Genomic DNA, 464,212 nt, shown 5'->3' with positions numbered 1-464,212 from the left:
ATTCATACATTGAAACCTTAACCCCTAGCACCCCAGAATGTGAAAATATTAGAAGATGGAGCCTTTAAAGAGATGATTAGGTTAAAATGAGACCATTATGGTGGACTCTAATCCAATCTGATCTCTGTCTTTATGAGACGAGGAAATTTGGGTGCACAAAAAACACACTGGAAATCCACATAGCAAAGACAAGGTCAGGACCAACTGCAAACCAAGAAGAAAGAACTCAGAAGAACCCAAACCTGCTGATACCTTGGTCTTGGACTTACAGATTCCATAACTGTGAGAAAATTAATCTCTGTTGTTTAAGCCACTAGTGAGTGGTATTTTGTTATGGCAGCCCTGGTAAACTAACACTGCCGGTGTACAATGGATTTTGGAGAATGATGATGCATTGTTATAGACTTATGTGGTAACACCACTTACAGGGGCTCTTCCAGAAGAGATGTCCATTTAGCTGGAGTAAACTACTACAAGCCCTGGTATATAGTACGAAGCTATTAAATTTTTCTTCTACCCTGTAAAGACAGCAAGCAATATGCCTATGCTATTTTTTTCAAAGATACTTCAATTCTCTGTATCTGTTACTTTATCAAATCTGATTATCAAATCATTCATGGGACAGCAAGTCTCCAAATTATATCATACCCCTTGGAGGATGTAGGAAACCTTAGCAAGACACAAGCATGCCAATGGATAACAGATAAATGATCCCTTCAAAAACAAAAAATTCAGGAGCTACTCATGTTTTTTGAAGTTTCAAGGTCTGCAGTGATCTGAAGGAGACAAGTCACTTTATGCCCTCTACAGTGAAATCAAATGGTTTCATTGGGCATGCATCACTACTAGGAAAGAGACAGAGATCCATGTGCCTGATTGGGTGTCAAAGGAAACAAATAACATTGAGTATTATAATTCTTATCCCTTGACCACAATTAGAGAGAGAAGATAGAGCTTTATAAATTAAAATGAAAAAGGTAAAATGATAGCAATTTTCTGATGATGTGATTTTAAACAAACATATACAAAACTGGCCCCAGTTATTTCTAACTGCTAACAAATCACTCCAAAACTTAGTGGCTTCAAACATCCACATTTACCTTGTTAACAGATCTGCATCTTGGGCAGGTTTGAGTGGATGAGCTTGTCTGTGGGCCACTGGTGTCTGCTGGGCTGAGTTTCAACTAGGAAGGCTGATGGCTAGAGTTATCTGAAGGCTTCTCACTTGCATGTCTAGTGACTGTTGCTGGCTGTGGACTAAGATCTCAGCTAAGGCTATGACTGAACCAAGTGTACATATCCTTCCCGTGTGTCTGTTTGTCATTTTTATGTTAGCTTTGTTACAACATGGTAGCTGGGTCCCAGCAGGTCCAGATGAAAGATTTATTTCTTAATATGACTTAGCATCAGAAGTCACATGGTACCACTTCTGCTGTAGTCACAGACCTGCCAGGATTCAAGGGGAGGAAGCACCAACCCCCAGATCTTGATGGAGGAGTATCAGTGTTATATTTTAAAAGGTATACATGGATTAGTACATATTGGTGGCTAGATTTCGAAATGACAATCTGCCACACACATCCAAAACAATAAACTGAAAAATGGCTTGAAAGTTAAAATAATAAAGTATTAGAATAAAATTAATATATGCAAGTCAGTATTTCCCATACAAACAAGATGCAATGGAGAATTATACAAGAAAATTCCCATTTGCAATAGCAACAACTTTATAAAAGAAAATTATAAAACAAGTAATACAAAATAAGATTTTGACAAGTGGAAACACATATACCACATCCTTTATATCAGGAAGATGCCAGGTCTCAAGTTACTCTATAAATTCAGCATTAACAGCTAAAGATGAGCACTGACCTAGCATGCTCAAAGCCTGGATTGGATCCCCAGCTCTGCAAATAAATAAATTTCTCATGAACTCAATAAAAGTACCAATTTACTTACTTGTTTATTTATTTATGAAATTAATCCTAAAAGTCATATGTAAAAATTACAAACAAGAATTGTTAGGAAAGCGCTGGGAAAAAAAACAAAGCAATGAAGGAAGAGTATACTAACCCAACCAAACGTTAAAACATACTATAAAAACGTCTTTAAAATAAAGCAGTATGGAAGCCGAATGCAGTGCCTCACACCTGTGATGTCAGCTGTTTAGGAGGTGGAGATGAGGAGGACTAAGGTTCAAGGCCAGCCAGGGGGAAAAAGTTAGCCAAACTTCATTTCAGTCAATAAGCAAGGTGCGGTGGCACACACCCCTTATACTAGTGATGCATGAGGCTGTAAGGAGGAGGATCACAAAACAAAAAGATCAATAATAAAAATAAATAAATATGAGAATCTGGGATATAATAAAGAGTGTGTCTCAAATCAGTGAGGAAAGAAGGAGGATTATTCAATATCATTAGGACAACTGGAAATCCAGCTGAATTTTTTTTAAAGTTGAAAATATATCTTACACATTTTATCCTGATAATTTTTTATTAGGTCAAAGACAATATTTAAGAAATGTAGGAAGTGGGGTGTGGTGGTACATGCCTGTAATCCCAGCTACTCAGGAGGCAGAGGCAGGAGAACTGAAAGTTACCCAGACCTCATCTCAAAAACAAGATAAAAGCAAAAGGGCTGGGGCCATGACTCAAGAGGCCGAACACTTGCTTAGCAAATGTGAGACCCTGGATTCAATTGCTAGTACCACAAGAGGAAGAAAGTACAAGAAGAAGGTTTGGAATTTTTCAGAGTGAGAAAGCCCTTTCTAACTAGGACTTACAGTATAATTGTCATAAAACAGGATCAACAAATTCACAACAAAGTCCATTATATCAAATGAAAAACTCATGCATTGCAAAGCTAAAGCGAAGACAAAATACACAAACTGAAGAAAAAATTGCAACACATATAACAGAAAAATAGCCTGCTTTCCTAAAACATAAAGAGCTCCTAGAAAAAAGGAAACAGCATCCTAACTGGAAAATAATGGCAAAACCTATGAATTACTCAAGGGAAAAAAATGGGAAATAACTCTGAAACTTAAATGACATCACAATAAGAAAATAGGAATTAAAGTTTACCCATGAGGCTGGCAAAACTGCTAACATTTGACAGCACACTGTTGGAGAGGGTAGGAGAAAATAGACATTTTCATGACTCCTTGTGGGAGTACATAGAGGTACAATCCCTCTGGAATGAAATTTGAACCTTTTAAAATTATAAATGCATGGTATCTCTACACAATGGAATTCTATGCAGCCATGAAGAAGAACGAAATGTTATCATTCGCTGGTAAATGGATGGAATTGGAGAACATCATTCTGAGTGAGGTTAGCCTGGCCCAAAAGACCAAAAATCGTATGTTCTCCCTCATATGGGGACATTAGATCAAGGGCAAACACAACAAGGGGATTGGACTTTGATCACATGATAAAGCGAGAGCATACAAGGGAGGGGTGAGGATAGGTAAGACACCTAAAAAACTAGCTAGCATTTGTTGCCCTTAATGCAGAGAAACTAAAGCAGATACCTTAAAAGCAACTGAGGCCAATAGGAAAAGGGGACCAGGAACTAGAGGAAAGGTGAGATCAAAAAGAATTAACCTAGAAGGTAACACACACACACAGGAAATTAATGTGAGTCAACTCCCTGTATAGCTATCCTTATCTCAACCAGCAAAAACCCTTGTTCCTTCCCATTATGGCTCATACTCTCTCTTCAACAAAATTAGAGATAAGGGCAAAATAGTTTCTGCTGGGTATCAAGGGGGTGGGGGGAAAGGAAGAGGGTGGAGTGGGTGGTAAGGGAGGGGGTGGGGGCAGGGGGCAGAAATGACCCAAGCATTGTATGCATGTATGAATAATAAATAAATAAATAATAATACTGGCAAAATAAAAATATTCCATTTCCTGTAAGGAATGGTCATCATAAACACCAATGACTTCCTATTTAAAGACAGAAATAAAGATATCCACAACTCTGTTATTCCTGTTTTTATGAGGCCCTTGGGTCTACTAACTCTAGCTTCAGGTTAATTTTATTTTGACCATCAAAGGAAAGGTTTTAGTTGTTTTTTTTAAAATTATATGTAACTATAGATCTATGTTATTAATGGAAATTAAATGTAAGAAAAAAACAGGAAAGATGCAAAACCAACATTTAAGAGGAAAACATTTCTCCAAGTGAGTCACAGAAAAAGGAAAACCTCAAGGAGCAGAGTATTTTTAAGCAATTCCTGAGAAAATTCCTCTATGATTCCATGACTAGCCCACACCTATGAACTGAGTCAACTTACAGTGCCATTTATGTGTTGCTGCAGTTTGGGAAATACACTACATCCTTAGACTTGGGATTTTGTTTGGTTTGTTTTTCTCAAGGTGGGTTATTTTTTGGCTTTGGGAACCTGAGCTCCAGTTGCTCTGCACATGAAGACAGGCCCACACAGCCAGGTGCTGAAAACACACCCACTAACCAGTCACATCTGGGATCACCCAGGAGCAGAGCCCCTCAGAATGCCTCTCCCTACTGCTCTGTAATCACTAGGTGGTAAGAATGGCCAGCCATTTCTCCATTTGGTTTAACCTCTTACTTCCTCAGGTCAGTTCTGGGGAGAATGTCCATGCTTTATCTTTTCTCTGTGCCTGTGTGTAAAGACCAGCCCACCAAGTGTTACCTTGGGGAGAATGTGTTTCTAGCTCCTTTAATAGAAAAAAGAAAAATAATAATTAATTAATGAAAAACAGAAGAAGGACATTTAGGTAGAAATTACACCAAAAATGAGGAGCAATAAAAAGCTTACCATATTCTTTAGACTTAAGACACCCATCAAAATAAGACCCACAGGGAACAAAATTTCATTTATCATAAATATAATACTAACAACATAAACCTAATACTATAACAAAATAATAGTTTTTCACAAACAAATCATTATTTTTCCTAAGAGACATTTTTTAAAGACTTGAATAAAATGAAAAGGTACAGTTTATTCTGGAAAAGAAGACTCATTTCTTAGAGATGTCACTTCTTCCTCCCAATAAAGCCATGTCTCACTTAATGATGGACATGTTCTGAGAAATCCGTCCTTCAAGCAACTTCATCATCATGCAAACATCACAAGCTAGATAGTGAGGTCAATCAATAGACATGACCTCTTAATGCACTCAAGGGACACAACAAACATAAGATGTCTGAGGCTGCTGTGAGCATAATGACACAGACTGCTTTACAGGAAAGTTTTTTATAAGTAGAAAGAGTACACTCTGAAATAAAAATAAGTATTGCCGAGTAAATATATTACCTAGTAGCAATCATTTATTAGTAGAATCGTTATGTACTAGACATAATCATAGGCACTGTATTTTACATGATTGGCACTGGAGTAGGTTATTTACACCAGCATCACCACAGACATGGGAGAAATGTACTGACATTAGAACCATTACAATGTCACTACACAATAAGAATTTTTGGCTCCATTATAACCTATGGGATCACCTTTACATATGTGATCTGCCATTGATTGACCAAAACACCTGTGCAGTACATGAAGAATAAACAGGTAAAAACAACCAAAGAAAAAAACCTAAAAAGATGAGTACTTACAGCATGTTTGTGCTGCTGAAACACATTATAAAAACGCAATAATTGGCAAGTATGATACGGCTCAAAAACAGAAAAATTAATAAAAGTAGATAGCAAGCCCAGAAACAGACCTTTTTAATAAACATAGAAATCCAGTAAATAATAAAGAAGTTTGAATAATTAAGTTCATCACAAATAATCCAATAAGCTATCAAAAATAAATACTTCTTTGGGAAAAAAAACTAGACTCTCTCCTTTAAACTATGCCCACACACTTCAAAAATTATTAAATGTACAAAAGAAAGATAAAATGATAATGAATAAGGAATAAAACATCTAAGAAAATATAGGTGACTAGCTACCTATAATAGAGATGAAGATAGTATATATACTAGGAAGTTGTGTCCACAGGTCTGGTGGCTGACACACTGTGGGGTAACGGAGAGGAAACAGTCCAGGATATGTTCAAGACAGTCATGCCACCATTTCCATAAATAGGAACCTGGAGGAGGATGAGGCTGGGTGGAGTTTGCCCATAAACGCAGCTTTCAGTCTTTCTGTATGGCGTCAAGGGCTATTTCAGTGGAATTAAAGTGACAGACTTTAGATTCCAGAGAGGAATGGTAAAGAATTAGAGGGAACTTACAGAATGCTAACTCAAGAACAACTCTCAGACATACAGCAAAGGCTGAAGTGGGGAACGTGAACTGAGTGTGGACACCCTCTGCTGGTGACTGTTCTGGGCTAGCGTTAGGAGGGAACACCTCTCCCACTGTCACTGAAGGAGAGAACTGGGCACTGGCCTAACTAACTCCATTTTGTCCCTCTCTGCTGCTTTAAACTTTTGTTTCCTTCTGATCTCTCCTACCTCCCAGTCACCTTGGGACTCCAGGAAGGATAAGATCAATGAAGAAACATCTTGTGACAAAAGCCGAAACTGCTCCTTATACAAAAATGGACCACCTAATTCCATATACCTCTCACCCCTGCCCCCAACTCCTTCTCTATTTAAACCTATAATTTGTCAGAACCCTGAAGATGATCATGGGGTCACTGAATTCCTTTGTCTATCTTCCTTCTGGCCTCATGTTATTAAATGTCCCCTCTCTACCATTCAGCAGTGCTTGTCTCTTTAATTGGAGTATTGAGTTGAATAGCCAAGCTCAGTCCAGTTGCGACTCCCAAAATGGGAAGTCTTTCACTCACTCTCCAGTTTCAGCACAGAAAAGAAAAAAGGGATGAACAGCCTTGTGAGTGAGTTTGTAAGACAAAGATAAAGTTCATAGACTTCTTTTTTTGGTGGCTTTGATGACTGTAGAATTGTCTTTGAAGAATTGTCTCAAGAGAATGAGCTGACAGATGATGGGGTTGGAGTTTATCACATACCCTGCAAATGGCAGCATGGACCATGGAAACAGAAGGCTTTCTGGGATGCATGGAGGGCTCAGGAGAGGTTGAAGTTCATGAATTTACTTGGTAATAGCAAGATCCAAAAGGTCTTCCAAAAGGCCAGGCATAGTAATTAAAAGTTTGGTTTAGAAGAGTAGGGACAACAATGCAAGTCTATTGGCCTAAGACTGGCTGGAAAGGTGAATCATGAGAGCAACAGAAAAATGGGCTGGAGGTGTGGCTCAAGCAGCAGAGTGCCTGCCTACCAAGGGCATAAGCTCTGGGTTCAAACCCCAGTACCGCCAAAAAAAAAAGAGAAAGAGAGCGAATAGACAGATAAGAGGTCATTATCAGAAATTACCTGTAGGAGTTAAACATTTTAAATATGCATGAAATCATATCATACTATTTTTAAAATAAACATAGTGTGGTGGTAATGCCTCCTCCTTGAGATGGCCTAATCCCTAGGGACATCCTAATCCCTATAAATAGGTCCTGGCAAAAGAGACTTGGGTGTGGTTAAGGATCTTACAATAGGGAGCTTACCCTGAATTTCCAATGGGCCATTGTAATTGCAAGGGTCTTTACAAAAAAGGAGAAAAGAGGGTCAGAAGGAGAGCAGGAGAGCAAGAAATGTGAGGATGGTAGCAGAGCTCAGAGTGATGTGAGGAAGGGGTCAGGAGTCAACACAGGTAGCCTCTAAAAGTTTGAAAAGAGCTGGGAAATGAACTCTCTCTTACAGCATCAAAGAAATGCTATCCTGTTCGCATTTTGATTTTAGGATTTCTGACCTGTAGAACTGATAGATAAAATTATTCATTGTTAATCACTAAGTTTGTGGTAATTTCTTAAATAGCAGCATTGGGAATACATATAGTATCATTAAGCATGTTTACATTTATGTAGACCATGCTAACAAAATCCACATAGCAATAGACACACAGTTCTAATCTAATCCCGTGTTTGTGATTTTCTAATAATTGAATGACCAGCAGTGTAGTCCCTCACTAACCCAAAGTGATTATCTGATGCTAACAAGCCAATGAGAATAGTTCTAAATCATCTGATTTATTGACATGGATCACTGAAAAAGTCCCCATTGAAACAGCATTTGCCATTCAAAGAGATTTAGAATGCTTTCGTGCTAATTTTGACTACAATTGACAGCATTTTAGAGTAATGACAAATATCGATGCTGGTTATAGGGAGGTTTGCCAGGAAGAGAGGGAGGCATGTTATGGCCAAGCTTTATTGAAAATACATATATTTTTAAGCCTAAGTCAAAACAATATATTCAGTAAAATCCTTTCAAGGGAATTTTACAAGTGTGTAAAGTCCACCACACTATAATAAGATTTCTTAATGCTGTGTTTGGTTTTATATACTTGCATATGCATGTTGTTTGATAAAATAGGCTCTGCAAAAATAAAATTTATTCACTTTTGAACATCGCAAAATATTTTGAGTTCTCAGCTCTGCAACCTGACTAGACCAGACATCTTATTTCTTTATACCACTCACGTTTAATATTTAATCCAGTGCTTACGAAATTCAACCTGTCAAAACTTCTTCTCCCTTCTCTCCCTTTTTTGTGCCTTTAAAAAAGGGACCTATCTAGGCTTCATAGAAAATGTATCGAAGGTAGTAAGTCCCCTCTTTGTGTCTCAGTCCAGTACTAAGACTGGGAAAGACTTTTGAGAAGGGATGGAATTATTAGCTCTGCAGGGGCTCTTATTTGCACAGTCCTCTTCTCTGTTACCATGGCAACAAGCATTCTACCCAGAAGTCTTTGCTTCAGGCAGACCACAGCTACCTTCCACAACATACAGTCATCACTCTTTGCCAAGCCAAGGGTGGGAACATAGACTGCCCTGGGGCCCTCTCTCTCCCTCAACAGCAGCACTAAATGCTCTGTCAGCTCCGTGTCACACACCACACCCCTCTCCCACAACTCTTCCTGGGAGTGGAAGGAACTTGGGAAACACAGATTCCAAGAGAAAAGGGTAGAACAAATAGAAACTTCCTTGCTTCCTGCCTCCCAGGCTCTCCACCAAGGGAAGGAAAGGGAAGGGAAAAGATTCTGCATTCGTCAAACCCTGATATCCTTGCCCCTTCTGTATGCTTTATCCAATAAGGACCAAAGGATTAGGGTTTAAGAAACTGGTTCTGCTGGGTGCCTTTGGTTAGTAAATCCACCGGTGCATGACCGGCATCAGGAAGGTGTTTTCTGAACTTCAAAGGTGAGACACTTGGCAAGTTTATCCTGAACCATGGTCTCTAGTTAGCAGCTACCAGGAAACACACTTTACCACATTCTTACATTAATTTCATGCCATGGTCACCATTAATTCCAAAATTTTTATATTACAGAATAGTTTTCCAAAGAGTTTCCCCAGTTTATAACACTGAGCCTCCAAGAAGTTTCCCATTTAAATCAGTTTGAAACCATAATCTTGGTACTAATTAAGTTGTAATTTGGGAAGTCACTATATTATAACTGCAAATGAAACTAAGATAAAAAGTTTCCTGAGAACTAGTGGTAGTAGAAATGAAGGAAGGAAGTCTAACGATAAATATGCTTCACCATTTGTGAGAAAGACTTACAATCCACAATATTTGTTCTCACTCGAAGTAGAACACTGAGACAAAGCTCAAACTATGTTGTGTCTGGGGAATTCCTGCTTCCTGCTGTGAGGAAGTAATAGAACTTGGAAGCATCACACACACACACCACACACACACACACACACACACACACACACACACACACACACACACACACACTGTAAATAACTAGAGAAATTGGTTACAAACAATAATTTTCAGATATTGGTCAACAGAGCTACTTAAGACCATGATTCTCAAAGAAGGGGAAATATACTGTGTGGCCCCAACGTGAGCCCTGGATTCCTGCCCAGAAGCAATTTTCAGATCATAGCCCTGGAGAGGAAGCTCAAGCAAAGCCTGTTGGTCTCACTGAGTTAAGGAGAGCAGAGTTCAGGGACTCTTGAGATGACTAGAATTTGTGAAGCACAGTCCTGCACTTGAGGGAGCCCTGGAAATTAACACAGTCTTTGCCTCAGTATCAGTCTGCACATCAATAAGGCAAAACGCTACTATTTGGGGGAAAGTACAGCTGAGACTCACTAGAAGAACCCTTCCTCACCTTTGAAGTTCAGAGAAAGGCCTTTCTGATGCCAGTCCTGCACTGTGAATTTACTAACAGAAGGCATCCCACAGAATCAGGAAGTTAAATACTGCTAATAATGTTAATTTCTTAATAGATCTCTGTTGTATCCATTTTTTTCTTTAAATGAAGGAAGCTGTCAGGAGCAGTGCAAGCCTTGGACTGCTTGACAACTGTCAGACCCTTTCTCCAGCAGCTGACCCTCAGTGGTAGCTACACGGGAGTGGAACCAAATGATTGCCTCAGCATATCTTTAGATGACCCCACTACATCCACTCCAGATGACCCACTCACAGCTACTCCAGATCTCCTCATAGCAGTCAGCCCAGGGAAGACCCCCACCTCAGTCTATGGCAGCTAGTGTACATGCGTATCGAGCTTGCCTAGCTTTCCTCCAAGCAGCCCAGGAGGCCTCGCTCCTGTGTACTGCACTCTTGGAGCTGCTGCCAGGCCCTTTATTTGAGTGCTTTCAATGTCTGCCTGTGGGCTTTATCATGAACAGAGTAGTCTGAGCTGGTAACACAAAGAGCATACAACTCCAGGGTAGTCAGCCCCAGGCGCACGCAGCAACAGCTAGAAGGTGGCTGAGGAGTTCCCAAGAGTAGCTAGGGGCAGAGACTATAGAGAGCAAAGACTGAAATACCACAGAGACTGCTGAAAGCAAAGGGCTACAGAGCCGAGAATACAGATTGCTGGCCACTGGGAGGGTTCCAGAAAGCCACCAAGTTACTAGCTCCAGCTACCAAAGAATTGTAACACTAAGAGCTGAGGGTCCCAACACCCTAAACCAGAGCTGTAGCAGTGCTGGGCCACTGACACTTAATGCTCAGAACTGAGTGGAGGATCCTGACATCCTAGGCTTGGAGTTCCTGACACTAAGGGAGTTGCACTTTGCCTATTCACAATTTCCATTGAGAAAAAAATGGAAGGTATGAAAAATACAAAAGAACCCTCAGCTGATTGGTGACACAATTGCCAAGGCACTATAAACTGAGTAAATCCAAGAGCTCACATCAGGCCAACAACCATCACGTTCCCAACCAGCCAGAGTAAAGAGGCCCCATTAAACACAGAGCACTCACCTCTCACTTAGAGGGGTCAAGTGTTAGTCAGAGTTCTTAAGTCCTTGAGCAAAGATTACTCTAGGCCTACTCTTTAAAAACTTTAAAAGAAGCCTCAAAAAGATTAAACTGATCCCCAAAACCTAACTGCCTCCCAGAATGAAGCACAACATTCATTTAGGAAGACTACTCCCAAAAAAATCCAACACTCAAGTCAAAATTTACCATGCCTGGCATCCAATCAAGATTCTAGACATGCCAAGATGCCAGAGAACTAGGCACAAAAGGGAAGAAATCAGATAATAGAAAAAGATTAAGAATTAGTAAAGAGATAAAAAGGAAAAAGACATTAAAACAACTATTACAAATATATTCTATATGCCAAGAAGGCAGAGAGAAAAATTAACAAGACTCAGGAAAAAACAGAAGATGTGAAAAACTCAAATAGGACCTTTAAATATGAAAAATATACTGAATGGGATCAACAGAAGATTAGAAACTACAAGGGGGAAAGGTTAGGGAATGTGAAGACACTGTAATAGGAACTGTTCAAACTGAAACAGAGAATAAAAACATTGAGAGAAAAATGACAGTGATCTCTAGGACAACATATACAGTTGATAAAATAAGGTGAGAAAGGGGGAAGGCAGAGAAAATTTGAATAAATAATAGCAGAAAAATTTTCAAGTTGTTTGAAAACTATTAAGTGCCAAAATCAAGTAGCTCAACAAATTCCATGAAAGATAAAAAAGATAACCACACAGAGTGAAATAATATCCATATTGTAGAGAGCAAGTAATAAAGAGAAAAATCTTAAAAGTATGCATAAGGAAAATATATTTAAAATAGAAGCAAAGTAAAAATTATTATACATTTCTTATCAGAAATTAAGCAAGCCTGAAGACAATGGATTATCTTGAAAGTGCTGAAAGGAAGTAACTGTTAACCTAGAGTTACACACCCTAAGAAACATTGCAAAAAATATTTTTTCAAACAAAAATTGAGAGAATGACTAGTCAGTAAACATGCACTATAAGTGAAAATCAAGAGAACCAGATGCAAACTTGAATCTCCACATACGATGAAGAATATTAAATATGGCAAATTTGTGAATAAATACAGATCATTTTTCTCATATTACAGTCTCTTTCAAAATTAAGAAAAATAAAACAATATATTGTGGTGTGTGAAATTCATGTAGAAGTAAATGTATGAAAGCATAGCACAAACAGTGAGAAGGAATAAATGAAAATGTACAGTTACAAGGTTCTTCCTTAATTCATAAACTTATATATTTGAAGGTAAATGGTTATAAATTAAAGATGCAATTTGTAAACCCTAAACTACTAAAAGAAAGATAAACCAAAGGTGAAGATAACTGGAACACTAAAGTTATCCAACTATAACTTCTATATCTTGATTGTGGTGATAATTCCACTTGAGTATACAACTAACAATATTCTTCAGATTAACACTTTGAGAGGAAACAGTTTATTGTACATAAATTCTTTCTCAAAAAAGTTAATAAAAATAATCTAATGCTAAGCAATTAAAATAGGGGAAAGAGATGGGATAAGTAGAAAGTAAATCATAAGATTTTAGATTTAAATGCCACCACTTGACTAATATACTCAAAATTTTTGTGAGTAAAAAGGCAAGACCAAGTCATAGTCTATTTATAGTAAATGTTTTTTAAAACTAAACACATGCGCTAAAAGTAAAAGGATTAGTTGGGCATGGTGGCCCATGTCCACAATCCCAGCACTTAGAAGACTGAGGGAGGTTCATGAGGCCAGCCAGGGATACATAGTGAGATCCTGTCTTAAAAAGTAAAAGGACTGAAAATCCATATGGTGTACAACCAGTCATAAGAAAGCTGGAATAACTCTTAATAACAGAAAAAAACTTCCCAATAAAGAACATTACCAGTAATGAAGATGAAAGATTATTTCCTTAAGAAGATACAAAATATTCTTAAATGTGCATTACCTTACCATAGTTTCAAACATATAAGGAAAAAATGAAGTTTGAATGAAAAATAAGACTAATCCTATTATAAGTTTCAATTCTTCTCTCTCAGTAATTGATAATCAGACAAGAAGTCAATAAGTATATGGAAAATTTAGCATATCAATTGAATTGACCTAATTGACATAGAACGCTCCATATGACAACTGTAGAATTCAAATTTTTTCAAGTTCACATTTGATATACACAAGCATGGCCCACATGTTGCACCATAAAGTAAGTTTCAAAGTATTTAAGAAGACCAAAATCATGCTAAGTATATTCTTCAAATAGTATGGGATTAAACTAAACTAAGTGAAACTGACAAGTCAATATTCAGCTGACAGAGTGTCTCAAGTGGTGAGTGCCTGCCTAGCTAGCATGAGGCCCTGAGTTCAAAACCTAGTGTCACAAAAAAGTCAATATATCAAAATTAGTGTGTTACAGCTAAAGTAGTGCTTAGGAAAGAGTGCATAAATATTGATGTTTATCTTGGGAAAAGACTAAAATCAATGATCTACTCTCACACCTTTAGAAAGTAAAAAATCAAAAATAAACTTGAAGTTAAAAAATAAAAGAAGTAATGATGAGTGGATATCAGTGAAAAAGAAAACAGTCAATCACTAAAGAAAATAAATGAAACCAAAAGCTGGTTCTTTGAAAATATCAATAAATTGATTAACTTCTTATTAAACTGATCAAGAAAAGAAGACAAATATTTACCAATATTAGTAATAGAAGAGGGAACATCTATTCTACACAGGATAATCAACAAACATTAAAAGTGAAATAAAAATATTATAAACACTCTTACACCAGCAATTTCAATTTTGATAAAATAGACAAATCCCTAAAAAAGAAAAACTTACCAAAACATATTACAAAGAAAGAGAAAACCTGAACAGTCTCATATAAATCAAAGAAATTTAATTCATAATTTAATTCCCACACAGATAACTCTAAACCCAAATGGCTTCACTGATTAATTCTATCAAATATTTTTAGAATAAATTTTATCAATCCTACACAGACAGACTGTAGACCAGAGGGAAGAATTTCCCCACTCATTCTATGAGGCCAATGTCACCCTGATATCCAGTACCACACTAGGAACCAAGAAAGCTGGACCCCTGCCTTAGGAACTCAAATTTTCAAAGTCCCTTTCAGGTGCCTGGATCCTCTGAGGCTGGCAGTACCATCTAGGTGAGATTGATTGAGCTTGGACTGGGACCTTCAAGAGCCCTGGAACCAGATTCACCCTTTCTGATCCTGTACCCTGCACCTGGGGTCAACCAGATGCCCCCAGGAGCTCAAGCCTTCATCCCTGCCCTGGGTCATCCCAGAACCACATGACAAGATTCCAATTTCTGGAGGGAGGTCTGGCAAGTAGATTGCTCCCTCTGGGAAGCACAATATTGCTTTTGTAGGATCATGCAAGAATGGGTCACCATAATGGTGCTAACACATTATTGTTGAGTGATGCTCATTTATGGCAGGACTCTGGGATACCAAGAGTTCATTGCCAACCTTGAATCTGAGCCACTTTTGAACTCATACTTAGCTCCCACCTATCTACATTCTGACTGTAGTGCTGCCCATGATCACAGTATCTGAGAGCAGCATGTATCTTTTACTCAGAAAGTCAAAAATCCTTTACCTTGCACACCCCCATCTCTGGCACCTATCTTGGTCTCTAGACCTTTCCATAAACTCCATCCAATATGTCAGATGGTCCTCTGGAAGTGGCCCTAATTTTCTTCCCTTAGGGATTTGGAGATGGTTGCTCTGCAATCCCAGTTCCCCCATCCCACCTTCTGATTGATATTCTCTCTTGCCTCTGATTGATGTGGTTGTACTTTCCCAGGATGGCTTTAAGTCATCCCAGATGAGGGATGGACATTCCTTGCCTTATTGCTCTATCTACAGGACCCCTTCTCCCCTCCCTGCTGGTAGCAGTGTGTGCCAACATTGAAAGAGATCACATTCCAGAAGTGCACCGATTGTAGTCTAAAGAGTTACACATTGATACTATAAAAATCTAGACAGCAGATGACCAAGAAACAAAATATTCATATATCTTCCTACCTCTGCAATTTCCTAACACCATTTGTTTAATGTTGATCACATCTATACTCATGATGCCACACCATCCATCTGCTTCCAATGAGACACATTAAAGGTTGATACTGGATTTATTGATGATGGCTACACATGCAGGTCTTACCCAGAATCTGCAGGAAAATATGAATGACTTTCAAAACACAAAAAATAGGCACAAACACGAACATTTGTTCAACACAAATCATTAACTTTACAAAGCTGACAACTAGCACAACATAAAATCTTAGTTTTCTTTTTCTTTTTTTGACTCACACTTCTATCTTTTTATTATGATATCAGTACAGAATATAGAAAGATAATTTAACCTTTTTCTAACAAAATTAGTCAAATATTTATTATTAAGGTAGTCCCGTTATCCATGGGGAAGTACAATCTGAGAACCCCAATGGGTGCCTGAAGCCATGGGGTAAGATCAAATCCCTATATATATATAAAGTTATATATAAAATAAAGCTTAATTTATAAATTATACACAGTAAGATTAAGGACAATAATAAAATAGAGCAATAGAACAATATACTGCAATGAAAGTTATTTTAGGGAGAGCCTCTTGCTCTTGAAAGAGTCAAGACAAATATATCATCAGAGTGTGATTGGCTGCATTTAACTGCAACAATGAAAAATTAACTCACACATAAGGGGAGGCTTCTGTGTTATTGATAGTCAGGATTCATAAAACATGGAGCTTCACACACAGATGTGAAAATGGTTTGTGCCCTGTGAACATAGAGATCCTCCTAAATTCTTACTTCTACAAAATAAATTGTGTACTTATATTTGAATACACTACATCATCAATCGTATTCCTCCTGGAGAGAATTCCAGACCAGAAGGAAATGCTGGAGTGCCTCTACCCAAGCACTCCAAATTCTGTGGTGTTCATTCTTTCATTCTCCTCTACCCTTCCAAGGATTTGGCTCAGCCCATAGTAGGCTGAGAGGTCCCCATTGGAGTATACATTTTAGTTCTTCCACAGCTGCCTTCCCCCCTGTAGCTGAAAGGCTCTTCATCTGGTTATGACAGGAAACAGTGATGTCCAATTGCATCTTCCTTCCCCCAGGTCACTCCAGTCTCACATTTGGGATGAGAATTTTTTCATGTAGAGGATAAAAATTTATTATTCTCATTCTCAGGTTCCTGTGTGCCAACCTCCTTGTTGTTGGGGCTGGGAAAAAGAGTCCCAGAGAACCAGGAAAGAAATTCAACCTGGGTGAATTCATTCATTTGGTAGTGGCAGCAAGTTTCTAGACAGGCTCGTTTTCAAACAGATTTCTCTTGACCAATGGTCCTTTAAAGTTTTTGAGTTGTTTAATTTTGGGGAGATAGAATTCCATAAGCTAACTTCTTTCTATGTAATCTATTTTTTTATTTAAAAAAAGGGTTATATAGGGCACATAGTACTTCTAATACTTTAACACCAACTGAGACTGCAGCCAGGAGAAAAAACTGTTCCCTGCAAGAGGTTCTGAGATCAAAGAATATCCCCAGACTAACTGTGCACAAGATGTGGATTTAAGCCCTGAAAACTAGAAAAAACTGTTGGCTTCTCTAAAAGTTGCTGGTTGTTTTTACCTGCAATAGAGTCAAGGGGAAAAATAATCAATTTCAAACTCCAGGTAAAAACCTATCTCTTTCTTGCCTGATCTCTGAGGCATGGAACCTGATTTACCTAGTGGGTGCTTTCTCATACTTTATTTAATTGTGAAATTCTAATGGCTTAAAAATTATCATATGTTAGGTAATTATATTTATATATATCCTCTTGCATGTAGCAAATATTACATTTCAAAGGGCAATACAAGAAAAGTAATTTGGGAATGACCCTGGGATAGATCCTAGATTAATGGTGACTGTACACAATTCGGAGCTCTTCTTTCTCATACTTACTTTCATTCTCCTCATGGATCCTCCTCAACTCTCACAGATTTTCTAGCATGTCAGTTTCCCAACTTCTTTTTTTTTGTTTGTTTGTTTGTTTGTTTTGGCACTGGGGACTGAACTCAGAGCCTCATGCATGCGAGGCAAACACTAAACCACTGAGCTATATCCCCAGCTCCCAACTTCTTATTTTCGTCATTTTTCAGCCTTCAGCCCCTGCTCTTTAGTCCTCCCACAACACCCCATTCCTCAAAAATGTTCATTCTTTCTTTAAGACAGAGGACTTCGGGGCATGCACTAGGAGTAGTGGGCATTCCCTACTGCTGAGAGGCTTGACTCCTTCTCTCCAGTGAAATGGCAGGCAGAAGGGCCTGGAACAAGGGGGTTGGCGTGGGGATACAGTGGGCCAGGTCTCCTGCCAACCTTGAACAGTATTCTTTTGTGCTGCCTACCCTATAGGGACAGAAATGAAAAGTATTTGTACCACTGGGCACACTGTTGTTAAATTGTTTGAGAATTGTTAACTAATCAGCACATGATTATTGCCAGAGACCCCAAAATTCTGGATTGCCCCCAAGATTCTCCAATATGCCTTCATTTCTATCACTGCCCCAGCCATGAATGGCCCCTTGAGTTAGTGCAAAGGGACAATCTTAACAGAACGCAGAGACAAGAAATGGCAGAAATAACAGAATAGCACTCATTGCCTTTTGTGACAAATGCCTGAGTTTACGTTATTAAAGCCAAAAGCAAACTATCCTGTTTGAACCAACTAAACAAAAAAATGAATGCCAGTTCAGATAGCACTGTGCTCAGGAGCTCAAGGTGTAGAATCAGAAATGGCTTTGATTCTCAGTCCTGCCAGTCACTGGGGGACTTCTTCACAACCCTTAGTTCTTTCATCGAGAAACTGGACCTAGATATACTCTTCCATCTGGGGCTGTTAGATCCAATGAGACAGCGATGAAGTGCTTGGCCTGCTTGTAAGAACTCCAGAGATGTAGTCGTCACTCTTTTCTCACTACGACGTGGTAAGAAGGGCAAAGTAGAAATGTATATTACTTGTTGCCTTTTAGGATCTTACAGTTTAACTGAAGAAAACAACATGATGACATATAATTCAGAAAACAATAGTCACTGTAGGGGTTCTGAGATAAAGAATTTAGAGACACTGAGGAAGAGGGTCAAGATTGCAACAAGGGTACATAATGGTTTTTTTTTTTAATTTTAAAAATCAGTAATCACTAAGGTACAGCAATTCCTGTACTTCCTTCATCATCCTTAAAATTCACAGGCAGCAGAAAATTGCACAAGATTTTGAAGGCTAGAGTCTGCATCTACACATATTAAATAGGCTTGGATTTTCACCTTTTGCCCTAATGGATATGTGAGTCACATCAAAGGGTGAAACTGGAATGATCTCCTTTGTCCTCTGTCCCATGGTCTTAGAAGACTTGCAGGGACAGTAAACCACAGATCATATTGGCTCTATTATTCATGTTTTTTAGGTGATATTCATATAATCACTGAGAGGTCAAGGTTACCTTTGAGAGGTCAAGGTTACCTTTCAGACATACTCCTTCTACCACATTCTCAGCTCTTCTTTGCCTAAAAGAACCAATGCTGGCCAGACCATTAAAAAAAATTATCTATCCTTTCCTCAAATAAATAAATTATTATTTCACAGATTAATCATTGTGAGATTTGATTAATTAAAAAAGAATAGCAATCTTTCCTCTAATCTTTTTATCTCTTCACAGTTTTTGCTCAACTATCTTGAAAACTTTGTTTATTTTATCTCCCAATCCATGAATTGAGTTCAATTGCTAACAACTTTTTAATCTTCTAAATTTCTTATGTTTCCTGAATGATCCTGGTTTTGTTGTTGTTGTTTATTCACATGTGCATTCATTGTTTGGGCCGTTACTCCCCCTACTCCCCCACCCCCTTCTTCTCTTCCCCAACCCCCCTCACTCCCAGGCAGAATCTGTTCTGCCCTTATCTCTAATTTTGTGAAAGAGAAAGTATAAGCAATAATAAGAAAGACAAAGCGTTTTTGCTAGTTGAGATAAGGATAGCTATTCAGAGAGATTCCTAGCATTCCTTCCATGTACAAATGTGTTACATCACCAAGTTGATTCATCTCTAACTGACCTTTTCACTAGTTCCTGATCCCCTTCTCACATTGATCTTGGCCACTTTAAGGTTACTGTATTAGTTCCTCTGCAGTGGCGATGTCAAATACTATCATGTTTTGGGTTTATTACCTATCCCCATTCCTCCCATGTGTGCTCTTCACTTATCATGTGACCCAAGTTCAACCACATTGCTATATTTGCTCCTGTTTTGTACCATCCTGTCCTTGCTTTCTGAATACCATCTCTTATCTCTGGGGCATATTGATAAAGTATTTAATACATTTTTTCTGTTTAGTTTTTGTTTATTGCAAGTAGCTTTTGCTTCTTGCTTATTTTTTGCTTCTTGATTATCTCTCATTTTAGAGGTTCCCTGAGAAATGAGAGTGTTTGACTGTCATGTTTAAAGGAGTAAGACTAAAAACTCAGTATCTCTAAGCAGGTAGGAGAAATTGGGAACTGAACACTTCACATAAGAGGATTTACATGGAAAGTTTGATGTTCTCCATTTTCATTACCAGTAGATCTTCCTGGGTTTATCAGATGCCATGAAAAGACTCTCTGAAATTTCTGCCCAGAGAACAGAATGGTCCAAGGACTGAATGCTAGCGCTCTGGATGGTCAAGTAGGAAAGAAGTCTAGGGTGAAGATATGTCATCATTAGGGATTTATAGCTCTGTGTGTGTGTGTGTATTATATATAGACAGACAGGATAGGTAGGTAAATGATAGATAGATAGATAGATAGATAGATAGATAGATATACAGACACATGAGAAACAATAAATCACAAAATCTCCTGATCCAAAGCTCAGATTAAAAAATGATGAAGTATTTAGGTAGAATTTATAAAACTAAAAGTGTATTGAAGTATTGTCTCTAATAGAGGGGATTTAAGTATACAAATTATCATGACAAAGTCTTTAAAAACAACTATTTTTTTAACTTTTATTTTATTCATATGTGCATACAAGCTTGGGTCATTTCTCCTCCCTTCCCCCACCCCCTCCCTTACCACACCAATTCCTCCCTTACCCCCCAACCCCCTCCCTTACTTCCCTACCCCCCTTCCTCTCCCCCAACACCCCCTCACTACCCTGCAAAAACTATTTTGCCCTTATCTCTAATTTTGTTGAAGAGAGAGTATAAGCAATAATAGGAAGGAACAAGGGTTTTTGTGAGTTGTAGCTATACAGGGAGTTGACTGACATTACTTTCCTGTGCATGTGTGTTACCTTTTAAGTTAATTCTTCTTGAACTAACCGTTTCTCTAGTTCCTGGTCCCCTTCTCCTATTGGCCTCAGTTGCTTTAAAGTATCTGCTTAATTTCTCTGCATGGAGGGCAACAAATACTATCTAGATTTTTAGGTGTCTTACCTATCCTCATACCTCCCTAGTGTGATCTCACTTTATCATGTGCTCAAAGTCCAATCCCCTTGTGGTGCTTGCCCTTGATATAATGTCCACATATGAGGGAGAACATATGATTTTTGGTCTTTTGGGTCAGCCTAACCTCACGCAGAATGATGTTCCCAATTCCATCCATTTATCAGCGAATGATAACATTTCGTTCTTCTTCATGGTTGCATAAATTCCATTGTGTATAGATACCACATTTTCTTAATCCATTCGTCAGTGCTGGGGCATCTTGGCTATTTCCATAACTTGGCTATTGTGAATAGTGCTGCAATAAACATGGGTGTGCAGGTGCCTCTGGAGTAACCTGTGTCACTGTCTTTTGGGTATATCCCCAAGAGTGGTATTGCTGGATCAAATGGTAGATCAATGTTTAGCTTTTTAAATAGCCTCCAGATTTTTTTCCAGAGTGGTTGTTTACATTCCCACCAACAGTGTAAGAGGGTTCCTTTTTCCACCCCCCACATCCTTGCCAACACCTGTTGGTGGTGGTGTTGCTAATGATGGCTATTCTAACAGGGGTGAGGTGGAACCTTAGTGTGGTTTTAATTTGCATTTCCTTTATTGCTAGAGATGGTGAGCATTTTTTCATGTGTTTTTTGGCCATTTGAATTTCTTCTTTTGAGAAAGTTCTGTTAAGTTCACTTCCCCATTTCTTTATTGGTTCATTAGTTTTGGGAGAATTTAGTTTTTTAAATTCCCTATATATTCTGGTTATCAGTCCTTTGTCTGATGTGTAGCTGGCAAATATTTTCTCCCACTCTGTGGGTGGTCTCTTCAGTTTAGAAACCATTTCTTTTGTTGAGCAGAAGCTTTTTAGTTTTATGAGGTCCCATTTATCTATGCTATCTCTTAGTTGCTGTGCTGCTGGGGTTCCATTGGGAAAGGTTTTGCCTATACCTATTAATTCCAGAGTATTTCCTACTCTTTCCTGTACCAACTTTAGAGTTTGTGGTCTGATATTAAGATCCTTGATCCATTTTGAGTTAATCTTGGTATAGAGTGATATACATGGATCTAGTTTTAGTTTTTTGCAGACTGCTAACCAGTTTTCCCAGCAGTTTTTCTTGAAGAGGCTGTGTTTTCTCCATCGTATATTTTTAGCACCTTTGTCAAAGACAAGTTGGTTATAGTTGTGTAACTTCATATCTGGGTCCTCTGTTCTGTTCCACTGGTCTTCATGTCTGTTTTTGTGCCAGTACCATGCTGTTTTTATTGTTATTGCTTTGTAATATAGTTTGAAGTCAGGTATTGTGATACCTCCTGCATTGTTCTTTTGACTGAGTATTGCCTTGGCTATTCGTGGCCTCTTGTGTTTCCATATAAATTTAACAGTAGATTTTTCAATCTCTTTAATGAATGTCATTGGAATTTTGATGGGAATTGCATTCAACATGTAGATTACTTTTGGGACTATAGACATTTTTACTATGTTGATTCTATCAATCCATGAGCATGGGCGATCTCTCCACTTTCTGTAGTCTTCCTAAATCTCTTTCTTCAGAAGTTTATAATTTTCCTTGTAGAGGTCATTCACATTCTTTGTTATGTTTACACTTATGTATTTGATTTTTTTGAGGCTATTGTAAATGGAATTGTTTTCATATATTCTTTTTCACTTTGTTCATTATTAGTGTATAGAAATGCTAATAATTTTTCTATGTTGATTTTATATCCTGCTACCTTGCTATAGCTATTGATGGTGTCTAGGAGTTTTTGAGTAGAGTTTTTTGGGTCTTTAAGGTATAGGATCATGTCATTTGCAAATAGGAATATTTTGACAGTTTCTTTACCTATTTGTATTCCTTTTATTCCTTCTTCTTGCCTAATTGCTCTGGCTAGGAATTCCAGAACTATGTTGAATAAGAGTGGAGATAGTGGGCATCCTTGTCTGGTTCCTGATTTTAGAGGGAATGGTTTCAGTTTTTCTCTGTTAAGTATAATGCTGGCTGTAGGTTTGTCATATATAGCTTTTATAATGTTGAGGTACTTTCCTTCTATTCCTAGTTTTCTTAGAACTTTTATCATGAAATGGTGTTGGATCGTATCAAAGGCTTTTTCTGCATCTATTGAGATGATCAAGTAGTTTTTGTCTTTGCTTCTGTTAATGTGGCTTATTTTTTTATGCATATTTTATTTTTTTTTTAATTCTTTTTTTTTTTGAAGTTTCTTTTTTAAAATTATTTTATTATTCATATGTGCATACAAGGCTTGGGTCATTTCTCCCGACTGCCCCCAACCCCTCCCTTACCACCCACTCTGCCCCCTCCCTCTCCCCCCCACCCCCTCAATACCCAGCAGAAACGATTTTGCCCTTATTTCTAATTTTGTTGTAGAGAGAGTATAAGCAATAATAGGAAGGAACAAGGGGTTTTGCTGGTTGAGATAAGGATAGCTATACAGGGCATTGACTCAACATTGATTTCCTGTGCGTGGGTGTTACCTTTTAGGTTAGTTCTTTTTGATCTAACCTTTTCTCTAGTTCCTGGTCCCCTTTTCCTATTGGCCTCAGTTGCTTTAAGGTATCTGCTTTAGTTTCTCTGCATTAAGGGCAACAAATGCTAGCTAGTTTTTTAGGTGTCTTACCTATCCTCACCCCTCCCTGTGTGCTCTCGCTTTTATCATGTGCTCAAAGTCCAATCCCATTGTTGTGTTTGCCCTTGATCTAATGTCCACATATGAGGGAAAACATACGATTTTTGGTCTTTTGGGCCAGGCTAACCTCACGCAGAATGATGTTCTCCAATTCCATCCATTTACCAGCGAATGATAACATTTCGTTCTTCTTCATGGCTGCATAAATTCCATTGTGTATAGATACCACATTTTCTTGATCCATTCATCAGTGGTGGGGCATCTTGGCTGTTTCCATAACTTGGCTATTGTGAATAGTGCTGCAATAAACATGGGTGTGCAGGTGCCTCTGGAGTAACCTGTGTCACAGTCTTTTGGGTATATCCCCAAGAGTGGTATTGCTGGATCAAATGGTAGATCAATGTTTAGCTTTTTAAATAGCCTCCAAATTTTCTTCCAGAGTGGTTGTACTAGTTTACATTCCCACCAACAGTGTATGAGGGTTCCTTTTTCCCCGCATCCTCACCAACACCTGTTGGTGGTGGTGTTGCTAATGATGGCTATTCTAACAGGGGCGAGGTGGAATCTTAGTGTGGTTTTAATTTGCATTTCCTTTATTGCTAGAGATGGTGAGCATTTTTTCATGTGTTTTTTGGCCATTTGAATTTGTTCTTTTGAGAAAGTTCTGTTTAGTTCACTTGCCCATTTCTTTATTGGTTCATTAGTTTTGGGAGAATTTAGTTTTTTAAGTTCCCTATATATTCTGGTTATCAGTCCTTTGTCTGATGTGTAGCTGGCAAATATTAATGTGGCTTATTATGTTTATTGATTTTCGTATGTTGAACCACCCCTGCATTCCTGGGATGAAGCCTACTTGGTCATGGTGAATGATCTTTCTGATGTGTTGTTGAATTTGGTTTGCCATTATTTTATTGAGGATTTTTGCATCAATGTTCATTAAGGAGATTGGCCTATAGTTCTCCTTTTTGAGGTGTCTTTGCCTGGTTTTGGGATAAGTGTAATACTGGCTTCATAAAATGTGTTAGGCAGTTTTCCTTCCCTTTCTATTTCATGGAACAGTTTAAGGAGGGCTGGTATCAGTTCTTCTTTAAAGGTCTGATAGAATTCAGCAGAGAATCCATCAGGTCCTGGACTTTTCTTTTGGGGGAGACTCTTAATGGCTGCTTCAATTTCATTTTGTGTTATAGATCTATTCAGGTGATTAATATCCTCTTGGTCCAGTTTTGGATGATCATATGTATCTAGAAATCTGTCCATTTCTTTAAGCTTTACAAATTTATTTGCATATAGGTTCTCGAAGTAGTCTCTGATGATTTCCTGGACTTCCATGGTGTTTGTTGTTATCTCCCCTTTTGCATTCCTGATTCTACTAATTTGGGTTTTTCCTCTCCACATTTTAGTCAGGTTTGCCAGGGGTCTGTTGATCTTGTTTATTTTTTCAAAGAATCAACTTTTTGTTTCATTAATTATTTGTATGGTTTTTTTGGTTTCTATTTCATTGATTTCAGCTCTTATTTTTATTATTTCTCTCCTTATATTTGTTTTGGGATTTGCTTGTTCTTGTTTTTCTAGGAGTTTGAGATGTATCATTAGGTCATTGATTTGAGATCTTTCAGTCTTTTTAATGTATGCACTCATGGTTATAAACTTTCCTCTCAGGACTGCTTTTGCTGTGTCCCATAGGTTCCGATAGGTTATGTTTTCGTTTTCATTGACTTCCAGGAACTTTTTAATTTCCTCTTTTATTTCATCAATGACCCACTGTTCATTAAACAATGAGTTATTCAGTTTCCAGCTGTTTGCATGTTTTTTTTCTTTACTTTTGTTGTTGAGTTCTAGTTTTATTGCATTGTGATCAGATAGAATGCATGGTATAATTTCTATTTTCTTATATTTGCTGAGGCTTGCTTTGTGCCCTAGGATATGATCTATTTTGGAGAAGGTTCCATGGGCTGCTGAGAAGAATGTATATTGTGTAGAAGTTGGATGAAATGTTCTGTAGACATCAACTAGGTCCATTTGATCTATTGTACCTTTTAGATCTAGGATTTCTTTATTGATTTTTTGTTTGGATGACCTATCTATTGATGATAATGGGGTGTTAAAGTCTCCCACAACCACTGTGTTGGCGTTTATATATGCTTTTAGGTCTTTCAGGGTATGTTTGATGAAATTGGGTGCGTTGACATTGGGTGCGTACAGATTGATGATTATTATTTCCTTTTGGTCTATTTCCCCTTTTATTAGTATGGAATGTCCTTCTTTATCTCATTTGATCAATGTAGGTTTGAAGTCTACTTTGTCAGAGATAAGTATTGCTACTCCTGCTTGTTTTGGGGGGCCATTGGCTTGGTAAATCTTCTTCCAGCCTTTCATCCTAAGCCTATGCTTATTTCTGTAGGTGAGATGAGTCTCCTGTAAGCAACAAATTGTTGGAGCTTCCTTTTTAATCCATTTCTTCAAACGGTGCCTTTTGATGGGTGAATTAAGCCCAGTAATATTAAGTGTTAGTACTGATAGGTATGTGGTGATTCCTGTCATTTAGTTGTCTTAGTTGTTTGAAGGTTTGATTATGCGTACCTAAGTTGATGTTACTCTCTACTTTCTTGCTTTTTCTTTTCCTGTGGTTTGATGCTGCCTGCCCTTTCATGGTTATTTTGGGTTTCACTTTCTGTGTGAAGAATCCCTTGAAAAATCTTTTGTAGTGGTGGCTTTGTGGTCACATATTGTTTTAGTTTCTGCTTATCATGGAAGACTTTTATTGCTCCATGTATTTTGAATGATAGTTTTGCTGGGTAGAGTATCCTGGGGTTGAAGTTATTTTCATTCAGTGCCCGGAAGATCTCTCCCCAAGCTCTTCTTGCTTTTAATGTTTCTGTTGATAAGTCTGCTGTGATTTTGATGGGTTTACCTTTGTACATTATTTGTTTTTTCTCTCTTACAGCCTTCAATATTTTTTCCCTAGTTTCTGAACTCGTTGATTTAATGATGATATGCCGTGGGGTAGTTCTATTTTGGTCTGGTCTGTTTGGTGCTCTGGAAGTCTATTGCAACTGTATGGGAATATCTTTCTCTAGATCTGAGAAATTATCTGTTATTATTTTGTTGAATATATTATGCATTCCCTTTGCTTGCACCTCTTCTCCTTCTTCAATGCCCTTGATTCTAGGTTTGGTCTTTTGATGGAGTCAGTGAATTCTTGCATTTTCTTTTCACAGGTCTTGAGTTGTTTAACTAATAGTTCTTTGGTTTTTCCTTTAATTATCATTTCATCTTCAAGTTCTGAGATTCTGTCTTCTGTTTGTTCTATTCTGCTGGATTGGCCTTCCGTTTTGTTTTGCAATTCTGTTTCATTCTGTTTTCTGAGATTGTCCATATCCAGAGTCTCTTCCTCTTTAATGTTGTCTATTTTCATCCTGAGTTCATTTATTTGTTTATTAATCGTGTTCTTTGTTTCACTTTGGTGTTTATACAGTGCTTCTATGATTTCTTTTATTTCTTCTTGTGCTTTTTCAAATTCTCTATTTTTGTTGTCTTGGAATTTCTTGAGTGTCTCCTGTACATTTTGGTTGGCCATATCCAGTATCATCACTATAAAATTCTCATTGAGTACCTGTAGTATTTCTTCTTTTAGATTATTCTTGTGGGCTTCATTGGGTTCTTTGGCATAGTTTATCTTCATTTTGTTGGAGTCTGGATTGAATATCTGTTTTCTTCATTTCTGTGTGGTTCCTGTACTAATTTTTTGCTGTGGGGAAACTGGTTTCCCTGTTTTTTCTGTCTTCCCATCATTGCCCTTGGTGTTGTTATTGTCACTGTACTGTGTGCAATTAAGTATTTTCTGGCTTGTAATAATAGCACTAGTGATATTTAGAATGGAAGGGTGAGAGGAGATGGAAAGCAAAGAAGTTAAAAAGGGAAAAACAAATAAACAAGTAAAAAAACAAAACAAAGTTTCAAAGATATAAACATGGAGAGGTAGTGTACTAATCAAAAGTAAGCTAAACAGGCATTAGAGAGACAGAGAGAGGACTGAAAAAAAAAATCTCCAAGTTCAAATGCAATAAAGTTTCAGTCTTAATAATTTTGGTGTTCGCCCCTCAGCCTCCAATCCTGAAGATGGTATCTCAGAAGTAGTTCTGTCATTGTCTCATCAAAGGGGAAAAAAACCAAACCAAAACAAAACAAAACAAAAACAACACCACAAAGTGTCCCAAGTTCAAATGCAATACAGTTTCAGTAAGTTTTTCAGCATGCAGGTGTAGTTCGGTTGTTGTCTCATCAAAGGAAGAATAAAAAGTCTGGAGACAGGTCTGTGAATGGCTATCTGAGGCCTTGGCTCACCTGACCACTGCTGTCAGCCTGCTGTTGCTGGAGGCTTTATTTATGCAGATCTCAGGAGTGAACTTAACACTTACCTAGCCCCACAGGCTTTGTTTACTTAGAGTTCTCCTGGGCAAGACCACCACTGCTAAAAGCTTTTCCCTTTCCAAGCACACTGGGGGATGTGACACTGCACCTGCTTTCTCAGGCTGGCATGTTTATTTACAGTTCACATGGGAAGCGGGTCTTCCCCCCTCTCCTGTGGAGTTTTCCTCCCACCGCCGCTTTTACAAGCTTTCCTGCTCCTGGTTGCTGGGCGTGTGCCACTGCTCCTACTTTCTCCAGCCAGTTTGTGAGGGATTTCCCCTCCCCCCCCTTCAGTGCTCAGGGCACCCTGCCCTCTTTGCTACATATCTTTTTTGTTGTTATTGCTTATTATTCAGTTTTTTTCTTTTTTCCCTGGGTGGGGGTCTATCTGTCCAGGGGGCTATGCTGATCTGACCCAGGGTTGTCTGTGGGAGTACCATGTACCGCTTAGCTCACCTTGTGGTCTGTGTTTTCCCATGCGGTCTGGACGCTGGCATCTGGCAGCAGCGTGGGAGCCCTCCTGGTTTCTCCCTTTAACATGGAGTGGGAATGTTACACATGGGCTGGAGGTGTGGAGGAGTCAAAGTTTTGCCTCTTCTCAGTGGTTTTTCCTGTCAGGTGTATCTCCAGCGTCTCTCCAAGATTTTACTTTAGGAAGCACGCTTTCTGCTTCCTCCTTCTAGCTGCCATCTTGGAATTTCCTAAAAACAACTTTTAAGAATATCATTATATACTTAATATAATAATATATATTATAATTATCTTACATATAATTATTCTAGAGTAGTTATATACAAAGAAAATGTAGCTCATATATCAAATGCCATCAATAAGGCATATGATATGAAATATACACACCAAATTTCCTACTCTATAAACATAGATTGTACCTTTTTTAGGTCCTCATACAGAACTCATAAAAATAGCCATATATTAACCTACAAAGGAAATCTCAATAAATCCCTGAAATAAGTAGGCCCACATATAGATGCAAAAGGAGGTAGCCACTTAATTGTCTTAAGAGAGCCAGAAGTCTTCATAGATAGGATAATTTTTTACATTTAAAAATGTATGCACCAATATGGAAACAGAGAGCTTTTTAGGAGAAAGGTCGAGTCAGCCAATGTTTCTAGAGAACAAAGTGTCAAGAAAAGGAAGAACTAGGGTGGGAAATGAGGGTGCAGGGGGGTCTCTCCTTAGCTTCTGTTTGCAAGCACTTGAATTTCCTCTGGTGGGGAAAGCAGGGATTTTGAGTGGAAGAGTGATTTGTGTAGATTTGCATTTTAGGAAGGTTGCCCCAGTTTCAATTTGGTGGTTGAAAGCAGGAGATCTGTGCTTTGACAAGGGCATAGAAATGGAAATGAGGGCTAAATGGAGAAATATTTACAACAATCCTATCCATGTACATGATATACAGTGACAGCAATGTTCCTTGTCTTACGGAAATCACTAGCCATATGTAGCCTTTGAGCATTTGAGATGTGTCTGATGCAACTGAGTTTCTAATTTTATTTCACTTTAACTCTCTTAAATAGCTGCACGGGTCTTTACTGGACAATTTAGATTCAGAAGGGATGGGGGAACTACTAAAATGTTAAAAATATTTTCACTGAAGTATAATTGGCATAAAAATGTGCACATTTCAAGTCAAAATTAAATTTTGACAAGTGTTTATGCCCTGAAACCAAGACCACACTCTAGATAGTGAGTCTGTCAATCCCAAAGTTAAATATAAAATTAATCCACCTGAAAACATATGATGGATAAACACTAAAGTTTCCATATTCTATCAACTGTTTTCTTGTCCACTGTGAGAATAAAAAACAGGGAAAACAATACTTTATCCCCTTTTTGATTATTTGTTGTAGTTTCAATATTACCTAAAGAATCATATAGCAAGAAGTTCTGGAACAAATAAGCATAGGAAGTGATTTGGGGCACAGGAAAACTGAGGTCATCTCTCACCATAGTTTTTTCTTCCACAATCAAGGTAGGGCTGTTGACCATTCCCAGAACTTTTTTCTTTCCCCTTATGAAATTGGGCTTTTTTTCAAAAAATTACTATTAGCCCTACACTGAAAAATGTACTCTGAAATTCAGGATTGTCTGAATATGGGTGTGCTTGTTTGTTCTTTGTTCTGTTTTCATTTTATATATTTAACCACTTTTGGGGTCTAAAATGTTTATATAACATAGAATTTCTGTTGGGAACATATATGTAGTAATATTGGGAAGTTAGCTATTTTCAATCATCCTGGAAAATAAGAAACAATTTGAAGAAAATTAATTGAGGAGCATTTCCTCTTTTTAAATAAGGAACTTTAAAGCCAGGTGATCATAAGGTGTGGGGTTTGATCCCCATGGGGTGCATGCTCAGAAAGTTCCAAGGCACCAGCTGAACATGGATGTATGCACACTGCTAGGCAATCTCCCCCTCTCCTGAAGGATTTTTAAAGCAAATTCTTTTGTTGCTGTTCGTTTTTTGAGGCAGGATCTTGCTAGCCTTGTAGTTGCTCTGAGCCCATACTGACCTCCAACCCATGATCCTCCTACTTCAGCCTCTTGCACTGGTGTCATAGACATGTATGTGCCACATGCCTGACTTTTAAACCAAATTCTTACAGCTCTGAAAAACTAGCCATGTTTACTATGAACTTTGTACAGGCTGATAGGAGCTTCTTCATTTTGTGCTAAAGGTAAGGAATACCTCAGTTAAAATGTGTTTTGATAAATCCAAGCACTCTACTTAACACACTTTTCATCTCCATTTACTTTATAAATTCTTCCCTGTATAGAACAACAGCACTTCATCCATCCATCCATTCTTCCATCCATCTGTCAATTCTGAAGCAAGATTTTCCTTGGACTGGCTGAAGTAGTGCAATCCAGAGATCAGGGAAAGATCAGGATGTCTGACCATTACAGCATAGGAAGTATTATCACAAGGACTTTCACTGTGACAGAGTGAAAGAGAGATCAGAAGTTATTGGAAGGTTTTGAGCATGGTTGTGTTGTTATCTGATGTGAATTTAATGGATTGTTCTCAGGTTATTGTTGTAAGAATAGACTTGTCGTGGTAGCCTAGAATAATGTCCTGGTCCTAATCCCTGGAACTTCTGAATTTACTGTCCCATGGCAAAGAGGTATTTGGATTACAAATGGGATAAATGTTGCTAATCAGATGTGGAGAAATAGGATAATTATTCTGAATCATCTTGGTGGCCCCAATATAACAACAAACGTTTTGTTTTGTTTTGTTTTTTAAGTAAAAGAGGGAAGCAGGAAAATAAAGTAAAATTAGGATAATTATAAAATTACCAAAACAAACTCAGCCACAAGAGGGAAGTGTTGAATGAATGTCAGAAAGAGCAGAGGTTAAATTACATTATTTTGGGGCTACTTTTATGATTCACATGTCTCCAGGGAGGAAGGAATCTGTCTAATCAGGCAATTGCTCACATTTTACTGTAAAGCAAGCTTCAATTCTTTGTATCTTCATACAATTATAATTTTCAAAAAGGTAATAGCTTTACCTGAAAAATAAAAAGTAATCTCTTCCAGATCAAAGTTTACTTCCATACCCATGAGCAAAAAGTTCTCACTGAGTGAAACCCTCGGAAACTTGCTCATTATTTTATATGCTATTGCACACTTTGAATTCTCCATACTTCTTTTTCTCAGACATACAGATGGGTTCTAAGAAAAATTCTATTGTGATCCTATTTCTTCTGCATAGTTAAAAGAAGGAATCATCACTCTCCAATTTTTCCACACTTTTTAACACAAATTCCAGATTGAAGAGGTTTAAAATTTTGCATGACAGCTCTGGAAATCACATCAATGAGTCTTCACAGATTTACCCTCATTAGAAATAGTACCACTAAAAAAAGGAGAGAAAAAGACATCAGTAATGAATACTTTTGAAGATCCTTTGTCGGATGTTATAGATCATTAACCTTAATTCTAACACATTTAAGGGATCTGAGGAAAATTCTTTTTTTGGCGGTACTGGGTTTTGAACTCAGGACCTTGCACTTCCTAGGCAGGCATTCTACACTCAAGCCATGCTCTCAGTCCGTTTTGCTTCAGGTAATTTTCAAACAGGATCTCATGTTTATGCCCAGGCCAGCCTGGACTGGAATCTTCCTCTATAATGCTGGAAAGACAGACATGTGCCACCACATTGGTTGCAATGGGGTCTTGCTAACATTTTGTCTGGACCGGTCTCAAACTGCCTCCTGAGTAGCTAAGATTATAGACGTGAGATGCCATGCCTGGCCTGACGACTTTATGTATGCCTCATTTATTATTAATTACTATTGTCATGGGATCACAGAACTTCCTTTAATGGTTGACTGTCTATAGTGTCTTGCAGAACAGGTGGCAAACTCAGACACATTAAGACACAAAAGGGGTCTTGGGAAGCTATTCAAATCTATTTCTTGGGTCATACATAGTGGCACATGCCTGTAATCTCAGCTGCTCAGGAGACAAAGATTGGGAGGATCACGGTTTGAGGCCAGCCTGGGCTAAATGTTAGCAAGACCCCATGTCAAGAAAAAAAACTGGGTGTGGTGGTGCACATCTATAATCAAGGTACTTGGGAAGCATACATAGGAGGGTTGGAGACCAAAGCAGGCAACAGGCAAAAATGCAAGACCCTATTTGAAAGTAAGTGGTAAAGTGCCTGCCTAGTGAGTTTAAGACCCTGAGTTCAAATCTCCATACTACTAAATAAATAAAACTAATAAATAAACAAGTCTATTTCTCTTCCAAGACCAAAAAACAAACATACATACACACATACTTTCCATGTCTAGCAACCCTCATTTTCAACCTTCATTGTCATTGTCAAGATATTTTAAGTTGCAAGTCTTGAAAATAGATGCATGACACAGCCAATCTCGGATGTCAACACATCTGTCAACTGCATGACTCCCTAAAAAGTACAACAAACTTCCACCTGCAGTTTAAGAAAGCAGTGCTCAAAGTCCTCATCACTACTCTTGGGGCTCTAAGCCATAACCTCCATTCTCTTTAGGACAAAATAGTGATTTCAGGAAGGTGACAATGGGATTTCCAACTTTATAGTTCTCATTTATTTCTTCTCATTGAAATTTACTTTTCATAGAAAATATGGACATGAATCTATGCTTTAAGGACTGAAATGGAAAGACACTCTTTAAATGCTAAGTGTGTCTATAGTTATTTAGCACCTGCTGAAATGAAGACAAGAACTGTTCCAAACGGGGTGTTGCTTATTTTTACTAACCACAGATCCTAGATAAAAAGGCAGAATTTCATTAGGAGAGAAAAATAATGTCCAAAAATGGCAAGGAGACACTAGCTATAAACTATGGTACTTAAAAATAAAGACTATCTCGGGCCAATGGCTATGTTCCTTTTTTTCCTTGATCACATTCTATCTAAATTCATATTATTACGTGTTACATCACACTGTGGAATTTGTTGCTGTGTAAATTTCAGTCAGGACCTTAGAGACTTGGATGACATAATGTTCTTAATCAGGTGTGCCTGGAAAAACCAGTAGAGAAAAAAAACAGAAGGGGAGGTGGTTACAGTCCTACAAGTAAGCATATTAAAAATATACTGAGTATCCAAAAACAGATATTTTTGGTGAGAAAAACTGCCCAACTGTTTCCATAGAAAGAATAGAGGAAAGAAAAAGAAATAGAAGGAAATTTTGGGAACACTGTAAGAAGAGGTAAGAGCAAAGAAGGAAAGCGTTAGTATAAAAAAATTACTCTTGTCTACAACAAGACAGGCTGAATTTCAAGGAAGCTGAGAGAGAGTGGGAGTCATATATGAGAGAGACACATTTGAGAAAGAGAGAGAGAGGAGAGAGAGAGAAAGAGAGAGAGAGAGGAGAGAAGAGCATAATATTAGAGAAAAAGTTTCCAGATTTAGCCTCACTGGTGAGTGACAGTAGACACATACACCAGTTTGCTGAGGCTTCCATAACAAAGTTCCCTAGACTTGGTGACTAAAACAGCAGAAATTATTCCTCACAGTTCTAGAGACTGGGCATCTAAGATGTCCCTGTAGCTGATTTCTTCTGAGCCTTTATGCCTTGTAGATTACCAATTCTTCCTTTTAGCTTCATGTAGGTTTCCCTCTATAGCTGTCTGTATTCTAATATCCTCATTTTATAAAGACAGCAGTCCTACTGGATTAGGGCTAACTTAATTAGTGTAATTTAATTACCTCTTCAAAGACCCTATGTACATACTCACATTTCTAGATACTGGGGTTAGAGCTTCAATATATGAATTTTGAGGGAACACAACTCAGCCCATCACAACACATTAGGTAACCTTTTCAGGCTTCCTTTTTTGGAAAACAAAAATTATAATGAGAAGTAACTTATACTTTTATTGTGATTAATAAATGAGGTAATATGTACTAAAAGTGATATGCCAATCAGTAGGAAATTGCTAAATTATGCAATACCCATATGACTAAATGTTAGGCAAAAAAGTTAGGAAAAGATGTTACTCACATAAGAAATTAGTTATGATGTCATGTATTTTAAAAACAGGGGCTGAACTTGTCTTTGACAAAGGAGCTAAAAATATACGATGGAGAAATAGCAGCCTCTTCACCAAAAACTGCTGGGAAAACTGGTTAGCAGTCTGCAAAAAACTGAAACTAGATCCATGTATATCACCCTATACCAAGATTAACTCAAAATGGATCAAGGACCTTAATATCAGACCACAAACTCTAAAGTCGATACAGGAAAGAGTAGGAAATACTCTGGAGTTAGTAGGTGTAGGTAAGAACTTTCTCAGTGGAACCCCAGCAGCACAGCAACTAAGAGATAGCATAGATAAATGGGACCTCATAAAATTAAAAAGCTTCTGTTCATCAAAAGAAATGGTCTCTAAACTGAAGAGAACACCCACAGAGTGGGAGAAAATATTTGCCAGCTACACATCAGACAAAGGACTGATAACCAGAATATATAGGGAACTTAAAAAACTAAATTCTCCCAAAACTAATGAACCAATAAAGAAATGGGCAAGTGAACTAAACAGAACTTTCTCAAAAGAACAAATTCAAATGGCCAAAAAACACATGAAACAATGCTCACCATCTCTAGCAATAAAAGAAATGCAAATTAAAACCACTCTAAGATTCTACCTCACCCCTGTTAGACTAGCCATCATCAGCAACACCACCAACAACAGGTGTTGGCGAGGATGCAGGGAAAAAGGAACCCTCTTACACTGCTGGTGGGAATGTAAACTAGTACAACCACTCTGGAAAAAAATTTGGAGGCTACTTAAAACACTAAAAATTGATCTACCATTTGATCCAGCAATACCACTCTTGGGAATATACCCAAAAGACAGTGACACAGGTTACTCCAGAGGCACCTGCACACCCATGTTTATTGCGGCACTATTCATAATAGCCAAGTTATGGAAACAGCCAAGATGCCCCACCACTGACGAATGGATCAAGAAAATGTGGTATCTATACACAATGGAATTTTATGCATCCATGAAGAAGAACGAAATGTTATCATTCGCTGGTAAATGGATGGAATTGGAGAACATCATTCTGAGTGAGGTTAGCCTGGCCCAAAAGACCAAAAATCATATGTTCTCCCTCATATGTGGACATTAGATCAAGGGCAAACACAACAAGGGGATTGGACTATGAGCACATGATAAAAGCTAGAGCACACAAGGGAGGGGTGAGGATAGGTAAGACACCTAAAAAACTAGCTAGCATTTGTTGCCCTTAATGCAGAGAAACTAAAGCAGATACCTTAAAGCAACTGAGGCCAATAGGAATAGGGGACCAGGAACTAGAGGAAAGGTGAGATCAAAAAGAATTAACCTAGAAGGTAACACACACGCACAGGAAATTAATGTGAGTCAACTCCCTGTATAGCTATCCTTATCTCAACCAGCAAAAACCCTTGTTCACTCCTATTATTGCTTATACTCTCTCTACAACCAAATTGGAAATAAGGGCAAAATCATTTCTGCTGGGTATTGAGGGGGTGGGGGGAGAGGGAGGGCGCAGAGTGAGTGGTAAGGGAGGGGGTGGGGGCAGTGGGGAGAAATGACCCAAGCCTTGTATGCACATATAAATAATAAAAAAAAAAGGGGGGGGCTGGGCATGGTTGCACAAACCTGTAATCCTAGCTGCTCGGGAAGTGGAGATTGAGATAAAGGAATGAGCCAAAAAGAGGGGGTGAAGGGAGTAGAGACAATGAGAATGACATAAATAAATGGGAATTAGAATAACACTAGTCTGCTCAGCATCAGCTCTGGAAGCTTGATGACAAGGAAGCAAGGCCTCCAAATATGAGGAGAAATTATTTCTAACCTAGAACAGTGTTCCTATTTATCAATTGTAAGCATAAGACAAAGACATTTTCAGACATATGAGAAGTAAAAATAGAGCAAAAACTTCCCACTCACTCTTAGGAAACCCATGGATGTTCCAGGAAGTAGTAAGAGGTCTGGTAGAGATGAACCAATTCAGGTTGTAATACACATGCACATGGAAGCAATGCTAGGAATCTCTCTGTATAGCTATCTTTATCTCAAGCTAGCAAAAATGCTAGCTCCTTCTTATTATCTCTTATGTTTTCTCTTCAACAAAATTGGAGAAGAGGACAGAACAGGTTCTGCCTGGAAGCAAGAGAGGGCAGAGGGGAGAGGAGATGGTGAGACTGGGGGAGAGATGCATGCACATATGAATAAATGTATAAACAATTTTTTAAAAATAAGAAAGGAAAACAATAACGAGAAAGACATGAGTCCACAAAATAAGAGCTCCAACCTGGGAGAGAGGAAAAGGCAATCCCCAGGTGGAAAGAGATGGTGAGTCTCAGGATGTCACCTATGGGGCAGGCCAAGCCATCTGGTCAGATAGAGCAGAAGGAGGGTGGATCCCAGAGAGAACTGTCCTAAAGAGACAATGAAATGGAGAAGTGAGCAAATGTGTTTGATCACATTTTCTACTGAGAAGGATTTTATGCTCTTTCTTTTTACTTTTTTATTTTTTAATTTTTATTGTCATATTATTGTACTCAAGGTACATTATGACATTTATATAAAAGTGCTTATAATATATCTTAGTTGGAGTCATCCTCTCCATCATTCTTCTTTATCTCCCCTCCCTTTCCTTCTTAGAATCATTTCAATGGGTCTCATTTCATTTTCATACAAGAGTACGTAACATTTCCACCATATTTGCCCTCCTTCACCCTTTCCTTATACTCCCCCTCACAAAACTGGAACCAATCCCCAGACAGGACTTATTTTACCTATATTTACCTTCCTGTCCTTCATTTTTGAAAAAAAAGAGACATTTTCGTTTAAGGTATCTGTATAGGGAGTTTCATTATGACATTTCCATGTATATGTGTATTATAACCCAAATTGGTTCATCCCTCCAATTTTCTCTTTTCTACCTTAGTCCCCTTCTTATGGTGATTTCAACAGGCTTAAATATTCTATTCATTCTTGTACAGAAAGTACATCAACCATATTCACCTTCTTAACTTCCTTCTTTTACCCTCCCCCTCCCATTAGTGTCCTCCTCTTAGCATGACTGGTTTTTCATTATTTAGATGTCTGTTCATTATTCAGTGGGAATTTTGCCTTGGTATTATAACTGTACTTGCATTGTGCTTAAGTCAACTAACTTCCTTTCACTGTGCTTCCTAATCCTTTTCCCCAATCCTGTGTTGTTTTTGGTGTGTTTTGTTGTGTCTTGTTCCTACACAGATGTGATATATTTCATTATTATTTGCTCTCTTTCTTTCCTTCTTTTCCTCCTCCCTTAGTCTCCTCTACCAGTCCTACTTTTGGATGCATGTTCTCTGTATATATTTGTATGTATATATAATATGGCCTGTATTTGTATTGGGTCTATATTCCACATATGAGAGAAAACATGCTGCCTTTGGCTTTTCTGAACCTGATTAACTTCACTTAAGATGATGTTCTCCAGATCTCCTTCTGATGAAAAATTGGGGTAGAATTAGGAATAGCTACACAAAAACTATAAGTAAGAAATATCCTTTTTTGATATTGGATTTTGTACCTAACAAAAATGCAAGTAGGGAATTAATGTGCACCTGCAGGAAACTTCAGATCTCCAGTGGTCTTATTTGCAGGAGTACATCAAGGGCATTAGGAATAGATGCTAAAAAGGACTTTTCAGGCACACAGGGGAGATGAGGGTTTCTCAGCATCTGTGGTTAGGAGAAGGATATCCCTAAGGCAAGAAAAAAATCCAAAGATGTAAGTTATTGGGGATACTCTAGAGTGATTAGGATGAATTAACAGTGCTGTGCTTTCATCAGTTAGTACAGATACTAATAGTTACTCTGATATCTTCAAGCAAGTGCTGTCACATTGAAAGAGCCAACTGCATGTTAGATACTATACGAAGATTGTCTGGTTACTGAGAGGCACTGCAGTCTAGGATTGACTGAGAAAGCCTTGTCCTTGAGCTAAGACAACCATACTCCATCTTCAGAGTCCCTTGTGGTGACTGAAGCCAAACAACAGCACAAACTAGCAGCTGGGGACAAAGGCACAAATGGACAGAGCTATAGAGGCAACACCTACAGAAGGAAGTCATCAAGCACCAAGATAGCAGAAAAATGTAAATCACTCCAAGAAGAATGGGAAGCCATCCTCTCAATAAGAAAGAGAGAATATGAGGGGTCAGCTTCCCAATAATTTTACTGGATGGGTACTCAAATGTGAATGCCAGGGTCATAGTCAATAGTCTCATTAATTGTCTGGTATGGCAAAGTGGCCAGGAGAAGTGAGATAAATGTCTGTTTATTTAATGACATCTGTTAAGCTCCTCAGCAAATCATATACCAAGCACTGTGCTAGGCACTGAACACAAAACTTTGAGAAAAAACAGACTTGGTCTCTGCTTTCATTGAGCTTACAGCCTGGGGTTTTAAGAATCCCTTACAAAGAGTACTGCTGGTTTTATTAAAGTGGGAAAACCAAACACTTCTGCAGATTTAAGACTCACCAAATCACAAAGAAGGTAAAGAGAAGTTACCATAATGAACGATCCACAAGAAGATGCTCAGAGCCTGTATGGCAGATTTCATTACCAATCTGAAGATTGCTTTACTTTAAGAAAAAGACTAACTTAAATTAGAAGAAAATATAGTAGCTACTAAAAAGGAACTGGTTTAAATAGACATATCCTTATATAAACTGAAAACAGAAGTTCATTAAAACTCCAGATCTAATTGCACTTAGGAAACACTTGCAGCATCCTAGATTTGGATAGTCATGACCCAGTATAAGAGCAAAGCTGGTCTCTTGCTTCTCTGTTTATTTATGCATTCATGCAGCAAATGTTGCTCAAGAGCCTACTATATGCCAGGCTCTGTTATAACCTCTGGGGTAACAGTAATGAATAAGACACACAAATCCTTCATTTACGTGATACTTAAATTCAAAAAACAGAGAAAAGAAAAAAAAGATGAAGTAAAGAAATAATTTTCCAGTAGCATTAAGTGCAATGAAGAAAAAAATAAATGCTCCTGGGCAGGGGAGTGGGAAGGGTTTTGAGGACAAGGAAAGAAGGTAGAGAAAGAGAGATAGAAAAAGGGAGGATCGTGGTGGAAGAATAGAAGGGGGGTCTTTTATCTAGGGGCCCAAGAATGCCTTCTCTTTGGGCAGATACCTGTATGTAATGTGGAATTAAACCATGCAAAGATCTGGGAGAAAGAGTTTCCAAGCAGAAGGAAAATGACTGCAATCGTCTGAAGCAAGACCAGAGAAGCCAAAGCAGAGTGAGAGAACGATTGGAAATGTACAGGAAAGGGCTCATTCCTTGTAGGCCACTGTGAGACATTATCATTTCTCTCTGGTTTTTGTTTGTTTTGTGTTTTTTTAATGAAAAGCTATTGGAGTGTTCTGAGCTCAGAAGTGTCAGAACCTCTCTGGGGTTCCTCCAAGGCTTTTTGCATTTGCCCATTGCCTTAGCACATTTTAGAGATGGGGTTCTCTATGAACTCAATATGCTGTTGGAAGCGAACCTAGACATATCCAGCTCAGCTTCCCATCTCCTGCAGGCAAGGATCTCCATCAAAAGTGGCCATTAGGTTTTCCAATGGGAACACAAACAAATTAAAATGACATGTGGCTAGAAAGGGAGCAAGGAAGCCCATCCTATCCTTTCATTCATGACCATGGCAAACCTGCAGGGAGTAGTTTCCACATGTGTTTACATTAGCAGGTTTTCCTCCATGATCTCCTGTCTCAATGAGGAGAGAACTTCATATGTCATGTCTACACTGAGGACATATTGGGTGCTTTTTATCTTACATGTAGGTGTGCAGGAGGTGTGGTGCAATGGCCAGGTCAATTGAATTTGGTAACAATGGTATCTTAATCCATTTGGGTGGTTATAACAAAATAGCACAGGCCAGGTGGCTTGTAAACAACAGAAATTTATTTTGCACAGTTCTGGAGGCTGGAAGTCTGGGACAGAGCTGCCCACGTGATCAAGTTTTAGTGAGGGTCATTCTCTGGGTTGCAGACTGCTCTCTTCTTGCTAAGTCTTCACTAGCTCTCTGGCTTTGCTTGTAAAAACACTAATTTCATTCATGAGGGTTCCAGCCAAGATACAGAATCACTTCCTAATGGCTCCATCTCCAAATACTATCACCTTGGGATTAGGGTTTCGACATATGAGTTGGGGCTGGGATGGGACACAAGCACTCCACCTATTACAAGTAGTTACAGTTGTTAAGTTCTACCAAGTACCAGAAGTTCAGAAGTTCAGATAGATTATGGAATTCATCCAAGATCATGCAAGAGGTGGCACCGCCAAATTCAAACTAGGGTTCCTTGACTCAAAATCTTTCATTCTCATTACCATGCTGCCTCCAAATAGGTCAAATGACTAAAAAAGAGATTTAGGTTCATAAATGTCATTATAGATTGCTGCCACTAGTGTGTTTTCTGTAAAATTCCATGCAGGTCAAACTTCATAGTAATTTTCAAGAAAGCATCTGTATCACTTTGTTAAAGGGGAGTCTTAGAATTTGCATTAGTGTTTATTATATTAGATATTTCTTAAAATAAGTAGATCCCAATAAAAAAAACTGGAAAAAAATTTTATTATTTCTAACTGTTAAACAATTTCATTTAATTAGTTTCCTAGGACCTAAAATTTCTTTACTCCACGTAAATCTTCTCTGACATAGACGTATAGCCAAGGTACAAAAAATAGAGCTATCTACAGAGTTTTCTGAGAGTTATTGTCAATTATGGGTATATTTCTGTTGCTATTTTTCTAAGACTCTAGCTCAAGATTCTTTCATTTTCCCCTCTCTGCCCTTGGTTTTGTGTCTTCCGTGTACTGCAATATTGCACTTCTCACGGCATGACTCTGTCTCTTTTTCTATTCCTCTGTTTTACACAGACACATGTATGCAGACAACATTAAGAAAAATAATTCTATGGAAAAATTGGTGGTTGGAGAGCAGAGTAGAATGCATTTTTCCCAGACCCAACAAGGCAGAGATGGGCCTGCTGCCTGCCAGGCTCTGTGTTTGGTGTCTTACTAACCACTTTATGTGGATCGATGCTGAAATAACATTCTCAAGGTAAATATTTTGCTTTGGTGTCTATAGACAATGAACCTGCTAAACTCATCCTCACCTTCCAGTGAACACTAGGTAATAGACCTAAAACATTAAATACAGAAGCGAACTTAAAGATATTCTCATTCAGTCTCCATGATAAATAGATGAAGAAACCCAGGTCTCATTAAGGAATGACCAGTTCATCAGAAAAGTGAAATACGACTACAACCCAGGTCTTCCTAACCCTCCAGAAACTGCCCCCCACCTCTTAGCACACCATGCTTTCCCCTGAATTCACGATCACAAAGCTTTGTCTTCTGGTAAGACCTGCATTAGCGGAACACATTTCTGTGAAAATCCCTGTCCTCTGATGGCAATCATCTATGATTTCCCTGGATAGAGCTAATTTCACTTTCCCCATGTTCCCCGTCCAAGGATTCCAACTTCTCTCCTCTGAAATGCCTCAACGCCTGTGAACACCTACCCGTAGGGACTTCAGAATTCAGAACGAATCCTTCCTTTCCAGGAAGGAGGTGGAGAAAACATTGCCCCTCCCGTGTGGAACTTTTATGGCATCCCCCGTTTGCTATGTGTGTGGTTGCATTTTGTGAAACCTTTGTGAGAGCACTTCATTTCAGTCGTCCTCTGTCTTTTGTGGTTGGCCTGCTTCTATTATGTTTCTGTAACTGAGATTTTATTTTTAAATATTAAATTGTGAATATGAAAAGAGATTCTTTATTCCCAGAGTTGTGCTCATGTTTATGTAATGTCTTCTGACTCAGGTGGAAGCAACTCTTACATTGGAGCCTTAGCCCTGGGCCCATAATTTGCAAGCATCAAATAGAAGCCTCATACTGCAATGCAAATTATAGTAACCAGGGACTATAATCACCCCATTACAAAAAAAAAAAAAAAAGTAAAGAAGAGAAGAAATTTACATAATGGGCCATGGAAGTTACACGGGAGAATGTTCCCAGGCCTGTATGACAGAATGTCACCACCATTCTAAAGATACACTTGCTTTACTCTGAAAAGGTAGAAAGATGTGGTTGGTTCCATCTTGGAGGAACTTGATCTTTATTTACTTTTATGGTAGTAATGAATTGGGCTGAGTTACTCATATCCTGTTATCTAAAGTATTAAATGACTAACCAGGATTTGAGAGAGTTTCAGAAGCTGAACTTCAATGGAAAATATGCAGAGTGAGAGAGAACTGCATGGTACTGGGAGGAAGAGGAGTGAGTTAAGCAATGAAGACAGGCGGGCCTGTTGGAAAAGAAGCCCAGTCCAGTTGGTCTAAAGCTCGGCGAGACACTTCTGACATAAAGCCACTTGCACTTACACCTCCATTTGACTCAGTGGCGCTTATGCCTGGGCCCCGGACTCCAGTGTCAGTCCATCTGAAGGAGAGCTTCTTTGCATTCATTAAACACCTGGGTGTGGGCCAGGGCTCCAGACATCCTACTCTGAGGATTGAATTCCTTCAGTTGAACTCTTCAATTTGAGTTCCTAGGATCTCCCCAATTGGCCACACATCACAATTTCCAAGCATAACACATAATAGAATACCAAACATAGGAGTTTCTTCCCAAATCATTTGGAAATGGACAAGAAATAACTAGGAATTAAAGTAATGTTTGTTAAGTTAAATTCTTCAAATTCATTTTCTCAATCATTCAACAAACAACATTAAGCAGCTACTAAACATGGAGATAGAAAAACAGATAGCACATCATCCCTTCACTGATGTGCTCCTGAACTATTACAGATAACAATTACAGAGGCAATTTTAATAAAATATGGTCAGAGAAGTGATAGTGAAAGTGAGTGAGCTCACAGGGTCCAGAGGAAGGGTACCAAGTCTGATTGGGTAGATGCAGGTGAAGGGGCACTGCCTTTCTCCTGTGATACAGTGCCCAAGCTGAGCAGATGTGGGCATGTGTGAGCAGATGTGGGCATGTGTGAGAAGGTGGGTGGGAGGGAAAGCACATTTCAGGGAGCAGAGATGGTAGTGAAATGACAGAGATGGGAAAGCACAAGCTATAAACAGTGAGGGTCAGAGTGACTGAAGAGGGCATAATACATTACCACAGAAGCAGTGGCTTAAAACAACAGAAACTTATTCCCCTCAAGGTTCTGGAGGTCAGTAGTCCAAGCTCATTTTCACCTACATAAAGTCAAGGTGTCAGCATTCTGGTTTCTTCTGGAGACTTGAAGGGAGAATGTTCTTTTTCATCTTTTTCAGCTTCTAGTCTTAGCTTAAATTCCTTGGTTCATGACCCCGTCCCTCATCTTCAAAGCAAATGACTCCACCCAGTGCTTCTAGCAACATGTAGCCTTGGTGGACAAGAGCAAAGCAGGTGGCAGCATGCAGGAGCCTGGTGACTTGCCCGATCTACCAGTGCCCCAGGCTACCTCTGCCAGCATCTTCAGCAGGGAGCAACATCTGGAGCTGGAAAAACACTTCAAGATGGAGGGGTATCCCGACTATAACACTCTGATGACCCTGGCGGCCAGGCTCAACTTGAGGGAGTATGATGTACAGGTGTGGTTCCAAATGCACAAGGCTGTAAACCCTTGTCTGGAGTTCCAGCAATGAGGACAAAGACTCCAATGACCGCTACTGATAAAGTACCAAAGGCAGAAAAATTCACCCTCCTGGTTCCCCACTACTACCAGCATTTTGAGGTGACATGATCGCAGGAGCACTGCTCCTTTCAATCTGGGCAGCTTCCCTCCACCCCAGCCCTGGGTAAACAGCTTCTACCACAGCCTAGAGTCAGACCCTGACTTCTGGTCAGACTCTGCAAAGTCCAGGGAGCTCCCCTCAACCATAAAGGCCTTCCAGAAACTCACTGTCTCTCTGTCCCCATCTGAGTGACAAGAGGGAGGTAGCATGGCAGACTGAGGGTGAATCAGGCCCAGGACGGTTCTGAATCTATGGAGGGAGGGATGGTCTGTGCCTGAGGCTCCTGCAGGTCCCGTGGGGGCAGATCCCTGGGGGACTTAATGATCAGTGACCTGCTGCACCGTCTTCATGGTGTGCACTAAAGCATTTCTTGCAAACCTTTTGATTTTTTTCTTTTTCGGAGGGAACCCAGGGTCTTACACATGCTCAATAGTAACTGACCCATGCTCCCCAGCTGGGGAGAGCATTTCTAGGGGTGCTCCTTCAGTAGTTGTTGCTCACCCACTCTCGGGGCCCTGCCAACCCTTACCCACCCACACCTAGGACTGAGGGAGGTTTTAACCTCTGCTTTTACCTGTCCTGGTTTTAGTATTCATTTTGCTGGTGTTTGGCAGGTTGATCAATCTCTGTTAAACATTAGAAATCCTCATGTCCTCTTAACATTTTCATTAATTTGAATTTATTCCTCTATGACAATTAAAATGCCTTATTTTCCTAAAGAAAAAAAAATGTAGCCTTTCCCCCTGACCCTGATTTCCCTCCCAGCTCCTATTTGTTCTTTGACCTGCTTGTCTTCCTCTTATAAGGATAATCCTGGTGATATCAGACACACCCATACAATTTTAAGATAACCTCCCTATCTCAAGATCCTTAATAATACCTGCAATAAGGTGATTTTTAAATAAGGTAATATCCACAGGTTCCAAGGGTTAAGACACAGAAGAACTTGGGAGTCTAAAACATAGGGAATGGCATGGAATGAGTTTTCTAAAGTACAAAGGAATCCAGAGAAAGAGGGCATCATAAGCCACAGTGAGGATCTGGATATAACCCTGTAGTTAGTAAGAAAACACTGAAGGGTCATGAGAAAGGAGAAACAGCAGGGTAGAAGGTGGATTGGAGGGACAAGCTGAAAGCAGAGAAATCATCTAGGAAGATACCATGGGATTTAATGAAGACAAGTTGCTTCCCCGTTCCTCACATAATCCTTCAGGAAGGATTGTGTCACCTTACATTTGAATTCATCCAAATTCTTCTTAGTAATATACTTAGTTAGACAAACTGGTATTTGACTATATTATTAATCATCTAAATGGGACACTTTTGAGGAGGTCCTTTAGTAAGTACCAGGACTATCTCTGACCATCTAGGCACCTGGTCACCCTATGTTTGGAGAAGGCACATTTGTCCGAAGTGACTTGAACCAATGCTAGTTTGGGCGTTATAAAAGTTTCCATATAGCCAAGCGTGGTAGCAAGAGTGCCAGCTCCAATCCTATCACTTGGTAGTTGGAGGCAGGAGGATTGAGAGTTCTAGGCCAGATTGGACTGCCTAGTGAGACCCTGCCTCAAAAATAACATAACATAACATAACATAACAACATAACATAACATAACATAACATAACATAACATAACATAACATAACATAACATAACATAAAAGTATCCAGTCTCATCTTATTAAAAAAGAGACAAAGAAAGAAGGATAGAAGGGAGGAAGGGAGGGAGAAAGGAAGGAAGGAAGAAAGAAGGCAAAGTTCAATGGAGATTTCATCACATTTCCTTGGATGCTGACATCACAATCACAAGTGTTGGATGGTGTTATAAACAAGCATTTGGAAGACTACTTTAAAATGAGGCTATTAAGTGATTATATAATGAGGATTATAATTTACAGTTGAAAAACCCCAGATGTTCCATGGCTTTTTGTGACTTTAGGAAATATTTCTAGAGGCAGAATCACATCTGGACTCTGAAACTGCTGTCTTAAACACCACAGAACTGACCATACTTTGTTCTAGAAAACTGTGCTAATACTACAGGTTCTGAGGATGACAGAGCCCCTCTTGTCGAATCTGCATGTGAGGAATTTAAATAAAACTGTTCCATAAGATACAAGAGAGGATATTGATTTATAAATTAATAGCTTGTATATTATGTTGATTTTAAGCATGCATGTGTAGTTAAATTAATACAGGTAGATGTGTGATTATTGATTAAATTAGCCTCCCCCCCAAAAAAATAGTTGAGTTCTGGGAAAAAGATCTTTAAATTCAAAAAAGGGGTGGGGTTCTACCCTCAGTGTTGTTAGAGTCCTTCTATTCTGACATATGCAGTATGTTGAGAGTAAACCCTGTACACTTGGTATGTAAGTAGGATGTTGGGTGAAGGAGACAGATACATCAGGTTGGTGGATGCTGGTATAACTGACCTAGTCAATGACAAAGACACAGGCTTACAAGGGGTAGGATGGGCCAAGGGATATTAAAAGTTCATTGTTGGCCATGTTGAGTATGAGATGCCCATGGGGCTGCAAAGAACATATTTAAAAGCCAGGTGTAGTGGTCCACACCTGCAATCCCAGCACTTGGGAGGCTGAGGCAGGGGGATCATGAGTATGGGGTCAACCTGGGCTACATTGTGAGTTCTCAGTCAGCCTTGGCTATACAGCAAAACCGAGACTTAAACGAACAAACAAAAACCCCAAAGAAACAATATGTTTTCAGAACTGGCTAAGGAAATAGGGAAAGTCTTTGCAGTCACAGAAGGATGGGGCAGCAGCAGAAGAAGCAAGGAGACTGTGAGCATGGTGACATAAGTTAGGTGACTAGAGGGCTGTAGATTTAGGAAGTTAACAAATGTACTCCAATGTGTGACAGAGAGGTATCAAGTGACCTTGAATGCCAATGTACTGGTACTCGGTGAAGACATCAGTCAAGACTTTAGTATAGTCAAAACATGGTACAGCCCCCACAGGGCTCTGAATAAGCACTATGACCTATAGGCTAGGGCAGATTATAAATCAGGCCCCATGCGTAGGGGATAAGGCCTGCTCAGATTTCTTGGCTCTCAAACCTGAGGTAGAAAAAAGTGGATGGTGTAAACATACCTTACGCACATGCATTCATAGAGAAGTGTTAATTATTGTTATGATCTGAATGTTTGTTGCCCCCCCTCCATTCATATCTTAAAGCCCTAACCCCCAATATGATGGATTAAGTGGTGGGCCTTTGATAGGTTTTTAAGTTTGGATGAGGTCTTGAGAGTAGAGTCTGGATTGGTGTCCTTATGAGAAGAGGAAGACCCCCAGAGCCTCCTTTCTTCACCGGGTGAGGATTCAACAGGAAATTAAAGGCAGCTGTCTATAAGCCAGAAAGTCTTCCCAAAGAACTGAATCTGCCAGCCTGTTTGTTGGACTTCCCAGCCTCCAGAACTGCAAAAAACAGATTTCTGTTGTTTGAACCACTCAGTGCATGGCATTTTGTTATTGTAGCCTGAACACACTGAGATAATTATGCTTCAGAGGAACTGTTGGCTGCTTCATTCTACCCTTTCAGTATGCTGGGGCACCTCCATTGCTAAAGAATGGGCCAGGTGCTTGTCACTAAGAGTATACGCTGGCCCTCCCTGGGTAAGACTTTCTGTCACTGTGACAACATACGGGAAACAACTTAAGGTAGAAACACATTTATTTTGGCTTTTAGTTTCAGAAGTTTCTGCCCATAATGGTGGAGAAGTTGTGGCAGCTCACATCATGGTGACCACAAAGCAGAGGAAGAGAGAATTCCTGCTCTACTGGGCTCTCATTTTTCCCCTTTTAGTCTATTGGTCCCCACACTATAGGATGGTGCCACCCACATTCAGGGCAGGTCTTAGTTAATCTTCCCTGGAACCACACTCATAGTCATACCCAAAGGTGTGACTTATTAATCTCCTAGGCACTTCTTAATCCAATCAAGATCAACCATCACAATGCTCTATGGTCATATTTCCTTATTTTATCATCTGTGAAATGAACAATAAGACCCATCCGTCCTTCTTTCTGGCTACCCAGCATAGAGGAAAAGCCTGCTTCTTGCTCTTACTAGTTAGCAGAAACCATGTGGACTCCATGACCTGCTTATGGAACTTGCTTTCCCTGGCACTACACTTGAGGTCACTGGCCCTTCAGACAGACATAAGCATCTTCTCTTTCCACAAACATCTGTTCTGTTGGGCCTCCAAGTGAGAGGGTGGGCACTTGGTGACTGCCTGGCTTGGAAACTGCCCATTATGAGTAGCAGATCATCTTGCCTTGCATTAAGTATGTGATTACAGCCAGATGCTGTGGTGATGGGCATACAGCTCCCTATAATAACCGTAATTATGAGCCTGGTGTCTCTTCAGCTCAACATGCTCTGAACTTTTGAAGTCAGAAGAAATTTGGAAGAATTGCCTTTAGAGGCTGTAATCAGATGGTGGAGGTGAACTTTTTTCTTAAGAATGGGGGAAATTCCTGCCTGACATCTTGGCTTCTATGCAGCCTGCACTGACATTCTGTGGCACGATTCTGGAGTCTGGAATGAGCATGATGCTGGCTCCACATCCCCACTCTCCTTTCTCTTCTTCCCTGCGCAGCCCTAACCCCACCTCTTATCCCTTCTCAGCTGCTTTTCTGGCTAGAGGCAAAAACACGCACCTGCTAGCCTACCAGCTCACATCTCCCCTGCTGCGGGGCCTTGCTGAGAAGGGCACCTCCCCTGCCTATTTGGGTGAAGTTTTTGGAATACCCAGGGAGAGAGGGTTGTAGGAAGCTAAAATTGGCTGCTTGCTGAGATGACTAATAGCCACCTGGGTCTGCCATTCTTGTGGATCTAACTATTTGCGGAATATGGGGTTGTTTAGGGTATTCTTGTGCATACTCTACATCTGTACTTATAGAAGCACATTTAAAACAGGTGGAAATCCAGTCTTTGAAGAACTGTTACACTAGTTTGAGTGATCTGCTGTTATACTGTTCTATACATTGGGCGGCTTAACAACAAAAATTTACTGTCTCACAGTTCTAGATGGAAGTTACAACTCCAACATGAAGGTGTCAGCAGGATTAGTTTCTTCCATGAGCCGTGAGGGATGGCTCTGTTTCAGGACCAACTCCTTGGCTTATAGATGGCCTTCTCTCTGTGTGCTGACATCTCCCCTCTATGTATGTTTTGGTCTTCCCATGGTGTTCTTTTTACAAGGACACCAGTCATATTGGATTAGGGGCCCATTCTACTCCAGCATGACCTCATCTTAACTAATTACATCTGCAGCAACAATCCCATTTCCAAATAAGGTCATATTTTGAGGTGGTAAGGATTAGAGCTTCAACATACGAGCACACAGTTTAACCCATCACATAACGTGCTAAATTCTGAGCATATACTTGTGACAAGGCAGTTTCAACTCGCCCAGAGGACACTGCCGGGGGTAGAGGAGTGGTAACAGAGAGTAAAGAGAAAAATTACAGCATCATAAAGTGTCCAGTGAGGTACTAGGGCCCTAGAAGGGATTGGGGGAGGACACAGGAAGAGGAAACAGCCTCATTATTCACCCAGGGGAGGCTACTAGAGAAAGTGAGGCTGAGTCTGAAGGCTGTCAGACGATAAGCATTTGCTAGGAAAAAGGTGAGTGGAACAGATATATATTCCAGATGGAGGCAACAAAAACTGCAAAGACTCGGGGGAGACAGAAGTAAAATACATATATCTGAGCATGTTCCAGTTGTGGAGGGAAAGGAGGCGAGAGATGGTGCTGGAACGAACATTATGCAGGCCTGTAAACACGCTGAGGAGTCTGGATGAAAACCTAAGGATACTTAGGAGGCACTGAAGAATATCACTTAGGAAATAACACGATCACATTTACAATTTAGGAAAAACCCCGCTGGGGAGTAGAGAACAGGACGGGGCCCCAGTAAGAGATGGTCAGGTCTGAGGGAGGAGGGTAGAAGGAAGAGATTCCCACAGGACTCAGACGCTCACTTGCTTTTCAGACCCCATTTCAGGGTTCCCATAGCTCACAGGGCCTCAGCCCCTCCCTGCAATTATGTCACCTGTGTGTGTAAGGTTTGATACCGTCTCCTCTCTCCAGTTATTTTATTTTTCACACACTTACATGGCCTTTATCATGTGCCAGGCACTAATTCAGGTATCAAAAAGTAATTATGAAGGAGATATTGTTATGAGCTCGTTGCAGAAAAGGAGACGGGAAGACCTTCCCCATCATAGGTCACAGTTCTCATGGTAGTAGTACCAGGATTTGAGACTGGCCATCTGGCAACTGAGATCATAGTCTTTTCTGTTTTAGAGAGCCCGTGCACATGCTAGGCAAGCTCTCTACCACTGAGCCATGTCTCCAGAACCTTGAGTTCATGTTCTTGACTTACCCTGTCTCTTATTTTCACACAGTATAGTACCTGACCTGTAATAGAATCTCAGTGAGTATATAAATGATGAATATTAGTGATAGTTGGATATGTATGGTGAAAATGGTAGGGGATGGGAGATGAACGGGTGGCTGTCAAAGATGACTTACAGAACTTTCAGTGGGTTAATCTCTGAGTTTGGGACCACAAAAAGGAAGCTGTCACTAGGGACTGAGGACAGATGAACTTTAAAATTCTACACCAGAGACCCCCCTAGGTGAAGGGGGAACTGGAGCAACCTGGGGGCATGCAGTGAGGTGTGTGGCTGTCTAGAGTCTTGGTTGCCCCTGACCAGGTCATGCCACTCACTGTCCTGGTGAGTATAACATCAATCTGAAAGTTTGTAGTCCTCATCCCATTATGCTGAATAACAGCTATTAACTTTGGACTCTAGGCATTTTTATGAGATCTTAGTTCCAGGGCTTTGAGGTTTGGCAAGAAGAGCATAGTATTCACACACAAAACAACTACATTAAAATAGCATTAAGCATCTGGCTTACAGTGACAAAACCTAGGAAATCCAAAATGTTGGTGAAAAGTCTGTCCTGAGTTCACCCCCAACACTAGGTCTGGCACGGCTCTGCTTCCCTGCAGAAGCAGGGAGTATGGATGGAAAAGTCCCCACTGAATAAAAAGACCCATGAGGGGAAATGGAGGGCAAGGTGAGAGGAAAGGGGCAAGAGGATGTCACCATACATATGCCAGAGGGCCTCCACCCTGTGGCCCAGGCCTACCATGTGCATGATGATGCAGGCATGAAGTGCTAGCCCAGAGGCCACCCCCAGAATCCCAGGGCCATCTTGGCTAGAGAAATTCCATTCTCTATTAACAGCAACAGAAAAAGCAACTTTGCTGATTCCTAAATTGTTCAAAATGACACTAAAACCCATGTTTTCTTGGAAGCAAATTGAAGGCCAATTTCATCTATCCTTCTTCTTAAATGTGAAAACTAAGAGAGTTCTATGCTACCAGGTCAACAGCTGAGCTGGCAATAATGTACAAGAAGACTCCAGCTTTAGAAATCACTTGGCAATCACTTTTCCAACATGCTATAAAATGTTAATAGTGCTGAGAAGTCTGGACGAAAATGCACTAAAGGTCAGAACAGCTGGAAGTTGAGAGAAAGTAATTTGTGTGCCCCTCTGACCTGTCACTCAGCAAAGCAGGGACAACCTTGGCTTTGTCATGCTGCTATTTAGATGTCACAACCGTGAATCCGTGACACTCCATCAAAGGCCACCAGTGACACCTCCCCTTTTTTTTGGTTTGGAAGAAACAGACATGTGAGAGATCATTAAAATAAAATGACCAGTTGGGGTGGGTGACAGAGAGGCAGTCTAAACACACGCTATGACAAGCCCAGAGTCCCCAGGCACATATAAGTGACATCAGCAGAACAGGGCATCTCAGAGCCAGAGACAGACTGCACTGGCAGATTTCTCATGGAACTCCAGATGATTGTCTGGTTGCAATCTTTATTTAACAGTATTGAGCAAGCCCATTAACAGTGACTTAACTCTAAGTTTCAATGAAAAGCGCAATGGACATGTTTCCTGGCAACAGCTTTTTAACCAAAAGATGTGTCTGTCTCCAGTTTAGCACTGGGATTCTTTAGCAGGAACTTGAATTAAATCATCTTCTTTGGAAGTTAAATTTTGATCCTTTTTCACACCCTCCTCTTTGCACTCACCCATATGCACACACATGCATGCACAGAACCACTGACTAGAATGAGGGTTCTTTGGACCCCGATGTGAGCCACTGGCCTGTGCACAGTGATGTCGCAGGATGGCAGCACTGAGGCCCCACTGCTTTGTGGGCCAACCACAGGAGATTTAAGTCAATCTAGCTCCCCACCTCCTAGAAAACATTTCTCCTTGATAGTACTGCTTAGTTTCTTTCCTCCATGTTTTCATCTCGAGCTGTGGAAGCTCAGAAAGGAGAAAATGGTAGAAGAAATGTCTGAACATCAGACATGGAGGTGTGGGAAATGAAGACAATTCATAGGCTTTCTCTGGCTTCTGTCCTTTCTCCTTTCCTGCTTTTTGTAGCTCAATATCCCACAGGTGTGAACACAGCAAACTATGTATCTCTGTTTTATCATGTAATTAAATAATACCCCTTGCTGAGTCAGGTTGATTGTGAAACACTAGGTATAGGAGGGAAGAGAGCAGCTGTCTTAGGTCACTAGGTGCATCCTCCTGGCATCAGTGGAGTAAGACAGAGGCCTCACCATGATCTTCTGCTGGAAATTACTGAGCCCACAAGTGTTTAGGGCCCATGGAAACAACAGGAAGGGTGTTTGGTCTCCAAGCCTGGGATTGGGCACTAAGCATCACGGCTGGCCTGGCCTTACCCCTGACTTCCTGTGTTGTCAGTTGACATCTCAATACCATGGTTTGCCCTTGGAAACATCAAAGAGAGCCTGTGGGGATCTTGTAGGAGCTTTGTGTTTGATTAGGGCTGTTAGTTTTGTTCATGCCCAGGAAGGAGAAAGGATGAAATGGCTAACTCTAGTATTCCATGATTCTGCTCCTAAGTTGAAAGGCTCCAACAGAGTCATTCTGCCAAGAGAGGAGGAGGAAGTCCTTCCAACCCTTGGATTCACAGTAGTAAATGACTTCATGAAAGGCCATGGAACTGCCTGCTGTCATTACTAGAGAAGTGAGACCATTCTGAGTAGATACCCTCTTCTGGGGAATTTTAAACTTCAGGAAGCAGACAAAAATGACTTTGCTGCTTCTCTCAGGGAACAAATTATCTTTCTGAACATGGCAACATATCTGCTTGAAGACCCAGGTGGCTTCTGTTTTTTGGTGCTGGGAGATTTGAACTCAGGGCCTACACCTTGAACAACCCCACCAGCCCTTTATTTTGTGTGTGAAGGGTTTTTTCAAGACAGGGTCTCACAAACTATTTGCCCAGACTGTCTTCGAACCAGAGTCTCCTGATCTCTGCCTCCTGAGTAGCTGGGATTACAGGCATGAACCACCAGTGCCTGGCAAGGTAACTTCTTATATCAGTTAATAGAGTAAGAAATAAATAAATAAATAAATAAATAAATAAATGGAAAAAAACACAAAATTTTATTCTCAAAAACCTGAAAATATGTTTAGGAAGTACACTTGCCTGTCCCCTTTCTGTCAACACACAAAAGGAACAAGTAGCTTTTCTAGAAAGGTATGTCAGCACATGCAAGTTAATGAATTGGTATACATCTGAGTGTAGACAGCAGAAGATGCTAGGTGAAGAGTGCAGGAATTTGGGGAGGGAAAGGATGAGGCGGGGCTTCCCGGGGGAGGTGAGGGCTGACTCAGACTGCAGAAGATACCATCAGGGCCAAGCAGAGGGACAGAGCAAGTTAGAATGAGACAAGGAGGGAGCAAGCAAGTGGAGGTGATAAAAGTTTTCCTTTCTTTCCAAAAGCACAGATTTACAACTTGGCTGGCCACAGCTCTGTGCCAGGCTCTCTTCTAAAAACTGGCAAGAGACCTTGAATAGTTCCAGCCATGTCTCTACAGCCAGGAGAGCTTGCACTCCTCCTTGGGAGATGGGCAAATAGCAAGTCAGTCAACACCACCAGTTCTTAGAAGGATAAATGGAGAAAAACAAAAATTGTTGTCAGGAAGTGATGGGAAGAGAATAACATTCAATAGGGAGTTAGGAAAGATCACTCTGAGATTGTGACATGTGAGCAAAGACTGAAATGATAGAAATAGACAACCCTGCAAAGTGAGGCATTCATTCCAGGCAGAAGGAACAAGAAGTGCAAAGGCTCTTAGGAAATGAGATTGGTGCTTCTAGGAACATTTAGAAGGCTGGGGTGGTTGAAAGGGAGAATGACTGGTAAGGAGAAGGAAAGGAAAGGAAAGGAGGCTGCAGGTATAGGAAGAACCAGGTAATAGGGAGACTTTTAGCTCATAGTGAGGAAATTGGACTTTATTGTTATACGTAATAGTAAAACAGGACAAAAATTTAGGTTGAGCAGGCTTATCACTGAACTTGTAAACCCAGTGTATAAATTAGACTCTAGTGAGAAATCCCACATCTCATGAGTTTGATATTAGTGAATTGATGACAATTAACTAGAACCAGATATTTACCTGGGATCTATTAGCATATCCATGCATACAGGAATTTTCAGACCTTCCTGGAGATTCTATTACCTTTCACACATATATTTTCTCAAGTGTACATACGCTACTATGAGTAACCAAATAATGTAAGTATATCCTATTTCCTAAGCATGTGCGTGATCATGAGTGATATCCAAATTTAAAATGCAGTGCATCCTGCGTATTGTGTACAGGGCTTTCAGTGGCTCTTCTAAGACACCAAGTCTGGTAAGCATTCTACAAACAGTCTGAAAAGAAGGAAGTCTTAACTTCTATTCCAAACCAGCCACATCCAAGGCCCCCCGGACCTTTGAGAAGAACCAGTCTGCCTATTTTCATTCCTGTGACAGATCAGAATCCTGGGTATGAAATTATCTTTTCCTGGCCAAATTTTGTCTCCAGACTGCAGCTTACTCATTTCTGACAATATCTTGAAACTGAAATGCGCTTCCCCATCCCACCCGCCTTCCTTTTAAAATGTATGAATTTTGCAGTTTTGTTGAAAACAAAAGCTGCTCAAGATTTTCGGGATGAGCTGTCCCTTTACACATCAGCATGCAGATGGCAAAGATGAAAGGGGCAGAAAATTATTAAACATAGATCATCTTGGAATCTACAAAATGGGATTTAACATTCAAAGACAAAAAAGAGGATTATGAAATTCGTGCAGCACAACAAAGACCAACCAGAGCCTAACTGGCCAGAAGTGTACCATAATTATTCCTCCTCATCAATTCCAATGGATGCTGGATCCCAGCAGAGAAACCACCCCACCTTCCATGTCTAATGGCTGCTGGTTAAGAGGTCATGGTGCCAGAAAGGTGTTGCACATCTAGAATATTCCTGCCTTATTCTTTCAAGTCAGGGTTGATGAAAGAGCCCAGGGAATTTGTTCTGTTGCTTTTGTCCCCACTCCCTCCCACCCTATTTTCCTAATGCTTGGCTACTTATCATTAAATCAGTATAGGGGATTCCCCTTTCTTAGGGTCACAGTATAGCAGGAATTCCAAATGCAAAAGGCAAAAATGCTGTCATCCTATTTTTACTCATCCAAAACCCTCCACAAAACTACACAAAACAAAGCCAGAAATCAGGAAGCAATAAAGATTCCTATAATGCAAAAAAAGCTCCCATGTGCCCCACACTAAGATCCTGGCAAGGCCCCTCAGGTGTTTGCTCATATCTCTGATTCATGCTTAATAACTTCTCATGCTCATTTGAAGAGGTTTTAAGCCCCCAGAAGACTGGGAGTTGCAAAGCAGTAAAATTCCTAAGTGCCAGGAGCCACAGCCAGACCTGTAGAGCACCAAGAAGACACCACAGACAGTAAAGAAACAACACAAACACGGCAAAAAAGCGGGCACAGTGTGCAAAAGACAGCTTCCAGACAGACTTACAGGCCCACACCCCCGCCAACAGCTCAGCTCAGTTTAGCAACTGAGGTTTTTAAAGGTATTCCTGATTTAAACAAGAAATGGTTTTATTTTGTTAATCATGTTTTGAAGAAAAAATGAAATGTGAAGACTGGCAAAGCTATCAGTTGATATGGCAACAGCTGTTAAGACTTATTGTTTCAAGGGTATAAATACACAAATGAACAGGCAAAAGTCCTCAGCTATGGGAAGTCCCTGGGGACTTCCTGGAGGCTTTCTTTGGGTCAGATTCTCCCAAGGCTCAATTCTCCCTCCTCCCTTCAGCCACCCAAGTGTATCCATACCTAATTGGGATGCTGACTCCCCAGTTTTATGCAAATGTTAATAGTTTTGGAGAACGTGGTAGCTTCAATTTTACCTCAATGCAAATTCCTGGAGTACAAACATAGTTGAGGAGTTTCTGCAACCCTGGGTCAATCTACAGCACCCAGCAAAATCCTGAGGGGGCTAGGTCGGTTTTTTTACATTTGCCACCTAAACCAATCACCTCTGGACACATCATTCTCAACTTTCTCCCCTTGAAGAGTGGTTATTTAGTTGTGGGAGTTTCTTTTTATTTTGCAGTGTCTCAGATTACACTCATTAGACTATGCCATTATCACGGTTGTATTTGTTAGTGTGTGCATTACTTTTATACTCTCTTTACACTTCTCCTCCGCACAGCAGAACACATTTTATGGTTCCTCCTCCTAAAAGGTAACTTGGATCAAAATAAAAATACATGCAATTGTAATGTGCCAATCAAAAAATAAAATAAATTCAGAGTAACTTGGAAACTGTCACTGTTTTGTGTTGCTGTAACAGTACACTTGAAACTGGATAATTTGTAAAGAATAGAGGTTTCTTTACCTCATAGTTCTGCAGGCTGTGAAGTCCAAGAGCACGGTGTAGGCATTTGCTCTGGCTTTGCCGAGGGCCTGAGTGCTGCATCACTGTATGCCAGAGGGAGAGACAGAGCAAGCATGCTGGCTCAGGTCTGTCTTCCTCTTCATATAAAACGCTATCATGTGGGCCCAGACGTATGATCTAATCTAATAACCTCCAAAGGCCTCCACCTCCAAATACCGTCTATATGCAACTATGTGAATTGTTTCCAACACATGAACTTTAAGGGGAACAAATTCAAGTCACAGCAGAAACCAAAGAATACTATTTTTAAAAAGGTAATATTCTCTCCAGAAAAATTACCCACCTCACGAAAGGTACAAAATAAGAACAAAAAGTGCAATATAATCTTTGGAACACTCAGGTGTTCTTTGGAAGTGATTTATAAGGAGTAATGGTGTTTAAACCCAGAAGTCTCTCACCAAATCAGACTCTGAAAGAGAAGCTGCCTCACACAATAGAAGAAGCCTGTGTCCTGGTGAGCTGAGATATCTGATAGGTCATGAACACAGACAGTAACCAAGCCCGTTCTGATGTTGAGAACACACCTTTAGGGAAGAAAAGTGCTCAAGAGCGCTCCTCACTAGTACCTACCTACAAACAAAACCAGCAACCCAAGTTGCTGTAAAATACCAAAATAAACCAGAGAAATGTAAATGTCACCAAGTGATTTGGATTCCTAACTCAACTCTTCACCTAGGTGACCAAACAGAAATCAGTCATTTTCTTTTTGAAGTGAACCACCCTGTAAAATGAAACAGTTTAAAATCCTCAACAGAAGTGGCCTTTATCTAGTACTGTGTGTGTTTCTCACCAGCCCCTTCCTCAGCTGGACATACAAATAGCCCTACCCTAACTCAGACCATGCCACTAAACCCATCATCAGTCAGCAGTTTAGCAAAAAAGGTTGTCATAGTCATCTGGAATTCTGAAACCAAGTGATGAGTGGTCTGTTGCTGTTTGGTGGAAATGGGTGAATTTCTCCCTGATCTGAATGTAGAAAACCTTTCATTCACCTTCCCAGACAGCTGTGTTCTTGGGAAACCCATAAAAAAAACATTGAAAAGAGTACAAGAATCAAAGACGACTGGGAACATTTCACTGGCCAAAATAAAAGTCAAGGAAGAAGTGTTTTGAACAATATTTAGCAATCCAAGTACGTGTTTGCTCTGTGGTGAGTGTGTATGACTAACAAACCAGCTATGAGCAAGCAAGCATCAAAAAAATTGTAAACAAGAGACAATTTCACTTAAGTTACAATGCTATGATTCTGAAATTAAACTTCCAGTTAAACATGGTAAAAAAAAAAAAAAGCAGAGATTGCTTTACACCCCCCTCTTTAAAAGCCTAGAAGAAAACTCTTACTTATCTTCATCTTCAGTGGAACAAGCCTCAAAGCTACTGAGCACATTCGCCAAAAACTCTAAAGTCTTGACTGATGTGGATGGGGAAGGCCAGGAACCACATTATAGCTCAGGCAAGGTAACATTCCTTGGTCTGCAGTTAGAGAGAGGAGGTCTAGGAGCCAGGCAGGCCAGAGATGAAGAGAGCATCCCTATAGAGGCCCAGTACCACACCCCCAGAATCACAGAGTCACCTGCTGGATGGCTCTTATCAATCCTGCGAGTTCCTTTCTGTGAAGATACACCTCACCTTTATTTAGGGGCAAGAATAAGGGACGCTCTCAGGCAAGTACACTGAATAAAAAACAGCTTAATCATAGGTCCTTCCCTCTAACTGAGAAAGCAACAATAAAAGGCACACAGGTGAAGTAGATGAAGGGCAGGGATGGGGGAAGAGAAAATGGAGGGAAAGTGGAAAACCAAAGGCAAAAGAAAAACAAAAGGAAAAAAATTAAAGTCTAGAAAACAACCAAAAAGTGAGCTGATGAAAGCACATTTCAAATTTTGAGCAGCCCTGTTAACTAGGCATCTAAAGATGTTTTTATCAATAATTATTCTCACCAAAATATATGTACTCTCCCATGTCCCTGTTGACTTTGGATATCATCCATCTTTTAAATTTGGGGTGTTCTGTCAGATTAAAAAAATGGACTTCTCTTAATTTTGATCAGTATTTCCCTGATGATTTCTGAGGTCAAGTGTGTTTACATATATTTACTGGTCATGTGTACCTGGCTCTATCTAGAAGTATCCTCTTGTATTGGATAGAATCCTTAAAAGAAATGGGAATAGTTGGAGACCAGCAGGCTCTGTATTTTGAGGTTAGGCTTTGCTGGCATTTTAGTGAAGAGTAAGTTCAGTCCTTAGGGACAGACTGACTTTTGAGAAAATATAGAGGGCCAACTTCTGTTATGAGGTTTTCTAAATTTGGGGTCAGCCAAAGGCACAGAGAAAAGAATGAAAAAAAAATCAGAGAAGTCAGAGAAACCTTAGTCAGGGTCAGATAAGGCAGTTTCCACACTGCGTGACTAGGATAATCTACCAAAATATCCCTGCTGGCTCTTGAAACTTTGAAGATAATTTTTTGGGGGTCAGACTTTGAGTCTTTGAAAGTTCATGATTAAGCTGCATATAACCATGTGATTCTTGAGTACCTACTATGCACTGGCCATTGTCTGAGGCATCGAGAAAAGCAAAAGGTACTTCAATTCAGTATGAGCTCAGGGTCAGACAGGTGAGAGCAATTGTGACTCACTAATGACTCTGTGGAAAATGAGGGAAACACAGCTCCAAAGAACTCTGATCATTAACTGAAACGGGTCTGAGTCATGCTAGCTTGGTAACAGAGATAGTGCTTTATAAGTATGAATTCTGTCCCACGTTCCTTCAGAAGCCATTATTAATCCTTGTTTACCTGGAACACGGTACTGGGGACCCAGAATGAGATGGTGCGTGGGGTAGAGAAAGGAGTGAGGTGATAAGCCAGGGTTTATTGTATACCTGTGTATGAGCATAAGCTATCTTGGATTCTACATGGCGTGTATCACACCTGTAGTTTTATGTAGAGACACTTGAGAGGGCGCGCTGGGGTGTAAGGTCCTGCTTTCCTTGTGTGGTGGTGTGGGAATGGGGAAGGGACAATTGAATATGTTTGTGTGAAGGGTGGAAATGGTGGGGCACTGGGAGGCAGATGAAACCGGAATTGGAGCAGAAGTGCGATAGGAATTACAGCCCACAGTCAGGCTACCAGTTATCACTTTCCACTCAGAACTGTGATGTTTTATTAATGCAAAAAAATCAAACCGACACTGCTCCTCAATTTTTTTTTTTTATCATTGGCATTTTATTTTCTCAAATATTTTCACTTCATAGTCACAGAGCTTTAGAAAGTACTGGGCCAAGGGAATCATGCTAAAGACTATTTAAGGAAAGGAACCCTTTGCCATCTCCACAAGTGCTGAAATAGCCCCAAATGTGAGGATTTGCATCAGCTCTCAGTGCTATGCAAATCAGAGAGAGGCTTGTATGGTGGCCTTGTTTATTTTGGTAAATGCGTGGGTACAGGAGGGAAAGGGGCTATTTAAAATGCATTTGAAACTTTTAGTTTCAGATTGTTAAACTCTCCCAGAAGGAAGTTAGATTTTCCAGGAATTAAATAAAGCAAACCTTACTTCAGAAATATGTAAGGCATAAATACACTTAAACTCTTTAAAGCCACATTGCTGGTTATTTGAACAGAGGGTTGGGAATTTCTTCCAAATGTATAACATGAATTCTCTTCACCTGAGGGCTCAAAACATTTATCTCCAAGTGTGCTGGCACCTGCCATCATCGTGTGAGGTCTGTTTCCCTGCTTCCCCTGGGCCTGGCCAGTGCTTTTGACCCTCTCATCTTGATATTGTACCCAACCATGACTTCCAGCATCTGAATCATACCTGAAGTTTGCCTGCCATTTCCCTGATGCTCCTCTTTCCATTTGGGCTACTGATGGTTTGGTTCTCAATCTTCCTCCATCACCATGTCTCTGCCATGTATCCTCCTTGTCTGAACCAATCCTTGTTAATTAATGTAAACATGCCTCTGAGCCCTGAACTATCTCCTCAACTTAACATCACATAATTGAATCACAGGAACTATCGAGGGCAACTTGTTATTAACACTCATTGAGAAAAGTAAGCAGGAGAGAATAGTTGTGAAAAGAACAACTATGAGGAGAAACTAGCTCTAAACTGCTAGCGAGCCTCTGTATTTAAAACAGCTGGTACTGATCATAGGCCAAGTTGAGCAGACCAGTGGGATATGATGAAAATTCCCAAAGGAGCTCCAAATACATTTGGAAATTCAGTGCATGACTAAAGAGGCATCTTAAATTGCCAGGGCAAAAGTGAGATAAAATCTGCTCCTTACACTATACACAAAAATAAACTCCAAATGGATCAGTAATCTGACCATGACCATTTAAATGACATAAGTACCCAGAGAAAACATGGGAGTATTCCCCTTGAAACTTGGCAAGACTATTCCACACAGAAAAAAAAAAAAGGATAATTGTGGCTTCATAAAATTATAAAAACACAATTTTAAAAACACAACTGACACACTGGGAAAAACATCTATCACTTATACCACAGACAAGGAGATAATATCATCAATAGTTAAGAATTCAGTAAGAGCCTGCTATCATAGCTGCTCAGGAGGTGGAGACTGCAGCTCAGGCAAGAAGTTAGCAAGACCCCATCTCAACCAACAGAAAGCTGGGTGCAGTGGTTCACACCTGTCATCACAGCTATGCAGAGGGGTAAACAGGAGAATCATGGTCCAGACCAGCCCAAGCATAAATACAAGACCCTATCTCAAAAATAACTGAAGCAAAACGGGCTGGGGTGTGGTACAGATGGTAGAGCTCCTCCCTAGCAAGTATGAGACCTTGAGTTCAAACCCTAGTACTGCCAAAAAAAAAAATAATAAAAATAAGAAGAAGAGAAAGAAAAAACCAAAATCAACAGAAAAAAAGGAAAATGCACATACAGAAAATTCATTTAAAATATGTATAGCATTTAAACATATGAGAAGATAGTCAAAGAACTCATGATTAAAGAAATGCAAGTTAGAACTGCAGCATTTCTTAACTATCAGCTAAGCAAAAATTTAAAAGCATGACAACACATTCTGTTGGCAAAGCTAGAGAGAAACACGTACTCTCATGTATTGCTAGTGGGAATGCAGACTGACACAACTGTTTTTAGAGGGGAATTTAGCAATGACAAAGATTCATGTATTTGCCTTTCAACTGAGCAATTCTGTTTCTAGGAATCCACCTTGAAGATACCTCTCCAAAAATACATATGCACAATTGATTCGTTTCAGTATTGGTTGGAAACAGCACAAATATTCATAAGAGTAGGTGAACAAACTATAGTACATAAAGTCAACAGAGTGCCACACCACTGTGAAAAGAAATAAGGATTTCTATGAACCCATATGATGTGCTTACTAGTATATTGCTAAGTGGAAAAAAGAAAAATGTTAGAAGTAACCAGTAGCATGATACCTTTTGTGCGAGGAAAAAAGAAGTAAGAAACAATGCCTATCTGCTTGACAGTGCAAAAATAGCCTGAGAACAAATGAGGTAGGTTGCATACCAAGAAATAGATAGGAATGGGATAGAAAGGATGGGTAGAATGAATGTGGGGGCACAGGAGTACATCTTTTCTGAATAAACTTTCTTATATGAGTCTGACTTTTGGCAACCATAGTAGTGATTCACTTATTCAAGGTATATAGCAGATGAAATCAACAACAATGAGAAAAGGAATAAAAAATAGAATGTTTCAGTCAGCGTGCAGTCTGGAGGCAAAAAAAAATCACTTAGTGATTTGAAGAGGGAATTTAAATATAACAGGTAAATAACTATTACAAAGGTATAAAGAGAACTCTAAAGAATTCAGTAGGGCTGAAAGAGAGTACCGAAGGCTTGAACAGACTTGCAAGAGTCTCTCCCCAAAGATGAGATTCAGACAACATTTGGAGATAAGAAGCAATAAATTGATAACAGGTGGATACAAATAAGCAACTAAACCTAACTACATAATAACAAATAAATAACATAGCCATGCAGAAAAGCATGGAGAAAAAGAACTAACCTATACTTTTTGAAAAACAGTACTTTGAGCATATACACTAAGACTAGAGATAAAAAGAACCATATACAAGTATACTTACCTGGTTATGAGAAACTACTGTCTATGAATTCTTGTATTGAGCAAATGAATAGATTATAGCAAATGAGATTCAGATTTCTCACTGAGGAAAAGTTACAAATAGAGTCTAGAATAAACCTTGTGGTATAGGATTGGAATTTCAGGCATCACTATGAAATGATATTACTATATATAATATAATATATTAAGAAAGGCAAATATACAAATAGATATGGGAGTGTGTGTCTATATTTGCATATATTTTAGCTCTTCCCACTGAGAGATTAGAAGCAATAATAATCCAAGAGCAACAACACACCCAGCACCCAGATCTTGGTTTCTAAATACTGTTCCTCAACAAAAGAAAACAGGGCTCCCTGGAGAAATGATTGATCCCAGAGATAAGCTCTGGAACCATCCAGAACTTGGAGCATCTTGTGTTGCCAGAAAATACAGAAGTCTTTTTCACACAGGATGGGGACATGTCAAAAGGATACAGGAATCAACCTGAAGGGTTTCTCTTGGTCAAATACAGGACAACTTTAGCAAAATAAATAATGACAGAAATAGGTAGTAACCATAAGCCCATATTGATATAAATAATTAAGAAAATAAATAGAGAAAAAGAAAGATATTCTTTACAATGGAATTCCAACTAGTAAGTGTATAAATAATGATGAGGGAAACAAGTCACCATTTTCAAATACTATAGCAATCATTATTTTAGGAAAGAATTATCAATGAATGATAAAATTAGTGAGCAAAATATCATGAGAAACAGGGTATTTACATAGTCTCAAATATCTCCCCTACCCAAACTTGTTAATTACAAATGGAAAACAGTTATTTTACAGTGGAGAAGCCTGGCAGATATCATCTTAACAAAAGAATCAAAGTTAATGTCAGCAGTTATTGTACAAATCAATAGTGGGTACCTGTTGGTATGATGTTGTGAAGAACACAACATAACTTCTATAGTATTTTCACCAAAAATGCACAACCTGAATTTATTCATGAAGAAACATCAAACAAACCCAAGCTGAGGAGATTCTGCAAAAATAACTAGCCAGTACCTTTCTAATAGTGTCATAAAGACAAAGAAAAGCTGAAGAACTGTTCTGGACTCAAAAGTCTGGGACAAAGCAAGCAAAGCAGTCAGGGTGTAGACTAAAAGAGGCCTTCACTTTCAAGGTCATGCAAGAATAGGGTTAGCCTTGAAGGAGACTAAGGAACCATGACAACTAAATGCAACATGGTTTACATCCTGGATATGAGTGGGAAAACTGGTGAAATTTGAATAAAGTCTATTGACTAATCGAATCCTATCAATGTTAATTTTCCAATTTTGATGTTAAGATGTTAACATTTGGGGACTCTGTGAATACAAAAATTCTCTGTACTGTTTGTACAACTTTTTTTGCAAGCTTAAAACTAATTTAAAATGAAGAATTTGCAATCTTAATTTAAAAATATCTACACAAATAGCAAGTGAGAGTTGAGTCTTCCAGTTGAGAATCTACCATATTACCTATATGGGACTGCTTAGTAAGTAAGAAAACAATAATACATGGAGAAAGCATGGACTTTGGAACCACCCAGATGTGGGCTCAAGTACAGCCTTGGTACTGACTGAACATGTGATGCCAGGCTACTTACGTGGTCTCACTGGACTCAGTTTCCTCATCCACAAAATGTGTCACTATAATAATTCCTACTTTAAATTATTGATCATAATGACCTATATTTATATCTATATTATGATTACTGAATCAATAAGTAATATTTGTTTTAAAAACTTACTATGGACTCAGCCATAGTCATTGTGATTACAGTTGTTATGATTAGCCACATCAATGACTAATTTATTCCTTGAAGACAAATCATACACTGTGCACTGACAGGCCTCTTGAAGACCCATAGATTATGTTTCTAAGGTTTTGAGATAAGTAAATCTAATATATAAAATTTTAAATTTACAAGACAGATAAATAGTAGGTGGTTATTTTTATTAAAACATGATTAATTGGCCTCTTTTGAAGCAAGCAACATTTGGTTTACTTTTGATTTTGCCATGACAGATCTATAACACAAAGCAATGGTTTGTGCATTGCCTCAAGCAGTCTGCGAAAGGGCCACTGCTAGGTGACAGGCACGGGAGATTCTGGTTTAATGTCTTAACAACACTGACTCTTTCAAAGGGGCAAAGAGAAGCCAAACTCCCTGGTTTGTCTTTTCTAAGCAGATTCTGAACTACTTAAATGTGATGACACAGATCAAATATTTGAGGTTAAAGATTGCTTGTAGGTTCATGCTTTCTCCTTTAATCCATTTGAGATCACTCCAGGATAAATAATGGGCAAGCCCAGAAGAGAGTGAGTATGGCTAAACAGGATCCAGTTTCGGTGCTAAGTCAAACACTGAAATGTCTGGTGTTTCTAGTGATACATTTATTTTACGAAAAGGATATAAGATCAAGAGACTTCTACAGCAACTATTCCATTTGTAAATATGGTGTGCAAACCACCACAAACAAAATATGCCACTCTGCTGTCTTCCAAATATTTCCAATAATCCTTTAAGTCTAGAACAAAGGCTAAATTCCTGAATAAATCTTCTTATCTTCAAAATCTGCACTAAAGTTTTGGAAATCCTAGCTTTTGGCAATTAACCAAAAAGAGTTTCCATCCACCCACTTGGAAAAGCATCTCAAATTCATGCTAATTTTAACTCAGGCAGAGTGGTTTTGTAATCCTTTACTGACCCCTTGTTCATCAGTATGCACGCTGACCACAATGGATTCCAAAGGCTCTTCATCTTTGACTCCTCATCTAATATTGCTCCCTTCACTGGCAGGAATTTCTACCTCATATTGCTAAAATCTGTTACATCTAAAATAAGTACCACATAAATCGTTTTCCTGATACCTCAACATCCATCCAGGCCCCAATCCTATCCTCCCACCTCCAAACAAGACAGAAGGGACAGTGTCCTTAAAGTCACCCTTCACTTGGTTTCCCAATTCCGTGCCCAGAGGCTTCTTTCATTGCATCCCTTATTTTTTTCTGATTGTCTTTCAAAAATACATAGGTCTCCCTCATGCATTCTCTGAATGTATTTTATTAGTTAGCTCAATACCTCCTGTTTCTCTGCCCACATCACTTGTTTGTTCTTTTAGCCTGGCACCCATCCTTACTTTTCTACTGAAACAAATCTAAGGACCTTCAGTGAATATTCTTCTTGTTTTTTTGTGGCTTCCTACTCCAGGGGACACATCTGCCTCATTTCTAACTGTGAGCCTTTGCTCCTCATGCAGCACTGCCTGAAATCTTCCCTCTTCATTCATCTCATTGCTACTGATACTTAGAGGTGCACCTTGAGCCTCTACTCACATGGGAAGGCTACCAGCATTCTCTTCTCAGAACTCTGAGAATATTAACTGTTGGTAAGATCTACCACATCTCGTAGTTGCACCCCAGTTGTACCTTGGGGAACCACATGGTCCCTATCTCATGCAGTCTTGTCTAGCTATTTTTCTGAGGCCAAGGAGTGAGCATATATCCCTAGCCATGCCAGCTGGATTTTCTCTCCCAGGACTATGAAACTGGGAATGGAGTTACCAAAGAAGGAAATAGATAGAGCTAAGCCATCCTGGCTGCAGAGCTTGATGAATCTGACTTTAAGTTCTACCCCTTAGGTTCTGGAAGGCACAGGAACTTGTTTTTCCTGATCTCGGCTTCTCCACATGCTCTTCATTTCTGTGAGCCATTAATTTTTTTCCTTAGAGTAAATGTCTACCCCTTACATTAACAAGGACACTCTGATTGTCTATCATTAATTTTTTGCCTATTATTGCTGTTTAATTCAAGGGAGGAGCTAATTATTTCATGTGAACCAGTGAGATAGAAAGTTGCCTAAGTATAAGAACTCTATCTATGACTCTATGCCTCTTACATAAATTTCATGCATCATAATCATGCTATATACTTTTACTGAATCAGCAAATAGCACTACATCCATTACCGTTTTGGTAAAAATAAAAACAGTGTTTGAACAATTCAATTATATATTTTATATAGCTCTAACAACTTTGTTAAAGCATATATGAAAATTTTCATCTATAAAAAAGGGACTAGAATAGTTATCTTAGATCACCTTTTATTTTTATCATGTTTTTGTTAAAGATCATTCATTAATGCCATAAAAATAACTGTTGACCATGCACTATGTTAGGAGCTGGAGTTGCATGTAAGATGAAAACAATCTACTACCTGCTCTGGCACCAGCACAATTTTCTTAAGTTATCTGGAGCTACTCTTTCCAGTTTGTGTCATATAATGATAGTACCTGGTCTTAATTTGGGATTTTTATTTCTGAAGCATTTTCATATATAACACATCATTTGTTATTCCTATTGTATACATGAGGAGGCTGCTCTTGGGTCACATGACTAAGCTCAAACCAGAACTATAAGACAGGTCCTTTGATTTACACTGATGTTCCTTTCTTCCCTCCCTACTATAATGAGAACCTTTTCCTTTGGGACACAATTTACTAGAATTATATTTTATTTAATTCTTGCATTACATTCAACTCATGGGTTATCCTCTTGTTTCTTAAGATAAAGGCAATTTCTGAGTTTCTATGAGAGGAAAGCACCAGAAGCACTAGTTGGTTACTGGTACATTTGGCCAACAAATATTTATTTAGTGCATGCCAAGTGCAACACATTGAGCTATCTTGACACAATAACACCAGTCAAGACTAGACAGCCCCAGCCTTCGTTTAATGCACTGTCTGCGGGAGACAGTGCCACACAATGTGGGAAGGTAGGATGAGGAGACATAATACACACTCAGGTTCTCCCAAATGTTTATGTTCACAAGGAATCAGGTTTGAGTTTCTCAGTCTGCCCCAGTCATTGTTTATTGGCTAAAATTTATCAGCCATGTTCTTCCTCCTCATTCCAGAGGCAATATACCTTCATCTTTAAGTGATCACCTCTCTACAAGTTTTTCCCTTTCTTCTTCATAGTATCTCTATTTAATTCCATATTTCAAAGGTGATCCCCAACACTTTTCTTATCCATAGGGCATTGTCAAAGACCCCAGTGGATTCTCCTGGTCCTCAGAGCTCTGTAAAAAATGTCCTTTCCTGAAAAACAGAACGTTGTCTCTGTTTTATTGTCAAGGGTCCAGGACAGTACCAGAGGGCCAAGAGCAAAAGGGCACACCATGGAATATTATCTTTGGGAATGCATTTTTGGCAAGCAGTATGTCTGAATGTACCCAACCTCATGCCATTTTGCTTCTAGGGTCAACAGAAGTATATAAGCATATCAACTTTCTTCAGAAAGAGTGCCATAAAACTGAATTAATAAAAAGAATAACAACAGTAGCAGACAAGCTACAAAGCAAAACTAGCCTAGGACACATGCTGAAAGGGTATTTGTCATAAAGATAGGATTTTCTATCCACTTAGAATCCATATTTGTCAATTGTTAAAATGTACAGTTTTCTAGCCAGTCTTAAAGATGTTACTATAATTTTTTAAAAGCAATTTGTATAAGGTATGGTTTTCATTTATGGTTACTGATCATATAGGTGGTCTGGGGTACTCCCAGGACAACTGGAGGGGGAGAGGAGCAAAGAATAGTAAGAAATTTTTATACCCATTACACTTCTAAACTATGGCAGGTGAGAGAGATCTGAAAGAATACAAAATGTAAAATGAAGTCAGGCGGTGGTGACTTAGAAGTCTGGATTTCTTTGATCATAATACCTAGCACTTTTTCAGAGAATTTGCTAACATTAATTACTCCTCACAGCATTCACATTACCTAATATCAACAGCTGGATTTTGTCTTCATTGGTGAAGATGCATAAAAAAGAGAGTTCAAAGATTTTCATATCTGGAAAGGAGCTGGAGGCAGAAGTAGTTTCTAAATCCTGCATTTACAGCACATCATTAAGAGCTCTAGCTTTGAGGAAAGATGAACACAGTTCAAATTCTGGCTTTTGTCATTTAATATTTATGTGACCCTAAGTCACTTAACTATTCAGGTCTCAGTTTCTCTATCTGTAAAGTGAAGATATGTTACAGATTGAAAAAACGGGCTCAGTTGTTCACCATTCCCTTTATCTATTCATTTTGCTATGATATTGTCCAGTACTTTCCCCAGGGATGAATGGAGTATATTAAGGCTCCAAATCAGTCAAGCCACATGACTTGAATTAGCCAATGAGATATTAACAGACATGTTACAAGCAAAAGGTTGAAATGGACTTAACTAGGCTTATTAATTGTTGTAGTATGCCCCTGAGGTATTGTTGTATTCAATTGATGAATGACACGTGATGGCAATGTCTGTCACATATGTATCAATTCAAGTGGGAAAACACATGCAAATGACTTAGCATAATACCTAATGGTAACATGTGCTATTCTTTGGGAGGGACGATTATAGAAATTACAAAAGTATCGGAAATTCATCTGTGGATCCTGAACAGCCCTGTTTCATCAACAAATTTTATAAAATCATGCCATTTCAATTCCAGTTTTTGTAAAGGACCAAGATTATGGTGTGACTGTATCCTTTATGCTTATAAATATCTTGAGATCAGTTCTCATAAGTTAAATCGCTTTTTTTCCTTCTAGGGGATTCACTTTGTTAAAATTAAAAAAAAAAAAAATAAGCCACACACATACACCACAGAGTAAAGACATTCAAATGCACAGTCTACCAAGAGATGCCAAAGGCTATGAATAAAGCCAAGTTATGGGGTTTTGTTCCAGTGGAGGGCTGGACAGGGAACAACATTCCTCACCATTCCCTTTGTTCCTTTCCTATTTGGGTAATCTTGAAGTAGTTTAGTGTGATGGGTAAGAAATGGGAGCTCTCAAGTTTGAATTCTGGTTCTGCCCCTCTGTGATCCTGAGCAAGTTAAACTTTATAAAACTCTATTACCTCATTTCTTAAGTGGGAATAAGAACACTAACTTCCTAAGGTTGCTACAAGGATCATATAAAATTATAGCTGCAAAGCCCTCAGAGCCGTGCCTGGCACACAATAAACAGTCAATAAATATTAGCTATTACTACTTACTCTAACAGATGAGTCTGAGTTCTCTCAGCTCCATTTCTAGCTAGACTAGACTTTGTGGACAACATTGGTAATTGAGTTAGGTGAGCCAAAGATGCATTGATTCAAAACAGTTCACTAGCACCAAACTACCTATAGTCATCCTAGGTATAGATCACAAACTGAATCTATATTTCACATCCAACGTGAGGAAAAGCCATACCCACGAGGGAGTGAAGAGGTCCAGGAAAGTTTGGACAAATGCCAGGGTTATGTTTGCCCACTGTTTCCAAGTCATCTTATCCAGCCTCTTGGGAGAAAAGGGAGTTCAAAGAGACTTCCAACTTTACACTGTAACTCTGCACTTTAGCACACAGACATATAAAATGACTTTCACATAACCAGCCAGAAGCATGGACAGACTCCCTCTCTTCAGTACCAAATCTTCCCTTTGTCAGCCATTCCTCTTACTAACTTAGTGAAATTGACAACTGATTCTGGTTCATAGACTATGGTTCATAGACTACCCTGAGTGGTGTTGTCCTCCTTAAGTAAGGATATCAGGAAAGAATCCCATAAATCTCACCCTCTCCTTCATGGAGCCACTTCCTGGCTTTCCCTCTCTTCCTCCATTTCCTCCTGATGTCAAAGAAGTGGCTGTTTTATTTCTTGGGGACTTTATTTTGTGGCCCCCAGTCAGTCCCAATTTTCTTTCTCATCTTGAATCCTACTCAGTTAATGCTACACGACCAAGCAGGATGAACAATGAGTACCAGATGAAAATAAGGTCCAAATCAAATGCCAGCACTATAAAATTCCTGAAATTACTGCCACCTTATAAAAGTTAACAATACAAACTGTCTCTCATTATCAATTCAATCTGTTGCTCCCACAGAGAAACCTCAGTCCAAAGTTCTTCCCTATACTGTTTCCCTTTACAGGTTTGGTTTTAGGCAGAAGAGATGGTATTTGGGGATCCAGTGGAATCTGGGACCATTCGACAGCTGTGTGCTGGGCCACCTGCCAATATAATTGGAGTAGAGCCTTAGCACCTCAGCCATTGATTATTTTAGCCCTCAGTCTCATTTCCCTGTTTTCTAAAATACCTGAGTCAACAGTACACATATCACACTACCAGCCTGTACCCCAAAAAATTCAGAAGCACAAATCTCCTAGTTAATAATATAAACATCGGTTTCCATCTGACAGCAGCTCCCAAGCAAAGGATAGCTTTTCCCAGAGTCCCACATGTGTTACACACCAGACCCTTACTGCTAGTGCCAGCAATGGACCGATGTAAAGACTTGGTGTTATCCAGGTCTACAGGGAGCCAAAGAGAAAGTCCCATTCCTTCCAGTGAATAACAACAGTGAATTTATGCCAACTGTTAGAATTCAGGCCTGGGGAAGTCAAGTTCACAGGAGAGAGCGACAGCTTGCATTGAGTCATGAGTTGTGCCATGTATTCTTTGCCGTGTTTGCCTACTTGACTGAGTTTAGACACATGGTTAAAACGGTAACTTGAAAGCAAAGATGGGGGATGTGCTATTATACTCATTGCTAACTGCGCTGTTGCCAAGAGTAATCACTATGAAAAGATAATGCTATCACTATTTGAATTTAAATGTTAAAATAATTATAAAAGCTATGGTCTCCCTAAAGTTAGTTTATAATAAAAATAACTTCTTGATCCTGGAAAACTTATCTGGTTTCTTTCTTCCTTTCATTCTCCACTTAATGACTGAAGTTATTATTTCCATGGTGGTCTCCAAACCACATTTGGTTTCTATGTAGATTGGCATGTCACCTCCAACAATTTCACCAGCTGCCTTTCTCTCTCAGGAGAGTATGATTAAAACATTAATCCAGCTTCTGGACCAAGCTAGCAAAAGAATTATATAAATCTGCACATAGCACTTTACTTGCTGCTAAATATGCAATGTGTCCTCTCTCTCTCTTTTTTTAATGTGTCCATAGGAAAGCTAGCTTCTGGCAAAGCTGATATAAACATTGTGCCTCTCTGCCCCACTACTGCTTGTTCTTCCTGACTTATCAAACCTGAAAACGGGAGACTACTTGCCCGAGTTCAAGATGTAGGCTTCCAGTGAGCAGAAATGAGCTGGAGGAGAACATCTGGAATCTAAGTCATGCTACCTTCACTGCCCAGCCGTCTGGCAGGGGTGGCCTTTGCAAAAGGGCCATTAGACAAAGAGCCTGCTCAATAATCTGTGATGACAGCGTCCTCTGGTTGTGCTAATTCACCCATTTGTCCTGCTGCCTGGAAACTATCCAAGACTGAAAATCCATCACTCAGCAAGCATTTACTGAAACCGCCTCTGGGCCTAGCATTGGGCTAAATCCTCACTTTTGAGGAGCTTACAATCCAATTACTGTAATTAGAGACCAATTGAGTATTAAACTATGTGACACTAAGTAGGAGTCTGAAGAAAATGATCACTGTGGGCTGGAGTAGTTGGGAAAGATCTCATAGAGTTTGCAGGACTTTGAGGGGGAAAAGCAAAATAATGCTTGAGGTTTATGCTGTCGATAAATGTGCTTAGGATAAAAGAACGCTGTGTGGGGCATCAGGTTCACCTGTGGAGGAGACCTTCCAGGGAAGGCAGCTGCTGGCTCTCTTGGCATCCTGCCGAGCCACTCACCATGAAGAAAATGGAATTCCTCTCGGGTCAAAAGGAAATGCAATCTCTCTTGAAATCCCTTAGTATTTGAAGCAAGATGTGACAATGCTGACAGAAAAATCAGACATCCTAAATTTATTTAGGCCTCCAATAAAGAAGTAACATTGGCGGAAATTACTTTCTACCAATGCCACCAGCACAGGCTAGATTCAAAGCTGAAGACACTTTGCTGTGAAGTCAGGATCACTGTGGAGCAATAGGCCTTTTCCCAAACATAACTGGTAACACCTTTTAGGGTTAGGGTTAGAATGATCAAGCAGCTGAATTCTGTTTCATCAGCTTACAAAAGTCATGTTGTAGGTTTCAATCCAATTAATGGTAATAGCAGTATTTTTATTATTTTTCCCTTCATTCACTAGCTTTGCATTCATCTGTATATTTAAACTACAAACACTGCATAACAAAAATGTCTCTGGAGAAACGATTAAAACCTGACCAGCAATTCCCATGATTAAAAACAGAACAAGTGAGCAGAAGTGAAAGCATTTTTCAACATCGCAAATTTGATTTCCCAAAAGAAAAAGTTAAGGCCTTCACATTTAGCTAAAACTTTCTCTTTCACATTCAGTTACATTGTACTAATAACTGTTGAGTGCAGTAGGTTAATTCTCAAATTGTATCTCAAATTATTATATGAAACTCAAATATACCACTATTTTGCTCTTTGAGTTTTTTTTTTTAATGAAGAAAGAGCAATCTCATTTCTTTTCAAGTATCATTTGAGGATGAAATTTTGCATAAACAGATGCCTTGCTTAATCTGCTGTTTTTGATCAGTTTCTCTGCATTCCAGCCTGTGACCTCGCAGAAAAATGAGCTGCAGCAGGCCTTAGAACAAGGCTGTGTGAGCACTGGAAGCCCAAAGCAGGAGTGATGTTAACTGGACACCCTGCTGAAAGTAATCCAATTCACTTTTCTCTATTTAAAGACTCTAACATGGGTCTGAGATTCACCACTCATTTATACAATAGTCAGTCATTTAGGAGTATAGGTTGCAACCTGGTAACCTGCATACTTCTCAGCCACCACTATGTGGGAATTGAGTTTGTTGTGTTCACTATAAGCCTGACTCTCCCAGACCATCAATTCCTGCACTTTGCAGCTAACATAGGTGTACTGGTGTAGATACACACCTCTGGTATTCCCAGAATCGTGTGCAATTCTCTGAACACTGGCTTTAATCCCAGGAAACGGGAAAGCACAACAGAAGGTTAGAGGAGGGACAGCATAAGGGAAGGCTTGACTCTAAGGCATGCTTTTAATTTAAAAATAATTCATAGATGTTGGCATTTTATTAAAATAAATATGAATGGAAACATTTCACAGAGTTGCAACACCATGCTGAGAACTGCTGACTTGGATGCTAAGCTGCCTTAGTCACCCAGTGTCAGGGTCCCACAAGTCAACTGAAACTGCCCTGACTGGCTGCCTACAAAGGGGCAGGTGTCATCATGCTGCAGTTTCCTGATAGGGGCCAGACAATCCCCATGTCTGTGTCATCTGGGAGCACAGACTCTGGGGCTCTCCTCCTCCTAATGGAGATGGTAGTCACATGACCTACCACCTTAGCATTTGGCCTAGCCATGTAACTTGTTTTGACTAATTCTTTTGTGAACAAGTCATGTGCCACTTGTATGCAAAAGCCAGTTAAGTCTTTCTCACTGAGTGTGGCCCAGCAGAACAGGTATCACCCAGAATAGGAGAGAAACCATTTAGGCCTTCCTAAGCCTCCTGAATCAGAATGTGTATTTAAGTCTACGGCCATACCACCCTGAACGCGCCCGATCTCGTCTGATCTCGGAAGCTAAGCAGGGTCGGGCCTGGTTAGTACTTGGATGGGAGAATGTGTATTTAATAAGCTCCCCAGGAGTTTCACATGCATATTCATGTTTAGGAAGTCCTTCCCTAAGATATAGAGCATCATTGACCACAATCCTCATATTCTGGCCAGTGACTAGTGCTCCAGGTACAGTCTGCTGTAAGTCTAGACCGCTGGGCTGAACTGAGATGATCAAGAGCTAAAGTATGAAAAGCATGAGGGAAATAAACCTTCATTCTAAGGCACTAAGACTTGAGGGATGTTACATTAGCATAACCTAATCCATTTTGACAGATGCAGCCACAAATACTCTGACCCTGAGCAAGTTACTTAATCTCCTTGTACCTCAGTTTCCTTGACATAAAGCAAAGATAACAGTGCTTACTCATAAGGTTGGGTTGAGATACATGGAAATTGGGTCTGGCACACAGGAAGTTTCAGGTAAACACTAGTTTCTATTACTGATACACACCCTCCCCATGGCCAAATCCTGCCTACTATCATGTAATTCCAGCCTCCCTGTCAATAACTGGCCCCCACCAAAAAAAACCAAAAAACAAAACCCGGGCATATCCCAGGAATCACACATTAAAAAAGAATGTTGATCCCCCTCCGAAGGAAGCAGAGAATCTTTAGTATAATGGGGCCCTGGAGTCCTGTGTCTGTGTATTCCTGTTATGCTCTTTCCCTACTATAATATTGTATGCTATCCCTTACCCTCTTACTCACCCTCCCAAATTACTTCCTTACCATGAAAAGTTACAATCTGGACAAAGTATGTGTCTAACTTACAGAGTAAGGCTTTGTCCTGTGCTCAATGCTAGGGAAAAAACATAACTAAATACCTAATAAGTGGTTTTTTTAAAATTGCCTTTTCTATGTGAGTTAAGCATTGAAGGGGCATCAAAACCTGTTGCAGATAAAATTGGACCACACAAAGTGATGAGGATTGTACTGAGATGGCTTTTGCTTGTGGCCTACTTTTTAAAGCTGCCCAGTAGATTTCTGATACTACAGTAATTGTTCTTAAAGATGATACATACTTGCTAGCATCTTAATATGGTCATAAATAAAATGTATCATTTATTCTAAACCCTAATAAAATAGTATATGACCTTTTCTCCTTGCTATGCTTTTAAAATGTAAAGAAATAAAATATTCCAAGTCAGAATAAATATTTTGGTGTCTTCAGTGTCTCCTCCATATTTATACACCAACTTTAAAAAATCATGGCAAACCTAGCAAACACTCTTTGAAAAGGGGATGGAGAGGGAGGGAGGGAATGGGAATATAATGGAGGGGATGAAGTTGTTCAAAGTACACTATATGCATGTGTGATATAGAATTATCAGAATGAAATTACCTATTATAAATGTATGCTAATCCAAAATAAAACTTAAAGAAACCATGGTAATGAGGCAAAGCTGCACAATGAGTAAAGTCACATAATTTGAATGAGCACCTTAGAGATACAACCTCATCATTTAATCTTACTTTAGACCACAGGGCAAATGTGTTCTTAAAGATCCAGACACTAAGTATTTTAGGCTTTGTGAATCACATGGTTGTCACTACTCAACTGTGCCATTTTAACACCAAGCCAGCCAGATAATACACAAATAAATGGGTATGGCTGTGATCCAATAAGATTTTATATATGGGCACTGAAATTTTATTTTCATATTGGGTTCATGGGTCCCTAAATATTATTCTTTTAAGTTCTCCAACCATTTAGAAATGTAAAAACATATTTAATTCATGAATGTATGAAAACAAGCATTGGGATGGATTTGGCCCATGGTTCATACTCATGCCTTCAACTTGTTAAAGAAAAAGAGATTCTTACACTCAGGAAAACAGTAAGGAAGACTTTATTCAGGACAATAGTGTAAGTGTCAAGACTATCACAATCAGGGAGAGGTAGTTAGGCTTGAGCCCAATATCTCTGGATTTATAACCAGTAAGCAGAAGGAGGGTGTCAATAGATGTAAAGAGGAAACATCAAGGGTAGAATCATTCTTACTGAACCAACTTTGGATTCCTACTGAAGGCAGATCAAGGACTTACACATCAAAGGCACAGGATGAGAAACGTGATCCAAAACTGAAGGCAAGGGATTCTCTCTAAACCAAATTAGGAGGAGTCTTGTAAAAGTGGGCTATGCAGGCCCAGTAAAGAGCAGAGCAAAGGTTGAGGCCTGCATAAAAGGGCTCACAGCCTGACCAAGTTTGGTCAAGAACAGCCTTTGTCAAACTGCACCACAAAGCCTCTTACTGGTTGTGTAGACATAGTGTGAAGCCATGTAAAAATTCACCTAAAAATCAAGGTGAGAAATAATCATGAGCCTGTTTTTATTAGATCAGCTTGCAAAAATGTAGGGTCCTAAAGATGTCAAACTCTCACCCGGACTTATGCCAGTCTTACCCATAAAAATAACATAACCCATCGGTCCTTTCCTCACTGCACACAATTAGCAATTTATGAAGTAAGGAAATAGCTGGCAGTTGTCCTCACAGATGAAGTCAATGTAGACTCCTTCCTTTGCCAAAAGGCAGAGAAACCAATTGCTGATGCCTCAAGGCATCAAGGGCTACTCAATGCCAGCTGATGCAGAATGACTAGGCAGGACAAGCTTTGGCTTCACCAGAGATTAACAGGGAACTTACACTAGTCTAAAAAAGTAGGATTTTTCGAGTCTTGGCTTTTACTATTATTTATTGACACTCAAGTAGCAGAGCTTAAAACATTTTAATACTAGATATCTCTATGGAAACCCAAGAAAGGCTGTGGAAATGTTTTAGATTGAAAGTAGCTAAGTATAACAAGAAACTAAATGCAATACCTGACCCTTTTCAATGGATCTAGTATTTTTCAGGGGGTATGGAAGAATTTCTCTAAAGGGGCATGATTGAGCCAACTGAGAAAACTATAGGACTATTGTATTGGTAAATTAAAGTGTATCAACATTAAATTTACTGAAATCATTAACTGAGAAGTGATTACATAAGAGAATATCCTTTACTTATCAAATATTTTAGGGTAAAGGGCCATAATGTATGATGTATATAATTTTCAAATAAGAAGCTTAAGAAAAACTTAACAGTTCTTGCTTACTTTGGGGTTCTTGTCTATCTATGTTCTCCACGATATTCCAAATACAACACAGGAAGAGATGTTTGGGCCAAATAAAAAGAAAGCACAAAGATGTTTTAACATGATCTTTTATCAGTGATTGAAGCCTGCCAATGTATCACATACCACTCATTCTCAGCAGAGTTTGTTGCAAAACCAGCAAACATTGGATACTCTATCATCATAAATGTAATCATTCCCCACCTAGTTTCTCTAAACAGGGTAGTGATTCTACAACCTGTTTGTATTCCATAACCTCCAGAACTATCTCATGTACAAAGCAAGTCTCTTAGCTGGTTTCTTAGGTAGTCAGTACAGTACTGATCAACTGAACACAAGCTTTTGAGCTGGGACCTCTAAACATTTTAAACCATAGTGAAGTTGCTGGCGAATGTGGTACTCAGGAAGTTGGAGCACCCCATCACATATCCACAAGTCCTCACAACCACATGGAAACTGCTGTCTTAGTCCCACTGTGGTCCTGCACCAGCACTGCAGGTCTACAGTGCCATCTAAACTGATTTCCCCTAAAGTGATAGAGGAAACCATGCTTTCATCCAAAAATTCAGGACAGACTTTTCTATGTCAGTCACTGGACAGAAAATTTAAAAGCTGGTAAACAAATTAAATTGTTCAGCCATGCTTAGGAACCAGGAAATATTACTTACCCATTCTCCAAAACACAGCAAAGGCAGAATACAGTTCTATTCTTCCCTGTTTATCACTTTATTTTCTTGATTCGTTAAGTAGTGATTATATTTGAGATAAATTTCTGCCTTTCTGTTTTTTATCTTAGTCTCATTCATTTTCCCCCAAATTTCAACTGATAATTTTATTTACCAAACGTTTAACAAAGAGCCTACTGACCATAAAATGCTCAGCCAGACTCACTGGGTGGTACTCTACTGAGCAAACAGTCCAGGTTGTTTCTTTTACAAATAATCCCCAAGAAAATGATATGAAGACAATAAATGCAATGAAGTCTGCTTGCAGAAAAGCATAAGGAGCCAAAGTGAATTACGACCAACTGCAAAAAACAACAAACAATTGAGGCACTAAAATTTAATGAGAAGACAATTTTTAAAGTAGATAAAATTGAGACGGTGCATGCAACATTATTGTAGACTTAGAATCATCCATAAAATTTCTCAAATGCCGTTAAAAACACACATGCACAAACCAAGCAATTATAAATCCTCTGAAGCATGTAACTGTGATTAGCTGCTACTCTCAGCAATATAAAAATACTTCCACCACAATTACATTCCAGCCTGTAATGTAATTCAAAACAAACAAGTCAGAGACATCGCTCAAATGGCAGAACCAACAAATACAGATGCTTTGCATCAAGGAAATGAACCCGCTCAAGAAACTCATCTGAGAGGGAGCTGCCCTCCAGGGCTTTGCCCTGGGCTTCTGGTGGAACAGTGAGGCCCCCTTCTGGGCAGAGATGCATAGTGCGTCCAGAGTGCTTCTACAAAGCACCACTTTGCTTCAGTGACCTTTGCTAAGGCCAGAGAGGTGAACAGTGGGGACTTGTACTGTGGCTATTCTTTCCTGTCATGTTCACACTTTTGAATTCTGAATATTAAATTTCAAGTTTATTATCTATGATTTTTTTGAAAAAGAAATGTCTGATTTCAGATTAAATTGATCATTGTATTTAATTCTGCACCCAGCATTACCACCAACTGGCACATTCATCTTCTTTTTCTCTTTGCTGTATAATACTGTAACTCTTTTTTCTTTTGAGAGAGGATCTTGCTCTGTAGGCCAGTCTGGCCTCAAACTCATGATCCTTCTCTCCCTGCCTTCTGGGAACTGGAGTTATAGGAGTGAAACACCATGCCTGGCTTTTGCTATAATTCTTATCAGCCTCCAGTAAACTGTATAACCAACTATATTTTTCATCTAACTCTCCTTGTGAGAATACAGGCTCCACAAGGCAGGATGCTTTGTTTTGGTCCAAAGAAGAAATGGACCTTCATGCAGAATAATTGCTCAAGAACAAGGAACTGTTCCACCTATGCTTTTATCTTTTATTTTTAAGACTATTCCTTTTCAAAGAAGGCATAAATAAGGTTTTATTACAGCAATATGCTATAATTTTTAAATGATCCCTAAGCACTTGCCTTAAAAGTATACTCTTTCTCTAAATGATTTATAAAAGATTTGTTCTAATGGCCATATAATCATGGTCACATGTATAAAATTAATATACAATTTAGAAAGTAGCCAGGCGCCAGTGCTGTGGGAGAACATAGTAGCTGTAAAAAATTGAGGAATCCAACTTCAAAAGGTCACTCGTAGAGAGGGACTGCTAGCAGTGTGTCTGCTGCGTGGCACACTCGTTCAGACACATGCAGGCAACTGGGTCTGGATGCACATTCTTGAAAAGCCAGCACTTTCCTGGACTGGGCATAAGGCACGGCTGAAGGGCATGCACTGCTTGCTAATTTCCAAAATCTCAAACCTTAGTTTTTCCCCTTCTTAAAATATTCTTTCAGTTTGTGGAAAAGCTAACAGTTGTTTACAATAGTCAGACTTTTAAAAAGTGCTAATTTGTTCCTTTAACAGAGCAAATGATAAGATACCATTTTCCCACAAAGTAACAACAACAGTGAACATGATTCACTGATGCCAACAGCTTTCAGTCTGGAAATTTTATCCAGGACCCTGTGGGGCATTAGTCTTTCATCAGAACAACTTCAGGATTTCTGACATTCCTTTTTCCGTACTTTTGATTTTGGTGCTGTGAAAAGAACAGAAAAGGAGAAAATGAGGACATAGGCTCATGTCAGACTCTTTTCACACTGATTTGTTTAAAGGAAGGTACATTATATGCAGCAGGGGAAAACTGACCATTGGGATTTTCTTGTTTGTAGAAGGTCTTTAACAGTTCCACTGCTTCCTCAGCCCGATATCCAGGAATGCACTGATGAAATGAAAAAGGTGAGAATGAACACAGGCCTATGATAATATGTGCTGTGTCCCACAAAAATAGGAATATATATACCTTTATGTGAATAGATTTCAGACAATATCAATTACTTTGGGGATGGGGTAAAAAGTACATTTCCAAAGGAATAGACATCCAGCCTTAAACACCACTCTCCCGCAAACTCTGTTGGAGTGAGCAGCTGTGTGAGATAGGCAAAGTACTTAATCACTCTACATTTCACGTGTGCAACGTAAGTAATAACAGCACCTACTTCAGAGGGGTGTTGTGAGGATTAAGTGACACTACTGTTAAAACACCCGGCACATCAAAAGCACTCACTAAGCACTCACTACTTTTATCTCTGTTATTTACGGATGGCCTGGAAAACTATACCTGGTGGACCAAATAAAGTCCACAACTAAGAATACTGAGTGAAGAATTTTTAAAAACTATTTTTAAAGAGTTGTTAAAAAAAAATGGTGACAAAGACATAGTTGGCTCACAAAGGCTAAAATGTCTATTTACTATCTAATCCTTTACAAAAAAAATTGCTGATTTGTTGTTCAGTTTGTTTTATTTGGAGATCTAACTGGAAAGATCAAAACAAATGAAGGAATAAGTAAGAAACTGTGTTAGTATACAAGACACTACATGTTGAAGATGAAAGTTGAACTCAGAGGCCAAGCATTATGTCTCAGGGAAAGAGTAAAAGTGTGGGATGTGTGTGAGAAGTCAGCTGATGAGCTTCGGATGGGCAGCCTTACTGAGGGAACACAGAAAGGGAAGAAAGAGGTAAGACAGAGTCAAAATACACTAGCTTTGAGAGCTACTCAGAAGACTTTGGAATTGATTCAATGCTTCCTTTCAAGTACATGAAATAATACAATCAACCCTAAAAACAGTGCGTAGGAAAGAAAGGAGCCAGCAGGTACCTGCACAGAGACTAGAGCCCAGACACTCTGGGGTGATGCTCAGAATGGACCTCCCTTCCTGGAGACTCAGCTGCTCCTGTGTGGGCCATATGAAGCCTGCACAAGCCTTCCCCATGGTAACAGTAACCTTGTGTCCATCCTGCCCCACTCCTCCTGCCTCAAAACATTCCAGACTTCCCTTGTGCTCTCATTTCCTCCTCAATCTCATCATCACTGGCTTGAGTGTGGAAGATTCCACTAAACTGCCTCTTAAATATCCCAAGGGCCTCACTGACATAACTCTATAGTCAAGCAGATCACTGGCCAAACCTGCTACATTTTAGAACTCTCTCCTTCTTTGGCTTCTCAGTAGGCCACCATTCTAACCACTCCCAGTCAGTGCCTTCATATCACCCTGGACTTCCTGTGTGCAAACATTAGTACCCTCTAGAGCGCCCACCTTGCTCTCACAAGTATTCACCCGCACACACCAAGCCCTCTCCTCTCCCATGGAGTTAAAGCAGTGGTTCTCAGCTACTCAGTAGAACCACCTGGGAACTCTCTACACACACCAATACTCAACTCCTGCCTTCTCATTCAGTTGATCCAGGGTGAAGACTGAGCACAGAAAAAGCGCAAAAGCTCTCCAGGTGATTTTAATATGCAATCAGGAGGAGAACTGCTGAGTTACTAGTGGAGAAGGAAACTGTACCATTCTCAGAAAACAAGATACTATTTTCAAATATCCATAATAGCTACAAATTTGGCACTTTAGTGCCAAGCACACATTCTTAATAAACTAAATTTTAAACAGAGCAGGTAATATAAATGAATCACCATATTATTACCTGTAGGTCTCCTCTATGAACTTTCATGTAGTTTATAATACAGTATTAAAAGAATCTACAATTTGCAATAAGAAAAGAAATCTCACCTCCCTATCATCTCTTGCCCTCTGAATCTAGCCAAAGAAAAGAAGAAAACAGCACACAGAAGCCTTGGGTACCAATATCTTATAAAAATCTCAAAACACTTTTAAAAACATAATTTGGCATCAAACCTAGAGATAAGGCTTCAAGCCATGGGTGCTGGTTGGGCCAATGTGGACAGGTGTATGAACTGCAAATGAACTTTTTCTGGTTCAGTAGTATCAACTCTGTGTAGAGATGCCTAAGAGGACTGAATTTGTGTCCTCTAGTGAGTCAACAACACTTCAGAGACAACTGTTTCACCTGTCTGATATCCAGCTTCTCATCTTTGTTCTGCCTAGAAACATTGAGAAATTCTTTAAATTACTCTCATAATGGAATTATTGTAAAGTCAGCAATTCATTTCCAAAGAGTTATATAAGCAAAGTTTGGGCTAATCATAGAAGTGATTAGAAAAATCAAATCACTTTGCAAGATGTTTTTAATGATCAAGCTAATTGTTTCCTTTACATCCAATCACTCTATTACAATGCCTTTCTGAGATAAGAAGCCATGTCTTCTGACATGTATAACAGTTGTCAGGAAGCTTATGTTCAGAGGGAAAAATTCAAGGTTTTACCAAACTTTTTAGGAACAAGTTTGGTAAAACCTTCATAAATTCTATCATATTCTATGAACAGCTGAAGTCTCTGAAGTGAACTGCCCACGAAGTCCAGCATTTGCTAAATCATTTCGGGTACAATAATTCTGGGTTAAACTTCCCTCTTGGAACAACATCAAACCAGTGCAAGAAAACTAGTATGCAACCCAGACCAAACTCCACCAATGTAGATTCATAATGCTAACAATTTTATCCATAAAAACTCTGAAGACATGTCAAAGGAGAGAAGAGTTGCTAAGAAATGAAAGATGTGGATTCTCAGGTCCGGCGGAAAATGAAAGAAAAATAATAATGGAAAAACAATGAAATTACAGACTGTTGGGTACTAATAATGGTACATGGCAATCACACAGAATGACTGAGTTTGTACAAAAATACTGTGTTCACTACAAATAGCATCTCCTGTCACTGACACAGGCCAAATTTCATCAAACTTAGTACAGCATGGAGCTGGTAGAAAGCACTGAATGAAACCTCCATCAGTGACCAGTGACAGTGTCTTTAAACCCACCTAAGGTGCTGGTGAAGACTATTAGGAGTTGATAGGAGGAAAGCATGGGGACTGCCCTTCAGGAGAGAGTCTGTAAGTAAAGAGGAGGGGCACTCATCTAGAAGCTCTTACTGTCATCATCCCTTGAGGAATAAAGCAACTCAACCTGGGGTCCTGAGATACTGTCTGATTCTGTTTGGCTTCCTGGAATAATGATCACAACTACTGGCAAGCCCACAATGAGATGAAAGTAACCAAAAACAAAGAAAAAGCATAAACAGATTGTATTACCTGAAATGGTCTCCCAGTATTTGGTAAGTCAGCAGAGGCAATGTTTAAAACAGAGCCACAACCACCAAACCGTTCATTCTGACAACCATAGACAACCAGTGGGATTTATGGACAGAATTAAGGTCCTATGTAGGATGTGCAGCATCGTGGCGAAATTAGCATAGGTTATTATTAGCCAACCTGGAAAGGAAAGCTCAGCTACTTTTCAAAACAATTAACCTTGGAATTAGACTTAAAAACTATACCGTCCAGTTACATAAAACAAAGAAGTTTCAAGTATTTAGAAATTAACATCCAACAATTGTAAACAGAATGAAAACTAAGTGTGTGGTTTAATTGTCATGGTTTAGTGTGCTTTGTACACTTTCCTAAATCACTTTTTCAGAATCATTAGAGAACTGGAGTCAGACAAGAGGCAGAAATGTAATCCAGGGATTTTTACCTCTGAAAAATTATAGATCAGAGTGAGGCAAAGTAAGTGGTAGAGGGCATGCCTAGCAAGCATGAAGCCCTGAGTTCAAGCCTTAGTACCACCAAAAAAAATTCTAAAATAAAAATAGCCGACTGTTCCCTGTTCTTTCCCCAAGTATACTCTGTGCCCCAATAGAAACAAGCTAAAGCAAAGCCACTCTAAGGCAGGATGAGGACAGAATTCTAAATTGCTAATAACTCTTCTTTTACAGAGACTGTACATGTCATTGTACATAAAAACCTCTGTTATTTTTAAAGTGATAAAATTATTTTCACACACATAGTTTTAAAGCACATAAAAATGCAAATACGAAACTGAGTTCTTGAATTTTCAAATAAGTTTTTAAAAGATCTTTAGAGGCTGAGGTATAATATAGCTCAGTGGTAGAATGCTTGCCTAGCATGTGCAAGGCCCTGGGTTCAATCCTCAGCACTGAAAAACGAATTAAAAAACAAATAAATAAATGGTCTTTGGAGACCGAATGCACCCAGTACTTATTTTGCTTACTCTATGCAAGAGACATAACTTTATTAATTTTCCACATATGTACAATTACAATATCATAAATGATTTAAGTTACTTTTCCACTTAATTTCTTAAACTTTATGATAGGCACTCATTGCAAAAAAAGACAAACATAGAAAAAAATTTTAATCACCATAATTTATTACCCAAAGGTAAAATGTAGGTGTATATTCTTCAGAACTTCCATATAATCTACTTTAATTTAATTTAGGATTCATCTTCACATAACTGTTTAAGTTAGTTTCAAGGTTTTCTTTCTCTGGACTATTTGTTCAATAGTTCTATGTTTACTGTTATAAAAAGAAATAGGTAATCTTACTTAGGTAAAAATTTTTCCCTTTTTGCCCAAGATGTACTGCACTTTATAGTGTGTTTCATAAGTCTGAGTTTCTATACTATACATTAGGAAACAGAAGGCTGGGGTATAGCTCAGCCATAAGGAATGCACTCAGCACGTGCAAGGCCCCGGGTCCAAGAAAAAAAAAAAGCAAACAGGCAAACAGGTTATATATCTGGCCATTTTCTTGTTCATGGGAAGGTACAGCCCAGACTGTATGAAGCAAAGGATACTCATGAGGCGGAGAGCAGCTGCACACATAATGCATGGCTCCACAGTGACGTACAGCACCGTGTGCTCCAGCACTGCAGAAGGACTCTGGCCACTGCGACGACACCAGTCTAGAACCTGATCGATGGCCACCATTTCTGCATGCCGTGTAGCCTTAAGAGAGAGATACCTGTATTGATCTTGTTCGTTTCATATGACTGATATTTATAAATATGCAAGACACAATTATAAAAACATTCCAATCATTTCTGCCAACATTTTAATGAATGAGCTTTCAATATACCCTTAACAGCTAATTATCTGTTCCCCAGCCCAAGTACGATAACCACATCAACAGAAGACACCTAATCTAAGGTGCCATATAAATCCAGCTATATCTTTAGTTAAGTTCCTAAGGGAAACTTTCAATTAAAATGCCATAAAGAAGGTAATTCTCAAAAAAAAAAAGAAAAAAAGATATCTCTGGTTTCTGAATATTTTAAGGGATGCTTGAAATTTTCATAAGCTTGTGCTCCAATTTCAAATATATTTTCAAGGCTGTCACTGACCTCACTCTAAGCAAATCTTTATGTAGTTTACTAGAATGCCATCATTTACATTTGTGGGGATGAGATTTTACATATTGGCAAACTCTGGAGAAGCAGAGATTTGGTTATTAGTCTCAGATAACACAGGAGACAATACATTACAGGAGACATCACACAGCATGTGAACTGACTGCATCTCATGGTGAATCCTGACAGTGACAATACTAATTATGTGGTCTTGGGCAAGTTACCAACTCCTCTAAGCCTTGGTTTCCTCATATGTACAGTGGGGCATACTGGTACCTACCCCTCTGCACCTCCTGGAGCAGTGTGAATTACACAAAGCACAGTGTTGCACAATGCTACTTATTCTCTCTACTAGTTCTCTTCCCCTTTCCTTTCCCCTATTAAAATAGCTTAATGTGAACCATAGATCATCTATGCAATAATTATTTATAATATTCATTACAATAGCATTTGTCAATACTTTACACTGAGTGGCTAACTATGTACAAGATACTGTGCTAAATAAATCTGCTTAGAATAAAAATCTTTGCCCTCAATAAGCAAAAAATTGAATGGGGCCAGCGAAAGGTACTCATTTACCCATGATCTAGAGCATGGTATGAAAAATACTGGCACTATGGCCCAAGATACCATGGAAATCAGAGGCACACAGGAGCAAGCTGGCAGGGTATACAGGGGAATCACAGCATCAGAAAGCAGAGAAGGAAGGTTCTTTAGAGAAGAGAGTATAGTCCTGCTGCACACTGAAACCAACAAAAAAGTTTTCCTAACCTGAGTGCTATTGAAAATTCAGACTCAAAATTCCTGAATCATGTCTCCTTATAGTTCTCAATAAATAATTGTTGAACTTTATCATCTCAGTCAACTCCTTCTTTTATTGCCAAAGGAACAGAGGCAAAGCTGTGTTAGCATGTATCAAAGACACACAGGAAGAGGAGAAAGGAGTGATATCAGAGCCCACAGTACAGCTCAGATTTCCTCACTTGGGGTCAAGAGTCTTTCCATGCTATAATCAAAGAGTCATCTATATGACACAGGATACCGAAATAACCCTGGTTAATTTCAAGGTAGAGAAGAAATCCAGGGGTTAGATGGATATCTAGGTCACTGTACCATACAAACCACAAAATAGAAATGTATGTGTTTAAGTAATCTGTTTTAAATTAATAATGGTCCCAAAGGCCAAGACCAGTGATGACTGTCATTGCAGATATGTCAAAGACTGCTTCGTTTAAGCAAAAAGAGAATTCCTAGATAAGAATCACTATTTTCACTAATTGCTATATTATATTTAATATTTATCTTACAGATACCTTGATAGCCTCATAATTGTTTTACATGTGTTTTGCTCAATCTCAGGCTTTGTAAATTTTTGATAGATGAACCTTAAAAGCCTCATAGCACCAGTGCCAACACCAGCTTGTCCTCTGTTCCCAAGATCCCATGATAAGATTAAAGTCCATGTAAAAGACGCTACACTCCTAAGCTATCCCTGAGTCCACCTGGTATTTGATCCTCATATTATTTAGTACTTCATGTATACTGACTTATGGTTCCCAAATATACCCACCATGACATGCTGCTATGAGTCCATGCTTAACAACCATGGCCTTAAACTGTGAGCTTCCCAGCCAGATCAAAATAAGATAACACAAGCTATGGATACTGCATGTAGTTACAGATGGTTGGTGATGGACACCTCATTCCATTGAATTATGGTGATACAGAAATAGGTTTCTTTTGGGCCAGGCATGGTAGCACCCACCTCTAATCTCAGCTATTCAGAAGGCATAGATAATAGGATTGCAGTCTGAGGCCGGTTTCAAACACAAGTGTAAGACCTATCTGTAAAATGACTAAAGCAAAAAAGGGCTGGGTGTGGCTCAAGTGTAGAGTACCTGCCTAGCAAGAGGGAGGCCCTGAGTTTAAAAAAAAAGAAAAAGAAATAGGTTCCCTTATATAATTCTTTTATACCTCCTTCCAAAGTTACAAATTGAGGATAATTTTTTTTAATTAGGAGGAAAACATTTAAAGGAACTAAAGAATGCATTGCAAGTTAAATTTATCTACTTTGGAATGTGAAATTTTCATATGTTAGATTTGCCTAAAGCAGAGATCAAATTGCTTCTTCTTTGATGACACTTTGATGTAATAAAATTCCCTCTTGGGTTTCACTCTAGTGTTAAATTCTGTGAAAGAGAAAATTATCCACTAAGATTTTATAGCTTCATTACATTTTTCTGAATGTTTCTCATCTAGAACAAAACAAAACAAAAATCATGTATTACTGTTATAATCAGAAAAACAACATGAGAGAGAGAGAGAGAGAGAGAGAACTGTTAAGAAACCCTGCCCTACACCAACTGCTAAGGGACCACATTCAGTCCCATCTTCTTCCCAACTGTCATAAATTTAGTCTGCTCCCACCATCACCACTCTATGTTAAGTACACGACTCAATTCACATACATTTTTGGTTTGGTTAACTTCATTTCTTCCTTTCCCCACAACTTCGCTTTTATAGACCATAAGGCAGCCAACAGGAACTTCAGTATTTTCGAGGGCTTCTTTGGCCTGAAAGAAAGTAGAAAATCTGAGAAGTAATGCTAAATACTTGGAAAAGGCTACAGGAAAGAAATAGATACAGCACAAACAGGATGTGTGTATATAATCACTAGAAGAAAGAAATGCAGCCGAGCTTTCCCTTTTCTCAAACCTAGTTCCCTTGCAGTATTCAGCACCTATGTTCCCTGCAGTGCATCCAGCAGACTCAGGAATATATCCCCTTCGTAGGTCCCAAGGCTCTGGTTTCTTCTTCTTACTGGAAGCACATGATCAAAGGACTATTACTGACCACTGTTCTTAAAAAGAGTGGGAATACATACATAACTATCACAATGTATCCTCCTGTGCAAAATATGCTAATAAAGTAATTTCAAAAGAGCAATGGGAAAAATATTTGTAAATCTTTCATGAGAATACTTTCTCTTGTTAAATTTCTACTTGCTTAATTGTTTTGCTTCTCTAAAATTACAAAAATGATCCCCGAGAGTCCCAACAGAATAAAGGAGAATGTCACCCTGTCCCACAATTTCTACTCTAAGTGGAACAATAAAAGTTTAGGGGCACTTGGCTGGGCACACTTGTAATCCCAGCGAGGTAGGAGGTGAGATCAGGAGGATCATGGTTTAAGGCCAGCCCAGGCAAAAAGTTACTGAGACTTGAATCTCAACCAATATTCTGGTCATGGTGCCCAGCACCTGTGGTCCCAGGTATGCAGGAGGCTGTGGGTAAGATCATGGCCCAGGCATGAACACAAGGTCCTACCCAAAAAATAACTGAAGCAAAAGTCTGGAGCTGTGGCTCAAGAGTGAGGCCTGGAGGTAAAAAATAGTACTAGAAAAAGAAAAAAAGTTTAGGGGCACTCTATGTAAAAATGGCACAACCATTTTGACAGTTTCTTTAAAAAGTGGTGAAAGTAACACAAAGCCCAAGAAAGTGAGTTTCGGGGAACTTGTTTTCAATAATACATCTATACATTTGCTTTGCTGATAAGCTCAGAACAGATTTAACTAGGCTGAAAATCAATTTCACTCTATCCCATCATACTTTCTGATGTGCTTCCCACCTCTTCCGTCAAATCTGATCTTTTGTTTATAAATGCAAGAGTTCACAACTTCATCTTATATAAATTAACACATGATCAACTTTCAAAATTGAAGCACAAAAGCACTCTTCTTCCCATCCCTAATGTGGTTTTCATTTTTTCTTTAAATATAATTTGGTTTTTTTCTGCTTAGGGTTCACCCAAGTTACAAACAATGAAGGCTCCTGTGTGTGAGAATAGTTGTAGTTTTTTACTATTTTCTTTAAAGATATCACTACTATGAATTACTTTCTAGCGGTGTGGTGATAAAAAAGGAGGAAGGAGACAGACTCTTGATAAGTTCCCAAAGACAAAAAATGAGGAGGAAAAACAAGTTAGCCAAAATACCTCTAAGGTAGACCATCACAACATATAAAAGGTTAAATTATACCGTAACTGTGACTACAATTACTCTCAGATGCACTATTTTCATCCTATCAACTTCAAATTCCTCAACAAGGTTCTGAAGTCCTCCTCTCTACCATCCATCCTCCTCTACAGTCAGCCAGAACCTTTCCATTATTCTCTAACTCAAAGCCAAAATCCCCTGTGAGAGAGTGAGTCTATAATGAAAGTTATGGACTCTCTCACTTGAAAAAAAAAAAATCACACACAATTTTATAAACCGCTTCAGGGTTCACAGATCCATCTAAAACTCTGCTCTAGACAGACAGAAGACAAAGTCCTTCCTTTCTTTGTACCTCATAGTTCTTCTAATTAATCCTTTCTTTCCTTTCCTCTCCCTCCTTTTCCTTTCCCCTGTGCCCTCCCCTCTCCCCTCCTCATCCTCTCCACTCTTCTCCTTTCTTTTCCCCAAACCTGCATTTTTCCCCTTAAAATGCCCAAGGAATTCTATAATTTACCTCAACCAGCTTGCTCAGAATCTTGTCAATATTATTTGATAGTGCTTTATACTTATGTCACGTTGATCCCTGGACATAGTACCTATCAGCTTTTCCATTTGTGTAGGGTTTAACCCTGGACAGTGAACAGTAGATCCAGCACAAGACTTAATGCATAGAGAACACTTAACCGCAGCGTTTGCAGAAATGGGTGTCTGGGTTTGCTCCCTCTATGAATTTCCCTCAGGGCCAAGCACAATGTTATGCTAAGTGCCCAGAAAATGCATACCATGATAAAACACAATTTACTCTAGAAAACTTGCAACTCTTTTCCCTCTAAATGTATGTATGGTCAGGTAGAAAATTTAGGGATAAAAAACACACAGATCAAAAATAAAAACTGCTTATAATGTCGACATCCAAAATAAAATCACTATTATTATTCTGAGGCAACAGTTTTTCAGTTTTTTCCATGCCTCACACATATATGTGCAGCTTTTTTAAAGTCAAATAAATTTAAACTACATACACAGTGCAGAAGTCTGCCCCTTTTTAATTTAGAAATTTACTGTAGACATTCCCCTTGGCTGAGCAATAATTTCATGGCATGATCTTTTAAGAGTTTTGCAGAGTATTCCTCTACATGAATGTATCATATTTATTTAATCCCCAATTGTTTGACATTTACATTGACTGAAATTTTTCATGTGTTACAAACAAATGAAAAACTGCCCTAGATAGTATGTCTACTGGTTCCTGGTGAATTATTCCTGAAAATAGCTGTGAAATACAAAGACCTCCTACAGTGTGGTTTAAAAAATAAAAACAGGAACAGGACTGGGCAAAGGAAATGCCTAGGCAATTCGAAGAGGGAAAAAAAAAAAAAACCTAAATGTCTGATTAGAGCCAGGGTAAGGAAACTGAGGAGGAGAAGGGGAACATAGTGTACATGGACAAGCTGTGAGCAATCCGACCCTGAGAGGCAGTAAGGGCCAGCACTAAGAGCATTTGTTGCCCTTAACGCAGAGAAACTAAAGCAGATACCTTAAAAGCAACTGAGGCCAATAGGAAAAGGGGACCAGGAACTAGAGAAAGGTTAGATCAAAAAGAATTAACCTAGAAGGTAACACACGCACAGGAAATTAATGTGAGTCAATTCCCTGTATAGCTATCCTTATCTCAACCAGCAAAACCCCTTGTTCCTTCCTATTATTGCTTATACTCTCTCTACAACAAAATTAGAAATAAGGGCAAAATCGTTTCTGCTGGGTATTGAGGGGGTGGGGGGGAGAGGGAGGGGGCGGAGTGGGTGGTAAGGGAGGGGGTGGGGGCAGGGAGGAGAAATGACCCAAGCCTTGTATGCACATATGAATAATAAAAGAAAAAAAAAAAGAGCAGATAGCTGAGCTCAAACCACAGCTCCACCCTCATCAGCTCCATAACTTTGAGGAAGTCATGTAACTTTTTCAAACCCAGAGAGAGAACAGTAAGGGCACCCACCTCAGAGTGCTGCTGTAGGACTTAAAAGACATGGCCCACGAGAAACACTGTGTGTAGCACTATGTCCAAGGAACACTGTTACTCAGTCTGATTTTTGTTTTCCAAGTCTGTACCTAGAATGTTCCACTAAGCATGCTGTGATTAAAAATGGTAACATTTCTTATATGCTCAGCTCTCCAAAAGAAGTAATAATCGCAAGAAAATGATCTTATTAAAAATAGTAAAACTGATGACCTTACTTAGAGTTTATTAACTTTGTAAAGGAACAACAATAAGAAGTTTCCTAAATAGAGGGCAGGAATGTTTCTCGCTTTTTACCCCATTTCTCCCCACTTTTATCCAATTACATTAAATTTCTTTCCTAATAAACTGTACTATTATCTTTACTACAAAAGAAAAAAACAGTAAAACAATAAACGTAACAGGAATGTTGTTTCTCACCTATCCCATTGCCAAACATGAAAGCATGACAATCGCAGAGCTAGTGGAGGAGAAGACAGGACACTTTCATATGCTGCAATGAAATCGTGATGACTGCTCAGTGTTTCTATCCAACAGAACCCTTGGGAGTGATGGAAATGTCCTTTTATCTGTGCTAATAACACAGTAGAATGAAATCCCACAAGGCTACTGAGTTCTTCAAAGGTGGCCGGTACACATGAGGAACTGAATTTTATTTACTTAACTTTAATTAATTTAAATTTAAATAGCCAAATGTGCTTAGTGGCTACTGTATTAGGCTACACAGTTTGAGAAGACAATACAGCAATGTCTATATGGTTTTAAAGCACACACGTCCTTTGTCCCACTTTTGGTAGTCATTCCATTGCAATAAATGCATCATGGGGTAGGGATGAAATTTTAAAAAGTCAAGACTACAAAAAAAGGTTCTAATAATCAAAAAAAGAACATACAATTCTACTTACGCAAAAGTCTATAAAGCTGTTTGCAGATGGGCACAGACATATGGAAAGATGCTTCTAAAATGTTAACTATGGTATCTCTGATGGTAGTACTTGTTGGTAATTTTTACGTAACTTGTTAGAATTTTTATTGTTTGAATTCCTTATGACTGAATTATTTTTATAGTGAGAAAAAGAAAACATTAAAACATTTTCATTTTGGAAAACAATAAACAAAAAAACAGGCATTACCAGGACAAAGACTAAGCTCAGTTCTAAGGCTTTTATATCCACATAACGCACCATCTAGAAAAATACCCCAAGTGCAGCTCCTATCACCCAACCAGCAGCTTTCGCACACACCTTACCATCCAGGCATTTCTTTTCATTTTCACCAATTTGAGAGGTGACAAATTTTATCTCTTTTTAGTTTGAATTTTATTGCTAATAAAACAGCATGCCTACTCCCTTGTTTGTTGACTACTTATTTGCTTTAGAAATATCATGTTATCTTTTGACCTTTTCAGTATTATGGTGTACATCTTATTACTTTAAAGAATACTTACATTTTATGTACATTATATAAGTATCTATATATCTTATATTAAAGTTATCAAACTTGTCCTTTCATGTATGTTGCAAGTATTTTCCTTCACCAGCTTTATTACTTTGTATTTTATCTTTTCAAACATGTAAATATCTTTCAATATTCATACAATGAAAACCTAACAAATTTTCTTTCATGTTTTCTGCCTTTGATAGTATACTTTAAAGAGTCCTCATAATTCATCAGTTTTAATATGGCTTCACTCTTTTTTTTTTTTGGGGTAGTACTAGGGTTTGAACTCAGGGCTGCACACTTGCTAGGCAAGTACTCACCCCGTGAGCCCTGCCTGCCAAGCCCTTTTTGCTTTTTTCAGACATTCTCACACTTTTGCCTCAGTTAGCTGGACTGCAATCCTCCTACCTCCATCTCCCAATAGCAGGGATTATAGAAGAGTACCACCACAGTGGCTTGTTTTTATTGAGATAGGGGCTTGCTAACTTTTGACTGGGCTGGTCTCAAACTTCAAGCCTCCTCAACAATTTTTGTTTTCTGTTGGTACTGGAGTTTGAACTCAGGGCCTCATGCTTGCTAGGCAGGCGCTCTACCATATGAACTACTCTGCCAGCCCTCAATCCTCCTACCTCCAGCTCTTAGGTAGCTGGGATAACAAGTATGTGAGCCACCACAACTGACTTGGCTTTATTCTAGTTTTATGTTTTCAATTTGATTTTTATGGTTTTTACTGAAAAAAATGTATTAAGATTTTTTAATCATCTTTTTTTTATTCATCTATTCACATGTGCATTCATTGTTTGGGCCATTTCTCCCCACTGCCCCCTCCCTCCCTTCCCGCCCCCCACCCCCCATCCCCCACCCCCCCAGCTTCCAGGCAGAACCTGTTCTGCCCTTTTCTCCAATTTTGTTGAAGAGAAGACATAAGCAATAAAAAGAAAGACAAAGCGTTTTGCTAGTTGAGATAAGAACAGCTATACAGAGAGACTGCTAGCATTGCTTGCATGCACAAGTGTGTTACAACCCAAATTGATTCATCTCTACCTGACCTCTTCACTTGTTCCCAGTCACCTTCCCATATTGACCTCTGTCCCTTTAAGGTTACTGTATTAGCTCCACTGCAGTGGGGACATCAAACACTTTCAAGTTTGGGTTTCCTACCTATCCCCATTCCTCCACATATGTGCTCTCCCTTTAGCGTGTGACCCAAGTCCAACAACATTGCTGCATTTGCCCTAGATCTAAAGTCCATATATGAGGGAGAACATATGATTTTTGGTCTTCTGAGCCTGGCTAACCTCACTCAGGATGATGTTCTCCAGTTCCATCCATTTACTTGCGAATGATAAAATTTCATTCTTCTTCATGGCTTGAGTAAAACTCCATTGTGTACAAGTACCACATTTTCTTGATCCATTCGTCAGTAGTGGGGCATCTTGGCTATTTCCCTAATTTGGCTATTGTGAATAGTGCAGGAATAAATATGGGTGTACAGGTGCCTCTGGAGTAACCTGAGTCCCATTCCTTTGGGTATATCCCTAGGAGTGGGACTGCTGGATCATACAGCAGATCTGTTTATATTTTTAAGAAGCCTCCATATTTTTTTCCAGAGTGGTTGCACTAGCTTGCATTCCCACCAGCAGTGTACAAGGGTTCCTTTTTCCCCACATCCTCGCCAACACCTGTTGTTAGGGGTGTTTTTGATGATAGCTATTCTAACAGGGGTGAGGTGGAATCTTAGTGTGGTTGTGATTTGCATTTCCCTTATGGCTAGAGATGGTGAGCATTCTTTCATGTGTTTTTTGGCCATATGAATTTCTTCTTTTGAGAAAGTTCTGTTTAGTTCACTTGCCCATTTCTTTATTGGCTCATTGATTTTGGGAGAGTTTAGTTTTTTAAGTTCCCTATATATTCTGTTTATCAGTCCTTTGTCTGATGTGTAGCTGGCAAATATTTTCTCCCACTCTGTGGGTGGTCTCTTCAATTTAGAGACCATTTCTTTTGCTGTGCAGAAGCTTTTTAATTTTATGAAGTCCCATTTGTCCATCCTTTCTCTTAGTTGCTGGGCTGCTGGGGTTCTATTGAGGAAGTCCTTGCCTATACCTATTACTTCCAGGGTATTCCCTGCTCTTTCCTGTATACACTTCAGAATTTCGGGTCTGATATTAAGGTCTTTGATCCATTTTGAGTTGATACTAATACAGGGTGATAAACATGGATCTAGTTTCAGTCTCTTGCAGATGGATAACCACTTTTCCCAGCAACATTTGTTGAAGAGGCTGTCTTTTCTCCACCGTTATGTTTTTGGCACCTCTGTCAAAAATAAGGTGGGCATAGCTGTGTGGATTCATCTCCAGGTCCTCTATTCTGTTCCACTGGTCTTCATGTCTGTTTTTATGCCAGTACCGTGCTGTTTTTATTGCTATTGCTTTGTAATATAGTTTGAAGGCGGGTATTGTGATACCTCCAGCATTGCTCTTTTTGCTGAGTATTGCCTTGGCTATTCACAGCCTCTTGTGTTTCCAAATGAACTTTAGGGTAGATTGTTCAATCTCTGTGATGAAAGTCATTGGGATTTTGATGGGAATTGCATTAAACATGTAGACTGCTTTTGGTAATCTAGCCATTTTTACTATGTTGATTCTACCATGTTAACTAATTATTTTGTATGTTCTTCTCTGGGCTTTATTCACTAGAACAAATAATAGCTTCTATTTACTGATCATATTACCTTAAGCACTTTGTAAACATTATCTCTTTTAATTTATACAAACCTGTGCCACAGATATTATATTTCCATTTTATAGAAGAGAACACTGAGGCTGATAGGTTAAGAGCTTGTCAAAGCTGGTGTGCCAGTCAGAAGCCATTTGAATATAGCTAAGCTCCAAGTGTGTGTGTGTGTGTGTGTGTGTGTGTGTGTGTGTGTGTGTATAATAAAATAATTTTTATTCTGCTTGTCTAACGTTAAATATCACATGTAGTTAATATAATTTCCACTGTTACATTCAACACTGAAATGACAATCACTGTTTTCTAACACTCTAAACTATTTCCATAAGCAACTGTTCTATTGGGTCATATGATGCAAATATTGTTTGGTTCTGTGTTTTTTTTTGTTTTATTGAACCTGTTAGACTGGTAGGGCTACTGATTTTTGAAGTCTCATTAACTTTAGATGACTTTTTTAAAATTAGATTTTAAGATTTCCAAAGAACTGCTTTCCTTTTTTTAATAATCCAGGTTTATGGGGGTTTTAATTATTATTAAAATGAAAAAGTGATAGAAATTTTCTAGTGCAACCTCTTTACCTTAAGCATGAACAAAGTGAGAGCCAGAAATGACATAACTGGGCTATGTTCACTTAGATGGTCACCTGCCTTATGTCCACCTATCATCACGGCCAGAATTTTATCATCACATTGGCCATATAAATATGTCTATTCTGTTAATGCACTCTGATGATACTATATCCTCGCTATCACACATAACATTGGATACTTCACTTTCAAATCCTCAGTACAGAGCTGGGTGCAGTGGCACGCACTTAATCCCAGCTACTGGGGCTGAGGCAGGAGAATAATGAGTTTGAGGCCAGTCTAGGCAACATAGAGATACCCTACCTCAAAATAAACAAATCTCAGGAAAGTGTCCTAAAGATTAACTTGTTGCCTCTAGATTTGACAATTACAATGCTTCTGGTCTAATCTTAAACTCTTGTCAAAAAGTAATTCTTCACAGTAATTTAAGATTTGAAGTTTCCTTAAAGAACAAAGCATGAGATTTATCAAGTACTTTTTTCCTTATCAAGCACTTTTTTTCCTTTGTTTAAGGTTTAGAAGAAACATGCATTGGACAACCCCTCCTCCCCCCAAAAAACAGTTGCTAAGAGCCTTCTTAAGCCTGTGTAGCATGTAAATATCCAATTAAAATGACAAAATATCAAGGGCAGAGGTATCTTAGAAATTCTTTGGAGTTCCACCACCTCATTCCATACAGTGGAAAGTGATGAGGATGAAGTAATTTGGCCAAAGTCACACCAAAGGTAGCAAATGGATTTCCATGTTTACTTGAGAAATCTAGAAAAAGAATAGAGCAGGAATGGTTAGATAAAGACAGTAAGACAAGAAGATGCTTAAAGGAAAATAAAGACCTGAAATATAAAAGGATGGAAAAAAAATTCCAATACACAAAGTGAAAAGCTCAATGAATGATTAAACTTAGCTGCTTTGAAACCACTGAGATCCCTCTGACAGCAGCTCTAAAAATTTCATTAAGCAAGCTCCACCCATGAACAGTTTGAGGACAGCTCATGAAAATAAACAGGTTTTGTAGTGTTCTAATAAAGTTTGGTATACCTAGCCTGATAAAAGTCAAAACAAATTAAAAGAAAAGAAAAAAGAAAAAAAACAAAACCAATCAAAATTCTGACTTCCCTTCCAGATTTCTTATCACAGAAATATAACAAACGACACTTTACTCTACGTTATTGTTTGATCTCAAACGTTCCCCAAAGCTCATGTGTTAAAGGTTTGATCCCCAGGATGGCACTAGTGGTGGTGGGTGAAACCTGTAAGAGGTAAGGCCTGGCTGGAGGTTGTTCTGTCACTGTCACTGGGTGCGTACCCTTAAAGGGGATTGTGGGACTTGGGCTCCCATCCTCCTTGCTCTCCTTTGGCTACTAGCAATGAGGTGAGCAGGTTTGTTCTACCTCGTGCTCCCTGCTGAGGCCTTTGGGCGCCTCCACCTGTGGCCTAAAAGCAATGGGGCCCCATGATGGTAAACTGGAACCTCTAAAATCGTAAGCCATTAGTTCATTATAAAAGACATATATATTTCTTTTTTTAAAGCAAGACAAAGTTTTATTCACTTTCCAAGGGAGGAACGGAGCTTCACAGGCATTTATTGGTGTGCAGTAACTGCATGCAGCAGGGTGCATCATGACATCGCCATCCGTGCAGACAACATGCTTTCATCATATTTACCCTTCCATTGCTCTCTTATCCCTTCTACATCTCTAGAGGTCACCCCTCTATTTTCATGATCTTGTTTTGTTTTTTTTTTTCCCCTAACTTCCATAATGAGAGAAAACAGGTAATAATTGTCTTTGTGGGACTAGTTTATTTCCCTTGACATCATAATCTCTAGTTCCATCCATTTTCACTTTTTTTAATGGCTGAGTAAAACTCCATTGTGTATGCATACCACATTTTCTTTAGCTACTCATCCATTGATGGGCACTAAGGCTGATTCCATAATTTGGCTATCGTAAAAAGTACTGTGATAAACATAGGTATATATGTATCTCTATAGTAAGTTGACTTCGATTCTTTTGGATATATACCCACAAGTGGTATGGCTGAATCATATGGTAGCTCTATTTTTAATCTTTTAAAGAATCTCTGGACTGATTTCCATAGAAGCTGGGCTAATTTACACTCCTATCAGCAGTAAATAAGAGTTTTTTCCTCTTCCCAACCTGCATCCTTTCTAGCATTTGTTGTTATTTTCTTGATGATAGCCATTGTGACTGGGATGAGGTGGAATTTCAATGTAGTTTAGATTTAAATATCTCTGATAGCTATGTATCTTATAGTGATGGAAAGCTGACTATCACACCATGGTATTTTAGCCTTCATGTATCTTTATGGTTTTTCATCCTTGCTATTAAGAGGTTGCCTAGGGCCTGATATTGTTGAAATGATTTTGGTGGGGTACTATGGTTTGAGTAAGTTTTTCTCAAGGTCCCATGTGTTAAAGGCTTGGTTCCCAATATGGCACTATTAGGAAGCAAGGGGACCTTTAGAAGGTGGGGTCTGCTACGAAGCCATTAGGTCGCTGGAGATCTGCCCTTGCAGCAAGCTGTGGGACCCTCAACTCTTTTTCACTTTTGCTTCCTAGCTCGTGATAAATGGTTTTGGGCCACTACATGCTCCTATTATGATGTGCTGTCTTGTCACAGGCCCAAAAGCAATGGGACCAATCAATTATGAACAGAACTTCCAAAACTATAAACCAAAATAAATCTTTCTCTTTTTAAATTAATTATCACAGATATTTTATTATGTAGCAGAAAGGTGACTAACAGCGGGATGGAGACTAAACTATTGATATCATATGAAAAACTCCTGTCTCCAACTGGGAGAATTTAGTAAAAAGGAGTTCAGGACAAACAAGTCCATAGTAAAAGTTACAAGTTAATTTTTGAAAGGCATATGTGCACATTAACATTTTTTTAAGTATTAGATAGAAAGCTATGCATCCTGGAAACTTAATGAAGAAATAAAATTGGAAGTGAGCTTTAAAAACAGGTCAGGGTATCAAGGTCACAACTAGCACTTTGTTTAATGCGGTAAAATAAAAATGCCAAGAAAACTGTACATAGAAAGGATAAGGCCCAGTCTATAGAACTGTTGTTTAAATTATGTATATGTGTATAAATATATGTGTATTATATATATATGTATAATATATGTACACATATATATTATACATATTATATGTGTATATATGTATATTATATATGTATAATATATATACACATATATATATGTGTGTATTATATATGCATATAATACACACATATATACGAATGTTTCCTGATTAGTAATATAAAATATTTGTTACTGTAGATCACTTATTTAAAAGTATGAGAAGCAAGTTTAAAAGAACATCAATATAAGCAAAAACCAATGAAAAATGCTAATGCATCACAGCTTACATTTGTCTGTAACAGTGAATTAAATGCAGGGTACATAATATAAGAGGTAATTTTAGTAGAAAGAGAACAGAACAAAATTAGTTTCAGTGCTGAATCCTCAATGCCAGGTACAGTGTATTTAATAAGCATTTGTGGAATGAATTGTGAAAAATTTGGACCCAATTAAATATAGGAGACCAGAGGCATTTAAAAATAAAAGAATATAATCAAAAACGTGTTTGAAAAAGATCTTTTTACAGCATATTAGAGAAATGAAAAACTGAAGGCTGTTTCCTATATATTTATGGGTGTGTGTAAACGTAATACATACTGGATACAGATATAAATGTATCACAGATATATGGATATGCATTTATATATAAATGTGTATATATATACCTACACACAAGTATGTGCTACGTAATGACAATTTGGTCAACAATGGACAACATACAATACAACAGTGGTGCACAAAACTATATAGAGTTCAAAGCTTCGTATTTCCTAGTGACCTTGTAATTGTAATGAAGTAACACAACACATTACTCATGTGTTTGATGCTGACAGAAACAACCCTACTGTGTTGCCAGTCATGTACAGTACATGAAACTCAAAAACGATAACAAAAGACTATGTTACTGATTTCTCATTCCTTTTAGACTGTATGTCTTCTACATATTAAGAAAGGAAAAAGCTAACTGAATAGGCCTCATGCAGGTCCTTCAGAAGGGATTCCAGGAGAAGGCACTGTTACCTTTACAGTTCCACGGATGTTATTACTCTTGGAGACCTTCCAGTGCCCCAAGATGTGCAGGTGGAAGGCAATGAGACTGATGGTCCTCACACTGGGTAAGCCTAGGCTAATGTAATTTGTGTCTTAGTTTTTAACAAACAAGTTTTAAAAGTGAAAAAAATAAAGTTACAGTAAACTAAGGTTAAATTGTTAAAGAAAAATATTTTTCTGAAGCGCAGCCTAAGCATACAGTGTTTACAAAGCACAGAGCAGTACAGCAATGTTCTCCGGCACCTTCACATTCACTCATCACTCACCACCCAGAGCAACTTCTAGTCCTGCAAAGCCATTCATGGCAAGTGCCCTCTACAGGTATACCACTTTTTATACTTCACACTGCATTTTTACTGTACCTTTTCTATATTTATATACACAAATACCTACCATGGTGTTACAATAGCATGCAGTACTCGGTACAGTAACATGCTGTACGGAAGCGTGGCCCAGGAGCAACAACCTGTACCATGCAGCCTAGGTGTGTGGAAGGCTACACCATCTCAGTTTGCGTTAGTACTGATGAAATTGCCTCGAGGCATTTCTCAGTATTGGTGTCCCCAGGAGCTGTGCACATGTACACCATACAAACTTTATCCCTATTAGCCGGGCTCTGATGGCTCACTCCTGTAATCCTAGCTACTTGGGAGGCTGAAACTGGGAGGTTCTCGGTTCGAGGCCAGCCAGTGGAAATGGTTCAAGAGAACCCCCCCCCAGGCCCCCAATCTCCAAAATAACCAAAGCAAAATGGACTGGAGGTGCTGTGACTCAAACGGTAGATCACCTGCTTTGAACAACGACGACGACAACTTTACCCCTTTTTTTAAGGAGCTCACTGGCGCACACACCAATATGGGTAAAGCTCGGATACTACCAGTCTCATCAGAACCTCCTCCAGGGAGCAAGGAGGAAAGTAAAAGGGCAGACAAAAGTACTGCAGAACGAATAAATCAATGATGCACGCTGATTGCACAAGAACCATCTTCAACTCCCTTTCTTCTACTAGATATGTCCAGGGAAGCTTTAAAAGCAAACAAAAAACCCCACAATACAATGTGACTGTGGGTCGAGGGCGTCCATGGGGAGGAAGGGGAGGCAGCACGTGCCAGGGCACATTTAGCGCACGCTCCACATCGGACAGCAAGTAAATTTCTCTGTCTGTTCTCCTTCCTCCCAAGTCTCTGTGAGAATGGGCTGAAGAAAATCTCGTAAGAGAAAGCCATCTGTCCACTCAGAAAAGATGTGAGAGCCTGATGGACTGTAGTAATGAGAAAGCGCGCCCGGGACTCTGGCCCAAAGCCTGGGGTCGGCAAGGGAACCGGGGGAAGTTTCTACCCACAGCATCCACCTCCCGGGGTCCTCACCATGCGCATGGCCTCCTCCATCCACTTTTCGGTCTCCTCTGCGGACACCACGCACGAGCGGCCAGCAGCCTCCGTGCAGGCCGCCTTCGCCTCCATACTGCCCCGCGCCGCCCGCCGCTTGGTGTCACAGGCCGAGAGAAAAGGCGATCCGGCGGACGGAACGCAGAAGGCGCGGGCCATCGTTTCCGGGGGGAACCGAACAGCAGGGCCAGCGGGAGCGATTTGTGGACGAACCAGGACGCTCCGGACCTGCGAGCGGCGGCGGCGGCGGCGCGGCCGGCGCAACAGAGGGCGCAGCTGCCTGGCTGCAATCCACGCCCCTTCCCGCTGGGGTGACAGCCTCTGCGCAAAGTCTCGTTTGTGATTTCTGGAGCGACCGACCGCGTTCCAGGCCGGTGACCCGGCCCAGGCGACCAAGAAACGGTTTCCTGGCGAACCCGCTCCTCATCCCTAGGCAGCCCACACCCCCAGGGCCTGAAGATGCTGCGATCTATGTGGACTTTTCTGAAACGTCATAAAAAGAAATTCGTCTTCCTGGGCACAGTCCTTGGAGGTGGGTGGCATGACAGCGTGCTTGGAAGGGGCCCTTGGGAGAAAGTAGGGAGAAGGTGGCGATCCTGGACCAGGATGGGGAGAGGGGATCGTTTAGCGCTCTGACGAGGAGCGGGTGCTTTCCGTCTGTCCAGGCTCTGTGCCCTTTGCCCCTTCCTCACTCTGCTTCGCCCCTGTCCCTTTCCCCCACGTGCCTTAAGGAATCTCAAGTTCAGCTTCAAGGCACCATTCTTTTTTTTTTTTTTAACAGATGCATGCTTTCCTATGGGGTTCTTCATTTCTTTTTGGCACTCCTAGTACTTTGTTTGGCTTTCACCCTTCACAGGAGTTTCATCACATTCTAGAAGGGTTAGCTAAAATCTGCACTTTGGGTGGTGTTTGAACTTAATTTCAAAATTTTAAGAACAACACATCTCACTGAAGGGCTTCGGGAAGATACATACTAGATAAAGACAAAGGGATCAATATTTTAGTTCAGGTTCTGCCATTTTAGAATACAAATCATGCAGCAACAGAATGCTTAGGTTTGGGATGTCTTGAAGTCGTCTCAGGATTGTCAAGACTGGGATCATTGCCCATCTAGCCAACATAACTAACGTCACTGGCTGAGGGGAGATTTGGAAACACATAAGACAAAAATGTTGATTTTTGAGGGTGCAGCTCAGTGGTAGGTGTGCCTGGCTTTGGCAAGGCCCTGCGTTCCATCCCCAGCACCACAAAAACCAAAAATATCTTGAGAACCTTTTTCCACATTTGCTATTCATGTCATGACAGGAACTCAAAGGAGAGAATAAAAAGCCATGTGAATTATACAAAAAGGAAATCTTAGAACTTGAAGAATTTTTTAAAATTTGAGCTTTTGATAAATATACTTAGCACTGTATGTTTTGACTACAAAAGTACTTGAAAATTAGTAACAGAAGTTTCCCAAAGAACTTAGTTGCTTTTCTCTTACTATTAGATTATATTCTAATAATTTGAAATTAACAATATGTGAGCATCAATAATTTGGATTTAGTGTTTCTTAAAAGTTTAAGGTAGTATCCTTGATGAGGCAAGGGTTTTGTGTTTTGCAAGTCTCTGAGGTCTAGCATAAATTGACAATTAGCATATGTAAATTTTGATGGCCTTTAAGAAATCCCTTACTGATAAAATGTACTTTCTGATACCTTCAGCCTCTGGTACCTAAAATATGCTTAAAATATGCTAAGACTACAGAATCACTTTATCTGTAAATGCTAAAGGTATGCATGTGATGGAAGACATATATGGAAAATGTTTTTGGCTACTGAAGAAAGAAAAATTACTGGTATCAGTTTCAGAATGCATTCCCCTTTAGGCTTATAGAACAACCTAATTGCATATCAGAAGTAATCACAGGGGAGGGAGAAGAATCTACTTATAAGATAGTTATAGATTTTTTTTAAAAACTCTGTTGAGAGCTTTATAATTATAAATGAAGAGGAATGTAAAAAGGTTCAGAGGAATTGAAACCCTGCTGTTCTGCAGCCAAAACAAGTCTGGAAAGAAGAAAAATGTCTATGACTATTCACTTGAGCCTCATATTATTTCTGCTTTAGGGGGCAGCCCTGTAACATGTTAGATTTCAATTAATTTAATTTAAGAAATGTTTACCAGATGGCCTGGAATGCTGGAGGTAATGTGTTTGAAATTCAAACACAAGTGTGTTAGACTCCAGTGTACCCATCTTTCCATGCCAGCATTCTGTTTTCATGGACTCTGTGGTCTGATAGGAGGAAAAAGCAAGTACACAAATAACAAAAATGCGTAGCCCTAAGAGAGGTGGAAAGGTTGCTGCGCACACTGGCAGATAGTACATACAGTTGTGAAAAATCAGACAGGCTTCACGGAAGAAGTAGCACATTTTCACAGGCTTCAAAGCTGGGTAAGATATCAACACGTATGCTCAAAGAAGCTTGTCCATTCAGTGGATGAAAAAATACCTATGTAAAACTGAGTTGCAGGGCTTCTGAAGTAGAAATTTTCATTTCTCTGCATTTTTGATTAGTAATTGCTTCAGACCAATTTGTACAATTTTGTCCCTTTGGGAAAGGAGCAGTGGTTCTCAATCTTTTTGATCTGAGCTCTCCTTTACACTTAATAATTAAGAGCCCAGACAGGCATGGTGGCTCACACCTATAATCCTAGCTACTCAAGAGGCTGAGATCGGGAGGATCACAGCTGGATGCCAGTTTGGGCAAAAAATTCACAAGATCCCATCTCAACCAATATCTTGATGCAGTTGGGTGTGCCTGTCATCCCAGCTGTGCAGGAGGCTAAAATCTGGAGGGTCAAGGTTACAGGTCTGACCAGGCAGAAAAGTTCATGAGACCCATCTCAGTAGAAAAAACTGGACATTGTAGCATGTGCCTGTTATCTCAGCTACAAAGTCAGCATAGATAGGAGGATCACAGTGTAAGCTGGGCAGGCACAAAACAAGACCCTATCTCCAGAGCAAAAAGGGCTTGGAGGTATGGCTCAGGCAGTGGAGTGTCTGGCTAGCAAGTGCAGAGCCATGAGTTCAAACCCCAGTACCACCAAAAAAAAAAATTAAGGATCCTAAAGATCTTTCTAAATTCTGCATCTATTAATGGTTAGCATATTTGAAATTAAAATGAAGAAATTTTTAAATATATATTGTCATTTAAAATAACTATAAACCCATTGCATATTAACATAAGTCACACATTTTCAAAAAACTAGAATAGTGGCATTGTTTTGCATTTTATAAATCTTTTTAATGTTTGGTTTAACTAAAGAAAGTTTGATTTTCTTAGCTCTTTCTGCATTCAATTGGTTGTGATATCACATATCACATGGGCTGTAGGATACTCTACAGTACACTAATGAGAAAATGAGAATGAAAAAACATTTTAGTATTATAAAAATATTTTGGACCTCACAGATCCCCTAAAAGGGTTTTAAAAGTCCCAGGGGTGCCTAGACCATATTTTGAGAACCATTGCACTGAAGGAAAAATTGCAAAACAGAGAACAATCAGACTCATATTTATTGGGTTTTTTTTAAGCACAGAGCATTGGTTATGAGTTGTATCTCAAACCTTGTAATTTCTGGCCTTTTCAGAATTATTATTCATTTATTCATTCAACAAACATTTGAATATGAGTACATGCCTACTCTCACTGTACTGGGCTGTGGAAATACAAAAGAATATGACTGTTCCTGACTTTGAGGAACTCATGGTGCATTCTGGAAAGCAGAGGTAGAAATAAAACAAAAGTAGCACAATGATAGTATTAGTTCAAAATAGAGCAGGTACTGAGGGAGCATAGAGGAGGGAGAAGCACAGAGATGTCTGGCAAGCTTCACAGAGGAAGAAGTTCTACTGAGGCAAGTTGTAAAGCTGACAAAGGAGAAAGGGGCACAGAAAAAAAGGGAAATAATCAAGAGGTTCGGAATCATTGCTTTTGATGAATCAAAATGTCTTTCATGGTGGATAAGCAAATGGGAAGTGGTAAAAGATTAATTTGGAGAAATAGCTAGAGTGCAAACTGTGAAGGACCTTCCATGTTATACCATTCTAAATAATGTGGACAGTATCTCATGTATCAGTGCTTCTCTGACTTGCCTATGGATAAAAATCACTTAAGATGCTTAATAAAAATATAGAATCCTTTTCTCCAGATTTTGATTCTTTGGGTCTAGAGAGTACAGTCCAAGAATGTCTTTGTTCATTCAGTATTTATTGAGTTTCCCAGGTGTTCCAGTAATAGTTTAACAAAAGAGAAGAGTTAGGAGGCTGTTGACAGCTCAGTTCAAGAGCATTAATTCGGGGTCTAAATGAACACCGTGATAAAGGAGTTATAAAGAAAATAGAATGAGGAAAATTATTTCTGAAATAGAATCAGAATAACAAGATTTGGGGATCTGTTGAGTTCAGAAAAATGTTAGTAGATTATTTTCAAACTTCCTGAAACTTTAACCCAGAAAATCGTTGCATTGTAGGGATTTTTACCCTGGAAGAGAAGACTAAGAGATGGCTTAAAAACATATGAAACATGAAAAGACTAGAAGATATTTTGCTTTACCAGCAATGATCTGAAAGGAAACCTCAAAACATTGTACCTTTATTTTTAAGGCATCTAGTAAATGTTTTCATCATTCATAAGTAAAGTTATAGCTAAAGAAGAAATTTTTATACTCATATAATCCAATCTTTTGTTTTTTCCTTGTCTTCAATATAAGGAATCTATATAAGTCCTTTCCTTTTGATGGCTATCTTCTCTTTGTGTTGTCACATCATCTTCCCTCTGTATGTGTCTGGGTCCAAATTTCCCCTTCTTGTGAGGACACCAGTCACATTGATTTAGGACTCACCCTAATGACCTCATTTTATAATTTGATTACCTCTGTGAAGACCTTATCTCCAAAGAAGGTAACATTCTAAGATATTGGGGCTTCAACATATCAATTTGTTGAGGGAGGGAGAGTAGACACAATTCAAATTAAAATAATTCATTTCCTTTGTTAGCTTTAATATACTACATTTATCAAACAAATACTGTAGTTCCTAAAAAAATTTTATCAGGTTTGTTGATAATCTGTTGACCTTCTCCCCAGGAAAACACACATAACATTGTGTAAATTTGACATAACAGTCAAATTTACTCTAGAAAAATTTATAGCTCTACAAAGGGTGTCATTTCAGTGTTTCATATTACAAAATAACTTGAGAGATAATAATCACTTTGCACATAACTTTCAGTAGTCTGTGATGAAAACAAGATACACACAATTCATTCAGAGGTAGTTATGTCAGCATTGCCTGTCAGAGGGCTATTTTGGGAAATATGTCTGTGTCTTTATTCTGTTGGTATTATGGCTCTATTCTCAGTTTATTTATGATGGATTATAGGAAAGGTACCCAAGAAACCCCTTGTATGAACTTTTATTTGTTTTTAAACGTGATCATGGTATATGTACTTGTATGCAAACATAATAGCAACAATAATCATACTGTATTTCTAACTATTTTAGCACATGCTCTTACTGAACTATTATTTTAATGAATATGTAACATCAGCTCATGAACAACATCTGTATTAATGAAAATAATTTAGGATATATTTTCTGCTTTGCAGTACCTTGAGGGCTGTCCTCTTCTCACTTGTGACAAACAGACCAAATCCTATTACTTAGGTCATGCACAATCTTGAGTTCCTGTTGGTAGATATTGTAGGCTACAGATAGTTGGATGTAGGTGAGGATTACTTTGTCCCCTTTTGCCTTGCTGCCAGGTTATAATGAAATCAAGTTCTGGCAGACACGTAAAGCATTTATTAGAAGCAAAATGCAACAGTAACACAACCTGTTCTATAAGCATACTGAACTCTACCCTTTTTGGTGCCATGACAAAACCGTGTATAAAAGATTTACCTGAAACAAAGGCAACAGTATTGTAGCTGTAGGATTCAGCTGACCATTTGATTAAGTCATTGGCTAAGAATCCTCTGAATCCTTTAAGAATATCCTACACAGCTGCCATAACTTCTGATAGTTTATAAATGCTTCTTTAAATGCTGCTATTTTTGTAGTAGTCAGAGCTGAACTTGAGCCCAATCTGTATACTTATAGTACTAGGCCTTATGCTCACCACGCAAGCATTCTACCACTGAAGTGCATCCCCAGACCTTAAGCCAATCTTTGAAAAGCATTCATGCTATTCTAGTATATTATATTCCAGACATTCTCTAGAACCAGATTTCTTCATGTCTGTTGGGTTTGGGAAAATGCAACAGCATATTTTTTGAGTATGAAACTTCAGCAAAGAAATATCTTCACTTTTTACACAATGCTTTCTGGAAAAATTTGGCTTAAGTTTTGTCTTCACCTCCACAAATGTTTGGAGCAGTTTGTTCACTTGAGCAGAGGCCTAAAACACTACCAATTTAGCCTCTAAAAACCCATTTCTGATGTTCACTGATGCTGATCAGAGATAATAGTTAGATGAACCACTTAAACCTTTGAATATATCTTGATCAAATGCTAACTAAACACTAGAGTGTTCACATTCCCAGTTGGGACAACTCTGTACCCCACTGAGCATAGACTAAAATGTACACATTTATATATACTATCTGCACTTAAATGTGTTAAATTACAGACCATGTGATACTACCTATGTTTTATACTGTAGTATTGTAATAATCTTCTCCCTTTTACAATTGTTACTAGTTTTTAGGTAGTCTAAGCTTCATTCTCCTTTTCTCAGGGATTTTTCTAGCATATGGATGAATAAATAGATATCTGCCTGACTATCTACCTTTCTTTTGCCCTTTTAAAAATTTTATCTTACAGTTTTAAAAAGTGTTTTGTGTTCATTGAAGAAATATGTAAAATACAGAAAAACAAACAGAAGGGAAAAATTACCTGTTATCTTGCCACTCAACAATGATCACAATTTATTATGGGTTAGAATTTAAAACTTACATATTTTTCTGTGTGTCTCTTCCATTAAAAAATACTCTCTGGGTGCCATGGCTTATCCTTATAATCCCAGCTACTCATGAGGTAGAAATCAGGAGGTTTGCAGCTCGAGGCCAGCCCAGGCAAAATGTTAATGAATCTCATCTCAGCAAAATCAGCTTGGGGGTGTGGTATACAACTATAATCCCAGCTACTCAGGAGCCATAGGTAGGAGAATCATGGTCCAAGGCTGACCTGGGCATAAACATGAGACCCTATCTGAAAAATAACTAAAAACAGCAAAACGAGCTGCAGGTATCACTCCAGCTTGTCTAGTGCTTGCATAGTAAAGTGCTAGATGGAATCTTAGTTTATCATCTGATGATGTAACATAGGTATTTCCTTGAGTTGTTAACTATTTAGCAGTATAGTTTTTAATAACTACATAAGATTTAGCAGTGTGAATAGATCATAATTTATTTAAACAATTCCCTATTGTTGGACATGTACAGTATTTCCAGTTAACTATTAAAGGCCCTACCAGACTTTCTAGATTTTATTCCTTTCCACTTCTTATGTGCCCATTATTTCTTCTGTCATTGACTGTTAATGTTAACCTCAGACTGGGAGCATGGCCTAAGTGGTAGAGTGCCTACATGGCAAGCTAAAGGCCCTGAGTTTAAATCCAGTACAACAAAAAAGAAAAATTGATCTCTTTCTCTTTAGTTCAGTCTTACATAGTTCTTTAATATGGGTTTTTTTTAATTTGTAATTTTTATCTTTGCCTTAATCTAAGATTTACTTCAAGCAGGTTAAAATACTATTTGGGATTTTTAGTACCATAATTAATATACTGTCTTATTTTTAAAATCAATTTAGGAGTATATATCTTGGGGAAATATGGGCAGAAGAAAATTAGAGAAATACAAGAAAGAGAGGCTGCAGAATACATTGCCCAGGCACGGCGACAATATCATTTTGAAAGTAACCAGAGAACTTGCAATATGACAGGTAAGGCAAAGAGCAATATTTATTCATGTATAAAGTTGCTTGTTGATTTGCATTAGTTCATATATTTCCAGGACCAAATTTAGAGGAAAAGGCAAAAAAGAATGGTTACTCTTGTATATATTTGCATTAGCTGAAATGTCACTTTAATATGAATTTTAAAAATAAATATACTTATTCATTCATTTTATTTATTCCTTAAACAAATACTTGCACTGCCCAGCACTGAGGAAGCAGGCACTGAACAATAAACATTTTTTTAAAAATTTGTGACTTTTAGGGATTTATATTCTAAAGAGAAGAAAAGATAACAATTAAATAACTGATTGCTGGTAAAAAGAGAATAAAAAGCTGTGTGAGGAGTGAAGATGCTCCTTAACAGAGGGTGATTAGAACTTCCTTTTCCTGTGGGAGCAGCTGGGTTGAGAGGAGCGTGGCCTTCTCCTTTCCCTGCCATGTTTGTGGTCATCCCCTGATATCAGTGTACTCTGTAAAGGGGAAGTCATCCCGCAAAAATGCCACTTTACCCACTGTATTCAAGGCTCCTATTCAACCAGATATTGTAACTTTGTTCATACCAACCCTGCGTAAGAACAGCAGGCAGCCCTATGCTATTGGTGAATTAGTAGGTCATCAGACCAGTGCTGGGTCTTGGGGCAGTGGCAGAGCTGTGGCTCGAATTCCCAGAGTTCGGGGGGTGGAACCCACTGATCTGGCCAAGTTGCCTTTGGAAATATGTGTCGAGGAGGTTGCGTGTTTGTGCCAACCAAAACCTGGTGTCATTGGCACCGTAGAGTGAACACAACCCAAAAGCGATAGGCCATCTGCTCTGCCCTGGCTGCTTCAGCCTTACCAGCACTGGTCATGTCTAAAAGTCATCATATTGAGGAAGTTTCTGAACTTCCTTTGGTGGTTAAAAATAAAGTTGAGAGTTATAAGAAGACCAAGGAAGCTGTTCTGCTTCTTAAGAAACTCAGAGCCTGTAATGACATCAAAAAGGTGTATGCCTCTCAGTGGATGAGAGCTGGCAAAGGAAAAATGAGAAACCATGTGGTATCCAGCTCAAGGGACCCTGAATCATCCATAATGAAGCCATTGGCATCATCAAGGCCTTCAGAAGCATCCCTGGAATTACTCTGCTTATTGTAAGCAAACTGAACCCTTTGAAACTTGCTCCTGGTAGGCACATGGGACGTTTCTGCGTTTTGACTGAAAGTGCTTTCCGGAAATTAGATGACTTGCATGGCACTGTGCCTACAGGTGCTTCCCTCAAGAGTAATTATAACCTTCCCATGCACAAGACTGATCAATACAGACCTCAGCAGAATCTTGAAAAGCCTAGGGATCCAAAGAGCCCTCAGAGCACCACACAAGATGATCCATGCAGAGTCCTGAAGAAGAACCCACTGAAAAACCTGAGAATCATGTTGAAATTGAACCCAGATGCAAAGAACATGCACCAAAACACCATTCTTCACCAGGCCAGAAACCACAAAATCCAGGTGAATAAAGCAGCAGCGACACTGGCAGCCAAATCAGATGAAAAGGGGGCTGAAGGCAAGAAGCCTGTGGTGATTAAGAAAGGAAAGAAGGCTGTTGATGTTAAGAAGCAGAAGCAGAAGAAGCCTTTGGGGAAAAAGGCTGCTGCTACCAAGAAACCAACAGCTGAAATGAAACCTGCAAAAAAAGAAGCCTGCCACAGAAGAAAAGAAGTCTGCTCCATAACTATTAAAATCTGTTCTATTCTATAATGTCAAGTAATATGGAACAGCTTATATGAATAAAGACCTGATCAGAGATGCAGGGGAAAAAAAAAGAGAGAGAGAGAAAGAGTGGCCAGAAGAGTCAGGCCTTTTTGAGGAGGTGATTTCTGAGGAAACACCAAACAGTACAGTGGAGAGAGCCATGCCAAATGCTTGAGGTGAGTATAAACTTGGGACAGCAATTTGAGGAACAGCAAAATGGCAGTGTACTTAGAGAGGAATGAGCTGATCACACAGGGCCTTATCTGTCATAGTAAAGAATCACAAGTTTATTAAATTTATTGGAGCAACTTCAAACCTGTATGTCTTGCACAATAGTGAACACTCAATCAATGTTAATTAATGGTAATAATTTAACCTCCAGAGCTAGAAACCTACTGGGAGAATGCCATAACAAAATCAACCTTCTTTTATTTGAAGAGAATGCCTTAAAAAATTAGTTCTTAGTTTACGTCAAACCTGTTCATCTTTTTCATTATTTAAAGTTTAATCTTTTCTCTAACATTTCTTCCAAGAACAATAAACATAGAAGGAATTTATAAAGTTAAGTGTTTGTTGTTCAACTTTAAAAGTAGATTTTTTTTCAGAGTTGAAAGGACTTTATTGTTAGCTTATTTTACAGATAGAGAAGTTAAGATCATGAAGAGGAAGAGATACATCCAAAGTTACAGGTTTAACATTTGAAGTAATAATACTCAGAAAAATACTTACATTCCATACAGCAGAGAGTAATAAGAAATACTGTATGTGATAACAACTCTTGATATGGCACAGTGAGTAAGCACAGACTCTAGAGTGAGGCAAATCTGGTCTGGTTTTAGTTTGATTTGTATTATCTGTGTGTCTTTTGGTCAATATAAATAAATCTCAGTTCTCGCCTCCATAAAACCAACATCATAAAAGCCACTTCAGAAATGGCTTATGGGAGTATGATGAGATAATGCATATAAAGTGCTTGGCACATAATAAATACTCAATAAATAACTTTAAAAATTACATAATGCCTTTAATTAACATTCAGCTTTCAACACAGTGGTGCTGCCAAGGACATTTTAATGAATTTTTATGTAATAGGAATGATCCATTTCAGGCTATTACTCAGATTTCAAAAAGCAGATAAATGTAGCTCTTGGGGTTTCAAAATACATCTTAGTTTGACATGGATCTTTGTGTCAGTTTGGGTCTTCTGGGAAGCAGATGCTAGGTGTTTAAGAGATTGTTTGGGGGAAGTGCCTTTGAAGAATAATAGGGAGAGAGCAAGAATAGGCAAGGAAAGCCTTTAGACCGTAATGCTGGTCTGGTCCTTGTGAAAGGAAGGGAGAAAGAAACAAGATTATGTAAGAAGAGCTTCAGACTATAGCATAGTCCTAAGAAAGTTTGGCAGGCCAGTGGGGAGCCTGAAATCCTGAGTTTTCTGAAACAGGAGTCTTTATCTAAGCACTCTTATTGAGTAGGAATGGATCTAGAGGGGTGTTGCTGGGCTGTCAGTTAACTATGTTGTTCCCAGCAGAAGATGAAGGTAGCATATGTCCATGTCCATCACAACTCTCATAAGAACAAATAGCTGACTATAGGTAATTAAAATAAAATATAGTAAAAGTTAGAGCACTAAAAGATGCCCATAGCTAGCATCTCTGGAGAATACCCTGGGAATAACTGGAAAGCATTTACCCTTCTAAGTGGTTCATAGTGGGAAAGCACTAAAGTTTCTGTAGCAATCAGACAGAATCTTATTTTTTAAAAAGTAGAAATTCTTGGAAAGTGGAACAGAGGTATGGAAAGACTGTTCTGTTGGGTAGAGTACCCAGCAGAGAGCATACTGCAAAGGACCGGAACTGAGGCAACAGAAAGAATTAGAGCCTCAGAAAATATGCAAGGTAGTTTCATTTGATAATATACAGAATCCTATATTTGTTTAATGATGTAGAGAGCTGAGTGGGGAGGAGGGGAGACACTTCAGTGAGTAGAACAGGCAGAAGCTATGCACCAGAGGGAGGGGGCAGAGACGAAAGAAAGAACTAGAAACTCAGAAAACACTGATCTCAATACTGAGCACATGTGCATTCTAACCAAGTCAGGGGTCCTATAGTCTGCATAGCACATGACTTCTATGTGCCTCTGGTAAACTTTCTTCTTCCTAACATTTAGTCACAATGCAGTGGCAGGAAGTCATTTTGAAAGACTCCTATCAGAGTCTATGGCTATTGGAGTCAGAGGTTCCCTGCATTGTCCTTCTGGGAATCCACAGCAAGAGTCAGAAGTTTATCTCCTGATTGCTGGCCTGGAGAGTTGATCTAACTACAGGGGAAAGGCTGAGTCAGAGATGCAAAATGTTCCACATGGTGGGAAACTGGTAGGAGTCACAAGGGAGAATGTATGTTGCTTCCCATCTGGGCTGCCAATAAGGGAAACTAGCTACCAGAGCTCCAGAAGGGGGATGAGCAGTGGAAGTGATTATGTGCAAGAGCTAAGATGTGGAAACATGGTCATGGAGACCTGGAAGGTGGAGCATTCAAGCATCCCACTGCTGTGCTGCTCAGTGTAACTCCGTAAGGCTTCCCTGCCTCAACACCAGACACTTGAAGGTGCCAGAAAGTAGGACCTGCTTGCAGGTCCACCCATCCAATCATGATAAACGAGAACAGCCAAGAGTAATTACCACAGGATCTGCCCACAAACCACACCCTCTGTTACGCCAACAACACAATGGAAAAAAGAGGAGACTAAATAGGACACAGACTCTGCTGTCACCTGGAGGTTCATAGGGAAGTGGCCAGAGACCAAGATTTTATACTGGTACCCATGAGACTGACATCCCTAGAGGACTGGAAACCTGTCATCTCTTTCATTAAAAAAAAAAATTATGCCAGGCACCAGTGGCCACACCTGTAATCCTAGCTACTCAGGAGGCAGAGATCAGGATGATCAGGTTCGAAGCTAGCCCTAGGCAAATAGTTAATGAGACCCTATCTAAAAAAACCCATCACAAAAAAAGGGCTGGGAGAGTGGCTAAAGCCGTAAGAGCACCTGCCTAGTAAGCATGAGGCCCTGAGTTCAAACCCCAGTGCTGCCCCCCCCAAAAATTTTTATTTTTGTTTTATTTCACTTTCTCTCACTTTTTTGTTTTATTGCTTGCTCTACTATGGAGACTTTAAAATCAGTCTGATTGCTTTAACTATTTATATATAAATTTTTTATTTCTATAGAATTTTTTTTCTCCTTGCTTTCATATTTCCCTTATGTTACTCAACCAGTTTGATCCTGGCCTGTTCTTTGTTTTTGTTTTTTTGTTTGGTTATCTTCTGTTTTGTTTTAAAGATGAACCCTCACTGTCTGGCCCAGGCTGGCCAGGTGCTTGTGGTTTCCCTGCCTCAGCCTCCCAAGTGCTGGTATTGTAGATGTGAAATACCATACCTAGTTTTAATATTTAATTTTTAATCCTTTTCTTTCTTCCTCTTCTTTTTCCTTCCTCTCAGTTTTAAAATTCTTTCTTCAAAATTCTATCTTCAATTAGATCACTTTTTGCACTCTCTTGTTTCTCTTCTTTTTTAATCTTTTTCCTTTATTTTCACTGCTTGCTAGTATTTTAGTTTTCTTTCCCATTTTACCTTTAGCTGGATCTTCCCCATCTTCTCCCTTCTTATTCATTTCCCCCTTCTATTTGCTTTTCCCTCTTCTCCTTTTGTTTTTTCTTTTTTTCTAGTACTATTCTTTACTATTATTTTTCTTATTTTCTTTCCATTCTTTTATTAATATCTTTTTTTTCACATCTTATTATCTTTGCTATGTTTTTCCTCTAATGTTATTGGAGTTGTAGTATTAATTGTTTTTAACTACTTAATACTGTATTTCCATAGTGGGTTTGTGTTTTAGTTGTGGTGGCTAGCTCAGTTTTCTACTCTCTGAGAGATGCTGGGGATCAGGCCTGGTGCCTGAAGTACATTGGGTGAGTGGCTACTGAGCTACACCACAAGTACAGTGGCAAGCAGCTGCATCTCAACATTTCCTTAGCTAAATACTTCAGCTGAAAGAGTACAGGTGATTAAGCCTCCAGCCAATGAGTTGGCCTTAGATGTGCAAATCCCAATACAGAAGCATAAGAAACATGAGAAAACATAAGGCAGTGTGACTCTTCAAAGGTTAACAGTTCTACAGTAATGGACTGTAATAATAGTGAGTGAACAAAATCCCAAAGAATTCAATGTACAAATGATCAACAAAATCAAAGAGAAAATGAATAAACATCTGAATGAATTCAAAGAAAATACAAATAAACAGCTGAATAGCATAAGGAAGACAATGCAAGATATGTAAGAGCAATTCAATAGGTAGAAATTCTGAAAAAAATCAAACTGAAATTTTGGAAAGAAAAAGATTAATAAGCCAAGTAAGAAATTTGGTTGAAACCCTTACCAGTAGATCAAGTGGAAAACAGAATATCAAGACATGAAGACAAAATAGATGAATTAGGGCATTAGGACAATAATAAAAATAAGAAAGTACAAGCAAAACATAGAGGACCTCCAGGACACAATTAAAAGACCAATTTTAGGAATTATGGGCTAGAAGAAGAAGAATTATAAGCTAAAGACACAGAATACGTAATCAATAAAATACCTATAACGTTTTCTGCAAATCTTTGAGAGAAACTTGGCACCAAGATGCAGGGGACTTTTAGAGTGCCAAGTAGACAAGAACAGAAAAGACCCTCCCCATATCATATTATAGTTAAAACAGCAAGTGTACAGAACATAGAAAGCTGTAAGAGAGAAACACCAAATCACAGGTAAAGGCAAATCCATCTGAATAACAGCAGATTTCCCAACAGAAACTCTAAAAGCCAGGATGGCATAAAATGATGTACTTAAAGCCCTGAAAGAAAACAACTGCCAAACTCAATTGCTGTTTACAGAAAAGCCATTCTTCATACTTGAAGGAGAAATAAAGACCTTCCATGATAAACACAAACTAAAGAAACTCATGACCACTAAGCAGCACCACAAAAGATACTTAAAGGAGTCCTACACACAGAAGAGGAAGATAAACACAACCATAAAAATATAAGAAAAATTTCTAAAGGGGCAAGATGGCAGATTAGAAGCATCCACCATTTTGACTCTGTGAAACAGAAAAGTCAAATAACTCAGGAGAGACTTCATATTCTAAAGAGGGAAAGGGAGGACAAGCTTTGGGAATCATGAGTGAGATTGTCAGGACAGCAGAAAAGCATGAAGAAAGAAAGGCAACAGAGAAAAGCAACAAACAGTTCCAAACCCAACCCCAGCTGCCTTCTGGAGGAGGAAGAGATTCTGAAGATCTCTTCCAGGTAAGCCAAAGGGCCCTGAGAACAAACTTGCAATTCCAGCAAAAAAATAAGCTCACACCTCCCACAAGCCTTAATTCCAGTGCAGAATATTTAGCAAGACAGAGATTGCTACAATATGCAGTACTCTGTATAAACAAAGTTTAAGAAGGCAGATCTACATAACAGTCAGAAGATCAGAATAGAAATTCCCAGTGTGTCTTCGTTTACCACTTCATTCACATACTGCAGAGGTGAGTCTATTTGGACCTCTCCAATTCTACTAACCAACTAAAGGTCAACCAAGACTCTGTGGACCCAGAAAATTGGTGGGAACTTAGACTGCTTCACAGAAAGTGAGTTGCATGAGTGGAGGAGGAGGGCTGTGCTGCATGCAACTAAAGTGCCCATTTGGCAAGCTTGGGAAAAGAGGGCAGGCTTCCTGCACCACAAACCTTGAGTGGGGCAAATAACCAACACACTTTGAGCCTTCACTCCCTAGAAGCAGCCCCACCTGCATCTTTAGAGCACCACAGCAGGAAGTTGCCCCACTTTCATAGAAAGAGTCCCCCCCAATTAATTATAGCTCCTGTCTGCCCCACTTGCTGAGGCTGCAGGATCCAGAAGCAGCCCCATCTGTGAAGTTAGGAGTCTCTGCTACTGGAAAATGCACTGTGCTGAGAGACGCCTCCCTTCTGAGAAGCACCACTGTGCTTCTCCCCATGCAGCATCACTGGCAGAGATAGAAGTCCACCCCCACCAGAAGAGTCACAGAGCTGAGAAGCAGCACCTGTTTGGATCCATGCTCACGGATGGAGCTCTGCCCTAGCAGCCCTGCCCCTGAAACTGTTACTGTAGCATCCATAGCCAAGCCACATGTCCATGCTGCACCAAGAGAGAATCAGTACCAAATACACTGGTGAAGTCACAGACAGATCTCAAAGGGCCAAAGATGGGAGGAAAATGTCAAATACTTGACTAGGACCCAACATACATTCATATGTCTCCTCAGCAAGACATATAGACTAGTTTGTCTTGTTTTGTTTCTCTGTTCTTGTTTCTTTGTTTGCTTTGTTTTCACTCTTTCCCAAACCATTCACTTTTTCTCTGTAATAATTACACAGCACTCCCTAATACTATTATTTTCTACTCTTATTATCCAATTTCCCTGTCTTACTACTTCCTTTCACCACCCCCATTCTTTGTATTGCTTAATTTTTGTACCTTAATTTTTTATATCTTTAGCCATTGGTAAACGCCAAGGTTATCCCCTAAGAACCTAAGAACTTGAGTTTCCTTCTTTAAAACCTCACTGGGGACGTATTTGAGGTTTCCAGTTTTTTCTTACTACATTTAAATATTTGGCTTATTTTTGATCTTGTTATTGCTGATCACTCTTATTGAAGTGAAAGTAAAAGAGAAATTTACCCCAACAGATATGTAAATCACAATGTAAAAACATAAGCAATATGAAAAAACAGTGACCTCAAAGAGGATTCAAACAAACGAGCAAATGGAGTTAGAATATAAATTCAAGTCTTAGTCAAGTTAGTCAGCAACAAGGATGAGAAATTCAGAAAGGAAATTGAAATTGTGAAGAAAAAAAAACCCTAGAAATGTTAGAAATGAAAAGTTTCAGTAAATCAAGATGCTAATGACAGCATCATTAGCAGACAAGATCAAGCACAAGAAAGAATATCAGGGACAGTAGATATGATCAAGAAAATACTGCATTCAGGCAACAATACAGAAAAAATGGACAACTGTCATCACAGCCATCAAGAACTCTGGAACACAATGAAGAGATCAAACCTAAATCTATGGGGTAGAAGAAGCAAGCAGCCCCATCTACAGAGTTAGGAAATACAAACTAAAGGCACAAAAAAGCTATATGATGAAATTATAGCAGAAATTTTCCAAAATCTGGGAAAAAATAAAAACATGTACGTACAGGAGGCATTTCAAACTCCAAATAGACTTGACCAGAGAAGACCCTCACCACATCACATCATAATTAAGATGCTAAAACTAGAAAACAAAAAAAGGATACTGAAATCTGCAAGAGAATGCTAACTTACAGAAAAGGTAAACACAAGAATCACCTAAGATGGGCTAGGGGCATGACTCAAGTGGTAAGAGTGCATGCCTAAAATCACCTCAAACCTTTCAACAAAAATCCTAAAAGCCAAGAAAGAAGGAAGAATATATTTCAAGCTTTGAATGAAAATAACTACCAAGAATACTATATCCAGCAATTATCCTTCAGTTTCTAGGGAGAAATTAAGACCTTCAGGATAAGAATACATTAAAATAGTTCGTGTTCACCAAGTCTGCATTGCAGAACATACTTAAGGGAATGCTGCATACAGAAGAGGAGGAAAAACAATCATGAACATGAAAGCCAGGATAAGAATAAAATTCAAAAGAGGAATAGATGAGCACATGGGACCTAGGAAAGTATCAAACATGTTCAATTCAGCAAACCAGCAGAATCCAAAGATGAATAATGAGAGTGAAAGAAAAGATCAAGCAACACTAGAATCAACCTGGAAAAAAGCCAATGGAACCACAGGAAACAGTAAATAGCTCTCAACAATAACCCTAATATAAATGGGTTATATATGGGTAAATAGCTCTCAACAATAACCCTAATATAAATTTTCCAATCAAAACACATAGATTTTTCTAATTGAATTAAAAAACAGAATCCAACTATTTGTTGTCTACAAGAAATATCTCACAAGCAAAGACACACAAAGACTAAAAGTAGAAGGATAGAAAAATATATAGCAATCAAGCAGAAATCAAAACCAAGCAGGAATAGTTATACTTATATCAGACAAAGCAGATATCCAGCAAAAATTGGAAAAGATAAGAAAGGTAACTATATATTAGTAAAGGGAACAAGAATATATAACAATTCTAAATATATATATGCACTAAACATTGGTGTTTCTAATTTTATAAAACAAAATATTGATGAACATAAAGGGACAGATAGGTCCAAATATAGAAATAGTGGGTGACTTCAACACTCCATTTTCTCTCTCTCTCTCTCTCACACACACACACACACACACAGACACGACATCCAGACAAAAAAATTCAACAAATATATCTCAGAAATATACAACACCATTGGAAAAAACAGGTGTAACAGACATCTGTAAAGTATACCATCATAGAGCAGCAGATTACACACTCTTCTCAGCAGCCCATGAAACTTGCTCCAAAATAGATCACATCAGAGGCCACAAAGAAACTCTTAACACATTAAAAAAAAAAAACCATGGAATAATATCTTGTATCCGAACAGACCATAGTGGAATAAAATTAGAAATAGGTAGCATTCAAAACTACAAAAAGTATTCAAACACCTGGAAATTAAACAACACACTTTTGAATGATCACTGGTTCATGGAAGAAATTTTAAGATTTGTAGATTCAGATGAAAATGAAAACACAACCTACCAGAACCTGGGGGACACAGCAAAGGTAAGAGGGAAGTTTATAGCCATAAAAATGTACCTAAATTAGAAAATCAGAGATCTCTAATAAACAAACTAAAGATGCACCTCAAGCTCTTAAAGGAGGAGGAGGAGGAGGGGGAGGGGGAGGGGGAGACCCAAGTTAATAAAATAAGAGATAAAAAAGAAAATGTTGCAACTTATGAAATTCAGAAGATTTTAAAACATATTTGAATAAGCTGGAAAATCTCAAAGAAATGGATAAATTTCTAGACACATGTGACCTACCAAATTGAACCAAGAGGAATAGACAACTTAAACAAATGTTATAATGAGTAATGAGATTGAAACGTAATAGACTATTCCAACAAAGAAAATTTCAGGACTGGATAAATTCTCTGCTGAATTCTACCAGACCTTTAAAGAAGAACTAACACCAATGCTCCTCAAACTATTCCAAAAGCTACAAAGGGAAAGAATGCTACCAAACTCATAGTATGAAGACACTAATACCAAATATTAGTATTATCCTCATACCAAAACTGGGTAAAGATGCAACAAAAAAAGAAATTATAGACCACTTTCTCTGGTGAACACAGATATAAAATACCTCAATAAAATACATACAAAGCCAAATCTAAGAATACATTAAAAGGATCATACACTATGACAAAGTTGATTTCTTTACAGTGATACAAGGATTCAGCATATGTGAATCAGTAAACATAATATAACACATAAACAGAATCAAGGACAAAAATTGCATGATTATCTCAATATGTGCAGAGAAAGCCTTTGTTAACATCCTGTCATATAGAAAACCCCAAAGAAACTAGGAATAGAAGGAACAAACCTCAACATAATAAAGACTATATATGACAAACCTATAGAGAACATACTAAACAGGAGAAAACTGGAACTTTTTCCTGTAAAGTCAGAACTGAAACAAGGGTGTTCACTTCCTCCACTCTTATTCAAGATAGTACTGGAATTCCTACTCAGAGAAATAAGAAAAGAGATTCAAATAGGAAAGGAAGAAGTCAAGTTATCACTATTTGCTGATGATATGATCTCATACAGAAAAGACCCTAAAAACTATACAGAAACTATTACACCTTATAACTACTTTTAGCAAAATACCAGGATACAAAATAAACATCCCCAAATAGTAGTTTTTCTATATATGAACAATGCAGAAGCTGAGAAAGAAGTGGGGAAAGCAATCCCATTCATAATAGTCTCAATAAAGTACCTAGGAGTAAGTTTAACTAAGATGATGAAAGAGCTCTATAATGAAAACTATAAAACATTGAAAAAAGAAATTGAAGAAGACACTAGAAGATGGAAAGACCTCCCATGTTCGTGGGTTAGTAAAATCAATATTGTGAAAATGACTATACTGCCAAAAGCAATCTATATATTCAATGCAATTTCCATGAAAATTCTAGTGACATTCTTCACAGAAATAGAAAAATCAATCCTAAAATTCATATGGAACCATAAAAGACTGAATAGCCAAAGCAATCCTGAGCAAAAAAGAGCAATGCTAGATGTATCAAAAAACTGGACTTCAAACTGTAATGCAGAGCCATTATAGCAAAAACGGCATGATACTGGTTCAAAAACAGATACTAGACCAGTGGAATAGAATAGAAGACCCAGAAATAAGCTAATACAGTGTACAGTTAGCTGATTTTTGACAAAGGTAACAAAAACACACATTGGAGAAAAGAGCTTTTTCAGTAAATGATGTTGAGAAAAATGGGTATCTACATGTAGAAGACAGAAAATAGATTTCTGACCGTCTTTCTGTATGGAAACCAATTCTAAATGAGTCAAAGGCCCTAATGTAAGAACTGAAACCTTAAAATAACTACAGGGAAATATAAGGAAAACATTGGAAGATGAAGGCACAGGCAACAACTTCTGTATAGGACTCAAATAGCTCAGGAAATAGACTAAATAATGACAAATGGGATTTACATCAAACTTTAGAAAAGCTTCTACACAGCAAAGGAAACGGTTACTAGACTGAAAAGATAGCATACAGAATGAGAGAAAAATCTTTTCCAGCTATTCATCTGTCAACAGATTAAGAACCAGAATACATAAGTGGCTCAAAAAACTAAACTCCAAAAGAAAAAACAATCCAATTAATAAATCCAATAAATAAATGCACAAATGAATTGAACAGACAGTTCTCAAAAGAAGTAAAAAGAGCCAATATATACATGAAGAATCCCTGGTTGTAAAGGAAATGCAAATCAAAATGACTTTGAGAATTCATCTTACCCCAGTCAAAATGATTATCATAAGGAACACAAGTAACAAGTACTGGTGAGGATGCAGGGGGAATGGAAACTTTATACACTGTTGGTGAGAATGTAAATTAGTGCCTCCACTTTGTAAATTGGTATAATGATTTCTCAAAAAAATTAAAAATAGAACTAACATATGATCTTGCAGTACCACTCTAGGGCATATATCCAAAAGAATATAAGTCAGAATGCACACCATATTTATTGCAGCACAATTCACAATAGCCAAGCTGTGGAATCAGCAATGCCCTTCAACTGATGAGTGGATGAAGAAAATGTTGAGGACTGAAGGCATGGCTCAAGCAGTAGAGTGTTTGTCTAGGAAGCAAGAGGCCCTGAATTCATAGCCCAGACTGCAAAAAAATAAAGATAGAGATTTGTTTTGAGCAGGGCACAACATAGTATATCACATTTCTAGATGGAGTTGTCATTCCTTTGCCAGCATCATGGCTCAAATGGTAAAGCACATCTGCCTAGCAAATACAAGATCCTGAGTTCAAACCCTAGTACCACCACAAAAATGCAATAGATATATACTGTGGAATATTATTCGGCCATAAAGAAGAACAGAAGTATGTCAGTTGCAGGAAAAATGGATGAAAATGGAGATCATAATATTAAGCAAAATAAGCCAGATTCAGAAAGACAGTTATTGCATATCTTCTCTCATGCATGGAATCTAGACCTAAAATATATGTACACACACGTGAATGTAATTGTGGGGCCATTTTGGAGGGGGAGATCAAGAGGGAAAGAGAATGATGAGGTGAGGAGTGAATAATATAAAGATGCCATAATGAAACCTACTAAAAATTGTCAAAAAGTAGGGAGGAAGAGGAATGGCAGAGTGGCTCAAGTGGTAAAAGTGCCTGCCTAACAAGTGTGAGGCCCTGAGTTCAAACCCCAGTGCTGCCAAAAATGCATTAAAAATAGGGAGGAAGGAAAATGGGGAGAAGAAAGAGCAATACAGGGACTTAATGTGATCAAACTACAGGATACATATGTATGAAATTCAGTGAGCTGTGCACCAGAGGTTCACACCTGTTATCCTAGTTACTAGCTGAGATGGAGAGCATCATAGTTCAAGATCAGCCCAGGGAAAATAGTTAGGTTAACCTCTATCTCCAAAATAACCAGAGGAAAATGGGCTGGAGGTATGGCTCAAGTAGTACGGTGCTTGCTTTTGTTAGTGTCTGCTTTGCAACCATGAAGCACTGAGTTCAAACCCCAATCTCACCAAAGAAAAAAGAGAAAAGAAATGCCACAGTGAACCCCTTTTGTACAATTAACATACACTAATAAAAAATTAATAAATAAAAGTAATTGAAACCTCTAAGAAAAAGAATATAGGAAAGAATAAATCTCAGTAGAAGAGTAGATGAGCAAATGAGGATCTAAAAGAATCAAATGTTACAAAAACAACAGAATGACAGGAATTAGTACATACCTTTTAATGGTAATTGAATATTAATGGTCTTAATTCTTCAATGAAAAGGCTCAGACTGGTGGATGGTTTTTAAAATTTGAAAAAAAAAACCAAGACCTCACTAAAAAACAAAAACAAAAAGCATAGCCTAAAAGTGAATGAATGGAGAAAGATATTCCAATCAAACTTAACCAAAAAGTATTTAATAGATTTACTCATATCTGACAAAACAGACTTCAAACAAAAATTAGAAGAGACAAAGAAGGTCATTTCATATTAATAAAGGGGAAAAGCCATCAAGAGTATATAACAGTTGTATACACAGACACACCAAATGTCGGTGCCTGAAATTTCATAAAACAAACACTAGTAAACATAAAGGCACAGATAGACCCCAATGTGATAATAGTAGATGACTTTGCTCTCCTTCACTCTTATCAACAGGTAAGTCATCCAAACAAAAAGTCAAAACAGAAACATCAACGTTAAATGACCCTAAACAGACGTCTACAGAATATTCCACACAGTAGCCACAGAATACACATTCTCAACAGCCCAAGGAACTTTCTCAAAAATAGATCATATTTTAGAACATAAAGCAAGTCTTAATAAATATAAGAAATTTTAAAACAATTTGTGTATTTTATCAGCTCACAATGGAATAAACAAGAAATCAACAGCAAGAAATACTACAGAAAATATACCAATATAAGGCGATTGAACAAAACACCTTTGAATGATCAGTGGGTCAATGAAGAAATCAGGGAGGAAGTTTTAGGATTCCTAGAATCAAATGAAAATGAAAACACAAAATACAAAAACCTGTGAAATACAATACAAAGTGGTTCTAAAAGGGAAACCTGTAACTATAAATGCCTACATTAAAAAATCAGAGATCTCAAATAACATAATGATATACCCAAAGTCATAAAAATCCTCAATAAAATACTTGTAAACCAAATTCAGCAACACATTAAAAGCATCATACATAATGATCACGTTAGATTCATTCAGGAATGTAAGGATGAATCAATATATGCAGACCAATAAATGTAATACAGCATATAAACAGAATCAGAAACAAGAATCAAATAATCATCTCAACAGATGCAAAAAAAAAAAAGGCTTCTACAAAATCCAATGTCCTGTCATATATAACCTTGAAGAAACTAGGAACAGAAGGACATACCACAATATAATAAAGACTGTATATGTTAGACCTATAACCAACATTAAACTAAATGGGGAAAATTTGAAAGCATTTATTCTAAAATCAGGAGAGACAAATTTGTCCACTATTGCCACTCATTCAATGTGCTTGAATCTTAGAATAATAAAGCAAAAGAAGAAAATAAAAGGGATACATGTAAGGGAAGAATGAAGCCCAATTCCTGTTAGCAGATGATATGACCCTGCACTTAAAAGACCAAAAGCCTCCACCACAATACTCTTAGATCTGATAAACACTTTCAGCAAAGTAGCAGAAAACAAAATCAACATACAAAACATGTAAATTTTCTGTACACCCAATGAGCTTGCTGAAAAAGAAATCCAGAGAATAATCCCATTGACAGTAGCTTCAAGGAAATAAAATACCTAGGCATAAGTTTAAGAAAAGACGTTACTGACCTCTACAGCAAAACTATACAACACTGAAGAAAGAATTGTAGAAGAAATTATGAGATGGAAAGACTTCCTATGTTCATGGATCAACAGAATTAATATTCTTAAAATGGTCAAATTACCAAAAGTGATACACAGATTCATTGCAATCCCCATTAAAATTTCAATGACGTTCTTCACAAAAATTGTGAAAATAATCCCAATATTCATACAGAAACAACAAAATACCCCAAATAGCCAAAGCCATGAGGAAAAAAGAACAAGTGAAGATTTCACAATATACTAGAAAATATACTACAGAGGGAGGGTACAAAACCAGCTTGGTACTGGCACATGCACACACGCATGCACGCGTGCGCGCGCACACACACACACACACACACACACACACAAAGCAGATCATAGACTAATAGAATTGAAGAAAATTAAAATAAGGCTAAGCAACTACACCCATTTAATTCTTAAGAAAGGTGACAAAAACATACATGTGGTGCTGGGAAAACTGGATATCCACGTGTAGAAAACTGGAACTAAATTCCTGTCTCACCCTGTACAAAAGTCAACTCAAAATGAATCAAAGACTGACCTTAACATAAGATCTGAAACTTTAGAGGTAAACACAGGGGAAACACTTAAAAATGTAGATATAGGCAATGACTTAAAGAAGAGCAAATAATCCAATCAGTAAATGAGCAATTGAACTGAACCCACTTTTCAAATGATGATGTACAAATACCTAATAGATATGTGAAAAACATTCAAAAGCCTTAGCCATAAAAGCCAAAGCTACACTGAGGTCACCTCATTCCAGTAAGAATGGCTATCATTAAGAAAACAAATGCTAGTGAGGATGTGGGTGAAAGGGAACCCTTGTTCACTACTGGAGAGAATGTAAATTAGACTAACCACTATGGAAATTAGTATAAAGGGTCCTCAGAAATCTAAAAGTAGAATAGCACATGATACAGATGTTCAAAAGAATCAAATAAGCTTACTGTGGAGATACCTGCATACGCATGTTTATTACACCACTACTCACAATAGCCAAATTAGAAGCAGCCTTGGTGCTGATAAGCAGATGACTAGATAGATACATGTATACATATAAAAGAGTTTTACTCGGCCATAAAGAAGAATGAAATTGTGTCATTTGCAGGAAACTGGATGAAACTGCAGATCATAAGTGAAATAAGCTAGTCCATAAACTCAAGTCTCACATGTTTTCTCTTATAGGTGGAACCTAAAGATGTGAAAGGGGAAGAGGAAATGGGGGTATGAGAAAAGATAAAGAGTAGTAGAGGGTGAATATAATCAAAATATATTATATGCCTGCATGAAATGGCATAAAATGAAATCCTTTACACAATTAATATATAGCAATAAAAGTAACATGGTGATCACTAGGAAGCAAAATACAGGCTCACTGAAAAGCTTAGCAGACTAGCTTTCTGATACATATTGATAATAGGACTACAAATAATTTTATTAAATTTTTAGATAGAAATCTGTAGTGGGTATACTGTTAGGTAAATGTAACTAGCTTTCTTATCTATGAAGTTGACCCTACCTTGAAAGGTATCATTTAGTGGAATGCTTCTATGTTTTCTTCTTTGACTTTATGTTCTTATGATTTTACTAAAGCATCCTGTCAGGGTTGCTTATTAAATGTACATATGACATGATACTTGGATGCACAGCTGACACCACAAATGAAGTTTCAGGGTACAAAATAATCTTGACCAACTTAAGTGCTAGAATGGAGTAAATGAATTTTTCTGCATTAAGAGTCAATTGTACAGACACAGAATTATCGAGGCTTGCTTGGAAGCAGGATGTATGATTAAAGATTATAAGCAAATAGTTTGATGTGACTTCAAAAAGTACTAGTTTATTCATAGACTATAGTAATAAAATGTGTGCTTCAGATCAAAGGGTCACAGTATACTCTGAAATAGTCAAAAGTCAGGCCCCTTTCTGCCTCTCACATCTTAAGATGCTTACAAGCTAAAGTATGTCATAAGGAGCCAAGTAAAAGTAATAACAAGAACTGAACTTTTACTGTGCATTTCCATGAGCAAATAAATACTGTTTTGAATGTTTGGTATGTCCTTGCAGCAATCCTATAAATTAGAACCTATGTTAGTCCTAAATTGCAGATGAGGAAGCTGAGGCACAGAGAAGTTATGTAACTTGTTCAAGGTCATACAGATACATTACTTATGAAGGATTATCCTATGATTTGTGTCTGTACTGAATGTTTAGCATAGAGATAATATGCTGTATTCAACCAGATACAGAAAAACATTTTTTCAATGTTAATACACAGGGATAGACGAGAATAGACATGTCTTTGATCAAACAGGCTGAAGTGGAAAGTAATAATCTCTTATCTTTCAGAAGAGTATCAAAAAGACTCCTCTCAAATTAGGTCATTATACCACATAATCTTTAAGCTATCTCCCCACTAACTATATATTGAATATGGCCTTGTTTTTGTCTTCAGAATTTCTTTTTTTATAAAAAAAATTTTATTATGATATATTTGTTACACAGGAGGGGATTCATAGTGACAATGCCGATTAGGCTTATATTGTACATTTGTTAGATCACCCCCATCCTTTCTCCCCCTCAACCACCTCCCCACCCACTTAAAGCAGTTGCAAGAATTTTGCTCTTTGTTGTATATGAAGTCCATATCCTCTCATCATAATTTCCTTCATTCATCCTCCCCTATCCCACTAGGACACACACACACACACTGCACCTATAGTAAGGTAGCTTACAGTTTCCCCTTGGTATTCATGGGCATTGGTTCCAAAATCTAAAGATGCTGGAGTCTTATATTAAATGTTTGTAATAGTCGATGGGCATCCTTTCATATACTTTAAATCATCTCTACATTGCCTACAATACCTAAATACAATGTAAATAGTTGTTACTGTGTGGTTTAGGTAATTGTAACAAGAAAAACGTCTGTATATGTTCAGTACGGCACTTTAAAAAAAATTTTTGGTTAGTAGTTTATTGAATCCGCAGCTGTAGAACCCACTAATACAACTGTATTGTGTTTGGATTAGACATATGTACCAAATATGCTAAAAGAAAAGTAACCTTTTATTTTGGTTCTCAGCTAATACCTTAAATAATGGCCTAATAATGTAAGGAGATTTTAACATGCAGCTTGAGGTGCTATGCTGAAGCTACAGAGTGTAGCACCAAAATAAATGTTGTGTCAATTAAACCTGAATTCTGTACAGAAAAAAACAAAATGCATGAATGTCTTAGGCCTAGTCAAAACATGAAAATTATATACAAAAGTTTTCTGTTTTAGAATGTGGTATTTATGATCTCTTGATTTTTTTTATTTTATTATTACACATTTATTGTTAGAAACTTACTTTAATTTATATGTATGCATGTCTCCACATTTCTCATACTATGTACAGAGCTACTAGAGATACAAAATAGCTCCTGTAAATTATGCTCTTTTTTCATAGGTGCTGTTTCTCATTTTGTCTTCATATTATCTCTGAGAGTCATAGATACCTAATAGCCCTGGCAAAACTAAAACTAAAATTCAGAAGCACTTAATTCCAAGCCTAATGTATTTTTTTCTATGCTATAATAAGTACCTATTATTTTTTAGTACTTAATAAATCACCTTTTCTAAAATTAGCAGTAAACTATGAAGCAAAATATATCGGTTAATATAAAAATGTTGGTTTTGATCATTTTGATTGTACCAGAAATAAACATTTATTATAAAAAAATTTGAAGAGCACAGAGAAAAGAATTATCCATAATCCATATCCCACAGACCACCACGGTTAACATCTGAGAATAATTCTTTCCACTCTTTCTTCTACATGTATTTGTTTACATTGCTGTAATCTTACTGTATGTATAATTTTGTCTCATCAACATGAAGAAATAAATGATTTATTAGTACATAATAGTTTTATTAGTAATAATATTGGAATTCTCTACTTGACATTCCCTCCCAACTCTTGGTAATTGCTAGTATTATCATGCAGCCTAAAACAACGTGCGTTTCTCAGTGAGGGCAGTCGTATCACTGATGACCTTTCCTGTTTCCTGTTTGTATTGTAGTGCTGTCCATGCTCCCAACACTGAGAGAGGCCTTAATGCAGCAACTTAATTCTGAGAGCCTTACAGCTCTGCTAAAAAACAGGTAAATACAAATTTCAGCATTTTTTATGAACTGCATTCATAGTTTATAAAATGAACTACAATACTTTTCAAAAGTCTTTGCTTCCTTATTTTTCTTTTTAATTAAAGCTTATGATATGTAGGCACAGTATCTAAATAAATGAGTGATGTAAGTAAATGAATATACCACTAAACCTATCTTTTATTTTGTTAATTTATTTACACTTTACCTCATTACACAAATCATTTAGAGCAACAATATATTTATGTATTTTTCATAAAATTGGTTTATATCATTTTGACATTATTCAGAAATTTAATTAAATATTATGCTATTTAAAGTGCTTGCAGTACAATAAAGCATGTTAACATACATTTTAATAGATAAGACACATGAATTTACATTATAAATTCTAACACGAATACAAATCTGACATGAACATACAATACTGATCATTTCCACTTCCATGATGCTTTCACAATGCACATTCACAGGTATGATCTCATATATGACATACAGTGTGCTTTGGGGTATTGTAAATTAGTATGAGTCTGTGCTGGCTTGAGACTTCTAGAAGATAGGAATGGGGATGGTTTCCCTAAGTAAATTTTATGTGCTGGGTTGTGTAAGAGTGTGTGTGTGTGTGTGTGTGTTGCTAGGGATAGAACCCAGGGCCTCAGCATGCTAAACATTTATTTTGCCACTGAGCTCCGTCCCCAGCACTGTATTTTAATCATTCTAGTCTTATTGAAATATTTATTGCCTTATAATCACCCTCCAATAACCAGGGAGAAAGAAGTGCTATTTCCAAAGTCTCTCTATGCCAAGCCCCATGCTAGGTGCCTTCCATATACCCATGCTCCCATTTAAATTTCACAGTATCCCTGTGGGGCATATGTTTAGTACTCAGTACTCATACAATTTAAATAATTAGCTGGAAATTTTATGCCAATTTTTTTTCTTTTTTCTTTTGCAGTATTAGAGATTGAACCCAGGGCCTCACATATGCTAGGCAAGGCTTTACCACTAAGCTACATTCTCAGCCCTCTTCAAAATATTTTCCATATTAAAAGAATACTTCCAAAGTAACAATGGATTTGTATAGGAACTTTTTATCTGGTTAAAGTATAATACCAGTGACAAGGGGTTTTCACTCCATGAATTTCATTATCCTTAGAGGTAGACTGGCTTTAATCCCTGCTTACAGAAGTAAGGTTTAATTTAATTAGTTTGTATAATTATATGAAGAAGATATGTATGAGCAATTGCACACAGTGAAATAAATGTCTAGTTACTATGTATGTATGTGTAAGTAGAAGATCAGAAAGAAATAGATTTTAATTGTCTTAAGTTTTAGTCTTACTGAGGAGGTAATACAAATGAAGTAAGTAAATTGCACTTCTATAAAAGCAACATAACAGCAGATATAAACAACATGGAGGCATTCTTCCTTCCTGGTGAATCTGTTTTCTGCAAGGCCCTAGTTTCCTAGTGTTTTGGGGATTCAATTAAGATAGCAGCTAGTGGTGTAGCCCAGTAGGAGAGGCTCTCAGTTTAATCTCCAGCATTCCCCCACCCCCCAAGAAAGAAGTAAAGTCCTTTTTGGCCTTGATATTTGACAGCTAAAGGAGAAAGTATACTAAATAAATTATTATAATTAACAAACATGTTAGTGCCATGGTCTAAAAAAAAAGGAAAAAGTTGACGCATATGAGAAAAGGATTAATTTTGATGGATAATTCTGGACAACTTTAAAGAAAAAATGGGATTCTTCTTTTTTTTACTCAGTATACAAAGAGGAGAATTTCTTAAATTCCAAAGGTTAAGATGGGTCACAGTTTACTCAGACTGTTTTATCTCAATTTTATTTTTCCTTCCTTTTCTTTTGATTAGAAATTACTGTTTTCCAATTTGAGGGGAATTATACCCATTTGAAAAACTTTTACATTAAAGGGGCTTAAGCCAGTACAAAGTGTGATTAAAGAGGCCTCCAATCTCATGATATTAGTACTCCGTAAACTCTGGTCTCCTATAAACCTATCAAGTAAGTTAATTTTCTCTTTAAAATTTTGATAATAACTAATCGGAAAGAAAGAAATATGTGACTTGATAGCTTTATTTTGTCAATTTATAACAAACAACTATCACTGTTTTCAGTATTTGGCACCCTCTCTAAAGACTGACAAAGGCAATAAAGTTTTGATGGCAAAGACCTTAAACAACCCTCATCACAAGATGCATAGAATACCTTGCAAAGACTGGTTTCATTCTTAACCAGATATTTTAGGGACACTAAGAAGTCTAGTTGTATTTAGTGTGTAGATTTCCTCCACATAAATCATTTGAAAAGAATCTGCCTAGAAAGTATTTTCCCCTTTCCTTCTACACAGATTTGGAATCAGAGTTTCTTAAAAATATGTTTGTTATAACCACGTAACCACACTCTCAGCCCTGAAGTCAATATTTTTAAATCTACTTTTAAAGCCTATTTATGGTGACTGTCAACACAAAGACTACTGGGTGGTTGTTACTCTGTCCTCTCCCAACAGTTACCCCAAATAAAATACAGTTTTAGAAAATACAGTTTTCATTGTCAAATTGGAGGGGGGTCACTGTTTTCTTATTTCACACTGAAATTTTTCTGAAGTGACAAAAGAATAAGTAGTTTATTTGCATTGAAATACCTCCCCTTCAATTATAGCCAATTCTCAATTTAATCAGAATAAATATGGTACTCATTTGCAGAGTACTTACATAGCATGTGTAAGGCCCTGGATTTGATCTCCAGCAACACACACACACACACACACACACACACACACACATTAAATAAATATGGCATTCCAGCCTGAAGCATGAACGTTAGAGCAGATTAAGGCCGTAGCCTGGGTGTGGTGGCTCACACCTGTAATCCAGCACTTAGAATGCTGAGGCAGGAGAATATCAAGTCTGAGTCCAGCATGAACCACATAGTCTCAAAAACAACAAAAAAGTCTGCAGGGCTACGGCCATAGGGGTGCTCTACTTGATATATCTTCTGAGCCTGCCCCATCTAGGGAGAGCTGATTAAAGCTATAGAGTCTGTCGTTGTCAGAGAAAGATGAGAAACTAGTAATGTCCCAAATTTTCTTATTTAAGTACAAATTTATATCTAAATCTAATAATAAACAACAGCAGAGTATATTTTGTCTTTGTGGTTTTTTATTTTATAGTCATTTATTTTTGTTGTGTTTTGTAAGAATATTTGTCAGTGACAAATTAGAAAGAAAAAGCACTCATTACATCCACGTAATACAGCTGTATAGTCAAGTACTATGTTCAACTTAAAATACTTCTTAAAAGATTACTATTATACATATATTACCACAGAATAATCTCCATTATATATTGCTATATTATTTTAAAGTAAATAAAAATTGTGTAATCTCTTACCATTTATTTAAGGAGTAGCTATGAGTATGTTGAATAATACATATTTTTGCTTATATAAACAGTGGAAATTTAAAGCATATTTTTAGTAGTCACCTATGAATATGGAAGAATATAAAGGGGATAGAAGCATACTTTTTTAATATTCTGTGTTGTATAAATTTGACCTTGAAACTATATAAATGCTTTACATAATTAGAAGACTATAATGATTAAGACTATATGGAATATATATATATATGGAAATTTGAGTTCATACTTATATATACTCCTCTGACACACAGAATTGAAAAAACAAAACTTGAAGTATTATTATTGCCATTTTAAAGCTACCATACACGGAGTGAGAAATGAAACAACTTAATTATATTGGTTTCACTGACTTCTAGTATGGGCAAAATCAATGAAATTTAAGTTAAAAACCCTGTGATCCTAATTTTGGACTGATACTATCAGTGTGAACTTTTGGCGTATTTTATCTTAAATATTTGTACATATAAATACATATTTACCAGATTTTTCCCTGTCTCTCTTTGCCAACTTTATTAGTCAGCCTCCTCTTACTATAACAAAATACCTAAGATAATTTATAAAGACAAAAGTGTTATTTTCATTCACAGTTTTGGACGTTCCAGTCCAAAATCAGGTAGAACTGTTGCATTGGGTCTCTTGGTGGTACTGTCAGATGGTAATGGCAGAAAGCCCATGGTGGAGCAAACTGTTCATCTCAAGATCAAGAAGCAAAAAAAGAGTAATACTGTGTGGGTTAGCATCCTACAATCCCCTTTGAGGACACAACCCCAGTAACCTTAGGACTTCTCTCTCGGCCCCACCTCCTAAAGATTCTACCACCTCTCAACAGGGCTACCTAAGGTACCAAGCCTTTAATATATAAAGCTGGGGGTATGGGGACGACACTGAATCATACCATAGCATCAGCTTAGTCCTCTGAAAAGGATTAGAAATAATGACCTACCCAATAGCAATAAACACCCTTAATGAAAGGTCTCTGGCATTTCCCACAAAAGGGAAGCTATCAAAGACTGATGGGACAATGTCAGAAATATTCAGGAAACAATCAAAATAGCCCTCCAGTGGTCAAAGCTGGGCACTGTGAACATCAATTGGGATAATAGTGCAGTGTATTATGTATCAAACACACATGTAAAGCCATGTGTTTGTAAAACAAGACAAACATTACTTACCTTTGAATGGTTACAGGATCCTCTTCAATATTTGTAAAATGGCTAATAAGGGAAAGAAAACATTTTTTTGTGATTTCCTTTATGGTTTTCTAGTACATGTATGTATACAAATGTTCAGAAAGAGGGAAAAAGACTGGAAAAATACATACAAATGCAAGTGGTCTCAATCATTGGTTACTTGAATTATAATTTTTTATTTTGTGGACTTTGTTTTCTCCAGTATTCCTGGATTTTTCATTTTAAAAAATTAAATATGTATCTATATAGTTCAAAGCCTGTTAGCTTATCTAGATTACTATTTTCATATCTTTCTGATTTTTTTTTCCTTTAGGCCTTCAAACAAGCTAGAAATATGGGAGGATCTAAAGATAATAAGTAAGCCTACATATTCTGGGTGACAGTACATCCTTAAATTATTTATAAAGGGAAATGTTTATACCTTATGTGAATGACTCTTCTTACCTGCTTCATAAAGTTTTCAGGATTAAATATAATATTACCCATAAAACAAGTAGATCAATATCTAGTCATAGAAAATACTCAGCGAATGTTGTTGGTGGTTACTCTTATTGTTATTATTGTTCTTCTGATAATAATATGAAAAATTGTCCTATATTACATATGTCTATGTTAGGTACTGATATCTGTAACATATTTGAAACAAAGTTTGTATACCAATCCATATCTTTACTCTGATATGCTGTGTGCAAACTTTCCCTAGAGCCTTTATGTCTGTCTCTGTCTCAAACCTTCATACTAGTAATTATTTCTGTTTTCCCATACATTCAACTAATTCTTATCAACTAAATGATGCTTAAGTCTTGCACACTTGAAAATGAATTAAACTTCTCTAGTATCCTATATTTCCTTTCAGCTATTGTACTTTCACATTCCCAGTGATCAAAAATTTCTACATTCCCTTTCTTCACTTCTTCACTCCCACTTATTCTTTGGCACAGTATAGCCTGGCTTCTTTGCTTCCATCTAAACCCAAGCAAACTTCACAAGCATCAGTGATAACTTTTGTATTTCTAAATCCACTGGCACGTTTTCCTGCTACTAGACCTCTTGGCAGCAGTCTCAACCTCTGCCCTCTCCTCTGTCTTGAATACTCTGTGCTCTGCTGCAAAGCCTAGTCATCTGGGTTTTCTGTATGGTTCCATACCTTCCTATAGCCCATTGCTGGACTTCTGCTCCTTAGCCCACCACTGAAGACTAGAGTTCTTCTGTGCTCAGCCCTCTTCTCTGAACTCTAAGCTACTCCCTAGACAATTCAGACTTCTGAGGCTGTAACTCCATCCTTCCTTGTTTTCTGGTTTTGTTCTGTTTTTTTGTTTTTGTGATTTTTGGGATGTTCACACAGTAGATACACACACTACCACTGCGTTAATCCTCAGCCCCTTTGTTTACCTTTCTAAGATTGTAACATATAACGTTTTCATCCAACACACTTTTATTGGTATCATCAATTAAGAGATGATACCTAAGTTATTCTAAACAAATTGTAATGACATAGAGTATGAAGTATTTTGAATTGATATATTTTTGTACTTGATTTAGTTACAAATACATTTTTCAGAGTCATCCTATAAAAAAATATGAATGGAACCATTCATAGGAATGGTTCGTGATTTTACAAATTTGTTAGTGTTTTATTAACAATAGTAAAGGTCTCTTTCTCTCTGAAGGTTTCACAAGAAGTATCGTGGCTGTATACAGTACTTGTATGCTGGTGGTTCTTTTGAGAGTCCAATTAAACATAATTGGTGGATATATTTATCTGGATAATGCAGCAGTTGGCAAAAATGGCTCTGTAAGTTTAATAGACTGGAATATATGTTGCCCTTTCTCTCAGGAGGTTCCAAATTTAAGTGAGTTTCATTTATTTTGGTAAGTTTCTGTAGAATAAATGCCTTTATATTTCATGAGATTATAAACCTTTTAGCATTATGAATATTTTTCATCTTTTGGAAGTAGACTTTTAGTACATAAAGAATATTTTTCCTATCATTGCAGAGCCTAAAAATCTTAGCTCAGATTATATTGAAAATATTATTTCTTCACTAATTTAAAAAGCTAAACAATTTAACCTTATGTCTGTTTTTTGTAGACAGTTCTTGCTCCCCCAGATGTCCAACAACAATATTTATCAAGTATTCAGCACCTCCTTGGAGATGGTAATATGCTAATTTATGACCTGTGCACTTAGTTCATTTATTTGTATCACTGAGGAATTTCTTAAGTGAACATGGCTTTTAATCCTGTTTTTCCTTTAATAGGCCTGACAGAATTGATCACTGTCATTAAACAAGCTGTGCAGAAGATTTTAGGAAGGTAAGGCAATTTCTTTGACTTTTCTGACTTCCTGATTCTGGTGAATAAAAAGAAAATTAGAATTGTTCTAGTGAAGGGGACTGTTTGACAAATGGTGCTTTGTAAAATTCTTTGTAATCTAATACAAATATCAACCTGGGTAGTATTTCTAGAATACCCTTCCTTCATCAGTGTCAACCTTTTGATACTGGGGAGAAAGTTATAGTATTTCATTATTTATTGATTGATTTCCAAACAAATCAGAATTATTTGGGTTAAGAGATTTAAAACCTCCTTTAAAATCTGCCTCTGAGGCTTTTAAATCCCAGCTATAATAATAATATGTATGGTTCCAATTGGAATTTTCTTATGAAATCTGCAGCAGAGTTTTTCTTAGCTCTGTAATGCCCTTCCCTGGTGACTGGTTTCTCAGCTCATTCTAGTCCAGCAACAGTTTCAGGTTTGACCAGATGAAGCAGGATTGCAGATAAGTAGCCTGTTAAGAAAACTGTGCTGCCTAGATGTGCTGCCTAGTTTCAGTCTATCTCGATTCTATTCTTTTTTTTTTTTTTCTGTTTCTAGTGTTTCTCTTAAACATTCTTTGTCCCTTTTGGACTTGGAGCAAAAGCTGAAAGAAATCAGAGCCCTCGTTGAGCAGCATCAATCTTCTGCTTGGATTAATAAGGATGGATCCAAATCTTTATTATGTCATTATATGATGCCAGATGAAGAGACTCCATTAGCAGTTCAGGTGCTTAACTCATAACCATTCAAACCAGTTGTTCTGTGTTTCTAAATTTGTTACTCTTGAAATTTAGATTTCTGACTGTCTTTAAAATTCGTGCTTAAAGGATATGTATTTCAATAATTTAAATAAGATCTTGTTAATTTAGAAAAAAACGTAAATACAACTGGCTTCCAGGTAAAATCATTTACAATTTTAGATATTTAGCAAGTTTTTATTGAGTAGTTTGTGTCAGACACTGACACATGCTGGGGCTATAAGATAAGGAAGTCACACTCACGCGCTTGGGGCCTCACTTTAATGTGAGTAGCGCTGTTGTGTAAGAGCAAGTCACAGAACCTGGGACAGAATCGTGTTGGGGCAAGAACCTGAAGAGCTGTGCATGCCAGGGCAGGAGTCTGAACTTCTATTTGTAGGCATAGATTTTACTACACTCGCATTTGCTTTTAAAAATAAATATGAGCAGTAGGAAAATGACCTGAAGGAAGTTATAGTCATCCAGTTGAGAAACAAAGAAGGCCGAACCTAGTGATTATCAATTCTGGTGTTGCTACATGCTGGTGTCTCCAAAGCCTTTGTTATATAAGTTATTCATTGATTAAGAGCAATAAAAATGCCAAAGATTACAGATAATGTAGCTCACTTTTACATTAGAATTTTTTCATTTATAAGCTGAATTAAACTCATTCTTTGTCATTGGGAGAGAACTGGTCTCCCTTAACAACCCAAGAAGCCTTTGAACAGAGAGGCCTCTATGCCATACTTTGCAGGGAAGCCCGGTTGACTACAATTCCATGTTTTTATTGCCTGCAGGTTTGGCCTTCCCTTAGAGACTCCAAAGAGGCATTTTGGGTGCTGAGAGATACTACATTCATGAGTAGGCAAAAGAAAAAGAAAAAAGTTGCAACACATTTAAGGCAGTCCTGTGACTTGAAGGATGGAGACTAAACTGAACAAGGAGGACAGATGGGACAGAATTAATGAAAGAAACCATAAAAAATAGGATCTCAAGGAAATGTAGTAAGAAAATTTGAACTATGAAACATTTTCCAAATTTTAAGATTCAATAGTAGAACTAAAAAGAAAATGATTCAAAGGAATGATTAAGAGAGGAATGACAGACCACATCTTACACCTGAAACTTCAGATTGAAAGGACACACAGACTACTAGATTGATGAAAAAGACATGCACACATACATATATCCTGAAAGAAAAAAAGACAGATCTCTACATTCTTAAAACCAATTTTTTTCTTTGTCTATATATGCTAGAATTCTATCAAATAAGCAAAGACCTTACAACATATACTTTGATTTACATTTTAAATACTATTTACCTGTGTGCATTACCTTCACAGGCTTTTTTTTAGTTTGATACTTTTTGATTGTTGATAGAGCATAAACTTTTAGGTTTCCTGAACTCTTGAGTTTCTGCATGTGATTAATTTCTTCATGAGCCCAGGGCTAATATTTGAAACTCTAAAATATGGCACTTTAATTTTATAGGCCTGTGGTCTTTCTCCCAGAGACATTACCACAATTAAACTTCTTAATGAAACAAGAGACATGTTGGAAAGGTATGTAGACTACATGTAACAAGGAAAATGTGTTTACATTTAGATGTACTTGCGTCCATTTTTTAGTGTTTCTTGAACAACATACTCAACATATTAACTGTGTTAAAATTGAATTTTGGATCTATCCTCCTGCCTCAAGAAGGATTTCCTGCCTAAAGTGAAGGGAAGCAGGAATTTTTTTAAAAAGATTCCCAACCTACTTCCCAAGATCTTCATATATTAGCTGAGGAGTTGGAAGGTAGTTAATATTTATATTTTTTAAAAAGCTCTCTATGGTAATTCTAGTATATGCTATGTATACTTGTAAATGGTCAACAACCAGCTCTGCAAAAAAAAAAAAAGTAAAATTAAATTAAAACACCAGAAACTGAAACTCAGGCTCCCAGCTTGAAGTCATTGAATGACTTCATGACCCCGTTTGGGTTGGTGGGAACAGCTGCTCTTGCGAGCCACCACTAGGCGGCTCCAGCCAGACCTCAAGTGTGCACACTCACGTGCACACACTTGTGTATGGACATGTGCTCAGGCTCCAGCTGAAGAACTACTTGCCCACCCTAAACCTGTTAGGATAGACTTTGTGTTGTTGTTTATTTGTTTGAGACTGGCTTGCTATATAGCCCAGGCTGGCCTCGAATTCATAATCCTCCTGCCCAAGCCTCTCGAGTGCTGGGATTAGAGGTATGCACCACCACACCCAGCTCCTAAAATCTTAGAGTGATAAAAATTTCACTTCTTCTCAACTGTTACTATTTTGAAGCACCCAAAAGAGAGGCAGTGTTTAAAAAACACTAGACTACATATATTTGAAGACCACATGACTTACATTTAAGGTTGCCTTTTTTGTTCATTTGCTGTTTAACTTTGGCTATGCCACTTAAACTCTTTGAGGTAACTTTATAATTAAAAAATGTAAGTAGTACTAACAGTCCTATCTACTATTTTAAGTGATAAAAATATCAAAATCCCTTTTTAATCAAACACACTGTATACCTTCTTGGGATAATGTAAGACCGTTTCCTCTCGTTCTGTTTTCTGAGGAAATGATATCTGCTTCCAATAATCTCCCATGATCTGGAAGGCAGTCAGCACTTTTCAGTTAACTAAGCTCTGAGTCCAGTGTCAGAATTCATCAGGTTCTAGTCCTTTGTTTTCTATGGTAGCCATCTCTTTTCTTTTTCTATTCAGATTTTTACCAGATCACTCCAGAGCTGAGATCATCAGTGATCTTTTCAAATCCATGGAATACTTAGTGCTCATCCATTTGTCCTTCTCTGGTAGTTGGCACTATTCATGAAGACTTTCTTTTTTTCTTCATTTACTTTTTTCCTTTATTGTTGTGATGGGTGGGAGTACATTGTGGCATTTACACAGGTTCTTACAATGTATCAAATATATCATATATGAATTCATCTCCTCAACCATTCTCCTTAAATCCTTTTCTCACATAGCTTCTATAACAATATAACAGCCTACTTTCTTTCTTAATTCTCAGGTCATTTCTTCTTAGGGTCTTCTAACTCTATCTCTCCTTTAAACATTTGTGTATCCCAGGGAATTGCTCTGTTTTATCCTCAGCTCTCCCAAGCAATTGTATATACTCTCACTGCTTTCTCCTATCTGTATACTAATGATTCCCAAATTTACTGCCCTAGACCTCTATAAGGGGTAATTCTGATATGACTCCTATGTGCTAGTAAATGCATAACAAGCAGCTGTGCAGAAAGGAACTGGTCAGGGTTTAAATTTCCACATCTCAATAATAGGAATAATTTATTCATTTGCCTCATTGAATTATTCATCAAATATTTCTTGACCATCTTTGGTATGTTACTATTTTAGATACTAGGTCTTCACCCCTCCTGGGACTTATATTTTAATGGAAGAAAAACAATAAATTAAAAAATTTAATATAATCTAACTTTATTGATGAAACAAGCCAGTTAAGAGGGTAGAGAGTTGCTGGGCACCTGTGGCTCCTAGCTACTCAAGGAGGATCATTGTTTGAGGGCAACCCAGGCAAAAACTTTGTGAGACTTCAGATTAACAGAAAAAGCTGGGTGTGACCACCACACCTCTTGTCCCAGCTATTGTAGGAAGCATAAATAGGAGAGGATTTTGTTGTAGAGTGACCCAGGCAAAAAAGCAAGACCCTATCTCAAAAAATAACCTGAGCAAAAAGGGCTGAGAGCATGACTCAAGTGTTAGAATACCTGCCTAGCAAGTACAAAACCCTGAGTTTAAACCCCAGTACTGCCAAAAACAAACAAACAAAAAAAGCTAGAGAGTGAACAGGGATGCTGTTTTTGATAGGTTAATCAGAAAAGGCCTCTCTGAGAAGATGTTATTTGAGCAGAAACGTGAATGCACTGTGAACGTGAACTTACAATCAGGAAGAATGCAGTTTGAAGTACAAGTGTAGAGATCCTAATGTTGGGCTTGATCAAGGGACAGCAAGGCAGCCAGTGCTGCTGGAGCACAGTGATGGGGAGACGAGGTTGGAGAAATGGGCAGAGCCTAGTGTGTGGTGGGCCTTGTGATCCTTGGTAAGGCACTCATATGTGTGTGGTTTGTGATCTCTTTTTATTTTTTCATTTTTGTCATTACTTATTTAGTGTTAGAAATTTTTGTGGTTTGTCTCTTCAGTTATTTTTCTTAGACTATGTGTAGAGCAATAAGGTAATACCAATAAATTACATGTAAACTTTGCAGGAATTTGTTTTTAATTCATTATTTGGAAAAGTCAAAAAGTGGAAACAATGGAGATGCCTATTAACTAGTAAATGGATAAATAAAATATATATTTATATGATATAATCATATCTGGCAATACAAAGGAACAAACTATTGATACATGCTGCAGCATTGATCAGCCTTGAAAACATTAGATTAAGTGAAAGAAGCCAGACCCAAAAGACCACATAGTGTATCACTCTACTTCTGTGAAATGACCAGAAAACTACAGAGACAGGAAGTAGATTAGTGGTTACCTGCAGTCAGGAGTGGGACAATGATTGTCTGAATGGTGCATAAAAGGTGAAGAAAATGTTCTGAATCGAAATTCAATGATATTTTCACAATGAGGTAAATTTACTAGAAATCATTGACTTGTACATTTAAAAAGGGCGAATTTTATGAAATCTAAGATCTTACTTAATAAGTTATTAAGATGCTTTTTAGAAGCGAAAACTAAGGAGAAAGGTAGATAAACACACACACACTCTATGATTTAAAAAACTGAACTTTGCTATGTATTTCCTAACTTTCATACCACTCTTGTATATTATTCTTGATACCATAGTTTTTATAAGGTACTACCGTAATATAAGAAAAGGAGTCTGAACTTTAGAATTAAAAAGGCTTGGGTTGAGTTGGTGACATGGTTCCAGTGATAGAGTGCTTGCCTAGCATGTGTGAGGCTCTGGGTTTAATACCTAGTACCTCAAAAAATAAATAAAATGGCTTGGGCTCAAGTTTGAGCTCCCCAACTTTACTAATTACAAATCTTTGAGCATGTTTCTTCATCTCTCAAGTATCTTTCTCATTTGTTCATTCTACTAATATTTTCTGGGATATCCTGATGCAGTATGTAAATTTTTTTTAAATCTGTCACTGTTAGGGGTTTCAAGAGGTTCCTCAGGAGAGGTAATACTAGTATTGATTTTTTAAAAAAAAATACATTGTACAAAATGCTGACCAATGTAAGAAAATGTAGGGATATGGATGAATATCCTCATTGTGGTGTGCTAAATAATAAGCTCATTTCATGCTTAATTTTGAAAAAGTGGCTCCTTAATACATTTTTACAGTGTTTTAAGCTGTGAAAACTAGATTATAACTAGAAATGTTGTTAGCTTTCAAAGTTAGTCACATTACTATTGAACTTGTTTTCTTTTTCATTGGTAATCTAAAAAATAACATACACTTCTTATTTTTATGTAGTCCAGATTTTAGTACAGTTTTGAATACCTGTTTAAACAGAGGTTTCAGTAGGCTTCTTGACAACATGGCTGAATTCTTTAGACCTACTGAGCAGGACCTCCAACATGGTAACTCCATGAATAGGTAAGATAATGTATAAAAATAGTATCATTAACTAATAAATACTCTTCAAAAATAGGATTTTAGATGTGTATTGTTGTTGTTCCTGATGAAAAGAAACCCTAGATAATAAATTTGAGTGCCTCAGTTTTCAACAAATAAAGCTCTTTTAAACCAATGACTTACTCATTAGCAGGAGTTCCTTCTGAATTCAGTATTAAAATTTCATTTTTTCCAAGACTTTGCCACAATATGTAGTACTTAAGTTGCAAAACTGCCTTTCCATTAAGCCAAATTCCAATTCTTATTCTTTTAAACTCTTTAGAATATAAAACTGATAATATACTTAAATTTTGATGTGTTCTACATTATTCCAGTTTTGCAAGCTCTTGTTGGCTTACATAGTTCAGTCCTGTGGTCATTATAATAACTAGGCAATCTTGTGTGTATTCTCTTTAGGTGAATTACCTCCTTATAGTTATAACATATTAGAATTATCTTGTTATAATTATCTCTAAAAATACCTAAATATATTTTTGTCTTTATAGGATTGGAAATACTTAGTTGGTTCAAGTAGTAATGTTTGCTAGTCATAATTATTAATAAGTAATGGACTTGTTGCCAGAGGTAGCTTGGGGTTTTATTATATCTTTATCACCTCAAAATGAACACCTTTAATCTTATAATAGAAGCTCCACCCTTTGAGGACCTTTGTTTTGTAGCTTTTTATGTAACACTCAGAAAATAATGGTTACTAAATCAATGTAAGTCAATGACTGGCTATAAACTAATTAAACTTTGAGTAAACAGTGACTTATATACAATGTGTATGTATAATTTTCAGTTTCTTAAATACATATGGCAAGACATTTTGGACCCTTTATTGTGCAGAAAAGAATAATTTGCTATTAACATTGAGCACTTTGAAGCTATTTGAATATGACCCTAAAATCTTTTTACCAGCTCTTTTAAGTTTTATAAAAACAAATTCTGTTCAAGACCAATCATATATACTGCCTAAAATAAGGTACTTCAGTTATTAAAATTTCACTATAATCAGTATCTAGGAAGTTAATAGTTATTTTCCCAGTGGTAATAAAAATTGAAATAGTTGTTTTAATGTGAACAAATGTTTGATCTTATGTACCTAAGAATTATAAGTTATATTACAATTGCATCAGCCCTGGATAGACTGCCTTTTCTGAGCTCCTATAGTACTTATGGTTTGATTTTCATGTGCAACCTACCCATGCCACTTTCAACTGAAGTTTTATTCCTCAGTTACATCTTGAATCTTCTCTCAAAGTCATTCGCTATCTTATGCCCTTTCATATCTCTTTACACACATTAGGTACTCATTAGATATTTCCCACCTAAGTTTTTCTGTTTTGTATCAATAGCCAACTTCATGTTCCATATTCAACACTTTTAGAAACAGTTCCATCATAATTCCTGTCATCACTATTATTTGGTATGTTGTGGAAGTTCTAGTTATCATAAGTCAAGAAAAAAGATTTTCAACTATTGGCAAAGATATAAAATATTATTATTGATGTTTACTACAACTGATAATCCAGACCACTGAAAATGATATAAACCAATAAAGACTTAGGTCTTATATGTAGATGCTGTATATATTATATATGTATATATTATTATATATAATGAATATTTATAAATCAAAAGTTTTTCTATCACCAGTAATAATCCAATACAAAATATAATGGATAAAGATAAAACCTAAAAGAAAAACTTACAGACTTAAAGTATGGATATAGATGGAAAAATACTAAGTGGAATGGAATCCAGAAATACATAGCAACCATATTTGCAGCCAGTATTTTTCTGTGTGCTGGTATGATAAGTATTTTTTCAGAGCATTGCTCATAGAATTCTTGAAATAACTTTAGAAAATAAGTGCTGATATTTTCCAAGTGAGAAGAATATGACAAAAATTAAATAACTTCAAGTCAAAAAGCTAGGAATTGGTAAAGCCACGTGTTCAATAACTTCTATTTAATATCAGAGCTTAGAATTTTAATTATTCTACAGCACTATGACTAATTAGGGTTTATTTTAAGAATGCAAGGAGGACTAACACATTAGGAAAGTTATTACAGTAAACTGTAGCATTAATAAATTAGCAGGTCAAAAAGCATCATCTTCAGTATTGCTGAAAACATATTCAGTAAGACAACATTTACTATTGACAAACCTCTTATACATGAAAATCATTTTATAAAATACAATAATATTTGAACTCTAAGGTAAATATACTTATTGGTGGTAAAACACCAGAATAATTTCTACTAAGCTCAGAAACAATATTCATTCAAAATGTCCCTATTGATATATTTGCTCAGCATCATTTTTTTTTATCCTTATTAACATAGTAAGGATAAGACTTGATGAGTTTTGAAGACAAATTCTAAGAAAGTCACTGATATTTTTCTATATTTATCTTGAAAACAGATGACTTATTGAATGTTATTATTCTAATAAACCTAATCAACTCTTGATTTTCTAAGTTAAATTCATGCTATCTTTAAAATGGTATCAGTTTTGGAAAAGGAGAGAAAACTATTGTTATATAAAGGTGACATAATTTTATACTTAGAAACCCAAGAGAAGCAACTAAAAATTGTAAAATTAACCTCCTAAAATTATCAATAAATCTAGTCAAAGAACTATCAAACCCCACTTTTGGACTGCAGAGTGGTTGCTTTGTTGATATTAAACTTGACAAATGACAGTAAAGGTGATCTGGACACATAATGGTCTGAGAATTAAGAGACATACAGGCATACGCTACAATAAGATACCATTTTCACTTGCCAGACATCCAGAGGCTGAAGAAAATGACAGTGCTCCAGTGGAGCAGGAATTCCTGCATACTACTGGGAGGCAAAGGGTATTTTGCAATGTATAAACCTTTAAAGCATTCAGACTCTTGACCCAGTAAACACTGAAACTTACAAGCTGATCATAAAAAAATTGTGACAGATAGAAGGTGGATTACTACTATACAATCATTTTGAAAAAGCAGACAAATACTTTAATACTTATAAAAAGATGGAAAAGTGCTCATAAGAAAAAAGCAAAAGCAGTACACTTGGGGAGTTAAGAGTTTTGAGTTAAAACAAAAAAAAGCATGAATATATATATAAATTATCTGAAGAAACTTCATGAAGTCAATTATAGTTGTTATTTCTAGGTAGTATAATTTGAGTTTTTGTAAACATATTTCTATAAGTATTCTGCAATGTCTGTGTATCACTTTTTTAATTAAAATATTAAATGCCTGTAAAGTAATTTCAGAAAATAATTACTGTGCTGGTTTTTCAGTCTTTCCAGTGTCAGCCTGCCTTTAGCTAAGATAATTCCAATAGTAAATGGACAGATCCATTCAGTTTGCAGTGAAACACCTAGTCATTTTGTTCAGGTAAGAAGAGAGCTTGGGGATGTTATTGAAGACAAATTGTGTTCATGATGTGGACATGTTTTTTAACGTAAAAATCACATTCTACACTGTGATGTTCATTTAAAAAAAAAAAAAAGCCTGAATCCACATGTAGACTGTGGTAGAATGCCCCATGAACATAGTAATATTTGATGGCAAATTTATAAGTTTGGGAATTCCTTTCTCATGTCATAGACCAGTACCTGTTGAACCACATTTTAGTTCAGCTATATTGGAGAGGTCAGTTGCATTTACATAGCATTATGTTTTTCAGTAATAATTCTGTTCCTCACAGTTTGAGGAAAACTAGAAGTTTTTGTGGAGAAATAAAACATTTTAGTAGTTAATAAAATATAGCTGTTAATGTGCATCAATAAACTGTTCACTAGAAGCTGCAAAGCAGTGACTTACTTAAATTTTTTCACTAGGTTATCTACACGACCATCTTTCTTCCCTTTGTAACACATCAAGTAAAACTGATGTTAGTAAAAGGATAACTTTGAATCCACACAATTTTTTTAGAGTCATTTTCAAACTTGGGAATTATTATAAGGAAAAAAGTACTTACAATGTTCCTCAACTGCAAACTCTTGCAGTCGTGTAAAGTGACAAGAGACTTTAAGGCCTAAATGGAAAGATGACTTTGTCTTAGGGTCCTTTGCCTCAGAAATGTAGTGTGTCCTGTATGCAGACGGGAGGATGAAGAGCACCCAGACTAAGAGCTGTATTTCTTCCATTCCTTGTAGTGTTACTGGCCTCTCCACATACATGTTTTCCTTCACTCTTCTCCTTAGTCTTCACTGTCATCCCTCTTACCCATAAGAGCAGGGCATTCACACTTCAGAAGAAATAATAAATAAGGCTGCTGGCATTTCACTGAATTTTAAAGCCTCACGTATATATCAGGGTGAGAAAAGCTCTGGCTTTTAAGGCTTTTTCTCCACTTCTGTAGGAGTCTGTCCATTTTAACAGATAAGTGAGAAATACAACCAAACATAAACATCATCAATGCTTAAGTAATTTTAGGTACTGTAATTTTAATTAAAAGCTACATAACCCATAACAAAAACAAATGATATCAGTCTAGTAAAAACACTACTGACATTCATGCATAATAAATTTTTAGTGTGATCAAATGTTAATTAAATTTATATTCTAGACCATTGATGGACAAAGCTTCCATCAGTTTTTTAAACCGTCATTTCTCTGAATTCAAATACAAAATGGTCTTCTAGTCTAGAATATTGTCATATGCTCTATTATTTCCCTTTGTCTTTTGTAAAGCCTGAGCCTTGGTTAGAATGTTAATTTATTTGAAATTCATCCTTTGGAATTACTGTACTACTTCAGTCACAGAGGGATCTAGGATATCCTCTTACAGGAATGCTCTAGAACAGGGTTGGCAAACTGCAAAGGGCTACACACAGATTGAGTATCTTTTACCTAAATGCTTGTGACCAGAGTGTTTTGGATTTCAGATTTTTGTTAGATTTTGGAATATTTGCATCTACAAAATGATATATGTAAACTCCGTAAGCTTAATGCTTTTTTGTAACTCAAAATTCAAAACACAAGCAGGGCACAGTGGAACACCTCTAGTCCCAGTTACTCAGGAAGTTGAGGCAGGAGATTGCAAGTTCAAGTTCAGCCTGGGCTACACAGTGAGAGACTGTCTTAAGAAACAAAATACATTTATCATTAAATAGAATCTGAACTACAAAGAAAAAAAAACCACCTGTTTAAATATAGCTGATGGCTAGTGATTTCATTATTCCAAAGAACATAAGCATAAATACGAACGCATGCCTGGAATTCAGGGACAACACTAGGTTATACTTTTATCTTCCAAATGATCCAGTGTGTGTGAATTTTCCTTTAGATTTTCATAGAAATCAAAGCATAAAATTTCCCCTCAAGTGTTGGGCCTCTAAAAGCATGTCCATAAATCCTGGTTGAAGAAACATTGGTAGAAAACTGTGTCATTGAACAGCCATACTGAATACTGAAATCATCCTATTCTCTGATGAGAGAATTTAGCCATGAACTGATTGGTATCAGGACTTTGTTACAAAGTTTACTTGGCTTTTCTGACCTGAGAAAACACAAGGGCCAAGTTCACTTCCCATGTCTCTGATGCTTACAAAGGCTTTCAGCTATGTCATGGACGTTTTCATTGTTCAGTAAAGCCTGTGGATAGACCCCTTCTCAGATTATGTCTACACATGCAGATAGTAAAACATAAATTTTTTAAATTAAGTTCACTTTCACATAATTTTTAAAGGAAACCAATATATACAGTTTTCAAAATACATTTAAAATCAAATTTTATGATATAGCAATATTGCTTCTGTATACATTATGTGACAAAATGTAATGGGAGTTATAATTTCCACAACAGTCATGTGATATAAAAAGGTCTTATAGTTTCTCTTGAAGACAAATTCACATGTCCTGCTTAATACCATTGCAGTTTGTTGCCTATGTTCATATTTAAATAAAATGTTAGATGTCAGTTAGAGGTTAGTGGAAAATAAAAAGGTAATCTTTCCCCTTGTCTTTATATTCACAAATCTTTTGGAGGAGGTTAAGAACCTTTGCACTGAAGTCTGTAAGTGTTGTTTGTGTATATAAACTATTGCATACTGCAGCTATGTAAATCATACATTAAATATTGTAGAAAGTGATATAGCTCAACCATGCTATGTCAGTTTCCAGCAAAAGAAACCGGTAGCCTTGTAGCTTTAGCATTGTAATCATTTATTCAATAGAAACTTATCTAGCATCTGATATACACAAAAATCCATATGAAGACGATTTTTCTAAGTCACACTTGAATACTTACAGCACCATCTTTCATATAAGAAGCTAAACAATACATTTTTCCTAGAATCTATCACAAGAAAACATATTAATTTCCTGAAATAGTTTTCTTCTTGGCCTTAAGTTCCACAAAACTTACAGTTAAAGTCTTTACTTGATTGCAAAAATGAAGTCAAATTCCCTACAATTTTTACAAACTAATGTTATATTGTCTTCTTTACTAGGATCTGTTGATGATGGAGCAAGTGAAAGACTTTGCTGCTAATGTATACGAAGCTTTTAGTACCCCTCAGCAACTGGAGAAATGATTTTTCCTTCAAGAAAAACTACAGTGACATTTATTTATGTTAAAAATACATTGAAAAACTACAGTGGGATTTATTTACATTAAAAATACATTGAATAAAGCAACTATACCTACAATTTGTTACCAAAATGCCTAATAAAAATATATTCGTAATCAAAGTCTTTATTTCATAATGAAGTAGATTTATTTAGCATCTTAATGTATTTTTTTAATTCATCAATGGTCCAATTTTTGCTGGCATATCTAAATGTACACACAGTACAAATAACAGAATTGTTTAGTTTGTTACATTATGTCTGTCTGATCCAAACTAACTAAAAACTGACATAGACACTTTCATATCCTATATATATATACATAATACATGTATATATCATTGAGATATATATATGATATAGATATAGATAGGATATGAAATGTAGTGTACTTTGACATTAATACTGAGGAAAACCCTGTTTGGGAAATAGGTATAAGGATTTGTGAAGTTTCAAAAATATACTATTCAATTAATCTAAACTTGCCTATACGCTAGAGTAGGCAGAAGTAAATAAGACTTTTCTCCAGTTACCCTTCAAAAGAATCAGTTATTTGCCACAAATACACCTTGATGAAAGACTTCTCTTCTGATGAAAATCAGTGAACTGTAACAACTATTATCAGCTATTTTTTCTTTGCTATTTTTTCTTCACCATTCCTTTGCAGTATTTTCTAAGGTTTTGTTAACAAGCCTTAGAAAACTATATATTGATTTGTAGACTAAAATTGTATTGACATTTACCTACAGCTACTATTAATTACATGGTTTTATCCATTTGTATATAAATAATTTTAATAACTTACTTTGTAATGATTTTGAGTACAATAAATATTGCAATAAACTATTTTAATAGAATATAATTTTGTTGAGTTAATACTTTTCAGCCATTAATTTATTTGACCCTTAGTGTTTTTGCTATTATTTTGAAAGAGAGAGCATGCTAGTTTTTAAATTTCACTTTAATTGGTAATATAGTTAGTGCTTTAATTTATTTTTTAGAAAAAAATAAATAGCATTATCTTCTGAAAAAGAAATAATTCAACCTGGGTGCCGGTGGCTCGTGCCTGTAATCCTAGCTTCTCAGGATGCAGAGATCAGGAGGCTCAAAGCCAGCCTGGACAAATAGTTCCCAGTACCTTATCTCAAAAAAACCCATCACAAAGAGGGGGTGGGCTGGGGAGTGGCTCAAGATGTAGGCCCTGAGTTCAAGCCCCAGTACTGCTAAATAAATAAAAATAATTCACTGTATTTAGCATATCTGTACTTCTGCATTTACAAGGGCAATTAGAGCAGAAATAAATGAATCATTATCATTAGTGTATTAGATATATTTTAGTAATAAATTATTTTCAGGAGCATCATTTTATGTCTCTCCAACATAATGTATAGATATGTAGGAGAGGGTAGAAAATGCATTGTGAAGTGTCTTCAAAGGCCTGGCAAGACCCAGAGCTGACTGCTAGAGCGTCTGTCCAGAACACTTACAAAGTAAAGCAAAAAGATGAGCATATTGGTGCATGCCTGTAATCCAGTTACTAGGGGGGCTGAATCAAGAAGATCACAAGTTCAAGGCCTCCCTGGGTTACATAGCAAAACCTGGAAAGGAAGGAAGGAAAAAAGGAGGGAGGGAAAAAAAAACAGGTATAAGCATAAGGGTAAAAAGTAGGGCACATGCTTCTTTTCAAATTTCAACAAAATGATGTTATTGATAACGGAGTCAAAGAACGAGTTGTATTTTGGGCAATCAGGGACTGCATGTAATAGGGCACACACCTCTTCCAGCAATACATACCCAGGATTTCATCCAGGGAAAATCTGAGACTGAACAGGAGTGACCTTGTAAGAAGAAATTTGATCAGCAGAAAATTATCACCTGGAATCATCTGTCTCGGTAGAGCAAAGGCCATTGAAGGAACCTGCAAGGTATAAACCAGGTATTTAAAGTTAATCAGCATTAGGCATTGCCAGTTTGCATTCTAATAGTACCGAAGCCCTTTTGTCTGAGACTCTTAGTTTGGTTAATCTAAAATGTGATATAAAGCAGGTTTCCACAACTGGATACACACATATTCTCCAACATTTTAACATAAACATTCTTCATTGGCCAATGATTTCCCATTGGACCCAGGCCTTTTCTAACTTCAGTATGCATCCACATAGACGGCATTGCTTGTGCACTGGTTAGCATAGCTGCTTCCATTGTAGGTCTGCTGATAGACGTTTTCTAGTTGTCTTTCTGCTACAAATCACATGTGCTTTGTTACATGGCTGTGAATCAGAGCAGCAGAATTCTTACAAATTTTTGTTATACTTCCTCCCCAATCGTTTTAGTACTGTTTTGCCCATACTTAACAAATAGCCTTTTTAAATTGTTTTTAATGTTTAAAGTCAGCACACTTTTTTCTAGTCTTTGCAAAGTATTCACCTTCACTTTCACAGAAGCCACATCTCTACACTCATCATCAGCTTACATAATCATGACAATAAGAATGTGTTCAACTGGCATAATCAATTTAACAACTATTAGTTTCCTAGGGCTGCTATAACAAAGTAACATAAACGGGGTGGCTTAAAATCAGCAACTTAAGCTGAGTGTGGTGGCTCATTACTGTAATCCCAACTACTTAGAAGGAGGAGATAGGAGAATTGCCATTCGAGGAAAATTGGAGAAAAAAGTTGGTAAGACCCTATCTTGACAAACAAGGTGGGCATCATAGTACACATCTGTACAGAATCCCAGGTACTAGAGAGGCAGAGATAGGAAGATCCTGGTCCATGGCTGCACAGGCAAAAACACAGGACCCTATCTAAAGATAAGCTAGAGCAAAAAGGGCTGGGGACTTGGCTCAAGTAGTAGAGTGCCTGCCTAGCAAGCACAAGTGTCTAAGTTCAAACGCCAGTGCCACCAAAAAAAAAAAAAAGTCAGAAACTTATTCTCTTCAAAACCAAGTTGTCAGCAGGACCATACTTCCTCTTAAAGCTCCAGGGAAGATCCTTCTGGTTCTTCCTTGCACCTTTCAGTTTCAGCTTCTGGTGGTATCAGGCATTCCTGGACTTCTACTAGCATGACCCTACTCCTTTTCCTTTCTTTTTTTTAATTTTTTAATTCATTTATTCACATGTGCATACATTGTTTGGGTCATTTCTCCCCTTTTCCCCCCGCCCCCTCCCTTACCTACCCTGCCCTCTCCCTACCCCACCATGCCCAAACCATTTTGCCCTTATCTCTAATTTTGTTGAAGGGAGAGTATAAGCAATAATAGGAAGGAGCAAGGGTTTTTGCTGGTTGAGATAAGGATAGCTATACAGAGCATTGACTCACATTGATTTCCTGTGCGTGGGTGTTACCTTCTAGGTTAATTCTTCTTGATCTAACCTTTTCTCTAGTTCCTGGTCCCCTTCTCCTATTGGCCACTGTTGCTTTAAAATACCTGCATTAGTTTCTCTGCATTGAGGGCAACAAACGCTATCTAGTTTTTTGGGTGTCTTACCTATCCTCACTCCTCCCTTGTGTGCTCTCGCTTTATCATGTGATCGAAGTCCAATCCCCTTGTTGTGTTTGCCCTTGATCTAATGTCCACATATGAGGGAGAACATAACAATTTTTGGTCTTCTGAGCCTGGCTAACCTCCCTCAGAATGATGTTCTCTAGTTCCATCCATTTACTTGCGAATGATAGGATTTCATTCTTCTTGGCTGAGTAAAATTCCATCATGTATAAATACCACATTTTCTTGATCCATTCGTCAGTAGTGGGGCATCTTGGCTATTTTTCCATAACTTGACTATTGTGAATAGTGCTGCAGTAAACATGTGTGTGCAGGTGCCTTTGGAGTAGCCTGTGTTACCTTCCTTTGGGTATATCCCCAGGAGTGGATTGCTGGATTATAGGGCAGATCTATGTTTAGATTTTTAAGAACACTCCAAATTTTTTTCAGACTGGTTGCACTAGCTTGCATTCCCACCAGCAGTGTACAAGGGTTCCTTTTTCCCCACATCCTCGCCAACACCTGTTGTTAAGGGTATTTTTGATGATAGCTATTCTAACAGGGGTGAGGTGGAATCTTAGTGTGGTTGTGATTTGCATTTCCTTTATGGCTAGAGATGGTGAGCATTTTTTCATGTGTTTTTTGGCCATTTGAATTTCTTCTTTTGAGAAAGTTCTGTTTAGTTCACTTGCCCATTTCTTTATTGGCTCATTGATTTTGGGAGAGTTTAGTTTTTTAAGTTCCCTATATATTCTGGTTATCAGTCCTTTGTCTGATGTGTAGCTGGCAAATATTTTCTCCCACTCTGTGGGTGGTCTCTTCAATTTAGAGACCATTTCTTTTGCTGTGCAGAAGCTTTTTAATTTTATGAAGTCCTATTTGTCCATCCTTTCTCTTAGTTGCTGGACTGCTGGGGTTCTATTGAGGAAGTCCTTGCCTATACCTATTAAAATCCAGGGTATTCCCTGCTCTTTCCTGTACTAACTTCAGAGTGTCAGGTCTGATATTAAGGTCTTTGATCCATTTTGAGTTGATACTAGTACAAGGTAATAGACATGGATCTAGTTTCAGTTCCTTGCAGACAGATAACCACTTTTCCCAGCAACATTTGTTGAAGAGGCTGTCTTTTCTCCTTCGTATATTTTTAGCACGTTTGTCAAAAATAAGATGGGCGTAGTTGTGTGGCTTCATATCTGGGTCCTCTATTCTGTTCCACTGGTCTTCATGTCTGTTTTTGTGCCAGTACCGTGCTGTTTTTATTGTTATTGCTTTGTAATATAGTTTGAAGGCGGGTATTGTGATACCTCCTGCATTGCTCTTTTTTGCTGAGTATTGCCTCGGCTACTAGCAGTCTCTTGTGTTTCCAAATGAACTTTAGGGAAGATTTTTCAATCTCTGTAATGAAAGTCATTGGGATTTTGATGGGAATTGCAGTAAACATGTAGATTGCTTTCGGTAGTATAGCCATTTTTACTATGTTGATTCTACCAATCCATGAACATGGGAGATCTTTCCATTTTCTGTAGTCTTCCTCAATGTCTTTCTTCAGGGGTTTGTAGTTCTCCTTGTAGAGGTCATTCACATCCTTTGTTAAGTTTACTCCTATGTATTTGATTTTTTTGAGGCTATTGTAAATGGAATTGTTTCCATATATTCCTTCTCAATTTGTTCATTGTTGGTGTATAGAAAAGCTAACGACTTTTGTACGTTGATTTTGTATCCTGCCACCTTGCTATAGCTGTTTATGGTATCTAGGAGTTTTTGGGTAGAGTTTTTTGGGTCTTTAAAGTATAAGATCATATAATCTGCAAATAGGGATATTTTGATGGTTTCTTTACCTATTTGTATTCCTTTTATTTCTTCTTCGTGCCTAATTGCTCTGGCTAGGAATTCCAGTACTATGTTGAATAGGAGTGGGGATAGTGGGCACCCTTGTCTCATTCCTGATTTTAGGGGAAATTGTTTCAGTTTTTCACCATTAAGTTTGATGTTGGCTGTAAGTTTGTCATATATAGCTTTTATAATGTTGAGGTACATTCCTTCTATTCCTAGTTTTCTTAGAGCTTTTATCATGAAGTGGTGTTGGATCTTGTCAAAGGCTTTTTCTGTATCTATTGAGATGATCAAGTGGTTCTTGTCCTTGCTTCTATTAATATGCTGTATTACATTTATTGATTTGCATATGTGGAACAACCCCTGCATCCCTAGGATGAAGCCAACTTGGTCATGGTGGATGATTTTTCTGATGTGTTGTTGGATTCAGTTTGCCATTATTTTATTGAGGATTTTTACATTGATGTTCATTAAGGAAATTGGCTTATAGTTCTCCTTTTTTGGAGGTGTCTTTGTCTGGTTTTGGGTTGAGAATAATATTGGCTTCATAAAATGAGTTAGGCAGTGTTCCTTCCCCTTCTATTTCATGGAACAGTTTAAGGAGGGTTGATATTAGTTCTTCTTTAAACATCTGATAGAATTCAGCAGAGAATCCATCAGGTCCTGGACTTTTCTTTTTGGGGAGACTCTTGATTGCTGCTTCAATTTCATTTTGTGTTATAGATCTATTCAGGTGATTAATATCCTCTTGGTTCAGTTTTGGATGGTCGTAAGTATCTAGAAATCTGTCCACTTCTTCAAGACTTTCTAATTTACTAGAATACAGGTTCTCAAAGTAGACTCTGGTGATTTCCTGGATTTCCGTGGTGGTTATTGTTATCTCCCCTTTTGCATTTCTGATTTTACTGATTTGGGTTTTTTCTCTCCTCATTTTAGTCAGGTTTGCCAGGAGTTTGTCAATCTCATTTATTTTTTCAAAGAACCAGCTTTTGGTTTTATTGATTCTTTGTGTGTGTGTTTTTTTTGTTGTTGTTGTTGCTGTTGTTTGCTTGTATTTCATTGATTTCAGCCCTTATTTTTATTATTTCTCTCCTTCTGCTTGTTTTGGGACTTGCTTGTTCTTGTTTTTCTAGGCGTTTGAGATGTGGCATTAGGTCATTGATTTGAGATCTTTCTGATCTTTTAATACATGCACTCATGGCTATAAACTTTTCTCTTAGGACTGCCTTTGCTGTGTCCCATAGGTTCCGGTAGGTCATGTTTTCATTTTCATTAACTTTCAGGAACGTTTTAATTTCCTCTTTTATTTCATCAATGACCCATTGATCATTGAGCAATGTGTTGTTGAGTTTCCAATCGTTTGCATGTTTTTTACTATTGTTTTTGTTGTTGATTTCTAGTTTTAATGCATTGTGGGATTATTTCTATTTTCTTATATTCACTTAGGTTTGCTTTGTGCCCTAAGATATGATCAACTTTGGAGCAGGTTCCATGGGCTGCTGAGAAGAATGTATATTGTGCAGAAGTTGGATGAAATATTCTGTAGCTATCAGCTAGGTCTATTTGATCTATGATATGATTTAGTTCTAGAATTTCTTTATTGATGTTTTGTTTGAATGACCTATCTATTGGTGATAGGGGGGTATTAAAGTCTCCCACTATCACTGTGTAGGACTTTATATATGTTTGTAGGTCCTTCAAAGTATGTTTGATGAAATTGTGTGCATTGACATTGGGTGCATATAAATTGATAATTGTTATTTCCTTTTTGTGTATTTCCCCTTTTATTAGTATGGAGTGTCCTTCTTTATCTCATTTGATCAATGTAACTTTGAAGTCTACTTTGTCCAAGATAACTATTGCTACCCCTGCCTGTTTTCAGGGGCCATCAGCTTGGTAGATCTTCTTCCAGCCTTTCACCCTCAGCCAGTGCTTGTTTCTGTCAATGAGATGGGTCTCCTGTAAGCAACAGATTGTGGGATCTTCCTTTTTAATCCAGTTTGCCAAACAGTGTCTTTTGATGGGGGAATTAAGTCTATTAACATTCAGTGTTAATATTGATAGGTATGTGGTGATTCCTGTCATTTGGTTGTCTTAGTTGTCTAAGGGTTTGGTTGTGTGCAGCTGAATCAATGGTACTCTCTACTTTCTTGCCTTTTCTTCTGTGGTTTGGTGCTGCCTGCCCTTTCATGGTTTTGTTTGCTTTCACTTTCTGTGTGCAGAATTCCTTGAAGAATCTTTTGTAGTAGTGGCTTGTTTTATTTTCTGCTCATCATGGAAGACTTTTATTGCTCCATCTATTTTGAATGATAGTTTTGTTGGGTAGAGTATCCTAGGGTTGAAGTTATTTTCATTCAATGCCCAGAATACCTCACTCCATGCTCTTCTTGCTTTTAAGGTTTCTGTTGAGAAATCTGCTGTGATTTTTGATGGGTTTACCTTTGTATGTTATTTGTTTTTTATCTCTTACAGACTTCAATATTCTTTCTCTATTTTCTGTGCTTGCTGTTTTAATGATAGTATGTCATGGGGTAGTTCTATTTTGGTCAAGTCTGTTTGTGTCCTGGAGGCTTCCTGTACCTGAATGGGCATAGTTTTCTCTAGATTTGGGAAATTTTCTGTCATTATTTTGTTGACTATATTATGAATTCCTTTTGCTTGCACCTGTTCTCCTTCTTCAATGCCCATGATCCTCAGGTTTGGTCTTTTGATGGAGTTGGTGAGTTCTTGCATATTCCTTTCACAGGACTTGAGTTGTCTGTCAATAGCTTTTCAGTTTTTCCTTTAATTACCATTTCATCTTCAAGTTCTGAGATTCTGTCTTCTGTTTGTTCTAGTCTGCTGGAGTGGCCTTCCATTTTGTTTTGTATTTCTGTTTCATTCTTTTTTCTGAGGTTTCCATATCATGGGTCACTTCCTCTTTAATACTGTCAATTTTCAACCTTAATTCATTTATCTCTGTATTTATGGTGTACTCTGTTTCACTTTGGTGTTTATTTAGGACTTCTATGGTTTCTTTTATTTGTTCTTATGCTTTCTCATGTTCTTTATTGTTATTGTCTTAGAATTTCTTGAGTAACTCCTGTACATTTTGGTTGACCATGTCTAGTATCATCACTATGAAATTCTCATTGATTACTTGCAGGATTTCTTCTTTCAGAGTGTTCTTGTGGCTTTGTTGGGTTCCTTGGTGTAGTTTATCTTTGTTTTGTTGGAGTCTGGATCTGGGTATCCATTTTCTTCATTTCCCTCTGAATCCTGTACTAATTTATTTTTTGGGGGAGAATGGTTTCCATCCTTTTTTTTTTTTTTTTTTTTTTTGTCTTCCCATCATTCCCCAAGGACTGTTTCTGTCCCTGGTCTGTGTGTAATTTTGTATTAGCTAACTTACAATAGTAGAACTAACAAAACCAAGAAAGGTGAAAAAAGAAAAAGAAGGAAAAGAAAGAAAAAATTGGAGAACCAAAGAAATCAACAGGGAGATATGGTGGACAATCAGACAGTGAACAGGATAAATAAACACTTAAAGAAAAGAGAAAAAAGAAAAAAAATTCCTGGTTCAGGAACAGTAGAATTTCAGTCTTAGTAGTTCAGGTGTTACTCCTTTAACATCCAGTCTTGTTTGTCTGCATCTTCTGGGCAGGTTTGGAGCCAGAGTCTGGTGGTGTTGGAGCCCTCCTGTGGTGGGGGGGAGCTGTTGTGCCAGTGGACTGGTGGACAGGCAGCAGTCCAACAGGTCTGTGGGACGGTGGCCTGGCAGTCCACGGGGTGGAGGCCTGGGGGCCCAGCAAGCAGCAGCCCATGTGTTCTGCAGAGTGGAGGCCCATGGGGTGGAAGCCAGGCTGTTCTGTGGGATGGAGGCCTGGCAGGCCGGCAGGGCAGTGACCTGGCAGATGGCGGCAGCATGGGGGACCACTTGTTCTTTCAGTGTATCATGGCATGGAGAAGTCTTCCATGGGCTAGGGGTTCAGGGTGCCAAAGTTTCAGCTCTTCCTTGTGCTTTATCTCAGCCAGCTCCAGCGTCTCAGCAAGGTCCCTGACTCACAGAGCTCACACAGTCTGCGTCTGTATCCCAGTCACCATTTTGGATCCCTGTATAACCATACTCTTGTATGGGACTCTCTGTCCTTTTCTAAAGATTCTTTTTTTTTTTGGAGGGGGGGAGCACTACTAGGGTTTGAACTCAGGGTCTCACACTTGCTAGGCAGACGCTCTTACCTTTTGAGCCCCTCCACCAGCCCTTTTTTGTGATGGGTTTTTTTGAAATAGGGTCTTGTGAACTATTTGTCTGGCCTGGCTTCAAACAGCTAATCTCCTCAGTAGCAAGGATTACAGGCATGAGCCACCAGCACCTGACTCTAAAGGTTCTTATATGGATAATCTCATTGGATTTAGGATCAACCCCATCCAATATGATCTTGTCTCAGTACTTAACTACATCTATATAAAGACTATTTCCAGGATCACCTTCATTGGTCTGAGGTGGACACTTTTAACTCAGTACAGTCAAAAACTGTAGTACATACACATTGTAGCAAGTGGGAGTGGAAGTGTAGGCTGAACCCACTAAATGAAAGCTGGCAGCTTGTCCCTTTAACAAGGAAGTGGAGAGCATTGGCTAATCCAGTGCCTAGGCTAAATGGAGACTAAACTACTTTCACATCTTCTATTCCAAACTATATAAACATGCTTGTTATTATGCATGTACAAAACTGATGTGAGCTGGGCACCCATGGCTCAGACCTGTAATCCTAGCTCCTAGGGAGACTGAGATGGGAAATCATGGTTCAAGGTCAGCCATAGTTCAAGATCAGTCTCAAAGCTAGAGAGACCCTCACCTCCAAAATAACTAGAGCAAATGGACCAGAGGTGTACCTCAAGTGGCAGAGTACCTGCTTTGCAAGTGTGAAGCTCTGAGTTCAAACCCCAATCCTGCACCCCACCCCACCCCCAAAGAAAGCCTGATGTGTGCATTTATTTTATTTGGAAATGAGTGGGATGATTCTAATCTAACCAGATCTTTTACTTAACAAAAATGAAATGGTATTGTCCCAATTCATATTTATTTGAATAGTTTGACCTTTTAGAGCAATTGTGTTGCTTCAGTATGGCACAAGAAAATGAGATGCAAACATATAGTGATATCCATATTTAAAATGATAAAATCAGGTGCTATCTCCCTTGTCTAGCTGCCTGCCATTTTTTTTCCTTTTAATGGCATCTAATAAATCTTTACCTTTCCTACTCAAAAATAAAAAATAAAATGGTAAGATCTACATCAATGTCTACATTTTTCAATCTAATCTAGTTTGATTTGCCTTCAAGATTCAGTCAATAAAAGAACATCAAAAGTTACTGAAGTCCAAATAAGATGATTTTGTACCTCTTGGTAAGGCTACATAAAGGATTAATTGGTTGGAGATAAGGAAATGCATACAGCATTTTAGAATAATGATTGAAAGCCTTACATCAGCATCTTTAAGCTTTCCTTATTACAATTAGGAATGCATAGTCAGAAGCCTGCAAGAGGCTAGCATCACTAACAGTTTTAATTTGGAGGACACCTGTTTCACAAAGTTTTTTCCTAAGCTTTGCATTTCAGAAGGTTTATATATTTGGGGAACATATATACATGTAATATATAAAGGTGGCAGCAACAATCAGCATCACAGCTACACAGATGTTATATGTACCTGTTATAACTTACCTTTTTCCCTTGGAGTATAATTTAGAATCTTTGGCTAGGTAAGATAATAGGTGTACAGCACTAACAAAAGTCAAAACTTTAGCTCTCTCACAAGTTAGGGGGACAGTGCCAGTGACCCCAAATAATAGTCTTATTTCGCAAGGTACAAGTGCTTCTCATATGTATAATAATCCATTTGGTTAAGGCAAATAATTATAGGCCAGATTTTAAATAGCATTTCCCAAATGGCAGGGATTTTTTTTCCTGAATGTTGCTGATTACAAATAGTGGAAATGCCAAAGGCTTCATTGAACATTTTTAAATTTGAAAGTTTGATGCAATGCATTTTGAATAAAAGTGAGCATTAGCTGTTCATCTTATATGTATTGAATTTACACTCTGTAAATGTGCAATATTTAGATAGAGTTTAGACACACAGCTCTACATGCTTCTAGACACAGAGGTATAGTTGTGTTAAAATTACTTAAAATAATTGTTGTTTATTTTACCACAGTTATAAGGCAGCCATTAAGGGACTTTTACATGAACAGATACTTAAATGAACTCTGTTTCAGTTAAGGTTTAGTTTCCTGAGTAGTCGAAGCTTGACATGATTAATGGAAAACACATACAATTATCTTGATAAACTATAGAATCTTTAAGTCATTTTCTTACAACTGTGTTACTAAGAGCAGAACAATATTAAGACAGCCTTGTTATTATAGACAGAGAATTAGGTTCAAGTTTTACATCAGAACACTAAATTTTGACCTTAGAAAATTCTTTAGGTAATTTTTAAATTATAGCTAACTTACTCATAGATATAAACTTCTATATCTTTAAGATCTACTCATACACTTTGCACAATTTCCTGAACCTTCTGTTTTCTTGTCCTAGCCCTCTTTTTCCAGTTTAGAATAATTCTTTAGAACAAAGATTACTGTACAAAAATCGCTTTTTGCTTAAAAGCATTTCCTTTTCCCTTTAACTTTTTTTCCCAAAAACATGTCTTCAATACCTTCCTACATCTTTCCTACTTGCTGACTTTTTTGTTTCTTCTTAATTGCTTTTTGAAATAACTTTGACTAAAATGTTGAATTTAGGCATAAATGTTTCTTTTTCCAATAAAATACTCTTAGTAACATTACATTTTAGTAAAGACCCAGGAAGAAAAGCAATCTTAAACTGTTTCTCTGTACAACTGCAATTTACAAAAACACATCTGTTAGTAGATCCAGTCATAAAAGAGTTAAATGCAAATTACACTTAAGACAGAAAAAAAAAACTGACTAAGTTTACCATCCATAAAATTCTGTTCCACCTGGTGCTGATGACTCACGCTTGTTATCTTAGCTATTTAGGAAACAGAGATCAGAAGGAATTGGGGTTCAAAGCCCAGGCAAATAGTTCATGAGACAGACCCTATCTCAAAAATACCCGACACGAAAAAGGGATGGTGGAGTTGTACAAGTGGTAGAGCACCAGCCCAGCAAGCATGAAGCCATGAGTTCAAACCCCAATATCACCCCCCCAAAAAAATCCTTCAGTCCTAAGGTAAAGAATAATTCTTGAATGACTGCATTTTAGTTAGACCTGGTTGAGGTAAAGACTCTGGAAAACCAGTTTTCTTAAAAGTGGCAGCAAGATAGGTAGGTAGGTTGATAGATAGAACTTAGCAACAGCTCCTTTACATAAAGTCTACAATAAAAATCATCCCAAAGATGTTCACATACACACAATATGTGGAAAGTTTTAAATTAAGTATGCCATAAATGTCAATTAAGTATATATAGATGAACTCAAGAAAATGAAAAAAATAATGTAGTGACCACAGTATATTGGTTAGTTACCTCCAGGAATTTCAAGAACAGATTGGGTTGTGCCCAATGCTGTTCTTTAAGCATCTTGAGAAGTTTGATAGCTGATGCAAGAGTTGATGTTAGGGAATTCGTTTTGAGTCTCCAATAGGACTGCTACCACTGCCATTAGAATTTTAGCCTTCAAGCCAATCATAACAAACACAGACTAATAGACATGCACACAACGACACACAAAAACAATTACACCAGTTTAGAGTTCACTCAGATAAATCATCCTTTTGCCTTTTTTTTTTTTTTCTGACTATTTCAGTAGACTAACCAGCTAGAATTCTTCCTGGGGTGCAAAACAGACTTAGTGATTTCTATTCTTAAGCAATTCACAACAGAGCTCTCCAACACAAACACCCTGGTTTTTCTGTGTACCTTGCATCCTTTCCCTGGTGATTGCTAGCACAAAGTTCAAACTCCCCTGTCACAAATGGCAGAAGCCTGAATTAGTTCAACTGAATAAAGATTCTCACAAGAACCTCCAAATCAGGGATCCAGAGTTCCTTGTCAGACAAATGGCAAAAGCCCACATGGTTCAGACAAACCCCAAATGGCCCAGAAGAGCCTCCAGACAAGGGAAAGGAAGGGGAAGGCCCTAGGTGCACCGATCAGGAAGAAGTCACCAACGCCCAATTTCAGGAACCTAGAATCCACATGCCTGTTTCCCTGCCTCACCAAATGATGGTAAAAAGCAGTCAATGCTAACTGAAGTGGGAAAATAAGAAAAGAAGTCCCTAGTGTAAAAGTAATTTCAGCAGCTGTGGGGAGCCAATTCCACCTTTTCTCTTCATCCAGGATTGACTAGCTGCAAGTGGCTAACACCTAAAGAGCACGTTTTCTCCTGGCCCAAACTCCTGAGCTTCCACATGTCATGTTTGGACACTCATCCCCTATATGCCTAGTAAAGAGGCATGACAAAAGACAGAAAGATTTATTGCACAGCCTGGGACATGCCGTGGGAAGACAAAAAGTAAGCACTCAATCCATCTTCATGAATAGTGTTTTATTTCACTTAATTGTATTTTATTTTTTAATTAGAATACATTAATAATATGGGTTGTTTCATTGTGATAATTCCATGTCATACATGCATACAGTATACTCTGAACAAGTTCACCTTCCTTTGATTCCCATTACTTCCCTCCCTTCTACCCCCTTTTTCAAACTCAGTGTAGTTTTGATTTGCATTTCTTTTGTGGCTAAGGTTGCTGAGCATTTCTTCATTTACTTAATGCCATTTACAAATGAATGACAGCTCTTTTGAAAACTGTCTGTTCAAATCATTTGTCCACTTATTATTTTTTATGTTTTTATTTTTGGCGGTACTCAGGGCTGCACACTTGCGAGGCAGGAGCTCTACCACTGGAGCCATGCCCCCAGCCCTTTTTGCATTAGTTATTTTTTGAAAAGAGTCTTGCTTTTATGCCTGCACAGCAATCTTCCTATTCACACTTCTTATGTAGCTGGGATGACAGGCACATGCACCACCATGCCCAGCCTTTATTGCCTGAGATGTGGTCTCACTTTTGCCCAGGCTGTACCGCAATCCTCCTGATCTCTGCCTCCCAAGAAGCTTGGATTACAAGCATGAGTTGCCACACACAGCTCACTTGCACATTTATTGATTGGATTGCTCTTTGGGTGTATAATTTTTGGAATTCTTTATAAATTCTGGATATTAATCCTTTATCAAATGAATAGATGGTAAAGACTTTCTCCCATTCTATAGGTTGTCTCTTGTTTCTGACAATTGTCTCCTTTGCTGAGCAGAAGCTTTTCAATTTGATGCCATCTGTACACTTAACCAGTTACCTCTTTAAAGGCTCTGTTTCCAAATCCAACCACACTGGAGATTCAAGCTTCCACATAAGAATGGTGAAGAGTGAACAATTCAGGCCATAGCACCCTTAATTCCTAGTTGCTTTAAAACAAATTTCCACCTCTGACTCACACAGAGGAACAAATTCAGTGTAAACAGACTTTATGGAAAAGTGCACTGAACACTTAAAATGGTAACATGAGTAAATTAGGAAAGAAATTAGGGAGGAAGGGGAAAAGGGCTGCATTGCCTATTATTTGATTCTTCTTGATCAGTTTTACATTTGCTTTCACCATGTGTTACAGTTATAAATGCCAACATCCTAGTGTTGAAGGTGACTGCAGTGTGGGCCTCTGGGCTGCATGTTAGACCACATTAGTTAGTGCGAGAGCCCAGCCCCACTTACAGGGCATCTGATGAAAGCTTAGCTGTGGCAGTTGCACGGTAATGCCATTTGGCTTTAAAAAAGTCCAGGCAAGTGGTTGTCCATGGCCCAGTAGTTTTACCTGAAATCAGAAACATACACACAAAGGTTTCTAAATGTATCACCTTGACTCACCCACTTTCTATGGGGAAGGAATAATTGGTATTTCTAAAAAGGCACTTTACACAGAATATGCATTTTTTATCTTTCACAATTCACAAGCTGTTTTAACTCTTGATTCATTCAAGTGAATACCTTTGATACTGTTCCTGAATTGCTAACATGAGGGAATGACACTGTGCAGGGATTAGGGAAGAATTGTGAAGGCTGCATGGAGGGTCAGAGTGGGTGAGAGTGCTGGGCGGAGGATCAGGGAGAGAAAAATGACTGAAACCAGTCAGCCCCACAATTGGTTCTGGAAGACTTCCTTTTGCAGAGCAACTCCCTTCTCTTAGCCAGCCTCTGTTCCTCCCCACATTTTCCACTAACCTCCACTAATCAATGATAACACAAATTTAATAATAGCTGTAATTGCTTTATAGCCTTAGTCTTGGTTATACTCTGTGAGTTCAGATAAGTGGTTTTCTACACATTCTAGAGTTATTTGGAACCATAAAACTTTATTGGGTGGGTCAACACAAAAACAAAACCTATGCATTTTTAAATAACAATATTAATTAGGGCAAAAGAGAACATAAATAAAAGGATAACCAATGTCACGCCCAGGTTTCAAAGCTGTACTATAATAATAGATTTGAACTCTATCTCATTTCTGCCTGATCAACCACAGGTGTGGGAGATGAAATGTGGAAAGCTGACATAAGGAAAACAATTTGAACAATTCACCTCCAAGGAATCATCAACTTCTTAAAAGAATAAGCTATACACCATATCAAAATGAACTCAATACCAGTCCTGGTAGCTACCACACTTAGATTAAAATACTTAGAGATATCAAAGCTTACTTTTACTCATACATGTTCTGGGGTGGAGTGTCAGAGGAAGCACCCGAACTCCAGTTTTATGAAAAACTCATTTTGGATGAGTGCAGTGGATTTGAACAACATAGAATAACTATGAAAAATACCATCTATTTTACACTGACATGCTGTAGATAGTGTGGTTTCTAAATTTAGTTTTTTTTAGGAAAAAATTTAATAAAGTGTTGGCCAAACATTTGCCATTGATAAAGTTCATTTTAAAATTATTCTTATTAGGTGTAAGAGGAACTCATACAGTGTAAGATTCCCCTTAAAGTTAAAACAAGTTATATTCTCATCAGGATATTTTAGTAAGCAATATAAATGAATAATAAAAATTCCCTCTTACCTCGGTGGCCCCCAGAGTAGCTTCAGGCTGGCCAAGAAGCAGCTGTCCTGAGGTAGGCCACTTAAGAAACATGGCATAGACTAATTTTTCCTTAGGTTTACATGTGTACCTGGTTAGAAGAAAAAATAAAAAACATAATAACAAATTACTTCCATGTTTCTCATTTATGGGTCAGGCCTGGAATTATTTTACAGAGATACTTCCATATGGTAACTATCTACAAATGTCTCCATTAATAAAAGGGAACAAAAATCTCTTCCACCCCCCTCCCAGTAGTATAAGAAGCACCTCCTTCTTCCACCCCTCTAAAATTAAAAGGAAATCCTTGGGGGAAAAAGATGGGTTTTTTGTTTTGTTTTGTTTTTAGCGAGTATTCCTATTCAGATGATGTCAGGGATCAGAAGGACAGCAGTGAGCTAAGGGAGTAGGACTCCATTGCTAGATGGCTCTCCACTTGCTGGTTCAAATCTGCACAGATATGTCATGTGCTCAGTGTTAGAGATACAACAGAAAACAAAACACAGCTCTTATTCTTATGGAACTTAGGTTAGAATGGGAAAGGCAGACAAACAAAAGTACGAGTTTTGGCACACTAGAAAGGGAAAGAAATTAAGAAATTATAGCAAAGGGAACTTTTTAGATTACAGCATCAGAAAGATGCCACATCAAGAAAACATTTAGACTTCCAGGATGAATGAGAAAAAAGGAAAAAGGTAAGAGTAGTATACTCTACAAAAAGGAAACCATTCACTTGTTCACCTAATTTCTCAACAATACTTATTAAAATCTTTAAATACTAGTGACTGTTTTAGGACTAGAGATGTAGCTTTGACAAAGTCCCTGTCCTCATGCAGTACACATACATGTTTGTATGTGGATGGAAAGGAACTGATAGAGAGGGAGAACTGAAGATGGGAGGTGACCGAAGGAGATTGCTGCAACAATCCTGGTGTGGATGATTTGAGATGGGATTCAGAAAACACAGGTTGGCCTTAATGCAAAAGGAGATCATTCAACTTCGTGCTTATATGCATATATTTCCAGGCACACTCAGCAATCTGGGTCAGGCATGGACTAAGTAAGAGCTGAATTTAACCAGACTTGATATTAAATCAAGTGAGTAACAGAGAGAGAGAGGGTTTAAGGCATTAAGATGTATGGAAGGATTCCAAGATGGCGGCTAGAGGGAGGAAGCAGAAAGTGAGCCTCCTACAGTGAAATCTTGGAGAGACGCTGGAGACACACCTTGCAGGCAAGGTCACAGAGAAGAGGCATAACTTTGACCTCTCCAAACCCCCTGCCTGCACAGAGAATCTCTACTTCATGTTAAACAGAGAAACCAAGAGGGCCCCCGTGCCGCCAGTCGCCCGTGCCCAGATGGCTTGGGAAGAAGCGGACCAGGTGAGCTTCGCGGTACCGCGGTACCCCCACAGACAAGCCTGGGCCAGAGCAGCATAGCCCCCTGGACAGACTGACCTCCACCCAGGGAAAAAAGAGAAACTGAGTAATAAGCAATAAGAACAATAAAGACACACGGGAAAGAGGGTGGGGCACCCTGAGCGCCAAAGATTGGGGGAAGGGAACCCTTCCTGGGACTGTAAATAAACAAGCCAGGCAGGCCAGAGAGGCTCTGGAGGGAGTGGAGGCACACACCCAGCAACCAGGGGCGGGAAAGCTTGTGAGAGTGGCGGAGGGAGGAAAACTCCACAGGAGTGGAGGGAAGACCCACCTCCCACGTGAACTGTAAACAAACACGCAGGCCTCACAACGCGGGTGCAGTGTCACCTTTCCCAGTGTGCTTGGAAAGGGAAAAGCTTCTAGCAGCAGCTCATGCACAGGAGAAATCTGAGCAAACAAAGCCTGTGGGGCCAGGTGAGTGCTAAGCTCACCCCAGAGATCTGCATAAATAATGCCGCCAACAACAGCAGGCTCACAGCAGCGGGCAGGCAAGCCACAGCTGCAGATACCATTCTCACAACTGTCTCCAGACTCTTTCTCCCTACCCTGGATGAGAGAACAACCGAATTACACCTGCGTGCTGAAAAACTTACTGAAACTGTATTGCATTTGAACATGGGACACTTGATGGGGGGTTTGTGTGTGTGTGTGTGTGTGTGTGTGTGTGTGTGTGTAGTTTTGTTCTACTTTATGCATCCCCTTTGATGAGACAACTACAGAACATCTGAGGCACCATCTCCAAGATTGGAGACTGAGACGGACACCCAAATTATTAAGACTGAAACTTCATTGCATTTGAACTTGGAGGTTTTTTGGTTTTTTTGGTTTTTTTGGGTTTTTTTTTAATTTTCTATTTTTCACCTTATTTTAATTCATTTTTATATATAGATATTTCTTCCATTTACTTATTTTTTATTTTTATTCTTATCTTTTTTTTTTTATTTTTGATTTTCAATCCTCTCTCTGTCTCTCTAATGTCTGTTCAGCTTACTGTCAATTAGTACACTAACGCTCTCTGTTTATACCTTTGAAACTTTCTTGTCTGTGTGTTTTCCCCCTTTCTTGAAATCTTTAAATACTAGTGACTGTTTTAGGACTAGAGATGTAGCTTTGAACAAAGTCCCTGTCCTCATGCAGTGCACATACATGTTTGTATGTGGATGGAAAGGAACTGATAGGGAGAACTGAAGATGGGAGGTGACAGAAGGAGATTGCTGCAACAATCCTGGTGTGGATGATTTGAGATGGGATTCAGAAAACATGGGTTGGCCTTAACGCAAAAGGAGATCATTCAACTTCATGCTTATATGCATATATTTCCAGGCACACTCAGCGATCTGGGTCAGGCATGGACTAAGTAAGAGCTGAATTTAACCAGACTTGGAATTTGATCAAGTGAGTAACAGAGAGAGAGAGGGTTTAAGGAGTTAAGAATGTATGGAAGGATTCCAAGATGGCGGCTAGAGGGAGGAAGCAGAAAATGAGCCTCCTACAGTGAAATCTTAGAGAAACGCTGGAGACACACCTTGCAGGCAAGGTCACAGAGAAGAGGCAAAACTTTGGCCCCTCCACACCTCCAGCCTGCACAGAGCATCTCCACTTCACGTTAAATGGAGAAACCAGGAGGGCCCCCAGGCTGCCAGTCACCCTCACCCAGATGGCTTGGGAAGACATGGACAAGGTGAGCTAAGTGGTACATGGTACTTCCACAGACAAGCCTGGGCCAGATCAGCATAGCCCTGTGGACACACCAACCCCCACCCAGGGAAAAAAGAGAAACTGAGTAATAAGCAATAAGAACAATAAAGACACTTGGCAAAGAGGATGGGGCGCCCTGAGTGCTGAAGCAGGACAGAATCCTTCCCGGAACTGTAAATAAACAAGCCGGGCCTGGCTAGAGAGGCTCCGGCAGGAGCGGACGCATGCGCCCAGCGACCAGGGGCAGGAAAGCTTGTGAGAGTGGCGGAGGGAGGAAAACTCCACAGGAGAGGAGGGAAGAAAACTCCACAGGAGAGGAGGGAAGAACCACATCCCACGTGAGCTGTAAACAAACACGCAGGCCTGAGTGTGCTTGAAAGCCCAGTGTGTTTGAAAGGGGAAAGCTTGTAGCAGCAGCTCACACAAAGGAGAACTCTGAGTAAACAAAGCCTGCGGGGCCAAGTGAGTGCTAAGCTCACCCCAGAATCTGCATAAATAACGCCCCCAGCAACAGCAGGCTGACAGCAGTGGGGAGGCAAGCCACAGCCGCAGATAGCCATTCACAGACTTGTGTCCAGACTACTTTTTTTCTCTCTCCCTACCTTTGAAGAGAAAACAACTGAACTACACCTGCATGCTAAAAACTTACTGAAACTGTATTGCATTTGAACTTGGGAGACTTGGTGGGCTTTTTTTTTTGTACTACTATATGTGTCCCCTTTGATGAGACAACTACAGAACAACATCTGAGGCACCTTCTCCAGGATTGGAGACTGAGACGAACACCAAAATTATTAAGACTGAAATTTCATTGCATTTGAACTTGGAGGTTTTTATTTTTTTATTTTTTATTTTTTATTTTGCTTCATTTTATTTTATTTTTTTTCCATGTGTAAGCTATGTGGGAAAACCTTCAATTTTTTTTTTTTTTACTTTTTTTCTCATTTTATTTTATTTTATATACTTCTTTTCTTTCATTTACTTTTTTTTATAGTCTTATCTTTACTCTTTCTATTTTTTATTTTCAATCCTCTCTCTGTCACTCTAATGCCTTTTCAGCTTACGGTTGATTAGTACACTGTCTCTCCCTGTTTTTATCTTTGAAACTTTTTTATTCATTTCTTTGTTTTGTTTTTTTTTCTACTTGATTATATGTTTTTCCCTTTTCCTTTAAATTCTTTGCTTTCCATCCCCTCTCACCCTTCCATTCTAAATATCACTAGTGCAATTATTACAAGCCAAAAAATACTTAATTGCACACAGTACAGGGACAATAACAATATCAAGGACAATGATGGGCAGACAGAAAAAACAGAGAAACCTGTTTCTCCACAGCAAAAAATTAGTACAGGAACCAGAGGGAAATGAAGAGAACAGAAACTCAGATCCAGACTCCAACAAAATGAAGATAAACTATGCCAAAGAACCCAATGAAGCCCACAAGAAGAATTTAAAAGAAGACATACTACAGGTACTCAATGAGAATTTTATAGAGATGATACAGGATAGGGTCAACCAAAATGTACAGGAGACACTCAAGAAATTCCAAGACAACAAAAACAGAGAATTTGAAAAAGCAAAAGAAGAAATAAAGGAAACCATAGAAGCACTGTATAAACACCAAAGTGAAAGAGAGAACATGATGAATAAACAGATAAATGAACTCAGGATAAAAATAGACAACATTAAAGAGGAAACCACCCAGGATATGGAAAACCTCAGAAAAAAGAACAAAACAGAACTGCAAAACAAAACAGAAGGCCAATCCAGCAGAATAGAACAAACAGAAGACAGAATCTAAGAACTTGAAGATGAAATGGTAAATAAAGGAAAAACCGAAGAACTATTAATTAAACAACTCAAGACCTGTGAAAAGAAAATGCAAGAACTCACCAACTCCATCAAAGGACCAAACTTGAGAATCATGGGCATCAAAGAAGGAGATTAAAACAAGTTCAGAAACTAAGGAAAGAATATTGAAGGCTGTAAGAGAGAAAAAACAAGTAACATACAAAGGTAAACCCATCAAAATCACAGCAGACTTCTCAACAGAAACATTAAAAACAAGAAGAGCGTGGGGTGAGATCTTCCAGGCACTGAATGAAAATAACTTCAACCCCAGGATACTCTACCCAGCAAAACTATCATTCAAATAGATGGAGCAAAAAAAGTCTTCCATGATAAGCAGAAACTAAAACAATATGTGACCACAAAGCCACAACTACAAAGGATTCTTCAAGGGATTCTGCACACAGAAAGTGAAACCCAACTTAACCATGAAAAGACAGGCAGCACCAAACCACAGGAAAAGAAAAGCAAGACAGTAGAGAGTAACCTCAACTTAGGTACACACAATCAAACCTTCAAACAACTAAGACAACTAAATGACAGGCACCACCACATACCTATCAGTACTAATGCTTAATGTTAACGAACTTAATTCACCCATCAAAAGGCACTGCTTGATGAAGTGGATTAAAAAGGAAGATCCAACAATTTGTTGCTTACAGGAGACCCATCTCACCGACAGAAATAAGCATAGGCTAAGGATGAAAGGCTGGAAGAAGATTTACCAAGCCAATGGCCCCTGAAAACAGGCAGGAGTAGCAATACTTATCTCTGACAAAGTAGACTTCAAACCTACATTGATCAAACAAGATAAAGAAGGACATTCCATACTAATAAAAGGGAAAATAGACCAAAAGGAAATAATAATCATCAGTCTGTATGCACCCAATGTCAACACACCCAATTTCATCAAACATACCCTGAAAGACCAAAAGAGCATATATAAACGCCACCACAGTGGTTGTGGGAGACTTTAACACCCCATTATCATCAATAGATAGGTCATCCAAACAAAAACTCAATAAAGAAATCCAAGATCTAAAATATGCAATAGATCAAATGGACCTAGTTGATGTCTACAGAACATTTCATCCAACTTCTACACAATATACATTCTTCTCAGCAGCCCATGGAACCTTCTCCAAAATAGATCATATCCTAGGGCACAAAGCAAGTCTCAGCAAATATAAGAAAATAGAAATTATACCGTGCATACTATCTGATCACAATGCAGTAAAAGTAGAACTCAACAACAAAAGTAAAGACAAAAAACAGGTATACAGCTGGAAACTAAATAACTCATTACTTAATGAAGAATAATTATTGATGAAATAAAAGAGGAAATTAAAAAGTTCCTGGAAGTCAATGAAAATGAAAACACAACCTACCAGAATCTATGGGACACAGCTAAGGCAGTACTGAGAAGAAAGTTTATAGCCATGAGGCATATATTAAAAAGACTGAAAGATCCCAAATCAATGACCTAATGATAAATCTCAAACTCCTAGAAAAACAAGAACAAGCAAATCCCAAAACAAATAGAAGGAGAGAAATAATAAAAATAAGAGCTGAAAACAACGAAATAGAAACCAAAAAAACCATACAAAGAATTAATGAAACAAAAAGTTGGTTCTTTGAAAAAATAAACAAGATCAATAGACCCCTGGCAAACCTGACTAAAATGAGGAGAGAAAAAACCCAAATTAGTAGAATTAGGAATGCAAAAGGGGAGATAACAGCAAACATCATGGAAGTCCAGGAAATCATCAGAGACTACTTTGAGAACCTATATTCAAATAAATTTGAAAATCTTAAAGAAATGGACAGATTTCTAGATACATATGATCATCCAAAACTGAACCAAGAGGAAATTAATCACCTGAATAGATCTATAACACAAAATGAAATTGAAGCAGCAATCAAGAGTCTCCCCAAAAACAAAAGCCAGGACCTGATGGATTCTCTGCTGAATTCTATCAGACCTTTAAAGAAGAACTGATACCAACCCTCCTTAAACTGTTCCATGAAATAGAAAGGGAAGAAAAACTGCCAAACACATTTTATGAAGCCAGTATTACACTTATCCCAAAACCAGGCAAAGACACCTCCAAAAAGGAGAACTATAGGCCAATCTCCTTAATGAACATTGACGCAAAAATCCTCAACAAAATAATGGCAAACCAAATTCAGAAGCAAACAAAAACCACTTGATCATCTCAATAGATGCAGAAAAAGACTTTGATAAGACCAATACCATTTCATGATAAAAGCTCTAAGAAAACTAGGAATAGAAGGAAAGTACCTCAACATTATAAAATTATATGTGACAAACCTATAGCCAGCATTATACTTAATGGAGAAAAACTGAAACCATTCCCTCTAAAATCAGGAACCAGACAAGGATGCCCACTATCCCCACTCCTATTCAACATAGTACTGGAATTCCTAGCCAGAGCAATTAGGCAAGAAGAAGGAATAAAAGGAATACAAATAGGTAAAGAAACTGTCAAAATATCCCTATTTGCAGACGACATGATCCTATACCTTAAAGACCCAAAAAACTCTACTCAGAAGCTTCTAGACATCATCAATAGCTATAGCAAGGTAGCAGGATATAAAATCAACATAGAAAAATCATTAGCATTTCTATACACTAACAATGAGCAAGCTGAAAAAGAATGTATGAAACAATTCCATTTACAATAGCCTCAAAAAAAATCAAATACCTAGGTGTAAACCAAACAAAAGATGTGAAAGACCTCTACAAGGAAAACTATACACTTCTGAAGAAAGAGATTGAGGAAGACTATAGAAAGTGGAGAGATCTCCCATGCTCATGGATTGGTAGAATCAACGTAGTAAAAATGGCTATACTCCCCAAAGTAATCTACATGTTTAATGCAATTCCCATCAAAATTCCAATGACATTCATTAAAGAGATCGAAAAATCTACCATGAAATTTATATGGAAACACAGGAAGCCACGAATAGCCAAGGCAATACTCAGTCAAAAGAACAATGCTGGAGGTATCACAATACCTGACTTCAAACTATATTACAAAGCAATATGATAAAAACAGCATGGTACTGGCACAAAAACAGACATGAAGACCAGTGGAACAGAATAGAGGACCCAGATATGAAGCCACACAACTATACCAACTTGTCTTTGACAAAGCTAAAAATATATGATGGAGAAATAGTAGCCTCTTCAACAAAAACTGCTGGGAAAACTGGTTAGCAGTCTGCAAAAAACTGAAACTAGATCCATGTATATCACCCTATACCAAGATTAACTCAAAATGGATCAAGGATCTTAATATCAGACCACAAACTCTAAAGTTGATACAGGAAAGAGTAGGAAATACTCTGGAGTTAGTAGGTATAGGTAAGAACTTTCTCAATAGAACCCCAGCAGCACAGCAACTAAGAGATAGCATAGATAAATGGGACCTCATAAAACTAAAAAGCTTCTGTTCATCAAAAGAAATGGTCTCTAAACTGAAGAGAACACCCACAGAGTGGGAGAAAATATTTGCCAGCTATACATCAGACAAAGGACTGATAACCAGAATATATAGGGAACTTAAAAAACTAAATTCTCCCAAAACTAATGAACCAATAAAGAAATGGGCAAATGAACTAAACAGAAATTTCTCAAAAGAACAAATTCAAATGGCCAAAAAACACATGAAAAAATGCTCACCATCTCTAGCAATAAAGGAAATGCAAATTAAAAAAACCACACTAAGATTCTGCCTCACCCCTGTTAGAACAGCCATCATTAGCAACACCACCACCAACAGGTGTTGGCAAGGATTCGGGGAAAAAGGAACCCTCTTACACTGTTGGTGGGAATGTAAACTAGTACAACCACTCTGGAAAAAAATTTGGAGGCTACTTAAAAAGCTAGACATTGATCTATCATTTGATCCAGCAATTCCACTCTTGGGGATATACCCAAAAGACTGTGACACAGGTTACTCCAGAGGCACTAGCACACCCATGTTTATTGAGGCACTATTCATAATAGCCAAGTTATGGAAACAGCCAAGATGCCCCACTAGTGACAAATGGATCAAGAAAAAAATGTGGTATCTCTACACAATGGAATTCTATGCAGCCATGAAGAAGAACGAAATGTTATCATTCACTGGTAAATGGATGGAATTGGAGAACATCATTCTGAGTGAGGTTAGCCTGGCCCGAAAGACCAAAAATCGTATGTTCTCTCTCATATGCGGACATTAGATCAAGGGCAAACACAACAAGGGGATTGGACTTTGAGCACATGATAAAAGCGAGAGCACACAAGGGAGGGGTGAGGATAGGTAAGACACCTAAAAAATTAGCTAGCATTTGTTGACCTCAACGCAGAGAAACTAAAGCAGATACCTTAAAATCAACTGAGGCCAATAGGAGAAGGGGACCAGGAACTAGAGAAAAGGTTAGATCAAAAAGAATTAACCTAGAAGGTAACACACACGCACAGGAAATTAATGTGAGTCAACTCCCTGTATAGCTATCCTTATCTCAACCAGCAAAAACCCTTGTTCCTTCCTATTATTGCTTATACTCTCTCTTCAACAAAATCAGAGATAAGGGCAAAATAATTTCTGCCGGTTATTGAGGGGGTGGGGGGTAGAGGGAGGGGGCGAAGTGAGTGGAAAGGGAGGGGGTGATGGCAGGGGGAGGAAATGACCCAAGCATTGTATGCACATATGAATAATAAAAATATAAAAATAAATAAGTAAAATTTAAAAAAAAAGAATGTTTGCAATGGATTAATTACAGCAGTGGACCCCTATACCATTAAGCAGTACTGTACCAGGTGCCAGGGGCTATAACTCTAGCTACTCAGGAGACAGAGATCAGGAGAACCATGGTTCAAAGCCAGCCTGAAGCAAATAGTTCTTGAGACCCTATCTCGAAAAAATCCATCACATAAAAAGGGCTGGTGGAGTGGCCCAAGCAGTAAAAGCAGCCTGCATAGCAAGTGTGAGGCCCTGAGTTCAAACCCCAGTGCCACCAAAAATAAACAAATAAATGAACTGTAACTGCCCATTCCCTCCTCCCCTAGCTCCTGGCAGTCACTATTCTAATTTCTGTCCGAATGAGTTTGAATCCTCTTGGTATCTCATACAAACTGAATCATAAACTAGTTGTCTTTTTTGTGACTGAGTCACTTCTCTTCACGTAATGTCCTGCAAGTTCATCTACATTTGTACAGCATGTTGATTTTCTTCCTCCTCATTACTGACTACTACAGACGTGCCACACTGAATCTACATACAAGCGTTTGCTTAACCATCCATCTGTCAGTGGGCAGGGGTTGCATCCACATGTTAAGCTATTGTGAATATAATTCTGCTGTGAACATGGGCAAACAAATATCTTTTTAAGACCCTGATTTTGTTCTCTACTTCTGAATAAATGACCCAGAAGCTAAATTACTAGATCGTGTAGTAATTCTATTTTTATTTTGTAAGGAACTGTTTTGCACAGCACCTGTGGCACTTCACATTCCCATGCAGTGTACAAGGATTCTAATCTCTGCAACATCACCACCAACACTTGCGTTCTTTTCTTTTTAAATACTAGCTATCCTAATGGCTGGGAGGTGGTGTGTCATTGTGGTGTTGGTTGCATTTCCATAGTCATTACTGATGTTAACTATCTTTTATTATGCTATTGGCCATCAGACAAATTCTACCAGTACAACTATTGTCTAGGTAGGGGACAGATTCCTGGTGCTCCCTACTCTGCCATCTTCCCAGAATCCTCTCTGTTTTGGCTGATTTTGATCTACTATTTCTTTGGTTACCTCTTGCTTGCTAATTTGTTTAGATGTAATGTCTAAAAAAGAATTTATCAAACTGACTAAACAGTAGTCTATTTCAGGTTAACCAATGGTTATTTTTCACTTATCTGAATGGCTCACAATTTTATAAGAGCTAGCTACTTTTTAGCTAAAATTTGTCCACCACCATTCTTAAATATCTCTAGAAATGATTTAAACAGTTTGAGAAACATTACGTTCAAAAACATTCCGATTCTTCTCATTCCTTCTCTTTGTATCTGAGTGAAGCTGGAAAGTGTTTTGTACAGTAGACTTCTGATTTCAACATTTATCCTGCTTTTCTCTTTATATCTCCAAGAAATTTTAAATGCCTCCCTCTATTAAATAATACTTGGTAACCAGTAAGGCTTACCACACATCTGGGGTGACAGTGTCATTCTGAGATCGCCAAGTGTGGGTTTCATAAATGGCTTCCCCATTGACTTTTAGCCAGGTCCCCATTTGCCTTAATCGTTCCTCGAAAATTGCAGAAATGATGCCATCTAGTGTGGGGCCAATATTCATCAGAAGATTCCCTCCACATGCAACTGTTTCCACAAGTTGCTAAAAAATTAAGAATAATTACAGGTCTTAGAAAAAAAAATCCCAACCTCCATATGTTAATACATTATATTTTTATATGTATATAGTCACTATCTAGAAAAATAGACAGAGCTTAGATTAATGCTTTGTTTTAGGCCACTGAACTGTCCAAATTATAAGAAATAATTCCCATATAGCTTCACTATTAAGAATATTACAATAATAGCCACTGAAAGGGCTGGTCATAGTGACACATGTCTGTAATCCTCTGAGGCCAGAGGAGCAAGTTTGGGGTCATCCTGGGCTACATGGTGAGGCCCTGTCTCAAAAATCAAAATAAATAAATAAATAGCCACCAGATACTTTACTGTACCTTCACCAGTTCTTCTATTGTAAGGTAGTCACTGATTGCGGCATCTCTCCTGTAACCCCAGGACAGCTTGTCTATTGTCATGCAGTTTTCCCATTTATGTGGTAAAAGATAACCCGGGTTATAGCGGTCAGCGCACGTATAGTAGCCTCCGTGCTTACAGATGGAACCAGCTCCCCAACGATCATTGGTGACCACTGTGTCTCGAACTGGGCTGAAAGAAAAGTGTGCTTCCTTTAAAAAAAGAAAAAGTGCTTTTAACACAAAAGGCAATGTCACTGAAAACAGGTGTATCTGAAATCCACTTCTGAATAAGTGACTCTCGCATAACAGAGGGCAAATAGACCTGGGACTATGGAGTTCTAGCTCTGCTAATTTCTAGCTACCAGACCTAGAGCAAGTACCTCTGAATAATGAACTCCCTTAATAGTATATAGACCAAAACTATCTGATTAAAACACTTAGCCCAGTGCTCAGTTCATACAGCAGAGTATTATTTGATGCTCCTCCTCCTACACTGTGAATGGTAGCCAAAACTAATACTCAACATTTTTTTCTCCAAGGACCGAATAATCATATATACATACACACAAATATATGCATATATGTGATTAATATATATATGCATATATACAAAAAATATATATTCTAGCCCTTACGATTGTGCTTCATAAAAAATCTAGGTAAAGAAACAACTACTAAACTGAGCGTAATGACTCACACCTATAATTCCAGCTACATGGGAGGTGAAAGTAGGAGTATTGCAGTCCAAGGCTGGTCTGGACAAAAAGCACAAGACCTATCTGAAAAATAACTAAAGCAAAAAGAGTGGTAGGGCATTTGCCTAGCAAACATACTGCCAAAAAAAAAAAAGTGACAATTTACATGAGATGAACTATCCCCACATTTCTTTTTGCTTATTAGCATAAATTAATTTACAAAGTGGTTTCACTGTGATGTTTACATACATGCATATAATGTACAGTAAGCCTGCCTTATTTTCAGGTTTATTATATGGTTTTGATCAAGCACGATCAAAAAATAGTTTTTAAAAAATCAAAAGAAATTTCAAAAAGAAAAAACTTTAATTCTCACACATGCACTGTGCAGCTCAGTGGATGTGGAGAAGCACTCAGTCCGTCCTGTGTCGTCGTCACTTGTGTTTAAACCGTTGTGTGATCTGCTGAGTTTTCCTACCCTTGATTTTGTGAAAAGCTGCCTCCCAAAAAAGCAAATAGTTCCCCCAAAGCAAGGTAAAAGTGAATGTGTTTAATTGAAGTGATAAAGTGAAATTCTGAGATCTGTTGAAAGGCAGAAGGTGGGCAGCGCTACGAGGAAAATGAATGGCTCATCCACGTTCCAGCATGAACTCTGTGCTCCCTGAGCCTGTGCGACTTCTTCAGTGTGGCCGCCTTGGAGCCATACACTGCAGCACCAAGAGTCTACTGCACTTCAATAAAATTCATCCATTACTCTTCTCTTGAACCACTCTCCTCTCCTCACCTTCTGCTTTTGAACAGTTTTTAGTGGGTTCCATTATGCTATTTTCATACACATACATAATGTGCTTTGATCATATTCACTTGTCACCCACTCTTTTCTCCCACCCCATTGTCACTGGCTGCCATCCCCAAACAGTGCTCCTTTTACAATTATGTCATTTTTTTTTTAATTTTAGGCCTAGATTCTTCAATATGAGCAAAAACATGATATTTGTCTTTCTGAGCTTGGCTTATCTCATTTAACATGATGATCTCCAGTTCCATGCATTTTCCTGCAAATGATGTAATTTCATTCTTTATGGCTGAATAATACTCCACTGTGTATATGTGCCGTGTTTTGTTTATCTATCCATTGGTTCTCCACAGCATTCCTTATCATGACTCAACTCCATTTACAGTGGACAGTTTTGATTCCCAAATTATAGAAGATGGGTCCCTGTCTTTCCCCTTGGAAGGAGTTCCTGGAGACACTGCTGTGTTCAGTAGTTTCATGGGTTTTCCAGAACATTCTTATTAGTGCCCTTTGTGGATTTGGAAGCACAATGGAAGGCTGCCTGACTTCACAGGGCAAGGCCAAGTGCTCTCTACTTACAACTGTAAATGTAGTCCATCCAGTTCACGCTCAACGGAGGAGCTCCATCAGAACTCCCTGTTTTTCCAGGGCAAACTCAACAGGCTAGGAAAGAACAGGAGGAGGTAAGAATTCTGATGATGAAGGAAAAGAGGAGACAGACAAGGGCGATAGAAACAGGGTGACAAAGACTGTTAGAAGGTAAAAGGATTTACAAAAAAATGCATTCAGAAGAATCGGAAAAGCCCATAATCAGAAGCAGTGACGAATGGGCCATAAAAGACCAGACCAGGAGATGAAAAAAGGGACCCATACCATGAATACTTTTAAAGTCTTTGATCCTGGGTTTTTAGTCTGATTCCCAAATCAGACAATTAAGTTGTATCTGACTCCTGATGTGTTTACTCCTGATTATTTTGAGAAAGCACTGGCATAGCTAATAAGCATTATTTGTATTGATTTCCTCCCTGCATACTATGAATGCACCTAAATACTTCAAGAAGCAAGGGAATTAAAATGTTACCCATGTATTAGGAGTGTGTGAGACAACCACAGCAATCTAAGTGTGTACAGACCTTTCATTATACAGCCAGGCTAAGAAGCCGGTGCTGTTCCAGTAGTGATCTGGTGCCCCTCCATCTCCATCCGACCACAGAACCTCCGGCCGATACCTGTTCACCAGCTCAAAGAGCTCAGGCAACATCTTAGAAACTGGAAATCGTTGTTCTTGGAATGAACTGGACTGATCCTCAAGGAAGAAGGGATGGAACCATTCAAAAAGAGAATAGTAGAGTCCAAAATGCAAGTCAGTTCTCTTCCTAATGGCCACCTCGAGTTCCTTCACAATGTCCCTCTTTGGCCCTTCATCTACAGCATTCCAGCTCCAGGAATACTCTGAACCCCACAGGGTGAAGCCTGAAAAATGATATTAAACATCTTTGTATTATCAATTTTACTTCAGTAAATTTCTACCATAAAAATGTCAAAGAAGTTATATATATATATATATGTATATACATAACTGCTTCTACAAATGACTGTTCCATGGCAATTTTTTTCATAGTCTGTATTCTGCTCTTACAAGAGAAACGTGAGAATTTAAACTAGGTGGGTCCGAGGTTTTTAAGAGCAACTTTCAGGGTGCATTATAAGGTCTATATAGCCTGATCTATCTCTGGTATTTGTCCTGACAGTCTTTGGGTTCCTTGAGGGATAGCATCATGCCTGCTATATCCTCAACCAACTGCTAGCACAGGGACAAACACATAATAAGGAATCAACCATAAATGGCAGATCATAGCTGAAATGGGAACATCTTCCACTCTACAGTGCTAAACAATGACCAGCACCATTTACAGTGAAGATCCTGAGAGGGACTCCTACAAGATTCTTATTTGTCTTCTCAACCAAAGATTAAGGGATATTGCCTGGTTTAGGATTATTTGCTTTTGTTTTTGGTGGGATTAGAGTTTGAACTCAGGACTTCACATTTACAAAGCATTTGCTCTACTGCTGCAGTTATGTCTTCAGTCCATTTTGTTCTGGTGATTTTGGAGATAGGGTGTCTCAAGCTATTGGACTGGCCTTGAATTGTGATCTTCCTGATCTCAGCGCTGCCCCCCCCCCCAAGTAGCTTGGGATAACAGGCATGAGCCACCAGTGCCCAGCTAGGATTGTTTAATTTGTTAGAGTATGATTCTTGAACATTCATGATCCGTGTACAGATACTAAATTTTCTATAGCTTGATAACTCATTTAATGGAAGTGGGAGGACACTATTTCCCAATGTTTTCAAATATACATGCTATTTGTAATCTCATCCTACTCTGAAGTTATGAACTCAAAAAGTGAATAATCGGTCTGGAGGAGTAGCACAAGTGGTAGAGCACCTGCCTAAGCAAGCATGAGGCCCCGAGGTCAAATCCCAGAACTGCTGAAAAAAGTGAATAATCTATCAAGTAAATTAGGAAGAAAGCACTTTGAAATAATTCATATTTTAACAGGAATCTGCATTTAGATTGCTAGTTCTATATAAAAATATTAAAAGAGATATACAAACTAAAATACTTGAGAAATAATATAAAACCCTCAAAAATTTTGCTTAGTACCTAGAGTTTTAAAAGCATCTGTTACTGTTCCACTAAAGTCTAAAAGTATCTTTAAGAATAGACATCCATAAGATGCCTTTGGCAAATCACTTCACTCTTATAAATTAGGACAAGTCTAAGATTGGCTCCCTCTTCAAATTTATAAGAAGTTTTTAAAATAGTTTGCACTTACTCCAAAGCTGTTCATGATAAGCTTCAAAGCAATGTCAATATTTAAAGTCTGACTCAAAAATTAGCTATGACTGCTAATGTAGGACCACTGTGTTACCTTCTAGTTATTCTTCTACCACCCCTGATATCTCTAGGCACCACTATAATCCTGTAACTATTTTTCCCTCTAGGTGATCTGTCTTCCTTTCATCACTGGCAACTCATCCATGGTTGGCACCATTTGGCCATCTAAAAATTGGTCAAAAGTGCAGCCAGATATGCCAGTAACGACACAAGACTATAGCAGCAACATCCCCATGATGTTTTTTCAGAATGCATTACAGGGAGAGGAAAAGGAAGTGTGCAATCCCAACTGTAAAATTGATCCAGCAACACTCATCCCACTTCAAATAGCTTTAATCTTGAAAATATTGTTAAATGTGCATGTAACAAACTATGACCATCTTTCCTCTTGTTCTGTGGAGGGTAGGATCTGTCCATATCCCTAAAGCTTCTTAATTGAAGTTGAACATGTGGAAGTATAAAAAAAAATCCATCTCCACTTCTGGTTACTCCTAAGAGAAGACTGATTTCATAGGGATGACCTTGATTTCATCTCTTCTTCCTAAACAACAACTTCACAGTTTATAACCATTATCAACATTTGCTTGTGTGTGCTGTACTTACCTTCGTGATGTTTGGAAGTTAAGACAACATATTTGGCACCAGAGGCCTGAAGAATTTCTGCCCACTGGTTGGCATTAAAAAATTTTGCTGTAAATAGTGGTCCAAAGTCTTCATACTTAAAATCGGGAGGGTAATTTTCTTTCATAAAGTTCACAAACTTTGGTCTCTTTTCCTTTTGCCAATACCACCTATGCGGGGAGAAGAAACAGCACGTGAACAGCACAAACATAGACATTTGAAATACTGACCCAGGCTCCCTCTAATATCTCCCCCTTATTCAAATACTACCAAACTCTCTTTCACTTCCCCATGATGTGACTTTGCCTAAGAACAGCTTATGTCAACCAGAACTCCCTCCCATTTTCCATCTGTCTCCCTGTGAAATCCTCTAAGCTCAGAAACTAGACAAGTCAGCCACTATTCTCTTAATTCTTCACTCTTAAATCACAACATGTATGTGCCTTTACATATTAAGTCACTTTGTGACCTAGGTGACTAAGGTTTCAAAGGAGAAGATGACATGACTAAAACATGCATCTATTATATTCACTAGCAGAAACATTTGGAGAAGATTAGGGAGCAAAAAGGGAAGCAATAGTAAAATTAAGAAGATGCTGTGACTCAGCTTCAAGGTTACTTGTTAACACATTCATTCTGGGCAACAGTACATTGATTTCAATAGATACATTGAAATGTATATTTTATATCTATATATACATGGCACTGGGCTTGAACTCAGAGCCTCATGCCTGCTAAGCAGGTGCTCTTACCCCTTGAGCCATTCCCCCAGCCCTGGCAGTAGAATATTGAGCCTAAATGGCTTCAGGAAGACATCCTAAGGAAAAGCACATCTAAACCACTGTAGATGAACCCAGCAGTAGCCGTGGTCATGAAATAGATGCTGGTCCCATCTCTCCTTCAACCTCTACTTTGCCTAGCTCCTCTCCTTTCGAAAGAGTAGTTCCAATGTCAGCACCAGATCCCCAAAATAACCAGCATCCTCTTCTGGCTGAGAAAATTTCATTAAGGACTTCAGATGCAGGTAGCACTGTCGTTTCCCGGGCCTGAAGTCATGTACACACTTCACCAGCATTCAACACAGGTACGGCACTGATGTGTGACCCATGCTGGCCGTGGGCTGTGAGAGGAAAGCAACCTGAATGATTCTTGGAATCATCTCCTTCCAGATGAGAAGAGAAACTGGCCTTCTGGTTTGGCAAAGTTGAAGGTTGTATGAGTTTATGATTCCTGGTCAGCATCATGTGACTCTGAAGGATCAAGTCCACAGAAGGAGCCTACATTTTTTATTTCATCAATGAGACAACAACTTCTAAACTTTTTGTTATATAAGATCATTAGCCCCTATTACTACTACCTTCTGCTTGGTTTGTGATACCTTGAAGTGAAAGTGTAGCTGACCCATGAAGGACTTTCATTTTCTTTATTTTTGTGGGGGTTTTGTTTGGTCCTATGGAGGTCACCCCCATAGGCTCTACCTCTGAACTATACTCCCAGCCTGCATTTTTTTAACCTGTTTAAATTTAAATACAAAAAAAAAACTGCGACAATCAGAAACAAGAACACAGATATGTAGAGACAAATAGATACAGATCTCAGGAAAAGTTCCATGGAACAGTTCAAGAGATCATGTGCACATTTTTACACTGATCTTCAGATAAAGCCTAAAGCACCCTTTTTTTGTGCTTTAAATCCTTCATATAGTAGTCTACTAATAATTTGAGGATGTTTGTTTTAGGGTACCATTCTAAAATCTTTTAAAAGTTCTACAGTCACACATGGTAACATTTTAACGTAAACAACCAGCAGTGGTTCGTGCAGGTCGTTCCACCTACCCAAGATCACTGGGTTCAGGAACGGGAGACCACAGTGGACAACATAATCGGACCCCGTCTCAAAACAAACAAACAAACAAAAAACCCCAAGAACCAACGTGTGTCCTGATGCACAGACGTTTCGCTACCCCTGAATATGTTTTAACCATACTTCGTGGCAGAACGACAGGTAGCAGCGGAACCACAAAGACACCTGCGTTAATTTCTCACACGTGATTAATTTCTCGGGTCGCTCGGTGGCGTGCGGACACCCTGAGGTGCACGGCTCTCACGCTGAGAAGCTCGATCCACAGACAGCGTGTCTGGAAACGGGAGGTCACACAGAAGGAAAGCTCCGCACGACGCACTGGGTCATCCGGTGGAAACTCCGGCAGGTGCAAGCGACCGGGGGCAGCGCAGGAAGGCAGCGGGGCGGGCGGGCTGGTGACTGGGCTGTGGGTCAGAAGCGGGTGCGAGGAGGCCCTGGGGCAGGGGATGCCGCACTCACCAGAACCATTCGCTCCCGAAGCTGGGCACGGAGAACACGCCCCAGTGGATGAAGATCCCGAACTTGGCCTGGTCGAACCAGGCGGGCAGTGGGCGGCTGTCCAGAGACTCCCAGGTGGGGTCGAAGCGCGCGGGACACCCGGGCGGCAGCAGCAGCAGCAGCAGCGGCGCGAGCGCAAGGCGCGTGAACCGGAGGAGGCCTGGGGACGCCATGGCCCAAAGCCGCTGTCCCTCCTCCCGCCAGCTCCTGCAAGCGCCGCCCGCCGCCCGAGAGCTGTCCTTCCGCGTCTCCTGCTGAGTATGCTGTGACACTGTCACCTGACCAAGGCAGCTTAGTCAGGTGACAGACCGTCCTCTTCCTCTAAATTGACAGTGGCCTCCTCCCGGGCGCTGGAACAGAATGACCCCAGGAGGGCTGGATCGCTCACTTGAATAACTAAGATGACAAATGCCCAGCCAACACATTTTACCAACCCTGATTGTTTCAAACCAGCCCTTGAATTTACTTAGCTAATACTTCCAGTCTGCCTGATTTGAGGAGAAAAGAGGAGTGTGGATCAGTAACCCGTGACCAGCACCACCCGAGAAGTCAACGCGACCCTACCCAACAGCCTGATGGCTGCAAGACGTGTCAGGATTACACACCCCACAGTGCACCTGGAGGCAGAGGTAGGAAATATAGGGCAGCCCTTCCCTCAAGATTTTAGAAAGCCATCTAGATGAGCTTAGCCTCTGCATTTACCCAGGGTTTCTAGGTGACTTAAAACAGCAGCAGTCTTCAACAAATGTTTCTGGATAAACTAAATATCTGCATTCAGAAAACTGAAACTAGATCTATGTACAAGTATCAACTCACAGTGGATAAAGGACCTTTACAAAGATCTGAAACTTTGAAGCTAGTGCAGGAAAGAGCAGGAAACACACTGGAATTAATAAACATAGACAATGACTTCCTGAATAGAACTCAAATGGCTCAGCAACTAAGAGAAAGGAATGACAAATGGGACTTCATGAAATTAGAAAGCTTTAGCACAACAAAAAAAAAAAAAGGTCACCAAATGGAAGAGGCTGTCCACAGAATGGAAGAATATTTTAGCCAGCTGTACATTTGACAAGGGATTAATGACCAGAATATACAGGAAGTTCAAAAAATTAAACCTCCCCAAAATCAATGACCAAATAAAGAAATGAGCAAATGAACTGAAAAGAGGTTTTTCAAAGGAAGAAGTCCAAAAGCTAAAAACCCACATGAAGAAATGTCAATATCCCTGGCCGTAAAGGAAATGCAAATCAAAACCACACGAAGATTCCACCTCACCCCTGTTAGAATAGCCATCATCAAGAACACAAATAACAAATGCTGGTGAGGATGGGGGAAGGGGTAAGGAACTCTCATACACTGTTGGCCCAAATGTAAACTAGTACAACCACTATGGAAAACAGCATGGAGTCTTCTCAAAAAGCTAAAAATAGAACTGCCATATGACCCAGCAATACTACTTCTAGGAGTATACTGGAAGGAATATAAATCAGGTTATAATAAAGGCACCTGCACACCCATGTTTATTGCGGCATTACTCACAATAGCCAAGCTATGGAAACAGCCAAGGTGTTCCACTACTGATGAATGGATTAAGAAAATGTGGTACTTATATACAACAGAATTTTATTCAGCCATAAAGAAGAATGGTATTTTTGTCATTTGCAGGTAAATGGATGGAACTGGAGAATTTCATCTTCTGTGAAGTTATCTAGGTTCACAAAGCCAAAAGCTGCATGTTTTCTCTTATATGTGGAATATAGACCTAATACAAATACAAGCAATGTTATGAAAAACAGGTTACCCTAAGGGGAGGCCATACATATGAGAGGGAGGATAAAAGAAGGAAGTTAAGAAGGTGAATATGGTAGATGCACTTCCTATGCAAGAATGAAGATAGAATTTTTAAACCTGTCGAAGTCACCATAAGAAGGGGACTAGGGTAGAAAAGAGAAAAATAGAGGAGCTGAACAATCCATGTTATAATACATGGAAATGTCACAAGGAAATTCCCTGTATTGCTATCTTAAACAAACAAAAATGTCTTTTTTTTTTTTTTTTTTTACAAAATCAGAGAACACGAGGGCAGAACAGGTCCTGTCTGGGAAGTTGGTATCAGTGGGAGGGGGGAGGATGTGGGGAAAGTATATAGGAGGGTGAATATGGTACAAATACTGTGTATATGTGTATATAAATGGAAATGATACCTATTGAAACTATTCCAGGAGTGGGAGGAGAGGGGATATAAAGAGAATGATGAATTCAACTATGATATATTTGATATAAGAACTTTTGTAAATGTCACAATGTACCCCATCTCAACAACAATAACATAAAAAAAGTAAATTTAAGAAAAAAAAAAAAAAAACCACTGCTGTCAACCTTGAATATGCATCAGATAAAATTCCCAGAGTTTCAAATTCAGTAGATTTGGAGCCCAAATTTGTTTGGGTTTTTTTTCTTTCTTTCTTTCTTTTTGTCTTCCCCTGAGGTATTGTAGTACCTTGAACACAGGGCCTCAAGCTTGCTAAGCAGGTGCTCTCCCATCTGAGCCACATCCTCAGCTCCCTGCCCACTCCTTTTTCAGATAGGGTTTTACATTTTTGCTCCAGGAAGCTTCTGACCAATGATCCTCCTGATAGCTGTCTACAAATTCGCTGGGATACACAGGTGTACAAACTTTCCTGAGAATCACTGCATTAAGAAATGAGGTGACCTGAGATAAGTGACACCACTTGTTAGCAGCTGTTGGTCTACAGGGTGCCCCAAAGGGAGAGACTGGGGATCAACCCTTGTCAAATTCTTCATCACTGCCAGAGGAAGAAGTCCTGCATTGAGTCTTCAGGGATGTCACTAGCTGATAGCTGAGCAAGGCTTTCAACACATTCTGGATTTCCATATGGGAACTGAATTATAGCCATCAATTAGTCTTGGCAGTTGGCAAAACTGGTGTGAAGTGGGCAGTGGAAGAGTGACACATTGCCCTCCAACCTGACATCAACACCCAGGGAAAAAAAAGCATTCATCTCACAGGAAGCTGTTTTTGCCGAAAAACACTGATATGTGTGGATCTGCAAATGTCCGAAGGCAGGATAAAATCTTGACATCCCTGACTCCATTTTGTATCTGTGTGTTTTGCTTTGAGTTGTTCTCCACTGCAGTCACATTGCAGCCATCTTGGAATCCAGAAAGGACAGGACCATTGGATAAACATCTAGCGATGGGAGCTGAAGCTCCAGCTAACCAGGCAGCAATGGCTTTCTTATTGTAACAAGGCTGACGAACTGGGAGCTAACGAGCAGTAGACCACCTCTGACCAGAGCGAACTGGTGATGGTGACTGTTAAATGATTATGAATATCTCTCTTTCCCTACTCCCATTTCTTCATTGTTTAAACCCAATGCATATCTTTATATGGGGGAGGCAGACTGAAGTGCTTACTTTGCCTCTTCCTGTGGCTGTACGTGCCATGTTAATAACTCTCCTCTCTCAGTCCTTCGCCACTACTCATCTCTCTATTTGGTACATTGGGACAGATTGGCCGGACCTGACATGTGGAACCCCTGGAGTTTTGGCCTGTGTCCTAAAACTCCAGTTACATTCAGAAATAATTGAACCCCATCAAATCCTTCTAGAGTAAATAACCTAGCTTCATAGTAGCAAGAAATATGGCAGGAATAGAAGAAACACCTTCTGCTCTCTGGCCAGGGACAGAGAGCAGAAAGAAAAGGAGGAATAAAAGGAAGCAATCAAAGAATTCAGAAGAGGAGAGGCACCCCAGAACACAGTGTGAGAGCAGTTAGCCACTGTGGTTCCCACCCTGGCTCTACCCTCTGCCACAGAGCTGTGGAATCCTGGGTAAAGCATTTGACCCTTCAGCCCTCCCTGAGGCTCAGTCTCCTCACTTATTAGACGCACATGATAATAGGGCATCTTCCTGATAGGGTTTTGGTAATAAATTGTGCAAAGTACTTATTAAGTTCATGTAAGTGTGAACTAGTGCCCCCACATGTGCAGGAGAGATCAGGGAAGCCCAAGGAAAGGAACTGTTCTGTCCCATTTCTCTTTAGGGCTCCAGGCTGACAGGCAAATTTAACAAGGTCAACCGTATTGGACACAAGGAGGCTGCTAAAATAGCTTTCCTGGGGTGACTTTTATATTCAAGTGACATAGACAGGACCCAGAATTAGCTGAGAACCTAATAGGAATTCTGACCTGAGTGGTTCTCTGTGGCTGACCCTCTTTGCCAAGGATTGGGGTTCATAGCCATCCCTCAAAAGACCCCAGCATACCTCCTGGAAGCTGAAGCAGACCCTACAAGAACAGATCACACGTAACAGCAGCTTCAGGCTTCCTCTGGGAATGATAGGAAGACAAGTGTCAGCACCTCAGGACTGGAGGAGGCAGGGGACACCATCCTGTTTCCCAGCACATTAAGAACACTGAGAATCCCTGTCACCTTAGGGAGACACCGGGTAGGGAGGCATCTTCATCATTAAGCGTTTTTTCCCAGAGGAGAAACTAAATATCTAAAGTGGCTGGTCAATTGTTGGGATTTGTCTGCATTTAGTCCAGGCTGAAAATGAAATTTACCCATTGACCAACTGGTATGGGGTGGGGAAAAGGGGGCGTGCTGGTCTGTCAAACAAGCAGGTTCACTATAAATAAAAGAGCAATGTTTTCTCTGCACTGTGGTGGAACTAGCAGAGAACTGAGAGGGATCTGGGCAAGAGAGACAAAGAGATAAAGGTGATGATGTTTTTTAAACGAAAGAAAGAATACAGAAATGGAGTCAGAAAAGCATATAAAGGCAGCAGGAGAAACAAAGTATCCCCAAACTGAAATCAAAAAGCAACTGAAATGCAAAGAAAAGCAGACAATGTGCAAGACTCATAAATAAAGACAAGAAAATAGAAATGCTAAAAGAACAAAGCAGTGTGAAAGACTCAAGGGGCAGCAGCACAGAAGAAGCTGACACCCAGACTAGGCTAGGCATTCATTATGGCATGTGAGCCTCACGTGGACAGTGTGGGAGCACACCAGAGGCCACCAGCAAAGGCAAGTGCAGCAGGTGCAAGGTACCTGGGACAGGGGAGGGCTGAAGAACAAGCAGAGAGAGGCAGTGGATGAAAACAAGAGGGAGCAAAAGGAGTCCTCCTTATGGTCCATGACATGGAAGGTAGAACCCAAATAGACTCCCCAGTGCTCAGTGAGCTCTTGGCCTTGACCATAAACTATTCTGATGGTGCACAAACATCTTGAAGCCACACTGGTATTTTTATTCCTCTTTCTTTGAACTAAAGAGTGACGGTTCTGAAGAATGTGGGCAAGCTGAGGCTGGCAGGGCTGTGCCATGACTGGCATGGGCCTTGGGAACATTTGCCTTCATGAGCCTCTTTTCTTCTCTTAAGAAAAAAAAAGAATAAGAAATATATTTTAGGACTACATATACAAATGAATATAGAATATGCTAATGTTATGTACTAAAACATTTCCTTTGATCAAAATATTCTGTTTTTCCCTTTCCAATTTTAGAAGAAATAAAGGCAGTTTTGTGGGTGTCTACATACAAGCATTGTTGGCACTGTGCCTGCAGCACTGATCAATAAGACAGGCCTGGACAACTTAGACACACAAAATAATAAGCTCTAAAAATACACAGGGATTAAATTAAATATTTATGCTAATGTGAGCCAGGTAAGTGCATTCAAACAACAGCAATTGCACTCAGTGATCATGGGGGTTTCATAATTCCAGAGAGAGGTGGTTTTCTTAGGTGCTCACATATACCATTTAATCCTTACTACATGTTAGGCACAGTCCCATGTGATATAATTTTTTCCCATTAAGTCCCCTAGCATACTTGCAGCTCTATAAAGTTCCTCAGAAGGAACTTTTATTATCCTCAGTCTAAGCTAAGTAGCACAGAGACGTAAATAACTTGGCCTGATGGCCTCGAGCCCACGTTTTAATCATCATGCTAGGGTGAAAGCTACCTAAACTCTTGCTAGTGTGTGAAGGAAAACCTTGCATTCACTCACTCGTTCATTTGGTTGTTACTTTTTTATTTCATTAAGTCAAAATTCAGTTTCTATTTTGTGCAAGACACTGATTTGGGCTGTACAGTTGCTAAGGCAAGACAGCAGATCTGGCCTTATGGCCTGCTCTCTAGTGGAAAGTGGACATTAAACAAATGGTGACCTAAGTCTAACATTGCAAAGTAGAGGTCCTGCTGTGAAGTAAGAATGCTACCAAAGCATGTCATGGAACCCCAGTGGAATATGGGCATTAAAGAACACTTCCCTGAGGAATTAAAAGTTGAATTGAGGCCATGCCTCATGTAAAATGCTGCTCAAACTTGGCATACACATTTAGCTCTACCTAACAAGATATTTTAATCATTTTTGTTACTTATTTCATTTTAATGTGCTTTCAAGATACCCTTTTACAAAATGAAAATATTCATATTTCATGCAATAGAGATGACCTTCATTATTTCTCTTTTGGATGTTATGGGTATCTGACTGCCTCCTTGCCACATGACACCCATCTCTTAAACCCTTGAAATCTTCCTAAAACACACACTTCTTAGCATCAAAACCTTACAGAAAGTCCAGCTTCCTGGGCAGGATTCTGAGGCCCCACACGAACTGGAAATATGCACTTTTCCAGGCTCCTCCAACTCCTCCCCTCCCTGGTACCTTCCCCTATGCCCAGCCACTCCAGGTCACTCTTGATGTAATGTAATTCCACTCAACTGTCAAGACTGCCAATCAAACATCACCTTCTCCCATAAAGACACTGTAATCTTTCTAGTTGGAGTGGGGGGTACCTCAGAGGCCAATAGCCTGAGTCAGGTGTCCAGATGTAAAATCAAGAAACTTCCAGAATGAAAGGAAAAGAAACTCATGAGGAAGACTACATGAAGCATTTGAACCAGGGGAGAGAAAGTGCTGGGAGGAAGAGAGGAAGTGTTTTAATCAATGAAAACCACATAGGACAGGTCTGTAAGGAACACTAAACAAGCCATTCACAATTTTTCTACATCAGACAGGGGACCTTAGACATTTTAGATCCCTGTGAGCTGTTTACTGGAATAGCTGAAGGCATCCCTGTGGACAGTCTGAGAAGGAAGAAATTTGCTATGAGCTCCTCAAAGGATTGACCAGGGCCCATGTGAAGTGACCATGTTGCAGGAGTTTGCTAGCTGAGATACGAGTCTCTGAGGCAGATTAGCAGGAAGTAACATTTATTGTGCCAGGACAGACCCAGCAGACTCGTGTCCAAAGGCTGAGCCCTGAGAATGAAGGGGTCTCACCTTATATACCCTTGCAAGCAGGTTACAAAAGGAAAAAGCAAAGCTCAACCCACATATGGCTGCATGTGACTTCACTGGCTATTTCATTTCCACAGTGCTATGTGACCTTCATGTTTCAATTCTTTAAGTTTTATCTCTCTGATTTGCCATCTCCTCGCTGTGTCTCGTTGTCAGAACACCAGCCTGTCTGTTTCTTTTCTGGTCTCTCCTTTCTTGTTACAACCACAGCTAAGACCTATAGAGCCAGCTTAGTATGACACAGTAGTCAAAATAAAGAAGCAAGTGTATAGTGGTGATATGAAGACTCATTGGAAGAGAGGCCCTGCCCTACAGTCTGGCACCAAGCTGAAGACCCTTTTCCCTAAAGCTGTGAAAAATCTCTTACAACAGGACAAAGATGGCAGCATGTGTGATACACATGATTGCAATAAAGTTGAGGTTTCCAGTTGGAGGTCACATCCCTTTGCCTTTGCAACACATCCTCTGCATCCATGTTTATAGGTATGTTGAGAACTTATCAGAAGGAACTTCCTGCCAGGTACTGTAGAGTATGCCTGTGATCCCAGCACTCTGGAGGCTGAGGCAGGAAGATCGAGAGTTCAAGGTCAGCCTGGGTTACATAAAGGAATTTCATTTTATATTATCTGACCACAGAGCTCAACTCTTCGTAAAAAAAAGTAAGACTCTTATATACATATGATTTATTCTGTTTTGTTTTTCTTGTTTCTTCAAATAATATGCTTTACTTTTATTAATAAAAATCATAAATTTAGACCATATAGGTATGCATCAACATACAAAGTAAAATGGGATTATAGAAATGAAATATTCATTGCAATTTTTTGGAATCTACTGTGAAATCTTCTTGCTTATTCCAGAAAGAAATTTTTTAATCCTTTTATGTCAGGTACTGAGCAACATTAAAAAGGAGGAATTCCCACATTGCTTTATTTTTGCTGAAAATGCCAAAAAGTAATCTTAGACTGATGGATACATAGAGGACACTAAGATTTCTGCACTTGGTTTCACTGCTTTAAGTACTCTCAAAATAACAGGAGTCTTTCAACTTTTTCCATTTATATGTTTGAAATAACAGGATTCTTTTCTCTTTCATTTATTTATTTTAAAACATATTTTGTTAAATTCATCCAGTCAACAAATACTTCTTGAACAGTTATCATATGCCAAAAAATGTGGCAAGTCCAAAAGATTTAAGGCTGAGTCAGAGGACGTCCTTGACCTTGAAGAGCTGACAGCCTCACAGAGACAAGCTGACGTGAAAACAAACACACTAAGGAACAAAGGCACAATTGTAGAAATATGTGCAGGGCAATAAGACTGTGAGCACCAGGCCCAGGGTCTCACACGTACTAGGCAAATTCACTGCCACTAAGTTACATCCCCAGCCCTAATGAATTGTTAAAAAACAAAAGTCAAGTAAGCACTCTGTAGCTCTGTCCAGCCACCCATTTCTGTAAACAATGTTTTACCAGGGCTGGGATGAGTTTGTAGCAAATGAGGACAGTTGTGGAAGACCAGAGGCAGATATGTGGTATCATCATTTGTTTGGTTTGTTTTTATTAACTCTGCCTTAAGCAACTACCTACCTTCTTAGCAAACAGCCCATTATCTCCCTTGGAGCTCCAAGAGCTTTCCACTTGAGTTTTTATAAGGACCCAATATGTGCAAAAGGAGTCCACTTCTAATCTTTGGAACTTATGAAGGTCATGTTACTTGACAAACAGGAATTTAGATTGCATCTGGAGTTAAACTAAAACTCATCAGTCGGGATTACCTGGATTGGCCCAATTTAATCAGAAGGGTCTCTGAATGGGGAGGAGGGATGCAGAAGAATCAGAATGACAGAGAAGGTATCCTGAGAAACCTGACTGGGTATCAGTGGCTTTGAAGATGGAAGGGGCTCATGAACCAGGGAATGCTGGCAACCTCTAGAAGCTGGAAAAAGCAAGGAAATGGATTCTTCTCAGATCTTCCAGAAGGAACACAGCTCAGCTAGCTCCTTGACTTTATCTCAGTGAGAATGTTTCTGACTCTGACCTCCCAAACTGTAAGATAATGAATTTGTGGTGTTCTCAGCCCCTACATTTGTAGTAATTGGCTACACAGCAATAAGAAATTAATACACATGAGCTCTCAAAGTTCTCCAGGTGCCCATGCCTGTTTTCTAGGTGATGAGTCTACATGGTCAGAAAGTTTGGCCCACCTGAGTGGATGGTCATGCTCCAGAATGCCTGAGGTTCCCATGTCTCTGAGGTCAGACCTTTCAGTTCACGTACATGGCTATCTTCCAGACTTCTAGGATGCTGGATCATGACTGGTTCTAGCCAGATTGGACTCAGAACATCTGTTCTTTCCTTCCCAGTGAGTAAGAATCCAATGCCAAGACTAGGAACAGTCTTTTTGTAAACTCTCAAAACACAGATGGTCTTACTAACCTCTCTGAGCCCGACATAGTATCTACTCACTAATGTCCCCAAAGCAAGTCATTATCCTTGGTGCTTCTTGGGACCCCTTTAGCTCATCCTGAGAGAAGCTAACCTCAGTCACTCTAAGTTTCATTAACCTTTCAAGGTGCTATAGCTACCTGCCTTGAAGTGAGAATACAGCCAGGCTCATGAGAGGCCACAAAGTGTGATTCCACTTACGTAACATTTTAGAAAATGGGAATAATATGGTTGCCTCAGGCTGTGAGCCAAGGGCAAAAGGAGGGAGAGACTAGAGTACACAGGGAGACCCTTCGGAGATTGTCACTATAGTGACTGTAGTAGTTTCACAGCTATGTCTGCTTAGATTCATTAAGTTGTACTCAGATACAATTGCTGGCATGTAAATTAAACTCAATGAAGTTAACTTTTAAAGTGAGAGTTATTATTATACACAGAAAAATCAAGACACAATTTAAAAAATTGACCACAACATAGAGAAAAGAGTCTGAGGGATTTTGCTGCCCTCAAAACTGAAGTATAACAATGCTAGTGTGGTTTCTGCATGAAGTTGAAAATTTTTCTGTTATTCTTAGTACCATCTTTGCCACAATACTTCTTTTAAAAGAAAGCATCTCAGATCAGAATAGTGCCTAAGATGATCATTAATGTTTATAGCAAATTAAGAGTCAACTTCATACTTAATAGTGATATTCTACAAGCATTTCTATTGGAATAAGGAAAAAATGAGATAGTTTTGCTAGCAATATTCTGGAAACTCTGGCTCAGAAATAACATATCAACCTAAATAAGAGTTTTATTATTAGAAGGAAAATATTTTTTTCTTTCTTGCTTCCTCTCTGTCCTTTTTGTAGATGATATTATTGTAAACCCAAAAGAGAATCAACTAAAAACTCTTAGAGATAAAAAGAATTCAATAAGGTACTAAGAAGTAGTTGTATACAAATGATAGCTTTCTTGTATATACAACTATCTTGAAGAGGGGAAAAAAATCCATTAACAGAAACAAAAATGTAAAATAAAATCTGAATGACAGACAACAAACTGAACAAATAGATTTTCTATAAAAATATAAAAGTTATACCCTTGATCTATAAAGTGCTCATAAAATCAATAAGGCTAAGATCCTTATAGACAAATACAAAAAGAACATGAACAGCTATCACACCAACAGGAAGTACAAATAGCTGGTAGAGACATCAAACAAATGTTCAGTCACCAGACTTTTTGAAATGCTAATTTAACAACAAAAGCTTACCATTTTCCTTCTTGTCAATTTAGAAAAAAATTTTTAAGATGTTATTGCCATGCCAGCAAAGCATGATGGGTACTCTCAAATGCTGCAAGCAAGGTAGGAATTTGACAAAATCTTGTAATCCATAATGTAAACTACACGCAATCTTTTGAGAAAGCAATTTACTTTTTATTTTGTTTCTGAATTGTTTTACTTTATAATCTTACATTTTGAGGAAGCCAAACTTACTGATTTCTTCTTTGTTTGATTTCTTCTATCCCTTGAAAGTCCTTTTCTATCCTTTTTACTTCTAACTGTTATGGTTTGTGTTTTCTTTGCATTTTCCTCTTTCATTCATCTTTATTTAGGGTGTTTTTGTTAGTTTGTCAAAGGAGGATTTAAAAACAATTTCTTAATACTTTGGAAATAATGCAAACATCTTATTGATTGATTCATGTTGCTATATAATGGCAACATTATAATAGACTAAGATTTAGATGTATCTGAGAATTTTGAGGAGTCCATGCCATGATCTGTGGGTTGAAACATCTAATCTAGCTGAGTGAGAAAGAATGTCATGGAGTGTCTCGTGCCTGGCTCTGCAGCCAGACTGCCTGGAATAATGGCTTATGAACTTTGGGTCTTGGGACATCTCACTTATCCCTTCTGTGCCTTTATGTCTCATAGGTAAACCAGGGCTACCAGGTTTCTGTCTTGTACAATTCTGGTAAGAATTGCATGGGTTATACATGACCTAAAGTAATGTCTAGTACATTGTATGTATTAAAGAAGTGTTAACAATTATTTACACGCCAGCACCTCATTGTTTTAATTATCATAGATATGCTTCCTTTTAAAAATACTGAATAAAACAAAGTCTCTTCATTTCTATTCCCTTAAAAAAATTCTAATTTAGCCAGTTGCAACAGTTCACACTTGTAATCCTGCTAGAGGAAGGGGTAGATTGGGAGGATTGCAAATGGAAGCCAGCCCAGGCAAAAGTCTCAAAAGACCCATCTCAACCTATAAAAAGCTAGGCGCTGTTTTGAGTGCCAGTCATCACAGCTATAGCAGAAAACTGAAGAAGAAAGGTCATGGTCCAGGTATAAATGTGAGACCTTATCTTAAAAATAACCAAAGCAAAACAGGCCAGAGGCATGGCTTAGTGGAAGACTGCCTGCCTAGCAAGCACAGGGCCCTGAGTTCAACCCCAGTACTGCCAAAAAAAAAGTCAGCACTAATTATTAATATTTAAAATATAATTCTGATCATGTCACTTTCCTGCTTAAAATCTTTCACTGAGCTCTTCCACTTGGACCAGTGGAAGATGTGGACTCAGCTGACCTCTCCCAGTCACCTGTATCCTGAGCCCTGGCTTTTTACACTCCTGTCTTGCTGGCTGCCCTTCTGTGGCTCACTCTCATAGCTGAATGTTGGCATATGCAGGTCGCTCAGTCTGTAATGGTCTCCTCCTCCTCAGTCTGTAATGTGCTCTTGATGTGTATGATGCTCGTGTTTTAAGTCTTCAGAGGTCACATCTTCAAAAAGGCTTTTGCAGGACACTCCAGCCGCCTCTTGAGGTGATTTCTAGCAGATCATCCTATTTGTTTCCTTTAAGTAGTTATACCAATGAGAAGTGGCCTTATTTGTCCGGTGTTGCTATGGTTCAGATATGGTTTGCTTGTGTCCTCCAGGCTTCTTGTGTTAAAATTTTATTACCATTGTTAGGTTTTGAGAAGTGGAAACTTTGTCTATCTATGGTGTTTAAAGGTGGGGCCATTGGGAGGTGAATGGATTAAAGTCATCAGAGTGGTGCATTTTAGTGACTTTGTAAGAAGAGGGAGCGAGACCAGAAGAGACCCACCATACACTGCCTGTCTCTTGCCATGTGAGTCCTATATCACCTCTGCCAGCAAGAATGCCAAAATCAGATTGGCCCCTCCACCTTGCACCTCCAGAACTGTGAACCAAAATTTCATTGAAACTTACCCACCTTGTAGTATTGTGTTATTAGTAATAGAAAACAGGCTAACATCTGTTTACTTTTTTGAGTCTCCCTCTCCTGCACTCCCCATTTCACTGTGAGCTCCCTGCAGTCCACTTCACCACCTTCATTCTGGGAAAACAGACTTCAGCTTGTACATTCTGTGCTGGTATGTATGCTGAGATACAATGTAGCAGAAAACTGATTAAGAAGTTACTTTGTCTTGTTTCTCTACAATGTGGTCTCATTGAGGAATTAAAGGTCATTTTGATCCCTCCCTCCCTCTGGGAGTTCAAGCTTAAAAACAAGTCAGAAATTGCTAAGACCCAATGATAACCCATACAGTAACCTGTTTTGTCTCTTTTAATCTTTTCTTTGCCTCCTTCCTCCTTCCCTGGTCCTCCCTCCCTGCCTTGCTATTTCTCCTTCCTTCTTCTCCTTCTTCCTTCCTATTTCTCATATTCTCTCTCTCTCTCTCTCTCTCTCTCTCTCTCTCTCTCTCTCTCTCTCTCTCTCTCTCTCTCTCTCTCTCTCTCTCTCTCTCTCTTTCTCTCTCTCTCTCTCTGTGTGTGTGTGTGTGTGAGTGTGTGTGTGTGTGTTTCCCATGCAGCTGGAAATGCATCAAGAGAGGCAAAAGATATTTTTATCTCCCTTCTTGAAGGGGAACCAAACCTTTGCTTCCTGGAAGCCTAGCCAAAGGATCTTGGTCTGAGCTTGGCACAGACATAAGGAGCTACTCCAGAACTATCTGCCTTCTATGGGAGCTGGAGAAGCAAAAGCAATAGTAGCCTTTGGCTAACAGGGAAGCCCCTCCTATCTTCCCAGACCTGTAAACACCAGAGTCTTTATTTGAGCTGGGTATAGTAGGGCACATTTGTAGTCCCAGCTATGGGGAAGTAGATGCAAGAGAATCACCATTCAAGATCAACCTGGGAAGCCTTAGCAAAAGACCCTATCTGAAAAACTAACTAAAAAGCAAAAGGACTGGAGGCAAGGCTCAAGTGGTAGAGCACTTGCCTAACAAGAGTGAGGTCCTGAGTTCAATCTCTAGTAATCCTTAAAACAACCCAATAAACTAAATATATGTATCACTTAGATATCAAAATCAAAGGAAAAGATAGACTCTGGTCATGCCACCACTCTGCTTAAATCCTTTTACAGACCTGTGTTTCATATCCCACCACTTCCTAGTTCCTCCAGGGCTCCAGGCACACTCCCCTTTCCTCCTCCCCTCTTTCATTTCCTCCTTTGGATACTTGTACATGAATTTTCTCCTGCCTGGCATGGTTTCCCTGCCTCTTCCCCTTTTTATCCCTACTCATTTGGATGACCCACTTCTTGTGTCTCCTGTATTACAGCTTGTCCTGACTCATTCCCAAAGGGTTAGGATGCCCTCCTCGCTATCTCCTTTGTAGTCTGAGCACCCCTGTTTCTGAGGTTCTTAGTGCAAGATTAGAAGATCCTGTTCACTTCCATGTGCTCTGCAAAGAACCTGGGCACAGTAGGACACAGTAGCTGTTTCCACTTATCTAATTTTAAATTATTACTTTACTTTTAATTGACAAATAATAATTATATGTTTACAAGGCATAGTGTGATGTTTCCATGTACATACACATGGGTTGTACAATGACCAGATCAAGCAAATCAGTATATCATCAACTCATTTGTTCATTTCTTTTTGGTAAAATTATTGAAAATCCTTTTTTTAACTTATTTCGAGATATAAAATACATTATTTTTACTATCATCACCATATGGTTCAGTAGAACACCAGAACTTACTCATACTTTCTAACTTTGCATGGGTGAACCACCCCCTTTTCCCATCCACACCTCATACCTCAGCCTCTGGTAACTGTCATTCTACTTTCTACTTCTACGAGTTCATCTTTACACTGCAAAGAAGAAAGGAGGGGAGAGAAGGTGGGAGGGCAGGGAAAAGCTCTTTACTTTGCAGCCTAGGACCATAGAGGAACATGGAAGCTGGGCTCAAAACTATAAACAAGTGCTTACCTCTTTCTTACGTCACTTCATCTTTTTTTTTTTCTTGAGACAGGATTTTTGTTTTGTTTTGTTTTTTGTTTTTTGTTTTTTTATCTAACCCTCTAACCCAGGAAGGCCTGGAACTCCATCCTCTTGCTGCCCAAGTGTTAGGATTATAGATGTGCACCATGATGCTCAGCTTCATCTTCAATTTTAAAATGAAGTAAAGATTCTCATAAAAGCATCAAATCCAAGACCAGAAAAGACCTTGAGGTCATCAAAAATACTTTCCTATTTCTTGTTTTTCTTTTCTTTTAAACAATGTGACTTTAAATATAGGCCTTCTTTTGTTACACGGTGGTATCTGATCTTCATTTTTTTGGTTACACATTACAGTGTCCTGAGAAGCCCTAGTCTCCATGTCGCTCCCTGTTCTCCACCCCAGGCAAGTTAGCTGCCTGCTTCCCTTCGTGTTCATAGCACCTTCCATCCACATCTCAGGGATGTCAATTGGTATGTCATTTGTTAATGACACTCTCCCCAAATAGAGTTCAATGATTGATGCATTCATTAAGCACACAGTGGGGCTAGGGGAGCAAGGCAGTTATTGGTACTTCCTGTCCCAAGGTAGCTCACAGACAGAGTAGCTCCCTAACAGTTGAAGTCCTGTGCAAAAAGTGACTTAGGAGAGATACACTGATGGCACTGTGCAGGAAGGGCACTTGGCCTGACTGAGAGGTTGGGAAGAGTTGGAAAAGCTTCCTGTACTGGGAGACACTTGACCTGAGGGTTGGAGTGTAAGTGATTGTCAGTTAGGCAAAATTAGGGCAGATGAAGAATGATGCTGCAGACAGAGGCAATGGGAGCACAAAGGCACTGTGAGAAGGGGAACAGGATACACTCAGGGAACTACCAATATGTCTGCTTGGCTAGAGAGCAGAGCACACATAGCAGCAGCCAGTATAGGGTTTGAGGGCAGGATGTAGCTTCAGTGGTAGAGCACTTGCCTAGCATGCACAAGGTCCTGGGTTCAATCCCCAGCATGGACAAAAAGGGGGAGGGAAACCATGTATGTGTTGTGGATACTTGTCTTCGAATTATGTGTTTATTTTGTTTGCTTGTTTGGTGCTGGGGATTAAACCACACATCACACATGCTATGCACATGTTCTGCCCAGTTACACAGCCGGCTGTCTTGAAAGAATTTAAATGGAGGGGAAGCAAAGTCTCATGAGCTCTTTGGAAAGGTCATTCTAGGAATTTGAAAAGAAAATGGAAGAAAGTGATGGTTGGGGCAGATCCTCCCTGTAAGAGGAAATAGAGGAAGAAGGCTCAAACTAAAGAGCTGGAAGTGGAATTGCAGGAGGAAACAGATTCTGAAGATAGTTAAGATACTTGATAGGCAACGCAGGTTCATGGAAGTGGAGGGGGATGAAGAAGAGGAGGAAAACCTCATCTCTGGGAGAATAGACTGCCCAATGTCAAGGAAACAGGCTGTTGGGACCTGGAGCCCAGGGAAGCATGGGTGGAGGTACAGATGTGCACAGCCAAAGGCAAGAGTGAGATTTCCCAGGCAAAACATGTCAATTTCAAAAGAAGATATCTGGGGCTGTAACTCTGGGCAATGCTACCTAAGGGCTGTTGAAAAGAACAGAGACCCTGAGAAGAAGGTAAGAAGGAAGCAGAGTCGGGAGTTACACCAGGGGAAATGAGTGCCCTAGAAAGCAGGGAAGCAGAGTTCAGAAAAGGTGCAAGTGATCAAGAGAGTTAAAGACGGCAGAGCAAGTCAGATCATGGAACTGGGAGGTTCCTGGTTCCCTGGGCATCTAGGTTTGCCAAAGTGATCATTGCTGAAGCAGCTCCATGCAGTCATGCAGGCAGAAGTCACGGTAAAGACAGCAAAGGAACGAATAGAAAAGGGAGGGAACAAAGACACAGCAAGGGCATAGCTTATGCTACTCCTTCTAGAAGCTTGGCTGCAAAGGGAAAATGATAGGAGGAATAAAGGGTCGAGAGGTTCCCCAGGGCATGGAGCCCCTAGCATGGGACCTGGCCCATAAAAGGCACTCAAATATGCATTTCTCAAACAAAATTTGAAGTGATGAATGGCTGGATTACTGACTAATGAGTCAGAGAAGACTTCTTGTGTTTGAAAGCATTTAATTACTCATTTATCTTCACAAGACATGACATAGGGAATTAGCCAGAGACGGGAGAAGCATGCAGCCTAGAAGGATGTGTGAACACTCATGTAGGAGGCAATGGAGAGTGGATGGAGCGACATCCGTGAATAGGCAACTGGGATATATGTCCCAGAGAGAAGGTGGCTGGTAAGTGGGAAGCTAGCTGCTGAGGAAGCGGGCATAAGAAGTATAGCCAGCAGCAGATCATGCAGTATGACACACTGGGTAGCAAGCTAGAGTAAGGACTATTGTAATCAAACATTTATTACTCAGGGTTACACTGTGTGGTGTAATCTAACTGGAATTAGGTGTGATCTAATGGTGATTACTCAGGATAAGTGTAAAAACCCATCTAAGGACCCTTTCACTCTTGTCATTAACAGAAACCATGCATAGTCAATTGTCCAAAGGCAGAGATTTGTTTTCTATCATAAACTTCACAAGGTATCAAGAAAGTAGAGTGATGCTCAGAGTCTAATAAATTTAAAGGGCTTAGACAGCAGCACAGCAAAGCTGGAATATTCATATCCTCCTACAGAGTTGCTGTGAGAATAACCTGGAAAGCTTGTTAATGAGCTGTCGTTATTCATAGGCCTTGGTGGGGGTGCTTCTCCAGCCTGCCCCTCTGGCTTTTGTTTCTCTTTTACCTTCTCTGTTTGGCTTTGTTCTCTCTTATTAAATGATGTGTTATGTGCAAAGTGCTTGATGAAGCATGGGAATAGGTGTGTGTGTGTGTGTGTGTGTGTGTGTGTGTGTGTGTGTGTGTGTGTTGTGGTTAGTGGTACTTGCTAACTCTATACTGCCTTCCTTTCAGTCTCCTCTTCCTGCCACTCTATGGTTCCTGCAGGGGAGGCCAGAGACAGTCCTGCCAGGAACTTCCCAAAAGCGGTAGAGGGCTGTGTCTGATTTACAGCCTTTCATTTCTGGAGAGGCCACAGCTAGGCGACTTAATTGTGAAACTGATGAAGCTTCCATTATGAAATCACCAACTGAATTAGCAAAATCTCCAGTGCTCATTTTATAGACTCCTCAAGGTGCAGTGGCTTTCTGTTAGGAAACATTGACTCAGATATCAAATGTGTAATATCTGTTCACTTCTTGACTTTTGTGTGTTGTGTTTGTTTTTAAAGACAGAATCTCACTCTGCAGCCCAGATGTCTTTGAACTCGCCATCCTCTTGCCTCAGTCTTTCGAGTACTGGGATTACAAGCATGCACCATTACACTGGCTGTAAGACTGGCCTTTTACGTGTGTGTGTGTGTGTGTGTGTGTGTGTGTGTGTGTGTGTGTCCTTACAGGAATTTGAACTCAGGGCCTCACACTTGCTAGGCGGGCACTCTACCACTTGGGCCACTTAGCCAGCCCCTCACACTGGCCTTTGAGTCTGACCCAGCAGCCAAGACCCAGGATTAGGGGCCATGGTGCGAAGTAGAGAGCAAGGGGTGGGAAGGCCTTTGGGCTTCACTTCACAAGCAACTCCAAATCTGTCACGAGCCCACCGGCAAGAACAAACGTCCTTTGGAGCTGGAGACTCCTACCTGGAAACTGGGTGTGATGGGGTCTGTCCAATCGCTAGGCGGTTCAAGTGTGTGTCCTCACTCCTCCCCCTGCCCCGGTGGAAATGACAGTGGTAACCTTGACCTTGAACACGTTTCCCAAGTCCACTGGCTGGGTGAGGCGTGCTGAGCAAGAGGGGGACCCTTGCTGCCTTCCCGCAAAGGGGCAGTGCCTGGGCTTGGGGGAGGAGCGCGCGGGCAGGTTCACGGGCACCCAGGGCGGCCCGGCCCAGCCCAGCCCTGCGGCTTTCGCCGGCGGGAGCGACAGTCGGCTGTAGGCGGCTCCTTCCTGTGCAAACTTTTCTGTCCTCTTCCTCCCCCCGCCCTCCCCACCCGCGTCTCTGCGCCCCGCGTCCAGCCTCCCCGCCCTCGTCGCTGCCTCGGGGTCCCCGCGCGCGGGGCAGCAGCAGGCAGCGCGGGCTCCGGCCCCACCCGGCGCTCGGGGCCAGCGCCGCGAGCCCATGGCCGAGGCGGGCAGGAGCCCCGCGGGGTCCCCGGGCGAGCCCGCCGGGCAGGAGGCGGCGGCCGCGGTCCCCGCACCAGCGCCCGCGCCTGAGCCGGAGGCGCCCGCCCCGCGCCGGCTGCCCGGGGACCCCAGCCCCCGCGGCCGCTCCCAGAGCGACCTCACGTCCTCCAGCAGGGGCCGCCCGCTCCGGGTCCACATCTCCGGCTCAGGTAAGCGCGGCGTGGGCGCGGGCCCGGGAGGGCCGGCTGAGAGCAGGTGGCGATGCCTCCTGGCCACTGGCCGGGAGAGAGGCCGGGGCTGATCACCCGTCACCGCCACCTCCTGCTCGGCTGCGACCCTCGGCCGAGCCTGCAAAAGCCAGGCGATCGGTGGGTGCGCGCCTGGCCAGGGCGAGTGCCCTGTGCGGTCTCTGCCGGTTTGCTGGGCTTGTCCATCAGGAAGAGGAACCTCCTCGGTATTCAGCGCGACTTTTGTCCCTTCGAAGGGTGCGGTCCTCTCACTTCAGGGGCTGGGGCTCGTGCAGGTCGTGGGAGCTCTCGCCGCTGCTCACACTTCTGAAATACTTTGGGGTTTGCTGATAAGAGGACCTGGGATATGTGTTTTCCTTCCTGTAAAAATCCGTGCAGGTGTTGGTGGGAGTTTGGCCAGACGGTTTGTGTCCGTATTCTTCACTGTTATTTGGAAAAGCCTGGAAGCAGAACCGCTGCTGTAGCACCGACCCTCAGCGCTGTGCCCTCAGGCTGCTCTGTGCAGCCAGCCAGGCAGAACCAGGAACCTGCCCAGGTGGTAATGCTGGATAAGTCACTTACCCTAGGCTCTGGCTTTCAGGTCTCAGTATTTAAATTGGGAATGATAGAATGGAGCTACCACATAGGGAGGTTTTGTGGATGAAAATGCTTTTGAACAAAGCATTATCCTAAGAACTTGCAGGCCTGTTTTTCCTTCTTCTCCTCCATCTCTTCCTCCTCCTCCCTGAAGTTCACCAGATGTGTTAAGTTTCCTCGGATTGTTTTACATTTGCAATCTTTGGAGAACTCAGGAGAGCTGGGAAACTGGTGATGAAGCCAGCTTCCCAACAGCAGCAAAGACCCTTGCTATGGTGTGCGCAGGCATGAGCCCACTGCCGGTTTCTGCTCTGGAGTCAGGCATTCCTTGACCTCCAACTCAAGCTCACTTCTACCTAATGCCAAGTTGTTGGCTCAAAAATGGGCATATTTTTATGCCTCTCTCTCTCCACTTCAGCTAGCTTACTGTTTTCCACCAAAGCTTTTTGTTTTCTTATTCATATAATATTGTTTTTGGCACCCAATGTGTATACTAGAAAGTCCTCAATGTGTTACTGATTTGATTTTGGAGATGACCTTGGACAAGTCCAGTCATAATTGTTAAGTACAGGTAATGGGGCGTCGATCACATAGAATCTATGTGGAAAAATTATTTCCTCCAAATTTATTTTATGAAAAGCAGCAAGCCAAAATGTATTTTACTTCCTGCCTTTGGTGTCTTGGCCAAACTGAACTCAAGCCATGAATAATCTTGCTAGACTTTTATGAAGGTTAACCATTCAGATAACCTTAAACTGGATATTAATCTAGTTGGTGACTATAGGTAAACAGGCATAGCTTGTATCTCCATTTTTTCACTTTTATAGAGAACAGCTAAACCAGCAAGCAGAAAAAGGACAGGAAAAATCTTTTGCATGTGAGTGTGCAAAGTGTACATCTTGTGAACCTGGCGCATCTGTTTAGAAACTTGTTTTACTTCCAAGGATTCTTTGTCTTCTCTTAAAGGATATTCATAAGTGACAACTTTCAGCTCAGTTGTCCCCTGCATTGCAAGAGTGAACTTCTTCCAGAAGACTGTGTTCTGTTTCTGAACTGAGCCTTGGATCTCTTAACAACAGGCCAGTGTAATTCCTATCCCTGCCTTTCTTAGAATCAGTGAACCAAATAAGCCCATCTCTTACTGGCACACAGAGTATTTCCCAGGACTGCTACATTTTACAAGACTGCCTCTGATGGATCCAAGAACCAGCAAGATATGAGGCTGGGATACCAGAATTATCTTAGAGGCACAACAAGTGGATTGCACACTGTGTGAAAATAGTCCTTGGCCTGGTGCTGGGGTGGCCCAGTTTTCAGGCCCTCCCCAGAAGCTCTGGGCATACTCAGAGGCTGTTCCAAAGCTTGGGCCTATGTGACTTTGCCAGAACCCAGCAGCAGCAACGGCCTCATCTCATATCCAGCCCACCCCAGACAATGAGATCTGCACCTGCATGTTGATAGGATTCCCAGGCTGCTGTTAGAGCCTTTCTTTCCAACACTGAATTTCAAGCTTGGCTACCCATAGGAACCACTTGGGGAATTGAAAGATAATGGTAACAAAATTTGTGACGGGGTCCACTCCCAGGGATTCTGATATAATTGAGATCAGATGTAGCCTGAGTTTCAGGTAATTCTTGCCAAGCTTGAGAACCATGGCCATGTGTGTGCTGACACTGTGACCAGGGTTGACCTGGGCAAGTGTAAACCTGAAGCACTTGTTCAAGTACTTTCTTCCACCCCTGTTGGTCCTCTCTACTACTGTATTCTCCCAAGTAGGTTCTCACACCCATTCTTGATTCTGCTTGCTGTCAAATAGTTCTTCCTGTGGATCGTTTCTCATAATGAGTTAACTGCCTGGCCCTTGGGATTGGGAACATGTTGAGGGGGAAGGGAAATTCCCTTTTGCAATGCCATGTGGCCTGGGAAGGAGAGGAGGGATCTCTCCATGGATTGTCAGAGAGTACTGTACTCCAGGATGCCTGACCATCCTCTCCCACCCTCAGTCATCACCCCCCTCTGACTCCTGGCTCCCCTCCATCATTCTCTGCACAAAAGAGGAACACGAACTTGGAACTCAGCCTCTAAAAATTTCCCACCCGTTGTAATTAGTCAGTCCAGTGTCAAACATATTTTTAAAAGATCTGCTGGGCACTAACCTTGTGTGGGGACATCCCAAGAAAACCCATGTTCCCAGAGCACTGTATTATTACTAGATTTTCATCAAGAAGTGTATCTCACACTTTGAGGGGCTTTTGTTTGACTTGTGGTTTGAGGATTTAATTTTGTACATAAGATACATGTGCTTTATCAGTAAAAACTATAGTTTTTTAATTTAAAAATCCATATAAAAGTGTGAAAAACAGAAGTATTTTCAAATAATAATTTTAGAAGACCAGACTAGAAATAACAGTGGTGCTCACGAGCAAGCCCATTTATTGAGCTTATAAAAACAGAGACTGCTTTTGCATTATCAAGGCACAGACTAGTTTACCATTTTTGAACTCACACTTCCAAAATCCAACAAAAATTCTAGATCTTTAAAATCTAGTATTTTATTTGGTAAACAAAGTGATGCTACTCCATTTTAAAAGGTGAAATCTCAAAGAAAGGTTTTCATAGGATATAGCCAGGGGCTCTCTTAAGAAACTGTCTAAATAAGACAGTTTCATACCTGTCTTATTCCTCTTCAGGAGCTGTGCTGTAGTTAGATGTTTCCAAAAAAGTGCTCTTTTGACAAGTCTAAGGTTCAGCGCAGTACATATTCCTACTGTAAGCATTCGCCAAGTCCTAACTAGTGGTCTACTGTATGCCAGGCTCTGATCTGGACCTGTGGGGACTGAGGGAGGGCAAAAGATGATGATTGTCTTCAAGTGACTCACTCTTGCATGGTGCGCTCTGGTTGCACAGAACAGAGAACCCTGTGAGCTGCCTCCAGCAAGGGAGGTGTAGGCAGGTGGACCACTTGGTCACCTGGTGTACAAATAGTCTCAGCTTCTTTCCTATTTCTCTAGCACCCCTATGCCCTGGTATGTCTAGGTATACACGTGATGTATTTTGCTTTTGAGATAGAATCTGTGCTAACTTCACCCCGGCTGGCCTCAAACTTTTGATCCTTCTGCCTCTACTACTCTAGTAGGTAGAATTACAGTCATGGACTAATTCCCGGTTGCTTGTCGTATCTCTTCTCTGTGCTCCCATGGTACCTCTCACTGATCTCCATGGTTGCAGCTCTTCTAGTTGGTGCTTTGTTCCCCAAAGAATACACTATGCCAAGGTGACTAGGTCCCTAGGGGTTTGTGGGTCCCAGACAGAAGCTGGGGGTGAGGAGGAGGTCCCCTAGGTCAAGAACAATGGACACTTGCTTCACATTTGTGTAAAGCAGAATGCTTTGTTTTGTTATTTTTTTGCTAAGTAGAGACCATCTGGCTAAGTTTAGTTTCTGTCTGTGCTTGGTCACAGAACAGCAGTGTCACCCTGCTGTGGACGGCTGGCCAGTTTGGACAGTGCAAAGGATGCCTGGTGGAGCAGGCGCTGGAGGGCTCAGATCCAGCCTGTGACCTACCCTGGTCACATTGAGCACCTGGCATGGACATGTGTGCCTTCTCCTCCTCCTAGGAGGGAAACGAAGCTACCTTTGTCTTTGCCTAGTGCTCATGCACGCACCTTGTGAGTGGATGGGCTCTTGAAACTTTGCCTGAAAGTAAAGATGTCCCTATTAAGTCAGGTTGCACCTGACCTGGAGAGGAAAAGAGGAAGTTGTCAGGAGCTGAAGCAACCAGTTCTCTTTCCCTGGTACTTTCTGAAGGCTGGCCTGGTCTCAGCTGACACTGGGCTTTCTTCCTCTCTAATCTGTGCACTGTCCCTCTGTCACAGGGGCTTCCTCACCTATCTCTTCCACACAGCACATCACAAACTCTGCCACCTTTATGGCACCCTGACCTCTGCTTCTGTGAGCTCTTGCCCCTTTGTTTGTCTGTGTGTGTGGGGGGGGACCTTTATATTTCTTAGTTCAAATTCCCTAGAAAGGTAAAGCCACCTTTTCATAGCAGGCAGGAGATGATAAGCCAAGAGAACCTTGTGGTTGGCTGCTCTTGATCAGATATCCACCGGAGCCCAAGACAGTTCAGGTGGTCAAGTCCCACAGTAGCAATGTGGTCACTTAATAGGGATGGATCCTAGACCATTTTCATTTATTCATTCATTCAAGCTCAAATTTATTAAGGGTGCTGTGTGCCAGCTACTGTTCTAGGCACTGAGTATATGGGAGTGAGAAGATATGGTTCTGAAATTTGGGGGCTGAGACTAAAAGTAAAGAGACCATTTAGAAAGGGTCTGGCAAGTCAGATGCACTAGCATCTCCAGTGATGTAGACCACATGCTATGCATTATGGGAAATAAATGACCTGAAGATGAGAGTTACTGTTATTCTGGTGTTCAGAGGTAGCATGACCGGCTCGTTGAGTTAAACTAGGTAAGCTCTGGTTTATCAGTACTCCAGTGGTAGCTGAGATTGGTGTGAAGCTGCAGGTTTACTCCAAGCTCCAGCCACAGTAGGGGGTGCTCTAGGCATGGGAGCATATCTTGATGTTTCTTTATTCATTTGATCAGCAGCAGTCAATGTGCTAAACACAGAGGCTACAGTGGCATTGCTAAGGAATTCATGGTTTAGTGGGGAAAGGTAGGCCAGCAAGTCAACCACTGTAGAGCAATAAAGTATAACTATGATTAGTTCCCTGTCCTGGGCCTGGGGAGAGCCCAGAAACTCAACTGTGGAGATGGTTGGGGTTGGGTAGTCAGGAAGGCCTCCTGGAGGTAGTGATACCTGCACAAGAAGGAAAAGGAAGATAGAGTTGGGGGCAGGGAGAGGAAACAGATAGACAAGAGCATCAAGGTCTGAAACAACCTGCATGATTAGAGTCTGGTTGTCAGTGAAGTTCTTGGGGAGAGGGAAAAAAGGGCACAGAGGAGAGACTAAGGCCTGAGAGGTAGCTGCACCTGTTTCCTGGGAGACATACTGTGGGTGACATTTGTAAGGTGTTTGTGAGTGTGAAAGGCACATATTCTGAATGTATTTTGACATGAACACTAAGAGGCAGAGACAATGGTGGAGAAACCACAGGCAACTATCATCTGTGTGAGCCCTGCTTACTTCACCTCCCTGGCCTTAGTTCCCTTATATCTGATCTGGAAGTAATTAAAAACAGTAACACCTAGCTCCTCGGATGACTGTGAGGCTGACAGGTGAGAAAAGCGCTTAGAATTTTAAAGTGCTTTAAAAAATTATATTATTTTATCATAGTTGTACAGGGGGTTTTGTTGTGACATTTCCGTATAGAATATATATAATATACCCTGGTTTGGTTCATCCCTGTGTAAATGGTGGCCCATTGTTATACGTACGGCTAACCATGGTGCATTAAAATTGATCATGGGTTTGTCTCCTCCCCCACACTGTGAAATCACTAGAGACAGGATGCTCTGGCACTTACAAGGCACCCGCTATCTATGTACAGAGTTAATGCATGAACTACCTAAAAGTCAGTTCTTTTGACATCAAATGTCTTTAACTCAAAAATTAGCCTCAAGTAATGTGTGTGTGTGTGTGTGTGTGTGTGTGTGTGTGTGTGTGTGTGTGAGAGAGAGAGAGAGAGAGACAGAGCAGGTTAAAAACTTGATTTCCTTTAAATGTTCTAAAATTTTTAAATAATGAAGTAGGGTTTTTTGGTTTTGCTTTTCAAAAAGCCACCCTTGAGCTCATCAGAGCTTCCAGGGGGATGATGCAAAGCTTCACTTGGCAACATCCAAGGAGAAAAGTTGTGGAAAGGAAGTTAGGACCATCAGTCCTGCCTGAGGTTAGTGCTGATGGAATCCCAGTCACAGGGACCCTACAGCCTCCTGTAGGGTAACACTGTGCTGGGTACCAGATGCAAGAGTGTGGGCAAGAGTGTTGGAAGGCAGTGAAATCTGGCTAATCCAGTTCTGCATTGTTTACACACACCATCACACTTCATCTCTGAAGCAATTCTTCAATATGCCATGTAGCAGCTTCATTTGGAGATAAGGAGCCTGGTTTCAGAAAGGTGGAGTAAGGCTCCCAAGCCTCACAGGTGACAGGGAAGTACTAGAACCAAGATTCAAACCTCTGTGACTTCAAAGCTCATACCCTTTTGCTTACCACACCTACCTTAATGCATATGCACCACCCCTCTTATAAACAACTCATCCCACCAAAAGGGAGAAAATTGCATTATGTCTTAAAAATTCTGCCAACACCAATGAGAAAAGTCGTTTGATCTTGTTGTTAAAGTCCATTTTAAGCTGCACCCAACACTTCAAATCTCTACTGCAGACAGTAAATTTGACTTAATTGTGAGGAATTTCTGCCAATATTTTCAGGGTAGCACACTTCGATGATCAAGACTTGTGTACATTCTTTTAATCAAAACCACTCAGTCTGGGAGTCATATGTATAATTTATGCACAAGAACTACATTTTGTCTCAAAGTACAAGTGTAGTTTCAGTTATAGTGAGGCTCAGGAAAAAACATTGAAGCAGCTTCAGTGTTTTTAAAATAGCAGGCTGGGTGACTCATTATCTTTGATCACACTAGCTGAAATTTGCACGAAGAAGTAGGTTTTGCTGGCTTGTCTCAGAAAGGTTTCTGAGATCTAACTCACTTTGTGACCAACTGGCTAAAACTCGACATTTTTATGACTTACTCTGCAGTTTCTTCATGGCTCTGTGAAGTTTTGAAAAAGAAAAAAGTAGCTATTGCTTATCAGGAAGAAACTTAAAAATTTTTTTTTAAGTACACTATCTGTATACAGAACTGCGGACTGTGATGAGGGCAAGGTTTGGACTGACAGCTTACATACTTTAAGTGTGTGATGTGTAATTTATGGCCATGAATCAGGACAACAGTGTTGCCTGTAATCTTGTTTTTTGTGTTCCTGCATATTCTTGACCTGTCTGGATGTTTGGTGTATTTTCTTTTCAGGTGTAATTTCTACTGAACAATCAGTTAAGTGGCCCGAACACCAGTAACAAACATAAATTAAAGTCTTCTTCTCCAACCTAGTGAGCATCAGGAATCTTTAATATCTACTCCAGAGGCCTGGATGGATGGGGTAGAAAGCTATGACAATGATAAAGAATGTGACTTCAATGTAATGCAATGTATTGTAAGTGTTCAGTGATGGGGAGCAGGACGATAGAGAAAGAGTAAGTCATAGAGGGGGTTCATCTCATTATAGCATGATATATGCATTTCTAAAATACCAGGGTGAAACCCCCTGAGCAACCAATATACACTTAAAAAGATGAAGGATAGGAAGGTAAAACAGGTTCCGTGTGGGGATGGGACCAGTAGGAGGGCTGAGAGCATAAGGAGAGAGAGAATGAGGGTGAGTATGTGGATATATTTTGTGTTCGTATATAAAAATAGAACAATGAAACCTGTTGAAATCGTTCTAAGAAGGAGGGGAGGGAGGAGATGAGGGAGAATGATGGAAGGGGTTAATCTAAGATATATTATAGGGCTAGTGGAGTGGTTCAAGCAGTAAGAGCACCTGCCTAGCAAGCATGAAGCCCTGAGTTCAAACCTCAGTGTTGGAAAAAAAAAGATATATCGTAAGTACACATGTAAATATCACAGTATATCCCCTGTATAACTATTGTAAACTAATTTATAAGACTATATATAATAAAAATGTGACTTTACATAATAGTAGAATTCATGTCTTCAAATGAATGCTATCTTTCCAGTTTGGCACAGTGGAGCAGTATGTGCTTATTCCAATTATAATATTTATTACTGGGCAAAACAGTATTGGACATTGAGTACTAACAGTGCCTGTTTTGCCCAATAAGACTGATAATTGAAATGTGTGATCATTCTTTTTATTCACTTACTCTGGCTACAATTTAATATAACTCTTTAAAGGTCATAGATCCCCTAAGAGTCATAGTTACTGCCACTGAGGAAGAAGAGGTAGCTTCCTAAGAAGGGCAGGAACTGTTCCCCAGTGGTGGGAATACATTATCACTCCATCCCAGCATATCCTGCTGTAGGAATAACAATCATTTGGATGATGAAGTCATTCTCATGACTTTATAGTAACACCTCAGGACCCCAGAAAGTGTAACCATGCAAGACAGTACATGCTAACCAAGCAGGTCCATTTGGACTGTTGACACAGTGACTGTGAGATTAAGAAAGTAAAGAAGCTTTGAAGTCACCACGTGGCACTTGTGAAAGGTACTCAATAAGATGTGAAGGAGAGCATTACTTAGTACAGTAAAGTGTGATCAAGATGAACAAATGTCCATAGCCAGTAATTGAGACTCCCTTGTTTGAGTGAAAGATTAGAGGGACTTTTGTTGTTTTGTTTTTTAATAAGGATACAAAAACAGTCCAATATCAGGAAAGAGAGTCAAGCATCATGAGGGCTTTTGAACTAGGAAGTGCTAAAGAGTCTACTTTCTCTCCATCACTGTTTATTTCTGGAACTCGATCTATCATCTATTCATCTATCTATCAATCTAGATAGTCCATATGAATTGCTATACCAAAATATCATAGACTATTATGGACAACAGAATTTTCCTTCTCACAGACCTAGAGACTGGGAAGTTGAAGACGAAGGCACTGAAGTCCAAGTCTAAGATCACTGGGTGTCTGATGAGGCCCTGTTTCCTGGTTCGCAATATGGCTGCCCTCTTGCTGTATCCTCACATGGCAGAGAAAGAAAGCAGGTTCTCTTATATGGACTCTAATCCTGTTCACATTCTTATGACCTCATCTAATTCCAGTTATCTCTTAAATACCTCACTTCCTAATACCCTTACATTAGGGGGTGGAGTATCAACATTTGAATTTTGAGAGGATACAAATATTAATTTTCTGACACCATCTATTCTATCTTTCCCTCCATTCATCCTTCCTCATCCATCTGTATGTCATCAGTCCCAGATTTCTCTGCTGCTGTATCCCTCCAGAGTCCTCAAATCTACCTGTCATCTTTTCAAACTAGTGAAGAGCCCTAACTTGTGCCTTAGGGTTCCAATTACAAATGTAACTAGCCCAACTACGTTCATGTGGCAAGACAAGTCATGTAGGTGTGGAGAGGACAGTTCTTTGATAAGAGATGGAGGGACTGAAACACTCCAAAAGTGTCAGTTTCCTCATTGTCTAGGGGCCTGGGGAAAGTGAAGAATTCCTGGGATTCAGGAAGCAGGAGAGTCACTGAGAAAAGCCAAATGTTTAAAGTAGGAAGGAAGGAAAAGGATGGAATAAGAAAACTATAGACTAGAAAGATGTGTTTACAATGAAATGGGTATTCCATAGCACAGTTTGTTGGAGGTATGGGGAAGCAAGCAAGAATGGGGGGAGGGGGTGTGCCCTAGGGAGCAAGGTAAGAATAGCAAGGGTGAAGAATATCATTGGCTGGGGTGCAGGTGGGAGGCACACATTGGAGGATGGGTCTTCAGGGATAGTCCTTATGGCTTGAGGCTCACAAAGAGTCCAGAAGGCAGGCCTGGCATGATGACAGATATTTTTCTTTCTCCCTGACTGACAGGATGCCTGGTGTCCTCCCCAGTGATCCCCACCCAGTGGCCCCCCCAATGCCACAGTGGTATCGGGGTCCTATTTCCATTCAGGGCAGCTTTCAATGGCCATTTTTATTAATCTCCCCATTCCTTCAGGGGCATTAATGGTGGGCCTCTCATAGCAGACCATGCCTGTGTCGAGGGGGAACAATATGACTGTAAAGCTGATTCAGACCCTCACCCTTGGCGGACCACATCCTCCCATGTTCAGGCCTGGCTTCAGGGGTCAGCTCAGACTGTGAAGTGGCATTCCTCTGCTCTAATCTGATCAAACACTGCTCAGCCAGGGTTTGGAGCTGGCATTTGTTCACCTACAGTGACCCAGATCAAGATTTGTGGGTTTTCACTGGGATGAATGCTCCTAAGTTAGCTTACAAATTCTCAGAAGGCTGGGATCTGAAAGTCACCTGTGACCTCAGGCAATGTCAGGAAGGTTTGCCCAAGCTTGGGAACATACCAGAGGGACCCTGTAGCTGCCAAGCAACTGTGGAAGGAGAAAGAGGTGTCTTGAACCTCTGGTGCTGGAAAACTTGCCTTGTACATTGAAATCTGCATGTGGATGCCTCTGTCCCACCTCCCCATCAGGCTACCTGGCTGCCATGTCTCGCTTCTCCTTCTGCACGTACTCACTTGAACAGTCGCTCTTTGAGCCTTCTTCCTCCAAGGCCTCCTTTGATGTTCATCTTCGCAGGCCCTTACCTGTGTGAAGTATTGCAGAGGAAAGGGGGTAGGGTGTCTCGGTATGATTCAGCCGGCCCCTGTGCCTCGCCAAGGAGGCACTCAATCCCAGGCTGTGGTTTTCAGATTAGCCATTTGCTAATAAGCAATAGGCGACAAAGGCCATACCAAAAGGATGAAATTAGGGTCTTAGTTAGCCACATCAGAAAGGGCCTAGGCTACCATCTTCTGCTAGAAGTGTATTGGGGTGAGGGTTTAGGCAGCTCAAATGAACTACAAAGGCCTGTGGGCCAGAACTCTCACCCCAAGTTCACACAGGAGTTAGTGACAGAATCCTTTATCTGATGCATCATTTCTCACATGCTACTGAGCTTGGGAGGCACTGGGAGATGCTGGTGAAAGGCAGTAGGTTTTGGTGCGGATTGGGCTTTTACAGTTTCTAACGGGCTTCTAAGTCCTGCTGATGTTGCATGAACCACACTTTGAGGGGAGTGAGGCTCTGTGGATAACTTTTAATGGGTTTGTCAACTATTTTAAGGACTGATTCCTTAGAGCACTAACTGCATTGGAATAAATAATCCATATTTTATCCACTGCTCTCAAACCACAGCCAACATAGCAGACTTTTTGTGGCCTCAAACGGTAGAGGGATTTCTTCCCACCAGCAAGCAAATGACTCTACGTCAGACACTAGCTGGGTATCCTCTCATTTAATGTAGTTCTGACATTGTCTATCTGGAGATAGCAACAGATCCCACAGGGTGAGGCCTCAGTCCTCAAGACTACACCCCACCCCATTCAGACCCGGTGACAAATCTGTGCCTCTGGAACTTCTGTCTGAGCATCTACAAATTGGGGTTCTCATAACCCCCCTCACAGGTTTGATTAACTTGCTAGAATGGCTGACAGAACTCAGGAAAACATTATGCTTGCCTGTGCCAGTTTATTAAAAGCATATTTTAAAGGTTAAAAGTAAGCAGCCAGATGAAGATGTAGATTGGGCAAGTTCTGGAAGGGCCCCAAGGTCCGGCACTTCTGTCCTCATGGAGTTGGGGTGTGCCACCTTTCTCTGGAAAAGAGTTTGTCATGGCTAGATCCAAGACAGAAAGGTGGAGAAGATTAGAGTTTCTAGACATACTTCAGAAAAGAGAAACCTTAGCTTCTATAGCTTGCCTTGGAGAGGTACAAGCCAGGAACTATGGATGAAACAAAAATTTGCTACCAAAATATCACATTAATATACCTCAAAATTCCATCTTTGAAAATCCCCAGGCTGCTTACAGTCTACTATTGCTTTCCCATTTGTCAAACCTTACTATCTTTTACTGTGTAGTAGGTAGAAGCTCTGAAGGTTTAGGGAGTGAGCCTTAGAACTTCCACCTATACACAATAGTTTGCTTCAAGAGTGTCCATATGATCTGGGTGTGGTGGTACACACATGTAATCCTGGCACTTGGGAGAGGAAGGCAGGAGAATCACAAATTCTCATAGTGAGTTCTAGGCCAGCCTGAGCTATGTAGTGAGACCTTGTCTCAAAACAATAACATAATAAATAAAAACTAAAGAGTTCCTATATAGATTGGTTCCTGGGACTTCTCTGATAGTGGGCTTATAAACAGGAGGATTAGAGCTGAGGCTATAGCTCAGTGGTAGAACACTCACCTAGCATGTGCAAGGCCCCAGGTTCAAATCCCTAAAAAACAAAAATGGGAGTAGTTGGGTTTTGTTGTTGTTGTTTTAAAACAAGTCCATGGTGGACTCAGACTCATGATTCTGCTGGCTCAGTTTCCTGTATGGGCGTGTGCCACCAACACCCAGCAAAAGTGAACAAATGGGAAGCTTAAAGTAAGAGGATTGTGGTTCCAGCAAGCCGAGGCGAAAGGTGAGACCTTACCTCCAAAATAAGCAGAACAAAATGGGCTAGGGTCATAGCTCATGCAGTAGAGTACCTGCCCAACAAATGCTAAGCCCTGAGTTCAAACCCCAGTTCCACCAAAAAAGAAGGAAAAAGAGAAGAGTAGATCATCTAAGAGAACCTAAAGGATAAACACTGAAGAAGCATCTTTGGGTTGCACCTGAAAGAAGCCATTGGGATTCACAGTCAAAGTCCCCCTTTTTTATTGAACCCAGGGCCTCACACATATTAATCACATACTCTATCACTGAGTTAAGTCCCAGCCCCTCAAAACACTTTTGATGAAATTCTGGGAGTAGAAAGCCAGAGATTTGGGAGAAGAGTTGGAGTTGAAAAGGTGTTTAAGGACCAGAAACATGGCTAGAGATGAAGGGTAGGAGACTGGCAGAGTAATGTCAACAAGTGGGGTCCTATGATGCCAGTGCTTCCCACACAGCCATTTCCAGTCATCTTTCAGTAACGTGGTGTTCTGGGATGGGTCCTGAATGTTTATGGATGGTGTTGAGCCTGTAGCAGATGGTGATCTATCAGAACTAAGGACAAATTGACGGTAAGTTCAGGAACATGGGTATGATCTGTGACACCTAGTATATGCCAGGTGTTTAAGGACTGAAATGAACGATGATGTTTAACCATGCTTATCCCAGCCTGGAAGCATGGCTAAGGGACTGAACCCATGCACAACTCTTGATCCATCAACGATGTTCAGCAAATACTTGCTGAATCTCTTCTTGTGCCAATGGGAAAACAAAAATGCAGCCTGTAGAACCTGCATCATAGTGTCAAAGATAAAGTGTCAGTGACAAAGAGCCCAGCATGAACGGAACTCAACTTCCATTTGTACAGAAGTGACTGGGGTTTTAAGTACAGAATGGAGGAGTGGAGGGGTGGGTGAACAGTGACTAAATAAAGCTAGGAAAGTGAAAAATCAGGAAGTAGGGGGTTGGCCCATGTGAAACCCATCCAGGTTCCTTAACTGACAGTACTGAACTCAGGCAACTATCCTCCCAGAGTCTGGGAGACAGGAGCCCTACCTAACAGTTGGGAATCTCCAAATGTCAGATGAACAAACTAAATTCTTTGGACAGTCCTGAGTTTTCACAGACAAGCACTTTAAGAAGGGTGAGGGTTATCCTAGGGATGCAGCCTTGAGCTGTAAGAAACTACATTAGGGCTTCCTTTCAGTCTTTGTAGGCCCAGGTTGAGGCCTAGTCAAGAAGAGGGCTCAGAGGAGCCTGGCTAGAAATTTTGGTCAAAGAAAGAATCTTTGTCAGACAAGACAGACAATAAACAAAATAAATAAATAATATTATGGGATTTTTGTTGTTGTTTTGGTGGTATTGAGGATTGAATTCAGGGCCTCACACTGCTAGGCAGATGCTCTACCTCTTGAGCCACTCCACCAGTCCAAGAATATTATCTTTTAATAATAACAAAGCTGGAAGGGGAAGTGAAGAGAGTATTGGTAAAGGTGTGGAGATTGCAGCTTTAGAGATGATCAAGACAGGCCTCACTGAGAAGATGACACTTGAGAGCATGCTGGGAGAAGTGAAGAGAGCCTCGGAACAGCTGACGGGAGGCCCTCTAGGCAGAGGAAAGAGCAAGGACGAAGACTCAGAGCAAACATGTGCTTTCTGTGTCTAAGGAACAAAAAAGAATTCCTGAGAGACAGAGTGAGTCAGGCCGCGTGATAAGCCTGAAGAGGTGCCAGGAGGCCATGAGCCTCTGCAACCATTGCAGTGATGTGGACTTTTCTGTGAGTGAGGTGGGAAGCCAGTGCCTTTAGGCAGAGGGGTTCTTTGATGGAGTTACCGTAGAAAGCAAAGTCTGGGAGACAATGGTTTTCATTCATATCAGTATCAACTCAAGAGTGAATCCACAAGTATGCAGGACTTCCTTTCTTCCTAAGAATTAATGGACAGTAATTAGTAAACTACTGGATGCTCAAGTTAATACTTTGTGAAAGTAGCTAAACTAATTGAGCATGTTCTAAGATGCTCCTCTAATAATTCATCTTGTAATTGAAGAATAAGCAGAACAGCAATTTTCCACTTGCCCAGACTTAGCGAACTTGGTGTATAATTATTTAATCATTAAATACATTCTCAAGGTAAAAAGTTCAGCTGATACAGAAATGTAGGAAATAAAAAGTATAATTCCTCTTCATGTTCACCAACCTGGATAGCCCTGCTCAGGCTTCAGCCTGTCCTTTCAGACTACTGCTCTGGGAACACACATAAATACAAGGAAATACCTTTTTCCTTCACAAATTTGGGATTCTGCCATGCATGCTCCCTGCAAACTACATTTTTGTTAACAATTTCTTAACCATTCATTCATGTCAATGTAGATAATCTACCTAGTCATTTCTAAAAATTTCAGAGAGTCTTATGCCTGGATGTATATTTTATATAAGCACTTCCTTGTTGATAAACATTCAGCATTTTACTAAATTGTGGATATTCCAGGTGTATTAGTCAGACTTTTGGTCACTATGACAAACACCTCAGAAAATCACCTGAAGGGAGAAAGTCTCATTTTGGCTGTCTTTCAGAGTTTTCAGTCCATGGTCAGCTGGCTCCCTTGTTTCTGGGTTGTGATGAGGCCACACATCATGGCAGAAGAGGACAGTGGAGCAAAGCTGTTCACCTTGTGTCAGCTCCAGGAAGCAGAGATCAGAGCAGGCCTGTGTAGCTAACTTCCTCAGTTCTTCTCCTTTGTTCCACTGGGGCCCCCAGTCTATTGGTGGTGCCTTCCAGATTCAGGTGGGTCTTTCCCCCTGAGTTACTACTCAAACACTATCACAGACACACCCAGGAATGTGCTCTGCTATATCCTAGGGGTCTCTTAATCCATTCATGTAGACAACCAAGATAACCATCATGATCAAGGCACAATGCCTCACGCTTGTAATCCCAGCTATTTGGGAAGCAGAAATCAGGAGGATCAAGGTTCAAGGCCAGCCCAAGCAAAAAGTTAGTGAGACTCCTCATCTCAACAAATATCCTGCGCATGGTGGTATACAACTGTAATTCAAGTTACATGAGAGTATACAGAGAGGATCATAGTCTGAAGCCAGTGCCAGGAGAGAAAGTGAGACCCTATCCAAAAAAAGGACTAAAGTAAAAAGAGTTGATGGCACTGCTTAAGTGGTAAAGTGTCTACCTAGCAAGTGCAAGGCCCTGAGTTCAACCCCAGTACCACCAAAAGTAAATAAGTAAATAAAAAGATTTACCATTCCAATGAAAACCAATGTCCAGTGAGCCTTGGCCAGAATTTAACTTTCTGTGCAGAAAATGATACAGACATGATTCTGTGAGAAGACACCCAGTTCAAAGGTTATCTCCAAGCCCATGAATTTATACTTTGATCATGTGAGAGAGTCTGTTTTCTTGCCAGGACTGGTAGTTGTTAGCATTTTACAGCTTTTGTTGAAGAAAATGCTATTCCATGACCCTTATCAAAACATACTAAGGGGGATTTTGCAGTGGATAAGAAAAACTAACTCAACTCTGAATGCAAGAAGGAAAAGAGAATTTAGAGCCAAGGAGCGGGGTAGTGGGGGCAGTGAGTGGATGGTAAATTACTAGGAGGATCACCAGGAGACCCTCTGGCTAAGCCCATGTAGCAGTGTCCTTTTGAGATAGGCCAGGGCAATGAGTGATCACCTGGGGGATCATGGGAAGCTTTTGCTAGCAGGGATCTTTGCTAAACTCTATTTCACAATGAAGTGCATGTGTTAGACTCTTTTCATGAGAAAAGTGAACTCTTTTCATGAGAAAAGACCCAGGAATGCTAACTTTTGAGCTGGGCTCTGACCTGCAAAGGTCTGACTTACAATAAAAGATGACAAATCACTCTTCAACCAGTGATGCACAGGTTAGGGTTGCTTCTTAGGGATAGCTTCTCTGCACCAGTCACCTTTCTTGTCATGTAACTTGTAGCATTTCCTTTGTCCTCTGCTTGTCTTTCAAAGTCGCCTATGATCTGTCTTGGGAACAGTCATCCTGAGCTGTCTAAATTTGTCCAAAATTCAATTCTCAGGCCCCAAATAAAGTACTTATGCTTCTACAGATGCTGAGTTTGAATTGATCGACAGCAGATGGGCTAGGAGAAGGGTCAGGAGCCTGACAGAAGTTTGGCCAAGCAAAGAATCTTTGTCACTGCTAGTCAAAGAGATTGAAAGTATGTTTCTCTGCTCACTATTGAACCTAAGAAATGTTTCACATGCTTTGCCATTTGTGTTTTCTTCCCCTGAAGTCTTTCTTTGTATATCCTCTGCCCATTCTTTTGTTGCACTCCTTTCTTAGCTCTTGGTGTTGTGAGGGTAATAAATAGCCTTTTGCCTGCTGTATACATTGGAAGTATTTTCTATTTCAGTTGCTTTCACTTTGTTCTCGGTACCTTTTGTTGGTCAGGAACAAATCCAGTTTTGATATATGAAGGTGCATGTTTGGGAAACTAAAGTTTTGGATGTCAGGCCCAAACTCCTAAGGCTCCACATGTCAGGTTCAGCCACTCACCCCTATTTGCCAAATAGACAGACAGAAGAGCAGATTAAGAAGATTTATTACATGACCTGGGACATGCCTTGGGAAGAGACAAAGCATGCACTCAGCCCATCTTCAGTCATCTTTGGGGTAAAGACATGAGCTTTAGCTGCAAATAGACAAAGAATTAGGACAGGGGACAGAAGGTATGCACAAACAGTCCCAGTCCCAGTTGTGTTCCAGTGGGTCATTATCTCAAGCTTTGTTTTGGGAAGGGCCCCAGAGAATTGTTATCACTCGTTGGGGAGGCTTTGATGTTCCTTTCCTTTGGGGCAATTTTTCCATCCCTCCTTGAATCCAGAGTTTTTGTCCTCTGACAGATGGTCCATCCTGAACTCTACTTACTGTTCCTTAGGAGTAGTTTTCATTCCTTGTCAAATAAGATGTGATCAGTTCTGTCCTTCCTGGAACCCAAGGTGATTGCAAAGTGACTACAAAGAGAATGTCTTAGAGCAAAGACTACTCTAAGGCAGGGATGCCAAACTTTCTCCTGCTTTTAGATAATTTGTAGACTTCAGCAAGGAATTGGTGCTTTTCAGCAAAAACACTTTAAGTACCTCTTACATTTATGCACACACAAAGGATCTACATATATGCCGTATATGTCTGTATTTGCTTCACAATGCCCTTTGGTAAAATGCTCTGGCTTCTGTAATTCTTACTTCCCTTCCTAGTGTGGGAGGCTTCCTGCTTTACTCCGTCTGCACATTTAAGTTGAGCCTGCAGAACTTGATTTTAACCCAGAGAAAACACAGAAGGGATTTTCAGTCAGATCATACTACTGTGAACACCTGTGAAATTGAAGATATTTTGTTGGGGGTGAGTTAAAATGTAGGACATCACCTTGCCTAAAGCAAATTTCTATCATAGGAGTCCTTATTGTTGTACAAATTTGGAGGTGTCACTTGGAGCTCAAAACTTTATCACTTTAACACCAGCTGCTCTTGAGTTTAGCCTCTATCCCTTGATCCTTTGTATTAGTTCTGAAACAACTGATAGAACCATGTGTTGAAAACTCGTAGGGAAGTAAACTGGGTCTTTCTGGTCTATTTTGTTCTTTTCCATCATGATCACCAACAGAGGTGATTTCACATTTTATATATCAGTCTATTTTTCCTGCTTTTCTTCTTGTAGAGAGGCAAATAAAATTATAACCACCTTATATCATTGTAGTGTCAAAATTTACTTCATCAGAAGTAACCCCAACCCTTTGAGTACTGTCTTTTCCTACCTAGTCGTATGAATTGTCTTGTTTTGGTGAAATGTTGACACCACCACCCACCCCATCCTCCACCACCATGCACAGATAAAATCTAATTATTGCCTCAGAATGGTTTCATGACATAATCTAATCACAGACACAAAAGAATTTAGGGCACTTTGACATTTAGCTTTGAAAAAAAAACTGTTGTTTTTTAAAGTAACATTTTTTTCAAGTTGCTATTTTACAATTAATTTTTTTAAAAAGGAAAAAGAAAGAACAAAATGAAAAAGAAACTAAACTCTTTACATTTAGGAATGACTCTGCTTGTAGCCTTACATTGAAAGTTGTAGGTAAAGTAGTAGAAGGGCCAGTGAAAACTCAGGATGTTTAAGAAATGTATGCACGAAGAAGAATGCTGTTAGGAGTTCAGGCAGGTTTTCTGTTCTCTGTGGGTAATTCCCTAGATCCCTGGTGATTGAACTGGGGACTTGCACAGGCTAGACGTGTGAGCTACATCACCAACCCTGACATTCTCCAGCTTGGATTAGAATTTTGTGACACCAGCTATTACATAATCTAACGCTCGCTTGTTATAGATTTTACTCCTTCCATTCACTTATTGATTTCAAGACATTAAGGTAGAGACTATTGACACAGGCATCTTTCATTCTTCTGGGTACCAGGCACAGGAAGTGGGTGGAAACAGTTAGCCGGAACAGATTACCTGATGGAGGGTGGGTATGGGTGCAGGTCTTAATTTTACTAAATTTGGGAAAAGGTAAGGCAAATTTAGGATAATCAAAAAAAAAAAAATCATGGAATAAATCCAAACCAAGAAACACATTTGTGGGTATGTCAGATTGGAGAAGGGCAAAGGAAAAAGGGGAAAATTTTTTTGATGGTCCAGGGGTTTGAACTGAGGGCTTCATGGTATAGGCAGGTGCTCTACCACTTGATGCATGCTTCAACCATTTGTGCTATAGTTATTTTCAGATAAGGTCTTAAATTTTTTGCCCAGGGCCAACCTCAGACAGCCATTTTCCTATCTCCACCTTGTATGTACTTGGGATTACAGTCATTTTTCATGCCTTGCAAGAAAAATATTTTGAGATAAAGTTATCTAGCCCATATGTAGGGACAACATCCAAAAAAATCAACATATTTTATTTATTTTATTTTTCAGCAGCACCGGGGCTTGAACTCGGGGCCTCAGATTTGCTTAGGCAGGTGCTCTTACCACTTGAGCCACTTGACAAGCCCTTTTTCTGTGATTTTTTTTTTTTTTTTGACATAAGGTCTCAGGAACTATTTGTCCAGTGCTCGGTTTGAACCTTAGTCCTCTTGATCTCTGCCTGTTAAGTAGCTAGGATAACAGGCGTAAGCCACCTGTGTCCAGCTCAAAAAATCAATATAAACATTCCACTAGAGCAGCAATTCAGATTTCCCTTCTTGGAGGGCTCTAGGTATGAAGCTGAGAACCTCTCAGCTCATCGAGGGTCAATGAGAAAGGAAGACAAGATGTGGACCACGCTACCCTAACAGTGGACACTGGCCAATTTATGGGGTCCACCTGCCCTAGACAAGTGTGTTCTTATGTGTAAAAGTTTGTCATTTAAAAGTAAATATTTTGCTTAGATTAAAAAAAGAAAAAAACTAGGCCAAGAACTAATCAAAATGATGCTCAAAGACATGGGAAGGCCTCATGCTTTCCTGTCTCCCTGCCCCCAAAAGACCACATTTCTCTTTGAAATGAAAAGTAGGCCAGAATGAAAAGGTCTTCCTAACCTCAGCCTCACTGAAATATTTTCTCCACATAGTACAACAAAAAGAGATTCATTTGGTTTTGTTCCTGGTGTCTGGAGTATCCCAGATATTCCTCAGTTCTTGGGTACAGGCCTAAGGTTAAGATGCTGCCCCAGTTACAGCAAAAGAACCAGGAAGAATAGAGTAAAGAGTGATTCATCAGGAGACTGGACTTACACCTCACAGGGCGAGGCAAGCAGTGTAGGTAAGGATTTATTACCTGGAAGTTGTCAGGGCTTGGGGTTTTATCCAATAGGGTGATATTAGTGGGTGTCGTGAAATCAGAGCCCTCCTCCCCTGTGGGCCTCCCCAAATGTTTGAAACTGAGTAGTTGCTGCCTGGGTTTGGGAAGGCCTGTGCTTGCACATTTGATCTTCTTTCCCCTTCCCATTCGATGATCTTTGTCCTTCCCAGTTTAACCTTGTATGGGGAGTGGGCTTCATAAGGAGCACGTAGGACTATTCTCTTAATTGTTGACCCAGGATGTGGACTATTGGGTCAGTCCCTGATCCAGGTGTGGGCCACCTGGGAGTTTCAGAATGGTATCTTGTAGCTCTGGACATTTCCTTGTTCCTGCTCATGTGTACCTGCACTAACAGTTTGGCACACTTTTCCATTTGAAGAATAAACCATTATCCAAAGAGCAAAGGCAATTTAATGGCCATTCACATTTTGTGTGTGTGTGTATAAGTTTCTTTAATTCTCCTCATAACTAGTATTGTGGAGAAGTTGGAGAAGGTTCTGCGTAGTATTTTAGAGGCGCCAGTTCCTTGCATGTCCCATGCCCCAGTTAGTATACTGCCACCTTTGAAATGGAGGTGTGCAGTTCATTTTACCTAGAGACAAATGTCAAAGGCGACACTTTGTGAGTGGGAGGAGAGGTCAAGTCCTACTCTTGAGGAGATAAAGCTTAGACCTAAGATCCATGGAATAAGCTAGAAACATCTTCCATCCATGACAGCCACTTTTTTTTCTTCTTTTTTTTCCCTTTGTTCTCTGTTCTTGTCCCACAAACATCCTTGAAGGATGAGTGGAACCCTCAAGGTTTAGCCCTACCTGCTTCAAGGGACCCCCAGGTTAAGCTGTCAACCCATCCTCTGCATGTTCCCCTACACTCTGTCTCTGTACTTCTTCCGTGTCACTTAATATCCCATATGTCTTTATTTTTGCTCCTGATCAGGAACCTATAAATTGAAAGAGAACCAAAAGAAACGGTGTACAATCCAAATGTATGGACTTTATTGAGATTCTCACTCAAACCAACTATAAGTTACACTGGATATTTCATGATATTAAGCAATTATTGTTCATTGCTTTTAGGTTTGAAACAATATTGTGGTCATATTTTCAAAAAATACATGTCTCCATCTATTTACATACAAAAATATTTTGGGAGGAAAAAAAGACATCTACCATTTTTTCTCCAAAATGTTCAAATCTCCCTTTTATCTATTTCCCTCCCTTTATAAATGTATCTTAAATTCATGTGTAGTAATAGTACTAGGTTTTTCAAAATAAATTGTGTGTATCAGATCTATTGTAAGTACCAAATTAAATGTCTCCATCCTAATTGAATTAAATTTCATTTTCATATTTTTGGCCACGTGGTGGAGAAACCAGGAAACTCACGATCTCGCTTATTCATGTCATCTTTATCATGTTCCTGACTAAAGTTCTGGGAGAAGACAAAGAGGAGGAGGAAGTGAATTCTGTTGTGGCAAATTTGATTCATGTTGTTTTTCCAAAGTGAAGAGGTGGAGGGTGTTCTTACAAACTTGCCTTATGCTCCTTGTTTCCCTACTGGCCTTTTTTTTTTTTTTTTTTATTCATATGTGCATACAAGGCTTGGTTTATTTCTCCCCCCTGCCCCCACCCCCTCCCTTACCACCCACTCCACCCCCTCCCGCTCCCCCCCTCAATACCCAGCAGAAACTATTTTGCCCTTATCTCTAATTTTGTTGTAGAGAGAGTATAAGCAATAATAGGAAGGAACAAGGGGTTTTGCTGGTTGAGATAAAGATAGCTATACAGGGCATTGACTCACATTGATTTCCTGTGCGTGGGTGTTACCTTCTAGGTTAATTCTTTTTAATCTAACCTTTTCTCTAGTTCCTGGTCCCCTTTTCCTATTGGCCTCAGTTGCTTTAAGGTATCTGCTTTAGTTTCTCTGCATTAAGGGCAACAAATGCTAGCTAGTTTTTTAGGTGTCTTACCTATCCTCACCCCTCCCTTGTGTGCTCTCGCTTTTATCATGTGCTCATAGTCCAATCCCATTGTTGTGTTTGCCCTTGATCTAATGTCCACATATGAGGGAGAACATACGATTTTTGGTTTTTTGAGCCAGGCTAACCTCACTCAGAATGATGTTCTCCAATTCCATCCATTTACCAGCGAATGATAACATTTCGTTCTTCTTCATGGCTGCATAAAATTCCATTGTGTATAGATACCACATTTTCTTAATCCATTCGTCAGTGGTGGGGCATCTTGGCTGTTTCCATAACTTGGCTATTGTGAATAGTGCCGCAATAAACATGGATGTGCAGGTGCCTCTGGAGTAACAGTCTTTTGGGTATATCCCCAAGAGTGGTATTGCTGGATCAAATGGTAGATCGATGTCCAGCTTTTTAAGTAGCCTCCAAATTTTTTTCCAGAGTGGTTGTACTAGTCTACATTCCCACCAACAGTGTAAGAGGGTTCCTTTTTCCCCGCATCCTCGCCAACACCTGTTGTTGGTGGTGTTGCTGATGATGGCTGTTCTAACAGGGGTGAGGTGGAATCTTAGTGTGGTTTTAATTTGCATTTCCTTTATTGCTAGAGATGGTGAGCATTTTTTCATGTGTTTTTTGGCCATTTGAATTTCTTCTTTTGAGAAAGTTCTGTTTAGTTCACTTGCCCATTTCTTTATTGGTTCATTAGTTTTGGGAGAATTTAGTTTTTTAAGTTCCCTGTATATTCTGGTTATCAGTCCTTTGTCTGATGTATAATTGGCAAATATTTTCTCCCACTCTGTGGGTGTTCTCTTCAGTTTAGAGACCATTTCTTTTGATGAACAGAAGCTTTTTAGTTTTATGAGGTCCCATTTATCTATGCTATCTCTTAGTTGCTGTGCTGCTGGGGTTTCATTGAGAAAGTTCTTACCTATACCTACTAACTCCAGAGTATTTCCTACTCTTTCTTGTATCAACTTAAGAGTTTGTGGTCTGATATTAAGATCCTTGATCCATTTTGAGTTAATCTTGGTATAGGGTGATATACATGGATCTAGTTTCAGTTTTTTGCAGACTGCTAACCAGTTTTCCCAGCAGTTTTTGTTGAAGAGGCTGCTATTTCTCCATCGTATATTTTTAGCTCCTTTGTCAAAGATAAGTTGCTCATAGTTGTGTGGCTTCATATCTGGATCCTCTATTCTGTTCCACTGGTCTTCATGTCTGTTTTTGTGCCATCCTACTGGCCTTTGAGTCTAAGTGTGCTTAGATTTTTAGGCCTTTATGGAGAATTCCAGTGCCTTACTGCAAACTGTGGCCCAGTACTGATGGTCCAGTAAACGGTTTGGTGGCACATAAACACCTCCCTGAAGACTGAGCAGCTAAAACACCTTGTTATGTCTTGGGCCACTTCCACCCCATTCCCTGGGAGGAGGGGAGCTCCATGAATGAACCAGTGAATGTGGTTTCTGGTACAGCTGGCAGTCAGGCAGACACAACAGCTCTGAGTCCCTAAGTCCAACTCTAGCTTGACTCACCATGGTGATTGGAGAGGGTGCTGTGGCAAATAAAGAATGCCCTAATCATCAGTGGTCAGGAGGTTCCCTGGAATGCGATCAAGTAACATAGAAGACTGTTGGGTAGAGCAAGTACCTTTTACCCTGCTTCTCGGTGTACTTTGGATTGAGCTGGGACTTTCAATCAACTAGCCTCAACTAGGTTGTCTCCAACTGCTTTTCTCTGGCTGTTGAAAACTCAGAGCCAAGCTCCCCTGGACCTAGTGTGAGTGAGTCTACCTGCTTCAAAATTCTGCTTAGAATTCAACTTTAAAAAGAAATTGTTACAGGTCCTCCTGAGAAAATACAGGAGAAAGAAAGGGGAGAGAGAAGCAGACAGTTTCTGAGTTATTTATTAGTTTGTGATGCCCTGGGTCAGTGGTACCCATACCTAACACTTCCCTCCCCACTCCAGTCCTCACTCTTGATGGGTCCACGTAGGAGTTGACTGTGGGGGACGGAACTGAGTTTGAGTTATTCGTGAGCAGTTCTCTTACAGAGAACTCCTCTTTCCTACCTTGCTTTTCCCATATAACAAATGCTTTTAATATGCAGTTATTTCCTAATATTAAAATAATTAAAAAACAAGGACTATGAGGATTAGCATTATCAAGATGTGTGTTTCTTGTATGGATGGGAATTGCTTTAAGAAAACAGATCCTTGGTGGAGTATGTGCTTTCATTTTTAGTAATGGTTACATCTTTGTATATGTGTGCGGGCACTGGGGTTTGAACTCAGGGCCTTGAGCTTGCTAAACAAGCACTCTACCACTTGAACCAAGCCTCCAACCCTGTTTAATAAAATAATTCATTAGATTTTAAAATTTACATTTAAAAAGCTCAGTGTTCCTGGAGAGGTGTGCTGCACAATTTCTATTTTTTACAAAAACAACCCTCGAGTTCCAATAGATTAATCTAATTAATTGGTTAATTGAGTTGAAAAAACTGAAGAAAGCATTTAATTCTGTGCCTTTTTTTTTTTGAGACAAGATGTTGCTGTGTAACCCAGGGCTGGCCTCAAACGCTCATCTTCCTCCCTCTGCCTCCAGAGTGGTGGTGTTTCAGGTATGTACTACAATGCCAGGCTTACAACCTGTATCTTTAAATTAGGCTAGTGTATCCATGAACTATGTGACTGATAGCCAATTAGAAATGATAAGAAATCAAACTAAGTTTGTGGCAACTGTCTTGAGCCCTTTTCTTTTGTTTCTACCATGTACCCATTTATTCATCAAAATAACTCTGAATAAGACCTCTATGGAAAATGCTAGGGCACAGTGTGAGAAAGATATCATCAATCCCTGTATTAGCTTATTTCTATGCCATAAACAGGCCTCTGACTGTTCATTTTAATACACCAAAACATAATGTGATGAGGGCTGCTGTGGGAGAGAGCTTGAACTAAACAAGTTGCCAAGAGTGGTCACCCAGGATATACCTAAAAGACTGTGACACAGGTTACTCCAGAGGCACCTGCACACCCATGTTTATTGCAGCACTATTCACAATAGCCAAGTTATGGAAACAGCCAAGATGCCCCACTACTGACGAATGGATCAAGAAAATGTGATATCTATACACAATGGAATTCTATGCAGCCATGAAGAAGAATGAAATGTTATCATTTGCTGGTAAATGGATGGAATTGGAGAACATCATTCTGAGTGAGGTTAGCCTGGCCCAAAAGACCAAAAATCGTATGTTCTCCCTCATATGCAGACATTAGATCAAGGGCAAACACAACATGGGGACTGGACTTTGATCACATGATAAAAGCGAGAGCACACAAGGGAGGGGTGAGGATAGGTAAGACACCTAAAAAACTAGATAGCATTTGTTGCCCTCAACACAGAGAAACTAATGCAAGTACTTTAAAGCAACTGAGGCCAATAGGAGAAGGGGACCAGGAACTAGAGAAAAGGTTAATTCAAGAAGAATTAACTTAGAAGGTAACACACATGCACAGGAAATTAATGTGAGTCAACTCCCTGTATAGCTAGCCTTATCTCAACTAGCAAAAACCCTTGGTCCTTCCTATTATTGCTTATACTCTCTCTACAACAAAATTAGAGATAAGGACAAAATAGTTTCTGCCGGGTAGTGAGGGGGTGAGGGGGAGAGGGAGAGGGTGGGGGGGGGGCAAGGGAGTGGGGGAGAAATGACCCAAACATTGTATACACATATGAATAAAATAAAAATTAAAAAAAAAAAGAGTGGTCACCCAGAGCAGATGATGGATACCCCATCTGAGTCATGATGAAGTGGGTGATGGCCACCTAAGGGGGAAGAGCCTGTTCCCAGCAAGGAGAGCAGTGTGAGCACATAGACAATGTATAGGCCTTTAGCGGCTAGTGAAAATCCCTGGATGGTTGGAATACAAAATGCAAGGGAAGGTATGTACACGCACATGAAATGCTATCAGGTGTGAGGCATGGGAGGGGGGAATGTCAAGAAATGAAGGAGTTCCAGACTCAGAACCAGTAAGGACCCTGGAGAGCTGAGTGGTGAGCTGGCCAGACTCCTGCACCTGGCTGCCAGCTCTGGCCCAATCTGGCTTAGGCAACTGCCAGCCTGGGCCAAGCCCATCCCACCTCAAACACAGGAAAGGACTCCAGGAGAAGGCATTTGGGCCTCATCCAAAAAGACTGGGTGACCTTACCCTAGGCACTGCCTAGATAAAAAGGAGGTACCCTTCAGTAAAATGACTAATTGAAAGTGTTTTCCTTCCATGATTCTTAGAGTAATGTCTTTATTACATATGGAAAAAATGAATATGAAAAATTATTATTTATTTGCAATAGGAAATATTACTATTATATAATATGTCTTTTCTTTTTTTGACAATCTTGCTATGTAGTGCAGGCTGATCTTTAACTCACTAGGTAGCCCACACTGACCTCAAATTTACAGTCTTTCTGCCTCAGACTCCCAAGTGTTGTAAGTATGTGCCGACACACCTGGCTGTAGCATGTCTTTTTAAACACTAATTTTTACTTAAGAGAAGTTTTATTGTTCTATTCTGAGATTAATTCTGCAATTCTGAGAAAGAGAAGTTCATAGGTTGTTCATGCAAAGTGTTCAGTTGCCCTCAGGCCACTCATGGTTTTCATAGAGGTTCTAGTCAGAAGACAAAATTATACACAGGGAAGTAGGTAAAGTGTGTGGGTTTGGGGGGGTGACTGAGAGGAACATAGGGTTTCTGTTCTCAAGGTGCATTTTTAGGAAGGCCTGGCTGTACCTCCATGAGCACCTGAGGTCACCCAATCTCCACCCTGCCTGGCTGGCCATTTAACATAATCCAGCAGTCATGCTGGAGACGACTGTGTTGTGTCTCCCCACTTCCTTATTAAAGGTATCAGTTGCTACAATTCTTTTATCAAATTTTGTATCTGTTCATTGTTTGCTTCTCTCTCTGTATTATGCATGCTAGAAAATAAACTTCATGAGAGCAGGGACCTTCTGTCTTCTTTTTAAGTGTCTCCAGTGCCTAAAATATTAGGTAACTGCTCAATAAAAATTTGCCAAATGAATAACTGAACATTGGAGGTTGCTTGAGAAGAACTTTCAGGTGAAATTTTGCAGTGGACACCATGCATACCCCATGGCTTAAGTCTCAGACCCTTGAAGAAAGGGCCAGCAAGTCCAACATGGGCCAGATTACCAAGGCTGCTGTGGGCTCAGAGTGCAGGCAAGGTGCCTGGTCCCCTCTGCTCAGTGTTCTCTGTAGCTCCCAACAGAATCTCTGGGGACTGTGGCACCTGCAGACCTTGTCACGGTCACCAGATTCCACAGCATGAGGGAGAGACATGTTGAGTCATTAGATGATCTGGAAGGCAGAGACCCCTGAAGGGAGAGGAGGGACAGGAAGGGAGAGGTCCAGATTGGTGGAGACCATAGAGCCTGCATCAGTGAGTGGGGCAGCGAGCCAGGGAGAGCTGGGTTACTACTGCTGGTGCGATCAGAGCCTTAACCACTGGCTCAGAAATCTGAGGTAACTCAGTCGCTTTTGATGTTAACCTTTATGAGGACCGACATTGGCTGAGGTTTAGGAGTGTGTTTTCTTTGTTTTGATTTCTCTCAGGTACTCCCTGCTTTCCAAACATCGCTCTCTTTTTCACCCCATCTGAACAGTGTGATTCCCTTGCTTGGAAGCCCTCGGTGTCTTCTTTCTCTAACACAGAGGTTCTACTCATCCTCAAAGCCCTGGTCAATGTTGCCATCTCACTGATGGCTCTCTTTGCCTGTCCAACCCCTCTGTGGTCTGACAGCTTCATCATCCTTCTACAGTGTGTTGGGATAATCTGTTTATTTGACTGTCTCTCTGATGCCACTCTGAATTTCCAAGAATCAAAATCCTGTCTTAAAGTTTGCATAGTCCTAGTTCATGTCACAGAATGTCATTATAAAAGAAGAAAAATGTTAAAGAACACCTCTAAAGTTAGAAACATCATCCACAACTGTTTCCAAAAGGCAATGAGTAGAGGAGAAACAAAGTATGGTATTAAAGTAACAGAATATTACTGTACATAAAAAAGAAAATTAAAATTCTGACCTATGTTACAGCATGGGTGAACTTTGAAAATGTTATGCTAGGTTTAAAAAAAAAAACAGACACAGAAGGACAAATATTGTATGGTTTCACATATGGAGACACCTAGAATAGATTCACAGACACAGAAAACAGAATAGAGATGACAGGGCTGTGGGGAAGGAGAGAGGGAGAAAGAATTACTGTGTAACAGTAATAGTGATAAATGATCTTTTACTACAAATTTTTTAAAGAGTGACAAGTAGAGAAGAAATAAACGGCAGAATTAGCAGAAAAATGTCCCAGTGACGCAGGTGTCGGGCAATAGTTCCATAGAATGTACACCAATTAAAGTTGACACAGCACACTACAGATTCCTTAACAAGAGAAGAAAAGCTGTGTCACCCTGCTTTGCACTATTTTTAGGATATCAGTAGGAATCCATTAAAGTCAGCATCATATTCTTTAATTTTTCCACAAAATCATCATTAACAAGTGTTTTTCCCCCAACATTAAATTATTCTTCTCCGGCCTATGAAATTTTATTTCAAGTCTGCTGAGAGAACTCAAACTTGGGTTATTGAAATGACTTGAAAAATTAATAAATTAGTTATTTGTAGTTTTCATATATGTATACACCGATATAAACAATGCTTGAGAGTTAAACAGATAAAACACGGTTAGTGGTTTTATATATTTTCATTTTCCTGAATTAGAGCCCTCTGTTATACCATATAAAACTTTGCTTGCATTTTGAACTTTTAACTCTTAGGCACATTTATGGGAACTCATGAGAGGGAAGTATATATTTAAAATTTCCCTACATGGAACAGGTAGAAGACCAAGAGGTAAATTGCACAGAACACAGAGCAGCACTGCCCATGAGGCCAGTGCCTGAATTTTGGACCATTTTGGGGCTCAGCCCCCTGAGAAGGTGCCTGGCAAATGCTACTGCTTGATTAGACATGATTCTCAGAAGAACAACCGATCAGAAGCAGCAGCTTTGACAGAATCTAAATGGCAAAGTCACAAAGAGTAACAGGCCCTAAAAATAACAGCTGCAACCCCAGCAAAACAAAAGCCCTTCTGTGTGGAAAGTGTAATGGGAAATGTATTGATTGGCATTTCTATCCAGATACATGACAATGGCCAACAGGTAGAGAAGCTCCCCTTTTCTACAAAGGATGGTGGTGTGAAACACTAATCCCTGTCAGCAGTCTTTTAGCTAAAGTGACAGCTCAAGTCAACAGACACGTATGAGGAAGTTTCTGGTTGCAAGAGGCTGGAATGGAATGTGCATCAGCTTTTGTGGGTTTCTTCTCTGATTCTGCTCATGTTGAATTAGCAGCTATTATAGGTATTGTTCTAGGTTCTTGGAGGCTATCAGTGAACCAAGCCAATATCAAGTTGTCTGTCCTCATGAAGATTGTGTTCTAGAAGGAAGACGGCGAGTAAACATTGTACATAAGCAAATGATATAAGTAAACAGAAGGAAGTTCAAGAGTGCCAGAGAGCGAGGCATGGTGGTGCACACCTGTAATCCCAGCACTAGGGAGGTAATGGCAGGAGGATGGAGAGTTCGAGGCCACCTTAGGTACATGGTAAGACCCTGTCCTCAAACAAAGAAAAAACAAATGCCAGACAGGGGGGAGTATGGCAGGTGCAGTAGGTGAAGTTGAACCAAGATGGTCAGGGTCATGGTTAGGAAACAGGAATAATGAACAAAGGCCTGGAGCAAGGAGCCAGCAGGTACTGAAGAAGAGCATTCCAGAAAAGGGTCTTTAAGTGGTGCCTCCTTAGCCTGGCCATTCTAGTTGTGCAGGGTGAGCTGGGAGAGCACTGGGAGAGAAAAGAATAATGGGATGCCAATTGAGGTGGGAAGGACCTTATGCAGGGTTCTGGGCAGAGGAGCAAGCTGGCCTGACTTGACTGTGAAAGAATTTGCTCAGCTTCTGTACTTGGAACCTATGGCTAAGGTTGGGGTGGAAGTAAGGAGCTTGTGAGGAGGCTAATCCTCAATTGTAGGCAAGACACTTGGAAGGTTCAGACCACGGGGTACTCATAGCCATGCTGTGAAAGGATCCAAGACTGACTGCATTTGAAGGTGGAATCCGCATGATTGTCAATGGAGTTGATGTGGCGTGTGAGAAGAGCCCAGGCCACCTCTAAGGGGAGGACCCTAAGCAATGGAAAGATGGAAAGCTGTGGACCCAGCATATTTGGGCAAAGATCTGCAGTTCCTTTTGGTCATGCTATTAGACACCCAGAGAGAGATGTTGAGTGGAGTCAACAGGTGGCGGATGTGTTTCTTCTGGCTGCTGTAACATACACCACATAGTTGGTTGGTGGCCTATAGTAAGTGAGATGTACTATCTTACAATTTTTAGGTCACAGGTCTAAAATAAAGATGTTGGCAGGGCTGATTCCTCTTGGAAGCTGAGGGGGGAGGGGTCTTTTTCTTTGCCTTTTCCAGCTTTCTGAAGCTGCCCACATTCCTTGGTATGTGGTCCCTTCCTCCATCTTCAAAATGCACCACTCCAACCTCTGCTTCCTCATGACTTTCTTTTTTTCTTACTCTGACCTTCCTACCTTCCTCTTAGGAGGACCCTATGATTATATTAGACCAAACTGGTTATCTCAGGTTGCTTTTGCCATCTGCAGTATTATTGGAACCTGCAGTTCTAGAGAGATGTCTGAGCTGGAATAAGTAGCTGTCATTTAAAGCTCTTCAGAGGGAACTTGTGGCTCTCCTGATTTAGGGCAGGGTGGAATTGGACCCTGGATCCAGCGACCAGAAATCTATCATTATCTTCTTGTTTTCTCTCCTCTTGACTCCACTCCAGTCTCCTGGCTCTGGTGTCTTGGATGGTTCCTTCTCTCCACTGCAGGATTAACTCAGGTATGGTTACCCGTATTTCTGGGTTTCAACCCACTTCGTGGAAAACCCCATTGTAGGCAACACTCATAAAATCCCACAGAAGGGCTCTGATGGGTTGATTAAGTCAGATGGCTAGTTGGATGGGGTCTCTGATGTCACCTTAGTGGATGGGAGTTGATTGTTGGTCCCAAGAGAACCAAATGGAGCTGGAGGAGGGGCAGTTCTCAGAGTGAAGGGGGGCAAGAGTATTTCTAGAAGAAGCCAGGAAAGAATGCTGATGTGGCAAAAACTATTGTCCCACTAAAAATGCTTGAGACTTTTATTTTTAAGCTTATATTTTAGAATTAAAACTATCATAATGATCCCCTTAAGAACCCATCCCCATGCTTCCACAGTTTCTTCTCTGTGTTCATCTTCTCCCCCTCTCTCTTCTCCAAATATTTAAAAGTAAATTCCAGACATCATATCATTTTCCTGTAAATATTTTAGTACAGAATGCTAAACAATAAAGGCTCTTTAAAAAAAAACAAAGCCACAATACCATTATGGTACTAAAAAATGTAACATTAATACCATTAACTATTCAGTCAGTGTTCACATTTCCCCCATCGTCTCATAAATGATCCATTCCATTTGGTTCAGGATTTTCCTTTGAAATGTATCCGTAGATTATTTGCCTAAAGCTATTAGCAACCAAACACTCGGTTCTGTGTTCCTCATCATCTCTGTCATTATTGTATCTTTACAGGGCAGTGGCCTTTCACTTGTCACAGTAACACTTTCACTTCTTTAATTCACTGCCTCTAAGCACCCAAGTGGCTTTGGCACCCCAAGTCTTCTGGAGTCATTTTGAAAGCAGCAGATGTGGTTTAGGTGTGTTTGGCTTTTGAAAATCCCCAGAGAACTAGATGTGTGGCAAGACTCACATCTCCCTCCCTCCTTGGTGCTCCCATTTGGAGGGGACAACAGCTGTTCCTCTTCATGATTCTCTCTGTATATGCCAATTTACTTCAGGTAGAACCTTCCTTCAGGGGCCCCCCTGGACCTTGACAGACAGACAGATTGCCGAGTTGAGGGATGAATTTCTGTCTTTGTGGTTAGACTGTGTTAGACTTTTGGCCTGTCAGTGTATTGCTCAGATACATTGAGGTTCATGGTTGCTCTGGTGGAAGGGGGTGGAGACGAGGAAGGGGCCCTAAAATATGGACAAAGGAGGGACTGCATGTCAGTCCTCATCTTCAGAAAGGCCCCAGCAATGCCCACTGCTCTCCCAATGCCATCGAGACACGCTTGGAGTAGTTGATCTGCATCTTTTTTGCATAATTGTAATCATAGCTTCACCTCCTGTTCATGGCACCACAGCATTTTTTTCTGTTACCTCTTTTTCTTTACCTGGACTGTTAAAGATCCGGGGTATCCAAGGACATCTTTCTTGGTAGAAAGTTGACTCTCATGAGGTCGGGCCTGGTGGCTGATGTCTATAATCCTAGCTACATGAGAGGCAGAGATCAGGAGGATCACAGTCCAAAGCCACCCCAAGACAAATAGTTTATGAGACCCTATCTCAAAAATACCCAACACAAAATATACCTGGTGGAGTGGTTCACGTGGTAGACTGCCTGCTAGCAAGCATGAGGCCCTGAGTTCAAACCCCAGTACAGGAAAAAAAAAAGAAAGCTGAAAGCTGAGTCTCCTGGTGGTGAAAGAGATACTTAGAGGCAGAAGCACTGTCTCTGCTCTGCTGTGCCAACAACTAGAAGTATGGGCAAAGCTGTCTTCTCCACTAAATGAGTCTAAGACTAGGAGAATGACCAAGATGAAATGTGTTACTGAGGCTGAGGAGCTCTTACGAGCTCTAAATGGATATTCATAGCTACCATGCTAGTGTCTCTGTTTAGATGCAGTAGTTGAGGCTGTGGGAGCTGCGTAGATCATTCCCCCAGTTGATCAAAGCCCTCAAATCAGAAACCAGATCCTGATGATGAAGGAGAGAAGCTGCGGGCTCAGGCGTGGAGCTGCACTTGGGGATGATACCCTTTTCCCATCTCTCCCGTGTATAAATGGTGGGAAATTGCTAGAGTGATTGACATATTTAACCAAGAATGCAATAAATACTGGCAGAATTAGAACTGGTTTGTCATGAAGAGTGATGAAGTTTCCCCTTTCTTCACATGCCTTTGTGTGGTCACTTTTTAGATTAGATATATTGCAAAGCATGGAATGTTCCCTGCACACTGCAGGAGTCCAAAAGATCTATGTTGCCCCAAATTAAGGTATAAACACATGAGAGTTATGCATGCAAACGTAGTAATTATGTACATTTTTCTTATCACTGGTGACAACCTTTCTAGAGTGAAAAAGATCCAGGAGCACACTTTGGATTTCATGACTCAGATGAAGAGGTGGTCTGACAACATGTCCTACCCATTCTCTTCTGTTCCCCCAGCTGCTTTCTCCATTCCTATTCTCCAGTGCATTTCTCCCTGGAGACTGTTTTCTTCTGAACTCATGTCTTAATCTTCCCAATCCATATTTGGTAGAGACTTCTAGTGCTCACCCCTACATCCATGAGAAAGGATTGCACTTTCTTTCTTCCCTGTAGCTAAGCAGAGTTGTGTGATTATTCCACAGTGGGCTGGAGGTAAAGCTGTGTGTCCCCTATGAGTTCAAACAGTGAAAAGCCAGTGTATAATTTTCCTGGCCTTCTTTCTTCAACCCTCAACTGAGGAGGTCCCAGGTTTAGGATATTGCTATTGTGTGACTGTAGCACCTCCATTGGCCTCAACTCTGAGGCACCACATGAAAATTGTTTCTTTTGAGAATTACCTGGCCCACGGTGTACTTGATGTGGTTGAGAAATAAATTTTGGTGATGTCAAGATCACCAGGTCTGGAGATTACTTGTTACTGTGCACAAGGTAGTCTTTTTCTGACTGTTACACATTCTATTTCTAAAATTGGCTAAGCACAATCTTTGACTTTCAGACTTTTCCTGTATGTGCATGATAATGTATTCTGATGTATTTACACTTCTTAGATTGTATGTAAGCAGTTCCCAAACCATGATATGCTCATCCCTGCAAAATAATTTTATGTAGTCTTGTTTCTATTTCATATATTATTTATGTTTATAATTTGCTTCTATTTATGGCAAATGATGCTTCTTTTTCATTCTTAGTTATTGCATAAATATGCTTTAAAATAACTTTAGAGAACATGAAGTAACTTATAGAGAAATATGCAGTAGATAAAAGTATAATTCACATGTAGTTATGACAAAAATCAGAGCTGGAATTCAATGACTGAAGTTTGGGGAACACTGTATATGGTAAATTATTTAGTTAAATATCTGTTAAAGAAGATCTTCATGAGACAGGAAGACTTGCATTTTTACACCTGGAAGTTATCATTAGGTTCACTTGGTGTTTGAATGAATGAACAGAATTACAAATTTTTAATCCAGGAACTTAAACAAAAAGGTCCCACACAGTCCAGTCCTTTGAGGTAAGTTGCATTGTTTTTCTTGTTCTTCTCTGCTATTAATAAATTCTGTTTCCAGTAGGTGTGTTCAGCTCAAATTGGGCTGAACAACTTACCCAGGTTCACATGGCCAGTATATCGGACATGTCCATTGGATCTGAAAGCTTTTCTTTCAGCCTGCTGTCACCTGACTTTCAGTTGCTTGATAAAGACAGACAAGAAGTTCCCTGCTCCTGGGATGTATTAATGTATGGACTTAGAATTCTTAGGTAGGAGGTCACATGATTTATTAATTGCATGCACTTAGATGTGATTAGTTGTATGAACTAATACAGGTGATGTATTAGTTGTATGGACTTAGAATGCTTAGGTAGGAGGACCATGGTCTGAGGCCAGCCCCAGGCAGAAATGAAAAATAACTAAAGCCAAGAAGGGCTGGGAGTGTTGCTCAAGAGGTAGAGCACCTGCCTAGCAAGTACAAAACCCTGCGTTCAAGCCCCAGTACAGCAAGGAAGAAAAGACTTAACCAAAAGTTAGCATTCACAGCCTCATGACATCTAAGAATGTAAAATGCTGTGTGCATAGCTGACATTTTTAAAATGACGATTTGGGGCTAAGGGTATGGTTCAGAGGGTGGAGCGCCTATCTAGCAAGTATCAAGTCCCTGAGTTCAAACCCCAGTACCACCAAAAAAATAAAACAAAAAGCAATGATGATTTGTTGTCCTTATTTTGGAAAAGAAGTTGCCATTGGTCTGGCTGAAGTCACAGGGGTAGCTCCTGTGGTGCTTCCATCCCACCTCTCCAACCCTAATCTCAAGTGTCTTTGTATCTCAGTCCTAGGCCGCATTGTTCTTTAATCATGCTAGACATGAAGAGTAACACATGTCCGTGATGGGGACAGTAAGCTTTGTGCCCATCTGGTAACATCATATATTGCATTTCACACACAGGAAAACATTCTGTCAACAGCCTTGGATTGATGGCGTTTTAATACTTTTCCTGTCCACCTCCCAGAGCTGATGCTGAGGAGGTGACTAGTGACTCACCCTGTGTCAGGCCCTCCCTGCTCTCCTGGATGTCTCTCTTCCCGCTTGCTCTTTTTTTTCGGGGTGGAGGAGAGTGGTACTGGGGTTTGAACTCAGGGTCTTGTGCTTGCTAGGCAGGCACTCTAGCACTTGAACCACTCCACCAGCCCTCTGCACTGTTATTCTTTCTTTATCCCCACACATTTTTGTGGGGATGAATGATTTCAGTAGCAGTCTTAGCAATATCCACAGCGGAAAAAGGACCCACAGAATGGTGGCCAGAGTGAGGTGCCTGTGCAAGTGGAGAAGGGACAGTGCTCCAACTTGTTCTGATCGAGTGAGGGCCATTCAGCAGAACCGAATCTCTGCTCACCTGCCAAAGCCCTCCCCTGTCCCTCCCCACCTTCCAAAATCCAGGCAGAAGACATTGCCCTAATTCTCTAAGCAAAGCGATGACTCTGAGATTGGTGCTGGATGTGTATAATGACCCTAAGACCTGAAGGGGAAGAGTCTGTTCATAGTTTTCATGAAACTTTTAAAACTTTCAAATTTAAAATAATTTAAATGTTAACTATTGAGAAAGTAATACATGCAGTTCCCTTTCCTTGGCTTCCCCACATGGTAACATTGTACAGAGCCATATTACAGTTATTGAAACCAGGAAGTGAGCATTGATAAAACACTACTAAGTAATCCACACATCTAAAGCAAACCAGCCAGCTATCCCTCTAATGGCCTTCAGCGATTCTTTCCTGTAACAGGTGTTCTGCTGGGGTTTGCCAAATGGCGATTTTCTATCCTTCCTTCCACATTTATCAGCTGGAATTTAACTGTAATGAAAAACTGCCTCCTCCCAGCTATTTGTTTATAGATTCAGTTATTTATGATATTCTCTGTGTTATCCTCCATTACTATCATACTTACTTTGTTGCCCCAATTGGTGTGTGATTGGCTATTGAGAATTTGGTGCAAGGTGGCTCCTATGTGCTTTTGTTATGTTCTCATCACCTTTAAAAACCATTTCCCTAATTTCTATGACCACAAGATCTTCCAATTTCATTCATGATTTCCTTGCCCCACCTTGGAGCCAGCCATTTCTACTAGTAGCCTGGGTTTCAGTATTATTTTATTGCTAATGTAACATTCTACTACTCACATTCTTGGCAAATTAACATTTGCCACAAGGGAGCGCTCCATGTAGAAGATATTAGATATTTTTCTACCATCTACAGTACTGGTTATGAAACATTGGTGTGTCAGATTACAAAGAACCTATTGTATTTTGTTACACTGAGTAAAAAAATAGGAAGCTATAGGATTAGGGTTTTCAAAATAAGATCCCTTTTGCTTTCTTGTTCTATATTTCTCTTAGCACCTAACCACAAGGTGGAGTATCTTTTAGACTATTCTGTGCTTTTAAATTTTGTTGTTTCTGAAAGGATATTTGTGCCCTAATATAAACTTTTTTTCTGACATTCCTCTTCTACAATCTAGCGTCTCTGTACTAAACTCTCCTGCCATATTTTATCCAGATGCCTCCACTCCTTGCCAAATTCCTGAGATGGCACCTCTGGTTCTCTGGTCTTCATGGCAATTTTCCAGTCACTCAGTATACATATCTTTAAGCACTGAAATGGACCTGCAAGTTTTGAGACTAAAACTAGACAGCCTCAAAGTCTCCACCAGTGTATCTCATCATGTGTTTTCTAGAATGTACGCACACACGTGTGTGTTTAGAACAGATTTCAGACTCGAATAGTGGTTCCTTATCTTTTGAAATTCAAATGTTTGTGCTATAAATCTATGTTTTATGAGCACATTCTAAAAGGATATTTTCTTCTGTGGAAATTCTGTCTTCATCAGGTCTAATCTAGAATAAAAAGTGAAGTGCTTTTCACTTTCTAATTTGAAATAGTCTTATTCTTATAAAACTACCGTGAAATTAGCCCCCAGCTTCTCATGCACCCTTCTCTGGGGTGTATGTGAAATTCCCTTATACACCACATTCATGACCTTTCTGTTCACCACAAGTGGTGTTGTAATCTCCGAACTCAGGAGGCTGAGGCAGGAGGATGAAGAGTTTGAGACCAGCTGGAGCTACATAGCAAGTTCAAGGCTAGCTTAGGCTACATAGTGAGATCCTGTCTCAAAAACAACAACCACCACCACAACAAAACAACAAAGCCCGCCTTAGCGTAAATTTTCCTTGACTCCCACCAATGACACTCAGATTTTGCTGTGGGGAAATCACCACTGCCCCACAGTATCAGCCATGTGGTTGGGAGGGAGTGACCCTTGCTTTGCTCCAGGGCCAGTCAGCCTTGGTTGTGTGATTGGGTTGTGTGTGTGAGAGAGAGAGGGAAAGCGGGGATCAGGGGGGTGGGGTGGATTCAGGCCAATGAGATGCACCGAGACTTTCACTGGGGCTATAGAAGAGAATTTTTTTTCCCATTCCTTTGGAGCCTCTGGATGGCATGTACTTCTCTATCGTTACCATTAGGGGAGCCAGCCCAAAGAAGAAGGTGACACACATACTTAGGGCCAAAAAACCTACAGGATTTTACAGACTTGAAGATGGATGCAATTAACCTAAGCCCAAGGCCATTTCTACATTCATTTCAGTTTTGTGAAACCACAAATTCCTCTCTCTTTTTTAAAGTCTTCCCCCCTTTTTGCTGAGTATATCTGATTTAGGTTTTCTGTGGCTTGTAAATGTTTCTATTGAAATAGGTTCTTTCACATATACCCTATCATGTTATTTTTGCCTATGATGGTATTTATTTTAGTTACTTTTCATAGTTAATTACATGTCTGTTTTTCCTCCCCTGGATCATGATGACCTTGAACTGTGTATGGAACCCTTCTTGCCTTCCAGTCTTTATGTGGGGCTCAGCATATCCCTTTAGTTGAGCTCTGAAAGCCTACTTTCTGCCAGGACCAGAGCAGACAACCTGTCTTTGTTTTCTATTACTACAGAACAATTTCTACGCACATAGTGACTAACAAAAGTCAGTTTTCTGGTTGGAATCTGGAGCACAGCTCAACTGGGTTCTCTGCTGCTCCATGTCTTCCCAGGGTGCAGCCAAGGTGGCAGCTGGGCTGTGTTCTCACCTGGAGGCCCAACTGTGGAGGAATCTGCTTTGAAGTTTCTTCAGGTGGGGGGGAGATGTGCCATCGGGCCCAGGTTTCACTGACTGCCAAGTAAAAGCTTCTAGAGGCTCCCACAGTGGTTTCCTCAGATGGCTACTTACATTCGTTACCCAGCAAAAGTGACTGTTTTGTGCACCAGTCACTGAAAAGAGTTTTTCCAAGAAAGAATTTACTGAGAAGGCAGCCAAGCACCTGAAGGCAGGACAGCAAGTCTTAAATCCGAGTCTCTGAGGATAGGGTTTACGGATATTTATGATATAAAGAAGCAGGGTGATTTAAGGCACAGGAAAAGGTGATTAGAGAGAAGTAATTTGTGCTCTGCACACGTGTCATCAGTCCTCTAGTTCTTTATGTGACACATGTTCAGAAAGTGGCATGTTAGCGTTAGATGAGGGAGCAATTTTCGGCCTTCTGACGTTAGAAGGTTGCTCATCGGACATCTGCACAGGTCCAAGCAAAGGGTCAGTGGTTTCAACAGAGGCAGCCTGCAAGTCCTTGAAAAGCAACCCAAGCAGCTGTTATCATCATGACCCACACGTCAGAGGTGTCATCTGCAGCAAAGCTAGTGAGAGACTAATAATACACAGCTCAGCTGTGTGACCTCCAAAATTAGTGATTTTTTAAAGTCAACTAAAAGAAAAGCAAGTAATGAAAACAAGTGAAGCTAGAGAGTTTATTCACATTTTTTCTCCATTTTTCCTGCTTAAGACACAGTCTTACATAACGTGACATGATTGTAGAGTGACACCCATCACCTTTGTCTACTCTTGGTGAAAAACAAGCCACAGGTCCCATGCACACTCAAGGGAAGGTGATCATAAACACGGGTATTAGAGGTAACAAGTTGGCTTAGGGTGTGTTCTCTATACTACTTTACAAGTTCCTGTTTAAAGTGTCTTCTTTTAACTCTGTAATTGCGTTTTATACTGCTCAACATACCAGGGCTCATCAAATTCAATTAAATTTAAAAAAATTATAACTGCATTTGTTTCCTTTTATGATCACCTCCATTTTTTTAGGTTGAATTATTTTACACATACTCATAAGATGAGTCTCTGGGATGTTTAAATTGTCAGATATTTTTATGCTCTTTCCATGATGGTAAAGAGCAGCAGCTCCGAGTTGGTTACCTTGAAAATCTGATAGGGACCTTTTCCAGTGTAGTGCCTGCTTCACAGAAATACTGGGGGACAACTCTCTCTCTCTCTCTCTCTCTCTCTCTCTCTCTCTCTCTCTCTCTCTCTCCTTGGTACTGGGTTTGAACTCAGGGCTTTGCACTTGTGAGGCAGGCACTCTACCACTTAAGCCACATCACTGTCTCTTATAGATGTTTTATTTCTGTTGTTAAAACTGCCCTTGTTTGTCTTACTAATAGATTAGTGTAAGAAAATCCCAAATACTTTTTTTAACAAGAGCAAAAATTAGTACTTTGCCAGAAGCTTGGCCAGATTTTTTATCCCTGCAAACTGGCTATATGTGACTATCAGACTAGATTTCTCAATCTTCACTGGACTGCTATTATAAAAAAAAGTATCCATCTGAAACATAATAAAGACATGCAACTAGACAAATAGACAAGTAATCATCAACAACTCTGAAAACATTTCCAGCCAATAAAATATTTTTCTCAAGTAAATTTTCATTTTTGTGGGTTTGACTTCATATATGCTAATTTGTTTCTCCATCTTATTTGTATAAAATAGTGTACAAATGTTATGATCCCTACCATGGCTCATGATTCAATGAGATATCTTAGATTTCTCTTTTTAAAGATTTTTTTTTAAAAAATTAGCTTGCTTAATATTTCTATCTTTGTGTTATGGAAAGTGGTTTATCTAGAATATATGATATTTTAGAGACACCAGTAGTTAATTTTGTAGAACTCTCAGACATCTGTCTTATAATCTTAGTCATAAACTTATCAGAAATGGTTTACTAAATATCTTTCAGAAAAGTGAACTTGGAGAAAAAAAAATTCCTTAGCTGCTATTTGAAATTTTAACAGTAGATGGCGCAGTGGTCACACCAACCAACTATAACACCAGCTAGCCACAAGGAACTTGTTTACAGTTAGTAACTTCCATTGAAAAGAGATGTACCGTGCCTATAAATTTATTGTTTGAACATTTCTTTCTTGTAATGTATGATAGTCCTTGAGAAGCAGCATTAGGTTAATTATTTCTTGTTTTTAACTACTTGATGTTTATTTTTCAATCTATCAAAACCATTATTGGACTGTTTTGTTAAATAAAAATCCAGTCCCTCTTGGGCTAAACTCCTTTCAGAACACAATCAATTCTTAAATACATTAAGTCTTTCTAAGTGGACATTTGTTTTCAATTTAGAAAAAAAAGTCTGTGAACAAATGTTTAAAAAGTATTTAGAAACTTTTAAAGAGTTGCTGTTTTCGGCCAATAAAGCATAATCACATTTCTGGAAAGGATATGTCAGAGAAAGCCAATGTCCTTGGCAAAATTGCATCCAGCAGGATTAACAGAGATGTATATATGCAAAGGTCTTTTCTTTATCTTGGCTGGAGATTTGGAGCATCTGCAAAGTGGTGTGTTCACATTGGATCACTCTTTGTGGGATGAAATTTGCAGTCCAGGCCTGAATCTCTTAATTACCTTTGAGTTATATAAAACCCAGGGGACAGCCCATAAGAGATGCTGCTGTATAACACTCAGCTCTCCTGACATTGCTTTGGAAGGTCTTTCTTCTCACGCTTTTTCTAGATTACGTATTTTACAAGTCACAAGATTTTCTATTCCTGAAAAAGTAAGTTTGCTAAATTGTTTTCATTCAAGAAAGAACCTGGGCTTAAAAGTGTAAGAAAACAAAAATATTAACAGACTTTTACACTGATTAACTTTTAGCGTTGTGTTTATTACCACTTAACTGGCTTCAAGTGAAAACTTTATTTCTAATATTCTTTTCAGTTCTAAAACAAATTGAAAGAGGTAATATTTGCTAATCTTATGTTATCCTAAAAATTCTTCGAAAAAGACCAAGTTTTCTATGACCTATCTTATATTGTAGGCATATTCTAAGTAAAACTCTCTGCAACACACACACACAAAACTCTTCTATATCATATTCATAGTTATGTTCTTTAATTTCTATAAAACAAGCATTTCAGAACTTGTGATTTACCTTTGTGAAATTGGTGAACTTTTTTTGAAAAGTTGAACAGAATGTTCAATTCATATTTTCTGGTGGGACTCTGATAAAGGGAAGACTCAGTCAGTCATTTTTTTGTGGTAGCACAAATTCTGTGTGCATGATGCTGTGCTGGGTAGAGTGGAAGACACAAAAATGCAGACAGCATGGCCTCTGCCCTGGGAACTTACAGTCCAGGGCATCAGAATCTTGATATGAAGTAATCTCTAACATGCGGGGATGACAGTGTGTTCTCAAACAATTTAAGACTAGAGAAGGACTCTAGGGGACAAAAGAGTTAGGAGACACTTTGATGGGAGGGACAAATGAAGTGAGGAGTTAAAGATTGTATCAGATTTTAACTTAACAACAAAAAAGGTATATGGAAAAAAAGACTCAACCAAAAGAAATGGGGTGAACATGGGCGTTGAGATAAGGAAGGGTGAATTTTCTGTTTGGCTGGGATTATAGGTGAGGGGAATGGAAAGTGATAAATGGCTCCCTTGGGTCCCTATGGTGCGAGGCCTTGAAGTACAGGCTAAGTACTTAAATAGCCACCATTGTCAATGTTTGGGTATCAGAATGATATCCAGAAAACTTTGTTTAAAAGAGGTCAATCTGATAAGCGTGCGAACCAGGAAACACCTAATTGAGTAGCTTACATAAGATATAATCAAAATCTCAGCAAAAGTGCAAGGCCAACCAGAAGCAAGGGATATGTGAGGTACAGTGAGGAAAATGTAGATATTGTGGTAAACATAAAGTTCTATGCAGGTAAGAGCTTGTTATTCATCTTTCTAAATTAATCTAAGTCTGATCACAAACCATTGCAACGAAGTGCTAGGCTCCATGGTGACTGAGCGTGAACCTCCAGACCTGCCAGCCTTCTGGTCCAGGGTAGGGAAATCTTAGTCAGATTTAGTAGTTCCCCTTTTCAAAGCAAAGCCTCATCCTCCATCTCTTCCCTTCTGGGATGACCTAGTTTAAGCCAACTCTTGTTAATTTTCTGACTATTGTCAGAGAGACAAGGAAGCCCAGAACTCAACAGTGCAAATATCTGGTATTGCTTTCTTTGTGAGAAAGGTTGAGCACGGTAGCAATTTAAGGATGTATAGGTTGTTCACTGCACAAGACCATTGGATATGAGAGAGCACGCTGCCTAAAATTCAGTGTATACCTTGCTTACTAAGCTGAGCACAGGATCATTTCTGCCAAGAGGAAAAGACAAAAAATTGTTTGTAAGGGCTGGTTGTAGTCATATACTGCTACTTAGGAGGCAGAAGTAGGAGGATTGCAGTCTGAGGCTGGCCTGGGCAAAAGTGCAAGACCCTATCTGAAAAACAAACTAAAAGCCAAAGAACTGAAGCCATAGTTCACCTAGTAAATGGTGGACCTTGAGTTCAATCCCTGAGTACTGCCAAAAATTTAAAAAATGAAAGATAAAATAATCTCATAAGGGGGCCTTGTGAAATGAGGTCTTGGATGAAGGAAAGAAAGTATTCATTTGTTCAGAGGGTGAGATTTATTTTACTTTTTAATTTATCTTTGGCAGGGTTTTGCTATACAGTCTGAGGTTGATCTTGAAGTTAAGATTCTCCTGCCTCAGCCTCCCAAGTGCTAGGATTACAGCCCTGTGCCACCATGCCAGGCCGAGGGCAACCAAACAAAATGAAGAAGCTAGCAAGAACACCAACTTCAGCAAATACTCTGTAATTTGTACAGTTTTTAACCAGATTTTCATACTTATATACATGTTTAAAGCAGGTAATATGGAAATCCTAATCATCACCAAAGAAACTTTGTTAGATTATGTCTGAAAACCTTGTTAATATCCATTCATGATATATTCAAATACCATTCAGTTATCGAGAGCCCTCCTGATTCAAAGCATGGTAGAGGAATGGAGAGTACACTAATATGCAGGCTGGCGTGCCTCCTGTCCTCACATAGCTTATACTCTGTGGGGAGAGAGGTAAGGAGGAAAAGCCACAGGTGTCCGCAAGTCAGCCAAGATCCCAGTGAAGGAATGTGTCTGGGGACACAGGAAGTCCTGGGAAGATGGAAGGGTGATATAGTTAACCCACCATTGGTGGTCTGCCAGGGAAGCCCCTTCTCATTGCATTTAGAGAAACGGCAGGACAGGGAGTGGGTGTGTGTACTAATTATCTATTGCCGTGTGACAGATGACCCCAATTAGTTGCTTTAAAAAATCCCTTTGTGATTTCGGTGGGTCAAGAATCCAGTCCCATCCTAACTGGGTCCTCTGGCTCAGAACTGCTCCCAGATTGCAATCAAGGTCTCTGCCAGGACCATAGTCATCACCGGCTGGACTGGGGCAGGATCTGCTTCCAAGTTCACTCACGTCGCCGTTGGCAGGCTTCTGTTCTCTCAGAGCTGTTGGCCTGAGGACCTTAGCTCCTCACTGGCGGTTGTCCCATTGACCACCCTGTTTCTTGCCACGTGGGCCTCTCCTCAGCTCACAACATGGAGGCAGACTTCTCTTTGGGAGAGCCATAAAGAAAAGCAAGAGATGACACGCAAAGGGGAGTCACAATCTTTTGGTACCTGAATCTCAGATGTGGTGTCCCATAGGTTTGCTGTGTTCTGCTCATTAGAAGGGAGTCACTTGGTCCAGACCCTGCTCAAGGCAAGGGAATTATTTAAATATCATGCATGGGGAGCAGAGGGGGTATTAGTGACTGTCTTGAAAGACTGCCTCCCATGGTGTGGTTGGGTTGAAATTTTTGGTAGGAGAAAAGTTTAAGGAAGTCCACCTCTGTTGGCTGGCATTTCTCCTGTCAGATGAGTGGACACTTTCTTTGTGAAGGGTTGTGGAGAGAGGCACAGGTTTGCTGGAGGAAACAATGATTGTGGAGAAAGAGAGAATGAACTACAGAGGTTCAAAAGCAGTTTAAAGCCACCAGTAACAGAAAACTTAAATATCAGGTGGACAACTGAATGGTGGTGTGAATTTTTCCCAGTTGCCCCAGTGAAGGTATGGAAAAGGCAGGCTGTTGGGTCCACTGAGTTTGGGCTTTTTCTTGGGCAGGAGAGACTTCAGGGCAGCAGGACAAGGCAGGTGGAGTGAGGCACCAACCCTGGATGGAAACTGGGTAGGGAAGAAGGGAAGACAGGAGGCACTGATGAGTGAAATGAAGGAATCACAGGTCTGCAAATGTCAGATGTAATTGAATAAGTGAATTGGAAAAGTAAAAGATTGTGGTGCAGAGTAACATGAAAAAAAAATTAAATCAGTGTATCATTGATGCGGTAGAAAAGGTCCATAGTGTGGTGGGTGAAGGACCATGGGGATATAGGTCACTAAAGATGAGAAATCCAAATAATTAGCAGGCAAAGTAAGATGTTGGATGGGTCCTCCACATACACACTGAAGTGACTCACAAAATGAGAGGACCTGGAGTGGAGGTAAGCTGTAAATCAGTTGCCGAAGCTTCTGGGAATGAGGGAAAGTGACAAGAGGTGTAGAGATTACAGAAGGGACCACTTCTGGCAGGACAGTGGATAAGCCATCCTGAAAAGGTCTTCCATTCCATAAGTCCTACAAACCAGGTGTCCCTTGAAGTATCTAACTGAAATTTTAAGAAAGTGCAGGAGATTCCTTGGGGCCCAAAACAGAGGGATACCAGAGTGACAAGCAGGTACTAAAGCCATAGCCAACCTCTGAGTGCCTTTGGTGACTTTCTCAGGTTTCCATGTTTCTGGGCTTGAGGTTATCTGGATTCCTCTCAATTGACTATGGCACAGACTATGTAGATGTCTGTAATTTACCTAGGCGTGTGGAGATGAGTACATCAAGTCATTCTTTCTGTGACTACCAAGGCCCCAGCAGATAAATCCAGTCTGTCCCTGCACGTATATGTTGGGATGGCAAAGGACACAGCATCCTGGGTCCTCGCACCAAGCCATTGGTCTTAATGCCTCACTGTGTCACATAAACCCCAGGCAAAAGGCTGTACCCTCAATAAATGGCAAAGCTAGAAAAAAAATCCATCATTAAAGGGAGACAGGATAACTTATCTTGTTTCCTGCTAGGCTATGAATGGAGAAAGACCTCCTGTAAAACTTATAATCATAGGTCCCCTCTCAAGCAGATTTAAGGTAGGCCTGTAAATGCCAAGGCAAACTAATAACTTAAAAGTGGTCTTAGTGGAATATCATGGGGCACCCAGCACAATCTACAGTAAATCCTTTCTGGGAATGGAATCTGAACTCAAGTTGCACACCATTTCCATATGCTGTTCAACTAAAAATGAGCTCACAAATCGAAATTACAAAAATAGCATTAAGAAACAAGCCATGGGGGGCGGGGGGAGCCAAAAGGAAAATAAGATAAAAGAAATTGAAATTCCAAATTTCAATTTGTAGGTGAGAGGCATCATACCCAGAGACAAAACTAAGTATCCAGCTTCAGAAAAATGGATATTAAGAGTGGAGGAAGTAGGTAATTTGACTTGATGGTAGATACGTGAAAGAAAATTTGGCCATTTAGTCAAAAATCTTAAAAAACTTTCATCCCTTTTGTTTAGTAATTTTATTCTTGTACCTTATTCCTAAAGAATGATCTGATATAGATACACGGTGATATTAATCATAGTGTTACTGATAACAGTAAAAAATACTTAGAAATGAACTTCATATCTAACAAGAGGGTAATGAGTTGTAAATGATAAAAATTGTAGATTCTCATTCATATTTATGAGCAGTTTAACGGACATAGAATGTGCTTACAATAGATTAAGGCATAAGAGCAGGATAAGAAGCTACTTGTTAAATCTGGTAGTGTTCAGCTCTCCAAATTTAGATAAATGAAAACATTTCATTTTTCTAGAGGTCTGTTTAAATAGGTATTTGATATAGTTGACAGTGGCAGAAAGGACATAGGAAAATTGATGTCCTTGCTAAGATTTTGTTGAAAGATTCAAGTATATTGAAGAGAAATTAAGTATAAAGATATATAAATAATAGCATTCACAAATAGAATTTACTTTCAAACTCTGATGTACTTAAGCCATGCAGACAAATTCATGTACTTTAATTAGAAAAACACCATACTGAGTCTTTCTATTTTGGATATAAAGACTTCACAGAGAATTTGGAAGTAAATTGTTCCTGTCATTGAATGTAATTGTGTGGCAACTATTCTTGCTGTAATAGCCAGGATATGGGTCACTCAGGTACTAATGATTTCATCGTGACGCACAGTAGCAATTAAAGAGCTCCTCCACAATCCTTCTCCTCTGTGAGTTGGGAAGATTGAACCTCTTTACTAAACAGTGAGTTAGCTAATAAAAACACTTGTCATACTACATGGGGATGGATTACAGGATGCCTGGTACCAACAATCCTCAGGTAGCTCTCTGCTCAAAACCACCTATGCAGTCCTTTTCTCTTTTGTGATTGGTAGAAATTGGCTGACACTTTCTGGGGTTTATCCTAAAATTTATGAGTGACAAAAATGACATGTTTGTAGTTCACTTAATCACAAAAGTAGGGTCTCCAGCAATAAATCTATAGAGTACGAACATCATATGACCGCAGCGACAGAACTAGCTGTAACACATCTGTCTTGATTGGAAAGGAGGTTAGCATAATGACAAGGCAGCTAAAGTATATATTGCAGCTATTGACTGTCTAATACTTGAATTTTTCCAGCTCAGTTTGGCCAGTTCTTCACCCAAAAACTTTGGATATTCATCTGGAAGTGTATTTGCTTACCACATGTTGAATGCAAACCTTCACTTATTGATTAATTCATTGTTTGGAAAATATTTGAACTACTATTATAGGTGAGAGGCATCATGCCCAGAGACAAAACTAAGTAACCAGAGTATATGCAAAGAAGGACCTCTGGGATTCTGACGGGCCTAAGAGTAGGAAATGTGTCTGATTAATCACTACTTCTCTGCCTAGCACTATGCCTGGCACTCAGAATAGTATTAATAAAAAATTGAAAAGAGAATGGATTTGCAAATGCTGGCTGAGGCTCTTTTACCCATTGGCTAACTAGCCTCTGAAGGTTCCTATCTCCCTAGCTGCCTATTCACTCTGAGACTCTCCTGTACCAGTGATCCCCACTGCTGTGCTGTGCCAAGCAGCTCTGCCCAATCACCACCTGCTAGGAGAAGTATCCTTTTTAACTTGCTTCCTTCTATAAATATTAACTATTAGCCAGAGTCATTCCTGGGTGGTGGTCATACTTTTTGGGCCACATCCCTGGATTAGGGCCAGAAAGTTGGAGAGCCAGATATGAACATAGATCAATAAAAAAGTGACTTTATGTTGAGTCTCATAGTATTGGATGAGGCATCCTGAGACCCTGCACTGTAGAGGAAGGACTGGGCCCAGCTGCTCAGAAGTACAAAACTTTGAAGAGGAGATCAAGTAACATGAGTTCTGGAGGAAAGAGAACAAAGAGTAGGACAAGAATCAGATACAGACAAGGCTCTCTCATAATGTCCCTTTACTTGAGGATATCCCATGGACAACCTAAGGCATAGTGTGCCCAGCTTCAAAGACCTCAGGAGGTCTAAACAAGGTATAGAATTTGGCACAATCATTCAACAAACAGTGGTCTTTTTTTTTTTTAAACAAAAGGGAGTAAAGGTGTGCCATCTGTCATTACAGTGACCTCCACTAAGACAAGGTGGCCCAGTGATCATCTCAGCTACTGCTTTCATGGGATGGATGAGTTATAGAGTCAGAAAGAGTAGATAACTTGGGGACAGAAGATCCTTCTTTAGGACTTGAGTCATGTAATATAGGGAACCTGAGTGATTTTAAGACTCAGGCGTGGGCAAAAAGAAGGGAAGGCCAGGGAGAAGAAGAGAAAATGACCCTGATCCTTGCCTTCTGGAAGCATCAAGATCCTGCTTTGTCTTGCACAGATAAAGGAGCCCCACCTCTACAGGCTTGCCTGTCATGACTCAGGTGGGGAACACCTGACTATTTAATCAGCAATTATTGAGGTGCAGATCAGCAAGACTGAGGCCTAGCATTCCACCTGCACACAAAGGAGAACTAGTGGAAAAGTCTAGCAGACTGCAGGGACTGAAAGTGGGGGTGAGGGAGCCATATCTGCACCCAGGGGAGGAAGAGATGGCCACTGAGCTGAGAAGTCACTCTTCGGAACCAGGTGTGCTCACTGGAAAAGGATTCCAACTCCTAGAAAATGGTTTGATACCGATCTTTAATTGCTGTCTTGGTCAAGGCTAAATCTCTAGTTCAAAGTGTAAATTGACATACCAAGCAAGACAAAGACCATACACCGGAAATAGGAAATGAAGGCCACTATTAACCTCAGGCTTACAGAGTCAGGAAGTGGACTCAGAAACAGTGAGAAAGCCTTATACCAAGCAGGGGTCTACACTGGGGTGTTGTGATATTGTAGTCTTGGGAATCCTGTGTCCTGAGAAAGACTAACCTGGACCCTAAGCAAGTTCCATTAAGGTGTGATCTTCCTTGGTTACTATCGGTGTGGCACCTGATAGGTGTTCCAAAAACATCAGTGAGTGAGTGAACTACATGAATGATTTTGTCCCCCAAGCCCCTGAAAAGGATGTGGGAGAACGGGACTTCTTAGGTAATTGCTGTTTCAGATTAGATTTGGCCAGGGAATTAATGTAGCCCTGAATGTTGAATCAGGAAGGGAATGAGCCAATAACGGGATTTCAGCTGGGGCCACTAGCACTTCATGGCAGGGAAGCATTTTGTTTCTTCTTTAAAAGAAAACATAAACCTTGGAAACACATCATCATATGTTTGGATGAGACCCTAACCTTCTGCATCATATTAAATGGAAAAGAAGTTTTTATCTCAGCAATTGAGATTTTTGTTGTTGTTGAGTCATTTTTTTCCTGATGGTAATTAGCTAGCAAGTTCAGCTAATTACTGCTTCTGGTCCACATCATCTGCGTGAAGACAGACAATCATCTATTTGCCATGGTGGAAAGACATGATAATTATTCTAAAGTTTAAATCAAATGACTTGGCTGCAAGTGTGTGAGAAAGAGTTGTAACTAAGACACAGTTGTTTTCTATAGCATTTGAATTTTCATTGTATTTTTCAAGAAACTACCACACTTATTTTTGACAATGAAATATAATTCTGACATCCTAAAAGCATTTATAGACTATGTCAAATCAAATAGATAAGTCCGTAAATTATTTCTGTTGGTGGAATCAAATGCTGATATTAGATGATTAATGTTGTTTAGTGTTTTATGTTTAACAAATGCAATCTAAAGTTACTTTTAACTTATCTCTTAGTAAAATGAAAGGGTTTGTGGTAATGATCTATAATGTAATTCTTGCACCTAAAGCCTGTTAGTTCCTCATGTAAAATCGGATTAAGAGATTAAGTCTAAAGTTAGTTGAGAACAACAACTTCTGATATTTTTTAAATGAACATATTCAACAAACTAATTGGAAAACAAGACTTTTTTTTGTTTCAGATGGTGGGGATCCAACCCCAGGGCCTGACCAATGCAAGGCAAGCACTTCTACCATTGCGCTACCTCCCCACCTCAAGAAGTATGTTTTGAAATTGAAAAATGCTGTTCCTTCATCCATCCCCAAAGAATTCTACCTGGAGAGTTATTAAGAGTAAAATTTAATCCAATACTCAGCACAAATTCTATATGTTACTGGCAGTGAAAGATCTTCTAAAGCCTTTTTGTACTTAAGATAATTGATCTTATCTAAGTGGATGGAATTACAGGATCCCAATTTAGACTGGTTCTGGCATTGATGAATGTGGAAAGAGTCCTTTAGCTATAAATTGGTACTTAGTAACATTGTTAATAGAAATACAGATATCTACAAGTATTAAAAGTTATGATCTGGGAGCAATAGACTTCACTGACCCAGTGGTTCTGTAGTCTTCAAAATTTTAAAAGCATTTTGTTTTTAGGAAATGGAACCAGTTTTTCCAAATTTTGGGGGTACCCTATAGGCAAAACTGATCAATGCAGACCTGCTGTGATGAAACCATGTGAGCTTTGTCAATGGGCATGAGAGCTCCTCTGCAGTTACCACCAGAGTATCACCAGGATCATGCCGACCAGAATTTGAAAAGCACTAAGCTGCACATCCCAAATGTCAGTCATCCCAGAATCCATCCCAAGAGATCAGAAGGAAGGAAATAAAGATAAATGCAGGAGTTCTTGAAATTGGAAACAAATACATGAGAATCCACAAAGCTAAAAGTTGAGTTAATGAAAAGACTAATGAAAATGTCACACCTAGAGATGTCTGTAGGGAGTGAAGAAAAGCACAAATAATACTACACGTGAAAAAGGAACACACCTAGAGAAGTTGCAGAGATTAAAAGATGACAAGGAGGTATTATAAACAATTTGATAGCTATAAGGGCAAAAACATATCCAATGTACATGTTCCTGAAAAACCTAACCTACTAAAATTGGTTCAAAAAAAATTAAGAACTTGAAAGGTCATATATCTAGTACAAATTCAAGATCAAAATGTCTCACCAGACTTAAAATATTTTACTAGTGAGTTTCATCCAGCATTCGAGGCACAAGTCCTATTAATTGTGTTAGTTTTCTTGGGCCGCCATAACAAAATACCATAGACTGAGTGGCTTAAATAATTGAGATTTATTTTCTCATGGTCTGAAGTTTAGAAGTTCAAGATCAAGGTGTCAGCAGGTGTGATTTCTTATGAGGTCTCTCTACTTGGCTTGCAGATAGCTGCCTTCTTCCTGTACCCCAAAGTGATCTTTCCTTTGTGTGCTCACCCCTGGTGTTTCTTTTGGATCCAAATTTTCTCTTCTTATAAAGACACCAATCAGATTGACTTGAGGCCCACCCTAGTCATCTAATTTGGTCATCTCTTTAAGGGCCCTAACTACAAATATAGTCAGATTCCAAGGTACTGGGAATTAGGGCTTCAACATATGGATTGGTGGTGGTGGGGACGACACACAAAATTCAGCCCATAACACTGATCTTATATAAGCTATTTAATGTTACTGAAAAAATGATAAAACACATTCCAGCTCATTGTAAAATCAGACAAGGATAGTATGAGAACGGCCTATGGCAAACCAATCTTAATCAAGAAAGTAAATGGGAAATCCCTAAACAAAATGTAACCTTGCCCACCATGTGTTTAAAAAATGTAACAATTGTGCCCAGGTTGAATTTATCACAGAATATGACATTCACTAAAATTGTATGCTCAAAAACAAATATTTATGGCAGCATAGTTTAAAATTTAGTTTACCAGTACTTGGTGATTAAAGAAAAATCACTTAACTTGAAAATAAATTTTACTGAAGAATTCAAAGTTTGAGCGGGCTAATGTTCATTCAAACGTACAGGTCTTTTTTTTTAGTAACACTGAGTTTTACTTTGCTATTGTCCCAGTACTTTGTCTTACACGCATTACAAGTTTTCACGTGCTGCCAGTGCCTTTTAGGAACTCAGCACCATGAAGCTGAAGGATCCACATTCATAAAAACACCATAGTGTTTCACACAAGTCCTAATGAGCTTCTGGCTGAATTGTTCAGGCGAGAATGCCAATCTGTGACTTTCAATGTGCTTTTGGAGCAAATGTCTGTCAGCCTGTGGCTGCTTAAGTCTGTTATTTTAAGATACTAATCAGGAGAAACTTAGCATTTCACCTCCCCCATGTTATTTTCATGCCTTTATATAAAATTGGTGTTAGAAAGCTAATTACAGCATCCTGGATTGTGCAGTACATAAGCATTTGCCATCACAATGGGTGCTACTGAAAAAGAGAAAGGAAGAAAACACCACCAGGCAAACACCATTCAGTGAACTGTTTTTTAGGCTGAAACATCACTCCAGTAGTTCAGTTATTGTCTGTCTGTCTGCCTATCTATCTATCTACCTACCTAATCTACCATTTGCCTATGGGAACAAGCTGTCTATATACATGAACATCTAAGAAAGAAAATGCCTATGTTTTACTAGCTGAGATTACTGTTGTTTTTTTTTTTAAATCGGGTCACTAGTGAGGTTCCTTGGAATATCTTCTTGTGGATGGATTAGTTTTGCCCAGTGTGTGGCCCCAGTCTGTCTCTACCCGCCACAACCATCTTGCCAGTGCTTGTTGCATGTCACTGATGAGGCCATAAGTGAAGTGTAGCAAATTCATATCCAAAATCAGAAAAACTCAACTTTTTTATAGCTGACTGACAGTGGGCCATGTATAAGTTATATTTGTAGATGAAGGACGGTATTGCTGAAGACAATCTTATCTAAGTGTCTGGGACAATATTTTGAAATATTAACAGATTCTTTTCCTGTTATTTCTGAGCCTTCGGCTGGGATAGTCCACATTCACTTCCATAGGAAAGGGTGACAACACTGAGTGCACAGAACTAGTGCCCTCATGTTCCATGTCATCATGAAGGTTAAGTTAAGAGGATAGAACTATGGACATCAGCAATTCCTGAGCTTGATTTATAACTTTCAAAAATTTAGACACAGAGGATGCAAGCAAGCTTGGGTAACACCAATGGTAAGATGAGCTGTCCTCCTCTTTCAGGTTCTCACTCCCACCTTCTATTTTCTACTGTTTGCCAGATTGAAGGTGACAGAAAAACAAAATCTCAAGGAGGAAACAGAGGGGATATATAACCCATCTTGGTAGAGCAAGGAAGGTTTTTCTAGAAAAAAAATGACATCTGAGTTGAACCTAGAAGGATGAGTTGGGTGATTGATAGGCAGTATCTACATTTCTTAGAGGTTATTGGCATATCTTCATTTCTGCTTCAAATAGTTACAGGAGAGACTCTCAGCTCAGCATTAACAGCATGGCAAGTTTATTTTGGATTAAATGTTTCCATTTTTTTTCATACCTTCAATGAGTATTCATTTGTAAAATGAAAAGGAGAACTGCAGCTGAGCACTTTAAGAGAAATCTAATTTTATCTATAGAAGTCCTATAGAAGTTCCTCATGACCTTTTTTACATTCAGAGTTAATAAGTTTATAAACATAGAGCACGTGTTTGTAAAATGATACCTCCACTATCTGATTAAGTTTTAGCTTAATCAGATGCATTCAAATATTGAATGCCAGTGAGAAGATGAAAAATATGACAGTTTCTGAGCTGGGTACGGTTCCCTCTGTTAGCTCATTGGCAAAAGTAGACTAGGGAGGTAATTCAGTGGCACAGTGCTTGCCTAGCCTGGGCAAAGCCCAGTACCACAGACAAACAAAATGGCAAACATGACTTGCAATTCTGTTGTAACAACATCCACTTCTCCCTGTATTTATAGTCAACCATGTTTCTGGTACAGGCTTCTCTGCTCTTTCTACTTTTTCCAGATTCTAAAGTGGTCCTCGCTTTGTGAAGGGTATTGGGTTGTCTGTTGTACCCGTGTTCCTCTCAGTCAAATCATTGCCTCTCTGTTGACCCATTGCCACATTGTTACTTGTGCCCTGTCACTCTGCTCAACACTTATGATGAGTGAGTGTGGCTAGAATGAATTTGTAAAACAACGTTGCACTTTTGACAGTTGTCCACCTGAAGTGCCACGAAAGGTTAACTACTTGTGTTTAGAATCAATGAAAGCATTCCAGTGAAGATGGAACAGCACACAGGGGTCAGCATAGGTTGAGCTGGTTGAAAACTGGTGGTACAGTAGGAAGAACCCTGCATTTGTTTATGGTCCAAGGAGCAAATGTCAACACTGACCTCAGCCTAGACCGCCCATGCTGGAACGTGGGTGTCCTCTTGAGCTTGCCATCCACTGGTCTGGATCCAGCAGCCTGAGCTGTGCTCATGTGCACAGAGCCTGGGATAGAGCCGTGAAAAAGCACTTGGCCCCATTTTGCTCTCATTAACCAGGTCACAATTGCTGGCTGCTGTTGCTGTCAGGTGGGATGAATCAGGTCTGTGGGGACATTTGACATCATAGGGCCCCTCTTATTCTAATCAGCTTGTTTGAGTAGAGCCTCTTTGTATAAACACATCAGTTGTGGGAAGAAGTTCTGAAATGAAGACTGTTACATAATGATTTTATGAATAACATACAGCTTCCTAAAGTCACTCTTTTTCCGTTATATTTCCAAATCAGGTTTTAGAAGCAAGACAATTTTAGATTCTTATACTAAGAACAAATTTAGAAACCTACCTAAGGTGTGACGCATTTGATGCAAAATATAGATGGACATGGAACAATGTATCTTATTAAGAAGTTCAATTAAATAATGGTCACTAAAATATATATGAAGTAAGGTAAGTATGTCAAATGACACACTAACGGCTAATTAGATAGATGAAGCAGTTTGGAAGTGATAGGCTTCAGATGGTCTAGCTTTAAAGCTAAGGTAACTTTATTTCAAGTACAGAATTAAAGGACGGGGCTTTGAGCCACAGTTCCTTGGCTTTGGGGGTGTCTTTCAACTCTGTTGAAGCTGAGCAGAGAAGGCCTGGGCCATCTCCAGGGTCATGAACACTCTGGAGCTGCTTAGTTTTGCAGCTTAATTATTTAAATGTTTCCAGACTCAAATGACTGATGAGCTAACATATTTTTAATTTAGACTTTAACAGCAGCAAGATATAAAATGTGCTTTGATAAACTGATGTTTTAAACTTTAAGTTCCATGCAACGTCTTTTATTTCATTACCCACATTTCACATTACAAATTTACATTTTTATCCTGATTTCAAGAGAACAGAGCCCTGCATGAGTTCTGATCCTTAGTGAAAGCATTCATGGAGAAGACTAGAGGTGGTTTGTTGTTGATTTCAGAGAAAGAAAGAATGCTGCTAGAAGAAAGAAAAAGGATATTATCAGAGTGTTCTCCTTAATTTAGCCCTCCAAAGATAAACACACTGGTGAATCATTACATGCTGATGGTACTATTTTAACATTAATTCTGTAACCTTTTCCTACTCCCTTCCGGTCCACTGAGTGGGTGGGTTATAGGTAGATTGACTTAGGGAAGAGTTTGTTCTTGTCAGACTCTTTCTTAGTTTTCCTATGATTAAAAATATTTCTGATACTAAACAATACCTACTGGGAGCTCTTAAAATAGCACTTTAAAGAATAAGAGAGTATTTTGGAATTATTCAGTTTGTACAGATGCTATAAAGTATGACAATATCCTAATCATCAAGTTATTATGTAACTTAACTATCTCAAATGAATTATGGATACCTTCTAGCACTGTACACATGGTTATTGAATCTTGATCCCTGGTCCTGAAAAGCTTTCCATGGAAACTACCTTCCTTGACCCCAGCTAGCTGGATCTGTGAATCCCTCTATTCCTTTTCTCCTGCTGAATGTGACACTGTGTCTTTTTATACATGATCAGTTTGCCATGTTAGGGATGGCTAACTGAGCTGCTCCTTCTTTCTTGGGTTTATTTCTTGGTGATTATTCCTGTTGCTGAGATTTTCTTTAATCTGAGCTACACCAGGAAAGACACTGTCTTACCTCTGGTTGTATCCCCAGAATGTGAGCAAAGCATCAGTAATAAAGGTCTAACAAGCAGTGTTTTTTGAGTGGATAATGAGTCAGTTTTCAACAAGTGAGTGTTTTTGGAAATCCCAACTCCCGCTCTCAGAATCACAGCATCCAACTGTGAGGCTGTGGCCGGGCTTTGCAGCCTTGCTGCAAATCTCATAAACTCACTTGGCTGGCCCCTGGCCCCTACCCTCTGCCCAGTGGCTGGCGTCAACAGTCCCCTTGCTGACAACACAGCTCTCCTTTCCCCTCCCACTTCAAGCAAACATCATTCTACTTCGTGCTCCAGAGCTTTCTACTCTTGGCATATATCTTTTCTGTCTGTGTCCTCCCTCTCCACACTGTGGAATAGCATATTCATTTTCCCCCATTGTTGAGGACAGACAAGAATGATTTCCAGGAAGACACTTGTTATCCTCACTTCTAAGAAGTGAAAGAAATGTCACTTCTGTACTGCTTGCTGTTCCTTCCTTCAAGAGTAGCTTTGCTTTCTTACCTTGAGCAACTGTGCTGAGACATGGCACTGGCTTCAGGGGAGTGGCGAAGGCCTCGTGAATTGTCATGAAACAGCTAAATGTGAGTTCTTTTATTCAAGGTGAACCTCATCCTGTACCTGTAGACTGTCCTGAAAATAAAATGCCTACAATCTGCATATCAAATATGTGTGTGCAGGATTGGAATAAGATGTATTGCATAGGACATCTTTGCAGAGTTATGTTTTAATTTTTCCAGGATTCTTGGATTTCTCTAATGATACCTGTTTTTCCTGATGGAGGACCAGTGACAAAGGGTTCCCCCATTCCTCCCTCCCCTAACACATAGTTCCACTTGTATTCTGCTGAAATGCTTTATTCAGCATTGGCCTGAATGCCTTAGGAGCATCATGGGCCCAGGTTTTGAATGTCATACAGAGTTAGATTCTTGGGAGTCTCCCACGTCCATTTCATTGATGCTCTTCATTGTTTACAATTTTTCTACTCTTTTCTCCTGCTGAATACTCTTTCATTACTTGCTAAATCCTACCACTGGTGCCCTTCTTGATAACGCCTACTTACTGTCTGCCATATCTTCTATCTATTCCCTTCTACCTAAAGACCTTTGGTGAATCCATGGAAGCAGCCATGGGGACTTGGGCATTCCTTGAGCATGCTCCTGTGGAGAGGGAGCTTTTGTTAAGATTACTTAGTGATATGCAGTTTACTAAAACTGTAATGACCTAGTAGGTTTGATAATGTCCCCTCACACACACACACATACATACACCCACATACACACACTCACACACTCACTCATGCACACACACACACCAAGCAAAGTCCACATCCTAATCCCAAATCTGTGAACATGTTACTATACATGGGAAAAGGGACTTTACAGATATGATTAATTAAGGATACTGAATTGGGGAAATTATCCTGGATTAATCAGTTGCGTGCAATGTAATCACAAGGGGCCTCATAATAAGAAGGTGGAATGAGGAGAAGGCCATGTAACAATGGAGGCACATTTTGGAGTGAAGAGCTGACAAGCAAAAGAATGTAACAGAGCCTCCAAGCTAGAGGAGCCCAAGCTGGAGCTTCCAGGAGCAATACAGCCCTTTCAATCCCTTGGTTTAGTTCTGTAAGACTTACTTCAGATTTCTGACACAGAACTGCAAGATTCAAGTTGTTTCAAGCTACTAACTTGATGGTCATTTATTACGGCAGCAACAGGAAGCTAATGCAGATGAAAAGACAGTGGAAGACGTAAACTGTGAGCAGAACTGTGAACTAGGTAGGGAGAGCAGGCAGAGGATAGCTAAGCCCTCTCTAAGGTCAACCCAGGCTGCCCTCCGCCCACTCCCATCCCCAGTGCATTGTTCCTGCTGATACGTTAGGACATGGTTAAACCTTGGTTGTCATCCAGTGCCTTTACTGGTCTTTCCCTTCATATAGGATAAAAATATTTAGGGATGGAGGCATGCATAGCTCAAATGGTTGAGTGTGAGTTCAAACCCCAGTACTGCCAAAAAAAATAAAACAAATAAATAAAAAGGGATCAGGTACAAATGTTTATCTCCTTTTCTTCCCTGGCTCCCAGGAACTTTTCTATGGCTGCCTTGAATGCATCACTAGACCTTACATTCCTCAAAGACAGTAGTTAAATGTGTGCTGTGTGCTGAACAAATCCTCCTAGACCTATTTAGATGGCTGGTGGCTGGTGTCAATGTTCACTGTTACAGTACCAAGTTAGTGGTATAAATAATAAGCACAGAAGAGAACTTAAGTAGATCTCACCCTGACTCCTTTAGCACAGTGGTGACAGCAGAGAATCTGAGAACCTAGTCTCCACGTAGATCAGCCAGTCATTTATTGATTATGCTCTGTGTTCAGCACTTAGTGCTAGGTGTCCTGGGCTATAGGAAAGATTTGGCTTACCTCTACTTCTTTCTCCAATGAAAGCTTAGCTAAAGAGATAAAAGCAAAAAGGTGACAAAGAATCAGTCTCCTAATTAACCCCAAGGCTAAATATTAATATCTAATCCCATACCCCTCTTTAATAAGCAGATGGCAAGCATACTATTATGGGAGGAAATTAGATTTTCAGTAGACAGTTTAAGGAGATTAGGCCAAAACTGATGAAAGAGCAAAAAAAGTGACAAGTATTTTTTAGGTGTCTTTAGGATTTTCTTTTTTTTTTTATTATTATTTTTTTATTTTTTTCATTTTTCTTTTATTATTCATATGTGCATACAAGGCTTGGTTTATTTCTCCCCCCTGCCCCCACCCCCTCCCTTACCACCCACTCCACCCCCTCCCGCTCCCCCCCTCAATACCCAGCAGAAACTATTTTGCCCTTATCTCTAATTTTGTTGTAGAGAGAGTATAAGCAATAATAGGAAGGAACAAGGGGTTTTGCTGGTTAGGATTTTCTTATTAGTGAAATATGAAATGACCAAACATTAAGAAGGAGCCTGCAGAAACGCAAAGGCTGTGTGTTTTCTCTCATATGTGGAAGATAGATCCAAAAGATAAACATATACACAAAAACAAGCATAATCATATGCAAACTCAGATGTAGAATGTATTTGTAACCGTGGAAGTACTCTGAGGAACTTTGGGAAAGAGGGAAAGGAAAAGAGAACGATAGAGCATCAGTGATATTAAAACATAAGATGTGAAGGTAGAGGATATAAGAATGTGTACTGAAAGCTGTTGAAAGTGGAGGGTGGGAAGTAAAGAGGTAAGGGAGAGAAATCGAAGGGGCTGAATGACCCATGTGTTTTCACAGTGGGATAGATACATTGAGAAACCCTTTTGAACTTCAACCTAAATATTAATAACGAAAAACAGGGCTGTAAAATAGGTGCAGTGTGGGGGAGTACAGGAGGGAAGGGGAAGGGTGAGGGAAGGAGATTAAGGTGACAGCATATGGTTGATGGACTTCATATACCTATATGAAATAGAACAAAGAAAACTCTTGCAATTTCTTTAAGTGGGGTGGGGAGGGGGTTGAGGAAGAGAAACGATGGGGACAATTTAACTAATATACAATATAAGTCTAATTATAATTGTTACTATGAATCCCCTCCTGTATAATGAATATATCCTAATAAAAAATGAAGGAAAAAAAAGAAGAAGGAGGAGGAGGAGGAGGAGGAGGAGGAGGAGGAGGAGGAGGAGGAGGAAGAAGAAGAAGAAGAAGAAGAAGAAGAAGAAGAAGAAGAAGAAGAAGAAGAAGAAGAAGAAGAAAGGAGAAGACAAAAGAAGAAGAAGAAAAAGAAGAAGAAGAAGAAGAAGAAGAAGAAGAAGAAGAAGAAGAAGAAGAAGAAGAAGAAGAAGAAAGGAGAAGACAAAGAAGAAGAAGAAGACGAAGAAGAAGAAGAAGAAGAAGAAGAAGAAGAAGAAGAAGAAGACGAAGAAGAAGAAGAAGAAGAAAGAAGAAGAAGAAGAAGAAGAAGAAGAAGAGGAGGAGGAGGAGGAGGAGGAGGAGGAGGAGGAGGAGGAGGAAGAAGAAGAAGAAGAGAAATGAGCCTGATTAGGACCACAGTGTCTGTTAACCATCCCTTAGCTGGTCATGAATTCATTTGACAAACAATTGCTTCATACTGAGTCATGTTCTAGGAGCTATAAAGAAGACTGTCAAGATTCCTACTTTCCCAGACTATATCATGGTAAAGGCAAATAATCCATGTTTGAGAAGAAATCACCTTAGCTAACAAACATCTTATCACTGAAGAAATGTTTACAATTTAAATGTAAGTCACTTAGAGCCTAGACTACCTTGTTTGGTGCATCCCAGAGGTTAGGACCTTTTTATAGTTGCAAAATGGCATTCTTGTAGGAATGGCTCATTAACACCTAGCCTCGATCTTTCTGTTTCCATACTTTACAGAAAATTATGCCATACAACCCTGTCTTTATAAAATCATGAGCCTGGAAGGTATTTAAGAGGTCAGCAGTCCATTTTGCTTACTTGGGCATAAATGCTTTTAGGAGTCAGGTGGATCTTGGAGGTGTTTATTTGAAGCTTATGTAAAAAATAGGTTGGGGGATGGGATTTTGGCCAACACAGCATATTAAAAGCTGTCAAGGTCTGGCCTGGCCAAATGACCATGTCAGTGGGCTAGATTTTATTAGCTTGCCAAAAAAACAAAAAAGAAGAAAAGATTTCATTTAATTAGTCATTGATTACTGCTTGCCTGAGAAAACATTAATCGGACTCCCTTCCTTCCTTCCTTCCTTCCTTCCTTCCTTCCTTCCTTCCTTCCTTCTTTCCTTCCTTCCTTCCTTTCTTCCCTCCTTCTTCCTCCCTCCTTCCTTCCCTCCTTCTCTCTCTTCCTTCCTTTCTTTCTTTCCTGCCTCTCTCCCTCCTTCCCTCCCTCTCTACTTTCCTTCCTTCCTTCCTTCCTTCCTTCTTTCCTTTCCTTTTTTTGAGATGGGGATCTCACTATATTGCCAAACCTGGTCTCAACCTCTCAGACGTAAGTGATCCTCCCATCTCAGCCTCCAAGAAGTGGGACTACATGTGCTTGCCACCAGCTCTTGACCCTTTCTTAAAGCCTCCGAGAGAGGATTACCTTAGCAAGGATGTGTGGCCTTCATCCTCAAGCAGGCCAGTGAGCTTGCCAGCCACCTGTAAGGCGGGGGAGGGGGGAACTTGCTGTTTGGTTGGGGTACATCCCCCCACAGTCACTGATGGCTTGTGGAGAAAACTTGTTTAGGCTGGGAACTCCTGGAGCAGATTCCAGGAACCAGTTTTCTTTCTCTGCTGGTTTTATAACAGTCGATTCATCCAGGCACACTCTTGGCTGATTGATCTGGCCAAGAACTTTTTTTTTTTGCCAGTTACTCAGCCCAAGTCAGACAGATGCCTTCCTCTACATTTCTGTGACCTGATTGTATTGCTGCTGACTCAATATTTTTTTTGAGCATTTGTCCTAATAAAGTGTATGTAAAGTTCCTGAAAACTATTTTTAAAAATCCTTGAAGTGATAAGTAAATTGATATGGGTAATGGTAAGCATATGTCATTCTGCTTTGGTTTATAGATTTATAATTTATTCTTCATTCAGAAATAATTTTTAAATGCAGCTATCTCCTGGAACTTAGAAATAGGCTTGTATCTCAATGCAAGGAAGCAGGTATTCTTGGGTCTGGATAGGCTGCTGGTCGAAGTCTCTGATGAGCTGATTTCCCTGTAACTGCCAGAGCTTCTGCGGACATGATTTTGCAGGGCCAAGCCAATCCTGAGCTTCCTTCTTAGGGGGTAGGGTACTTACAGCTTTGCACAGGGTGCAATTCTGGGGCTCAGACTTGTGGGCTGGCACCTAAAAACCCACTTACACTTCAGAATTCACTTCTTATGGTGCACACAGGGGCATTGGTCTTCTTCATACTAAAATAACAATACCCATAACAGACATGAAAAAGTTAAGTGTCTGAAGTATTCCAGACAAAACATACTAAATACTTATTTTAAGATCAACTTTGCTGAGCTGGGGGCTGTGCAGTAGAGTGTTTGCTCAGCATGTGAGATGCCCTAGGTTTGATCCTCAGCTCCAAAGAAAAGAAAAGAAAAAGTAATAAGCTTTCTCCTGTATGGTGATTCTAAGGGTTATACTAAAAGGAAGGGTAAGGTGGGAAAGGTCAGGTGAGCGCTTGTGGGAAGCCCTTGGCGGATCACGTTATGAGAGAGAGGAGTTCACACCTATGAAAAGCACACCTCTTCTGAAAATCAGGCCATCCTGTCTGGGGGGCTCACAGGGAATGGTTAGAAGGGGAATGGTTGAGGCAACCCAGTGAGTCAATCAAGTGCTTAGATGGCAAAGCTGAGATCAGTCATGCTGCCAGTTGCCTTTCAACATTAAAAACTTGCAAAGGATACCCAGTTTGTGAGTAAAATGGGGATTCTAACTCAGATCCTTTGGTATCCTTTTCTACTGTTATAGGTCAATAAGAAGAATGCTATCTTTTTGGCCTCTAAAACCTAGAAAAAAATATAACAAGGAACATAAACAATGAATTTTTTAAATTACATTATTTAATGTCAGTATGAACTAAGTAGTAATTATATTTTGTGTGGTGGAGAGGAGTAATGAAAGTTTCACCTGCTTCCTGTTGGCTAGGGGTTTCACAGAAGGTGAGAATGATCTAACCTCTTGAGTGAGGGAAGGAAAGTGAGCTGCTGATTAAATAGGAGAGGAAATGTGCCTGAGAGTTTGTTGATCAGCAGAAAAAAAGGATATATAGACCTCATCAGTGGTAAAATGGGTCCAACTTAAAAACAAAAACAAAATGTAACAGGGCTGAATCAGGTGAACAAACAGAACTTTGATGGGAGAAGGTTATGCTGTAATGGCCGACACCTAGAGCACTGCAGTAATTTGCCAGAAAATACAGCATGCTCTCTCTATATATGTATACATATCAATTTAAAAGTTATATACATTGTCTAGTGTATATCAAGTTCATTACAAATCATAAAAATAAAACATCTTAAAAGCCACGTTCAAGGTGAGATGAGCAATACTTTTTAAAATAAAAGCTTATTGCATTAATAAGACATAATTCCTATTTTCAAAACTTACTAATTTTATAATGAGGGCAATGACTATTATAATTTTTTAAAATCTTGATTTCATGACACGTAAAATAGCAAGTTCATGATCTGGTTTTTAATGAGTTTATTGTGGAGCATGGTGTTTTAAATGACAGAATTGAAAAAGACACCTTGTTAAAGAACTGCATCATTGGCTGAGTTGGCTGTGTCCTCTCAACCTTTCACACCTGGTTAAAATTCAGCTAGTAAATGGCTTTCTCCTCTGTTGTCCTCAGCTATTCTTGAAAGCTAGCATGTGTTGCATCTTTGTATTTTAACAAAGAGTTGAAAAAAACCCACAAGTTCTTCCTTTCAAAACTTTTCAACCAAATTAAGAAATTGCTTTCTGCACGTTTTAAGTCTAACATACAGAAAAGAAGGTGCCAAGGAAATCAATATATTAAATATTACTGTAGCTTAGTGGTTTCTTTTTTATTATCTATTTGTTTGTTTAATTTATTTTTGTGAGGAGGATTGAACCCAGGGCCTCACCCATGTGAGGCAAGTGCTCTACCACTGAGCTATACCTCTAGCCCATTTTCATATCTTTTACTTAAAAATAAATGTTAACTTATCTTCTTTTCCTCAGAATAGTGAATCACTTCACACCCCCTTGATATATATCTTCAATCCATGTTAGAGATAATTAGTTTAAGTAAGCAAGTTATTTCTATTCTTATAGTTCTTTCTATTCTTTTTAAAGAGACTTGTTTATTAACAGAATCTAAATCTAAAGTCATCAAGTATTTCTATCCTCCCTTGACACTTTGCTTCTCCTCTCCCTTTTTGTCATATTTATCCAGTTTTTATGACTTTTCATAAATGTTTTTATTAACTATGAAATTATTTTCTCATACCCAACAGTTATTTGAATATAATAATACATTTTATTAGCTCCTTACTCATTGTGATTTTTTAAAAAAAATCTTATACATTCTCTCTGGGCTTCCTTTTCATTTTACTAAAGTACTGTACACCCTTTAGTAATTTTTAGGCTGTGTCAGTAGTGATGTTTTGTATTGTTTTGCTGATGAATGGTAGTATAGCTGAACCCAAAATGTAAAGGTACCAGTTTTCTTTGAGTATCTTGCTTTTGGCATCTATAATTGCTCATGAAAAGTCTATGTTGGTCTAGATGTTATTCCTCTTTCATTCCTTTTTTTTTCCAGAGTAAGTAAAAAATTTATTAGGGTTACATTACAAGATACCAGCACAGTACCTGTATAGAAACACTCTCAGAGACCCCCCACTTCCCAAAGATACCCCCGAAATGCAAACAAGAAAAACCTCACTGTAGTTCCCAGACCTGAACCAGGCAATTTGGAATGAAGAAGATGCCAGATTGCTCTGATTGTGCAGCAGAGCTGGGTGGTGGGGTGTGAGTGCTATTGTCACAATCATGGTTCACAATGAGAAGGTACCTCCCCATTCTAAGTTTTGTCACAGTTATTTTTAACATCCATCCAATCTTGTCTCATATCCACCTGTTTTTATTTCATATTTGTCTGTTAGTTTTTTGATAGGTTCCACTTATCTTTTGGATAGACATACTTATTGAAAAATCTTTACTAGATTCTTCTAACATGGATATGACCATGAAACATGAAATCATGTTACATTGGTTATTTTATTTGTTTGCTTTTTTTTTAGTGTTAATAGTCTTAAGATTTAGTCATGTGCTATATAATGATGGGATTTCGATCAATGACAGGACACATATATGACAGTGGTCCCACCGGATTGTAATGGAACTGAAAAACTCCTACCACCCAGTGACTTGGTAGCTATTGTAACATGGTAGGATAAAGTGTTCCTCACACATCATGGTGATGCTGATGCAAACACACTGTCGTACTACCCACATGATTACGTACGGAATAGTTGATTATGTTAATAAAAAACCATGTTACTGGTCTCTGTATTTACTCAACTCTACTGTTTATTATTATTTTAGAATGTACTGTCAAACACCATGTGTGATGGTGGCAGCAACTTCTTCTCCCTCCTGCCTACCACCTCTCTTGTTTGTACTGGTAGACCACATCCAGTGGTAGACCTACACAGCTAGGAGTATGTGAGTACAGTCTTTGATGTTCACACAAGAACGACATCACACAGTGACTTATGCCTCTGACAGTGTCCCATCAGTAAGCGATGTGAATATGACTGTATTTTGGGATTCGGCTGGTTTGGGGTTTCCCTCCTTCTCTTACCCTCTTTAGTAGTTTCATGGTGCTAAAGTCACCTCTGTCTTGTCTCTCTGACCCTCTAGTATGGTTTTCTAATGATGTTTGGGAGAACCTGCTGCCAATCCAGCGTTTAGAAAGCCAATGAAAAGTTCATTTAATTCTGGATAAGAGGATTTATCCTCCCATCTTGGCTTTTTAATGCTCTGGCGCCATAGCTTTTTTTTTTTTTTTCACGATCTCTTTTTTTGAGTCATTCAAGCAGTCTCATTCAAGCAGAACCTGGCTAACGTCCCCTCCTTTCTCTTATGCTGTCTTTAAACCTACCATCCCAGCAGGAAAGTCTCTGGCCTCCAGCTACTGTCTGCTTTTGCACCTGAGCACAGCAGGCTTCCACTGGCTGAACTGAGCTTCGGGCGGCTCCTTTCTAACTCATGGGAATGATTGTCTAGCTTTTTGAGCCCAGCTGTGGCTTGCCTATGCAATATTTACCTATCATTGCAGGCATCCAGTTATGGGTTCACCAACCTCTCCATATTCTACAACAGAAGAGAAATCTCAAAAGGAGAATGTTTAGGGATAATCTAACATAGAGCCATGCTAATTAATTACCATCCTAAAGCCCAGATCATAGAACATTAAATAAAGGTCTCATTTTTATTTTCCCAGATCTTCCTGGAAAGACTAGCTGTAGCAAAACTTTCTCCTGTGCACTTTTGTTATTATTGTCATTGTTAATAGTTCGGGGATTTCATTTTTACTTAGGAGAGTTATAAATCCAAGTTCTTTGCTATCAAACCTATCTCAGTCCAATAACTGTTTTGGAAAAGGAGTGGCCAAAATACTTTCAGAACATATTTCCAGTAGGATCTGTTCCTAAAGGAACCGGGAGTAAGTTTTCTCATGGGAAGTTAATATTCCAGCACTTTTTATGTCTTTGGATGAATCAGAAAGTGAAAAGGTCAAGGAGGCCAGCTAGGCTGATCGAAGTCCCCAAGAACTCTGTTGGGCCCAGCAATAGAATTCCTTGAGAAATTTGTTCTCTTCATTTTTCAGTCCTAGGGAAGAGTCTGACTTTGTGGGAAAAGATCCCACATGCTCACTGAAAGGCAAACCATGGTGCTTTTAGCTTTGATTCTGGAATCGCCGTGCCGTGCCCCTTGGGAAAGTGTGTCTGGCTCTTGTTGTCCACAACAATGCATTTGAACTGCCCTGAGTCCCCCTGAGATAACAATTTTCTGTCAGAAAAAGCAGAACATAGGTTGGGGGGTGTGACTCAGTGGCAGAGAGCTTGTCTAGCATTCATGAGGACCTGGTATAGATCAATGTCCACCATGACAAAAAAGGCAGAGCATTATTCTCATCAGCTCTTTCCTGTCCCCCCAAGCAGTGAGAGCATCTATTAGGAAATTAAGAAGAGTTGCAAAGGGCTGGGGTGTGGTAGAGCACTTGCCTAGCATGTGCAAGCCCTGAGTTCAATCCCCAGTACTAGATGAAATCCACAGAATTTTTGTAGGGTGTCAAGACATTTTCTTTGAAATTGAGAGACAGTTGTTTAAAGGGTGTTTTGAAGAAAGACATGATACTTTTGACATCATAGGGCATCACTGGACTTTGGGGTTACTACCTCTGCCTCGCCAGCCTGGAGTTACAAACATCTTTTGTTTTTGTTTTTTGTTGTTGTAAAATCAAAAAATAAATAATTTAATTTAGCATAAAAACTTTTAATTAACAAATAATTGTACATGTGCATGGGGTACAATGTACTGTTTTTATAACATCAGGTTAATTAGCATATTCATTTTTTTGTGGTGAGAACATTCAAATTTCTCTCTGTTCGCTATTTTGAAACATACAGTACTTCCGTGTCACGGCACACCAGAATTTATCCTTCCTAATAATGACTTTGTACTTGTTGACCAGCCTCTCACCTTTGCCCCTCCTCTTCCTAGTCTGTGGTAACCATTGTTGTAGTCTCTGCTTCTATGAGGACAACTTTCTTAGATTCCACAAATGAGTGATACCATATGGTCCTTGTACCTGACTTACTTCACTTAGCATAATGTCTTCTGGGTACATCAATGTTGTTGAAAACAGCAGGATTTCATCCTTTTATGTGTGAATATATTCTGTTGTGTATATACGCCACATTTTCCTTATTCATTCGTCTATTGTTGAAGATCTAGGTTGGTACCACTTCTTGGCTATTCTGAACAATGCTGCAGTGAACATGGCTGTGCAGACATCTCCAACGTACTGGTTCCGTTTCCTTGGGGTACACACTCAGTGGTAGGATTGCTGAATCATATCATAGTTCTATTTTTATTTTTTGTGGTGCTTCCTTACTGTTTTCCATAATGTCTGCTAATTTACATTCCCTCTAACAGTACAGAGTTCTCTTTCCTTCAGTCCTGCCAACACTTACCTTTTGTCTTTTTGGCAATAGCTATTCTAACTGGAATAGGTGATAGCTCGTTGTGGTTTGGATTTGCATTCCTCTGATGAGTAGCAATGTTGAGCATTTCTTTTCATATACCTGTTGGCCATTCCTCTGTGGTCTTTTGAGAAACGTCTACTCAGTCTTTTGCCCATTTTAAGATCAGGGGTTTTTTTGCTATTGAGTTTTTTCAGTTCTTTATGTATTCTGGGTATTAACCCCTTGTCAGATGTGTAGTTTGCAAATGTTTTCTTCTATTTTGGCCAACATCTTACAACCAACCCTGTCCAAACACTGTTTTTAAAATCTCAGTTCCCTGATGGGACTGAGAGTGTGTGGCTCAAGTGATAAAGCCTTTGCCTAGCAAGAATAAGGCCCTAATTCAAACCTCAGTACCACCAAAAAAAATATCCAGATGATGGGCCAGGCATGGTGGCACACGCCCATAACCCCAGCACCATTTTGGAAAGGTAATACAATGCAGGCACCACATGTTGTACACCAGTTCCAGCAGAGTCTGAGCAGAGATTTTTTATTTTTGTACTGGGGGTACTTGGTGACATTTACAAAAGTTCTTACAATTTATCATAGTTGAATTCACCTCCTCCATCATTCTCCTTTCCTGGAAACTATTCCTATTCCTGGAATAGTTTCAATAGGTCTCATTTTTTTCATTTTCATACATGAATACATTATATTTTCACTATATTTGCCCTCTTACACCCTTCCCCTATATCCTCTCCCTTCCCACTGATACCAACTCTCAGAAAGGACCTGTTTTACCTTCATGTTCTCCATTTTTCAAAAAAGACATTTTTGTTTGTTTAAGATAGTTATATGGGGAGTCTCATTGTGACATTTCCATGTATATATGTATTATAACCCAAATTGATTTATCCCCTGTATTAGCAAAACATGACTTTTCTTTCAAGTTAGATTGGTATTCAAAATGTATTTTCAAGCCTAACTTAAATAACAGCAAAAAGTATCTTTCAGAACTTTCTGGATTTTAGAATTGGGTTGAGGAGTATGTGGATTTTAGAATTGGGTTGAGGAGTATGTACATTTTAGATAAATCACATCAAGTAGTGTTTATTTTGGGCTGTTCTTAGATATCTAGTCAGTATTTATGAGAAAAAGTTGTTTGAAATGACCAACAAAGTATAATCCATTTGTCATTTGGGGACTAACTGTTTCAATAAAAATGACTGAGACTTGAATTTTGAACTGTAGACAAAGCTAATATAAATATATTTGTGCTGGGCAATGTGCATTTCAATTTGATGGTGGTTGTTAACTACTCTTTATCAAGGCCTCACACTTGATGATAGATCTATCTTATTTCCCTGTTGATTCCTCTTTTTTCTTTTTTCCCTCAAAAATAGTTTGCCCTAGATTTTGTGCTGATAACACTCACTCTAGGTAGTTGGCAGGTCTTAATCAGGGCATATAGATGAGGTGTGGAAGCCACAGAGATTTCAATCTTTTGGCATCCAAGCAATTTTATTAATATAAAGAATTTTTTACATCCCTGGGGTGATCCTTAATATCATGTGACAGTATTAAAATAATAGAGATAAAAGTGTCAGGGCAGAATCACTAAGAAATTCAGCTTTTCTTTGAGGAAAACATTTCTGAGCTAATACTGATAACATAAATGAAGTATTTTTGTCTAAGCCATGAAGAACCTCATATCTATAGAAAAACCTGAAGTTACATTAAAAACAAAGATATTTTATCTCAGAAGCTGTTGCAGTGGAAGACTAGGTTATAAATTATTTGCAAGTGGTTCATCACTAGGAATTCCAGTGGCATAAAAAATGCTTAATAAACAACCTGCTGTTAGAATTTAGCAACAGTGGGGTATGATAACACTATGAATTTTTTTAAACTTATCAAAATTAAAATTCTGTAGGTCTCTTTATACTGTGGATTCATTGTACTGTAGGTCAAATGAGGTCATTGTAAATCTTTTTTCCTATATCTGAGAAAAGGCAGAAAACAGAATTGTGTTGTCCCCAGAATCTAATACGATGCCAGCCCCAAGGCTGGCATGTGATTTCGTCAGCACTCTGCTCGGCCCTGTGCCGTGATATCCTAAGCAGTGTTGAGGGTCATGTTTACATAGCCAGATTAAAGAAAAGAAATGAAATGGCTTTTCCTGTCTTAGTTGATCTCTTTTTCTCAATCCTTGGGTTTCTATTACTTAGATGGTTGCAGATTGTATCATACTACAAAATCCCCTGCCCTCTTCTGACAATTATCTCATATTATAAGTGACATTTAGTGAAATTCCTTTGAGTTTTGCTGTTTAGAGAGATGGACAGAAGTTCTGAACAGAAATAGGAAAACTAATCATGATGAGAACAACCAAAATGTCAGCTTCTTAACATGTAGAGAGAGCTGAGAATATTAGTCTTTATTTTTAAATGTTTTATCTGCTGCTCCCTGTCCCCTCCCCCAATAACAATGAAAACACTTTAAAATTTTAAATTGAAAACTTGCCCAGTCATTCAGCCATGTCAGTGATAAAGGTTGAAGCCTGTGTAGACTAACCCCAAAGAAAAATAATTTATTGTAGTATTTTTAGAGATGCCTTTTTACCTTTTAATTATCTGTGTCTTTTCCTGCTCCTGGCTGCTCTGGCATCTTTTGGAAATCACTGGGTTTTACATAGCATGTGCACTTTTTTTTCCCCCTACAATGTGCAACACAGTCAACAGTGCAGTGATTTTCTCTCTTTCTTTCTTTCTTTCTTTTTTTTTCCTCCTTTGCTTAGAACAGAGGTGGAAACCCCAGGGAATTCAAGTACCCACTTGATAGGCTCAGTCTCTCTTAATCAGCCTGTAATGGAGCTAATGGCTGTTTGTCATCCTTGGAGATATAAATTTCCTGGCGGTGGCTCCTGCAGACAGTGCATGAAGTATGCTGTGTGTGCCAGCAAGAGTTGATAACTAGCAGAAGGGCAGGGTGGTTCGTTAGCCAGAAGAACCAGGGCTTCCCGGCTGCTCGCCACTCCTAAGACATGGACAACGCAGGTAGGTAAAGCCAGCCGGAATTCTTCCTCTGCTGGCTTCCTTCTCAGTCTGCATCCTTTGCTGCAGGAGGCTTTTGCCTAGTTGTTGCTTGCGTCTGCACTTTACTGTTCAAGACTGGGAGGCTTGGAATATGTTAACCCTGGTGCAAGCATGGTCCACCAGGCGATTAGCGTTGGCTTTGAAGTTTAGGAATGCAGATTATCTTTTGGAGAGCACACTGCAGTTTTATTTGGGGTGCAGGAAGTGTGGTGTTTGATCCTTTTGTGCTCGGTACAGTGGGTGAAATTGCATATAGTTAACGGCAAAACTATTACTGAGAGCTAATGAAAGGTAGAAGAGGAGTTTATGCTAATGAGCTGAGGAAATTTTTAAAATATATTCCAATATGCTCCATGCAATAGATAAGAATTGTTTGGTCTGGTGCTTTTATCCTCATTAGGATGCAGGGTCAAACATGTTTTAATGTGCTCTGATATTTTAATTTCAAAGGACAGATATGAGTGATCAGTCATGACCTTTAAGAATGTATTTGTTTTTAACCTCTTTACTTGACAGCTAGACACACGTGACTGGAGAAGTATTTTAGTTTATTAATTTTTAATTGATTAATTGTAATGCTTAGCCTGCGATTACTTCTCAGGTGGAACTTTTTCTTTTCTCTCTGCTGTATTGAACTTTCAGAGGCTGTGCACTGTGGGATTGCTCCCCAATTTGGTGTTATCGGTCCTTGGCGCAGAATTCTCCCTGCTGTGTTTGGGATTCTGTCTCCTGACTCATTAGTTCAGTTTTTTGACTGGTCTCAACTGCAGTGGTGCCCTCCAGTGCCTGGAACCCTGGTGGCTCTCCTAAGGGGATACATCATTTAAGTATTCAACACCCAAGACCACCCATTGGTGATAAAAATATATTTGTTAGGAATTTTTAACTGGAGTCTAGGCAGGCAGAGATATTGAAGGTAGCATGCTTTGTATTATTTGATGATGTAGCTTACCAGAAACAAAACTCTATGAATAGAATCATTTTGCCTTTGACATTGAAGGTACTGTAACAAATCAGAACAGTATAATATTAGGGATGAAAAAATCTAGGATAATGGAAGAGGTAAAACAGGTAGGAGGGGAGTGTGTGTGTGTACGTGTGTGTAGTAGTAATAGTAGGAGGAAAAGTCTGGGTTCACATATATGCATTATACCTGCATTCTAATCATAACAGCTGGTAGGTATGGGACCTGTCTATGACAAGGCACAATTTGAAGATCAACTGAAACCTTCTCTAATTACATCAGTAGCGTTAGTAATAAATAAATAAATAAATAAACTAGCATACCTAATTTAGCATCACTTGAAACTTCTGCCACCCACAATTAATTATACTGATGTCCTGGAAGAATTATCACTTTTATTCAAGCAAATGTCTTTCTTAACTGACTCATATATTTATTTAAAGGCCATTTAAGAAAAGGCAAGAGACAGTGTACCATAGCAGTCTTTTTGTAGGCTTCAAAAATGCAAAGGGTTATTATTTCTGTTTTAGCTAACTGTAAGTTTGGGGGATAAGTGTTGGCAAAATTCATAGCTACATTTGTTGATTCTATTAAATGCCATTAACAAAATACTTCTGCTCCTGACCAGTTTTAAGAATACTTATATACTATGTAGAGTGGCAGTAATTTCTATATTATTTTCAATTTTAGGGGTAACCCCGAATATAGGCATGTATACCTTTGAACAGAATGACAGGCTTATAAGTTGTATTATTTGAATAGTTCAGAAATAACATCTTTCTTATTATGGCTTGTAATTAACCATTAGTGATCACTTTGCAAGGTCACTTGTTGTTTATCTGAGTACCTCTCTGCCAGGAGGGAAATGTAAATATCCATTACACACACACACACATGCCCCTTAACATATTGCATTCAAGATGAACTGGTAAGTAGCCCCAAATTCCCCAAACCTGAAATATCTTTTAATATTATACCAGTGGCCCAGTTAACTTGGAACACTGCCTTTTCTCTAATTTGATTTAAATAAAATAATGATGTTGAATATTTGCCTACATTTTTTTAATCACAAATGGGTTAGGTGGTGGATATGAGCACCATTGTTTAAAGCTGAGCACCAGTCCTGACAATTGGACCAGGAGCCAGGCCTCCTCCCAGCAAGGCTTCCCACGTGGAGGTTTGGATAATTGTTAGGCAGAGACAGAACAAGGGCCCATCAAGCTGAACACCTTTAATTTATTCAAATCACTCAGAGTGCCGCATCTGAGATAATTGGATGTGGTTTCTTTTGTTAAATAAGGAAAGAGGAGCCACTGGGGACTCTGTCCTTTTCAGTGGGATGTGTATATTTTAGGAGACACACCTTTGTGGATCCATCCAGTCTGCCCTGAGAAGCCAAGAGATGACATTCCCACTGTCTTGGAGAAGGAGATACACTTTCCCCACAATTGCTGGCTTAGATCTTCCTTTAAAAGCTTTTCCTGGAATAACAATAAAATATTTATCAAACTGTGTGTAGAATATGTCAGGGCAATTTCAGCAATACCTAACCTTTTCTTCTTTTTCCTATGGCTGTTTCTTTTTATAAGTTATATAACAATTCACATAGAGGTCCTTTATAATTATAAACCTGTAACCAGAATTACAAACCAAGTCATTCTGCCCGTGCCTCTGTGTCCCTCTGCTACTTCTCACCTGATGTTCACCAAGTAGTCCTCTTGAATGAGCTGTGAGAAGAGATGCTAAGGCCTTGTTGACTTGTTGACTGGTGATGTGAAACACAATTATCTGAAACACAATGTTTGAAATGTCATTCCATATTCTGTAGGGCCAGTACTATAAAAAGTTCTGCAGCATTTATTAAACTTGTTTTTCCTTGCTTGAAATCAAAATTTCGGTCACTGTGTTTGTGGGTCATAGAGATGGTGACATTTGGAGAGGAGGTGGCAGCTGCTGGGAACCCCTGTGTCTTTACCTTGCTTCTATCCCAGTGGTTCAAAGGCTGTTGACCCTTGATGTACAGTCACTGAACCTAAGAAGTCCACAGTCCAATACCTCCTTGCCAAAAGAGACTGGAAGGTAATTTGGAGGCAGATTGAGGAAGGTTTTCAATGGAGTAGTCAGAGCACCTAATCACCTTAAGTGAATGCTGGCTCTGCTGGCTGCAAGCCCCAGTGACCATGAACTCATGAACTAATTTCTCATCTGCAAGTGGTGGCAGCAATTGTACCCAGCTCATAGGATAGTTATGAAGAAAAAGAAAGACGACCTGTGAAAAGAAGGTAAAACAATGACTGGCATATAAGAATACTCATGCATGCTGGCTATTTAGAGAGCTACCAAAACATTGAAGCAGCTTGCTTTATGCATAAATACATGTTCTCGCAGAATGGTTCTGGAAGCAGTGTAGATGATAGCATGGAAAAGCAAGGAGTTATGAACAGAGCGCAGTCAGGTGACTGTCCCAAGACTAGAACTGGAAGTTGATGTGGCAGCACACTGGGGCTGGGATCCAGGGCGAGTTTGATATGTGTCAGTAGAGCACGCACACACACACACACACAATATTCTTTAGTGACCATGGACTTGAGAAAAGCCACGATAATCAACTTGCTTGGATTTTTACCTTCATTTTGAAGTTTTTTTTCTAATTTGCATACCTTTCGTATTTATTACAACCTAGTAAACCCAAGGACAGCTATTGCTCTCCCTCAGCCTGTGGCAGATCCCAGTGGGATGGTGAAGACAAAGGAGACTTTCAAATGCTTGTCTTTTCACAGTTGGAAATAAGACCAGCCTAGAGAAGATGCCCCTAAGCACTGAAATAATTTCGTTAAAGTCCAGGCTGTTCCATAAGAAAACTTAAGCCTAAGACATTTCATTCCCAGCAGCTTCACAACCTCAATAGGAGAAGCTACCCTAGTCATGCCAACATTTCTAAACAACAGACGATGTTGGTTGAAGTTTTCCCACTTCTCATGCGAATTAATGTTTTAAGGAGGATGCTTCCTAGAACATGTGACTTTGCAAACTCTGGTGCAGTTTTAATCTTTTCCCTTTAACCCCTTACTTTGGTAATATCTTGGTCTTATTATCTGTAACTTTGTTAACCATGATACTCCTTAAAGGCATACATGTTATAGACATACATACACATACATATGTACATAATATGTGCACAGATATTTATATGTGTATACACTCCATATGCATCTATGTGGGGATTATTTGGTTAGCGGGATATCAACCTTGATGTAGGGGGATGCAATGTTGCTCGCTATTCTCACAAACTGAATAAAAACCTAATAACAGAGTTTCTTTCTAATTAAAAGATATTCAGCTGGGCACAGTGGCTCAAGTCTGTCATCCTAGATATCTGGGAGGCAGGGATTGGGAAGACCATGGTTCTAGGACAAACAGGACAAACAGTTTGCAAGACCCCTACCTCAACCAATGACTGGATGTGGTGTTGTGCTCCTGCCATCCCAGCTGTGCAGAAAAGCGCAAGTAAGAGGATTTACGTACAGGCTAACTCTCTTAAAACTAACCAAAACGAAAGGAATGGGTGGAGTGACTCAAGTGGTAGAGTGCCTGCCTAGCAAGTGAGAGACCCAAGTTTAACCCTCAATACTGGCCCCCAAAGAAATTCATTCCTACTCTCTTGATCACCCCCGGTATATATTATCGAATATTTTATTAGCTATGAAACAAATAGTTAATAGTATATAGTTTTGAATGTATTGTAAAGCCCATTGCAGCATCTTGTGATTCATTTAATAAGTATTTTTAAGAGCACCTTAGAATCATATAAAGATATTTTTTCTAAGCAAAAGATTAATACTTGATAAATCTGGTTTTTGGAGCATTTGTTTTCAAAATGCTAATATATTCATAGAAATTGCTATCCTTTAAAACAAAAAAATGCCAAAAGTAAAAATAGGTTCATGTTAAAATATGAAAGTGCTCTAAAAATGGCATTATGTTTTCAGTCTAATTATAGAATAATTTTGACCTCCCTAGAATAAACTGACAGACAGGGCCAAGAGTATATAGAAGGAGGACAAAGTCTTTGTTTCAAAAACAAAAATTGTGTTTGTTTTCTGATAATTAGAATTTGTTCTGAGTGTTTTTTCTTTGCAACCACTCATCTTTATAACAGCAAGGTAGCCGCAAAATAAAAGATGAATGCTTGTCAAATAGCTTAATCAAGAAGAAGTTTAGGAAGAGATATGGAAAACCAACAAGAATGCATTTTGGTGGCAAGAGAAGAGAAATCAATAACCAACATTTCTAAATCCTATATCATTTTATATGAATTCCATGGGGTATTAATCCCCCCACATAGACAGAAACTGTTAACAGTGTTCAACAGTTTTGTTAGCACGTTAAGAAACGCATACTTATAGAACTAGCCTGTAATTCCTTGTCTGTATAATATTTGTTGTGGATCCTTAGATGAAATATAAAACACAGCATTTTCCAAAGCATTTTAACTGCAGGTTCTCCAGGAGATATCTAGTTACAAATTTGGGGGTCACTGTTAAAATGCCTTCATTCTCATTTTGCTTCCCATTTTCACTTATGCTTCCTCTCCTGAATTCTTCTCATTTCTCTGTTTCCTAACATAGTTCCATTTTTGATAACTAGCAAACTATTCACTTCCAAAAATACCGATGCGTGATTATTTAGAATTTAAATACCTGCTCTTGTCTACGTCCTGGATTCCTCTTCCTCTTTATTGCAAGCCTTTGGATTGCTCCATGGCTCAGTAGCATCACCACCTGATAAAGCAAAGAGGGAAAGGTAGCCAGGACCTTGGCCCAATTTGCATGGGAGTGGAGTTCAATTACAAATACGAAATTGGGAGTAATGCGCATATTTTATTTATCCAAACTTACATTTCAAATGAATTATTAAAATTGTTGATGTGAGATTTTATATGTTAAAAGGCAGTTTAAAATTTCTATTTTTGTAATTTGGGCATGCCAAGAGCAAGAACAAAGGCAAATGAAATTTAACTAAATGTTAAATGTCTTGAAAGGAAGGAAGTTACTTTTTGTCAATGCCCTGTGGTTTAGGTACCAAGTTAAGTATTTTACACATTACATCATTAATCAGTGCAATCAGTATTAATTTTTATTTCCCCCAAGTGACATAGGAGGAAACTGAGGCTCACCCAATAAATACATGGGTGATTTATAAACGAATCCAACTCTTTTTAACAGCAAAATCCAACCCAGCATTTTCATGTTGTCATGAACAAAAAGGTCTTCTTTTAGTTCTTCTGTCTTCCACGCCATTGAGTCCAGTGTCTGGACTGTAATAAGCAGTAAGTGTGTTTGTTTGTTTTTTAAAGTGGAATCAAATATGCCATTTAGTGAATTTGGAAAAATTTTCCAAAAGGAAATTAAATATAAAGTATCTGCAGATTTGTTTTTATTGGTAAATCTTTTATCATCTTTTAAAAAGGGTAATTTCCCAATATCGAGCTATCTATCACCCCAAAATTATATATTGAATTTCCTCACATAAACCAATTTGTTCCAAATATTTAATCTTCTACTTATGTCTGGTGACAGAAATGATGCCTCATGACTCAATTTTAGAATCACGATTTCCATTCTTAGACTTGAATCATTCAGTTCTGACACAGTTTTTACACCTTAATAGGTGCGAAGTTCAAATCCTGACATCCGTTGCAATTAGTAACTGACTGTACTTGAGTTGCTTGTCCTGATCTTCTCTGTCTCCCCTGTCTCCTGCTTTGGCACAATCCTTCTGGTCTCTGTTCTGTACATGCCAAACGTGTGTGTTCCTCTCCTTCACTCTTGCTGCTCTTTCCACCTGCGACCATCATCTCCTCCTCCCCATTCTGTCATCCTCTGTGGGTAAGTAGAGTGGCTGTGAGAGACCTGGCTCCTGCCTCCTGGACTTTCTTTCTAGTACAGAAAGCAGAAGTTCATAACGAGGAGACCAAACGTTGAGATAGTGATTAGTGTTGCAAAGCTAACAAACTGACAGAGGTTGAGGACTCCTTATCTTGAAATTGTCAAGTCAGAAAGAAGTATTTCCAATTTTGGATTTTTTAAAATTTTTAAATATTTGTATATACATAGTGAGATATTCTGAAATGGATCCCAAGTGATGAAGTTCATTTATTTTTCATATATACTCTATAGATTGCTATGGTTTGGCTTTTAAACGTCCACCAAAAGCTATGTTTAGAAGGCTTGATCCCTAGGGAGGAGGCTGTAGAAACATTAAGAGGCAGGGCTTAGGTGGAAGTCTTTAGGTCATTAGAACACACCCTTGAAGGGGTCTGTGGAACCCTGGGGTTTGGTTTGTTTGTTGTTTATTTTTTCATTTCCTTGCCAGTGGGTGGGACGGTTTGTTCCTCCACCCTCATTTCCACCATGATGTGCCACCACTGATCCAAAGCCAACAGATCAAGTGATCACAGACTGAAAGCTCCAAAACTGTGAGTCCAAAGAAACCTCTTCTCTCTCTGAGCTGATTCTCCGAGGTGTTTGTTATAGTGACTAAGACATACACATAGTTTGAAGGTTGTTTTAAAGAGAATTTTAGCACATCTGTGTTTTGACTGCAACTCAATACGTGAGGTCAGTTGTGGAATTTTCCATTTGTTCCATCACGTTGGTGCTCAGAGAGCTTCAAATTTTAAGTCATTCTGAATTTCAGATTTTCTAACTAGAGACACTCAACCTGTGTATTTGGGCGGAGATTGAGGTTGGACTACTCTAGCTGGGACCTCCAGGGATCGCTCCTGGGAGGCTGGCATGTAGGCTGAGACCTAAGGAATCAAAAGCAATCAGAGACATGAAAGCCCAGGACACCGTCTCAAGCTGAAAGACCAAACACCCAGCCCCAGGAGGGAACCGACAGAGGTGTTTGGGCAGCAAAAGCTGGGCCAGGGTTGTTAGGGACAGATGAGGGCCATGAGTGTGAGGGGCCTGCAGCCAGTCCTGAGGAGTTCTGAGGTTTTGCCTGCACTCTCAGCTCTCAGGAGACTTTGGAGGAGGGCTTTGGGCAGAGGCGACATGATTGCGAGTGATGATTTCAAGGTATGACAGGACTAGGAAGAGTGGCAACTCCTGAGATAAGATCCACCTAGAAGGCCCCTGGTGGAAGTGACAGCAGAGGGAGATGCAGGGGATCCACTGAGATCCCAGCCATGTAGCCATGCTTACGGCATCCTAACTGGTCCCTGAGCCAGGCTTTCTGTAGGGCCCTGAGGGAAGTCACCACCATGCTTTGTACTTAGGTTGTCCATCAGATGTCACCTTCCATTTGAGTCTTTTCTTCCCAACAAGACTGAAAACCCTGGAGGGCAGAGGCCATGCCACTTTTATCTTCTAAAGAGTGGTTCTCAACTCCAGCCACTGCTAGAATCATTTGAAAACTGTTTTAAAAATCCCAACTCTGCACCACACCCTGGACAACTGCAATCTAAGGCTATCTCTGAAAAGGGGTCAAATGTTTCTGTTTTGCCCACTTTGGGTTTTTCTTTTATTTGTTTAAAAACTCCCTGTGATATTCTAATGGGGTAACCAGTGTGAAAACCACCACTGCACCTCTCTCTCTCTGTCTTTCTCTCTGTCTCCTCTTTCATCCCTCCATCCCCTCACAATCAGCAGGCAGTCTAGCTGAGTGTTTGTACTTTAGAATTGTCCACTTTCAGGAAATGTGAGGTTATGAGAGCAAACAAGACCTCCAAGAAAAATGGTTGGCGGGAAAAAGCAGAGGTGGAAGAATTGCTTCTGGGTTACATCGCAGGACAGGGAGAAAGTAAACTGAATGCAAGATGCTGTAATCCATACTTTTGGAGTCTGTAGACCTGATCAAAGAAGGCCCATGGAGGGAGTTGGTAACCTGCTTCCTAATTAGGAAGGAGGCTTTCTCCTACCATGTCTCCCCCAAGCAAATTAAATTTTGAGAGCAAAGAAACGGGGCACCATGGCCCACACCTGTAATCCCAGCTGCATGGGAGGTGGAGATGGGAAGACTGCAGTTCGAGGCCAGCCAGAGCAAAAAAAGTTAGTGATACTCCATCTGAACTAACAACCAGCAGTGGTGGTTTATGGCTATAATCCCCTAGGTAGGAGGATCACTGTCCAGGTGATCCTGGACATAAAGCACAAGCCCCTATCTGAAAAATAACTAAAGCAAGAAGGGCTGGGGGCGTGGCTTAAGTGGTAGAACCCCTGCCCAGCAAGTGTGAGGCCCTGAGTTCAAACCCCAGTGCTGACAAAGGGGGATAAACACAAAGAAAAAGTAGCAGCAAAAACTGTTTCCGGTGAGATTTTAGGTGAGAATTTTACATATTATTATAAGACAACAATAAATTTATTTGGCTCATGATTTTGTGGAGAGGCAGTTGGGTCAGCTGGGAATTTTAAGTAGTAAGACATGTAAACACCACTGGGCAATGTCATAGCGGGGGTGCATTTGTGGACTCCAAAAGCACAGCTGTGATATGGTCATCACCAGCTGCATAGCTGGTCTGAGTGGCAGAGCCGCCATTAAACACTGATGCTGTGTGTGCTGCACCTGAGTGATGTATCTCAGACAGGCACCCTGCCTTCTGGTGATGGAGACACGGGTCCTGTCCCTCCCTATGCCCCCTTCCAGATAGACTCCCACTCATGCATGTGCATGCACACACACGTGCACAACCTCGCACGTGTACACACGCGCGCGCGCACACGTACACACGCACACGCGCACACACACAATGCACGTGCACATACGCGTACACGCGCACACATATACACGCGCACACCCGCCCGTGCACACGCGCATGCGCACATACACACATGCACACGCACCTCAGGATGAGTTTCAGATCACTTTGAACTGATAGCAACGTTAAATATTAAAGCATACAGATGTTTTGGTAACTTGCTTTTCCCATTTTTTGCCTAAAAATAGTACTTTCTACAACAAGCTCGGTACATACCTTCTAATGGAAAGAATAAAATTTAATAAAAGCATCCTTTAATAACATTTGATCTCACATGCCAGGAGGGTCACTAGAGAAAGTATAAATGACAAGGGGTTTTGCCGTCTTTCTTTCTTTTTCTCGTTTTCTTCCTCCCTTTCTTTCTTCCAACCAAGTCTCTCTGTGTAGTCCATGCTGGCCTTGAACTCCCAATCCTCCTGCCTGAGCCTCCCAAGTACTGGAAGTACAGGCGTGTGCCACCACTCCTGGCTTTACAAGGGTTTTTAACGCTAGGTTTTTGTAAAAAACAAACAAAAAACCAAAGCATTTAGGATTGCGAGGAGACCTAGGGACTGACAAGGAGGCTGCAGCCCCTCATCCTGCTTCCGCCTGTAGTGGCACTCCTGCACTGGTGAACCTTACATGCCAATCAACTCCAGTTCCCGCCACTCCTCCCCAGCCCTCACCCACCATCCCCGGTCCAGCTGGAGAAGCCTCCTGTGTCATACTCAGCTAAAGTGTCCACTCTCCCTATATAATATCTATAATCCCAGCTATGGGCACAAAGTTACAGACCTTATCTGGAAAATACCTATCGCACAAAAGGGCTGCGGCATGACTCAAGTGGTAGAACACCTGCCCAGCAAGTACACGGCCCTGAGTTCAAACCCTAGCAATACCAAATTTTTTTTTAAGAACAGGGGCACTGTCATGTTTATTCATGGGTCTGGCCACCCGCCCCTCAAGGGCAGGGACAGCTCTCCTTCCTGAGCCTCACACCTGCTGCAGAAGAAGGAATATGAATATGGAGACAAATGCGGACCTTAGCTGAGATAAAGCCTGGCCGTGTCTTTTATGAGGTCTCCTGCTGACATGGAAACTCTGGGTTCATTTTCATTGTTAATCGAAGACGTGATCACATGCTACTTAATAGAGTGGTTCTTAACCTGCAGAGCGTCAGATCACTGATGGAATGAAAATACCTGTCTGTCTGCCTGCCTATCTCCTTACCTGCCTATCATTTGTCGTTTATCCATCCATCTATCCATCTGTCTATTCAGGAAGCAAATCAGCCTCACATCTGACCTACTAATTCAGAATCTCCCATGGGGCAAGAGGCAGCTGTACGTTCTTTCTTTCTTTTTTTTTAGTCAAGTTCTCCCTATGCAGCCCAGGCTGGCCTTGAACTTGTGATCCTCCTGTCTTAGCCTCCCAAGTGCTGGGATTACAAGGGTGCATCATCATGTTCAGATGTATCTTATGTAAAAATAAACGTTTCTGGGATGATTCCTCTACACTCCTGGTGAGACCCATCATCTGTCTAAAGGACATAAAATGAAGGTTCCCCCCCCACCCCCGACAAAGTTGTCACTGCTTTGTGCGTTGTTGAGATACTTGGTGGCTGCAGGGTAAAAGCCCAGTGTCGTCAGGGCCAGAACAACCTGGCACCGTGTACAGACACGCTCTCTGCATGCTACATGGCCCATGTTGACCTGTGAGCAGGAAGCATCTGTCATTGAGGCCATCGTGGAAGGGGACAAGAATTCACATGGAATTCTGTGTTCAGTTGCTCCACTCGCCGTGGAACAACACAAGGCACTAACGGAGGCTGTGTAAACCCTTGTCACCCTGTCCACCCACTTGCCCTTAATTTATCACCTGCCGCATGCTCTTCACAGTTCATATACCTAGAGTATTTTCTTAGTCATGGAAATTTGGCAACCATCCATTTAAATAAACACCTAAGCATAGGGCATTTTTAATAAGGGGCTAAAAAGAATGACTGCCAACCCCGACCTGTGAGAATGGTGAACGTGGTATAAAGCACGAAAATACCTTTAGGTTCCTATTGGAGCCTCAGCCTTCATGGCATCCATCTTGCCCACCCAGGTCACTTCCAGAACAGATGTCAATAAGCATGGCAACCAATTTGTTTGCTCAAACAATAAGCATTTTACTTCATTTGTTAACCTAAAGTTCCATTTTCACATTAAGGAAGTTCAAAGACATTTGTTTAAATAACTGTGACTGTGACAATAGCTGAAAAAAGCCAGAGAGTTGAAAATTGAGGCCAACTTTGTCTTTAAAATGCAGACTTTGGGGCAATCTAGGAGTTCTGTAGCATGCATTTAGAATGAAACGTCACCTCCAGTTTCTACATTTCCTGGCTTATGTCAGGTTTTTTTTGTCATAGCCCGAAAGCTCTGTAAACAAAGGTGTCCCTTTTACTAACAGATGTGGGCTTTGTCCTCAGACGCTCAGGAAGATTTTCATGCAATACCAAAACTATATGAAAACTCCCAATGGACTTTTGGGTACCTGGGTTATCTTAAAACAAAATCGAGTCCCCCTCTCCAAACCATGTTTAAATGCAGGACTAGAAATAAATGAAATTTTTTAAAAATGCTGTACATTCTTCAACAATATCCTTTTCATCTTCAATATGCTTTACAAATATAGCTCATTTCTCGGTCTCCAGTGAGTTATGTAAATATTTTAACTCATCATTTCAACTTTTCCAGATATGAAACTAAGACGGAGAAGTTCATTTTATTTTTTTCAGAGAACAGCTTCATACAGAACTTAGCTGTACACGGAAAATAACGCACTGACACAAAACACAAGTCTGGTTGAGTATCTGCTTGGCCATTTGCCAATGTTCAAGGGATGGCCATGCCAAAACAGATCCCATTGACTTTTATACAGAAGGAAAACCAAACCCAATTTACCCTTTGGGTTGCAGGCAATCTTGTTTTTTAGAGAAATGTGGTTATATTTGTCCTGGCCGCAATGGCTGTGTTAGAGGACAGGCAAATGGCTTTGGGCCTATGGAACGTAACTGCCTCCATCTGTTCTCTTGAAGTTGTCTAAACTAGGAGATGCAATCAGGTGACCAGGGACTGAAACTCACCAATTCTAATTGAGCCTCATTAACTTGGGGACTGCGCCTGTGAAAGGCATGTATTTACATAACAGGTGGACTGCAGGGAAAGGAAAAAAGATAGGAGGCTAGGACAGCCCTAGCATTTCACATAAAATTGAGCATGGAGATCCAGTTCCAGAGTAGAGACTGGCGAATTGGGTAGAGATTTGGACAAATTAGAGGGAAAGGCCAAAGTAGATGCCTACTTTATAAGCAGGTCAGCAAAAGAACTCTGGAGGAGCCCAAAGATTTTAGTCTGCCTAATTCAATTTGGTGTGAGTTGGCAACGTAGAAAATTCAGAAGAGCAATGCCAAGTTCCTGTGCACCACTGGCCCTCAGTGGAGAAGGGCAGCTTCTTACTACATTTCTGCCCCTCTCTCTGGAGCAGCACAGGAATGGAAAGGCAGCCACAGGGGAGGCTCACCCCATCAGCCACCAACACTTGCAGTTCTATTTCCCATGAGAATCCTTAAGTGGTGACTTTCTTATGTGTAGTAGCATTTACTTGCCTTCACAAGTATTTGTAATAGTGTGGAATAATCCAAAAACACTAGCCTGAAGATCAGAAAAGGATACTGTTCCTGGCTGAATGTCTTCTGCTAGCTGGCCCTGGGCTTTGGGCTTCTCTGTGGGTCTTGCATTCCTTATCTGTAGTGTGGGGTTGATTGTCTGTGCCTCTAGTAATAAGTGTAACAATGCACCAGCCTATTCATTCAGCACCCACATGAATTTTAAGTCTTTACCAATATGAACTCATTTCCCCCAGGCCTCCTGAGTAGGTCCAGAGGCCCCGCTCAGCCTGCTCTGGCTCCCTGTGTTGTCACCTAGCTCCCCTCAGCACTCCATCTACAGTTGTCAGAGCCCTTGCTTCTGAAGGCTGTGTCTCCCAACTTCTCATCTACTGTTTTCTTCTCTTTTGGGGCCTGGAAACCAGATAGATCATCAAGACTGTCATCCTTCTGTCCAAATGAACGCTATCCAGACCCCATGAGGCCCTGAGTAATCTCCCTATGATTCACATGTATGGCCTGGTGTTTGTGTATTTTTAATTCAGACAAAGTCACAAATTGGTTTATTTCCTTGTTCTTGACATAACTCCAGCAGACAACAAGGTAAATCTTCATCCTATTTAGAAATCGTCAATGATTCCACCCACACCCTTAGAATAAAACTGAAGCAGAAGGTCTCACACAAGGCTCTTCTCTGCTCAGTCCCCTTGTGTCCCCAGTATATCACCACCTCTAGTAGCACAGTCCTGGGCCCCAGCATCTCAGACCCATCAGCTCATCCCAAGTGCTTGTGCCCTTGCTATTTTGCTTGGCAACACGCCATTCTCCTCGCCTAAGTCCAGTGTCCTTACTTGCAGTGAACAGCTCAGGTGCAAAGTGATCTTCCCCTTGGTCTCCTTATGGCTAGCACAGTATGTGATATACAGTAAGTGCTTAAGACATGCTGATCCACTCACAGCTTGTTGTGTTGTTACCAAGCTGCACAATGTTCTGTGGAGCACAATGATGTATTTATACCATCTCATTACACAGATTTAACAAACATTTAAGGGGACAGGATCATGGAGAGAACTCTGGTTGAGTACAGAGATGCCAAAGGCAGCTTAAACGATATTGGTAAAGTCCTTACTAATCCAAGAATAGTTCTTTCAATTCTTACTGTTTTTCTGTTTGACTGACATTAAACCCAATCCAAATTTGGAATTTTAAAGTGTGTATTTTTATAGAGCTTTCTTGCAGAGGAAGATAGACTATGTAATAATTACAGTAGCAAGTGTATTGAATTTGATATCTCATAAAAAAGGAAGTACCATTCTTCTAGCAGACATTCTCAGGGGAGATTTGATCATATCAAAGGAATAAGACTTGCGAATTTTGTCCATAAATGAGTAGAAAGGATCTAGCCTTCAATCTCAGAAAGGCTTAATCCAGTGACACTATTTATGTATTTCCTTTGAACATTTCAGATACCTTCCCTAGAAAGAGAAATACCTAAAATGTGTCAGTATACTTAAATTGTCCTTTGCTGTTGCTCTACAGAGAGGGGAAAACCTTAATCATAACACCCAAATGAGAAAGGAATAATTTGGAACTATTGAGAAGACCAGTTAATGTGAATGTAACATAAAAAGTTGATCTCAAATTTATAGAAACATTTTCTGTGTGCGTAGAGCAATGGCTGGAAAGAATATGTCCCAAGCTAGATTACCAGTGAGATCCTCTAAGCCCAGCTAAAAGGAACTTTTATATTTTACTTTATGCTGTCTAGTTTTCATTTTGTTTTTACATTAAGCATGTACTGCTTTAGACATATTTATTTATTGGCGGTGCTGGGGTTTGAACTCAGGGCCTCACTCTTGCTAGGCAGGCGCTCCACCACTTGAGCCGTGCCTGCAGCCTTTAGAAGTTTTTAAAAAGCCAGTAAATTATCTTTTAATCAGTTAATTGGATAGCAGCACACATTATACTGACACAACACATAACATCCTACGTCGTATCTATCATGTCTTACCATACACAGTATCATATAGATCACAGAGCATCTCAGATCCTCGCATGACAGGATGAAATGACATGGGTACCAACAGCAGACCAGCAGCAGAGTAGCAGCGTGAGTGGTTTGAAGGCCAGGCTCCCATTTACTCCATACCTTGCCTCAACGTGTGGTACTACCGAACTTACTCCTTTTTCAACCAGAGTTATCTGTGACATACTATTAATGCTTTTGAACACGACTGCCATAATGATAATTAATATCCACACGTAATACTACCACAACACGAGCATTTTAACTAGATTTCCTTCTGTCTTCCTAAATTGAGGGTAGACTTGACAATTGAGGGTAAAATAAGTGATTTGGAAGTATGCCATCAATCTTTTTGAATGTTGTGGGAACCAGTTGATTTTCATGATATCATGAAGTAGCTTTGTTCAGATGGGCAGATTCCACCCTGTGTTTGTCTGAGTGGGAGCCTATGTCCACGACTGCCCCTGAGGATCTCCAGGCCTAATGGCACGACCCTCGGGGGCACTACATGGGGAGGTGGATATAAGAATGGCAAAGCAAGGAAGTCATAGGATGAGGGTATAAAGACTTGACCAGGAAGATAGAGCTGAATTTGTTATTGTGCCTGCAAGCTGAGCACAGTGACAGAAATGAGAGGTGAAGACCACAGCCAAGAGCTGAAAAAATGTAATAATGAACCAGGAGTTAAGGAGCGTGGTAGAAAACAACCTGTGTCTGTTCCTCTAATCTCTTTATGAACATTTGCAGCGTGTCTCATGTTAAAAATATGGTCACGTGGGGCTGGGGACATGGCTCAGTGGTAAAGTGCTCGCCTGGCATATACCAGGCCCTGAATTCAATACCCAGCACTGCAAAAAAAAAAAAAAAAGTCCTACATACATACAAGAGAATTGGCCAAATTTCTGTGCCAGAATTGTTGTTTTTGTGAGATAGATCACAGTTTTACTGATGACTCAGAATGTAAACTATATCCATACCTATAAAATTCATTCAAATACTCGCTAACACATCATATAAGGCTGTGTTATGTGATTTCAGTTTCACCCTGTGCAACGTATCGCCAACAGATTTCATCCCACTGGAGACTGAATTTTGCAACTGTTTAAAATGACTGGGTGCCGCATGTTGACCTGAGTTTCTTTAAAATGCTCTTTCTTATTTCTTTTACATACCACAATTCTAGAATGCAAATTGAGATGACAGACATTCTGCAGATATGAATTGGGTACCCACTGGGTTGGGTAATCTTCTGGATGCAGAGATCTAGTAGTGATAAAACGTATCTAGTCCCTGTTTCCATGGAGCTTACATTCTATTAGAACAAGCAGGGATAAAAAGGTAAATAAACATGATAGAATATAAGGAAGTGATGAGTCCCCTAAAGAAAGTAAAGCAGAGTGATCAAGCAGGAGTGATAGAAGTGCTATTTTAGGTACAGTCGTTCTTCATTATGCATGGTTTAGCTTTCAACTGTCTTAGTTAACTGTTGATTATCAACAGTGGCTTGAAAATATTAAATGGAAATTCCAGAAATAAACAGTTCATAAGATTAAAATCGCACATTGTCCTGAGCAGTGTGGTGAAGTCTCTAGCTATGCTATCTACTGTCCAGCACAGGACATGAATAATCCCTTTCCTCAGTGTACCCCTGAAGTATCTGCTACCCATCCATTAGTTGCTTAGTAGCTGTCTTGGTTATCAGATCAAATGTGTCACTATAGTGCTTGTATTCAAATAACCTCTATTTTACTCAATAATGCCCCAAGCACAGTTTTTTGTTGCATTATGTTATTGTAATAATTTTATTACTGTGCCAAATTTCTAAGTTAAACTTTATCATAGGTATGTATAGGAAATATACATATATATATATATATATATAGGGTTTGGTACTATTTGAGGTTTCAGGGATCCAGTAGGCTCCTCAGAATGTATTCCCCCATGGATAAACAGGGCCTAAAGTAATGTCAGTTTTTCCCCAGTGATTGGTTGTCTGGATGGGACTGATTTACAAACCCTAGAGATTTGTAAACATAGCTTTGTGGAATCTTTTTTATCAGTTAGATGTGGTTTCAGGTGAACACTGTTATTTCAATTTGCTTAAACCCTTAAGTTTCATGCAGGTTCAAGTTTCAAGAAGTGGCCGAAGGTCAAAGAAAAATGCCAAGAATTTCACCTTGTTTTGTGTGACAACAGAATGAAGGCACATAATTACATACCATCCCACCCTGCCAGACCTGCAGTGGCCCAGATTTGTTTGAAATTTAGCACAGAACTGCATTGTTATCAGAGGATGTTCCCATGAGATAAGAAAGGCCTGGCAGAGCTGAAGGGGCAGCTTGATTACAGAAATATTAAAACATCTCTTCCTCAACGGCAAAGACCCGTTGTTTACTCTCATAGACAGCAAGTTAACACATGCTTATTTCTGGAAAGTTTTGTCTTATGGTGCCTCCTGGCTGCACTACGCACATCAGGTACCCCTGGGAGATTCTATGTGGTGTCAATTAAAGCAGAGAAATGAATTTTAACAAAAACAAAAAGCCAAAGAGAGCTTTCTTTCAGGAATCGGTTTGAGCAGGTGTATATTAAATTCAGAATGTTGGTATTATCCAAAACATGTTTTGGTTTCCACTTTTAGAATGGTCTTCAGAGTCGGTTTACAAGATAGACCAAAACTGTTCTCATTCAGTTGTTCGTAAGCTCATGTATTCTGCCATTCACTAGATGTCTGTGAAGCCTTACGTCTGCCAGTCGGGCTTCTTGCTAAGTGTATGTCAATAAATTAGAGCCATTCCTTGCCTTTGGGGAGCTAACAGACAGACCTGCTGCAGGGAGACAGATGAGGTATAGAACTGGAAATGCTTAGATATCTTTGAACAAAACAAAGTGGACAGCCCAGGAAGGAATCATGATTTAGCAAGATATGGGGAAGGAACAACGGGGAGGTGATATTTGGGCTACAGTAATTTAAGAACAGGTTCAAGTTTGCTAGGCCGTAGGAAACACAACTCTGGCAGCAGTCTTGTATTTTGTAGCTACATATTAATATCTTAAAAACTAAGATAGTATTATTCTGTTTGATAATCTACCTTATTTATCTTACTTGGCCTGGAATTACCTTGAATAATTGTAGAAATTAAATTAATTATAGGACATGAATATTTTCTACCATTCAATTTATAGATACTCATTAAGTACCTAGCCATAGGTAAAACCGATGTCACCGCATTAGGTAGCTTTGGAGAATTCAAGAGCCTTTCCCCATTTTTTTTTTTTTCATTTGAGGAATTCACATACCATAAAATTAACCATTTTAGAGTGTATAATTCAGTGCTATTTAGTATAGCTACAATGTTTTGTAACCACTTGCTCTATCTGGTTTCAAAGATTTCCACCGCCCTTAAAGAAAACCCTACCTATTATGCCATCATTCCATGTTTCCTCCTCCCCCAGACCGTGCACACATCCATCTACTCTCTGTCTCTGGATTTTCTTGTTCTGGATGGTTCACGTAAATGGAATCACATCGTATGTGACCTTTCATATCTGCTTTCTTTAACTTTGAATAAAGCTTTTGAGATTTCACCATACTGTAGCATGTAGCAGTCCATTTACTCCTTTCTATGACTTAATTATACTTTGTTATGTGAATATACCACATTTTGTTTCCCCATTCTTCTGATGATAGAATTTGGAATTGTTTCTACCATGTACTTAAGTGACACTATGAACATTTATGAACACGTGTTCATTTGAGCACTTGTCTTCAGTTCTTTGAGTTATACATGTAGGAATGGAATTGCTGGATAATATGGTATTACTATATTTAAGTTTTGAGTCACCAAACTCTTTTCTGTATTAACTATATCATTTCATAGTTCAACCGGTAATGTATGACAGTCAAATTTATCCACATTCTTATCCATAAGCTTGTTATTTTCCTTTTTTTCCCCATACTAGCCACCCTAGTGGATATGATGTGATACTTATGGTTTTGATTTGCAATTCCATAATGACTGATGATGTTGAGTTTCTTTCCATGTGCTTTTTGCAATTTTTGTATCTTCTCTATCCCATCTTTGATGGCAATTCTAAACAAAATAAGTTCTAAGAATGTTCTGAGCCTTCAGAATATACTCTTCTTAGAATAAGTGATGTACAAGAGGACTGATTTTTAGACATAATGTTAAGTTTAGTTCTATAAATTAGAGGAATAGTCGTTATAATGGGTGAAATATGAACTCATGGGTGTCTTCTCAATCCTCAGCATTAGCTTATCCTCCCAATAATTTGGTTCGTATAGGAAAATGTTGTCTTTTAGCCAGATCTGTCATCTACCCATTTTTTCATAGCATTTTAATATATTGTAGATTTTGCCTGTGAGATAATGTCATAAATCCCATGACATATGTATAGAGAGAATAGGGATAAAGGAAAAGAATGTGTATGTGTTCTAGGGCTAGAAGGAATTTCGAACTTCTATTTCAATAGTTCCACTCAACAATTGTGTTACTATAGCATATTTATTGACTTGCCTCATCAGAAATAACACTCTCTAGAAAGTAAATATTTCCGGTGGTAGTTGCTAGTCATTTTTCCTCAACTCCATAGGACTACAAAGATTAGACACCTAGGAAAAGGAAAGGATTACAGCTAATGTTATTGTTTGGAGAAGGAGAGATAACCCCAATACTTTTTGCTGTAGCAACCAATACCCACTATAATACTTAAAATTCTATTTCAAATTTTTGCATTGAACAGCCAGTGTTTCAAGGATTTCCTAGGCTCTGGAAATGTAGGAGTGAACAATACAGAGAGTTTATATTCTATCAAGGGAGATTGATAATGCACAAACATATCAGGTATTTGTAAGCATTGTGGAAGCAAAATAAAACAAGCTGTAAGGGCATGGCAAGGCTGCTATTGTAGAAATGCTGGGAGAGGAAGGCCAAAGTGACAGAGATAACCGTGCATATTGAGGGGGAAGAGGAAAAAATGCCAAGGTTCTGTGTTGCTGTGATTTGAGTATGGTTTGTCCCCTCTAAAACTCATGTTGGAATTTGATAGCCATTGCGGCTCATATTGGTGTGACTGAGGATTAATGCCTTTCTCACAGAGGTAGGCTAGTTACCCAGAGAATGGACCAGTATAAAGCAAGCTCAGCCCCTTTTGTTTCTCTTCGACCCTCCACATTTGCTCTCCTGCTTTTCTGCCTGTAATGACACAGCATAAGGTCCTCTCCAGGTGTATCTGCCCAACAGGCTTCCCAGCTTCCTGAACTGTGAGCCAAATAAAACTTTTCCTTCATAAATTATCCAATCTCAGACATTCTGTGAGAGCAACGGAAAACGGACCAAGATAGCAATGGAGCATGCTTCACCCATTTACAGCTTGAAGGCCGAGTGGCCAGATTTCAAAGGAGAATGTTGGAGATAAGATCAAAGAAATGGCAAATTTCAGATAGGCCAGTGCTGAAGACTTACTCTGAACTGCAAGGATCAAATTGATCTGTTTCTGTGTTGCAAACCAGCTCCAATTTCTGCTTTGGTAGAGTGTTAGAATTTTCTACTGTTGCTGTAAGAACTTTTCAGAAGCTTAAGGCAACACTAATTTATTATCTTACATTTCTGGAGGTCAGAAGTCGAAAGTATACCAAGAAAGCTGCACTCTGTCTGGGGGCTCAGGAGGAGAATCTTATCCTTGCATTTACCACTTTATCAGAGGATGTTCACATCCCCTGGTGTGTGGCCCCTTCCTCCAAGTTCAAAGCCAGCAACATTGCATCCTCTTATCTCCAACTTCTGTTCCTATCTTTACATAGTTTCCCTCTGGCCCTGATCCTCCTATCTCAGTCTCATAAAGACCTGTGATTACATTGGGGTCACTAAAATAATCCAGGAAAATCTCCTCTCAAAATCCCTTATTTAATCACACCTACAAAGTCCCTTTTTTGCCATATAAGGTAACATATTCACAGGTTCTAGGATTGGGACATGGATATTTCCAGGCAGGGAGAGAGTGGAGGACAAGGGGTAGAATGTTATTCAGCCCACCACAGTGGTCTTCCTTGTTTGAGCAAAGTGTGATTTCTGAGTTCAAGGAACAGTCACAATATTTCATATATCTTCCTCCAAGCTATCTGTCTAGAAAGAAAAAGGAAAAAGAAAAGGACAGACAGTGACCATGCTTGTTTGCTAAGCGGAACAAACAGAATTTTACCATGTCACAAAGAGCAAAACAGATTTCTAATACCTCTCTACATTTTCCTTTCAGTGGGATTTTTAAACTCAAGTGAACTTTCAGCATTTGAATTTTTTTTTTTTTGGTTTTGAACACTTCCTTTCTTTTTTTTTATTTCTTTTATTCATATGTGTATACAATGTTTGGGTCATTTCTCCCTCCTTCCCCCCACCCCCTACTCCCCCCCACCCCCTCCCTCTCTTCCCCTACCCCCTTGCTATCAGGCAGAAACTATTTTGCCCTTATCTCTAATTTTGCTGAAGAGAGAGTATAAGCACTAATAGGAAGGACCAAGGGTTTTTGCTGGTTGAAATAAGGATAGCTATACAGGGAGTTGACTCGCATGCTTTCCTATACATATGTGTTACCTTCTAAATTAATTCTTCTCGAACTAACCTTTTCTCTAGTTCCTGGTCCCCTTCTCCTATTGACCTCTGTCACTTTAAAGTTTCTGCATTAGTTCCTTTGCATTGAGGACATCAAATGCTATCTTGGTTTTTTTGGATGTCTTACCCATCCTCATACCTCCCTTGTGTGCTCTTGCCTCATCATGTGATCAAAGTCCAATCCCCTTGTTGTGTTTGCCCTTGGTCTAAGGTCTGCATATGAGGGAGAACATACGATTTTTGGTCTTCTGAGCCTGACTAACCTCACTCAGAATGATGTTCTCCAGTTCCATCCATTTACCTACAAATGGTAAGATTTCATTCTTCTTCACAGCTGAGTAGTATTCCATTGTGTATAAATGCCACATTTTCTTAATCCATTCTTCAGTAGTGGGGCATCTTGGCTGTTTCCGTAACTTGGCTATTGTGAATAGTGCTGCAAAAAACATGGGTGTGCAAGTGCCTTTAGAGTAACCTGTGTCACATTCCTTTGGGTATATCCCCAAGAGTCAGCATTTGAATTATTATCAAAGCCCACATTTGGCAAAGAATCCACCAAATATCAGATTAGGTGATTTGGGCTTTATGCCAGACTAAACAGTACCTCGCTGTGATGGAGCTAACATAGTTTGGCACCAAAACGGTGCCTCCATAAAATTCTCTGTGAAGGCTGGGAAGGAGGCCGATGCAAATTAGTAAATACTTCGGGTGTGTAACCTGAAGATTTCACTCTCCTGTTCACGGGATGCAAGTACACTCTACAATGTGGATGGCCTTTAGTGCGAAATGTTGTGTTGCTGCACATACGCACTGGGGAGTTGTTTACTTGTTGAGTGTGCTGCCAGGGGAGAAAGGAACTCCAAGGGGAAGCATGTTGTAAGGGAGCCCAGAACAGCACTGTGCTCTTCCACAAGGAGAATAGGAAGCCCTGAGATAATGAAATGCAAAATAAAGGAGCACTCACTGCTGCTCAGCTTCATCTGGAGTGTGCTCTGAACGTGTTGTTCATTGCTGGGAGCAACCTGTAAAATGTGCCATCTGTAACAGGTGGCATGATAGATTTCTCAGCAAGCAGATGACATGGTCCCAGCTGACCTGAGAGGCAATCAGCAGTATTGCAGCTCTTATATGTTATTTTCATCTTCTTGTCATTCCAGTTTTCTATTCAGCTAATCTCTATAACAAGAGGAAGATGAAGTCTTTGATATGTGACCAAAATAACTTCAATATAGAGATTTGAATCTTTCTTTCCTCTAATGTTAAGATAAATGTTTATGAGTACTCTGATAAAAGACTAAATAAAGTCCTTTATTTTATTATCATTTAGAAATCCTTTCGTTTTGTCTAGATGTGAACATTCAGGAGACAAAATATCCCTAGAAAGCCACAATCAGGCATATTAATTTTGTCTACTTTCATTGAAAATATAAGAAATACACATTGATACATGTCTATTAATTACACATTAATACATAGCATGTTCAAATAGGTGCAATGTAGAATCTTTAGAACTAGTCTATATCCAGTCCCAATTAGTGTTGTTATTAACTCGAAACCTCTATCCCTCATTATGGGCTAAAAATGTTTGTAATGTGTAATGACTGTCATTGACTGAGTAAACAAGTATAGTTAGTCCCCCATGGAGATGTTGCAAGGATTAAATGAGTTAATGTTGGCAAAGCCTCTTCCTAATATATTATTTAAAAATAAATACAGATTTTGGTAATGAATTTCACTTATACAACAGTCTTAAAAGGGCACATTCCTTTGTTTAGTTGAAAACTAACAGAGCAGGTTGACGTCATACTTAATTTATTTGGGGGTGGCACTGGGAGGAACTTCTGATGCACTAAGTCTTCCTCACAAAAAGTTCTTCATAAGTCATCTTAACAAGCAATGCTTGAACCAAACTGGGGTACACTGTACACATACATGAAAATCTCCAAAGAAGCTCCCTGTACAACTATTATATACTAATAAAAAAACATTTTGAAAAATCAGTGCTTCATGCAAGCTATGTTTTTAGTGGTACTTGAAGCAGCAACACAAACTGTAGCCTTGCAGTACACCACAAATCCTTTCTTCTTTCCTTCCTCAAAACCCCAAAGCAGAGAATTTAATAAAGTTCTTCATACAGAAAGTTTGTGCTTAGTGCTGGGTATTGAATCCAAGGCCTCATGCATATTGGACAAGCACTGTACCACTGAGCTCTATCCCTAGCACCCATGACAACCTCTTCAATAAGAGGAAGTTTAAATAGGGCATGGTGGTACACAGCTGTAGTCCCAGCTACTTGGAAGGCAGAGGTAAGAGGATCATGGCTCCAGGCCAGCCCTTGGCAAGGTTAGCACAAGACCCTATCTGAAAACAAACTGAACCCCAAAAGACTGGGGACATGACTCAAGAAGTAGAGTGCTTGCCTAGTAACTATAAGACCCTGAGTTCAATCCCTAGTACTGCAATTTAAAAAAAAGGGGGAGGGAATAGAGTTTGGTATCATATCTAACTCTCCACGTGTTACATCATTTCAAAGAGATTTAAACATCTACAAGGAAGTAGTTTTAATCCCCTTCCTGACTCCATCTGCAGAGCCTACAGAGGCGTTGCCATCTGGTCCAACCATTTAGTGTGTACTAAATTGAATGGGGAGTTTCTTACTCTAATAGGGAAAAGACACAGTCATGAATTCAGTTGAGTTCCTGACCATTGACACCCAGATTCATTTCCAAATCCCTCAAATTAGGTCTTCTTGGCAAAGACAAGTTTGCAGTCTGGTCCTTGGAACTCTGTGTACATTCTGGAAATGAGACCATCTTAGAAATATTGGGCCTCTCATAAAGTGTGCCGACTCTCAAAGTCATCGTTAAGAGACAGTGCGTAGGAAAGGACAAAAATGATGAAAGCCCTAAGACTGACTTTTCTGCAGCCCTTTTTTTGATCATATTTATACAATTTCTCCAGGACTTTGACTCTATCTCTGTTATAGAACAATGCCATTTATACTGGAAAATTGAAACTAATATCTGAAAATAAGTAGTGAAGGAACTAAGTCAGAAATTTACTGGCAGGGATCAGTTCGTGGGGCAGGGAACAAACCTGAGATGACTCATCTCCCAGCGTGGCCTTCTTCCCCAAGCCCACCTGAGTCTGACCATTCCTGAGCCTGACTCTAAGCTGCTGCTATCTGCATCCTACCATAAGTGGAGATGTAGAATACGTTAACCTCCAGAATGAAAAACTAAGCTGCTTGCTTTCCCCTGTCTCAAACACTGGTAAAACTCTCCTGAGGAAGGCTCCTTCCTTAAGATCTGCAAAATACTGTTCTTTAGGTTGCTTCTCTTTTGGGGAGAAAAGGCATCATTTTATGCCTTATCCTGGGTAACATATTTTACCTAAATATTTATATTTTAAAAATTGGCATAGAATTTTAAAATATGGGCAAATAGTATTTCTGAATGTTTGACTTTTTTAAATGAGTAAACTTTAGTGTTTAGAGCAGTTTTCAGTTTACAGCAAAACTGAGCAGAAAGTACAGCGAGTTCCCATAGACTCCTTGTTCCACACACTTACAACCTCCCTCATTATGGACGTCCCCCACCAAAGTGGTCCATTTGTAACAATCAGTGTAACAATCAGTGAACCTACATTGGCACATGCTATCACCCAAGTGCAAGGTTACATTAAAGTACACATTCTACTTTTAGAAACTACTCATCTATGCAAATGTGTGGGTAGGCCTCATTTGTACTGTATGTGCTCTAATAGATTGTAACTAAAAGCGGCCTAGAAAATTTTGATCTCCAAGTATCCACGTTGGTCTTTTTCTTTGTGATGATTGTAGAGAGAACATTTCTTTTTCTCCTTGCAGACAATCCAACAATAACAATATGATCATTGAGTGGTAAGCCCTTTCATGGCAGGCCTTAATGTATGTTCCAGGTTCTCGTGTAATAAGTTACGACCTAAGAATGCACTGTTCTCTTGAAAGGCTCTAATTAAACAAATATATTTTCCTGCTGTCTGATCTTGCCAGAAAAGGAACACTTAGTCCTGTTCATTCAGTAGGAAAGCAGTTTTGCTGAAGATGAAGCTTGCATTTTAAAATTATGATATACAGTATTGCATGTACTTGAAAATGGTATTTATGTACTCAGAGCCTATTGAAGAAAGCTGTTTTTTGGTGGAGGTCTTGCCACCAGCTGTGACGCATGCTTCTGATCAGTTTGCGTTCACTGTGTGGTGATAGTGAGGCCAAGCCAGTTACCTGATTTATCTCTTGTCTGTTCCACTGGAGAATGAGCTTTGGCCTCATGCCAAAGATGATCAAAGACACTAGCATCTGCATTGTAAGTGTCAAGTTGATGATGGTGCAGCTGGGCTGTGCAGGTTGCTGCAGGCAAATCTCAGGTCTCGTGCATGCCACAGATATTTGCTCTTTGGATGCGGTTGGCAAATGAACCAGAAATTGCAGCAAATATAAAACCTGGCCTTGTCCTCCTGGGATCTCATAGCCACAAATTAACTAGTCATTTCAAATTTCAAAATCAGCACTAGCATCTTAAATCTTTTTCTTATTTATTTAGAAGTGAAAGACTAATTTAGGTAGCCTAAGGCACTGAAGAAATTTCTATGTGTAGACATGTATCTACTACAAGGAAACTGACCTTTCTCAGGCTCACTTATTAAAAATGACAGGCAAATATATGCAAAAGTATCACATTTGTCCTCTCCACTTTCCTGTCATTTGCAGGTGGAAAATATTGTCTCATCCCAAATTGGATTATACATATTATGTAATAATCGTTCACTTAACGAAATTCACTGGATATCTATTCATAGTGACATGCATATTTGAAACACTAGCTCATCATTTATACTATCCAAGTGTACTTAACTAGTCTGCCTTTGATGAAGCCAAGGATGTTTGTGTGTGTGTTTTCTATTACAAAATGCCACACAAAGCAACATTTCCAAAATATTCAAGCCCTTCAATATGCCAGCAAGGCAAATTCATACTCTTACGGGCAATGTGTGACAGTGCCTTCTTCCCCATCCTCAGCAACAACCGACATTATCAGACTTTTCAATCTTTGGGGAGTCAGTAGATGAAAAACAATTTCTGATTATTATTTTAACTTATCTTGTTAAACAAACATCTTCATCACTCCTGACTTTACCCATTTTACTCAAGGGCCCTTTTATTCATTTGTAAAGCTTCTTCATATTGAGGATGTTATGCCCCTGTCACAAATGATGCAAATGCAGAGCCGTACAAAATCTCTATGTAATAGCTTTAAAAAGCTTTTTATTTAAGGAATCTGGGTTTTATGGCTTATTGTAAAAAAGCTCTCACCAATCCTAATTTATTTTTTTTTCTTTTGCCACGGCCCACTTTTTTTTTTTTTTTTTTTTTTGGTACTGGGGATTGAAATCAGGGCCTCATGCTTGTTATGCAGGTGCCCTACCCCTTGAGCCACTCTGCCAAGCCTTTTCCTGTTGGTTATTTTTGAGATAGTGTCTCACTTTATCACTTCCACGCTAGCTATGCTTCCCTGCATAGCTAGGATAACAGTGTGCACCACTGGCCTCAAAACTTGATCCTCCCAATCTCTACCTTTCAAGGGCTTTTTTTTTTGTTATTTTTTGTTTTTTACTTTTTAACTAGCATACATTGAGTATAGGGGGGCTTCATTGTGATAACTCCATCAAAGGGTACACTCTACTTTGACACTGCCTTATATTCCCTTATACTGCTTGGTGGGTTTCATTTTGCTGTCTTCGTGTGTGTGTGTGTGTGTGTGTGTAATCTTCACCCCTCCTGCTTATCCCCACCAGTCAGACCCAGTTTTACATTCATGTTCTACCCAACTTATGTTTTGTTAAACTGAACTATGTTTTCTTCTGATACTTTGTATGTGCAGATTTATGGTTTCTTTATTGTTGTATATGTATGTATACATATGGAACTCTATTTTTTGTTATATATATAAATGTATTTTATGTAAAGTGTGAGGTCGTAGCCCCCATTTATTACCTTTGGCAATATTCTTCTACATACCAATTCATTAATTTCCTGATTCACTTAAAGTATCCCCTTTATTATATACTATTTGCCATGTATGTTGAGGCCTGTTCCTGAATGCTTTGTGTTGGTGTTTCTCAAAGAGACCACGTAAGATCATCTGTGGTCTGTCAGGCAATCTGTAAGCAGTTGACTTCAAAGGAAAACATAATAAAATCATTTGATTCACAAATTTAGAGATTACAATATAAGATAAATAATGATCCCCCAGCAATGCCATTTTTTCTATTATACTTTTATGTGTTTCAGCCCTACCCATGTGTTGGCATCTTGGCTAACATGCTTTAACAGTTTCATTTTGTAAGGTACAATGAATTTTTGCATCATTTCTGTATTATTTTTTCATTATGCAGTGTGCTTCTTTTCTTACGTCTACTAGGCTCTTGGATGTACCCAATTCACAAAAAAAGTAAATGGCTTGAAAGTCATTAAAATATAAATGGTGAGACTTTCTGACTGTCTTATGTCTTAGTATTTTTCTTGTTTGGGGCAAGATAGTTCTAGCTGAATGTGAAGTGGGTGGTCCTGTGGCCTGGGTGCCACCATAGATGCTATTGCTCCACACCCTCAACTCTACATTTGCCTTGAAGCCTCAGGCTCTGCTAGAGGTTCATTACAATGGCTGAGGCAGAATGGAGCCTCAGTGGTTGGGGCAAAGGGTCAGGGCCTGCAGAGTTCAGCATTGTTGCGTTGGTGATGTGAATGGTGGTGCTTTGAGCAGGGAGTTCTGAGGGCCCTCACTATGCCTTGGTTTCTGCCCCAGCATCCATCCCGTGAGCTTCCAGTATCCTTATAATTCATGCTGTCTCTAAGTTAACCATTGTTGTTTCCAGCCAGAAAGAAGGAGGGCACGTGGATGGGCTCATTGTTAGAGTACTTGCCTAGCAAGCACAGGGCCTTGGGTTCAATCCCCCAGCACTGAAGAGAGGGAGGGGGATAGGAAACATAACAATAATATTAGCTTTTCTTGGACTGGGAGTCCATCTACTCTTAGTCTTCAATATGTTCTCAGTAATGAAACTTTGCCAAATAGAAGTATATTCATTTTCTATGCTGCATAGCAAATTATCACAATTTTGGCAGCTTAAAGCAACATTAATTATTTCAGTTATTATGGGCCAGGAATCCAAGTGCAGCTTATCTAGGTCCTGTGTGAGGCTGAATCTAGGTGTTAGCCAGGGTAGAGTTCACATCAGAGGCTTGCCTTGTGGAAGTTACTGGTCTTCAGTTCATTTAGGTTATTCACAGCAGCTGTTGGACTCATGGCTGCTTGCTTCTTTAAAGTAAGCAAAGAGAGAAAGATTCTGAAACAAATATTTTGTCAAAATAGGAGTCATATTAATTTATGCGTTACATTATAGGGTATATAACCTTGCAAGAGGAGTATCCCATCAACCTTAGCGTACAAAGGAACGTATTCGTGAGTGACATCCAATCACCTGTGTTATGTTTTGTTGATTAGAAGTAAATCACAGGTCCCACCAACACTTAAGGAGAGGGGATTCTACAAAAAGCATGAACAGAAGGAGGCAGTGGGCATGTCTGACTGCCATAAAGCTTTCGTGTCAATTTCAAACAAACACAATGGATTTTTTGGGAAAACAATCAATGGATTCCAGAAGAAGGTTAAAGTAATATTTTAGTATGTAGTTGATGAATTAGTCCAGTAAAGAGAGAGTCACAGGTATTCAGGACTTTCTTGTAGCAAATGAAGACATAAGTCTGGGTATTTCTGAGACCTTCATAGGCAGTTGCAAAATTAAAGATCATGATTAAAAAGAAGCAGAGAAAAAATACTAGGAATAATGGCTTGCACATAGGTAGTACTATAAAAAGGGTTGTTAAAGAAATAATTTTTACCTGGTAAAAGCAAAGGAAACAGAAAAATCTATTAAGAAAATTCCTTTACCAAATTACCAAATGGCAGTGTTCAGTGGGAAAGCTGAAATCTCAAAGTTTCCCGGCCTATGATTGTTTTGAATATCTAGTGTTATTGACAAAGCCACAAAAGACTTGCCGTCATCCCCAGGAACCTGTTATTGTGAGGTTGGATTCACAAACCAATTAAAAACAAGAAATAAGGAAGCTACTGAATGTGGAACCTGGTCAAATATATCAATGTGGATATGCTGAAAAAGTGTAAAAGGATCATTTTCCTTGATGAAAATCGTGGTGATGGTGGTGCTGGTGGTGGCAATGGTGATGACTGATTAAGTTAAAGGGCACTGCAGATGGAAGAATTAGCAAGTAGAAAGTTTCTGAATGAGGACTGTGTTCTTCCACTCACAGGCAAAGAAACTTGTGAGGCTGGATCAGAGATACAAGGAAGAGAATTAGCATGGGTGGTTGGGGACTCACGAAAAGCCTTCCAGTTCACTGGCTTTTACTGTGGGGAAATGGGAAGTCATTCGGCATTTGATAATGTGTTTCCATAAAATTCTGACAATAGAAAGTGGCAGAAAGTAGACCTATCTCCCAGATTACAGTGTAAATTGATACTCGATTCTTATATAAACCTACCAGACTATGTCCCCTGGACATCTGAGATTAACTCAAATGCTAGAAACAAAAATATGATTAAGCTTACTGTCTCAGTTTTGAGTTAATTTTCATTTTATACTAAGCATTAATTCTCTCAAATATAGATTTGGTTATGAAAAAATACAAAGTATGTACTTCAGAACCAGAATAGACAACTTAGAGGATGACTATCCCTTAGCAGGCAGATTCATTTTCCTTTTCTTTCCAATGTACTAATGCTCAATCCACAGGCACCGTTTCTCACATATAAGGAAGTGCAAGTATCTATTGTACATTGCTCTTTCTAGTAGGTTAGATAAACCCCTTTGTTCTAGTCTGGTTATTTTTCTGCTCAATTGCATATTTGTCCTCACCAATCAATAACTGACATAATTTATTCTGTTCCAAAATTGTAGCATCCCCAACAATTATGAACGGTCCTAGCTCTTTAATTGTAGTTTTCTCTTTGCCCAATATTAAAGAAATGAAATTATTCTGTATAGCATCAGAAGCTTCAGCCGAGAGCTGATAAAGTCAGTTGAATCTATGTAATGATGATTGGCTTTTTAAACAGTGTCTGCTCTTTTCTTGACTAGTTTTTGAATCATTATGTCCTTCTGCTTTTGTAAGCCCTCAGTGATATGCTTCTTAAAGTGCTGCAAAATTCTCTAAAGTACCATTTATCTTTTCAGAACAAACTCACAGGTGAGGATAGTAGCATACCTTATCAAACAGAACAGAACAGAACTTTGACCAGGCATAGTGGTACTTGCCTATAATTCAGTACTCAGGAGGCAGAAGCAGGAAGAGAGTAAGTTTGAGGCCAGCTCAGGCTACAAAGACACTCTCTCTCAAAAAAAAAAAAAAAAAAAGAACTGAACTTAGTACAGTCTAGAGAGATCTAATCTTCAGGTTCATCACATTGGGACTTTTTATTTATGCCAACAAGCCTACCAAGGCTCAAAACCTCTTCAAAACAGCTAAAAACTTATAAATGACAGAAGCAAAGGAGAATTATCATCTCAATTCCATTTCATTTTATGTTTAGGTAAATCACCTATTTTTACTTTTGGATCCAGATGATAACTTGGCCCCCTGTAAAATGAATCAGTTGTGCCATGGGGAAAGTCTTTTGGTTTTGAGTGAGAAAACCTGAACCATAAGGAGAAGGATTGCTAAATCTCCATCAAAAGATGGATAGAACATTCCCCAGTGTGAATAGGGACAGAGTTAATTTGAATAATATAATTGTCAAACTGTATCTAATTGATTAAGAACTCCGTAGCCAACAAATAGATACACATTCCTTCTACGCAAACAGGGAACATATACAAATAGTGCCTATTTACACAGCCAACAAAGAAGTTTTAAGAACTACTGAGGATTGATTTGATGTAGACTATTCTGACTATTGAGAAATTAACTTAGAAGTCAAAGGATAGAAGGATGAACAACTTTAACCACAACCCTTGGAGTCAAACAGAACAGAATATGATCCTCAGACTAAATCCCAAAGATAGACAGAAGCGGAGCAACTTCGTGTATAGCTGATGTGCAGAGATGGAAGAGAGGTAAGCCAGGGCTAGGCTGGAAGGTAAAACAGACCTAATAAAAGGTTGATGGATTTTGTACTTCTTTTGATTGAACCCTGAAACAAATACTTCCTGTTTCCATTTCTCTGCAACTAATATATCACTACTTAATTTGAAACATATTTAAGATATTATAAAATCCAGGAGGCATTCTTATGCAGCTGTTGAACAGGTTGAATAGCAGCCCTCCAAAAGATATGTCCACATCCTAACCCCCAGAACCTGTGAATGTGACCTTCTTTGGATAAAAGGTCTTTGCAGATGTAGTTAAGGATCCTGACATGAGAGTCTCCTAGTTTACTCAGGTGGGCTTCGAATTCAATGATAAATGTCCTCATGAAAGACAGAAGAGGAGAAAATATATGTACAGTGAAAAGGCATGTGTCTTAATCCATTTGTGTGGTTATAACAGAATCCTTAAGACTGGATAATTTATAATGAACAGGAAAATGTATTTCTGACAGTGCTGGAGGCTGGAAAGTTCATTAAGAGCCTTCTTGCTGCTTATTACATGGCACCAATCCCACTTATGTGCACAGAGCGCTCATGGCCTAAACACCTCTTAAAGACCCCGTCTCTTACTATTCTTACAATAGTCATTCAGTTTCAACATGAGCTTTAGAGGAGACAAACATTCAAACCATAGCTGCATGTGAAGACAGAGGTAGAAATTAGAGCAATGCAGCTCCAAGTTTAGGAATGCCTGGAGCCACCAGAAGCTGGGGGAGGTAAGGAAGGATTCTCCCCTAGGACCTGCAGAAGGAGCACAGCCTTGCCAATATCTCAATTTCAGATCTTTGGTTTCTAGAACTGTGAAATAGTGAATTTCTCTCATCTTAAGTCACCAAGTTTGTGATCATTTGTTATAACAGACCCTGGAAACCAACACTCATGGCCTAGGTGAATTTTGGTTCTATATTATTTTCTGTCTGCTAAGGAATGCATGGATACTTATAGATATGATGAGATAATAATGGTTTCCCACTCATGTGTGGCCAACAGCTACATAAAGGTGAAGTAAAGATAGCTGCTGTGGGACCTCTCTTATTGTCCCTAGGCCCTTGATTCTGAATGTTCTTTCCATTTCACATACTGTATGCCCAAACCATAGATGAGGTCAGGACACATTGGCTTTATATATTGATTCTGTTATACAATAAATACTATTTCAAGAAGGGCATGGCTTGGAGTAGAGCACCTGCCTAGCAAGTGCAAAGCCTTGAGTTCAGACCCCAGCACCACACAAAAAAGCAGGGAATTAAACTAAATAACTAAATAAATTATTTATTTATCATACTATAAATAGTATGATTTCATACTATTTCAATCAACCCCCTATTATTTTTAAAGACCCAGCTCTTCTGGTCCGCATTGTTATTGGGGAACAGTGCTTGTCCAAGTTGGCTTGCTTTTGTCAGCACTTTGAGATTCTAAAAATGTGATCAGTGGGCCAGAGCAATGAACAGCTATGTTAATAGAAGTAAGCACACTTCACAATAGAAGTAATATTTTAGCCAGGTGTGGCACACACCTGTAATTCCAGCATTCAGAGGCTAAGACAGGACAATCATGAGTCTGAGGCCAGCCTGAATTCACAACGACCTTGTCAGGGAAAAAAATAAAAAGAAGTAACCTTTCATTTAAGTAAAGGATTTTAACTTTCTTAGAAAGTTAAACAGAAAACTGTTAGAAGTGCAGTAATCCAAAGTTGTGCTTTAGGCATACTTATTTGTGTTATGGATTGAGTAGTGTTCCTCCAAAATTCAGGATGAAGACATAACCTCTCGTCCCTCAGAATGTGACCTTATTTGGAATAGGGTTTTTGCAGATGTCATCAGCCTTCCGTTGCTAGTTCGGTTAGGAAGTCAAGATGTTTTAGTAACATTCCTTTGTAAAATAATGTCATTGATCCCAACAATATTCTAACTATCAGTTGATTATAATTAGTTGTTTCATTTGTATCTTTCATTGAGGTAGGAGATGTACCTTCTGTAGACTTTGAAGTATAGCTCCACCAAATAATGATGTTACTAGAGTAAACAATAAAAGTATAAAATCACTGTGTATGCAACTCATAAATGTTCAGATCTAGACAATGACATTTAATTTCTACTTTTGCTACCATTTAAGTCAAACCTCTGGGTATCTTTAATCTAGCTCTTTAGAAAGCTAAATGTTTTGCTCGAAATGCACATTTAGTTTATAAGCAGCAATTTAGTGTTCTGTTTCCATGATGCATTGATATTAAATAAAGCCCTGGAAAGAAGTAATTTATTACAACTTGTTTCTTCCTTGTACAAGTGCCTCCTTTATGCACTTCATGTCATGTTGCTTGCTGGATATCAAAAAAGGTTAGAGGCAGCATGATTTCTGATCAAAGAATAAGCCTCTGCCTACCTCAGGATTACAAATTTTTAATTTTTTTTGCTTTAAAGAGAAGTAATTCAACAGAACTATAAAAAAAAAACCCAATAGTATTTAATGTAGAATAGCTATTGCATATATATTCATATTTTCCATGATACTGAAAGTCAACTTATTTTCCAAAGAATGCTTCAAATGCACTAAAATATTGTAGAATGGTACAATTTTCATTTGATTGAATTGTACCATATTGAGATCCAAATGGCTTTTAATGAGATTTATTTGAAATCTTGACTATCTTAGGCCTATTTTGTTTTCCTAATATAAGGTATGGATTGTTTATTTAAAGTTAGATTCAGTGTTGGAAAGAGCTATTTCTAACTGTTTTCTAACTTCATATTATCATGTAATATACCATTCCCAAGCTAAAAGAAAGCTCTGAAGGTAGCAAAAGTGTTTGGTGTGGATGTATCACCAATGGGTGAATTGCTCCTAGGAAAGGTATATATTAAAATGATTGTATGCATAAATCTCCATCTTTCCCATTTTTGAGAATATACATACATGGCATATGATTTTTGTTTTGTGATAATGTCCTTTAAATCAATGGAAAGTAAAGGCACTATCTAATAAGAAGTTGACATTGTTACTTAGCAATTTGGAACAGACTGTATATCCCTACCTCACAGCATACACAAAGCTAAATACAGGTGAATTAAAGATGTACAACTAAAAAAATTTAAAGTACCAGAAGAAAACATTTTTATGATTATATTAGCCTATAATAATTGTACAGGGGGATACATTGTAATATTTACACATGTGCTTACAATATATCTTAGATTTACCCTCTCCAACATTCTCCCTCTTTCTCCCTCCCTGCTTCTTAGAACAATTTAAACAGGTTTCATTCTGCTATTTTCATATATGGATGCAAAACACATCCACCACATACACTCTCATTCCCCCTTTCCTTGTGCCCACCCCTTCCCACTGGTACCTACCCCTGGAAAAGATTTATTTTTCCCTCCTGCCTTTCATTTTTTTAAGTGTATATTGACAGTCCTAAGGGGTTTTGCCTTGGTACTTCTTATCTTTATATATCATTATTTACTTATTTTCTATCACCATGCTTCCCTAATATTCAACAGTTCACTGTTGATGATGGGGTGTTTCAAGATTTTTCATTTTTTTTAACATTTTCTTTCTCTCTCCCACCTCCTGTAGCCCCCTCAGATAGTCTTACTTAAACAATTTTGTTCTTTCTGTATATATATATATATATGTATATATGTATAATCATGTATGTTTCTATAGATACATTTAACTTATAGGTCTAGCTTCCACATATAAGAGAAAAGCATGCAACCTTTGATTTTTGGGGGGCTTGGCTACTTCACTTAACATGAAGTTCTCCAGTTCCATCCATTTACCTGCAAACAACATAATTTCATTCTTCTTTATGGCTGAATAAAACTCCATTGTGTATACATACCACATTTTCTCTATCCATTCATCAGTTGTGTGTCATCTGGGCTGCTTGCAAAGCTTGGCTATTGTGAACAGTGCCACAATAAACATGGATGTGCAAGTAGCTGTATCATATCCTGGAGTACATTCTTTTGGATATATGCCTAGGAGTGATATTGCTGGATCATATGGTAGTTCTAGTTTTAGTTTTTTGAGGGACCTCCATATTACTTTCCATAGTGGTTGACTAATTTACATTCCCACCAGTGATGTAGAATGGTTCCTTTTCCCCATATCCTCACCAGCATTTGTTGTTGTTTGTGTTATTGATGGTACCATTCTGATGGGGTGAGGTGGAATTTCAATGTAGTTTTGATTTGCATTTCCTTTATGACCAAGGATGTTGAGCCATTTGTACTTCTTCTTTTGAGAATTATCTGTTCAGTTAATTTGCCTGTTTATTCAGTAGGCTGTTGATTCCTTGAGAGGTTAGTTTTTTTGAGCTCCCTGAATATTCTGGGATATTAACCACATATCAGATGTATAGCTGGCAAAGATTTTCTCCCATTCTGTAGGCTATCTCTTCAGTCTGGTGACTGTTCCCTTTGCTGAGCAGAAGCTTTTTAGTTTCATGCAGTCCCATTTGTCAGTCCTTTCTCTTAACTGCTGAGCTACTGGAGTTCCATTCATAAGGTTATTACCCATGCCTATGCGGTCCAATGTGTTTCCTATTTTTTCCTGGATTAATTTCACTGTTTCAGGTCTTACATGAAGAGCGTTAATCCATTTTGAATTGATGCCAGTAAAGGTGAGAGACTGGGATCTAGTTTCAGTCTTCTGCAGGTGGAAATCCAGTTTTTCCAGTATCTTTTGTTGAAGAGGTTGTCTTTTCTCCAGCACATATTTTGGGCACCTTTGTCAAAAATCAGATGGTTATAGTTGTGTGGGTTTTGGGTCAAGGTCTTCTATTCTATTCCACTGGTCTTCATGTCTGTTTTTGTGCCAGTGCCATGCTGTTTTTATTACTACATTTCTGTAGCAGTTTGAAGTCAGGTACTCTGATATCTCCAGAGCTGCTCTTTTGTCTCAGGATTGCTTTGGCTGTTCAGGGTCTTTTGTGCTCCATATGAATTTTAAGATTGACTTTTTTTTTTTTTAGTGAGAACTTGAAATTATTTTTATTTCACCAAATAAGGATCACAAAGTATGATTTTCTAAAAAATAAAGTCAATATGGATTTACTCCAAAATTGCAGAGATTCTGTGTGGTTCTTGTATTCCACTTTGCCTAAAGTTTCAGTAGTATCCAATCTGCCATTGAATTGTCAACTATCATTGAACCTGCTGGGTTAAAAGACCAATTGATAGAAAATTTGGATTTGAAAGCTACCTATGATTTAAGTTTTGTTTAGAATCACACTCAAAATTGAAATAGTAAGTAGTTCAGAACAATTCACTCATATGGCAGGTTGGATCTAAAACTCAAAAAGGTAAAAACCATGTATTTTGCCACTTTCTTAGTGGTAAACAGTGTAAGAGTTAGCAGTTTTTGATACATTTGCCAATTATCTATCAACATTTCATGACACTACCGTTCAGAAACTTTACTGAGATGGTAAACCTCAATTTTTTTTTTCTGTACTGGGGCTTGAACTCAGGGCCTTCACCTTGAGCCATTCCATCAGCCTTATTTTTGTGAAGGGTTTTTCAAGTAAGGGTCTTGTGAACTATTTGCTTGGGCTGGCATTAAACTGTGATCCTCTTGACCGAGTAGCTAGGATTACAGGCATGAGCCACTGGCGCTCAGCAAACCTCAATTTTTATGAATCACTTTTTCTGGTATACTTATTCTTAGCTAAAACATCTAGAGTACCAGCTATCCTCTGCCCACTCTGCTCCAGGTTCATCATCACTTTATATCATCAGGAGAATAGTTTCTCATGATGGCCAATTGGATGATAGGATAACTTGATGCTGCCTTGAACTAAATTTTGATAAAATGGTAGATGTATTGCTGTCCATGCTAGGCAAAAGCATATTGATTCTGGTATTCACCTTGACCAAGTCAGCAGTGTCTTACCAATTATAGACTATGTTGATTCATTCTTGTAAAGAGTTTTTACCTTAATAATATGTTTTGTTGCACATAACGAGCAAATGTACTATGATAGGGCTTAGGGAAATATAAGAACACTAGGTAAATTGGGTGCAACTTTTAACTTTATGGTGTATATAGAAAGTTTTCTTTTACACAGCACATAGTCTTGGCTATATTTAGTATATCAGAGGGTTTCAATCACAACAATAGAAAACATGAGTAACTTTCTACTGTTAAGGGAAGACTCTTGGGAGAAAAATCACATTACTATCGATTGATATCTTATACTTCTTCCCTTCTTTCCAGTGTGTACAAATATAATTCATGAATTGTGACCATTTTATTTATGGAATATTTTATGGAAATTTTTATTTCATCATAAAAAGATTACTGCCCTTTTTCAACTGGGAAAGAAAAGTTGTAATGATACAATTTATTTGAAAATTATTCATCTAGAGATGTTACTTTTATGTACCACAAAATGTCTAATAGACATGAGGACCTAACTGTCAGTGTCCAGGGTGAGATGTGAAAGCAATTATTAGATGTTATCAATAAACCTGAGTCAAGTGTAAGACATTTGAGAGACTATCTCTACAAGTGTACAAATGCTCTCCTAGTGTTACTAATGGTTTGGATCTTTCCATGTTTCATTACCTGCTAAGTCTCCAAATGATTTGTTTCATGCAAATAGATGCTTTTAAGTCTGTATTGCCTTCAAATAACAGCCCATATCAAGAGGATTAGACTGAGTTTCCAAGTACCATAAGATTATGTTAATGAGGTAATATTTGCACTTTGCCCTACATTGTCTGAGATGGGGAATAAATTAACAACTAAAGTTTTTGACTTCTCTCTTATGGCATATAGAAATTTGTCTTGATTAAAGTGACCTAGTAAGGCCTAGCCTAACAAGGGTTTGTGTGTGAAGTGGTTAGTCAATCTATTTATAACTCTATCAGATACACACATGCATACAGTCTTCTGAAATTTATGTATTTCATTTACTCTTGATATTTTTATTTTTTATTGTTTTGCTGGTGGGGGTACATTGTAGCATTACAAAGGTTCTTATAGTGTATCAAATATATTATACTTGAATTCACCCTCTCTACTGCTCTCTTTCATCCCTCCTCTCCAAGACTGACTTTTCTATCTAGGTGAAGAATGTCATTTGAATTTTGGTAGTATATCCGTTTTCACAATATTGATTCTGCCAATCCATAAGCAAGGAATGTCCTCCCATCTTTTAATGTCTTCATTGATTTCTTTCTTTGATGACTTGTAATTTTCATTGTATAGGTCAGTCACCTCCTTTGTTAAATTTTTTCCTACGTATTTTAATTTTTGAAGCCATTATGAATGATATTGCTTTCCTGCTTTCTTTCTCAGACTGTTCATTGTTTGTATATAGAAATGCTGCTAATTTTTGTGTATTGATTTTGTATCCTACTACTTTGCTGAAAGTGTCTATGAGATCTAAGAGTTTTTTTGGTTGAGTTTTTAGATCTTTCAGGTATAGGATCATATCATCTGCAAATAGGAATAATTTGACTTCTTCCTTACCTACTTGAATCCCTTGTATTTCTTTCTCCTGTCTTATTGCTGTGGCTAGGAATTCTAGCATTATGTTGAACAAGAGTGCCTCATTCTTGATTTTAGAGGGGATGGTTTCAGTTTTTCTCCATTAAATATGATGTCGGTTATAGATTTGTTATATATAGCCTTTATAATGTTGAGGAATGTGTCTTCTGTTCCTAATTTCTTCAGAGCTTTTATCATGAACACATGTTGAATTTTGTCAGAGGTTTTCTCTGCATGTATTGATAAGATGGTGTGGGTTTTGTCCTTATTCTGTTTGTGTGTTGTATTATGTTTATTGATGTGTGCATGTTGTACCATCCTTACATCCCTGGCATGAAACCTACTTGATCATGGTAAGTGATCATTTTAATGTGTTGTTGGATTCTTTTAGCTGACTATTTTATTGAGGAGTTTTGAGTCTATGTTCATCAAGAGTATTGGCCTTTAATTTTCCAAAAGAAAACATTTTTTAAAGTATATTTTCATACTATTAGCATGTAAAAGTCATTCCCTAATATGACACTAATATCTAAGCCATAAAAGAAATGATTGACAAAACCACCGAGAAGAGGCAAAACTTTGACCCCTCCACACCTCCAGCTGGCGCAGAGAATCTCCACTTCACGTTAAATGGAGAGAACAGGAGGGCCCCCGGGCCGCCAGTCGCCCACTCCCAGACAGCTTAGGAAGACGTGGACAAACTTACTGTCGATTAGTACACTAACGCTCCCCGTTTATACCTTTGAAACATTTTTGTTTGATTCCTTGTTTTGTTTTTTCCTACTTGTCTATTTGTTTTTCCCTTTATCTTTAACTTCTTGCTTTCCATCTCCTCTCACCCTTCCATTCTAAATGTTACCATTGTTATTATTACAAGCTAGAAAATACTTAATTGCACACAGTACAGGGACAGTAACAACACCAAGGACAATGACAGGAAGACAGAAAAAACAGGGAAACCGGTTCCCCACAGCAAAAAATTAGTACAGGAACCAGAGGGAAATGAAGAAAACAGATACTCAGATCCAGACTCCAACAAAATGAAGATAAACTATGCCAAAGAACCCAATGAAGCCCACAAGAATAATTTAAAAGAAGACATACTACAGGTATTCAATGAGAATTTTATAGAGATGATACTGGATAGGGTCAACCAAAATGTACAGGAGACACTCAAGAAATTCCAAGACAACAAAAATAGAGAATTTAAAAAGCAAAAGAAGAAATAAAGGAAACCATAGAAGCACTGTATAAACACCAAAGTGAAACAGAGAAAATGATTAATAAACAGATAAATGAACTCAGGGCAAAAAAAGACAATATTAAAGGGGAAATCACCCAGGATACGGAAAACCTCAGAAAAAAGAACGAAACAGAACTGCAAAACAAAACGGAAGGCCAATCCAGCAGAATAGAACAAACAGAAGACAGATTCTCAGAACTTGAAGATGAAATGGTAATGAAAGGAAAAACTGAAGAACTATTAATTAAACAACTCAAGACCTGTGAAAAGAAAATGCAAGAACTCACCAACTCCATCAACAGACCAAACTTGAGAATCATGGGCATCGAAGGAGAAGAGGTGCAAGCGAAGGGAATATGTAATATATTCAACAAAATAATAATGGAAAATTTCCCAAATCTAGAGAAAGATATTCCCATACAGATGCAAGAGGCCTCCACGACACCAAACAGACCAGATCAAAATAGAACTACCCCATGACATATCATCATTAAAACAACAAGTTCAGAAACTAAGGAAAGAATATTGAAGGCTGTAAGAGAGAAAAAACAAGTAACATACAAAGGTAAACCCATCAAAATCACAGCAGACTTCTCAACAGAAACATTAAAAACAAGAAGAGCGTGGGGTGAGATCTTCCGGGCGCTGAATGAAAATAACTTCAACCCCAGGATACTCTACCCAGCAAAACTATCATTCAAAATAGATGGAGCAAAAAAAGTCTTCCATGATAAGCAGAACCTAAAACAATATGTGACCACAAAGCCACCACTACAAAAGATTCTTCAAGGGATTCTGCACACAGAAAGTGAAACCCAACATAACCATGAAAGGGCAGGCAGCACCAAACCACAGGAAAAGAAAAAGCAAGACAGTAGAGAGTAACCTCAACTTAGGTACACACAATCAAACCTTCAAACAACTAAGACAACTAAATGACAGGAATCACCACATACCTATCAGTACTAACACTTAATGTTAACAGACTTAATTCACCCATCAAAAGGCACCGCTTGACGAAATGGATTAAAAAGGAAGATCCAACAATTTGTTGCTTACAGAAGACCCATCTCACCAACAGAAATAAGCATAGGGTAAGGATGAAAGGCTGGAAGAAGATTTATCAGGCCATTGGCCCCCGAAAACAGGCAGGAGTAGCAATACTTATCTCTGACAAAGTAGACTTCAAACCTACATTGATCAAACAAAATAAAGAAGGACATTCCATACTAATAAAAGGGGAAATAGACCAAAAGGAAATAATAATCATCAACCTGTACGCACCCAATGTCAACGCACCCAATTTCATCAAACATACCCTGAAAGACCTAAAAGCATATATTAACTCCAACACAGTGCTTGTGGGAGACTTTAACACCCCATTATCATCAATAGATAGGTCATCCAAACAAAAAATAAATAAAGAAATCCAAGATCTAATATATACAATAGATCAAAGGACCTACTTGATGTCTACAGAACATTTCATCCAACTTCTACACAATACACATTCTTCTCAGAAGCCCATGGAACCTTCTCCAAAATAGATCATATCCTAGGGCACAAAGCAAGCTTCAGCAAATATAAGAAAATAGAAATTATGCCATGCATACTATCTGATCACAATGCAGTAAAAGTAGAACTCAACAACAAAAGTAAAGACAAAAAACATGCAAACAGCTGGAAACTAAATAATTCATTACTTAATGAAGAATGGATCATTGATGAAATAAAAGAGGAAATTAAAAAGTTCCTGGAAGTCAATGAAAATGAAAACACAACCTACCAGAATATATGGGACACAGTAAAGGCAGTCCTGAGAGTAGTTTATAGCCATGAGTGCATATATTAATAAGACTGAAAGATCCCAAATCAATGACCTAATGATACATCTCAAACTCCTAGAAAAACAAGAACAAGCAAATCCCAAAACAAATAGAAGGAGAGAAATAATAAAAATAAGAGCTGAAATCTATGAAATAGAAACCAAAAAAACCATACAAAGAATTAATGAAACAAAAAGTTGTTTCTTTGAAAAAATAAACAAAATCAATAGACCTCTGGCAATCCTGACTAAAATGAGGAGAGAAAAAACCCAAATTAGTAGAATCAGGAATGCTAAAGGGGAGATAACAACAAACACCATGGAAGTCCAGGAAATCATCAGAGACTACTTCGAGAGCCTATATTCAAATAAATTAGAAAATCTTAAAGAAATGGACAGATTTCTAGATACATATGATCATCCAAAACTGAACCAAGAGGAAATTAATCACCTGGATAGATCTATAACACAAAATGAAATTGAAGCAGCAATCAAGAGTCTCCCCAAAAACAAAAGTCCAGGACCTGATGGATTCTCTGCTGAATTCTATCAGACCTTTAAAGAAGAACTGATACCAACCCTCCTTAAACTGTTCCACGAAATAGAAAGGGAAGGAAAACTGCCAAACACATTTTATGAAGCCATTATTACACTTATCCCAAAACCAGGCAAAGACACCTCCAAAAAGGAGATCTACAGACCAATCTCCTTAATGAACATTGACGCAAAAATCCTCAACAAAATAATGGCAAACCGAATTCAACAACACATCAAAAAGATCATTCACCACGACCAAGAAGGCAACACATCAAAAAGATTATTCACCACAACCAAGTAGGCTTCATCCCAGGGATGCAGGGGTGGGTCTACATATGAAAATCAATAAACATAATAAACCACATTAACAGAAGCAAAGACAAAAACCACTTGATCATCTCAATAGATGCAGAAAAAGCCTTTGATAAGATCCAACACCATTTCATGATAAAAGCTCTAAGAAAACTAGGAATAGAACGAAAGTACCTCAACATTATAAAAGCTATATATGACAAACCTACAGCCAGCATTATACTTAATGGAGAAAAACTGAAACCATTCCCTCTAAAATCAGGAACCAGACAAGGATGCCCACTATCTCCACTCCTATTCAACATAGTACTGGAATTCCTAGCCACAGCAATTAGGCAAGAAGAAGGAATAAAAGGAATACAAATAGGTAAAGAAACTGTCAGATTTCTAGATACATATGATCATCCAAAACTGAACCAAGAGGAAATTAATCTCCTGAATAGACCTATAACACAAAATGAAATTGAAGCAGCAATCAAGAGTCTCCCCAAAAACAAAAGTCCAGGACCTGATGGATTCTCTGCTGAATTCTATCAGACCTTTAAAGAAGAACTGATACCAACCCTCCTTAAACTGTTCCACGAAATAGAAAGGGAAGGAAAACTGCCAAACACATTTTATGAAGCCAGTATTACACCTATCCCAAAACCAGGCAAAGACACCTCCAAAAAGAAGAACTATAGGCCAATCTCCTTAATGAACATTGACGCAAAAATCCTCAACAAAATAATGGCAAACCGAATTCAGCAACACATCAAAAAGATTATTCACCACAACCAAGTAGGCTTCATCCCAGGGATGCAGGGGTGGTTCAACATATGGAAATCAATAAACGTAATAAACCACATTAACAGAAGCAAAGACAAAAACCACTTGATCATCTCAATAGATGCAGAAAAAGCCTTTGATAAGATCCAACACCATTTCATGATAAAAGCTCTAAGAAAACTAGGAATAGAAGGAAAGTTCCTCAACATTATAAAAGCTATATATGACAAACCTACAGTCAGCATTATACTTAACGGAGAAAAACTGAAACCATTCCCTCTAAAATCAGGAACCAGACAAGGATGCCCACTATCTCCACTCCTATTCAACATAGTACTGGAATTCCTAGCCAGAGCAATTAGGCAAGAAGAAGGAATAAAAGGAATACAAATAGGTAAAGAAACTGTCAAAATATCCCTATTTGCAGACGACATGATCCTATACCTTAAAGACCCAAAAAACTCTACTCAGAAGCTTCTAGACATCATCAATAGCTATAGCAAGGTAGCAGGATATAAAATCAACATAGAAAAATCATTAGCATTTCTATACACTAACAATGAGAAAACTGAAAAAGAATGTATGAAAACAATTCCATTTACAATAGCCTCAAAAATAATGAAATACCTAGGTGTAAACCAAACAAAAGATGTGAAAGACCTCTACAAGGAAAACTATACACTTCTGAAGAAAGAGATTGAGGAAGACTATAGAAAGTGGAGAGATCTCCCATGCTCATGGATTGGTAGAATCAACATAGTAAAAATGTCGATACTCCCCAAAGTAATCTACATGTTTAATGCAATTCCCATCAAAATTCCAATGACATTCATTAAAGAGATCGAAAAATCTACCGTGAAATTTATATGGAAACACAGGAAGCCACGAATAGCCAAGGCAATACTCTGTCAAAAGAACAATGCTGGAGGTATCACAATACCTGACTTCAAACTATATTACAAAGCAATAACAATAAAAACAGCATGGTACTGGCACAAAAACAGACATGAAGACCAGTGGAACAGAATAGAGGACCCAGATATGAAGCCACACAACTATAACCAACTTGTCTTTGACAAAGAAGCTAAAAATATATGATGGAGAAATAGTAGCCTCTTCAACAAAAACTGCTGGGAAAACTGGTTAGCAGTCTGCAAAAAACTGAAACTAGATCCATGTATATCACCCTATACCAAGATTAACTCAAAATGGATCAAGGATCTTAATATCAGACCACAAACTCTAAAGTCGATACAGGAAAGAGTAGGAAAAACTCTGGAGTTAGTAGGTATAGGTAAGAACTTTCTCAATGAAACCCCAGCAGCACAGCAACTAAGAGACAGCATAGATAAATGGGACCTCATAAAACTAAAAAGCTTCTGTTCATCAAAAGAAATGGTCTCTAAACTGAAGAGAACACCCACAGAGTGGGAGAAAATATTTGCCAGCTATACATCAGACAAAGGACTGATAACCAGAATATATAGGGAACTTAAAAAATTAAATTCTCCCAAAACTAATGAACCAATAAAGAAATGGGCAAGTGAACTAAACAGAACTTTCTCAAAAGAACAAATTCAAATGGCCAAAAAACACATGAAAAAATGCTCACCATCTCTAGCAATAAAGGAAATGCAAATTAAAACCACACTAAGATTCCGCCTCACCCCTGTTAGAATAGCCATCATTAGCAACACCACCAACAACAGGTGTTGGCGAGGATGCAAGGTAAAAAGGAACTCTCTTACACTGTTGGTGGGAATGTAAACTACTACAACCATTCTGGAAAAAAATTTGGAGGCTACATAAAAAGCTAAACATTGATCTACCATTTGATCCAGCAATACCACTCTTGGGGATATACCCAAAAGACTGTGACACAGGTTACTCCAGAGGCACCTGCACACCCACGTTTATTGTGGCATATTCACAATAGCCAAGTTATGGAAACAGCCAAGATGCCCCAGCACTGACGAATGGATTAAGTAAATGTGGTATCTATACAAATGGAATTTTATGTAGCCATGAAGAAGAACGAAATGTTATCATTTGCTGGTAAATGGATGGAATTGGAGAACATCATTCTGAGTGAGGTTAGCCTGGCCCAAAAGACCAAAAATCGTATGTTCTCCCTCATATGTGGACATTAGATCAAGGGCAAACACAACAAGGGGACTGGGCTTTAAGCACATGATAAAGCGAGAGCACACAAGGAAGGGGTGAGGATAGGTAAGAAACCTAAAAAATTAGCTAGCAATTGTTGCCCTTAATGCAGAGAAACTAAAGCAGATACCTTAAAAGCAACTGAGACCAATAGGAAAAGGGGACCAGGAACTAGAGAAAAGGTTAGATCAAAAAGAATTAACCTAGAAGGTAACACACACGCACAGGAAATTAATGTGAGTCAACTCCCTGTATAGCTATCCTTATCTCAACCAGCAAAAACCCTTGTTCCTTCCTATTATTTCTTATACTGTCTCTTCAACAAAATTAGAGATAAGGGCAAAATAGTTTCTGCTGCTACTGAGGGGGTGGGGGGGAGAGGGGGGGTGGAGTGTGTGGTAAGGGAGGGGGTGGGGGCAGGGGAGAGAAATGACCCAAGCCTTGTATGCACATATGAATAATAAAACAGTAAAAAAAGAGAAATGATTGAAATTTTTGACAGTGTAAAAATGTATAACAATACTCTATCAGAAAAGTTAAAAGATTTTTTTTTAAACCTGAGGGAAATAGCTATGCAGTGATAAACATGTCAGAAACAGTGGCATACATAACTTTTTTAAAACCTTTTCTATCAAAATGTGCATTCCCTAGTCCTTTAACAAGTGTTCAATGGGTATCTGACATGCCTAATCACAGAAAAGGCATGGGAGATATAGTTTAGAACCAAATGGATTTCTCAAAGAGCCACAAATCTACAGTTAGAATGTCTATATCATAAAGTGATTACTTTTATATTATAAAACTGTATCCCACTTTAAAACCTCTAAATAGAAGGATTGTCTAACATTAATATCAGAACTCCTCAAGGCTCATCGATTTTAAAATAACTGTACTTAGTAGCTCACAAATATCCAGAGTGTATGAGTGACAGACCTCCAAGAGGTACCTGACTTTATTTAGCTGGCACAGGCAAATACACAGCCATGCATTTAATGCAATATAATGTCTATTTAGGCATACCTCATCCTTCAAATACAAGTGCAAAGGAGGTATTCCATTTTGCATGGTTTACCATTAAACTGTAGTTCCCTGTCTGTTTCTTGTAACAGGAGAGAAGATAATTAGAATTCCACTCTTGAAACATCAAGAAGGGCAGGTGCATTCTGACCTCAGCTTTAAATTTAACCAACTAGATGGGAGAATTTGAGGCAGGTCAACGTGTTTCTCTAGGAATTTCCCGCGAGCACCAATATCTGAATAGCCTGAAAAAAACGTGCAGGAAAAGCTTTATTCTCTCTTGAGGGTAAGTTACACTCAGCATGCTAACTACAGTGGTAGAGCTTAGCTTTGAAACAGCAAAGAGCAACATTTCCCCAGTCTTTGTATGGTCATGCTAAAATAACAGCCTTGAGCTTACTGAAGTGTTCTCCACAATCAGCACGTTTTATGTGCCCACAGTTGAGTAAGGCTTGCATTTGAGAATTTTAATATGTGTTTTTAGCAAGGCTCTAAAGATTAAGTCTTCACCTTGTTGTCATGTTACATTTCTCCCCCAAGGGATTAAAAGCACAAAACACAGAATTATTCTAGATCCTCCAGAAGCTCTAGACTATTCTATGGTGACTAGTTGCTGGTGACACATGTTAAAAATTGGAGGTATTAGAACTGATTGTTCAAGTCTATTGTAACATGCATATTTTTCTGTGCTGTAGGTAATATTATTCCCATTTGCAGGTGAAGAAGATGTCCAAAATCCTGAGCAACCTGACTCCAAAGCCTTACTATTAACCAATGGCACATGTCCTGTCAAAGTTCCTGCACGAATTGGGAATGACTTAACGTGTTCACTGTTACACTCATGCCTGCAGCATGCGAGGTCCTAGTGTAGCCTAGGGATACCATCGTGAAGACGAAAGGCTCAGTCCCTGCTCTTGTGGCCTTGCATTTGATTGGTAAATGCTTAGTTTAGTTAAGTGCTGTGGGAGGGGACAAAAGTAAAGAAAAACAGACAGAGTACTGGGAGTTTCAACTTGGTATAAGGGTCAGAGATGACCTCCCTGAAGACTTGTTAACTGCAAGGAAATCTTAAGCTAAGTGAGGGAGGAGAAAGCCACGTAGATATCTGGACAGAAGGAACAGCAAGTGTCAAGGACCTGTGCTAGGAATATGACTGTGTTTGAGGAACACGAATAAGACCAATGTGGACTGGAAAGAGTGAGTGAAGTAGAATTCAAGGAAAAATGAGTATAGAAGGCCAGCCATGCCCAACTCAGGGAGGCTCTGCAGGCCACAGTGAGGATTTAGGATAGTTTTTTTTTTATTTACACATATGATAGAAATGAGTGTAGGACTGGTGTAGGGGAGAGCCTGTGTCTAACTGACCCTGATTGTTGGAGAATAGGCTGTGGAGGGAAGTAGAGAAAGCAGTTAAGAGAACACAGCTGTGAGCTGGGTGTTGCTCATACATGCCTGTAATCCTAGCTACTGAGGAGGCTGAAGCAGGAGAATTGCAAGTTCGAGGCCAGCCCAGGCAAATTTAGCATAAAAACCTGTCTCCAAACAAACAAATGAAGATACAAGGCTGAAGACATGGTAATAAAAAAATTAAAACAAGGACTGAGGGTGTAGCTCAAGTAGTAGAGTGCTTGCTGGCGCTGGGTTTAGGGCCTCCTTTACGGGGGGGAAGATGTTGTGGCCTAGAGAAAGATGTAGGGGCCAAGAGAGGGTGGAGAGATGACGGGTAATGACGTTTGGGGTTTAGTACTGGTCATTCAAGGGATTTATTATCTAACTGCCAATAGAAGCAAAACTCGGAATAGTGGAACAATAAAGACAGTGTCTGTGAACTCCTGCAAATTGCCTGTGGTGGGCACAGCCTGGTGACAGTGGAGGTCTTCTCAGAGATGGAGAAGGTTGTGTAGCCTCATTTGCATTTCCTGGGGGACTCATTTAGTCACCTTGCCTTAGTAATAAGAGTTCATCCTAATTCACATATTTCTCAAGAGAATTTTATCCGAAAGACAAAGGGACAATAAATGGATCTGATTGCCTCAAACTGGGGACTAATCAGAGAGGGAGGCAGGCAAGGATGGAGGGCACAGCAGACTGCTGTGGAGGGAAGGCTATGATCCTGGGCTAAGTGAGGGAGAGAAGCTTGCTAAGACCCAGGGGTGAAGACACCACTTCCCTCACTGGGGCTGAGAGGATTGCTGGGCCAGTGTGCAGTGTCAATGCTTGGGAGCACTAATACTGTGACGTGGCCTGCTGGCATGGAGGATGGTGTGATTCAGCTAGGCAGACAACTTGCTCTTCCTTCCTTAGACTGCTCCTCCTCCCCAGAATGTGTCTCAAGTCAGAAAATTTAAGACATGCCAGAATGAGGGGTGAGGGTTTTTGCTTTGCCTTTAAAACATTGGTAAACTTTGTCAATTCTTGTTCATACTAAAAGTGGAGTGCAGAGGGTTGGCTATTTGGAGGTAGGATAGGATTTTATTAAAGAGCCTCAGGATGTGAGGAAAGGGTGTAGGAGGATGAATATGATGCAAATACTGTGTACACAGGTATGTAAATGGAAAAATGAGACCTGTTGAAACTATTCTAGGAGTGGGGGAGGGGGACTAAAGAATGATGGATGATGTGAATTCAGCTATGATATATTCGATATATTGTAAGAACTTTTGTAAATGCAACAATGTTCCCCCAGAACAATAATAAAAAATAAATATAAATAAATGAACATGAACTTCAGGATATTTGGCTAAAAAGGTTGAAACCACTGCCCTCTCTGCGTGCTCCATAGCTTCACATGTATTTGTTCAGCACAGATGGGCTGCTTTATTTTTGTTTGGTGATTCAGTGTAGAATTCACAGTGAAAATGTTTATAAATTTCCAAGGAAGAAAAGCTTTCCCTAGCTGCAGCAGACTGACAGTGTACCTGAGCGCCTGCTTCTTGCCCTCTATCTGCTGGATTGTTTTAGCTGAAGGGTGTTTGTTAAGGGCAAATCTCTCCAAAGGGAGTCAGGCTGCTTTTCCTTGTGGGATTATGGGATGTGTGGATTTGAGTTACCTGGGGATATTTGTGAGTATGCACATGCATTGTTGCTTTTGTTTCCCCGGTGGGTAGATTCCCTCCAAGCCGGGTCAGTTTTCAGTTTTTGTTACAAAGCTCAGAGTTCTGGGAATCCAACCATGCTATTAGTTCCTGCAATGATGGCCTGCAGCCCTTGACTCCTGAATAACCTGTCAAATGAAGAAGGGCTGAGGTGGTTTTTACCAGAAAGGGATCATTCACACCATGGGGCTGAATAAGGCTGAATGCACACCTGGAGATGAGGTGTGGCTGCCTCACCTGGATGGCCTGTCTACTAGAGTGTGTGTGTGTGTGTGTGTGTGTGTGTTACAGGGTCACAGCTTTCTGTAATTCAGTCACTTTTAGCAGCCACTCTAAGTAGATAATGCACAGCCCAGGAGAAGGAACTGTACCCAGCACCCTTTTAGAAATATCTGTGCTATTTCCAGCCAAATAGGTGGGATGCTCCCTGGCAGAAAAGCATTAGGTGCACCCAACTGCCATCTCCCTCCCACCTGCCCGTTGCTATTGGCAAGCTTCCCGAAGCAGAAGAGCTGCATTTGATTGCAACCGTGTGATTGTTACCGTGCTGCAGGAGCATTTGCCTCAGATGACTCTGGACTCAGAGGTCCCAGAGGTGGCCCTTAAAATAGTACTTTGCCCTTTGGGAGCAAGGCCTGTCTCAGCACACATCAGGAAGCTGACTTGTAGGTTCGCCTCTGGACTTGAGTGAAATTGCTACAAAGTGGGCCACTTGGTCTTTGCACTAGTGCGCAGTGAAGCTGCTCTGGGTCCTCTGCCACCTAACTCTGTCTTGCCTTGGCTGTTTCTCCACCACCCTCACCACATCTCTTACCTTAATAGACTGAGGAGGCTGGCTGTGTATTTAAGTGCTTTGAAGACATAGCTTAACTAATGGCCTGGAAGAACTTATGCAGCTTCCCACTTGGAAAGTTTACTTTGGGGGAGCAGTTCATACATGGAATAAATGGACAAGAGAGTCCAGAAATAAACCCTCCATTTATGGAATATTGACCTTTAACAAGTATCCTGAGGCATTTCAATAGGAGAAAGAATATTATATCAACAAATGGTGATTGGGCAACTAGATGTCCACATGCAAAGAGAATAAAGTGAAAACCCCACCTCATGCTATATAAAAATTAACTCAAGATTGCTGAAAGCACTAAACATCAGATCTAAAACTATAACATTCTTAGAGGAAAACGTAGATGTTTTCATGATCTTGGATTAGGTAGTATTTTAACAGGACAGCAAAATCATAAGAAAGAAGATAAAGAAATTGATAATTTGGACACCATTGAACTAAAACCTTTTGCACTCCAAATGACGCCATCAATAAAGTGAAAAGATAGCTTGGAGAACAGGAAAACATTTTTGTAATTCATGTATTTAATAAGAGACTTACATCTAGAATGTATAAAAACAATTATAATACAATAATAAAAAGGCCACAGAACTTTTAAAATGGACTAAGGATTTGAATAGACATTTCTCCAAAGAAATTAGCATATTGCTAATATGCATATGAAAAGATGCTTATCACTGTTAACTGAGTGAAATGCAAATCAAGACCATAATAAGATATTACTTCAAATGCAATATGATGGATATAATTAAAAAGACAAACAATAACAAGTGTTGGCAAGGCTGTGGAGAAATTGAAGCTCTCAGATGTTGCTGGTGGGAATGTAAAATGGGTACAGCCACTTTGGTAAAAAGTTTGGCAATTTCTCAAACAATTAAGCACAATTACCATATGACCAGCAATCCAACTCCTCAGTATACACTTATGAAAACGTGTATTCACCCAAAATGGGTCCATGAAACTCATAGCAACACTATTCACAGCAGCCAGGAATAGAAACAACAGAAATGTCCATCAAACTGAAGAACGGATGAATAAAACATACCTATACAATGGAATATATTTGTCAATAAAACCAAACAAAGTACTGATACATGCACATAAACTGATAACTCTTGAAAACATTATGCTAAGTGAAAAAAGCCAATCAATAAAGAAGAAATGTAAATATCCAGAAAAGGCAAATTCCTAGAGAAAGAAAAATGTGTCAGTGGTTGCATACAGCTGGGGGAGATATGGAGAAATGGAGTGGTGCCTATGACTTTCTCATTCTGGTCTAGAATTCTCTGGGACGTGAATGCTAAATAAGGACACAGGTAGATGAATTTGTGGTTGAGTGAATATATGTCATCATAGAAGCAGAGACTTCATGGCTTTTCTCAGGCCTCTGGAGCTGGAGCTGATTAGCATAGCATTTTAATTAATGAGAAACCAAAAGGGCATGTCTGTTAGTTTTTGCAATCCACAAAAAGATGAGCACAATAAAAATGTTAATTCTCAAATTAGGTTCAGAAATCTAACTACTACAGTCCAAGTGAGCAGACCCTCTGGGCACCCTGAAAGTCTATATGTTTTAAATGCTTGATGATGACCATAAATTCAAATCAAGTTTGATATGCTTACTTTTTTTTTTACCTTTAAAAAACAATTGTGATATAATTTACATTCAGTAAAATAAATGCACATATTTTCAGAAAACCAAGCATGCATGCATTGTACATTTACACCCATTTCTATTTCCCAAGAGGTCCTTCAGCCCCTCCCAGTCAGTTCCCACCCAGTGGCTAGCTCTATTCTGATTCCTTTCACCAGATAGGAGCTTTTTCTCTCTTAGAGTTCCATGCGTAGAATCCCAGGATGTATCCTCTTTTGTTATAGAGAAAATAAGCCCTTTACCTCTGAGGGAAAGTCTAAGCAGCTCATCACAGTGTTTTAATGGATATACCACAATTTATCTAGCCTTTCTGGTCCTATATCTGTTCCAGGTTTTGGCAATTAAGAATATTCTGCAAACTGGGGCTATAACTTAGAGGTAGCCTGCTTGCCTAGCATATGAGTGAAGCAGTGGGTTAAAAAAACCTTTTTCTTAAAGCTACTTGGGAGCCTGAGCAAGGGGATCACGTGAGCCCAGGAGTTCAAGACCCATGTGGCCAACCTAGCAAGACACTGACTCCAAAATAAATAAATAAAGCTGCTATGAACATTCCTCAACAGGCCTTTTATGGATACATGTTTTCATTTCTTTTGTACAAATGACAAGTAGAATTTCTGAATCATAGCATAGGTGTTTGTTTATAGAAACTGCCAGACTAAATTTCCATATTTTAAATTATCATTTTATACTCCCACCATCAATGAATGAGAGTCCCAGTGGCTATATATCCTTGACAATACTTGGGATAGTCAGGCTTCTTATTTGAGGAAAGACTTGGAATTTCCTGACCAGTTGGAGGGGATGTCAGAAAGGATTTCTGTTGGATGAGTTTCTCCTATGTAGATTTTGAATCTGTGATATACAAAAAAACATAATTTAACTCACATTTCTATAGAAAAAACACACTTAAGTTTTTGACTTCCTTTGTTAATTTGGAGGTGAACTTCTACATCCAAATCTATTTTAAAATTACTTTAAATTCTTGAAGTTCAGGTTAAACATATATAGGAACTTACACCTGAAGTCAGACCAGAAAATGCATTATAGCACTCCAGTTCTTTTCCAAAGATTTTCTTTCCCTAAAGTAGTTAAGCTTCATTGATCAGTTATATATGCAAGGCTATGATCTGGTCATTTCACATGTATCATATCAGTTAATCCTTACAATCGATCCAGTAGGTGCTATTATTTTCACTCCCGTTGACTCACATCTATAATCCTAGCTCTTTAGGAGAGAGACTGGGAGAATCAAAGTTCGAGGCCAGCCTGCGAAAATAGTTCTTGAAACCCCATCTCCAAAATAACCAGAGCAAAATGGACTGGAGGTGTGCCTCCAAGCAGTAGAGCACCTGCTTTGCAAATGTGAAGTCCTAAGTTCAAACTCCACTTCCACCAAAAAATTTTTAAGAAGAGGGAATGATAGTGAAATATTGGGGTGCTTCATTCATTCAGCAAATGACTCCCCATCATGTAAGGGGAGATGACAGTAAGCAGAAAAGATGATTCTTGTTAATCTTGCAGTTTACATTCCAAGATTAAGCTGGTTAGATAGATCCTACCTTCATCTATTCAGACCAAACCATTTCACTCTTCTTGGGTTTTCAGTCTGTGTTTTTTAATTAGGATAGAAACTAGAAAGATATATATAGTAATGTGTACTACCCACAGCTGTGTGCAGCTGAGGAGCCAGATAATTTTTGAGCTTCCAGAATGGATCACAGATCACAGACTTTGGGCTCTCACAGACTTAACTGACTTCCTAACAACTGTTCCTACAATTTAGATACACTAGGTGGGGGGGACTATTTGGCTATGTCAGTATGATATTTCTGAATAAAATATGATACAAGTTCATAAAAGCCACAATTTTTTGATCTGTAAACTACCTTTCCCCTCAGCTATTGACTGAAGTCTTGTGTTCTGGCTCTGGCCCTCTCTGAGTTCATGAGGGAAACTCAGCTGCTAAGATGTCTGCCTGTTCTAGGCTCTATCTTTCCCTTCCCTCCCTTAAGACAGAGAATACTGTTCATAATACTATTCCCTGAGTTCTATGCTTTTACCTAGTAGACTATCCTTCCATGTAATTTATATTCTGCTATATTAGTTACCTATTATTGCAGAACACTATTACTTCAAATTTACTAGCTTATAACAACAAAGTATTTTCTCTCTAGTTCTGTGATTCAGGATAGAGTTCAGTTTAACGATGTCCTCTGCTTAAGCTTCAGGTTCTCACAGAGCTGCTGTCCAGGGATGGGTCAGTCAGGGCTGTGGTCTCATCTAAAACTTGACTGGGAAGGACATGCTTCCCAGCTTATGTGGCCGCTGGCAGCATCATTTCCAGATGAGAGGTTCAGTTTCTTGCTGGCTGTGAGCCTGAAGTTGCCCTGTGCTCTTTGCTTGGTGGCCTTCTCCATGTGGTAACTCAAACATGGCAGCTTGCTTCTTCAAAGCCTCAAAATGAGCGGGTGTCTTCTAGTGAGACAGATGTCACTGTCTTCCATAACACAACACGTGCACATAATCACATACATCCCAGACATAGTCTTAGTTAGAAGAAAGTCACAGGCCCTACCCACTTTTAAGGAGAAGGGATTACACGATGGTGTGGATACCAAGGGGTCACTTTAGCATCTATCACCACACTCCAATGTGAAGAGACATTTATTATATTAACTGAGTTAGTCAAATGTTTCCCCCCTCCAAAAACAGAAGTAACTGGAACCTACCCCTCAGTGTGTTCATCTGTGTAGATTTATGAATTATCTTTAGCATTCCTATATTTTAGCCAAATCCATTTTGGGCAAGACACAGACCTGTTAACTCAGAATGGAAGTTGAACAGAGCTTTAATTGAGTACATAGAAAACTTAAAGGTGTGAATTTTGTAGGTCCATATTAAACACGATTATGGCAATATCCAGATCCTATATTTTCTCAATTACTGCATCCAAAACCTTAAGCACTCATCTGTAAATGGCATTCTATTGACACTTCTGCTTATTGGTAGGCTTAACAGTAAGCCTGTCCCCAGCACTTTTGCAGTTTGCTTCCTCAGTTTCCTTTTCCTGTTTTCCCCGGTACCCACAGATCTGAAGAGTGTATTGATTCAGACCAGAGGCCATTCACTCAATCATGTATAAAATACTGAGCACTTAGCCATGCACTGGCTCTCCTGACATGACAGTTGTAAATAAGACACAGCCTCCACTTGGCATTCATTCCAGTAAGGGTGATAGATGAGGACAGCAATGGGATTAAATTCACTGTGGAAATTGCTAAGAAAATGTATAGATGAAGGGTCCAGAGGACTTGACATGTAAGTTGCAGGTCACTTAAAAAAATACAGGACAAGTGGAGGCCAGATATTGATAATCAACTCAAGTACACATAGGAAATAAAACCCTGCAGGGGGATGAGCCATTTAGATAGGAATAGGCAACAGAGACCCACCAAGTTTGACAGCCAACGGTTTTTGGTAAGCCAGACAGAAGATATGAAGAAAGCAAGTTGTGAATTGTAAGTAACTGCAGTGTTACTTACAAACTGTGAAATTGTCTCATTCTTCAAATGACAGTATCAGCTTTAGGATCCTAAGTTTTTCTAAACTGGCATAAATAATGAAAAAAACCGAAACTATTTTGTAGTGCTTTTGCATAACATGAAAAACTGTAGATGAAGTAAGATATTGTTTAAGATAGAAACAAAGTAAAAACAATCACCTTAAAATCACAGCCCCAAGTGAGAAATTGATGTTAACGGTGACTGTTTTATTAGTAAAGATAGTTAAATATGATAATCAGCATTGGTTCAGAGAATCAAATCATTGGGTATGTCATTGGTTCACCACACTGTATACAGGACTAAAAAAGAAATCATGCCAGGAACTCACTGCTCATGCCTGTCATCCTAGCTTTGGAGGTTGAGGTCAGAAGGATTGTGATTTGAGGTTAGACCAGGCAAATACTTCTTGAGACCCCATCTTCAAAATAACCACAGCAAAATGGTGGCATGGCTCAAGTGGTAGAGCACATGCTTTGCAAGTGGGAAGCCCTGAGTTAAAAAAAAAAAAAAAGTAATAATAATCAGAAGAAACAGTAGAATCTTGGAGTTTTATATGAGTTGTAGAATATTTACACCAAAGCAAAATCTACAACATATCCCCCTACTAAGTAAATAAGCAAATATTTTAATGTATAACAATAATTTATTATTATATATTGGGCCCTTTTCTAACTTGTAAGAACTTCCTCTGTGCTCTGTCAAAACTGGAGTCCCTCTACTTGGAGAAGTTGGGGAATGAAAACAAGATTTAAAATGGCAATATTCTCAGCCTTATTTTGTGCGCCAACTTCTTAATTGTCTGCTTATATGATTTCTCCCGGAATAAATCTTGTTTTGATGAAAGATTAAGTCAGAACACCTGCATGCTGCATGGCAGCTCCCCTCCCCCCTTCTCAGCTCCCATCTTTATCACCTGTTAGGAGAATGTGTCAACTTTTCCCTAATTGAGAAGTAATTTGCAGTTATTGAAATCCATTTTATATTAAAAAGCCTCTTCAATATGTGCACCTTTCCCCAGAGGGTTGTTTTTTGCTTAGAGGCATTTCTTAGGTTTAGATTTGCGTTCTAAAATTAAAAAAAAAAAAAAACCTAAATATATTTTTAGGAACTAACCTTATACTTTTTTTTTTCTTTTCCTTTTTCCTGTTTTAAAATTCCAGGAACATAAAAGTAAAAGCAGTTTCAGTTAAGCCTGCTGAACATATGAAACTACTTATTTTGCTTGTGATTCCCTTAAGAAGTCATTTGGAGCTTTAAAGATACAATTGTACTGCAAATTAAAAATATGACGCAGATTTACTTACTTAAAAGAAAATGAAAATAAGCATTGAGTAGCTCTTCATGTTTTTCATTATTGAATGCTGAGTTACTTAATAAGGAAAGTGGGCTAAATCATACTAAACATGCATCTGTATTTTTCCCCAAAGTTTTAAGTTACCTTCCTAGTAGTGACGTTTCAGTTGAACAGCTTCTAGGTAACTCTGTTTTTTATCTTAAGTTGTCTCCACCTAAATTTCAATTCATTTTTCTATTCATAGATGCAGGGCATTCTTGTGATATATTGAGTCAACTCTTACCCTTCACACAGATGAGTGAAAGTGCTAAAATACCAAGCAGGGACTTGCCTCTCTTGATTGTTAGATCCTGTTTTCCTAGTGCTTCTTACTTTTGTTTTTTCCTTTCTTACTATGTTCTGTTTTTCTTTATCTTTTCTTTCCCTTTTCTAGCTTCAACAATTTAATGCTTACCTTATTCATTTGAGTGAGTCTGTTATTCCTTCCCCAATAAGTCTTCCTTGTTTTTTAACGAAATACAATTAAAACTTTAAGTATATATTTAATAGCTAGAATAGCTTCATTCCATGTTTTTAGAGTGCTTTTGTAGATATTTAGTACTAAACAGCTTACAAATTTATTATTTGATTTCTTGTGTTACTTAGTGAGGTTTTGTTGTTTTTTGTTTCCAATAATGTGTGGGAGAGTTTTTTGTTTCTGTTTTAAACTATGTTTTTCTTGTTAATTTCAAACTTGATTGTATGATGGTTAGAGATTGAGGATTGTGTAATATGAATTGCTAAAATTTATTGAGATTTCTCTTATGATCTAGTATTTACTCAATATTTATGTACTATTTCTTCTTTTTTTTCAATCCTGGGAATTAAACCCAGGGCCCTGTGCATGGTAGACAAGCACTCTACCACTGAGCTACATCCCTAGCTTCTCTACTTCCCAGGCACAACTAATATCTATTAATCAAGTTTGGTTAATACAATTGTTCAAATTCATAACCTTACAAATGTTATGTGTTCTTGATCATATTACTTTTGGATAATATGTTCAAATCTTTCCATATTATTGTATGTCTGTGCACTTATCTTTGGAATTCTGTTTTTGTTTGACACAATTCCAGGTTCTGATATCAGAGGGCAGATAGTTGATAAGGTGTACATCTTGTTAGATTAATCTTTCTATCATACAGTGTCACACCTATATTCTGTTTTGTTCTAGTTATTTTGGAGATGGAGTCTCTTGAACTATTTGCCCAGGCTGACTTCAAACCTCAATCCTCCCGATCGAGAAGCCCAGTGATCATAAAATATGTCAGATCATGTCATTACTTTGTTCAGAACTGTTATCACTTCTCCCATCTTACTTGAAATAAAGGCCAAAGTCTTTATGGTCACCAACAAAGGCCCATTTGGTTTATAATCCCATTCTCCTAATCACCACTGCCCTTTCTCTACTCCAACCTCCCTGGCCCCTTTAGTTTCCTCAAATGTACACCATGCTTCTACCTTTATATTAACTGACTTTTCTGCTTGGAACACTCTGCCCATCCACGTGGTTAACTCATTCACTGCTTCTAGTTTTTGATTAAACATCATTTTCTCATTGAGGACTACTGTGACACCACATACCAATCCAATCTCTCTTATACCCTTCCCTATTTGTTTTTATGTTCTAAATTCCTATAAAATTTACTGACTTATAATGTTCATCACTTATTTTCTGTCCTTTCATTAGAATGTAAGCTTTATAAGTGCAGATGTTTTGCTTCTTGTATAATTCTATATCCCAAGTACCTAGCACAGAAATAGCATGAAGAAGATACATAACAAATATTTGTTTATGTGTTAATATTATATAATTAATTATTAATATTATGTAAATGAATGGTGAACCAATAAATGAATTCTCATGAATTTAGAACTATCATACATATAATGTAACATAGATCCACTGTATTTTCATAGAACAGGAATATAGTGAAATACAGTTACAACCCAAATGGCTATTAGCTGGGGAATGAAGAAACAATTACAATGGGTAATCTTCCATTATTCAAATATACCATAAAAAGGAACAAAATGTGAATACACAGAACAACATGGATGAATATGAAAAAATTTACTGAAAATATTATGTGAAATTTTAGGAAAGTCAAAACTGTAGGGATGGGGTATTAGTTAGCTTTCTTATCACTGTGACAAATACACTAGACAGAAAAATCCTTAGTGAGGAAGGATTTCTTTTCCTCATGATATCCAAGGTTCTAGTCCATCATGGCAGGGAGGGCATGGCCAAGCAGACAGCTCACATCATGGTGGACAGAAAGCCATCTGGGCCCCAGCCTGTTGGATGGTACTGCCCACATTCAGGGCAAACTGAACTCCTCCCCTTAGGTAATTCTCTCTGGAAACGCCCTCACAGATACAGCCAGATGTGTGTTTTACCAATGTTCTAGGTGCTTCTCAATCCAATACGGTTGACAGTCAAGATTAACCATCACAGATGGAAGGCAAGTCAGTAGGTGTCTGACCTTAGGGTGGGGCAGTGAGCAACTACAGAAATTATGATGGGATGCTTTGGGGTCTCAAAGTTTACTGAAACTTGATTGTGGTGACAGTTGCACTACATATCTACCAGGACTCATAAACTGTTCACTTGAAATGAGTACATTTTAGGATTTATGTTTTACTCCTCAAAAAACTACAGCAATAAGTATGAATATAGTTAATACTGATCGAATACTATCAGAACTTAATCTTTGTTTAATTTAAGAAGCACTCCACAAGCTTGGGGTGTCTTCACTATAACTACCTCTCTCTATCTGGGAAAGATGAGCAATTAGTTAAGTCCACAGCCTTCCCTATGCTAGCCCCACTCAGTGTCCTTTACACCTGGAAGAACTGACTTCTGTCATGGAACTCACTGTTATTATCACGCTGAAACAACCACCTTCCCCCATACCATCAGTATCCACAGTGCAAACTCCACCAGAGGAGTCTCACTTCTCATGTCCAGTCATAGAGAGGCGCAGTGCCCTTGGAGGTGACCAGTCAATTCCAGCTGAATGACTAGATGATTATTTAAAAGAGCAGTACTTGGAAGGACTGATTAACCACTGACAGACTTGATATCTTCTTGCTGGGAAGTCATTCTACTACCAGTCATACCTATATTCACAGATGAGGTTTTTGTCCATATTTGAAGTTGCTTTCATTATGGAGATAACATAAATGCTTATTCTTTTATTTATTATACATCCATTGAGTGCCCTCTTTGTGCCAGACATCTTGTTAGGGACTAGGTAGGGACGGATGTGATGGTTAACTAAAACAATGTTTAGAACTTGACTTTAAGCAATTATTGTATATAAATCAGGCAGTAATTACCCAAGATGTTTTTAAGGACTGCTCTCTAGCTTTTGATCAGTGAATTCACATGATGAGTTTTATAGCAGTTACCAAAGTTTGAAGTCCTAGGGGTGGGTAATTTGTTTTGCTCATGAAAAAGGTGCAGTAACTCACCGACCCTTCACTCCTAGGGTGGAGGGAAATTTTTGGAAAAGGAAATTCCAGCACCACCCTTGAGCTCTTTATTTTCCAGGGTAAATCTTCCAATTGTCAGGTCTTCACTAAGTAAGCACATAGGAGCCTCACCTCGCCCTCTGCAAAGACTAGGTCAGGGCGGGGCAGGAGCAAGGTATTTTGTTAATCCTGTTAGTTTGAGTGAGCTGAAGAAGGGAAACTCAGGAAATAAATCGTATAAAAATATGAGAACAATAGGAAAGAAAAGCTTGTCTTACAGGTTTGTTTCCTGTTCTGCCTAATACTTGTGGAATGTGGAATCTTTTCTCCTGATGCTTAGCATAACTACAGTGCCCAAAGTCATGATTCTTTTCTTAACAAAGGTCCTCTTTTTATCTGTTTATATCATCCTGTTAAAACTCCTATGCAGTCTCTCAGAATTGTTACAAAAATAAAACAGTATCGAAAGCAGTTCATTTCAACTGCTATAGAGTCACATTTTTAAAAGTAGATACTAGTTACTCGCCCAGAATTTCAACTAAAAGTATAAAATACAGAAAATCTTCTATTTGCTTTTTAGTGGTCATATTTTCCTAAGTAGGCTGCCTCTTACAAAATGTAGCCAAGTTCTGAAGAAATGAAAAGTTTTCTTTAAAAAAAAAAACTGGAATATATTCTAGTAAAATAAAAAATACCTGAGTACATAAAAATGTTTGCACATTAGTTTTTTGTTTCTGACTATATATTTTTTTTACCAGATTATTGGAACATCTTGTGTTAAGACATTCTTACCACTTTTAAAAAATTGTTCTCTAGCAACTGTAGCAGAGGAAGGGAGAAAAGAAAGTTTTCTGCTTTGTATCAAATAATGGTAAGTGGACAGAAAACCATTGACTAAAATGATACTTTTAGTCTCTGAGTTTCTCTTGTTTCTTCAGACCATTGTATCTAGAAAACAAACAGGTAAATTTTTTAAGATACTATTTGGAAAACTGAGTTTAAATTCTTTCCCTCCCATTAGGAAAGGGTTTTCTATGGCTATAATTCCCAGCACCCAAGAAGATGTCACTACTTTGCCAGGTTTTCATAACCAAATCCAGAAATAAGAGTGTTGGTTAACATAAGCTTCATATACTTGTCCGTGGTCTCTTCCCAGGCCACTGCTATTCTCATCAGCCATTTCTGAGACTTGGCCTGGTGGTTCCCTCCCACCAGGATCCCCACATCCTCCAGCAGCTAGGTGTCTCACAGTCTGAGCAGAGCTGGCCCCATTGGGATAAGGCAGAGACCTAGGATTAGAACTCATGGCTTCTGTGTGCTTCCCTCTCTACCATTCAATTGCATGTCTGCAATTTTGACCTTGGCTTAGTGGGAAAGGGCTTTCCCACAAGTGGTCTAGAGTGGTAAAGTTTAGGTTTATGTCTGCTTTAACTTTTATCTAACAAACAGAGTGCTTCCATCCATGGCAAGTGCAGGTGTCATTTTGAGTAGCTCACATGGCTGAGGTTAATGATACCTTCGTAAGACAAGCATAGAAAAATGCCTGAAAACCTCATCAAAACAACCTCTTTGTCATAAAGCACACTCGTTCCTGGAAGGGGAAATTCTATCTAGGTAATCTTCTCAATTTCATTTCTTTCTGGAAGTAAATGAATAACTCACAGTTCTTTAAGGGTTGAAAATCGTTAGGTTGTTTGGTGGAAAATCAGTAAATGCTGTCCTTTTAGATTTTAGAAAGTTTAATGTAAACTACTCCCCAAATTCAGTCATGGTGTGATTTAATGAAAGTTTATTGTCCCAGAGAGTAGTTGTATCCTGAAGGCAGCTCATTCAGGCTTGGGGTTGGGGTGGGGTGGTAAACTTGGTTTCAAAGAATTTTGCCAGCCAGTTAGTTGACATCAGTTTTGTTAGCTATTTGATAATTTGTTGAATCGGCCATTATAGGAATCTGTACCTCACAGAAATCTGCAAACAGAACAAATCACAAATTGATCTTGTGCCACCCACTACCTTCCCCTAGCCCAGCCCAAACCAGTGGTTAAACATTTACCAGGGTATCACTGGATAAAAGATTGGTTTTGAACTTCAGAACAAAAAGTAGGACCAATGAGATGGCTTTCTCAGAGTGACACTAATCTTGTTTAGCATTTTAACAAATTCCCTGGAAAGAGGTAATATGCAGAGAAATGTCCCTATCTTTCAGATGGCATTAATTGCTTCTAGCATTCAACTGTAAACCCAGGAGAGTAAAGCAATGGGGCAGGCAGTGGAGGGGGGATTATCTTAAAATATTCTTGTCAAACGATAATTCCTTACATTTATGTTTTTTACCTCAAAAGGAAACTTCGGGATTTCTGTAGACTTTGTCTACATTAATATACTTGCTAGCTGTGATTTAAAAAAAAAAGGCCACTTAACATTGAGCCCCATCAGAAGTTCTGGAAGCAGAGTAACTGTCCCACCCTTGTACAGAAACCTCGGTGCGTGCTTCCTCAGTATGCTTGACGAGTTTCAAGGATAATGTAATAGAACTTGGAGGGCTTCAGAGAAAATTGTGTAACCTCATCAGGGATTACAAGAATCCCAGAATAAGCTAAAGATTATATTAACTGGAAAATCCCAAAAGGTCTTAAATAAGGTAAATGTATGTATTAAGCAAATCCTAAAAAAACCTACAACTATAAAACATCCCCTATGATATTTGAAATAAGAATTTGTAGAAGAAAACACAATTGTTTCCTCACGAAAGGGAAGCAGCAATAACAAAAACAGTATTTACCTCAAAGCTGAACTTTTATTTTTAAAAGATTGCTATATTATATACTCTTCATGTGCAAGATTTACTGTATCTTTCCTCTGATAATGACCTCGTTTGTCAGTTGAGCTCTGTCAATAGGAGAAATGGTAACATATTCCCTCTGCTCAACGGACATTAACCATTTTGTTTGTTTCTTAAAGCAACTTAAAGCAAAGAAATGAAAGAGCCAGCCATTATGACTGCTTGCTTTCATTGCATCCTCCCAGATGGGAATGTTCTCAAATCACAACATTTTTGTACTACATAAGGAAATTCAGGATTAACTTTATTTCAATTAAGTCCTCATTTTCATTAAAAAAAAAAAATCACACTTTGTGCTGGTGGTTATTATTGTAATCCCACTTCTTGGGAGACAGATTGGGAGGCTCATGGTTTGAGGCCAGCCTGGAAAAAAAGTTAGTGAGACTCCATCTCAACCAATAAAAAGCTGTGTATGGTGGAGCATGCCTGCCAATACCAGCTGTGGGAGAGGCACGGATAGGAGGACTGTGGTTCAGGCTGGCCCTGGCAAAAATACAAGGCCCTATTCAAAAAGTAATTAAAACAAAAAGGGGAGGGTCTATCTGAAGCAGTAGGTCTGCTTGGCAAGTGTGAGGCCCTGAGTTCAAACTCTAGTACTGCCAAAATATAAAAACAAATTAATCCATCAGGTTTCTTGGCCCAGGGTTATGAGCGCTTGTGCATAGAGCCCCCGAGGTTCAATCTCCCAGCTCCTCAAAAAAAAAAAAAGAAAGAAAGAAAAAACTAAGGCAAAGGGAAGTAGATAATTGATCACACTTTTTAATGGAAAGACTTCCCCACAACAGAAGGTACTATATTTGGGTGTGAAAAAATAGGGTAGCTTACTTAACTATGATGAAACAGACAAGCATCTTTTGAAAAATAAAGCAAGCCCTACACGATCTTGATAATACAATGTTAGGAAAAAATGATTTTTATGTTTAAAGTATTAAAGCTGAGATTGTCTTATAAGATATATATACTAATACATATTAATAATTCAGAGTTGATTTTCTAGGGTAAACTACAAAATGAAACTGACATAAGTAATGTCAATATGTTGCACTTTTCAGTGAAATGTATACATTGAGGTGCACACATCATAGTATACAACTCAATGAATTCTCATGAAGTAAACCCGTTTATGTAAACATCATTTCATCGACTGCACCATATACATGTATATATGCATGTACATACATATATACATACCATTGTGTAGATATATATGTATATATATCAAATATACACCAAATTCAGGTTATTCATCATACTTATCAATTATTAAGATCAAGCATTCATTTATTTGTGTTCATATTTTTAAGAAACTTGGAATTTAATAGGGTTTTATGGTAGGGTGTAATTCAACTGTCAGGGAGTAGTAGTTTAAGAAATTATTGATGTTTTTGACCTTTTCACCTTTTGTATATTTTGAACACCTCACTTCGCAGTGACTCTTGAAATATGGGAGAGGTAGGCATCTCCGGAGTTTTAGGTGGAAGAGGACCAAGAGGACCTACACTTGGTGCCTTCACACAGACCCACATTTATTTACATCCGTTGGCCAACCTGAAGCCATTAATGTTGGTTTTGTCGTTGTTAAAAGGAAGATTATTTTTAAAAAGAGATATCATAGCGGATATCTACACAGTGCTGCACTACTGCAAACAGTGTAAGGAAGGAACTAACTTTAAAGAAACAAATTTTGCTGAATTAAGCACCGTGACTAAGTACTTTAGTGCTGCTTCTCCCAGACCTACAGGATCATTTGACAGTGAACCTTTTCAGTTAAAGGGGAGCATTCTGATACCCAGAGTTCTCCACTGCCCTGAGGGGTGCAGGTCTCTCAGCCCCTGGGGTGTGGCTGGGCTCGACTGGGGGGGCTCCCCCCTGCTCCCTGCGCCTTAGTCCTCCCCTCCTTCCCTCCCTATCGCCCAGGCCCCCCCTTTTCTCCCCGTGACCCCTGACCCCAGCTAATCTGCATAGAGGAATGACAGGCATCCGCTGGGCTGGATCGGCCGCTCCGGCTGCGGCCGGCCGGGCTGGGAGACCCGCGCGGGGGAGAAGGTGAGGGGACCCGGCCAGGAGATGGACGCCGGGCGAGGCGCGTGGGAGCGGACCCATGACCGAAGAACCCCCGGAGCCGCGTGATCGCCGGCGCTGGCCCTGCGACCCCAGCCATGGGCCAGACCTCAGTGTCCACGCTGTCCCCGCAGCCCGGCAGCGGTGAGTCCGGGCGCGCTGCGCTCCCGCGCGGCTGCGCTGGCCGCGGGCCCCGGGCCGGGCTGGGGACGCGGTGGCTCCCTCGGTCCCGCCAAGTCCCCGGAGGAGCCCGAGCCAGCGCTCGCCAAACTCTTTGTCGTGGAAAGTGGAATGTCTTTGGGGGATCAGGCCGGTTTTACCTTAAAGGCACAGGCCCCGATTTCTCTGCGACATGCCCGGGGCTCTGGGTTTTGGCCAAATGACTTCGGAGCCAGAAACTTACGAGAAACGCCATTTGCGCATTACTGTGTTTTTAAAGAGGCGAAACTTAGAGAGCCGGAGAAACGCGCCAACAGGTTTTTCTGTATTTACGCTTGGCTTCGGAACAGACTAGAGCTGAATTCTTTCAAGCTTGTCAACTGATTTATGGTTTGTTATTTGGAGAAGTGCTGATTGCCTGCTATCCTGGCAAGCCACTCAATATTTAATAAGTACTAAAATGCGTAATTGTTTCAAATGATTCTTGTTTGTGTTAGCGACAGAAACTATAAAGTTTAGGAAAACATCTCACGAACCTAGTTTTTAAGGGCTAAAGTTCGTTTTATGGAGCTATAATGTCCCCCCCCCCCCATTTTCTTTAAAAAAAAGAAAAAGGAAGGAAGGTAGCCTGGCATTTCCCAGTTGTTATAAGGATAAACAACTGTTCCATGTGACTGGATAATGAAATTAATTTGCACAGCATTATTTTGATATCTTTTCCATCAGTGATTTAAAGAAAAACCTGAAAAGAGCATGTTTGTCGTTGATGGGCGATTGACTTTTTAAATTGTGCGAGGATCAACAGGATCTTGCTGAGAGGAAGTGACAGAGCACAGAGGAAGGTTTTTCCTCTGCTCCAGGACGTCTAGCTAGATAGCATTCTGTAACTCATCTCCCCACCTCATGGGTCTGCTTCTGATGCAGAAGCCCTGTTGAGGCTCATGCTACAGAAGAATGAGAGAGTCCAAAACTGTTACACCTTCCTTATCTGAGGATGGCGTAGTTACAGTGCCCTGGACAGCAAAGGACCTCACACTGACAACCTGTGAGGGATTGTTTTGTGGGGTGTTCATTAGGGTCTTAAAGTTTATAAACTATTCGAGGTAAATAAGATTTGAATTCCTTTGTCTTACTTCAGAGCAAGGTGCTATCTTTCATTCCAAGCAAGAGTTCTATTTTTATGTTTCTGAACTGACAAAGATAGAATTAAATTACTCCAATACAGTAGGCACTAGGAAGTAGTGTCCTGCATTTGGTTCTTTTGTCACAAAATAGTATTAGAGTGAACAGTGGAAAAGTGAATTTGCATTTACAAAAACCAAAGAATATTACATAAAGGAAGTCTAACAAGCAAGTAGAATCCTAAAATGTAACTGTCTTACCTCTTACCCAGTACAGCAAGAAATACCCAGAGTGCTTTAAATCCAAATAAAATGGCCAATCATATGGAGCGATTGTGCAATCTATTTGGATAAAAAGTGAGGTATTTCAGAGAACTAGCTCACAGCATGACAGTATCCATAAATTGCAGCTCTTTGGTTTAATGGATTAAAAGCTTGTGTAAATTGAAATAACCAATCCATACATCATTAATGGAGGCTTTTGGTTTTCTTTTGTTTTTTACGGAATGGTAGTGGTCTTGACTTAAGTTATGATGCTGGAGGAGTGGAGCAATTTTGTCGTGGTACCCACTCAGCATCTCTTTTAGAAGTACTCCATTTCCCAGAAGTTTCACCACCAGATCCTAAATGAAAACAAAAGCAAAATAACATTTGGTCAGTTTTGTATTGATGTCAGTATTCTTCCCTGAGTCCGAGAGTGTCCAACGGGCTCCAAGTATTCCATGTCACTCCTTGATAGCTGTTTACCCTGGCTTCCCAGGTGGTGTGAGATCTCTGTTCTGTTTGATGTCAGCATCTACTGCTGGTTGTTTAAGTCTGGAGCAGCCACTAGGGATTGTGGTGCTAAAGATGATTTTCATCTTAAGTGCTTAAAGGAGGAAAAGATGTTGACGCTGAGGAGTCAATAGCACAGAGCCTAATAGTTTGTACTTATCACTCAATTTGAGCTTCTGTAAAAATCTGTATTGTCGCCAGAAGTTAGCTTGCTTCTCCCTGTTTTGACTTCGAGCTCTCCTGAGTCTTTCAGCTTAAGTTTTCATCTATTTCTCTGGGATCTAGGGGGACTAGTAATAGTGATTTCTTAAAATAAGCCATTAGACCCCTGTGTCTTTTTAAAAAAATAACTTTATTGACATGAACCATGTACCATAGAATTTGCTCATTGGAAGTGGACAGCTCATTATTTAAATATATTCATAGTGTTGTGCAACCATTAATCCCTCCCCACCCTACTCACTCGCCCCTCCACCTTAATAAACACAAATCTACTTTGTATCTCTATACATTGGCCTACTCAGAACACCTCATGTAAATGGAATCATACAATCTGTGGTTTTATGAGTGACTTCTCACAGTTGGCATGTTTTTAAGGGGTCATCTATGTTGTAACATGTATCAGTATTTCATTGCCAAATAATAGACCATTATATGAGTAAACCATATTTTATTTATCCATTTGTCAGGGTTATCTCTAGTGTTTTAGCTCTTATGAATAATGCTGCTCTGAGTTATATGTAAAACTCATTGGTGAGAATGTATTTTTATTTCTCTTGGCTGTGTAAGGAGGAGTGGAATTGCTAGGTCAAAATGATAGATAGGTAATTCCATATTTAACCTTTTACGGAACTGCTGTTTTCCAGAGGGGCTAGCTGCACAATGTCACTTGCCCTCCAGCAGTGTGGGAGGGTGCCAATTGCTTCTGATTCTTGCCTCACACTTGTTACTGTCTGGGGGTTTTTTTGTTTGTTTTGTTTTGTTACGATTGCTCTTGTGGATATTGATTTGCTTTTTTCTAATGATGGCAGGCATCTTTCTGTGTGCTTTTTGGCCACTTTTGTACCTTCTTTGGAAAATAAATTTTTATTCCGAGGCTTTGCCTAATTTTAATTGGTAATTTGACTTCCAATGGTTGAGTTTTAAGAGTTCTTTATATACCAGATGTGAGTGCCTTACCAAATACATGATTTGTAAATATTTTCTCCCATTCTCTGAGTTCTCTTTGCAACTTGATAGTTATGATTTGAAGCTCAGAATTTTAAAGTTTTAAGGATGTTATCTATTTTTTTATTTTGTTGTTGGTTTTTGGTGTCATAGCTAAGAAACCATTGCCTAACCAAAGCCAAGGAAATTTATGCTTATAGAACTCTTAGAAAGTTCTACAGCTCTTACACTTAGGTCATAAGACATTTTCAGTTACTGCTTGTTCCTGATACAATGTAAGGTTTCAACTTCATTCTTTTTCATTTGGATATCCAGTTGTCCAAGCACCATCTGATGCAAAGATGATTGTCTCCTCCCTTGCAGTGTCTTGGCACTGTTGTGGAAAATTAATTGACTCTGTATGTAAGGGTTTATTTGTGGATTCTTAGTTCTATTCTATTGTGTATTTTCATGTCAGTTTTGAAACTGAGAAGTACGGTCTTCTTAGTTTATTCTTTTTCATGATTCTTTTGCCATTCTGTCTGCCTTATATTTCCATACAAATTTGAATCAGTCTGTCAGTTTCTACAAAAAAGCTAAGTGAAATTTTGATGGGGATTGTGTTGAACCTGTAGTTCAATTTTAGCAATATTGCCATCTGAACAATTAGAAATCATTCAATTCATGGACAAAGATGTCTTTTCATTTATTTAAATCTTTTCAGATTGCTTTCTATAGTTTTGTAGTTTTCAGTGTATAGGTCTTGTCCCTAATTATTTTGCTTTCAATGGTACTGTGAATGCATTTCTATTTTTGTCAGTACTAGGGAGTTAAAACTCAGGGCTTCACGCTTGCTAGGCAGGTGCTCTACCACTTGAGCCACACCTCCAGCCCTGAATTTATGTTCTTACTTTATTTTCAGAATGTCCATCACTGATGCTTAGAAGTGCAAATATTGATTTTTGTATATTGATGTTGTATCTTGCAACCTTGCTGAACTAGTTTTGTTTTTATTCCTAATAGTTTTTAGTGGATTACTTATTATTTTTTATTTATAAGATAACACTGTCTTCAAAATCCATGTATAAGTTCTTGTGCAGAGAAAGAAAATTTTACTTCTTCTTTTACAAGTTTGAAGGATGTTTATTTCTTCCTTATCTAATAGCCCTGCCTAGAAATTTCAGTCCAATGTAAACAGGTGTAGCCTGAGTGAATATGTTGTCTTATTTTTGGTCTAAGGGGGAAAACAGTGAACCCTTCACCATTAAGCTTAATGTTACCTGTGGATTTGTCATAGAATACCCTTTGTCAAAAAGATTCCTATTTCTAGTTTGCAAGTATCTTTATCATGGGATTGTATTTTGTCACAGGCTTTTCTTCCTCTTTTAAGATGGTCATGTGTTTTTGTTTTTCCTTCTGTTAATATGATGTGTGACGTTAATTGATGTTGGGATATTAAATTAAACCAACCTTGCATTCCTGGGTTAAATTCCACAGGAGTGTGGTATATAATCCTACTTATACAATGCTGGATTAGGTTTGCTAGTGTTTTATTGAGGATTGAATCCATTATTTCTAAGCACAGGCTAAGTAGGTATGCCCCCAAAGACAGTGTACTCTGGTATCCTCTGGTCTCATGCCCATCGCCAAACACAGGACATGCTAGAATGAACACAGGAAGTGCTTGTTGAATATATGAATGAATCAACAAATATTCTCAGTGACCAGTTTCACTACTTTAAGCCAGTGCTTGTATGAATGAAAGATATGTACTAGTTTTTGTCTTTTTTTTAACTTCAAAATTTTGTTACTCTGGCTCTGTTGTCTGAAGGGCAGTATTTGAACCTAGTAACTATTTCTTCTAGTCATTTTCAACCCCACCTCATTCCCTGTGGGCCACAGACCTGCTGTTGGCTTCTTTGCCTCAGCCTTTTGTTGAAAGGTCAGACAAGGTCCCCATTTTTAGGAGACAAGGAAACAAGTGAATAAAGTATGCAGAATCATACTAGATTGCAATAGAATCTATATCTGTATGTGTTTCTAGGTTTCAGGTTGTTTTGAAGTCTTTGTTTATCTATTCCTTGTAAACTAGGCATATAAAGAAATCCTAAAGTCAAAGGTAGTTTGTTTTCTTTAATGAAAATAATATGTACATATTCAAAGGTCAAGTATTACAGGATGATTTGGAATAGAAGTGAGCCTAGCTTCTCCTAGACTCCCATTCCCACTTTCTAATTATTGTCCAGCCTGAGCATTTTTCATTTCTCACAGTTTTAATTCTGTGTCTTTATTAAAACATAAATATGACATATTACACTTACAGCTCTGTTTTGAATTTTTCAAGTAAGATGGCTTGAAAAATATGTCCATTGATTTCTTTAATTCTATAGACAAACAATATTTCAGTATGCTAATATCAAAGTTTCCTTTAAAAGAATTGCATATTTTTTATATTTTATGCTTGTATTTTTCTATCATTTCTTAGCTCTTTTTGCATGAGTGTACCATTATGAACAATGCTGAAGATAACATCATTGTCTAAACATCTTGAGCTAAATGTACCAGTAAAATCCTAACAGTGGAATTTCTAGGCCAAAAGGTTTATGTGTTTTATTTTGATAGACTTTGTCAAATTATTCCCAATGAGGCTATCACACTGTAGCTACTCACTGGATAAGAATTGTTATTTTTCTGTTTTCTCTCACAGTACTGCATGTCAGGTTCTCTCTTAGCCTACATGGTGCTTTGTGAGAAATAGAAGTCACTCCTATGTGAAAGGCACTTGGTCTAACAAGTGGAACAGAAGACCAAGTTTGTCCCTTGCCTGGGGGTCCTTGTCCAGTGCAGATTCTGCACAAGTGAACATGACCACAATGCTGTGCACAAATAATTTTTAATCATTGTAAACCCCTCTGTAAAACCTGACATCTCATTTCGATTGTGAATGAAGTAGGGCATTTGTAGTTCTTTTTATCTTATTTGCCTGTTGTAGTCTTTGGTTATTTTTATGGTTTCCTAAAGATTTGTATGTGAAGATGATATACTTATTTGATTTGTCTGCAAATATTTTTCCATGTTTGTCTTGCACTGTAAGTTTGTTTACAGTATTTTTCACATAACAATTTAAATTTTTATGGAGTATAATTGATTAATCCTTTTCCTTTCTTACAAATTAGGGTTATTAAGAAACATGATTTTCTCTGCTGTTTTTTTCATATTTGAATATTTGGTCTCTATAATTTATTCTGGCTTAAGATGAAAAGATTTGGTGTTATAAAAATTTTTAACTTCTGCATAGCAGAAAAAAAATCCAGAACAACAAAAAACCAAGTATACCCCATAGTTGCCAATTGAAAAGGGAAATCATAAAATTGAAACATTTACATTACTTATAGAAAATGATTAATATTCTTAATGTAGTAAGACCTCTTAAAAGTCAGTAAGAAAATGATAAACACCCAGACAGAAAAACAAGTAAAGACCATGAACAGGCATTTTTTTCAAATATCTAATGTTTACAACTGTAAACTCATGATGTGCCAAGAGCTATTCTCAACACTTTATTGGAATTAACTTTTGAATCCTCACAACCTCCATATGGTGTAACAAGTACTTATGTTCCTGTTTTATAGATAAGGAAAACTGAAACACTAGATTTAAGTAATTTGACTGTGTTACTTGATCAACAAAGATATGTAAGTGGCCAATTGTTATATGAAAATTTAAGTAACAAGTGAAAAAAATAGATGCATTGATCACTTCTGAATTAAGCCAAGATTAAAATGAATGACTCCCAGGAAAAGAATGTCTTGTGGCAATTTAAATTGGTTCAAGCTGACAGGAGAGCAGTTTAGCAATATATATGAAAAACCTTACAAGGTACATACACTCAGGTGTAGGGGTTAACTCATAGAAAACAATTAGTTGCATGCTAGTACAATGTTTATCAGAGCCAAAATTTGGAAATAACATAGTATTCAAATGTCAGGAGATTGAATTAATTGAGATATAGGCATATAATAATCAATTTAAGGAGGATGTAAAAACACTTTCAGAAGGTGATTTTTGTGATAAACAACATCAAATGTAAAAAAAAAATAGATTTCAAACTAATACGATTGCATGTAAGGGATTGTGACAGTCATGGCTTTCTCCTGCTTTGGATGTAATCAAAGCCAAGAATTCCATACCCAATGTCCACCTGGACTCAACTGGAATTTCAGCCCTGAGCTTTCTTATGACTCTTAGGTTTTCCCAGCTTCATGACCTCTGGGCTTTAAGTTCAATGGCTGCTTTTCTGCCACTTCCACTTTTTTTTTGTCTTGAGACTCTAATGATGAAAACAAAAACACAGGACCTAATATAGCCATCTCGCTTAAGGTTGAATTCAAGGTCTCACTTTTAAAGATAAAAAAATGAGCAGAATTTCAAACATCTACTTCTCTTTGGTTTACAGCCCATCAGGTCTGGTCAATGAGTAACATCACAAGTAGTTTTAGCCTAAATTTATTTTACCTTCAGCAGCCTAAAAACATAAAAATCAATGGGCAAGTCAGACTTCACCTTTCGCCTACTTAATGCAGTAGGAAAGAAGATAAACCTGGATTTAAGTCCTATAATTAAGCTTCTTTAGTTCTAATAGGGGAAAAAGTCCCCATGTGTTTTCTTTTTTGGGGGACCTTTAGTGTAACTGCTAGTCTCTGTTCTTGGGAGAAAAGATTAATATTTACTGAAGACTCAGCTGATATAAAAATGATATTGAGGTAAAAATAGTCTTAAGAAAATAAACACTTCTCCCCTCCCATCCCCCATCTGAAGTAGGGGAACAAAAAACAAATACCACAGTACTCTACAAGGGAATGGGCAAATAACATTACTTACCATTATCATTTCTATTTATAAACTAACCCTCCATTTATTTTCATTTCAAGGGGCTGGATATTTTTATTCCTATAAACTTTATGGCAAGTCTAACACTGCAGCCCTTAACGGTAAGGAAATTCGGGTTGCCAGAGGGGGACAGAAATGCTGTTTTGCTGTGGAGTATCCTGGAAAGCTGTGCTGATGTACACTTGGTGGGTGGACCCCTGCAAACCACCTTGTTTTATGAGGGGTAGTAAGAGGAGAAAAGAACGTCCCCTTTTGCAACAAGGAGCTCCTAACCAACGTCATTATCAGTAAAGTGTTACACCCAGCTGTAGGGGAGGCTCAAAATTCCACCTGGACTTTGTCCCCAAGGTCAGAACCTAGAGGATAGTGGGAAAGGGGTGGAGGAAGACTGGAGATGCAGGCAGTGGAACCACTTAGATGTATTTTATCAAATCTAAGAAACCAATTACAGTATTGCTTTGCTTCTGGGGAACACATCTTCCTGCTTGTTGCCGGACCCTTGGTACCCATGGGTCTATGGTGCCTAGGAACCCGCCATTGAGAGAAAACCGCGCATGCTCGGAATGCAGAGTTCAGTCCCCTTACTGCAGATACTTGATGCGTTTTCCCCCAGCTTCTGCTAAACACACACTGCCTTTCAACACATCTAAAATTTTCACTGGATCTCTTAAAGCTACGCACATTCACTTTTACCTTGTTTTTTTTGGGGGGGACACCATTTGTTTTTAGGGAAGCATATTTCCACAAAAGTAACAGCAGGGAAATAGCAGATCACACAACAATTTGAACACAACTGATGTTAATACTTCCCGCGTAACGCCCAGGGGAATTTACTTTTTTTTGTTCTTGAAATTTCATTTGATTCTTTTCTTTGGGTGGTACTGGGATTTGAACTCAGGACTTTGTGCTTCCTAAGTAGGCACTCTACTACTTGAGCCACCCCCCAGTCATGCCTTGGTTTATTTTTATGTTTTTGCCCAGGTCTGGCCTTGGATCAAGATCTTCCTACCTATGCCTCTTGTGTAGCTGAGAGCACAAATATGAATCAGCACATCTGGCTTTTTTGTCAAGATGGGGGTCTTCCTAACTTTTTGTTCAAGGTGGCCTCAAACTATAATCCTCCCAAGTAGCTGGGTTTCCAGGTGTGAGCCACTATGCCCAGCCTGATTATTTAGTTATTTGCACTGCACTTGGTCAAAAACCACGTGTATTAAATCTGTGAGTAAGGTGGGCTTACTACATAGGTTTTATAGGGACAGGACCAAGAGACAGGCTGCAGGAATCCACTACGGTGAAAAGAACACCTGGTTCTAGGGGCAGTGACAGGAGAAATGAGAGTAAAGTGTCACCCAGATTTGTGCCAGCATCTTTGATCTCTCCTTGCACTCCTGGTTCAGATATGCAAATTCTTACCTGACAGGTTCACTTGACTACTTCGTGGGTAACTCAGAGACAATATATCTAAACCAGTGGCTCAATTTTGTACCCTAAAGAATACTTTTTGCATTTCACCAAATGTTACTCCCAGCCACTCACTCATGGTAGCCAGAAGTCTACCCGTCACCCCTTGGTTTTCCCTTTTCTCTCCTCAATCCATCAACATGTCCTCTTCATTTTTCCTCCAAAATCTATCTCCAGAGCCCTCTTCTGTCTATACTGCTACCAGCCAAGCCCTGGCCATCTATTGCCTGGACAGCTGCAGTGGGTTCCAGCTGGTCGCCTGCTTGGGTTCATACCCTTCTGCAATTCATTTTCTGCACAACAGCTAAAGTAATTTTTTAAAGCATAAATCATGTCACTCCCTAACTCAAAACCTTCCTGTCTTCCCATTGCACTTCGAATGAAATCCAGATTTCACAGTCTGGCGCTCCAGGCTCTACATGATCCTACACGATCCCCACCACCTCTGTGTGACCTCCTTTCCCACAGCTTTGTCCCAGGTCCTCTGTCTGGTGCTGCTGGCTCTGCTTTGCTCAGTCCTCAAAGCCTGGCTTGCTCCTGCCTGGGGATCTTTGCAGTGTTGGAGGTGCTCTTCCTCCGCCCCTTGGTTCAGTTCCAGCATTGTCCCTCGTAGAGCCCTTCCCTGCTGTCACTTTTCAGAACAGAATAGCCTACCTCGAGTCCTGGCTCTGGCTCCCTGGTAGCAATCACCACTCAGATTGTCTTGATGGTGTTTACTTGTCCATTGTCTCCTTTTGCTAGAGCATAGCTTCCCCAGCCAAGGGACATCATCTGTCTTGTTCACCCATGTATCTACTTTTTCCTACCTGATACAAAACTCTTGGTTGAATAAATGTGTATCTCTACTTGGCCAGGTCATCTGTTAATGGTAGCACTCAGGAAATGTTCAAGAAATGCGTAGTCGTTTCAACTGATTCTTTAGCATTTCCTTCCCATCCCTAAATAGTGTGCTTTCATTGCTACTTACTGATTGCTCAGCTCTACACGTTATCCTCTGCCCTCGCAGTATGGAAACTGGCAATGTGGTTCCCTTTCCCTCCCTGCCCGACCCCAATCACAGCTTTCCTGTCCTCCATTTCCTCACTTTCCCATACTGCTCGTGTCGTTTGGATTAGCTCCCTCCCAAGTCCGGAGAACTGTACAAAAGTTACCTTGGGGTAAACCATGACTACTTCTACTTTCCTGATAGCTTTTGTTTCTCCTTCTGGCCTTCGTATTTGCTGCCTGGTGTCCTGTGCATTTATCTTCACACCTTTCCCCAGTTTTGTAAATCTCTTCTCAGTATATTCAAGCACTTGAACCTGAGCTTTTCTTCCAGTTTCATCTTAGGAGGTTTAGCGATAGTCTTTGCCCTCTTCCCATTTGGACTGGATTTTCTGTAATCCTGCTGCCCAGCTGTTGCCTTGGGATCTCTTGGCATCATGACTTGGGGTTCCTTCCACTTCCTTCTTCTGTGGCTTCTCCAGATTGCTGGATCCCATTTTTTTTTTTCCTGGATCTATTCCCTTATTTTGGCAGGGTGCACAGGCCACAATTTGAGAAAGGCTCATGGGGCATATATTTTTTTGAGTCCTTGTATTAGAAAGTGCCTTTCCTCTGGCTTCATGCTTGGGTGATGCTTGGCTGGGTCAGAAGGTAGCAAAACAAACTTACTGTAATAAGCACAAACACCCGCCATCACTTACAATTTATCATGATTACCATTTTCCCCTTATGTAGAAAGACTTATTTTTTCTTTTTAGCAAATAGCTTTTTAACTCATTCCAAAAGACTTTCTTGGACGATTGTCACACAAGATCTCAACTTTGACCTGGTTTGTTGCAATGGCCTAAAACACATTTTATGAAAAGTTTAACAGTTTTATGGGTAAGTAGACTAATTTTAAAAATATGTTTATCGTGATAATTATGTACTGACATTTTTAAAAAGGGTCACATTTAAGGTCTGTGTAGGATAATTGCAACTTTCTATGCTTCTGTGCTTTTATTTTAAAGGTTCATTATCTTTTCAGAGTATAGGTACTGATGGGATTTGGGGGTGTTCGAATTAAGGGGTGACATTTCACAAACTTGCCCAAGTATGATTGTTACTAGTGTGCTTTGACAAAAACATTGGTTTCTGAATTTCATATTTTTGATCAGCAAAATCAAAATCTTTTGGAGAGGGGGTCTCAGATTCTGAATTTTCAGTGAGCATTCCAGAAGATTCTTAAAGTAAGATACATCCTCCAGAAAATAAGTATGTAGATTAGCAGTAAAGAGGTGGCTTCTGGTGAAATTTTCTCTTCACTAAGAATGTATCATTCTCTTGAGTTAAAGTTGCTGTCTAGTTCAGAGACTCTGATGTCCTTTACCCAATGCCCTGTTGAATTTGGCCATTACTGTTTACTGTCCATGAGCTAGTACCTCCATTTTCAAGTTTAGTTTTGAGTTTCCAGCAGGATCTCATTGCCAGAAAACTTTTTGCTTATATACATTTTGTTAATATTGTAAGCAGAGAAATGATTACTTTCTCATAACAACCAGGTTTGTACTACACGTGTTCAGTCTAAAATAAAGAAGACTGGCCCCTCTGCTAGGGAAAAGCCAGGGTCTCAACTCATCACCTTTTCAAAAGGCCTCAGTGAGCTCCATCTGAGGCTGCTGCCTACTGACTGCTTCATACAGGAGCCAAAGTCAGAAAACAGGTGAGTGGGAGGAACTGTAACAAAGATTTTAGTAGAATACATTTTGAGCCTTTTTCCTTTTTGGAAATGTGGGCAGCGTTTTCTGAAAACTCCAAAAGGAAGCAATCATTTATTTAAAAGTTCTTTTCATATGTTCCTTTTTGGGCAGTGTTTGGCTTTTTATTTTCTCTTCTTTTTGTACTTGGGGGTCTTTCTTTTTCAATTTTATGCCTATTTACAGTACAGTGCCCAGGGTGAAGTAAATTCCATCCAGCCTTAATTGGGATCTCACAAAAGCTTTCTTGAGGGAGTTTTTAGCCTCCCTGTGGAAGGCCACTGTTCGTTATCCATGGTGTTCTGAGGGTGTGCAGAACAGAGCCTGGACTTCCTTGTACAAGTTTTCTGACAACAGCCAGGTAGCTAACAGGATGGAGGGAGCAGCCTCCCTGCTCCATCCAGACTTGTTCTTACCAATTGCATCTTCTCAAGGGATTTTGTGTTTTTCAAATGTCTTCTGCATCTGTGAAGTTAACTTGTGCTGACCCACCAACCTGTTTATGGAAGAGCCGGGTGAGGATGGAAAGTTGGGATAAAGCAGGACACATGAACTGAGCCCAGTCCCTGGGTTCCTGTCGGCCTGATTAAGCTGCACTTCATTTTCCAAAGGCTTCTAAGGCGGGATTGTATACATGTGTGCATGGCTAGTGTTCTCTCCCTTGGAAAGTATTTGACTGCCAGATTTTTTTTTAAAGCAAACATGAAAAGAGTAAAATCAAACAGGAGATTTAAAGAAGAGTTTTGAGCTGTATGCTTTTTAAAAACTGAATCCCCTCAGTCATTTAATTGTAGAATGTCAGAACACATGCATACTTCATTTTACAAACAAGGATGTTTTAGTTTATAAATCCATTTAAAGTGTTCATGGCAGGGCCTTTAAAAGACCTTTGTTTTTCTCTCCTTTGAGTGGACTGAGGTAGAGGGGAGGTTGGAAGCCATGTGGCATTTTCCTTTTATCTTCAACAAATTAATAAATCACTTTACAGACAACAGTCTGTACTAGTCTAGTAGGGCTGTGATAACAAAAATATCATATCCTGGGTGGCTTAAACAACAGAAATCTACCTTCTTACAGTTCTGGAGGCTGGAAGTCCAAGATCAAGGTGTCAGCAGAGTTAGTTTCTGCTGAAGGCCTCTCTTCTTGGTCCTCCCTTCTTGTAGATGTCCACCTTCTCTCTGTGTTGTCACATGGTCATCTCTCTGCACAAATATCTAAGTCCAAATTTCTTCTTCTTAGGACACTGGTCACATTGGGTGACCTCATTTTACCCTAATTACTTTTTCAAAGGCCCAATATCCAAGTACTGTAACATTCTAAGGTCTTGGGTGCTAGGACAACAATATATGAACTTGGGGGAGAACATAATTTAGCCCATAGGAATGTTCTTAAAACCAGTGTACAAAACCATGATCCATTAGCAAGATCCTGGAGATACAGTAGATCCATTATCTTCTTTCTGTCTTCTTTAATTTCATTCCTTAACATATTCCAGCCTTGTCCCCCTCCTTGTCCCCAACAATGTCATGCATTCAGTACATGAGTTGAGTAGGAAGGTGCACTGAAGGTGGATTTCAGCAATGGAAATTAACCAGTGTCACTAGACAATGCTACTTAGGAAATTAAGCTTGAGATATAAAGAATAGGTGAGATGAGGCAAGGTGCAGTGACTCATGTCTATAATTCTAGCTCCTTAGAGGTGGAGATTGGGAGGATTATGGTTCAAGGCCAGCCTGAGCAAAAAGTTCTTGAGACCCCATCTCAACCAGTGGCTGGACATGGTGGTGGATTATGGTTCAAGGCCAGCCTGAGCAAAAAGTTCTTGAGACCCCATCTCAACCAGTGGCTGGACATGGTGGCATGTGCCTGTCATGTCATCTGTGTGGGAAGAATAAATAAGAAGATCACAGTCCATGCTGGCCTGGGCCAAAAGCAAGATCCTATCTCAAAAATAACCAATGTGAAAAGGGCTGGGGGTGTGGCTCAAGTGGTAGAGTGCCTGCATATGTTCCTTTTTGGGCAGTGTTTGGCTTTTTATTTTCTCAACTCCCAGTACTGGCAAGAAAAAACAACCATATCAAAAAAAAAACCTGAATGCATCAGGTGAAATTAGAAAATGCATGTGAACGTCATGCTTCAGTCATAATTGTGTACAAGATAATGACCACCGTCTTGTGATTCAAGCACCAAAATGATAATGCTGAGAAGAAAACCAAAAGATGCTTATCAAAATTCCAGTTCGAGAGCCTGGAGGATTGGCTCAAGCAATAGAGTGCCTGCCTAGCAAGTGCTAGGCCCTGAGTTCAAACCTCGGTACCACAAAAAAAAAATAAATAAATAAGATTCCAATCCCAGCCAGGCACTGGTGGCACATGGCTGTAATCCTAACTACTTGGGAGGCTGAGATTGGGAGAATCATGGTTGGAGGCTAGTCCAGGCAAGTAGTTCATGAGTCCCTCCCCCCCCAACTCCAGAATAATCACAGCAAAATGGACTAGAGGTATAGCTCAAGTGGCAGAGTACCTGCTTTGCAAGTATGAAGCCTGGAGTTAAAATCCCAATCCTACCAAAGACAAATTCCAGTGCCACCATGGTCAGAAACTATATAGGGGTACCACCTGTTTGGTTTTGTAATTTTTGAGGTCCCTGAATGCAAAGCACTCTATTTAGAGAAAGCTTGGTCCCAAACATCAGTAGTATATATCTTTCCTTTTCTGTGTTTCATTTTTCTTACTCTGTATGTCTTCATTGTCTTAGGTGTGTTTGATACCCAACAGAGTGACATGTTTCTTCACAATGAGCTGTTAAAATAAAAAAGAAAATGAATAGGGATGTTAGAGAAAGATGGTGTTTAAATACCTGTCAGAATAAGAATGCTCTTGCCAGAAAAGGTAGCAGACCCACTAAGACAAGTTGGTAATTCAAAGATGATTCATGTGTGACTGATTGCATTTGTGTTCTGGTGATACTCATTGTAATCCTGGGCTTTGTTGTTTTGTTTTTCGCAGTGCTGGGGATCAAACTCAGGGCCTCACACATCCTAAGCAAGCACTCTATGACTGAGCCACATCCCCAAGACTTGGTTGTACATATTGTAAAACACCTACCAGACTTTCCTTGATGGCTTCCTATCTGTTGTGAAATTTCATAGAAACTCATAACTGAGTAGTTTGTGCACTACTTTATGTCAAAGGGAATGAAGACAGTGCTTTGAGAGCTCAAGACTTTTAGGTTCAAACCTCTTTATTTTAAATAGAACCTGTCCTTCAAGGCATTTCAGCCCAAAAGTAAGATGTAGGTGCAGCAGAGTGTAACAATTCTCATTGTAAAAGGATTCAGTACTCTCCAATAACCTCAGAAATGATTTAATTTTATAGGCATCTCTTGGACCAGGAGTTTCCTAGAATTAAATTAGACCTTGAGATTGCTGAGATGCGAAGTATTCCCAAAAGTCACAAGCTGGACCCAGTTCTTTGGGATCCTGATTTGGTTCCATATACTGATGAGGTGGACGTTGAGAGTGTGCAGAAACTCTTAGCCAAACCTCCACGCCTGTTAGTTGCAACTCTGTCACTTTTGTCTTTCAAAGCCTATTGCAGATTAGAATACACTGAGTCCTCATTCTAAGAAAGGTTAAAGGCCACAGAACATTGGGGTTCTTCCAAGAGTGAGAACACTTCACTTGGATCCAAGACCTTATTTCAGATTCAAAACTCAGTATCTGTGTTTCTAAGCAGCTCTAAACCCACTGAGTATACAGCATGAGCAAAGTTCACTCTCCCAAGCTAAAAAAAATTATGGACAGGAAGGACCATTGAACTTTAATGGTGGTAGACATGCCCAAGAAATATTGTGGGAATTTCAACCCTTTATGAATCCTGTGATGGATGAATCTGTGAAGATAGCAGCCAGTGGGCAACAGAACAATGTTAGAATGGTGGAAGTATGAAGAACTAATACCATTATGCGGGAAGTCCTGGAATGAGTTTAAATAATGGGCGCTCAGCAGAGAAATCCTTATCCTCTCTCCAAAGGGCCTGTTTGGAGAGATCTTATGTATGATGCCTAAAAATCAAAACCAAAAGAAAAAACAGCAAAAGCAATTTGGATATAGTTCCAATTTAGTTTGATAATTTGCCTTTTCTATTTCTTTATCATGAAACTATGGAATAAAAATTGAGTCATATACATTTTCATATTAAACTTCCTTTAAATGAATTTTTGTAATAGTTAAAAAAACAAAACCTAATATTGCAAGACCTAAAAGTGAAGTTGTACTATATATGATGGAAATAACTGTAAAAATCTAAATAATAATTACTGCTGGCTTTGCCTCGCCAGTCCAATCTTATTATTGCTAGATACTCTAGTCTGAGGGACAGAGAGAAAGAGCACAAGGTTCCTGTTAGATGTTAAAAGGAAAGACACAGAATAAACCACTTTGATGATGATTTCTTAGTTCTTATAACCAAGAACCCTTATGGACATAGTCACATATGTTGAACTTAAAGGTAGTCCGAACATAGTGCCTGGAGTTGATGGACTCATGAAACAGAGGGTTTTTTCTTTGTATTTTGACAGTAGGCATAGTTGGAAATGAGAGTGAAATGCAACTTCCTATGTTTGGCAGTTGTAGCGACACATAAAGTGCAGGCTTTTAAAAAACCCGAAGCAACAACAGCTTGTACCTGACTAGATAGAGACAGTCGCTAATCAGATTTTTAGCATGATTCACTAAGTATATTAACCAATGAGGCAACCAGTTTTTTGAATAAAATAGTTAATAGCTTGTTTTGTCTTGTTTTTTTTCTTACTTTTTAATTTTTTGCAGTCACAAGCGTAAAAATTAATTCAGTGACTTTCCAGCTGGTGGGAGATAGAATGAATTCTCTCTTTTATAGGTGATGTCAAACTCATTTGGTTTATTTCTTTAATATAGAGCATTTTCAGTATTGGGTAATGCTGTTCTTCTGTGTTAGTTGGTCTAAGCAACTCCCAGCAATTGTTAAGACCAGTGGAGAAATGCAGGTAATCTATTTTGGGTGGGAGTCTATTTTATAGGGTGTTTTTGTTTTCCTGGAGACTTCTAGAAAATATTTTTCAAAGGAATTTCACTTCTCCAGTTATTCTGGATCATGAATTTTTATTTCACAAAAACCTTCTATGGACCCTTTTCCACTTGCTTCATTTATTATCTCTATTAACGCTAGCCATAACCCATCCTATGGGTGAGGAAGAGACCCCAAAGGTTTGAATTACTTGACTAAGGTTAATAGCCAGGAAATAAAGGATCAGATTATTAAATTCAAAGGCACTGGAAGCTCATAGTTTTCCTCTGCAGTACTCACAGGTCTGTGTTTATACTAAAAGTGACTATTTCTTATTTTTTAAGCATACAAAGAATCATACTGGGGAGCCAAGTAGCTAAAGAATTAATCAAAACAGACCACTTTCTGACTTCTCTGGAAGCTTGGGTGTGGAGCCATGTAAGTGTCAGCCCTCTCTCCATTTGTTTTTGCCTCCCTTGGAAGACTGGTCCAACAGGACATACATGATTCTCAGTTGAAGGATGAGATAAGAAAGGTGGTGTGTTCTGTTGAGATTGGCACAAAGACTTGTTGCTGTTTGCCATTCTTACACAACGATTTGTAGTCATTAAACATGTCACATTATATAGTCAATTATGTGCCACCACAACACTAGGCTGTGACACCAAGTAGTCCTACCTTGGAGCCCTACAGATGCTCAAATAATGAAATTAAGTATTGATACATAGTTAAGCATTCACAATAATGTTATCATCAAAGAATTTGATTTCAGGTCAAAAATACAGTTTTATAGTTTTCTACACAGCTTCCTAGTTTCTGAAGAGATTTAAGTTCTTACGTATGCTGCCTAAAAATCAAAACAAAAAGAAAGAAAAGAAATTGAAAAAAAAAAAAAAACCCAGCATTTGGATAGAGTTCCAACTTAGTTAGATAATTTGTCTTTTCTATTTCTTTACCATGGAGTTAAATTGTCTATCTGACTCCTCCAGTTAGGAAAAAGAAGGTGAGGAAAAGAATCTGAGATGTTCACTATGAGTATTCAGAGAAAGAAAGAGCTGTCAATGGAGTGGGTGTGGAGTTGCTCTTGAAAAAAATCCATGTTTGCCACTCATCACTATGGAGAAATAGAAACTCCTAAAGGGATTATTTCACATATAAATTCTTCCAGCTGTTTTTCAATTATTTGTCTTTGATGAAGTGTCTGTAAATCCCCTCATAAGCAGCAGTTAAGTGTTCACTCACCTGAAAAAAAAGTGTGTCAGCCAGGGCTGTGCCATACTCATGGGTGTAAATCATCCTTCCTGCTGACTTTGATAGTTCCTCAATTTTAAACGTTAGTGTTTGTTATATTATCTTTCAAAATATTTGGACTTCTACCGGAAGGCACTGTTGGAAACAATTTCCTCTGTGTGAAAAATATAAAGACCTGCTACAATAAATCATAGCCTAGTTAGGCCAGGCCCTGTAAATTATTTGCCACACAGTTACCATGACTTAGGCATTCATTTTGTAGATACTAAATAGGACCTTCGGTGACATAGGTACAGCACAGTGCCATCACCAGGATGAAAATCAATTTGATCCGTCTCTTCTTGGGACTCCTAATCTAGTGCTGAGGATGAGATTTTTCTTCATCAAGAAGTAATCTTTTTTCCCCTACTTAATAAGAACACCAATGGAAACATATTTTTATGGGGGCCGAGCATGGTGGTGCACATCTATAATCCCAGCTAGGGGGAAGGTGGAGGTAGGAGGATTATGGTCCAAGGTAGCCAAGGCAAAAGTGCAAGACCTTATCTCAAAAATAAACTGGAGCAAAAAGAGCTAGAGGTGCATCTCAAGTGTTAGAGTGCTTGCCTATCAAGTGCAAGACCCTGAGTTCAAATCCCCAGTACCATGCCCCAGAATTTTATTTATGGCTTCTGGGAAAGTCAGTGAATGGCAGCTAGCTACTTTTTAAGTTCAGTTTCAGGCTTTTTTCCATCACTCTAGTATGTATTCAGTGTTCCTTCAGTACTGGAAATATTAATAAGAATGGTATGAGAGAAGAATGTTGGAATGAGCTGTTTGGCTGGATGGTGCCCAGATCAGATTCTCAGGCTTTCCCTGTGGCATTATACCCAGGTCCTGCTGGTAGGACTCATTTTTTGGAATGTGTGTTTAACATACGTCATTTTAAAGAAAAAAACCAAAATAGAATGTCTTGCAAATGGGATATCCTCCACGACTATGTTGGAGAGAAAACTGAAAAAATCAACACTAAAGGCATCATTATTATAAAATTATTTTCAAAGCTAGTGAGATTGTTTCTCTCTCAAGAGAATTTGGTGTACAAACTGGGGAACATTAATCCCTTGCTTTTCAGGGTGTTTTCAATGGCTTCCTGCTGAATTTGAACAGGACCTTTCCACCTGTTCAAATGTGATGAAACCAGACTAAAACTGCGAAGGCCTTGAGCAATTTCACCCTGTGTTTTAGCTCATAATTTGGAGACCATTCTGTGTCATCCCTGTTTTGTGAACTAATGCTCAGCTGCATCTGTGTAAACCCTGTCCCGCTGTCTGCATCTCACACTGTAAGTCTATATGGGGATGAATGTCCACTTGCCTCATGTCATCTTCCCTCATTGACTGCAAATCCCCTAACAGCAGAGAACTACCCTTGTCTGCTAACCATCACAGCCTCTTTTCTATAGCAGAGGCTATACAAATTGTGACTGAATGCTTCCATTCAATAGTAACCACATTCTTCCACATCCTCACCTTTTCCTGGACTTCTTCTTCCTCTTGCCTGGTTTATCTGAAACCTGGCTTTCCCTGGCAGCACCACTTCCTAGATAAAGCTCTGTCTTTCTTTACCCCTGTTCCACAAGTGGCATTGACATTCCTCTAGCTTCCCATGCTGTCTTCCAACCATCTTGTTCTAAGATGGTGGACATCCTCATTTGTAATGCACGCCATCCTGCTCTGTGTTCCTGTGCGTGTCATTGCTGCTTACTTCCTAGGCACAGTCATTTCCTCATATTCACCAGATGAAGTTCAGACTCTCCCTTTCCACCCTACATCTTGCTGTTGCCCAAGGGAATCGGGACTCCATAAGGTCCCCGTGTGACTGGTCTGGCATCCTGACTGGTACAGTTCTGCAGCCCCTCTCTGTTGCATCCTCAACCTTTCCGCCCCCCTCAGGCTTCTTGTCCTCTGCCTATAAACATGCTTGAGTGTCCTTCACACTTTGTGAATTTAAAACAAACAGCAAACAAAACCTTTTCTTGTAGTTGATGAAACTCATTGCCAAAATTTCAAGGTTCCTTGTTGCGCAAAGCCCATGTGCTCCTAATGTAACTGTTTTTCTAAGTTTACCTCTGGCCCTCCACAGCTGCTGTTGTTTGGAAGACTCCACCAAACTCAACTCCAACTTCTCGCTAGTTTGTCAGTAATGCATTTCTGACTGTCTGTTGGACATCTTCCCCTGAATGTCCTGCCAACACCTGAAGTTCATGGTGTCTAAACACAAGCTAAGGGTTTTCCCCCCAAGTCTTCTCTCCTCTTGACATGTCACCACACCCTGTAGAGGTTCGGGCAATGGAGCGCTCTGTGACTTCTCCAGGCAGTTCCTCCGATGTGTCTCTTCTTCCCCCACTGTGTCCCTCGGATCCATCCATCATTCTCAATCCTTTTCCACTGCTCCTTTCCAAGTCCAGATGCCTGGGTTGTTCCAGTCATCTCTTCACTGAAGAACAGGATATAAATCTGGTACCTTGGGGACTGCATATGACTAACTGACATAAATTCTCTTCTGTAGGACCTACCTCCCAGCATCCTGCTTTCCACTGCATATACCTGCAGATTTCATCTCTGCCCTGGGGAGATAGTCTAGGATTCTATGTGTGGCCAGCTTTGGGGATTTGGTGTGACTTCCAAGGGCCGTTGAATGCACACACAGGATTAGTCACATTCTATATAGATTCCCTGGGTTCCTTCTTTTCCACCAGCCTTTTGACTTGAAAATAGTGGCCCAGATTAAATGTGCTGCTTTAATAGTATTTCTGTTCCATTCATTGTCTTTGGGAAATTTTTCATAATTTTGTCTGAGGTGAAGTTTAGCCACTTACTTTAAAATGGCAGTATTTCACTGGATTTTATTTTATAATTTACATATAAGGCCTGCTAGCTTCTCCCCTAAAGTTTCATCTACCTGTGTATGTTCTACATATAGTGATTATCTCATCAAGGAAATTTTCTCTCACTTGCATTTCCACTAGGAGTATGCAGACTTTTTCTTCCTTTTCACAAGCACAGCACACCCTCCACACACCCCAGACTCTGGGAACTTATATGAGAGATGACAGCATCTCAGGGGAGCAAGGTAAGAGATTGGTTGGTTCCCTTAATTTTTATCCCATTCACAAACTTCCTGCTATTCTATGCAGAGCCCTCATCTCTGGCTATAGAGACAACCCTTTGCTTATAGTGATAGTATTGATGTTCATAACTTAAAATGCTTTTGTTTTCATTAAAATTGATTTCCTATTTACAAAGCCACCTCTTTCCTCCTTGATCAGAGTTTCTTTAATCCCCGACATGAGTAACTTTATTTAATCTGTTAAATATCCTGTAGCAAGTCTAGGGCATGTCGTTCATGTCAGTGAATCAGGATGTCATACAGCTGCACAAACATACTCATTGTTCAGGCCTTTTGGCCACAAGTTTCAACTCTGGAATTCCTTGTCAGTGTTCACAGGCAGATGCAAGTCTTTAGTAGCTGCTCCCTTTGGGGGTTTAAAAAGAATGGCTGCCTCTGTTAGAAAAACAAGTTGAAAAATTGATAGTATTAAACTTCTAAAATTCGTATTATGGTAAATAAGGCTTCTGTACAAAGAAATGATGATAGCTAATATAAAGTGAAGCGTACACTCTGCCTGTAGCCAGCGTGAGATTAGCTGAGGTGACACTGGACATTGTTTTAGAGCAAACAGTACCTGTTGCAACTCTTTGGGCAAGTGGATAGGGATAAAAACGAGTTACTATTCCTTAGACTTTATGTCTTTCCTTCTCCTAACTTAGAGATCTGCTCCCAGCCACAACTCTCCTCTCCGTTTTATACAAAGCACTATGTGGACCTGCTGTGTGATCTTGGACAAAGTTGCTGCTCCCTCTCTGGACTTCAACTTCCTCATGTAGAAAATGGGACTACACAAATAAGCACCTACTTCACAGAGCTGTGCTGATGAGTAGAGCAGCAAGAGAGAGCAGGTTTCCATGTGATCTGTGAGTGTTATACTCAGCACAAAGCAATAGGAAGAATCAGAGAATTATTGACACTGGAACAGTACCTAGAGATCATTTAACCTAGTTTTCTAATTTCAGCACTGAAAAATTGGGATTCTTGCTTGGGGTCACAGGTCTGGTTAAGTAACAGAGTTTGGTCTATTCACCTCTCTTCTTGGCTCACAGTTCACTCTTCCAGTTGGGTGAGAAAAATCCAGAATGATAACCTTGATTTATGGCCGTTCCCAATTGTGCAATGTCTGCTTTGCTTTCTGTTTTATAGTCTTACTGCTGCTTTAGAGCTACTAGAAGAGCTCCTGGCTCTCCTAGATGCCACTCTTGTCTCTGCCATTAGTTGACTAGTTGGGAAACTACATAGCCTTCTTGAGGCTCAGCCTTCTTCTATACAGGGCTTTAACGAATATTGGGACTCCCATGTTAAACATGACCGTTGTTCTCATAATCCATAGTGGTAGAATCCAGTGCTTTTGGAACTGCATTGCTCACAGGAAATAAAGCAGCTTCTTCCACTTTTAATCTTACTTCCCAGAGCTTCAAATTTAGTTTGGCTTCGGGACAGCCTCAAAAGATGGTAGAAAGGCAGGTTAGCCTGCCCAGAAACCTGGTCAGGGAAAAGTAATATTATGTGCATCGTGCATTTCTCAGGTAAAGAAAGTGGTTGGGATCCTTTCTTGAGAGAAGAGGTGTGCCTAAAGCTCATTGTTTGCAAGCACTCTTAACTCCTGAGGTCTTGCTCAGGTGGCATGTTTCGGTTTTATAAATAGATAGCTTTGATGTGAAATGCTCAAATAACATTAGCTCCACAGGTGAATCTCACAGATTTTCAGTGAAAGAAAGACGCCAAAGAGTACATTGTAAGATGATTCCACACTCTTAAAGCAGAGATAAAATAAGTCAGCAGTGATGGAAGACTAGTTATTTGGGGGCAAGAGAGGGAAAAGGTAGTACTGGGAAGAGGTATAAAGAGCCTTCTGGAGCCTAAAATTGTTGTGTGCCTTGGTCTGCCTGGAGATCGTATGTACAAAATCACTGTGTGCATGACATGATGTGTATCACGCATTTCATGTGTGTATTTTACCTCAAAAATACCTGCATGGTATACCTCTAAATTTTTTCTTAAAAATGGTCCATAGTATTAGGTTTTTGTTGCTTTGCTTTGTTTTGTTTTTTGAGACAGAGTCTCATTATGTAGCCCAGGGTGACCTGCAACTCTCTCCATAGGCCCAGGTTGATGGTCTCGAACTCACAATCCTTCTGCCTCTGCTTCCAGGGGACTGGGATTACATGTATTTGCTACCATGCTTAGCATGGTAGCTATGATAGTGGGATACACTGATCTTATCCCAAGTCCCTTTAGATAACTTGATAGTTTATATCAGGTGTAGGAAGAATGGAAATTGGCAAATTGAGAGGCAAGTTTGAATAGCAGCATGATAAGAGGAGTTTCCTCCAGAGGGATGAAGTTTCCTTCATTATACTGTGTTACAATAATGATTTTTTTTTTTTGCATCTTATTATTTTTTTGTTAAATTTAATTTCACTTCTTGTTTACATTCTGTTCTTTCACTCCTGGGAATTAAAAAGAGACAGCTAATAGTTTAAAAACCATTTAAATCATTGTTATTATCTCAGTGCCGATTATTTATTTTAAGGAACTACCAACTAACTGATGAAAAGCATTTTTCTTCTGTTCCAAATAAGATCTTTTCTAACTCTAAAATTCTGTTATTCTCAGATTTTTAAGCAGTGCTATATATTTAAATCAAAAGGAACTCTAGTTCCTTTTTAAGTAACTCACATTGGCTGTTTCACAAGTTCAAGGATGTGACTTTATAATTTGTTTATTTTCCTCATAAATATGGTATCATGTACCTATCACAGGAACAGCACCAACATGGGGGGAAGTCCCTGGAATTACTTTAAAAGGCCAGCCATTCTTGATTTGTTCCTTACTTAATTTCTACCTGGAAGGCTACCCACCGTAATGTATCCAGCTTTCTGCTCTCTCCTGGGACACCCAGAGGAGTTCATTGCTCTCTTACAGGGACCGCTCTACTTCCACCTTTGTTCTTGGCTCACATCAGTCACCATTGGTCGTATCTGCTTCCCTGACTATATTGTGAGCTCCTTCAGGGCAAGAATTGTTCCTCACTCTCTGTGATCTTCCTGGACTTTGCAGGTACATAGGACCCAGTTGAAGCCAGCCTTGCTGGATAGTGACTAAGATGGTCAATTGTGAACTGGGGGCATGGCTCAACTTGTAGAGTACCTGCGTACGAAGAGTGAGACCCTGGGTTCAATCCCTAGCACCTCAAAAAATAAATAGTTAGAATTCAGATAAAAAAAGTTTTAGTAACAGAATAATTTATTGGGCTGTTAAATTAGCTATATAAACACTCTACTTGCTACTAAAATTTCATACAATTTCTTTTTTAAAGTTATACTGGTAATTCTTTTTAAAAACAGTTCTATTACATTTTTGAATGATTATACATTAATAATAGAAGGGGGTTCATTGTGGTAATTCCATAATGCATACTAAAATTTTTTTATATATTTTCTAATGATTATTTCATAAATTGTCTGATGCACAGGAAAAAATACAGTTGAAATAAATATGCCAAAAAAATAAATAAAATAAGTTTTGAAAAAGAGGGCCATTTGTCCAGATATGACTTCTAATCCAGGCTCTGCCACATAACTCAGAATGTCACTGATTGTTTACTCATTAAATATGTACACACACACACACACACACACACACACACACACATGACCACCTGATACTGAGCTGGGTGCTTAATCCTCGTGCCTCTCTTTTTTCCAGTTCAGAGCTGAAACAAATATTATGGTACCTATCTCAGAGCTGTTGTGAATTAGCAAGAGCTAGTGCAGGTAAAGCACTTTGCTGAGTATCTGGGACACAGTAAGTACTCAAGAAATAGGAGCCATTGTTAATTCTGCCATTAGCAAATGCTCGATAATTTTAGCTGTTGGAACACCATGAAACCCAGGGTGGGCCACGAATAGTTTCTCACTGGGTGCTGCTCGATAGGCCTTTCGTATAAGCATGAGATACAGGGTTTCTTTTCCTCAGTCTTCCCACTCTTCTCCCAACCCCATGCATTCAGGGAAAATGAGGACAAGCTAGAAAAAGCATCTTCAATTGTCATGTAATAAATTTCACTCCTTTAAATGGACTTGTGATCCCCAAGTAAAATTTTATTACTAAAAATAATTCAGCTCCAGTCATTTTAAAATGAAGGACAGGGAATTTTTTTTCCTGGATTTGCCATTTTGTGTCAACAGTACTAATCTTTGCACAGGTGTGTGTGTATATGTGTGTGTTGTGGGTAATTTTGGTATTTCCCCTCTCTGCGTGGCCTTGCCATACCTAGATGAATGCTTCCTGGTGCCATGTTGCCACTGGGTCCCTTTTGCCAGATGTTAACTGTATTTGAGTCTATCACATGCTAAAAAAGTGCTAAAATAGCAATATGGTGACCTGTAGTCAATGGTCTCTTAGTGATGAAATACTGGGAACTGAAAGTATTAGTGAAGAGAAATATTGGAGAGGAAGCTGGGCAACTCTGAAGTACGTTGCTATTCCAGACTTCTGGGAGAAGAAATCTTTGCTCTGAGTATCTCCTCAGGTCTCCTGCTAAGAATATTCTCCAACCTCATGCTCATTTTCCTTCATGATGGCTACTGCCACATTTTAGATGCCCTTTTAGCATAGTTTTAGATTTGCAGAAAAGTTGAAGACAGCACAGTGGGTTCTCATATACTCCCAACTTGGTTTCTACTATGTTAATAGCTTATGTGGATGATGCATTTGTTACAGTCAAGGAACAGGCTTTGGTCCATTTCTACTAGCTATACTGGACAGTTTGTCCAGAATTGCTAGTTTTTTCCTGATGCCCTTTCCTTTGTTGCGGGATTTCATCAGGGACACCACGTTACTTTAGTCATCATGTCTCCTTAGCCTCTGGTGGATTTCCCATTTTCCCAGACTTTTATTGTTTTTAATGATTTTGTTAGCATTTTTCTTCTCTTTTTAATTAGCATTATTATTAATTGTGTGTTTCCTTGTGAGAATTCCATACATTCATATCATGTACTTGGATCAAATTCCCCCCTTTATTACTCTTTCTTATTCCCTATCACCCCCTTTAAAACAGTTTTAGTGGATTTCATTATTCTATTTTTCACACATGACTGTGAAGCACTTTGATTTATTCACTCCCACCCCAGTACACACAGCTTGACAGTTTTGAGATACAATGATCAGGTGTTTGGGAAATGCCCCTCAACTTGGTTTTGTCTGATGTTTTTCTCATGATCGTACTGGGGTCCTGGTTCTGAAGACAGTAAGGGTACTGACTGTAGACATAACTCATCCTTGACAATATTCACCTTGACCATCTGGATGAGGCAGTGTTTGTCAGTGAACGCTACTGTGGAGTACTCCTTTCTGCTTCGTTCCATACTATACTCTTTGGGAGTCACTGTGTATAACCCACCTGTAAGCTATGGGAATTTAAGCTTCACCTCCTTGAGATATAAATTATAGACTATATGAGTCATAAATTATTTGGAACTCTTCTGTACAGATTTATTTGCTTCTATATTCATTCATTCATTCATTCATTCAGTATTTACTTATGTAAGTGTGGATTCATGATACTTATTTTATACTTTGGATTATAATCTAATACTGTATTACTTATTTTGTTTGCTCAGATTGTTACAGCTTTGGCCTTTGAGGTTTCTTTGAGTTGGTGCCAGTGTCCCCTTGACACATTCCCATCAGTTTGTGCTTTGAGTGCTTCCTTACTTCCTGGTACTATAAGATGCTACAAGGTTCATCTAGTATTTTCCTTGCCCCAGCTCTAAAAGCCCGCAGTTCTGTGAGGAGACATGGTTCCTTTTATTGAAGAATGCTGTTAGAAACCAAGATCTGAGCATTGCATGCGCTTATTGCTTGTGGGGTGTTACTGCTTCTAGACCCTGTGAGAGGACAGAGCTGAGAAATATTTGTGATCACGCTCAGGAATGTGTGTACACTTTTCTATAATCTGTCCATCTACTCTCGTCTATTTGACCAAACATGAGTTTATATAGACATCTTCATCTGTAATTAGTGCTGCATGGATCATTCTAGATCCCCCCCTTGCTTATCTGTAACTTCTGCCTCTTTGAGAAACTTGGCTCCCACCCAATTGTCCAGCCACCCACTTACTTGTTGGATCCCAGTACATATGTACAGCATTTCAATCTCTCTAACCTGTACCCCATGTGATCCCCACACGATATGGTTCTTCTGTTCTTCTTCTCTATTGGCCATTCATCTTACTCCCCAAGAAGAGGTTTGGTCTAGTTCAGTGTAAACTCTAATGAGAGTAAAGATCTCCTTTAGACATTTCAAGACAAGGATAACCCACTGGATGCTTTAGAAACCATTGTCCTGCGTTCTGTGGTGGCCACAGCATTGCTTCATCCTGACCTTCCTGTCTTCTTGGTTATGTGCCCAGAAATTGTATGGCTCCCCTTGTGTATGACAGCACACATCCTAAGTCATTGTTTCAGTTGAGAGAAAGACTTTGTATAATGCAGGAAGAAAACTTAAATGTTCCCTAATCACTGTGCTATTTCTTTGTTCTTTATAAAGATAAGTGGCAAAGTTATAATAGAAACAAAAAATACAATAGAAATAAAAATGTATAGTGATAAATGTAGTAATAAACTGAAAAGGCACACTCACACATGAAAAAGCCATATTTTAAAGAAATAAAGATTGGTTTGCTTTGGTCTTTTTACTTCCTTAAAGCACACACTTATTACAGCAGGGGGTTATCAAAGTATTATTTACCATACCATACATGATTTTTCTTTCTTTTTGTTATTATTGGGCTTTAGAAATGTATTCACATTAATCTTCAAATATTTAAAGATATTTAGAGAAAAATGAGACCATCTTTGCCACCTACTTTTTCCACAGAGCAGCTATCAACTTGCACCAAATCAGTACCAGGAGGTTTTTTTCTAAATGATGTGTCACTACAAAATACATGAGATTGGATACTGTGCCTCACTTTCTCAGTGACTGAAGTAATTATGTGTGGAGAAAAATGGGATCTGACTTACCATATGACACTAAAAATGCTACAAACTCTCATATTAAATAATTTACTTTTCCTAGGAAGCCCTGACATTCAGTTCTCAGATCTCAAAGGGAAGAATTTCCAAGCCTAAGATTTACCTTATTTTTAAATAGCTTAATTATATTTTAATTAGTATACATTAACAATATGAGGGGAGGGTTCATTGTAGAATATACATACAGTGTGCTTTAAACAAGCTCACCCCCTCCATTATATTCCCATTTCCCTCCTTCCCCCTTTTCCAGTGGGTGGATTTCATTATGCTGTCTCAAACATATACATGTAGCATATTTCTAGCCTCTTCCCTCTTTTCTTTCCCCCTCTCCTCTCTCATTAATCCCCCCAGATTATTCCCCCTTCATGTTCATGTCCCATCATCATTTTAGGTCAAGGACCTACAAGTAAGTGAGAGCATGTGATATTTGGCTTTTTGAGTTTGGCCTATCTCACTTAGCATGATGATCTCCAGTTTTATCCATTTTCTTGCAAATGACATAATTTCATTTCCTTTAAGACTGAATAGCCCATGGTGTGTGTGTGTGTGTGTGTGTATTATTTTCTTTCTTTGTCCATTGGCTGTTGGGCATCTCAGCTGATTCCACAGTTTAGCTAATATTATGAACAGAGCTGCAATAAACACAGGTATGCAGGCATCTCTCTTGATTCTGATAATTATTTCTCTTGATGTACAGAAACCTTTTAATTTGATTCAGTCCCATTTGTCAATTCTTGCTCTTATTTCCCATGCAATTGAAGTCTTTTTCAGAAAATGTTACCTATTCTTATATCTTCCAGTTTTCCTTATTTTTTTCCTGTAGTACTTTCAAAGTTTCAGTTCTTACATTAATATATTTTATAAATTTGGAGTTGATTTTTGTACATGGTGAGAGATATGGGTCTAGTTTCAGACTTCTGCATATGGATAGCCAGTTTTTCCTCCATTGTTTGTTGAAGAGTCTGTCTTTTCTCCATTGTATGTTCTGTCCAAGCCTTTAATTTATTTTATATAATAATTATTTAGCCTAATTTATTTGGCCTTTACGTTCACATTTGCATTGCAACTACCTAATTGGTAAAATTCTGTTGAAATGGAAAATAAAACTGGCATGTGTTCTTTTAATTCTTACCAGTTAGTGGTGTGAGGAAGTCCTGATAGATGTGGGCTTAATTCAGTAGGAAAATACATTGAGTTGTATCATTTAAAATGTCTGTATTTGAATAGTTAATGACTGTGTTTCAGAATATGCTATATTTAAAAATGTAGACTCTAGTGTGTAAAGTCTGATGAACAACTCTGATAGTATGAACATGTTTTATATACTTGTGTATGGATAGAACATTGAAACCTGTGGATATTTTAAGTCAAGGAGAGGGGGACGAGGGAGAATGATGGTGGGGATGAACCTAATCAAAGTACAGTGTAAGCAGATATGGAAATGTCACAATGAACCCCTTCTACAACCATTCCATCTCTCTACCTGCTGCCTTCTGTCACCTAGGGAATTGTTTAATTTTTGGTTCTGTTTGTTTACTTTTGCTTACGGGAGAAAAATAGACTGTGCTTGATTGATTCACATGGAAAGCTAAGTTTTTATGGTGTGTCAGGAAAGCAGATGTGTGGTTTGGGAGATGAAGTTCCCATCCCATTGTAAGAAAATAAGAACTGGATGTTTGCAACCACAGAGATAAGAATTTGAGATGGAAACTTTAGTTCCTCCATTTACCATAGTTTGGCCTTTTGTGTTTTACAACATTTAAATTGTTCAAAGTTAAGCTCTTCCAGGGCTGGGAGAGTGTGGCTCAAGTGGTAGAGTGATTTCTAGCAAGTGTGCAGCCCCAAGTTCAGTCGAACACCAGTACCATGCAGACCTACACACACTCTCTCTCTCACACATCCACAAACACGTAAGCAAAACTAAGCTCTTCTGTGAGAGTTCAGCACAAAGTCTCATGAAGACGAAAAACCACACACTGACTTCTCACTGGGTTTGCCTTCTAGTTTAGGGGTAGAAGAGAAAATTTTACTTTAGTGTGGTTTAGTCCTGTCCCCCTCCCCCCCATCTCTATCTATTGTGCTATAGCTGAAAATAGTGTTAGGACCGCTTATGGAAGAATAAGTGGACAAGTGCCAGTCTTGTATTTGCAGTTTACCCTAGCAGTGCACAGCCTCCAATCCCCTCTGCCTAGGTAGCACCTGAAAATCAGAGGGGCATCACTAAAGGGAGAAATGGGATTCAGCCATACTTATTTGGAAGGAGGACTCATAGGATTAAGGAGTTGGAAACTTGGTTGTCTTTTATCATTCAGTTTGAGATTTTCCTGGTTGTTGGTATGTCAAATGATATTTGACTGAAACTTGAACTTTGTTTTGTATTATGTTCTGAAACCCTGGATCTTATGGAAGCTTTCTGCTTTTATTGGCTTTGTCTGATACTTCTCTAGTAAGGAAGCAGTGAGTGCCACTGGTCACTCCTGCATAGAAGTAAAATCCAGGTTCCCCACTATCCTCAGTTAACACACAGAGGAGGGGGTCCTCATCACTGTTGGATGGGGTGGGATTTCCAGATCCCTGCATGGTCTTCATTAACACTGTAGTGAAGTTGGTCTTATTCCCAGTGAGCAATGGTTTGACATCACCAAGATTAGGGAAAGGGAGAACATCTGGCTATTGCTCAGAGGGGTGAAAGTCCAGGCCCCCTGCATGGTCTCCACTGACACCAGGGGATGCTTCTTTGTCAGCTGGCTGGCTTGCAGGCCTTGGATCCCTCTGTGGTCTTCTCTCACACCACTCTGGCAGGATATTAGGGTTCCTAGTTAGTTAGGGAAGTCGAGTTTCTCCACTTAGCTTTCGCTGGCATGGAGGATCTTGGTTTCATCAGTGGTGTTTGGCCGGAGTAGAGTACCTATTGTCTAAACGGTCTCTGTCTTGCCAGGTTGTTCCTTTCCTGGTCCTACAGCTATAGAAAGAGGGCTTGACCTCTTTGGGTCTGTGACCATTGGTATTTCCGGGTGGCTGACATCTTCAGCTGCAAGTGTGGGAAATGTGAGGCAGAAAGGAAACCCAGGGATCTCCATATCAGGTTGCTTCTTGGGTTCTGGGGCCTCAGGCTAGTCTCCCTTCTCTTCGCCTTGTAGAACCTTCTTATATATTTACTTACCATTTAACTCCAGACGTTTTTCCTTTAAGCTGCATTCGGTTCCCGTCTTCCAGAAGCAGGGGTGCTTGCTGTGCACTTTTTGCTATTACTTCTTTTTTCCCCTATATTTTTATTTTGAAAGTCTTCAAAAATGCAGGGAAGATACCAGGCATGGTGGCACATGTCTATAATCACAGCACTTGGGAGGCCAAGGCAGGAGAATCACAAGTTCAAGGCCAGCACAGGCTACATAGAAACCCTGCCTCAAAGAGGAAAGCAAACAAAAAAATACAGAAAAGATAAAAGCATTGTATTCTTCCCTCACATATCCACCAAATAGCCCCAATATTTTGGGATATTTTACTTTATAGCATACATATACATCTGCTCATGCATTCATCCATTTATTATTTTTGAAGTATATCAATACAAGTCACCTCTAAACACTTCAGCATGCGTATCAATTAGACATCACTCTGTTTATGGTTTCCCTAAGGTAAATTTTACATAAAATGAAATGTACAAAATCATAAAGACCACTTGACCAGTTTTACATTATCCAACAGCTATTAAAATAAATCCCACCACCCTTAAGCCCCTTCCTAAATAATTCGTACCTCCCTCTCATTCCAAGAAGAAACTACTGCTCTCATTGTCTTTGTTCTTTTCTTGCCATCGATTCATTTAGAAATTTTGTATAAATGGAACCATAAATGCACCGCAGCTATTTTTCTGCATGGCCTTCTTAGCACGGTGTTTGAGAACTGTGTTCTTGTTGTTCTTTGTTGCCACGGATTTATGCAATGGCTTAGCAAAAGGAAAAGAAATAAGTAGGTCTGTTCTATCTTCCTGGAAGTGGCTGTCCTTGCTATTGAATTTTTATCTTTATTTGTTTTCTTCCTCAATATTTTATTGTGGGAAATTTCCAAAATACAGAGAAGATGAAAAATTGTACCTCCCCCACCCCCGCCCACATATCCAACTAGAGTCAACGCTTCTCATTTTGCTGTAGTTTACCTTATTGTGTACGTGTGCATCTACTCATTTTTTTTAAATTACAGAATGCTGTCTTATTGAATGGATAATACCATAGTTCACCCATTGTGGATTGCCACCAAAATATGGAAGTTAGGACAATGTAAGCTATTGCTATCGTCCTTCTGTTTAGAATATCTTTCAAGGCAATTTAAGATTTTTGTGCTACAAAGATATGTTTTATCACTTGCAATACCCATGTTTTTCATGTATTTCTTGCTGTTAACGATAGCTATGCTTGTTTGTTTGCTGCTAAAACTTTTGTACCAGAAGCAAAAGATAGTTTTAGCATTATAAAAATAGAATTTAGCTTCCTGGCACCAAATTTTATTTTGTGATGGTTTTAACTACACCACAACTGTGATATTCATTACTGAGAAGCCAAGCTAGCCTCAGGAAGAACATCCTATTTCGGGAATACTTAGAATATTCTATTCCTGCACAAAATATTAAGGTACTGGTTGCCCATGGACTCAGTCAGGCTTTGAATATATTGTCTGGTCCCACCTTTTATGTCAGTCTCTTGCTTCTTTTCTATTTCTCAAAAATTATTACCTAAGGCCACTATAATTTCTTACTGATTGACTTACCGATTGATATCAGGGGTGTCCTACCAGCTGCAAAATGGAACGGAATAAACTTGATGTGAGATCTCAGTTGTAATAGGCAGACATGATGCTGTCTCAATTTTCACTGCAGCCTTCCTCTGACTTCACCTTTCTTTACACAGTTGATGGACTGGACAAAGCTTCCAGAGCCAACTCAGATGGCCCCACGGCAGGTTCCCAGACACCGCCCCTCAAGAGAAAGGGGAAGCTCTCCACCATTGGTAAAATCTTCAAGCCTTGGAAATGGAGAAAAAAGAAAACCAGCGACAAATTTAGAGAAACCTCAGCAGGTAGGAGTGGCCAAACTGTTGCAAAGATAGGGTAAATTGTTAAATTTTTTAACAGGTAGAAAATCATATTTTACAAGAGTATTTTTCAGAAAGAACATCATATTTGAAATGAAATTATCTCATTTAAGGATGAAACAACTTAAGAGTTCTTATTTTAATATAGTTTTGTTTTAAAATATATATTTATAAATTCTTGCTAAAGCTGTTATATGGGAAAGAGGAGATAAAATAGAAAATTATAAATGGAAGTGTTATTTATCAACATTGTGGTGGCAACCACCCATTCTTCCACACACATCCATTTACATGTCCATCCATCTAAAGCTAGTAGCACAAAAAATAAGTAGCACTTATTTTTGAAGTGTTTTTGATGTATTTTTTTCCCAGTGGAAAGATTTAAATGATTGTGTGAAAGAAAAGTGTTGCTGTGTTTGTTTAACTTTAAATTTCCACCATGTCCTTAGGAAAATGAAGAGGGGTCTGCCCTAAGACAGCCATAACCTCATGGGTGGGAAAATTTTTCTTTGTGAATTTATTAAACTTTAAGAATTATGGTGTTTAGTACCTTTCATGTGAACTCATGGAGGAAGCTGATTTTAAATCTAAGGCCACCATTAAACCCAATTTAAACAAAACTAAGTGTTCATTGTATTTTGTTTAAGAACAAAATAAGAACATATATCTCTTGATATACCTTCAACTTTCTTGATGCTTACTCTCCAAACAGTCCCTTCATCAAAATTCCTCATCGCACCAGACTCTAGTATTGACGATGTGTGTATAGTGTCGTTAGCATGGCTTAGTGGTCTGTTCTAAAACTGGCCCATGGTTTAAAGCTGCAAAAGAAACCAGAGAATACTATACACAAGGGTGTGTGATACAGGCATCGAAGCTCCCTGAAGAAAATTGTCTCTGATGCATTTACAGTTAGGTCATTTCTTTAAATACTTACTATCTAATAAGAAATAATGATACGTGAGATTTCTTTTAAAATTATCCTGGAGTTGGAGTAGGGTGGGTAAGAGTATAAAAGGTTGTCTGAGAGTTCACAGTTCTTTAAACTGGACAATGGGTCCATGGTGTTTTTTATTCTTATCTGTAGGTATTAGAAAATATCCATAATTAAAAAAAACAGAAGAGAGACTTGGTGTAGGGGAAAATAATGATATTTTGGTTACTGGATCCTCTTCAGTGTTCGAGTGGCTCCCTGGGTTATGAGGCTGTGGGAATTGGTGGATCAAAGGCTATGCTGAGTGAGGACAAGTGGATGGTGTTTTTGGCACGAAGGCACCAGATGTCCCTGATCAACTCAGATTCAGCCTTTACACCTCAGTTTCCTATTTTGTAAAATCAGGAAGTTGAATGAACTGAATTCCAAGGTGCTTTAGCTCCAGATTCTGTTGTTGGTTCCCAGGGAGACCCTGTACTCTCTCATCTCTGTCTGGGCAGCTCGCTCTCCCCCACTTTTCATGATGGACCCACGAAATAGCTCCTTCTCACATGTGTCCTAAGCTTTTCCAGGATCTAGCTCTTCAGACCTCCATGCTTACCCAAGATGGAATAGGGCTTCAGACCATAGCATTAAGAAGATGATAAGTATGGGACGCCTCTTTGGTTGTCTCTCTTGCCCTGTATCTGAATCTGGGCTACTGATTTCATCTCCTTAGAGAAGATCCTTACAGAGAATTTCACCTTCCTCTTTCCTTGTTACTTCTTTTTAATCATAAGTATTTTATTGTCACATATTGTATATTTATTTTAACACTTTAATTCCTCCTGAGATATGTGAAATGTATCAGTTAAATAAAGGTACAAAATGATATATATGTGCCTTTAGAATAACTACTTGGTATATACTCAAAAAATGTGCCTTAATTGAATGTTCCCTATAACAAAAAAATGCTGTACTGGGTAATTTAGGAGTTCATAAAAGAAACTAAAGATGTAAAAAAATCATAATGGTAAAGAAAAAGACAACAAATTAAAATACTAACCAAAAACATGCACTTCACAGTTATAATCATACTATATATATAAAATCAGCTATTAAGAGACTGATAAAATAATTAGGGGATATTCTGCTTTCCTATCTTTTGCCCTTGTTTAAAAGTAAATTATACTCCTAAATGAGGAAAATCGAGGCAGTTTATCTCCACTAACATTGTGCTTTTATTTGCATAGTTAGTGATGCCAAAGGAATGAATGCCTGTCTAGATTTTTAGATAACATTGCTCCACATCTCAGCATTCTAGGAACCAGGCTAACTTGTAGCGAGTAATCTGGTAAAAACTTTAATTTACTGAAGGTACACTATATTCCCAATAAAACTAATGGCTATTTTTTGTTAAATTCTATTATATACCAAGTTCTGCCTCAAGAAATTAATTCCTACTGACTTGTTAAATCATCAAAACAACCTTGTGAAGTTTAGGTGCTACTCTTACGTAGTTCTGCTGATGAGAAGACTGGGCTCAGAAAATTTGCCTGTCTTGGTAGGAGGCAAAGGCAGTATTTGTTTTGTTTTGTTTTTTAAACTTTTTTTTTTTTATTCATATGTGCATACAAGGCTTGGGTCATTTCTCCCCCCTGCCCCCACCCCCTCCCTTACCACCCACCCCGCCCCCTCCCTCTCCCCCTACCCCCTCAATACCCAGCAGAAACTATTTTGCCCTTATCTCTAATTTTGTTGTAGATATAATAGGAAGGAACAAGGGTTTTTGCTGGTTGAGATAAGGATAGCTATACAGGGCATTGACTCACATTGATTTCCTGTGCGTGTGTGTTACCTTCTAGGTTAATTCTTTTTGATCTAACCTTTTCTCTGGTTCCTGGTCCCCTTCTCCTATTGGCCTCAGTTGCTTTTAAGGTATCTGCTTTAGTTTCTCTGCATTAAAGGCAACAAATGCTAACTAATTTTTTAGGTGTCTTACCTATCCTCACTCCTTCCTTGTGTGCTCTCGCTTTTATCATGTGCTCAAAGTCCAATCCCCTTGTTGTGTTTGCCCTTGATCTAACGTCCACATATGAGGGAGAACATACGATTTTTGGTCTTTTGGGCCAGGCTAACCTCACGCAGAATGATGTTCTCCAATTCCATCCATTTACCAGCGAATGATAACATTTCGTTCTTCTTCATGGCTGCATAGAATTCCATTGTGTATAGATACCACATTTTCTTAATCCGTTCGTCAGTGGTGGGACATCTTGGCTGTTTCCATAACTTGGCTATTGTGAATAGTGCTGCAATAAACATGGGTGTGCAGGTGTCTCTGGAGTAACCTGTGTCACAGTCTTTTGGGTATATCCCCAAGAGTGGTATTGCTGGATCAAATGGTAGATCAATGTCTAGCTTTTTAAGTAGCCTCCAAATTTTTTCCAGAGTGGTTATAGTAGATTACATTCCCACCAGCAGTGTAAGAGGGTTCCTTTTTCCCCGCATCCTCACCAGCACCTGTTGTTGGTGGTGTTGCTGATGATGACTATTCTAACAGGGGTGAGGCAGAATCTTGGTGTGGTTTTAATTTGCATTTCCTTTATTGCTAAAGATGGTGAGCATTTTTTCATGTGTTTTTTGACCATTTGAATTTCTTCTTTTGAGAAAGTTCTGTTTAGTTCACTTGCCCATTTCTTTATTGGTTCATTAGTTTTGGGAGAATTTAGTTTTTTAAGTTCCCTGTATATTCTGGTTATCAGTCCTTTGTCTGATGTATAGCTGGCAAATATTTTCTCCCACTCTGTGGGTGTTCTCTTCAGTATAGAGACCATTTCTTTTGATGAACAGAAGCTTTTTAGTTTTATGAGGTCCCATTTATCTATGCTATCTCTTAGTTGCTGTGCTGCTGGGGTTCGTTGAGAAAGTTCTTACCTATACCTACTAACTCCAGAGTATTTCCTACTCTTTCTTGTATCAACTTAAGAGTTTGTGGTCTGATATTAAGATCCTTGATCCATTTTGAGTTAATACTGGTATAGGGTGATATACATGGATCTAGTTTCAGTTTTTTGCAGACTGCTAACCAGTTTTCCCAGCACTTTTTGTTGAAGAGGCTGCTATTTCTCCATCGTATATTTTTAGCTCCTTTGTCAAAGATAAGTTGGTTATAGTTGTGTAGCTTCATATCTGGGTCCTCTTTTCTGTTCCGCTGGTCTTCATGTCTGTTTTTGTGCCAGTACCATGCTGTTTTTATTGTTATTGCTTTGTAATATGGTTTGAAGTCAGGTATTGTGATACCTCCTGCATTGTTCTTTTGACTGAGTATTGCCTTGGCTATTCATGGCCTCTTGTGTTTCCATATAAATTTCACGGTAGATTTTTTGATCTCTTTAATGAATGTCATTGGAATTTTGATGGGAATTGCATTAAACATGTAGATTACTTTTGGGAGTATCGACATTTTTACTATGTTGATTCTACCAATCCATGAACATGGGAGATCTCTCCACCTTCTATAGTCTTCCTCAATCTCTTTCTTCAGAAGTGTATAGTTTTCCTTGTAGATGTCTTTCACATCTTTTGTTAGGTTTACACCTAGGTATTTGATTTTTTTTGAGGCTATTGTAAATGGAATTGTTTTCATACATTCTTTTTCAGTTTGTTCAATATTAGTGTATAGAAATGCTAATGATTTTTCTATGTTGATTTTATAACCTGCTACCTTGCTATAGCTATTGATGATGTCTAGAAGCTTCTGAGTAGAGTTTTTTGGGTCTTTAAGGTATAGGATCATGTCATCTGCAAATAGAAATATTTTGACAGTTTCTTTACCTATTTGTTTTCCTTTTATTCCCTCTTCTTGCCTAATTGCTCTGGCTAGGAATTCCAGGACTATGTTGAATAGGAGTGGAGATAGTGGGCATCCTTGTCTGGTTCCTGATTTTAGAGGGAATGGTTTCAGTTTTTCTCCGTGAAGTATAATGCTGGCTGTAGGTTTGTCATATATAGCTTTTATAATGTTGAGGTACTTTCCTTCTATTCCTAGTTTTCTTAGAACTTTTATCATGAAATGGTGTTGGATCTTATCAAAGGCTTTTTCTGCATCTATTGAGATGATCTTGTCTTTGTTTCTATTAATGTGGTTTATTACGTTTATTGATTTTCGTATGTTGAACCACCCCTGCATCACTGGGATGAAGCCTACTTGGTTGTGGTGAATAATCTTTTTGATATGTTGTTGAATTTGGTTTGCCATTATTTTGTTGAGGATTTTTGCGTCAATGTTCATTAAGGAGATTGGCCTATAGTTCTCCTTTTTGGAGGTGTCTTTGCCTGGTTTTGGGATAGGTGTAATACTGGCTTCATAAAATGTGTTTGGCAGTTTTCCTTCCCTTTCTATTTCGTGGAACAGTTTAAGGAGGGTTGGTATCAGTTCTTCTTTAAAGGTCTGATAGAATTCAGCAGAGAATCCATCAGGTCCTGGACTTTTGTTTTTGGGGAGACTCTTGATTGCTGCTTCAATTTCATTTTGTGTTATAGATCTATTCAGGTGATTAATTTTGACTATGTTTGTCCTGTATAAACTTTGGTGTTTATACAGTACTTCTATGGTTTCCTTTATTTCTTCTTTTGCTTTTTCAAATTCTCTATTTTTATTGTCTTGGAATTTCTTGAGTGTCTCCTGTACATTTTGGTTGACCCTATCCCATATCATCTCTATAAAATTCTCATTGAGTACCTGTAGTATATCTTGTTTTAAATTATTGTTGTGTGCTTCATTGGGTTCTTTGGCATAGTTTATCTTCATTTTGTTGGAGTCTGGATCTGTGTACCTGTTTTCTTCATTCCCCTCTGGTTCGTGTAGTAAATTTTTGCTGTGGGAAAACTGGTTTCCCTGTTTTTTCTGTCTTCCCGTCATTGTCTTTGGTGTTGTTACTGTCCCTGTACTGTGTGCAATTAAGTATTTTCTAGCTTGTAATAATAACAATGATAATATTTAGAATGGAAGGGTGAGTTGAGATGGAAAGCAAGAAGTTAAAGAAAAGGGTAAAACAAATACATAGACAAGAAGGAGAAAACAGAACAAGGTATCAGACAAGAAAGTTTCAAAGGTATAAACAGGGAGTGTTAATGTACTAATCGACAGTAAGCTGAACAGGCATTAGAGAGACAGAGAGAGGATTGAAAATCAAAAATAAAAAAAATAAAGATAAGAATAAAAATAAAAAATATGTAAATGAAATAAAAATCTATATGTAAAAATGTATTAAAATAAAATGAAAAAATAGAAAATTTAAAAAAAACAAAAAACAAAAAAACCTCCAAGTTCAAATGCAATGAAGTTTCAGTCTTAATAATTTGGGTGTCCGTCTCAGTCTCCAGTCCTGGAGATGGTGCCTCAGATGTTGTTCTGTAGTTGTCTCATCAAAGGGGATGCATAAAGTAGAACAAAACTACACACACACACACACACACACACACACGAAAAAAACCCCACCAAGTGTCCCAAGTTCAAATGCAATACAGTTTCAGTAAGTTTTTCAGCTTGCAGGTGTAATTCAGTTGTTCTCTCATCAAAGGTAGGGAGACAAAGAAAAAAAAAGAGTCTGGAGACAGTTCTGAGAATGGTATCTGTGGCTGTGCCTGCCCACTGCTGTCAGCCTGCTGTTGCTGGAGGCGTTATTTATGCAGATCTCAGGGGTGAGCTTAGCACTCACCTGGCCCTGCAGGCTTTGTTTGCTCAGAGTTCTCCTGTGCGTGAGCCTCTGCTACAAGCTTTCCCCTTTCCAAGCACACTGGGAAAGGTGACACTGCATCCGCGTTGTCAGGCCTGTGTGTTTATTTACAGTTCATGTGGGAGGTGGGTCTTCCCCCCCTCCTCTGAAGTTTTCCTCCCATCGCCACTTTCACAAGCTTTCCTGCTCCTGATTACTGGGCAGTGCTGCTGCTCCTGCCAGCTGCCATGTTTGTTTACAGTTCACGTGGGAAGTGGGTCTTCCCCGCTCTCCTGTGGAGTTTTCCTTCCACCGCCACTTTCACAAGCTTTCCTGCTCCTGCTTACTGGGCGGTGCTGCTGCTCCTGCCAGCTGCCATGTTTGTTTTCAGCTCTCATGGGAAGTGGGTCTTCCCTCCTCTCCTGTGGAGTTTTCCTCCCTCCGCCTCTCTCACAAGCTTCCCCGCTCCTGGTTGCTGGGCACGTGCCCCCACTCCCGCCAGAGGTTCTCTGGCCAGGCCGGCTTGTTTATTTACAGTCCTGGGAAGGATTCCCTTCCCCCAATCTTTGGCACTCAGTGTGCCCCACCCTCTTTCCCGCATATCTTTATTGCTCTTATTGCTTATTACTCAGTTTCTCTTTTTTCCCCGGGTGGAGGTCAGTCTGTCCAGGGGGCTATGCTGCTTTGGCCCAAGCTTGTCTGTGGGAGTACTGCGTACCGCAAAGCTCACCTGGTCCACGTCTTCCCAAGCCATCTCGGCGCCGGCTACTGGCAGCCTGGGGGCCCTCCTGGTTTCTCCATTTAACGTGAAGTAGAGATTCTCTGCGCCGGGTGGAGGTGTGGAGGGGTCAAAGTTATGCCTCTTCTCAGTGATTATGCCTGCAAAGTGTGTCTCCAGTGTCTCTTCAAGATTTCACTATAGGAGGCTCGCTTTCCAAAGGCAGTATTTGAACCCAAGCTCTAAGGTGTGGTAGCCAATACTTTTGATCATTATATTCTGTCACATCTCCAGAGGATAACTTCCTGCCCAGATCAGTGAGGATCCCTCCTTGAAAGGTGACACTAATACGTGGGTTTGCTTCATACTCTAGTTTTTACTGTAATAAGGAGTCTACCTGAATAATTATTTTGGTTCTGCTAGTCTGGCCTGATTTTAGCAGTGCACATGTAGAAAAAAATGGCTGGCAAGGATCAAGATTATGTTTGGTCCTAGTAAGGCGTAATATTCTCTGTAGCCATGGAGGCGTAATGTTGCTGTCTGGGATTATTTTTCATATCTACAGAGGGTGGCAAAATTAAAGGACTTGCCCAAGGTGATTTTTGTAAAGCCTATTTTGGGTTGCTTTGATAAATGACAGCATTTAGAATTTTACCCATCTCCTTCCACTAAGAAGGTAGAAGTACTATCACATGTCGCTTAGCCTCACACCATATTGGAAGAAGAGGAGGGGATTTGTCCCATTTCTCAATTTACAGTAACAGAGGAGTTACCTAACCAGGCAAAGGCCACACCACACTTTCAGTTTAATATAGGGAGGTCAGGGAGACTTCACTGGAAAGGCAACATTTAAGCAAAGATGGGAAAAGAAAGCCCTCTGAAAAAATCCTCTTAAGTAGTCACATGTGTTACTTCCTCCTGTCAGTAATGGATTAATTAATGTCAGTTAACTCATTGTGATTCCAGTCCTTTATAAACTGTGTCCAGTAATGTAACAGTTGACATGCCTCACATTCATGAGCTTCTTGGTTGTTAATCTTGATATCTGTTGCCAGCATATGGCTCCTGACAAATCATGTAATTTCACTCTCTACAGTACAGCAAGAAGAGGAGCAGAAAACTGAGAAAGGGATGTAACTAACATAAACATTTTGTTATGACTTCTCTCTGAACATCATATGCAAGAGCCAGATTCTAACAGGTCATCAAATCAAAAGTCAAAAAGCCAGTCCCATGGAGTCCAAATTTAGAATCTTCGTATGTTGGCATTTTTTAGTGAATCCAAATATCTAGTCTTACTCAACACCTTTATAAATTCAAATAGTTCATAATTTCCTCTGTCTGTAAGTAGTCCCAAACTTACATACTGATGGTGTCCCCAACTTTGAATTTAGATTACTCAGAAGATGGTGTGTTCCCAATCTAATTTACAAGAATTAGCCCAACCCATAATATACCTGAAGCTTGGTACTATGAATACTTGTCCAAATATAGAAAAATATTACTTATTGTTATAATAGTAAGTTGGTTTCTGACATTTCTCTTTAAATTGAGAATTTTAGGGCTACCAAGGGCCTTACCAGTCATCTAGTTCTGCCTGTAGGGCTAGAAACATCACACACAGACACACACACACACATACACACACACACACTCCAGTAACCCTGAAAACATTAAGTCTTTGCTCTTCATTCTGAACTAATTCATAGCTCTCTTTGTTGAGGAGGTAGATTTTTTTATTGTCCTAAAACCAATTATCTCCAGTCTTTCTGACTATCCCTTCATGTGTATATGTGTGTGTGTATGCCACAGGCATGCAAACACATACTCATATAAAGATACACAGTTGTAACATTGTTATATGATGATCCTTACACCTCTAAGTGATTTGGTTTCCTTTATCTATTTTAGAGTTTCCTTTATCTATTTTAGAGTTTCTCACTATAGGAGCATACAAAAATGCCTGGATTCCTGTTTCATTGAAAAGTTCCAGACTCCAGGGAACATGTACTGGGGACACAGTGGTAAACCTGACAGTTCCCTACTGTTATGCAGTCCACAACGTGCCCATGTGGCTGTCCTCACTTCACCTGCCCTTTCTTACCTCTTTTTCATGCTAAGCTAATATAGCGACTTGTCTCCAAACTCTTATTGCTTACACTTCACCAACCCCATTTTCATTGTTTAGAATGAAGTGCAGAATGGAAACTCACCTTGTTGTTCAAATAAGAATTTATCAGTAGAATTTAAGTGTCTGAAATGTCTAGGGAATTGACAATTTGTCATCAGTCCTCTCTATCACCCTTCTCAGTGCTGTTCCCCATCTGGGGACGTGCCAGCTGGGTGACTTGCTTCACTCCTTTTTAACAAAATACTTTGCATTCTTTCTGTGAATCCACCTCTACATATTGGCTTGCGTGTCCCACCCACCCACCCCACCCCGCTTTTGTGCTTTTCCCCAAAAGCCTTGGTAGCCAAGCTTCCTCCTGACAGTACACCTCCCCTTTGGGTCAGATTTCTCTTTTTCAAGTTGTCAGGAGCTCTGTCCCACTGTGGCATAGGTAGTTGCTTTCTCATGTTGACACTTCAGGTCTCCTTTATTGCTCTTTTCCTGTTTAAAAGAGCTCTAGACCTGGACATATCTTCGCCAAACTTCTTCTATGCTCTTCTCTATGAAAGCACTAACACTGCGTTTTCTATACAGTGTTGTATGTTGAGTTCTATGATGGGTTGCTGTCACCCCCATCATATCTGGTTTTATACTATCATCTGGGTTTTTTCCTCCTTGCCTAGTTCAACTTTAAGGTGTCTTCAGTAGGCCAGTGTGGTGAGGCTCCTCCCAGCCTGTCATTTCTGTTTTGACGTAGGGTGCTTTGGGTCCTATAGGCTAGCAGTACTATTACCAACGCTGTGGTCCAGTGTTCAGACCTTGTCCTTCACACTGCCTGTTTGAATAGGTTTTTATTTTCCTTACTCACTCCTCATGAATCATGATTTTCAGCCAGAGAGAGAAAACTACCCTTCACTTTCCCCACCTTCTCTTTCCAACCAGGGCTTCCAGCTAACTGAACCGTTCAGGTTGCTGTGGGGAAGGCAGTGATTCCCACTGTTAAAAGTCAGTAGAGGAGAGTTGTGGAGTGGGTGTACATTCTGTCTTCAGAAGCACTTTGTGAAAATATCCTTCCTTCTGAGGAGCCAAGCAGATCTGTGAGACTTGTAGCTTATGCTCCTCCCTGATCCCCCACTGGCTCTCCTGCCAACTCCTTCTTGTCTTCTGTTCACGCAGTGCATGTTTCCAAGCTCCTGCCATGGGCCTGACCTCTTCTAGGCACCAGGGATTCGATGTTAGCAAAGGGAGACAGGTCCTGGGCTTACAGAGCTGGTGTTCCAGGGAGGCACTCTGGTAGATATGTAGTGGTATTTTGTCATGGTTTAAATTTGGATTTCCTTAGTGGCTAATGATGTTAAATTTGTTCTCATGTACTTATCTGTCATCCATATATCCTGCTTGGTAAAGTTTTTTCTCAAGTCTTTTGGTTATTAGTTGAATGTGATCTGTAAATATCTTCCTCAAGTCTATAACTTATCTTTTCATTCTCTCAAAAATAAATGTCTTTTCAGAACAAAGGTTTTTTTTTTTTTTCATTTTGATAGACTTACCAGTTTTTCTTTTGCTTTGGGTGTCATGATGCAGCTCTCTTTGCTTAACTCCAGGTCACAAACATCTTCCCCCTATATTTTCTTCTAAAGCTTTTATATTTTATGCTTTGCATTTAGATCTGTGGCCAGTTTGGGAATAATGTTTGATATATAAGGTGCAAGGTATAGGTTAAGTTTCATCTTTGCATGCATGTGTGTATATATTTCTAGTTATTTCAGACCCATTTGTTGAAAAGACTGTTCTTTTTCTGTTAAACTTCCTTGCACCATTTCAAAAATCAGTAACCACATTTTTTTTCTATACATCCTCTTTTGTAAGGATCAGTTCAAGTCTTCTGGCCACTTTATATTGAATAGTTTGTTTTCTTAATATGTAGTTTTAAGAGTATTTTATGTTTCTAGGTTCAATGCCTTTGTCAGATGTTATTTGGAGATGTTTCCTGCAAGCCTGTAGCTTGTGCTTTCATTTTTTTTTTTTTTTTGCTTTCATTCTTTAATGGTGTCTTTTATAGAGCAAAAGTTCTTGATTTTGATGATGTGTAGCTTATCTTTCTTTTCTTTTTGGATTATATTTTTGGTGTCATGTAAGAACTTTCAACATTTGTTAGAAAGACTATCTTTTCCACATTGAATTGCTTTTGCACCTTTGTCAAAAATTAATTGGCCACATATGTACATCTATTTCTGGACTCACTGTTCTGTTCTCTTAATCTATGAGCTCTTCCTTCCCAAACATCATACTTTCTTGATTACTGTAGCTTTTTAAGTCTGAAAATTAGATAGTGTACTTTTTTCAACTTTATTCTTCATTTTAAAACTGTTTTTAACTGGTCTACTTTCTTTACCCTCCCATTTAAAATTTAGAATCAGCTTTGTTTATATTCTCAAAAATTCCTGCTAGGATTTCTGTTGTGATTGCATTAAATCTATAGCTCAGTTTAAGTAGAATTGATATTGTTACTAAGTCAAACATTGTAATTTATAAATTGGTGTACCTCTCTATGTAATAAGCTTTTCTATTTCTTTTGTGCACATTTTGAAGTTTCAAGAAACAGTATTAAGTTTATACCTAAGTATTTGCTTTCTTTATTTTTAGCTATTGCAAATGATATATATATGTGTGTGTGTATGTATTTAAATGTTTTAATGTCAATTTCCAGTCATTCATTGCTACTTTATAGAAATATGATTACATTATCCTATCTTGCTAAACTCACTTACTAGGCTTAGTAGTTCTAAGGCTGCTTAGATTTTTTCATGGATAATTATGTCTTCTGTGCTTAGAAATGGTTTTCTTCCTTCCTTTCTATCTGTTCGTCTTTTATTTCTTCTCTTGGTTTTTTGCACTGGCTGGGTTTCTGTTATAGTAGTAAATAGGAGTGGTAAAGGGGACATCCTAGCCTTGTTCCCATCTTAGGGGAAAAATATTCGTTAAGTAGGATGTTTTCTAAAGGTTTTTTGTTTGTTCACTTTATCAGATTGAGGTAGTTCCTTTTTGTTCCTAGTTTTCAGAGAACATTTATTATGTACAAATAAATGTTGAATTTTTCAACTGCTTTTTCCCCTACCAGTTAATATGAGCATGTGAATTTTCTTCTTTAGAGTATTATTATGTTTGGTTACATTGGTAGATTTTTGAATGTTGATTCAATTGTGCATTCCTGGAATAGACTCCACCAGGTTGTGGTATGTTATTCTTTTTATTTGATGCTGGGTTTTATTGGATAACACACACATACACAAATATATAAGATTGGCAGTATTGGTCTGTAGTTTTCTTGTACTTCTGTTTATGTGGTTTTGGTATAACAGTGACACTGAGTTTATAAAATGAGTTGGAAACAACAGTTCCTCTTCTATTCCTGGAAAGAACTGTGTAGAACTGATGTTATTTCTTCTTCAAATGTTTGGTAGAATCATCAGTGACACAGTCTTAACCTGAAGGACTTTGAAATACAAATTCAATTTTTAGTAGTCATAGGACCCTTTGAGTGTCTTCATTTATCTAGATTCTGGTGTTTTAAAATGGAAAAACAAAGCAAGACTCTCCTTGTAGGTTTCCTCACTTTTAACCAACTACCTTATCTCCTTCAGCAAAGTCCATGTTCGGATGCCATCTTCTCAGTGAGGTCTACCTTGATCATCTTTTAAATCTTCCTTTTCCCCAGAAATCTTTTTAATAGTCTTCTTGAGATATAATTCACACAGTATATAGTTCACCCATTTAGCATGTGCGATTCAATGGTTTTTTTTAAATAATATTCACAAGCTATGTAACTACCACAATCTTTCTTAAACATTTTCATCACTCTAGAAAGGAACCCATAGCCGTTAGCACTCCTCATTTTCCCCCAATCTCATGAGCTCTACTCTATCTCTACAGATTTACCCATTCTAGATATTTCTTACAAATGGAATCAGACAATAGATGTAGTCTTTTCTGACTGACTCATGCCCCTTAGTATGGTGCTGTCAAGGTTCATTTCATGTTGTGAAATATATCAGTACTTTATTTTTCCCGTTACTGGACAATATTCCATCATTTTTATTTATCCATTCATCCGTTGGTGGACTTTGGGTGGTTTCTGCTTCTGCTGGTTATGAATTTTGAGTAAGTGAAACCACATGATAACTTTATCATCCATACTTTTTTGAAATCATTCTATTGTTTTCTCAAAGATACATGATAGTGTTAAAACAGATTTTTCTTTATATCTAATAGGCATTACATATAAGGAGACTAAGTATTCCTCTTTATTCTTTAATTCCAGTAGGATAAATTTTTTTGTTAAATCTTTCAGTACATAAGTGAGTGGAGAAAATCATTATGATCACACCTTCTATTTATGGAGCATTTATTATTCATTGTAGGTCTATTCTAATGGTAAATTAATATATGAGAGCTAGATTTTTGTGCATTTGTCATAATTGGAATGAGTGGTTTCATAAACATGGGAACCTTCCATCACAAGATTAAAATAGCCAACTGACAATGGAATGGCCAAACCATTAGGGCCTGCCTTTTACAGATTAATGCAAACCATAAACTCTTGTTTCTAAATGGAGTGGAAGATACTTCCTCGCTTCCTGTACTCTGGGAGAACGGGATATTGTTTGTTTAATCCAGGCTAAGCTTTGGATTTACATTTACAGCTCCAGTGAGCTGACTAGTAGCTTAAGGACCCAGTCTTTTCTAGGGGGAGTTATTTTTTCTGGGGCTGAGGACTTGAGAAGCAGGGCATTTCCTCTGAGTGTTCTTGAAAGGCCATCTTAAAGAAGCCAGGGAGACTAGTGATTTTGCTAATTTCTAGTTGTAAATGACATTTTAAAACCCCATGCACACTCCACTGAAAGGTATTACTGTTAACTTGCTCTCCTTTTTTTCATCACATGTGATTCTTATGGGTGATGTGGAAGAAAGAAGTCACGTTCCTCTCAATCTCTTAATAAAATGAGACTTGTATTGGGATGAGACAAGTGAGTTTGCGTTGCTTTAAGAGAAAATCTGGTTGTTTATATCCCTTCCCTGGGTGGACAATTTCCTAACTTCATTTTCCTTTGGAGCAGTGCCACTTTAAACACTCTGAAAGGTACTACAGAGCTCCTTCTGGACTGGGTCAGAGAACGCATGTCAGGAAAGTCCATTATTTTATTTCCTTTACATATTATTTCCCATTGGGATATGTTTTGTTTTTTTCATCCTGTGATACGAATCCGGTCCTTATCACTAGGGCTAAATCCTGGAAAGTGACTGGTTTTTGGCTTATCATATTTTTCTTATCTGTTTTTAACTTGGAATCTAAGTTGCCATCTTAATCCTTATATTTGTGTTAGGTGAAAGACACTTCTTCCTCTAGGCATAGAATACTTTTTGTCCTAATTTTTTTCAACTGCTTCTCAATCTTGAGTCTCTAGGTTTTGCCACTGGCACTCATGAAATCTCTTGATTGCAAAGCATAAATGTTTGTTTGCTACCTGTTATAAGGTAGGGCATGGTGCTATGTGAGAAATATTCAAGAATAAAAAGCCTGGTTAGAAAGAAGAGTGAATACTGGAAAATAGAAAACTCATTGTGTGATTGGTGTGCATAAAATTCCTTCTCATTTATTTTTCGTCTCAGTATTGATGTAGAATTCCTTAGTTCAAGTATGTTTTCTAGTTTAATTTTTTAAATTGTAGCAAAAAAACACAAAACATAATTCTCAGATTGATAGTGTTAACTGTATTCATGTGGTTGTGTAACAGATCTGAACTTTTATATCTTGAAAAACTAAAACTGTATACCCATTGAACAACTCTCTCTATCTCTTCCCCCAACCCCTATAATTTCTTTATAAAGAAAACCTTAGGTAAATAAAGTGCAAAATACTAATGATACCAACTAAAGTTTAATCATTGATTTTAAGTCAGATGTTGACATATTGCTTGCATTGTGTAGTGCTTTTTCTTCTGAGTGTTTCAGTCCAACTGAATACTAAAAAGTTCAAATTAATTACCACCCCATGAGGTTTGAAAAATGTTCCCTTTGGGTAATTTGTGTAATTTGCTGCATGCATTGCAGTAGCAAATAAAGCATTTCTCTTTAAAAACTAAAGAGTAAGGCTGGGCATGGTGGTGCACATCTGTAATACCAGCTACTTGGGTGGCAGAGGTCTAGGGGATCAAGGTTTGAGCTCAGCCTGGGCAAAGAGTTGTTAGGACTCCATCTCAACCAACAAGTCGAGTGTGGTGGCATGCACCTGTGGTCCCAGCATGTGTCGAGTGTAGGTAAGAGGATCGCAGTCTGAAGCTGGCCCCAGGCAAAAAGCTTGAGACTCTATCCAAAAACTAACTAAAGAGAAAAAGGGGTGGGGGGTGTGGCTCAAGTGGTAGAGCACCTGCCTGGCAAGTGCAAGGCTCTGAGTTCAAATCAAATAAATAAATAGGTTTTTTTTTAAACCCTTTTATTTCTGTTATTCACTTGAAGTTTTATTTAGGGTTAACCTTAACATAGGAAGGAGATATGTAGATATTAGTAACAATGATATCTAGTCCCAGCTTTTACAGGTCTGATGTAAAATTAGAAGATTAGCAATCTTCCTCATTGCTCTATGGGGAAGTTTACTATTGCAATCTCAATTTTACCAAGGAATGAGGAGTGAGGCACAGAAACGTTAAATAAATCACCCTGGTTCCAGGGCTTCTGCTTAGCATAGTCCATATTTGAGCCTCCTTGGCCTGGCTTGAGTCTTCATTCTTAACCTGTGCACTACGCCGACCTTAGGGTGATACACACAGAAAAGCAAAAATCCCAGTGGAACAGTATCAAAGGGATAGAGAATAGTATACAGGAGAAAGAGGAAAGTAGAAGAGAAAAAGAGCCTCTGTTTGCATATGTGGGATCGAAGGCTTAGGGAAGTTTAAGAGCTCAGCTCTGAATACCTGCTCATGAGTTGTGGAGTCTAGATTTGAACACAAAGGTATCCATAAGAGGCTAGACTACATTCTGCATAGAAAGTCTGTTATGTAGAAATCCGTTCAGTACAACCTAATATGGCATTAACTGTTTGACCATTATACAGAGATATAGTCTACATGCTATGTAAATATTATATAGAAGACTATATTGTATTTATAAAATAGATTTCTGTATTTACAGTGCTTCTAAAACAGAATGCATTCTATTTATTCTAGTCCTCATAAAAATTATATATGCAGATACATTATATAGACCTCTATTCTATTCTGGCGTAGACGCTATGTATTATATTTTATATCTGGGGGAATGCATGTTTTCTGAGTCATTTTCTCTTTCATAGCTTTCCAATATTCAAGAAGAATAATAAGACCTGATGTCACTGTAATAATCAGAATATTTGAAATGGTGTAGAAAGGGATGGTTATTGAAAGAAAGCATTACATCAAAGTTGAAGGTTAACTTTGTGTCAAATTTGAGTCATTGTGGGTTCAGCTACAGTGAAAAGGTGTATTTCCTCTCAAGTTCTACTTTTTGCATTTATCTTGAAAAACAAAAACCCTAGTGAAGTTACTCTTTGTCCTACCATGCAAGGCCAAGCAGGAATCTGGTGGAGTTTGCCCTCCAGGTTAGTCTAGGCCTGGACTAGAGGCATAGTCTACCAATACTGTCATTCTATTGTGTAGTCAGGATGACCGGTAGAGGAGAGAACTGTGTAAAATGCTTGAGAAAATAAACATTTTAATCATCTTCAGAAACCTAGTCTGATTAGATACACATGAGAGATGTGTACCCATGGGTTTTTAGAAAATTCCTATTCAAATCCTCTTACTGACTTAGTCTGGCTTCCCCCACCTATTAGCTTGAATTGAGGATTTTTGGTTTTTTTTTAATTGTGGAACTGGGGTTTGAACTCAAGGCTTCCATTTGCTAGGCAGATGCTCTACCACTTGAGCCACTCAGCCAGTCTTTTTTTGTGTGTGTTGAGTATTCTCTTTTTAAAAATTTTTATTATCATATTATTGTTGTGCTGGGGGTACATTGTGACATTTACAAAAGTGCTTACAATATATCTTAGTTAAATTTATTCTCTTCCTTCTTCTTTATCCCCCTTCCCCGCTTAGAATAGTTTCAACAGGTCTCATTTTTCCATTTTCATACATGAGTACATATTTCCATCGTATTCACCCTCCTGCACCCTTTCCTCATATCCTCCCCCTTCCACTGCTACCAACTCCCAGAAAGCACCTGTTTTACCTTCCTGTCCTCCATTTTTGAAAAAAAGACATTTTTGTTTCTTTAAGATAGCTATGCAGGGAATTTCATTATGGGACACTTGTGTGTGTGTGCATGTGTGTGTATTGTATCCCAAATTAGTTCATCCCCTCCATTTTTCTCCTTTCTACTTTAGTCCTCTTATGGTGATTTCAACAGGTTTAAAAATTCTATATTGATTCTTGTATAGAAAGTATATAAACCATAGAGCTAGGGTCTTGCAAACTATTTGCTAGCTTTAAACCACAATCCTCCTGATCTCTGCCTCCTAGCTGGGATTACAGGCATGAGCTACCAGCACCTGATTTGAGTTTTTAATGTGTAATTTTCATGGGTTAACTAAATAAGAATAGGCTGTTGAAGATTATAAACCCTCCCCTTTGAAAATTGATCTAATACAAGAAGAATTTTAGATACCTTTAATCCAGGGCAGTAAAATTTGATATTTAAAAGAGCGGAATGTATTAATCTGAATTGTTAAGCATCACTAAAATCTCCTTTGTTATCTATTCTTGTTTTTCCTTGTCCGTCTGGTCCTGGGTGAAAGGAGCTGTGCCATATTGATGAAAGCTGTTGAGTCTCTGAAATGTGCCCGACAGTTCAGTTTCTCTGGAGCTTCTCCTCTAAATGGGTGTTATTTATTATCTAGTTTGAGAACCCTCATTACCATTTAGAGCTGAGATTCACTTTTCAGTCAGTTCTCTAGCCTGCTCTGCATGGGCTGACATTAGAATGTAATTATTCGAGGGATAATTACCATCAGCCTTATTTCAAACATCGGTCCCCACTGTGGTCTCGCCACATTTTGGGATTACTCCCTTTTACTTCGAAGAAACAGAAAATGGAAATACACAAGCTTTTTGTTGAACTGGATGAATCTAAAAGCAACTGCCTGAGGCACGTGCTTCTCGTGGGCTTGTGAGAGCTGAGGTGGGAGGAGGAAGCACAGGCAGTGAGGATTTCACGTAGCACATGAGACATGGCCTCTAATTACCCTCCTGAGATTACTTGTACTTCCTGGCCCATCTGGGATTGCAGCCTTGCTCATTGTTCAAGTCCTGAATCGTTATCCCTTGAGAATAAAAACCTCGGGTGCCCTTGAGTTGATCTGCCATAGCTGTTCCCAGTTTGCCTCACTTGGAAGCAACAGTAATTTTTGGCTTCTGATACTGCAGTGGCAAAAGACAATCAACTCTCCTCTCCTCCTACCTCAGTTTTTTCAGTCAGCCTTCCCACCTGGCAGTTTAAAAGTTTTACATGTATTTGTTCAATGAAAATGTATGATACAGAACAGTTTGTAAAATATCATACTTCTGTAAAAAAGGACAAAATTAAAATGAATATTTGAATTTGCCCAAGTAAATCTGAGGAGACACAAGACACCATAAAAATTACTAATTGCTTGTGGATTTAGGGTAGGGATCATTTAGAATAGGTGGAGGACAGGAAGAGAGGGAGAACTTTTTTTTTTTTATTTTTTTTTATTCATATGTGCATACAATGTTTGGGTCATTTCTCCCCCCTGCCCCCCACCTCCTCCCTTACTCTCTGGCTCCCTCCCTTACCCCCCTAACCCCTCGCTATCAGGCAGAAACTATTTTGCCCTTATCTCTAATTTTGTTGAAGAGAGAGTATAAGCAATAATAGGAAGGAACAAGGGTTTTTGCTAGTTGAGATAAGGATAGCTATACAGGGAGTTGACTTGCATTAATTTCCTGTGCATGTGTGTTACCTTCTAAGTTAATTCTTCTCGAACTAACCTTTTCGAGGGAGAACTTTTTACCGTAGTCTTTTATAACCTGAACTATGAAAACATACTACCATCTAAAAAGATCCACTTTAACTTTAAAAAGTTGTTCTCCCACTGGATGACTTGAAGAAAAATTAAAAAGCATTGTGCCTCCGTAGGAAATTTGAAATCTTTGTAATCATCAATGCAGATTGGAGAATGTAACGTGGTAGGCTTTTGCACCTGGGTTCAGCTAGATTCTGACCATGTGACTGGAAAGTGGTTTAGCCCATCTAAGTCTCAATATCCTTATTTATAAGAAGGAAATAAAAATGATTGCTTAGCCTGTCAGTGATCCTAGGCGGAGAGGTTGACATGAGAATGCTCTCCGAGCACCAAAATAAGTAGATGATTACTATCAGTTTCTAAGGGGGAAGTTGTGACATCAATGTCCCAACAGGAAGAAGGGACATAGGTCTCTTCATCTTCCTCTTTTATAAGGCTTGATCAAGTCTCAAACTCCAGGGAGGACAAAAAGGGTCTATTTAGTTCTCCTTTCGTATTTCTACCCTGCAGACCCAGAGGATCTTTGGTCTCTGCTGGAAGGAAATTCAATTAAGAAACATGTATGTGACACCTTTTTGATTAGTCAGGGCTCTTTACTGCTGATGAATCATAACAGGCTTAAGCAAACAGGGAATTTATTGGGTCATGTAACTGAAAAGCCCAGGGGAATACAGCCTTCAAGTATGATTGGATCCAGGTGCTTAAAAATATGGTTAGGAACCTGTTTCTCCCTCTTTTGAGTCTGTGTTCATCTATACAGGCTTTTTTTTTCTTTAATTTAAGCTTCCTCTTTTGGAGGAACTGTGGCCACTGGCAGCTCTATCATCTTATTCAACTAGTTCTGATAGCTCCAGAAGAAAGAGAATGCTTTGTTTTCTATTGTTCTGAAATGTTTCTCGGTCTTAGTTCTTACTGGTGCAACTTGAACACATGTCCCTCTCTGAACCAATCACCAGGAGTCTGGGAGTCCTAACGCCTAAAGTCCAGGGATGTTGGCCTCATGCAAATGGCATGCACTATAAGGGAGGGAAAAAGTGGTTTCCCAAAGGGGGTAAAAATTCGGGGAACTGTTTCTAAGAGCAATAGAAAAATATGCTGGATGTGCCTTTCCACCAAAAAAGACACTTAGATTCCCCAATATCTACTCTGTGCAATGTTTTTCTGGGCATTGGACATGAAATGATAAACATGACTTGACTTCCCTCCTGGGCTGACTCCTGGGTCATGTGAACACACACCTACATGAATTTAGCAATGAACAGTGTACCTGCGGAACATGCTATAACAGAAATAATTGGAACAGCTAGTATTTGTTGAGTGCTTTCTAGATTCTAGATACTGGTCTATGTACTTTACTTGGTTTAAGTCATTTAGTCTTCAAAAGAACCTGAAAGGTAGCAGCTCTTACCCCATCTGCAGATGAAAAGGCCAAGGGACCAAGATGTTGCTTGAAAGTATATAAGAGAGTGAGATGGCCATGTGGGGGCACTGTTTGAAGGTGACTTGTAACTCCAGGGGGGCTTTCACCAGTGACCAATCGGAGAACTGTCTAATCCTAGGAAGAAGAAATAATAACTTAAAAGATGACCTGAAGGGGTGCAGGAGATGTTTAGGAAATGACAAGACGTGAAGTTTGACTTTAACATTGAGCTTTAAAAAAAGTGGGAGAGAAAGTGAGGGGATGGGTGGTTAAAGAGGCTGAGGGTAAGGCGAGGCTGCTGGTTGAAGGTACTCAGCTCCTTCTGTAGTCTGAGGGGTTTTGAGTAGGGGAGTGCCGTGATTGGGTAAATAAGAAAACGGCCAGCCCCCGCGAGTTTTTAGGTGGGGCTGTTGACTTTATTTCTCTGTTTCACATTCTTGAGATGTTTGGAAAGTTTTCACAAATGTGCTGTTGGGTGGCATTGGGGTGGTTATTTCTTTAAATAACTTAGCTACCTACAACTTAGTGAAGGGTCTTTTAGAAAAGAGACCATTTTCTGAAACTGCTAGTGAAGAGGAGTAAAGCCAAGCCAGCTCTTATAGAACACTTCCAACACAGGACAAGTAGTTTTCTGTGCTTCTGTCACAGTTTTACAGTAAGGCCATTCACTACTTGAAACCAAGAAGATAACAAGACATGCTTATTTAATAGTCTTCTGTTGACTCTTCTATTTTGTTCAGTCATTAAATGGTGTGAGAATTGAGAATTAGGACTCTCTTTCCTCGCCAAATGAAAACACAAGTGACTTGTTGACTACAAGATTTACTCTCACAGATACTTCCAGAGTACTATGAAATCCAGGCCAAGTATCCATTGAAAGGAGCTAGTGGCCTATGCCCCAGCCTCTTCTGAATATGGGCTCCACGGCTGCCGCACCATGTCCAGAAGGACATCATAAATCATTTACAATTTATGAAGAGCCCAACCAGTCGTGTACTACACCCTGCTAGCTGTTGGTGTCTGCCCTCCACACACTATGGGCTCCCTTCTTCTGTGCATACAGAGCCTTTTTCAGACGATCCATAGGACCGAAAGCTGACAATTTTCCCTTAGATTGGCCCAACCAAAGAGTAAAGGAGGGAGAAGACAGAAAGCCCTTGTCCCTTAAGACTTTGCCACAAACCTTACTTGCTTTCTCCTAAATTGAAGGCTGGGAACCGGCAGAAAATGAGACCATTGTAATTACTAGTCTGTTTTCTTTTTTACATTTATTCAACATATGCACATGTATTTTGAGTGACGGTAACCTATAAGTCACCATTGGGGACACAGCATAAGCAAAACGGTGTTTTGATTCTCATTAAAATTACACATGTTAGGAGGTGATGACATGTCTCACAGGGAAAGATGGATCAAAATGAGGAGAGCACGCTAGTCTATATCACATGTGCATGGAAGGGATTTCTGATGAGGTGACCTTTAAGCAGAGTCTGAAGGACATGATAGAGTGAGCCACAGTGGCATCCTCGTAAACACAGGAGCCACTATTTAGGGACATCCCTCAGGCAAGAAGCAGCAGGGACTAGAAAGGCTGGAGAATAGATGGAAGACAGGTAGGTGAGAGAAGGATCATGGTGGGGAGGGCGGTGCACCAGAGAGATCCATGCGGAGGAGGTGAAATACTATTCAAAATGGGAGGTGCAGCCATTGGAAGTTTTTGAAAGATTAATCCTTTTGAAATACTTGAAAAATCAGTGTATAAGCATGAAGTCAGGAACACCAGGTATAGGCTTCCTATACTTAGGTTTAGATTTTGTGCTGTTATAATCAGGATTGAAATGTCAAAACATTAATCTACCCAATGCAGAAATGGAAAACATGGTTTTGCTTGATCTGTTTTTTTCAATTGGGACCAAAGAGAATAACCACGAGCCATTTGTTTACTTGACTGGTGGCAAAACCTGTCATGAAGAGACCTAGCTACTGCATCCAATGGTCTGCACTCCACTAGTATTCTCCCTGGCAATATTTTGGTCATGCTGTGGGTGTGAGGTTCCCCCCATATTTTAAGGTTATTATATGGAGTGCTATGAGCTTCAAAATGAGATCAGCTGGTAGGATGCCTGGGGCCAGAACCTAGGAGGCTTCCATAACTCACTTTATTCCCAGGATACACACAGAGGGGACTCCTGCTTCTTTCTACATGCAAACTGCTTCCTGTAATCTAGAGCTATATACAACTGAGGTTTAATTCATGTGCAGAAGTCTCAGGGAATGAAATTTGGAAACCTCATGAGGAATACCTCCCCAAAAGTGAGGCTGATCCATAACTGAGGTGGGCCGTATAAGCAAGCTAGCATCCTTGGTTTGAAAGCAAGTGAGTATGCTTCAGGGAATGTTTGAGATCCTCCTGCCTTGTGAGGTATGTTGAACTAGAATGACCTCTGAGATTCATTCCAGTGCAAAAGCCCTCCGAGCCCATGAAAAAGCGTCCAGTGAATGTGCTCCACAAACACACAGACACTGTATAAACATGAGGCAAATATTTTAAAAGGTGAAGAATGAGATACTTGTACTTCAGTGAGAGCCGGAGTTGAAATTTTGTGCCCAGCAACATACCTTCCATGCTCAGCGGCCTGCAGTTTGCTCTTATTGGCTCTGTACACAGTTATCTGCATTATGTGTTAAAAATGCTCTCAGCCAAAGACCAAACAAATCACCAATGGCATTTTCCTATCAGGGCCCATTTATAGGAGGTAGAGCAAAACAACAAGGCTGTTGCTTTTGATGGCTGGCAGGAAGCCAGTGCTGCTGCTTCAAAGCTCTGGAGTTTTTAAGGAAGAATTTTTAGTTTACAAGGAAGAAAGAGGAGGAATTTTTAGCTGAGATTAAGTTAGAATGAAAGCAACAGAGAATTCAAAACTCAAACTGATGAATGCTCTGGGGGTATGGGATATGTCCCAGGCTCTCAGATGGGTTTTAGTACAAGAATGAAAGAATTTAGAGGTTCCCGAAGCAGAGACTTCAGAACAGCTTTTATTCACGACACAGGATCACGCAATATTTGAACTGGTCAAAGTTGTTTTTAGTGATCACTGTATCTTGTCGCTCATTTCACAGATTAGAGGCCCAGAAACTTGGGTTGACCACCCAGGGTCACCCAACTTGTTGCAGGAGTTCTGGAACCAACATCCAGGGCTCCTAACCACCATGTTGTATTTTATAGAAGCCACAAACAATGACGAGTTCTGTTGCATATGAGCAAAGCAAAGACAATAATAAAGACATCCAGAGTGACTGCATTTTTAATTGGTGGTGTGTTTGGGTTGCCAGAATGCCACTGACCCCTGGGACCAACTGTGCTTGCTCTTGCATTGCCACCCTTGACCTCAAGCTTAGGGCAGAGCAGTCCAAAGGGAGTCTCTGCACCCATCCCAAGCATGGAGGCCAAGACACCTGTTGCAAAAGTCTATAGACCCTGCTGTCCTTCAGGGCCCAGTCAAGTCTGAGAGGCTTTGGACAATCTCTGTGAGGCAGCAGTGGCCAGAGCCCTTCTGAAGCACCTGCTATATCTCAGCAATGTTCCATCTGTCATTTGGATTGCCACTGCTTAGTTTCCTATGTGGATACATGTTCTCTCCTCTTGGGCAAATGTCTGAACAAACTGAAACTTCATTTGAACAGCATGTTTTATATAAGAGAACTCCCATGGAAGAACTCTTGCCCCCATACCCAGTTAACTTTGTCCATTGAGATCACCAGCCTATAACTGAGCTGTGGGTTTCTGGAAGGACAGGTAGAGAGCAGAGAGAGTGAGTAACCAAAGGGAGGGGGAGAGGCCTCTGTGCTGTGCCTCCACTGAGGCACATTGTCATTCTTTTAAGCATTCATTCATTTTCTTGTTTGTTTATATCCTAATTCTATCCAAAATATGTTAGACAGAACTTTCAATAAAGAGCATATTTATTCTCCATAAAATATAAGTGAAGTCAGGTTGCCTAGGAGAAAGCATGAATTGTGTGAAGTCTGTTAAATATCGGTTCACTCTGACTCTTCTTTTTTTAAACATCTATTTCTCACAACTCTGGAGGTAGTATATTAACTATAATTTTATTGGCTTCAGGTACCACTCCATCTTTTCTAGCAACCAGGGCTAACATACATACACAAAATTCCTAGTTACCAGAAAGGAAGAAAATCAGTTTCTTCAAGAGAGACTAAGTGCTGCTATTTTGTGGCTCATGCCATTAGTAAACACTTAGGGAAGACTTAACACCAAGCTTAATACCAAACTTGATACCAAGGCACACTTTCTCTATCCCCTCTCCTTCCCATGGCCTTGATTCACCTGGAGCAGAGGAACCTCAGTGTGAGTCCAGACCTGGCTTGGGGTAATGGGATCTCATTTAGCCTCAGTATAGTTAAGATGGTGATGTCCAGACTAGCTCTGGATTTGCAGTCTGTGAGGGGGGAGAAGCATGGTAGGGAGGATCAGAAATCCAGGCCTGCTGTGGCTGCCCAGGCTCCACCAATGTACCTTTTTCTCTCTCCTTGATGTGCCCTTTCCCACTATTTCAACAGAGTTTTTGAACAGAGCATTTGGAGAGAATAAAGTTCTGCAAAACACACTTTGGAGCAGGTCAAATCAAAGGATTAATAGATGACATGTGTTAAATTTACATACTTTCTTGTCCCCCAGGAGCGGGGAATAGAGCTAGTGGTTCCTCAGACATGTAGGGTTCAGGGTCTAAAATTACCCACATACAAAGTGAATACTACTGAGGTCCTACACCTAAGCTCCTAAGCTCCATTCTGCACTTAAACCAGAAATATAGATTTCTTCCAGAAGAAGGAAGAATCAGAGTGAGATTCCTATCCCCTGATAAACTTGGGAAAACTGCCCATTCTTAACTCCCTTTCATCCTCCTAAGACTTGAGACTTGTCAGGGATATTCCAGAACCCTCTAGAATGTGTGAGTATGAAGATCAAAGATCTGATGTGCTGAACTTCTGTACCAGATGCCATGAGAGAAAAAAACACTAGAAAAGTAATCCCTTCTCATCTGGATACAGATGAAAGAGTCACTGGAAGTATGTGGGCTGGTTTTTGGATTTGGGATGGGAGTTGGTAGTACTGGGGGGTTGAACTCAGGGCCGTGCATTTGTTAGGCAGGCACTCTCCCACTTGAGCCACTCCACCAGCCTCTGCATACACTGCATATAATACTGTAAACATATTTGTCAGATTGTGTTTTATAATACATCATTACTAAAGAAGACTATTACAAAGTCAGGCATGACCTCTATATTTTATAGGTGGTATGGAGTAATATGTCTGAATTCTTGGCTGAAGATTATCATTTGAAAGACCAACAATGGTAGCTGGACTTCAAATCATGGACAACAGTCATTTGCCCTTGAATCTAATCTCGGATTTTCCTAGGCTACGAAATGCTGGGCTTTGAAACTTCATGTGAACAGAGTGAATGTGTGCAATTCTACTTGGAATGTTGTTTGTAATTATTTGAAGGAATGTCTTGATTCTTACTTGTGCTTATTCTCTTTAAAAGTATTAGAGAGGAAGATATCCACAAGACAAAGTAGAGAGGAGCTGATAAGAAGGGGCGTGCTTAAGGAATTGCCTGATCAAGGTGAGGAAATTAATCATGCATTTAAAATAATTCAATCCTTCCTTCTTTGATCTTTCTTTCATTTTCTTTTGAAATTCAGTCTTTGCAATGAGTTGTGTACTCTAAGAATCTTACTTCCATTTGGAATGTCTTTGTGGGTGGTAGAGAATCTGCGGTAGTGTAGAAAAGAACTCCAGTGACTTTTCTGGTGAATCCTTTGCCATAGGTCACTCTGCACACAGAACTCTACCCAGGTACATGGGTAACTAGAGATACAGATAAAATACAAATGCTTGCATGGCTCTTTCTCTTCTGTGTCCTCCAGCTTCAATCTTTCCATTTAAATAAAACTCACTTGTTAACGAAAACATAAAGTTTTAGCTTATTCACACTTTTTTGTTTCTTAAGATTGCCAAAGAAATGGCAAATGTACCTCTTGCCCTTTTCACTTTTAATGCACTCAAGTGTACAATCAATTCAGTGTGAATGGGCAGATTAATTTGACTTATGCTTTCTCTCAAGTAACTTTTCCCATTTTGTTCCCTTTTCATTTCTCCAAATCTAGTTGCCTTTTACCTTGTCACTTATTCAAGGTTTTTGTTGTTGTTGTTTTTGTTTTTGTTTCTACTCTAGTCTTCTGCCCTTTCTCTCTGTATTCCCAAGGAAGAATCTCACTCAGAAAAGACAAGGATTAGATAGAAACTGAAATTGACCCTCAAAAGAAGACAGCAATATTTGTTATTTCTCCAATAAGTAACATAGAATGATTTTCTTTGCTCCCACTAATATTAAAACTAAAAACATTTTTCTGCAGCATTGTTGATTTTCCGCATGCCTACTCTTTCCTCCAAAATTTATTGGGATAAAATATTATTGTTGAACTTTTATGCAAAACAAATAAAATGCTACTAATTTAGAATTAAAATAGTAGTACTTCTCTTTTCTTAATATATGTTCATTGCAAAGAACTCAACATTTTTTGGCATTCACTGTTTATAAGTCAAAATGACATGCTTTTTCTAACATCCAAATAATCCCAAAATGGAACTGGGAAATACTTTACTGTTTTACTCCTGCTTCAAAAATCATAAGGAGCTGGATGATGTATGCTTGTAATCCCAGGAGAAAGAGGAGGAGGATCCTGAGTTCAGAGCCAGCTTTGACTACATAGCAAGTTCAAGACCAACCCTATCTCAAAAAGCCATGGGCTGAAGCTGTAGCTATAGGATAGAGTGCTTGCCTAGCATGCACAGACCCTGCGTTCAATCCCCAGCACCAAAGTAAATAATTAAATTAAAAGTTGTAGATAGAAAAAGATTTTACTTTTTCTAAAGAATAATTTAAAGAAATTGTCAATTTAAAGAAATTTTTAGTACTACTTGGTTTTTATTCTGCCTAATCTGTTAAACTAATTGTATCCTGGGCTATAATTTCTGAGGCCAGTTTATACTTATTTCCCAGAAATATGACTCTATTTGACCTTTTTGTTTACCTTTTGCAGCTGAACATTAGCAGTATTAAAACATAAAAGAACCTACCCATAATGCACTAAGTTTAGTGTTTGGAAAGTCCTAACCTACTGAATTTTACTTTCCACCTTTTTTGGTGGTCCCCGTATAAACTATAAAAGTCACCTAATGGTTGAAAGTGCCCAAGGATGACTGTTGTACATTGAATCCTTTTCCTTTTCAGCCAAGAGCTGAACAAAATTGGTTTTCTGTCATTTTCCCAAAAACAATTATCTTGAGAATTTCAGTCCAAGAGACTGGAAGCTGCCGCTTTTGGTGACAGCCACCTCTGTCTCTGCCGGTGAAGATTTGTTCTTGGCCTTCATCTTCTTGACCTTTGGGTAGCTCTCGACAGTGCTTGTCAATTGCACCCTTTCTTCTGTGGGCCAAGTAGACTTTTTAAATCATTTTAGCTGACATGTTTTGACCTCAAACCATCCTGTCCCAGACCCTCACTCCCAGCTACTATTATTATTCCTTTTAAGTTGTCTTTTCACAGCAAGTCCTAACTTCAATTTAAAAGGTCAGCATTCAATCTCCTCTCCTGAGTAGTCCACCAATGGTCCTGTCCAAGTTCAGAACTTATCTCTGCTTCTTTCCTTCCATCTTTTCTTGGAGCTTTAATACAAGGGTATGCAGGTGCCTTAGCTTGTTTGCCATCCTCCTTTCTTCTCCCCTGTGTAGTTTTTCCCTTTTAATGAGTCACTTCCTTTTTAGTCATGCATGATTTTCATCTTCTAGCTGTTCCTCCTTGAACTCCATCCCTTGTACCTCTTTTATTTGCGCTAGTTTTATTTCAAGCTTCAGAGTAAGTATATTCCCATGCTGTTAACTATTTCTATCATGTTAAGAATCCAATTTCTCCTTGTGACATTATTTAATTTTTCTTTAGATTTTTTTTGTTCTAAATTTTTTAAAAAATCAGTTATTTAATGTGCTAAATAATTTTAATAACTACTTAAAATAGAATTAAATTGACATTAACAGGACTTGACACGTATTTGCTACCAACTAAAGTCAAAGGAAACATAATTTTCTAAGTTACCTAAAAACCGAAGACTTATACAAAGAAATGGTTTTCTATTTTACTTTGCATTATCCATTCTTACATCATTTTTATTTTATCTGTACCCCCTTTTTTATAACTAATTGCTTGAGATTCAGTAATTCTTACCTTAATTTTATTGAAATAGTTATGATTTACTTACAATGACATTGCCTTTCATTACTGTCTATTATAGTTTTATGTAAGAATCAGATTATAGGGTTTTAGGAGTTATATGATTAAGTGACAATTCCTTCTGAGTTTTGAGCATGATATAATTCCATATTTATTTTACTTATTAAAATGTCATGCCTGGATTTGTAAAGATGGCCAATGAATTTTATTAATCAATGCAGTGAAAATTTGGGAAATGGTTTCTGTTTTATGATTGCCATTTCTGTTTTACAAATTTATCAAAAATTGCTTAAGAAACAACTTAGTTATGCCTTTCTTCATTTGTTAAATCCAAACTTCAATCTTTAATATTTTCTATAATGGTGGCAGAGCCATGTAACTGTTTCCATGTATGAACTAGGAGTAATCTTTTCAAGTGTAACTACACAGTGTCTTTCATGTTAGAAGTCCTTGGATTTATGAACATTCAGGGGTTAAAATTAGTTTTCTATGATTTAGATGGCATTAGATTTTCTTTTTAGCTGTGATTTTCAAAAATTCCTCTGTAATTATGTTTCTTATGTATGTTTTCCCTTAAGTATTTTCTAATTATTATTTGATACATTTTAATCTTTCCATAAATAAAAAAATGAGAAAAAAATAGCCTTGCTACATTCTTTTCCCTAAACACAGAGTAGCAGTTATCACTATATAAAGTTAACATACCATGTATAAAATGTACTCTGCAGAAAGTGGTGCTTGGAAATTTTCCTGTTCTCCCACACTTTGTTTATATGTGTAATTACATCTCATGGTCTTTGTATATTTGCATTCACCTTGTGTTTTGGGTACATGTTACAATGTTTATTCCATTTCTCAGATGATTCTTTGTACCATTTCCGTTTCTGGATGACAACAAAACACATAAATATTGACTTCAACCAAACCTAAGCACAAGAGCAGAGGTACCGTGCTGCCCTGGGGTATTGTATAATCTAAACAGTCATTCCTACTATCTAGACATGGCACGTGGATTTGCCCTCCATTCTGCTTTCCTTCAAAACTAAAGATTTTCTAGCTTTTTTGTTTTAAAGTCATTGTTTGGTAAAACATGGTAATTTGGTTCCCAGGGACAGAAACAAAAACCTAGGCCCAACAGTCCTCGTAACTGGGAAACTGGTTTTTAAGCCATCAAGTTAGACATCTAGGTGTTTCTTTCCCATTTTAGATGGAGATGTAACAGTTAACTTTGAAAATTCAAACGGGCACATGATACCCATCGGAGAGGACTCTACCCAAGAGGAGAATGTAGGGAGGCCTGAAGAAGGTCAAGGCTCTGTATCTGAGAGAACACCACCTCGGGAGGAAAAGGCAGAAGATAAGAAAGGTAACATAAAGAGAAACCCATATTATTTCCTTTAGTATAGCTCAATGTCAAAAACTGGGTCTTAAACTCCAAATAGTGACTATAAAACATGTTGTCTACAGAGGAGATTTGCTAATGCAAAGAAGGAAGAAATGCAACTAGGGACAAGAAACAGGGTGTGTTCCTCAAGTGGATGCATCCATTTTATAAGCACAATATTTGCTTTTTTTATTATTAAAGAGAATTAATTAAAGATAATAATTAGAAAGAGTGGACTCTCAAGTATTAGAGATGTCTGTGACTATTCTGTTTTTCTTAGGGGCTTTTTCTTAAGACCTTTTTTTTAAAAAGCATGAGAAATCTGAACATCTTTCTCAGATGGTTCCAACTGACCCCTGGTTCCAACTGGCTCACATGGCTCTCTTAGCCTGACTCCCTTTCTAGGAGTGGGACTTAGCTATTGGTATCTGCTCACCCAATAGGTTCTAGACATTTCTAAGAGAGACCCAGGACTAGTTCTCAGAGATACCACAATTAGACTGCCACAGCCTCTGCTTCATGATTTGTCTGTGCAATTAGAAATTTCAAAATATCCCGGAAGCAATTATGCTGTTTCCCGAAGACTTCTTTAGAGAACTTGGTCTCCAGAGTGGATATTTTATGATAGATTCAGATACCTGCAAAATGCAAGTCTGTCAAGTCCATGTCGTCCAGAACGTTCATGAATTCCTGGTCATGGAAGGATTACAGCTCCTTACCACTGCTATTACATGCTAGAACTACCAAGCCTCGAGGGCCTAGTGACTGCTGTTCTTCACCTAAATCCTCTGAAGATGAAGGGCTTTTGGTAGCTTTATTAAACACACCTGGTAACAAAATAATCTTCTTTGGAAAGTCCAAAACATATAAATTAACTTTGCACAACTTTGGAACCCCATGTTAATGTTCTGTGGGAAAGTTGTCATTTTGTTTTCTTCAAATATTAAGCATATTGTTCATGGGGCTTTCCTTAGCCTCTTCCCACTGAAGAACTCTAGAGAAGCTTATGAAAGCTGGTTATGAGAAATGAACTCAAACTTCTAATGATAATATTTCTGGGGCATAAACAGAAAGTAGACTTAAATTTTAAAGGGATTTAGTTAAAAGAATTAATCCAAGCAGTGATGTTTTTTGTGTTTTGTTTTTTAAGTCCAACGGTCATATCTCAACAAACTGTAAAAGTTCAACTCCATCTGTGGCTTGTCCCTGGTCCTGTGTGGATGTCATTGTCACTCACTGACTGGCCAGACTTCAAAAGAAGTGTTTCCTTTATCAACCTAATAAAAAGTTGCTGATAGGTTTATGTTAGTTAAACCGGCAGGTCTTAATGTTCTAAAAAGAAGACATCAGACCTTATTGGCTGATTAGTACATTCAGTTCTTTCTTTCTAGCAGTTAAGTAAGGTCCAGGTTAGCACCTTCCTCACCTAGCCAGTAGGTAAGGAGATGAAACACCGGAAGTGTTGGCACACCACTAACAAGGCCAGGTTGCTTCCTCACATTGTATGGATGGAGCTCACATGGAGCCATGCCAATAACAGAAATGTTAGTTTTGGAAGCTACTTCTTGAGTCTAAAAAGAATGTCATTCATAAGTAATAGTACAGAGGATTTTGTTAATAGAAAATGCCTTGTGACTAAATATAATAGTTTATTTCTCTACAAAGATTCCATTTCATTTTGAAAGCTATCCTGATTCGCTTTTGCTTCTCTTCCTCTTCCGGTTCCACTCCTTGTGTGAACTCAGTACCATGCAAACCCCTGCCCCAGGATCTTCACTTGCCATTCCTGTGTAAAGCCAGCTCACTCGAGACTGTTATTTCGTCCATTAATTGGCTATATTTGCAAAACCACATCACACACCTTTAAAATCCAAGATGCTTATTATATCTCCTTGTAAGATAGTATCTCAATACTTAAATATGCAAAATATCAGTATCAATGAAAACAGATGCCAGGAGATATCCTTCACTCTTGCTCTGTGGGCAGGTTCTACCCAGTCCATGTGGGTACTTCTGGGGCTCCTGAAGGCACCTGAGTCCATAGTTAGTACAGGAGTCTTGGGCCTCCTCTGCTAACACTGGAGACTTGTTCTTTAAGGAACAAAAGTCTTCAAAAATTTTAGTACTCATCCTTCTTTCTCAACAAATGCCCTTAATATATGAGCAGGAAAAAACTCATCTGCAATCTGTTAAATATAGCAGAGTATTAAATACAAGAAATCTGAAAATTGTTTGACATTATTTCTATTGAGTTATCGTAAAGGTCTATCAATGAAGTAACAGTGATGAACACTTACAAAGGTCTACCGTGGGAAAGACTCTAGTGGGGAACAGAAAAAGAGCGCAGAATGAAAGCAGACCACGGCCTCAGAGGTGACAGACTGCACACAGGTGGTTGAAGTGCAACACAGGAAGCTCAGTGGAAGTTGGGGGCACCCCAAGCCCAGATAGTTCACAATGGAGACCAAGGTTGTTTCTCTGACCAGATCTTTCCAAACCGAGACCTGAAGGAGATGAGGGGGAGTTGGGTGGAGGAAAGGAATGGGGCAGAAATGTATTCTGGGCCAGATGCAGAACTCTTGAATTCAAAGGCTTGATTCTCAGTATTGGTGAACTCTGCCCATGATTGGGAGGAAGGAGCCAAGCCTGGAAATAGACAGCTCATTTTCCAGACTGTGTTGTTGTGAAACCTTGGGTCCTTATGAAGCCAAAATGAACAGGCAGCTCCTTAACCTCCTTTTGAAAGGATAGTACTCCTTTATTCTATCAGTTTACACCATGTCTATAGACACACGGTATTAGTAAAAAACACAAGTAAGTACTCCCACATATAAGTAAAGAATCTTTCTTCTACCGATTGTGTATCAATAGCTATTGGCCAGTCAGTTACATTCATTCAATAGGCATTACTTTAGGACGATTGTATTTAATGGGATAAGATTTCAAGCAGCTAAGTGTGGCAGTGGCTTGTGCCTCTGACCCCAGCACTTGGGAGGCTGAGACAGGAGAATTATGAGTTTGAGGCCAGCCTGGGCTACATAGAGAGATCCTGTCTGAAAAGTAAATAAATATATAATAAATAAATTTCAGCCAGTACTTTTAATTTAGTCAGAAAAACACTATATATGCATGCACGCACACCACCCACAACACACACACACAATTGACAGACACTCATAGATAACTGGTAGAGTTGGAAGGGCAAAAGAGCAGGACCTGTGCTTTCCAAGCAGCCAGAAAAGTTTGTGTGCATTATGTCCATTTCTCCCCAGTGGGGATTGGAGTTCCCAGCTGTTACAGAGCTGTTACAGAGTTCTTCCCTCCCAAACCTAGAGGCCGGATTCTTTGGAGTATTATTTTATGTTATTTGTGGTGCAGGGAGTTGAACCCAAGGCCCCACGTGTGCTAAAAACACATGCTCTACCACTGACCTATATCCCCAGCCCACCTTTGGGGTAGAATTTAAAACTTTAAGCAGGAAGAGGAAGATCCCTTAGTGGTGTGCTATGAAGGGAAAGGGAGAGAAGTGTATTGCTTGGAGTATGAAGGAGAATAAGTTAGCGTGGGCTACAGATCACTTTGGTCTCCCCATAGACATTATTGAGCCTGGTCTCCGTGTGTGGTATTGTGCAAGGTTAAAATTAGAGCTGTAGTGAAAGAATAGACTTCTTCCCTAAATGAAAAGACTGGCAAGTCAATGTATATTTTTCATTTTATGTTAAAATTAAATGTCTTAAGCCAGTCATGGTGGCTCATACCTGTAATTCCAGTCCTAGGAAAGCTGAGGTAGGAGGATCATGAGTTGGAGACCAATCTAGGCTACATAAATGAGATCCTGCCTCAAAATTTTTTCATGTTTTATCTATGTACCAACTTGGCTCATTCTCAGTCCTAATGGACTTTTGTGAGTAGCTGGCCCTGGCTCAGACCAGGTGAGTTGGGAGTACTGCTGTGCTATAAATGAGAAGCAACTGAGCTGAGACAGAAGGTTTGTAAACAGAAAGACTAAAATACAAGTGACCTGTGATAAATGCTGAGTAAGTGACTCATGCAATAGAACAGAACTAGTACAGAGGTAGAAGAAGTCAACTTGAGCTGCAGAAATGGGGGAGGGGCAAGGCTGAGGCAAGATAAAAGAGAAATGTTGAAAGAAAGATTTTAACCAGCACAATGGTTCATGCCTGAATCCCAGCTACTCCTGCAATTTCAGGTCAGCCCAAGCAGAAAGTTAGTGAGACCCCATCTCAAAGGAACAAGCCAGGTGTGATGGCTCACAGCTCTAATCTCAACTATGCCTGAGGCAGAGGTAGGAGGATGGCAGTCCTTCTATTCCAGTTTCCCCCCCACACACACACAAAAAGCAAGACCTTATCTGAAAAATAACCTAAAGCAAAAAGGGTTGTAGGCAAGGTTCAAGTGGAAGAGAACTTGCCTAGCAAGCACAAAGCTCCTAGTTTAAACCCCAATTTCACCAAAAAAGAGAAAAGAAAGTCTTTATTGATTAACTTCTGTAATTGAAATCATTATCATACATATTATACATGTATGTAGTGTACATATGTGGCTTGATGGAAGATGTGACTTTAGAAGGGGCAGTCCTTGCCTGGCACTAACTAGAAAAGCAAAACAAAAGAGATGATAGTAAGGTGTGATACATGGCAAAATCGATACCCTTTCTTGGTCATGTAGAACTGGGAAGACATATCCAACAGAAACATAGTCTTGTTTCAATGCTGTCTTGTGTCTTTTTATTGTGCTCCATTTTAAAAGAAATGCTGCTTAGCTCTTTGGACCAGATCCATTATTTATTTCATTTCAATTAGTCCTTATTAGGGAAATACACATGTGAATGCATGAATGAGTGTTCAGCCTCCTCACTTTCAGTAACAAGAGACTAATGCAGTACTGTTTCTCCTCCATTTACACAAATCCTTGGGGAGACATTTCTACTTGTAATTTTTTTCCTATGAATTATAGCCTTTGCCTTTTCAAAATCATGTTGTATGTTTACATGATAAAACGATGTTAATATATTTTGGATTCTGCATCCAAAATATAGTTGTGGCACTGCTGCAAAAGGACAGAGAAAGTTGTAGAATAGGAAACTGCCCTGGTATGTGGAGACCTGGAGATGACATTCATAGTAATTCATAGTAAAAAGCAATTCATTGTCCAATGTCTCTTGAGTCACAGGTTCTCCAGCGTCTCTAGCAGTTTTGAACACAATTGATATTTGACCACATAGAGACTGAGCACAAATCCCTTTCAGGTTAGTCAGGCTTGAGTTTGTGAAGGTAACTGTAAATCCATTCACTGTCAGTCCTCACCCCCACGGCAGTATGTGTGATGTACACATCTGTCACTCTTAAGGGTCCTTCAATTTTGCTAAATTGTTAATTTTGTTAAACTTAGCACTCGATGCCCATGTCATCATGCAGCAACCACAGATTTGAGGCTGGAATCAAGGCCCCTGACTTGTGGGCATTTACATTCATCTCAAATATAATTTGATCATGGCTTGTGCCACCAGTTTTATCAAAGGAATGATTAATGTACCCAGAGAACACAACTGGGTGTATCTTTCAGCCTTTCAGTTTGGGTTTCTTTTACCCAGACTTTGTGCTCTCTGGTGCAGAACTCATCTGGTTCCCAAGGGCCAAGCAGCCATGTCTGTGTATCACTGTCGCCATGCTCCTAGTATTTATATGGTGTGTGTCTGTATCAGTCTGCTCTGTTCACTTTCTCATTTGTAGAGAACACTGAAATCCACTCTGAAACACCGGCAGCTCCTGCTCTACCTCCTTCAGCTCCTCCTAAGCCTAAACCTAAACCTAAACCCAAAAAGTCACCTGTGCCTCCCAAAGGGGCCACTGCTGGGGCCAGCCACAAAGGTGATGAAGTGCCTCCCAGTAAAAAAAATGCCAAGGCTCCTGGTAAGCAGGTCCCCGTCCCTCCACCTAAGCCAACAAGCCGAAATGCAACCCGAGAGGCTGGTGAGTATGCCCCAGTGCACTATTTCAGTTCAGTCCAGGGTGCTGGGCTTTGGGCTGCGACTAATTGTGTCTCCCAGGAGGGACAGTCAATTGGTGTGTGAGGATGTAACACCAGTGGATGCAGCTTTGACACAGAGAATGCATAGGGATTGCTCTAGCTGTCTGCCAGAGGCTAGTCAGCCATTAGGTTTGGAGTAAATGTGCTTCATTCACCTTGGTATCTGTGATTGGCACAGTAAGAATCACTCTGTAGTCTGTCTGATGAATGGTCAGATATAAAAGAATCACTCTGTAGTCTGTCTGATGAATGGTCAGATATAAAAGTATGAAGATATTGGCCAACCTTCTGCCTATCACAGTTTATGTGGAGCTTCTCGGTTTGTGTTTTATTTAAAAAGATCTTAGGCTTGCAGGTGGATCTTACTGTGTTAATTCTTCAGCGTCTATTGTCACCTTTCTTCTGATAAATGACAAAGGATTCATATATTTGGTTCAGTTCGACCCTACTACTTTCTACTCCAGATAAAACTATTTCAGTGGAGCTGAAAGTTACATGCTCAATGCCCCCCTCCCCCTGCACCCAGCTCCACCCTGCCCAGTTAGAAAGCAAAGCTTCCTTGCATGATAGTTACAAGTTGCTATCACAGATCATCAGTGGACATTTACGTGTCCTGCCGTGACCTCCCATAGTGCAAACCCAGCTTTTCTTTCCAATCTGATATAGTAAATGCAAAGTGGAAGTCCCCTTCTTCTAGTGAAGTGGAATAAAGATGCCTACCACGTCTCCCAGCTTTGAAAAGGACACTAATCAAAGTCACGTGCTCAGTGGCTTCCCATTAACACGTGCATACATTTCTTCCCGACTATAGTAAATCTTATTTTCCTTAAAACCAGCAGCAGTGTTCTAGCATATGAATGAACACTAGGATTTAGCTCGATGTCGCTCTTTTCCCTCTTGTAATTTATACGCATCCTACCCAAATTCAGAGAATGGTTTAGCTGACGGTGTAACAGCTCTCTGAGTGCAAACAGACCCCGTCCCAGGCTTTCTTTCTTCCCACCTTTGACCTTTGACCTTTGGTGTCTGGTCTCTTCTAATTAGTTCTAAAGTGGCATGCCTCAGAATGATGTGTCAACAGTGCCTGAGGCCATGTCCTGGGGTCTGGCTCTGCTGCCACATCAGTGTCCTTTCTTGTTGGTGGCCTCACAAAGCCTAGGAGAGTTCCTGAAGTGAGGCAGGCCTGAGCTATTCTGTACGAAATATCCCAAACCATCATGCTGCTTTTGGAAATTAAGATCCTGTCCTCCACAAGTTTCTCCCAACCTTCGTTCCCCACATGGAGAAGCTCACTGCAGACTCAGCGTGGCCTCTCTGAGAAAGGTCGATGACAAATGCAAGGCAGGGACACTTTCATGACAGATTTTGAGCTATTTCCAGGTATTTTATTTGAAGATTTATTTATGGACTCATGATGTTCCCAAGAGAACTACTGCATGTAAGAGGCCTGAGGGGCCTTACGTAGATGACTATTGGCTATAATGTAATGTAGCCAATATGACAGGATGGCTATTGTCGTAAAGGTGACTTCTGCAGGCTATCACAGAGAAACAGGGGTTACATTGAAGGCTACTAACAAGGCTGTGGTACTTGTTGTAGCTTTATTTTTTAAATTAAGTATTGGTAACACTCCTTTAGAGCCCTGCTGATATTCTAATTATAATCATTTAGAATTTTCGGCATGGTAATTCTGAATTATTTGAATGATGCTGACCTTCTACAATGGTTCAAATGTCATTCTTGATTTTCAGTCAAATGTTTTAAGTTCTTAAAATGGCTCTCTTTTAAGATCCTCTATTATTTAGTATAGACCTGGCTATAAGCACCTATCAGTTTACAATATTCAACTGCTTTGTGAGAAAGTAAGGGTAAATCTCCCTTATTTTTTTCTAAACTCTAGGCACTATTAACAAAATGTGTCAACTGAGAAGTGTTTTTTTTTTTTAATTGTGGTTGGTTTCACCAAAGTCTGTCATTTTAAGAAACACTTAAAGAAAAAATATAATGCTTCAATTTGTACTCTAGGCATTGAAAAAACATTTCCCTCTAAGACAGGCTTAAGTTAAACTTTTCTGTTAGAAATGAAAGAATTTTCAAAAAAGTTATTAGAATTGATATATGGAAGGGATTCTGTTTAACTTATCCAAGAAAATAGTGGAGTGTGTTTAGGCCCCAAATCCTTGGTATCTTTGTTGCGAAAAAAATTAATTTAGAATGGGCTTAGATTGAGAGAATGTGCTTAATGAATCTATCTCGTAAACAAGTAAAGGTAACAAGTTGGTTAACTATAAAGACTAGTAGCTGGTCCAGATTTAGTGGAGGGGAATTCCAGCTATTGTGTACATCTAAAATAATAAAGACTCTAAACCACAGAGACTCCTTTTATGCCTGGACCATGTCACTGAATAAGACTGGCTTCTTCCACATATCAGAATTAATGAGGTCTTACATCTCATTGTCTGTTCTTCAGCTGTTGACCCTCCCAGTTGACTTCAATAACATTATAAAGAGAGGTAAATTACAACAATATGTTGCATTGTGAATTGGCTCCACAGTACTAAAAAGATATTTTCTAATAGTTCTATGAAAGGTAGTTTAATCCCCTTGTGAGAAAGAAGAATGTGCAACATTTTAATAGAAGAATTAGGAGAAATTATAGACATTATAAGCCGTGCAACAAGAATATTCTCATAGGAGTTTAAATGTATTTCCTACTATGACATAAAGAAGAAGGTAGCTAACTTTGTTTTCCTAAAAAATTATTTAGTTGAAGACAGCCCTATCCAAAAGTAGGCAAAGATGCAATGGTGTTCCTTTGAAGGCTTGCTTAGAACATAAGCTGTAAGAATAATTTGATTTGCAAAGATTGAAGTCAGAAGTTCTGGGTGGAGTCCAATGAGGCGGTGTGCACACTATACTCCCAGCTACTAGGGAAGCTGACGTAGAAGGATTGCTTGAGCTCGGGAGCTCAAGACCAGCCTGGTCAACATAGTGGAACCCTGTCTAAAACAAAGAACAACAAAAAACCCACTTGAAGTTTGGGGAGTAATATTCTTTCCCTGCAAACTATTCACATGCACATAAATACTTTTTGTAAAAAAAAAAAATTGTTTTCCTCCTTTTTGGTGTTTTGAATGGACCTGTCCCCTCTTCAGCTGTGCGTTTTCACCCTGGTGCATTGTCACTGCAGGTGGAGGCACAGGCCAGCAGGCCAGCCATCCTTTCCTGAAGCTATGGGAACAGCTGGGTGGGACTTTACTCTTAATTTAACAGTGGGATGAGCAAATTTGCATTTGACTCAGGAAGAAACTGGTGGTATATGACCCTGCTTCTTCTGAATATGGGCCATGGCTCCATTCCTAGAAAGACATCATAGAACACATACCATCTATAGAGAGCCTGTGTACTCTAAACCCAGCTTACTGCTGGTAGTTAGCCTCTTCACCTCACAATGTCTGTTCTTCAGAATCCATAAGGGCTTTTTCAGGTAAGCCTGAGAATTTCTCCTTTGGCTGTGCTAGAAAAAGACTAGAAGAGACAGAAGAAAGGGCCTCTTGTCCCTTAGTTTTGCTGTACGTGTCACTTGCTCTCTCAATTAGAGGCAGGGAAGGGGCAAAAAACTAGACTATTATCATCATTAGTCCATTTTCTTCCACTCGTTGATCCAACAAATTTTAGAGGAGCATTTTAAATGACATTGGCCATTGCCACTTGGTCACTTTATTTTAAAAGAATTGTATTCCTTGATTTTTAATACAAAATCTCTCTATTTTAGCTGGTTCTTCTCATTTGAAAAAACCTACTGGCTCCAAAGCATCAGCTTCGCCATCAACTGCATCCACCTCTTCTCGTCCCAAAGCCTCCAAGGAAACAGTTGCTAGCAAAACAGGGACAGTGGGGACCACCAAGGGCAAGAAAAAAACTAGCAAGCAGCCAGCGACATCTCGACTGTCTTCAGAGACCACTGCTTCTGGCCCATCTGATCTTAAGGGAGAAACTTCGGAGCCTGGAGTGGAGAGTTTCCAACCTGAACAGACTGTCTCTGGGGCTGAGGAGCAGAACACAGGCAAATCCAAGGCCACAGTCCCTCTACCCCCAGTGGCTCGTTCACCTTCCCCCCCAGACCTTCCTCTGCCTCTTGAGGAGCAGTGCATTATTGCCTCAGACACTCCTGTGGTCTTGGTCAGCAATGGAGCTGACCTGCCCATCTCTGCCTTAGACCCAAGTCAGCTCCTTTGGACTGAAGAACCAACGAACAGAACCACTCTCTATTCAGGCACTGGCTTAAGTGTTAGCAGAGAAAATGCAAAATGGTGAGTCGGGCCCAAAACCCATTTTCCATCTGAATACCAAAGATCACTAAAGAATTCTGTATGGATGAGGGAACCTGTCTGCTCTCTTCTACATGTAATCTGCTGAGTATAAGGTAGACACACATGGCACGAGTCCAGCCATTGGTTTTTCTTAGCCCTGCCTGGGGATTGCATGGATTATGGAGAAAATCACATTGATTAGTGACAACCACTCCAGATCTGAGGCTTCCAAGGACATCTAGAGCCTGTGTCAGCATGGCTCAGTAGCCTCTTTTCTTATGCCTAGACAGTTTCTTTCTTTTTCCTTATAGTGCTTATTTTAAATCTATATCACTCGGATCCAGATTTCTCCCCTGTTCCTGCCCATCTTCATTTCAACAAGATAGATAGCCTTCTCCCAGAGAAATTAAGACCATCAGGGAAAATCTCGTTAAAATTCCAGCTTCTTTTCCTCCAACAATAGAGTGGTCCCCAATTTTTGCTCCTTTTAATTCCTCACCCAGCCCAAATTTCCTCTTCTCTGTGAAGCTTTCCAATACTTCTAGGCAGAATTGGTTATTATTGAGAACCTCTTTTCTCCAACATGTGGAGCAGAACTAGAAAACATGTTTTATTTACCTGTATTTCCCCAGCAACAAGTATAGACTCTAGTATGTTGTAGGCACTCAGTGGATGTTAATAAAATGAAAATGTGGCCCAAGGTAATTATAGGGAAAGTCAGCCTACTTCTATATAATGGAAGCAATTTTGAAGGTGAGATGTTGCTAGTATTAGATTTTATAAATAAATTACAACAGAAGATAAAGGATAGTAGACAAGTAGTCTTAGTTTTGTTGAAGAAGGTAACCAGACAAAACAAGCCAAGGAACTTGATGTTGCTCTTTGTTGCCCCACCATCATCCAGTTGCCCAATCTAGAAACCTGGGGCTTATCCTAGGATCCTCATCCTAAATTCTTTGCACTCACAAAGTCCTATTAATATTCCATTGAAAGCTAAATAAGATAGGTAGACCTTCTGTCCCACAGGTATGAAGGGACAGAAGAGCTATCAGAGTATAATGCAATTCTCAATTCTGTCTACAGAAGGCTTGGAGCCCTTAAACCAGCCTCTTCTCTCTTGTTTCTAAGAAAAGAACTTGCATTCCATCTTCAAATGTTGTAATGGGCTCTCTTTCATAAAATCTTTTGTCATGTTAGAGTTTTTAAAAATTACTACACTAATTAGGTTGGTTTTGATCAAGACACTAAAATATCAACTTTAATTACTTAGTTGCTGATAATAATAACCTTCATTTATTGAATACTTATTTAATGTCAGGAACAGGTACTGTACATTCATTATCATTTAATTCACATAAATCTTCCCCGAAGTATCCTTACCTTATGAGTAAGAAAACTGGTATTAAGCAAGGTAGTTTGTACAGGATTACCCAGTGAGCAGAGGCAAACCTAGCACTGCACACTGAATCTCAGGCTTCAAATAGTGTCCTAAGTCTCCCCAAATAATTGCCCCTACTTTACTGCTATTTCCTTTCCAATACTTTCCTATTTCTTCATCATTTTGAGCAGTGTCATTTGAAGAAAAGCTAAAGAAAGATAAATAAATGTCAAAGTAAAAATTTATTTGGCATTTTAATAAAAGATACAGGAGAAAGATGGTATTGAAATGAATGGTTATGACATCTGTATTAGTGCTTTGTGCTGCTATAACAGAATACTGTGACAAGATCATTTATAATGAGCAGGAATTTATTGACTCACAGCAGGCACTGGTGATTCATGCCTGTAATTCTAGCTACTTGGGAGGCTGAGACTGGGAAGATCAAAGTTAAAAGCTAGCTGGGCAGGAAGATCGTGAGACCCTATCTTAACCAATAGCTGGATGCTGTGGTGCACCTGTCCTCCCAACCTATGTAGGAGGATGAGATCTGGAGGACCACAGTTCCAGGCCAGCTTGGCCAAAAAGTTTGCAAGACCCCATCTCAATGGAAAAAAAAACTGAGTATGATGGCATTCCAGCTAAAGCAGGAAGCCTAAAATAAGAGGATCACGGTCCAAGCTGGCCTGGGTAAAAAGCAAGACCCTATCTCAAAAATAACCAGAGCAAACAGAACTGGAGGTATGTGTCTCAAGTGACAGAGTGCCTACCTAGCAAGCATGAGCCCTGAGTTCAAACTGCAGTACTTGAAAAAAAAAAAAAGAAAGAAAGAAAAGAAATGTATTGACTCATAGTTCTGGAGGCTGGGAAGTTCAAAATCAAGGCTCCAGAATTTGGTGAGGGACTTGCTGTAATCACTGTGTGGCAGAAGGTGGCAAGGCCAGGAGTCGAAGGGAGCTAACCCTCTCCCCAAACCCTTTTAAAAATGTTCACGTGTTCGTCAGGGCTTTATCCTCACAATCTAAACACACACCATTACTCCTCATCCTTCAGTGCTGTTGCATTAGACATGAAGTTTTCAAAATGTGAATTCTGGGGAAAACATTTAATCCCTAGCAGTTTTCCTTATCTATCACATAGAAAAGTCTTCCTTTAATTGTAGTATTTTTCAGCATTGCAATGGCTTCCAACCTTAAAACTGAGCATTTTTTTTTCAACATGTATTTTTGACTTGCCTTCTCTGTGCTGGGTGATATACTAACGTCAGAGATCCTGAAGTGAGCAAGACAAAATAGTTCAGAGTCGTTTTTACTAAATACTGGCCAGTATGCCCAAGAAGTATATGCATTTAAGACAGCATCCAAATTTTGGGTAATAGACTGAGTATATGGTTATATTGTTCAATACACTGAAGAACAAAGTGCTTTAGGTAGACCTAAGTATTCAGAGAGACTAGATCTAAAGGTGACCTGGCTCTGCCCAGTTCACTCTCACAAACCTTTAGGGAATGACTTTATTATTCTGAGCACCAGACTGGGGATTTAATATCTCCAGTCAGCCCAAGTGTGCGAAGACCTGTCAGACTAAAAGGTAAACACGAGTTTTCCATTTCCACTGACTACTCAGAAGGAGGAAGCTTCGGACACCCATCAGTCCTTGAGGGTATTTGTGATGGATTTTGCTGTCAGTCAGGGGAACTCTGATACCTTCCTAGAAGAACTCATAGAGGGTTTCTTCTCTGCATATTTTCAAAATTAAAACTATAACTCATCTTCCAGTGGTAGTTCCTGTTTGCTCTTGAATTAATGAACCTGGAATAAGAAATCTCTCAAATTTTCTTCCAAATTCTTTCTTCCTCTTTCAAGTGGATATTTGAATTAGAATTTTTGGTTCTTAGTCACTTGCTTTACTTAGAACGCTCCCTGAGTTAAATTTAGTTACCTGATGTGTGAAAACCCTGTTGTTTTATGAAAAGACTTCTGTTTGGAATACAAATGCCAAAACTTTAAAGAGGGCAATGGGTATGTATAAAATTACCTACCTCAATTTTCCATATTGCTAGTGCTAATGAATGATTTGGTAGGTTTCTGTTCATCGGTACTTTATCTATAACACACATGTCTGGTGTAATGTGAGATGGAAAGTAATCAGCCCATTTTCAGGCTTTCTCCAAAGGTGGCTTGGTCAGTCATTCTAAAGCACTATGGAATGTACGATGGCGTCCATCGTGTCCAGGAACCTAGGGAGAAAAACTGAGAGCCTAGACATGAGTTGACTGATACAAATTTGAAGTATATTTAATATTGAGTACAACTTACAACATGAATATAACTCTTAATAAGTATTGAATGAAAATGTAGCATTTAGTATGTAACATTTAGCCTTTAATCTAGATTCTAGATTGGACTTACTACCTTAGTTGGGAATCTTACCCATGGCATTTTGTTGGTCCATGAACTAGACATATATCTACCCTAGAGTGTTGAACAAGTGTAAGTTGTAAATGTATGCTGAATTCTTTGCAAACTGCAAAATATTATAAAATACAAATAATGAGGTTAAAATAGCACTCAGTATCACAAATCAGTGCACAATGGCACCAACAGTAGAACTCATCTCTCAAGTGACTTTTGTTCTGCTCTATCCAGAAGATATAATTAATTGCCATATCTTTTAAACATGCCGTGGTTACCAATAATGGCAGTCTGTTCAAACAAGATTAGCTTCCAGTGGCAATCAACTAAGTATCCAGACTATGGAAAAGTTTTCCTGTACAAATAAGTCTTTCATGCCATATTTTTGCAAAAAAACATAAGGTAGTTAATAGTATATTTTTAATATAGAAGAAGGTGGCGTTGTTTTGAACTTAATGTATATATTTTCCTTACTTTTAGTACCATTAGTTCTTAGTGTCTTTAAAGATTAATTAAAATTTTATTAATTAAAAAAGTCTTCTCTACCTAGCATGGTGATACACAGCTGTAATCCCTGCATCAGGAGGCCAAGGCAGGAGGATTGAGAGTTCAAGGCCAGTCTGAGCACCAGCATTCATAGCAGCATTGAATAATAGCAAAAGGTGGAAGCACCCCAAATGTCCATTAACTGATGAATGGATAAACAAATGTGTATGTGTATATGTACATATGTAAGTGTACGGTTTGTACACACACATATATATGTATATACACATATATATAGGAATATCATCCAGAACAAAAGGAAATTCTGGCACACACTATGCCATGAAAGGTTCAACCATGACATTACGCTAATTAAACACAAAAGGACAAATACTATGTAATTTCACTTATATGAAGTACCTAAAATAGATTCACAGAGACAGAAAGTAGAATGGCAGTTGCTAAGGGCTGAGTCTAGAAAGAATGGGAAGTTGCTGTTTAATAGGAACAGAGTTTTAATTTGGGAAGATGAAAGGTTCTGGAGGTGGACAGTGGTGATGGTCACACAAGATGAATGCTTCCTGTGCCACTAAACTGTACACTTAAAGTGGTTAAAGCAGCAAATTTTATTTTACACAATAAAAATGAGATTTCTTATATCCCTTTTAGAATAAGAATTGAGGCTGCTGGACTTTTCTAAGTGAAAAATAGAGAGCCTTGTGTGCTTAGGCTTGTAAAGTCCTATTTTGCAACCACAAGGTAGAATTTTAAAACACATCGTATTCTGACAAACTTCATCTGTATTCGTTATTCAAAGAGTTTGGGAGCGGGGAGCTACTGACAGTTGAGTTTCTTTTTAAGTCAGTGAGAACAATAGACACATGCTTTCCACTAATTAGTCTTTCAGAAGTATGACATCCAAATATTAGAAAGCAATTGGGGGATCCTCTCTATCTTAAAATGATGATTCCATTATTTCAATATGAAATGGTTTTGATGTCAGGTATATTTTTTATTCTAGTCTTTGAAAATTGACAAGCTTGGTCAAATGGGATTTGTTCATATATTAATGAAAGATGTACTTTTTCTATGCAGCTACCCTTCTGGATGCTGGAATACAAAACAGTGTCAGTTCCACTTGTCAAGGGCCTTGTGAGAGTTCAGAAGGCAGACAAGTCCGGGGTGGTCACAGGGGCAGACCACTAAGAGTTCTGATGATGCCTTCAGGTCACATGGGAGCAGATGAGTGGGCAAGAAGCTCAACTGAAGGCCTCAAGATTTCTGAAGGAGCTGAGGCACCTAATTAAGCTTAAAAGTTAAACACAGACAAAGTGAAAAACCTGAGAGCTTCTGAAAGCCCATTGTTCTTTGCACTGCACCCTCATCGCTATGGAAAAATAAATTGCAAAATATAGTTTTACAGTGTTCGTTTACTAAACAGATTAGACACCATTTAGTGAAGCCTTTGCATTTTTTACAGATGAAGAATGTAAAACCGTGAACACAGCTCTGCTCTTCCATGTCACAGTGACGTTGGCTGTAGGTCTGATTTCTCCCTCCTCCAGTCTGAAGGATGTCCATGGCACTAGGGCTGTTTTCATGGGGTTGGTGTCTCCTAGGGTTGCTTTGACTTTTGCATCAGTCTGTATTTGTATGTCCTTAACAGTTTTACGACCAAAGATGAGCTGGGGAAGACAGGACCTCAACTGATGACTCCTGGGCCGATGGGAGAATCTTCAGAATCCTTCAGTACCCCAGAAGATGAAGGCCCAAGGGAGTACCAGGCCACTGACTCTGACTCAGATGGGCCCATCTTGTACACAGATGATGATGAAGAAGAAGATGAGGATGAAGATGGCAGCGGAGAAAGTAAGACAGTTTTCAAGAGATACAGAGGAGAGTGGGTGGTGGACAGAGGCAGCTACATGCTGTCAAGAGTAAAAGTCTCATTAGAAACCAGACAAGTGATGTTTTCCTGCCCTTCATCTTCCTTTCTCTATATGGCTACCCTAAAGTTTAGCTTGTGATGGATGGCAGGCCTTTTGGGAAGATGATACCACAGAGGTGGATCAGGCCTTCATCAGTGAGGTAGATGTACAAATTTGTATTTATCCAAAGAATCAAAGCTTTCCAATGACAAAGACCTTTCTCAGGAAAATCAGAGATGGCTCTTCCACCCTGGACAGCTCTTGAAAAAAGTATCAATACAGGAGTCATTGGCTTGCTCACTGGAAGTTAAAGAAAGAGGAGGGAGTAATGAGTCAAAAATGATAAATGCCTTTTTAGAATTAAAAATAACCACTAAACCACAATAGGTAAGATAGCATGCCTCCTGGGAAGCAATGATAATAAAGTGGAGAAAAGGCTACCATGTACGTACAACTTAAAGAACTAGAATGTGCTCTTACTATTTTTTTAACCTCTGAGCAGAATAACTTGGGAGGCATTCCCTGGGGGATTGAATTGATAGGTTATAAAAAGTTACTACTGTATTAAATGACTAAACAGAAGTTTGTCAAATTCTCCCCAATTTGTACAGAGCAAAAAAAAAAAATTATTACCATCTGGTATGAGCTATCATCATCTGCTGAGGTTTTTAAGGATCCTGGGTCACGGAGGGTTAAGGCATCCGTACACATGGTAGACTCTTTGCCAGCATGGCGTCTGAATAGAGGAAAGAAGATGACAAGGATTAACTGTACAGAATAAGGAAAAGGATAAGATTTTTAAACTTGAAAAGGAAAGAAAAAGCATTGTGCAATTACTAATTTCCGTTGTCTAACATATCAGCAAAACAAACTCCATCTCCTTCCAAATACTTCCAAGATACTTCCAAGATATTTCATGGTGCCTCAGTATTTGCTCAGAACATTAAAAAAAAAAAAAAAAAAACTGTTCTTTAGTCTTTTCAGAATGAACTATATCCAACTCAAAATCTTTTTTTTCCTTGGGTTAATTAAGATTCCCCTCTTGCCTGTGGGTAAAGAATTTGGCCTTGGCCCCTGTCAAGTCCTTGTCAGTGTAACCCGGGCAGAACTAGCTGAAAGCTGCTTTATCTGCATTTCTGCCTTTTCTCAATCCTCAGGTGCTTTGGCAAGTAAGATACGACGAAGAGATACTCTTGCTATCAAACTTGGCAACAGACCATCTAAGAAAGAATTAGAGGATAAAAACATCCTTCAGCGTACATCAGAAGAAGAGAGGCAGGAAATCCGACAACAAATTGGAACCAAGTTGGTCAGGTAATTGCTGACATTTCTGTGTAGCACTGACTGATTCACATCTGTTCCTTCCTAAAGTCATTCACACCTGTAGCCATCTGGAGTCATTGTGAATTCCTTGTGTACAGGCACACTTGGTCATCACGTCTTTTAAAGTTGGTCTTGGGTGGTGAACCACTCATATGACCTACCCTTTCTGGCTACCACTTTCAGCCAGTGGTTTTGAGGTCACCGAAGCCTAACTCAAGGGTCAACAATCTTTTTTCTACAAAGGACTGGTTGGTGAATATTTTAGGCTTTGCTGGCCACATTATCTCTATTGCATCTACTCAGTGTGTGGTTATAGTTGAAAATAGATATAACTAATGTATAAAAAATTGAGTGTGGCTGTGTTCCAATAAAATCTATTTACTATAGAGTGTGAGATGCAGGATTGGCCTGTGGACTATAGTGCTGTCATAGCCCTGTGGGCTGTGACACTGTAGAAACACTAGTTTGCCTCAGTGGCCTGCATTTATCATAGTCAGATAATCATAATCCCGCATCCAGACTTCCCCTCTAGCTTCAAAGGGCTGAGTCAAGAATTGCTTTCTGCCTCCTGCCATTGGGTGGGATCTCTGCTTTTGCCACATATGACTGTAGAAGTCATTTAACTGACAGTTTTCATAGAAGTGAATTCTTTTGCACCAAAGCTCGCATTTTTGATGATCCGTTTAGATGCATTTAAATTACCAGTTTTTCTGCTGGCTTCTCTCACTCTGCATACCCCCCAGGGTGCATAATTTGGAGAAGGGAACAGTCTGGAATATCAGAGCAGGCTATGGAGATGGGAGGAAATGACAGCCCTTGCTTGGAAGTGGAAGGTTTGCATGACCAGGACATAACTGGAGGGTGAGCCTCAGGGCTTCCTAAAGCCATTGGCTGTTCTCCCACAGGAGAGAAGCCCTGCCTCTAAGGGCCTCTCTATGGTGAACCATGGAGGAAGACTTCAGAGACTGTAGCTGTGGCTTCTGTCTGAAGGGAAGGCTCAGTCTCCTATGAAATCTCCAGAGAGACCTGGATGACCCATGTTCTAGAACTCTCCCAAGGACTCCAGATGGAGTTTCAAGAAGTTTACCAGTAGTTTCTTTCTCTCAGCCCTGAACTCTGATCATTTCCTACTTCAGGACAGAGCTAGTGGAGGTAAAAGAAACTAAGGTGATTTACAGGATGGAGCTGGAAAGACCTGTTGTCATGTCAAATGTCAAACCTATCTTTTTACCAAGTGAAAATGGGGGCCTCTCTGAGGCTCAGAGAGATTAGGGAAATTTCTGAAGCACACACTATTCCTTAGTAGCAGAACCAGGTTGGAGTTTCTATTTCCAGGCTCTCTGCCCAGTCTTCTTTTTTGAATACCATCTCCTAACTTATACTTTTTACACCATATAACAGATTATGTGCTTATTGGGGTATTTTTATTGTTTTATTTTTGTTGTTTATGTTTTGCACTGAGTGCAGTGGTGTGCATCTGTAATGTCATCTACTCAGGTGGTGAAGATTGAAGGGATCATGGTTCAAGGCCAGCCTAGGCAAAAATTTAGTGAAACCCCATCTCAATCCATAAGCCAGGTGTGACGGTACACAACTATAATCCCAAACTACATAGGAGCATAAATAGGAGGATCATAGTCCAAGACTGGCCTTAGTTAAAAACTTGAGCTCTATCAGAAAAATAACTAAAGCAAAAAGTGATGGGATTGTGGCTCAAATGGTAGAGTGCTTGCTTAGCAAGCACAAGGCCCTGAGTTCAAACCCAATGCAACCAACAATAATTAATAATAATAATGACAAAATAGGGTGTATTCCTTCAAAATAAAGAATATAATTATATTTCATCATGGTCAGGGGTGAAAGAGTGAAGTATCGTATATCTATCTCAAGAAATGTCAACGTAGCATTGAGGAAAATTTTTTTTTTTTTGCTAAAATTCTAACCAAATCAGAAGTACAGGTTTTTTCTTATGCTAAATATTTTAGGACATGGAGCAACCCTAAAAAGTTCTAAAACTAAAAAATGAATAAAGATTCACCACACCTTTTATACTAAAAGTCTAGTCTCAATTATTTACAGTGAAAAAAGGTATAAATTATAGGAAAGTATTACTATGGTTATTCTTAGTTATATACCTAGAGAACTCTGAAAAACTGACCAAAATTGCCACATAATAATTTAAGCAGTTTCACAAGTGTAAGATTAATCTATAAAAATCAGCATCGTATTAATATTATCATGAAATCATAGTAGGAGAATACCAGGGCTAACGGAGATTGCATCTGTAATAGTAGCAACATGCACCCTTTAAATACTCAACTATTCATCTACCCTGAGGCCCCAAAATCTATTTCCATGAAACCATAGTGGAAGGAAGGAATGATGGGAGATGGAGTAAACATTTTTATCAGTGAGGAAAATTCAGCAGACAGGTTTATCAGACATGTGGAAAGCATGAAATTTGAAGGATAATAGCTGTACTTTATAAAATCAGAGCACGAATAATGTATTAATTCTGTAAAATGAAGCCAAACGGAAATAAATGTCACCTCTTCCAATGTGAGCTAAAGTAAATCATCCACCCAGACAGGATGAGGGACCCTTGGCAGCAAGTTTGGAAGAAAGCTGCCACTTGGCCCCACTTGTAAAATGGAACTAACCATCCCCAAAGTTTAGAGGTAAGATGATATGTTTAAGGCACTTTAGTTCCTAGATCATAGCAAGCACTCAATAAAATTAAATGCTTCTTACTATTAACTTAGATTATTATATATCTATTAAAACACATTTAAAAATTAAACCCAATGCTGGCAAGTTTTTGGAAAGGTAGGGCACATATCCATTGTTCTTGCTCAGAATTTCTGAAGAACAGTTTCACCATGGGTTAGAATTATCAAGCAATCTGTTTGTTTGCGTCATGATTCCATTTGGGGGATATATAGAAGAAGGAAATGAATGGTCCAAGGGGATTTTTTTTTTTAAAAAGAAACATGCTTTACAAAAAATGTTTATCGCAAGGCTATTTATAGCAATGACAAATTAAACTAAACCAAATGCTCAAAGATTGAGAAAAATTGAAGAAGGGGCAAAAATTGATAGTGTGGACTCCCAGAGAACATCAGTTTCCTAACTTCTTTGTCAAGGACTTGAGGTGAGACCCAGGCTTCCACGGGAGCAGAGAACTGGAGGGGTTCATTTGGCAGGGTGGGGTTAGAACTCCACTGAAAGGCTTTGTAAAGACACACATAGTCTGTGTCTACACAACATTTCACTATATTGCTGCTAATATGTAAATTTTACAGAATTGCTTTTCAACAAATACAGCTTGTCTAATTCCTGTCATTCAAAGATAACTCAACCACAGGTCCAGCCTTAGGAAACAGACATCCAAGTCCAAGGACATAGGTGAGAAACCTGGGTCCAGCATTCCCTAGTGTTTTTTCTTAGACAAGTTAATTAACAAGATAGACCTTGGGGCTATCTTGCCGAATTGCTTTGAAAATTCCAGATAATGAAGTTAGGCACCTAGCACAGTACCTGGGACTTTAAAAGTAGAAATAAAACTTTGTAACTGTGATCATTTTTATAACTACCTAGAATTGTAAGTGCTTCCATAGCTGTTACAGGCTTGTGTAACCATTGTATATGGGCAGAGAACCCGGGGACTCTCCTTATCACAGAAGAGCTCCAACACCAACTTTCAAGGAACCATTTTAATCATTTGTAGGATTTCAGTAGGTAGGGAAGGAAAGGAAGACATCCCGGAAGGAGGAAGCTGCATAAATAAAAGACGAGTGCTACATTGGCAGTACAACCATGGAGTACAAGACAGAGTCGGGTGGACACATGTGGCAGAATCTGGCTGGCAGAGACAGAGATGCTCAGTCACTCAAGTTAATTTTCAAGGTAGCTCAGTTGCTCACACCTGTAATCCTAGCTACTTGGGAGGCTGAGATCAGGAGGACCCCAGTTTAAGGCCAGCCTGGAAAAATAGTTCACAAGACCCCCATCTCCAAAATAACCAGAGAAAAATGGACTGGAGGTGTGGCTCAAGCAGTAGAGCACCTGCTTTGCAAGTACAAAGTCATGAGTTCAAACCCCAGTCCTATATATATGTAATTGATTATTAATTTCAGTCTTTCGTATCATTTCTGTCATAGTCACATTTACAGTTGGTAGTTATCATCTCTTTTTTTGGTGGTACTGGAGTTTGAACTCACATTTGCCATGCTTCCAGCCCTTTTTACTTTGGTTATTCTTGAAATAGGGTCTTGCTTTTTTGCCCATTCCATCTTGGACCACAGTCCTCCTATGCTTGCCATGGCGGCTGGGATGACAGGATGTACCACCACACCCAGCTTTTTCTACTGAGATGCAGTTTCGCAAACTTTTTTTTGCTGTCCTAAAACCTCAGTCCTCCTGATCTCAGCCTCCCAAGTAACTAGAATTCCAGGCATAAGCCACCAGCGCCCAGCTAGAATTGGTAGTATCTTACATTAAGATCACCATTTGTGTATATTAGTCTGATTTGCACAAATTCATTCTATATCTTTAGTAAGTTTTTCAGTATGATTAAGTCATGTAAACAAGACTGAGAACAAAGTTAATAAGGAGTTATTAGGACATTCTGTTCCCATGTACAAGTAGATAACCTCTAATCCCAGATGGGCCTGGTTTATCTTAAAGGCAGAGGAGAAGGAATAACACATCTGAAGATAAATTTATACGTAACATGTTCATTTGTGCTCCTACCGCAGAGTATCACTTAAAACACTGTGCAGTGGAGACTGTGCAACTCCCAAACTGGTGTGAACTCTTTAACTGATTGACTCAAGTGACCTGTAGATTTATTAGACTATCAGCTAAATTGCTGTAACACACCAAACACACAGTGGTTCAGACAAGGTGCGTTTCTTTCTTGTTCACTTTACAGTCTAGCTGGGCCACCCAGCAAGGGTGGGAAGCCCAGTTCTTGCCTAGCACCCAGGTTCCTCCTGTCTCTTTACCCTTCTGTGCTCTTGGACAGTCTTATCTGCATGATCAATGCTATCTCCCACCATCAGGTCTAAGCTCCTGCCTATGAAAGAATGAAAGGGAAAAAAGGGCTTAGGGTGAGTCATGTGGTAGAAAACGTACCAAGCATAAGACCCTGAGTTCAAACCCCAGAATTACCAGAGAGAGGGAGGAAAAAAGGAAGGAAAGAGGGAGGGAGAGACAGAGAGAGACAGAGAGGGACAGAGAGAGAGAGAGAGAGAGAGGAGAATGAAGGGAATGCACAGACAGTCATTTCTAAGGGTAAAATTGGAAGTTATAAACCTCACTTTGCTCATTCCGCATTGTAAAAACTCCACCTCGTTACCACGCCTGGCCGTTAGGGAGGCTGAGGTACCCAGCCACGTTCCTCTCTGACACCCAATCAGTTCTCTTTCTGAGAGGAAGAATGGAGAGTGAGGAGAGTTGGCCACCATCTGGATCTCCAAACTGAAAGAAAGAACTTTACCTTGTCAGTTTAAAAATGGATTTTGATTTCTCAAAACTTGACAAGTCTAGCTCTGTTGCTTTATCTTGTGTCTCCCACTAAAGGAACTCCATTTGTAACCTATAGCATTTTCTCTCTCACATCACAGGAGACTCAGCCAGAGGCCTACCACTGAAGAATTAGAACAAAGAAATATCCTAAAACGTAAGTATCCTGTACTCAACGATCCCCAAGTGACCACAAACATGCTACCTCAGAAGTAGTCCATGTATCATTCACAACTCACAGACATGGCCCATTTATGCTGCCTATATGTAATTGTTTATATATTTAAAAATTTATTTCTTTAGGGCTGGCAGAGTGGCTTAGCACCTGCTCGCAAGCGTGAGGTCCTGAGTTCAAACCTCAGTACCACAAAAAAAAATCTTGAATTTTACATTTGACTTTTTGATTTTGAGCCTGTTATCCCTCAGACTGGAGTTATGTAGCAATTGTTTTTGAGAAAGATGAAATATATTCCATGCAGTCTTTCACCTAAATATTAAGGAGAATATTAAAGAAATGCCTATCAAAGAAAAGATCAAAGAATCCACCAAGAAATAAATTAAACATTCCTATATTATTATTAATAACAAAGTTAGTTGCTAGGTTTAACAAATGACTCATTATTTATAGTTTTTCAGTGCTTAAAGGGTTCTCCATTCATTTTTCTACTCTATTTTTCCATTCTGTTTTTCCTTCTAGTCTCTTTGAGGAATTAGTATATGAAATCCTAATAAAAGCCCAGTTTGTCCTGTTATTGTGTATCCATGTGGTGACTAACTTCAGTGAGTTAGGAAATGGACATTTTTAAGTGAAGCTTAACTTTTGTTCTATATATTAATCCAGTTTCAAAGAGCTTTTTATTACACGAACTCTCAAAGAACAGGAACAAGCAGAGTGAGGAGAGAAGTAGTAGTAATGGGCCACACACACAGGGGAACTTCTTTTCAACCAGGCAGAGCTCAGTTGACCTGCTGGATGACCCCAGCTATCCAAGCTGAGTTATTTTCTTTCCTGAAGGAAAGAAAGATTTTCGGAGTGTTTTTGTACTACAGTTGCCATAACTGAAATAACCAACAATGAAGTGAAAGGAATCCATCCACCCAGTCTATGGGATCTTTGTCCTTGCAACGCTTTTTGTCTGGCTGTTTGGGAACATACCAGAATAGAACTCGAGAAGGGAAGTAAGTGCCTATCCATGTGGAGAAGTGCCAGTTTGAGAGGAAAAATTTTGTGTCTAGAAAAGAAAGATAAATTTTTGTTTTAGCTTTTCTGAGAGAGAGTGAAGGAGCATCTCATTTTGATAACAAAACCCAAAAGGCCTCCTTGCCTTCAATGACAGGTTCCTGGGAGATAGTTGTTTAATTCAATTTTAAGAAAGCTCAAATGCAGACTAAACTCCTAACACACAGAGATTATGTCTTATTGGATGTCTGATGCAACCTGGGGCAGTGGGGGGAAGGCAGAGCAAATTCTGGATAATTCTGTGCTGCTCCTATGAAGCGAATGTGCCAAACCACAGTGGAGTTTAGTTATTTGAGGAACTGTTTTATGGATTCGGAAATTTATTGCATGTTGATCTTAAGTGCTGTGTTGGCTTTTGTGCTCTCTGTTTTCCTGGAGGTTCGGGAAAGAGTGAAACACCAAAGTCAACTTCAGATTTGACTTCAGCCCTTTTTTTTTTTTTTAACTTCCTTCTAAGTTCATGTTGATTCTGGAAACAAGAGCCATATTTCTAGTCTGGACAGGCTGATAACTGGCTTATGATCTCCTGACACACGATCGCCTGGCCAAGGGAAGCAGAGGAGAACTGGTGAAGACTCCTCCTGATTTCCCAAGCGTCCTACCGAGCAGCACAGGGAACACTTCATTCTGCTTCTGAATTCCTCCACATAGATTGCTTTTGTTCCTTTGTATGTTTCATCTCCAGCTCTGTGCAAAAGCAAAATACATGTCTATTTGAGGAAAAATCTATGTGATATGGTTTGATTTTTAAGGACACATTTTAACTAGGTCATCTTTTCTTGATAGGCTAGGAAACTGACTCCCAGCATGGACAATCAACAGTTCTCAAATCACAACCCATCGCTCCTGTGATAAATATGACTTAGATGACAGGAAATGCTGATAGCTCTCATGAGAGACCACAGGACAGATTCAGTCCTTAGTGTCATAATTCATATCACTCCTTACTTGATTTCTTTCCTATTTTGGTGACACAAGTGTTTTTCACAAATACATGTACATTAAGTTATATTTGATTATACATTTTAGTTCCTTAAAAATGAGAACAACAACAACAAAAAAGCAACTTTTCCTACTTGAAATGTCAGCTTTTGCTGATGAGGAAAAGAGGTATACATGGAACACCTTTTCCATGTCAGGGATTCAGAAAAGATCCAGGTCCTCTTACTATCTCATTCCAGCTACACTTTCCATGCAGAAAAATGAGTTAGGCCATTGGGCATCTCGCTATGTAGCCCAGGCTAGCCTTAGACTCATGGTCCTCCTGCTCCAGCCTCCTTAGTACCTGGATTACAGGTGTGTGCTACCATACTACGCTTGAAGTTTTTTTTAACATACTGAAAAGTTGAAGAAATTTTATAACAACACTCATGTATTTGCCATCTATATTCTACTGCTGACATCTTGTTTTATATATAATATGGATGTGACATATATATCAGAGTTTATACATGTGTTTACTCTTGTTTAAAACACTCACATGGAAATGTAGAACAGCAAAAAGATTTAAAAAATTAAAAAATATATATATGGCATGACCAGGCATGGTGGAGCATGCCTGTAATCATAACTACTTAGAAAACATAGGGTGGGAAGATCAGTCCAAGACCAATCCAGGACAAAATCTTGAGACCCTACCCAAAAAATAGCTAAAGCAAAAAAGGGCTGGAGGCGTGGGTCAAATGGCAGAGCACCTGCCCGGCAAGCACAAAGCCCTGAGGTCGATCCCAGTACTGCCAAGTAGAAGAATGTAATACTATTCCAGTTGCTAGTGCTGCTGAATTTTTCTTTCCTGCCCTTTTAGCTCATCCACAGACTGCTCAGGGCAGTACTGGCTAGCCAGGAGCACCAATTCCCTTAGTGTCCGTGGTGTTAAAGCATACACATCGTGTGTTCACAGGAATTGCTTCTTGTGGCTGTCTGAAACACCGGCTGCCCAGTGCAAGGCATGGAGAGTGGGATTTATCGTGATCCTCGTCATTTCCTTCCTGAATACCCTCCAGTGTATTCAAAGTGCTCAGAGAGGTTTATATCCTACCTACTAGTGAAGCAAAAGCAAAGGAAACAAACAACAAAAAATACTGGCTTCCCTCCACCTCACACCCTCCCTCTTTAACTTCTTTAATAGTGAAATTTCTAACATGGGAAATGTAAAGAAGTCAGTCCCTGATGTCAAGACAGAATCCCCAAATAGTGAAAACTTCTGCATTTAACCCCCGCCACCTTTCTTTTTTTGAAACATTACTGGCTGTCCCTTACTCATACATTGTGCTTAATAGGGCAAAACTACTATTCCCTTCAAAGAAATGACATTTTGCATGTCTAATGAAAATTGCAGCATGTGTTAGCTTTGAGACATATTAAATATCCAATTTTTTCTTGAAAATTATCTTTAAAATGTAGCATAATGGCTGCATAGAAAGAATTGACCAAAATGTTATAAGGATTATATTTTTCTTTTTATTTTTAATATCATCAAAATGCTCACCTTGTAAAGCTCTAGTTTTAATCACATGAACCAAAATTTAACATTTACTTATTATATATAATGATAAATCCACAAGCTTTATCCAATTCATATGAGGTAATTATTTGAACTTTTTTACATATATTAAGTGTATGAAAAGATACATATTTTTATGAAGCAAATAGAAAAACCTACAGGGCATACAGAGTAAGAAATTTGAAGCCAGGTGTAGTGATGCACACCTATAGTGCCAGCACAATAAGGGAGGATGAGGCATGAGGATCATACGTTTGTGGCCAGCCTGCTACATAGTGAGACATTATCTCAAAGCAAAAAAGAAATCTGAATTATAATGAAATTTATTTGGCACTGGCACTTGCTGTGTTTCTTGTCCTTAGGTAAGTTCAATTTCTGTGCACTATAAATAAGCAGACTGGTTATCTTCCTCCTTATGAGTTAAAAAAAGTGTTTCAGAAGAATGCAGATATTTTTTCCTGTCCAGAGAAGGCAATTTATAAAGAATTTAGCCTAATGAATAAATGCAGGTGTTGTAAATATTAAACACTAAACATTTTCTATGATAAAAATAATCTCAATAGTGGAAAGTCTATTTGAATTTTTTTTTAATTTTTATTGGCATATATTTTACAAACATGCACATCAGGTACTTTGATCACATACACCCCTTGTATTATTAGAATTCTTAAAATAACCATAATTATCTTTTCACTGAAGAGATTTTTCTTCTGCAGTCCTTTGGTTGGTTCCTTCTACAATATGATTTTTCTATCAGTTGATTTTCTAAAAGATAATCTTCCATAAGCATAAAGAAGTAAAATCTATGTCATTTACAGAACAGAGGAGCTACAAGAAGCGACCGCATTCCTCAAATAAGCAACTAATAAAACCTGAAAGGGTATTTGTTTCTTTCAAATTTCTGGGCATTTTTTTTTAATTCCGGCTATTAGACAGCATTAAATTGTATTACACAGTGAAACACTATAGAAAGAGAAGACTCTGGAAAGTTAAAGTCACAAGAAAATAAATAATTTCCACCCTCAGTACACCATAACCCCATTCAGAGTGTTCTGGTTTGAAAGCCAAGTTCAAAGAAATGTTTACATTCTGCTTCTATGGAAACTAAGGAAGACAAATCAAATATTTTGGTTGGATTTGAATGGAAATCAGCAGCTTAGACATGCATCGGATGGTTCTAATTTACTCTGTTAATATGTCTCAGATTTTTCACATGAAGTCCAGATCCAGAAGTAAAATTTCATCTGAATTCTGGTAAATTGTGCTCATAAGCCCACAAGATGGTCAGCAGTAGAAAGCTATCAACAGAGTATGGGCATCTCAGTGTTTCTGCAGAATAGAACAAGAAGGTAGGAGGCAAAAAAAGCTTCTAGTAAAGTAAATAAACCAGTTCTACAAGGAGAAAAGTGACTTACATATGTGTATGCACATATAAAAAGCACATGTGTGTATACAATTGATCTTTCTGCAAAATCTTTTGATAACTTTTTAAAGATGTTAGTAAAGTGGTCAATATCTGTTAGAATCAAGTAATTGTGGCCTAATAGACCTTTCTGATTATAAAATTATCTTAGTAACTAAGTTATTATGCCTTTCCTCCCTTAATAAACAGAAAAGAACGAAGAAGAAGAACAAGAAGCAAAAATGGAACTTAAACGCAGACTGAGCCGAAAGGTGATAACATTACGATTGTTAATGAGTGTTCTGAGATAAATTTTGGGTTTTTTAAATACAAATCCACTCGTATGTGCCTGTTATGCTTAGGAATAATTGTTCCTATTAATCTCCTAAATAACCATAGACATGGTTCAAGTGTAGCCTGCTGGCCTAGCAAGTACAATACAAGGTCCTGAGTTCAAACCCCAGTACCACTGGAGGAAAAAAAGCATGCAAAATAAATTACTTTTATATTTACATGTTATGTTAATGTTGAAAAGTCAACAATCAAGCTTTTTTATATCCTGTGTAAAAATTTGTAAAATATAAAAAGGACCAAAAATTCACATGAAAAGCTTCCATTCAGAAAGCCATTACTTACACTTAAATATATGTATTTCCATTATTAAAAAAGAGCTTCTAAAAAGGCTCACACTTTCCATCTACTCTTGGGAATATTAAATAAGTGTTTTGTGACTACTGAAGGGTTGCCATTATCAGAACTGGGTGTGTAATTTATTAAGTGAGCTTGATCGTCCAGCATGCCTGCTACATTGCTCCCCAGGTTGACAAATGGCTTACCTCCAAACTCAGACAATTGCTTCCACTTATTTATGAAAATATGAATCTCGTTCCAAGGCTATGACTTTTTTTCTGAGCCAGAATAATAGTCTTTGGAAAAATTAAACACTAGCAGAGTTTATATTTCATTACAAACCCTTGTAATAATTCTTCAGATATACCTTTCATACCTGGAAACTGGCAGGGTGACTAAAATATGACACCACAGTGAAGTGTGTGGCCTGACCCACATTTTTGAGGACTGTCTGGGGAGTTTGCAGCCAAAGCATTCCAAGGCGGGAGCAGGAAACGCTCTATTCCCATGGAAAACTTACAGGGATGGACTGGATTTGGAAAAAAAAACTTTTTCAGAGTGGGGAAAAAATCCTTACTTCATTTCTTTTTTCCTCAGAGCTTCTAAATGTCAAATAACGCTTAAGCTGAAAGACTCCGTAAACTTAATTTTGGGGGATGGCCCTTAGGTTACCAGCTGCAGACAAGCAATATCCCCTTCTCATGACTGTGGGCTCTCTCCTGGGTCCCATAGAGCCTTTTTTCGGTCTACTTGAGCCCCTCCTTGAGGCAACAGTGCCTGCCCTTTCTCCCTGCCCCCACTTACCCAACCATACAGCACCCTATTACTGGCACAGTCCTGAGGGGAAGATGGGTGGTGCATTTCTGACCCATGTGGTCACTGACCAATGGGCTTGCCTTCTGGCCTGTTTTCAGGCACAAGGTTTTCTCTAATTAATTGCCACCTGCCCCAGAGAGGCATCAAGAAACCAACAATATAGATTGGTGGCAAAGAAAAGTCTCACAGACCACTTAGATTGCTCTGTCCTTTGCCCATAGCCTACCAGGGCTCTGTGAAGTAAACAGAGTTGCCAAAACCCATCGGGGCCTCAAGATGTGGATCCAGGAATTCTGAGCATCACTGGATGCTGTGAATGTTAGAGCATGAGCCTCGTTCAAATCTGGCTTTACTCAGGAGGAGACCAAGAAGAGGGATGTTTGTGACTACAGAGCATATGCACAATGTACCATCCCTGAGTCATACAAATAAGAAATAACTGCAAAGAGGAGATAGTCTGGCTAGATATAGATACATATAAGTGAGAAAAGGTTGTCTGGAAATACTATGGGACCTCCCAAATGATAAGAGACCAAAAGAAGGGGGAGCCTAAGTAGCAGAGAGCAGTTAATGCCTGTCAACCAGAAAGCTAGGTTTCTTCCAGCTTTCAGAATTGTTTTTGACTTATTCCCGGACTTGAGGAAGGACCCAGAAAGGAAAGCAAATATCCAAAGGACTGGCCAGATTCAATATAGTTATAAACTTGAATGGGACAAAGGCATAAGAAGAACCCCAGTGATGACAAGCATCAGAAGTACTGTTCACCAGCAAGCCTCCCTTCTCGTGCTGTACTCCTTATCCTGCACAAGGGCTCTTCTGGCCAAGGGTAAATGCCAGCATGGGGCCTGGGTCCTTCCTCTCTCAAGAAAGTCTGTGCTGAAAGTTCATCTGTCACTAGACCACTTCTGAGTCATAACATTGTACTTTTCTGAATGTACAGGTTTAGTAGAATAAGAACAGATACTTTTATTCTCATTTCTAGAAGTTTCACAGTTTTTGTCTTGGTCACTCAGCCACCAACTCAGTCATCCTGGATATGGTTTACTGTCACACCTGAGTCACTGCGTGTTCCTGTGTCAGACGTGACAGGCCTTTTTCTCTGTCCTGGGTGAATTGGGGAAACTAGCATAATGCAGATGGTTGCCAGAGTGTGACCTATCTAGCAATGATGATTTTTATAGTCTAAAAACGAGGGCACACTGCTTTCTAGTTCTCATTACGAATTCCCAAGAGACCACTGCCTTTTTTTTTTTTTTTTTTCTTTTTTGGTACCTGAAAGTGACCTTATTTAAGCGTAACTTTGAAGAGTTCTGTATAGAAAACTTGCCACCACGAGGCTGTGAATGGTTTACTGATCTTTGCCTTCCCCTCCCTGCCTCCTGCAGCTGAGTCTGAGACCCACAGTGGCAGAGCTCCAAGCCCGAAGGATCCTAAGATTTAACGAGTATGTAGAAGTCACCGATTCTCCTGACTATGACCGCAGGACGGACAAACCCTGGGCCAGGTTAACACCTGCAGACAAGGCAAGCATCCCAGTTAGCTGGAGTGTTTACTGTTTTGCTTTTCCAAAAGCTTACTACTTACCCTCCACTTAGTCATCCTCGGGGTCTAGAGCTTAGCAAATGTTCCAGCCCTTTCCTACCTCTGATTATTAAACTACTTAAATGATGCATTTACTAATATCAATGTAGCTCTTTCAATTAAATCTCAGAGAAAACTTGTTCTTAGTTACTATTTAACCTGCCTTCATTCAAACCTGAATGAAGAGGGCTTTCTCATAGTCAGGATTTACCCTCACTCTTAGAAAATATAGCTTATTCAACTTAACCATTTTAAAGGGACAAATTAACTTTGCTCTATATTGAAACTGGGCCCACTTTTTCTATAAATGGACAGAGAATAAATATTTTAGCCTTTGTGGGCCATACAATCTTTTTTTTAACTGCTCAAGTCTGCCATTGTAGCATGAAAGCAACTATAGACAATATGAAATTGAATAGATGAGTTCCAATAAAACTTTACAAAAACAGGGGCCAGGCCAGATTTATACTGTGGGTTATGGTTTGCCAACCCCTGGTTGATATCATTGCTCATAATTCAGAAAAAATTAAATATTGAGAAGACTCCATTAGATACGAAGACTGTTGTTATCTTCTGAATACTATGGTCCTAAGGGTAAAGATTTTGTTTTTAAATTTTTCACTTTAGAACTTACCTAATATACCCAATGATAAGATCTAATTTTTGTCTTTAAGCAAAATCTATATTAAATAAACTCATGCCATACCCAATCTTAATGCTAGAACAAGGTATTTAATGATACTCAGTACTGACACTTTTTAATAAGAAGTTTCATTTTGTAAAGCATATGCTGTGTGTCAAGTACATTCTGGATATTGATTCAGAAATCATTAGCTTATAAGTAGAAATGAAAGGTAGGCAGGAACACAGACATAAAAGGAAAAGAGGTTGGACTGAGATGAAGCTCAGTGGTAGAGCAGTTGCCTAGCATGCTTGAGTCCCTTTGCTCAATTCCCAGCACTGCCAGAGAAAGATACAGATGGAGAAAAAGAGAGACAGATGAGGAGAGAGGGAGGGAGGAAGGCAAAGAGAGAGACAGAGAGAGAGAGAGAGACACTGAGAATTTAGGAACATTGCAGAAGAAATGTCTGCAAGGTGGGAAAGAGAAGATGGTAGCAAGGCAGTGAGGAAGGAGTGTCAGGACGACCTCAAGAGTTCAGTAACCTGGGGAGAGCGGGCAGTTTAAGGGCTTGATGGGTGGAAGTCTGGTGGTGGTGAAGACAATGGAGATCAAACACAATCCCAGGGATTTTGGCTCTAAAGGGAAGAGGCGTGGTGAAGTAGTCTGTAGGTTTGGTGGGAAAACTTGGGAAGGACAATAGAGCTTCAAGGGAGGATGAGAAGGTGAGCACCAGCTGAGGAATGTGCCCTAAAGGAGGCAAGTTATTCAAGTGGTGGAGCATATTTTCATATGCCAAATGGACATTTGGATCCCGCCTCAGTTAAGTGCTTGTCTTTTGCCCACTTTCTTTTGAGTTGTCCATTTCTTGTTGATTTATTGGGGTTTCTCCAAATATTCCAGTTATATTTGTTACATATTAATATTTATCCTCTCTGATTTTCTGACATTTCAACTATGGTATTTTTTTATGTAAAGTTTCTTTAATACAGTTGAATATATCAAACATTTTCTCTATGCTTACGATTTTGTTTCTTAAAAAAAATCTTCCCATATCAAAATCACAAATATATTATCTAAAATGCAGGTATCACAAATATATATCTGTGTGTATGTGTGTGTATGGAATGCACATATACACATTTTCTAGAACTTTTTTTTTTGAGGTATTGGGGTTTGAACTCAGAGTCTTGCACTTGCTAGGCAAGCACTCTACTTCTTGAGCCATACCAACCACCCTAAAACTTTATTGTTTTGCTTTTCACCTTGAATTTCTTCTATTTACCTGGAGTTGATTTTCTGTAGGTATAAGATATGCTTCCTGAAGGTATAAGATATGCTTTTAGCTTCATTGGTCATCTCTGTTTCTTTTCTGTATCAATTGTAGTGTCTTCCTTTTTTTGTTTTGTTTTGTTTTGTTCTGTTTTGGGGCTTTTCAATACAAGGGTTCTCAAGATCTCTGGTGTGCCATTTTTGGGAAATAGTGTACATGTTTATATTAGTTTTCTTCCATCCTACCTTTTCTTCAGATGTCGGCTCCTGACTGCTCACCTTTCACGTAATCGCCCCTAGTTGACCCTGCTCCAGCCACTGCTTCTGCGTGAACAACCCCAGATTTAGAGGCCAAAAGCAGCAACTATTTTATTGCATCTTATAGATTTTGTAGGTTGGGATTTAGTCAGGGGTCAGGTAGGCAATTCTACTTCTCGTGGGGTTGGCTGAGGTCATTCAGTGTTACACAGCTGACAAAAGAGCTACCCTGGAGAGTCCAGGATGGCTTTTCCAACATACCCGGTGTCTTCGTAGTAATGGCTCAAAGGATGGAACCAGCTGGTGCTGTCCACCAAGCTTCCTACACATGGCCTCTTCAGAATGATGACTCCAGAATTGTCAGACTTCTTACTGCGTACCTGGCTTCCTCCAGAGCAGGTGTCCCAAGAGAGTCAGGTAAAGCTGTGAGGCCTTTTCTGATCCAGCTTTGGAAGGCATCCAGCTTTTATGCATATTACATTCTGTTAGTACAAGCAACTCATGAGGCCATTCCAGACTCCAAGGAAAGGAATTACCTCCACATCTTAACAGGGGAGTAACATGGTCCTATTATAGAAAAACATGGTGAATTGATATTATTTTAGCCATCTTCAAAAAATATAATTTGCCACACCCACCATTGCCTGCTGTCTTATTACTCAAATGCTAAACTTCAGAAAAGCAGGTAGGGCCAGATAAATAAATAAAAATCACAGTACGTATAAAGTCTATAAGGAGTGACAATCTAAATGATTACCCACCTTCATGTAGAAACTGAATTTTCCAACCCATGCTGTTATTGGGAGATAGAACTCTTGTGTCTCTATAACAGAGAAAGTTTCTTTTAAGAGCAGATTTGTATTAAAACAAAAATAGGCTTTGTTTCTGTTCCCAAGTACTCTGAAGGCACAGGACTTTTGACTTTCAACTCTTCCCTGCAGAGCAAACCCTGAGCCCCAGAGCAGAGCCAAAGCCCCTTTCTGTTCACAGGTGAGGCTCATTTTTTCCCCTTTGACAACACTTCACATTTCTCTTGAGACTTTTTAAGATCTAAAGGACATTTTTAGAACTAGATTTTTAGTGTGTGCATGTGTGCTAGAAGTGTATTTTCTATACATAAAATTTCTTTTTAATAGAAAAAAGTACATTTTTAATGATAGAAAAAACACATTTTAATATGCTGTTTGTGTACAATACATTGTATATATGTAAAAGGTAAGTGTTCATCGGTAAACATCAGAATATCCAAAAATGCAGAAGAAGAACCCGATAATTATAATGCATATCAATGCATGGTGTTTTTAAGAACTTCTCAAAATAATTGTTGACTGTATGACATGAGGAAAATTAAGTTGGTCCCTCTAGTTAAAAAAAAAAGTGTAAGGAAATACTACTTATGGCCATTAATGGCTTAGTGTGTATTTTATGTTAGAATAAAAATAACACATGCCAATCACTGTTATCATAGCAAGCATTTCTGGATTTTTATTGCCTTTTACCTTAAAATAAAGCACTTGGAGTTTAATTATTCTTAAATGAATATTATCTTTTAACTTGTGAACTCCATATTCCACTTTTTAAAAAAAAATTGAAAGTAAGAACTATTGAAAGCTTTCTTTACCTTTAAAAGAAAAATAAATAAAACAGAAATATTATTTAAATCCTCAAAGTAATTGCACTCCACACCTATCAGACTTGAGTTGAAGTGTAAAATATTGACAATACCACGTTTTGGCAAAGCTGTATAGCAACTGGAACCTCATAAAATTCAGAAAACTATTTTGTAGTATAGGCTCTCAAACCTTCCTGCCAGCGTAAAGGAACTACCCTTTCCCTTTTACTGCCATTTTCATAGTCCCATAAAGATACCACCTTGCAAGCCAGGAATGGTTATGTGGCTTGTCATCCCAACTACTCAGGAAGCTGAGGCAGGAAAATCACTGGAGGCCACAAGTTTGAGACCAGCCTCTGTGTGTGTGTATGTGTGTGTGTGTGTGTGATTTGTATTTTAAAGATTGATAGCCAATCTCTAATGAATTACTAATCTGTGAGGGCACTTTGCTGTTCTGTGGGAAAGCTGATGGATCTGATAGACTTGTTAAACTGCTCAAATTGGGACAGAGAAGTGGTGGGAGGCATGCCTTATTAGTTGTGAACTTGATAAAGCTTAAATCACCTTTAAAATTTTCAATTTTGGAGTAGATGTGCTCGGGTAGAGTACTAGAAACACGTACAGGCAGAGTAAGATAAGATGGCTTAGTTTCCTGCTCTGAAGTAGATTGAACCAGCCCTAAGATAACAGACATCTTTTCTTAGTTGATTTTGTATTGTTATGACAGAATACCACAGACTGGTTAATTTATAAAGGAAAGAAATTTACTTGGCTCACAATTCTGGCAGCCAGGAAGTCCTAGATAAAGAGGCTGCATTTGATGTGGGCCTTCGTGCTCTGTCATCCCACGGCAGAAGGCAGAAGAGCAAGAGGGGAAAGGTTTGCTTTTATAACAAACTCATTCTTGCCTTAATGAACCCACTCCTTTGATAACGTTAATCCAAGAGGGCTGTGCCTTCATGACCTTATCACATCTTATTAGGCCCTACCTCCCAACACTGTGTTGGGAATTAAGTTTCCAACACATGAACTTCAGAAACCACAGGTGGAACCAAAGAAGAACATCAAATTGGCTTGAAGACCTAGGCTGTGTTGGCATTATCAACTTCCTCGTATGGAATATGAATGCTTTAGAGCAGAGAAAGGAGGGCAGGCTTTGTATCTGGATAGTTATATGTTTTATTCCTGACTTGGCCACTTGATTTTTGGCCAAGTCATTTAACCTAAGTTTCCAGTTGTAAAGTAGAGTCAATTATGTCTCTGTTGAGAAGTAAGTAAAATATCTGTAGTGTTCGAGCTCATCAATTAATGATAGCTCTTACCAGAGCTATCATTCATGGGAAGGCTTGAGAATCCAAGCTTGGTTCTCTATCAGTGACATTTTTCACTATTTATTGGAGCCTCAAGTTATAGTCTAGTCTAGAATTTTCTAGTGAAAGAGAATGAGAATTTTTTTCTGTTGATACATAGATTTGTCAAATAAGTTACTCAGTAATCATTGGTTAAAACCCTTACAATATATCAAGCATTATCCTAGATAGTGGGGATGTAAAGAAGAATGACACATGATGTCTTTCCAGGAATGTGCCGTCTAACCAGGTCCTAGACTGAGGCTAATTCTCCATAGAGTGGTCTTTGGCCAGTTCATGGCTGTGTTGCTAACAGTACCTCATAGCATTGACCTTTGTGGGTAGGTAAGAAATCCCCTTCATGTTCCATATTGACATTTTAGCAAAGAAATAAGCAAAGGAGATCAAAATGAAAATTCTAGTTAATTCTGGCCTCACAACTCTTTTTTTTTTTTGAGATGGCCACAGAGCCATATTTTCAATAAATCACCTCTTGCTTCTTGCCAGGACATCCATTGAGCTAATTGAAATTGATGAAGCAGAATTTCTGTTACTACTCACCACTGGCCAGTTTTAGACTTAGATTCAATCTTTTTCATTTCCTTTCTTTAATTCTCATAATACCTAAACATAACTGTGTTTAGTCTCATACTATCTTCTGGTGTTTTTAGGTTGTTGCTACTCCCGTCCTAGAAACACAGTTTCTGCTCAGTGGGTTTACATTGGTGATCCAACCCAGCACCATTTAGACTCAAGCCCATTACTTTAGCCTACCTTTTTATATCCCATATCTTTCAAGAAAGTTAGTCCCATTTATACTTACATGAAAAATATTAGGCCCTAAAATCTGTTCTCATTTGCTGAGAAGAAATTTAAGATTATCATACATGTATGTTGCTATATAAAGATCTTAATTACTTTTTTCCTCTTTAAACACACTCAAGAAATCTTTCTCTTCATTCCAGGTAGTAACTCTTGGAATAAAACTATGGTCATTCTTCAGTGAATTTTTACAATGAATATTGTCTCTTTAATTGCTTTCACTCACATCTTTCTGATATATTTTTCAATTAGTCTCTATAATTTCACATCAAGTTCATTGCCACATCATATAACTGACTCATAACTTCTCATTACAGTCCAGCATACAAAACAGGGAGATCTGAGGCGATTATCTGGATGACTTAGCCCCTAAAGCTCATTTTTTTGAGAAGTACTTGAATGCTGACGTATGGGCCCCATCCTTGTTACTTAGTGCCAGTTTAATATGCAGTAGGTCACATGACCTCCAGGCTTCTATTTTATCTTCTATAAGATAAAAATCTTAGACTAGTGTTCAGGTTATCAACTGCTTTGTAACTAACAACCCCAAAACCTAGTGGCTTAAAACAACTATTTAACACTTAGGTTAAGATAATCACTAACTTATCTGTTATTAGTATATTTATAACATAGTGACATATTTTTGAACTTTATGATGTTTTTGACCATGTCAGGTTTTGGGTGTCAGATTATCAGATTTCTCCTTCTACTTCTTATAATTCATAGCTCTTCATTATATAAATTATTAACAATTCAAGGACATATTTCTTATTTCTATTCAATGAATGTATCTTCCTTTTAATAATATGTTATGCTCTTGGTATGATCCAAATCTTTTGATACTACTTGTTTCTCAATATCAGAATAATTTCTATTTAGTCACTCATTTTTACTTTTTGTTTCATTTTCCATTAATTTTGATTATAAAATGTTTCTCCATCCTGTCATAAATAAATTTATAGATGACAAAAATGTTCATTATGTGAATCTTTAAAACCTACTTATTATTTTGCTGACAAGGTTTTGAGGCAGATATTGGGGAACATCTCACCTCCTGGGTTTGTTTCTGATCCACGTGATGTCAAGTGAGATGCTGGGGTTGTTACTAGTGTCTTTATATCACAGTGACGTTTTGAACTTGTGTCTTCACAAACATGTGACCTAGGCCTCTATCTACAAGGTATCTCATCCTCCAAGGCCTTTCCTTGTACTTGGGGTTTCTCGGTGTGGTTTCCTGAGAATAGTAACATGTTTATCATGACAGCTGGCTTCCAGGAAGCAGGTGGCAGGCCAGCAAAGGGTCACCCTGGGCTGACATAGGATCACCTCTACTATTTATTATGGAAAACAGTGACAGGACTCACCCAGATTCCAAGCTGAAAAGATAGAAGAGGCAGAGGCAAGGTCACATTGCAGCTGAGAATGTGGGATATGCCATAAATGTTTAGCTGGCTCTCTGAGGTACGAATGCATGTATATGGTCACTAGAGGATTGTAAATCTCACTGGTATAAAGGATGTACAATACATGATTTACAGTTGTGCTGTTTGGGAAATTCCATATTCCAGTTCATCTCTCAGGATGATTTCACTGGCTTCTACCAAACTCAGACCAACAGCCAACCTACTATTCACGTTTGAGTCTACTTCAACAACTTCTTGCTTCTGAGTAGGCTTTACATAAGAGAATTGTTACAGTCAAAAACCAAAATAATTTTTGGAAGGCTCATAATAATAACAACATTTTATTGGTATCTTTACCGTATGCAAGAACTCCCATAAGGCACCACCTCTTAAAGTTCCACAGTGCCTTCCAATAGCACCAGCCTCGAGAATTTCACACAAGGATCTTTGGATGTATGTCCCTTTTTTTTTTTTTTTTTTGATGGCACTGTGGTTTGAACTCAGGACTTCATGCTTGCTAGGCAAGTGCTCTACTGCCTGAGCCACCCACTGAGGCTTGGAACAAACTGACTCACTGATGGTCACACTGCTATTGCTGCTAAGCAGGACCAATGGCTTTGGGCTCCAAGTTTACTGCTTTTCACTTCCTCTCCTGAAACCTTCCATTTGCAGAAGAAATTTGAAGGGACCTAGAGTCGGGATTCTCTGCCACTATTCAAAATACTTCCTTCCAAGGAAGAAGTTTTTATAGGTGTTAGTTGGTGAGTAGTATGGAACACCTTCACTGTTTCAGCTCTGGTTCCAGGTGTTAATTTTTACAGTGAACAAAACCAAGTGTCCTCCCTGTTGGTCTGACTTGTGAGACAAGCTGTAACAGCTGTGTCGCAGGGCACTCATGCCACAAACTTTTCTCTGCTTGCTTCAGGTTTTCCAAGTCACAGTAAAAATTATGACCAGTTTCCAGTTCCATTTTCCCCAAAGAAATGACAGGGGCTGAGGAATTTATTTGGAGAGAAGAGACAACAGGCTTTAAAAATAACACTGAAAGGTACATTGGAGGGAAGCCTGTGGGCTGCAGAGTGGTAGTGACTGACGGGAGGGAGCCACAGAGAGGCCTCAGGGTTTTCTTCTGTCTTTTCCGTTTTCGAAAATTCATTGGTTTCTAACCACAAAGTAAGTTTTCTTATCTCTTAGGGAAGTTATTCTCTGTGGTTTATATTGTCTTTCTGCATTTTGACTGAAGAGTCCATTTCACAGAGAGGTTACAAGGGTATTTATCAGTATTTTTTTTTAACATGAGTAAAACATTCTCATGTAAAAATAAATAAATATATGAAGTAAAAATAAGAGAAAACTTGAAGCCAAAACTCATGCATAATCTGCTACTGTTGGTTAACAGATAACTAAGGTTAACATGTTGACGAACATGTCAGCTTCCCAGTCTGAAAGGCATAAGCATCTCTTTGTACACCAAAATTTACATGGCACAGTTGTGTGGTCGCCAAACAGTAAGGCATCCTATTTGATGTTTGCCTTGAGTAGCATTAAGTGCAGTGCTGAAATTTAAACTTCTGTTTGTTTAAACTTTCAATACTCAAGAATAAATAACAAGTCCCTTCCCAGTAGCTCTGTGGGAGCTTCTCAAAGCCATGTTGTTGGGGGGCCTACAAAATGCAGAACGTTCCTAGAACACAAGGTTTCTCTGCAGCTCTCCTGCCCTGCACTTTCCTGTGGGCATGGAGGTGGGAGATGTTGAGTGACTCACAGAGCGAGCCCAAGGCTGAGTCTAATCAAAGCCTCCTTTCTCACCTCTTTGTCAAGGAGGCTTGAAGGAAGTCTACTCTGTTTTGTTTTTTCAGGGGAAATATTTTATTTATTTTATTTTCTAATCATTGTTGTGATGGGTAAGGGTACACTGTAGAATTTACAAAGGTACTTATAATGTATCAAATATATCATACTTGAATTCACCCTCTCTACTGCTCTCCTTCATCCTCCCTCTCCTGATTCCTGGAACAGTTTCAACATGTATCATTTTTGCCTTTACATACATGTGTATACATTATTTACACCATATTCAGCCTCCTAACCCTTTTCTCACCACCTCCCCCTTCCCTCTGGTGCTAGCCAACTCCCCCCAACCTGTTCCGCTCTCCTGTTCTCTGGTTTTATAGAGGGAAAAACATAAAGCATAATTTTAGTTTGACTTTACACCTTAAATATTCCTCATCTAAAATGCTTGAGACCAAAAGTGTTTCTGGTTTGGGTTTTTTTTTTCAGATTTTGGAATATTTGCATATGCATAATGAGATACCTTGGGGATCAGGACCAAGCCTAATCCCAGTATTCATTTATAGGGTTAGGGGTGTAGCTCAGTGGTAGAGCAATTACCTAGCATGTGTGTGACCATGGGTTTGATCCCCAGAACAGCATAAAAAATTCATTTATGGGTCAGGCCCTGGTTGCTCACACCTGTAATCGTAGCTACTTGGGAGGCTAAAATCAGGAGTATTGAGGTTCTAGGCCTGCCCAGGCAAATAGTTTGCAAGAGCCCCATCTCCAAAAATAACCAGAGCAAAATACACTGAAGGCATGGCTCAAGAGTAAAGCTCCAGCTTTGCAAGTGTGAACCCTTTAGTATAAACCCCAGATCCACCAAAAGAAATTCATGTATGTTTTATATGTGCCATTTATGCATAGCCTGAAGGTCATTTGACACCATTTTTACTGGACTTTTCCTTCTAACAGTCACATGAGGTCAGATGTGAATTTTCCATTAGAGCCTCATATTGGCACTCAAAAAGTTTCAGATTTTGGAGCATTTCTAACTTCAGGTTTTCAGATTAGGGGTGCTCAAACCTGTTTTATATTACATTTATTATACCTTTACCTGGTAGAAATTAGGACTGCCTTTCTCTCTCCAAGACATTCCTTAAAAGAATGTCCACTTCATTGCTGCCAAACTACGTGACTGAATAATCATTCTACTTATCTATTTTTTCCTGTTTAGGCAGCAATAAGGAAAGAACTAAATGAATTTAAAAGCACTGAAATGGAAGTTCATGAAGAGAGTCGACAGTTTACCAGGTAGGTGGACGAAATGCAGTTTAGCTTATTGAAAATGCTTAAGATGGCAAACTTTATTTTTTTTTTCTTTCAAGGCCTTTATCCTATCATAATCTACTCCTGGACCAATAACATACCTTTGTCAAGCCAGATTTATATTCTGTCTGATGTTTCTAGGGTCAGGAAAAGTTCATGCTAAAATGTGACACCTGAAGTTGTGCTTCCTCAGTACAGTTGATTATAAAAAGGAGCTGGGATATTTATGGTGACATGGAACTGGCAAGTGTTTGCGTAGTTGAGTCCTGATCCCTGAGCAGCAGCGGCTGCACTCAACAGCGGCTGTCACTTGGGGCAGTTTTCCTGGAAATCTGATAACCAGATCTCCACTTGCTAACATGGTGTGAAAATAAATTGTAGCAGCAAGTAATCAAATTTTTTAAATGCACTTTCTAGAAACTCTCATTTCATGAAAAGTCAATGTACTAAAAGAGAGCTTTTGTTTGTTTCACTCTATAAATAACTATAACAAAGTTAGGATATAGAGGGAAGTCAGGATCATTTTATATATATTTTTATGTACAAAAATAATATATTTCAATTGAACATTTAAACAATATAAAAGTTTATCAAGTAAAACTGAAACTCCCTTTACAACCTTATTTCCCTTCTCACAGGTCAACACCGGTGAAAGTTTGAGGTGGATCCTTCTAGACATTTTTCTGTGCATTTACAAACACAGCATCTAGAAAAACCTTCCATATTAGTATATTTCTTATAGATAATGTACTATAAATTATTGAACACAGAAATCTCTGTGTTCACATATACCAGTATTTTTGTGGTAGTCCCATTGAGTTCTCTAAGTCACTGTGAAGATGAGCATCTTATCTTTATTGACCACTTATTTTTTTATTCTTTCATCTGCCTGCTCAAAACTTTTGACCAGTTTTTTTGGGGGGTGTCATTGGTCTTTTTATATAGATTAGTAAAACCCCCTTAGGTGTCATGCTTATTAGCCCTTAATTACTTATGTCACAATATTTTTCTCCAATCTGTTGGTAACCTTTTAACTTTTTGATGATCTTCTGTATAAATTTTTGCACATTCAAATCTGTGCTTATTTTTTACCTCATTGTCCTGTGTCTTGTGGAAGGAGGTCAAGATTATAAAATCATTTTTAGCTTATGATATTTTTACACTTAGCACTTTAATCCATTGGACATTTTTTTTTACCCATGATTCAACAGAGCAAAGTAGCTTTACTTTTTTCCAGTTAGTAGTTCTCTTAATGCCATTTATTTATCCATGGATGTGAAATTCATTTTGAATATATACCTCGGTCGGTTTCTGGATTCTTTATGTTCTTAATGAGCTGTTTATTCCTGCCTATTTAATTAGAGTAGATTTGTAGTATGTTTTTATATTTGATGGGATTTTTTTTCACCTTCAAAATTCTATGAGCTATTTCTCTGTATTTACTCATTTAGACAAATTTAAGATATGCTTGCTGTATTTCAGAAACAGTCTGTTGATAACTTCATTGATTAAGTAAATATTAATAGATGCAATTAGATAAGCTTGGGGGATAACAGTTGATATCAAGGGTTAACTTTATAAGTTTTCCAAAAAAGTATATTGATCAGCCCTCTTTAAAATGTCTTTCCAGATAAAGAAAAATCAAATATTCATATCATCAAAATAAACATGCTTTCCTTAAGTAGTCTTTAAAACTTGGCACTAAACCAAATGTCTACTGCTATTTTTCCATTAATTTGTATGACATCATTAGAGTTCTGTTCCAACAGGGAAATATTTTTGGCTTTGAAGATACAAAAATCATGGTATTATTTTCAACTTGTTTTCAATATTTCTTTTATGAGGAAAAAGTTTCAGAAAACATGATTTCTGCTCAAAATAATACAAAACTATGGTAATGTTTTGGACTTAGAAATGGTTCACATAAGAGCTAGTGGTTCTCATGTGTTTGATAGTGGAACTACTCTGTGGCACTGGAGTGAGGCAGGAAAGAAGAAAAGAATGATAGAGCTTTGACAATATCAAAATCCATAACATTTGTGCAGGTAGAGGGTATAATGATATGTACTGAAAGCTGTTGAATAATGGGGGGGTGGAAGGGAAGGGGTGAGGGCGAGCAATGGAAGGGGTTGAACTGACCAAAGTGAAGTATTCTCGCAGCAGGGATACATCGAGAAACCTCTCTGAACATTGACTTAGTAATTAATAATGAAAGACAGGACTGTAAAATAAGTACCAGGAGGGCACTTGTGGGAGGCGGTAGGGTGAGTGGAGATGAAGGTGAGGGAATGTGGTTTTTCTGATAGACTTCATATACTTGTACCAAGTAGAACAATGAAACCTCTTGCAATTGCTTTAAGTGGGGCAGGGAGACGGTAAGGGGGAGATGCTGGAGGCAATCTAACCAATGTACAATGAAAGCCTATTTGGAATTGCCACAATGAATCCCCCCTGTACAACAAATATATCCTAATAAAAATTTAAAAGATAGTAGTTCTCTTAGCACCAGCCACTCTTGGTGACATAAACACCCTATGAATCATAACCCAGTACTTTCAATGCAACCTAGATACACAACAGCTGCCCTTTCTTCTAATTAGTGCCAGAATTTATCTTCTTATACCAAGTAAGCCTTCCCTTCTGAACCTAAATCTCTGTATTCCCTGTGGATTTGAGATGGTTAATAAACGCATTGAGACAGCTTTGCTTCCTCTGCCCAGATACCTCTTTATTCAGAGATGGTTCCTGCACAGGAATATATCAGTGAATACTTGAGAAATCTATTCCCATATATAGCTTCCTTTGTTCAGGGATCTTTGGAAAGATACACAAAAGGCTGATAACATTGCTTGTCTCCAGGGAAAGCCGGTTGCTGAGACAGGCATGAAAGGGAGACTTGTCACTACTCATCTTTTCGAACCTTTTGAATTTTTGAAACATAAGAATGTTTTACCTAATCAAAACCAAAAAAATCTTAAAATAAAAGATCCATTCCCTACATCCTTGTTTCTGTAAGTGAGGATTCCATCATTGTGGTCTGTCTTGAATTATGTGCTGGCACTGATATTATGACACCCCCACTTTTTGTATGCCCAGAAGCCACCTGAAGCTTCCATCATGAAATACATTCTATGGCATGTTTGATCTGTCTTAATGAAGAATTGTGACATTTCACTCTTTTGTGTAATTCCCTTGGTCTCTTCCAGTATTTTCAAGATAACTCCCAGGAATTGGAATGCATCTTAAGGCTTTGCAACAAGGGTGGGGACAAGTGCTCCCCACAAGAAATCCCCCTGTGGTCTGACAGGTGCCAAGCTGTAATCTCAGTTCCTTGGAGCGCTTGCTGCTTATCTGGCCACATCCTGCATTTTCTCCCTTCACTGCCTACTCAGCCCCACAGCTCAAAACCCCAAAGTCCACTTGAACAACTAGATAGGATCATTGCATTCTTGGAAGAGACCACCATGGCAAACAAAAGCCACTTCCCTTTGCACAGTAAATGGAATTTCTATAATATAAAATAATTCTCTAAATTATAATGACAATTTGTATGAAAGGTCAACTGTTACTTAAAAACTAATCTTTAAATAATTATAGCTGAATGGTAAGATTATGACTAATATTAATCTTCTGGATAGGCTTTGTTTTCTAATTTTTAAGTATTAACTTGTATCTGGAGAGAATATCACTTTTAAAAAATAAAATTTTAGTTTTATAAATAACATTTTAGCATGTACAAGGTACTTTCTGTGGATTAGCTTGTAAATTATTTATTGTATTAAGGGATTTTATCACAGACTCAGAGTCATTGAATTGAAGCGCTTAGAATCAGTATGGGTCTCAAGAGATTATTGGTATCATGTCAATTATTAAACCAAGATTTGCCAAACTGTGCATAAAACAGTAACCTATTCCAAATTCATATGCATCGAAAAAATGTCTAGGAAAGAAGAACAAAAACTCTTAATAGTTAACTATAGAGTTGTGAAATTTTCTTTTCTCTACTTTCCAAATATTTTCAATGTAAGATTGTTACATACATGCATATATATTTTAAGCAATGATCATATTCTATATTACTACACTATGTGGATTTACAGATAAAGTAAAGCACTCAGCTACTCTATGCGTGGTTTATCAGAATGTGAACCTGGCGGAACTAATACTTGGAACTGCAATATCATCCACAGAGTAATGAGAGACTTTCCCTAGTCTTTCCTGGATGCTCCATTTACTTGTACTTAGAGCTGCAAAATGATGCAAGCCTGGTTCAGTATTACGAATAAGAAGAGCCCAGGAGCATGTGTTCTGACATTAGTAGAACAAGGGGGCTGTATTTAGGAAAGCCTCTTCTGTTGTTTCAGTAACTGTATGTGACACAACAGTGAAACCTTTTAAAGAAACAGGAAATAAGGGCTTGAGATGTAGCTCAGTGGTAGAGCACTTGCCCAGCATGCCCAAGGCCCTGGGTTCGATCCCCAGCACTGAAAGAAGAATAAATAAAATAAATAAGAGATAAAGAGGGAATTAATTATTTAGGATCTCACCAAATATCAAATAGGGAAGTACAGAGAAGTAATATTTTACATATGTTAGTAATTTTATTTTTATATTATCCAAATGAATTTATAGGAAGATGAGTAATTTTTTAAATAAAATTGTAGGGGAGCCATCTTCAGGGAAATAGTTGTCCTTATCTGAAGTCCATAACTTAAAAATAGCATTTGTCCCCATTCACTCCCTCTCAATAGTAGAAAAATAAGAATGCATTATAGTTTTTAAAAGAAGAAAATATACATAATTTAAAATTTGAGTCTCAGGAAAGTTCTGGAAAAAAAAAAGTTGAAAAGCTTAACTATCCTTAGAGCAGAGTAAGTCTATTTATTGTTCCATGGATTTGAAGCCTAAAGCCAAAATTGTCATTCTGTCAGATAGGCAAACTTTTCAGAAGGTAATGCTGAGCTTAGATTTTTAAATGAATGCAAACCACTGACTATTAGCAAACTTAAGAACAATTTGTATTTTCAGTACCTCCAACCATAAAATTTTAGAGCCAAATTTGAAGATAAGATGCCTAATTTAACAGGATAAGACTTGTCCCTTTCTGATTGGATACAGCAGAAAAATATGTGAGTGTTTGTTTGCTTATTTACCAAATCTGGGAAGTCTTTGTAAAGAAATGTTATAGACCAGGCATGCTGTTCACACCTGTAATCCCAGCAAGAGGTGGAGAGAGGAAGATCATGGTTTGAAGCCAACCCAGGCAAAGTTAGCACAAGACCCTATATGAAAAACAAAGAGTAAAAAGACTGGGGGTATAACTCAAGTGGCAGAGTACTTGCCGTACTTGCCTAGCAAGCACAAAACCCTGAGTTCAATCCCCAGTACTGGAAAAAAAAATTATTTTTAAATAAAGAGAGGTTGCAGTTCTGACCCAAGCTTTGTCAGCCTGTCACTGAAGCCATGTATTGTTTGGTACCTTCTCTGAGCCAGCCCTTGAAGCTGTTCTGGTGTCACCTTCCAGGGCAACCTAGTGGGGCTCACTATCTAATAGGATCCCTAGACAAATGATGTCTGCAGAGAAAAAAATCTTATAGTGCCCTTACTAGTTTTAGGGAATTGAATGCAGGACACTTTCCGGAAGACACTAGGCTTTAGAAGGTCATCTCTTCCAGTCCATTGTCCACTTGCTTTGTTGCCTAACCTAATTTTTCATTTCCTTTCTTCATCCCACAGACATAACCAATAAGAAGAGAAAACATCTGTCAGGTTACCCCACACTTGTATTTTGAATCTAGGACCAAAATACACCTGATGATAAGGATATTGGGTAATGCCTGGTGTACAAAGTCCAGCAAAATTGAGGAGGGCTAAATGATTGCTTAATTAGATGAGTTTTTATTTAATTCCTAGAGGAGCTGAACCTAAGAAAGAGAAACTGGTAACCCCCCTTCCCTCCTTGGAGGGTCCTGACGGTACAATGTATTTTGTTGAGAATGGAGAACAATACAATTCTTTGAACGAAGAACTGGCATAGCGGGATCACTATTTCACAATGACAATTTACTGACAGTGTAGAGCATGGATTTAATGGAGAGAGCTTGGGACAGGGAAACCAGTTGGGTGACTGGTTTATCAGTGTAGATGAGCATTACATTATAGAAAATAGAGCAATATTACGATGAGCTGTGTAAACTTGGAATCATAGAAGTAGACTGAAGTATTTAATCAGATAAAGTTTTATGGAGAAGATGGCTTTTAACCTTGATCTTGACACTGAAAATGCAGATGGGTAATGAAGGAGAGAACCGCAGTGTTAGAGACAGCATACTCAAAAGCACAGGAACTCACATGGAAGGGGGGAAAGCCAGCTAGCTGGCTCTCAGGCAGACTGTTAAAGTAGTGCCAACAAAAGATGGTGAGGGCTTTAATGATTCGAAGATAGGGGATTAAGGCAGAATTGGGTGATAAGGGTGAAGATGAGAAAGAACTTACAAATCTGAGGTTTCCAAATTAAAAATATTTTCAAAAGTATATGATGAAACAGAAAGTGCAAGAGCAAGTTAACAAGAACACTGTATACTTGTGGACATGTTTACTTTGTTACCTATGGACTACACTGTGGAAACACTAAGTAGCATTTGGAAATCCAAGTATCTAAAGCCAGCTTGGAGCCACCAGCAAGAGCTGGTGAAAAGCAAAAGCTAATAAAATAGTGACTATTGGTTGTTTTCCTTTTATACTTACAGACCAATTATAACCAAATCCATTGGTGATGCATCTCACTCTGGTTAATATAGATGAGAATGTGACCCACAAGGATTGTGATATTTTATCTTGATTGCTCTGTGACCTGAATGACATATAATATAAACTTGTTTATATTGTTTATATGACATATCATATAAACTTGTCTCTGCTTTCCAACATAACATTTATAAAGGTATTGTTCTGACAGCAATTTGTAACAGTAACTCAGTTGGGAACATCTAGAGTTGCCTGTCCTTGTGAACATTGCCATGCCTTACTCAATTCACTAAATGCAGAGTATGCTCCTGTATCATGGACTCACAGTTCTCTTTCTTCCTCCAGGTTTCATCGTCCATAACGGAAGTGTCGACTGTTTGGAAAACAGATTGATCATCTTTGGCAGAAGCCCTGCTTCCTGAAAACCTGATATTGCACTGAGATTTGAATGTTGTGTTTCCACCTGATTGTGGTGAAGGAAGTGTGTGACTCAGCTTTGTTCAAAGGTGTTCCTCACCTGTATACCCATGTGGGGCCAACAAGCAGAAGGAAGGAAGCAGTGAGCCTTGCAGCCTAGAATGTGTATTGATGGTAAGGGACAGACACTATGGCTATATCAGCTGTTCTTCATAAGGAGTTTTAATCAAAGAAGATGAGCAGAAGACAATCGCTGGCTCCCTACTACCAGAAAGCCAACTGATATAATGTGTACAGTTTAAAGAAAAATAGATTGGAATTGCTGGGTACTGCAAAGGGGTGGGAGTTGAAAATCAGAAAGAGAGAAATATTTCATTATGTTAATGAAGAAAAGAGAAAATAAAAGCATAAATGCATTTTCGAGGTAGGCATTTGGTAGCTGAGAACTTATTAAGTGATTTTGGAATCAAATTGCCCAATCTGGATTCCTCAAAGACTTGATTCTCGAAGAACATTCTTGTTTTACCATTAAGTTGGTACAATATAGTACCATTATTTTATGTTGTGCCAGTGAGTCCAGTTGCCAGAAATAGTCTGGATGTTTTCATGCATCTTTTTCTTAAATGCAAGAAGCTCCTATTGACTCTTACAAGCATGCTCACCCAAATTTTGTTGCATGCTTTAAGTATCACAGCTATATACACTTGACTTTTTTTATACTCTTTTCCTAGTGTATCAGCCTTCCACAAGAATAACAGAACCAGGCATAAAGTCAGATGTAATGTGATCCTATAAAACTGCTGAAAGCTTTAGAAATAAATCTCTTGGGCTTTCCCTTTGTTGATTATCTCCAGGCTCAAGCAACCATACTTGATCAAAAGAAGATAGTGTCGACAATCATTACACCCTTTTAAAACCTGAATCTGGGAGGTACAAGTGTGTACTGCCTGTTGTTAGTTCAGAGGGGGAATGAAAAGGACCAGTTATTTTTCAGTGCTTCATTTAAAAAAAAGTTGGGTTGCTGCTATTTAAAAAGTCAAGCACATGGATCAAAAAAATAATAATAATAACCATAAGGCTTAAAAGAACACAGAAAATTCTGCTAATTTATGTGTAATGAAAACACCATCTTGTATAGTAAGAATGTGTGGATTGTATCCATAAATACAGTATTTACTTTCAGTGAGATGACCTTGTGAGCCCACAGTCAGTATTGTTTACATTAAGGACCCTCTACTATTGATTTTTCTCTTGTCCACGGTGTCAGTTCCAAGCACAGAATAGCTTCTACTCCCAGATACATCAGCTCACATGTACATACTACCTTGCATTTAGTTGTTCTTTCATGGTTATTGTGTGCCCCTTGTTAAAAACACATGAACTGTATAACAAGAAGGCAAATCAAAGTAGAGTTTATTTTATTCTTAGAGGTTAGATTCGAATTTTCTGAAGTCTTTCTGGTCCAGACTGTGAAAGACTATAATTTTCAGTTTCAATCCAAAAGTAAGCATTTAATCTGTTGGGTAAGTTTAGATCCCTCTCTTCTCCCAATTCATTGGTGTTTTGAAGAATCATTTGAAATGGGATGATTGTAATTTTGAATAATTTCAAAATTTAAAAACATTAGCCCCACATGGCCTATTATAAAAAGCCAGGATCATTTTATAAGGAAGAAACATAGCCAGCATTATTATACCTCGTGCTGCACTCAGCTATGTGCATCAATTAACTAAGCCCAAATTCTGTACCGTTGTCAGCTCACTAATAAAATAAGACATACTTTGCTTTGAAAAAAGTATCTCTGCATGCCCAAGTATCTGTCTCCAATTGGGGTTTTGTCTCTTTTAGCTCTGTTCTGTTTTGTTGTTTTGAAGTGCTGGGGATTAAACCCAGGGCTTTGTGCACGCAAGGCAAGTGCTCCCACCCTAGTATTTCAATTAGCTTTGTTTTCATTTTTCTAGTCATTCTTTTCCTTATGACATTTTATTTTCACTTTAGAGTCTTGAAAATATGTTTCTTTTCTTTTACTATGCTGATAATCTTTGAACATTTCTTATTTCTAATCATAAATTCTGCATAGTGATAAATATAAGGTAGCACCATTTTATGACTCAAAATGTATGTCATAGAAAGTTTCTATTTGGCTGATAAAAGGAACAGTCACTTTTCCACTAGCAGTACATATGAGGCAATTTTTTATTCCCTAAAATGAGATTCACCCAGTACAAAAATGAAAATCTGGTACTTCAATATATTGTTTTCCTTATATGATATGCAGGTTTATGAATTACTCACTCTTTTTCTTCATACTGATTGATGCATTTAGAGAAAACTTTATATGTTAAAAGTTTAAAATTTAAAAAATAATTAACCACTGCTACCTTAATTAAAATTATTTGGAACCACCAACTATTTCATTAAAATGAACCATTAAATAAAAGCAATAGGAAGAATTAGAGGGTTATGAGAAAAACCATATTTTGCAGAATAAGGCTGTTTTCATGGTTGATTTTTAAAAATAGAATCACTGTGTATCAGTACCAGCAGCCTATACAGGGTCTACTGCCTGGCAGCCCAAAAGATGGAAAGGCTTGGGACACCCTCCCTACAAAAATGCCTCTGTCCACTGCCAGCAACCCAACCAGTAACTTCTATCCTTTAAGGAAAATAAATGCGTGTGGGGGAATTGGGTTGGGGGGTGGTTTGAACTCGGCCTTGCACACACTATTTTCTACTACTGACCTGCTACACCCTCAGCCCCTGGATGTCTTTGTTGTTGTTGTAACACAATTCTGAGTTTTCATGCAAGTGTAATATTAAGCTGACATAGAGCAAGTGAGTGAGTTTTCCTGGGTCGCTGAGATATGATTAAGGAAGAAAACAAACCCCTCTCAAGGAAGAACCCAGGTAGAAAAGAACTAGACAGAATGTAAAAACCAAAGTGACCATTTCCAGCTTCTGCAAAAATGAAGAAAAAGCCCATTAATATGAAGATAGTAAGATTGTTAAGTGGGCTACATCAGAGCCTCATGGTCATTGCCAATCAATGTGAACAAAATTAGTTCTCTGATGGTCAGCAAGCAATTACAGGCAGTGTGCTTGATAATTTCCTACACAGGGAAGTGTCTTGCATTTCTTAGTGCTAATTATAACCTGGGTTAATTCCTTAAACTATTTAACTGAAGTCTACAATATTCAGAGAATATTGTCTTGGGTATTTGAAAAGCTTTTTTAATTGGAGAAGAAAGCAAACATCTATTTCTCTGTCTTAACCAGGAAAGCTGACTTTCTGGTTTCATATTCATGTCCTTATTAACAGAATGAGTGAAGTCACTTATCATTCTCAAATGTCAGTAGAAAGTTCTTAAATTTAAGGAAATAGAAAGATTGAGTACACCCTTCAAAATAAATCGCCAAATCTGAAAATGAGTCATGAGTTCTTAAATCCCAAAAGTCAGGTCTTGCATACCCCAATTAGTTCAATGCTGATTGTCACTAAAAAATACAGTAGCTTACACTTGAAAAGAGAAAAAATCTGCACTAACACTGCATATCATTATACCACATCAACACACAGCAGGCATTATACTTTATAGAGTAAGAGAGACATAAGTTTTAAAAATCAGACCATCTACACAATAGAAAAAAGGCAGTCTTGTCTGCCACACAGTAGTATGTCTGCATTTAAACAGTGAAAACTTCTTCTTCTTCCTTTCTTGCTCAAAAGTTTCATCTCTCTGTTAGTATTTTTAAGTGTCCCTAGCCGCATATTTCATGCAGAGTAAGAAATTTTCCTCACAGTAGGTGAGATGCATTTAAATTGATATAAGATAGATGAATTTATGTCAGTTTCACCAGTATGGCAGAATTGTTCAAGCATTCTTAAATTCTAGTTATATTAGTAATTGGAGATCATTATTTCTTCAAGTCATCAGAATATATTGTGAGCACTAAGGAACTTTTTAGATACAATTTATCTACAAAATTGTCCATGGCCCCTTGAAATGGTTAATCTTTCATTAGTGGAATCTACATATATATTGTTTTACATGACAGAGCACAATAAATTTCCATAATTCAAATATGTGCTGGAGGGGAAAACAGTGCCAAAAGTAGTCCATCAAATAATGGGAGCTTCTTCCTGAGAGTAAGCAAGCTTAAAAGAGGGATTTTATTTTAGGCACTACTAGAAAATCAGGTGGTGACCAAAGAGTAGTGGGAACAAAGGTAGAAAACCCTCAAACCATTCTCCTTTTCACTTTCCACTTACTTTTATAATCATCAAGCTCAAGGCTATTTGGAAATGTGAGGCACCATTAGCATTTCTAGAAAGCAGCTGAAAGATTGGCCATCTATGCTGTTTTGAGGTCGGGGTCATCCCAGATTAAGAGATCCTATTGTATCCATTGTAAGATTTCTAGCAAAGAAATGGAGAATCTTTGTGGCAGCTATTCCCACTTAACGCCAACCTTACAGGAAAGGCTGTTTTAAGTTGTGCAAGGATTTACTGCGCGCGCACACACACGTCATTAGCTTGTCATTGCTAGCACAGCTGCACATATGAGCAAAGAACTGTGGATCGGTGTCCCTCAGTGGGGTGCTGTTGGCATTTGGATCTAGGCAATTCTTTGTTGTGCAGAAATGTCCTACGCATTGCAAGATGATTAATATCCCAGGTCCCTGCTGACTAAATGCCAGTAGCATTCCCAGGCATGTGAAAACCAAAATTAAGAGGCCTTTCTTGTTTGTAGGCCCTCCAATGGAGGATGGTACCCCTCACCTGAGTTCCACTGTCTACTGCAGTTTGAGGACATAGGAGGAAGTGTCTATCACAGATAATTGGCTCTACTGCTGGCATTTCTTTGGTCCCTTTCATTTTTCCAGCCTTCTGTTTTGTTGCAGCTTTCATTTACCACTTTTTCAGGCAGGAGATAGCAGCCAGCCTTGGCAACTCTAGTAGGAAGTGGGTATAGTGATTTAGCCTGGTGTCTGTACTTCAAAAAAGGGGAGCTTTTACACAAAACAAGCTTTTTTTATTGTTGTTTTGGGGGTTGTTTTCCACACTTTTTTTCAGAACTGCAGTGTGATCACAATCTTTGTCAATGTCACGAGGATTGTTGTAAGGGTTAAATAGAAACAGTGACTCTTAACAATGCACATAAACAAAGCAGGGGTCTTTGGAAGCCACCATTGAATTTCGCCTGGGAACGCTGCATCCTATGGGTTCCAAAAGCTTCTGTTTCTCCCGTTACAGAAGCATTTAATCTGCATGCAAATGCTTGAATTTTCCCACATAAACATAGTCATGCATGGGGATGTATGAACACTTCATCATGACGGAAATGTGGCAGAACTGTGGATTGCATACATATTGTTCATCCTGCAGTGATGGTCCTACACAAAACAAGATGACTTTTATCCAGGGAAAACACTGTTAAACTGTGCTAACAATACAGCAACATATTCTCTTTGTCACATTTTGTGGTTGAAGTTGAATGGTGTGGTCAATATGTCTTGAAACTACTTGGATGAACTGTCACTAGGAGAATGGAATTAATTTAGCCACTATAATTTTTTTTGAAATATTAAAATTCCAAAAAAAAGGTTTTTTGAGGCAGAGCAACTTTGAGTTGATAAAGGTGGTTATGTTTTGATCTTATAGACGGTGCTGAAAAATTCTTATCCTTTTTGATAGCAGTATTTTTTTTAAAGAGAACAAACTGAAAGGAATAAATGAGGCAAAATGCCACTCCACCCTCAGGTCAATCTTATGGTATATTAAAATGCCAACAATATTTGTGCCACTTGCCAATCTGGAGGGCTTTTCCCTTACTGGATGCTTTTATTATAGTTTGACTATATCATTACATTCTTAGGGACCCCACAATAAGAAATTGCCACTGTACTGCTAACTAGCATTTGGAAATTATCAGAACAAATTGAGGGTCAAACCACTTCCATCGCTTAAAATATAGGCACTAACTTTTTTTGTATACTTTTAGTATTTTTTTCTGTGGCTTAGAAATGGGCCAGTATGTTCAAAACATTCTTCAGTAATTTCACTGTTATATACCTACTAAAAACTTCAAACTAGTTTATCTTTTTTTCTATGTAATAGTGATTTTTTAAATAATGGACTATCTGTATTCTTTTGTTATTTTAAGCTTTTGTTAAAGTGGTAAGAATGGTAAACTGTGATCATTATCAGATTAACTGAATGGTTCCTGATTTCCAGCGAGTAATCTAGTCCTGCGTATTACACAGGTATAATATCTGTGAGTGTAAATAACTGGAACTGTACACTGAGTAACATGACAGTTTCTCCTTTTTGTTGTTCCTAATCTGTACTGTATTATAATATGTGGGTATAAATATCTACAAGTATACACACATATGTATATGTATTCCACTATTGTACCCTGAAAGAAAGACTATGTATTATCTTTTTTATTTCATATTGGTGTTTGTGTTATTTAAAAAGCAAAACTATGCTCTATCTAGTGGTATAAACATAATAGGATACTTTGCTGTGCACAAGTTCAAGTGCCTTAGAACATTGTTTAGCTTTCCTAAGTATATATAAATGCATATATATGTGTATAAAAGTGGGAAAAGTTACCTCAATAAAGTCCTTGGGAAAATCCCCAGTTTTAGTTGATTCCAATTTTTATTATATTCAGATAGCACTCAGTACTTTTAAGTTAAAAGTTCACAGAGTCCTCACTTGGAAAGCAAGAATAAGACGACTTTCTTAACTGACTGTTATTTCTACTTCACCTAACTTTTTAACATTTTTGTGATTTTACTTTTTATTTCAAATGTCTGCCTAAAAATTATTGCTTTTAATAGCAAAGTACTATTAAAAGTAGTATTTTTAAAATTTGCTTTTTACATTTGGAGATATTTGATAGTGATATTTTATTGATACGATAATGTGTAAATATAAGACAATCCCTTTAGAGGTTATGGTATA

At 39.1% G+C, this 464,212-nt stretch overlaps 4 protein-coding genes, 1 long non-coding RNA gene and 1 pseudogene across 16 annotated transcripts; 3 read left to right on the top strand and 3 right to left on the bottom strand.

Moving 5' to 3' along the window:
* Positions 1-14,730: 14,730 nt before the first annotated feature.
* On the bottom strand, positions 14,731-102,673 carry Adat2 (adenosine deaminase tRNA specific 2). Of its 4 annotated transcripts, XR_012447914.1 has the most exons (9): positions 102,446-102,673; positions 88,615-88,719; positions 85,595-85,745; positions 84,028-84,134; positions 80,667-80,739; positions 78,672-80,556; positions 28,241-28,495; positions 15,984-16,068; positions 14,731-15,461 (listed from the first exon to the last, which is right to left on the bottom strand). XR_012447914.1 is itself a non-coding variant. In XM_074072938.1 (6 exons), exons 1-6 carry the CDS (start codon positions 102,623-102,625, stop codon positions 80,513-80,515), a joined length of 660 nt encoding a protein of 219 aa, XP_073929039.1. In that variant the 5' UTR covers positions 102,626-102,673; the 3' UTR covers positions 78,557-80,512. The 4 variants fall into 4 exon arrangements, 1 of the variants encoding a protein (XP_073929039.1); XR_012447916.1 differs by lacking the exon at positions 15,984-16,068 and having other exon boundaries at positions 14,733-15,461; XR_012447915.1 differs by lacking the exons at positions 14,731-15,461; positions 15,984-16,068 and adding an exon at positions 16,075-18,250.
* A 40-nt stretch (positions 102,674-102,713) lies between these two features.
* Pex3 (peroxisomal biogenesis factor 3) lies at positions 102,714-150,521 on the top strand. Of its 3 annotated transcripts, none has more exons than XM_020163640.2 (12): positions 102,714-102,998; positions 110,324-110,455; positions 130,462-130,543; positions 135,488-135,531; positions 136,845-136,969; positions 137,267-137,333; positions 137,436-137,490; positions 138,052-138,220; positions 139,722-139,792; positions 143,732-143,854; positions 147,176-147,272; positions 150,335-150,521. In XM_020163640.2, the coding sequence occupies exons 1-12, from the start codon at positions 102,926-102,928 to the stop codon at positions 150,416-150,418; spliced, it is 1,122 nt and encodes a 373-aa protein (XP_020019229.1). In that variant the 5' UTR covers positions 102,714-102,925; the 3' UTR covers positions 150,419-150,521. The 3 variants fall into 3 exon arrangements, with proteins under 3 accessions (XP_020019229.1, XP_020019228.1, XP_073929019.1); XM_020163639.2 differs by having other exon boundaries at positions 136,827-136,969; XM_074072918.1 differs by lacking the exon at positions 147,176-147,272 and having other exon boundaries at positions 136,827-136,969.
* LOC141423221 (large ribosomal subunit protein uL4 pseudogene) lies at positions 111,173-121,084 on the top strand (annotated as a pseudogene).
* Positions 150,434-152,366, bottom strand: LOC141423226 (uncharacterized). The gene is made up of 2 exons (XR_012447917.1): positions 152,247-152,366; positions 150,434-152,050 (listed from the first exon to the last, which is right to left on the bottom strand). It is a non-coding gene; the product is annotated as an uncharacterized lncRNA (long non-coding RNA).
* Positions 152,367-164,317: 11,951 nt separating this feature from the next.
* Fuca2 (alpha-L-fucosidase 2) lies at positions 164,318-186,328 on the bottom strand. The gene is made up of 7 exons (XM_074072888.1): positions 186,016-186,328; positions 183,676-183,863; positions 181,306-181,645; positions 178,661-178,871; positions 178,118-178,308; positions 166,902-167,010; positions 164,318-165,654 (listed from the first exon to the last, which is right to left on the bottom strand). The coding sequence occupies exons 1-7, from the start codon at positions 186,225-186,227 to the stop codon at positions 165,514-165,516; spliced, it is 1,392 nt and encodes a 463-aa protein (XP_073928989.1). The 5' UTR covers positions 186,228-186,328; the 3' UTR covers positions 164,318-165,513.
* Positions 186,329-205,239: 18,911 nt separating this feature from the next.
* Phactr2 (phosphatase and actin regulator 2) lies at positions 205,240-463,885 on the top strand. 7 transcript variants are annotated; one of them, XM_074072861.1, is made up of 13 exons: positions 205,240-205,453; positions 377,207-377,374; positions 403,916-403,996; positions 407,871-408,029; positions 413,801-414,040; positions 417,874-418,411; positions 424,356-424,558; positions 425,775-425,931; positions 431,568-431,623; positions 436,822-436,883; positions 439,443-439,580; positions 449,984-450,060; positions 457,168-463,885. In XM_074072861.1, the coding sequence occupies exons 1-13, from the start codon at positions 205,240-205,242 to the stop codon at positions 457,181-457,183; spliced, it is 2,109 nt and encodes a 702-aa protein (XP_073928962.1). In that variant the 3' UTR covers positions 457,184-463,885. The 7 variants fall into 7 exon arrangements, with proteins under 7 accessions (XP_073928962.1, XP_073928978.1, XP_073928976.1 ...); XM_074072875.1 differs by lacking the exon at positions 205,240-205,453 and adding an exon at positions 276,526-277,040; XM_020182565.2 differs by lacking the exon at positions 205,240-205,453 and adding an exon at positions 343,434-343,677.
* Positions 463,886-464,212: the final 327 nt, after the last annotated feature.

Source organism: Castor canadensis, chromosome 1 (assembly GCF_047511655.1).
Source record: "Castor canadensis chromosome 1, mCasCan1.hap1v2, whole genome shotgun sequence".
NCBI lineage: Eukaryota > Metazoa > Chordata > Mammalia > Rodentia > Castoridae > Castor > Castor canadensis.
This window is presented reverse-complemented; position numbering and strand designations above follow the sequence as displayed.

Bases quoted from the DNA above. Each gene is read 5' to 3' on its own strand.
- Pex3 (XM_020163639.2), top strand. From the start codon at position 102,926: ATGCTGCGATCTATGTGGACTTTTCTGAAACGTCATAAAAAGAAATTC. The intron at 102,999-110,323 runs GTGGGTGGCATG...AAATCAATTTAG, and splicing joins CCTGGGCACAGTCCTTGGAG to GAGTATATATCTTGGGGAAA. The intron at 110,456-130,461 runs GTAAGGCAAAGA...TTTGTATTGTAG, and splicing joins GAGAACTTGCAATATGACAG to TGCTGTCCATGCTCCCAACA.
- Fuca2 (XM_074072888.1), bottom strand. From the start codon at position 186,227: ATGGCGTCCCCAGGCCTCCTCCGGTTCACGCGCCTTGCGCTCGCGCCG. The intron at 183,864-186,015 runs GTGAGTGCGGCA...CTCCCCGCATAG, and splicing joins TTCGGGAGCGAATGGTTCTG to GTGGTATTGGCAAAAGGAAA. The intron at 178,872-181,305 runs GTCTGTACACAC...CTTTTCTTTCAG, and splicing joins GCCTGGCTGTATAATGAAAG to CCCAGTTCGAGACACAGTGG.
- Adat2 (XM_074072938.1), bottom strand. From the start codon at position 102,625: ATGGCCCGCGCCTTCTGCGTTCCGTCCGCCGGATCGCCTTTTCTCTCG. The intron at 85,746-88,614 runs GTATGTGAATTG...CTCTCTCTTAAG, and splicing joins AAGTTAACCAAACCAAAAAT to GCTACACGGCATGCAGAAAT. The intron at 84,135-85,594 runs GTATCCTTTGCT...AATTCTGTCCAT, and splicing joins AGCTGCTCTCCGCCTCATGA to AAATCCCACTGGTTGTCTAT.
- Phactr2 (XM_074072861.1), top strand. From the start codon at position 205,240: ATGGCCGAGGCGGGCAGGAGCCCCGCGGGGTCCCCGGGCGAGCCCGCC. The intron at 425,932-431,567 runs GTAATTGCTGAC...CTCACATCACAG, and splicing joins ATTGGAACCAAGTTGGTCAG to GAGACTCAGCCAGAGGCCTA. The intron at 439,581-449,983 runs GCAAGCATCCCA...TTTCCTGTTTAG, and splicing joins GGTTAACACCTGCAGACAAG to GCAGCAATAAGGAAAGAACT.